The sequence below is a fragment of the Antechinus flavipes genome, chromosome 2 (genome assembly GCF_016432865.1).
Source record: "Antechinus flavipes isolate AdamAnt ecotype Samford, QLD, Australia chromosome 2, AdamAnt_v2, whole genome shotgun sequence".
Lineage (NCBI taxonomy): Eukaryota > Metazoa > Chordata > Mammalia > Dasyuromorphia > Dasyuridae > Antechinus > Antechinus flavipes.
In genome coordinates this window covers 212756509-213273955 of record NC_067399.1, presented here as the reverse complement: position 1 = coordinate 213273955, position 517447 = coordinate 212756509, and the positions used below count along the sequence as shown (strand labels likewise).

General features: G+C 34.5%; 2 protein-coding genes and 1 long non-coding RNA gene across 9 annotated transcripts; 1 reads left to right on the top strand and 2 right to left on the bottom strand.

Annotated features, from left to right (window-relative positions):
- The first annotated feature begins 44086 nt into the window (after positions 1-44086).
- Positions 44087-88440, top strand: FEZ2 (fasciculation and elongation protein zeta 2). Of its 3 annotated transcripts, XM_051976141.1 has the most exons (10): positions 44087-44384; positions 54175-54283; positions 61723-61839; positions 65340-65481; positions 66729-66997; positions 79780-79860; positions 82470-82545; positions 84959-85024; positions 86196-86224; positions 87524-88440. In XM_051976141.1, the coding sequence occupies exons 1-9, from the start codon at positions 44137-44139 to the stop codon at positions 86204-86206; spliced, it is 1119 nt and encodes a 372-aa protein (XP_051832101.1). In that variant the 5' UTR covers positions 44087-44136; the 3' UTR covers positions 86207-86224; positions 87524-88440. The 3 variants fall into 3 exon arrangements, with proteins under 3 accessions (XP_051832101.1, XP_051832100.1, XP_051832102.1); XM_051976140.1 differs by lacking the exon at positions 86196-86224 and having other exon boundaries at positions 44088-44384; XM_051976142.1 differs by lacking the exons at positions 79780-79860; positions 86196-86224 and having other exon boundaries at positions 44089-44384.
- A 3529-nt stretch (positions 88441-91969) lies between these two features.
- CRIM1 (cysteine rich transmembrane BMP regulator 1) lies at positions 91970-319287 on the bottom strand. Of its 4 annotated transcripts, XM_051976136.1 has the most exons (17): positions 318843-319287; positions 271158-271331; positions 208366-208608; positions 207115-207235; positions 184359-184480; positions 177442-177624; positions 173873-174070; positions 148294-148422; positions 138655-138811; positions 135069-135190; positions 132275-132490; positions 127859-128074; positions 124159-124380; positions 109348-109542; positions 100357-100479; positions 96792-96976; positions 91970-94750 (listed from the first exon to the last, which is right to left on the bottom strand). In XM_051976136.1, the coding sequence occupies exons 1-17, from the start codon at positions 319180-319182 to the stop codon at positions 94574-94576; spliced, it is 3123 nt and encodes a 1040-aa protein (XP_051832096.1). In that variant the 5' UTR covers positions 319183-319287; the 3' UTR covers positions 91970-94573. The 4 variants fall into 4 exon arrangements, with proteins under 4 accessions (XP_051832096.1, XP_051832098.1, XP_051832097.1 ...); XM_051976138.1 differs by lacking the exon at positions 124159-124380; XM_051976137.1 differs by lacking the exon at positions 177442-177624.
- Positions 287817-290247, bottom strand: LOC127548650 (uncharacterized). Of its 2 annotated transcripts, XR_007950448.1 has the most exons (3): positions 288322-290247; positions 288103-288215; positions 287817-287903 (listed from the first exon to the last, which is right to left on the bottom strand). It is a non-coding gene; the product is annotated as an uncharacterized LOC127548650 (long non-coding RNA). The 2 variants fall into 2 exon arrangements; XR_007950447.1 differs by lacking the exon at positions 288322-290247 and having other exon boundaries at positions 288103-288313.
- Positions 319288-517447: the final 198160 nt, after the last annotated feature.

Below are 517447 nucleotides of genomic sequence, written 5' to 3'. Positions count from 1 at the left end.
TAAAATGGGAATCAGAATAGCACCTATGTGACAGTTGTGAACATCAAAGAGGTAAAGCACTTAGCATATAGGCATATAGTAGGCAATTAATAAAAATGCTTGTTCCCTTCCTTCCCCTAGGGGTTAAAAAACTCCAGAGGATGCATATCTCTTGCAGTAGATTTGTGCATAGGCAACCAGCGCTTGTCATTTATCTAGGGGGATCCCCATGGAAAATGCCATTTCATATCATTTTATAAACTAAAAATGGAATCATAGATCTAGAATTCTGAAAGGGATCTCAGAAGCCAGTTAATTCACTCCCTTATTTTACATCTGAGGAAACCAAGGCCCAGAGAAATTAAATATTTCCACCCCAGGTTTTACGATTTAAATTGAGGCTTTCTGTCCCCCTGCTAGGGAAACGTGCCTCTATATTGATGATTCTCAGAAGCCCTAAAAACAAATGTACTTCTGTGCTAACTAAATGTCCAAAATTATACCTCTCTGTTAAAGAATATTTCTCTTCATAAATCATGGAATCATTTTTGGCATAGGAAAGCTGATTCCCTACCTAAAATAGGTGAATGTTCTGCAATTTGTTTTGGTTTCAAACTTCCTGGCTCTAAATTTAAAATTGAACTGGAGCCCATCTGAGCTCAAATTCTAGTGTGACTTGGCCCTCTCTCCCCTCCCCTCCTCCTTAACTTTGTCATCGAAAACACCTGAAAAAAAAGATAACAAAATATAAACTGCTATCTTGTGATATTTTGAACAAACCTAGTTTCCAGCTATATTGCACTTAGAATGAGTCCCAGGAGGAAAACTGGGGGTAAGTAGGAAAAAATGTCAAGGAGCATATATGAGTTAATAAAAATAGATGAGAAGGGTGGGTGAGAGCTTACTAAAAAACAAAAACCCAACCAAAAAACAAACTCATCCATTTCACTTGATTGCCAAGATGAATTTTTAGCATCTCCAGGAATAGGTTGGCAAGGACTCAGGGAAAAGGGCTCTCTCAGGCAAGAGTTATTGCATTTGCGGAATTCTATTTGCTGAGGAAAATAGTTCACTTTTTTTTCTCCTTGGGACAACTGGTTCAGTCTCTCACTCAAAGTCATTTGGAGGAAATACATGACTTATCTCTTTAGCCAAACTTCCCATTCAGCAAGGTTAAGTTATAGCTCAGCCTTCACCCTTGCACACCTTCAGGGAGGAGAATGGTTTTTTTTTTCCTTCCTTCCTTCTTTTTTCTTCCTCAGACTGATTCTCATGGCTCTGGCTGGATGCCTTATGAGTCCTTTGGAAAGCTTGTAGAAATGTATCTTGGTAGAAAAATAAACAAAAAATCTTGGAACAACTAATAATAAATGACCCCTGGAAGGGGTTGAAGTTAGGGGTGGAGGACTGGGAGCTAGAGAAGGAAGGCTGACTGCTAGAACTCTAAGGCTTTGTGACGTTGGAAGTTTGTTATTTTACAGGCTTCTTAATTGATTGATTTCTGTGCCCACGGCTTGTAAATGCCCAAACCCTAGTTTGTGGGAGAATTCTGAAGGTAAGCTATATTTACATGACACTGAAACAATCAACCAGTCAATTTATTTTAAAAATGGATCAATCATTCAAACTTGTATCTTAGAGACATAATCAGTAGGAAGAGGTCACAACCTTTGAGTGAAATGTAAATATAATAAAATACAATCTCTCCAGCATCCCTACAGACACTTGTATAAGGAGGCTGGGTTGGAAATAAGAAGGTAAATTCCTTAAGAAGGGTAAATAGCTGAAATGGGAGTGGGGATGGGGAACTGATGTTTTGAGATTAGGAATGTGGGGTTAGGAATGGGCAGATATGATTGTATAGTGAATGGATAGAAAAAGATTGAGGTCAGAAAGATAAGGGAAAGATTAAAATGAGGCTATTTGGGCAGTGAATTTAACTATACACTGAAAAGAGGTCAACATATACAATTAAGGTAAGTGATAAAACTCTTAAGAAATTTTGGTTGGCACACAGAACTGGGTTCTAATCCCAGTTTTGTTGTTGACTGATTATATGAGTTTGAAAACAGTAGAAAAACTGCTTGATTTGGAATGAAAGGACTTAAAGTAGGTCCAAACTCTAGATCTAACACCTACTCGTTGCTGCCTGTGTTACTGTACACAAGTCATTTAATTTCTCTGGGTTCCATCAGGTTGGGCTCAGGTTGAGGAAATCCTTGAAAGTTCAACTGATTTGCACCATTGATTAGAGAAATGCAAATAAAAACAATTCTGAGGTATCTCCACACACCTCTCAGATTGGCTAAAATGACAGGAAAAGATAATGACAAACATTGGACTGTTTGTAGGAAAATTGGGACACTAATGCTTTATTGGTAGAGTCGTGAACTCTATTCTGGAGAGCAATTTGGAACTACGCTCAAAGGGCTATCAAACTCCATACCCTTTGACTCAGCAGTGTCACTACTGGGTCTATATTCCAAAGAAATCATGAAAGTGGAAAAAGGCACCACATGTGCAAAAATGTTTATAGCAGTCCTTTTTGTAGTAGCAAAGAATTGAAAAATGAGTAAATATTCGTCAATTGGGGGAATAACTGAATAAGTTATGGTATATGAAAGTAGTGAAAAAAGAATATTATTGTTCTATAAAAGATGATAAACAAGCTGATTCTAGAAAGTCCTGGAAAGATTTACATAAACTGATGCTAAGAAGAACCAAATATTGTACACAGCAACAATAAGACTGCATTGTGTTTTGTTCTTCTCAGCAATTCAATGATCCAAGGCAATCTCAATAAACAATGGATGGAAAACGCCATATCCATCCAGAGAGAGACCTATGGAGACTAAATGTGGATCAACACACGTTATTTTCAGCTTTTTTTTCTCATGGTTTTTCTCTTTTATTCTGATTTTTTTCTCCCAACTTGACTCATATAGTAACATATAAAAAATTAATGTACATGTATAACCTGAAAAATAAAATAAAAGCTCAAATGATTTGAATACATATAGACTACAAACATATTATAATTCTATCATACTCCAGTGTTCTGTCATAGAAGTTGTGCATTGACTTTTTCCCCAGCATAATGGATACTAGAGTTGTAGAGTTGAAAGGGATCTCAAAGGTCATCTAATAAAATCTAGTTTACTTATTTTAATGAAGCGTGAAGTCAGATCCAGAAAAGTGAATTGCTTTGCCCAAAGTGTCTTTCCTTCCTTCCTTTCTTCCTTCCTTCCTTCTTTCTTTCTTTCCATCCTTTCCTCCTTCAATCCTTTCTTTCCTTCCTTCTGATGAGGTGCTAGTGGTAGTGAAGAGGTGGGAATTGGGGTGGGGAATCCCTTCTGGTCAGCACAGGTCCAATGTGAAAGAATTCGCAAACCCAAAAAGTCCTAGTGGAAGAAAAGGGAAGTTTATTGTTCACTAAGAAGAAGCTCTCTTAATGGGCAAATTTCCTCATTAGGAATTTGGCAAAGGCCTCTTAACAGACCTCTGGTTATATGGGCAAATGTTGGCCTGAGGCTGGGAACTGTCTGGGCTAATCAATACAGGACCATCAGAGAGAGATCTCCAATTGAATAAAATCATTTTGAAGGCTTTTTCCCAGTGTCTGGGAATTTCCTGAAGGGGATCCAGGTCACCCCCAAAAGATCAATGGAAGGTGATTTGACCAAGATCTCCAATTGAAGGGCCATACTAATCAAACTGCCAAAAATTGTTTTATGGAATTAGGAAAAAATGACAAAATTCATCTGGAAGTACAATTGACTTACTTCTGCTCAATTAAACACGTTGCCCAACCATCAATAATACCAATTGTGGTGTTAGGGGCTGGATATGAAGATGAATAAAACACAGTTCCTGTTCTCATGGAGTTAAATTTTTTTATTTTTTAAAGTATACATACATATATTTTGCCAAATTTTCTTCCATGATTTCTTTTTTCTTTCCTTCATGAGTCCAGCAAGCAAGATCACTCCTTTAAAAAGATGTAAAATAGTTGAGCTTAATTTGTGTTATCTTGTTTTCCCTTTCTATGTTCTTTCCCTCAGTTCATCTCCCTTGTTAGTGTTGAATATTTTCAGGCTCTTTTCTTCAATACTCAGAAAAGCTGCTGATAAACTCATCTACACTGGAATTTATTATTTAGACACAGTATCAAAACCCTCAGGTAAAAGATGGATTTTTAATGCTCGACTTTCTTTTAGGCATTAGCTGGTGATAGTTTTTCAGGGGAGAGCTGAGAGTGGAGAGAATTCAGGATGACCTTTCAGACAATTCTGAAATTATACTTAGTTCTCTCCCTTCCTTCTCTCCCTTTCTTTTCTTTTCCTCTTGCTCTATCTCTATCCCCTTCCCATCCCCCCACTTCTCAAGAATACAATAATGAATCTTACAAAAGCTTGTGAAGAAGTAATTGAAACTTAGCTCACAGTGCTGGAAAACTAAAGGAGACTGGATTCTAGTGTTCCATGCTCATCTCGTGGAGTTTATAATCCATTAAGAATGGGAATATGATTTCCTAACAATAAAATAATATGTTGTTTGTTGTTCAGTCATTTCCAGTTGTGTGCAATTCTTTGTGATTCACTTGGGATTTTCTTGGAAAATATTCTGGAATGAGTTGCCATTTCTTTCTCCAGTTCATTTTATAAATGAGGAAACTGAGGCAAATCGAATTAAGTGACTAGTTCATGGTCACAGAAGATAATAAGTTCTGAAATGGGATTTGAAATCAGAAAAATGAGTCTTTCTAACTGTGCCAGCTAGCTGTCCCCCAAAGTAGAGTATAATAAATGTATAATAATAACTGACATCTATATGCTCTTTAAAATTGTCTTGTATTACAACAATTCTATAATGGAGATACTCTGTAAATTATCTCCAATTTTTTAAAAGTGAGGAAAGTACTCTTTAAAAAGAATTGAGGAAGGTAAAGTTACAAAACCAGAAACCTCCTTCAGGGTGACCTGAATATTCACTTAAAAATGAAACAAAACAAAACAAATAAGCACAAGTTAGCAAAGGAGAAATTGATGTTCTTCTGGTACAATAACTCAAATAAGCAATATAAGTGTCTTGCTCTCTACTGTCTCTTCCCTACACCCCAACCTTTTCCTTGAATATTTCTGTAGCTTCTGATTTTTGATTTTTTAGATTTTCTTTAATAAGGGAGAAGAATCATATTTGAAAAGAAACAGAAAGAAAAAAATGGAAAAATCTAACTTGGATGTCAATAATACAATAATTCCACACTGGGGCACTATTGAGTTTTACAACTCTACTATTCTAGCAAAAACAGTGCAAGCAAAATCCTGCAGTACACAGGAATACTATCAAAGTTTGACAGTCTCAAAGATTATCCTATTTTCTAATTCATTCTTTTAAAAAAATTTCTGCTCTCGCCATTGCTCTTGCCCTTGCTCTTCTCCTTCCTTATTATTATTATTTTTTAATCCTTTCCCTTTCCTTCTTTTCAGAGTGGGTCTATCTCATGCAAACTGGAAATGCAGTGGCAACTCATGACCCTTTCCTACTACTGATTGGCATAAGAGTTTTAACCTGTCCTGATTATGACTTTTACCTTTCCTTAGGCAGCTTCATGGCCCTTCAGTCTTGGGGTCTTACCATGTTGGTTTTTGACTTATTGAGAACGTCCATTCAATCCAGTCAGATTCACCATAGCTTAGAACCCCTGAGCACAAGTGATTCAGCAACCTCAACCTTCCTTAGTAGGAGATATTACAGGTGTGTGTCATCTAGCCTGACCAAAAAACATGCTTTTAGAAATGAGGATAATGATTTCCTCCAAAGACTGGCTATGTATTTGCATAGATATATATCAATGAAATCTGGTGGTGGTGCAAAATGTCTGGAGACCACTATGTTATTTATTTCCTGTACCTGATTCTCTACTGCTTCTGAAATACACTAGACTCGACACTCTTAAGCAAATCTCTTGGAGGATGAGACCCAGCATGCAATGATTCAAAAACATGAAAGTTATCTGTTGCAACATGATGCTGAAACTGGAAATCCCAAGGCTTGTTTGCTTTTATAAAAAGGAAAAGAATTATTTTTGCTGCTCATTTTAAGACTGGCTTATAAGGACCATTAACTAGAGAGCCTCTTCAAAGACAATGACCTGCATGAAGGCTATATCTACATAATGCCAAAACAATAGATGTATTCAGGGAATGGGAAAAGACCTAATGAATTAATTCCTAACATTGTGTAGATCAAGAAGCTAACATATTTATTGTATTTTTCCACTTTAATTATCTTTTTTAGCATCATGTATTGGTAAATGTTATTATTGTATAAAATATAGGCATTTATTTTTTTACCTAATATTTTTTGTTTGTGAGCCTGTTTTTATGAAAAGTCCCTTGTATACTGGGGTATACCTTTTTTTCCCCATTATGCCATATTGCTCATGGTCAGAACTTGCTTCTGGATCCTGAAAAGCCTGTGTGACTTTGGGCTAAGCATAAGGCTCCCCGAACATTATTTTCCTCATCTTTTAAATGGGGCTCAGGGATTGTTCTTCAGTTTCCTATGCCACAAGGTTGTTAGAAAAGCACTTTGTTAAGCATATAATTCAATGTACATATGAATTATTCCATATCTGTGACATTATTTTGAAAGAAAGAATGAATGCATTTCATTTTTTCAAAGACTTCCTTTTTCACTTATAACAGAAAGGAAAAAATACACACATTCATTATATACTACTTACCCTCTGTCTGTGAATCAGGTTACCCACTATGATTGAAGAATGGATTGACTTGACTATTATAAGTGCACATAGGAGGAAAAAAATGATGAATACAGGTAGAAGGAAATATATGAAAATAGAAATAATATAGACCTCCCACATAGTAGAAAAATTTGTTGTAGCCCAATCCATTCAAAAGTTTATACATAGGCATTGACCCCTAACACTGTATACCAAGATAAGGTTGAAATGGGTTCATTATTTAGACATAAAGAATGATATTATAAACAAATTAGAAGAATATAGGATAATTTACCTCTCAGATTTGTGGAGGAGAAAGGAATTTGTGACCAAAGAACAACTGGAGATCATTATTGATCACAGAATAAATAATTTTGATTAAGTTAAAAAGTTTTTGTACAAACACAACTAATGAAGACAAATTAGTAGGGAAGCAATAAACTGGGAAAACATTTTTACATTCAAAGATTCTAATAAAGGCCTCATTTCCAAAATATATAGAGAATCAACTTAAATTTATAAGAATTCAAGTCATTCTCCAATTGATAAATGACCAAAGAATATGAACAATTTTCAGATGAAGAAATTGAAACTATTTTTAGTCATATGAAAAGGTGCTCTAAATCATTATTGATCAAAGAAATGCAAATTAAGACAACTCTGAGATACCACTACAACCTGTCAGATTGGCTAAGATGACAGGAAAAGATAATGACGAATTTTGGAGGGGATGTGGGAAAATACTACATCACTAATACATTGGGACACTAATACATTGTTGGTGCAGCTGTGAATGGATCCACCCATTCTGGAGAGCAATTTGGAACTATGCTCAAATAGTTATCAAACTGTGCATACCCTTTGACCCAGCAGTGTTTCTACTGGGCTTATATCCCAAAGAGATCTTAAAGGAGGGAAAGGGACCCACATGTACAAAAATGTTTGTGACAGCCCTTCTTTTAGTGGCAAGAAACTGGAAACTTAATGGATGCCCATCAATTAGAGAATGGCTGAAAAAATTATGGCATATGAATGTTATGGAATATTATTGTTCTGTAAGAAATAAACAACAGGATGATTTCAGAGAGGTCTGGAAAGACCTACATGAACTGATGCTGAATGAAATGAGCAGAACCAGGAGATCATTATAACATGGCAATAATAAGACTAGATGATAATCAATTCTGATGGACGTGGCTCTCTTCAACAATGAGATGATTCAAACCAGTTCTAATTGTTCAATGATAAAGAGAGCCATCTACACCCAGAGAGAGGACTATGGGAACTGAGTGTGGTTCACAACAGCATTTTCACTCTTTTTTGTTCTTCTTTGCTTGCATTTTATTTTGCTTCTCTTTTTAAAAACTGGTTTGATTTGATTTTTCTTGTGCAGCACAATAATTATATAAATACATATGCATATATTGGATTTAACATATATTTCTACCATCTTTAACATATATTGGACTATTTGCCATTTAGGGGAGGTCATGGGGGAAGGAGAAGAAAATTGGAACATAAGGTTTTGCAAGGGCTAATGTTGAAGAATTGTCCACACATGTTTTGAAAAATAAAAAAAATTGAATAAAAAAGTTTATATATTTGATCTAAAAAGCAACATTTATGAGTAAATAATTCAATTCAACATTTATTTTGCATGTACTATATGCAAGGCTCTGTGCTAAGTCTTGGACATACTTTGATGGATATGTGATCTCATAGAAGTGGGCATACCTTTTTACTATATGTAGGATAAGCCACCCACACCTGTTTATTTTATATGATTCTTGACCACATACTCCTATAAATCTGACAAATGGGGTAATCCAACATTCTGGAGATCTTTCCCTAGATCTCTTGATATTACAAGGATATCTAACAGTGGGACATAGAGCTTTTCTCTGAGTTATCACTAATTCTGATTGTGTTACTGGACCACAATCTTTTCTGGTTAATAATTCTGTAATAACATTCTTTGGCTCCATATGTGTAATTTCTCATTTTTAATATATAGAGGCTATTCACAATTGCCATGTACCTTTCCATTGGCTTTTCAATGATCCTTCATATCATTACTTTAGAGATTAGTATTCCACGACTTGCTATTATACTTTACCAGTCACTAGAAGAACACTGGCCTTTGTTTTGCTCTCTCATTCAGCCATATGTAATACACGAAGTAGGTAGTAGTTTGATTTTTAAAGAAGATATTTATCTTTGTCCTTGTTGGACTTTTTATTTTATAAAAATTAGAGGGTATGGCCTTTAGCAAGAGTTGAATAATCTTCAAAAAGCAGGCTAGGCAAATTCCTGTGATGTCAAACCACCAAGTCATTAATGTGGTTTTCCAGGGTTTAAACATCAGTAGTCCTTCCTTCCTTCCTTCCTTCCTTCCTTCCTTTCTTCCTTCCTTCCTTTAAAATTGCATAATATGCAAGTTATCTCTATTAACTACTTGGTCAAGGGCACAGCTACTGTCAGAGTAGTGGTCTGTCTGCCTATGACTAGGACATTTATTGAAATTGTAAAGAACAATGATTATCATTCTATGCAGAAAGAGCATTAGAAAATGCTTTGGATGATGATTTCTATGGATCTATAAAATAGAAATGAGGGACAAATCCATAAATTATGTAGTCAAATGAACAATACCAGGGACTGGCAAAATTTGCACTTAATTTCCTCTTCAAATTCCTTCTTTAGTACTTAGTCTCAAAACTTCATTAACCTCCTTAGGGAACTGAATAGCTTTATGGTTCCACATCCTTTCTCACTATGTTCTGATCTTAGTCTGACCTCAATATGTCACATTAGATATGTCCCTAAGGTACATCATGCACCATGTAACAACGGATACTAATTTGGTGGATGTAAAGGATGTCAGTACCATTTCTTTTAATGCTGGCACCTTTTGATACCTTACTAAATAAAGACTTTTCTCACTCTGGTGCTGAGATGCCTGCTGCACTCACATTCAAACCCATTCCCTTGATAAGACAGTATTACTTTCCAGGCTAGTTAGAAGCTGCTAGCTTTGAACATGGTCAAGTCAAATAAATATTCATTTATGAAATGCTTATTGTATGCCATATATTTTGCTAAGCCTGGGAATACAAATATAAGCAGAAAGATAGTCAGTATCCCTCAAAGAACTTACATTATTTTTCCCCTCATTAATATTTTATTTCTTCTGATTTCATGTGAAGATTTTTTTCATTTTTGTAAGATTTTGAGTTCCATATTTTTTCTCCTTTTCTCCTTTTCCTTCTCCCTCCTCCAGATAGCAAACAATCAGATATAGGTTATACATATACAATCATTTTAAACATATTTCCGTATTTGTCATGTTGTAAAAGAAAAATTAGAAAAGTGAAAACCACAAGAAAAAAAAACAAACCAAAAAAATGTGAAAATAGTATGCTTTGATCTTCATTCAGTCTCCATAGTTCTATCTGGATGCAACTGACATTTTCCATTCCTAGTCTATTGGAATTGTCTTGGATTACCACATTCTTAAGAAGAGCTAAGTCTATCATAGTTGATCATAGCGTAGTCTAACTGTTACTATGTGCAATTTTCTCTTGGTTCTATGCACTTCACTCAACATCCAGTTCATGTAGGTCTCTCTAGGCCTCTCTGAAATTATTCTCCTGATTATTTCTTATAGAACAATAATATTCCATTACATTCGTATACCAAAACTTATTCTGCCATTCCCAATTGATGAGCATCCACTCAATTTCCAATTCCTTACCACTACATAAAAGAAGCCTATATTTTAATGAGGGAAAACAATACTGTGCAGAAAAGGAAGCAAAAAAGGGGAAATGGGGATAGAGAAGGTGGTCCCATAGGGACATGGTGAAGAAAGTCCAGAGAATCATAGTGGAGCCTGAAGAGGGATGAAGACATATTTGGCTTGGGCTCTTTAAAACTGAGGGTCTGGAAGGAATTGACCAATTAGAGGAAGGACCATGGGACAGGGTGAACTTCTAGGGTGGGAAGGCTATTGTTGCATGAAGGAAAAATCTGGAGAGTCAGGAGGGGAGCTCAAGGAAGAATGAAGACACTCATGAATTATCTTTTTCAAATAGCTATTTCTGAATGCCCGCACCCCCAATTGCCATTGTTTCACAAACAAAATCACTGTATGTGTAACAGAGGGAGAAGAGTTCTGGCTCTGGAGTCAGATGATATAGTTTCAAATCCTGCCTGTTATACTTATCACCCATGTGTATGTGGGTGAGCATTTCACTTCTAAGGCTCAGTTTTTCCCTCTGTAAAACAAGGAGATTGTTAATTCTATATCTTACCTCAGTCATCTATTTATATGTGAACATGCTATATCATTTCAGTTGAAGGCGTCTTGCTTTTGTACAAAAATAGTATATTTCACAATACCTTGCACAAGTGTTTAATGATCTAATAATGTAGATTATTAAGGAATTCATTTATATAGTAAATTAATTTGTATCAATTAAGTTAATAAATGGTATATATTGATTAACTAAATTAATATATTAAATAATTTATTTAATTTAAGCAGTTATTTAGATTATTAAACATTGATTGTGCAAGGCCCCATGAAAGATATTATTTATTGATATTGAATTGGATGTTTTTGAGGGTTTAAATTTGGAGGCTCTGAGAGCACATTTTTAACAATTGGTTCATGTGAGAAATCAGATAGACTATATAATTGTTTTTTCTTCCCTGTTTCTAAGGACAAAATAACATGTAAATGAATAAACAAGTATGTTTGTAATGTAATTATTTATTTTTGATAATATATGTGTTGATATAAGCCAGTTTATATTTAAATAATGTCAAAAATTAGGACTACAGTTTATAGATCTCATTAGTAGTGTTTGGTCCTGCTGAGTCTCCATCTGTGATCCTATAGAGGAATTTATTCAAAGTTTCCAGTAACTTACATGTAAGATTCTTCCTCCTTAGATATTTGGAATGCCTAAAAATTTAACTCTGAGACCTAGCTTATTCCAAGCAATTCTCATCTCATGTCTTCCTTACATTCTTGTGAGAGCAGGATCACAGATTTACAGCTGGAAAAGGCCTTAGGAGGCATCTAGTCTGAACCTTTTAATTTACAGATGAGAAAACTAAGGCTTCAAGAGTTTAAGTATCTTGTATAAAGTCTACAAATAAGTCAGTGATAGAACCAGGGTTTTAACCTGGATTGGCTTCAAATTTACCGCTTTTTTTTTTCATTGCACCTATTACATAGAAGGATTTATAGAATTTGATGAAAGGATTTATAGAATTGCATAGAATGAAGAAATATATATAGTTTGTGATATACTAAGGAACAAGAAAAGATGACATAAATGAAGTCTTAGATTCACTGAGAAAATAAAGTGTAATGATTTTGTTTAATATTGATCTATAGTTAAGGAGTCAAATTAGGCTTGATGTTATAGAAATTTCCTAATAATTAGAATTGTCCAGTAATGGAATAGACTACTTCAAGAGATGGTAGCTTCTCTTTTCTTGGAGGTCTTTAAGTAGAGGCTGGATGACTACTTTTCAGGTATATTATAATGGGGATTCCGTTTGTATATGGCCACTGAGATCCTTTCCCACTCTTAAGCTCTGTGATTTTGTGATTAGACTTTTGTCACTACAACTTATGGGTGATAGCAATTATATTGCCATCATTGAAGAGAGCAACCTAGGGGAATGTATAGTGCTACTCCTGCCACCATCAATATTACCATACCACTACCACCACAATCCACCCTCTGAGTATCTGCCATCAATAGGACAGGCAAGTCAGTGTAGCTGAAGCAGCAGACCATGCTAAAATGGGGCAGGAGATGGGATGTGCCAGGGGGTACTCAACCACTACCTCTCACTGGATTGCAGTCGAAGTTCAAGACTCAGAGCCCCCGAGTCCTAGGAATTGCAGTATCTTACACTCAACTACCATTTTTACTTTCATCCAAATTCCCACAGCTATCACTAAGAGAAGGGACTGTTCAGCCCCACTACCACCACCCCCAACCACTGATCAGATGCCATTGATGGGGAATTAAGTCAGAGAGTTCTGGGAACAGCAGAACCATCCCTGCACTCCAGACCATGGACTCTGCTCTCAGCCCGGTCCCCACAGCCATTGCCATGTAGACTATAAACAATCTGTGCGTGTAATAGTTTTTATCTACTCAGCAGCCATGGCTCTTGAAGACTCAGAAAAAAAGTTCAAATGAGATAGTACTTATAAAGTGCTCAGCATAGTGTCTGGCATTAATAAATGCGGGTGCCCTCCCCTTTTCTCTTGCCACCAAAGTCCTTGGCACTTTCCATTGGTTCAACAGCAGAAATAGCTATAGTTTTATAAATGGAAATGGTATTAAGGGAGATTCATTACCATCTGTTTTGCTTCTGTACCATAAGGACTGTTAGAGCTTTCTATCTGACTTGCAGCTTAAACTTCTGATATGTTATCTTTCCCTAATTGAATGAGAGTTCCTTAACAAATAGGGACTGTCTTGCTTTTATATTTGTATGCCCAGTACTTTTTTCAGTGTTTTACACATAAATAAATGCCTCTTCATTCATTTTGTTCATTTGTACTATGTCCATCTGTGTACTCTGAATGCTACTTGTGTTTGCATTTCAGTTCCTGCATAACACATTAGTAAGTCAATCAATCATTCACTAAACATTTATTAACTGCGTACTATGTCATGCAGGGTACTAGGTACTGAGGATATAAAGACAAAAACAAAAATCCCTGTCCTCAAAGAGTTTACATTTTCTGGAGGGAAGCAACACTTACCTTCATAATTAAATGAAAATCTATACAAAATAAAAAAAAATAAATTCAGCTTGCAGTATTAGCAACTGAGATTTGAAAGAAAGGATATGAGAAAAAGCCTCATGTAGGAAGTGGCTGATATCTTACAGTAAAGTGCTAAATGCTTATTTGCAATTTAGTCAATAAACATTTATTCATATGACAGCATTGTGCTAAATGTTAAGTGATGTAGACACCAAAAAACAGTTGCTTCTCTGAGAGCTTCCATTCTAATGGCAGTTACAGAATGCATACAACAATGTACAAACAAGATACTTATAGGCTGACTGGGCAACAGTCAACAAAAGAAAGTCATTAGAATTACAGAATTAGAATTATGGGGGATCAGAAAGGCTTCCTGTAAAAGGTAAACTTTTTGCTGAGGCTTGACAGAAGCCAGAGAATTCAAGAGTTGGAGATGAAGAGGGAGAATAACTAGTGAAAATACTCAGAGTCAGAAAATGAATTGTCTTGTTTCAGGCGGGCTAGTACGACTGGATCAAAGAGTATATGAGGGGAAGGAGGAGGTGTGTAAGTTGTAAGGAGACTGGGAAAGTTCAGAGGGGCAAGTTTTGAAGGGCTTTGAACACCAAGGTGTTTTATTGAACTATGAAGGATTTTATATTTGATCGTGGAGATGATAGGGAGCCACCTGTAGTTTATTGAGTTGGGGTGGGTGATATAGTCAGACCAGTACTTTAGAAAGATCACTTTGCTAGCTGAATGAGATGGAGAGCTTAGGAAAACACTCAAGGCAGGGAGATCAACTTAGTGCATTCCAATGATTCAGGGATGAGATAATGAAAAATTGTACTAGAGGTGGTGGCCATGTCTGAGGAGAGAAGAGGGTGTATGTCAGATGTATTGCAAAGACTGAAAAGACAAATTGTGGTAACTAATCATATATGGAGGATGGGAGTGAGAGTGAGGAGTCAGGGATGATTCAGATCCTAGGAAGAGATCAGTATTCTCAGTAGTAATAGGGAAATTAAAAAGAAGGGAGAGTCTGGGTAGAAAGCATAGTGGATGGTGTATTGGACTTGAAATCAGAAAGATCAGTATTTCTAACCTCCTTTTCACATTTATAAACTCTATGAACCATCTAAGAGTAATCTAAGAACAGTAAAAAGTAGACCCAACAGAGATAGAAGCAATAGTAGCCTACATGTTGGTCTACAGTTAGAGGGCCTAAATCTCTTCCCACCAGAGGCATACAATATTTCTTTCCTTAATTGTCACCAAGAAAGAAGCCCAATTTAACCAGTTATTTCCTTTCATGTGCACTCCCAATTAACCAAACACCCTCCCACCAAATAGTGAATGGACTGGAAATATAGACTTTTTGCACATAGTGTATCCCTTTAGGATGGAGAGCAAGGCCCTCCAGTGTTCCATAAAACACATTGGTGTGCAAAGCCCTTCATACCTTGCCTTGCCCAAGGTCATACAGCTAGTTGTCTGAAGCCAGATTTGATGTCATGAAGATGATGGGGCAAAGGGGAACCAGCCAATGGGAATCCTGTCTTCTAAGAACAAACAGTATTTTTGCCAGCTGGAATTGCTTTAATGAAAGTCAGTTCCTATACGTCTGCCCCATTGTCTTATTATAATTCTCTTTCCTTTTTATAGCTGTCAAAGGTATTTTTTTGTTTCTCTATATCTAGATATCACAATCATCATTATTTAAAAATATTTTTTCTTTATTCCATGAGTTGCTAAGAGTGAAGAATTCATCACCAATTGAACAATCTACTGATGATGAAATTTTCTATACTTAGCTAAATTGGCCCTTAGAAAGTCTGTTGCCAGAGCCATCTTTTGAACACAATAGAACCTAATAGAACTGATATTAAAGGCTTGCAGAACTTAGGGTCATTTCCACACCACAATGACACATTAGAGTAAGAATACTTACTAGATGTATAAGTACTTAGGTGGCTCCATAGTGCACAGAGTGCTGGATATGGAATCAGGAAAACTCATCTTCATGAGTTCAGATATGACTTCAGACCCTTACTAGCTGTGTGAGCCTAGACTAATCACTTAACTCTTTTCTTTTAGTTCCTCATCTGTAAAATGAGCTGGAGAAGGAAATGACTAACCACTCTAGTATCTTTGCCAAGAAAATCTCAAATGAGGGCCCAAAGAGTGGACATAACTGAAAAACAATCAAACTAGATATGAATTAGGAAGATTTTAAAAGAGTGATTTTTTTTTATCAAAAACCTAAGGAAATATTTCTTTTTGAGCTGTGTTACAGTTAACAACTCAATATTACCTTGGTTTACAAGGCTATGTATGTACAAATATGATTGATTCCTAGTTGAATCCTAACTTTATTATTTATTATTATCTGTATTATCTGGGGCAAATAATTTTCAACCTCTTTGGAGCTCAATTTCCTCATCTGTAAGAATTTAAGGTTTAGAATTTTTGATCTCTAAGATCCCTTCAAACTCTAGATCTAATTATCCCATGCTCTTGCCATTGAGCAACTTGGGAAAACTGAATTATTGAATTTTTTTTTGGTCCAGACTTATAATTTTCTTAAACTATGCAGGAGAATTCCCTGTATGGTAGTTTTCTCAGTATGGAAACTCCCTCTACACAAATGTGACTTGCCAGTAAGTGTCAAAAAGACAGAATTTTAAATTAGGTTTTCCCTACTCCGAGTCTGATCTTCTAGGTACTTTGAAAGTTGCCTCTCTAATAATAATTTACTTGAAAGTAGATGAATTTGCAGGTGCCTAATGAAAATATATCCTTAAAAAAGAATCACTTTTTATCAGTGTAAGTTTGTGAATCTGCTCTTATCTCTTGGTATAGTGGCTCTTAATGTATATAATGCCAATGTAATGTCACATTGGCAGACCAGAGTGGTACTATAAAACCACTGGAAAGAAAAAAGAAAGTTTTGACTATCAATTTCTAAAATTGGTATCATTTATTCATTCAATAACTTTATTGAGTCGCTGACATAAATAAGGCTCTATGCTGAACACATAACTTCAGGATTTGAACATTCAATTGAAAGATGGAGTTGCTGATCTTAGTCTATGTTATAAACATTCTCATTCTATTCTGAGATTCTTTGCCATTGGACTTCTTTAGAGCTGACATATTATATAATAAAGTCCTTTGATACTTTGGTAACTAAATCCTGCTTTTAAAAAATTTTATTGATGCTTTAGTTCCTTCCCTTTCCACTTCTGTTATTTCTCAATAACTACAGAGCTTTTCTTAGTATGAAATAATTATAGTTAAGCAAAACAAATGAACACATTGACCTTTTCTGACAATATATGCTCCATTATATACTTATACCCTACCATCTCATTTCATTGATTTGAATTACGATATCTTTGTTTTCTTTTATATTATTCTTGTCCTATAAATGATTCTCTTGCTTATGTTTGTTTTCTTCTATATCTGTTCATGTAAATCTTCCCAACGTTCTCTGAATTCTTCATATTCTTAATTTCTTATGCTACAATAATATTCCATTTCATGCATTTACCACAATTTGTTTCACCATTCCCAAACTAATGGACATCTGCTCTGTTTCAAATTCTCTGCAACAATAAAAATTGCCATGAATACTTTGATGCAACATAGCCCTATTACATACTGAATTCCATTCTATAGTGTTGCATTGAGGTGTGTTTATGAACAGGAAAAAATAATGTAAGGCTATTTCTCCTTTTAAAAAAGCCTTGATTTTTTCCAAGGAAGAAAATTAAAAAATCACTAAGTATAGTTAATCATGAAAATACTGATTATAGCGATTAGTCTAAAATTCTCATCATTCATATTGTTATTAAAATATAAAAACCTGATGTGAATTTGAGCATCTAGGATTGAATAGTTAAAGGCTGAATACATAGTGTTTACCATTTATTTCAAAACTAAACATTTCAACAAGTAAATCCTTTGTACCTGGCAATTCCATGTATAAGTAATAAGGAATCCATCATATCTCATCAAAAAGATGAGCTCAACAATTGCTGTGAACTCCAGCTAGGATTTGGCCTCAGCAGCTTCCATTTGTCATCACTCCCAAATTGAATCAGAGATGTATATGATCTTTTGGGAATAGCCAAACTTCATCATAGCCAAGATTGAATTTGAGATAAATTTATGAGATTCATAATATTCCTTTGTTTATAAAGCACAGACATCATTATGCAACTTCCAAACCACTGATATCTATTCTGAAATAAATTAAATGTAATGAATAGAAGAAAAGAAAAATAGGACAATAAATAAAGCACAATATTCCAATACTTTTAAAAAGAACAATGCCAAGAATTGTGTAAAGACCATTGTTCTGTTAGGTTTTTAATAAATCTTTGTTTTTATAAAAATGAAGAAGAGTTACATTCAGAGCAATAAGTTAGAACAATATAGAAGATTAAAAAGTAAGAACAATGGCCCCTTTTTGCAATTTTATTGTGAAGGTGAAATTTGAAGGTCACCAAAAGGCAGCCAGTCTGTGCTAACTGAAGGTTCTATGAATTTATTTTTAAACAAGATTCTAATAACTACATTTAAATATATTTTTTCCTTCATAACCCTAAATATTTTATTTTATGTATTTAAAAACGTTATTCTGATGAGTCCAGAGATTTCACTAGGCTGCCAAAGGGCCCCATAAGACAGAAAAACATTAAGAACTCCTGCATTAGGGAATGCAAGCAATGGAAAAAATTTGAGATCACAGTGAAATTGGAGCATACTATAATCAAGGGGATCACTCTCGTGATCTAATTCTGACATGGCATAAAAATCAGGAACTCAATGGGTAATTAGAAGAAAAAAATATAAAATGCAAATTCAGTCTAAAATAAACATTTATTAAGTACCTACTACAAGTCAGGCTGTGCTAAGCACTGGAGTTACAAAGAAAGGAAAAAGACAGACCCTGTCTTTAAGAAGTTCACAATATAACAAGAGACGATAAGCAAACAAATATTTACAAACAAACTACATATATATGTATATACAAATAAACTATATCTGTTTATAAACAAAGAATAAATAAACAGAACGAAAGTGCTAGAATTAAGAAGGTTTAAGAAAGAGTTACTTTTGAAAAATGGGTTTTTAGTTGGGACTGGAAGGAAGATAGGGAAATTACAGGAGAATAAACATCTCAGAGAAAGGGGACAGCCAAGAGAATGCTTGGGGCTGAAAGATGGAATATCTTGCTCATGGAACAACAAGGAAGCCAATGTCATTGGTTGAAGAGAGAAAATAATGAGACATAAATGTCATCTTAAGCTTAAAAATAATTTTCTGCTTTTATTATTTCTCTAAAGCTTTACACTTGGTCAGTATATATAAAGTTAGGATATAAAACTAAAAATTCTTTGGTAAGTAAACTTATGAGCAAATGTTAAAAGATTTAGAAGTATTTAACATAGTAAGGTGACCCAAACAACACATTCCAAAAATTTGCATAGATAGCTAATAATCAAAGTGAAAAGTTGGAACTGACAATTTTGTCATGGGTCAGAAACAGAGCAGTACAACTGCTGGAAACACAAGCACAGATATCAGGAAGTCACGGCAGGTCAGTGATTGAAGAATCATGATATCCAGATTGCCTGTTGTCTTGGGGAGAGGAAAGAAGAGGACACTAGAGAGGGAAAAAATTTTGGAACTCAGAATCTTATAAAAAGTCCATGGTAAAAAACTATCTTCACAGGTAATTGGGGGAAAATACAATAAACAAGGGGAAAAGAATCATGGTATTTCAGAGTAAGAAATCACATCAGAGATCATCTGAATCTGAATAAGAATATTGCTTTCCAAATTACCAACAAGTTGTCATCCAGTTTGTGTTCGAAGATCTCTACTGATAGCAAATTCAGTTTCCCTCCTGAAGAGACTCAGTATGTCTTTGGACAGCTCCAACTGTTAGGAAGCTTTTCCTTATATCAAACTAAAATTTGTCTGTGTAATTTTAAATCATTGCTTGCAACTGTTCCTTCTGGGAACAAGTAGAATAAGTCTAAATCCGGCCTACAAATACTTAAATCATTCTTATGAGAGTTATCCCCATATGATAAGTGGTTGAAGGATATGAACAGATAGTTCTTAAGGGGAGAAGCCAAAGCTGTCTATAGCCATATGAAAAAAAATGTTCCAAATTGCTATTAATTAGAGAAATTCAAATTAAGGCAACTCTGAGGTTTCACCTCATACCTATTAGATTGATAAAGTTGATAAAAAAGAAAATGATAAAAGTTGGAGGGGCTGTAGGAAAACAGGTACATTGATGTACTGTTAGAGTTATGAATTGGATTAATTATTCTGGAAAGCAACTTGGAATTACACAAAAGAAGTTACTAAACTGTGCCTACTCTTTTGCTGAACAATACCACTCGTAAGTCTATATCCCAAAGAGAGCAAAGAAAGAAGAAAATGTGTTACAGATATCAAAAATATTTAGAGCACTTTAGTTATTTTTTGTTGTGACAAAGAACCTGAAATTAATGGCTCAACAAACTATACAATATGAATATAATGGAATACTATTGTATTTCAAAGATGGAGGAACAGATGACCTTAGCAAGACTAAAGAAGATTTATATGAAATAAAGCAGAGTGAAGTGAATAAAGCCAGGAGAGCAATTTATATTATAACAATATCACTAAAAATGGACAATGCTGAACTCCAATTAACATAATGACTAATTTCAGTTTCAGAGGACTGATCAAGAAAAATGTTGTTCACTTCATGATAAATGCTAGGTTAAAATGTAGAATGTGAAATCAGATATTTTTGGATGTGGCCATTGTGGGAAATTGTTTTGGTTGATTATGCTTATATGATATAGGCATTCTATATTTCTTTACTTCTTTTCTTCTTTTTCAAGCATTTTATCAAGCACTTATGCTTGATAATTTAAAAAAATATTTTTAAAAAGAGAGATAAAGAAGATCAGGACATAGAATTGAAGGCCAACCCTCATTTGGAGCATGGATGATAGCTAAGATGGAAAAGATTGAGAAACAACGTTTAGGCAGGTAAGAAGAGAATCATAGCATCCAAGGAAGGAGCTAGTATCTGGTTACAATGACTTCTCAATAGTGACAAAAATTGCACAGAAGGATGAGAAGTGAGGAAAAAAAATGATCATATTTGATAGTAACTTTTGAGAGAACAGTTTTAAAGGAATGTGAAGTCAGTATCCAGATTACTGGAATTGGAAAAGTAAATGGATGGTGTAAAGATCCCTGATCAAAATACTTTTTTGGCAAATCAGAAGTCTGATTTAATTGGTGTGGGAAGTCAACTGGTCCTTTCATTCCTTTTATTTCCATAAATCTACAACAATAAGTTATAGTCTTTTAGAGTGTATCTAGGACACTGAAGGGTTAAGTAACTTACCTAAGTTTACAAAGCTAGTAGGTTTCAGATGAGGGTCCTAGATCTAGGGCTTGACTCTGAAGTCAAGTTTCTTTTCTTTTCTTTAAATGAGAAATCAATAAGGATTAGGTAAGTATTTGGAAGAACATTAGAAGCAGAAAGACACTCATGTCAGAGAGGATAAAGCACAACAGTAGTCTGAAGTTCAAGGCAAGTGATTGCGGTCCAATAAGTTTTTTTAAATTTCAAGAAGGAATAAGACAATAGCAAGCAGAAGCACGTATTAATGTCAATGAGATGACAGCTGAAACCGTTTTCCATCTGGTTCTGTCCCTATAGTTTTCTTGTGGCAGGAACCAATAATAGCATTATTGGTCTGAATCCTAGAGGTGAGAATAAATAATTGACAGCACCTAGTTGAGATGAATCAGGAAGAAAGGATCAGCAGCTGCCCCTAGTGAAGTAATCTTGCAGCTGTGAATTGAACAAAAGTTTAACATTGCAATGATAAGATGCTTTTCCATTCAGTGCATTTCTCAAAGCATTAACAAATGGGGAGATCATGTGGGAAAGTAGAAGGAGCATGGGCATCATGTTACCAATTCTATTATCTATGTGATTTTTTAGGAAGCTACTTAGGGTATCTGGGCCCCAGTTTCCTTACCTATAAAATGTAAGTATTGGACAAAGTAGCTTCTGAGATCCCCACCCAACTCTAGAACTATGATTCTATACTCTTATGTTATAGAAACCTCTCAACAGGGGATATTCTATATATCAATATATCAATGTTGCTACTCATCCCAGAGATTACCAGATTGGGAAAATCAAATTTGAGAAACATTGCTGGGTCAAAAAATACTTAAAGAGATTTAAACTCCCTGGTAGGGGCATCATAATCTGAGCAGTGTATCTGTGTCCAACCATCCCACTTATCACTGGATAGTAAATGTGGTTGACCTGATGACATTTTGTCTATACTGAACTTGAAGTCAGTAAAATCTGAATTATCACTCTCAACTCATAGACTTATTAACTATGTGACTTAGGGAAAATCATTTAATCTTTCCAAGATTTAGCTTCTTCATCTGTAAAAATAGAATTTTAGTGTATCTGCCTCACAGAGTTGCTTTGATGACCAAATGAGATATTATGTCTAAATGGCCTTTCAAACTTCAAGGTACCATGTGAATGTGAACAGTTGTTACTAGTATATGATTTTTGATTATACAGTGCTCCAAACAACTTTCTAAGTCTGTAATGCAGAGCTAGTACCTATCAATACTGATAAATAGAATGTCCTACTGGTCTCCTAGAACTACAAGTTGGAGACCTGGTTCTTCCTCAACAAAAAAAAAGTGTATTTGCAAGGAACTATGAATTAATTATATCTGTGATATTTTACAAATAGCTATAAAAGTGTAAACAAGACTAGAGTTGGAAGGAATCTTAGAAACCATTTAGTCCAATCTCTTTATTTTATACATAAGTAAACTAAAGCCAAAAAAAGTTAAGTCGCTTACCTAATATTGTCCAATTTGTTGATACACCAATGAGAAGACTACTATTCCTTTCTCATGGCTAATCTAACATCTTGTTGTTGCATTTTTACCAGGGTACTGAGCAATGATGGCCTCATCCTCAGAACATGCATGAATTTGACCTTCCTGATGGGTTGCACAGAGAATCTTCAATATTTTCTACCTGTTGCTTATCTTAGCCCATGGGGTTTTGGAGAGATAGATTCTGGTCATGAGTGAGCAAGAATTCATGAGTACCTATGTAATGCTGAAAAGTCTTATTGGCAGCAGAACCAGAACAAATGACTAAGTAGAGGCTAAGCTAGAACTGAAGTTGCAAAGAAAACTATGCACTTAGGATCTCTTTGTCTCTCTTTGACAGTGGTTAGAAAAGCAAAAACTGCTCTAAGCCTTTAGGTGGAGAGAGCAATTGTAGTGTGCTTTCTAGACCGTTCAAGTTAGGGTGTCAAAATGTACCATGCTTTCTAGAGCCCCATGTTGGGCGCCAAATGTTTTGCCTGGACTAGCTCTCTGGAGGACCTCGATACTAGCCTGAGTCCTTGGTCTCAGAAGAAGAGTGATGAGGTGAAACTCATGTGGATGTTCAAAACATGGAGTCCATTTATTTCAAGTCCTCTCAGCCCCTAAATACCTTAGGGGTATCACTACAGCACATTGAGCAAGTGCTAACTATAGTACCATTACATCACCACAGCACACTCCACAAGTGCTAATTATAAGCATCCTGCTATTAACATGTAAATGTCTCTCTTACTGTACCCTGCTTCAAATAGAACACAGGTGGTCATGCCCTCCCCTCCCCAAACTTCTCTGGAAGGGTGACATGTCCCAAGGGAAGAGGAGAGCCAAATCAGATATTATCAGCAGGTTCCCTCTGGGTTGAAGGATCTTATACATCACCAAGAGTTCCCTCGCTATCTATGGAGTTACAGGCAACTGGTCATTTCTCTATTTGTCTGTGAACTAATGGTGCTTCCATTTCTTTAGTTTCTTGTATTTATTCTTTTCTATTGTTAAGTGAATAAATATCATGAGATGAACATACTCAGGTAATCAGTGAGACTGGGAGACCCATCAAAAGTATCCACAGATTAACTGACAACCAGAGTCCCAGTGTTGGGGCCAAGGCCAGCCCTGAGGAATTACTTGTTCTATCCAAAAACAATAGTAGATTGACTCAGAAATTAAGATACCTTGTCATTGAAAGAGCTAGTCTAGTAGAGCAAGGGTATGAATCACCTGTTAGCTATGCCATATTTAGCCAAAATTCTATTGGGAATTCCTTAAAGGAAGAAAAGAACTTTCAGGATCAGGCAATAACCCCCCACTCATACCCCTCACCCACTTACACACACACACACACACACACACACACACACACACACACACACACACACACACACATGTTGTATTTGAGGGAAAAGTTTTGTACTAATAACTAAGTTTAATCCATCTCCCTAAGGACTGAGGAGAGTTAGAAGAGTAAGAAGAGGAAAAGTATACCTTCCAGTTTCAGGAATATTTTTGTAACTTCTATCTTTGCTATACCTTCTCAACTCTTTGTCCCTTTTGTCCAGAATATTTTACACCATACAACACTGCCTTTTTGAATTGGGAAAAAGTGTATATTCTTACCAACTTTAGTTAATAGTAATTTATTTGGCTATTTAAGGTTGTTGTTGCTATTGTTTTCAATATTGGTGATATAGTGGATAGAGTACCTGAATTCAAATCCAAACTCAGACACTAGCTCCCTGACTGACATTTCATCACTGAATTGGTGACTTGGCACAACATTCCCTCACTTAAATCTAATTCACTTGCATATCATGACATTACTTTCCTGATATTTTGGTTCTCTTTAAGAAAAGAAGGAAGTCCAACAAAGGAGAAGTGTGACCTTCAGCAAATCACTTAATCCTGTTTGCCTCAGTTCCTCATTTGGAAAAAAAAAACTTGAGAAGGAGATGATCAGGCACTCCCATATCTTTGCCAAGAAAACCCCAAGTAGGGTCATGAAGAGCCAAATACAACAAAACAAGAACCCTGTACAAATCACTTTAGGAAGACTGTAACACAATGGATAGAGCACAGGGCTTGGAATGAGGAAGATGCATCTTCACAAATTCAAATTCAGCTTCAGACACTTAGTAGCTGTGTTACTTGGACAAATCCCTTAACCCTGTTTGCCTCAGTTCATTTATAAAATGATACAGAGACAGAAATGGCAAACTCTTCCAGTATCTTTGTCAAGAAGACCCCAAAAATGAGATCATGAAGAATTGGACATAAATGAACAAAAGCAAAGTTAGTTTTGTTTGTTTGTTTGCATTGTTAATATCCACATTCAGGTTTGTGAGGCTACTGACAAACTAGGAATTCCTGAGTTACATAAATCTTTCTTCCTCCTTTGTGGAGGGCAAAGTTCAGCTTCCTCCACATCACCGTTATTGGGTGTTGCTGGAGTAATCTTTTCTTAGAGGTGAGGCAGAAAACAAGAAGGAAAACGGTCAAAGGGCCTTTCCTGGAAAAAAAAAATACTCATTGCCTCGGTCTGAAGACAATATTCATTATCACAGAGTGAAACTGTCAGACTACTGCTTAATAAATGCCTTGTCCTTTCTGTTATCCCCATTTCTGGGAGAGCACTGCCCATTCCCCCAACACACCGGTAAACTACACTCTCCCTACTTTCTTGCAGCCTTCTTTTCTATCCTTTTCCCCTTAGGTACTTGTCTGTCCAACACTGACTAACTGTATTTTGCCACATTTTCTCACTGAAAAAGATAGAAACTGTGAGAACCAACTTCTTTTTATAGGTACACTTTCACTATAACCACAGGAAGAGTCTATGTCTTTCCACTGTAAATTCTCTATTGATTTTTAACATGCTCAAGGAAGACCTGCTTGAGGATATACACATTAGGACCAAGGTAAAAAAGCTACACTAGTAAGAACAGCAATCCAAAGAGCAGATTATATTAAGGCAAGGGGATGTGTGTGGGTGTGTGTGGAATCTCAAAATGTGTTGTAGTCTTAATTGAGTTGACTGTAATCCTCTACCCTACACATTCACTGAGCAACAGAGAGATGTGGCGAGATAAGAGTGTTTAATAGATCCTGAAGTGCCTTGGAGTTTAGAAGAAGCTTTAAAAATTTTGGTTGCTAATCTCTGATATTATTGACCTTTTAGAGCAGGCAGGGATTCTTATCCTGGAATCTGAGAGTGTGGTTTTAAAAACAGTGTTTTGATAATTATGTTTTTACATAATTAGTTAACTGTTATCCTATTATATTATGTTATGTGTTTAAAATTATTATTCTGAGGAGTTCGTAGTCTTTATAGATTGTCAAAGGGATCCATGGAACGAGAAAGGTTAAGAACCCCTGTTTTAGAAATTTTTTTCCTTTCCTCTTTGGAACCAATTATTTACAAAGAAAAAAATTCAGACTTCTCTGTATGAATAGAGAGCAGGAGTGAGGGGTCAAAAATGATAGTAAGGATGTCAAACTAGGAGATTGGAAGAATGATGGTCCCCTCAACAATGACAGGGATCAGAAGAAAGTAAGATTTTGGGGAAAACATAATGAGATCTATTTTGGACATGATTAGTTTGAGTTATCTCTAGAGCAACCCATTTAATATGTCTACCATGTAGTTGCTGATACTCATCAGTGACAAGATTTGATAAATAAACCTGGGAATCACATGCAAGGAGATGATAATTGAACTCATGGGAACTGAAGAGGTCACTAAGGGAAAGTTTATAACAAGAAAGAGAAGAAGGTCTAGGGTAAAGTGTCTGGGGGCATGCACAATGAATGGATGGCTGAAGAACCAACAAAAGAGACTAAAAAGGAGCAGTCCAGCTAATAGGAGAAGAACCAATAAAGTTACTAAAATCCAGACAGGAGTGAATGTCCAGAAAAATAAGATCAACATTGTCAAATATTGCATAGAAGTCAAAAAGGATGAGAATTAAGAAGTGGTCTTAGATTTGGTAATTCTGGAAAGAGAAGTTTCATTTAAATAATAGGGTAAAAAGGCAGATTTCAAAGGATTTAGAAAACAATGAGGTGAGAGGAATTAGAGCATACAAGGCTTTTTAAAAAAGGAATTTAGCTGAGAAGGGGAAGAGTTATACTGATATCCCTTCCATATCATGAGGGTTAAGGGCACTGTGCTCCTACAATCTAGAAAACTGGAGTAAAATTTTTTGGTCCTCTTCATATTAGGGAGAAAGTCTGATTCTTTTCTTTTCTTTGTGGGGTATTTACAGCATCTCATTGTAAAATTTGGGTTAAATATTTGGTATAGGTCTTTCAAGCTCTCATAAAACTCCTCAAAAATTCCCATTAAATTTATTATATGCTGAGCAGCAAAATATTGAAAACATGATGGGAAAGTTGAGTTGTGGAAGGGATAACTACAAAGAATGATAGCTATTGGCATAGTAGGATCTAGTGAGGGTTTTTGCTTGTTTATTTATAAGAATGGGGATCCATGCTTGTATATTGTGAGTAGCATGGTTGGAGTCAGACAGTTTGAAAACTAGAGAGAGAATACAGAAGATAATGGAGGTGGTCTTTGTAATTAAAATAAAGAGACTACATATCCAACAAAATTTTTTAAAGCCCATTAAGTACCAGAATTAAAATTCTGAAAATCAAAGAGATTAATAAAATTAAAAGAAATTTACATCAAATGATTAAATAAGACTAAGAACTGTTTCTAAAAAAATAAATTCATAAACGATTAGCTAATTTGATTTTTTGAAAGAAAAAAGGAAAGTTATTTGGTTGATTTTCAAAAATCAGTTTCAGTCAGTTTCAAAAAAATGAAAAAGGGAAATTCATAACTGAAGAAATAAAAGAAATTATTAGAAAATATTTTACCCAACTATATATCAAAAAGAAAAAAAAACAAATAAAATGGATGAATATTTGCAAAAATGAAAAATTCTAAAATTAATAGAACAAGAAATAGCGAATTTAAGTGACCCAAACTGAGACAAAAAAATTGAACAAACTATCAATGAAAAGAAAACCCTGATACAGGTTAACAAATAAATTCTCTCAAATATTTGAAGAATAAATAATTGCAATATTACATAAACTAGTTGCAAAAAATACAAAAGAAGAGATCCCACCAAATTCTTCCCATGATACAAGTATGGTATTGATACCTAAATCAGGGAGTCAAGACAGAAAAAAAACCTAGAGATCAATAACCCTAATGAATATCAAGGCAAAATTTTAAAATAAAATATTAGCTAAGAGTTTACAGTAACGTATAAAAATGATCATAAACTATGACTAGGTTGTGTTTATATCAAGATGGAGATTTGGTTCAATATTTGAACACTGTAAATATGATAGACCATATTGATAATAAGTACAACAACAATAATCATATATATATATAAAACTCTTGATAAAATACAGTATCCATTTCTGTTACACTAGAAAATATTTCTTAATATGGTAAGAAATATCTATTTGAAAACAAAGCAAACATTATATGTAATAAGATAAATTAGAGACTTTTTCAATAAGATCAGGAATAAAACAAGGGTGTCCATTTTCATCACTACTATTTGATTTATAGTTCTAGAAATGCTAATTATAGTAATAGATAAGGAATAAGAGATCACAGATAGACAACCAATCTTTCTTTTCCTTCAAAGTTCAGCTTAGGTACTACTTCCTCTATAAAATCTTGTCAATTTTCTTAATTGTTAGTTCTCTCCTCTCTCAAATTACCTAGTATTTACTAATCTGTGTATGGCTTGTAACCTCCTAGTATCCTCTTTGAGGATAGCAAACTCATTTTTCTTTGGACATAGGGCCTACTCTAGTGATATGGACATAGTAGGAATCTTATTAACATTTGTTGAATTGAATGAAATAACTAGAAGTGGAAAAATGAAAATTGGCAAAAAGAATAGGATTAAAATATGGACTTAAGAAAACTCAGGCTGCCATGCTATTGCTTTTGGTGTGTGTTATTATTTATTTAAACACAAGATATTTTTTAAATTGTCAAAACCAGCTAGATGGTATTAGAATACATTTACATACTTCACGTAGTTTATGAATCAAATAGCTCAGAATAAAAGCAATAAAATAAACTTGAATGAAACACAACAATCTTTAATATATTATGTAATCAATTTAAAATATAATGGTAGGAGTTCAGTGATCCCCTAGTTTTTATTTTTTCTTCTGTAAAATAAAGGGGTTGTACTAATTATCCTGTAAGGTCTTTTCTAGCTCTAAATTTATGATCCTATGTTGGACCTAGTCTTTGTGGTTCTATGAGAAAGAACTTTTGGGTGGTCTCCAAGTAACCTAAAGGAGTTGACTTCCCTTCCTTCTTTACGAGTTGACTTCCCTTCCTTCTTTACCTCTTCAACTACCATACTTCCCTTGGTCAATATTCTATAATATAGCAAATTAACTTTCCAAAGGGTGAAACAATTTTCTTAAAATAGCATCAGATTTAACATCTTTCTATGACATAGAGCTAAAATAATATTTGTTTAAAAAAAAAAAAAGACCTTACTTCACAAAACCCTGCCACCGAACCCATTATTTCAGACAAGAAGCTATCTATCATCCTAAGATTGTGTCTATCCAAGCCAAATGAAGTGGAAAATTAAGGCAATTATATGCATAATAGAGGCAAAAGTGCTTTTTGGCTGGAATTATCTGAACAATTGCCTTAATCCTCCTCTTTGTTTTGTTCATGTAGACAGATTCGATGTGTAATGGGAGCTGCCTGCCTATATTACTTTGATAAAGTCCAAGGCTGCCTGCCTATATTACTTTGATAAAGTCCAAGATTTTAATTGATGCTGTGTCAAAAAAGCAGGAAAGAAAGGGATATAATAAGGACCCCCATTTTTTTTAAATTTTGAGAGAGATCAAGTTAGTTTAAATGGTGATGCCTAATGAAGGTATTTTACAAAGCAGCCACTATCCAGGCTTATACAGAAAATAAATGAGAAGAAATTAAGGAATTTCTCTAAATAGCTGCCAATACATTAAAAATATAAGCTGCTTTGCAAAACTGATTAATATTTGCCACTTTGAAATACAACTATTGCTTTAAGTATGATGCTGTGTGTCTTGAGGATAATGTTAGCTATGTTTCCACTGAGCAAGAGTGGAATTATTCCAACCAATAGGATATGATATGTCTTACAGACTCATACTTCCCATTACATACTCTACATTCCAGTCAAAATGATTTTATTTTTGTTTATGATAATTAATATTCTTATCTATCATCATACCTTTAACTTACTCTACATTCCAGTCAAAATGATTTTATTTTTGTTTATGATAATTAATATTCTTATCTATCATCATACCTTTAACTCAGTGGCCATTCCTCATGCCTAGAATGTACCCCTTCCTTATCTGCTTTTCTTAGAATCCCTAGTCTTTCTCAAATCTTAGCTCAAGTGGCACTTTCTACATAAAGCTTTTTTTGAACTCCACAAAGTGGGATTAATCTGTAAATGTAAAGAAAACAGAACAAAACAAATCAATAAAACTTTTTAAAAAGAAAAATTGGAAAAACTTTAGATAAATATTCATGAGGAAAAACCAAGGTCAAAATCTTCCAGAGGGAAGAGAAACAATGTAATAAACCTTCAGTATTCATCATCCTATTAAGAGAAAATGTCCATTTAGTGGCTGTAACACTAAATTAGGAATTGGAAGTTGAATTTGAATCTTAGCTGTGATGTTTTCTAACTTTGTACCCCTGTGTAAATCATTTAACTCTTCGGACCTTTAGCTTCCCCATCTCTATTCAATTCAATAAATGTTTATTAAAGACCTACTAAGTGCCAAGTGCTCTGCTAAATGCTGGGGATATAAATTTAAAAAAAGATAGCATCTGTTCTCAAGGAGTTTACTATCTAATGAGGGAAGGAAAAACAAAAAGAAGCTGAAAAGTGGGATCAAGAAGTGTGATCAGGGGACCTGGTGCAAGGAGTGTGATGTTCTGTGGAAGTGAAACCAAGGAGAGCCTCTGATGGAAAATAGAGAACTATCTGCAAAATTCAGAGCACTCTAGAGGAATACATAGGGAAGAGTTTGTTATTCCTCCAATCAGAGAAGAGGTACAAATGTTGAATATCAAAAACTGAGTCAATCTAAATGGTAATAAAATTTCAGCAATCAGCTTATCCTGGAAGAAGCATGATGTTCTCTGAAGTCGAAACCATGCAGAAACCTTGTTTGAATATGAATATAGGCAAATAAATACTATTTAGCTCACATATTTGTTATATAGTGCTTTATAAATCTTGGACTGTGAATTTATATAAATGTGAATTATGATGATCCTCATTATCATTATGAATTTATGTTGCCTGAGGTAAGAAAACTACTTGAGCATTACTAAAGTCTACCTTGGACTCTAGAAGAATCACTATATTGATGAGTAGAAAGGGATTCCATTGGCTCCATTCTTCATTTTGTTGAGGAGTCAGTCTACAATTAATTTCAAAGACTTAATGCATTAAACTTTATGGAAGATACAGAAGACAAGAGATTTCATCTGTCTGAGAAGCCTCATCACACAGAGTAGTAACTATAATAATTACATTTTAGAAAGAATTTTGGTTGCTATATCCAGTTTTAGGCAATCCTGACTCAAAATAGGACTGCAAAGGAGTCATTCTTAAAAATAGTTAAAAATACAAGAAGTATTGGCATAGCAACAAGTTATTTTCATGGTTATTTTCAACTGTTTTTCAAAATGAGCATTTTGCTGTTTCAAGGAGTAATGATACATTTGCTTTATTGCAGGAATTAAGTCTTTTTATCTGTGTTGGGACCATGTTGGCATTCTAGTGAAGTTTATTGGATCCTTTCTTGAAGTAATATTTTTGAATGCATAAAATAAAAACATATAAGATTACCAAGGAAATAATTTACATTGAAATATTTATTAGTTTTTTTTTTTTTAAAGGAAATTGGGATAAATAACTTATCCAGGGTCACACAACCAGTAAGTATCTAAGGACAAATTTGACAGTAAGGCTGGTTCTCTATCCACTGCTGCAGGTAGTCTTCATAGTGGGGACTTTTAGAGAAAGGAGTTGCAGGAGTTGCCATTCTAGAAATTCTGCCTGTCATATTTCTAGACTATTCAGACCTGAAGCATGTAAGTCATATACTTTGATCAAGACTACATATGTGAAGTAATTATCAGAACAGAGAAGTTTAAATCCTTTACTAGAGCTTTATCAGTTACTAAGAGATGAATTATTGTAGACAAATATTCTATACGAATAATGTCTGGCATATGGCTTCCAATTACAGCAAAATATCTGGCTTTAAAAAAAAAAAAAAACATGGTCCAAATTGAAGAATCTTACTATTTTGGCAAGTTGTCAGACAACCTTTCTTTAAATACTTGAGCTAACATCTAAAGCTCTAATTTCTTGTATTTCTTCAGATGTACTGCCAGTACCTGAGTGAAATTAGGCATAAGCTGAATTTTTCCCAACAAATTTTCCTATCTTGATCCTTCCATTGTATCACTGCTGCTATGTAATGCCAAACCAGGCTTTACTAAATACAGTACTTTGGCAAACAACCATTCACGAGCTGATTCCAAAAACTTGTTTCTTCTTTTGCAAATCTTGTTCTTTCCCTTTAACATACCAAATTAGGGGAAGCGGATTGTCAGTCTTCTTTCCCATGCTTTGAGAGTTTGATGTTGGCTGTGATATAAATCCAAGTTTGATAGCTTAGCTGAGCATCATGAGGTAGCAGGATCTAAGTGAGATCACTGAAATGAGGATTTGGCCTTCAGTTCTGTGCATTAAAGAAATTTAATTTTATTAGCTAACTTAGAAGTGTTTTGTGCCAGCAAACTCATAATAAATTGATTCATAGCTAAAATGATAATATATTTACATATGACAATAATTGAAATATTGGAATAATAAGAAAGATAACGATGGAAGTAACCAGATTATTTGTGTTGATTGAATACAGTCAACAACAGCAAAGTCTAACTAGAAAACCACATTAATATTAGAAGATTCCTAGGTGAGTATAAAGTGGGAGTAAAAGGAACTGTGTTATATATAGCTGAGTCAGAAGGGACCTTAGCAGCCATCTATTCCAACTCTCCTATTTCACAAAAGAGGAAATAGAGGGTCAAGGAGGTCAAGTGATTTGCTCCTGGTCACACAGATAACAAATATTAGAGAGATTGTATTTGACCCACCTGCTCTGACTCCAGACCTATTGTTCTTTGCACCATATTATATGCTTTCTTTTATCATAAAAGTTATACTTTTTATATTATAATAGCTTGAGATGACCTTCTCTTGAGAAGACCCCCAAGCTGTAACCCAGGTGGAGTAATCTTATAGTACTTGCCTAAATAGTGTAGGAAAAAAAGTACTCCTAATTATCACAAATATTTAAATAAAAGAAGAAGCTACCATGTGATGGTGCTTTTCCTACACTGACCCTGTTGTTCTGATGTGGGTATATTTCATGCCAATTGCCCCAGATATATTTTGTGGCATTTACCCTGGGAGGCAATAATTTCTCATTATGGTTTTAAATATATTTATGTTGAAGATATGTTCCAGACATTTCAGAACAGTCATAGTTTCAATTATTTTGTTTTATGAATCACCAAAAAAATGCTCTGTGAATGTCACTATTTTGATAAATAGGAACTGAATGAACCAAGTCAAAAAGTATTACAATGAAAATATTTTTTAAAAATCACAAAAGATTGAGAGCCACAAAAACTGAAAAGTACCAGGCTAATGAAACATTGTTATTATACACAAAAGCCTTTATTTTATAGCCTTGCCTCAAATTCCACTGAGAAAAAAATTAATGTTTACATCATGAACTCTATCTCTTCTCTATTTCCATACTTTAAATTTTCTCAACATCATCCCCCATTCTCTTATTTGCTCCAGTTTCGGAGGAAAAAGTATTGCTTTTCTCTACCAATGCTAATACCCAGGGGAGTACTGATAAATGTTTAAGAACTTGGTTTCTTAAAAAAATATAATATGCAGATGACACACTTTTATTTTTAATCTGTATTATTAGCATTTTATCCATCACTTTCTTAAGTCTAGGCAATCAACAAAATGCTAAATCAAGTTCTGATTTATAGTGTTAGCAGATTTCTGAGGTGTAAATGCTCACCCTGAAAATTTCAGCTCTCTTGGGTTGTTTGAGCTGGCCTCAATCAATATAAATAATTCTTTCTATACTCATGCTCTCAATTTGATCCTCTGTCTCCTCTGGTATCTTGCCCCTTCAATAATTTTCCCTCTTTCTCTAATTTGCATCCTTTCTGTGTCTTTTTCTGCTGCTTTCAAATAGGCAAAATTCCCCCATCTTTATGTAGTCAGGGTTACATTCCATGGAGTATGTGTGGGAATAAGTTGACAGAGGTCATCCCATAGAGTGTACACTGTAACTCCCTGGAAACTTCCAGGGACTCTAATAACAGTGTAGAATAATGCTGAAGAGGCTTAGCTTTTTGGCATAACAAAATTATGCCTTTATTTGGCCACTGAACAGGAAGAGATGCTGACTCAGTGGACCTTTAAAAAACACAGAGAACCTGCCCTCTAGCACCAAGACTCTTTTTCTTTGTCTCTTTTTTAAAGTTTTTGAATTAAAAAGATATATTTATTTATTTTTCCTTCATTTTTTTATACTTTCTTTTTTGAGTTTCTGTTCCAAATTCTCTCCCTCCCTTCAGCCCTTCTGACACTTGCCCTGAGAAGGCAAGAAATAAAATACTCATTATACATTGCTACTACTGTGTACAGTGTTCTCCTGGTTCTGCTCATTTGACTTCACATCTTCCAAGATTTTTCTGAAACCATCCTCTTCATTATAATAGTTTTCCATCATAACATATGTCATAGCTGGTTCAGTCATTCCCTAATTGGTAAGCATCTTTTTAGTTTCTTACTTTGCTACTACAAAAAGCTACTATAAATATTTTTGTAAATGTGGGTTGTTTTCCTTTTCCTTTGATCTATTTGTGATACATACCTAGTAAAAGTATTGCTAAGTCAAAAGATATGCACAGTTTTATAGACCCTCGACATAGTAACAAATTGTTTTGCAGAATGGTTGGATTAGTTCTACCAATAGTGTACTAGTGTATCTATTTTTTCAACATTCTTTCCAGAAAGAGAAAGCAAAGTAAATCTGAAAGGTTTTGTCATTATTACATAGTATAATATCAATCAAACCCCCTGCCACCAGCCTGCTATGAAACATTAGGACTTTCAACGTTCTATTTACAGATCCTAGTTGAAAAGATCTTGCTTAATTAGAAGATGATAGATAATCCCTTTATTCTCAGGGACATTAAGTCACTTAGGATAAATTTTATAAATTTTTGCTTTTCTGATTCTTAGTAGCTATGTTCCTTTTACTGCTGCTTCTTTGTAACTTATGCATTCATGTTTTTTATTTTTATTATGACCTAGAAAATTATAAAAAATAAGAATATTTCCATACACAAAGAAGGCTAGAAAATTGGAATTGTAAGGTAGTATCATCCTGTTTGTTTAGTTTGTCACATTAGTGTTTATATATATTTATCATATTATTATTTGTATTATATTATATATTATAATATTATTTATATTAAATATATTATATAAAAATTTTATAAAATATATATATTTAAATATGTTACTGATACCCTTTTCTTTCTTTCTCTCCTGTCTTTCCTCCAAATTCCAGTATAATCACACCTTGTAACAAACTCAAGCAAAACAAATTTGGGCATGTCTCAAGAATGCATGTCTCTTTCTGTACCTATACTATACCACTTTCGCCAAAAGGTGCATGATATACTTCATTTATCAGTTTTTGGAGTTGTCAGGGTCCTGTGATGGTTCTTCTGGTAAGGAATGGATGATTGACTTGAAAGGTAACCAATGCTGCTGAAAATTCTGGGAGTTTGTTTTATTTTTATTTTTTAAATTTAAAGATAGACACCATTTTATTTTCTCTTTAGGAGTTCAAGCATCCTATAGAAGCTAGGTGGGGATATCTGATTTTTATTGGCATCATGGGATCAGTTCCTTACCACATTGATGTGGATTGAACAGTTCACAAAGTAATGTAGTTTCACATACATCTGGGGTAGCACATAAGGCTTAAAGATACTAATTTCAGAAAATTCCCTGACAACTTTATCTTCCACAGTGCTGAAGAGTATGAATTGCTTAAAAGCCTTGTTCCTGGGCACACTAGGTTTGCAGTAATTATGCTGGATGGGCTGCATATAGTCTTGGTCCTTATTAGATTGTCCATTGTTTTTCCTCTTTTTAGTCTGAGGCAACTGACTGGAGAGTAAGAAGGGCCCTAGAGGATTTCCCCTCCCTCCCTAGCACCTGAATTATTCTCTTTCCAGACCCTATCAATCATAATAAGTTCTTAAAATAGAGTCTCTTCACTCAGTGCTATGTATCTGACAGAACAGAATAACCTCCCCATTCTATCCCTCTATGTTTTATTACGCAGGGACCCAAATTTCCCATATTCTTGCCTTAAGGATTCTCACCTTGTCAGTGCTACCCCTTTCCCCTGCAAGGATATTGGGTCTAAACTTTCCATTCCATAGGCTTTTTTGGCTTGGCAAAGAATAAACTATAATGTGACAAGAACTAGAGGGCAGGATTTTCTACTGCATAACTGCTATATATCTTTCATGAAAAGGATGTGAAGAATGAGAGTGGCAGGATCAGCAGCAAGAGATGGAAGCACTTTCCATGAAACTGATTAAGCCATTAAATAAGGCTTGGAGAGGCAGGAGCCTTTACCTTTCTCTGGCATATAGTTCAGTTTATTAAGAGAATCTAGTAGGGAGTAATTGAATTATGGTTACTTGGAGAAACTGCTGGAACAATGATGAATCTATTCCACTTTCTGTTTCTCCCTTTCATTTTATTGTAATGACTAGTATCATTCAAAATTGCTTCTTTGCTGATCATGGAAATCTCTCAAGTAGAGGCCCTTTTCTCTTTTCTCTTTTTCTTTTTCCCTCTAGATATTTCACTTGATCTTATTAGTACCCTTACTTTCAATTTTCATTTCTATTTCAGTTATCATTATCTATTAAGACGACCTCAGATCTATTTATCCAGCTCTAAACTCTGTCCTAAGCACCAATCTCAAGTCCCCAATTGTCAATTAGATACCTCCTACTGTATATCCTGTAGACATTTCAAACTCAACATGTCGAAAACTGGAATCACTATATTTTCCCCTAATCCTGCCTCCTACTTTCCCTGGCTTCTTTCAAGTCTCAGTTAAAATCCTACTTCCATCAAGAAGCCTTTCTAAGTCCTTAATCTTAATGCCTTCCCTATAAGACTGCTATTAATTAATCTTGTATATATCTTCTTTATACATAGTTGTTTGCATGTAATCTTCCCCATTAAATATCTTCTTAAGAGCAAGAACTGTTTTTATTTTTTTTCTTTGCATCTCTAGTGCTTAGCAGTAAAAAACAATGAAAAACACTGCTAGCACTGAAACACAGTAGGCACTTAAATACTTGTTGACTAATTGACTTTTAAAATTTATTTTAAATAAAGTTATTTATACATGTTAAAACAAAGACCTACTAGATAGGGGTAATTTCATTTGCTTCTTGAATTTGTGTTTTGTTAAAGAATTTGATGTAGGGGAGGGAAACTATAGATCATCATTATAAATTTAACTGACACAGAAAACTGTCTCCTGGATTTCCAATTAACAGATTGTCTAGATTTATTACAGGGGTCCTCAAACTATGGCCTGCGGGCCAGATGCAGCAGCTGAGGATGATCATCCCCCTCACCCAGGGCCATGAAGTTTCTTTATTTAAAGGCCCACAAAACAAAGTTTTTGTTTTTACTATAGTCCAGCCCTCCAACAGTCTGAAGGACAGTGAACTGGCCCCCTATTTAAAAAGTTTAAGGACCCCTGGAAGATCAGAACATTTTATGACTTTTATTTACAATCAGGGAAACAAAATATCTTGAACTAGGACCTTTGCCCTTGACTAAAACCAGGAGCTAATCTCATTACCTTCAAGTGGACAGGTTACTTTTTTTTTTTTTTTTATCAGAATCCCCCAATTTTCTCAAGGGAAGAGAAGGAAGAGAGAAGTAGAAACCTCAAGAGATGTTCATGGTCAATTTCACTCAATTCCAATGAATGGAGAGTGATGAAAAGTGCTTCTGATCCAAAGCATTCTCTGCACTGATATTGCTGGGCAGCATACTAATCTATAGTCTTAAATTTTTCAAAGATAATTTATTTAAAATGTTGTGGTTCCTGTATAAATAATTTTCATGTTTCTTAATTCATTCTGTATTAGTTGAAACAAGTCAGTTTTCTCTGAATATTTCCCTTTCATTTCTTAGAGCAGAACATTATTCTATTATGTACCAACCCAATTTGTTCAGCAATACATTAGTTGATATATCCACTTTCTTCCAATTCTTTGTTACAAGAAATATGCTACTATACATTTTTAATGTTTGTTTTTATTTGATATCTTTATGTTAAATATGTCATATTGTTCAGTCAGTGAACATGCATGGTTTAGTGTTTTAGGTTATTAAAGTCTTTTTCAAAATGGAAAGATCAATTTCCAACTTCATCAACAGTATGCCAGTTCTTTAATAGCCTCTCCAACAACTATCACCTTTCATTTTTATCATTGTCAATTTGATACGGGTGAGGTAGAATCTCAGAGTTGTTTTAATTTTCATTTCTTATATTATTAGTGTTTTGGAGTATTTTTTTTACATGATTAGTAATAACATTACCCCCTTTTTTTCCCCTTTGAGAGTTCTTACCTTTAAAAATTTATCTTTTGGGGAATGGCTCTAGTTACATATGTATCACTGGATACATATATATATATATATATATATATATATATGTATATATATATATATATATATATATATATATATCTGGATAGTTTGGATGTCAGACCTTTACCAGAAAATGAATATTTTTCCATTTTTTCCATCCTATTTTAGTGTTTTTTAACTTTCCTAGTAGTTTTTTTTTTTTTTTAATTTCAAGGTTTTTATTAAACATTCACAATGAAAAATATTCATATGAATATATATGTCACCAGATCATCTGTACACATAGAAATGCTGGAGATATAACCAGAAGGAGTAAATGGCCCCCTGGAACCAAATACTTTTGAGTTTCCATACCTCATAGCCTTTGGGAACATGCCTATAACAATCAATCAACTCTATTCAATAGGAAAGTTTGTGCTCAACTATGATACTGGCTATTTCTTGAAACTGGTTTATGGGCTTGGGACAATGGGAGGGAATGAAGGAGTGATGGGAGGGTCAGAGGGAAAGACATAGGCTCTACTACATTAAATGCATGCAATGTTTGTAGAAGGAACCCTTAGGGAATGCTAAAGGCCAATTGCATTTCAAAAGGCACATTCTAGATCAATTTAATCTCACAGATACAATCTTCCTTTTAGATTAACTGGTATGAGCTGGCCATATAGAATATAGCCTTTGAGGGAATATTTAGCAATTTTTACAAAATTCAAGGCAAACTGGGGGCAGGGGAAGAGGGCTAGTATTTTTGTTGAATAGTCTTTATTGCAAAAGTTTATATCCTTGGGTTTATGGAGCACTGTTACTACATTTGATTTTTAATAGATGTTGAAAATCTAATGGGATGGTAAAATATGGAATAGGAAGGGAAAAAAAAAGCTTCTCTATATTTCATCCATCTGAACACCTCTGCTATCTTGTCATATAGCTCAATGCCCTACCTACTGCTTTCTATCTCTTGTTCTGAAACCAGTAATCAAATAATACCACACTATTATTGTTCCTGGAAAAGACATATCAACTAACTTGAACAATTCAACATCCCTATGACCTGTGATCCTTGACCATCACTATAATGTGTGTTTTTTAAAATCATCTTTTAGAATATAAACTCATTTAGAATAGGGACTTTCACTTTTGTATTTGTATTTCCAATGCTTAGGACATAGCTAGAATTTAACAAATGCTTTTTTTCATCCATTTATTCATTCATCAAACTGGATATCCAAAGAACAGAAGGGCATAGTATAATGAATATGGAAAGATGTTTAGAAGAATTGCACATTTAATCTTTATTGGGTTGCTTGCTATCTAAAAAAGAGGGTAGATGGACAGAGAGAAATATTTGGTATTGCAAAGGTGAATGTTGAAAACTATCTTTGAATGTATTTGGAAAAATAAAATACTATTAAAGAAAAAAAAGCAATTTAAAAAAACCCCAAAGGAACAAAATATTAAGAATAATCTCATAGAAATAGCAATTCACTGTAGAAAATATTAAAAGAACCTTTTGTTTGTATTTCACCAATGGCCTCAGATATCTATACACAAATTTTAAAAGTACAGGAAAGAGAGTAAACTTGAACTCCTAGAACAAATGAGTAAATTTGATTTTATAAGTACCAGTGAAAGTTAATAGATTATGTGTCTTGACTGGAATGTGGCTCTAGAAAGCTATACCTGATTCTAAAGGAGTGGAATAAAGAGGATTGTTGGAATCACATTATATAGTAAGAAGATATACTTATGTGAGGAAATTCAGAAAAGAGAATAAGGAAATATGGTGATAGTGAGCATTTAGATGATGCTTAAAAGAGGAATAAATAGAATAGAGACTATTGTAGATATATACTTGAGACCTATGATATAAAAAAATAGACAAACAGCACAAACTTGGCACGGTGGAATGATATTGAATAGTGTTTATGAAAGATTTAAATGATTTGGACATCTGCTCAAACTCTATCAAAAAACCAGAACTGCTCATCAGTTCTTATCTTTTCTTAATGATAATTTATGGCATAAACAACCACAACTATTCCTATTTTGGACATGATTTGGATCAACAAAAAGAAATTGGGTTGAAGTAGAAATGATTGGAATCTTGTAGGAAAGTGATCATTACATCTTAGAATTCACAATAGAAGATATTAAAGCTGGGAACAATCCAATTTTGGATTTTGGGAGGGCAGATTTCAAAGGATTCAAAGAAATAATAATTTAAAATTCTGAGTTGCAAATTCTCTCCCTCTTTCCTACCCCCTCCTTGAGAAGGCAAGCAATTTGATGTCAATTATATATGTGAAGTCATACAAAATGTATTTTCATATTAGTCAAGTTGCAAAAGAAAAGTAAAAAAAACTCAAGAACAGTAAAGTTTTAAAAAGTATGCTTCAATCTGGATTCAGAATTAATCAGTTGTCTATCTGACAGTGGATAGGATTTTTCAGCATATATCCTTTGGAATTGTCTTTGCTCATTGTCTTGATCAGACTAGCTAAGGATTTCATAGTTGATCATCATTACAATATTGCTATTACTGTATATAACATTCTTCTGGTTCTGCTCATTTTAGTTGGCATGTATTTATATATGTCTTTCTAGGTTTTTCTGAAATCATCCTGCTTGTTATTTTTTATAGTGCGATAATGTTCCATCACAATCATATATAATATTATATATATAACATATATAATGGTCATTCCCCGATCTGAAACTGAAGTCATAAAGACTTGATCCATCTTTGTGTGACCCTGGGCAAGTGACTTAACATCTGTTTGTACCATTGATAGGGTTTGAGGGGCAGTCAGAGAGTTGTGGGAATCTCCTTTTGGTTGGCACAGGTCCTTCGTGAAAGAATTCATGAACCCGAAGAGTTTTAGGTGGCAAAAAGGGAAGTTTATTGTTAGCTGAGAAGCCAGCTTTGCTAGAAAGACTGACTTTTTCAGTGGCAAAGTCCTGGCAGAGAAATAACAAAAGCTTTTTCCACTGAAAGAGAATTTCTTTTCAGCAGGCAGGTCCTGGCAGCTATGTCAAGAAGGCAAAGCATGCTACTTTAACATTTTGCAAAGAAATGAGAGAACAGAAACCTATTTTATGAGCAGATCTTGGAGGGGGGGAAGTAAGGGGGAGCATTTTGAGCTGATCAGACCGGGATCTTCCAATTGAAATTACTTTGAAGGCTTTTTCAGCCTGAATTTGAATGGAGATCCAGCTATCAATGGGGGTGATTTCCCTTAGAAATGGTCCAGCCAAGAGGACATGTTCTCATAGACTTTGGAGTCTGGGGGAATCAGGAATCAAAGGGGACAGAATTTCAGTGTTAATTTTAGGGTCAAAAGGGAACACAGTTTCACACCCCCATCACCATCTGTTAAAGGGGTTATTAACAGCTATCTCCCTAGGTTATGAGGTAATATTTGTAAAGCAGTTTTCAAACTTAAAAGTGCTAGTGATGATGATGATGATGATGATGATGATGATGATGATGATATTTGGTTCTAAAGGAGAGATCTAAAAGCCCTGGTTGTAAGTTACAGAGACAAATTTCTATTTAAAATAAGTCATAAGATCAAAGATATAGAGTTGGAATCTTAAAAGTCACCTAATTCAACTCCCTTATCTTATAATAATGACTTGAGGTGGGGGTAGGTGTCCAAAGGCCAGAAAATAAGTGGAAGAGCTAAGTTTTTCTTTTTTTTCCCTTAATAGTACTTTCCCCCACCCCCAATATAGGTAAAGATAGTTTTTAACATACATTTTTGTAAAACTTTGAGTTCCATTTTTTTCCTTCTCTCTCCTTTTACCTCCCCAAGACAGCAAGCAATTTGATATAGATTAAATATTTGTTATTCTTTTAAACATATTTCCACATTTGTCATGTTGTGCAAGAAAAATCAGACCAAAAGGAGAAAAAACTCACTGGAAGAAACAAATAAACAAAAAAAGTGAAAATACTCTGGCTTGATCCACATTCAACTTCCCAGTTCTCTCTCTGGATGCAGATGGCATTTTCTATCCAGTCTATTAGAATTGCCTTAAATCACCTTATTGTTGAGAAGGGCAAAGTCCATCACATAAATTTGTTGTTACTGTGTACAATGGTTCTGGTTCTGCTCACTTCACTCCACATCAGTTATGTAGGTCTTTCTAGGCTTTTCTGAAATCACTCTGAAGAGCCACATTTTTAATCCAAGTTCTCTAACTTCAAATGTGAAGCTCTTTCCATGTCACCATACAATCAATAGTTGAACTGATTTTCTCAGAATGTCATAGATTATTAATTCTCACTGAAGAGAATTTTCTTTTCAAAAAGACTGGATGAACTGTTTGCTACTGTGTGTTGTAGATAAGATTCAAGAATTTACTGAATAGCATTCCTCAGATCACTTCCAAATCTGAGAGTTGTACAAGAGGATCTGGATTAAAATTCAGTCTCCTGCTGATCACTTGGACAAATCCCTCAATCACCCTGGTCTTCAGTTTTCTTCTCTGTAAAATTGAGAAAGTTGCCCTAAATGTCCTCTGAGGTGTCACCTGAGGTGAAGAAAAGCCAGTCTAGCTGAAGCAGCAAAGTACACTAAGCTAGAGATAGGAAGTGGTATCAGGCAAGTCAATCCACTGCTGCCATCATGACCACAATTTATAATACTTATGTAAATAGCTCAGAACCCTAAACCTAAGAGGTCTGGCTTCCAACCCAGGCTCCAAAGCTCCTCATTAAGAGGAACAACCATTAGGGAGAAGTGGCCTAATTTCCTTGTCACTACCTGCACCAACTATTGACCAACTACAACCATTAGCCAGTAAGACCAAGAGATGGTAGCAATTTCCAGAATACTGGTCTGGCTTCTAACCCAGTTCCTCAAACTATTACCCCAAGAAGCAATTTTGTGAGAAGTGAGGTGGAGTGCAAGAACCTTTGCCTCCTCCTCAGTTACAATTCCTAAAGATCTTGGGAAAAAAAATTCTCAGTACCAAAGTCCTTGGCGTTGTCAAACGATTTGACATCAGAAATAATATTGTCAATAGAATTCCTTTAAGGGCCATCTGACTTGAAGATGAAATCTTTATGTGTTTTTCTTTCCCTATCTGAATATGACTTTCTTGAGAACAGTAACTATCTAGCTTTTAATTCCACTGCTTAGGACAGTACATAGTCGGGGCTTGTTAAATGATATTCATTCTTTCAAAAATCTAGGATCCTACGATTCATTCTGCACCCCTGACTTCGTTGTTCAGACACGTGGGACTCTTGGCTCTTTGGGGTTTTCTTGGCAAAGATCAGTATCTTTGAGTGGTTTGTCACGAGGACACTGGGGCAAATAGGGTTAAGTGACGTGCTCAGGGTCACACAGCGAAGTCAGTGTCTGAAGCCGCATTTGAAGTCGGGTCTTCCTGACTCCAGGTCCGGTGCTTGACCTTTGGGCTACCTAGCTGACCCTGCCTGCCAGAATTAAAACACATAAACTTTATTTACTGCCACTTCTCTTCTTTTAAAGCACATTTGGGCCTACCGGCCCATCGTTAGTTTTTCTTCTCAAAGGAAAGAGATAACATTCCTAAAGAAGAGAGCTCAAATAGCAGAAATCAGCAGTCTGGGTATGGCCTGTGGGAATAAGGACACAGCCGGACTGGGACTGAGCGGGGTGGGGCGAGCCAGAGCAGTGAAGCCCGGAGGGGGCGGGACCTGAAAAGCGAGGTCGCGCGGGGGGCGGGGCCGGCCGAAGAGGGGCGGAGCGTAGCACGGCGGGCCTGGCCGGGCAGTGATGGCGGCTGACGGGGACTGGCAGGATTTCTATGAGTTCCAGGAGCCGGCCCGGGGCCGCCTGGACCAGCAGAATCGTAATGCCGGGGCCAAGGCGCTTGATGATGAGGGAGGCGTCGGCTTCTCGGCGCTGGCATGCGGTTTGGAGGAGAAGCTGAGCCTGTGTTTTCGCCCTTCCAGTCCGGACGCTGAGGCTCCGAGGGCGGCGGTCAGGCCAATCACCGAGCGGAGCCTCCTGCAGGAGGATGAGTGAGTGCAGCCGGGGTCGGGCTCGAGGAACCGACGGGCGGGCGCCTCTCCTTCCTCCCTCCTCTCTCCTTCCCGTCTTAGGCCTCTGTCCGCAGCACAGTGTCCGGCTCTGCCACATTCCCTCTGCAGCTCCCCAGTGAGAGATTTGCAGCCCATTCCTCTTACTCCCCCCCTCCCATCGAGTCCCCGCCTTTTCTCTCCTCCCAGACCACGTCTTCTTTCCCTCCGACCACGCCTTCTCCCCCCAGAACACGCCCTCCCCGGGGCCCGCCCACCTTTCCCCCTCCCACCCAGGTAGGCCCCAGGGTCAGAATCTTTTCGCTGCTGTGTCCTCCAATCTCCTGTCTCTTTTCTTGAACCTCTAATATTCTCTTTCTGTGCTTTTTTTGGGATACTGAACTTCCTGCAGTTCCCATTGCTAAATGTTACTGATTCATGATAAAAGGGAGAAAGTGAACAGGACTTGATAGGAATGCTTTAATAAAGTAGACACATCCATATTTGTATCTGGGGAAGTAAGTAATCAAGGACTTGATTTGAATGACTGTTTTTGTTGTTCAGTCGTTTTCAGATATATTTGACTCTTTGTGACCCCATTTGGGGTTTTCATTGAGAAGATACTCGGGAGGTTTGACATTTCATTCTCTAGCTCATTTTACCGATGAGGAAACTGAGGCAAACGCGTAAAGTGACTTACCCAGGGTCACACAGCTAGCTAATATGTGAAGCTGGATTTGAACTCTGGTCTTCCTGATTTCCAGATCTTGCACCACCACTGCACCACCTGAGTTGCAGAAAGTTTGCTACCTTTCACTGATAGAAGGAGTTTCCTCACTTGGGAGAATCCCTATACCAATGAAATCACAAGTCCTGTCTCTGTACCAACATATACATATCTATATCTGTCTCTATTGATAAAAATGGAAAACCACAGATATGGTTATCCATAAAATTCACCTAATAATACTGTTATCCTTGTTTTATGGAAGAGGTACATACACACACATTTTGGTTCAGGCTTCTAATTTCTCTGATATAAGAATTTTCCTTAATTCAATTTATATAACATTTATTAAATGCCTACTATGTACAGACACTGTCTAAGGACTGGGGATACAGAAAGAGGCAAAATATATTCTCTGCCTTTAAGGAGCTTATAATTTTTTCAGTGGTTCAGGGAGAGGGAGGTTTGAGTAGAGATGAAAAGATTTCAAAAAACCATTATGGTAAATGGAATAGTGAATCAGTTAGGGAAGTGTAAAAAGATTGCATTGCAGCACTAAGGGCCAGTTGAGGTGATGTGTCGTAAAATTTGTAGTGAATACAGTCAGCATGGTTTGATGATTTTTTTTTTTTGAATTTAATTTGAAGTAGTAACAATGGCAGTGGATAATGGGAACAATGGATGGCAGAAGTGATCAAAGCTAAGACTTGGTAGCTCAAGAACATCAATAGGATAAAAGGACAAGGAACTCCAAAGAAGAGGACAGTGTTGAGCTAAGAAGTTTCACCAAAAGGTTAAGGTGGGAAAGGAGAAGATCAGAATTAGTGCAGAAGTGGTGGCCTGGGAATTTTGGTCTGAAGAGTCACAGTGTCAGGTAGTTGATGCCTTTTCCAGAAGCTTTGGTACTACTAATTTGAACACTGTTCCCAGAACAAAAGGCAGAAAATAGGGGATAAGTACAGGAAGGTGGAGAAATGGGTAGATTATTAAGGTGAAATATGATCTAGAGTCTGTCATAGTTAGCTAGAGTGAGCTAATTTATATTAATTCAATCACTAAACAAGACCATTGAACTCCATGGCAAAAGTTCCTAAAATAAGGTTTTTTCCCTAGTGACCGGAATCATGGTTTCTGAAAATCTGGGGTATAGAAGTTCAGTCAGTTTTGAATAGTACAAGACCTGCTGGATAGAATCAATGTAGCATTAACAGGTGGATATCCAGCATGGGTGGCTGGATGTGAAGAGTATACGTATAAACCCTCAACAAATGTTGAGATTTCAACATCTGCCATTGCTACTACCTAAAGAAAAATATTTTTTCCTCTCTACTTATATATTCTTTTAAAAACTTTTCAATAAATTTTAAAAAAAATGGTGTTTATGTATTTTGGGATTATGAATGAAAGGATTGATCCAAAGTAGTCAGTAGGGTTTTTGTAGGACATGGATATGCAGCTGGATAGTAGAAAGTGCATTGAATTTGGAGTCAGTGCCTTGGTTTTTTGAACTCTGGCTTTATTCCTTACTAAATATGTATCCTTATGGCACAACTTCCCTGGGTCTTAGTTTCCTTAGCCTGATAATGAATTGGACTTGATAACTTTAAATTTTCTTCTAACTCCAAGTCTTTGGCCCTATAACCCATATTGTTTGGTTGCATCTATGCATAGCATCCTTCCAAAACAAAATTTATTTCTTTCCACCCATATAACTGCCACCTCATTCAGGCTCTTAATTACTTCTTCCCTGAATTCTTGTAATGACCTCTTATTAATTCTATTGCTTCTGGTTTCAGCTCCTCTCTGCTTTATTCATCTCATAGCTACCAAACTAATATTTCTAAAACATAGTATTCCTGTTTTTCTCCCTTGATCAAAAACTTCACTTGTACTGTATTGACACTAGGATAAAATGCAAATTCAGCCTGACATCTCAAGCTCTGTATAATCTGGTTAAATCTTACTTAACTTTCTAGAATATTTCATATCACTTCTCTTTATGTTCCAGCCAAACAGGGTTATTAGCTGTTCATTGAACTCCGCATTTTAGCTTTTATCTCTGTATACATCTCTGGCTATTATGTCTGGAATGTTGTCCTTCTGTCTCTGTCCTCCAAATGGCCCAGAGATTGGTATTCTCTCATTCATGAAATTACCTTGTACTTATCTATTCATACCTTGAATCTTCCAGTAAACTGTAAACTTCCTTGTGATAAATATGGTTTCATTTTGGTCTCTTTATTCCCAATACCTGTTATAGGGCTAGGCACATAATAGGTACTTCAAAAAATATATATTGAATGTCTGTTGACTGATAATAAGATTTTTTCCCTCTATAGCTAATCTGTTCAAATTGTTCTATCCTTAACAGAGACAGAATATTTGTCATTATTCTGTCACATAGTTGGAAGATTAAATTTGCTTTTGGTTGTATCCCTAGGCAGACTATACCCATTTCCTTTTTTTCCCCTCATAGTCCCCAATTTCTATCTTTGGCTCATCTCCAAATATTAGTAATATCGCTTTAATGAATCCTTGCAGTGCTGAGTTATGCTTCACTCTGGGGATTATTGAAAAATCTTTAGGTAGAATATTAGACAGCTGACCAGCTGAGAAATCAAAAGGGCCATGACATTTCTTTGAGGTGTGGTGTCAGAGAGGTTCAGAAAAGAAGGAATAGAAAGAATGGGAAGGGAGATATGTGGAAAGGTATTTGACTGTATGATGCTTGCTGTGTCGAGGTAAATTCCAAAGGCTGGTATTATTTTGGAATTAGTTGCATTTTGGATTATTCATTAAACTTCCCTCTCTGTTGACATATATAATCTCTGCTCACTATAGTGATATTTTTTGTTACCTTTAGTTCTTTACTCTCATTTTTATGTCTTGCTTTTGAGTATATATATAAAATATTTATATGTATACGTGAGTGTATGTATGTGTATATAACATATACATACTTACACACATATATGTGTGTGTGTGTGTGTGTATCTTCTCTCTCTCTCTCTCTCTCTTTCTCTCTCTCTCTCCCTATATATATGTATGCATATGTATGTATCCAACTGAATGCAGAATTCCAGAGAGGGGCAAGGAGAGTAAGAAGATTTTTTTTTTTGAATGAGCAATGTAAAGAAATAGAAGAAAATAATAGAATGAGAAAGACAAGAAAACTCTTCAGGAAAAATAGAGATATCAAGAAAATGTTATATGTAAAAATGGGCATGACAAAAGACAAAAAGTTATGGACTTAATAGAAGCAAAAGAGATTAAAAAGTGACAAGGATATACATATTGCTTCCGCCCTCCCCCCATTAAAGATCTTAATATCGCTAGTAAGCAAATTGGTATGGTTGCTGCATTCAATATACCAACAAATTTGTATAATTCAACAGTGGCCACAGGATTAGTTTATATCCCAATACTAAAGAAGAACAATGCTAACAAATGTTATAAAACACTTGTATTCATTTCATACAGCAGAAAGATTATGCTTAAGATTCTGCAAGATAAGAGTGTGAACTGAGAATTACCAGAAGAGCATTCTGGTTTTTGAAGAAGCAGAGGGATTAGAGACTAAATTGCCAACATTCACTGGATTATGGAGAAAGCAGAGGAGTTCCAGAAAGATGTTTATTTCTGCCTATACTATAAAGTCTTTTGACTGTGGATCATGATAAAATGTGACAAGTCCTCAAAGGATATGGGACCATCTTACTTGTTTCCTGAGGAACCTATATGTGGGCCAAGAAGCAACAGTTAGAACAAAACATGCAACAACTTGGTTGATTGGTTTAAGATTGTAAAAGGATCATGAAAAGACTATATATTAACACCTTATTTATTTAACTTATATGCAGAGTACATCATGTGAAATGCCAGGCTGGATAAAATAAAAGCCAGAATCAAGGTTGCTAGGACAATTATCAAGAGTCTCCGATATGCAAAGAAATCATTCTGATGGCAGAAAATGAAGAAAAAGCCTCTTGATTCAAAAGTTAGCTTGAAACTTAAAAGAAAAAACAAAACAAAACAAAAAAAAAAACAACAACATTTTGACAATTGATCCCATCCCTTCCTGGCAAATAGAGAGCAAAGAAATGGAAGCAGTGTCAGATTTTATATTCTTGGGCTTGCATGGTGATGCAGATCACCATGAAAGATGACTGTAGCCATGAAAAGAAAAGACATTTGCTCCTTGGAAGGAAAGCTATGGCAGATCCATATAGCATACTAAAAAACAGGGATCTCACCTTGCTGACAAAGGTCCATATAATCAGAGCTATGATTTTTCTAATAACTGTGTATGGTTGTTGAGAGTTGGACTATAAGGAAAGTTAAGCCCCATAGAATTGATACTTTTGAATCAGTCATTAGTTAAAGAAATTAATTTAGGCTATTCATTGGAAAGCCAAATACTGAAAATAAATCTTGAATACTTTGTCCACATAATGGGAAGATTATTGAAAAAGATCCAGATGTCAGGAAAGATTGTAGGCAAAAGGAGAAGGGAGTGGTAGAGGATAAGATGGATATGGTGTCATGGAACACTGAACATGAATTTGGACAGATTTTGGGAGATAGTGGATGATTGAAGGGCCTGGCATGCTGTATATATATATATATATTTATTAATGCTAAATATCCATTATTCTTTGGGGAGGGGGAGGTACATTCTTGTTATACTTTAGACTTTGGTGTTTCTTTTTCTTGTGCTTTTTTCTATTTAATGTCATCTTATTTGTTTATGACTATATTTATTATGTTTCATTTACGTCTTTTGTTTTTATATAATAATGTTTTCTATTATACCGAACCTTAAATTTCATGTAAAGATATGGCTTTAAAGTTTGTTACTTTTATCTGAAATAACATTATAAATGAGGTGCTTAACCAAAAAATACAACTAGTTGAATATTTAGAGAATTCCAAGGTTAGAAGATCCTTAGAGAATTTTTATTTCACTGTATTAATTTTAGATGTGATTCCCTAAAGGAGGGAATGATGGATTTAGAGTCCTGACTCAGTTCTATTTTCATAATCTTCCTGCTTAGCTTGTTAACTTTTAATCTCTGTAAATAAACATAATTATTTATGTGTTGCAGTGGTATATGGATTACTTGGGATAAAGTAAGTTAAATTTGTTGACTTTTACAACAAACCTTATAATTTCTTATCTTCTCTTAAACTTTTAATGTATGTCATTTTCCTTCAGGCATTTATTTTATATGAGTTCAGAAGATTTTGTCATATATTTTTAAATTCTTCATTATTTTTATGATGTTATATGTTAAGTGCATTTTTGATGAAAATTCCATTTTGCTATTTCTGTCCTTTAATTTTATCCCACAGATTTTCACTGGGGTTTAAAACAAGAGAGTTTTTAAGCTATTAAAGTTTAAAACTTTACTAGCACTTTTTGGGCTATCTTTTATTTTTCAGATTTATCATTCCCTCACTGGGAACAAGACTCATAGTCCCAGTAGAAGTAGAAAATAATTCATTCATTAGTGTCCCAGTTTTCCCACCTCCCCTCCAACATTTATCATTATCCTTTCCTGTCATCTTAACCAATCTGAGAGGTGTGAGGAGGTACCTCAGAGTTGTTTCAATTTGCATTTCTCTCATCAGTAGTGATTTAGAACATTAGGTCAGATGTTCTAAGTCAAGCTAGTGTCAATGGAAGCACACACTCATGATCTTTTTTGTCACAAAATGAAACCATATCAAAATTATTACTTGTTCTGAATAATCTTCATGTCACTGTACCTAAGAGATTGTGAAGAAAGTACTTTTTTAAACATAGTAGTATAAAAATATGTATTATTAAATGACTAAGCTGGTTAGTGGCAAAAAAGGGGATTAGAGTTCATATCTTTAAATTTCTAATCTATCTACTATTGGTACTATATTATTGGTACTAAAGTACTATTTTTCACCACACACAGACACATAGACACATAGACACACACACACATACGCGCGCACACACACACACACGCACATTGTTGTACCTTGGTACTCATAGCTAATTGATTCCTGAAGTCATCATGAGTAGCGAAAATATCGAGGATTGGATGGCTTTTTCCTATAAAGTACAACTTTTTCCCATAAGGAATACATCTGCATTCTTCATTCTAATCATCCTTCCCCACTCAATTCCCCAAAAAGGCAAGTGGGCCTTCTAGCTGTTGCAGAAACGAGTCAGCCCTAGCTCAGTCCAGCCCAGCCTCCCTTCTTGTCCCAGTATACATTCTGAGAGGAATCTTGACCTTTATATCTTCCTCTACCCACTCTACTGTCTAAGCTTCATTGGGGCAGGGGCACCTGTATATGGAGGTGGAAGATATGGTCCCATGCCTTCCACTGTCCAAGGTTTTGGCTATGGTCCCACGACTTGGAGCTGCCAGGAGTCCTGGGTCCTATTCCATTGCAGCCACAACTTCTCCTTGGGCTTCCACTGCTGCTACTTCAACCGCTACAGCTACTCCTGCTTTGCTGCTTCTCTTCTTGTTGAGCAGGCCTACTGCTCCATATTCCTTCTACCACTGTTTTTTGGGGGGCTGGGATTCTATACCACTGCCACCACATTATCCTGCAAGAATGGCCCTGCAACCTGCCCATTAACATGCACACTCTCAGTACTGTGGATTCTAAATTGACAGTCCTGTCTGTGTACCACTACCCTTCTTGGGGAGGAGCTGCCCACGGCCTGGGACAATAGCAGCTGCAACAGGAGTTGGGCAGCCTAGCCAACCTCATATCCTTACTGCTCAACAAAGACAACAACCAAGTGCAATAAGTGCTGAAGCATTTTTTCTTGTTGAAATGCTTCCGATTCTGAATTTGACAGTTTCGAAGTATATATACACACATCATAATAAATTTAGCAAGTATTTATAAGTGCCTACTTTGTGCTAGTCACTAGGAGTTTAAAGATAAAAATTAAAAAATGCCATCCCTCAAAGAGTTTATTGGGGAAAACTACGAAAATCTTTGTAGGCAAAAGGGTTGATAGTTACTGTTTTCTATGTAAACTTTTTTTTGGGGAGTAATAATAAGATTTGAAGGTGTGGTTTTTATTCCTTGGGTATCTGCCCTTCTTTTATACACTTTGAGAATTGTTCTCATTATGCCCCCCGACAAATTATCTCCCTCATCTTGGATTTTTTGTTTTTCCTTGATTTATCCAGTTATCATTCTCATCCTTGTTTTCTCTGATTTTTGAGTTTAAAGGCATAGATTCACAGTCCTTGAAGGTAAAAAGGATTTAATTGTAAAAATTTTCATGTATCTCATTAAAAAAAAAAAAAGTTTGTTGCCTTTTAATTTATCCTTAAATGCAGGCATTTTTTTTTAAAATAACTTTTTATTGATAGAACCCATGTCAGGGTAATTTTTTAAAGCATTATTTCTTGCACTCACTTCTGTTCCGATTTTTCCCCTCCCTCCCTCCACCCCCTCCCCCAGAGGGCAAGCAGTCCTTTACATGTTGAATAGGTTACAGTATATCCTAGATACAATATATGTGTGCAGAACCGAACAGTTTTCTTGTTAAATGCAGGCAATTCTCACTTTATATTTGTTCACATTAGATAAGTTCATATTCAATTTTGACATTATGTGAAGAATTTTAAAAGAACTGTTGAATGAAGAGCTGATTAAGCTGCTCGCTGCAAAGATTGAAGAAAGGTCTTCGTGTATACTTTATCCTTACACCTTACCTTTTATTTAATAATTTTATATATTATCATGATACTGTAGTTAATATGTCTGTATTTCAGTACATTTTATGTCTTGCCTTTTATTTTGTGTGTGCCTTTGTTATGTAGTCTTAAGTCAAGTGTATAGGTAGGGGCAAATATGCTCTATATAAAAATTGCTTTATTTAGAGGACTACAGAATGGTCTGCTTATGTAAATTAGCAAATGTTTGTACTTTTAGGATAACTTTGCCTAGTTATGTTTCTCACCAAGCTATCGTCTGACATTTCCCCCTCCTTTGTTTCTTGATGTTTTGTAATACAGCTGTTTCCCTATTTATATTGCTAGTTGAAAGTTAGGTATTTTACTTGCACTAGGTATAAGCTATGTAGTTTGTGACTACCTTTTTTGGAGGAAATAAAAGTTTCTATCAGTCTTTTCTTTACCTAGCATTTTATTTTATCACGGACATTTGTTTTTCCTCATATTTCTCTTTAATTGACATTCATAATAAGTTCTTACAGAAGACACCAAATCTGTTTTAGTAGAGACAGAAAGATCATGTATTGTTGTAACAAAGTTTAAAGATTTGGAATTGGAGTTGAAAAACACATCTTTGCACATAAGATGGCAGTATGGTAGAGGGTAAAGAACCTGGGATTTTTACTCAACCAGGAAACCTGGTTCAAATCCTGCATCTGACTCCAAGACTATGGCCAAGTCCTTACTCTTTGAGAGCCTTAATTTCCTTATCTGTAAGATGTATATAATAACACTAGCAGTATCTACCTCAAAGGGCTGTTGTGAGGATTAAATAAATGAGTTAAAGTAATGAGAAATGTTTTGTAAGCTTTAAAGGCATGATATCTTGTCAGTTGTTATTAGGATATGCCATACATAGAAGCTAAGAACTAGCAAGAAATTAGTGATAATATTTTTCCCAGATTATCTTTCTTCAGAATTCTTTTATTCCAAATCCATTTGAGTGAACATTCTTCTTTTACACTTGACAAATGTACCCTACAACTCTATTATTACATTTCATGAAATTCCCATTATAACACATTTTTCATTTTTATACATTATGATTCAGTTTTCCATCTATGCTGGAGGTAGAGCCAGAGGAGACAGGTTCAATCCTAGGGCAGCTATTTAGGCCTTGTGTGAATTTAGGAAATTCACTTAACCTCTCTGCTTTTGACTTTTCCTAATATATAAAATAAGACAATTCATCCAGATAATATCTTAGTTCCCTTCTACCTCTCAATTCTATACTTCTATTGTAATATTCAATTTTTAAGAAAATGAGAAGTCTTAAAGAAATTTAACTTACATTGAATATAGTTTTTTTTCTTTTCCCAAGGATTTGGAATGCATTAACAGATAATTATGGTAATGTGATGCCAGTAGATTGGAAGTCATCCCATACTAGAACTTTGCATTTGCTCACCTTGAACCTCTCCGAAAAAGGGGTAAGTCCTGATTTGCCCATTTATTTTCTGATTATCTTATTTTTGAAAATTGATATTAAAGATGTGTAACTGGCTTAAAAATCCAAAGCACTAATTTTCTGATTTATACAAATAAGTTCACAGCTGAATTAGAAACACATTAAACTACCAATTCAGAATTGTGTTCTGCTTTAAGCTTAAAGAATTTGGAAGTGTTTAGTATTGCCATCTTGTCCCAAAAGCTACCATAACTTATTTTGTATTTTTTGTCTATGTACTCCCATAAATCTAATTGATTTCCAGATATTAAGTGGATACCATTACACCAACTAGGCTTTTATTTGGTTATATCTTTTTTTTTCTTCTTGAACAGCCTACTTCAATTTCTGTCCTTACATCTTTTGGTTGATTTTTTTATGCTGTTCCTTGTTATAGTATGGCATTGACAATATAGCATAGCTTTGTGCCTTCACTGTGCATTTCTCCATTGTCCTTTGGGTCACTAGCAATTGAAATTTTGTGGAAATAGTGGTAGTATATGACTCTAACCATATAGAGTCATTGGTTTTAAAAACAAATTTTTCCAAAGAGAATCTTGGAGTCATTTAAAGTAATATTTGAGTTCCCAAATGCAATGCGTACCATTCATTCATCTTATTAGTTTCTACACCCAGATCATTGTCCATCTGTGATATGTAGTCAAGACGTGTATTAATTGACTAGTATTATAAGCTAGTCATTCATTGCTGTCATAGATTAGAAAATACCATTTTTTTGTTACATTTCAGAAAAAGGTTAATAAATAGCAATGGTCAGCACTTTATGCTAGACCAAAGCAACTCACTTTTGATATGCTAAGTGATAATACATAGTAAGAATATCAGCTACTACTTAAATATACTTTTAGGTTTGGTACAGGGTGCTAATAAAGATATAATCTGTTTATTAATTAGGTGATTATTGTTCAGTTTGAGCCAGAATGTAAGAATCTTAACAGTGACTTTGATTTTGTTTTTGTATCCCTAGAGCCTAGTGTAATTCCTTGGACGAAGAGGGTGATTAGTCAAAGTTTGTGGGACTGAATTTCCTGGAGAAAAGAAGACTTAGGGGGAAGCATATGATTGTTGTCTTCTAATATGGAGGAATGATTAGATTAGATTTCCTCTATTTAATCCTGAAGTGGGATACCAGGAACAGTAGGAGGAAAGTAGGAGGACATTTTCAGTTTGTTGTGAATATCTGAACAATCAGCTGTATCCCTTTCTTGGAGGCCTTCAAATAGAGACAATTGTCACATATATTATTGCAGGCATTTCTTTTGTCTTGGAATGGATGGCTGTTGAGGTGCTTTCCAGATATCAAGTTTTATGATTTTGTGATTGTTAGTTAGAGGTGAGAAAGGTATGTATTTCAGGCATTGGACAGTCAGAGCAAAGGCATGGAGATTGGAAATAGAGTCCAGGATATAAGGAACAAGGAGAAGACTCATTTTTTTGAATCATAGAATGCAGGAAGGGAAATAACATATAATGAGGTTATTAAGACAGATGGGGGTCAAGTTGTGAAAGGCTTTTAAATACAAAAAAGAATTTATAGTTTAGACTAGAGACAATGTGGAGCCACTGTAGTTTGAATAGGAAACTTATATGATCAGATCTGTGCTTAAGGAAAACGACTTTGGTGGCCATATATAAGAGAGATTGGAGTGACAATCAACATATACAATAATTGATAATTCCAACAAAAAGAACAGTAATATAAAAGTGAGTGCTATGTAATTAGTGATTGATCTTGGGCCTAGTAAAGGGGGAAAGGAAATCTCTATATTAGTAGGGAAGCAGGTCCTTATCTACCTCCGGTCTCCATGCCTTTCTTTGCACTGGCCATCCTTCGTGCTTAAATGTACTCTTTCCTTAACAGTTTTAGAGTTCCTATCTTTTTCAAGATGCAATTCAAACATTACCTTTTATATAAAGTCTTTGCTATTGCTCCTTTTTGCTAGTTCCCTTTTTCTCTAACTACCCTTTATTACATTTTATTTTTCCTCCATATATTTAAATGAGTATTTTCATCTCCTTTTGAATGTAAACTCTTTGATAGGAGGGATTGTTTCATCCCTTGTATTTATATCTTTAGCACCTAGCACTAGGTGTGACACACAAAAAGAAGAGGTCAAAAATCAGCCAACCAAAGCAACTGTTTCCCAACACATGCAACATTTAAGATCCGTATTTCCTTGCTTCTACCTGCAAAAGTAGGGAAGTGCACTTCTTCATCTCTTCTTTGGCTTCAACATCAGGTATAATTATATAGTATTCAACTTCATCTTAACTGTTTTTTCTGTTTTTTTGTTTACATTACTTTGTTCTCATATATGTTGTTTTTATGGTTCTGCTTACTTCACTCTTACCGGTTTTTGTAATGTTTCTCTTAATGTTTTCTTTTGTAAGGTAGTCCATTAAATTCATGTACTATTGTTTATTCAACCACTTTTCTATTTGACAACTTTGAATCTCTACACATCCTCTCAAATTAGAATGACTGTATCTTCTCTCACATCCCTGATATAATACTGGTCCTGGGGAAAGTAGGGGGAGAGTCAGAATACTCCTTGGGTACCACTGTAGCTTTTGAAGTCTACTTTCAGCAACCTTTCTTCAGTATCCATTCAATCAAAATCTAATTTGTGGTGGCTTTATTATACTGACCCTTCAGGTTATTCTCCCATATTTTTTAGTTGAGCATCTGGATCACCACCTTTTTCTTTTCCTCCACTTTTGTTTTCATATTAGGGGAATTTGTATAGATGTTCCCTCAAACTTGCCAAACTCCTAATGCCTTAGTTTTTTAAAATCTTATGACCCACTTCTTCACTCTACCTCAGCCACAAAATTCTGTCTCCTTAATTAAAAAAACTATGTCAATTCCCTATCTGACCATAACAGCTGTCATTCAACTTCCCTTCTGAATGACCCCTCCTAAATCTATTCTTTATTTCCATCGAGACTTTCAGTTCCCCCATTCATTCATAATAGGGAAATGGGTCTTCTTGGAACTAACTCCCCTGGCTGGTAGCTGAATAACCACTAATTTGCCTAATTTGCCTACTTGAATCTCTACATAAGTTGCAGTGTGTCTATCTCCATCCATCTCCTAGAAAAGAGAGTTATTTCCTTGGCTCTACCCTGCTGAATCTTTATTAACTGCTCCTTGGCAGTATTACAGTATTTATAGTGGATGAGGCTTGGAGTAGGTGGGACCCGAGTTAAAATCCAGCATCAGATACTCAGTAGCTGAGCAGGTTACTTAATCTATTTGCCTCAGTTTTTTCAAGTGTAAAATGGGAAGAATAACAGCATTTGTTGTGCAAACCAATCATGTGGATCAAATGAGATAGTATTTGTAAAGAAAGCACTTAGCAAAGTACCTGAAACAAAGTAGATGATATATAAATGCTTATTTCTTTCCTTTCCCTCCCACCTGCCCCCCCACAAAGGCCCCTTTATGGGTCATTCATTCCTTGGCATAAATTCACTTTCTTCCTCTAATCTCAACCCAGTATTTTGCCATTTCAATTCTATACTCTATTTTTGAATTCCTTGCCCTTCTGTCCTGTTGGCACTTAACTTCTGGCAAACTGAATGAGACCTCTACTCTTGTTTATAATCCACCAAATGTAGTTGTGTAAGAAATCTCATAAGAATAATAAGAGTGTGTTATAAATTCATGTTATTCAATCTGGGCTGGGTTCTCTGGTACAGCAAGCTAATCCTTTTATTTCTCCCCAATTGATTACCTATTTAACTCCTCACAGAAACAATTCTACAGCTTCTCACACCTCTTACTCCCTTTCTTAACTGGGCACCTCACCTCTTTAATGAGAATATTGAGGCCATTAAACATGAGCTTCTACTTTTCTCCTTCTCTTTATCTCAAAATTCCTTGATAACTTCTTGTTGTCTCCCAGTCTGACAAAGAGAGGGTCCTTCTGTATTCTCCAAGGCTAACATCTTGATTTGTGCCTTTGATACTAACCACTCCCATCCTCACCATCAGATTGTAAGCTCAGTTTCTAAGTCTCTCAGTCTCTGTCTTTCTCTCTCATACACACTCTATCTCTCTCCATTTCTTCTCTACTGCCTTCAAACATGATAAAATCTTCCTCATTACTTAAAGAAAATACCAAAACCCCAAAACTTTAGTAAAACTCTACCATTCCCTCAAGCTATCATCTTATATCTCTTCTCCATTTTTCAACAAACTTCTTAAAAACTGTTTATACTCACTTCTTGACTCTGCATTCTTTCTTCTGACTTTATCATTCAGTTGAAACTGCTCCCTCCAAATTTACCAATGATCTCTTAATTGCCAAATCTAAAGATCTTTTCTCAGTCTTCATCCTTTTTGATCTTTGTGCTGCACTGGTACTGTTGACCACCTTTTCCATACTTCCTTTTCTGTGGTCTTTTTTTTTTTTTTTTTCCTGAGGCAATTGGGATTAAGTGACTTGCCCAGGGGTCACATAGCTAGGAAGTGTTAAGTGCCTGAGACTGAATTTTAACTCAGACTTCAGAGCTGGTGCTCTAACCACTGCGCCACCTAGCTGCCCCGCTTTTCTCTGGTCTTTAAGGAACCTTCTCTCTATTGAGTCTTCTAATTGTTTATTGCTCTAAAGGCTTCTTTGCTAGCTTGTCATTTATGTTTGCGAAGGTTCTGTCCTAAACCTCTTTTCCTTCTCTCTTTGTGCTCATAAAGTTCCATGGATTTAACTATCTCAACTTTATTATAGATAACATAGATATTACAGATACAGATAAATACAGATAATTCATATGTATTTATGCAAATTTACGTATATTTATACATATACATATACATATATAGGTGTACATACATATATATACACTCCTGGAAACCTGCCTTTTTCCTCAGGTTATCATGTCTTGCTAGTCTCTCTAAAGCTGGCTATTACAAGGTACACGGTGGTTAGAATATTAGGCATGGAATCAGGGATGACCTGAATCCAATTTTCACCTCAGAAATTAATTGTGTGACTCTGGGCAAGCTACTTAACTTTTTTTTGCCTCAATTTCCTCATCTGTAAAATGAACTGGAGAAAGAAATGCAAGTCAGTCCAATGTGTTTGCCAAGAAAATCCAAAAAGGGGTAACAAAGAGTTAGTTAAAATTGAAAATGATCGAACAACAACCTCAGACAGAGAGGGGTAGGAGGAATAGTTGATGTATTTCTTGTCTTTTTTTGCTCTTTCTTTGTCTTCATCATTCAGCAACCATATGGGCTTCTTTAAAATTGATTCCATCTTGTCCAGATCCTTCTTTCTGTCATCTTCAGAGATCTAAGTCATTCTTCCTTCTTCCCCATCCCCCAGTAAGTTTAATAACTGGCTCATAAACTCTTTATTCACTCCAACCTCAATTTGCTTTGAATACCCTTGTCTCTTTGATCCTTAAGCTCTTCAATTCCTTTAATCTCTCTCTGTCCTAGTCTAATTCAGCCAAATAACTTAGTTGCCTGAGGAATTTTAATTGCCATTAGCATATCTAGGTAACTGTTATTGTTAAAATCAGCCATATTAATTAATTTTTTAAAAAAAGCTACGTCATTGACTTCTGCCAATCTTTAAGGTTATAACATTTATGGGAAAGAAAAGTACATAATTTGAATCTCTATCATTGAAGGACATTGGATTTTCTAAAGTAAGAAAAGTCATTCAGAAAAGCCAAGGCATATTGAATTTCGGTTTCAGTTTTTACATAACTAAAATTCAAGATGGTGTATTATAAAAATGATGGGTTGTTTGTAGAGCAAGCAACTGGTACATTCCAGGCATTTACATGAGGGCATTTTTTTTCTGTTTGGTGGCTCTTAAATTTCATTTAGGGAAATAGTACTACCAGTTCTGTCTATATCTCTGGCACAGGATTTGATAATGGAAATGCTTGGCAATTATAAAGGAACATTTATGCTGAGTAATGATACCCATAACAACCAAGGTTACCTTGTAAAGATTGGAAAGAATTATAGAAATTAGAGTGGAATTAAGGGGAGGGAACCAATTTACTCATAGATATATAAAATGGGATCATTATTTCTGATGTTCTGGTCATAATGGAAATGATTTTGATTGTTGGTGTTACAATTTTTAGGAAATTTTGGCACCTTTAAGTAATAAAAATGTTTAAAAAACACATCTATGTTAATACCCTGCTTGCAAAGCATTTTGATTAGCATGTCCTGTGCTGTGATCTTCCTTTCCTTAATGCCAATAAAGGAGAAAAATGGGTAAGATACAAGGGTTAGGTGGACATAAGTGAACAACAGTAGCAACATATGATACAAATAATATTTGGCTTGGTTAAATGCACCTTATTATAACTGTCAAATAGATATCTTTATTTTGATTATTGCCTTTAAGGCCAGACTAAATTCTGGGGCTGATTTAGATTTTATATTCCTTTCTAGAGCAGATTTTGGTATATTCTTTAAACTTTTGAATGAGAACTTACAGATTCATCATAAAATAAACTCAGCCATGAGAACCCTACATGTAAAGGAATATTCATGAGATAGGACTGGAATTGAACAAAAACAAAAGTCAAGCTCGGGGAGAATAGAGAGAGAGTGGTAGTTAGCTGACTCCCTTATACTAGAATTGAGTGTAAGCCAACTTTAGTTGGTTTTGGAAATTTTAAATTCATACATTTAGTAAAATAAGAATTTGGAAAGTGGAATGAGGCGGGGAAAAAGGAATATTATGTTATCTTTGTTTTATTGCAGTTTAGTTTATTTTGTTAATTATCTTTCAATTGTGCTTTGATCTAGTTCTAGCTGCACTGGAAGAATTGTGGGTAGTGTATATGTTTGACACTGTTTAGAGGATTAATGATAAATATTATTGTTAATTTCAGTAATGTTCATTGTTTAAGTCTTGTTCACTTCTTGAGAGAAAAAGATCATTCAGAGAGATTGAGTGAGCTCCAAAGTAAGAAGATAGAAGACATATACTCTTGGTTTATTGAATTTATTTCCCTTGAATTAATATTTTATAGTGATTTGAGTTTACAAGTATCTAGTTCCATTCTTTCTCCACACTTCCGCCACAAAATAACTATACCTGTTCTTGAACTCTTCTTTCATTATTGTATGTCACAGCATAGTTCTTTTCCTCCATTATTAGTAATCAGTTCTTTTTCTTTGTCTTATTTTTTTTTGGAGTTCAAATGAACAATTTTAATATGTGTTTTCTTCATATTGAAGCACAGAAACAACATATAGGCTAAGGCTCCTGTTGAATCAGTTCAGCTTTATTTCCTGGTGTTACTGCCTTTGAATAAAGAATATCTATGAAAATGCTTTCCTTCTTGACTCATTCTTCTAATTCTTCCCCACAGGATATTTTAAAATCATAATACCTTTTTATTTTGTGTTTTTATTTTTAGATAAATGACAATTTGATTCTTGATACGTCAGATGATGAGGAGTTGAGGGAACAACTGGATATGCATTCAATTATAGTTTCCTGCATCAATGATGAACCCCTTTTCACAGCAGATCAGGTATGAAGAAAATATTTCTCAATAAAAGTCAAAGTAAAGATTGAAAATAATTTTCAGTAAATTCTTTAGGAGATTCAAAAGTTGTTAGACTTCAATTATTTTCATTTATTTTTAAATGGACTCATTTCCCAAGCTAGAATTAGGACAATATATACTATGTTGAATCTTTCAAATTATCGGTATAATTTTATAGCATCCCTGGCACTGACGATAGAAATCTAGATTATAAATGCTACTTAGTTTTACTGAAAGATAGATTAAAAAACAAAGAGCCTTAATATGAATATTCAATTTGATTAAATCTTGGATAAAATTTATCAGCATGAATCAGAAATATATACTCAGTACTTTTGAAAGAAATGAATATTTTCTGTGGAATGTTATAAAGTACCAGTCTTGTTTGCATTTTGATCCAGTTGGTGTAGTTTTTCATTTTTTACATATTCTTCCCACCTCTGTTGTGCATCAGAATATAATGCAAAGACTTTTTCTTGAAACCTTATTTGCCATGATTATTAATTATATAAATTCTGTTATTCTGCATTTTAGGCCAAATAGCAGAGGGAATGACTATGACAGAGATTAGGAAATACAGATGAGAGAAACATAGGAAGTACAGTAATTACGTTTTTTCCTTCTTCTAGGTTATCCTTACACATACTGATAATAGATGTAGTTCTGGATTTGGAAAGAAAGTGAATAATAAAAACAAAATAATTGATAAAAAGTAATTGATTAAAAATGTGCTTATCTAGTCTTACCTAAAAGACTTTCTGGAAAATCATAAGATTATAGGGCTAAAAATGACCTAAAATTTTGTAGTCTTTTTTGGCAAAAGACATTTTTTAACAAATAAAATTTAAACCATCTCACAATCTACCTTGATTATAAGACTTTTAGAACAGCTTTCCACATCCTTTTCAAAGCAATATGTAAGAATATTTAAGTATTTATTATAGCAAAATTCTTTTGTATAATTAATGTAATTCCTTTTGTTTTGAATTGAATTATTTCTATTTTGTCTCCTAATGGAGGTAGAAGGTATTATTTTATATTTTAATCTTCATATACTTAGAACATATTAAATTTTCCCATAATTTCTTCTCTTCCTCTTAACTGCATTCCCCCCCCCCCCATTTAAATAATTGTAATTCCTTTAATAGTCTTTTCACACAATTATTATCTTCTAACATCTGTATGACTTTTGTGGCTCTACTTTGACATTTTTCTAAGTTTTTAATCTGTCCTCAGTGGTAGACTGCAGGATAAAAATATTGTAGTAAGAGTTTGAGCAGAAGTGATCATGTTGGGAGCTTTATGCTTACCATAAAATATAATAGCAAATAATTGCTTTCAAAGTTTGTGTTCTGTTATGACCTATAAATCTGCTTGTAAGTCTTGCAGACAATGATTCCCAATCTTATTTTAGTGTTTCTGCTGGAATAAATTTCTTAGGTCCTCATGTTTTTCACATTTTATATATAATGATGCAAATTTTTTTTACTGGTAAAGAGATAATCTGCCATGTTTTATTCGAAAAATTTTTTTTGCTTTTATATTTTCTGCAAAACTCTTATTCGTTTTATTTGAATGACTAGCCATAGATATTTCCTTTGGCAAAACGATGGGTTAAATCAGATGGTCTCTAAGATCACTTCTAGTTCTAAAAATTTTAGAGTTGTCCTAAAAATTTGTTGATGAATATTAAATGTTAGGGTTAGGGATAGGATTAGTAGAATGTTATAAGTTTTGTATGTTCTTGAATTTTTTTCTTACCATAACTTTATTTGTCAGCTTAGCATATATATGCCAAACTTTTTTATGACCTGTAGGCTGTTCCAAAGTGTTTTTTTGACTTGTCATAGAAAAATTAAGGTATATTTAGCTTAATTTTGGTGTTAAGTGCATCTTGTTGTATTCTAATTCTTTGAAAACTGATAATCCATTAATAGTAGAGATAGTTTTTCTCTATTTTTGATAAAAACAATTTATGTTTTTATTTTATTTCTACATATATCTCTTTCCTTTTTATTCAGAGCATAGTACATTTAATAAAGAATAAAAGAGAAACAAAAAGCAGTTCAGCAAAGCTAAGCAATATATAACCAAATAATATATACTATTCCAACACCATAGATGCCCACTTACGCAAGAGACGATGGAGTTGCATTTTTTTTCATCTCTTTCCTTGGGACTAGGCTTGTTCATTAGTATTACACAGCATTCAGCTTCTTTCTTTTTAGGTTGTTTTCTATTTATATTGTTGTAGTTATTGTTCCTGCTTCTGTTCAATTTGATCTTCATCAGTTCATTTAATTGTTCTCATGCTGCTCTGAATTCCTCATACATTCATTACTCTTATGCAATAATAATGTATTACATTTAGGAACCATAATTTGTTTAACTTTTCTCCATTCAGTGGGCATCTATTTAGTTTCCATTTTTTTGTTACCACAAAAAGTGCTGCTATGAATACTTTAGTATATATATGATTATTCTATCTTACTTCATTGTAGTATGTGACAGGATCTCTGGGTATAGATATTTTTGTTACCTTGTCACTAAAGAATAATTCCAAAATTCTTTTCAGAATAATTGGGCCAATCCACATCTTTAGAAGTAATACTTTAGTGTACATAGATTTTCACAGTCCCTCCAACCTAAACTATTTCTGTCTTTTGTCATCTTTATCAAAACAAACTCAGTATGTAACATAGTGCATAGAGAGAGAGAGATTTGGAGTAAGGAAAACCTGAGTTCAAATCCTAGTTAATTCATGCTAGCTCTTCATCTCTGGCCAAGTTACTGCTTCTTTCTTCTGTAGTTTCTTCTGTAAAATGGGCCTAACAGAGTTGTGAGGAGAATCTAGTGAGGTAACATACATATAGTACTTTGTAAACTTTAAAGTGCTTCATAACTAGATGTGAGGGGAAATCTCGGAGTTATTTTGATTTTTTTTTCATTTCTTAATGATTTGAGTGAGGGCAATTAGATTATGATTTCATTTGTACCAGCAACTCCCAGTGAGGAAATTCCTGCCACCAGTATATCTGTTCTGCCAGCAACTTGTAGTGTTTGAGAACTACTTGAAGCACTGTGACTGCCCAGAGTTAGGGACTTGCCAAGGTCATACAGTTATTACATACTGTTATTTTGAGATCTGTTTTTCCTCATATCTTTTGATCAATTTTCCTTGGACAATGGCTTTTTGTCTTATATTTTTGAGTTTCATATATGTTTTGTATTCTCAGTCAGAATATGTGATTAATTATAACATTATCTATCAGTTACCATGTTGGGTAACAGTTTACTATAATTATATTTTAATGTTTCTTTAAGCATGTTATAGGAATTTTTTCTTACTTTGTGGTTAATAATGCATCTTTTAGTAAAATAAATTTAATAACAAATTTAAAATAATAAATATTAATATACTGATTTATCTAATATTATAATAAAAACAAAAAACTTTATTATTATAAACACCTTTTTTTGGGAAGGTTATTGAGGAAATAGAAGAAATGATGCAAGAATCACCTGATCCAGAAGATGATGAAACCCCAACACAGTCGGATCGTCTCTCCATGCTTTCCCAGGAAATTCAAACTCTTAAGAGATCTAGTACAAGCAGTTATGAGGAGAGTAAGAAACCTTACTTAAATTTATATCTTTAAACTTGTTTTTCCCTATCACATAGTTTGTATAGATTTGATCTATAATCTCTTTTATCTTTTAAAAGTGGCTTCTCTGTCTTTTCTCCTGGGATATTTTAGAATCATCATAGTTGGGACTAGAATACATAGAATAATTACATAATACAATTTAATAACTTATTACTCCGAATAGCTTCTAGACATGTATAACCAGCTTGTGGTTATTTAGCTGCTGATTACCTAGAACCTCAATTAATGATTTCTGTATGTCTTACCTTTCAAATGGAGTAGACAGTGTTAAAAAGCTTAACTGTCTTCTTGGTTTATGGACAGAGGTATATGTCGAGGAATAAAGACCTAAAAAATTTCATGGATAATTTTCTTTGGAATATTTTACTATCATGCTGAGTAGTAAGATTATTTTTCCTGGATGTGACTCTAATATTCAGATGAACTGTGATGCAATACAATGACTAAATTCTTCTGGCTTCTCTAGTTTGGCTTAGGTTCAGCAAATCTTTTTATTGTCATTTCTTCCATGCTCATTATGGATTAGAAGATGTGGTAGCTGTTGGAACTATAGAGAAAAAGCTTATAATTGTGCTTCATTCATATAGGAGTTTGAGTGATTTCTTTTATTCTTCCATCTTTTAAAAAAAAATATTCCTGAGGGACAACTAAGTGGCACAGTGGATAGAGCACCACCCTTGAAGTCAGGAGGACTTGAGTTCAAATCTGACCTCAGATACTTAATACTTCCTAGTTGTGTGACCCTGGACAAGTGATTTAACCCCAATTGCCTCAGCAAAACAAACAAACAAATAAAAAAAACCATTCCTGGGAAATTGAGAACTTTTGGGTACCTGCAATTAATTAATGTGTATTTTCCTAAAACTGGCTTCTGCTAAATTGCTTGTGGTTTCTTGTCATTATTTTCCTCAGCTTTTTCCTTTTCTTTTTGTACTTCCCAGCTGATTTATCAGGCATGGGAAAAATCGGCTTAGATTTGTAACTAATTTTTTTATATGTATCTTTACTCATCTGACAAGCTACTTGGCCTTTACTCAAGACTGCTAACCAGAAATTTAAGCAAAAGTCTTTTTCCCCCCAAAAAAATGAATAGTTATTTTAATTGTTGGTAATCACATTTGTTCTTTGGCATAAAAAACTGTCTTTTTTTTTTTTTTTAAAGAAATTATTTTTTCTTAATATACTCTACTTTGTGGTTGATTACAGGGGTAAAAAGGCTCTCAGTGAGTGAATTAAATGAACTACTAGAAGAAATTGAGACTGCTATCAAGGATTACTCTGAAGAGTTGGTTCAGCAGTTAGCTCTTCGAGATGAGCTAGAGTTTGAAAAGGAAGTGAAAAACAGCTTTATTTCTGTCCTTATTGAAGTTCAAAACAAACAGAAGGAACATAAAGAAACAGCAAAAAAGAAAAAGAAACTGAAAAATAACAGTCCACAGAATGGCAAGAATGAGAAAAGTCATATGCCTGGAACAGTAAGTGAGATGTTTGGTCTTCATATTCATAGGCAATATTCATCTCCAATTACATATGGTTTAAGTCAGTAATACTTTATAACACAGGAAACCACAGGAGCACTATAAGTAATAAATATGAAGGAATTTGTTACTTTGAAACAAAAAAACAAAATCATCTCTCACTGAGGGATGTCATTGTTGGTTAGAACCATTTTTTTAGTGAGAAGGTGAACTGGAGAATCCAACACAGAAAAATAAGGTAGAAATAAGTAGAAATGGTGAGAAGGAAGGAAAATTCCAAGAAGTGACTAGTACAAAGATAGTACAGTTTTTTAAAATCCAAAAAATGCACAGTTGTTTGAAAATGTCAGTCTTTATAGTAAAATAAATTGTGAGTCAGCATTTCTTAGTGGAAATGATCCCATTTGAAGAGATCCCACATAAAACATTTGGCTAAACGTTTTAGGTCTCTCACAATGGAAAAAGGGTGAGATTTGTTGGCACCAGTAATACCTGAACTTTATTCCCAGCTCTTTTGTGTTTCTGGAGCAATCCTGCAATTTCCTTTGATGAGACTACAGTCTGTCTTTCCTTCAGTGTTTTTTTTTTTTTTTTTGTTTGTTTGTTTGTTTTTTAAATTTTCTATACCTCTGTTTCACTTTGACTATGCTTACTCCTGGAACCATTTTGGGATACTCCAACATACTCATTAGCATTGTCTGCTATATACCAAGAAGAGCCAACTTTGCTTTAAGAGTAAAAATGCTTGCTTGAGGACCAATTTTCCTAAAGTGAACCAGCCTTTTTATTTCATTGTGAGTATGACTTTAGGGGAAAAAAAGGACAAAGGTAAAGTTATAAAACATTAAACATAGTTTGCTACAATCTAAATTATAGTTTCATCTAAATTATCAAGTGTAATTTATAAACTAGCATTCCTCAAACTTTGTACTGTATATATTTGGTGTGTCATTTAATGTGACTAGGGATTCCATTAGAAAAATTCTGTCTTCAGAATATTTTACCATTTTTTCCCTATAAAATAATAACAAAAATTATGTCTGTATCAAATATGTATCAAATAACAAATATGTATATCAGTTTTGGGAGTATGAAAATAGCCTTGTTTTTCCTTTGTTTCATGCACAAATTTTCCTGACCCTCAATCTTAGGAGCATTTCATACCCCAAGATGATCCAGTTTTTTTTATGGTTTACATTGCTATATTTCTAGCCCCACAAATGTTCTGAGATTTAATTAGTTTAGGAAATGCTGTAGTAGACAAATGCATATCATTGACTAAACTAAAGTTGAGTGAGTCCTGGAGAGGGAATGCAATTCTTGAGTTGCTGTGCTGCCACAGAGATGTTAATCCAAACAAAAGTATCACATCACCTAAAATGCTGTGCTATTATTGGTCTCAGTACAAGGTGGTCTCTATTGCAGAGATATTTTCTTCAAGCAAAAATAGAAATTGACAAAAGTCAATCTTGAAGCACAGTTTGTATATTTAAAGAGGAAATATTTTTTAATATATCTAGCTTTCTTGCTCTCTTATAGAAAAGATTTATGGAGGAGGAGCTGGGTTGTGGGCAGCAAAGATAGATACTATTGTTTTCTAGCTTTTTGAATCAGCAGAGTAGGTGACAGGGTAGGTACTTTTACTTAAATCACCTGATTCACTGATTTAAATGCCAGATCTTAAATTGGTTTGTTTTTCTATGTAATGTAGTTTTATGCCTAGACACATTTAGACAGAGACAGGAAGACAGGACCTGGGACTGATTTTTCTTGTGTGACTCATAAACTGGCGCTGAAGGCATTTCCAAAAGAAGAGTTCCAAAAATATTTTGAGCAATGATAGTACTGTTAATACAAGGGTTTAGCCCCACTTTCCTTCTATTGCATTGCCCTGTCCCCCCATGACTACTTTGAAGAAAAATACCACTTTGGAAATTTGGCTATACGTTTTGTTAAATATTGAAAGAAACAAATAGTTTATTACTTTATATTCATACTATACATAGTTTAAAATTTTCTTTCTTCAATTAAGATTGGGGAATAAAATTTACATTTAATTAAAATAAAAGAACATAGTAAATAAACAGATTTTTCCCTAGAACAATTTCTAGGCAACTTGTGGATTCTAGTATTGTGTTATATCAAGACCTGGTTATAATTGGAGCCATTGGGCAAATCTGCTTCATACCATTTATGGTATTAAGAAGCTGATTTGATAAGGAAAAACTAATTATGATTTAGTTTTCTCTTATTTTGTAATGAAATAGTCTCAATGATTGTGAACTTCTTAGATGATTGAGTCTTGTGAAATTTATTCTTAAGATTTTGCTTTGCTGTAACTTGTTTGCTGTCAAAATCTTTGGTCAGCTGTAAGGACATGGCTTAGCTATTAGTGCTTACTTTTTGCATTTTTTTCATAAATATGCTTTTTTCTTGAAACCTATGATTCTAGAAATAGTAATAGGTGGTTAATTAAATTATCGCTATTTTTTGGTGAAGTTCAAATTGCTATTTATATAACTGGTTCTAGAAAATGGCTAACCTTTTATATTCCTCCATATTCTGCATAAAAATAGCATTTAGTAGGGCTTGAGGTGTGTGAGCGCTTTTCTCAGAATTATTGATACTGATCCATATTGAAATTCAAAGTTGAAGCTTGTTTTTAGTATTTCTTAGGGTAGTTTCAAATAGTACTTAAAATTCCTTTATTGTTTGCTATTCTGATGTTGCATTAAAAATAGTCATATTTTTGTTTTGATTTGGATTTTTTTCCTCATACTATTGGGATATATACTTATTTTCTTAAGAGCATGAATAACATAATCATTGTAATTGAAAAAGCAATTTGCATTACAATGGAAATACAATTTTAAGTACTTTTCCATGATAATGCCTCAAAAAGTAGCTTTGCTGGATATATATATGTTATGACTTTTTTTAGTACAGGGACATAACTTAAGAAACTGAGGCACATTGGGGTTAAGTGATTTGCCAAGGTCACAAAAGTTTGTAGCAGTAGTCAGATTTGAATGATCTGGCTTAAGAGCACATCAGTTTACCCATAAGTCTGTTCTTTCACCTATATAAAACCAGAGGCATCTGTATTCAAATCAAGGGCATTCTTGATGTAAATATGAGCTGAAAAGTCTTTCACTAAGCAATATTCAATTATGTGCCACATCTTTGCCATTTTACAAGTAATTGAAAGATAAAATTGAAAGATAAAAAGAATAAAAAGTCTGATTGTTTGTATTGTTTGTTGAATGAAAGACATTTGATTTGGTAGAACAAAACAACTTCCTTATAGTGAGTTTGTCCCCTATCCGTATCTTAAGACTGTTCAGGATTCCTTGGAAGATATGGCAACAGAAAAAATCTTGGTCAGTGAATGAGTTTGGAGATTAGCTTTTCTTCTGTACTTGATATTATATTTCTTAATGAATTTAACATAAAATTATTCGACAAAACAGCACTTTTATGGAAAATTTGTACTTTAGTAAATTGATCAAAACTAACATTTGAATCATAACTAATACCCAGCTGCTTTGTATATTTCTTGAGCTGTCAGAAGTTAAAATAAGAAGCAATATTTCCATTTCCTTACAAATTTTGCAATGGATATCTTTTCTAAGTTCAAACTAAAGTTCCAGAAGCATTTTTTGAATATTGATGTAAATGAAAAAGAATTGTCCTTATTTAAAGATTCATTTAACTGTGCTATTGAGGAGCTTCTACCTTATTTTCATCTGGAAGTGATTATAATGTAATGTAATAATATGCTAAAAGACAAATATCAAGAAAAAAATCTATTAGAATTCTGTAGATGTCTTCTAAGGGTTGTATATGCTTAATTAAAATCATGCTTGTGCATTGATATCAGTATTTGCCAGTATCTGTGTGAATAAACATTTTCAAAGATAAAATTGGTAAAATCTTATTACTCATTAGCATTAACAGATGAATAATTGCAATTCATTTTGATGTTAGGGAATACCATTCAATCTTAATTAAGTGAAATGTTGTTCCTCTAAAAAAAAAAGAGTAACATTCTTCTCATTAGTAGAGAAATTACAAAAAATTGCACTTGATATTATCATATTTTTAATATTGTTGATAAAAATTTGTGGAAATGTGTTTTCCTGTCATGTAACTTCATGTCCTTGATTTTGTCTGTTGGCCTGCAAAGTCTAAGATAATTTATTATCTGATCTTTTATTGGAAAAAGTTTGCTGACTTCAGCCCTAGAATTTTACCTTGAATACAAAGAGTTGGGTTTAGCCTCAACTTCTTATACGGGTTTTTTGACCAGGAGCAAGTCATTTACCTTCTTTTGGCCTCACTTTTCTTTCTTAATAATATCATTTATTTTAACAGGTAATCTGGAGTTCTATCTAAACATGAAGTTTATATAAACATAAAGTGCTTAATAAACTTTAAAGTGCTATACATATCTGTTACTTTTATTATTTACAACATTATTTTATGATAATCTACCAATTAAAGCACTAATAGCAAGAAACAGTACTCACCATAAAAAAGATTAAATTATCCAAACCTTTCTGATACATTTGAAGAAATCGATTTTATTATTCATGACTATATTAGTATATTAATTATAGGTCATATATATTACCTAAATATTTTATATATTTAAGTGCTTATTTTATAAAATATTTTTCAACAGATTAATTATAGTATCATAGATTTAGAATTAGGAAGTGACTTTAAAACTCATCTAGCCCCAATTCCTTATTTTATGGGCTATTGAAACCGAAGACTTTCCAAGGATCACACAGATAATTTTATGGCAGAGGTAGGATTTGAACACAGGTCCTTTTATTCCAAAACCTGAGGTTTTTTGGTTCACCATGTTTCCCCAATTAATAGCCACATGAAATATCAGTTATGAATAACAACTAGAAAGTGAAAGTATATGTTTGCATGGAATAGGACATTATAAAGCCATTTCCAAAAATAAGATCCTGTTTACTTTTGAGCATTTAATAATTTTGGAAATAGATTTGTTAATAAAGCATGCATACCTTAAATGTTAGGAAGATTTTACATAGACATATAAATTTATTGTCTACTAATACATGTTTTTAAGAGGTGGTCAAAAATTCCTTGTTGCCAATGGTACAGATTTGATTTTGGATATAAATATTTTCCATAGCAACAAGTCTATGCAAAAGCCATGACATAGTGCATGATTTATTCTAAAAGATGCTCAGAAAAATCAGACATAGTTTGATGTAATGACTAGTAATGATTATTTTATTCAATCCTTAAGTGACTTTTGAAAATACTTAGTGATAATTTAATTTCATTATAAAATTTACTAACAGTTGAATAAAATTTTAGAATATACTTTAGAAGAAAAAAAAGGACAGACTGGTTTTATTCCAATTAGATCTTCATTCAAGTTAGGTCAACAAGTTGTGGAAATCTTATTACCTTTTTTTTTTTTTTTTTTTTTTTAATTCTAATGGAATACTTATAAAATAGTATTTCTTTGTTTTGGAAAAAAAAAATCTCAATACCTCTATCTGTAAAGTCTCAATTCAGTTTTCTGACTTTTGCTGAGATTCAGGCTTTGAAGCATATGTGAAGCAGTTTGTTATAATTATATCTAAAAAATAACTTCAGTTTAATATAAAATTCTTGTAAGCCATTGGTTAAGTCAAAGATGAGTATGCTTCTTTGTTTTTGTTTTAAAGTAATTTTCCATATTCTATGTTCTGATCATTTTGAACAAAAAAATTTTTCTTAATTAAAAACCAAAAAAAAATCCAGGAAACTTAAAATTTGGCATTTGAAAATTATATAATTTAAACTTTATTGAAAATAATTTGTATTGCCACATAGTAATAAATCATAATTTTATTTCTTTATTTTCTCCTTATAATTTTGAACTCTCAGATATAGAAATGTTATTGAGGAAATGCTAGAGAGGTTAGTCTGTTTCCAGGAGCATTTTGGTACCCCTTAAACTTATTTCTACTTAAAATTTTAGGCTTAAAAAAAATCTGGTATGACTCCACTCATAGAATTTGTTTATTATTAGGAAATTGGAGGTGAGAGAAAGGTATGATAGTAATAATATAATATGTATCTATTGAGCCATTTTCATCTAACTGTTTTCATTTCTTTGACCTAGATCAGGATGCTTTTCAGCATAATGGTATGTGTATGCTTGTGTGTGTGTGTGTGTGTGTGTGTGTGTGTATGTGTGTGTGTGTTTCTGTGTCTGTGAGACCTCCTCTTGGTACCGCCACCCCAATCTCTCTCTCTCTCTCTCTCTCTCCCCTTCCCTCTTTTTCCCTCCTTTCCTCCCTCCCTCCCTCTCTCTCTTCTCTTTCTCCTTTCTTTCTCCTCTCTCTCTCTTTCTTTTTTAGAAGGACCTGGAATTTCCTAAGATGTTGAAAGTTCCACTTTAATATTTTTTACTGATTTTAGAGGTGTCACAGATTGTAATTTCTATTCTTTAAAATTATTTCCAGTCTTTTAAGTTCAGGATCCTAGCTTGGGGAATCCAAAATAATATTTTTTGTAGTTTAAGAAAAAAAAAGTTAATCAAATTTTAAAACATTTTTTCAAATTTTTTTTTCTAATTTCCTTTTCTAATTTTTTCCCCTGAATTTTTCTAATTTCTTTTAGAAGTAGATGGTTATCTGGCAGGCTTAGAGATATTGATGAGAATTCTAACACTAGAGTTTTTACTTTTAGAGCATTTATGTGTAGACTTAAAGATCTTGGAAAATGTGATAATTCCTTCTAACTCAGGATTTTATTGTCTTTGCTTTTTACATCTTATTTATACTTGATTGTTTCTAGTTTTATAGCGGGGAAAAACAACCACCCAAAAAACAACCAAACTTCCTGTGAGTGACTGATGATAATAGTTTAAAGATATGCTCAACTAGGGAAGGAAGTGGTCATTAGGCAATTGTGCCCATTCTCAAGTCTGAGTAATATTACTTAAAACACTGGATCAAGTAATTAACTTCCACAGTCTATATATTATTATTTCTTTGGCATCTTTTCAGTAGTGGGATTAGTAATTAGGTAAATATTGTAATGCTTAATCATTTCCCTACTTCTTAACATGGTCTTATCAACAGTTCCATTCTGCAAGGGGCATATTACATGGATATCCTAATTGTTTTGTGAGAAGAGTAGTAAAAAAAAACGATTGGATAGATTCCAAAAAGAAATAGGTCCATATCTTCACCAGCTTTTAACTCCGTGTAAACTAAGCCTGCCATTCATATTTTTCCATTTTAATTTTGGAAATGGTTAGCCCACATTTCATTAGAGAAATGAACTTCTAAACATTCAATAACCATTGAATAAATTGGTTTTTCTATCATAGCTGTTATTGTCACTTAGTTTAATTAAAATTTACAATTTTATTTATGTATAGCCTTTACTTTGTTTTGTGTTTAACCTTGAAGCTTGGTTTCATCAGTGTCTGAATTTGCTGGGTGAGCAGATGGTCAGCTGAAAAAAATCTAATTCTTTGTACTCTTTTATTATTCATTCTAGCACACGAAACTCTCATGTAGATTAAGCCATTCTTGTCACTCAAAAGAACCATAAGTATATCTTGGTGCGGTGTTGGTTCACAAGTTCACAGTGTAAACCTTCTGAATGAAGTAAAGGCTACAAGAAATAGTTAACCTGTTTCTTTGAATTTTGCCATTTTTATTTCAATTGCCTAGAAATTGATTGGGGGGGGGGAGATAGAAGGAAAGATAACATCATTTCATGCAGTGTTTGCTACATGTGATTTCATGTGACAATTTAAAAAAAAAATCTTATTTTTAATAATTAAAATATCTTGTGTGGAGCTCTCATTTTACTTCCTAGGATGGTTTTCTTAAAACTTACTTAGGACAACCTAGGATATTATGGTGATTTGCTTTTTTCTTCTCCAGCTCATCTTCCAGATGAGTAAACTAAGGAAAATAAGGTTAAGTCATTTGCCCAGACTGTGAAAGATGAAATGACTGAAGAGCCAAAGCTTCACTCTTCTGAGCATAACCATTTATTAAGCATTACGTAACAATTGCCCAACAAATTGGGACCAGGCTTCCACAGCTTTGGCCTGGACCCTGGATATACAGGGAGACAGACTTTTATACGTTAAAAACAATTAATCAAATAAGGCCAAGTAAAAATACAGCACAACATAATCTGATTTCTAGTTGGAAGAAAGATTAGGGACTTAAAGTTGGGAGGGAGAGATTGAAGAGATGCATTTCCCTAAATTTAGACAAAGAGGTATCCCCTTCCCTGTAAGTGTCCATAAGCAATGAAGGAAATATGGAAATAATTACTGGTTGATCAGCATGGGACCAGTTGAGATAAGAAATGTGGTTGCTTTAGATATACAGTTGTGAGGAAACTCCTTTCATTAATCTTTGTATCTGATCGGATTTTTGTTCAACATAATATAGGTTAAGAATATCAATTCAGCAGGTAAATGTGGTTCAGTTTTCCAGCCATATGGGGCTACATTCAAATAGTATGTTAAGGTTTTTTTTTCCCTCTCTAATTTCTACAATTGAATAAAATTTTCTTAGAAGATAAAAGTTTAACTAGACTTATATTGAATAGACAATGAACTGAGCTAGCTTCACAATCACAAGATGGAGTCAGTATGGTTCAGTTAATTCCTACAAATAACTACTTGCTATCCTGATTCTTTCAGTTTCCTTAGGGTTTACACAGCTGGTAGGTATTTGAGATTAGATTTGAAGTCAGCTCTTCTTGACTTCCACGACCAGCACTCTATCCATTGTGCCACCTAATGTGGGTGGATATTCTGCAATTGTTCCTGTTCTCTGTGCTGGAAATAAGGACTTCTAACCACATTTTGATCTTCCTGTATTTCTTGACCAATGTTTGTTCGTTTTTTTCCAATGATGTCCACCAGTTACTGTTTGCTTTCATCATGGCATTAGACATCATTGATAGTTGGTGCCATGGAAGGGCTTTTTGCATTTATACAACTTCTTTTTCACATTGAGACCATATGGCCTGTTATGGCTTTTGATGAGAAAGATTGGATCAGGGATGGAGAAATTAATGTCTGAGTGGTCCTGGACTAAATCATGATTGTTTAAGATAGTCTTTTTAAAAAAGCTATAAAGTTCTAACAACTTCTTTGGGTAAAAAATTTGCCACTAAGTATTCTCCCTTACTTGTGATCTGTTCCCTGAAAGAATCAACTTTGTTACTGTCAGCCTCTAGGACAGTGCTAGACTGAATACAGTCTGGTGGGAGCTTTGAAGTGGGAGCATCAAGAAATGAAGCAGATTTTAGTTTCTATTGGGCCTCTATTGGCCTACTTGCATCCCTAATTTCTTATTCCTTTCTACTATATTAACATTTCCCTCCCTGCTTACTTGGTTGCCTGTCTGGCTTCCTAAATGTTTTGTTTGTTGAAGAAGAGAAGAGAACTGAGTCTAAAAACTATGAGCTAGTGAATTTGATGTTAATTCCTGGCAAAATCCTAAATTGGATCACTAAAAAAAATTATTAATGAAAAGTCCGAAAAGGAAATGGTGGTTATAAAGAGCTATAATGTTTTTAGTAACAGCAGGTTAGCCAGAACAATCTTATATCCTTTTTTTTTTGCCAGGGTTATTTAAACTTATCATGGGAATTCTTTATATATCATTTATATAGATTTCACCAAATAATTGAAAACTATTTTGGCTAGACAATTGGATAGATTTGAATTGGTTGAACTGTGGATAAAAAGAATAGTCATTGATAGTTTAATATCAACTTAAGATGGTTGAAGCTGTGGACTCCCAGGGCTTTAGGATTTTGGTAGATCCAATCTAATTATATCTAGCTGTGATCTGGCTATCACAAAAGCTGTTATAATCTTGTTTTACTTTTAAAGAAGTATAGCTTTCAAAAATAAGGAAATGATAGTCCCTTTCTACTCTGTCATAGCTCATCTGGAGTATTATGGAGTATTAATTTTGGATTCCACAGTTAAGAACATTTCTAAGCTTTAAATCATCTAGAGGAGAGCAGCCAGACTGTGAAGAGTTGTTATGAGGATAGTATGAAAGACTAGGGTATGTTTATCCTGGAGAAAGGAAAACTCAGGGTAAACATGAATATTATCTTCAAATATATGAAAGTCTATTATGAGGAAGAAGGATTAGATTTGTTCCATTTGGCTTCTGGAAAATGAACCAGGAGCAGTGAGTAAGAGCAAAGAGCCTGATTTAGACAGTGTTAGCTCTAGTTACTAGGAAATTGTTTCTAACTAAAAGGAATATAATGTTTTAGGAATGAAGGGTTCCCTCTCATTGGTGGTGTTCAAACAGGGATAGGTGGCCACTCATATGGTTCAGTGTAGTGATTCTTTCAGGGTTTAGGTTGTACTAGATGGTCACTAAGGTTCCTTCCAACTTCCAATATATCCACTCACAATCCCACAAGGACAAGGGACTATTGTGTAGTAGAAAGAATGTTAGACTTGGGAGTCAATTACATAACCATTCAAGAACATATTAAGGCTTGCTTTGTGTCAGGCACTTTGCTAGACACTGGGGATGCAGAGAATGAAGCAGTTCTGAATGGGAGTTTACATATGAATGGATTAGGCAGCAAATATGTATACATTTATACAGAATAAATGTAAACCTATTGTAAATAATTAAATATAAGGCAGATTGCAAGGGAGGGCACTAGCTTTGAAGGAGATCAGAAAAAGCTTTATATAAAAGATGGTGCTTGAGATGTATTTTAAAGCAAGAGAGACTCGGTGAGCCAAAGGCACTGGGATTGAATGTAGCCTCTACTACTTACTTTGTGACCTTGGGCAAATAATTTAAGTTTTCCCAGTTACATTTTCTCATATTTGTAAATATGGGGTGGGGCTAGATGATCTTTAAGACCTGTTCCTTCTCTAGATTCTGTGATGCTAGGTTATTTTTTAGACTGTTACATGAAGGAGACAGGAAGCCAGCCTTAGTAACATGGAAAAGTTGCTATGTGTATGTTGGGGTGTGGAGTGGTAGAGGGAATGATGGGGAGTAGGAGGAGAGACAGAGAGAATTTGCTAAATTAGGAACACATTAAAGCTCCATGGGTCAAATTTCACAGGCAGATTATGTAGCTTGTCTTCCCTGAAGAGGGTTATCTTATATAGAAAAAGATGAGCTACTGATTCTCTGCATCAAATCCCTTACTAGCCTCATTGTGATTGTTTGAGCTAGACTCATTTCTATGTACATCTTACTCTCTGGCATCCTATATAGAAATTGCATTTTTTTTTTTTAATCAGAGAAGCAGCTGCAGTAGTGAAAAAGGCACTGGATTTAGTTTCAGAAGACAGGTTTGAAACTTGGTTAAGTCATTTGCTTTTTCTGATCAATTGTAAAATGGAAATAATATTATTTGTACTACTTATCTCAATTGTTTTGAGAAAAAAAAGAGATATATATATTAAAGTGTTTTATAAACCATAAAGTCCTGTTTTTTATTATTATCACCGGTAATTTTTATTTATTTATTTGGATATTTTATTTGGATATTTATTTATATTTATATTTGGATATTTTAATATCATTTTTGATACTCCAAATTATCTTCCTGATCCAGATGTCAACTACTATTAAGGCTAGAAAATTCTAAAATCATATCATTTTGATACAGGAATGGATTTTAGATATTTATTTAAACTCCCTTATTTTATAGATGAGGAAAATGAGATATTTAGCAAGGTTAAACAACTTGTGGCAGGTCACATAACTAAGACAATGAAGAGCCAATACGAGATTAAAAGTTTCTTGAGGTCAAAGATTGAATCTCCTGTTTCTTTTATTTTCTTTGTAAGACAGGAATTGAGTAAATGAATGTGTTGATTGACTGATCCTTCCCTGGACAAATAGAAGGAAAAGAAGTCCTAGAACTATCAGGAATTAACTTTCTTTCCAGGGTTCCATTTTTAAAAAATTACTTATTCTGTAGGATTCTGGATGATGTGACTAAGTCAAGGGCCTTCAGGCTTCTTAATAGCTTTACTACACTCCTGATTTAATTTCAGGTTGGTTATGAATCAGATTAATTGTTAGGAAAAAGCTCAACCTGCCGCTGGACAGTGTATTTCAGGAAGTTAATTCTAGGCAGTCACAGTTTGTTGATCAGAGTAGGCCAGGGCTATTTCTCAGAACTTAAATGGATGTTTAAGACAGGTCTACGAAATGTGTGCTTTCTCCAAAAGCATATCTAATGTTGAGAGTTCCATTTCTCCATTGAATTGCATGCAGCTTATATTTCTCAATATCCAAATGGGTAAGAAGCAGTAATTAATTTCACAAATAAGATTCTTAACATTTGACAAATGATTTTTGTCTAAAGCTTGTAAACTTTTACTGGAAATGTACTGTTTCGATTTTTGGAATTTTGGCAAAAATAGATAAACATTTAAAAATATTGCTTTGATAAAAATTACCAGTTAACTTAAAAATTGTATTCAGATTAAAAAAATCATAATATTCCATTTAAAATGTTTCCTTGTAATAAATTTACCTGGCAGCAGAATCAGGTAAAATATTCATGGAAATGTTTGCTATTTTGAATTTTGAAATTGAAATCACAAAGAAAGGATGTTATTTCTGAATAAGTAGGGGCATTTTTCTAACTGCATGTTTCTTGGACACTTATGCCATCATGGTGAATTCTTACTAATAGTCTTTGAACTTCTTTCTCTGTCCTTGTCTTCCTGGCCATATTTTTGCTGCCTTTAGCGCTTCAGCATGGAAGGGATCTCAAATGTCATTCAGAATGGCTTCCGCCACACCTTTGGGAATTCGGGTGGAGAGAAACAGGTGCTCGGTTATCTTTATTTTCCTTCATTCTCTGCTTGTTGCATCTCTATGTAAGTCCAGATCTTGAAAGCTGTTAGTTTTATTAATTAACTAAGACTATTACATGGGAAAAGTGGAAGTTCTATACATTTAAGTCTGCAGAATTTCTCTTGAGGGAGAAAATTTTCAGATTAGAACACACACATACACACACATATAGGCTTTACATTTACTATATAACTGTAGTCTTCATGCTTAGCCTTAAATGTTTGTGCACTATTTTAAAAAGCTAAGGAGAAGGGGCTATTCCCTTTATGTAAAGAGCTAAAGATAACTTGACCTTGTTTCATCAGAAAAAAAAAAGTCAAATGTTACAGCCTTTATTGTTTGATTTGGCTTTTGAATTAGTTTTTCCACAAACATCCATCCATCTATCATATATACATTTTTCCTTTTAATTGTATTAAAAGAAGACACTAGGACTTAGCTATATGTAGGTCATAATATTGAATTTATATAGCCAGCCATGCTGAATTAATTCTGATGAGTGAAGGTTGGAGACATAAATCATCCAGGATTATCAATGAGCTTTTTATAAGAATCAGACTTGCAAATGTATAGCTTATTAATAACATTTCAAATTTCTCTTTTCTAATATTAAACAACCCTTTAAATATAGAAATTCCATTTCTAATAGATATGTTTAATCTCTGATTTTCAGGAGAAAACTTACATTTAGCTTGATTACTTGAGAAAATTAGAGTTAGCCTTAAAGTTAGCCCAAATATGGTTCTAGATGTTCTGGAATCAGTGCCGAAGGGCACTTTTTTTTTTGGTGCTTGTGGGAGGCTTGCATGTTTCTTATATACTATTCAAGAAAGAGTGGCAAGTTCAGGTCAAAGAGGTCCTGTGGGAATCGCATGTGTATTGTTTAGGATGGAGCTGAATCTAGAAAGATTGTTAGCTCATCTCGTCTCTCAAGGTAGTTCCATCATTCCCAAACTGATTCCATTCCCAAAATTTGGATAAAATTTTCATGAAAGATTATACTTGAGTGGCATATGTATACCAGAAAGTTTCCTGCAATGCACTGAAATAATGGGACATCAAAATGGTACTCTTTTGTCTTATATGTGTATGTTTTTAAACAAAGAAACACCTTCAGATGTGTCATTAAGCATTATTGTGATAAAATCCCTTTCAGAAAGAGGGTTTATTGACCCTTGAGGGGTCTAGGACATGGGACAATTTGAATTGCTTGCTATTAAATAATTTCTTTCATGTCAGTCATAGATTACAAATGGGATAGGAGAATTCAGTGCTAGTGTACTAACTATTGTGAGAGATGCAGTGAGGTATATTAAAAGTATCATGGTAGCATGGTAAGGATCAGAGAAACTGTATTCAAATCTTTCTTACTTCCTGTGGATCACATTGGGGCAAGTCACTTAACTTCTTTGGGCCTCAGTTCTCATCTGTAAAATGAGAAGGTTGGACTAGAATTGGAGGTTAGGGGTGAGGGAGTCTTATTTCTGCCAAGGGCCATTTGGATATTCATAATATCAAAAATTATCAGCTGATAGAAGTCAAGCCTTGGGGGTTATTGTACCTAGCTTTTAGCTCATCATTGCCTGCTGTTGCCTTAGCAAATGATTTTGCTGGCCTTACGTGGTTCGCAGGCTGGATGTTCCACATCCTTGGATAAAGTGATCTCTAAAATCCCTTTTAGTTCTAAATTTTTTTTACTTTAGTGTATGATGAGTAATTGGTCTGTCAACTTAATGAATACCAAGTAAAAGTTGAAAATTCAATACAAAGGTTTTGGTCAGAATGGGAGAAACTAAATGATTATTTTTTTAAGTTTTGTGGATTTAGGTTATTACTAACAAGCATATAATTTGTTTAAAAAAATGCCTGTCCATTTATTCCTTTATAGGTAAACTGTTCTTATGTCTTTCTTTTTTGTGAACTTCATGTGTTTTTAACTAGTTACATAATTTAAGAAGTAATAATATGTCATTAATGTTTAAGAAAATATATTTATATTAGCTTTTGGCAAGTACAATATGTTTTGTACAATATTTTTGTACAATATTTTTGAAGTTTTCATTTTGTTCAAAAGAAAAAGTAACTGAAATTAAGCAAGGAAGGCAGAATACACAGTGTTAATATAAGATAGGGTTATAAATTTTAGGGACTAGATGGATTAGGGACTAGTTCTGGGATTTAATTGATTTAGGAAGCCTTCAGTTGAGGAAGATCCACCTATGCTGATTAGTGTCTTCTTGTAACTAGTTTATGCAGATGCCTTGCGAATATTTTATTAAATATCTGCAAGGAGAATGAGACAAACTTTAGCTTTAAAAGTGAACAAATGGTCTTTATATCCATAAGTGAATTTTTAAATAATAGAAATATAAAATAGATTTTTCTAGGATACAATAATGGTTTTGTAAGAAATAGATTGATTTGGTTAAAAATGAAAAATAGAGTAGTACAATGTAATAAAAAATCTGCAATGTGATAATATTATAAAGTAACTAGAATTTTTGGCAAATGGCTTTTTTTTTTTTTTTTTTGGGCAATTAAATATAATTAAAGAAAATACTTCTTGACTTTTCACTTGGCAGTACTTGACAACAGTCATTCCTTATGAGAAAAAAAATGGACCACCTTCTGTTGAAGATCTTCAAATATTAACAAAAAGTAAGCAAAGGATATTTTAACTCTTAACTTCTTTATTCCTTTTGATTCCTAATATATTTGTTTTCATTTAATGATATTTTTATGTCATCTGGAAGAAGAATTGCTTAAGAGTGGAAAGTTTCTACCTCTGCATCTAATTATTAAAACTAGCCAGCTATTGAAAGGTATATGGAGTAGCTTAGGTAGCTACTACTTAGCTCTCTGGTAGTATACAGATTTACTACTATATCTTTAGTTTTAGATCACTGGAATTTTTCTATAAGGGAAGGTATAAAGCATCTGTTATAGATAGTGCTCAGGATTTGTCCCTTTCTTCTGGAGAAGAAAAGTTTCTTAGAACTCTTGGGAATGAAGTCTGATAGTATTTTTTAAATTTTTCAAAATGTATTTATTTTTCTCAATTACATAAAAAAAAAAACAATTTTTTTTTTAACATTTAGAATTTTTTTTCGAATTCTAAATTCCTTTCTTCCCTCATTCTCCTTCTTCCCTCTTTGAGAAGGCAGACAATTTGATATGGATCATACATATTCAGGCAGACACAATTTATTTCCACATTAGCCATGCTATAAAAAACCCCCAAAACAGAAGTCCCAAAAAATCTCCAAGAAAAAGAAAGTTAAAAAAAAAAAAGCTTTAACTTGGATGCAAATAATCAATTCTTTCTTTGGAGATGGGTAGTAATTTTCAACACATATCCTTATCTTCAAGCATTTTATTGCTGAAAATGGCTAAATTATTTACAGTTGGTCATTTATAATATTATTGTTACTGTGTTCAATGTTCTTCTGGTTCTGCTCAATTCTTTTTGCATCAGTTCATTCCCAGGTTGTTCTGACTCTTCTACTTGTTCTTGAGCCATATAGAACTGACATTTTTTTTTTCCTGTCAAAAGCTTTGTAAGGGGGAATATGTGGGAAAAGAATTACATTAATGAACTGTGTACACTAATGGTCCAACCTTTCTGGAGAACAATCTGAAACTGGAACTATGCTCAAAGGGCTATCAGACTGCATATCCTTTGACTCAGCAATACTACTAGTCGATATATATCTCAAACAGATGAAAGAAAAAAGGACCAAATGTACAAAAATATTTATAGCATCTTTTTTTATGGTGGCAAAGAATTAGAAAATGAGGGGGATGTCTAGCAGTTAGGGAATAGCTAAGCAAGTTTTGCAGTATGATTGTGATGGAATACTATTATATATTATTGTGCTGTAAGAAATGGTGAAGGTTTTAGAAAGTTTCAGAAAAAATCTGGGAAGATTTATATGAACTGATTCAGAGTGAAATGAAGAGAACCAGTAAACTGTGACAGCAATGTTGTAGTGATGAAACAGTAAGCTTACTTTGATCAATACAGTAATCCAAGATAATTCTGAAAGACTCATGACAAAAAAATGCTTTCTACTTCCAGAGAGAGAACTGGTGAACTGAATGCAAATTTAAGTATAATTTTCTCACTTATTTTTCTTTCTTTTTTTGTGACATGGCTAACACATCAATATGTTTTGGATGATGTCACATGTATAATTGCTTACCTTAGTGGTAGGGGCTAGAGTATGAGAGAGAATTGAGAACTCAAAATTAAAAAAAAAAAGAATGCTAAAATATGTGTGTGTGTGTGTGTGTGTGTGTGTGTGTGTGTATGTAAATACATACATATATATGTAGATGTAAACACATACGTATATACATATTTACATATATATGTATATATTTATATCATTATTATATTTATTTAACATCTTTTAGGGGTAAGATGTATTAGCCAGGATATAAAAACAAAATGAAAGGTAGTTTCTGTTCTCATGGGACTTACATTCTAATTCAGTGTAGGATGATGGGTCCTTTAAGATCTTAGAGCACAGATAATATTTCATTTTTATTTTTGAATCCTCAGTGCATATTATGGCACCAGACACATAGTAGAGGGTGAAAAATGCTTATTGATTGATTTGGTCATTAAATATATATCTAATTATTTTGGTCCCCAAGAATCTAATTTCTTTTAAAAATAATGATGTGTATAGTTCCTAGCTTTCAGAATGCTTTGGAAAGCATATACTGCAAAAATATAGAGATTTATCATTGGAAATCTATGGTTCTGTAGAAGTAACATATTTTGTCCCCTTCCTCCCCAGCCCCAATCTGGCTCTATTTTCCTTATTTTTCCTTTAAAATTTAGAATAAGAGAACAACTCTCAGGTTGTAAAATGTTCTTCTCTGAACAGACTTGTTTAACCAATGTAGTTCTGGGCTCTTACCCAGTTATGTCTTTTTTCCTCATTGTGTCTAACTCAAATGGAATGTCATTACGTTGCTTAACAAAACAAGGATTAAACTTATGATTGGTCCTTTTTTTGCCTAATTGAAAATAATGTGTCTTTTTCTTCTTATCCATATGTAGTCCTTCATGCAATGAAGGAAGATAGTGACAAAGTTCCAAGTTTGTTAACAGACTACATTCTGAAAGGTGAGTACATATAGTAGCATGTGTGCACTTGAGTTTTTCTAATAAGATAAAGCAGTTTTGCCAATAGATTTTTTTTAAAAAGTTACTAATCTAGAAAAATGGTTGGCTTTTATTATACTTATCAAAGTTATGTGGTAATATACTTGCAGCTTACAGTACTAGTGCTATGGAGTATATTTTCAATTTTTATTATCTTCTTATATATTAAGAGTCTGTGATAATTTTCAAAGTTGAATATTAAACAGAGAGGTGAGCAGGTTGAAGGAGGAGAAAAAAAGGGAATGATGCCCTATTTGTGGTATAAGAAGTAGGCTTCAGCAGTTGGTGAAGAGAATAATCATATCATAAAGTAACCAAAATGACCACCTATAAGACATAAAACAGAGGATAATGTATCAGTAATCTTTTTGGTAGAAGAGAATTCCAAAAAAAGATTCTTTAGGGATTGTTGAAAGGGATTAGGAGAAATCCAGAAACAGGCTGATATTGTAGAATCTTAGCATAAATATTGGCAACATGGTAGCAGAGATTCAGAATAGAGTGGAAGCCAGAGAGGATCATGTGAGAAGTTAATGAAAGTAATTTCATCTAGCTAAAAAGTAAGAAACTGAATTTCAGGGGATTACTGAAAAACTAATATTATACTATATAAATCTAGAATTCCTCTTGTAATTAAACTTGAAAATGTATTGCTTACTGAAATACTTAGTCAACAGATTTGTAAAGTATCTCAAAATTCATGTTGTAATTTTTTGACGTGAAAATTTAGGAACATTCCATTTGGGGTGATAACTGTTTCTTTCCTGTTAACTCCATTTTTCACCAATAAACTATCTTCTTGGCCAGGTTAAAAGATTGAACTTCTTTATTGGTCATTAGCTATCTCAGGAGGAAGGTTCTTGTCTCATATTCTGTCTCATATGTGTAAAGAAAGGAGAAATGTGATGAAATGAGTCAGATGGTAAATTTGACACAAGTGAATAAATCATAAATATCTCTAGCAGGAAATTCATGTTCCTCTAAATTCACAGGTAGTAGATTAGCATGGTAGGAAAAAATTCCTGATTCAACATGCTAATCCTATAATACTATCTTTTTCTGATGCAGGATTTTTTAAAATTCAGAATTATTTTTATACCTGACATCTTTGTTTGCTTTTGTGTTCTGCTAGCATTGGTATGAAAGCTGGATTTTTCTGAGGTTTGTGTCTTATTGATGTGATACAGGAATGAGAAGAGTATAAAGAACATGTCTTACATTCTAATTAAAGTAGTTCTATAATGCTATGAGGGACAATGGTAGAATGAACTAATAAATAAGTTTCTAAATTTTAACATTTGACTGAAAAGAAAGTTTTTTGATCAGAATAGCACAGTGCCTTGGGGGGAGGGGGGGATGGAGTAGTAATTTTCAAAACTCCTAGTACTTGAAAATGTAGTACTATAAATTTCACCTATACTGCATGGTTCAGTGAAACCATTTCCCAATTTTTTGCATCCTTCCTGCTCAAGTGACTGGCTTCTACTTCTTATCCTATATTCTCTTAATAACTGCAATTGCCTTTGATAAGATGTTTGTGCATGTATATTGGTTTTGCATTTGCTCTCTCTGCAAGGACTGGGTGGAAAAAAGCTACAAGCTACTAACTACAAGTAATTATATAGTCAAGCATAAATAAGGAAAAGAAATAAAGAATACTGTAAAGGTTGTACAGTGGAGGTGGGGGTGGGTAGATTGGTTTGAGATGATTAAGCGGTACTTTTCCACCCGTAATATTTACCCCTGCTTCATTGTTTGCCTCCATGAGGACCAGTTGGGGATTTTGCCAGTGGGATAGGGAAAATGAGAAGGGGAGCTCTTCTTCTTCATTGGTTTGTTCTTGGATTGTTAAATGATATTGATAAATGTAGCTTGTGTAGCTAAACACTTTATCTAGTCTTAAAGTAAAGCTGAGAGTGAAAGAAGATTCCAATGAGGATATGAAGGTCCCTCAGTTAGTTGTGCAGGTGACCTGGAGGGAGGAATAGAAAAAGCATGGGCCCAGTTAAGCAGTTCTTCCCCACCTCTGCTTAATTGTTTCCATGGTCGGTTCTGTCATCCGAGAGGGCTGAAGGTAGGAAGATCAAGTGGGATGGCTCCTGCCATATTGTTCCTTTACGGGAGAAATGTTGGCAGAAATTTTGTATCCTTCTTTTACTCCATACTACTAGTACATACTACATGTCTTTTGCTTTTTTGATATGCTTTGCAGTATAAGGTTGAAATTATAGTTGCTTCCTTTTAATGGTGACAAATGAGACATGGCCTTTAGGTTACTCATTTCTGGAAAAGTCTGATTAATGTGTTTTGATGTAACTTTTCATTGTGGGATATAGCCCTATGAAATTGTTTCACTTTGCTCTGTAGATTGGAGGAATGATCATTTTAGTTGTAAGAATAGAACCCAATATTTTTGTATTCTTATATCTACCTAGTTATATTTTTATTTTTATTTTTCAGTTCTGTGCCCTACATAGAGAGGAGCAAGCAGTTCACCTTCCTTGGACAACAAGCTAAATACACTGTTAGCATTAATCTCACAACCTTGCTGTATTTACCTTCCAGCGATGGAAACCGAAGCACTCGAGCACATGATGATAACCTTCAGTATTAATAGGCAATGGTTCCACTCATACCTTGTTTTGAACCAAGAAAAATTTTGAATCATGAGCATTATTTTTGTTTTTGTTAATCTGTTAACAATCATAAACTATCCCTTTGCCTTGAGGAAGGCAGAATAACATTAATTGTGCAGTTCCCATTTGTATATTAAGACTGAGTTTTTATTGGTTTCTAGACATCAACTGCACTGAAAAATCAAGCCTCAAGTGTTGAAAAATATAATCTGTGTTCTCCAGTGATAGCACGAACACTGATTTTTTTTAAATAAGAAAATTAGGATATTAGCTACCAGTATTGTACATAGATTAAATCTTACAGAGCTTGCAGTGCTTTTAAGGAACTAAAAGCAGGCTTTGCTTTCCTTTTAGTTACTATTGGTGAATGCGAATAATCATCATGCTATTGAAGATAATTGTATAGTTTGCTATTTGTTTTTAACCAGTGGTTTATTTTTAATATTTAATAGCCATTCACTTCCAATATCACTTTTAAATATTTTATTCCATGTAATTCTATTCGAATTGTTTGGAAATGCACTTTAAGAGGAATTCTTATCCTTTGTGGTGCTGGAGAAATGATATACTACAGTATTGTCCTTGTCTCTTCCAGTGTAGTATGATGGTATTTATAGTCATATTTTCTTAAAGCATTAATTCTACTCATGGAATTATCATGGATAATTCAGACAACATGTTTGCCAGTCTGATCAAGCCAATGTCATGTAATAAATGTTTAAAAAATCAATTATCATAAAATATCTTCAAATGTCTTATTTTGAAATTTTAAATTCAGGCTTCCTGCAGAGACTTCCTTTAATGTTTTAGTAACTTAGTTTTACTAATTTACCCTGTAGAATTTAGAGCTTTAACTTGAAGAATTCTACACAAGAAAGTTTAGAGACCATAGCAACTTCCAGAGAGCTGTCATAGAAGTCTTGCTCATTTCTTAGGACTGCATAGAATACTTAAAATAATATTTTTAAGATGTAATATATTTTTATGTATACATGACACCATGTTATAGGCATGGGGATTTTCATGTTTATGATGGCATATCTCTATACCTAATAGAGCTGATTCTGGATAGCTCATCCTGTTTTAGTGGTTTGGATATCAGAGGTCACTTTATATTGAATTTCATTCATTCAACCAGCATATATTAAGTGCCTAGTATGTATTAGGCACTGTGTTAGGAACTTGAGATTTAAAAACCGACATAAAACAGCTATGCTCTGAAGAAATTTTCGTTCCGTGGGGGACATGAACACAAGAAAGCTGCAGAATAGATACAAAATAATTTTGCTTGGAAGGAAGGCATTAACAAATTCTGATAAGAAATGGCACTTGAATGAAGTTTAAAGGAAAGTAAGGATCTTGTGAGGGGCAGTAAGAAAGGGGTATATATAGGCATAGGAGATACCTTATTATTGTGTTATGAAATTGAGTTACATCTATGGGGCAGAATAAGTATATCAGTTTGGATTGTGGATTGTGTGAGGTAGTATAACATAAAAGTAATCCTGAAAAGGTAGAGCTGGAGCCAGATTATAAAAATTTAAGAGTTGAACTGAGGGTAAGCAAAAGGGAGCCATTGGAGCTTTTTGAATGGAGTGACAAGGTCCTGTCCATTAAACATATCAATGTGGCAATTTTCTGGAGGATAAGTCAAAGAAGGAAGAGACTACTGGCAAGAGTTAGGTTAAAGGGAGTGAAAATATGAACTGTGGTGCTGGCCATGTGAATGAATATAAGGGAATAGATATTAAAGACATTGTGGATCTGCAAATGAAAACACTTGTCAATTGATTGAAAATGAGGGGTGAGAGAAAAGCAAGAGTCAGGGATAGCTTCCAACTTGTGAAGATGTGTGACTGAAAGGTCTTTAATTATACTAATGAAGTTGGGAAGAAGAAAGATTTTTTTAAAAAAATGATTTTAAATATTTAAATACTAAATTTTAAAGTAGGCATTAAAATTTTTGGAAGATTTAAGTATTTTGGATATATCAGAATGCTATGGGCACAATTTGGAAATATATCCAATAGTTGGTCATGTTGGTTTAGAATTCAGGAGACAGACCACAATTGGACATATAAATCTGGGAGTTTTCTGAATAAAGATGATAGTTGAACTTATTGGAGTTGCTAAAATCACCGAGGGAGGGGAGAGAAAAAAGGCCCCTGGTAGGGATGGAATAGGCAGATAAGCCAGTGAAGGAAAGTGAAAAGGATGACTTTCTTTTTGGTCTATATTCATGCTTTCACCAACTTAATCAAATTAATTGAGCAGCCCAATGTAATCAAAACCTTTCAATTCTGCTTTAAAAGAAATTCAGCTTACTAATACCTAGAGCAGGGGCACATATCAGCCCTGAAGTCAGGAGGAACTGAGTTCAAATGTGGCCACTTCCTAGCTGTATGACTCTGGGCAAGTCACTTAACCCAACTACCTCAGAGAAGGAAGTAGGGAGGAAGGAAAGAAGGAAAGAAGAAAGGAAGGAAGGAAGCAAAAAATAAAAGGGAGGTCAATCAAATACTTATCTTTCATTGTTGGAATCTTTACAAACTGCTAACTCATTAGAGTTGATAGATTATTGATCTGATCTCACAAGGAGATGTTTTGGGCCAGAACCTGAAACAAGGTACTAAGTAGAACTAATTGATACAATGCTTATGTTTATACCTTTACTCATTGGTATTCACAAGTATGGGAGATTCACAAAGTAAACTTTAGGGCCAGAGAGCATTATGGGAGAAACCCATAATCCCTCTCTCTCGCATCCCACAATTCCTCTTTCTCGAATAAATAGAGCTTCAAAGGGGCCAGTCAGAAGAGTTTTCAGAGGAAGAAGCTTCCAGTCGAGAGTTCAGCAGAAGGTTGAGAAGGCTCTCTCAGAGGCAAGACAGATTCAACTTGGTGCTGGCTCTGAATGCTGAAGAAAGCAGAGGCAGAAGCAAAGAACAAAGCGGCAAAAGCTCTTGGAACCAAGCAGAGAGATAGGCCTCAACTAACGGGGCTATACTGGAGGCAATAAAAGATCTGAACTTTTATCACCTGGCTGCATTTTGGGGTGATTATTACTCTTAACCCATACTAAGGCTGTCTCCAGAAAACCTCCTCGAGAAACCTTCTCTCGCAGAGAGAACTATTATATTAAAAAGAAAATCACCACATTTCATCAGTCTAATTACTTCAAAAACCAAGAACTTGTGCTTGTCCCTAAGAACTTGTACTCATTGTTTTCTTGGTCTAGGTTTTCCTTCCTTTATTCTCTTCTATTTGGTTCTAAGGGACAGGTATGGAAGTCATAGGTGGATCTTAAAAAGGAATACAGTTAGGCTTGTGGTAAGAAGAAATACCTTCCTGACAGAGGTACCCATCAGTGGAATGGATTCCCTTGGGAGAGAGCATATTCTCTCATACTAGGAGTATTTAGGAAAATGCTACATGACTGCTTTTTGAGCATTTTAAAAGAAGTGTGATTGCTCAGGCACAAGTTGGATTAGATGGTGTTTGAGGTTCCTTCCAATTTTCAAGTTCTGCTGATTCTGTGCCCTTAAACTTAACATCATTTCTAAACGGGAGCTTTTAAAATGATAAAAATTAACAATATGCTCTCTTAAGTGGACTAAACTCACCTTATTTATCTTCATAGAAAATTTGATTGAGGTTGAACTGAAGTTTATAACATTCCAAATGAGTGAAGCCTGAATTAGAAGTCAAAAACTTGAATTTTGTAAGTCAACAGCTATTCTTTTTTTCTAAAGGTGAAATGTTTGTCTGTGGTTGAATTGATGCACAAAGTGATCTGAAATGTTTCCTGCTTTCCCAGTGATATAGCCCACATGATCCCATTATGGATTAATTTTCAAAGGGACTTCATGGATACTGTAAATCATTAAGGTGAAGGATTTCTTAGCATAAAACTTCCTGTCCACTTATACAATGTTTATATTAGATACTGGATGTGTCCTACTTAATGACCAAGTACTCGACCAGAAGATTGTAGTATTCCATGAAGGCAGTATCTTTTTGTAGGAACAGGTACCTCAAGGGTTGTAATTTTAGCCCAGTTTTCCCTACCATTTGTAGGGGACCCAGTTATATAGTTTTATTTGGCAAAAGCATGGATTCTGGAAGAAAAGATTTTCAGGGAGAGGGAATGTGAAGGGGGTGCAAGGGAGTCTTTTTTCCCAATAATTTCACAGCATTGACTGCATTTAAGTAGAATGAAAAATAATTCTTACCAAGAGATGGTGTATTCTATTGAAAACCATAGCACATCTTTTAGATTCAAAATGTTTATTTGCTGTTAGGAACCAAATCACAAAGAACCACCTTACAGTTTTGTTTTTTGAAGAAAAGGAAACAAACTGTAGAACTGCAGTGCACTCCAAGTGCCACATATCTATTTTATTTTTCAGGAAATCTTATTTGTATTTCTTTTTTTACAAGAGCACAACAGGAACCAAAAAGTAAAAGAGTAATGATACAGCACTCAGGATAAATCATATCTTTAAAAATAATAATAACAAAATTTACACCATGTCCTATATCCTGTTAGTATTTTCAGAATATGACCGTGATTGTAAAACAAAAGCAAGCATTTACAATTTTTGGATAAAATTTTTTTTAAATGCCAGGAATGGATTAATTGTCAACAAAATTTGTAGTAATTAGGCAGATGTAAATCTTTCTGTAATATCATATTTCTAACAAATTTTGTTTTGGAAACAGGAAAAAATATTGCCCCTTGATAATAAATCTTTTTTTCTTTGATGCAAACAGCTAGAACACCTTTTTGATATTCTAAAACAAAAAATGGTTATTCTTCAGATTAATAAATTAGGTCATTATAATAATAAATTAATTATTTGTTTTAAAGTTCAGCAACCTCTGTTCAAGTATTTACAACAATACTTGAAAGTTCCTTTACAAAACAGAACACATTTTCTTTTCACATTAAGCATACTGGGTATCTGTGTCTTTCACAATAAGCATTTGTAAAAGAAAAGTCAATGCACAAATGGGTAATTAATATAAAAGTGCTAAGAGCTGTTTGAAAAATTAACACTATAGTATACAGTCAGAGTTATAATTGAGGCAAACTACAACAAACTTCCAGCTTACTGTGGACAATATTCCAGTAGTTGTTTCAAACAATTGTTTGAAGAAAAAAAAATCCAGGAGCTGATTAGTGCTGCATGTAAATTGCCATCAGTGTCTCTAGCCAATGAGTACAATGAAAACCAATACCAAGAGGAAAAAAAGTGAAAGAACACCCTTCTCCATAGCAAGAGCATTGATGACTGACTGCTAAAAATGTGTGCACATGCATACCTTCTTGTGTGCACAAACACACTTACATGTGTGAATGTATATATATATATATGTATTTATATATATATACATATTTACACACAAGCACACACACCCTCCTCACTTTCAAATTATACTGTAGTTAGAGTGAGATCTTTTCTTTGTTTTTTAAAAGTTTATAAGTGATTAAAAGCATTGGTATGGAATGCCTATTTAATCTATCTTTGCTCTGGTTAAAATCTCATAAAAATACATTCAACAGGAAAACATAAATTGTATGTGTATAAATATATATGTATATATATAAATATACACATGCACACAAATACTCTTGTTTTTTTTTGAAGCTTAAGATATTTACATAAATATTCCTATAATTGCTAAAGTTTAAAGAGGCATAATTTTTTTTTCTGAGCTTCAACAAAGGTGCTTGAATAATATACAATTAAAATTAAGCTGCTTCCTAGCATGGAAGTAGTTTCTATTTTGTAGAACCAGTAAATAATAAGGAAAAATCCTAAAACAGTCTTTTTTTTTTCCTTAAAAAAAAAAAAAAAAACACAACAAAAACAAAAAAAAACCAAAAAACAAAAACCAACACAAAACAACCTGTTTTAAGCTAGAGCTTCAACAAAAACTAACCTTTTTTTATACTTTGAAACTATGAACAACCAACACAACAGAACAGAACAAAGCAACAACAAACAAATGGACAAGCCCCTGGAAATGCCTTGGCGTTCTATGCCCTTTCCTTCCTTCTAGACTATCATAAGAAAAGCTCCAGTGCTCATATCAAGAAATGACTTTAGTCTCATTCATTTGCTAACTCTGCCAGTAACTGGCTGATTGGCTTGGAAGAAGACAATAAAAGCAGCACAAGGAATAACTGTACACATCCTTAATAACCCGCATCTGAGAGATCTTGCTAACCCATCTCCCTGGCTTTCTCACTGCCTACTGCACATTCTGATTGTATTAGAAGAACCTGTGGCTACAGGACACCCAGGGTGGTGGCTGTGAAAGGCTTTTGTCTCCGAGTGTCGTCGTTCTGAAGTGGTTACAGCAGCTGAATCGTGAGACCCTTTTTCTCATCTTTCACTCAGGCTAGGCTTTGTTGCAACCAATTTGTAGCTTTAAGAACAATGAGAAAAAACAATCCTCCCGATGCTCGGCCGTTTGACTGGTTTTATTTTTACCGGGTTTCTCCCCAAGCCAAGCTGACCAATCTGTCTTCCCAACACAACCCTCCCACCCACTTCCCCAACTCAATGCTCCCACCCCCCTCCCCCAATATTTCTACAGCTATATTACAAGCAAATATATCTTAGCAACTTTTGAAAACTTTGGTTCTAAGAAAACACTTGGTCAGTTATCATGAGGAAAAGTGGGAATGCTTGTTCTGGCACCTCGCTGTAGACAAAGCCCATCCCGGGAAGGTCTTAGAGCTGTACATGAAGTCACAAATCCAATACAACCCACTAAGCAAGTGCACAAATTCTAAGTTATAGCAGATTTAGTCTTTTTCTGTCTTTTTTTTTTTTTCTTAAAACCTCACCGAGGATATAGTTCTTCACACTGTCTGATAGAAATTATCTGCCTGAAGGTTGTTCTGTTTTTGCATGCTGTAGAAGCCACTAAATCTTGCATCTGGGTCAGCAATTCTTAGCATTCTCTGAGAACTATCCACCTGAACCATGGTTCCTTTCTTGCAGTCCACATATACCAGCTGATTGTTTAGGGAAGAAGTCTAAAAAGAGAGAAAGAAAAATAAGTGAAATTAGTTAATCCCCTAGCCAGTCCTCAACTTACAAAATTAATATTGTTTATCAGTCTCCAAGTAAAGAGGCATAATAATACTTTGACTCAGCCAAAAGGATGAGTTGGTACACCATTCTTTTCTGGTGGTGTCACACTTTAAGGACAGATTAAAACATGTTCAGGGGAAGAAGAGTAGGCTGATAGAGACTTAAACAGCATGTGATGAAAGAATCTGAGGTATTTAGCTCTATCCAAAGTCACTAACAATCTCTTGATTGCCAAATTGAATGGTTTTTTTTGTCAATTGTCATCCTTCTTTACACTGCCAATGACCCTTTTCTTCTCAATACTCTTCTTTCTCAGTGTTCACACTGTTCTTCCTATCTATCTCAGTGTTCCTCTGTAAAGGTGATTCTCAAATACACATTTTGAAGTGCATATTGCACATCTTGAACTGGATGTTCAGTACACTTCTTAAACTCAGCATGTCTAAATCGAAGTCATTATCATTCCCCCTAAAAATCTTCCCCCTCCTTTTCCCTATTATTTTTGAGGACACCACCATCCTCCCCATCCCCCAGGCTTGCAACTTAAGTATTATTCTGGACTCTTTTTTCTCTCAGGAAATGACCAATGTCTGAAAATAATAAAGAAGCTCTTAAACTTGGCATTCTATGCCAACTAGAATTCTCTAGAAATGTAGAGTCCACTCTTGAACCACCCTTGGTTTGTGGGCTTTGGCCTTATCTTACCAGAAACAGGACTTCACTTCCTGACCACTGGTGCCAAGAAGAAAGGCAACTGGAGGATCTAATTATTGTCAAATCCTCTTTCCAATTTACCTAATGCAAATTAACTCGTGTCATCACACATGTATAAGTCTCTTATGCTTTCCAGCACTTCTTTATGTGTTGTGTTCCTCTATTAAAATTTAATCTGTTTGAGGATAAGAATTGTCTTGCTTGGTAGTAACTTTATCCCCCAGGACTTATCGCAGTGGCTGGTTCATAGTCCTTAATAAATATTCTATCAATCCAATTTTGGAACTGTACATTCAAATATAGTCTGGATGACAACTGCTGTGGGCTGATGTAGAAGCTATTCCTGATTTGGGTGGCAAGTTGGATTAGCTGATGTTTTCAGCTTTGAGATAATACGCTACCTGGAATCCAGCTATAGAGAACATTTTGCTTGGTGACAGGTGACAACCTTCTATTCTGTCCACAGCAGACATAATCAAAATGCCTTTGTGAAGGTTGAGCAGCTTGATAATGTCAGTCCTCTCTATCAATATTGGAAGATTAATATTCAACCTTCATTTTAGTGATTTTCACTCTTTTTTCTACTCCATGTTCTTTTCCCACTATTTCAAGAGCCAATAAAGGGAATGAACTGAACTCTGAGTCAGAAAGGTGAAGTTTCAGGCCTGCCTGTGCTAACTATGACTGGTAAGTCACTCTATGCCTCTGAGTCTGTTTCCTCATTTGTAAAGTGGAGATATCATTTATACCACTTATTTCACAGCACCCCTGTGAGACTCAAATCAGATTACTTATGTAAAGCTCTTTGCAAATTATAAAGCTATAGTAATATGTCAGCCATTGATATTATTCACTTTTCATTGTCCTTTTCCCTTTTTCACCATCACATTTTTTCCCTCAGCCATCTTAAACACTTTTGTCCCCTCTGTTCTGGATATTTTCATTCTTGATCAGTTTCACTCTTGTTTCACCCATGATAATCAAGTCATATTTAGCTTTCCATAATAGTTATAATCCATATCTCTTATGAATAAGGATATCTCAGTTGATTCTTTGAAAACCTTAAGGTCAGTTGAAGAGATTGGATATTTAAAATGTCAGAGTTCATTAAATTAATGGAAGATTAGGAATATTTTCATCAATAACATGGAACTAGCAGTATGAAATTACTAGCTATCTGATATAGTTCCATTAAATAATTCTAAAGTATAAAATTTGGATGTTTTCCTAATTTCATAACTGAAAATAATAAAAATTTCAATGTTCTACCTTAGTTGGTGTTCGATACCAACAGAGCACTGGTATCCATTGTTTCTTCTGATTTAGAAATAGGAATACTCCTATAAGACCCAGGACTACTATTATTCCTATAACCCAGGCATATGCAAAAGAAGTATCTTCACTTAGATGTGGCCCATTACCATCTCTGTACTCCACCTGAAGGTGACCCATGTCTGAAAAAAAAAAAAAAAACATACATAGGATAGCTAAATCCCAATCCAGTTTTGGAGGGCTAACTTTCATTATAAACAATTTTCATGGAATAATGATTTCAATATTAAAAGGAAACACCCATTCAGTCCATATCATCTGTGAAAGCATATCTGAAGACTTCTGAAATGATCTATACTACTATTGCTTACCTATTCGGAAGTTTTTTTTTCCTGATATAAAGATTAAATTTGCTTCTCAGAAACTTTTACTCTACCCATTCCTGCTCATTCTTTTTACTTATGCCCTCTAGTGCCAAAACAAGTCTAATTACTATATGACACACAAAAATTTTTAAGTACATGGATTCAGCTCTCATGCACCCCAAGTCTATTCTTCAGCTCATTGCCACATATCCAAGGCTCCCCAACTTTGATTACTCTCTAGTTCATCAATGGTTTTTCCAAAGTCTGGTATCCAGAACTAAACACAATATTCCAGATGTCTTCTGATAAGAAGATTACAGAATCTCATCTCCTTATTTCTAAAAGCTATTTCTTAATGTAGCCCAAGCTTTTTTTGGTTGCCATACCATTTGATTCATTAAATCCCCCAATTCCCCCCCCCCCCAGATAAATGAACATATAATAATACTTCCCCTGATACTGTACTTGTGAATTGGATTTCTTGAATTGAAATCTAAATTATTATTACTTTTAATTTAATCTTCTTAATTATTTTTTCAAGTCTGTCAAGATCATTTCAGATTCTGACATTGGCATTCAGTATGTTTTCTATTCATCCTAGCTTTATATCATTTACAGATTTCAGAAGGAAATTGCTAGTGCCTTTATTGAAGGCAAAAATGTTAAAAAGCAAAAAGCTGAACACAGATCCTTTATGGCCTTCTTTCTGATTCAGATGGATCCTTTATAGTATGATTAAGTTACAACTTCCATATCCATTTAATTGTACTATTTCTTAGCTCATCTCTTTTTTCTGCAAGAACGGCAAGAGATACTTTTATAAAAAAACTTTATTAAGTCTAGGTAAATGGTTTTTGCAACATTCCCCCTTCCTCCTCATTTTAATAAACCTCTCAAAAAAGGAAATGAAATTACTTTGTCACAATATGATCTTGATGAAGCCAGTCTGGCTTTTTGTAATCATATCTTTTCCTAAAGATGTTCATTAATCAATTCTTTCATTTTGCAGTATAGAATTTTCTGAGGAACTCAAGTCAAGATCACTGGCCTTTAGTCTGAAAATGACACTCTCTTCTCTTTTTTTTTTGGAGACTAGAACATCCCCCCCCCCCCTTTCAAATTTGTGATCTTTCATATGTCACTGACTGACAGTGGTTCAGCAATAACACCTGTCAATTCTTTCAAGCTCTGAAGATGCAATTTATCTGGGACATTTATCAAGGTCAAATAAGTATTCTCATACAATTTCTTTATTTGAGTATCAATTCCTTATTACATATTTTTGTTCTGTGCTCTCCAGTCCAAAAGATGGATCCTAAGACATAGAAATAAGGAGAGTGTTTTCTAAGCATGGGGGTTATCCATATTACGTGTAAGAAATAATAAGAAGTTTGGTCATTACTATATTATGTCTTTACTTCCTGAACTTCCCTTATCTACTTACTCTTTCTGTACAGATGATCTGTAGTATGCACTGATGTTTAGATGACTTCTGTTTCTCCCAAAATTCATTCTATAATGCTTCCCTCTTCTTGGTCCTAGATTTCGTCACCTATGGATACTTTTTTTTTTTAAACATACAATACTATCATCTTTCTTTTGAATAAATTATACCAGACCCACATGCTAGTCATGAATATTGTCTCACTTGACCTCAGTGATAGCTAATGAGGTCTAATTTGCCTTTTTTTTTTGTTAAAGCTTCTAGATTATTTTTCTTATTGCCTAAGCTTTTTGCATTTGAGATTATGGCTGAAACTTTTCTTTGCACTCCCGAGTGTCTCAATAGTTATTATTTCTGCATTTTGGCTTCTCTAATTTTGGATATGTAGACTGTTTTCCCCTTTCCCCAAACTTTTTAGTTTGAAGTTGTCTTGATTATGTTTGTAAGACACCTGACAAATATATTTTCATTAATCTTTATTTGTGATTGCTCATCTACCATTCTTATACTTTCAGTCTATGGTTCAGAAATTTAAATTTTCATTCTCAGATACTATCTTTTTGACTAGATTATTCATCATCAGTCATCTCTTTCACAATCACTGTCTTTAAAAATCATGGTGATATGAGACGCATGGTCTCAGTTTCTTTAGATTTTTCTCAGTTTTCATTACCTTTTGCGATGTATTTAGGGTTTTTTGGCAATATAAATTGTACCCAAGTTAATCTAAGTAGTCAGCAAGTTATCTATTTTAAACAGTCTTGGAAAGTTCTCTATTATGTCTTTGACATATGCCCCAGGGAAGACAATTGGGCTTTATTTCTCATTTTAGTTCTTAATTATGAAAACAGTATGCTATCAACATGATTAAAATCTAACTTTCTATTTAAGTGATCAACTGAATCCTTTTGGGTGAGATCCTAAATTCTGAGGGTGGGGGAGAGTATTTAAAAAAAAAAAGATGGAAAGAACATTGGGCAAGTAAATGATGGTTCCAATTTTGGCAAAGAAAATAAAAAAATTTTGAGCTAGAAAAAACTTCAGAAGTTATCTAGTACAATATCTTTTTTTTCCAGAAAAGGGAAATGACTTGCCCAATGTCATATACAATACTGGCAGAAAGTGGAATAACTGGAATTAGATATCAAGTCCTTTGACTTTGTAGTCACAGCTAAAGAGAATGATTAAAACTTGATTATAACAAAATTAAACGTTAAAAAAAATACATGTCTTAACATTCATGTTCTTAAAAGGGAAAGCATTATCTGATCCCTTAATAACACAATGAAAAGCTAAAGAAAAAAATGCACAGCAAAAAAATCAGAATGATCTGGAAAAACCTTTCATTTAACCTGTTTTGCTTTTTAGCTTAGTTCCCCCGGTCCGTTGCCAATGCTTAAGTATCAGAACTGGTTTGGAAGAATGTAACTTTGACCTCCTCATTCAACTTAGCTTCTCTAGTTCATCTAGCTGACCTGACATTCAGTCCCAAATTGGAAGGGAAAAAGAGAGGGATAAAAGAAGAAGAGGATTAATCATTTGTTCCCCTTTGTCTCCATAATTGATAGATGCTGATTCATGAATTTCTTATCTCCTATGGTAATGGGCAATGGTAAGCAAGGGATGCTTACCTATATTTTGCATTACTAGTTCTAGAAGGCTCACAACGATAATCTGAACAGTTGGACAGGCACATGTAAAAAATGCCTTTGCCTCTGTTATACCATTTATCTCAGCCAACCCTACAACTTACCTCTGGGAAGATGGATGATGTCATTTTCACTAGGCGTAGGCCATACTGGTACCTCCAATTCAATCTCTCCACGATGATTTGTCTTCTCAATGGGGATATTGGTTGGTTCAGGTACATACATTTCTAAAAATAGAGATGCATTTCATAAGAGATGACAAAATAAAAATATGACCATTTTCTTATTTTTAAACCAATGAGTATTTCATTCACTGGTATTTCTTTCCTAGCATACTAAATAAAGTTCTAGTTCCTTGGTTTTCTTGAATAGTTAAAGACATACCCAGGAGCCAAAGCTCATAAGATAAGATGTAAGTTCCTCCACTCTTGTACTAATGATATGCACCTTTACTTTTCACTTCTAATTATGAAACTGAAGATAAATTGGTTTGAAACTTAAACATTTATTCTAGATCACTAACTATAAATTTGTATTTTAGCTTGGTCATTTTTGCTATGTTTAGTTCAATTAAAGTTAAAAAAGAGGATTTTAATGATTAAAGGATCTCTCTCTGTATTTCCTACCCATTTTTCTTTCAATCCCACTGTTTCCCTTCCACCCCCAATTTCCCTGACTCGTGCCCTAAAAGGGACTGATTAGACACTTAGTATGATACTCTCAATGTAAGGTTATTCATTCAGATTATTTAATATTCTTTCCAGTTATAATCATTAATAAATTATATTTATTTATCCTAATGATGGGAAATCTTAGTTCTCTGACTAATAGATTTATAAAAACAAAGCAAAGTTAGAAAAACAATATCATTTGTCCCAAATGCTAGATGTTTTTGACTTTAATCTCCTAAACACTAAAACACTGAGAATTTTTCATGGGTACCAATAAAAGAGATATTTTTATAGCTCTTCTTGAAGAAATTAGCAAGAATGGCTTGATACTATTGGGAAAAAATTTGAAGCACCTCTATTATATTACAGAGTTATTTCACCTACCTTTTCCCCTGATATTTTGGTAAGTTGTTTTTGCAAAAAAGCTACTCATCATTTGTAAGAGAACATACAAGAAAAACAAATTCAATTACTAATAGAGCTTGTTGATTGGTATTCTTGGTCCAATTATCTACCTATTAAGTGAAGTGAGGGAAGGGTCATAGTAGAAGTCAGAGTTCTGGACCACTGGGTTAAGGATATGAGGTAAGTACCTATTTAATCATTCATTCAGTTTTTTTTTCCAGTCATATCCAACTCTATACAAAAAGGCAAAACTATCTGGGGCAAAGGGTAAAAGCTGTTCTTTATATTGTTGTACCTTCTGCTTTGGCTTTTAGATCACATGATTTTTAGTATCTCAGAAAAACGATGGTTCTCAATGAATTCCTCAAAATTCCAAGAATAAAACCAGATTTTACTAAAAGAACGTAGTTTTATTCTCCAAAGTATAAATCCAAATATAAAGGAACGGAGTGGAATAAGCACTTAGTAAAAGCCTACTATATGCCAGGTACTGTGCTAAATGCTTACAAGTGTTATCTCATTTAATATAGCAGGAGCTTTTTCTCAAGATTAGTCCTCAGAGTGAAACAGCTATTTTATTGATTTTGTAGGATTCCCAGTAATTGTAACTGTGGTGACCATTCCCCTATTTAGCTTATGCTGCAGTTTTTCACCTCAATGCAGCACATATGACTTCTTGCTTAGTACAGTGACCAGCTGGTTCCTAGTTTCAGTGTCCATTACAGAAGATTAATGTTAGAATGAATCCACAAAACCTGTCAGTATCAAAAGTAACACATCTATTCTTAAAGCCTACATAAGATTGGTCAAGTAGTTATTTAGTTATCTTGCTAAGGACAAAAATTGTGTGTGTTTGTTAGAGAGAGAGAGCTAAAGAGAGAGAGAGAGAGCTAAAGAGAGAGAGAGAGACTAAGAGGGGGAGAGAGAGAGAAAGAGAGAGAGAGAGAGAGAGAGAGAGAGAGAGAGAGAGAGAGAAGGGGGGGGGAAGTTGGACCCTTTTCGTGGTCTGATAAAATCTGTGGATCCCTTTTCAGGGTAATGTTTTTAAATGCATAAGAAAATATATAGGGTTACAAAGAAAATAAATTACATTGGAATATAGTTATCAAAATATATTTTTCTAATGTTCATAAGCTAAGGTGGTCTCCTTTTAGGAGGATATATTTTAAATTTTCAATTGTTTTTCTCTTATGTTCAACCCTTCATGAGTCTATATGGGGTTTTCTTGGCAAAGATAAAGTAGTGATTTGCCATTGCTTTTTCCAGTTCATTTTACAGATGAGGAAACTGAACCAAGAAGGATTAAATGCCTTGCCCAAGTCATTTAGCTAGTAAGAATCTGAGGCCAGGTTTGCACTCAGGAAGCAAACTCAGGTTTGAAGTCTAGGCTCAACACTCTACCCACCGCACCACCTAGCTGCCCTTATATTTCTAATAAAAGACAGATAATCAAATGATTATAGATTTAGAGCTAGAAGGGAACTGAGATCATCTACTCAAACCCTCATTTTATAAATGAAAGAATTGGGGCTAGGAAGGTCAAATGATTTGACTGAGGTGACACTAAGAAAAAGTGGCAGAACTACAGCTCCTCTGATTGCAAATTTGCCTTCTCATTATACCATGATACTTCTTATGGTCATCCATCAAGGTTGTAAAAATGCTTTTTCTACAAGGCAGCTTGTTTCATAAAAAGTAAAAAAAAAACAGGAATTTTTTTAGGATAAAGGTGTCGTCTCTTGTGTGAATAATTAAGAAAGAATATATGTGGTGAATGATGTTTAAATGCTTTCACCACTTATCCCTCAAGTAGACTGTACTTTATCTTTTTCACTAAAAGCTGTTAAATTCATTTGTAAATAAACTTATTTTTTTCACTTAAAAAAGAATTCCTTTTCTCTTTAGATAATCTAGATTTCATACAAAGCCTTCATTTATACTAAAATAGTTCAATTCAAACTCCATACCTCAAAGGAGGAATTACTTAGGGTAATGACTTCTTTTCTGATCTCCCTCCTCCAACTGCTCTTCCTTTCTATGTTTATATGCCCAGAGTCACAGGACCAGGCATATAGCAGGTACTCAATAAATGCTGGTTGTTTGAATGATTGAAAGGACTTTAATTTTTATTTACTGTTTTAGAAAGATGAGTTTCCCATTGATATTCTTCCCAAAATGTTGCAATCTGAAAAAACATGGAATAATAGATAAGGCTGATCTAGAATTTGGGAAGTCCTGCATTCAAATCCTGGCTTTGTAATGCAAGGCAAGTCACATAACCTTTCAGCTAACTCCCTAATATTACAAGTTTCAAAAGAGTTAAATTAGTGAAAAGAGTTTCAAAACTAGGATATGAAAACACTAGTAGAGCAACAAATCCATATTTGGATATGTCACATTCACAATTATCTAATAAAGAACATAAAAATTCTAAAGACAAAAAAGTCACCAAACTGGTGCAGAAATAATTGATAAACTCTAGGCAATATTAGGGTTCAAAGAAAGCCCTATTTTCTTTTGTTCCATACTAGAAATAAAATAGAGCATATATTTGCTGTTCAGAATCTATTTCTAGGTCAGATTAATACAATTTCCCAAAATTAATATTATACTTTGGATAAAATAGAACATTGTAGATTTTCTTTTTACCTGGGCCCAACCCTTTTCTGCAGTCAAAAACTACATACTGTTCCAAAATCTGAAACATGGCATGCTCAGCAGTTGTTAGGCACGCTTGCCAGAGCACATTCTAAAAAACTGGAGTGCATTTATGGAATTTCAGAGTCTAACAGTGAGGAAAGGAACTAATACCTTCTACCATCAAAAATGATTACTTCATCAGAACTTCATCAGAATCATGGGAAATTATCATGAGCAGAGAAAGGATCATCCAAAGAGGTAGAAAAATTCAGAAGGATGAAAACAAACATTTTTGCTGTTTGTATGTTGGAGGAAAGGAGTATTTTACTAGAAGATATATGAAGAAAATAATAATTGTGGTTGCGTCTAAAATCCAGCTTTTGATAAGCCGACCATCTTCCTTTGGGCCTAGTACGTGAAGCTTTCATAGTAGAAATTCTGAAAAGATCTAGTTAGCTAGACAGAACAATACACCAATATCTGCGGTTTTATTTATCCTCACCACATCCCTGTGAGTTAGAGAAGGAATAACTGTATATATTCTCATTATACAGAGAGAAATGAAGGTGTAAGAGTAAGAGACCTGCTTAAGATCACACTGAGAGCTATTAATGGAGCTGGAAAGAGAAGTCAGATTTTCTAGTGTCTAGTTTTACCGGGCTGCCTCCTCCCTAGGCTTTCTGAAGGTGACATATGTTTTTTGGTTCTCATTAAATTTGAATGGCAGAAATGAGAGTGGAAAGGGACCTCAGAGGCCTTCTAAGTCAAACAAATACCCAAACCAGAATTCCCTCTACCTCTCTAATGGGAAGTTATTACCTCCATTTTATCCTGTATACATCTTGTTTGTATATGGTTGTCTACATGCTGTCTCTCCCATTACACTTGATTTCTCTGAATAAGAAACTTCCCACTTCTCCCCACCCCTCACCTTTTCACTGTATCCCCAGCGTTTAGCACAGTGGGCACTTAATAAATGCTTGTTTACTTGTTGCCTTGACTTCAAGGGAAAGAAAGCCAGATATCTCATGATTTAACTTACTTTATTTTAGGGTGGCTCTACTGTTAGGAAGTTTTTCCTTTAAGCCCAAACCTGTCTTTTTGTACCTTCTACTTACTGTTATTCCCTTTTTGCCAAGTACAAGTATGATCCTTCTTTTATATAAAAGCTCTTCAATTTTTTTTTAAAGACTATAATGTCACTTGTACATTAAACTTCCCCAATTTTTTAATCAATTCCTGTATGAAATTTCTACTCCCTTTCACAATGTTCTGATTAGCTTCCTTCCAAAAGAGGCACCCAGAACTGGGTCCAGATATGTCCTCATGAGGGCTGAATATGGTAGACTTAGCATTTTCTTTTACTACATATCATACATTTTAATAAAAATCTAGAATCACCTTTTCTCACTTGGATGCCTTACTTTTGACACTTTAGATTGAACTTGCATTTCACCAAATCCTCAGATCTCTTTCACGGAGACTCATCAGGAGATGTCTCCTTCCTATAATTGTATAGCTCACTTTTTGAACTCAAGTGCAAGATTTTATGTTTATCCACATTAAATTCCATCTCTGTAGACTTGGCCCATCATTTGAGCCTGTTGGAATTATTTTGGATTCTCCATCCTGTCATTTGTATTTGCTATGCTTCTCAATTTTGTGTTACCTATAAAGTTGAAAAACTATACTATCCATTCCTTTATCTAATTTAGTGACAAAAAACGTTGAATAGCATAGCATAGAGCTATTCTGGGAATACCTCCCTTCTACATTAATACTCTTGGACAAAATGGCAGGTCACACTTTTGCAAATGACTCTTGAAAAAGACACATTTTGTAGAGAAACTAAATTTATCCAGAAAAGATAGCAAAATTCTCTTTTACTTTTACCTAAAGATGGGTATAAAATAATTGCTAGCATTTAATAGCATTTTATGATTTTCAAATATTATTTTAGTCTCATAATAAGTATTATTGTTATTACTTCCATCTTGAAGATAAGGAAATAAGTTAAGAGAAGTTAAATGAATGGCATAGGGTCACACAGGTAATATCTGAGGGTAGATTTGAACTCCTGACTCTGGATCTTTTCTACTGCACAATCTAGTTGAAAGCAGCAGATTCGGGAAGTTCAAAGAATACTATCCAAGAATTAAAAAAAAAAAAAAAAAGATTTGCTAGAAAATTACTATAAAACATCTCGGGATCTATATATCTATATCTATTCAACAATATCTGAATTTTTTCAGTAAATAATTAAAATATAAATGTAATCATGCACTTTTTTGTCCCCCGCATTTTTCCCTTCCTCTCTAGACTCAATACTACCTCCCTTGTTCACATCTTATCCTTTCATGATTGACTACTGCCAAGTCTTCCTGGTCTCCATTTTCTGTTACAATACACTACATTTTACAACTACCATCAGATTATTTACTGAAATACCATTTTTATTATGTTATTTCATTGTATATAAACCTCCAAAAGCTCTCCTCTTTAAGGTCTTCTTAATCCCCTGCAACCCACAATGATATCTCCCTCTTCTGAACTCAAAGCACTTACTACTGGCCACTCATTTTGTGATATTCATATACTACCTTGTGTCACTTTTTGAATTTTGACTTTTATTACCCATTAGATGATTATTTACTTCATCTTTTTGGTCTGTCTTTTCAACTACACAGCAAGATAGTTTTGTATTTCTCTGTATTCTCTATGGTTCTGAACTACTTACTTTACAAAGAACAGATGTTCACAAATATTTGTTGATTTAATTTTAGGCTTTAGTTCTAAGTGTACTGCTTAAACAACTTCAGTGCGATGGGATATGCCACGTTCACAATTATCTGATAAAGAGCATAAAAATTCTAAAGACAAAAACAGTCACCAAAATTGTGAAGAAATAATTGATAAACTCTAGGCAATAGTAGAACTTAAAGAAAAAGTCTTATTTTTCCTCCTGTTCTATACTAGAAATAAAATAAATGAATTTATTAAGTATATTAATACATTAAGCAATCACAATAATAGCATCAAAACTTTAAACTCATAATCCTTCCTTTAAAAGGGAGATTTGCGCTCTATTTCTCGCTTTCATGTCTTTATACAGTTATGTACACAAATTTGCATGTTTGTATATATGCAGATATATATATATATACAAAACAGGTATACCATGTGTATATACATGTAAATACAAATATATAGACATATGTACATATCTGTAACATGGACCTATGGCTTTACCAGTGTTTTCATAAACTCATTTTGAAACTCTTTTCACTAATTCAACTCTTTTGAAACTTGTAACATTAAGGAGTTAATTGAAATGTTAAGTGACTTGTCTTGGAACACAAAATCAGAATTTGAATGCAGAACTTCCCAAATTCTAGATCAGCCTCTATCCATTATTCCATGTCTTTCAGATTGCAATATTTGGGAAGAATATCAATGGTAAGCTCATTTTTCTAAAACAGTAAAATTAAATAAAATTCTGTTGTAAAGAACATACATGTATTATATATATATATACTCATATACCAATATGCATATATTCAAGGCCATATCTATGCAGTGTCTATACAGATGGCCAATTCAGTTAAAAATTCAAATAATTATTTAGTTCTCTTAATACCAGTTAGCAGTTTGATTAATGAAAATGTACACTTCTTTATGAACTGTTCTAGTGCATTAGACACACAGCCATAAACTGAGTCCTACTTATGATATTGAATAAGTTATCATATTCAGACAAAATTAGGGAAGAAAGCTGGAAATACCAACTCCTTAGCCTGTAATTTAAGATCTTCCAAAAATTTTTTTTCCCTTCTAATCTACGTACTTTAAGTGTAGACACACTAGGTTACTAGTTATTCCTTTACAATATCCTGTATTTTCCTTACTCTGTGTTTTAAGATTAACCATCCTCCATGCTTGAAATGTATAATGTATGGCTGACTGAAATCCTATGGCTCTTTTTATAACCTAGCTTGGTGCTACTAGCTTTATGATGCCGCCTTTGATCTCTTCTGAAAATCTTTAGAGCATTTTTTTTTTCAATTTTTCCTTTTATCTTATCAGATTCTATCTTGGACCATACTTGAATGAAAATGAATGAAGAAAACATTTCTTAAGCATTTACTATGTGTCCTATGCTATGTATTCCTTGTTAGCTTATAAATCTCCTTGAGAACAAGAAACATATGGATTATTTTTCATCTTTATATCTGACTCCATACTTGTACTTTGTTACTCCGTACTGTGTATTTTGACTCCATATTCCATATTGGTGATTACTTACTATTCTTATAGTTTGAAAATATATATTTGTTGAATTGAAATGCATCCTTGAACTACTGAATGCCCTTACTATACTTAAGTGAAGGTGGTAGGATTCTTCAGTCCCTTTAGTTTCTCAACAGAATCTTAGCCTGAGTCTTTATTCTTAGCCCATGATCTCAGTCCTTGGAAAAATGGGCTGCCTGTTTACTGCCAAGGTGGTACTGGAAAGGTAGATCAACCATCAAGTCTAAGATTTACAGAAAGCAAGCATGGAGCAGTAGCTGAGGAAAACTGGGTTCATATTCCAACTCTTACCAGATGACACTTGATAGCTATGTGACTGGGAAAGTCTGAGCCTTAGTTTGCTCATGGGGATTTGTTGTGAAGCTCAAATAAGATACAGAGCTTTAGAAATCACAAAACATTATATCAATATCAAGTATTCATAAGTGAGAAATGAAAGTAGGAAAAGGAGAAGAGGCTACATTTAGGGAAGGGGAAATATGAGGAAAGAATGATGAGCAATGTGTGGGACTATGGTGGTTGGTGACAAGTTAGTATATGAGTATGATATTTGATAAGAGGTGAAGGAGAAAGGTGTGTGTTAATATGGTAAAGCACTAATTGAAGGGAGCTGGTGAGGAAAAAACTTCATATTAATCTCTTTAATTTGGGTCTAACTATATGTTAAAACCCAAATCATTTTTTTTTCTACTAGAATGTCTTTTACTGAACCTTTTGCTTATTAGATCTGTCCAATTTTTCAAGATGGATATCAAATTACAAAAATGATCTTCAGCTATTCATCATGTTTTCTTCTGAAGCACAGCATCAATACTTGTTATATTATATTCCCAAGACCAGACTATTAGCTAAAGAACACAGAACCCATGAATCCGGAGAATTCAGGTCTTTATGAAATGAAACAAAAACACAACACATAAGTTAATGGGCAGATTTCCCCAGCATTTTGCTTTGCCCCTATGAGCAGCTAGAGAAATGTGACTACTAAAAGGGATGAAACACATCTTCCTGCACTCATGCTTAAATAAAATAAAGTAAGCTTGAAAAATGGGAGAGCCTTTGTTTTGTTACCTGGACAAATTGGGCAGCAGCTTCCTTCAACATTGATGGGCTCTCTACAGGGCAGAGGTGGGCAGCTGACAGTCGAGCACAGGGTCTGGCCCTGCAAACAGTAGCAGTGAGTACAGCTGTCAATATCCCATCTTTCTTCATCTGCGTATGTTTTCCCACTGAAGTGACACACGGCCTTCTTTGGTACTGGATCTTCTATTGAAGAAAATAATACATGGATGATGTCACTTCAGATGGTAAACCATCACATTACACCATTTGCAAGAAAGCAATGGAATTATTTAAAAGTTGTAGTTACATATTCAAGGTTTGGGTAATTTTTAGGATATATTTGCAAGGCTCAGAAATAGTCCCATTTAGCTCATAAGTGTGTGTGTGTGTGTGTGTGTGTGTGTGTGTGTGTGTGTGTGTACATACATGCACAAACATTTATTTATATGTAGAATAATACAGGGGAAAGGGGTCAAGAAAGGCTTCACGAAGAAGATGTTGTTTAAACTGCACTTTGAGGGAAAAGAGAGACCTGAAAATTCTACAAGCTAAAGAAAAGGAGGCAGTGTATTCCAGAGATGATTGATGGTCAGTACAAAAGCAGAAAGATGGAGTGTCTTGTGTGAAAAATAAAGAGAAATTCAGTTTGGCTGGATCTTGCAGTACAGGAGGCAGAGTAATGACCAATGAAGTGGGGAATAAAGATTAGGAACAAATTGCAAAAGGAGTTAGTGAAAATAAAGATATTATTTTGCCCCCATCATGAATTCTTGGAATATATCTACAGACTCCCTGGACATCTGTGGATCCTAGGTTAAGACTCCTGCCTTGGAGGGAGAATAAAGCCACGGGGGATGACTGAATAGCGGTGTCAGATCTATACTTAAGGAGAAGGATCTAGCAATGTAGAAGACAGACTGGAATGGGGAGAGACTTGAGGCATAAAGACTAGGAAACCACTGAAATAATCTAAGAAAGAAAGAGGTGATTAGTGACTAAAATAAAGTGGTTGCTGTTTGAATATAAAAAAAGGAGTTGGATATGAGAGATATTATGAAGATAGAAAGAATAAGTTTTGGCAATTGACAAAGGATGAGGAAGAATGATAAACTGAAGATGACACAGGATTTTCAACCTAGGGAACTGAAAGAGTAATATTCAATAGAAACAAGGAAATTTGGAAGAGAGGTAGGTTTTGGGGAAAAGACAATTCAACTTAGACATGTTGAGTTCAAGATGTCTCTGACATATGCAGTTTGAAAAGTGATACACATATATTATATACATACATACATATTTATACATCTAATCTGAATTGAGATAATGGGATGACAATTAAGTTCATGAACATTGATGAAGCAACTAAGGGAGAGAATCTAGAGGAAAAAAATGGCCTTTGATAGAGTCATGAGGAAAACTGAGGGAAACAGACAGTGTAAGGGAGGAAAACCAGGAAGTAGTAGTGACATGAAATCAGGAGAGATATACAGGAGGAAAAGGGGAGTCAACACTATCAACCACAGCTAAAAAAAATTAAAAAATGAGACCTGAAAAAAAGACCATCAGGTTTTGACAATTATTTATCATTAATAATTCTGGAGAACAGTTTCAGTGAAGTGACAAGATTTGAAGATAAGCCAGAAAGAGTTGAGGAGAGAGTGTGAGAAGAGGAATGAGGATGGCTTCTTAAGGATGGAGGAGACCGGAGTATATTAGAAGACAAGTAGAATGTGAACCAGCAGAAAAATGTGGAAAAAAATGAGAAAAAGGAGAATGTAAAGAATGTACTCTACTGGAGAAGATGCAAAGGGATGAGGTCAAAGTCTGTGTAAAATAAGTACTAAATTAACTTTATAAATTAAAGATTATATATGTGTATGCATATATTCTTGCATGCATAAATATATAAATAAATCTGGTAGAGCTTATATGTATGCCTTTATTAAAAACTTCCAATTACATTATTCCCTTTATTTGTTTAAACCAAAACAAATAAATTTGTATTTGAGTAATTTTTACTGACTTCTTCTTTCTTAACTATGTCCCCCTAATAACAGTTTAAGAACAAGCAAAAGCAGTGCCATAAAAAGGACCAAGAATTGCATGACATTAATATGAGAAATAAAACATTTAAATAATCATTTCCTTCAACCTCCTTGGGTTTGGGTGCATTTTTGATATTAAAAACAAAACAACAGTATTCACCTTTATTTAAAACACTTAAAGCAAAATAAGTATTTCAGAACATTTTTTAAAGGAATAATTCATTTATAATATTTTAGAGCGCTATCATAAATTAGGTTCTCTTCTCCTCTCTCCAACTTAAAAACTTAAGCTTCTTTAGCTTTCTCGATTTTGTGTTCCTTGTTTGCTACATTTCTTTGGTCTAACTCTTTTTGCCAATTTCCCAGAATGAATGGAAGATAATTTCTCAGAGCTAATCCTCTAACACTAACTCAATTAAAAGAGATTGGGAATGATTATTATTTGTGTAGCAGTAAAGTAATAATATGGAGGAACAAAGAAACAAGAAGACTTTTTTTGAGAAAAACTCTTACTTGCCTAGACAAAGGGAAAAATGATTCAGAGAATAGTATACAGTAAGCAGATTATCAGAAATCTCACGCTTAGACTCATGTTTCCATAGTCTTGTCAATTTGGATGTTTAAATCCTTCATTTTACAGGTGAGGAAAATGGCACCTTGGCCCTAGTCCTGGTTAGTCATTCAGTTAACAGGTCAGAATTTGAACCAGTGTCCTCTGACTTCATATCAACCACTCTTTCCAGTGAACTACCCTGCCACAATATTCAATATAAAATAAAAGTATTACCTTGACTTTTAGCCAATATCTCATTTCATTAAAGTTCATATAGAATATCACTGCACAAGCCAAAGTATGTAATCTAGTGAATATTTTAGAGAAAGTTTTTGTGTAGTTAAGATTTCTTCACAAAAGAATTTTTATGAAGCTGATTCTATAAAAATAGAACCCAAGAAGGGTTCAAGACATGGATTAATAAATATATAATGAAGATTTATATAATAATCCTTTTGCTGCACACTAATATTATGATCCTCATGGAGCAGAACATTCACACCAATGAGATGATGGATCAATCGAATTATCAAGTAAATATTTAGACTTTCCTACTTTGAAGAAGTCCAGCTAGGTGGATAAAGGACCAGATCTGGGATCAGAAAGATCTCAATTCAAATCCTAGGCTCAGACACGTTCTACCTGTATGACCTATGGCAAGTCACTTAACTTTCTTTGCCTCAGTTTCCTCATCTATAAAAATGAGCCAGAAAAAGAAATGGCAAATCATTCTAGTATCTTTGCAAAAAAACCAACCAAACAAACAGACAAAAAAAAAACCCAAAAACACCACCCCCAAAAAGACAAAACCCTAAAGAAGTAATAAAAAGTTAGATACAACTGAAAATATCAAATAATTTTGAAAAAAAAAAAGGAAGGAAACAAGTATTCGTTAAGTGCTTATTATGTGCCATGTGTTGTATTAAATATTTGGGATGCAAATATAAACACAAAGAAAACAACTCCTGCTTTCAAGGCTCTAGCTAACACGAGGAGAAAAAGAACTAAAGACTTTGAAGTATTAAGCTTGCCAACTGATACACTACCTTTTTAAAAAAATCCATAAGGAAAAAAATAGGATGAAAAATTTCTTCTAAGAAAAATTCTAATTTTTTGTTTCAATTTATACCCCTGGCTCTTCTAATGCAAATAGGGGAAGATAGAGGAAAAAAACCTTCATTTTTATTTCCTCGATTTTTCTTTTAGCTGGGAAGAATTTTGTGGAGAATTCTCCTAAAAAAAGCTATGGAGGTGTGACAAGGACCCCTCAAAAGTTGAAGATTTGTCCCCTCAGTGGGTGTTTAAAAAAATGTGTCACAGATTCTAATACTTCCTTTTACCCCTCATTGTTGAAATTTCAGTAGTGATTTTTAAATCAGAGAGCTCAAATGTGTATATTTAAAAACAATCTTTGTAGGAGGCAGACATGTGAGACTTCATCATACAACACACACTACTACAAATCTAATGTTAAGTTACAGAATGTGGCTACCTTTCAACCATGGAATGCAGACATATCATGAGGGAATAATCTTTCACTTCTGATTGTGGTAGATACAAGGAGGGAGGAAACATGAAATCTTAACTCAGGCTTAATTGACTTCTCCAACTGTTTTTTATGTATTCATTTCCTTGGTGAGTTTTTTAAAATCTTTTTTTTATTCTACCTTAAATGTACCATGATTATTTTTTGTTGGAAAAGAAGGGATGTTTGTCAAGGTTGAACTTCATTTTTACTCCTGAATTGTTTTTACTAATTATACTAGAAAGCTAATTAGCTGTTGTGAAAAAGCAAAAATAAATAAACTATACCAATCTCTTCCTCTATTAGTATCCAATTCAGTACTTCAGGGTACATTGTAACAAAAACATTTCCTACTCGAGGCTGATTATATAAGGAAGAAAATAAATTAGTACTTTAAAATGGAGTCTTTCTGGAATTAGAGATTCATCTTAGTACTGCCATTTTTTCTTTTTACTATAAGGTATGTGCCAAGTAAAAATCACAATAACAATGTTTACCATGGTTGGCTTTTTTCCATTGCTTCATGGGACAAACTCTTCCTTTTACTGACACTGTAGGGTATGAATAAAATGCTGACATTAAAGGAGATAAGGACCTAATGTGAAAACAACTCCCAGGGAGGAAGTTAGGCAGTCCTGAAAATTGCACTGGCTTTTTCAAATCCTGCGGGTGTAATTCAGAACCCTAAGGCAATAATTTCCTACATTCTCAGAGGTGGCCCCCAAAAAGGATAAAAATTCTTATTTCTGAGGAACATCATCAAAAATAAGTCAGTTTGGTTTGCAATGTTAGGGTCTTTAAAAGGGGGAATAGTTTTTCAAATCTATTTTTGTATAGTCCTGTGTGTAAATAAATGCTTAATGGTTTTATAAAAGTTTATCATTTGTTACTGCTAATAATATCCCATATATTTTGATTTCATAAATATGACCAGAGACATCCCTTATCTTTATCATGTGACCGGCACATCTTCCTTCTGTTTGAGTATTTAAGATTAGAGAAGTAGGGATTTAAGTAATATTTCAGTGGACTAATTTGGCTTTATTTTTAAGGTCACAACATGTGACTAATTATTAGGTAGAAAAAGAGAAAAAATTTCATCAGGAATGATACACAATTGGTCTAAACAGGCACACAATTTGTATGTTACACCTGGTATATTTACTGTGTCCTCTTTACTTTTGGAGAGAATGAATGAACACATTCCTATTCACCGAAGAGTGAATCATTAAAGATTTACATCATTAAAGAATAAAAAACAGGCTTCTTTTTTTTTTTAAAAAGAACCTACTATGTGAAGAGCATTGGGCTAGGTCTTCAAGGTATATATATCTATATCTATATACAGCACTATTCAAGAAGTGCAAAATGAGAGCTGTTAGGGAAGGTTGTACTACTTTAGGGATCATGTAAGGCTTTATAAGTTAGAATTTATATATAACAGATAGGAATCTGACAAATGAAAAGAGACAGAAAAAATTGCAAGCATAAAGAACAGACTGAAGGGTAGATGTGGGAGCACATGCCTATCACTATAACTAAGAAGGCACTGTCTCTGTCTTATATGTGTGTTATATCATCTCAGGAAAGCAAAAGCTTCTTGAAGGCAGGGACTGTTTCATTCGTATCCTCAGTACCCAATAGAGTTAAGATATACTTGTTGAATTGAAGACCAAAGAGAAAAAAATCTGAAGTTTACTTGTTCCTTAGATATTTATGTAGACAACTGTAAACCAGAATGGATGGGCAATACATGAACTTGTCTCAAATGACCTCTTTGGAGAATGAAATGTAAACTGAACATAGTTAAGCCATATTAAGACTAATTTAGACACTCACAATTCTGTCATCTAAAAATATAGTTCTTCCCCTCACAAATGTCATGCCATTGTAATTTCAACTGTATGAAGCCTTCTATGACAAATTTGATAAATATTTGCTGCTTTGCTATGAAGACTGTACTTAGTAGATAACAGAACATAAAAATTCATTCAAAGAAAGAATAAACAAAACAATTGTTTATCCAAATACAGAAAGTGAAGTTAAAATGCTATTATCTAAATTGATCTTTTTCATTATGATAATACATCTATCAAAACTTTATCTAAATTATTGTGGAAATGGCCTGAGTTTTCTTTCCAAGACTTTCACAGTTGGACAAGAGATACAGAGGGAACCTTTTCTGTTTTCTTCAATTCACTTTTTTGGGACATGACATCATTTATCTTCTTTTGATGGGTCTATGCCTCAGAGTCCAATTAGGGTAGCCACTTTCTTTTACAGAAGAGTAAACTGAGGTCCAGAAAAAACAGGATAGCTTTCTTCAACATTCACTGAAAAAGCAGCTTCCAAGAATAGGATGAGTATTAGGTCCATTTTGAAAAGGAGTGACTGGAGCATTTAACTGAAGCTTCAAAAATTACAAGCTTCTCTGAATTAACAAAGAAATGTTCCCCTTCTTTCACAGAGAGAACTGCTTCAAAATCACGATGACCTATGTTCAAATTTTTGTCTCTGACACATCCTAGTTATATGACTACAGGCAAATCATTCAGCCTCTAAGGGCCCCAATAAACTTTCTAAGAATTCTAAGTTGCAGAACAGTTGATGATTTGCAGTGTTAGAGAGAAGTTTACTCATAGAGAATTCCCTATACTAATGAACTCAAAGGTTCCTTCTCATTCTCCCAAAAGTCATATTATAATAGATCTTGTTAAAGTTTTATCCATGATTACTTTTACCTGTTTGGTGTACTTCTGTATATCAAAAGCAAAATAACAGTGATTTGTGTTTCACCCTCTTTTATGGATAAAAAATTTTAAAACCCTTTAGAATCTCGAATTCTTGGTTCCACGACATCAAATGAAGGGCACATTTTCCAGTCTTAATCCTTCACTCTGAGCACTGTGTCAGCAGAGACACTGAATGGTACATCACACAGTTCATCAACCAATGCATCAATGTCTATTCCCTGTCAATTGGTAATCATGTTGAAAGCGAATGTCAATATAAAGGAGGAGGAAAGAAAAGAGATCCAGTAATGTTAAAGCATGGAGGACAAATCTTTTTCAAAAATTGTATAAAACAAAATAGGGAAGCTAAGCAAAATTGAGAGCAAGAGCTATGTCTCTCCATACCCTGGGTTTCACAGAAGAGTTTTCTCTATTCCCCTGACAGCTGGTCCTGTTCTTGCACATACCTTACCCCCCCATTTTATAGTACAAGTGACCCTGGAAACTCCCCTGGGATCTTCTAACTTTTTGGCCAAGTCATTTGAGGGGCTTAAGATACAAGTTATATTTTTTACACATGGCTGATGTTTGTATAAGCTTCCAAAGGAAAGAAGGGCTCTTTATTACAACTATTTGATACCTTGGTCTCAATGTAGTACATGTTCAGATTCCTACCTGAATAAAAAAAGAGGCTACATGCAAATGACAGCAGCAGTCTTCCCACAGCCTGATTGCTACTGCTAGCCTCCCTGCTGATCAAGCCGTCGCCTTCATATAATGACTGTAGCTGACACCCAAGATAATGGGCATATTCACAGCAGAGCCTTTCACTATGTCAACTAGGATTGCTATAATTTTATTTGCACAGCAGGAACTGGGAAGGGATGCTGGAGTGAGAAGAAGGGGAGCTGCTTTGGAGAACAGGGAGTTTTTTGCTAAGGTATTTGAGATTTGGGACTAATAACTCAAAAGGAAGGAAAAAGGAAGGGATGAAGAAAAAAAGGAGAAAAGGAAGAAGAGAGAAGAGAAAGAATGAGGCAAAGAATAAAGAAACAGTTCAATTACACATAGTTCACATATGTCATGATAACTCAAGATGAGCTTGAAAGCTAGCATATTTTATAAGAATCAGTGTCTTTTTTCATTCTCTAATCTTTAAAAAGAAAAAAGCATATTACCTATTTGAGACAATTCCTGACATTCAAATCTCTCTACCATTAGTAATTATAACATATATTGTAGTTTGGAGCCAAGACTAATAGATCTTTAAGGAAATACTGAAGGACTAATAGGAGTCAAGCAATAAAGCCTTTCTACTTAGATATGTTCTCATTACATATGTCATCGTTCCTGTCTCTAGAAATTACAAAGGAACAAGCCAACACATTATGAATTTTTGGGATGGGATTAGTCAATGAAAGGAACATGATAGCATTGAAAGGCAATGATGCCTGAAAGCATCATTCTAATACTGAATGGCATTGATGCTCTGGCTTTCCATAAGGCATCTTCTTAACACCTCTATAAATCCTCAGGATTGCTGAACTTTATCTAGATAAACCTGGGTCATCTAAACTGATTTTCACAACCACAATGTCACATGGGATAAAGAAAAGATGATGAGAAAGATCAGTTGAGATGTGAGCTGAGGTACACTATTGGAGCCTTAGCCACAAATTTAACAGTTTTTAGTACTTTAAAAATTCCTGATAGAGAAATTATAATATACTTTGTCTTTGTTGAGACTAATATTGACGTTATATAACAAAGTGATGCACTAAAAATCTGATCTATATACTAAATTTATGGTAATCACCATCCAAGCAGCTATGGAATTATACTCAACAGAAAGCACAGATGTTTTCATTTTAAGAAAATATATTGGAGAGTTTTCTCAGAAAACTGAGAAAACTCTTAGAAAAACAAAGGGGAAAGTGGTTCTTACATCAAAAAAATTATGACCTTTAAAAATGCACTATGTAATACTTCAAAGACCGATCTGTACCTTGGATGAAAGATTGGTTATAAACCACATTGTTTTTATTCCTAAGATAGTAAACTGAATCAAAATTAAAATCAGCAAATGTATCAATGAGACCATTTCCCAAAAGATGTCAATATGAGAGACTGATTGACAGGTAACCCTAAAGAAAAACAGTCTAACAAGATGATGATACTGTTTAATAGAAGGATTTAATTTAAGGAACAGAAATCATCTATAAACATTAAGCAAATATGGCTATGTATGTAGCAGTTGAAGAGAAATACAGGAAAGCCATTATAATCTCAGAGTTAATGAAGTTGTGCATGGTCTTTTGCTCAATTGGAAGTATCCAATAGCTAACTGGATATGACTGATTTATAAGCAAAAGCAAATCATCTTAGAGTTTCATCTACAGAAGAGCTCAAAATTGCAATTACTCAGTGAGGGGGGAAGCAACTACTGCTATCTTTCATTTCTATAATGCTTTTAGGTTTACCAGTACTTACCTTTCAACAATCCAAGAAAGTAAATATGGTAACTCATAATCCAGTACAGTACAAACTGCTTTGGTTTTTGTAAGCCTACGTCCTCACACAATACCTAGTATACTGCAAGCACTTAATACATTAAAAGTTGGTTGGAACTGATCTCTACTTGATCAGTGAGGAAACAGAGATTCAAAGAAATTGAATGACTTCCTGTGTTCACACAGCTATGGAATGTCACAGCCAACATTCAAACTCGGTTCTTCTGACTCCAAGTCTAGAAGTTTTCCCACACTATGACATTACACACAAGCAGAAATGACTAAAACTTTTCATTCCAAGTTATAATTATTGTAACTTTTAAATAACTTCATTAATTGAGACTATTCACAAGAGACAGTGGTAAATTTTACTGATAATTTGGAACTGTTCAAACCTCAAAAACTTTAGGATATCACCTCTTATAATTTAAAAAAAATTCATTAAATTCTCTAAGTCATAATTCTCCTTTAAATAATGGTTTTTTTTCATCCTTTTCTATTTACCTTTTTATGCTTCTCTTAAGTCCTGGGTTTGTAGACCAAATTTTCTGTTTAATTCTAGTTTCTTCAATAGAAATGATTGGAAGTTCCCTACAATTATTGAAGATTCACCTCTTCTCACCTGAAAGATGATGTTTAGTCTCTCTGGGTAGTTGATTCTTGGTTGTAATCCAAGGTCCTTTGATTTCTGGAATATGATATTCCAGGCCCTCCAATCCTTTATTATAGATGCTGTCAAATACTGGGTAAACCTGACTTGGACTCCTCTACACTTGGAATTGTATTCCCCCCCCCCCCCCCCGGCAGCCTGCAGTATTTTTTCCTTGAGATTATAGTTCTGGAGTTTTGCAACAATATTTCTTGGAGTTTTCCTTGGGGGAATCTTTTTCTAGGGATGATTGATGGATTCTTTTAATGACTATTTTGCCCTCTGATTCTAGTATATAAGGGCAGTTTTCTTTGATGATTTTTTGAAGAATGCTATCCAGACTCTTTATTTGGTCATGGGCTTCAGATAGTACAATAATTTTTAAATTGTCTTTCCTGGACCTATTTTCCAGTTCAGCTATTTTTCCAATGAATTATTTTTACATTTTCTTCCAGCTTTTCAATATTTTTAGTTTGTGTGACTGATTTTTGATGTCTCATGGAGTCATTAGCTTCCATTTGCCCTGTTTGAGTTTTTAATGTATAATTTTCTTCAGTGAGCTTTTGTATCTTCTTTTCCATTTGAGTAAGTCTACTTTTAAAGGTGCTACTTTCTTCAGTAGATTTAAAAAAAAATTTGGCCAATTGCTTTTTTAAAGGAGTTGATGTCTTCAGTCAATTTTTATCCTTCCTTTTCCAAGTTGTTGCTTCTCCCTTGCATACTTATTTCTTTTCCCATATTTTTTCCTACCTTTCTTATTTGACTTTTAAGATCCTTTATGAGCTCTTCCAAGAAGCCTCTTTTGGCTTGAGATCAATTCATGTCCTGTTTTGAAGTTTCGTATGAAGGAGTTTTTGTCCTCCTCTGAGTCGGTGTTTTGGTCTTTGCTGTCACCAAAAGTAGCTTTCTATGGTCAAGGTTCTTTTCTGTCTCTTGCTCATTTACTTCCTTTCTTTTCCATACCTCATGACTTTTAAAGTGACTTCTGTTCCTGGGCTACAGGGAGGTTCTGTCCCAAACTTGTTGTACAGCTTTGAGCCTTGGCTTTCAGCAGAAGAGCCCCTTGTGTTTGGCAACTTACACAGCAGGAGGGTAGTTCTTCCTATTGTTGTCTGGTTCCCCTGGCTGGGAGATTTGCCTTCTGTGCTGGGACTGGAGGCTGCCCCACTGGTCTACTTTGCAACTGTTTTACTGAGCCAGGATAGAGGGTTTCAGTTGCTGATGTACTATGATTAGAACCCTCCCACTAGCTTTCCCAGATACCTTCTGAGCTGAGCTGAGCATCCCTTTTGCCCCGTGAGACTGACCTTTCCTGAAGTCCCTCAAACCTTCCTAAGGCTGGAGAGTGATTTCATTCCATCTCTTTGTAGGCTTTGTCATTTCAGACTCTGTTCAGAGGATTGGTTTCAAGTGGTTTTCCTAAGTTATAATTCTCAAGTCATTTATATATGAAATAACTTTTGCTATCTGTCTAGTGTATGCCTTGACTAATTGAGATAAGTTTTGCCTATGGCTGTTCTGCTTCTACATAGTAAAATTAAGTATGTATCATGACTTATAAAGCTTATTTTTGTGAGGGTTTACTGCTTCTGGGACTGTGGGAATATCAGTTAATTCTTTAGGACCTACTATTTGCTTATGGTGGCAGTTATGACATAATAGAACTTGGAATTAAGATTTGGGTTCATGTTTTGCTTGTGACACTGACTATATTGCTTGCCAAGTCACTTAACCTCTGTGCTTCAAGAATTTCTTTAGGAATGATCTACTGTCACAGATTATGGTTTGTTTTGGGAGGAGGAGTTCCATTCTCTTAACTTCCCCACACGATCCTTTGTCCTGACTGTCTCTCAGGTCTAGAATGCTTTCAGTTATAAGCCCCAATCATTTTACATTTAGATTATTGTAATATCCTGCTGCTGGGTCTATCTGCCAGAGCCCTCTCCACTCAAATCTATCCTTCATTTAGTCATCAATGTGATTTTTTAAAAGCACATATTTAACCACATTGCTACTTTACTCAATAAATTGCAGTGGCTCCCTATCGCCTCCAGGATCAAATACAAAAAGCTGTTTGGTGTACAAAGTCCTTCTTAAACCGAAACCCCTATTTTTCCAGTCTTATGGCTTACTCCCTATTATGTACTCTTTGATACGGTGAAACAGGATTCCTTGAAGAAGACACTTCATTTCTCAACATTTTTTCTGGTAACCTCTATTTCTGTAATGATATTCTTCATCTTTGTCTTCAAGATTTCTTTAAGTGCCAACTAAAATCCTATTTTCTACAGGATGCCTTTCCCAGTTTGTCTAAATTCTAGTGTCTTTCCTCTTACAGCTTTTTCTCCTCATTTTGTAAATAGGTTATTTGTACAAATTTCTTGGTCCCCACTATCAGACTGTGAGCTCCTTGAGGGACTTTGCCTCTTTTTGTATCCTCTACACTTAGTATAATGTCTAGCACATAGCAAGAGCTTAATAAATACTTATTAACTAATATTTTTATTTTGCAATTAATCAATACTTTCCTTATCCTATTCCTCTTTTTTTAACTTTAATTTTCTTTGTAGGTTTAATGTGAATAGAAGTTAATGAGAGTTGGTGATCGGATAAGTCTTTTGTCCATTCAAATGGTTTCACAGATAGATACTTTAAGGACCATTTATTATGGCTTGAAAGAATGAAAGTAGTTTTCAAAAATACCAGAAAGATGCCAGAGAATGGTGGATATACTAATAAAAACAGACTTCCTAGTTGTAATCTACACAGTGAATTCAAATATGGCCTCAGAAATTTGACACTTAACTAGCTGTGTGACACTGGGCAAGCCACTTTATTCTAATTGCTTTAGGGAAAAAAAAAAGAATGCACAGGAGTTAGCTTTTTTTTCAGTCCAAAACATTTCTTAGTCATACTGTTTTTCATGTGCCTGCAGGATTCTTCTATATCCCAAGTTTCTGTCATCAGAAATATTGGATTTGGTTTTTCCTTTGCATTCAAATCACAAAAGGCAATGTGTCCATGCCTCACTTAAAACAACAACAATCAAAAAAGAATGAAGTAAATTGAGCTAAGGTGCCTCATTAAGATCTAGCCTCTGTCACCTACTAGCTGTGTGACCCCAGGCAAGTCACTTAACTTCTATCTGCCTCAGTTTCCTCGTCTATAAAAATGGGAATAATAGCCTCAACCTCACAGGGCTGTTAAATTGAGAATATTTATAAAGTGCTTTGTGAACTTTAAAATGCTATATAAATGCTAGTCATTAACGTAACTGATCAAGGTGATCTTAATGGGCAAATGTAAAGTCTGAAGAAATGGTGGCAAGAATATCAGAAAACAGAGGTGTCCCTTGAGAAATGGTGGTCAATTTTCCAGTTCTATTTCTTTCATCCTATCAAGAATCAGAATTGTTGGATAATTTTGTGGCCAGAAAGGCTACATCTTGTTCAAGTATTATCCTCAAGGCATGTGGGCATGCCAAATCATACTCACATTACTGATGTGAGATGAAGATGATAGAGCTTGCCTTCATTTCAGAACATCACAACCTATCTACTCTCATCTACTATGGGATCTGAAGGACCCATCATACCACATTCTATAAACTTACACATACCATTATCTCTCAGGTGACTTTGCAGCCAGAACAATTTCCTAGTCAAAGAAACAAATGTGGTAAGTTTAGAGGAGGGCCTTTTAAAAAAAAGTTCCTATTGGTCCAATTTCATAGAAAGGCCCATAAAATTGATGGAGTCCCTTTGGATTTTAGAATAATCCATATCCCCTGCAATTAGGAATGGTTGTTGCAGAGACCACTGAATCTTCTGCACGTCTCCTTTGCTGATTTTCAGGAAATTAATAACAAGATGGGGAATGCAATACAAGTCCTTGGTCATGAGAGCCCAGTAGAATGTAAGATTCTACCAGACAGGTACTGTTTTGTTTTTATTTGCCTAACACAATTTCTTATACATAGTAAGGGCTTGAAAGATATTTATTGAATTGAATTCAATCAGAGAACTGAGGTAGAAAAAAATAGTAGTCAGAATATGAAAAGAAGATTAAAATGATGGTTAACTATTTTCTATATTAGCACTATTTTCACTTCTTATATTCCCATGGATAATATAAGCTTCTACTAAAATCTAATTTATGATGCCTCATCATGGAGTGGAGGTGGTTCTGGATTTTTAAAGCCTTGCTAATACAGTCTCTGGTAAAAGTCTATTAAGCTGGAAAAATTTTTGAATGTCAGGCTGGTAACAGCCTGGATGCCTGCCGGTCAAGGACCAGATTAGCTGAATTCACAGTGGCTCATCCCAAGAAGACTGGCTACCAGATGATGAATGCTTTTGATCCTGGGAACTTATAAATGCTGCGTGGAAGGGATCTGTGTTGGTATAAGGAATACTCACACCAATAAATCATGAATCTTTGGATGGTGGAAATACATATTGCAATACTTCTCTCAGGAAGAGGAGGCCACAATGTGGTATTCATCCTAGAAGTATTTCTTGGATGGAAAAAGGAATTTCTGAAAAATGAAGCTCCAAGTCCAGAAATAGCAAAAAAGGACATAAGCAGATCTCAAACTCCTCAAACTACAGTGACATTCTGAGAGAGCACATCTTAGATTCCTTCTGGTAACACTATTTCTCAAGGAAATTCTTCCAATTTTTTCTCTGATTGGGATCCCCAATTCTATTCTGTTTTGTATGAAGTGCCAACTGGTCAAACCAATAACCGGAATAGGTCAATAGCTTCTAATATAGTTTCAAAAGACTTTTTTTTTCTTTGTCTTACCTATGCAGTAGGGACAACACTGGCCTTTTCTCAAAACAGGTCTTTCACAGGAGACTGAAGGGCAAGACTCAGAGTAACAGCTAATCATGCTATCCATACATATGCAGCTGGTACAAACATCGGGTTTCCACGACTCAGCTGCCAGGAATATGTCCCCTTCATCATTTTTGCAGTAACTAGGCATGCTCTCATTATTTGATGAGGAAGGCTGAAGAGGTTCATCTGGAAAAATGGACACACAAGTCAGCAGGGAAAATAAGAGGATGCAGGCCGCTAATGGTGCTACGTAAAGAGTCTTCTTCACTCTGCCTGATAAAGACTAGGGCCAATATTTAGGCCTCTGAGTATACATCTTAAAAAGCATATTCAAATAATAAAACTTAAAGGCCTGAAAAGACAATTTATCTGGATTTTCAGGTCATCAGATGGCCAAGAACTAACTTCCAAGTTTAGATGTGAACCCTTTAGGTGATAGAAAATCTAAATTACTGAGGAGGGGGCCAAATAAAGAGTCTATAAAAGCTTAGTATTTCATATTACTTGAGAAAAAGAAGAGAAAACTACTGGAGAACAAAGCTGCAATGTTTTCTCCTGGTCTGAGTTCTTGAATATCTGTGGTGATTATAATTATCTATTTTTCCATTTAAATACTCTTCAGATGCCTTATTGTGACATGACTGTGATCCCTAGATTCTCCAAGGCTATGCCGGAGAAGTAGAAATTTTTTTCAGGTTCCAGAAAGATGGCAAGCTCAGCAATAATTCACATGTCTCCTGTTTAAGGACCAGTATCATCAAGGCAGGAGAGATTCATCCAAGAGAAGATGGTCACCCGGGGATGAATCTTTTTCAGTCACAGCAGCCTTCAGATGAAGGATATCTTCTAAGGCACAAAAAGCTTGTGGTATGTGAGAACAGAAGTTGCAACACCAAAGAGACCCCAGATCCTGTCATTTTTGAGGTACAGTGACAGGACATTGTACGCTTGCAGAGAATATCACACACAAAGGGATTGTACAGAGACCATGCTGTTTATGGTTGACTGAAGAATGCAGGACGTTTCCTCTGAAAGCCTGAAGTAGAAATCTGACCAAGATGAAGCATTGAAAGGTCTAATTCAAATGAGCATTCTGGATCCTAGGATCATAGATTTCTAGCTGGAAAGGAACTCTGAGTTGAATCTTGTCAGAAAAAGAATTTGAATCTGTACAACAGATACTGATGAAAAGGAATACTTCCAACTTCCACTAATACCTAAAAGTCTAGGGATTATTCTGATGAATAAACCAAAGGTCAAGATTATTCCTAATAAGAAACCTCTAAGTAACAAAAAACACACTTCCTCATTGGAAATAGGAATATAAAACAAATTTTTGAACATATAATCTAAAGAGGTAGACTGTTTAGCATAGTTCTTTTGAAGGCTCATATTCATAGCTGATTCTAATTCAATCAAGAGCTGAAACACTTAAATTAAGTGAAAGGAGCTGAACTGTTACTGCAATAGTGCAACCTTAATTCACATTTTCTCTGCAAAATAGTTTCATGCTACTGGACAGTTGTTACTTGTCCAGAGGAGTTGTGTTCTTCTGGATTCTCCGTTTGGGAAGAGTGGGTCAAGAAAGGAACCATTAGAATATATCTCTGCCCAATTCTATTAGGGTCAAGTGGGAAGGGGATTAAGTTTTAGGCACTAATGCCGGAGAAAAGAACAGGGTCCAGAGAATGGAAATATTTCATGGAGTTTACCACTATGTCCACATTAACCTTTTGGCTCAGATATAGAGATCTGAGAGAAAGAGGTAGAAGATTTGAACATCTTTCTCAATAGACCTTCTCAGCCACTTTTCTTTGGGAAGAGGGTGGAGAAGAAGAATAGAAATTGTTCATTATTATCAAAAGGATCATTTCTTTGTCTGAGGACTGAATACTGCTTTATTTTAATAGTTGGTAATTTCTTCCCCCATTGGTGGGAAGTCACTGATGATGCTTGTCAAACTTGGACCCACAACTCACCACTATCCTTTTCTGAATTAAGAAGTTAAAATAAAACAAAACATAACTCAAAAACTTAGTGAGGAGTCATACTTCACCCTAAGCTTATCTCAGTACTCAACAGAAGTGATAAAGTGGGCACAGTGAGTGAAAAAGAATAAGAAAAAGAGCCAGAATGACTATTTGCAAGGAGAGTGAAACTCTCAAAGTCAGAGAAAAGATCAAAAGTGAAAATACTAGTCTGTTGTTCATGATGGAGCACAAGGCTGAAGAAATCGAGGAAAAAAATGAAGAGTGAGATTTTTATTTCAACAAATACATAGTCTTTACAGAACATTAGCTGCAAATTTTATTTGGTCATCTCATTCACCAAAATTCCTCTTCTCTATTCACTACCTCCACAAAGACCCTCATTCTTTTATCTTTCCATATATTTACTTGATTTACATCTTATACTTTTCTACTCTCTACTTTGTTTCATTCTTTACATTCTATAGCCCATGTCCTCCCAAAACTAAAAAGAGAAAAAAACAAAAACTAGGTAAAAAAGACAAAATCTAATCTAGACTAACTTGCTAATATTCAGGAAAAAAAAGAATCTGACCAAATGCTTTCTCTTGCCACTTGTAGTAATTCTTTTGAACTTAAAACACATTAATTTTTAACCCTTGTTCAAGAGTTAGGGGAACACTTGATATCTTGCTTTATAAACATTTATAAAAATTGAATTATAATTAATTATATAACTATAATTATTTATATCTTACTTTCATTATTATCACTGTTACTATTTTATTATTAGACAATAGACCTTGGGCTCTGTGGATAATTCTGACAACAAAAAATGTTATTTAGACTATCCATCAAAAGTTAGCTTTCAATTTTGAATTAATATGCTAAGATGAACAAAGTTCTAAGTACTGATCCATGGATATGTTAAAAAGAAATTCTATGAGAGGAAATAGAGTAAAAATAATTTGTTCTGTTACTTGATAAACTTAATAACAGAACAGAGGAGTTTATGGGTATTGTTCTTTAGTAGAGAAAAGTTCAAACAACCTATGTTTAGAAGCTAAGTCCAGTTATAGCTAGGTTGATGAGACAAAAATTTCAAACTAATCATACAATATTCTTTTTATTTGTTATATCAAATTTTATAGACTTTATCTAGAAATAATAGAGTAACTTTCTTAAATGATAATCAAAAAAGTTAGACAAAGAAATTCCTTTGTTTTCATATTAGCATAGCCATAAACCTAATATTTCTTTCAAAGGATTCAAAGTACCATTTTTTAACATTCTAAGGATGGCAGAGCTATTCATCCAAAATGGAAACATAAAAGAAAATTTATATGAGTGAGACCATTCAAGATAAGCTAATGGCCTTATACTGGAAATTAAGTATTTTGTGGGTCTGACATGTAGTAAGCAAGATAAATGGTAGTCATAAACATGATGATTTCTTCAATGTTACATTAATTCCAAGAAATAAATGTGAACCATAGAAAAGAATGCTTTGAGGAGGTAGGGTAATAGGTATCTTAATGCTCTCTAGCATTTGCATTTGACCTTGGTGCAAGTCCTTTTAAAAGTTAGCTTTTTTTAAAAGCACTGATTTGACAACATCTCTAACCTGACCCTATTTTATTCTCAAATGGTTTAAAGGGCTACCAAATTTGTCAGCAAGATGAAGCGTATTCTATTACCTGTACACTGAGGGCAGCAGGAATCCTGGGTGCGGGAAGGAGTCTGGCAAAGAAGCGGAGGGCAAACTTCTGTTTCACACAACACACGTCCACTGTGACATGTACACTGGGTGCAAGAGTCGATATTCCATGTTTCTCCATCCACAAAATACTCTCCTCCAGGAGCATGGCAAATGGATGGGCTACTCAGCTCTGGTTTTTGAACCACAAATTCATCTGAGAAATCAAACATAAGATCAAAACAAAATATGTTATGAGAGAAGAAGTACAGTCTACAGGTTGTTCTCAGCAATTCTTGAAGTTCCTGATGCTTTCCAGTTCATGAGTTTAGAGTTTTGAGAAATTGTTGATAACACTTTTAACTTTTTTCGATCAAGGAAAGAAAGAAATCAAAAGCAGTACAATAATCATGCATACTGGCAGACAGGGAGAGCAAAAGTTCCTTTCATCATATTTTTTAAAAGAGGGTAATTTATAATCCATCTTAGTAAGAAGAGAATTAATGCCACAGATAAAATAACTTCTTCAAATATCATTACACTAATCACTTATCACTTTCAAGAGATTGCAGAGGTGAACTGTGATTAACAAATCTTACAAAGAAATCAACTGTTTGGATCTTATATATAAACTTCCTAGAAAAAGTTCAGAGAATTTTGGCTTACTTTTTTTTTTCATCCTATTCAATGCCCTGTGCACTCCATTAACTTTCAGGGAACTTGAGTTTTTGAAAACTTGGAAATACATCCTTGTAATCAAATTGGGTACACCCACATTAAGACTGCCTGCCAGAAAACTAAACAGGAATGTTCATGTAGAATCAATAGACAGAAAACTCATACTGAAGAGTAGATCTCTGTTCTAAGATACTATTGAAAGGCAAAAACTGAGAGGTTGTTGATAACTGCCATCATTCTCCAGCAGAGACAATTTTAGTCTTTTGTCTCTCAAATGAGATGATGATGATAGGGAGGAAATTCAATATTAGGAATATGTTGAAAGGTACTGAGAGTTGCCCTGCAGTTGTACTGAGGAGCTAAGAAGCCTATTCATAAATTATAATATAAGAATGTCAAGAGAGGGCTGTGAGTGTTGAACATATTTGGAACATAGTAGGTAGAAACACCTCTTGAGGGTCATGGTAAAAACAATTCTTGGAACCCTTCACAGTGTAAGTAAAGACTCTATATACCAATGAACATCATGATCATTGTAGTTTGGACTCTGTGATTACTATGGTAAGTCAACAGTGAGAGTGAGTGTTGATTCCTACTTAGGGAGATAACTTTAGTTACCTTGATTCAAAAGGGCAGGGATAGAGACAGGGATCAAAGAAGGAGAATACTTTGGTTATGTTTAAAGATGACAGAATTCTGATATTGGCTGATGTAAATAGCAGTAATTAATATATAATAGAACATAATAAATAGTAAATAGCAGATCTAGTGTAAAAGGACCCAACATTTCAATACTGAAATGAGAAGGGAAGACAATTTAGAATGCAAATTGACTTGTGAAAACTGAGAGAGGGAGTTGGTGGTGGGAAAGAAAGGGAATGGACAAAGTATAATAATGCATTTCATGCTGTCAAGAGAGAAACAACTTTTCTTAAAGTTAACTGCTTATATAGGAGAATTAGTAAAGGGTTTCCTAAATAGACCTATAAAAGAGTTGAAAACAATTCTCCTTGAAAAGAGAAGAATTGCTTTTCTAGGTGTTGATGGCTCCTAGACTCTCACATAGAAGAGGAAAGATAGTCAAGTCATAGGAATAAATAGCCATGTGTATTTCCAGTTTTCCTTACCTTTCTAACCCTTTCCCCTATACAACTTGCTTCAAGGCAAAACAGGAGAGGGACCTGAGAGAGGTAGGATATGAAAGAAAAACAGAAAGAGAAAGGGTAAGAAAGAGGAAGGGAAACCTGAGGAAAAAATAGCAGTGGGTGAACCTTTAACCTAACATGGAAAAGGTTCAGTAGTAGCTCCTTTATCTTGACAAAAATAGAAAAAGGAACTGACCAGGAATACTTGGAAGAAAGATAGCTCCTAAAAAGTTAACTGCTGAAGGGGATGAAAATGAAGTTCTTTTCTTAAGTCACTAGTTAAGATAAACAAGATTGAGTCCTTCAGTAAGAACAATACATGAGATAAAACTATGAAAGGGACTATTTTTGGTGAAATAGAGTATATGATTTAATGTGTGTATGTGTATATATACATATATCCACACACATATAAATAGCACATTATATATGAAATAGATGTAGTATTATACACTGCACATTATATACACATGTGTATGTGTGTATATATACATGCTTATTTTTAAACATACATATATCCATTTATAGCTTTTTATTACTTCAGTTTCCTTCTCTATAAAATGATGGGGCTGCTGTAGATGATTTTCAAAGTTCTCTCTAGTTATTTTGCCATGGAAACATTGTGTGTCTTTTGAACATGATACTTCACAAAATCTGAGAACCTCTCCTGTTGCTTCACTTATAAAATAGGAATAAGATATGTTCTTTCCAATATCAGTGTGAAAGATGAAAAAGATGAGAACTATACAAATGCTGAACTCAAGTTAAGTTAACAAGCATTTATTAAGTGTCTACTATGTGCCAGTTACTGTACTAAGAACTAGGGATACAAAAGAGAGCAAAAAACTACCATGCTTCCTACTTTTAAGGGAGTCACTATCTAACAAAGAATGGGACCAGAAAAACTGATACATATGATAATAACTTTTTATTTGAACAGGGACTGATTTTATTAGTAATGAGGGAATCCCTTGTAGTAATGCAGATCAGTAACTGTACAGAACCTTATGATCTTAGAGAGACATGGGGACACTGAGGCTTCCAGTTGATGAGTCACACATGATTATCACTAGCAAGTATAACTCAGACAATGTGATTTTTGATTTTGCTGCTCTTTTCTTGAGCTAGTCAGTTACTGCCCAGATCCATTGGATCTCTCTTTATTCATACATTCCCTCTACTCCCAGATCCCCAGTACAACTAACATCAAGTTAGTGAGGGTCACACACACACAAAAACCCCTCACTTGCCCCAGTCCTAAGAGCCCTACTACAGATTAGGGCTTTTGGTCATCTGGGGGCCACTCTCCTTAAAAGATTTGACCTATCAATTAAAGAGAAAAGACTAAATATGTAGATGTTATAGACATTTGTACTAGCAAAATGTATGGTTGACATTTAGCAATATATGAATTAATTCTTTCTAAAACACAGCTTAACCCTTCATTCAAGTGACTGGACAGTTTTAAAAAATAAATAATGTCCATTTTCTATTTGTGTGCAAGAGATATTCATAAGTTTTGGATAACTGGGGAAAACAAAAATTGGTGAAAAAATTTAGTTCACTTAATGTGACAAACCATAGAAATTCTTTGCTGAAGTCCAATACCTTTTCTTTTGTTTTGTCTGGTAATTAGTTTTTTCACTTTGGCCTGAACTCTCTACTCTGTCTACTCCTAACTCTGTCCTGCTAAGTAAACTTAACTGTTCTGTGAAAATAACTCTTGATTTGGACCCTTTCTTGCACTCTACTTTTTCATTTAACAACTGACTGACCCATCATGTTGCCTCTAGCTCTTAAAAACTGGACAAAACTTGGTCTAGTACTGATTTCTTGGCTCTGTTTTTCCACTAGGCCTTATTCTTTCTCATGAAGGTCTTAGAGGAGCAGAGATTTAGAGCTGGCTGTCAAGTCTAATCTCATTACCTCAGAAAGGTAAGCGAGTTGTCCAAGTTCACACAGGTAATAACAAGCTTTATTTTCCTATTAGAATATAAAATTTTCTAAGGCAGGGTTTGCCCCATTTTTCTGTATTTCTATCAGCATTTAGCACAGCTCCTGGCACAAAATATACACTTAATACAGGAGGTCCTTCTCCTTCTCTCTGCCTCCCTTCATTCTTTCCTTTCCTTCTGCTTCCAGATCCACTACCATGTCTTGTACCACACGGCTAATCTCCTCCCCTTGCTTCTACATATGACCAGTACTTTTCACAATTTTGAGTATGACCTTTGTATTTAGGCAAACATTTAATTTTTATGCTTGCATTTGATGTTGTCTTTGCTGAAAAAAACAAAAACCAAAAAGAAACTGCCCTGCACTCATCCCTTTAGAAGACGGTAGTTTCTAATGAGCAAGAACTATTACCATTTCAGACTCTGTATCCTTTGAACCTATTGCAGTGCTTGACATACATATAAGGCTTAATAAATGCATTAGCTAATTAATTAATGATTAATTAATCACTAATAAATGATTAATAAATCCATAGCATTTGATCTATTTCTATGAGCCAGATACATCATTCTGGAAATGTAAAAGAAAAGATCAAGCAGAGAGTATTTCCTTATACACAGCACAGAAACCAGCTTTACTTGAGCATGATGGGCAGCACTGTCCTGGGCGGATGGTGGGATTGCTGCAGGCAGGTACAGGACAGGTGATCAGGGCACACATTTCCCGTCCATTATGACAGTAGCACTCTCGGCATCCATCGTGCCAGCTTTCCTCGTTTTTATGATGACGTCCATCCATAGAGAGGCAAGTGCCTGTCTGCACGGGGGGCCCAATGGATGCTGAAGGCGTAGCCTCTGTAGGAGACAGTGAGAAAGCAGCTAGATATAAAAGCGGTTCAGTATAAAAACAGTCTATACAATAGATAAATGTAGGCACAAAATAGAGATATAAATACAGATATAAAAGTTTTATCTAGAAAGAGTCTATGCAATAGATAAATTTAACTTCAATGGCTTATTCTCTTTTTAGAGAAGTCCTGATCACTGTAGCTGTGGATCAATATCTCTCACCCTCCAGCTGGGGGCTGTGACAGCAGAAGGATAAAGATAGGAGAGACAATTCAAACTTTTTTGGGAGACCGTTTCCATGGTAAAATGAGAGTGATGGTATATGTATGTGTAGGTCTATGTCTACCTAGTACACATACACAGAGAATTTCAAAGATAGAAGATCACTTCTTTTGTAATATATTGTTGTTCAAGAAGTGAATGCAAGGGATAATGTTGTAAAAAATTACCCTGGCATGAGTTCTAGCAATAAAAAGTTATTAAAAAATAAATAAATAAATAAATGAAATGAAAATATATATATTTTATGATGACCTGTAAGTGACTTGCGTAGGCTCACACAGCTTAGAAATGGCTGAAGCCATATTTGAATTTAAGAAGATGAATTTTTTCAGTCTTCAGGCCCAACACTGTCCCTACACCACTTAGCTGCCCCTGTAATATTGTAGTATTGCTATAATTTTTTAATTTTAATATTAAAAGACTGAGTTCTCTCTTCTTCTCAAAATCGAATGTACTTATTTCCATAGGGAGCTCAAATTCAGGGAGCTTAAAATATATATTTTTAAATAAAAGAACCTATTTGATGGATTAGCTAGTCATTTAAGATGGATTTCCCAGGGACACAACAAAACTAATTTTCCTGGGTAGCAGGAATAGGGTATAAGTCTTACTTCATTAACAGTTAAAGTTTTAAACTTGAGGCCACTGAATTTAATTTTTTAATATTTTGATATGTGAATCTCACTATAATTGGTTTCTTTTGCAATCCTATTTATTTTGTTTTTTTTACATACAAATATTATGAAAAGGATTCTTCACATTTTACTAGAATACCAAAGGGATCCATGATATACAAAATCTTAAGAACTGCTGGATTTTTAGGAAGAAAAAATTTCAGGAGAGGAAACTTCAGAACAAGGGAATAACAGAAGATACTTTTGGTTTTAGATATGTATACATTTGGAGAAAGAGTACTCATGATAAATTCATCTTTGTGGAAATTATTGTAGAAGTGTCTAATGATTCTCCATATGTAGAGGAACATCCTGACACTTATCAACCATACTGAGGGTTGACTAACATCTCTTTCTGATACCTCATTGTCACATGACTCTCTCAGGTATGACATTTGCTTTTATGCCAGATTCAACTCTATGGAACAAGACGTCCCCAATGCCGGATATGACCTGTTGCTCTGTCCTCTCTGCCCCAGCTTTCCTTTTGTCTCCCCTCATTAGATTATCCGTTTCTTGAGGGCAGAGAGTTTTTTTAAAATTAATTTTATCCCTCATGCTTAGCACAGTGTCTGGCACATAGTTGGGGCTTAGTAAATGTTTATTAGAAATATTAGAAACTGCAAATATGAAGGCAACTCAGAATTTCTAACGGCTATTGAATGGAACCTAAGATCTGGCAAGATTTAAACTGGAAAGATTGTGAGAAATGGCCTAGGGATAGATTGTGTGCTTACAGCTTAAGAACCAACATCAGTAAATTCAGAAAATTTAATTACCAGAAGTCTGGCCATCAGCTGATGAATATTTACTTTTGGCCAAAGCAACTCAAGAAAACATCTATTAAGATTCAGAGGGATTTGTAGCTGTATTTGTGGAGAGAATAACCATATTGATGAAATCAAATATCTTTGGTCAAATAGAAATGGAGACACAGAGGATGTAAAGAGGCAATGGCCTGTTACCAATGACAACTTGAGCACAAAAAAAGGCATAAAAGAATTTATTGAAGATCTGTGTATGATCATAAAAGGAAATGGTGTGGTTATATAGAAAGAATGAGAGACAAACAAATGGGTGACTCAAATGATATATCGGTATTTCCAAAATACTGAAGAAAATAGACAAAAAAAATCAAGAGGATATTATATGAAGGATTTATAGGAAAACAAGAACTGGAAATAAAGAAAAAGAATGTTAGAGTTATAATCTATGTTGGTGGGGAGAGTGACTATACACAGATGAAAATGCAGATATTTGAAAATATCAAGTTAAATAGTTACTTGGTTAAAAAGGGTTATATATGCTGATGAAGGTGAATATGTCTCAAATTAGTTTTTGAGTAGAGTTGAAAGAGAGAAACTAAGAAAGGGACTATGTTGGCAAATGTGCTAGTAAATTAAGCACTATTTTAAATTCTTTCCTAAGTCTGTATTATATTAAGGAGACAGAAATAAAGAATACTTAAGAGTTTCTCCTTTAGAAAGTGATTGTTAAACTTCAGTGGAAAAAACAGTTACTTCACATGTCTCATTAATAATACAAGACATTCTCTCTTTTGTCTTAAAAAAACAACAACAAAGAATTCTTGGTTGCTATGAAAACAGTGGGGATGTGTTTACACTTACCTCGGCACTTACAGATAAGACAACCATGACTGTCCACCTGGAAACCCACTGGACAAATTTTACTGCATGGATGCTCAGGACATTTCTTACAGCGGCAGATGTCACAGCCGTGCTTATTCTTCCTAGATAATTGAAATTTTGTCAAAGGTCAAAAAATTACCAAAACTACCTCAAATGATGATCAAATGCTCAAATCAGAGGTCACAGAAGTGAAATCACTATTGCTCTACAAGCATTTTGAGGGCATAAGTCATTAGAACCTCATGCCCATGTCCTGCAAACAAATTATAAAATAGGGCAAATATTGACTATGCTTCTGGGAGAATTCTTTTAATTAGGAGAATTGTATCCACAATTTAAAGCTGATGAATAAACAACTGCATAAACAGGATGGATAATTAAGGACTTTCTGGTTTGCCACTCTGAGAGAGTGGAAACCAAGAGCTTGCTTTTGTTGTATTAATTAAAGTGCCACACATACCCCACTTAGTCTATGAAATTCAAGAAAATTAATGACACTTTTAATCTCAGCCACAAAACCTGCCATGAATATTGGTTAAAATGGAAATATTAAATACTATAATAGTTCACATTCATAAAGCTCTTTGTGATCATTTAGCAAGCTATGTCTTAAGAATAAGTCTGTGAAGTTGGTAATTGAAATTATCATCTCCATCTTATAAATGAAATTAAGACTAGCAAGTAAATGTCTTGATTCATTAAGCTAGTAAATGTCAGTGGTAAGACTTAAACACAGGTCTTCCTGATTCTAAAGTCTAGTGTTCTTTCCACTATTCCATGATGTCTCTGGAAATGCATATTCTGGGGCAGTGTCCAGGCATACAGAACATGCTCAATAAATGTTAATTTGATTTATGACTTAAGCTTTTTCCTTTTCTTTTTTAATTATCAGACTCCCACATAAAGCAAAGGCTCAGGGCAAAGAAGTTAGGAAAGAATATTATTTTTATTTATTCATTCAGGTCTTCCTGATTGCTAATAGAACACTCTTTCAACTGCACCATCTAATTTACCAAGACAAGACTGGATTAGAATATACACATTATATCATTCAAAGTACCTACAATTGCATATTTTAAGGGGAAAAAAAATCTAAAATCCTTATGCAGAAAATGCTATTTCCTATTATGTGGAAAAGGAAAATAGCATTGCTTCCCTGAAAAATTTATTGACATTCTTTAAAAAAATTTTTCCCATGTCATACTGAAGATAAATTCACACTGTCCTTTATATAAGCATCATTGCCATAGAACTGACTATGGCTGGACAAGAGAAATATCCCTGGAACAGAAATGAACATGAACATTTCTTTATTCATCACGCTACATGAAGTAGCAAGGGTCAGGAAAACTGACATTTAAATCTTGTTTCTGACACTAACTATATAATTATGGAGAAATCATTAAGCTGCTCTAAGAAGCAGTTTCCTCATTTGGAAAATGGAATAAGAGTAGCACCTATTTCACAGGGTGTTGTGGGGTTAATGAGATAACCTATGTAAAAGTGCTTTCCAGATCTTAAAGTGCTATATAAATACTGGATATGATTGCCTTAGCAGCCACAATAATGAATACTAACATTCAACCATTTCTCTTCTTTATCTCATTTTAGCCAAATTGTAAAATGTACCACTCTTCTTATAACCAGAGATAAATTCTTCTTAGAGAACTTAGAAGTGGAAATGAAAGGGTGACTTGTCATTGAGAATGTGTCATAAATGAATTACCTGTGTTTATTTTCATTGATCAATCCCAAGAGCCTTTAATACACTGACTTCTATGTTCTTTTATCTAAGGAATATTTACTTAATGTTTGTTGTCCTAGAAACCCTACAGATATTGACAAGGGACATTTGTGCGGGAGCTCATCTTCAGTCCCCAGGTTTAAGTTCCAACCAGGCCTTTCTTTTAGAAGGATGTATACATAAAGAATACATTTAACCCTATGCCATATAAAGCAATGGGAGGACCATCTTCTGATTTGACTACAATAAGGGACACAAAAACTATATATGTTTCTTTTTAAAGACATCTTGTTGAGATAATGGGTTCGATCTGAAAGCCTTCTTGGTCTCCAAAGAAATATGAAAACTACACTGGAGTAGCCGGCTCCTATATGACTGGGACTGCTGGTTAGGAAGCAGCATTACCAGTGCCATCCGGTACAATGACTGAGCTGTATGCTGTTAACTTTTCCTATAATCTGTGTTTTCATCTATGTCTTGAGTTCTAGTAATAAACTTCTACCACCACAGATTAGTACCTTTTCTGCAAATTATAGCCCTGGAAAGTTTTTCAGATTTCTGAGAGGCTCAGTAACTTGACTAAAATTATCCTATAAGGATGCTGAAGAAGAAATTGAATTCAAGCCCTTCTGATTCCAAAGTGCTGAAAATTATACTAGTCAGAGGATGCTTTAAAAATTGATAAATTCTAGAAATTTGGGATATATGTCATACTCTTATCTATTTACATATTTTATTTTGAGAATATTTCTTTGAGGCAATTAGGGTTAAGTAACTTGTTCAGGGTGATACAGCTGGTGTCTGAAGCTAGATTTGAATGCAGGTCCTCCTGATGCTGGTGCTCTATCCACCTGCTACCTAGCTGTACCACTCCATACATACATACATACACACATATATATATATATATTTTTTTTAAGAGATTAAGTCTCCCTCTCTAGCCCAGGCTGGAAGTACAGCAGCCATTTCTAGGCTCAATCCCAATGTAAGACTGGCAATGAAACCTGTTCTGTTTCTGATATGGCAATATTTTATCTCTCAGGCAACCTGGTGGCTCTGATCCCAGGAGCTCGCCATGTTGGTGCCAGACAGCGTAGACATTCAGTCAGCTTATTAGGCGCTGCCGCTTGGAACTCTCATCTCCACCAGCTTCAGCCCCTTTCGTAGCAAGGATTACGGGCACACATCACCACTATGGCTTATGGATGGTGTCTAAAATCTAACTCATCAAAGTAAAATTAGAATTAAAGAATTTAAAGCTGGGAGGGATCTAAAATGTCATTTAATTTGATCCCTTCACTCAACAGGTAGAGAAATACAAGTTTAGGAAGGAATTTGCCCAACATATTATAGTCAGCTATTTGATTCAAATTTTGGCTCGGCTACTTTATGACCTCATGGATGTCACTTAACCTTTCTAGGCCTTACTTTTCACATCTGTAAAATATGGTGGACTTATAAAATCCCTTTCCACTCTAGATCCTAGGACATATATTTCATTATATAGGAGCCTTAGGCTTTTAGGTAATCCATTAGGCATGGATTCTAAGGTCATTAATAATACTTGGGAATATATCCAAAAAAGAAAAAAAAAAAGAAACTTAGCTACTGCTATTAGATAGTTGAATTATTTGGGAATCACCATCGTAAATAAAAAAACCATAACTTTTAAAATAGAATTTAAAAAAAATGAACAAAATGAGGATATCATTGCATTGTTTTCCTCATAACCATATATGAAATAACTAGTGTCGACAGGATCTGAGAGTTTGATAAATTTACAGGTAGTAACAATCAGGCTCTCTGAACTGAGATACGTACAGGTATCCAAATGGACAATATTTGTCACATATTATAGGCTTGCACTTCTTAGGTCGAGGGCGGCATTGACATATCTCACAGTTCTGGGCATCGGTTTGGAAACCAAAGGGACAATCCAAGGTGCAACCTCTTATGAGACTGGTACACAGCTCCTCCCCTGTGAAGAACATATGAAGAGCAGTTTTCTAAATGATTGGAAGATATTTCAATTTGTTCTTAGATCTCTCACAGTCTTTAAAAATTCCAACAATTAAAAAGTCCATCAATTGATATGAAATTCCTCGATCTTATACATTTTAAATATCTTAGTAGCATTTTATAATAATGTTTGGAAAGATTCTAGATCATGTCATTTTGTGCACATATGACTCACTACTATAGTATTTCTTTACAAAGCAAAGTCCAAGCTTTAGTCTAAGACAAATTCATTTTTTAATTAAAAAAAAAAAAGATAGTTTTCTCCCCACCTTCAATTCTTCCTGAAGTAGCCTTGAATCTGGTACTCAGGAAACAGGCTGACAAATGTTACTTAAGATACTAATGAAATGGAATGGATCTCAGTATTAATTTTCTTTCTTAGAAAAAACAACTTTTTCTTCATAAAAAAAAAATCTGGCCATTATGGAAACCTGAGAGTTATTTACTATGCAGTTAGATTAGATAAGTGATTAAGTCAGTATCAGTGACGTCTGACAGACTATGGAAAATAGAAGAAACACCACAGGACTGGATATGACCAAATACTTTGATCTTTCTCCCCCTCCAAAAAAAAGAAAGGTAGGGAAGAGAATAAACTCTTTAAATTCTAGGCCAGTGAACTTGACTTTTGATTACTGGCAAAATTCTAGATTGTCATTAAGGCGCTACTTAATGAATGATTAAAAAAGGAAATTTACCTTCCAAGGCTCAGCATGGGTTCATCAAGAATAGGTCATTTTGTGCTAAATTCATTTTCTTTTTAAGAGACTTGCTAAGATGCTGTCAGGGGAATATCATAGATATAATTTTAGCAATAATCCTAATCAGTTGATTCAGAGCTGACTGCATATCTGAACCAAAAAAAAAAAATAAATAAAAAAGCCATTATTGACCCAATGTTAAGTTGGAAGGTCTTGAGTGCAATGGTTGAAGAATTTGATTAAAACAAAACAAAACAAAAGGCTAAGCACAATCACTAGGACAAAGGCATAGATTTCATGTTTAACAAATGTGCAGATGACACAAAGCTGAAAGGGAGATCAAACATAATGATAGGACTAAAAGATCAGGACAGTCTAGCACACTGAACTGAATCTGACAAGATAAAATTTATATGGATAAATGTAAGTCTAGCCCTTGGTTCAACAATCAATTTCAGAAGTACAAATTAGGGGAGGTATAGAATACATCTATAGCACTATATTCTGGAATTGTACTTATTTTTTATTTATTTACACGTATATCTGTTGTTTCTTCTGAAAGAGCACAAGTTTCCTTGAAAGCACGGATTATTTCATTTTTGCCTTTATATACCAAATACCTGCCTTATGGTTAGTGCTTAATAAATGATTATTGTTTGGTAGGTTGATTCTGAACAATATATTTCAGAAAATATGCTGAATTATAAAATGGATGGTTTGAGACCATTCCATATGAGTTCTAACTGAAGGAATTGGGAATCCTATTTTAGCAAGAGAAGATATGCAAGGACATGATCATTATGCTTTAATATGTGAAAGGCTGTCATATGGATGAGGAAAAAAACCTTGTTTTCTAGTCTAAGAAGGCAGAACTAAGAGCAAAAGGTGGAAGATGTAGAGGCAAATTTAGGTTTGATGTAAAGGGAAATTTACTAATACTTAAAACTAAAAATACAATAAAGATTTAGAAATCTTCAAGTGAAGATAGGCTAACCTTTTTGGAGCACACTCTATATAGAGTTCTTGTCTACTGGATGACATAGAATCACATATATATTGACCATAATTTTATCACCTATTTAAAAATAATGTTTTATAAGAAATATTATTTTGGAGATTTTTAACATAATCTTTATTAGTACTGGTACTATTTGTCATGTCAGCACTTGGAGGATGCTTTCAGTCTACATATATTATGTGTTTATATGCTCCCTATCTATACTTTCAAAGAAGTACGGCTGATCAAGAAGTCACTTCTACCTAAAGCCAAAACATGACAAATTAATAGTTTTCAGGAAGGAGATTGAAGTAGTCACCATGAGAGATGAGTTTTCATTAAACCTGAACAATTTATATTAAAACTTTAGGATTCTGTGCATGGTACTGGCCACAAAAAGTATCTGTACAATGTGTACAAAGTATGTCTTCCTACCTCAAAAACTATATTTTAACCTTACTCTGAAGTAGTCAGAATGGATGGCCATTTTATGATGGTTTTGGATGACATATTTTACCAATATAAGTTTTTAGCATTTGAATAGTGAGTTACCTCCATTTAGAAAAAGGAAGAGGGAAGATGGATGATATATATATATATATTATATATATATATATATATATATATATATATACACACACACACATATATGTATGTATATATAAACATATATACATACATATATATGTATATATATAAATATAAATATATATAAGGAAAAGTATTCTTTTATAACATATTTCATCATATGAAATACATTATAATAGAATAATTTTCTTTTTTCCCTAGTAAAAATCTTTTGCTACATATATTTAGAATAACCATAAACCCAAGTAATTGCTGTGCACCAGCTGATTCCTGATTTGCATAGGTGAATGCAAAATTTCAGATAGCTCATTTAAAAATTTGTAATTATAAAATCTGAAAGGTCACAGTTCTTCCACTCTTCCTTATGGAAATTATGAAGAAGAATGCAAAACTTCAAAACACAAATTCTCTCTCTTTCTAGCTTAGATTATGATGATTTAAATAGAAGTAGAGAAAGAGATGTGATTAATGTAGGTCCTCTATTAAATTAATATACAATTGAATTAACTTATAAGAAAAATGAACTGAAAATACTCTGAAACCTTTTGGGAGATCAGGGCAGATCTTTAACTTGAAGGTAAAATCAGAATCTTTAGGAATCAAGTTCCTAAAACACTTCCCTATCTTGAGCAGGCTCAACACAATAATTCTGGTCCAAAAGGATGACAAGAATAATATACATTACTACTAATAATAAATTACTGGCAGTAAGTGGTTCAGTGGATTACCTGGACCTGGAATTAGAAGATTTGAACCCATTTTCAGATATTCTACTGTTTATCTGTTTCTTCCCATGAAAAATGCGGATAATGATAACATAGGGTTATTGTGAGGACAAGAGATATTTGTAAAGTATTCTACAAAAAGAAAGCCTTATATAAATGCTAAATATAATTCTTGTTATTTTTGATAGCCATAATCCTGAGGATAACATATCCATCGCTATTTAGGCTTAGCCTTACTGACAAAGATTAAGTATTTATTAATTATGTATTCACAGAGTTGTGAGAAAAGCACTTGTCATTTAGAAAATATCATATCGTTGTAAATGAGATCACAGATGGTGTGCATAGCAATGAAGAGATCACAAACTAAGGGGCGATTTTGATTTGAAAAGGGAGTTAAATTCAAGGGAACTTAAATATGTTAAGATAGTGGTTTGCTTTAACCTTCCCTAATATGGTTTACCTTACTTCTTTTTCATGACCTGGATTGTTTTCAGTTTCTTCTAGTCTTTTATCTCCAATACTATATAAGAATAAATCCATTTCTAAAACATTACTAGTTTAGCTGAATATTTCAATAACTCATTTTATCTCACAGAGAAAATTCTCACTTGATTGTTCACATGACACAAACAAGAAGGTAGTCCATATTTCAAATATTTGATATGGAATTTCTGTCAAAGTTAAGTAAAATGTCTTAGTAAATGGAACAGGTGGATGGAAAAAAATTCACCACATTTTAAAATAATTCAAAAAAGACTAGGAGAAGGGTATATCAAAACTTAGAAATTTGGGGGCAGCCAGATGGAGCAGTCGATAAAGCACCAGTCTTGAAGTCAGAAGGACCTGAATTCAAATCTGACCTCAGACTTTATTTAACACTTCCTCGCTGTGTGACCTTAGGCAAGTCACTCAACCCCAACTGCCTCAGCCAAAAACCCCCCCAAACAAACAAACAAAAAATAAACTTAGAAATTTTAAGAGTACCTCAGGAGAAATCTGTTTAAATAAAGGTTCTTATTTTAGAAAAATTACATTTATTGGTCTCTTAATGCAGCTTTTAATTTTACTAATATCACTATAAGAAAAGAAAAAGGACAAAGAAATGAAGATGTCATGTAAGGTATTAGTCCCAAAAAGACGATCAGTTCCCTCTCTTCTAGAAACTTATCTCTAGATATTAGCCTTAAGACAAAGTCTTAAAAACATTAATTTTCTTTATAAGTATGCCTTCATTTATGTCTTATCTTCCCATGATTTCACTTTAAGAAGGATTGATGAACTATCATAAGGCAGCTGGCATGATGGTTCTAACCAATACTTGGGCGATTTAAAAAGGGGGTATAATGGGATAGAAGTGAAATGATACATTTGGGTAGCACTGTCTTGTTATTTGAGTAGATTCCATTTTTAGGAGAAATTATTACAATCCGGTGTGTCTTCCTTTCACTTTTCATTTTAACATGTCTCAGGTAACTCCTATATTAAAGCATAGTTTTGCCAAGTTGAAACTCATGACTTTAATATTTTACTTCTAAAAAGGTAATTCTAGTTACTAGCAACAACAGATGCTCTGGTTGGAAAAGATAGTATAAATTCTATTAACTGCTTAACTCCTATTTTCCAATAATTTCATTTCTGTTATGGATCACCTAGACACAGCTGCACAGTGCAGTAAGTAAAGCACTAGATAAGTCTGCAAGATCTGACTTCAAATTCTACATCAGATACTTACTAGTGTGACTATAGGCAAGTGACTTAAATTCTTGCAACCTCAGTTTCTGCATCTGTAAAATGAGGAGGTTGGACTCAATGGTCTTCAAGGTCTCTTCTAACTAACTCAATTACTGTGAAATATGTTCATCCTTGTTTTTTTCTCTCTACTATACTCTCTGGCTCTGAGGAAGGCAAGATTGCATTCAAATTCCCTGAAACATAAGGGTTTCTCTTTTTCTTTAGCTGTCTTACATGAATGTTATTTGCTACAGTCAAAAAATCCAAATAAACAAGACTATAAGTATGTTCAGACAAAATTCTATTTTTGTCATGTACTTTCTGCATATTTTTAAAGTGCATGTTTCTACAAGGCTAGATTTCAACTGTTGGGTGATGGTTGTCATGTGCCAGAAGTATTCATAATTGCTTGCCTTTAATTATGCTATTGAGCTCTTTATCTTCCTTTGATAAGAGTGAGTGGTGTTTACTTGTTTCCCTTTGTTGATGCTAAGTAAGTGTGGGGGGTCAGGTAATTTTTTTCCCATTTCTGTGAAAATGGCCAAACCATAATTTTCTCAGAATTGAGAGGGCCTGAGGCACACTGCTAATTTAGGCAGCTGTACCTAGAATGCATTTTTGAAAGCACCCTTGGTTTAATTGCCATTAAAAAGAAAGGCATGAATAATAGCAAAATATTTTTCCTGGAATTACTCCAAATGACTGGAATAGTGACAGTTCAATCTCTTCTAGAGATAGAAACATTTACTCTCATAAACAGTATGTCTGCATTTCTTAACATCTCCTGGTATCATTGTGGGGAGTGATAACTGTGATTAAACATCAGTGTACAGATAGATGTTCATGTGATTTGAGAAATATGCAGAAACTTTGTCAGTCAAAAAGGAAGGAGAATCAAGTCAAAGCTTGCACCTGATGTTACTGATTCTAAGAGTTTAACAATAGCTGTATGGTGGTGCACTACTTTGATTTAATATTTACTATTTTTTAAAAGTAAAACTGGAACTCAAAATTCTAAGTAACCTATCATGTATTCTAAGACAAGCCTAATTTCTGAAGTTTTTAATTGTAAAAAAAGTTTGGGCTATTGAGCATACAGTTGTGGTATGTGGAAGCCAAAATCATAAATTCAGTAACAGTGATGAAAAATTCATATTTATGTAAAAACATAGAACTCAAAGATTTGCAATGGGTAAAAATTGAAAAGAGGAAAAATCAGGCTTGATCTCAGGAGAAATATCTTCCTTATTGCATGGGAGATTCCTCCTTAATAAGCACTTTCAAGTAGTGGATGGATGACCATTTATTTATTGGATAGGCTGGAATTAGGGACTCTATTTTATGTATGGGTTGTATGAGATAGCTCCTTAGTGGCTTATCAACTCAAAGATTTGTTGAAAGTAATTAGTTGTTTTCAATCATTAGGGGGTAGGAAGAAAGAAGAACAAATTAAGAAATATTCTTGAACACTAAGAGCTTACCTTCTAATATGGATGAAAGGAAGAAAAAAATTGAGATACATGTTGGAAGGTAGGGCACAAAATAAGAGAAGGAAGAAGGCAAGGCAATAGGGAAGTGCTTTTGCTAAGGTCAAAAGAACTCATGCAGGATATAAAAGAAAGGAGGAAGGAGCTTCTAGGGATTAAATATAATATGGTTTCTATTTTGTAGCCTGACGGAGACCGTCTAACTTTCAGAAACTTAGCAATACTAGAACAGAGTGCTGGCAATGTTTCCAATCTAATTGCCACTGATCTTATTAGAACTTCACAATGTGTGTATGTGTATATGTTTCCCAAACATTTCTCAAAGTCTCTAGTAGCATCTCCTATGTCCAAAACAAAAGCATGGGGGTACATCTCTTCTCCACTTGTGGATAACATAGCTAAGAAATCTCACTTTGCCATCTCTATTTCTGTTAACGTCTCTGTTTCTCCATCTTAATCCTGGCTGTTCATCTTTCTCTCCTTTTTTCTCCTTCCCCACCCTCTTCTTTTGCTGAGTGTAAGGTGGTGGTGAAGAAATCCTGATGGGTTATGACAAAGAAATTCTTCTTTTGAAATCTGACATATGACTTGGGTATCAAATAAAATTATTTTACATGACAGACTGCTAAACCTTTCTAATAGCCTTAGAGTAGAGTTGATGAAGGGCTTGTTAAAATAAGGCTAGATTTCAAATTTAGGGCCTGAAGCAAGGGGCCAAGGGACAACTCAGATCTGGACAACTCCTTCTTTCTGGATGGCATCTGAATGTGTCTGCCTTAAGCTAGAACCATAAATTTCTGGCAACAGGATTAACTGTGTGTGGCATTTTTTATATTTCTCCCAAACTTAGCACACACTGATGATGCCCTATGTATGATCCAAGTACAAGAGACCCTCTGCTTTAACGGGGGATATATTCTCGTGATTGCTACCAACAAGGAAGTCTGCAAATCTGCTACACTGTGCATAAATACAGATGAAAGGAGATTTGTTTCAGACATATAAAAGCTAACACTATCTTTCCAAAGCTAGCTCTTTTTTTCAATTATCTTTTAGTTTTTCTCATTATGTCAGGGAAGAACCTGTTATTAGGTGGTAATCTCTCCTATTGATAACTGTTAAGCTCCAAATAATGTTTAACCAAAGAGGATCACTATTTTTTAAATACCTTTTTTTTGGGGGGGGGGTAGCACAATGTCTCCATCTAATTTACTGAATGAGGCAAGATATCCTTTATACACTCTGTAGCAGAAGCGTGGAAGTTCGACATTGCCAGAAAACTAATGTTAATGACACGTTGATGGAGCAAAAGGCAAACATTTAAAAATGGAAAATTCAAAGCTACAAATGATGAAGAATTCCTATATTTATTTTCTGTACTATTTGGTTGCTTTTTTATTTGCAACAAATATTGCAAATATTTATAATATTATGGTCAATATTAAACAAGTAACTCATATCAAGTTGATATGACAATCCACAATGTTGAAATGACTTTTAAAAGTGATCATTAAACCAATTTCCATAATTTCTGAGAAATCAAGGAGAAAATGAAAATTTCAGAGGACTGAAGACTGGCAGCTATTTCCTTACTAATACAAAAAAGGGAAAAGGGTAGAGTATAGAAACTTAGACCACTGAGGTTGATAAAATTTGAGAATGGATCCAACACTTAGAAAATAAATTGATGACCACCAGGAACCAATACTGGTTTATTAAAAATAAGATCAAAATAAACTAATTTCTCGTTGCATAGGCTAAATAGGTCATTAAAATGCACAGACATAGTTTACCTTGATTTCAGTAAGGCATATGACAAAATCTTTTATGATACTCTTGTATATGAGATGGAAAAATGAAACTGTGTTGTTTGATGATACTGCTGAGGGGGTACATAACTGATAGAATCACTTTTACGCATGGCATGACTAATAGATTAATGAAAATTTGGAGAGAGATTTTTAACAACATGCCAGAGGGCATATCAAATAGTTCATAAATGATGTGAATGAAGACAATTAAGGTATGTTTATTTGAGTTTATCAGATTTTTCAGAGGACAGTTTTAAAAGGAGTAATGCTGGATGATAGAATCAAGATTTACAAAGATCTCAATGTGCTAGAAGGATGAACTAAAGTAAACAAGATGAAACTTAATAGGGATAAACATAAAATCCTTCATTTAGGCTAAAAGAAACTTCAATTTTTTGATGTATAACTAGGGAAAATCTGGATTTGGCAGAAGTTCATGTGAAAAATATCTAGGGTTTTTAACTGACTGCAAGTTATTATGAGACTAACAGTTTCATGTAGCTTCTAATAATTTATATAATGCTAGATATCCTTAATAACTGGGTTAATAATCTTAGGAAGAAAGCTTATGGTTCCCTACGTTTTGCCTTGCCCTGACTACATTTGGCATTGTATTCAGTACTGGGTGTCATGAGAAACACCAGCAGATTAGTGTATAAGCAATGAATAATCATAGCAGGATACTTGAAACCATATAAATATTAAAAAAAAAAAAAACTATGGGAGTCAACTAGTTGGCGCAGTGGATAGAGCACCAACCTGAAGTCAGGAAGATCTGAGTTCAAATCAGGCCTCAGACACTTAACACTTCCTGGCTGTGTGACCTGGCAAATCACTTCACCCCAATTGCCTCAGCAAAAAACAAAAACAAAAAACTATAAATAAAATGCTGAAGAACATAAAAATTAAATGGGGGCCATGTGATTAAAGTAAGCTCTACAGGGGACAACTAGAAACATTGAATAGAAATTCAAACAAATTATATATTGATTCATTATTAGAAGAATATTTAAATTAGAGCTTTCAAAAGTGGAATGGGATGTCTGATAAGGTAGTAATTCTATGCCACTGGAAATGTTCAAGAGAAGGCTGAGCAAATATATATCTCAGAAAAATAATAATGAAGATTCATGTACTGAGTAAAAAGATACAGAAGATTAGTGTAACTGATTTTTTTTTTTTTTGACTTCAGAAATCCTATGAATGACCATTAATAGAATAACTAAGGAATTTTTCCTTTAACAAACCTGTGTATATTTATCTATCTAGATTAAGAAGACATTCTTCTATTTGGGTATCACAGGAATGTCATGAACAACAATGAGGAAAAAATTAAGTCATGTGATATGCTTTGACAAAATTATATTAGGCTTAAGAAACAGTTTTATGCATACTTACTGTTCTTGCACTGACAGATTCGGCAGCCATTGTGATCAAGTTTGAAACCGTAAATACAATCCTTTTCTGTCAGATTACAGTTAGATAAGACCCCACAAAGAGGTGGATCAACTGTAATGTATGATGGTTCTAAGAATAAAAGAGAAAAAAAATTCTTGAAACACATATGTATCTGATACAATAACATTTAATCTTGAAAAAGCATACTAAGAAATCTGGCAAAGTGGCTGAAGGAAAACCACAAACTTTCCTATCCAGGATCTTCAGAAAGACCCAGGATCTTTCCTATTCAGGATCTTTGTTTGAACCCAGCAACATTATCTTTTTAAACTGATGAGGATGCTGGGCTAGTAACTAATAAATTATATAAATTTGTTTATGCATTATTTGTTCCCTCCCACCCAAACAGGAAACATAAATGATAAAAGCATCATGGAAAGTGGACAAGAAAGATCAAAAGTCCATTCATTTATCTGCTTTTCTTCCTATTTTTTTTTTTTTTTTGCCAGCTAACCATTATTCCATCATTCTCCAGAGCAACTTTCCTGGGACAAAGAAAATACTCTCTAATGTATTCAGTAGAATGATTTTGAAGTTCCATTAATTAATCCATTAAAGATATCTGTCTTTCATTTTCTACAAAGCATATTACTGCACACACGTAACTTTATATTGATTAAGTGTATATGGTGTTCAAAGTTCAAATGAGTGTGAAATAAAATGTAGAAGTTTGGGGAAGAAGAAAAAACACCTATTCTCACATTGAGGGGAAGCAGGAGGACCTTCTGATACTGTGAAAAGATTCCTGCAGAAACTGTGATAAAAATTAATGCTGTGCCATAAAAGACATGTTAGGTGTTAACTGGCTCTAGATACATAGAAAATGTCAAGTAATATGTCTAATTTGGTCAAAAGGCAAATTCCTATAATCTCTAGGTCTGAAGAACATAGTCAAAGAGATAATGAGAAAATAATATTAATGAATTTTATGCAATTTATTCCCCCCCATAGATGCCATGCATGTTCTTTATACATGGCAAGTTATTCCTTATAACATATCTCTGAAGGAACAAAAAGAATGTTTGTATATACCTTTTTTTTTTTAATAGTTGTAAAGTATGAGGTTCAGAGAACACAAATGACTTATCTAAATTTACATAGCAATTCAGTAGCTGGTTAAGAATAGAATAGACCAGTGGTTTTCTGATACAACCCAACATAGTAACCATTAGTCTATAATGTTTTTTAAGTTGCCTCCCCTTTCCCATGGAAGGGGAATCAAAAAACAAAAAAACAAAAAACGAAGAAGAAGCTCATTGCATTTTACCTGTAATTGTCAGAACAAGATTTTGAGCTTTTTTTTTTTTTTTTCAATTTTCTAATGTGGTACAGTTATTAAAATCTCTTCAGGTAGTAATTTACCATGGTATATTGCAATAATGAATTTAGTGGTGTTCTACAAGGAAAAATGCTTACAGATTATGCAATCTTTGCTTTTTAATACAACATGCATATTTTGTGCAACATTTTGTATTATTAGGATAACTTTCTTGTGCTGTAATTTAATGTGTCCTCTCTGACTGAAGTACAAGATGAGATACCTAGAATCTCACAAAAAAGAGATATTGGCTAGATTTTAAGCAATATTCACCATATTTTAGATGAAATATGACATCACCATTTTCCTATAGTGCCTTAAAATTCATCTTAAGCAGATAAAATTTCCTACTTAAGAGTTTTTCCATCTAGTTCTATAAAAAAGCACTGAATTCCACAGTGGATATTCTGGTTTGTTTTGTTTTTTTTTTTAATACAGATTTATATCTGCCTAAGTGTCCATACTTGTACTTTTTAAAAGATTCTGTGAGTGACTTATAAAACTATATGGTCAAAAAAGACTATCAAATACTATTCAATTTTTTGTTCAGCTTGACATATGAAACAAGTATGCTTTTCCATTAGTGCTCATACTATTTAGAATGACAAAGATGCCATTTCCAACCACAACCTTTAGTCACAAAGCCATCATTCCCTTGGGAAGTTACTTTCTATTCAGAAGCACAAGACTTTGAAAACAGCCTAATACAAAAGTAAGAATACAAAATACAGTCTACTCCAGAAAAGAACAAGTTCCATAGGGCTGAGATTTTGGTTTTTGGCCCCTGCATAACACATGTAGATAGAATGCTGGATTTGGAGTCAGGAAGACCTTAACTAAGGATTTGGGCATTTCTTAGTCACATAACCCTGGGCAAGTCACCCAACCTTTCTCAGCCTCAGTTTTAGAATCTGTAAAATAGAGATAAAGATGGAACCTACCTCACAGAACATTGTAAAGATAAAAATGATATAATACAAGATATCCCAGAAATCTGAGCAAACTCACTTAAAACTACACTCAGACTTCTAGGACACCCTGTACGTATAAAGCACTTTGTAAACTTTAAGGGTATATCTATCTATCTATCTATATATATCTTGTAAAATACTTTGAAACTCTTAAGATTAAATACACACACATACATACATATATATGTATATATGTATGTATATATTTAAATGTATAAGTATGTGTGTGTATGTGTATATATATGTATATATATATATATATATATATATATATATATTTAGCCTTAAAGTTTTCAAAGTGCTATACACACATATATGCACATAACACACATATGTATATGTATATGTCATAAACATGTAACATATATTATATATACACAATGAATGATGGCTATCATTACTTTATTATTCTGTTAGTATGAGCACTAATGGAAAAGCATACTTGTTTCATATGTCAAGCTGAACAAAAAATTGAATAGTATTTGATAGTCTTTTTTGACCATATAGTTTTATAAGTCACTCACAGAATCTTTTAAAAAGTACAAGTATGGACACTTAGGCAGATATAAATCTGTATTAAAAAAAAAAACAAAACAAACCAGAATATCCACTGTGGAATTCAGTGCTTTTTTATAGAACTAGAAAAAAGATTTGCACAGGGCAAATGAAGTCCTTATCATTACGATTCAGATGAAAGTTATCTCCCCTTCAAAATGATCTTTGCCTTGATCTCTTTTTTACATTCTGTTATCCTACCTGTGTCACAGACATTTGGAAATTTCTTTCCCTGCTGATAGATGGCAAAGATGGCATCCTACTGATTTTTGTTCTCTACTGCAATGCATGTGATACATACTTAATGAAATATTTTAAAATTAAATTGAACTATTTTTAGAGAAGGACTAGAATAAGTTTAGTATATAGTCTATATATCCCTCTTATGTGCAAATATAATACTGCTACTGCTATTCTGTCATTTTTGAATTCTGTCCAGTTGTGGTGATGATTCAGTTCAATTAAATTTAACAGGGATTTACTAAGGGCCTTTATATATGGTACTGATTAGTTTGTGCTATTCTCTGGTTCCCCTGCTGACTAATGGTTCACAAATGTAAAATGGCTGCCTAGTATTAGGGTTACAATGTGAAACTGAAACAGAACAAAATTACTTATCAGATATGAGGGTCAACCATAACACTGGTCCATTAGCATGATGCTTCAATTGGTTAAGCTAACAAGCAACAAACATATATAACTATACATAAAAAGTGGGCTAAACTTTTTAATAACCCATAGCACTCAGCACAATAATTTACTGAATAAATGAATTCTGCAAGTCCTATTCTTACTACATATGTAACCTGTGTGAAATTTATAAACTCTGAGGTAATGCAGGTTAAATTCTGAATTTCATGATTTAATATAATAGGCAAAATTTATTTTTCTTTCATTAAAATATTGTCCAAGATCTCACTGGCAATAAGAGGCAGAACAATGATTCAAATAGATTCTCTAACACTTATGTTAGTGGAAGTGAACAATAAATTCCATATTACAAATATCTCCAAGACTTAACAGAATCATTGAGTTTTACAGAACCATAGGAATCTTAAAGATCATAAATCCCCTCCTTTCATGAGCAAGAAAGTCAGTACCTGGAGAGTGCCTTGCATCAAGGTCAAATAGCTATCAAAGTTCATACTAAAACTAAGAAACAAATTCAACAAATTATGTCACTTATGGAAAGAACCAACTCTGAAATGACTAAGTACTTTCCCTATAAATTAAGTAGAGCACAGAATTATAAATAATGATATTAATAATTCATCTTAGATATAAACATTTTTACACTGTCTTTTTTGTAATATTTGGCAAGAAATTATTATAAGATTTTTAAATGGAAGGAATTGTAGACTGAAAATAGTCCAACCTCCATTTTACAAAGAGAAGTGACTGCTCAAGTTTATATAGTTAATAAGTAGCAAAAGTGGGATTTTTCATTTCCACTAACAACAAATCCAGCACCCTTTTCAAGGAACAATATTTTTTTCTTTGTAAGAAAATTCTTCAAATATGAAGGGAAATATAAATCTAACTTCAAGTCAACATCTCCTTTTAGATTCGATGGCAAGTGTCCTACATGTTTGATGTGGTTGTCATTGGAACAGTCATTCATTCATTCATCCATCCAAAAAACACATAACACTTTAAAAAGTGCAATGATTCTGTAATAGCCACATTTTAGAGGCAATCTTGGTTGTTGCCTTCTAATATTTCTCCTAGGATGGATTGTAGTTTCACTTTAATGTACTTCATGATGATCTTTGATCTTCCCTTTTCCATACCTTATTTCCCCCTAAAATTTTAGGCCACACCTATACTACATTTCCATAACAAAATTACAACAGAAATACAAAATGATCTATCAACTATAGAAAAAGCTTAATCACACTGCATAAAAGGGAGTTAAGTCTGTGCTTCCCTTCAAGTTCAACTTTTAGACTTCAGAACTTGGCAATGCTGAAACTATTCAGCAATGAGTGTTTTTTTTTTTTTTAAGTAGTTTTAGAAAAAAAAGTAGAGTGACACTATTGAGTGCAATATAAAATTCTAAATGACAGAGATGAGACAACTCTTTGGTACTTTGTATTTCTAGCGATAATTATTCAAGTTTTGGATCTTTATAGACTAGCCTCAGGAGTGAGACAGAGGCAGAGCCAGAGGAATGTTTAATGGTGTTCTTCAAAGGCAGTTTTTGAAAAGGGTATAGGTATTTCCAAGAATCAAGAGTCATAGCTGATCTTGTCATTCTGCAATACCTTGAAGCATTTGAGATTTTATCAGGATAGGTAATTCCCTTCAGCAATGCAGATTATGAGTCCTTTATATCTTAAGAGATGATGTTTGAGAGTTTTTGTGGCCAAAAAAAATATCACATTGAAACCAACTTTGTGGTAAGCCTCTCTAAATTCAAATAAGAGGTATGTCCTTGGACATATAATCCATTGTCAGCCTCATACTTGAAGTCTATATGCACTCCACTGGCATTCTTAAATCATTTCTATGTAACATCGAGCTATCAGAGGATTTTGGCGAATATTGTTAGCATGCACTTTAAATTATTCTGATAGGTTCTGATCCAAAGAAGCCTGAAGAAGTTCTACTTAAGTATGAACTCTGAATGAAAAAATGCACTTTGTTTTCTCAAAAGAAAGGAAACAATGCTATTTCATATGTCTTATGGAGAATGTTAGATTGTTACTTAGTAAAAACTCACTGGTCTCTATAGCCCTGCTCTGAGGACTCAAAAGACCTAATTCCTACATAAATAATTGCTTGAAATCCCAGTGATAATTTTCTCCCCCAGATTTTTATGCTAATATTATAGCCCTGGGAGAACATATATGATGTATTAATCTTATCAGAGAACACATAATTTCCAGGATAGGAGATCTTTATCATCTTTTCTCCATAAATAAAGTTGTTTGCTTTTTGTGGGTTTTTTTGTGGGAGATTATCAGTTCAAAATATTCTGCTGAGATTTTTGGAGGCACAAAACATGACTGTAGATTCATATATATTATCTAGAGCAAAGAAAATAGTCACCACTGATTTAAATAAATAGAGAGGTGACAATGGATCGCTTTCCCCAACTGAGAAATTATTTGGGGTTGCAATCTTTACTACCAATACTGTTTTTTCCATTTAGGGTTAAATAAACTTGGGAATTGAAGTACTGCTTAAAGAATCACCCTGAAATTCCCATTTTATCTTGTATTGAATCAGCTGAGGAATTAAAGAAATACCTTAAAGTCCTCCAAAGGAAGAAGGCTTGAAACAGCAGGAATTCATTGTCTTTGGCTACAACTATTTCTAAAGGGAACCCTGGAACAGCTTCTTTGTGGAGGATTCTAGAAATATTTTCTGAGCCTAGAAGCAATAAAGAACAAAAATGGATGTTTGTTACATCTATATCCAGTTTGCGTTTCCCTACCCTAATATTTTGTGGGGATTGGTCCATATCTCAATTTGTTATTCTACCAAAAACCCCACTTAACTAAAGTAACTCTTAATCCTGATTTAAATTGGGGAAACAGCTATCAGGTTTTTATTAAACACTATTAAAAAACCCACATAAATAATAGCATAAGTGAGCAAGTACTACTTTTCTTTTATTTAAAATTTTAGATCATATAGGCTAGGCACCTCTTCTCTCATCAGTAAACATTTCTGAGATGCAGAGTTCATTTAGCTTCTCTAGTTTTTTCAAGAAGGAAGCCATCAGCCATCAAATTCCCATATACTAACACTTGGCATTTTTGTAGTGTTTTTCTTTCAGGAGACTCAAATATTCTCAGGATAATACTTTCCCAACATCATAATGGGAAAAGCAAAGCAAAGCAATGGTAATGAAAATGAATAAGATCACACAGAGATTCCCAGTCTTCTTGAGTCCAAAGCCACAATACTAGACAGCAGTTCAAGAATGTATATTCAATTGATATTTGGTGATTCATGAGAGAGAAATCATAACTATGAGTGATCCAGACCTTTTATTTTCTTGCTTTTGGTTATTTCATTGCTAAATAGTATAACCACTCATGGGAGGCAAAAGAGTCAATTTTATAAAGCTGGAATACAACACTGTTCAACTATCAATTACTATTACATTAGTTATATCACCCCACTGAATAGCATGGCCATCTTTTAAACAGGCTAGAATATAAAGAAAGCCCTTCTGATCATTGTTTATTTTAAAACAGGTATTGTATTATTTTCTACTTGAGGCAATTGCTTAAATAGTTTACTTAGAAGGTTGATTTTTACGTGGTGCTTTCCTGGATCTCCACAGCTTAGAAATAATTTCTCCACCATCAGATCTGTGCTTAAATACTCTTTTTTCAAGCTTGGGTTACATTTATTTATATACCTGATACATGCCCCTTCTAGAATGTAGAGCTGGCACTATATATTTTTTTCAATTGTGTAGTCCCAACAGTAGGAGACAGCATAATGCAATGACATATAGTGCCTCCGAAGTCAGAAGACCCAAGTTTAAATCCTGCATCTGATATTTGCTCCCTGTAAGACCTTAGGCAGATTACTGAGACCTGAGCCTTAGTTTCTCCATATGGAAAAGCTCTGGATCTATGATGGAACAATGTTGAAAAGAAGATGGCTTAAATGAAGATTTTTGACAAAAGCTATGACTCTCTATTTATCCAATAGTTTTGATTTGATCTATGTTTTTTTGTTTGTTTGTTTTTGCTTATTCTAATGGTGATGATTCTTCTTGAATTACATAGTATCATTCTGGAGAAATCTGCCCTCTATTTCTGGATATGATAAGCAATTCTAAGCATTGGTGAGAACCTGGTGATAGAACACAAGCTGGTAATCCTATGTAAAAAATATGCCCGTGGGTGCCATGCAGGACCGCATAAAGCAACATATCAATGTAGTCCTTGGATTACACTTACAGATGTTAAATAACTGGGTTGGGAAGAAAGGGAATTTCCAGTTGGGACCCAGAAATCTTTGGGTCCTTTGAACTATCATTCAAATCCTGACTTTGGTCTTTAGCTACAACAAATAGTCTGGAGCTTACACTGTATTCTTATCAACTCAGTGACCACTAATGAATATAAATGATTCTCATTAACGTATTAGTCATCTTTTAAGAAACACAGTTATCCTACTCCTTCTTGGCAACTATTGTTTTAGATGGATGGATGTGTGAGGGTGTTTCCTGCTTTTTCACTCCGAGTTCCCTATGGGCCGGTTCCAGCACTGGCTGGCACAGAAGCCTTGACCTATTCCACTTCTGATCTGGATTGGTTTGCTCTACCTCGGGTATCCTAATGTCCCCAACCACCACCACCACTCTCCACCCTCAGCCAGGACTCACCATATTGATGCCAGACTTAGTCCCTAAACATCCAACTGGATTTTGCCCTACTGCAGATAAGAACTCACAAGCTCTAGCAATCCATTAAGTCTCCGCTTGTCCAATAGCAGGAATTTTAAGTGTACCCCATCATACCTAGCCTGCTTTAGATGGATCTGAAGGAACAAAGATCTTCCTTTTCAGAAATTCAGATTCTTACTCTGTAAAACATTGGGTTTCACTTTCATGCTCCTTTTACAAGATAAGAAAAAGGAAACAAAGAAGGAAGTTAGAGTAGCTCAGTAACCTTTTCATATTTACTTTTTGGCTCTGGTAACATCTTGTATTTTTTAACACCTTTTCTCTATGGTTTCTCAGTATGTTTGCTGATTTCAAGAAAGCATACTGTGAATTAAGTTTCATTTTCAGACACATTTCATATAATCTCTTCCCAATGATGGATTCTCCTGGATTTGGATAAGCCACATGGTCATCTAATGAATGGGAAAATTAAGAGTCTGCCAAGCTGCATTCATAGCATACATAGCACCTTAATAGCTAAATATATCAGGCTTCACCTAAGCTAGGCAATGGTCTGTGGGCTGTGCAGATCATAAGATCTGTGATAAAGCTTGCTACTAGAAAACCTAAAGAGACAGATTATCTGTTTTATTCTATATCCATACTTGGTTCTATGACTACAATGTCTGTTTAAATATGACCTATTTGATATGGAGTCAGAAAAATGTCAGCCTAACTGTAAGCAAGAGGTTGTTGTATGATTAAGATGACATTTTCCCAAATAAAGCTATGTAGGGGAAATTGCTGTACATGGAAAGAGAACAAGAATCCCATAAAAATCCCCTAATCTGAGAATGGGAATTCCCAGGATGAAAGTTTGTGTGTTTAAATCTCATTGAGCCATGGAAACTGAACCACTGTAAATGGAATTTTCAAATTCTTCCAGCCTGTGCATGTTTCATTATCCTTTACCCAACCCCTTTCCCCTTTTTATATTTTTCTCACCATACCATTCTCCTGCTTAGAATTTCTTTCAGCATTTATATAAATGTTCTGCTTAAAAGTAGAGGTTACAAAAATGTTCCCTGGAGTTGTTCTTTGTTACAGTCAGATACAAAAGCAACCATATTCATTTTACATTTATTTATCCATTTTGTATGCTATCAGCAGGGAATTTTAGCCTTTGTCTTTATTTTTTTCCTATTCAATTACACCTAATGTAGGTAACAGAAAAACAGCCACTGCTGATTTCTTTTTTTTTCTCATGGGAGAATCCAGATGTAAAAACTCCTATACTTGTACATCAGTAAAGTAGCCTGGAATATTAACAGGTTAAGTAACTTGCACATGCTTGCTCTCAGTCTTTCCATCTGTCTGTCTCTTTATGTCTGTATCTATATCTCTGTCTTTGTCTCTCTGTCTGCCTCTCTCTTTTTCTGTGTCTCTGTCTCTTTATATCTGTGTCTGTAGCTCTCTCTATGTCTATGTCCATATCTCTTTCTTTTCCTCCTTCCTTCCCTCCTCCCTCCTCTGTCTGTCTGTCTTTTTCTTTGTCTCTCTCTTTCTATGTCTCTGTTTGTTTCTGTGTCTCAGAAATTATATGTCAGAGATAAAACTTCAGCCCAGGTCTTCCTGACTCCAAGGCTAGATGTCTATTCATTATTTACTATACATCTTTTTGCCATAGATAAAAAGCCTATTATCCTAATATCATTACAAGATAAAAAATCTTTAAAATAGTTTTTAGCTAGAATTTATGCAGTACTTTAAGGTTTGCAAAGCTTAACAAATACCATCTCATTTTATCCCTATAAAAACCTCATAACAATAGAGGTAAGGTGCTATTATCTCCTTATTGTAGATGAGGAATCTGAGACAGAAGTTAAATGACTTGTCCAGAGTCACACAGTTTGCAAATGTCTGAAAGTGACCTGAGAACTAAGGTTTTCAGGACTCTTGATCTATTGCTCTATCTACTGAACCATCTACCTACTTCCTTTAAATAGTCTTTAGCATCCTCTGTAGTACAATTTTTCAGGGGCAGGACTCAAGACATTTACCCAACTTAATAAAAGGGAATGAAGAAGAATCTGGTTTTTCAATGCTTTGGCTTCTATCTGTAAACTCAATTGTATTATTAATTTGTAGTGAATCATAGAATATATTATATAGGGATTATAGCTTTATCAAAATTGACTACTTTTAAAACCATAATTTTATGGCAGTCAAAAAAAGGGATATATTGTTATGGTAGAAAGGTGAAAGCAAGAAAGCAGGAATAAATATAAATGCAGTAGTTTTTATATAGCAGTATGGTTTAGCTCATGGGCACTTTGGCATATATATATAGTAACAACCCACTTATCTGGAAGGTCAGGCTTCTGGTAATCCCAACCCTTTGGAACAGGGCCATGTACCCAAAAGAAGAACTCTGATCATTTGAAATAGATGTACTTTATTCCAAAGGGGAGGCCCTGAAGATATTACTCATAGCCTATTTACTCTTATTTAACATACAATTCTTAACAAGCTTAAAAAAATTTGCTTTCTTTCTCCTTATAGAGTAAGGAAGTAAAGATAAGAAGTAAAAATTTGAAAGACAAATGTCAAGATAAAAACAAACTCAATATACAACAATACATGGCAATAACTTCAAGGTCTTGCCTCTTTGTACTGAGTGACCCATCAGATGACCTGTGCTATATATTATTTTTTATCAATGACATGAATGAAGGTGTGGAGGGAAAAGTTATCAAATTTTCTGACAACACAGCTGGAAAGGATATCTAACAGGTTGGATAGTAGTTTGAATAGATGATCTCTAGGGTACTTTTCAGGCCTAAAAGTCTGTGAGCTTATCAAGCTGGTTTCTTATGAAGAAGGATAATCTTTAATGGGGAAAAAAGTCTGTTTCCCATGAATGATAAAAATTGGCACCCTGAAAGTGGACTGCTCAGTCATCAAAAATGCTATGGCCTTAAAGCACCCTAAATCCTATCTACATTTCTCAAAAGATAATCCTTATCATTAAAAGTCAGGACTTGCTAAATGGTCTTAAATAGCGGGCTGGAGTACATGGCAAGGCCCATGCTTTCCCATCAGGGAAACAAATAATGTCTATTTCTGTTCCCAAACTAATTGCAGCATGTGCATAGGGCCTCTCACAGTACTTGGCAAATAGCAGACACTTAGTAAATACTATGGTATTGATTGATATGTGAACCAGCTGAGAATTCTTTTCAAGAATCCTTGTGTCCTGCTTCATAATCTGACTGCAAAATCAAGGGCAGAACTTCTATGGAAATTCTCTGTTGGGCTGGCAGATGAACCATGGAATGAAGTATTAAAGTTATATGGCCGCAGTAGCTTATGTTGTGAACTTGCCATTTCTACCTTATAATTCTCCTTGGGAACTCTAGATACTGTATAGTACAGAAATGGTCAGAGACAACATTTTTTTTTCACAAGGTAAGACAGAAAATGTAAGATAGGTTATATTTCAAAAGAAAAGTGATGAATCTGGCTGAATCACAAAAGTGATGAATCCTAACATCAAACTATGGTTAATTTTAAAATGTGTAAATGATTTCTTTTTTGAAATGTAATTATAAATAGGATACACCTGAAAATTTGCTAAGGGATGTCTTGTTAATTTCAGACTCAACATGTTCAAAAGGGAACTCATCTGGATTTGAGAAATTAAGTTGTCTCACAGCCAACCTAATGCCTGAAATCTTGACATCATTTTTGACTTATCCTTTTTCTCCATATCCACTCATCAACTCCATTTTTGGGAGGTTCAAATTATCTTCTGAATTTTCCCCTGACTTTTCATCCTCACTGTCTTTACTCTAATTTAGATTCTTATCAATAAGCCTCACACTTGCATTACTGCAATAGCCTTCAATTTGATCTCTGTGATCCTAATCTTTTTGCTTTCCCAAAATACCCTGTCAAACTAATTAAAAAAAACTTTTCTTAAAAAATCTTCAGTTTGAATAACCTTGAAAAATCTTTTTGAAAAAAAAAACAACCAATATTCTCTATGATATATCAATCAATCAATTAATTAATCAACAGCTATTCATTAAGCCTTTATGTTCTGGGGATTATAAAGACAAAACAAATGAAATAATATTCTTCTTTGTGCTCTCCTTGCTTGCAATGTCCTCTCTTCTCCCTTCTGTCTATTTAAATCTTAAGCAATTTCCAAGGTACAGTTTGAAGCTCACAGATGAAATCTTGCCTGACTACTTTAGCCCTTACTGATTTTCCTGTTCTTTGAACTTCTACCGTACTCATTCTCTGTAACATGATTTGACTCATATACTCTGTTACTTTTTATCACTGTTTTCATATGTGTTTGTTTTGTGTTCTCATTTGTACTGTAAATTCTGAAGAATGGAATTATGTTTTACATTTAGGATCAAGACTTCTAGAACTGGAAGGTCATTTTATCTGACCTATCACCTGATGCAAGAATTTTTCCCCCTATCTGTTGAGTGCAGTGCCAAGTACATAGCATCATCTCAATACATACCTTTTGAAAACTAAAATTTTCTTTTTAATTACATGAATAACATGAGAACTGTGAGTAAATATAAGTGTTGTAAATAATAAATGCTTGTTGAAATGAATTACTTGAATTGATTTTGACAATGATATTTTAAAACTTGGGATCAAATAATTAATGATGCAGCATGGTGTAATGGATAGAAAGTTGCCCTCTAACTCAGAAAGATCCTGAGTTTAAATCCTGTTGCTTATATATACTGTCAATGAGATCCTGGAAAGATTATTTAACCTCTCAGTGGTATAAGACAAGTCTCTAAGACTTTTAAGTTGCAGAGAAAATACCAATCTGTACTCAAAATTCCCGATTATCAATTAAGCTTGCAGTGTTTGGGGACTAAAGTAGTAACTACTGAACTGCAAGGGATCTCTTGGAACTACTGACTGCCTGCTGCCTGAATGAAATACTAAGAACCATTTAAAATAGAAGATGCTCACATGGGAAAAAATTGTTGAAGAATTTTCTATTAAGAATGTAAGCTCCTTGAAGGAAGAGATTGTTTCACTGTTTGGATATACATCTCCTGTGCCTATAAACACACTTCTTAGCACATAGTAGGCACTTAATAAGTGATTGTACAAATAATCATAGGAACTATCAAACTTCTATCATAGAAGGCATTTTATATAGTGATAGTTTGTTTTCAATAATCATAAAGGCACATTTGAATGGATAAGTTCTGATATGTTCTTGTAAACTAGGATCCAAATTGAGATAAGAGGCCATGTAGTTCAATAATATTAATTTATAGTCATACTTCTTGGTTTAAGGAACAAATAAACAACAATCAATTACATGAAAATCATCATCAAATGTTTTAAACGGAGGCAGGTTCAAATCAATCCATTTCATAGAATTAAAGCACAATGGGAAAGAAAGTGAAGAGAAACTCTTTAGAATAGGAAGTATCTAGTATGTACATCAGGATTGCAGAAAAGTCTACATGTTGTGAAGAGTAACTGCAAACTTTCAATCATAACAACTTGAATTAAAAAGCCCCAAACTAAATAAATTCTAATATCCTGATCAAGGGATTTTGGGGGGAAAACGGTGGAATTCTTGCTTGAAGAAAAAAAAAAGTTCCATAACACTTTCCTGAAGGGAATGTCTCTTAATAACCTTCATTAACTTCTGTTTAGTTGCCTGAGAGTTGTCTCTCATCCAAAAAAAAGTTGAACACTGCCCCAATAGAGTATGTGTTTATTTAAGCTTGTTGGAAAAACATTCCTATCATTTCAAGAATGACTAAATATTTTTCATTCACATAGTTGGCATTCCAGACTATGTTTTCCCGCCTCTGTTGATTAAATGAAAATTAGCAGCCCAAGCCTGAACTTTGAGATTCACTTACTGAGGACATGTACTTAGCAGGGAAATTATGAGGCTCACAGTAATAATTCCTTTATAGGCATGGGATGTAGAAACTACAGGAAGTAAACAACAAACTACACCCTTCCACATACACTTCATTAGGCTTCGTCCTCATCAATTAGGATTGGACTTTATAAAGTCAGAAGGAGAGTTTTCTCAAGAGACCATTTTAGAATTAATGTTTGACCAAATCTAAGTTTGATCACACCAGAGATTTAGAATTTCAGGCAATGTCAGAAAATCTTCCTTTTCACTTATATAAGTGCAAGCTAGAATAATGACATTAAGACAAATCAAATAACAACCATTCTTTTTACATGGAGAGAGATGTAGAGTCATAGAATAACCAAACCCATCAGTAAAATTTTTCTGCGAGACTACACCAGCTCCCCAAACTTCATATCAATTTTTGTTTAAATAAAAATCACTAGTCATATATAATCACCACAGACATTAATGGATACCTGAACCCAATATCTGAAATAGATACAGAACAATTTTGTTATATGATTGTCAAAAACAAGTCTATAATGCAAACATTTCAGCAGAGAAACTCTTATCTACATATCTCATATATATGTATGTATATATATGCTATACATACATATATATGTGTGTTATATATATATATATGTATATATATATAACACACATATATATGTATACATATTTAGTAATCTATTTCTTCAAAGTTATTCTAAGTAACCAAAGAAAAGTAACCCATGAAAAGTTTCCAAAGATCTCAGTTAAAGTCTTTCCCTACATGGTCATTTATTATGTATCTATCACTCCATATGCAGCCTTATTTGGACAAACAACAACAAAAAAAGACTGATTCTGTGCTTCAATTGCCTTTTATGGAATTAAAGAAATAGGACTAGTTTCCAGTATACTTAGAGTTAAGGGATGAAAACAAATACTATGAATATTTTATTATTGGTGCCTTACTAATAATAGCAGTGTGTCCAGCACTGCCACAGCACACATAGATTTAGTTTTGACCCTTGTCCTCTATTGTGGCATTAAAATCTTGTGACACTGTAGTTTCTTTTGACTTCATTGACCCTTTGGGGTCAGCAAAACTATGTTAGACTCCTCTGCATAGAAGAAGCAATTTAATCATTTGGGACCCTGCTCACTAAGACATACACACACACCCCCCAAGAAATTCCTCCCCAGATATATATGCCTGGTACAGCTTTCTCTGGCAGTCTAGGCTAATCTGATTCTTGATTCAAGTAATGACTTCCACACTGAAGGGAATAAAATATTGAGAAAGGATTTTTAGACTGATCTCTTAAAACTGAAATGGCAGCATGGAGAAAACTGTATCAGTGGCAGTTCCCAGAATTCTTAACTTTTAGAGAAGTTCCTTATGGCATCATACTCAGGTATGTGATTCTTTTAATGAAGTATCTTAATACACAGACTTTATTACATTTAATCAGAATAATACATTCCTAAAAAGTAAAACAAAACAAAATGAAACGCACACTCTTTAACAAAGTTTTCACAGCTGAACATGATCATTAATCCTTACAGATACAAGTCTGATCAAAACCAAAAAAACAAACAAAAAGGAGGTAGTAAAGATAGCAGAACATCCTTTTAGTCATAAAAATTATAAAGTATTTCCACTTCATTGAGACACCTTAGATTTTCCTCTACTGGTAGAATGGCCAAAAAAATCAGCCACTATCATGAATTTACCCAGTGTGGAATGCTAACTTCATAAGGAATTATGAAGTAATACACTGGACTACAGGGCCTTGAAGGTCTTTTCCAATGTAAAAATCTATGATCCTGTGACTAAAAACTTTTAGAAGTCAGCCAAGGCAGTATTTCTGAACTGATATACTCAAGATACAAGAAATCAATCAAGTGTTTTCAGGGACCTACTACAGTGGGCCACAGAACAATACTGATGACTCCAGAATTCCAGCACTGTTTCTAACGACCTTTAGATCATGGTACCACAGAGCCTTATTACCCTATAGGGTGATACCCTTTCTTCTACCAGCAAATTCCAGCGAGTGACTCATTACCATTCCCTACACATTTTTTTCTGTTGCTACCATCATTTCTGTTTCCCATGACCCATCCTTAGGCTATATGAAAGGACATGGCTATATTTCATATTCTTCCTTCCTCTGCTTCCTAGAAATGGGACTTTTAACTTTTTCAAGTGTTTAATGCAGGAATTCAAAACAAAGGGAAAGTTGACAAGCTTACAATGGTTTATAGACTATGTCCTGGTCTAGGGAAATAAAACTCATTCTGCATAACTCTTTCTTCCTTCCTGAAGCTTACCCCTCTCCTGCCAGATCTTGTTCTCATATGCTTCTTGAGTTCCTGTTCAATCTAGCAAGTAGTTTTAACTTAAAAACAAAACAAAAAAAACTCCTACAGATCTCCTTGTGAACCTTTGTAGGACCTTTGGGGAAGCTGCCTTTCTCCTGTAGTTCCCCCAACACTGAGTCCTGCATATTTTAAATTCATATTGTGAGCTTTAAACATATGAGTCTTCATTTTCAGACTCATAGATTTGGAATCTATGGACTCTCTTTCCCTTTCCTTCCAAATATAAACATCTCCTTTTGTCCTTTTAATCATTCTTCCTCTTCAGACTTCAGACTTTTGTCTGCCTCTCTGTCCTTCTGGTGATCTCAAGGCTCCAAATGTTGGAAATTCTTTCTAATCCATTCTTGATCTATTCTTTCTATCTACATTTGGCCTATATCCTAAAGCAAAATTCCTGGATCCTAAGACATGACTCAGTTACTTTATACACCTATTGCCACAGATTGGGATAAGCGTGATCGGGAACAAAGCCTGTCTGGCTGGACATTGAACCTGACTTTCCTTTCATACTCATGATCTCTGGTTCTGACCTCAAGGCCCTTTACTGCATGTAACTTGCCTGTCATGAACTGAGCTGAGAAAGACAGACTCTCCTTCAGGTCAAAAGACATCAAACATCCAAACAATCTACAAGCATTTACGTGAGAGACATGGAGCTAGGTGCCAGGTGTATAGATATAAAACAGGCTCTACCCTAGAGGAACTTACATTCAATTGGGAGAGATAGCATTTACATATGTAATTCTGACAAAAGACATACAAAATAAATATTGTCATTTGGGAAGAACTAGAAGCAAAGGGGTATAATGATAGGCTCCCTGTAGATAGTGGCTCTTGAATTGAGCATTAATAAGACATGAGATACATCCTTGTTCTCATCTTCTGACTTCTTCAATTTCACAGATATCAGCCATAGTCCATACTTTTCCCACCCACCGTGAACAATTTTGATTTCACAAACATTTATTAAGGATTTATAATATTCCAGGGAAATGGTTTCTCATTTTTCAAATAGGCAACTTACATTAACAGAGGCTTTTCCTCATCCAAGGAGGCAAGGCAAGGCATGAAAAAAGACCTTTCCTCCCTAGGAGGTCACCAAAGAATGCAATGGCAAACTATTTGTCTATACACAAGAATTCCTGGAGTGTCCTAAGGATGTGTTGGTTAATATGTACATGGAACAAATGGGCAAAATTGTCCCACATCACTAGTTTAGTTGCCAGAAGTGCTTAGAAAATATTTAATATTTGTTTTATTTAAAAGTCCAAAGAAGTAATGTCTATGTCATTCACTATCTGTCTAAAACCTGATCTTGAAAAGTCCATGGGACTCAAACTCATCCTTGATAATAGTGACAGTGACTTAAAGATCCTTCAAGCAGAACCTATTAGTACAATATCACGGTGCCTCTGTTAGAATACAGAATTTGAAACAGTGCAGAAATGGAATAAATACTTCCTCATATAAATTTCTCACTGAATGTAAATTCTGATGAAGCCCACAACATTCCCTACTGCATTGTGAGAAAACCACAGTTTTCTTGAAAAGTCATTTGTACACTAAAGTACTATAACTCATTCTATTTTTGATTGCTACCTAGAGCTACTACATGGAAGTTGTGGAATTCAATAGAACCCAATTCACAAAAAGAGCAACAAATCAAGATTGTATCACCCCAATGCTACATTCCAACACTTCCCTTCAGTCCAACAAAATGTGAAATTAAAAACTCATGCCCAATTCCCTCCATGCCTTAAGTGACAAAACTCATCTGAAAACAAAACAAAACAAAAAATCCAATTGTCAGAGCTGGCATTTATAGAGTGTTTTGTTACATAAATTAGTTTACATGTGTTATCCCATTTGAGCCTCAAAAGAGCCATGTGAGATATATAATACACATAATCTTATAACTGGAATCTCATCTCAGAGAGATTAAGTTACGTGACCACGGTCACATCAATAGTGAATATAAGAGAAACAGCATTCAAACCCATTTCTCTCCAAATTCAGAGAGCTTCCTACAACACTGTGTTGTCTCCTGTGTTTGTTCAATTTGTACTTTATATTCTAGCTTAAATCTATAATACCAGTTACGGGGCACTAAGAGACTGAAGGGCAGCACTGGGTCTGGAGTCAGGAGAATCTGAGTTTAACTGTGGCCTCAGAAACTTGTTAGCTCCGTGGCTGAGGAAAAGTCATTTAACCCCTGTTTGTCTCCTCACTGAAAAATGGAGATCAAAATAGCATCTATTTCCTTGGGTAATGTAAGGATGAAATCAGATAATATTTTATAAAGCCCTTAGCACAGTGCTTGACACATAGTTGGTGCTATATAAATACTATTATTTCCAAATCAAAGATGTTAAAACTGGAGGGAAGAACTTTTTTGGTTGCCATGAAACTTAAAGTGAGCTGGGACACCAAGAGGGAGTGAAAAATATGTGTACTGAATTACTTTAAGTGTTTGTTTAAGTGTTTAAGTGTTAAGTGTTTTAAGTAATTGTCAGAATTAATACCTACAACTTCACAATAATTTATTATTTAGGGCAAATGATTATGAATCCAACTTTGCAATAAAAAGTGTATTCCCCATGGAATAAGGTACTGCAGAGACAGTGCAGGTAAGTGTACAAAATCTTCCCAAAATAAGGATATAAAATAGCAACATAGGAAAGCTTAGGGATATATTGGTATCTTTTGGTGAATTGAAGAGATTAAATGAAGGGCTTCAGTCCCTATACCCAGGATTCTGGGGTGAAAAGCACAGAAAACCACATTACATTGTGGTATAGAAGTCAGATTTAGGAGTCATGAGACCATGATATCTACTTTTATGTCTTTTTTAGTCATTTCAGTTCATAATAACAAACGGCCTACACCAAGGCTTTTTATCAATAACTTAACAGTATTTAAGAAGCAGGATTAATCTATACAATCTTAGGTTTTTTTTTTTTTTAAACAAACTAAGTTTTAAAGGGACAGTACATGACTAGATAGAGATGCTTGGGCATATCCTACTAAGTAAGGTATCCTTAACTTGAGATCCATGTGCTTTTAAACAAATCAAAATTTGGAGCAGGTAAGTGGCAATAGAGGACAGAGCACTGTTTCTGGAGTCAGGAAGACCTGGATTAAAATGCAGTTTCAGACAACTGACATTTACTAACTGTATGACTCTGGGCAAGTCACTTAACCCTGATTGCCTCATGCACTTGCCCCTCCCCACCAAAATCAAAATTTCATAATATATTTCAATATAATATCATTTCCTTTTTTAATCTTGTGAATTTTACTTCATGTATTTAAATACTTATCTCAAGAATTCCTTCATAATTTGTTTCACCAGACTGCCAAAGGTGTTCATAACACAAAAAAGTTAAGAATCCTTATTTTTTGTGCAATCCAATGAAACTTAAGTAGGCCATTAATTCCTAATTGTGGAACATGTTTCAAAAGATAAATTCATAACCCCAAGTAATTCATATTAAAATTCTAGTGATTTCTATGTTTACTACCCTTTAGTTGACCAGAGATACAAAACAGAGGTCAAGGTACTTCAGGCTGAAAAGGTAAATGACAGATAAGCCTGAATTCAGAGCCCTTTGAGTCTTTGGTTTGTGTAATCAGGAAGACTGGAATTTATCCAACAAGAGGTTTTGTTATAGATAAGCTCACTTCCTTACATATACTTCAGTAATCTTAAGCAGACATATATTATATGCAGAATTCTCTCTATCTTTAATGGAAAATAATACATAATTCTTAGATAAATTTTTAGAACTATCAGAAAATAATTTTTTAAAAAAAATTCTTAAGTTAAAAAAGGAGGGGGGAGAAAAAGAAACAAAATAAAAGAATACAATTTATTTTAAGTTAGGTCCTCTAATCTGCATGGGGTATTGACATGAATTTTGTATGACTTAATCATGAGAGTGCTTAAGAGTCCATCTAAAGAACACTTATGTACTTATGAATTGAGTGTGCTGTCAAATACAGTCCAGAATTTTTTTAAGATTCTAAAAAAAATAAAAAAAGGAACATTCTCTTCAGTAATAGGCCAGGTACTACTAAAAGATTTCTTTGTAAAAAGAGTGCATATTTAATTATAACAAAAATTTACAATATTGCTGATTTGAAGTAAACACAGAAAGTATCTAAAACTAAAAGCCTTTCCAATCAAACTTCAGTGGGGTCTTTTCACATAACTCTGGACCTTGATTGGAACAATTGTTTCCAGAGATTTTTGTCATGTGCTTTAAATATAACTAGGTAATATATTTGTTCTTTGTACTCCTCCCTAAAGTGAACTACTTCCTATACACTGAAATACTTCTTTTGTCCCCTCTTTACTATGCCCTTTCTTTTATTGAAATTGAAGTCATTTGTACATCATAGTTAGACATATTGTGAATGATTTCAGTAATGATTCTTTCAGAGGCAGATTCAGAACTTGAATTTTGTCAGCTCAGTAGTATAACTCATTAAAGGTTAACATTAAATTTTAATGGATAAATTGATATATGGTTCATATGAAACCCACTACTCATCTGAATATAAAATAAATGGTAAGCAAACTCACATTATCCCTTAGTTTTTTTTTTTTTAATGTCAATCTTAAAGTCCTAGAAAATGGGATCATATGAGGGAGGATTCCCACCAAGAATTATACTAAATATAATATAAAAGGCTCTAAAAGCCAATTTATTCTCTATTCAGGTTCCAAGGCAAGTTTTCCTCCAAATGCCTAAGTCTGACCATATCACCCCACTGCTCAGCAAGCTTCAATTATTTTCAGGATCAAATATAAGCTCCTATGTTGGACACTCAACATCTACCCCATAACACCTTTCTAATCTTTTTACACTTTACTCCCCTTAGTATATTCCATGACAGGTACACTGGTCTACTCACAATTTCTTTAACCTGAGTTTGTATCTTTCATCTGTGTGCCTTTGCAATGGATATCCCCAGGCATGGGATGCGATGAACCATCACTTCTGACTCTTAATTTCTCTCACTTCTTCAAGGTACACCTTAAATCTTACCTTCTGTAAATGTTCACACCTGGTCACGCTCAACTATTAAGAGACTTTTTCTTCTCAGAATGCCTTCTTCTATCTATTCTGTATGTTAAATACCACAGTCATTTACATGTTGTCTCTCTCATGAGAATGTAAACTCCCAATATGAAGTGTCTGTTTTTGCCTATCTTTGTCTCCCCAACACTTAACCTCAATAGTCAGCCTGACGCAGGTTTGTTGATTGACAGAGAAAGAAATTATTCTGAGTTATACTAGTCTGGAAATAGAGTTGGAGAAAGGTGTCCAGGGACTGAGGAAGATCAAATTTGTGGTTATTTAACCACTTTCTAAAATAAACTTTTCTAGAGAAGAAAAAGACCTAAATAAACCATCAGAACTGGAAGTTGGTTCCTATATGTGGTGTTTTCCTCTAATAGAATGTAAGGTCCTTGAAAGTAAGGATTAGCTTTACTTTTGTTTTTATATTCTTAATGATTAATATATAGTTTGCCACACAGTAAGCATTTAATAAATTTTTTTTCATTCAATCCATAATTTAAGCGGAGACTGATAAAAGCTGCTTGGAAAAGCAATTTTTTGCTTTCTCACAGCACTTGTTTCAAGTCAATTATTTAACTCTAACCATCCTTTCTAAGCTCCAATTTTTAATTCTTTCTCTACTTACCCAGATGCAAAAATACACTTTGCCCATTTCACTTCCCTTTGGGTATTAAAAGGAATCTTCTTGATGTAACCCTCTGCCTCCTCTTAGAATCCAGAAGTAAGGAGGGGGTGTCTTTTGTAGTTACATGCAGTTTCTATCATTTAAATACTGTTTCAAGATAAATAGATTCAATAGATTTTTTTTTTCACTAGTCAACTGGGTTCATGCATTTTAATTTCAAGTGTAGCTACTGGGGAGGCCATGGGAGATTTCATCCATAATTTCTTATAGCATGCAGTTTTACTACCATTTTATGCAATTTCAACATTTCCTTAATGCCTAACCAACATTTATTTTCAAGTGCAGTAGGTGTGTGTGAGAGAGTGTGTGTGATTTGTAGAAAATTAGTTTTAAAATCTGCAAGTTATGGAATGTGGCAGCTTCTCTATTTCAAAGTTAGTGGTAGGGAAGGTTGAGTTTTTTATAAAACCATAGAACCACGGAGCTTAAGTTCATATATGATATTTAAGATTGTTAGGTAAAACCCCTTAAATTTGTGGTTCCTAAATTAATTTGGTATTACAATAAATTTCAATAAAAATTATTTCCATAAATCCATCATCATCATCATCAGAGGTAACAGAGTACTGATTTGAAAAATCAGTTTTATATCTGATATCGCTTTAGATCCCCATAAAATCCCTTATGACATAGGTTCTAAAACTGTTATTAGCCATAATGCTTAGGTGAGGTCACTGAAGCTAAGGAAGATTTAAATGTCTTGAGATTAAAAAAAAACAAAAAACAAAAAACAAAACCAAAAACCAGGGATTCAGGAAGTTCTGGAGCAAAACAGAGGAAATTAAGTCCATTTTCATTGAGAAATGATTTCCCATATGAGCATTTTAAATTTCTTATTCACTATTTTAGAGCAGAGATTTTTAACTTGGAGTTTCCAGGTCCTTATGAGATAAATGGATCAATTTCAGAGAAGTCTGTGAACCTGGATGTGAACAAAATTGTATCTTTTATTTTCACTAACCTCTAACTGAAATTTCCTTCCATTATGAATGTAAGGAACTTACATTATTCTGAGAGTAGGTTCACAGGCTTTACCAGATTGCTGATGGAGTCCATGACACACTAAAAGGTTAAGAATTTAATTCAGAGGAAAAATCTTGCTGGTGCTAAAATTCCTTCCTAGACCTGAGCTCTTGGAACACCAGGAATGCATGGAAGGAAATGCTGCCTGAGAAGTTAAATAAGCCAGGTGACCTCTGGTTTATAAACCTCTATTTGACTTCTTGGTTCCTTTTTCTCTTTAAATCTATGCTCTTAAGACTTGGGGAGGAGTAGAGGCTCTTTATAAGGTATACTCTATTGAAATATAATTCTGAAATGATTTGTTAGAATCTTACTAAGCACAAAAGCTTCATAAGATATGCCATTTTAAACATGGATTGATTTCTATCCTTTTAAGTTCATCTGGCTCTCTTTTCAAACTATCAATATGACTTCAAGAAATTTATGTATGTGTAAAATCTCACACTAGGAAAGAAAAAGAAAACCAGGTTTTGCCTGAACAAGAGTATAAGATATTTTTTTTCCAGGAGAAGGTGTTAGGGTTGAAGAGAGGAACAGAAGGATATGGGTCTTTTTAAAATTGGAAATGATGTCCAATTGAAACAAAGTAAGTATTAAATGAAGTAGCCATACCTCCTTCCTTGGGACCTAAGGTAGGAATGATGCTAAAAGTACATTCTAGGTGGAACAGCCTCTGTGAGCTTTCAAATTCCTTCTCAGAGTTGGCAAAAGTACATTACCATTCCTATGATTTTAAAGGTTTCATATGTAATGCATGGAACATAATTATAGTTATCAGTTATTGTTTCATCTCTTAGCATTCTCTTTCCTAATATGCCTCTGACTGTTCCAGACTTCACCATCAAGACTCAAAGGCCTTTTAACTCTGCATCTTGCCTTGGTGTTGAGGGCCTTCTCATCCTGGATCTGCTTTGCTGGCTGCTTTCTCTCCTCTGTGAATGAATTTCTTCTGGGTTCTCTATTTGAAGAATGGTCCCAGACTAACCATCCTTCATTCTCTTTCCAGCTGTGTTTTTCATTCCCCTGTAAGCTACAGTTCCTCTTTTTCCTGTTCTGTTCTGCTTTTCAAGTCCTTTTTATGTGTTGTCTTCCCTCTGTGATTGATTGTAAGCTCCTTGAGGGAAAGGATTCCTTTTTTGCTTCCCAGCACTAAGCATGGTGTTTAAACACATCTTTTAAGAATAGTTATTGCTTTGTATGGAACACAATTGTAGGTGAGACAAAGACTTTATATTTTATCTTTCTTGCCTTGCTTTTGGGTGTGAATTAGACTTAAATTTGCTTAATGACATCATGAAATCCCAGGTTAGCATGTGTATAACAGCACAGTAAAAGTTAAACTGTTCTAAGGGCTTTTAAAATATCATTTGAAGCACTATTTAGTGATTTGTTTTGGTAGTCTAAACAGAGCTAATTTGTAACCAATAAAAGCATAAAACAAATGTCTAAGAAAGAAAAAATAAAACCACATAAAAAACCTAGGGGCAGAAATTTAAAGGTCTCTTATCAAGGATGGCCAGATAGTTCTAGACCAACTATCACTAGGATAATTTTTCCTTCTATTCCCTTTCCTCTTCCTAGTTCATCACAGAATGCATTCAGGATTCTTGAATGCTCTCATACCTTGATGGAGATGGAAGTTACCACTCCAGTATCTTCATCAAGGAAAACACTGCACGATTTTCCAAAGGCAATGAAGTTATTCTCTTCTTGGATTCAGTTCTGGACCTAAATGATTTTCTATTTATAGCAGGAAGACTTTTGTCCTATCCTAGGCAAATACTGGCAAATAGATTACCTCCAAATTTGGAGTATTACAAGGCCCTTCCATTTGCCATTATAGTAACCTAATGTTCTCAAGACCTCACCCCTTTACTTTATCTCTCAATCCTTCCAAATCCCCCCACACCTAGCACTGTAATCTGACTTGCTGGGCTAGCCCAAGGACATGGGAGACTTGACAAATCCCTATAGAATTAGTACTCTTAGGACTTCTAGGACTTTCTATCCATCTTCCATACCTTTTCTTAGGTGGGTGATACAACAACTAATTAGAATATGAGCTCCTTGACAACACTTTTATTAGTTGTATTCCCAGGACTTAGTACATAGTTAAATATGGCATAAAACAAGTGCTTAATAATTTTTTTTAGCCATCTATCCATTCACGCATCCATCCATTACAAGACCTTTAGAGAGAAACTCTAGAATCCACAGTTTACCTTCACACACCGGGCAACATTCTCCAGGCACTTTAACAGGGTTCATGCAGCTTTGTCCACAGGCTGTTGCAACACAATGTGGTTCTCCATTAATACACTGGCAGAAGGTGCAGTCATCTTCTCTCCAGCGGTCTCCATGTGCTCGGATCTGACCACTAGCAAAGCAGCCAGCAGGATTGTTAAAGGGATACACTGGATCTAAATCAAAGCATGAGTTCTGAGTAAGACCAAGGGTAATTCTAAATGAAGTTTGTTTGTATCTAGAGATATCTAGAGAGCTTTTTTTAAGAAAATAAAATCTAGTCAATTGAGTGCTTTCCCAACTGTGCAGAGCAGGAGTTCAAAGCAGTATGAGACACTTAAAGGTTCCTGTGTAGGGAGTCACTGTGACAAATTCATGTCCATCCATCATTATATAGAACCAAGTGAAAGAGATCTATGGCATAAAAAACAATGTAGCAAGGTTCTATAGTTAAAAAATTAGGAAACACTGGTAGTTGAGCTACAAGTTGGCAAACAGAAATCCAGGGATCCATTTTTAGTTTGTCAGTGATCTTTGAATTATACAGGTTTAATTCTTTGTACTGCCTCCATTTTACCAACTGTAAAATGGAAATAATAATATATTCCCCCCAACTAACTTATAGCTATATTATTATTTCTAGGGTTATAAGAAATGTATCTTTCTGATGCTTTTAAGTACAATGGGAAAGGTGCAAGATTACAAGAAGAGGCACAATGATCTCTTCCTACGGTGTAATTTATTATGCTGCATGCTCAGACATACCATGGGTCAGTGCATGTGCCCTGGAGGAAAAGCTGTGAGCCTCAGCTATTTTTCTCCCCATCAGCTGGGCAGCCAAGCAGCAGCCAAGGCTGGGGGACAGAAGTAGCCAAGGACAGTAACTATATAAAAAAAAAAAGCTTCCTGAGGTTATTTGATGAGCACATTAGCACTGCATGCAAAATCCCCAAGTACTCTCATCATGACAGTTCTTGGATCAAGAAGTTAAGATTTTATTTTCCCTCCTCAGAGAAACTTAAAAACCAGATTCAACTCAGCTACAATCAATTACTTCTATGCTGGGGTTCTGGCAGTTGAGAGTGAGATGTGCCGCTGTGCTGATGAGATCAATGAAAGTGGGAAGGATGGCAGGATGGTCAACTAAAGCTAACAGAGTTTTGCTTTTTGAAAAAAGCTTCACAGAAGGGAGTCAACCCTGAGATGACTTAGGTTTCCTCGATCCCCTTTTAAAAATATTGCATGACATTTCATAAGCATTCAGAGACTAGACTTGAATTTCAGGAAGTGAAACAAAACAGGATCTGAGCCCAGACAATTCATTTGGATTGTTATGCAGGAATTCCTATCTATGTTTTGACACAATCAACCTGTTCATGATGTTACAGACTGTTATGAAATGAAAAAAAAAAGAAAGAAAGAAAGAAAGAAATTTGGAAGTTAAACTTCTGATCGGATGTTTCTATGCCCAGGGATTTGTTTGAACTGAACTATCTTCTTTTTATATTGGACAAAACAATTTTTAACAAGGTAAGACAGAGACTTTTCTTGTTCAGTTGTTTCTGATTCTTCGTGACCCCGTTATGCAGTTTTCTTGGCAAAGATACAAGAATGGTTTACCATTTCCTTTTCCAATGGATTAAGGCAAACTAAGGTTAAGTGACTTGCCCAGCATCACACAGCTAGTGACTATCTAAGGCTAGATTTGAACTCAGGTCTTCTTGATTCCAAAGCCTAGCACTCTATCCACTAAACCACCTAGTTGCCTCCAAGACAGACACCTTTACCTGTTGTGAACTGTAGTTTTTCTAAGATTGTGAAATTAATTTTTAAAGAACAAAGAGACAGCTTTTAATTTTTGACTTTTTAAAGTTTTTAATATTAAATTTGTTTGTGCTATGGTTTAAAAAATTAAAGAGGTACTAAGCAAGCAGCATGGCATAGGGAAGCAAGAATTGGTCTTGGAGTGGGGAACACCTGAGGTCAAGTCCTGGCTCTGGCACAGACTGAGTAGAACTGCAGATATGTCACTTCACTTATTAGGGCCCCAAACTCCATACTGGTAAAATAAAGTTCCTCATGACAAGTACTCTACACTCATGAAATCACATATCTGGAGAATGATTTTATATTGAGATACATTTGTATTTTGCATTTCCATTTACACAAACATACACACACAACACATATACAAGATATAAACAGGATAAGAAGAGGAGGAAATGATTCTCTCTCTTATACACATAACATATAAGCAAGATGTACATAGGATCAAAAGAGGTGGAGATAATTCTTTCTCTCTCTTCACACACATACTCACACACAGATATACACATGATAGATATTGGATCCAAAAGATCAAAGATGTATGTTTCTATGTATAGGTGTGTATTGTAAGGTATATCCTCTCACTGCAGGCAGTGAGACGAGAAGAATACAAAACGGCTATTTTCACTCCAAGTTTGGTGTTTATTATTTCAGGGTTTTAAGATTCTTCATCTTAGTGGAACAGGAGCACAGTGTAGTACAAAAGAAAGAATACAAGATATTTTGCTTCCAGTCCTGGATCTACCACTCCCTGGTTTTCTTTAAAACTGAACATATCTTTAAAGGGGGACTGATTTTAAAGTATGTTTCTGCTCTAAAATTCTCTCTATGAATTTCAGTGGTGGGTGGTATGGGGTTTTGGTGGGAGAGGAATAGAAACAAGCTCAGGCCCAATTTTGCCTCTTTGCTCTTGATTCTGCTCTCTGGAGTAAAAATAATTGATAGGGTTATGCTACCATGATAGTTTTCTTAGTAATGTTGTTGTTATTTCAGTCGTATTTGCCTCTCTGTGACTCCATTTGGGAATCTCTTGGCAGAGATAGTGGAATGATTTACCATTTCCTTTTCCAGATCATTTTCCAGATAAAAAAACTGAGGCAAACAAGGGTAAATGATTTCCCCTAGATCACTCAACTAGTAAGTATTACAAGATCACATCTGAATTCAGGTCTTCCTGACTCTAAGCTTGGCATTCTATGCTCTCTTAGTAATATTGTCGTTCCCTTCCACTCCCAAAATGGGATGTTAGATAAGAGGTTAAGAGATGAGAAACAGAGCAAAATATGAAAAGAAGTTAGTCTTCTTCCTGGAAGTGAGATGGCAGATTAGATAAATGGTTGGGCTTATAAGAGAGACCTGAATTCAGATCTATCCTCAGATACTAGTGGTGTTTCCCTAGGCAAGCCAATTAACTACCTTCTGTTTTCTGTTTTTTCATTTGTAAAATGGAGATAAAGGCACCTATCTCTCAGCGTTGCTGTTAGGATAAAATAGATAATATTTATAAAGTGCTTAGCATGGTGTCTAGCTCATGGTTGGCACTTTATAAATGTATGTTCCCTTCCTCCTTTCTTCAGTATTTTCAGGGATCTGGATAAGAGTCAGGTGAGAATTACAATCATGGCATTCTTAGCTAGGTTTTGGAATTATTCAAAAATGCTTCGCCTTTCTGTATGCTGAGCAGATTTTATTAGTCCTCCATTTTTATTAGAGAAATTACCTTCACAAACAGGACAGCATTCTCCTTCTGGCTCATAGTATCTATCACAGTTCAGCTCACCACACTGAGCAGAGAAACAAATAGAAACACCTCCCTGGCATCTGCAGAATTGACAATTGTCCATTCGAAACATGTCTCCATCATAATATTCCACATTGTTAAAAACGCAAGCTGGTTTCGTTTCTAGGAAATAAATTTAAAAAAAAAAAAAAAAAGGTCCATTCAAAGGAAATGTGGCACAAGATATTTTCAAATAGCTTTTTGATATTTGTATGGGAGTACTTTGATCAAAAAGGAACATAAGGAAGTGTGTTTTGTTAAATGAAAAAAAACCAACTAAGTTCTAAAACTTATTTAGCCAAGTTTTCACTGATTTTTGTTAATCAAGGAAAGAGGCTTTTTATCCTGAATTCTCCTGACATTCCTGTTAAAATAACCAAAAGAATTATTTCTGTTAATTTCTTCTTTTAGTCATAAATAAATTATTTTGGCCTTTCTAATTTTTCTTGTGACTATATTTTCCATCCCCATATTTATCTTCTCTCCTATATTATTCTGTCTTCAGCTTTCTTTTAAAAAATAGCATTAAAGAATCATAAAAATCTCAAGGGTTGATAAGGACCTCAGAGGACATGTTGTGACTAACTACCCCTGCTCTCCAGTATGACATCCCTAACAAAGAGTCCTATCCAGATTTTATAAGAAGACATCCAAACAATAGGGATCTCGGTGCATTCTATTCAACTTAACACTAAGTGTGAGGAAATTTTTCCTTCTATGAATTGACAATGGCTCCAAGATCCAGTTTCCACCCACAAGTTCTCCTTTTGCCTTCTGTGGCCAAGCAAAACAAGGCTGATCATTCTTCTGCAGAAAGCCTTTCTAATACTTGAAAGTATGCATGTAAAGTCTTCCCCTTTCCAGGTTAAATAGCTTTAGTCCCTTATACCAATGGTCTTGAAAGCCTTTATCACTGGATTTGTCCTCCTCTGAACATGGTCCACTTTCTGACAATACTTGTCTATAACACATTAAGGCTCAGAACTGAACACAGTAGAAATGAATTCTGATAGCAGCACTTATATTCAGAACTGGAATTTCAGTATAAATTTCTTTCTCTAAACTTAGAGCTCTTCTGGAGATTCTATTTAAACAAATTAATTCATATGATGAAGAGAGCAAGGTCCTTTTGTTGAATGTTCTTTGTTCACTAATATAGTCTTAGGAAATCTCTGCATTATGCTCTACAATCAGTTCAGTTCCCCTTCCAAAGTTCCACAGACACTCCAATCTACTACAAATATCACTTAAAACTACTATATATCTGCATAACAACTTGACTTTCAAAGTATTTTCTTGTTTAAAATCACATCTGAGATAGAATTGAAGGAAACGTCTCCCCTTTAAAAGGTTTTTAATTTATTTTTATTTCCTAATGCCTTATTAGAAGGAAAAATGAGGCCAAAGGGTAGTAGTACTTTGGGAAGACCTGAAATAGTAAATGGAGCAAAAAATTTTTTTGGCTTGTTGGTCATTTGTCAATTTGTTGGGCTTTATCTTGTTAAAGGTTATGGATTAAGATATTTCGTCCTTTTGTAAGGTGATTTAAATTGATGGTTACTAATTTCATAAAAAAAAGTTTATCTTTTTAAATCAGTTTCTCAGTATCTTAAAATTCTTCTTTATTTTACTGATGAAGTGATCAGCTAGGTTACAAGTCCTTAGGTTTAGAAACCAATGTGTTTTGATAATTCATGTTTGCATTTTTCATCAGAAAAACAATTTTTTTCCTAACAAAATACTGATTTAAATTGTGTTCAACTCGCAAAAAGAAATCTCAAAATGCAATTTAAAAATTATTTTTACAGTTATATAAACCAAATAACATCAACCACTTGATTTTTTGATCAAATTGACCTATCATACATGTGAACAATAATATTCTTGATAAGTGATTTAAAAGATAGAAGAAGAATCTTGGTTATTAATGTAAAGATGTTCTAAGGATAATAGATATTATAATAGAGAACATATATGAGATAGTTATTTCTACTTAGAGTATAACCCAAGAAAAAATTAGTGGAGATGTATTTGAGAGAGGATCAAACAATGTTACTCTAAAAAAAATCCACAAACAAACCCACGAAAAAATATCACACTGAATTATGAAATATGGTGGCAAGCTATATTTAAGGCTGTTGCTCTAGTTCAGAGCATAATGGTTAACTTAAGTCTTTGAAAAACAAATATTAATTACTTCATTGATTACTATGATTGAAGAAGCAAGCTTTTAGCACAGTACTATGACTATATTTAGCTCTAAAAGAAAGGTCTAAATGGACCAGTAAGATAAGGTGTTAAAAGGAAGCTGTGAATGACAAGATTTGTACCTAATAATGCATTGCACTGTAAAAGTGTCTTCTCAGTAATTTAGCATGTGTTTTCCACCACTTAAGTGAACTATATACTACTCCATAAGAACTACAACTTGTGTTTTATTACTTTTGCATTTCACGGCTCCTAGATGCAAGGTTTTATACAAAGGACTTAATAAACATTCCTAACTGACAAAGTATACAGATCAATGGGTGCTGAGTTTGATGGATAGTAAAGAACTTTAGTTCAATTTAAGACTATCCAATTAAAAAGACATTTGTTAAATGTCAACTAAGTGCAAAGCACTTTGCTAGGTATGGGGGAACTTCAAACCACAGCTTTAATCCTGTGGTATTAATGATTCCACCACAATTATTTGTTTCTAAAAATGTCTAAAGCATATAAGTTCATATAGTATTATGATATATGGAAACACAAATGAAAAATGATCCCTTTTCTCCCCCCCCCCCTTTTTTTTTTGTTCTCTAATTTCTCAGTGGGATGTAACTATTAAAGTTGTTTCTGGCTTTGGTTTCTTTGGGTGTGAACTGCAAACCTATTAATTAATGAATGACTGTCAAAAAAAAAAAGCCACGTGTCTACAGGAAAATTTCATCACTCTAAATTTTAACAATCCCCTCAAAGTCTTTAGCTTGTGAATATCAGGCACATAATCATTATGGGTAACAGGGAAGGAATACCACTGAAATATTCTGAAGATATATATGATAGGGAATCAGGAAGAAAAGAAGTTAACCAAACAGTAAACTAGTAGGCACTCAAGTGAATACATAGAATATTTAATAGTGCCAGAATCCCCATAGTGTAAGAAATCCATCTGCTGACCCTGGAAACACCACTAAGTGTTGATTTATAAATAATATTATGCACACAGTGGACTCAAGAGATGTTTGGTTTTTAAATGACGATGAAATATTTTAAAAGTGTAGTTTGCATTGACATGGATAAAGTGAGAACAAGGAATTTCCAGCAGGCTGACAGGTACTGTATACTAATATGTGCTAGGGGAAATGTAAAAAGACAGTTGTACATGCAGAATATTTTCACACATCAGCACAATAAGTGCCCTTATTTTGAAGGTGATAAACCAATAGCACTGTTCTCTTCTAACTTCATTCATAATTGAATGTCTAACAAATAGAAACAAAGACACACAGGGATAAATGAAATTAATTGAGCCTCTTCCCAGTAAAGATGACATCTGAAACTAAAGCTATTCTAAGATTTGTTCTATAAAGAAATATATAATTTGCCTTCATGGTCCTTCTTCCCTTTCTGCTCTTTGTCTTCATAAAGAAGGAAAAGAGTTTTACAAGAATATAAATAGCATGCACTTATATGTAATCATAGTTATATACAATTTTATAAAATAAATTTGCCTCTAATTTATGTGTATCTATGTGGACAACCAGATTGTGAAACATATTTGGATGGCTCCTCTCAGACCTACCCAAGTCAACCATATTTTCATTTTTCACCAGACTGTACTCCAGATTCTCTGTTATACCTCAAAAACTTCCACATTCTCAAGATCACTCCAGCCCTGGAATTTACACCTTAGAAACACTCTCCAACCTAATCCCTCCTAGAATCTCCATCTAAAGAAGGATCAGGCCAGGACCAACCAGTTTCATTTTTCAAACTGTTTGAGGGACTTCATCATTTTTCAGTGTCTATTACCTTCATCTCTTCCCAACCCCTTAAGCTCCTTTTTAAGTGTTGGGTTTCCCTGATGGAAAGCAGGGACTATCTTTCTTTCTGCCTGGTCTATTCCCAGCATTTGGCACTGTGCCAGGCACACAGTAAACATTTAATAAATATTTATTGAATGATTTGTAGATATGTACATACATACATATATACATATATAATTTCTTTTTTTTTTCTAGATGACCCTTCCATACCTCACTTTACTTCAGAACAATTTATGGAACCATAAGATTCTGGGTAATCTATCTTATTTAAGTATCTCAAGTAGGATAATAATAAAATACTAATTCAATTCATATAGCACTTAAAGGATTGCAAAGTGAAATCCAGATATTATCTCATTTGAATTTCTCAATGACAGGATAAGGCTGAAAACCATCAAGAAATATTTCCTATCAAGATAATGGAAACAAAAGAGAAGCAACAGGAATAGAACTTGCAACTAAAAGCCCTACTAAATCCTATTATTAGAGTCAAATGTTAAAAGCCTAAGAAAATAAGTATGATCAGAAATTCAAGGTTGCACATGCTCCATTAGGTTGAACAAACCCTGATGAAAAAATACAAGTTTCTAGAGGAAAGGAAGAAAATGAAGGAAAGCCATTTCTTTCCCTAAACTAGTAAGAGCATGAATAAGCTTTGTTGCTACATGTAATTTATTAAGTAATGGGATTTTTAGATTCAAAGGTATGATTTAATACTGGTAGACTATTATATAAGAGAGGAAAACAGGAAAAGTTGGGGAGAAAGGATGAGGAGACTTTATGACTTGGACTTTATAACTGAGAAGAAAACATTAATCTAAAAAAAAAATCTAATTTTAGAAGTGCCATAGAATGGCAATTCCATGAGGGCACACATTTTTCCATTCTTGTCTCTGTATTTTTAGTACCTGGTATAGTGCTTAGCACATAGCAGATGCTTAATAAACGCCTGCTGAATGGGACTAAATGGAGTTAAGTAATAATTTATGAAAAATGCCACAAATTATTTATAATGATCTGGCGTGTTTACATGAGTATCAAAAAGAAAGCAATGAATGAAAAGTCCAAGGTCCAATCTTTTTCCCTCTCCCCCCTCAGTTTTCTCTTACTGCCTGATGATAATGATAAGGCCTTTAAGGAAGAGGTAATGTCTACACTTCCCTAACTCTTCTACTCCAGATGTATCAAATACAAGGCACCTTCCTCAATGTCATAGAAGGTTAAAAATAACTGGAAAATATTTGATAAAATAAATATACAACAGAACACAATAGATAATGTTAATATGTGTTTTCTAATGTAACCTACAACTATTTTTATGTTCAGCTTAGTGGTCTTTGAAAGTGGCCAGTACAGAAGCATATAGAGGTCTGAATATCTACAACTTAAAAACAGCTTTGCATTCAGTCACCAGCCAAAACAAAACAAAACTTTGGATGTACATTCTCCCCAGTCCAGGAAGCTTCAGGATGGCTATATTTTTATGACCAATACTGGAAAAAGTTTCTATTACAATTCACACATTTATCCCAATTCTTTCCCATGCCTCTTGTATAAAAAGGTATAATTGGTCTAAATGTTAACAGACAATGCTGCCTAAAATTAATTTATATTTGACATTATTAATTTATCTGTCTGTTGAAATGTGTTGCAGTTTTGTCTCTTCACATATAACAGGTAAATCAAGTCAAATCAAGACATTTATTAAACACTTAATATGTGTGAGGTATTATGAAACAGCATAACAGAGGGACAATTTGCCCAAAAAGAAGATTAGGGTTCAAATCCTACCTCTTACACATACTAGCTATGTAACTCTGGGGAAAATCACTTAACCTCTCTGAGTCAAAAGTAACTCTCAAAAAATATGATTTACAAATTAGTTGGTAATTTGCATCTGTGGATGGGAGTTTCAAAACAAAAATTTTTCATGCTGATGAAATTACAAACAAAACAAGACGAAAGCCCCTAAATCTGATAAATGTCATATTTCCAAACCCTGGATCTTGACTCTCAAACAGCAGGCACCACTTCCCCCCAGAAATCATGAGAGAAAGGGATGACCTATTTTTAAGGAATTTTGCATGTATGACAGTAGTAGATAGCACTGAACTTAGGAGTTATGAGGATCTGAATTCAATTTCTGCTTCGTATACTAGAAGTGTGATATAGGCAAGTCACTTAAGATTTCTAAGCCTCAATTTCATCATTTGTAAAATAAGGAATTTGGTTTAGATGACTTCCAAGGGTCCTTCTAACTCTAAGTCTGTGGTCCTAAGAATTTTCTGTCTCTCCACATTTCACTGGAAGCAGAGAGCATACTACGAAAAGGAATGCTACAGGGAAAAATGCCCTTGTTACACCTGCAGCAACTCAAATACACCAAACCAATGTGTTTCTGATTCAAGTGTCTGAGGTTCTAGTCCTATTCTTATTTGTAAACATCATGCACTGACAATAATGGGAATTATAATAGATGTTTAAATGAAGAAAAAAAAATATGGTAAAAAATTCCAAGACATTTTTTCCTCAAAATCTGTGAAACTGAAATTTTAAAACAGCAGAGAATGACTGCAATATGTCATCATATTTTACATTTCAAAAATTTTCATTTCTGACTTACAAAAGGTGATTTCCCCCTAATTTACATTATCCTACTACAATATTTTAACTACATCCTAATATATTAACAGTGACCTAGTTTTATAAGACTGTTTCCTAATTTTCTAAAAAATCTGACCTAGACAAGTTTAATCCTCCCATCTCCTCTCACACACACTCAAAAAAATCATAGTAGTCTCCATGAACAAAATAAACTCCACATACCATTAACACATTCAAAGACATCACAGCATTTTCCAGGAGTTCCGTCTCCACGTGAGACTATGCGGGGGATGGATCCCACCTCACACATAGGGAAACCACATAAGCCAGAAAGACATTCGCATCTGAAACCAAAGAAAAAGGAGGGGAAATCCCATGAATAAATGAAATCAAAGTTTGGGGAACTGCAAGTAGCCGTGGTGCTGGCTAAATCAGCCCTTATGTCAGCTCTGAACAGTGACGCCACATTTATCTTGCATTGTGGTGAATAAGATATTCCACATCAGCGGGTACAAGTATGTGAGCTTGTCCCATTAAGCACCCATGGGTTTAAAAAAAAAAAAGGAAAAGAAAAAAAAAACACTTTTTTAACCATTTTGGTAGGGCATCTTTGGCAAAATGTACTAAGTGCATCAACAACTTCTTAAATTGAGTTGTTTCTGAACTTCATTATTTTATTTTTTTATTAGTTTATGACTATAAACATGCCCTATATGATAATATGCTGAGACCTCATAAGGATGACGGATATGCTTAGTGTGTTTGTCACTACACTAAACGGCCCTCAATATCTTTTAATTATATGTAGTGCTTTAAAGTTGACAAAATCTTCTACCAACAACCCAATGAGGTAAATAGTGAAAGCATTAATATTCCCATCTTGTGGCTAAGAGGACTGAAGCTCAAAGTTAAGTGACTTGCCCAGAGAACCACACATGTAATTAAGGTCAGAGCTAAGATTTCAACTCAGCTCTCCTGACGCCAAGTCTAATATTCCCTTGTGCCACATTGCTTACCTTCTATCCATTCCTTTGCCATTGCCAATGCACCTGCTTTTTCTAATTTTAAAATCTGTTTGGAAAATCACAAAACTAAGATTTTTCTACCCTATGCCTTAAGTAATAGTAATCAAACTTCTTAGTGAAGACCTAGGAAACTCTCCTAAGGATAAAATGTACAAACTTCATGGGTTGTATAACTATTTTGACTGCCCAGGGGTTTTCTGTTGTTTTTGTTTACTTCTAATTTCTTAGCTACTTTCTGGATAGTTAAAATCTAAATAAATAATCTCAATTCAAGTTCTTCAGTTTATCAGCTTATAGATAAATAAGATGATATTGCATGATAATATATCCACATATTACATTTTATGTATATATATGAATGTTTAAAGAATTGAGGTTCAACCTAGCATTCTTTTTGGTTCTTGTTCTTAACTCCTGACTTGTAGCTAAACATTAATTAAGCATATAAAAAAATCAACAAGTATTCAAAAAGTTAGTAAACAAAGAAAAAGTGTATTTCCTTACATAATGTCTCAAGCACAAACCCAGCCTATAGCATGGGAAAATTTCCAGTTAAAGGAAGCCTGATACCTCCCAACGTGGCACTGGAAATAGCTTTTTACAATAAACCTAGATTTCTATCCATTGGTTTTATTTTTGCTCTCTTGGCTTAAAAGAACAACTTTAATCCCTCTTCTATATGACAATCCTTCAAATACTTGAAGGCAGGAAATGTACTTGACTGTACTTGACTTTTCTTTTAGACTAAATGTGAGAATTCCTTTACTATGCGGGACATATTGTCTCTTCACTAATATTTAAAGTTTTTTAAATATTCTTCAATGGACATTCTCAGATTCTCTATATAAAGGGCAAATTATCAAACAGCACCAATTAATTTAATAGAAAATTTGACTAAAAAGATCAAAGGCTCTTAGAACTTTTAAGTAGACAGGGCTCATCTAGTTCTACCTATATTGGAAAAACAAGAACTACAACCTATCCAAGCTTTTGTCTGAAGACTTCCTTGTCTTCAGTGAGGGAGAAGCCCATATTTTCTTTGGACAGCTCAAAGTGCTAAGGCCTTTCTCCTCAAATCAAGCCCAAAGCCTCTTCAGAAGCTACTATGCATAGTCCCTAGTGTTTCCTGTTGGTGCCAAGTTTTACAAGATATCCTTTCAAAAATCTGAGAATGACTCTCAGGTCTCTAAATTTTGCTTTCTTTATGTTAAATATTCCAGTTCCTTTAATCATTCTATGACATGAACTTGAAGCTCTTCTCCATCCTATTTACTCTTCTTTGGGCCTTCTCCACCTCTTCAACATCTGTCCTAAAATGTGCCACCAAACTAACTGAACATTAGGATGAAATTACATTTGATTAACATCTACCAAAAATTGATTACCATGCCTTTCTGAATGTAGCCTAAGAAAGCATTCGCTTCTTTGGCTGCCGTATCACAGTTCGATGACATCGAGTTTGCAGTTCATAATGACTCTCAGATCTTTTTGAGTTGAACTTTTACATAGTCAAGTCTTCCCAATCTTATAATTGCAAATTTTATTTCAATCTCATTTTTGATGACTATATATTAATTTTTTTTACATTACTCTAGACAGATTCCTTGATTCTAGAATGTTAAAAAAATTTAAACCTTGATTCTACAATTTAAAATATGAGCTATTCCTTCTTGCTTTATGTCATTGGTGGATTTGATAAGCATTACATCCATGCTTTTATCCAGGTCACACACAGGGCCAAGAACAAATTCTTGGGAAACTCGATTAGAGATCTCTTTCTAAATGAGCATTTTGACAAATGACAAACTGACAACCATTCAGGACTACTCAATAGGTTTGGTCATTCAACCAGTTCTGAACACACAAAACTGAACAATAATCTACTGCAAACTCCTCCATTCTGTTTATAAGGATAATATGAAAGTCTCTGCCAAATGTTTTGATAAAATCTGGGTAAACTATATTGATGATATTCTCCTAATCTATAGGTCTAGTAATGAAGTTCATTTGTCATGACTTGTTCTTGATGAATCTATACTAGTTCTTCCTGATCAATATTTTCTGTCATATATGTTTAATAATTATTTCACTCATAATTCATTCTAGGTGTTTTGCCAGGAAATGAGCCAGTATTTGTCTTTCTCCTGTCCTGCCACACCACTCCTATTTGCCATATTCTTTTAAAGATAGCTCAGCAATTATATTTTCCAGGTTTTTTATTTTTATGATCCAGACATACATTTCATAAGGATCTGCTAAATGGAACCTATTAACAACAATAATAACAACCAAGAATTATGCTATGCTTTAAAGTTTCCAGTGTGTTTTATATACAGCATCTCATCAGAATCTTACAACAATCTTGAGATGTGAGGAAGAGTCTATTTGTGTTCCCCATCTTACTGATGAGGGAACTAGAACTCAAAGATTTTAAGTGACTGCCCATGGTCACATAGCTATCAAGAGTCAACATCAGGATCTGAACCCAGATTAGTATGATTCCAAATTCAGAATCCAACATAATATACTACTGTAGGAACTATAATAATAATTAAAAAAGATGTACTTTCTATCCAAAAATCTTGAGTATTAATAATTATAACAGAATTTATTATCTCAAAGAATAGATGCTAATATGAAATAGCATGCCAGGAAGGACTTCTAGCCTTTTAATTTTAAATGAGAAGTTGTATTTCATTTTGCCAGAAAAATGAAACCACTAATATTGTCATTAGTCAGGTGTTGACCAATCAATATTTCATATTAAAATAATTATAAAATGTAATCATATCTGCATCTAGAAGAGAACTGATTAGGATATTATTTTACAAATAATTTTTATAAGTTCAGTGAATATTTGAAATCTTTGATGGCTTAATAACCCAACTGCTAGGAATCATCCAAACTTTTCCATCTGTCACTTTGGGGACTATTTTTCAGCTGAGTAGAGAAGTACATATTTTTCTCCTTACTACTTTCCTATATCTTCCCCCTTTGGAGAATATTTAAATAGCCCCAGATAGGCAAAAAGATTTGGTTTTTAAAGCCATCTTCATAGCTGATACTCATTCAACAAACATCTACTAAATAATTTCCATGGACAAATGGACTGTGGCAGTTTCATAAAGGCCCAAACAGTTCTACTTTAAGAACTTTACCAGGAGATAAAACACTATTAAATATAATACTAGGTAGCAATGTTAAATGTAATGCTAGGTAATACATAAAGGTCGTAAAAAAGAAAAAAAAGGAAGAAAGGGCTATGGAAATCCAAAAGAAGAGCTTGCTCACTTTCAGTTGTGGTATCAGAGAATACCTTAGGGATGAGGTGGTTTTACAGCTGGAAACCGAAAGATAGGTATGATTTCAGTGAGCAGAGAAGGTGGGAGGATCATTGTAGAAAGAAGGGAGCAGCATGAACTAAATAATACATAGTCAGAAAACATAAATTAGTCTAGTTCACATGGAGTAGAAAGGTAGTAAAGGGGGAAGTTAAATGAGGTAGGCTGGGACTAGCTCATGAAGACCCTTGAATGTTAGGACAGAGTCCGGACTTTATTTGGTGGGCAATGGGAAGGCACTGAAGAACTCTGAGGGAAGAAATGACAATCAGACTCGAATATCAAGATTAATCCGGTATCAGTGTATTCCTACCCAATAGTGTGTACTATGGCAGCCAGGTGCACATTGAACAGAGTGCCAGGTCTAGAGTCAGGAGCAGCCGAGTTCAAATCTAACCTCCCACACTAGATGTAAATCTCTGGACATTAATCCCTTTTACCTCAGTTTCCTCATCTATAAAATGAGCTGGGAAAGGAAATGCAAACTCCTCCAAGTATCTTTGTCAAGAAAATCCCAAGATGACTGAATAATAATAATAATAATAAAAGCATAGAATTTATAAATCAGAGATTAGATGTAGTTATCTTCATATATTAATTCTGGTTGTAGACTGACAGCTTTTACCACAATGATCTTACATACAGCTTCCTATTTAGGGCTGAAACAAGAGTCCAGCCAATAGAATCACACATTTTAGAGCTACAAGTGAACTCCAAGAAATCATCTGGTTTAGTTTTCTGCCTTAAGGCATATAACAAATTGTTATTTCTAATTTGCATAAATTAGCCTATTCTGGTATCTCATAGTAGTGTGGAGGCTCATGGGTTCACAAAGACAATGTCGGTGAAATGCAAACTCTAGCAAATCTTACATCAAGCCAGAAAAGCTTAAAATATAGATCTGATAATGTATTTTATTCCTGAGAGGCTTCTTACTAAGGGGTTGCTCACCAATAAATGCCTTTTTTTTTTTTTCTCCAAAAAAAAAGCCACTCATAGAATCCAAATAGTGACATCTGAAAGAGTTGGAATCTGTGTAGTGGAAGGAATATTGACATCAATCCCAGAAAATAATGAGGTTTTAAAATCAGAACATTGATCATTCCTCTAAAATCTGCCAATACCTAAGGTAAGGAATTCTATATAACATGTGAAATGTCAAGATAAAAATAAATTATATTTTTGTCTGCTTACAATATTTCTCAAAAGAACCAAACAAACAAGCAATGAGGACTTGCTGGATCTGTAATCTCAATGTGGTTACTACTCAGCTTGATAAAATTCACAATCCATTCACACTTTTTCATTCTTCAAGATTTCTATTAACATCCTTCCAAAAATCCTCCATAGAAAATCTTTTTAGTCCCCTGGAACACTTCTGTTACCAATTTCAATATTTCTTAGATACTCGGGGGGAAAAAGAATACATGACACGCCCACTGATTTTCAAGATATAAAAAAATCTTGAAGATATTTTATGCTACCTCTTGCTTTTAAATGATTATTGGTAATATGCTGTATTCTACTTATAGCCAGTTTTTCCATGTTTATTTTGGATCATTTGCAATATAGATCCTTCTGTGATCATGGTATTTAACAAGTCACAGCCACATGGTGTCTGGGAGAATACTGGTTTTTACAAAGACTTACATGTATCACAAGAAGCAGCTTTGGGAACATGAAGGTACTAAATGACTTTTCAAATGTAATACAATCAAATTTTTTTAACCTTCCTTTTCTTCAGTGCTAAGCCTAGCTTACAGTCTTTCTTAAGTGACAGTATAAAATACATAAGAAGCTCATCCATTTATGGCCGCATGACATAATCAAGGCCAATGATGTCAAACTCAAATAGAAATGAATACTTGAGGAATATAAGCATATAAAGAATTTCACTTTTTGTAGGTCCTTCATGGCAAAGAGAAAATATCTGGTGAAGATACATTTGTTTTATGTTTTCTTTGATAACTGAAATGCAAATATCATTAAATAATATTATCTCTGTGGTAGTACTTATAAAAGATCTTCAATAATATTAAAAGGAAATACTCAATTGGAGAGAGCCTGTAAGGCTGCATATTGTTTAGAGCTTATATGCTTTTTAAAAATTAATAAGTAATAAACAGAAGTATTTAAAAATTTTTAATAACTTTCAGTCAGCTGTTTGACAATAAATATGTAGTGTATTGTAGAGATGCACCTACAAAAGCCATCTTATTCTTTTCACATATTTTTATCAAGGATACATTTGATCATAAAGTGACCATTTTCATAAAGATATTTTAGAGAAGAGAGATTAGGCAACATGGAGTGGCAATTATTGATATCTTATTTGAGTAACAATAAAGTTTTTTATCTTTTCTACTTTTTATAATTTTTACTTGGAGATGTTTTGAAAATTAATCCCTTGGCACCTTTAAAATTATGTCTCATGCCAACCTTTCAATAGAGGTCTTTCCCCTTCCATTGTGTTTCTTGCTAATCTATGACATGACACTGTTCATAATTTTTATCACATTCCACTGTTATATAAATAAATTTGTGTTCAAAAGTAATACTGCCCTTGACTGCCATATTTTTTCATTTTGTGGGTGTTTGATAGCAGTTTCTAGATTCTTTTATCATCTCTGTTAAAGTGAATGTTTTATATTGATTAAAATTTTTTAAGTAATATCGATAATCAATTTATTTGTTTTTATCTACTTTCCATTTTCATTGGTCAGGATAAAGTGTATATAATTTCATACAGGATCTTTTCAACTTTATTATAATTCAGGGTTAATTTTTACTTTTACTCTAATCAGTTTAACTACACAAGGACAAGTCTTTCAGAACATTATTCTCACATCAGCAATCAGTCATTTCATTTATGTAAATGTACAGCCAATTTCACTTTCTGTGCTCTTCACTGCTTTTGACCCTTTCCTTGATGTGACTATTCATAAAGATACTGGGACTATAATCAATCCAATGACCACTTCTGAATTGGCAAAAAGGTTGTGGACCACTGGGGTAGAATCAGGCACAGGTGTGATATAGCCAATGTATTGATTTCTTTTGTGTAACTATCCTTTGTTACAAGGAAGAGTTCCATGCAGAGGGAGGGTAAGTATAGAAGATGGTAATTCCTGAAAAATGAGAACGATGTTTTAAAAATCCATTAATACTAAGAGGAACATGTAAAACATGTTTCTAATCAATAAATCTTTGACCTTTGTCCACTTCTTAACTCTGAATTCTATTTTTCAAAATATTTTGTTGTCTTTTCATTGTCCTCATTTTCCCATTGAAGTCTTTGAATAGCTTGACATCTATGTGTAATCTATCTATCATCTATCTATCTTTTTTTCTTTCTTTCTTTCTATCTTCGCACCCCAACATCTCCTAGTTTTATTTTGGAGAATCGTGTCAAGTTCCTCAGAGTTTTTAATTTCATTGTATCATCCATTATCAATTTCATTGATACATAAGCTGTAACTATTTTCAAAGTAGCAATTTTGCCTATACTTATCATGAGAACAGCCAGGAAAGATGATCAAGTGCTTCTTGTTCCTTTTGAGCACACAATTAAGTGAATTTTATGTATGTCTCCAAATGCTTCTCAAAGAACTGTTGCGATTCTTTTGTTTAGATATAACCTATATACCTTTTTTGGCTTTATTTATATGGATAATGTCATATGGACATTGTTCAGTTCTTCCAGGAGTGCTGCATTCTTTAGACAAAGATTTCACAATCACAGGCAATACTTATAAGATGTGTAATTGTGTCAGTGTGGATTCTCCTTTTACAGACACAGACCATAAACCTTCCACAATTAAATATAGGGTCTTTATGAGTTGATATAGTTGAAAATATTATTTTACATTATAATCTATACTCAGTTAAGTGCCTAAAAAAGACCTACCTATTTGGGGTGCCAAAAGCACTTCACAGAACCAAAAGTTAAATTAATGTTTGTAGGCATTCTAGGGCAGTGGGAAGTACAGTAGAGTTTGGAGTCTGAAAGACCCAATTTCAAATCTAGCCATAGACACTTACTAGCAGTATAACTTTGGGCATAGAACTTATCCCTGTATTCTTCAATTTCCTCATCTGTAAAATGAGATAAAGAAAGGAATGGAAAACAACTCCAGTATTTTTTCCAAGTAAACCTCAAAAGGGGTCACAAAGAGTTGGACAAAACTGAAAGTGACTACACAACATCAAACAGACATTCTAAGAACTTTAAGATCCTTAGTGACTTTTATCCTTTTTTTTCCCCTTCTACTGCCATACTGTGTAAATAGACATCAACTAGCCCTACAGAACTGATGCTATTTTGTATTTTGATGTTGTGGAGTGCATTGTACCTAATACCATAAACACTTTTTTCTCTGTTCTCTCCTCCATGCTGAAACAATAAATTCATTATAACTACATCAAATATAAAATAATACCAAATGTTCATATCAATTCAATGCCAAAGAGTAAGTAAGGATCAAATTTTCTAGAAGTATGAGTGTTCAACACATCTAAGTAGAAAATCACCAAATCAAATGATCTAGCTGTGCAAGAGAATTCATCTCAACTAAGTAAAGGCTTTTTTTCCAGGAAGAAGGTAGGTTTTCTACCCTTTTGTTCAGATCCTATTAAAACTTGTAACTTTTATAGTTACTTAGCTTTAAAATTATAAGCCCTGAAGATAGGTACATTTTTAATGACAGTTTTTTTTTTTTTTTTTTTTTTTTAGAGAAAGCGTCATAAATTGTTTTCCTCTTGGACTAAAATTGGTAACCTATGAGGATGGAGATAGAGCCAAATGATCATTTTCTCCTCACTTTTAAGAAAGACTTTAAAAATCCTTTGAAGGCTTTTACAAACAAAATGAAATCTTGATGCCATATTTTGAATTTACTTTCATCTAACTCATAGTTTATATACTATAAACTTAAATTTCATTCATTTTTCCTTAAGAAAAATGTGAACTCATTATCTGATAACTGTCAGGTTTTATTATTCCTGTTAAAATTTAGAGGAAAACAATGATTTGGATTTGAGAAATAGATGGACCCTGATAATAAAATGTTTTAAAAATTACAAATCTTTGTGGCCTAGAAGCAGATACATTACTAATTGATTATTATATTTTAAACTTGAGATAGGGGTAAGCATGGGAATTGGACCTAAGATTTCATAGGCATTTTGAACTCCAAGGTGATAGAATTCCTATATAAATAAATAGTCATGGAGCAATTGAAGCTGGTTAGCTTGGTAAGATATGATACAAGGCAAATTAAATTCCTAGCATAGTGTTATGTGCACGAGTCTGTAATAAATACTATTTGATGATCCCAAGAACTTAAAAATATACTACCTCAAAGAAGAAAGCAAGGATAGTCCTTTATGATGATACTGTAGACCCACAACCAGGAGACTATTTGCCTTGAGTTATTTTTTCCACTTGTGGTGATGGATTTGTTTTGATCCATAGCTCCCCCACCCAGAAGCTCATATTTGCATGATAGCTGGCTTGAGTTAGAGATATAGCCTAGGACTACTTTAGAAAACAAAGCTTAACCTCCCTAAGTGCAAGTAAATTAATAAACAGAACCCTCACAGTAACCTGAGTACAACTGTTATGACATATGCAAAAGGAATGTGACAAATGTGGTAGGGGGAAAGAAAACTACACTGCATTCTTGGGAAGAAAAAATACTATATGACCCTAAGGTATTACTGTGATGATTAGAGGTATAACTGACTATTATGCTTATCTGATTTCCTAAGTCATGGTCTGAAAAGTAATTAAAACTTTTCAGTGTTAATTGCTACTTTTCTTGAATTTGTTTTGCTCCTATTACTATATTTTGCTTCTCAAGAGATATAACATCATGATAATTGTACCATATTTACCCATTTTACCCAGTATAAATGAGTAGTTAGACAAGTTTAGGCCAGACCAAGAATTATACAGGCAGCTTAATGAAGCCCCAGGTTCAAATCCTACCTCTCACAATTATTAGCTAAATGGATATGTCCAAATCACTTAGCACTTAGCACTTGCTGGGGCTCATTTTCCTCATTAGTAAAATGAGGATAATATTGTAGCATTTTAACTCATAGAATTGTTTTAAGAATCGAATGGGGTCATTTATATAAATTTTAAACTTTAAAGCACAGTAAATTATATTCACCTGACTCTTCTGAAGGGCAGCAATGGTTGCATAATGGACTAGGTACCATTCCACTGCCCTGCATTGGACCTGGAGTATGGAAGGCTAAGTTTTAAAGTATGAATTCCACTACTAAAATTCTAGTGTCTCTCCTTACCTGATTACCTGTATCTGTCCACACAAAAGAGTGCATTTGTAATTCACTTTCTATAATTCCATTGCCATGGCATTAGTTGAGTTCTAACTTCATGAATTTTATCAGTAGAGAAATAAAATGCAAAATCAGGATTAGGGAGTAAGCATCCTCCAAATGTACAAGGAAGTCTTCACCTTGAAAAATTCAAGTAAAGGTATCCAGATGTAATATAGGAAAATGGAATGATAAAAATTCTTGATTTCAATACTGTCATGGTATTCAGATCTCACGTTTTCTTCAAGATACATTGGATAATTCCTCTGTAATTTTGAGCTATTAACATATCATATATGATATCGCATATCCCATATCAGGAGTGAGAAGGTCTTTTTTTCCTATCTGAAGGTCATGGACACATGAGGTAAAAAGTCAAATATTATATATATTAAAAGATATATGTATATATGTATACGCACATACACAATACGTACCTGCATAAGTATATGTATATATACATATATGTGCAAATTGTTCTATTCACTTTTTGAATTAGGAACAGAAAATATGCAATTCTTTGCAACAAACAGAACAAATTATTTTTTGTTTAAACCTTCAGGTAGAGATAGTGAAAGTGTAAAATGAACAGATATAGAAGCAGATACAGAGAGATAAAAAGAAAGACATAAATAAAGAATTCAGAAATAGGACAAAAACAGAGAAAGATAAAGGTATATGCAAAGTGATAGAGCAGCAACACAAAAAACAGAAAATAGACAATGAGAAAGGATACACAAAGATACACAGATGAGTCTACCACACACAGTGCAGAAAAACTGATAGACCCATACATGGAGAAATAGACTTTTAAATCTTTACCTTTTGTTCTTTTAGGATCATTTTTACAATTACAAAATTAAATAATTCATCATTTCATGGTACTGGGATTCTATATAGGATCTTCTCTAAGTTCTGGTTAGTGATTTAACCTGTTTACCATTAACCCAATATTTCCTTTACATGTTTTTCCATTTAATCTATTCAGAATTTTTTTAAGAAAAAAAAAAAAAACAGAAAAGATAAGTGCTTCACCATAACTTTGTTTATATATTCTCTTGTGATTTTTTCCTGTCCCCACCTTCTTTTCCCACCAATAATTAAACTATATTGATTTTCTAATACCTTGAACTTCCTTAAGTTTTTCATTTCTCCTTATTCAGGAGCTTCATGTCCTTGGAAATAGTACAGTTGATTCCCTTCCTTCATAAAGAAGGAATTTTGTACCTAGTGAGCAGTTATTTTCTTTGCTTTTTAAAGATCAATTCCATAGACCCCTAGAGATAAAGAAAGAATAAAGGAACTAAAACTTGCTTGAGTGGTACAGAGGGTACAGCTTTACTATAAGCTAAAGTCCTAGCAAGGAGCTGTTTAATTATTGTTAAGAATGGCTCACACTAAGAAGTAACAATGTGAAGAATTAAAAAACAGTATTTTGAAGAACTAAGAAATACAGTATTTCAATAGACTGTCTCAAGAGCACTTGAGTATATAGTTCATACAAGAAGTTACTGCCATGATCAGGAGCAAAATCCAAGACTCTTGGTTATTACTCTAGTACATTTCACTACCCATAGAATCTTGAAACTAGGTTCCTACTTTAGCAATTTTAGAGAAGATAGAGGAACTGTAGTCTGCCTTATATATTATACATACTGTGTGTAGAACACACACACACACAATGAGAGAGAGAGAGAGAGAGAGAGAGAGAGAGAGAGAGAGAGAGAGAGAGAGAGAGAGAATATGAATTTAAACTGCAAGGTCCCTGGGGATTTCTGCCATCCGGAAGTTTGAGATTCTGCGTTACCAAGGAGCTAAGAAAAAGTTTCCAAAATTTTTCTACTGTTTAATTTAAAAAAAAAAAAATATTTTGGGAGTTTCAGGGTGGTGACTCACAAAGCATGAAAGATAAGTGTTTGGGAAAGAGATTCTGGAAGAAAATGAGACTGCTTCGTCAGAGAGAGATTGGGGCCAGGAAAAGACTTGGGAACTTGGCTTAAGGAAGTGCATTCTATACAAGAGAAAGCACATTTTAAATTTCTGAAAATGGTAAATACTCATTTAAGTTTATTTCTACCAGCAAACAACTGGATTGAATTTTCCTTAGCTGCCAATTCTATTAATATAGACTCTTTTAATATAAATAATCCATTTAATATAAATTAATCCAAATAAGAATAATTCTTATTGGGAAGATTTTATATCATCCCAGTCATGCCTCAGTTTAATTATTGTGGGTAAGAAACAGAGATGCTCCATTGTTACTAGTTTGGTGCTATTCTAAAGGATTATAGGAGAGTACCAGGAGCTGAAGTGACTTGGTGATGGGGAAGAGGTAGGAAGGCTTGGCATATAACAGCAATAGGGAACAGGATGACTTCTGCTAAAAGCATAAGAATAGGCTGTTGCAGCCAGCCCAGAAGATCAATATACTTCACATCTGGACTGACTGCTGTTTTTGATATTGCTTTGATATCTGTGCAAGAATGTCATTAAAAAAACTGCCTTGTCTAAAAATTCATTACACAATATGAATACCTTTGACTAAAAATAGAAAACAGCTGACTACAGGACCTATCTCTGTATGTAACTGAAGTCCATTAAACTAGATAATCTATATTGGAATATAATTGATTTAATTTTAAAGGAAACATGAAATAAATTTAATAAGTTCAGATCTTTGGAAATTTGGTGTTCTTTTTACCAACTGAATGGACACCTAATTGTGTTCTAATTTCCACATGTAACAAAATCAATAGAAATAGAGAATTCAAAGAAATGCAGATTTAGAGAATTTAATTTCCAAAGAAATATAATTCTAAATCATCTAATTTCCAAAGGAGAATCTCGTTCTCTTAAGAAAATAATAAAAAAAGAAATGCTCAGCCTATAGAATACAAATGGGGACATCTGTTTATAGCCATGAAAAATAAACTAGGTAGACTCATGATAAAGGTTTACAGAGGTAAAGGGTTGTTTATCTGAAATACTATTTCCTCCTTATCCCTAAAAGCTAAAGTGATTACAGGCCTAAATCATGAATTCAAAAAAAATTTTTTTTAAACACTTACTATATAACACTTACTGGACATACTGGATATAAAGATGAAAGTTGACAGAACTCTTTCTCTTGAGACGCTTACAGCCCCATTAAAAGGGATGTACAAGTTTATAGATAAGTACAAGATGAAAAACATTGAAAAATCCCTACAAAATGTTCTGTGAATAGTTCAAGAAGATAAAAACATTTTTAGTGAGGATAAGGAGATGAAGTTGGGGAAGTAGTGTGAGGGATTCATATAAGAGGTGTCACTTTACCTGGACTTTGAAGAAAGAGAATTTTAATGGTTTGAGATAAGGGAAGAGCACATTATAGGAATAGGGATGGCTTGCACAACTATATAAAAGTAGGGAACAGAAAACTGAGATTAGGTAAGGGCTAGCATGGGAGTGTGGATGGAATAAAGATATAAGTAAGGTTAGAGAGTCAGAGGCCTAAATGTAAAATAAGAGATACAACTAGTAAAATTTTGGTTAGAAGAGTGACATACTAAACACTTGACAAATGCTTTTTTTTATTAATTCATCATTGTATCAGAAAGATTATTTTAGAAATATTGTAAATTATGCATTAGATAGAAGGTATAGGCTAAAAATCCAATTAGGAAGCTATTACAATAAGCCAGGTGACAGGTAATAAGATGATATAATATTAGGTGATACTCTTTAACTAGAGTAGAGGGCTTATAAGTAAATGAATGAATAAAAAAAACTAATTATTAAAAGCACTTGCTATTTGTCAAGCATTCTGCTATGTCTTAGGAATAGAAAGAGAAAACCAAAACAGACCCTGCTCTCAAAGAGATAACCTTCAGACTGGGAGAGACCTTCTGTAAAGGTCTTCTGTAAAAACCCATCTTTTGTAAAGACAGGTTCAGTTACAAGGTATATGGGAAGTTCCAGAGATCCATAGAGAGTACTGGCATGTCAAATGGCAAAGCCCAATGGGCCAGAAGGCACAGAGGCAGGAATTTGGTAAGAGGACTGATGTTAAATAATACAAAGCAGAATCAAAAAGACTTACCAACTTGAGGTTTATGAGGAAGATATGGAAGTGGAGAGAATTCCAGACAGCCACAAGGCTGGAGGTGGGGGACTGGGGAGAACAGTAACAAAATTAAAAAAAAAAAATAGAGAATTCTCTACTTCAAAGAAATATAGATCTAGGGAGTAAGACGCTGAGTTCAGCTTTAGATATACTGAATTTGAGGTGCTATCAGAATGTCCAGGTGGTCCAACTAGAGGAAATCAGGGGAAAGAAGGGAGCTGGATAAATATATTTCAGGATGATAAAACAACAGAACTAGGAGAAACTAAGATCCAGAAGTCAAATTGTAAGGGACTGAGGTCTGAATGAATGATTAGCAAGTCAGTGGATTCAATGAAGTTTAGTAATTGAAGGAAGAAAATGAGCTTAAAAAGATAGTCAAGGGATAGGGGATACCTGTACATGCTTGTTTGGAGGATAGAAGGAATAAGTAATCTTGGAAAGGAGAAAGTATAACTGATGGGTCCAGCTCCTGGATGAAACGAGATGTGGAGAGAAGGGACACAGGAGAGATGTGGAGGAAAATTGTCAAGACTTGAGAAATTATTAGATATAGAAGTGAAATAAAGGAAAGATCTGAGGATATCTTTGAATGAGTTACCCCGAATTTATCTCATTTTCTTTAGATACACTGAACCTAGGCTTAGGCTAGATTCTCCACCCAATTTCTCTAGCCTAATATCCCCAGGGCATTCTAAAACTAAGTAAGATTACAAATAGAGCTAGTTTGCCTCTGTAAATTCCTTAATGCCAATCTTCCAGAAAACTGAGCACTATTTGAAAAAATGATCTCAATGACTGCCATTTGGTGAGAGGCTGACCAAGCAAATATATAGTAGACTAGGCCTAAAACTGATTATTTTTGCATATCATAGACTATACATTATGGCAGGGGGTGATAATTCATTTGCTTTGTTCTTATATTAAACAGTTTAATAAACATCTGTTGAATTGGATTGCCACCAAGTTACATGGTTGTTAACTTATAAACTACTTAAAATGTTCATTCAATTCTCTTATAAAAAATATAAAAAGATATTTTTACCAAACTGGTAGGAATCAGAAAATGAGAACAGCATTATAGTTACATCAAAAGAAAGTAAAATATGAATACTAGGTTTTTACTGCTTAGTGATTTTATTCTGGCAGCTAAATTTTAACTTTCCACTTTGGATCTAAAAGGTCAGTTGAAAAATTATAGAAACTATGTTGAGGTCGTTTGGGCATGAAGCTTGTATGGAAAAAAGGCTTATGTCTGAAACAATGCTCAGTTTGTTCATTAGAAAGACTTCCTTAATCTTGATGTAGAGAATAGCTTCTCCCTCCCATTTGTTTATTTATAATAATTTTATTTTTTGTTATTCTGAATTTGACAAGTGTCAGTTAAAATGAAAATTTCCCTATACAAAGAATGGAAAAGAGGATTGTATATGACACTAAAAATCTCTTTCACAGCTTATCTTTTAAAAACTATATTAAACAAGCTAATTTCAAAGCTGATCTGCTTCTCTATCTCCTTTTAAACTCAGGAATTACTTCTTGAGAAAGAGCACATTTAGAATGAATATTGATTATTATGGAGACTTCAGTTGGAAAACATGGGTCAAATCCTGGAATCTTAAAAGCAGAGAATGGGTTAGGCCTAACTTTCCATTTTGTCTGGTTTATTCATTTCTTACAGAAGGCATCAGATCTCAATAGGGAGATTTTCTATATAAGAAATGTGTAAGTTTTGTGTGTGTGTTGTTTTTTTCTTTTTTAAATTGCCACTGCTTTGGGAGGAATATTTTGTGCCTACAGAAAATTAAGCTCCTCAGTATAGTTTGATGTTTTAATTCAATTAAAAAATTTTTTAATATTTAAGTAAGGATCAAAGGTCTCTAAATCCTATTTTTGGTCCTAGAATAAATCACCAACTAGTAAGTAAAGACAGAAGTATAAACCAGCTGCTATGGAAGAGTGAAACTTATCTATTGCTGCCTGAATTGTACTTGAGTATAAAAGATATGCCTTGAATCTAGAAATTAAGGAATCTAGATTTATGGAATCAGAAACTTAAATTCCAAAACTATCTCTTTGAAAGAAAGTATGGAAAGAGTGCTAGATTTAGAATCAGAGAACCCATGTTCAAATTCTAGCTCTTCTACTTATGACTTTGGTGACCTCAGGCAAACTGTCTCTTAGTTGCCGGGAGAAAGAGCTGGGCTTGGAATCAGGAAGATCTGAGTTCAAATGTGACCTGATACATATGTTAGCTGTGTGACTCTACACAAGTCACTTAACCTCTAGCTGCCTCAATTTCCTCATCTGTAAAAAAAATAAAATAAAATAAAAAGCATCAATGAGGATTGAATGAGATAATAATTGTAAAGGCTTTAACATAGCACCTGGCACATAGTAAGTGGTATGTAAATATTAGATAATATCATCACTATCTCTCTGGACTTCATTATCTTATTCTGTAAAATGTGGGTTTGGACAAGATGATCTCTAAGATCCCCTTCCATCTAAAAACAGATATATAGACACATTTTGGCTTAAGCTTAAAAAAAATCTCTGGTATTACAAAATGTCAGTACCACATCTTTTACATTGAGAGGCATTATTATTTTCCTTACAATTAAAGAATAGTGTTTGGGACAAATACTCAAACATTAAAATAATTTTATGTCATTTTTTCCTGGACATATAAATGACTACTAAGTTGGTAAAGTTGAAAGCATTTATTCAGTGCTTTTTAAGGCTTGCAAAGGGCTTTACAAATATTTTCTCATTTGATTTGTTCCACAATGCCATGAGGTCATATTGTTATTCCCATTTTACAGATGAGGAAAGCAAGATAAGCAAAGATTAAATGACTTCTCCAAGGTCACAAAGCTCCTAAGTATCTAAGGCTGGATTTGAATTCAAGTTTTTCTGACGCCAAATTCAACATTCTATTCACTGTGTCACTACATTTTTCATTTTTTCCTCTTCCCCAATAATTAGGTTTGTTAAAGTCCTATAAAGCATACAGACTCCTCTCCAACTCCAATTGCCTCTCTACTAGATTTTGTTATTGGTTGCAATAGAATATCACAAGACATTTTAGTACTCAGCAAAAGACAAATAAAGAGAAAATAAGGATATGGGAGGAGAAAATAAGCTGAATGTCTAGGAATTCAAGGAAAAGATTGTAATGATTTGGTATTTAAAAATGAATGCTTGAAATTGGCTGAGATACAGGGTACACGAAAGAGAAAGAAAATTAACTTTATGCTACTAAGAAAAAATGAGAAGTAAAGAAAAGAAGAAATAGAAATCTAGAGGGATCATAGGACAGCTAGAGAAACCTAGAGGTGTCATAAGACAGGAATGGAAAGAGTTGCTGTTATGTGATTAGAATAACAGCTAAGACAATGTTGAAAGAGGGTTGGAGAGGCTCCAAAATATACAAGACTAAGTAGATAATCACAAAATCATAGGACTAGGAGGGACCTCAAAAGGTGAGCTGCAATTTTTACAGTGGGAATTTTATCTACTTTATATCTGCAAGAGGGAATAGTTGGGGCGGGGGGCAAAATTTCTTTTTCTTTTCTCTCTCTCTCTCTCTTTTTTTTTTGCAGTCTTCAGGAAAATACTCCTATAAACTTTATTGTTGACCAATCATAATCTATAGTTTAAACAGATTTTTGCTATTTTCTAATCTTAGTGTAAAGTTCCTTTTCTTTTAATTCTTTATTTGGAAACTCACAATGATATACAGGGTAACTCCAAAATCATAGTAAAATTTTAAGGTATCAAAAGTTTCAAATGTGCTAAGACTTTGTGGCAACCTGAATTATAATTATGGCTACAAATACAATTACTCATTTGATCCTTATAAAAATGCTATGAAGAAGCACTAAGGTATAAAACAGAAGTATCAAAATCCTAGGACTCAGAGGAGTGAAGAGCTTAAAATCTAATTATGAAATGTTTTTTAAAAAGAAATAAAAATGCAATATAAAATAAAAAGTGTTAATTTGTGATTTTTAGTTTCAATATGCAGGCATCAGAAAGCTGTTTCATTTTGATTTTGTGTGGATATAGCTCAGAACATGAAAGAAAGACCTAGAATTAAATCTCGGCTAAAATACTTGTTGGGTAGTTATTCTAGGCAAGTCATTTAATCAGTTTGTGCCTTGTTTTCTTCATCTCTAAGGTTCTTTCAAGCTCTAAAACTAAGTACATTTATCACCATTTTATAAATGAAAAAACTAAAATTAACAGATGTTAAGGGACTCTTCACTGTCAATGTTACGGTTTTTCCCCTATGTTATACTATCAATAAGTCTATTAGTATTCAAGCTAGTTCAACATTAGTTTAAGATTTAGATATGTCAGATCCTAAAGGATCCTTCACATTTTTCCTGCACTTTTTCATTTAACTACTTAGTCCCAGGTTTTCCGATACAAAATTCAGTACTCTTTCAATGACATGATAATGCCTTAATTAAACATCCTGGTTACTTTTTTTTAGGCCTCTAAATTTCTACACTATCCTAATCATGTATTTCTAACAGAGGATTAGATAATGCCAAGTGAAAGGAATTTCAGATCTTATTGTATAGTCATATTTACACACATTTATAATATAAATGTGCATAATATATTCTTTGTCTGTCTGTCTCCCATTTTTTCATTCGGAAAAAGTGTGGAAAAAATACCACACTAGTATTTCATTGGTTATATAGAACTCTGAGTATAAAAACTCTCTCAATCACTGCAGACTGACAACTCCTCTATTAACTAAGACTTAAGTGAACTGCCTGAGGTACTGAGAACTTAAGTGACTTTCCCATGCTCATAAAGCAAATGTATGCTGGAGACATTCATGGAATCATTTGCTTTTACCTAATAATTTTTTTTATTATAGGTCTAATTCCTAGTTGCACAGTTGGAGGGAAGGTATTAGGAATATGTTCAAAAAAGGCTATAATATTATAAAAGGCATTAATAAAATTTATTTTAAAAATATATATACATATATTTTATACAATTTATAATATACAAGTGAATTTACTAAATTAAAGAATCAGGGGCGAAGTCTCTAAGTTTCATCCTATTAATTTTCATTTGTCCATGCACTTTGAGTTCTTAGCTTGATGCCAAACTAAAAGCCTGTAAACTAATTGTAAGTACCATAAAATCCAGCAAAATATGCTAAACTAGTCTGAACACTAACAGGCTTATGTATTAGGGTGTTGGTATAATGTAGTGGAAAACCTGTAACACTGATAGTGAGAAAACCTGGGGGCTGAATCCAGCTCTATCATTAATTTATTGCATATTGACCAAGTCATATTTCTTCTATGGCTACAGTTTCCTAAACTATAAGATAATAAGTTTGGAATGAGTGATTTCTATAATGATAAGGATAATAAAAATAACTGAAATAAAAATGCATGAAAAAAATAATTTATATAGTGCCTACTATGTGCCAGGGATGGTGCTAAGTGCTTTATAACAATCATATTTGTCAACATAATCTTGGGAGGCAGGTGCTATTATGTATATTTTATAGACAGGAACCTGCTTAGAAGTTAAGTGACTTGTCCAAGATCACACAGCAAGTACATGAAGTATTTGAACTTAGATCTGAATCTAGCCCAGAGCTCTACATACATGCCACCTAGCTGCTTATGTTCTTCCCACCTCTGAGAATCTATGACAATTTGTGAGGGGTTCATACTATTTTTTCCCTTCCTTTATTCAATAAGGACCTCTTAAATGTGGAAAAAATACAAAGAGTTGTACTAAACAGAGAGGAAAATTGAATAGACAACATTCAAATGTGCAAATTCTACCACTTTGTGCAACCACAGAGAAAAGCTAATATGAAATACAAAGTAATATATGAGTGACAAAATCAGAAGTATGAAAGAAAAATACTCTAAGAATTGATCTAGAAGTGGCAAGTTAATGTATGCTACAAGAATGGAGGGAAATCTCTACAAAGGTATATAGAAGGAAGGAGAAAGTGATAATGAGCCTAAAAGACAAATTAAGTTTGGATGTCAGAAGATGAAGGCATGGCCTATTTTGGAAACACAGTTAAAAAGACCGACTAATTATAATAGTTCTGGCCAACAAATAGTGGAAGATAAGGCTTTGATAGGGAGACTAGGAACCCATCATTATCAATCAATCAACAATGTACCAGGTATAATGCTAGGTGCCAGGGGAAAAATGTTCAAAGAATGAAGCAATTTCTGTTCTTAAATCAATTAACCTACGTTGTATAGGGGAAACAAAATGTAAATGAGAATAGCATAAATATAAAGCCAACAAATACAAATATGTGCAAATTAGTTAAATCTAAGTCAGTTTGAAAGGATAGATACTAGTAGAGGTATATTGGTGAGAGAAATCAGGAAAGGCTCTCATGCAAAAAAGACTTTTAGAGTCAAGGAGAGGAATTTAGATTGCCTATAGTATAACAGGGAATCAGTAACCATGCCTGAATGGGGAAGTTTACATGATGAAACAGATCAATATTTCAAACAAATTATTAATAAAAAATATTGATCTGATGCTATAGAAAAAAAAGTACATAGCCATAATGAAAAATCTACATATATATTAGAAATGAGCTTCGTGTTTTCATTTCACCTTTCTAATGACAGATCAGAGACTGTGTGCTTTACACATAGTATTTATTAAATAATTTCTTTTTTTCTTCCTTTCATTCATTGATTTTCTTGACATAAATACTTTACTCAATGAGAAAGATCTCAAGCCCTCTAAGTATATCGTTCTCATGTACTGGTTAAAGAAAAAAATTCTAACATGGCTGTATACCTTCTGGTGATGAGTCAATCTGCCCTGATTTTTGCTGGGCCAATCTTCAAATAATTGACATATAAGTCACTAGGCCTGAATGTAAAAACTCTGAACTCTCTAGGTGGGAGAACTTGTCAGGACTTGTGTTTAGCTGGCATAACATTAGCAAATCCAAGGTATGCATTTATGGCAGAATAAGATATAACAGGAAATAGATCCTGCTTATACATTTAAATTTGCCAAATAAGGAAATGTGGATTATTGACTAATCTAAAGATAGGAAGAACTAATTCTTCAATTAGCTGATAATAGGATTGTAGCCAATTTCTTTGTTTTTCCCTGTTGGTTCCAGTTTTCTCATTTTTTGTCACTTTTAACTCCAGAAATGCTCTAACATTAGGCAAGACAGAATTTATTTTAGCACAATAAATAAATAAAAAGGTGGCCAGGGTTTATATTTTAAGGAATCATAGAACTTGGATCTCCCAACAAAATGATCAACTCAACAATATTTGAATCTGGCAGGGTTCTCAGTCCTTCACAAAGCAATCCATACCTTTACAATATAATACTTGGTTGTTAAAAAGTTTCTTAGGATGGACCTTAATATGCCTGTTGCTATTAAAATGTCATTGGTTTTTCTCTTTGTGTCAAAAAATTATTGTATGAATTTATTCAAGAAATGGTACTTAGAACCTGCCATGGCTCAGAAAGGAACTGAGGACCAGGCAGATTTGGCTATTTAAGTCATGGTAAAGTGGCAAAAGCACTGCTTGGAAGTCAAAGGACCCTGCGATCAGATCTTGCCTCTGATGTTAACTACCTGTGTGATCTTAGTTGGGCAAGTCAACGAACTTCTATGGGCCTTGATTTCTTCAGCTGGAAAACAATGCGCTAGATAGTCTCTGTGGTTTTTGCCAACTCTAGAGCTATGATCTTGTAAGGATCTCTTAGCAGCACTTTCACTAAGCTGATAATTATTTAGCACAAAATAATTCTAAGTGCATTATTTTAAAAGTAAGCAAAGGCATTCATACAGGGTATCATGCTAATACATACATAGCCATGGAATTATTTGCCTTCAATGTTCTCTGTTTCCTAAAGTACAGCTATTCCTGTATGAGGGCCCCATGAAGATTAATGAGTTAATAACTTTAAAGCACTTGGATCTGGCTCTGAAGGAAGATGGTATGTAAATACAAAATAATAGTAACATCTCAGAAATTTCTCCATGGAAACACGACAATATTAGGCTTTCCACCGAAAAGAGAACACATGCTTGAAATTGCAGTCTCGATGGTGCTAACATTGAAGAAGAAATGGGTGAAAACTTGATAAACAAAAGACAAACGAACCTTGTTGGAAGAGTACAGCAGCCATCAGCTGTCAGTCTAACTTGAGTTTCATAACTATCCAGCGGGCAAACAACCTGTTGAATGGAAGGGCATTCCACTGTGCTGCAGTCCACACTGAAAACTGAAAGGGGGATAAACAGAGAGGCACCATTTACTGAGATTTTTATTCTTATTATTAAGTCCTGAAATGGAACACCGGACAGATCTCCAACCTTCTTTCACCAGCCAGAACCATGTCTAGCAACCCCATTCTTACACTGGCATTTGTCAATACTACAAAACCTCAATATATTTTCAGTCCTTGCAGAAAGAAGAAAGGATGGAGACAAGGCTAAATCAAGAAAGAAGATGAAGACAGGGGAGGTCAGGAGAGAGGCTTAAAAACCAAGGATAAATATGTGGAAGGCAATGCAGAATCAGTGGTGGGTTTGGATGAAACCTTGTTCACAGGGTGGGCAAAAGACTGTTTCAACGGAGACAGTAACCTGATAATTTTTTAAAAAGTGGGTTAGGGGTTGGGGGATTTAGAGAGAGGTGGTCACAACAGGCCAGAAGTGATCATAGCACAAATATAGGATTTTGCCACAAGAGCGAAAATTTTAGAGATGTTATGAAGGGAGAAGCAGTGGGGTATGGTAACGCATTTGATGTCTGGAAAGAAAGCGAATGAAGATTAAAAGATGATTTAGAAGGGAGCTGCAGATAAAAGGGAGAAGGTGGTGCTTTCTATAGGAAGTAAATTTAAGACTATACAATTTATTATGCAAAACCTGGTATTTTGGTGCATGGGTTAATCTTAAAATAACTTAAAATTGTGATGATGGATCATGTTCAATGATTTAAGTGTTTTATTTTCTTAAATGAGAGTAACTCTGCAAATATAGTCTCTGGAAGCCTCAGTAAAGTTAAGGAAATGGTGGATAACTACACTATTGTTAACATCACCACCAAACACAGATGGAGTGACCTCATGCAAATGGACCATGTACTGAATACTTTGCCAAAACAAGAAGAAGATACAGTCCTCTTTAAGGAGCTGACATTCTGAAGTATTAGTCAATCCAATTTTTCTAATTCTTAAGTCAAAAGTTAGTCTCACACCCAAAGTTTGAGATCTCCTCAAGCTGCGAGTTTAAGTGGGAATGGGAGAACTTTTTATTCTAAAAGGTGGCAGGTTTCCTTCCTTCTACAGATGTGGATGGAGGGGGTATTGTAAGGGAAAACTTTGCTGAAGCAAAGATGAGCGCATACCTGGTTTGCATTCATAGAGGTCACAACACTCTCCTGGTTTCCCTGATGCTTTTGACACTAATATGTTCAGGTATCCTGGCTGACAGACTTTCCTCAGACAGCCTGCAGGGTTGCACACGCAACGGCTTGGCAATGGGCAGCATTCACCAGGAGGAGCATAACCCTCGATGAGAATAGAATCTTCGGGGCAGCGTGGAGAAAACTGTACTTCACAGCGGGCCTTGGAGCAATCTGGCTTCTCTTCTGAATAGAAGAAAGAAAATTTAGCACATGCCCTGGGGCAAGTGTAATAGCAGCTTCTTCATAAGAAGCACAATCCTTCCTTATATTTTTAGAAATGAGGGGAAGGGGGAAGAAGAGTATGGATAAAAGAAATCTACAGATACTCCAAAAGACTCAATTTAACTAGCTCCACCAAATTGTGCAGTAGTAGCCAAGGAGTGGCAAAATGGTGAGGTTTGAATTTCTTTTCTTTTCATCTCTCTACTCAGGCTGTAGTTGAAATATTAGTGCTAGTAAAATAGTAAAAAGGCAAGCAATGGGAGAGAAGAGAAAAATAATGGCATTGATAATCTACCAATTTGGCATTCAATCTTTGATTAACTGAAGATTATCTCTATATTTGCAAGAAGAGTTTGAAAGGTTATTCTTTAAGAAAAATTTATCAGAATCAAACTAGGACTTACTAAAGAAATCATAAGTATTGTAGAGGCTTGACGATTAGGGGAAGAAGGCATGAAGAACAAAAGGGAAAGATTCTAGAAGCCCTGTAATAAAAGGATAGAGAGAAACCACTTCTAATATCCACTTCCATTATAAGCCAATAAAGAATTTTACTTTGATATGTCTCCTCTCTCTCCAACTCCTATTGTTCAAATTAACCCCATGCCTCCATTTTAGAGGCTAAAAAACAAAACAAAAATGTGACCTATTTTCAAAGCAGACTGCACAATAAGTAGATTTCATTTAAATTTGCATCCTTTGTAGCTACTATTGTATTTTCTTATAGATAGTAGCTACTTTATAAATTGTTGAATGTTAATCTGTAGAATTTTGGTTAGCAAAGCTCAGTTTTCCAGTCATTGAGGGTTTAGCATTTCTGACATGTAATTTCTAGGAACTAAAGCCTTTTAGGAAATTAAATAGATGTGAACTCCACTTATTCTGTGGATATATAATGTATGTCTGGTGAGAACTCATAAAACTGATGACGTGATTGCAAGAAACATTCTCAATGCTAAATCTATGAGTCTCATAATAACACAAAGGACAAAATGTTATAAATGAAAGGAACTTTTCATTTTAATCTAATCTCTTTCATTTACAGAGGAGGAAACTAAGATCCAGAGAGGTTAATTAAGTCCTTTGATCCACATCACACATCTAAAGTTATGATTTGAGCTGAGACTAAAACCCAGGACTCCTGATTCACAGTTCAGTATACTTTCACTTAATACAACAACAATAGCAATTTACATTTACATTACTCTTTGAAATTTACAAGACACTTTTTCTCACAATAACTGTGAGATAGCACATTTTATAATTATTCTTACTTTATAGAAAGGATAACTAAGCCTCGAAGTTTTATTGGAATAACATTTCAGAACCAAAATGTTTCTTAGAGAACATAGAGAATAATCCTTTCACTTTAAAGATAAAGAAACTGAGGCCAGAAGAGGTTAAAGTAACTTGGCTAGATCAGATTTCCTAACAAATGTCAGAACTGGGATTCGAATAAATTCCTATGACCCTACATCCAGTATTTTTTAATACTGCATGTTCATAAGTATGATAAATAATACTAGTTGGTTTAATATTCAAATCCATGATTTAGAGCTAGAACTCAAATAATAAATGAATGCAATCACTCCTTTTTTAGAGATAAGGAAATTGAAATGCTCAGAAGTGAAGTGACCTATATAAAATTGAACAGGGAATAAATAGCAGTCAAAATTTGAACTCAAATCTCCTGACTCCTTAGGCAAAGTTCTTCCCATTATAGCAAAATGCTTCTGTTATGCTGCCAAAATCCACTGTTTCATTCTTTAACTACAGTCTGACATTTAGTAATTTTTCACTTTCACTATGGCAACTTCCAGCTCAATGACCTTATTCCTTAATACAACTAATTTTTTTTTAAATGTGTTTAGAGCATGAGACATTTCAGATTTACTAATTCAGGGAGAAGGGAAAAGAGTAGTTTTTGTGCAGTGAGAATATTTAGGGAAAGGCAGAGTAGAATATTTATGCTGCTGAAAGACATTTAAAGATACAAGAAACCTAAAAGGTATGGGACAGGGTCCAGAGATTCTTATTTAACAAGATTCCTAATCTTTGGTCCTGTCACCTTTTTTTGTTCATTACAAATGTAATTGGTCTTGTTTTCCTAGCATCTCTGTCTCTGCCTCATCTTCAGACCTTTTGCTTCTTTAAGACCATGATTACTCACTATGGAACCTGCAATGAGCAGACAGAGAAAACCAGAAGAAACAGCATAAGACTTCTTCCCTCAGATCAGAGTCAGGAACAGTTTGATCTCTTCTTTTGCATTTCTAGGCCCTCACATATTGACATGCACATGCTAGGCACTTAGTAAAAGCTTGCTGACTGATCAGTTGCTTCTCCTGAAACTCCTACTTTCTTGCTTCTCCTGAAACTCTTACTTTCTTATTTTAGAACCTGCCTGTTTGACAAGACATTCCATGCTTGGGTGCCCTACCTGCCTCAGCAGAATTCATTGAATTGTCTATCCCTGTGGAATCAGCCATGTATCTCTTATTTCATAAGACTTCTGGTATTCTGGGAATTTGTTAGGATATATGGGTCTGTGAATGCCAGGATAGCCAGTCATCTCCTTGCTGAGACCATATTAGTCTATGTTTCATATGTCTCCGAAGAAATGATCTCAGAGCTGAGTATAAAGTAAGTAAATAACTCAGTCTTAATATAATTTGAAATAAATCAAAGAGTTGCAGAAGAGAGTGGTAATCTTGATTATAAGAAGTATCCATCAAATTGAATACAGAAAAATCTTTTCACACATAGTTCTGCATTTCAGATAAATTGCATAGCCATATTATTAATAAAAGTTTAGTGATGGTAATTATATACAACTTTGATTATCCACTCATCTTTACTTAAAATTAACTTATCCCATATAATAACTGATACATACTAATTTTGCAAATATATTTGACATTCATAATCACAGCATTTATTCAAAAAAAGTATGAGATGCAGCCAATTACTCTGTCCTTTACATTTTCTTTATATGTGTGTTACAAAATTGTTACCTCTGGACCTTGATTTTGAAGATTCTGCCTCAAGAATTTTATTCACCTTTTCAAAACTGTCTCTTCCACCTGGGTATTATGCTACCAAGTGGTCAGTTAAAATGTCACAGTCATATGTTCTGAGTGTTAAGGCACATCTTTTCCCCTAATTTTTAAGATGGGATTCTATACTCAAGAACACGAATCATAGAATTTCAAGGTAAAAGGCAACAGAGCATTTCATTTTTTTTTTCAGTTTTTTTTCCCTTCTATTTCCCCCAGTTCTCTTTTACATAAGGGAAAACTGATACTAAAAGTAGTAAAGTCACTTGCCCAGGGTCATGCTTGACTTTGTGATATCCCAGTATGGATTCAATTATGTCAAGCTCTGTCAAGTCTCCCTATTTCCAGGCCAGTGCTCTTTATACTATAAAATATTGTCTTCCTAACAGATGTACAACCAAGAACTTCCAATATTTATGTTAAAAATAAAACTTAAACTTAAGCAATCTTTAAACTCCAATCCAAACACTGGAGCAAACATTTTAAAGCAAATGATGGCCCTAAAATATTTATCTTTTTTCTCTTATTTTATCATTTTTTTCTTTTAACTTTATACTTGACTTTTTTTTAATAGCTTTTTATTTACAAGTTATATGAATGGGTAATTTTACAGCACTGACAATTGCCAAATCTTTTGTTCCACTTTTTCCCCTCTTTTCTCCCATTTCCTCCCCCCCCCACCCCCATAGCAGGTTGACCAATACATATATACTTGACTTCTAAGAGAGAACCTCAGTTCCTGGGAGGCAGCTGATAACACATTGTATATAGAGTGCTAGACCTGGAATCTAGAAGTTCAAATTTTATCCTCAGGCACTTATTAACTATATCACTCTGCGTAAGTCACAAATATTGCTTGTTTCTGTTTCTTCAATTGGAAAAAAAAAAGGGAGGGGGGAGGCAAGGATGGGAAGGAATGTAGTAGTACCTGCCTTAAGGAGTTGTGAGGATCAAATGAGATAATATTTGTAAAAATATTTGACATATAATTGGTGCTATATAAATGCTTATGCCCTTCCTTTTTACTTTCTACTCCTCCTTTAATTCAACTATAGCACTTGACTCTATTTAATCACTGAGCCTGAGCTTCTAATTCTAACCCTCAACCCCAAGCTGTGAGTATTAAACTTTAGGGAATCATTTTTATCATGCCCTTATTCCTCATTATACAAATGCAGACTAAAATTGCTGTTATTAAATGGAAATGAAAGATAATTTGTATAGTACTTTAGGGTTTGTACTTTACAAATATTAACAAATTTGATAATATCTCAGGAATACTTCACTTAGAATATTTCTACTCTTTTTCATCCCTTATCATACATTGACAAAGAAAAACAAAAGGAGAATCTATTCTGTTTTTCATGAATTACAGGCTTTTTTCTTATTTTAGAAAATATTAATTTTTTTCTTTTTAAGAAGTCACTTTCAACCTCATCCTCTCTGATAGTTGACCAAATTCGTACACACAAAAAGATATAAGATTCTTTCATGGAAAGAAATTATCCCCATCTTGTTGAACAAAATTCTCCTCTTAAAATATGGACATACATATTGATACCTTGTTTGAAGGACCAATTAGGAAACTCCTAACTGGTTTTCAATGCTTAGAGCTCTCTCTAAGATGAGTGGCTGACTGAAACGCAGGAAGAGAAAGTGACAAACTGCCATTGGTGCTCTTTTTTTTTTAATCTTTTTTTCTTGTAACTTTCTTCTTGAGTATTGCAGATTGGAGTAGAGTGGGGATAATAGAAGGGTTTTCAGTCTTGCTCTTTAGGAGCAGAAACACACATCAGAGATTGACATATGATTGCATGCAGTTTGACCAAACAGTGCTTGAAAGTGACCTTTCCTAATCCAATGGATGGCAGTACCTGAGATACTAAAAGATTTTCCAAAGAAGCACTGGCAGAGGCAGGCATGTGACTGCCAATTCAAATCAAAGGTGAGATCATTGTTAATGTTCATGAACCCCAAATTCTACATAAAGGAGAGAGTATTCTGCTCTCTTTAAACAATCTCCAGAATCTAACTTTGTAAACAGAGAAGGGAGATATCTTGGGCAGTACTGTTCTTAACGTTATCTTATGGGCCAGTCCAAGTCTGAGAGTTTGTAGTTACAATGTCATGAGTGGAGAAGTATTAATAACTTTGATTTTTCTGACATCAAAATCTGAGAACCTAGAATTTTACTTAGGGAAAGGAAATTCTTAGACTGTGAACTCTGGTGGGCTTTCTCAAATGCTATCCAAAACTCAAGAATATTCAATCTGAGAATTCAGATTTAAGATTTCCAAGGAAAGAAAGGATTTCTTGGAACAGTATTTTTTTGAAGAAGATCAGCCACTTAGCTCCCATGACTGGAGAAGTGGTGAAAAGTATTAATGACCAAGAGATCTAGGGGAATTGATTGCTTTAAGGCCCAAAATACCACCTTTTACAGGAAGCCTTATTCTTTTGCCTTTCTTGTATCCCTAATCCTTAGGAGAGTATCTGGTCCATAGTAGGCATTTAATAAATGTTTACTGATTGATTGACTGCCACTCCTCTGACAATAGATTTTGGCTATTATAGTCATTTAAACAGTGTAGATATAAGGAGAGAGAATATTGCTTGTTCAGCAGCCCCCAAATATGAATGACTTTTCTAAGGCATGTTTTATGTTTTTTTTAGGTACATTATATTTTACTATATGTGCTTAGTGACTCCTGTGAATCCTTTGCATTTTCTGTGGAGTGAAGGAAAGGCTTTTATTTATTCACTATCCATATTGTAACCCTGAGTGCTTGTATAGGAGCTAGGAACTTTTTACCCACATCTGTGAAAACTAGGAATAAGCTATACCTACATCACACTTAGAAATTCTTCCAAAGCAAACTCTAGATAGAAACATAATGAGTCAAAGCAAAACAGTCAAATCCAATCCATGTTATCCAAGTTAGACTAAAGGGAGGGATTCTATACCACAGGTTATATCTTTTGGGACTCATCCAAAATAGTTTGAGAGTTTTCATTTTTTTAAGCTTATCTGATTGCAATTAATTTTGATGGCAATCCTCAAAGCTGGTATTGTCCAGGAAAGCTTCCTCCTCTGGCTAGAAGGTTAGATTCTAGGATACTACATAAGAGATCCAAATCCTCTTTCCTTTACAGGATTCAGCATCATTGTCCATAAACTTCCCTCTTGGGGCACATAGGTCTACTTTTCTCCCCAGTACCGTGTCTTTTCTTATCTCCCCTCTCCCTATTCAATAAGCCAGCCCTGGAAACAAAAAAGAAAAAAACTAGTTAAGCAAAATCAACACATCAGTTGAGCCTGCCAACATATACAACATTCCACACTGATAATCCCCACCTCTCCAGTGAATGGAGGGAGACATATTTCCTCATCTCTTTTCTGGGTCCAAATTAAGTCATTATAATGGAAAAGAATTCCGTTTCATTTTATTTGAACAGAACCAGGGGAATAATATAGACAATAACTACAACAATCAAATGAAAACAATGATAAAATTGCCATGTGAATCTGTAGGAAATCTATCAATGCCCAGGCTACTGTCATTTCTAATTCTGGCAAAAATTCACTCTCAGGAATCCTCCTTTTGAGTCATGCACAAGTACATATCTACTTCTAACATGTGCTTCTGCCACAAAATGTTGTCAATTGTTCTTGGAGGTATGGAAGGAAGCAAAAAGGTGAAGGCAAACAAGAGAAAAAAAGCATTCAAAGGGGCCAAGAAAAATCTGGCACTCCCTTTTATGTTTTGGAGAAGGGAAGTTTTTTCAATCTGAGTCAATCAATTCTCCTGAGTCCCAGATTGTCAATTATCTTGGAAGTAACCCCAGTTAATGAAAACCAAAGAGAAGTAAATAAAGTGCCAAAATGCATATCCATTTTCCATAAGGGGAAGAAATATGTTCAAATTGATTATTATTTTCCCCTTAGATATATGGAGGATGGCATAACAACTATACAAATATATGTGTATGTATATATAATTTAATTAGAAAGCCTCTCAACTAGAGTGCTCTAATAACACCTTGCAATTAATGTCATGTAAAAAACAGCCTTACATAAAGTTTAGAGTTATAAAATTACTTAAAACAAAACAGAACAGAAAATAACTGGTTTTATTGTACAAATAATCTTCCTTGGAGGATTAATCCTTTAGGTACTAAAAATAGACATCTGATACAAAACTAAGTTGCAAAGTTACCAGAACTATTTCACCCAGAGAATTTATCAGTTCCATTCACAAAAATATGTAACTTTGTTAGCTATTCCTACCTCTATTCTTGCTTTCTAAATAACAAATAGTAAAGAGATAGGAAACCCAATTAGTGCTGTATGTACACAAAACTCCTCCCCACAAAAGAGAGGCTCAAGAAAACACAACTAAATAAGTTAGGAAGATAAAATGCATCTTACTTAATTTTCCTTATATATGGCTTCACTGTTTGTATTCCTCTCAGTATCTAGCTAAAGTGTATTTTTAGAATTGACAAATACACTTTGCTAATTTTACTCAGCATTCTCTTATAAATGTTTAATACTTCCATTTTTTAATCCATTTATGATCCCATGTTGTAGGGATTTTTTTTTTAACCAGTGTAGATTGCAACCTAGACACCATTTTTCTTTTTATAAAATTATTGTTGAGGGCTTTCTACAAATCCTCTATGGAAAATTTGCCCAGCACACTGGAAGCCCCCCTCCGGGTATTTTAAGATTTTATGGATACTAATGCATCACTGGGGTTATCTATGACTGCTATCCATCTCCCTTGCTACATAACTGACCCAACTTCTTTTTTAGTTATATATGACAGTGAAAAATACTCATTAAAAACTACAAATGACAGAAATTCTGTAAACTTATAGAAAAGCAAAGCTGGCATGTAAAAGAATAGAAAAGTGCTATGGAATCCAGCTATAACAGAGCAGTTGCTGCTGCCCTAACATGGCAATAATAATATCTAATAGGTATATGACATGTTAAGTTTTGCAAAGCCTTTTGCATATATTTTTGATATGGTCCTCACTGTCCTTGTGAGGTACATGATGTTACCCTATTTGGCTGATGAGAAAAAGAAGCTGAAAGTGTTTGAAGCAGGAGCAAGACTCTGAGTATTCCTTACTCTAAGTTAAGAGCTCTATTCATTATGGCATCTTTGAAAGTTCACTTAAGAAAAATGTAAAAAGGGGTAGCTAGTTGGTGTAATGGACAGGGTACCAGTTCTTAAGTCAGGAGGACCTGAATTCAAATCTGGTCCCAGACATTTAACACTTCCCAGCTGTGTGACCCTGGGCAAGTAATTCACCCCAATTGCCTCAGGAAAAAAAGAATAATTTAAAAGGTATTAATCAGCATAGTATATCCAGGTCTGGTCGTATAGCAAAACTAAGGAATAAGAAGATAATAAGAGATGGCAATTCAGAGGGTTGAAATGTTATCCATACTAAATATTGAAATATTCATAAAGACTCCACATTTTATTCTCTCTGTAGGAATTATGAGTACTTTATTTACTCTCTCTTAATTCTAATTCCTTTATTTTGTGGATTATTTCCAGTTTATCCGGTATGTAGCATGTTTAACACTTAGTTGTTCTTGACTCCTTTAGACTGAGCTCCTCAATCGGAACAGAAACGAGTGTCAATATAAAGTAATTATTAAATAAAAAATTAAAAAAAAAAAGAACAGAGACTGTAATAATACCTTTTCTTTGTATCTCTAGCAGTCAGCACAGTGCTTAACACAGTAGTTAATGTTATCTGACTGAATGAATGACACACTGGGGAAGAAGGGTGATCTACAACATCTGAGGAAACACTCAATTCAATTCAGTTCAACGGAGATTTAAATGCTTGTTTTGTATAAAATATTGTGCTAGGCACTAGAAATTAAAACAAGACAAAACAAAATGAAGTCCTGGCCCTTAAGCTGTTTAGTCTCCTAGGAGAATACAATATGAGCACAAACAAACATATAATACAGGGTAAATCAAGGAAATAGAGAGGGGAAGGGAAATCAAGGAAGACTTCATGAAGAAGGTGGCATTTAAAGTATCCTCATTAACTAATGAGATCAAGGATCCGCTGAAAATGTAGCTACTTAACTTAGCTAACTGAAAATGTAACTTCCATAGTGACATGTAACTAAGTGAAGGCAAGTGGATTGCTGTTGTTCAGTCAATGTCCTACTCTGCTTTCCTGGCAAAGATACTGGAGAGATTTGCCATTTCCTTCTCCAGGGGATTAAACCAAACAGAGATTAAGTGATTTGCCCAGGATCACCCCGTTAATAACTGTCTGAGCTGAATGTGAACTCAGATCTTTCTGACTCTATCTCAGTGTTCTACCCTAAACCCCAAAGCAGCTCCCAGGAGTTCAGGAACTTATTACAATTTCCATCCAATCTCAAAGACATTGGCTTTGTTGGAACAACAACAACAAAAAATTATGCTGGCATTTAAAAATCACAACCTAACCCCCATCCTATCTTTTTCTTCTTCATATGTAACATTCTCATCCCTGTGATTTTGCAATGTCTTTCTTCATGCTTGGAATTCATTTCCTCCTCACATCTACCTCTTAGGATCTCTGGCTTCCTTTAAGACTTAAATTTGTCATGAAGCTTTTCCTGGTTTTTCCCTCCCAAAACTACCTTGTATAAATTCTGGACACATTCTAGATATACATTTATGTAAATGCTGTTTTCTCCTTTACAATGTAAGCTTCTTGGAAGCCTTTTGTCTTTGTATTTACAGTCCCCGACACATAAGCTTAATAAATTGGTGTTTATAAAATGTATGACTGGTTGATTAAGGAAATAATGACAGTCACAACTTCCAAGTTGTTCCAAGGGAATTAATTGTAAGTAATTCTAATTTGGTTTAGACCCCAGGATATGAATGTTTAGGGAATGGTTAGAAAGTAGAGGGTACTGATGTATAAATTGTGTATTTCCCCATCCTGGCTAAACATGGAACCCATGGAGAGTTCACTTGCAGAGCTTTGTTGATATTGGGTGACAAGTCTATGTGAAGGATATAAACCATGGCAGGGATTTTAGTGACCCATTTAAAGAGGTTTAACTCTTCCTAAACAATATCAATACCCTATAATTATAAGCACTGTTAGTAATGAAGCATTTCCTTATAAAGGGCAGTTGTGCAAATATTATTTTCCCTACTTTACAAATTAAGAAATTAGGACACAAAGATGTTAAATAATTTAAGGATCACAGTTAGATATGAAGCATTGGTATTTAAGTCTACTTCTCTCTTGACTTCAAGAACAACATTCTCTCTCTACCACACTTTGGAGCCTCTAAAAGAATTTTGTCTTTAATTGCTTAGGGATTAGAAATAATAAATAGGATGGCAAGCAAGCAGAAAATGCTAATATGTACTCTAAAAGGGAAAATATTTTTTGAATATTACCATTCACTTCTAAAAGTCATGGAAACACAAAGTTCTCATACTTCATATGATATATATATACTTGGTATTTTTGCATATGCAGCCTAAGTCTATGCTAAGATTTTAGATAAAATATTATCTATGAAATTAATTAATAAAAACAATAAGACTTGAGGCCCTGTGGGAGGCTTCATCACCAACTATCCTCCCTATGTTACTTGGTCCTTTGCCTGGAGTCATTAACAAGTTAGAAAGGAAACTTTTCTGTATTAAACACCATTTTTTATGGAAAACTTTTATTTTCAATACAGTATTCACATCATCCTTGCCTTTTCAAGCCTAAAGAGTCTGACTCCTTTAAAGTTATTCTGTGAATTCTTTTCATTCACATTCCATGATTTTATCGTAACCTTTTTTGGCAAGCTTCATAGTGAAGACTTGTTCCTCACATTCATAACCCTGAGGGGGAAAAATTAAGCTTGTTGATACATTCCCAGAAATATTTCATATATTTTAAACCTTAAAAAAGACCAGCTATACTTTCCCAGCACTTCTCTTTAATCTGTTTCTTTATATTCAGCGGCAGAGGAAAAATAATGAGGAAGTCCAAATAAAGTCTTTAAAAAAAATAACCTTGATTAATTTTAAATATTTATTCAGAGTAGTCCACACTACAGCCAAATACAACAAATAATGGGTTAAATAAAATATATGTTTGGGGTTATAATTCTATTAATTCTTCCAATAAATTACTTCCTATCTGGCTTCCTATTGAAAAACATTTTTCCAACGGTGGAATAGAATCTCTTGGCACAAAAAAGTTGATCATATGCCAAGGTAGCTGTGAGTTACATGACTAAGTGCCCACATCTGTATTTTCAAGAGCAATATGGGGAAGAGTGGGACTACTCTGAGGTTTGGGACAGGCCCTGGGACCAAGTAATCTTTTTCTATCTTCAGGTCAAATTCTCCTCATAGGTTAAGAGACAGACCATTAAGAATCTTGCTCAAATTAGGTTTGCCTGAAGTAGACAAGAGTTCTGGGGGAGGAAGAGAAAAAAGCAAATAACTTTCATAGAATCACACTATTCCTGAAGAGAGGAGTTACTAAATTCTAAATGTAATTCATTCTCATTTAAAGAAAATCTGAGACTTTTGAGTCATAAGTGACTGTTAAAATTTTGTCTTCCAAGGCTCTTGCCACAACAGGCAAAACATTATTCATTTCTTCATTCAAGAAACAAGTGCATACAATATTAGACACTGGATAGAGAAAAAACAAAGATAAAAACAAAAATGATACCAAAATGGTCTTGCTCCTTCGGGCATTCATATTCTGCTAGGAAAGGCACACTGTGTGAACACATGAATACTGAACACACAAAGTAATATGGTGGGGATAATCTAGATAATTGAATGGACTGAATAATTTATTATTATGGAGTAATAGATCCCAAATCCTATAGAATAATTTGATAATGAAATAAGGCCAAGAGACAGTTTATACACATTTATATAGCATAGAGTACAAATATGTGTACATCTATCTATCAATCACTAGATGAACAGAGGGAGGGAGGGAAGTAAATAGGTTGGAAAACTAGGTCTGGAATCTTCAGAAGTTCAAATCCAGCCTCAGATACTTATTAGCTGGGTGACCCTGTACAAATCACTTAACCTGTCTTTCTCAATTTCTTCAACTGCAAAATGGGGGTCACAATTGCACCTACCTCACAGGATTCCTATGAGATAATATTTATATATTTATTATATTTATATTAAAATGGGATAATATTTATAAAGCACACAGCAGTGACTGCCACATAATAGGCACTATATACATTCTTATTCTGTACCCTTCTTTACTTCCTAAGGTTGTTGTGAGGATCAAATAAAATACTTATAAAGCATTTATCCCAATACCTGGTACAAAATAAGCACTGTATAAAGGCCATTTTGATGTTATCATTATGTAATTCTTTAAAGTTTACAAACATTCCCCTTATAACCACTTAATTAGGTAAATGGCACAGATGTGTTACTATCCCCATCTTGCAGATGAGAAAACCAGGGTTCAGACTGATGATTTTCTATGGTCACAAAACTAAGAAATATCTAGCACAGGGCCTATATTTTAAGTACTAAATAAATGCTTATTGATAAAAGTGTCAAAGGTAGAATTAAAACCCTTGTGGTCTTGACTCAAGAGCCCAGATCTCATTCCATTAAACTATGCTAACTTTCTACAAGCTGGGAACTCATTTAAAAAGGAAAAAGCTCTCCTTGCTTCACTGCAATTACCTTACTGAAATAAGGGCAGACAGAGGAGAAAGCTCATGAAAGAATAAGCAAAAAAGACTAATGAAAGAAAAACTAAACGGCCTATCTATGTATGGCTTAGCTCAGCAATGTTTAAGAGAAATCTTTAAAATAGATTTATAATGTCACAGAAGTAAAAGTACTAGAAATGAAGAATATCTTAGGGTTGTAAATATGGAAAGGATGCATTCATCGAAAAAAAAAAGGGGGGGAGGGCAGCTGGCAGCTAGGTGTTGGAGTGGAAGGAGCACTAGGTCTGGAATCAGAAAAACCACAATCCAAATCTGGCCTCAAACACTTCTTAGTTACATGACCCTGGGCAAGTCACTTAACTATCTTTACTTCAATTTCCTCATATGTAAAATAAGCTGGAGAAATGGCAATCCACTCCAATAACTCTTCCAAGAAAATCACAAATGGGATATGACTGAAGTGACTGAACAATAAGAAGATATGACAGTAAGGAACCCCTTTGGTTTTTTCTCCAAAAAGTAAAAATACAATACATTTCTTCTTTCTAAATAAAATTATTACATAAAAATGATGAAATAACAGATTAAAAACTTGTAAAACCTTAAAATTTAGATTTATTCATTCATTTGATAATTAGTAAATAGGTGCTTCCTACATATATCAGGCACTGTACTAGGTAAACCTCTCTTCCCCCCAAAAAAAGATAACCCTGACTTTCAAATAGCTTATCTTCTACAAAAATGTAATACTAAATAAGTAACTTCCATTTTATAATCATGTAATCACTGAACATCACTTGGAAAAGATCTGAAAGGCTATTTAATCAAAACCTGACATAGAATCCCTTTTATCATACAAATGTTCCAATATCTTTCCAGGGTCTCCATGGTTTTTCAAAGATTAGATTCAAGGCAGGACCAAAATTTCATCCTATTTTTTCTCTGCTTTGTTTTCCCATTATTTTCTCCTTTTTTGGATCTAAGCTACAAAGGGCAACTTTTCTAAGTTACATATACAAATCCTTTCTTTTAAGATAGACAGTGTCTATCTCAGAGAAACTGGCACAGCACCTTCCAAAAAACATATGCTAAATTTAAATTAATAACAATTACTAAAGAGTTGCTATGTTTGTAAGACACTGCTCAGTAGGAAGGTTATAATGATTAAAGTCGAATGGTTCCTACCCTCTAACAAGTTATAGTCCATGACAGAGGAAGTAAAACATATACAAGTAACTTAAACAAGTAAAATCCAAGAAAGGAAGTTAAAAGGACAAGAAGGAAAATGGGCAAGGTGTTTTGGGAACATTTTGGGCCTAAACAGCAATAATTTGAGGGTATCTGGGAGTTCAAGGAAAAAGGCTGAGTAAACTTTGAAGGAAAGTAGACATTCTGTAAGACAAAGTTTAAAACAGGAATGCATTGTAGAAATAGGGGATGGTAGCATATAAGAATGCAAAGAAGTGAGAGATTACACGCCAAATTCAGGCAATACTTAGGGGATAATTTAGCTAGATCATCATATGTGAGATAGGGGAAAAGATCAATTGAAGACAAACTATGAAAGGTCCTAAATATCAGTCTAAGGAGCTGAACTTTTATTCTAAAAATGATAAGGAACCATCAAGTTTTTGAACAAGGAATGCCATGGTCAAGAACTGTACTTAGGAACATCATTTTTTCCTCAATTACATGTAAAACATTTTTAGACATTCTTTTAAAAAATATTGAATATGGAATTCCATATTCTTTCCCTCCTCTCCCCACCTTGAGAAAACAAGATATTTAATCTAATTATAAATGTAAAGGTACGCAAAACATATTTCCATATTACCCATGTTGTAAAAGTCCCCTAAAAAGTAAAAAAAAAACCAAAAAACAAAAAACAAAAAAAAACTATGTTTGACCTGCATTAATTAATGACTTCATCAGTTCTTTCTCTAGAGATATATATATATAGCATTTTTCATCACAAATCCTTTGTAAGTGTCATGGATCAGTTGATCATGATACAATATTTCTGTTACTGTGAACAATGTTTTCTTGGTTCTGCTCACTTCATTTTGCATCTGTTCATATAAATGCTTCCAGATTTTTCTGAAGCTACTGGAATATTATTTTGACATGAATATTGGAGAAGAAAGACCAGCTATAAGGACTTAATAATTATAATAGTCCAACTATGGCAAGTGGTGATGAGGACCTGCATTGGTGTCTTGTATATGTAAGAGGTAAAACAGGGACAAATGTGAAAGATGTAGAAGTTTTATAAACTTTGGCAAATAAGTGAATTTGGAGGAGAGGGGAGAAAGGAGTTAAAGATGATTCTGAAGGAAACACCATGGTTCAGTGGAAAGAGTCTGGAATCTGAAGTTGGTGGATTTTAGTTCAAATTCTGGATCTTCCACTTACTTATTGGAAATCCTTGAGGAAATCAATCTCTCAGGCCCACAACTTCCTCATCTCAAAAGGAAGGAATTAGAGTAGATAATTTTAGAGTCCCTTCCGATTCTAGATATATGAGACTAAAATTCATTTATGGATAAAACCAAGAGAGAGCAGTGGAACCAGACATAAGGAAGCTTAAGAAAAGGGCAGGTTTAGGAGTAAAAAAAAAGTTCAGTTTTAGACTGATTCTAATTCTAAGGTTATGATTCAAAGAAGACAGTGCATTCAACTGTAGATGTTTAGTGAATAGGTGATGATATAAGAATGGAATTCAGAAGAAAGATTAGGCTTGGATATACAAATCTGAAAGTCACTTGTGTATAGATGATAATTAAAATTGAGAGGAAATGTAATCATTAAAGGAGACAGAAGAGGGCTCAGGACAAAATCTTAAGGGGCATCAACATTTAGGGAGAAGAAATGGCTGATGCAAGAAATGCAAATAAAAAAGATTTATTAAGAACAGTCAGAGAACTAGGAGAAGGAAGTGTCAATGAGGAGGAGGTTGGTGCAATTAACAGTACCAAAATCTTCAGAAAGATCATGGAGAATGAGGACTGAGAAAGAAACAACTGGATTTTCTAATTAAAAGATCACTAAGGACTTTTGAATGAGTGGTTTCAGCACTGTCAAAGTCAAAAGCCTAAAGCAGAGAAGCTACTGAGATTTGAGTGAAAAGCAAGAAATGAAGGCAGAAAATATAATTAACTTTTCCCAGACATATGGGCACTTTAATGACACATGAGATAGAGAACAACAACTTGAGGGCATAGTGGGGTCAAGTGAAGTTCTTGAATAAATGAACAAAAATGAACATGATTAGCAAAAAAGGAGCAACCACTACATTTTTATTTGCCCAGTAATTTCAATATTTTGGTAGTTTAGAGTATTTTTGGAGCATGGTTTCTTTTTAAATAAAATACTGCATTTCCATGGAGTAAGTTTTTAAAAAAAATTAATTTAATTTTAAAATATACTATGTTTTGTTTTGACACAACAGACATTTCCCAAACAAAGCCTTCAACAAAATACATATCCTTAGAAGTTAGTTCATCATCAAAAAAGAATATATCTTAAACAACAAGATTAAATAAGATAGTATTTGTAATTTCCTTATTAGCATAGTGCCTGGAACCTAGTAGGTGCTTAATATTATGTTTATTGCTTCTCTCCTTTCATCTCTGAGAGTAATTGCATTTAATTGGTTTTATTGCTTTTTAACAGAAAGTGAGTCTTCAATTGCATTATTAAAATCATTTTGTTAGAGGGAACAGAGAGAAAAGAGTATAGCGAACTGAGAGATGGCCTTGAAGCCAGGAAGGCCTTGGTTTAAAGTCCCACATTGGATATTTAATATCTGCCTGACATGATGGGTACTACTTAACTTCATGCTATAAGCAATGCTTTAATATTATAAGTTGCAGAGAAGGTACTAAACTAGATTGGTTAAGGGAGTTTCCTTCCTAGGTAGTTTGTTCTATAAAAGATGTCATAGGTCCAATTACAAACCCTTATCCATAACCATTATGGAGATTTTTCTTTAACCCTGCTTTATTCATTAAGCATCATCTTATACAAATTTTCCATTTTTCTCTGAATATTTCATATTCATTCCTTCTGCCACATCACACATTGTAATTTATTTAATCATTGCTTAATTGTTGGGGAAATATTTGGTTTCTAAATATGTTTTCAATATATCAAATATCAATATGTCAAAATAGTATTATTTTGATTTTTATATATGTGGATCTTTTTTTCCCTCTCAATCCCCTTTCTGGCATAGAATGACAGTAATGGAAACTCTGGGTTAAGTATAAGCAATATACTAACAAATTGCTTGCCAAGTGTTGTCAGTTCTATCTCTGTAATATCTCTCCCATTTGTCTCTTTCCTTCCACCACCCACTTGGCCAGCACTAATTCAGGTACTCATCACTTCTTAATTCAACAATTGCAATAGCCTAATGGGTCTCTCTGTCTCCAACCTCTCCCTTTACCAATTCATTGTCCATATAGCTTACAAATTGATATTCTTAAAGTCTGATCATGTCATTCCCTTGGTTAAGAAGCTCTAATGGCTCCCAATTGCCTCTAAGATAAAATATAACCTTCTAAGTTTGACATTTAAAATCCATCTGGCTTTAGTCTATACTTTTTAAGGCTTACTTTATAATACTCTTTTTGCACTGTGTATCTCAGCTAAATTTGTTTATTTGACATATAACTGAGATAGTCTATTTGTCTTTTATGATCACTTTTGCCAGTTCTTAATTATAGCTACAAATGGAGCAATGATTAAGAGCTGGATCTGGAGTCTGAAAAAACCCAAGCATGAATCCTCAGACATTTGTGACTCTGGACCTCTCAATCTCAATTTCCTCATCTATAAAATAATGGGGATGGATAATACCACCCATCTCATAAGATTACTGTATTCCTCAAATGTCAGAGTTACATTAAATACTCTGTTAATCTAGAAATATAAGTGATGATGATGATGGTTGTTACATTCATATTTAATTACTGAACGGTATCTTTTTATATTTATACCATTTATCTTTTTGACATTTATAGAATTATGAGGTATATGCTTGTTTATACAGGTTTTGTTTTTTTGCCAGTCTGCTTTCTAGTTTTCCAGTATTTCTTGCTGAATAATAAGTATCTCTTTTATTTTTTAAAACAAGAATCAACAAAAGGAAAATATAGTCTTCGCTATAAGTAACATGCAAGTAGCTGCCAGAATCATTTTCTTTAAGCACAAGATTGACCATGTTAATTATTCTCCTCAAAAATGTTCACTGACTCCAATGACTGTAGGATGAAATACAGACTCCTCAGATTGGTATTCACAGAGTTTCTCGATCTGGTTCCAACCTATTGCCTCTTCAAACTTAACTTTCTATTCGTCGCCTTAGGCTTTGTACATTCCAGCCAAATCAGACTACTATCTCAACACTGCATTACATCCCATCTCACTGCCTACACACAGGCTGCATCTTATTCCTTCTTCATTCCCTCCTTCTCAAACACTTTCAAAACTCAGTTTCCTACATAAAATCTTTCCTTGTCCCTCTTAAATGTTGAGTTGTTTCTTCTTCATGATATTACTTTGCATTTATTTGCTTGCCTATATGTGATATTCTCCCATAGAATGTAGAAGCTCTCTGAGGACAGGCACAATTAAGTTGCTACCTCCAAATTCTCAATGTATTATATATAAACATGATACATACAATTTAATTTGGAGATAATCAATAAAGGGAAAGCACTTGAATTAAGGAAGAATGGAGGGAAAGGCTTCTTTATAGGAGGTAAGATTTTAGTGGATACTTGAAGAAATCCAAGAAAGTTAGCAGAGATTAAAAGGAGATTAATTATTTAATAGAGATTATAAAGGAGAGAAGTGGGTATTTGAGGGACAACTAAGAAAAATTCCGAGAGTCGAGAAATAAGAGTGTTTTGTTTGAGAAGCAGCTAAAAAGGTCAATATGACTGAATTTACAGAGCACTTTGGGGAGGAAGAATAAGGAACAAGAATGAGAAGGTAGGAAAGGGCCAGGTTATGGAGGACTTCAAAAACCAAAGAGTTTTTTATTTGATAACAGAGGCAACAGGGAGCTATGGGAGTTAACTAAAAAGATAGTGATGTGGTCAGCCTTAAGCTTTCTGAAGATCAATTTGATAGCTAAATGGAGGATAGAAAGAATTAATGAAGGGAAAAATGAGGCAGGGAAACCAACCTGCAGGCTATTCTATCAGTCCAGGCATAAAATAATGAGGGCCTGCCCCAAAGTGATGGCAGTGTAAAAAGAAGAAAAGGGATATGTACAAGAAATATTGTAAATGCAAAACAGAACTTGGCAACCTATTGGATAAAGGAAATGAGAGAAAGGAATGGAGTATGACATCTAAGTTACAAACATGGGTGGTTGTAAGAAAGACTGTACCCTTCTTTAGAAAGAAGTGAGGATTTGCGGGAAAGATGATGTGTTCAATTTTGGATATACTGGAAGATGTCTACAAGACATCTAATACAAAATGTCCAATAGACAGTTATAGACATGAGTCGAGGTTAAGAGAGAGGTTCAGATCAGACAAATGTAAAAAATCAACTGCATAGAAAAAATAGTTGAAACCACTGTAGCTGTTAAGATCACCAAATGAAAGGTAGACTTAGATTTTAGGGGACAATTATAGTTAATGAGTATGAATATGGATGAAGAGTCAGCAAAAGAGATTAAAAAGGAATTGTCAGAGAGGTAGAAAGAGGACCATGAGAAAGTGGTGTCATGAAAATCTAGAGAAGAGTATCAAAGGGAAAAAAACAACCAGTATCAAAGATTACAAATAGTTAAAAAGGGACAAGAATTGAGAAAAGACCATATTTTTGGAAATTAAAAGATCATTAGTGATTTTGGAGAGAGCAGTGTCAGTTTCAGTTGAATTAGATTGATAAGAGAAATATAAATTTAAACAACTCTGAGGTACCACCTCACACTTAAAAGATTGGCTAAGATGACAGGAAAAGAAAATTATAAATGTTGGAGAGAATGTGAGGAAACTGAGACAAAAATGCATTGTTGGTGTAGTTGTGAACTGATCTAATCGTTCTGGAGAGCAATCTGGAACTATGCCTAAAGGGCTATAAAACTTTGATCTAGCAGTGTCTCTACTGAGTCTGTATCCCAAAGAGATCATAAAGAGGGAAAATGATCCACATATTCAAAAGTATGTATAGTAGTTCTTTTTGTTATAGCAAGAAATTAGAAATGGAGTGGATGTCCATCTATTGGGGAATGGCTGAATAAGTAAAGATGTATGAATGTAACAGGATATTATTGTTTTACAAGAAATGATGAGCTGGCTGACTTCAGAAAAGCCTGGAAAGACTTACAGGAACTGAGTGTTGAGAGAATTGAGCAGAACCAGAACATTGAACACAATTACAGCAAGTTTATGTTATGATCAATTATCATGAACTTAGTTCTTCTTAGCAATGCAGTGATCCAAGACAATCCCAATAGACCTGAAATGGAAAATGCCATTCACATCCAGAGGGAGAATTATGGAGAATGAATGTGGATTAAAGCATACTATTTTCACCTTTTATTGTTGTTGCTTTGTTTTTTCTTTCTTGTGTTTTTTTTCCCTTTTGACTGATTTTTCCTTCATAACATAACAGATATGGAAATGTGTTTAAAATGACTGTACATATGTAACCTATATTAGATTTCTTGCTTTCTTAGAAAGGGAGAGAGAGAAGGAGAAGAAAATTGGAGCTCAAAATCTTTCAAAACGGAATGTAGAAAACTATTTTTACATATAATTAGAAAAACAAAATATTACTGAGATAAAAAAATGGGAATTGAGATTGTAAGCCAAACTGCAGAATTAGGAAAGGAGTGACAGGAAAAACAAACAAACATGGAAGCATTGATTGTATACAACCTGCTCTAGGAATTTAGCTAGAAAAGGGAGAGAGAATACAAGCTGATAGCATGAGTGGATTAAGTGAGAATTTTCTGACTATGGGGGGAGATGTGGGCATATTTATGGGTGGTAGGGAAGCAGTTTATTAAGAGAGATTGAAGATAAGTGAGCGAATAGAAATGACAGAGGAGGACAGTATGCTGGATATGACAGGATTGAATCAGATCATTTATATACGAAGAGAAGTTAACCTTGGCAAAAAAAACCACCTTTCAGGTGAAAAAAGGGATAAAAGAAGGAGAAAGTAGTAGAAGGCACTGCTTTCTTCTTTGAATTCATGTTGAATACTTTATTAATCTGGTATTTAGCAAATTCTACTTTGTATGGTTAGCTTCTTATTTTAATATATATCCTGATCCTTTGACAAACTTATAAATATACTGGGTAAAGACTACTTTCTTCTTCATTTCATGGGCAATAAACACCCTGCAGTAGCAGATACTTAATAAATTATTACTGATGAAAATAAAACAGACATCTATTTATTAAATGGAATTCCTATTAGCATATCAATGTAACTTTATACCTATGTTGTGTTTCTTTGTCAATATTCTTTATTTTCCTCATTAAGTCTTTAAAGGAATCTATGGTTTTAAAAGCATTTCACACACTGCCTGGAAGAAGGAAGCAATGAAGCAGTTTGAAAACTTTACGATATCAAACAAAGGACTTCTCAAGTCACATTTCCCTTCTAACTAGTGAAGTAAAACTACCCTTAAGTTAACAAATGACTTAGAATAAAATAGCATTCCCAAATAACTGGTTCCACAGACTTAAATTAATGTAGTTTAAAGTACCTGCCTAGGGGAACAAAATATTCTTCCTTATTATATATAATGGCCTCTCCTAGGAGATCTACCACCTCAAAAAATACTTTATTCATATTAAATTACCACAGCATGTCCATTCTTCATGAATTCTTCAATTAGAGTGTCTTTAGTCTTCTAATTTCTTCCTTCAGCACAACCACAAACAACTTCATTTAACCTGACTTGTAAAGGCAGCTGAACTAGCTTAATAGTTTTATATATCTTACATGCACTTTGGTTATATACATACATATATATATATATATATATATATATATATACATATATATATATGTAATGTATATACACCCTCATTGACTGAAGATTACTCTGAAGAAACCATAAGTATCAGAGTTAAGGTAAAATCATGACTTACTTTCTGTTTTGAACTATGAGACTAGCAGCAAAAACAAAAATATTACAGTGTGTATTTTTTCCCAGAAATGTTAATTATAGTAGTCCAAACATTTTTTTAAGCTTTAGCTACCAAAATAGAAATGGCATTTACAAAAATAATTTATTAAAAGGGGACAATTAGAGTCTTTGTAGACCTTACAAGGAAATCATATACACACATACGTGTGTGTGTGTGTGTGTGTGTGTGTTTTCCTTTAGAGTCACAGAAAGGATTTGATTCGTAGTGCTGAATCTATGTCAAAAAGAAGAGGGCACATGCTGACATTTAACTAGTTAGGTGATTTTGGGCAAATCACTTTAAAAATCTCTCTGGGCCTCAGTTTTCCTAGTTGCTAAATTGAGCACATTAGAGTAGATGATTTCTAATGACCCATCTAGATCTTACAAATTATAATTATTTTTACTTATGAATAAATTCTGAATAATTTTTTAAAAATAATTACATGGCCAGTCACAAGACAGCCAAAGTTTTTTCACAATCTATTATTCCAGTAAGCATGTGTTTGGAGCAGCATTTTACATTTCAAAGTACTTCTTATTTACAAGTCAAAAGCAATTTTTTTGGTATTAAATTCAGGTATAAACCTTAGATAGTTAACTAAAGAAGCTGTACATGCATTACCTATATCTAAACGCAAAGAGATCTCTCAAAAGACATGGAGTATAATACTCAGTCTTCTAAATACTCTCTAGTCCCCAATTTACTATTCTTCTTTTATCCCTTGCTATGTTTTTTCAATCAGCATATAGCTCACCATCCTGATATCTTATTTGGTGCTCTTCTTTTCAACCACAATTTTTCAGGTAACATAAAATATACTCCTATTTGCTTATCAGGCCATACAACAATGCTGGAAATGTGTTGGGTTTTTTTAAGATGGAGAAGCAAAAAAATAGAGAGAACATGACAGCTATTTTACTTTAAAAATGGTCATGTCAGAAGAAGAATTTGATTTTTTCTATTTAGTTTAAGAGGGCAGAAGTAGAAACCAGGGGTGAAAGTTTCAACAAGATAGATTTCAGTTTGGTAAAAGGAAAACAAATTTAGCATTCAGAGTAGAAGCAGCAGCCAGAGGAAAGAATGAGTTCCTCTTAACTTAGGATGCTTAATCAAGGATCTGGAACTTTTAAAAAGAATGATCATTAAAAAAAAAGTAATTATATTCCTTTAGAATCCTATGTGTCCTATTTTTTCCACTTTAAACAATTCTGAGAAGGGATACATAGGACATTATGGATCTTACCTAATACTTTCATTTCACAGATGATAGAGTTGAGACTCAAGAGATGTTTAATGGTTTCTTCATGGTTAATAGTCAGCTGATAGTAAATATGGAATCAGATAGACATCAGACAAGGAATTGTCTTTTCTTCTAGGCTGCATAGTTCATAGGATCATAAGTTTACAGAACAGTAGTTGGAAAATACCTCAGAGGCCATCTTGTCCAAATCTCAGATTTTATAGATGAGTAAACTGAGGGCGGGGACATTAAAGGCCATGCCCAGAGTCACAAAGGGAATAAATATCAAAGATAGGTGGAAGTAGAAGCCAGTCTTTCTGAAGTCTTTTTTTCTCTGTGGTTGATAATTCTCTCTTGTCTAAATGATGTCTATGTCTTGGCGTTTATCATTTCTGTCACTATAACAACACAGTCCTTTTGTAATTCAGTAAGATTTTTTTCTTTTTAAAGAGAAAGGTGTATATCTTATGGAGACCTAGAAACTTGAAAACAGAGAGCAAGTAGAAAGGGTGAGATTTTCTTATCTCCTTATTGATGACGCTGTCCACCAGATAGGTGCTGACAGGCCACTGTGGTTTCTACCAGTGGCTAACGGTGTATTAGTATAAAAAATTTCCCTGATTTTAAGCCGAATTCAGTAGAATATAAATTAACATGAGGCCAATGGCATGATCTATTGTATAATTTACATTTAGCCAACAAATAACTGAGTTCTGCATGAAAGAAGATGGAGATATAGGGAACAATATTAAAGGGCTTTTACAAAGTATATCTATTATAGTTGACAATTAATGATATTTTCATACACAAACTCTATGTATAATACTCTGCAATCCATCTCTTTGCCTCCTATATAATTTACAACAATGGTAGTACATTTTCAGATGTGACTACAACACATCTTTTTCATTAAAAATGTATTTTATTTTCAATTCTTAGTTCAGAATCTAATTTCAATCTTAAATTGTGCCAATTAGAAATGTCAAAATGTTATTGTATTTTACTGTGTTATACAAATATCTTCTAAACCAAGCCCTAAACTTAAAAATAAATATAAATGGAATAACTTTTACCTCTTTCTAAAAGCTATTAGCTAATTGCAAGATTGTAGTGAATCCTATTTAATAGAACTTTTAAAAATGCTCTTTTAACTACATTTTTGTTTAAAATAATGTTAGTGGGCATGGAAATCCTTGCCTAACAGGTGCTCTACTTCAGTCATTATTATCGATATATTTAACTGTAGAGATTTTGTATTAACCCTCTTAACACAATCACAAAATTTCATAATTGGAAGGGATTTCAATGACCAACTGTTGAAACTAATCTAATGCAACTTCCCCAAAATGAAACCCCATTGTAACATTGGATAAACAGACCCTTTACCTTAAGACTTTCAATGAAAAATACCCTATTACCATCCAAGAAAACCCATTCTATTTGGGGAAGCTTTTCTTAACTTTAAGTTTAAATTTGTCTTTGCAATTTTCACACTTTAGTTCTGGTTTTTTCCTATTCCATCAAGAAAGATAAATCTAATCCCTATCCTGTGCTCAAATATTGTTATCATATTATTCTGAGTTTTCTCTGGTCTAAACACTTGCAGTTTTTTCAACCTATAATTATATAGCACAAACTAGAGGGCATGTGTCATCTGGATGCTCTTTACCTTAAATGTGCTGCTTAAACTACAATACTTAATACTGAATACAATGCACAAGAAAGCCAATACCAAATTTCAAAAGAAGCATAACCTTTTTTTCTAGACTTTAGGCATACCTAACCATAGCCAAATCATATTAACTTTATAGGCGGTCTTATCAATGAGTATATATATATATATATATATATATATATATATATATATATATATATAATTCCATATTTTAGATGAAAGAAACTATACCTTCTCTGATATAGACCTGGAATTTTTAGTTCCATGAAATAAGTAAATTAATTTAACAATTACAAAGAAATTGCCAAGTTTTAATACTAGGCTAAGTATTATAAGTAATATACTATGTCACAGTCTCTGTCCTGATGGAATTCACAATACCTAAAAATTAAATATCAACACAAAATAATATGAATTGGTAAAATAAAAAAAGCACAAAATAATGTAATGTGTTAAACTATTGCTATTTTAAGGTTGAATCAATGGCATAGAAAATAAAGTATGGGGTAACTAGGTGGCATAGTGGATAGAGTGCCATACCTGGAGTCAGAAAGAAGCCTCTTCCTGAGTTTAAATCAGGCCTCATACACTAGTCAATTATGTGACCCTGGATAAGTCAGTTTCTTTATGTAAAGTGAGCTAGAGAAGGAAATGGCAAACTATTTCAATGTCTTTACCAAGAAATATCTAATTGGTATGAAGAGTTGGACATGAATGAAATGACTACAACAATATAGATAATAAGTAGAATATGAGTTCCTTGAAGATAGATAACTAATGTTTTTTTTTGTCTCAAACATCTACTACATTGCATTTCACAAACATTTACTTAATAAATACTCATTTAATAAAATTAAGAGGCATATGGCTGGGGCAGTGAATAAAGCACTGGGCCTAGAGTCAGAAAGTCCTGACTTCAAATTTAACCTCAGATAGTTAATAGCTGTATAATGATAAATCACTTAATCTCTGCCTCAGTTTCCTCATCTGTAAAATAAAAATGACAGTACCTATTTTCCAGAGTTGTAAGGATCCAATAAGATAATATTTACAAATGCTTTTCACAGAGCCTGGCACATAGTACATACTTAATAATGCTTATTTCTTTCCTTCCTTCCCACTGAAAAAGAACTATGAATTGCAAGGAGAGACAACTTATTATGGCTGGCATGCTTAGGAAACAGAAACAGTGAAATTTTAGCTGAGCATTGAAAGTAAGTAGAATTTGAATAAGCAGTAAAGAAAGAGGAAGGCATCCTAGGTAGAGAGGATGATGTAAGCAATGGTATAGAGACAACAATGGGTATTTGGGAGAGAGTGGGTCTAGCTAAAACAAAGGTAGGGTGTTAATGGAAGATAAGGGTAGAAATTAGGTTAGTAAGAACATTCTAAAAATGAAATTATATATGGCCTAAAGTGCAACTCAATGCATTACAAATCCAATATTCAGAGTAATGTTTAGATTGTTTCACAAGTCTGAATATTTAGAAAAAATCATTCTTCTTATACTACATGGATAAAATTTTCACTAGCATTAGTAGAATTCCTGATAAGGTCCCAATCTGCAATTTATAGCACTGGAAAGTTCTTTCCTAGGGGCAAAACTTGAAAGCTTGACCTTCCTGATTCTCAGGCTGGTTCTCTATTAACAGTTCCTCTCATTAGCCCATCAGTGGCTTACGTTTATGTAGCATCTTATAGTTTCAAAAGCACTTTGAATACACTACTTTTTGAATCCTTAAAATGATCCTGAAGTCAATACCCTATGCAAGTAATATTTTTCCCATGTTATAGTTGAGGACTCAGTAAGCCTTGGTCAAGGTCACATATTTAGTAATTCACAGAGATGGGACTTGAACACAAATCCACTGCACTTGCTACCACATAACATTGTCTCTGAATTATTGTTTACATTAATGCAATACTGATTGGAGATGGCTGGTTTATGAAAATTAGTAGCCTTTTAACAATATAACACTACAACAATGAATAAAACAGTATCTCAAACAAAAAATTTAATGTTTTGATTTTTTTGGAAAAGATAATACATAACTACTGGTTAATCACAACAGTTAATCATTATTCTTTGGCTCTAGTTCCAGATTTAGATGAGGAAAAAAAAGATTTTGTCTTTTATGGAAAAATTTAAAGTATAGAAATAACAATTTCAAAGGAAACAGCAGAAGAGATAGAAATATTATAACAGCTACAATCATTAATCAAAATATGAAAAAAAGGCTCACTTACTAAGAAAGACATAACTGTGATTAACTTATAATTTGCTTTAGTTAAAATCTCAACCTAAACTTTAATGCAATCAGCTCTTACAATGAGTTTGACAATCATAAATTAATATCAAATGCAATTATCCAATTTCATTTAGGAGCTATATCATTATACTATTTCAGGTATTCTATTCCTGGAATACTCTTCCTACTTTGGAGGAACTTCAAGAATATTTTCCTAAATATTGCTTTACAATGTGCTAGATTTTATGTTTTTTTTTAAATCAACTAACTGCATGGACTTTTTAACTTCCCCCAAATACTACCTCTTCTTTACTCATATTTCTTATAACTTAAGTATCTTAGTCCAGAAACCAACAAGGGGACAAATGTGAAAGAACTGCTATCATATATGGAAAATCACATAATTAAGGCCATGAAAACCAACAAGTGATTCAATTTAAATTTGCATGCCTTTAGTAAATAAGATATCTCTGCCTATAACACACAATTAAATTATTTGCACATTTCTCATAACTTTCTTGACTCTTACCTTAACTGATCTCTTTATATTCTTCCCATATCATTCTGTCTGTCACCAACCCTGAAGCATCTTTAAACAATTTCTGTCTGAACTACAGGCCAGCTAGATGAAGCACTACACTATGACAACCCAATCACACCTACAGCTTTCCAAACCCTTACCAAGAAAGCTAAGCAGGACTATAATATTACTAACTGTATTCTAGCTATAATCAATTCACTAGATTCTCTCCTGTCCCTACTGCTCTCACTCTTAGATCAATAAAAATATTCCTTCCTAGTCTCTTATTGCCCAAAGCATTTTGTAAAGCATGAAAAAATTGATGATACAAAAGTTTTCTAAAAAGTTTATGTGATGGTTTCAAAGAAAAGAGGACATATGGTGTATGTGGAATTATGAGAAAGAGGTCATCAGAGAAAACTATATATTGAACAAATTAGTTCCATATTTACTTATCAAATTAATTACATTATATGAAAAATTCAAAGACAAAAAGAAATATAATCCTGACTTCATGGAGTTTTCTTTCTATATAATATCATAACAAGAACAAGAATTTAAATAATTGTTTAAAGGATATAAACAACTTCACATATATAATCTAATTTGATCTTCACAAAAACAAAAGCTGTTTGATTGGATTGGATCATAAAAAAGATGAACAAGAGGTCCTAATACAAAGTGGAAAAATTAACCTTATATGTTATCACTGAGATACGATGGGTAATATATCATTGCTGGAATATAGTTCTAAACTTATAATTTACAAAAAAGAAGATTAGTAAAGAGAGTAGTGATATAGTATGGTATATTAAAAAGATACATTTATACAAAAAAATCCAAGAACTTGGGTGGGTTAGGGTGATGGCAGAAAGAAAAAGATGAGGAAAAAGATATAGATCATAAGCCACAAAAATGATCCATGACAACAATGATGGAGGAAACAAATAGTTCTCTCTGACAGAAATAGAGAAACTAATAACTTCCTGACTTGATTTAATTTTAATTTCATTCTTCAAAGGATGGAGGAATCAGAAAAGAGAAATATTATGCACTTGTTCTCACTAATAAAGAAGAAACATTTTCTAGAAGGTAGACAAACAGAAACTACTACTTCCTACAGTTTGACAAAGAGGAGAATAAATCCAGGAATTATGCAACATAGACCCTTGATTTGAGGAGAATAGTTTTCATTGACATAAGAGGAAGCATAGAATCTAATGCCCTGAAGTCAGACCAGGAGGAACAGAGATTCTTAAGAATGAAATACTTTCAATGAACAAACCAAAAAGTAATTAAGAGCTTACTCTATAGTAAATACTTTCCTAAATGATGGGGATACACATACAAAATTGCAAGGCAAATGCTGCCCTCAAGAACTTTAAACAAATGGAAACAAAATATATAGGGGAGAGGTAGCCAAGGAATCTTGTGTTGGAGTGGTAAGTCACATGAATGATGAGTTTGACATATGTATGTATATGTATATACGGCATGTGAATCACAGTCGGGAGCCTGGTTAGATATAGGAAGCAGCTAGGTGGCACAATGAATACAGCGCCAAGCCTGGAATCAGGAAGACATTTTTCTGAATTTATATTTGGCTTCAGATACTTCCTAGCTGTGTGATCCTGAACAATTCACTTAATTCTATTTGCCTCAGTTTTCCTACTGTAAAATGAGTTGGAAAAGAAAATGGCAAAGTACTCCAATTAGCACAGCTCAATTCCAATGTAGGAATTCCCAAAATGAATGGATTAAGTTACTCAGGGCATGGGTTCTGGAGGTCCAGTGGTCTGGAGGATTTATCAAGGTTAGTAGATGACAAATATGGCCAGGAAAAGATGGCTGGATGGATGACAATCAAGGGAAACAACTCTAGTGAGGAGTAAAAATGAGAATTATCTGAAGAGCTCAATTAAGAATGCATATAAACTAATCAAGCAAGTTTTCTCAAAGACATGTCTATTTGCATATATCAGTCAGAATCATTTAAATGATAGTTTTATTGAAGTGATTTTTTCCCCTTTCCCTTTAAAATTTTTTTTTTTTTTTTTTTTTGTTAAAAGGGATGGTTCACTGGGGAAGAAAGGGAGAAATACATTTAGGATGAAGGTGATAGAAAAACAAAAGATACTAAGAAAAAGTTTAAGATTTTCATACAAGAGAATATAAATAATTATACACAATAAAAAGATATAGCAGAATATAGGAGCAAGGGCAAGTAACAGAGGAGGAAAATATAGCACAACCCAATGTCCAATAATGTCAGGAGTTTAAAACTCAGTATGAACTGAAGCTGAGAAAAGCTCGGCACCATAGATTTATTTTTCTTTTTTAAAAATAAATTAGGAGAAAGAAAAAAAAAAGCAACAACTGACTGCTTGGGTAGGGTGTTTAGAGCAATGCTAACAGAATAAAGAAAAGAAAGAGTTCATTAATTCTTATTTATTTCTGTTTTCTCTGCCAAAAAGAATATTTGGATTGTAAAGGAAACAATAAAAATAATAAGGTATAAATACCCAATATACATATAAGGAGATAGTATGACAACTATCTGCCTTAGAAAAACTAATTGCCCTTAATAAATTCAAATCACAAGCTCCAGATGAGCCACATCTTCAGGTATTGAAAAAATTATTTTAAATTGTGCCACTATGATATCTGAAAGACTGTAGAGAATGGAGGATGTACTGTGGGGATGGAAAAGTATGTGTCCCAATTTTTAAAAGGGGGGATTGAAAACAATCTTTAAACTATTTAAGAGTAAACCTTATTTTGGTTTCTAGATATTTAGAAAAATAAAAGAAATGGTTAGTATTCATTCAAAAAGGAAGTGGAGATCACAAAGAAGCAGCATAGTTTCACCAAGGTCATGCTAAATTCACCTCTTTATCCTTTTTTGAAAACTTTACAAAAATGGTACATCACAGTTATATTGTAAATATACTTTATTTACATGTCAGCAATACATTCAATAAAAATTCTCCTGTTCTGGATGAAGAGAGGTAGGCTATTATTCTACCTTTACATGTTAGCACAATTAGATGATTTGGAACTGATTGAAAGGCTACACTGAAAATGTAATAATTAGTGTTTGATGTCAACTTAAAAAGCAGGTTGCTAGTGGAGAGATCCAAGTACTTGACTCTGCACTTTTAATCTTTTTTTTTTTTAATCAATGACTTTGATTCAGATATAGATGGCAATCTTGTCAGATTTAACACTAACACAAAACTGTGAGAGACAGCTAACACACTGAATGACAAAGAGAATACCCAAATAATTTCTGACAAGTTGTAATATTGACCTGATAAAGATAAAATTTAGTACTTATAAATGTAAAAAGTGAACTCCAAAAATCAAATTTACAAGAATAAATTGTGAAAGGCCAGAAAGACAATAGTTTGAATGAAAAAGCTCCAGGGTTTTTAATGGACCACAAGTTCAATATGAAACAATAGTGTGAGAGGAAAGCCAAAAAGGCTAATGAAATCTCAGGTACAGTATACAGGAAAAGAGATGATAGTCCGAATTTATTCTCTTCTGCTCAAATACTATCTGGAGTACTGTATTCAGTTCTGAATGACAAAACTTTGAAAGGAAATTTAGAAAACATAAGCTAGAGAATCCCAAAGAGAGGAAACAGGATTGTGGAAGGTTAAAATTCCTAGGATTGGTTGAAAGAATTAAGAATAGAAAATAAATATAGAATAAATAGGGAAAGGTAGGCTTTATGATGATGTGATTTTGTGTTTGAGGGGTTGTCTAGGACTTTCATCTGTTTGGTTTCAAAATGTAGAAATAGGAGTAATGAATAGAAAGTAGGAAGAGGAAAATGATGTTTTGATATCTGGAAATCATCATAACAATTACAAATTTTCATAAAATAAAGAGGCTACTTTGGAAGGTAGTAAGTTCTCCCTCATTTGATGTCTTTAATCAGAAGTTGTATGACCACTTTTCAGGTGTGTTACAGCACAGTTTCTTTTTGGAGTACAAGTTGGACTAAATGAATGCTGAAATTTCTTTTGACTCTAAAATTTTGATTCTGTAGTATTATGGATATTATAATAATCATTTTACAGATGAGAAAATTGAGACTTATTGATATTAAATGATATGCAATTAATTAAAAAGGTAATAAACAATGATGTTGAGATTTGAACGTAGTTTTCTTCTGCCTTCTAAAATAAGCATTCAATCATCAGTTTTTAAAGAATTAATTTATTTTTAAACATTATAGGACTGTCAAACTTTCTTTTAAAACAAGAAATGCCAGAAAATATAGAACAGCATAAAAATAATTCAGTTCAATAATGTGACAATGCCAATTTGAAGTATGCAACAATGTACTAATTGCCTCTAGCAAGTGAAAGGATTACCAAGAGATTCAAATTCAAGAAAGCAACTAAGCCTCTAGCAAGTGAAAGGATTGCCAAAAGATTCAAATTCAAGAAAGCAACTAAACAATAAACACATAGGTCTTTCTTTTCTTTTTAAAATTTTTATAAAAAGCTGTAACAGACTGAGTGGAATCAAAGTGAATTTTACTATTACACTATATTTTTATTTTATGGATTTTCTTTACAAACAAAAAAACCTGTTGATTGACACAGTGCTTAAAAAGATTGCTAGAGGGTATTTGTCCATTTACAGTTAACTTTATAGATTTTTCAAATATCTTTTTTCATATTATAGTGCCATTAGATGTATAATATATAGAATTTGATTTTTGCATCATTAAAATATATCACAAAAAGCTTCAAGTATCCATTTAATCACAAGATATTAGAGTAGGGAGGATTTTAGAGATTATCCAGTCTAATCTCCTTCCTTATGTTACAGATGAGAAAAGCTTTGTGATACTATGGAGAGGTAAGATTGCCCATTCCTTCTGAAAACTTTTCCTTTTCTTTCCTTTTTTAAACATTAATCCACACATATGCCAAACTAACAATCTTATAATATAAATCGTCACATTCCTACTCAAAAATTTTTGATGGATTCTTATTAATCTGGGGTAAATTCAAAGTTCTGAGACTGAACAATGTATCTCCAAGTTCTCTCTCCAATCTTATTTCATGTTACTTCCCTTAATATATTCTCTGTTCCATTTCAACTCATCTGCTGGGTATTTCTCATACATAATAATCCCTCTCCTATTTCCCATGCTTTTGAACAAGTGAGAAAAAAAGTGATCACCCATATCTCTAATGCACTTTCTCCTCAACTCTGCTTCACAGAATTCCTAGTGCTTTCAAGGACACTTCTTATATGATGTTTTCCCCAATATTCCCACTCATTAAGACTCTCAAATTATTTTTCATCTATTTATTTATGCATAACTATAATTTAAGCTCCCCAGTGAATGCATGGAGTATTTTGTATGTGTTTGTATGTAACACTTAGCATAGTATCTTGCATATAGCAGATACTTAAAGAAGCATTATGATATGATACATTTTGAATTAGACGACCTGGGATTCGATTACCGTCTCTATCATATTCCATATGTCTGACCTTTCTGGGTCTCAGTTTCCTCATATATAAAATGAAGGAACTTAATTAAAATCCTAAACCCTATGATTCCACAAAGTAAAATGAACCATAAATATCACATATTTTTGAAAACATTTCAGGTATATGTACTTTTACATAAAAATTAAAACTTCCCTATGACACTTTTTAGTAGGAAGAGGTCAGAGAATTATAAATTCATAATAGGGTTATACTTCAAAAGGAGATACAAATCATTTAGATGCACAATTAAGAAACATTATTTTGAAACCTTCTATTAGTAACATGATAAATGAATCTAAAATAACCCATCTTTATTTTTTTTTTTTTGTTCTGGTCTTAAGCTATGATGTTTTTGGTGTAGGGAGTTTTCAGTGGTGAAGTTCTCTCTACCAACATATATTAGCAACATTCTACAATTTATAATCCTATAGAGCTATCAAGTTATCAAGTATCTTGTCCAGGGTCACACAGCCAGTATGTATCGGAGGTAAAACTTGAACTAAAGCCTTCCTAACTCCCAAACCAAACTTCTAAGTGAAACACCATGCTGCCAAGAATCATCCTTAATTAACAAATTTTCACCCAACATTGCCTAAGAGGTACATACTTTTAGGATACTCAAAAACTCATTTTTAATATGTTTTTTAAAAAAACTCATTTGAAAATGTAGACATGCTGAAGAATACATTGCAGCCTCATTTCAATGCTTCCTTTTGGAGTCTTTGTATTCCATAGATTTGGCTTAGCAATGAAGTTAAAAGATAATGTGTTGTTAAGGAAATTATCATCTGGCAAAGGCTCAGGGGAATGAGGTTCTAGTTTCGACTCTAACACTGCCTCAGAATGAAGAGATCAGGTGCTATCTGAGAACCAACTCTTTCTACTGTGTGGTCTGGTATTTTGGAAGGTGCCTCCCCATCTAAGGTCATCAGGCTACCCCAACAATGCATAACAACTTGAGTGAGAAGTTCTGGACAAAGTTCTGGAAGAATGACCTATGAATTTCATCTCAAAACTTGCTTCAGTTTGTAAAAATGGACTTTATTAAAAAGGTAACTAAAACAATATCTAAAATGCTTTGAAAATGTGAAAACACTAAATAAATATAAGCCAATCAATGTTAATATGTATTTTAGCAAATATATACAGTGTTTAACTCAATTCAACTTTCTGAATCTGTTTCCTTTTGTGCAAAATGATGACATTGAACTATGTTATGATTCTTACAAGGTGCTAAGTCAGTGGACTTGATAGAGACAATGGTTGTTTAGCATGGTACTTAACAGTTCTCTAGTTCACTAATGTACTTAGTACTTATTAGAGTTCACACCTTTCACATCTTTAAGAGAGCATATATAAGCTAGGAGCCTCAACCAGGATGAAGTCCAGGAGATTCACGGGAGATCCAGAGGGAGACCCACAAGCCCATTCTCGGAGGCGTAGTCAGATTCATTCTAACTTACACCTTTATGCTGGCTGGAGACTTGGTAGGAGCTGGAGGCTGAAGCTGGAGAGGCAAAGGACTAGTGGCAAGAGCTCTTGGAACCAAGGAAAGAGATAGGCCTTTATTAAAGCTAACCGGGCCCCAGAAAAAAATTCAAGACTTTGAAGGAGAAAATAAAGGATTTGGACTTTAACTCCTGGCTGAATTTGAGGTGATTATTACTCTGAACTGAAACTAAGGCTGCCTCCAGAAGCCCCCCAAGAAACCTGCTCCCAGAAAACATTATATTTTAGAGAAGAACATTACAGAACTAGAAGATTCTTAAGGGCCCTTACAAATCTAACAACTTATAAGATCTATGAGAATAATTCAGTAACCAAAATTTCTAAGAACTCAGATCTATGTAATGGTATCCTTGCTGATGCTAGTGATTAAAAATTCAAATTCATTACTTAGAAAAAGAGTGGAAGACTTATTTGAGGAGCCATAAGAGATAAGTTTATAGACTTTTAATATCTTAGTTCAAGAATCAATTACTTTTTACTCTTTAGATCTCACATGGAATTTTGTTTTACACATCTCCAATGTGTACACCAGGTATTACTAGCACATCATAAATTATTGGTCATACATTAGAATGTAAGATCCATGAGGTCAGAGATTATCTCTTACCTAAATACTGTATCTTACCTAAACATAGAGTCAGTAGATCAACCAATGTTCTTATAATTGAAATATATCATGTTGATCCTTACAGTACTGCAAGATTCTAAAGTACTTTTTGAGTCATTGTGAAAACTGGAGAGGAAGTTTGTGCAGTGTCCATGTTATTGGACTTGGAAAAAAGTATCAGTTTAATAAGTAGCATATTTTACAAACAGATCAAAAACATCCTAGGCTGTTTCAACAAAAATCAAAATGATGTCAAAGAATATTTGCTACCACTAAGAATATTAAAAACAATGTCCTGGATACTACAAAGGGAACTACAAAAGGAGTTAAAATTACTTTAAAAAGCAGTTTTTTTCTGTGTCATGTACCTCATTGTCAATCTAGTCAAGCCTGTGAGATCCGTATCTTGCCATTGAACCCAGAGGGCTCTAGGGAGAAAGTGAGGCTGGTGACTGCCCAGCTTCTATTAATTAAATCCAATTCACTTGCATATCATGGCATCACTTCCCCAACATCATAATTCTCTTTAAGAATGAAGGACAAACAATATAAACCTCCTTCAGGTTCATGAAATCACAGTTCAAAATCAAAATGAAGAAAACAGAAAGTAGAAATGGATCAATATAGATTTGTTTATTTTGTTACTGCCTTCAGGTTTCAATATAGGATTTCTTAAATACTCTGAGGATTCATATAATATTTTTTAAATCATTAAAAGAAACACTAAATTTGAGTTAGAAGTTAGTGAAATAAAGAAGTGATTCTTCCCCCTTCCAATTTAATAGACTTATTAAAATCTATTCCCAAAAGGTCTCCAGGTTAAAAATTTCTGGTTTTAAACAACAAGAGCATCTTTGGAATAAATATATGACCTCCTACAATGATTATGATACTACTACTGCTGCTGCTGCTGCTGCTGCTGCTGTTGCTTTTATTGCTACTACTGCTACTACAAAGAGAAGTGGAATGAAATACAGCTTTGAAAAGGCATCAGGGGTTTATACTTATTTATTAGGCAATGAATAACAAGATGTCAGAGTTGGAAGTGACCTCAAAGGCCATTTAATTGATCTCATACCTGAAAACTAGAGTGAGATACTTCAGGCTTATGAATAGGAAAGACATGATCACAGTGATACAGTAAGACAATAAATTAATTTATCAGGTAAAGGAAAGATATATGACTGATTTGGGGAAGAAAAAACTATTAGAAGTATAGTTGAGAGATCAGGAGAGAAAAGTTCTTGAACTGAGGTGACTGAAATGTGACAAAAAGATTCAGATGCTAGAGACAATATCAGGGTAGAATCAACAGAATAAGTTAACTAATTAAAGATGAGAAAAGAGTCAAATATGAATCCGTGATTATGACTGAATGAGAAGAGGACTGAGGCTATCATTGAGAGACTGAGGAGGGGCACGTTCTAGAAGGAAGTTAAGTTCACTTTTATAAATGCTGAGTTTTGGATGCTGACAAAATATCTAGGCTTATGCTATTTAATAGGAAGCTAGAAATATAAGACTGAATCTCTGAGGAGAATTTATGGGCAGAGATATAAGATTTGAGATTTATCTAAATAAAGGTAGTATTGAAAGATAAGGTAGTGATAAGCACCTAAGGGAAAAAATTACAGAAAGAAAAGGATTAAAGACAGACATCCATATTTAAGTGATAAAAGAATGAGGAGCCAACAGAAGAATCAAGTATCATGGAAGCTAAGAAAGGAAAAAATATCAACAAGGAAAGGACAGTCTAATGTCAAATGCTATAGGAAGTTCAAAGGCATTAAGGATGTTGTATAAATATCCCCAGTTTCATCACGTTACTACCTCAATTAGTCCATGCTGATGAAATTCCTACTACATGTTCGGCTTTGTGATAGGTGCTGAGAATTCAAAGTAGAAAAATGAAACCATCCCTGCCCTCATGGAGCTTACATTCTAAAGGGGAGAGACATGTATATAGAATTACATATGCAATATATACAAAATAAAGACAATACAGATTTAAAATCGAGGGCACAAGTACTGGGAAGGATCAGAAGAATTGTATAAGGTGGAACTACAGCTGAGACTTTAAGGAAATGAGAGATTCTAACAGGTAGAAATGAGAAGGTACATTCCAGGCTTCTACCAAAGCATAAAGATAGAAGGTGGAAAGTTGACTGGTTCTAACAGCAAGAAGACCAGTTTGGATACAGAGTAGAAGGCAGAAAACTTTGATATATCATTTGACAAGACAGGTAAGTTGCAGCTAAGGTACAAAGAGCTCTAAAAGCCAAATAGGAGTTTGTTTTTTCTTAGAGGCAACAGGGAGGCACTGAAATGTGCTATTACAAAAGTGACAAGATCAGAACTTTACTTCAATAGCTATGTGGAGTACATATTGTTTTGAAAGAGACTGAAGGTAGAGAAACCCACTAGAAAGTTACTACAATAATCCAGTTGAGAGGTAAGGGGGCCCAATATGAAACAGAAATTAAAAACAGAGAAGACTACATAGGAATCAGTGGTACAGTGGAAACAATATTGGATTTGAGTTCAGCAGGATGGGGTTCAAATACTGTCTTTCTCATCTAACAATTTTATGTTCTTGGGCAAGGTATTCAATCTCTCAGTTCCTCAGTTTTCTTATAGATGGTCTCTAAGAACCTTTTAACTGAATAAAAGTTCTAAAACTTGATCCAAATAAAATGTGATAAAGCATGCGAGAGTCACACTGGGAAGGTAAGATGTTAGAAGAGGAAAAAAAAGACAATTTAACCATTAATGCTTCAATAATAATGATTTCATCAGGATAGGTAATATCTCTACTACAAAAATGAATGACTTCAAAAATAGTCTCTTAGAGAGCTATTGTAGCTGAAAATTTCATCACCTTACAGTCACATGGTGATGAATCTCCCAAAACCTACTTAGGCTGGATCTTAGAGGACAGACATATATACATTGGATCATCAGTCCAAACTTGAAGCCTTTCCAACTTGTCAAGGCTTCCTAGATACGGAACAACATTCTCATAGTCTTTAGAACCCAGAATTACCTCCAAGTCAAGATGAAACACTAAACTAGAACTCAAGAGGAAGATTCACAATTTATCACTCCATAAAATCCTACTCTGATGCTCCCCCTTGGTAGTTCTGTATTCTGAAAGACCATACAAACAGAGCAAACATTCTGGAAGGATCTACGGCAAACAATGGATCCCCATGGAGTAATGGTTTTAAATTTTTTTATTTTGTCCATAACACTTCATCTGAAATGCAAAAATAATGTTATTTGAATTGATGGAAGTGGTAGTTAAATCATGCATCTTTTGAAATTCTAAAGCATCACCACCTGTTACTAGGAAAGTAGTTATCTTGTTCCTAGTCCCAGGTATAATGAACTTTATGACGAATTTTCAAATATATTCATTAAGGACTACAGTTTGATGCTGATTAAGAACCAAGTTTTAGGAATGAATGCAGTATGAGATAAGGCACATGGACCATCACTCCTCATTCTTCTCTGGCTTTTCTTCTGATTCTCCAGACTTTGCCACCATGCCTCAGTTTTCCTCTTTTCTTAGAAATTCCCTCATTGCCTTCTCACTGTGGGACATTCCTCTGTTCGTGTGGTTTCTTTCCCCCAATGGTGAATTCTTCATAGGATTTCCATTTTGAAAAAGGATCCATGAGAGCCACCCTTCATTCCTACTCCAGCTCTGCTTGTGATTCTTCAGACTTTACCACCATATACCTGCATGAATATCTTTTTCCCCCTTTTCCTGATTTTCAGTTCTCTTCTACATATGTCTTTGAGCTTGCATCATCAGCACTTAGCTCAGTGCAGTAAGCATTTGATAAATGTTTCTTGATTGGAAGAAATAAGTACAGATACAGTAAAAGAAAAGAGCAAAAGGAAGCAAAAATCTTAAAAGACAAAGAACTGACAATAATTGTGCAAGGAAAAAAGTGGTGGATCCCTGAGGTAGGAGAATCAATAAATAAATCACAACACTTTTGAGCAAGTTTGACAATATTAAATTATGAGCAATTAAAATTGGTTATGAACTGGAAGCATTTCTTAAATATTTTAGGACATATTACCATAGACCAGATATTATTACATAGGTACAACATAGAATATTAAATTTAGAAATATACTGAAATCTGCTTTCTCTTTCCTGAAGGATTTATCTATTCCTTTAATTCTAAGCTTAAAAAATAATACTTGATATTAGAAGAAAGATACTAAAACATGATACTTAAAGCAGGATGCTTGAGATTTAAGGAAAAACCTTTTTCTCTACTTGATATGAGATGTCTCCCTTAAAAATCAGTGTTTTTTAAGACTATAGCTAGGTACTAAATAATGATTTCTATGAAATAGTCATGTTTTAGAATTCATATATTTGAAGCTAAAATTATGCAATTATGTATACTACCACTAAAATATGCAGGGGAAATCCAAATAATACCATCAATTTGTGGGATTAATTATTCCCAATCAGAACCTACTTTTATTTAACAAAAGAAGTGAGGGAGGTATTGAGACGACGAAACCATGAACTGCTATATTCCTACTTACTTCTGATTGAAGCTTTAACAAGAAAAAACATTAAAGTAAATTCTGTAAATACCCAAGTAAGAATTTCTTTGAGTAAAATGGCTATAAAGCCCTTTTTAAGTGAGAAGATGATGTAAGTTCGTTATTTAATCTTAAAATAACAAATTTCTCATCTGGGACAAAGAGATGCTAAACATCCTTTAAAGGAGTATAACCCTTAATGAATCTCATTAACTCACAAAAATTACTTTAATACACCAACAATACTAAGAACACATCATTCAGTCAAGTATCAACCTTTTGACACTAATTAACCACTGGAACATTTTTGTCTAGAATTTTGAGTTCAATCAACTAGTAGAACTCTTGGTCAGGTGTCAAGAAACATATTTTATTTCCAGACTCCATGGAAAGGTATGTAAAATATATTCTTTAATTAGTGATATCCAAATATAACTTCATTTAAAAGACAATTATTAAAAGTTTCCTATGTGTCAGGCACTCTGTGAGAAGCACTGGGATACAAAGACAAAATGGAGCTTAGCTTCTTTCAGAAGAACAACATGTATGTATGCATACATACATATATATATACACACACATATATAAAGTACAAGTTATATACAAATAAAAAATAATAATTTCAGGGAGAACCAGCAGTTGAGCAAAGGATGAAAAGAGGGATCACGATGTAATTGAACTGAGCTTTTAAGGAAGCTATGGATTCTACGAGGCCAGAGAGAAGAGGAAATCCACTTCAGACATTGGGGAGAGCACTTAGCTCTCACAGATGTTGTAAGGATAAATCAGACTAAAAATCAACATTTTGAATATTGTGTGTGTGTGTGTGTATGTGTATATATATACATGAATGAATGTGTGCTCAGCAAATATGCTACGTGTGTGTGTGTGTGTGTGTGTGTGTGTGTATAAATATATAAAATAAATTACAATTCCATAAAGCATTGTTAACAATACAATTTTCATTTGTGGCCTTATGGCTTCTTTTCTTAGAGAATACTTCAGCTTATTTCTCTTTCCTAGACATATTACTCTGCTCTTATGCAGCTGGCAAACATAACCACTGCGGGAAAAGTAAGGAAACAATATAGTAAGGAATCTGGGCCTAAAAAGCAATTAACAATCATATCCTATGCTGATTAAAATCCAAATTTCACAATCCAATTCTGGTCTTCATGTTGTTGTGTTTAAATTAATGAACACTGTTCAATTCCAAAGGAGAATCAGCAGTTCTGAGTGACCAAACTCTGTCCTGCCAATTACACCCAGAAGTGATAATTCCTTCTGCTACCCCCATTTGGAGACACCCTTCCTCCCCTCTTCCATCTTTTAGAATACTCAGCTTCATTCCAACTCTGGGCAAGTACCACCTCCTGCACTACAGAGTATATATACACTGATCTCCCAGTTGCTGAAGTCCTCAAGCTCTCTCCATCACTGGAAGCTGCAGGACCTGAGGTCAAGTGTCACTTCTGACACATATTGGTTGTGTGACCCTGGGCAAGTCACTTAGTCTATAAGTACTCTAGGCAAGTGTCCCATACTATAACTTGTCAAGAAGGTATAACTTGCATTTGTGAGTGAATTTTCTATTCCTTGAGTTCTCTACACTAACGAACTCCCAGATCTAAACCCTATTTTTACTTATTTGTATTTGTGTTGTTTTCTGTCAGTCAAATACAAGTTACTTGTGGCCAGTGTCCATTTTGTTTTTATATTAGTATCCTCAGAACTCAACAGAGTTCCTGGTGCACAGAAGATGCTTAATAAATGTCTGTTGATTATTAGGCCCTTAATTAATACTCACTGAATGAGGGAAGAAAAAAAAGACTGATAGGGTTCTGTAAACTATTACACTAGACAACATGGGGATGAGAGTGAGGTTGGAACAGGTGACCTCTAAGGTAAACAGCTATCTTCCAGCTCAGCCTATGAATATACATATTATTGACTGCTACTGTACTCTTTTAGGCTTCTGATTCTATTATTTATTGGATCATAGATTTAAGTCTGCAAAGTACCATAGGATCATCTAGTTCAACCTCATTTTACAGCTTGGAAAATTGTGATCTCACAAGGTTAAGTGACCATCTTTGGGTCACACAGGTAATAAGTGGCATAATTATTACCTGAATACAGTCCTCTGACTCTATATACATTACTCATTCCATTGGATCCTAACTAAAACTATTAATATTTTATAGTGTTGTGGGCTAATAACTTTTGAAATAATTTAGTTTGATGGCATAGGAGAGAAATAAAAGGAAATATTAGTAGGACATGGTGTTCAAGATACAATCAAATAAGGAAACCGAATAAAGGAAAGAGAAAAGAGGGAAAAGGCAACATAAGAATAAGACTTCTGTATGGCATGTAATCATTATTCTGAATAGAACTTGGATGTACAAACTTTATACATCCTTTACTGGGTGACTAAGGGGCTCTACTCACCTACTCAGTCCTTATTACAATGATCTCCAAAATCCCAGGGTCAAATCACTAATAAAACCCTATTTATGCCTTCAACAATGCAGTTGACCATATTAGTTGATTGACTAATGATTGAAAAACTCCAAATTCCTTGAGTGTCTGTCTTCATGGAAACTCAACAATGCTTAGAACTATAAGTAACCTTAAAATTTCCAAATTTAATGCCATAATAAAAAACAATTAAATCATGTTTTTAAAGATGAATGCTAAGATTAAAGGTAATTTAAAAAAGAAATTGGATATGTATTAGGTTCAAGAAAGAAGGTTTTTGTACAATAGAAGAAAAATTTCCCATGAATCAGGGATACTCACAAGAGAAATAAAGAATCATTTCTGGTCTGGGTATGAAATGATTTATTTCTCTAGTTTTAGGGAATCTGTGTGAAAAATTCTTTCTGACCATATACAATAAATATGATTCATCTTTTTCAATTTAAATACTTTACTACTAACAGTACTATGCCTATACTGGAATGAAAAAAGACACATCTAGGGCCAAAAACAAATCATGTGAATTTAGCAGAATTTATTCCTAACCAAAAATCTAAAAAGTCATCAAAAAACTATTAAGAATATCATGAGTTTTCTTTCTTGTGTATCGGAATAAAAATAATTGATATTTATAATGATAAGCCCAAGCAACACATTCTACATGAAACCTTACCTGGTTTCCTCAGTCTTTCTCTTAAATATGGTTTATATATTTATTTTGTATATATTATCTTTATGTTTATAAAAAAAGATGTTTTTCCCCACCACTAGAATGTAAGGTTAGGGATTGTTTTGTTTTTGTCTTTGTATTTCCAGTGTTTAGCAGGGTGTAGCACATAACAAGTATTTAATAAATGCTTGTTGACTGACTGATTGATGACTGCCAAATTCCAAATTCCTTGAATGTCTTCATGGAAACTCAACAATGCTTGAAACTATATTGAAACTTAAAATTGCTGAGACTAATACCCTCAGGAAGGATAATTATGTCTGTAGAGCTGAAAGTTAACATTATTTAAAGATGATTTTAGAAGAAATTGGTTATTTGTGGATGGTACATATAATAACTATATTAACCACAATCAATTGTAGTTCATTGATATTAATCCATCCAAGATATAACAACTATTATTATAATGAATATCTCTTTATAACAGCCATAGCAAAATTCTGAGCCCCAGCAGATGTCCCACTTATTATCTCAAACATTATTCAATACAAATTCCTGTACAATAAGGATATAGGCAGTCTTTGGAATTCATTGTAATGAGATTTGACTTGTATTTGGCTCTTTGTTTTGTTTCCATGGGAATGTATACATGGGCAAAAATGTGCATGAATTTGCTGTGGGCAAATGCTTATATTGTCTCTGTCTAGTCTATCAGTGTAAATGTATTCAAGAATAACATACATTTTGCAAACAGAATGGAAATTCTTACAAATTTAAATGACTTAAAAACCTATTTAGCTATAAAAACTGGATATAACAGACATGCAGAATAGCAAGGCTTTCTTTTTTTCTTAATTTTTTCTTATCGGAATTAACACACACTTTTAATAAAGCAGAGATGATGGCTACCAATGATGCCAAAATGTTTTTTTTTTTTTTTTTTTTAACCTCTGCCTGTCCTTCATCAAGTTTGGTTGACATGCTTGTGGCTACAAACAAAGGTTTGGATCAAAAAACAAACTTCTAAGAAAAAAATGGTTTCATATTTCAAAAATTCAGTAAATTTTGTTTCAGACTTCACACATTATTGGGACTCTATATCCTCATTCCATCATCAAGCCAGCTTTTCCCTTTAAGATTCATTTCAAATGCCATCTTGTAATATACTGTACTTTAGAATTTATCATGAAATATTTAATATAACAGATATAAAAATGGAAAACAAGAATGTTTCAGAATTCTTGCACTTCGTTCTCAGCTGTCTAATTAATAGAAAACATGATCTCACTTTTTCACTGATTTAATCTATAAAGTTGTAATTCTGGACTTTTTGGTAATGACAACTATATGACTATTACTGTTTGAAATAAAAACTGATCTGAAAAAACCTGGTATTTGCATATTGTCAGAATCATAAGAACCAACAAGCTAACTGTTAACCAGACCCTAGACCTGAGTTTTGGTTGTAACTCTACCTCTGACAGTATAATCTTGAGGAAATTATACTTTCTTCCCTTGGTTTCAGTTTTATTAGTAGTGATGCTGTTGAACAACATGCCCTCCAAATTCTCTTTCCCTTCTACTGTTCTCCTGGTGGACACAAAATATATTTTACGTTTTGATGCTTTGTGCCTTCCCCAAGCTAAAAATCCCACTGAGGAGATAGAAATATCCCAGCAAGTGCAAAACAGCACAGCATTCTCAGCTCAAGTGGTGAATGAATCCAAATACATAGATTTTTACATGTACTTATGTAGGTAGATGTCTAATTTTATACATGATATACACTTGTAGGGGATTGTGTTTGTTTGTTTTTCGCCCTAACCTCCCTTTGAAACAACAAGCCATTCAATTAGGCTTCACTGCAGCACTGAGAGCAGAAACATATTGCTTTTGGCATCATGACTGTCCCTTACCCACTTCTGTGAAAAGTCTGTGTTGACTGTACTGTGAAAAAAATAAGAGGAAAGAAAAGCCTTACTGTTGTAACAGTGCCAAAAAGTATAAAGAAACAAACCCAGATGCTAGAATTTGAGGCATTTCCTCTGCTATGTGACTATGTCCTTTAACTGAAGGTCAAAAGAACATTAAAGAGCTTAAATATTTTAAAGCCCCAAGTGAATATTTTCTTGGCCTTTCTCAGCTCATGCGTGCCAGTGCCACACGTTTAACTGACATTTAACATGCAGAATTTATTCAGCGTTGTTCGAAGAAAATCTTGGCCTAGCTTTCAAACACTATTTATTTAAATTTCTAATACCATACATTAATATAAATTGGTTCATTTCCCTGATAACCTAGCTTCTTCCACAATACGTTTATAAAGTCATACTCCAGGCTAACTTTATATACACATTTTTTTTCCTACGATGTTTATGTTCTATTGTGTAACTTTGATCTGGAATCATTCATTTATTTGCAAGAATAAAAATTACAGAAAACAATATGGAACTTAGTAGTTTTCATCTCCATTCTTAAAAGATGTTGGACATCATAGTTGATATAAAACTTGTGAAACATTTTAAAATGAATTTCTCCAGTAACAAAAAATGACTGTTAACCCTAAAGAAAATTCAGCAAAATCAATGACATTATGTTAAGGGGAGATACGCCAAGCAGGTCATTTTACACCATTTGTCAATAAGAGCAATATTAGTCATGGGGTTTTTTGTTACAAATTTTATATGAGCCCATTATATTGAAAGCTATCAAACACATTAACAGGAAGCTAATCTTATAGATCAGTTATGTGTGACATCAAATTATAAAGTATAAGGGTGAAGGTAGAAACCATCCCCCCAATTAGTGTAATTAGAAGACCCAGACAGCTTGATTTTATCAAAAAATCAAAAGTTCAAACTACATGCTGCAAATCAAAAGTTCTAAAAAATGCTTCAATCATTGGATAAAGCAAGAGGCGACACAGGAAATATCTTATAATTGATTAAAAGAATCAAACCTTTGGTCCCGTCTATAAAACTGCAAGCTACTATGGTTTCCAATAGTGCATAACAGGCCAGGTTAATTGATAGGAATTTTAGCCCTCACTATATAGGAAGAGGTGGGGATATTTTAATGTTGTCTTTCTATCTCCATCTCTCCCTCCTGTCTCTTTTTTCTCTTTGTTTGTCTCTTCTATCACTCTCCCTCCTTCTTCTTCTTGTTAACTACTCTGTGACTTTAGGAAATCCTGAAATCTCATCAGAGGGTCTACTGGTGACCAAAGGTAGTAATAGAATCTACTGGTGTTAACTGCTATGAGTCATAGGAGTAACGAAATGACTGAGCAGTAACCTTGAGATGTATATACCCCAGGGAGAGATTTTGTCAACATTTCATGGTCTGAAGAGGCTACAGGATGGTAACAAATCAACCTTGTAAGCAGGCAGTCCATTGTAATAACTTTTCCATCACAAGCATCTCATCTTGTAACCAGAAGTTGTAAGTTTGGCCAAATGTGCTCTCTAAATATGTGGTAGTCCTACCACAATTATACTCTTAAGTTTGAATCCGCTCCCCTGTAGAGTACCTTGAAGAAGGAATGGGGAAGGAGAGTACACATTCTGGGTTGAAAAGGATGTTTTGTGTCAATTGTCTTTATGAAACCATTTCAGTAAATGACTTGTTAAAAGGTAAGTCTTGCTGGCTAATCAATGTTAAGCATATTTGTGGGAGCTGGTAACCAATTCAGCCAATTTGAGGATACCCCTAGATCCTTGAGAAGCCAGCCTCTAGGGTCCCCAACCTTATGGTATCAAGCTGTAAAAGCCAACTCTAAATGCTGTGCTACAGAAATATAAAATTTTTAGAAAGCTATCTGGTTGAAAAAGATGTCTGCACTTTACTATATTAATTGATTAAAAGATCATGATCCTAGATGTGAAAGGAACCTCTAATCCAATCACCATAGTTTCATTAAGAAATAGAGTTTCAGAGAAATAAAAAGATTTACCCAAGTCCATAAAGTTAGTAAATTATCATTTGAGTAAATTCACATCAAGAAGCAGAGACACAGAACAAGAAAGCAACATCTTTTTAGCAGTCTAAATTCTGAAAAACTGGGAACCATTTATTTCCCAGTGGTATGAACTCCTATTAAACATAAAGAAATATTAAACTGAACTAAACTACTCTGTAAGTGATTTAATTTGGTATTTTAAATAAACTGTGTTATAAGTCATCATGATTACTAATGAACATGCCCTTTAATCCTGAACTAGAGCAGCCAATATTCAGAATATTAGCAAAAAGAAGAAATTTTACATTTATCCCCCAATTTTTCTTTACTGACTCCACATGCCTAGCTTCATTAAAATGTAATGATTCCTGGTCAAGAGAGGAATCAACAGAGGGGTTTTTCTTTAAAAAAAGACAGGTAATTTCATTGATAAAAAATAAATCAGTGTGGGGCAGCTAGGTGGCACATTGGATAGAGTACCAACCCTGAAGTCAGGAGGACCTGAGTTAAAATCTGTTCTCAGACACTTAATGTGGACCCTGGGCAAGTCACTTAACCCAATTGCCTCAGCTAAAAAAATTATAATAATATGTCAGTGGATGAACATAAAGTATAAAAAAATGATAAAATCTCCTGAGGAAAAGCAGTTGAGTTTATTATGGCAGGATTGCTTTTCAGAAATATTCTTAAACAAAGGAAGTAAAACAATAATATTTAAATTTATAAACCCTAAATTGCTACCTAAGTGGGATTTATGTTGATATTGTATTATTAATAAAGTTATTGTAATACCTATATACTCATATGAAATAATATATAATATGTATATATTAAGTGATTTCAATTTTATTCTGTATGGTATTAATATTTGTTTAGTCATACATACATACACACATACATACACATACAAACACACATACACATATATACATACATATATTATGAAGACATTTTCTCAATGCTATTTTAATATTTGAGTAATAGAAATAATCTCTTTATACACACATATGTATATAGGTATATATATATATATATACACATACACACACTTATTTATGTACACATACATATATATCATGAGGCTATGTTGTAAGCTCCTTGAGGGTAGAGGCTATCTTTTGCCTCTTACTGTATCCCCAGAACTTAGCAAAGTGTCTGGCACATAAAGATACTTAATGAATGTTTACTGATTGATATGAAATAATTGAATTTTTTCTGTAGCTCCTTAAGTATGTATAGAATATGTATCTTATGTTAGCATAATGCCTTATAATAATTTCTACTGTTACATTTGATTCTTACAATAACCCTAGGATTGAAAGGGCATTTTATTGTGCTCATTTTATAAAAGGAGAAACTAAAATTTAGAGATTAAAAAATGATGTAACAAGTCATACAACTAAAAGATGACAGAGCTGGAGTTAAGGTTTTTAGACTCCTAGTCTAGTATTTTTCTACTACACCATATTTCTGCCTGATATTTACCCAGTATGCATGTGTATATACAAATACACACATAATACTGTATATATATTTATCCACTTGTACCTTTATACATACACAACTAAAGTATTAAAAGAATCTTGATAAAATATAATCTTATAGGTCAATCCTGCTATATACACTATAGTATTTTCAAAAAGCTTCAGTATGATTTATATACAACCTGGATCAATACCTCAATGTGAGCAACTATGCTTTAATCCAAGATACCCAAAACAATTTTATAGCTGAGGAAAATAAAATAACATGAAACTATTTACCTTGATATAACATCCATTCAAAATGTACATGGAAAATAAAAAATGAAACTAGACTGCAAATAAATCAGAAAAACAACCATTAACATTTCCAAAATATCATGGTTCAGTTCCAAGTTGTGGGTAAAAGGAGCCTAATGATAAAATAGGGAAAATATATCTATGTTAATACAAGGGTATGTACACTCTGATGAGTTAATTGCTCTAAAAATTTAAAGGTTTAACTAAAAATATTAATAGGCAACTGCTAGTCTATATCTAAAAATGTTTCATGAATGATCACCAGGATGATTTCAAAAAGGCCTGGAAAGACTTACACGAATTGATGTTAAGTAAAGTGAACAGAACCAAGAGAACATTATACATGGCAACAACAAGATTATGTGATGATCGATTGTGATGGACTTGGTTCTTTTCAACAGTGAGGAGATCTGAGCCAGTTCCAATAGATTTGTGATGGAGAGAGCCATCTGCATCCAGAAAGAGGGCTTCGGGGACTGAATAGAGTTCATAACATAGTATTTTTAGCTTTGTTGTTCTTTGCTTGCTTTATTTTTCCTTCTCATTTTTCTTTTTGATTTGAATTTTTCTTGTGCACCATGATAATTGTGGAAATATGTAGAAGAATTATACATGCTTAACATATATTGGATTACTTGCTGTCTAAGGGAGGAGATGGGAGGAAGGGAGGGAAGGAGGGAGAAAAATTTCGAACACAGGGTTTTGCAAGAGTGAGAGTTGAAAACTATCTTTGCATGCATTTTGAAAAAACCCTATTAAAAATAAAATAAAAATGTTTCATGACAATTTTCTGAGGACCATGAAAAAGTCAAAATGTGACAGATTCTTAGACTACAACAATACTGGAGGGAAGAAATAACGAGGCCTTGAATTAGGAATCCTGGCGATCTAGTTCAACCTACTCATTTTAAATATGTGGAGATTGAATTCCATGAAGGTGAAATAAATTGCCCAAAATTACATAAAAACTAGTAAGAGAAATCAGGATTTGAACTTCTGTGGGATCCAACAGTGGCCTCAGAAGTTATCTTTCATCAAAACCTTCCCTTTTTTTCAATCTCCCTATCACTGTCTAAGGCAAAAACAAACTTTCAATCACCCAGATTCTCAATCTCGGTGTCATCCTCAACTCAACTCATAGGGATAACGGATTGAAAATTGGCCTTGGAATCAGAAAGACTTGGTTAAAGATTAAGTTCAGTATCTGTCAAATAAGCTGCATGACACTGGCAAGTCCTTGAAATTCTCAGTGCCCAGGTAATCCTTGGCAGAAGACATTTTCTCACCAGTTCACTCATACTTAAAAAAAAAAAAAGTTTGGTTGCCCTCTTTCCCCCTAAATTGTCTTGTATAATTTCCTCCCTTCCATAGATACTTTACCATTAAAATGAGTGTTGGAAGATTAATACTCCAAATGCAACCACAATAGTCAGGAATAAAAATTCTCTCTGGTGGGTTTTGTAGCTATCAATTACCATCAAGTACCTTAAACCTCTAAATGTTTAATAAAGCAATTGAGGAGATACAACAAGTGATTTTACCTAATCTTTGTTTCTGTTTTGATAAATCAGTTGTATGAGGACATAACTAAAAAACATAATTTTTGTTGGAAAAAACCTTCAAACAAAGCCATAGGCCAGAATATTATTAATAAAATTTAATAAGACTTGGCTAAATGCTCAAAGGGTGTAATGTAATTAGCAAATTCAATCAGAATTTCAAAGCATACTGGTAAACATTTATATTTTAGAGGATTAAACCTGGGTTTTTACTACACAATGATAAAATGTTGCCTTAAATATTATTTTGAGGTATCTGAAGCCATTCTTAAGGTCACTTATAGCTAGGCCAGATAAAATTAGTATTTTTAAATTTTATTTTATTCCTACAGGAAAAAGAAAAACCAATTTCCTTTCAGGCCATAGCCAAACCACAGAGTAACATCTTATCTCTATTTGGTTTTAACATTTAAAAATGTTACTGCCATGAATTCAGATTGCACAAATGTGCCTCCATGCAGATGCAAAAATACAACTTCTAAGCTGTAAATATTTACAAACTCTACCAAAAATTCATGCAGCAGATTGCTTATTTTTATTGTCTAATAAAAATGGTAAAAACAATAATTCTAGATAATGTGAATGTTAAATAAAGAATCTATTGCAAAAATATGCTAAAAATAGTTTTGTGTGACTTTAATCACCATTCTTTCTAAACTCTCAGAGATTCAGGAATGCTAAACAGTAGTCTTACTTATCTCTCAATTCCTCATATAGAGTTACCAAAATCAAAACCAAAAAAAAGCAACTATAACACCAGATATCAGTAAGAAGTAACCAGCTTCTGTGATAAAACACCAGCCAAGCCAGTCAAATACCTGCCAATTGGCAAACCTGCTGCCAAAGAGCTTACTTAATGCAGTGCATTGCAGATGCCCAAAAATATTTCATGAAATGAAGTAATGAAAATAAAAGTAACCTTCAAAGTTAGAGGGGGGAGAAAGAAAGAATATATAAAAAAATAAAAATTAAATATGATATTATCCTTATTTTTATTACACAAACATTATTTCTTTCTATTTGTAAGAGGTTCTGCTGTTATCTACAGACATATATAAGAGCATTTTAACTATAAGAAAGATAAATTTTCAACATTATCAAATTCCAGTATTTGTTCTTTTGTTACTGGAACAGGAAAAGAGTGGGTACTGATAAGGAGCAAGTACTTTACTTGTTTTTCGGGAAATTAAAAAAATACATCAACAACAACAAAAACTCCTAGTAACTGATAAAAGAATAACGAGGTGCAAGAAAACTAGGAAGTTGTCTACCAGAAAAAACTAAAACAAAACAGTATATTCTTGACTTAGAGGAAAATTCTAGGATCTTCAAAAATATAAAAAATCAATTCATCTTGTGTTGATGAATAGATTCTTAAATTCTGTTCGCTTTTCCAATTCTAAGGCCACTACTTAGAAATGTAATTTCATACTGATAGAGAAAGCTTCAAATTAATACAGACAGCTATTCAAAAGCAGGATGTAACTCTTTATGAAAATGCCTTATATGGTTCAAGCCAAATCCCCAGCTTTAGATGAATCAACACTAAATGGATATTTATTCACTCTAGTCAAACAGAACATGCCATGGATAAAAGAATGATGGCTACAAAGACGTCATAAGGAAATATTTCAATTCTGAAACATGGCAATTCTTGCCAATTTACCACGGTGTGAGGGTGGATAAGTGGAGGGAGGAGGGAGAAAGTTGTCACTATGAATTAGTGAGAATTTTTTTCGTATCAAGAGGAATGCAATTTAGTAACCTCCAAATATGATAGCATCTTTATTAAACAAGAATTATAATGTCATACTTCTTTGTGAGTGACATAAATGAATCAACCATTATTTCTTAAATACCTACTATGTACCAGGCACTATACTGGTTCCTGAGAATACAGCCCATAAAAGTGAGAGCCTCTGCTGTTAAAAGCTTATATTCTATATCACACACACACACACACACACACATCTATATCTGTTAGGAGATATAATGTGTACACATGTGTATACACATACACACACACTCTACTCCAAGTGCATATAGACTAAAGACCAAGAAAAAAGAAAAAAGAAAAGAAGAGAAAAAAAGCAGCATAGTTTAAGGAAGAAGGATGGGGAGTAGCACCAAAACAACATTACTGGGATTGTAGCTCAGAAGGTCAGTTAGGAAATAAATGTTACATATTAACTAAGATATTGTAAAATGTCTGAGAATATAAAAATATGCATCTGGCAGCCATAAATCTGTGGAATCAGCGTTTAGTATGGATTTTTTGGAGAAAAGATAGTAGAAAGATCTCAATCTATTATAGAGGACAGGAAAGGACATTAAAATGATAAATAAGGAAGAAAGGAAAAGAATTGAATAAAGCAAGCCAGGATCCAGGTCCTAGAAGAAACTATGGATAAGATGTACAGGTCCCAAACCCCACAAGAAGTAGAATATGCCTGCAGCAGCAATTGGGTCAATCCCAGGCTCCCTGCCTAGATCATAATATAACAGATTCATCCCCTGTGCCCAATCAGTTGGCAAGTCCAACCAATTCTACCTTCAAAATAGCTCTTTCCTCTGTCCTTGATCACACAAATATCATAGTTCAGATTGTCTGCATATACTACTGAAATAGCTTCCTCACTGTTATCTCTGCCTCCGATCTCCTTCCTTTCCAACCCATTTTCCACAGACACCAAACTGATGAAGGAACCTGGTATCAGGAAGACATGGACACACATCCAACTTCAGAAACTTATTAACTGTGTGACCCTGGGCAAAGCCCTCAACCCCTGTTTGCTTTAGTTTTCTTATCTATAAAAATGAGGATAATTATAGTACCTATTCTTCAGGGTTGTGAAGAGGATGTGAAATGATGTTTACAAAGCACTTTGTAAACTTTAGAAACACCATCTTAAATGCTAGCTTTGCCACTTCTTGTTCAAGATTCTTTGGTGGCTGTCTATTATGTTCAGCAAAAATATATACTTCACTGTCTGGCAATTAAAGTTCTATACGATTTAATCCCAATTTATCTTTCCAGATTTTTCTATGTTCCCTTTGATTGGAAGGCTACAGGGAGAAATAGTAAACTCTTCCAAAAGCCTTCCTTCACAGAGAGTTCACAATTCTTTTTATTAGTAGCGCTGTCTAGCTTGGCTCCATGGAATCCACATCACAGGGCACCCTCACCACTTCCATCCTCCTTCGGCTTACTTTATTTTTTACTCCATAAATATTTTGCAAAGTGAACATACAGCATAGTGGAGAAAGAGCTGGTCTTGGAACCAGGAAGGTCTGAATTCATGTCCTGCCTCTGACGTGTGCTGGCTGGGTGATTCATGGGCAGGTCAATTAACCTTTTGATGTTCTAGGTTACAGGTGTCAAATATATGTCCTGTAGGCCATATGAGGCCCACAGTACTTCTGAGAGTCAAATTAAAATGTTCTTGAGGGCAGCTAAGTGGTACAGTAGATAGTGCATCAGTCCTGAATTCAAATCTGTCCTCAGACACTTAATACTTCCTAGCTATGTGACCCTGGGCAAGTCACTCAACCCTGATTGCCTCAGCAAAAAAAAAAAAAAAAAAAATGTACTTGGGAAATATTTAACAAAATAAATTTAAAAATACAATAAAACACAATGTTAATGTATTTTTCTAAGTCAATATGTAACTATAATGCATATGAACATGTTCCCAGTTCTATCTGAGCTTGACTACATTCTTCTAAGCAACTTTCTAAAACTACAACCTTCAGAAAAAAATCCTCACCTGCTTTCTAGACAGAAGTCCTCCCCAGCATCTCCTTTTTTTTAAAAAAAATTTTATTAAATTTTAACCAGCATCTCCTTTTACCATTAAAATCATAGATCCCATCCCTATCCCTCTATTTCAACTTTACTTATTTTCCCTAAAGTCTTGAGGGCATATCCTGATTTCTTTTGATTTATGTAGCCCAAGCTCCTAGGACAGTGTCTTCCTGGAACATAGTAGGGGTCACAGAGACAGGGGTAGGAACTAGACATATGATTTCATCAAAATGGTGAACTCAAAGGTGAGGAGACACCCTCTACAAATTCAGATCAGCCTCGTTCTTTAACTCAGAATAGTAGTGAGCTACCTGGAGCACCAAAAAGTTGGGTCTTACCCAGGGTCACTTAGCTTATGTGTCAGAGATGGGTCTAGACCCTCAGGTCTTTCTCCCTTCCAAGCCAGCTCTTAATCCCCTTTTCCAAACAATCTCTGCACACAGTGGGTGCTCAATTCTTCAGTGTAAATGCTTCTTATTCCTCCAGGGATATATAATCTAGAGAAAAGAGATACAGGCATGCTGTTTTCAAGCATTGTTATGAACTCTCAAGTGCAAGAAGGATTAGGTTTATTCTGCTTAGTCCTCTAGAAAAAAAAAACCTCAAAGAAACAGATTTGGGCTGATATCATAAACAAACTTTCTGACACCCAAAGTAGAATGGGCTGCCTGGGAAAATCATGACTTTCCCTTTACTACATAGGTCCTCTTTCTCAAGCAAAGGTTAAGAAGAGCTCCCTCTTTAGGCATGTGGGTAGAAGGTATTCTCAGTAAGGTATGGGTTGTTTCAGAGGGTCTGGAAGACTCACTAACTCAAAAATTTTGTGAACAGGTGATCCAGACAAGAGAGAGTAGTCTGGGGCTGAATTATCACAAAATAGTGATTTTAAGGCTCTTCTTGACATCTCTTTCCCCCAATTCCCTCCTCTCCACCTTTGTTGATGCCTAAAATTCCTTTAACAAGGCAATATACTTGGCTTTTAAAAATCTTTAATTTCTAATTATGAGATAAATATGGTGGTTGAAGTAACCCAGTAAAACTTTAAAAGTGTAATCCATCTATCAGTCACTATATGTAAGAGAGAGTATTAAATCTTTGATGACAAAGTAAAAATTCAGAGAAACAGAATGCAAAATGAACTCCTTAAGTAGAAGGAAATAAGTAGGTATTAAGTATTATATTCTAGGCACTGTGCTGAGTACTTTATAAATATTAACTCATTTGATCATCAAAACACCCTGTGAAGTAGGTTTTATTACTACACCCCCATTTATAGTTGAAGAAACAGAGATAGAGGATAAATAAATTGCCCAGGGTCATAAATGCCTGAGGCTAGTTTTGAATTTGAGATTTCTTGAGCCCCAGACATGTGCACTGTATCAACTAGCTGCCTCTACTACACTGGGTTAAAAAAATAGATGTGACACAAAAACCAAATTCTGACAATTTCACAATTTTTGCTTAGTGTCAATCTTGTTTACTTTAAAATGTATATTAATGTGATTATATGTGTCTGTATACATGTCAGTCTACAAACATTTGTCAAACACCTACTAGATATGAAAGGTACTGTATTAAATGTTGGGGATACAAAAAAAAATACATAAAAATGAAAAAGCAAAAAATAGTCCCTTCCCAATAGTGTATGGTTTGGGGGTAGGATTAGAAGGAGTGATCTTTCCCTAATACTCCCAAATTTACTCTATATTTACTTTATGTCTACTTATCTCTATAGATATTGTTTCTCTCAAGTAGAATGTAAGTTCTTTGAAGCTGGAAATTATATATTTTTTCTCTTTGAACCACTGAAGAAGCCCAGCACAGTGCTTTGCACATAGTAAATTCTTAACAAATAGATGTTTAATTAATTTTTCAGTAGCAAAAAAAAAGATAATTTCAAGTCTATTTAAGGGAGGGGGCGAGAAAAAGTTATTTTTGTGGAAAATCTTTTCTCAGCCTCAGCAATCAGTGAAAAGAGTGGCAATTTCTAAGAAGCAAAGGAAAATCAGAACAACTTCAAGGTCACAGTATCACTTTTAGTAATAATCGACAGCGATAACTGCTAAACTAACTGCTCCTCCCCAGCTGAGTTTATGCCAAGTTCCCTGGATTTCCTGTTTTTATTTCCCAGATATTTGAAACTGGCTTCCTCTTTTCAGGAGCCATTTTTCTTCCTGCATCACTTTAAGGGACATCAAAACAACAATGATTTTTTAAAAATCCTTTAAGGACACAACCTCCCCGAAAAGGCTGCACTTGAATTGTTTATGCAACAAGCCTGCAAAATGGTCCAACTGCCAACCTGAGGACACAAGACAAAAACTTATAAGAACAAATTAAATTCATGTATAGATTTTTGCACGTAATATAAAAACAAAACATCCTATCTTCAGGTTTTAAAATCACTTATTTGGAGGTAGTTAAAAAAAGTAAAACCATGAAATATGGTGAATTCTTGATTATTTCCAGGAACAAGGGAGATGAGCAGAGCAGACGCTGCTCAATATAAAAACCTAAACTTCAGAACTATCCCCCATTATCTTGAGTTGAGGAGAAGAGTGCTGTGTAAAAAGAAAGGACTTTAATATAGTTGGATATGGATTTTGAGAAGAGGCAGTCAGCAATCAGTGCTGAATGAGGCAGACAAGAAGAATCAGGTTCTCCTTCCCCCTTATCAACTTTCACTCATTTACCACCACTCCCTCTCTGAAGGCAGCTAATTTCATTTCCTTGGGACTTGGGCTGTTATTTCAATAAATCTGAGTAAGGAAACTACATTGGTCAATGCAACTCAGGGCCTTCTATGTAATGTATAGTTTGTGGTTCTAGACTATTGGATTTAAAAAACAATTTTTCTAAAGCTCTGAGAAATTAAGTAAATTATGTAGAAATATAGTCATATAGACATATAGTAGGGGCAGGTTTATCTGGTTTTTAGGTCTATTCTCTTTCACTATCCTTTTTTGCTTCTCTACCAAAGAGAGCTAAAGCAAAATGAGTCCATTAACATTTATCCAACAGATAAGATCAATTTTAATGAGACAAATTACTACTTTTATGAAATTACATATATGAAAGTTGTGAAACTCTAAAACTCTGTTTTCTTTTATCAGTGAAGACCCTGACTTGCTACACATAAGTAATAATATAGAGGATTGCCATTTTTCAGTTAAGTATATCCTGCATCAAAAACTATATGATAATAGTAATTTAGGGGGCCTAAAAGGCTTCCAAAGATTTAAAAATATTTCCCCAAACATTAATTAAGAGTCACAATATCACTCAAAATAAAATAACTAGTAAGGAACCTCTTTATAACACTGGTAGTAGAAAAGGAGAAAAAAATAACAAATACCCACTTTAAAGCTATATTGGATTCAATTAAAAGTTTTATGTGTGTTTATGTGTACTAGTTACATTTTGGGGACCTGATTTGATATATGAATATAAATTATACACACACACACACACACACACACTATATATATAGTGATAGATATGTATGTCTATGTGTATACACATATATGGGGGAGAGAGAAAATATATTTGCGGTAACATTTTTTGATATATATATATATATATGTGTGTGTATATATATATATGTATATATATATATATATATTTACAAATTAAGATATATGCCAATGTAATGATATTTCTCTTAGATAAATTACTTCTTCCAAATGGAGAAACCAAGGAACAAAATTTTAGCTTACCTAAACTACATATCAGTATATTTAGGGAGAAAAAAGCCACTACAAATATCAAGAGGAAAAACATAACCAAAGTTGTATACATATATATCTATATACATTACATATTTATGTATACACCAATGTATCTTTGTATGTGTTACACATTTAAAAAAAATCACACTGTATTACTAATGTCTAAAGTCTCAGGGCTTTCTTCTAATCATTAAACACTTAAGTTTCATACATGGTTAACATGTAATACTTTGGCAGGGTTTCATTTCTTTGAATATTTATTTGGAGAAAAGAGTAAAAAGTCATATAATTAAACCACAGTTTCTACTAGTAGTTTAAATAAAGACAGTTTATAATACATGCTTTGTTTATCAAAGCCATTTGAGAATTCCTAGAATGTATAAGTAATAAAACTGTTTCTTTAAAGCATAATCTTCCTCACCTATGCATGGGAAAGGAGATACTATATCACATGGTTTACAGAGTGAACTGATGCAAATCCATACACAAAAGCTTTTTTGCAAGTTTCAGTAAGTGAGGAGAGAATGTATTTTACCGTATTGTTCACAACCAATATTGCTACATAGGCATCATGTACAAGTACAATCATGGAAACAATATATAACATATCTGCATGAGTTTCCATTGAAAGGCATGTGTAGAAGCAAGTTGGAAACTCATCCCTACCAGGAGGTTCTGGCTACCACTGAAATGTTTTCTATTCTAAAATTGGGTAAAGAAAAAAATGATTCAATAAAATAGAAAAAAAGAATTAATAGCCTGGTAAAAAAAAGGCCAAAAAATACTGAAGAAAATAACTTCTTAAAAATCAGCAGTGGCAAAAGAGGCCCAAAAATTTACTGAAGAAAAGGATTCCTTCATCCTTTTTTTGTTTGTTTGTTTTGCTGAGGCAATTGGGGTTAAGTGACTTGCCCATGGTGGTCACACAACTAAGATGTGTTAAATGGTCTGAGTCCATATTTGAATTCAGGTCCTTCTGACTTCAGGGCTAGCGTTAGTAATAATATAAGAAAAAGAAACTAAATGAATTAAAATAAGTAATGTGGAAATAAATTATCTTTCTTTGTGGGTGATAGTATACTCAGAAAATTCTAAAGAACCAACTAAAAATCGAATTGAAACGATGAATAACTTTAGCAAAGTTTCAGGCTATAATTAACTCACATATATCATTACCATTTCTAGATATTATCAACCAAATCCAAGAAGAGGAAGAAAGAGAAATTCCTTCTAAAATAATTACAGACAATATAAAATACAATATAAAATAATATACCTGCCAAGGTAAATCCAGAAACTATATGAACACAATTATAAAATGCTTTTCAAACAAATAATGAAAAATGTAAACAACTGTTAAAATTTCAATTGCTTATGGGTGAGCTAAACTAATATGATAAAACAACAATTCTATTTAAGTTAATTTATTTATTCAGTGCCAATTAAGTCAAACTACCAAAAAATTAATTTATAGCATTAGGGAAAAAATATCTGGAAAAAGGCCAAGAATATCAGGGGATTCAATGAAAAAAATATGAAGAAAGATGGCCTAGTAGTGTTAGATTTTAAACTATATTACAAAGTGGTGATCATGAAAACAATCTAGTACTGGCTAAGAAATAGAATAGCAGATCAATAGAATACATGAGTTACACAATCCATAACAGTAATGACCACAGTAATTGAGTGTTTGATAAATACAAAGATCAAAGCTTTGGGGATAAAAACTCAACTGGCAGTTCAGGAGAAACTAGTTATAAGCCAAAATCTCATTCTATATTTCAATATAAGGTCAAAATGGGGCAATAATTTAGACATAAAGGGTGATATCAATAATTTAGGGGAGTAGGGAATATTTTACCTGTCAGATCCAAGGGCAAAGGAAGAATTTATGACTAAACAAGAATCAGAGAGAATCACAGGAAGTAAAATGGATATTCTGATTACATTAAACTAAAAAGTTTTTGCACAAACCAATATAGCTGGATAAAACTAGGGGGCAATAAAAAAGGTTCTCTGATAATGTCTCAGTTTTTCAAATATAGGGAACTGAGTCAAATTAATAAAAATAAAAGCCATTCCTCAATTGATAAATGGTGAGTGAATATGAAAAGACAGTTTTCAAAAGAAGATATCAAAGCTATTTCTAATCATATGAAAAGATGCTCCAAATCACTATTGATTAAAGCAATGCAAATCAAAACAACCCTTTTGGGTATACTGACACTTACCAGATGAGCTAACCTGAGAGAAAAAGAAAATGACAAAAATTGGAGGGCATGTAAAAAATCTGGGACACAGTTGTTGGAGTTGTGAAGTGGTCCAGCTATTCTGGAGAACCATCTGGAACTATGCTCAGAGCTATGAAACTGTACATATATCCTCTGACCCAATAATACCACTAATTGATTACAAATCCAAAGGTATCAAAGGAAAAGGAAAGGAAATTATATGTATAAAATATTTAAAACAGTTTTCTTGTGATGCAAAGAACTGAAAATTGAAGGGATTTCCAACAATTGAGGAAGAGCAGAACAAGTTATGATTGGTATATGATTGTCATGGAATACTATTTGTTATAAGAAATGCTGAGGGGATAGTTTCAGAAAAAAATCAGATTTATATGATTTGATGTAAAGTGAGCAGAACTAGAAGAAAACTCTATGCAGTAACAGCAATAGTGTAATGATGATCCACTATGAAAGATTTAGCTAATTTCTTTAATGTAACAATCTACTACAATACTGAAAGACTTGTGATGAAAAATGCTATCCACTCCAGAGAGAGAACAGACTAGGGCTGAGTGCCTACTGAAGCACAATTTTTTCACTTTCTTTATTTTTCTTACTTTTTTTGCAATATGGCTAATATGAAAATGTTTTACAACAGTTCACCTGTATAATTGATATCACATTGCTTGCCTTTTCGATGGGTGATCAAGAAGTAGGGGAGAAAGAGAATTCACAACTCAAAATTTAGAGAAATTTATGTTAAAAAATCGTATTTGAAAAAAAATAACCTGCCTTCTCACTCTCAGTATTAAAGCAAAAAGAAAAGAAAACCCATAGGAAAGTTACATTAAAGTATCCTAAAAGAATAATAAGAGGAATAAAAATAGAGTTGAATTTGGAGAGCTATAAAATATCCCTTCTCTTGAAATTCTCAAAATTAAAAACACTATGAAGACATGAGATTGCTCAGTGAGAAGAGGAAGGGAACAAACATTTATTTAGCACCTACTATGAGCTAAGGACTATGCAAAGTGCATTATAAATATTATTTTATTTGAACCTCATAACAATCCTAGGAAGTAGGTGATATTATTATCCTCCTTTTATAGCTGAAGAAACTGAGGCAGACTGAAGTAAGGTGACCTTCCCAGAGTCACAGAACTAAGAACATATTTGAACTAAGGTCTTTCTGAACTTAAAGTCTAGAAAATTGAGGAAGCCAATGATCTGGAAAGCCAGAACAATTTCAGAGTTCAGGACCAAGGAATGAGAAGAATTACAGGTAAATGATGGGCCCTAAGATATAACCATCTCTGTGGGTGGCTGTGGAAGAATAAAGATGTAGGTCAGTCAGTCAATCAATCAATAAACATTTACTAAGCACCTATTATATACCAGGCACTGAACTAAGCATTGGAGATACAAATATATAATAGCAAAAAAGTTCTTTCCTCAAGGAGTTTACAATCTAAAGAGTGAAGATAATACACAGTTAGTCCATTAGCATATGTTAATTGCACATCATGTATCAGGCACTGGGGATACACAGAAAGGCAAAAAATCCCTGATCTTAAGGAACTTAAAGTCTAGAAAATTGAGGAAGCCAATAATCTGGAAAGCCAGAATGTATTAAGGCCTCTAGAGTTGCCCTTTTTCATCTTGGAATCAAACCATTTTTAGAATTAAAAAGATTCTAAGGATCATTTCATTCCAATTCCTCAATCTGCAAATATAGAAACTTAGAAGCAGAAAGGGCAGGTTAGGAAGCTAGCCAGTGTCACAGCAAAGGCTAGGGTCCAGATCTTCTAGCCTTATTCTCCTGCCTATGCTCCCTAGGCACTGTCACTCTTTGCTTTCCTAAATATTCTTGTGAGAGACATTTCACTATGCATCATGCTTCAGTTAGGTAATTCATGGTCATGAATCAAACAAGACTACCAACTCACCTACTAATTTTCTAAGCTATGACAGATGGATGCAAAAATTCTTGGTCTTATTATCCTTCTTGGCTTATACTGATTTCCTATCTTCCTTCTTTTCTTTCCAAGTAATCAAAACTTCACTAATAGATTATTTAGTCTCTTTCTTTGCAAAAGAAAACCAAATATTTTTGTCAGCCTCATGTGCTAATCTCTAGACCACTACTTGTGAAATCAATTTGTTATACAAGGGTTAATGTGACACAACCACTTTTTCATGAAATCCAGAGAATTAATGTTTTGCTAATAAAATCATTACATGCCCTTACCCACACATGCTACATATCTATGAACATATATAAATATAAATGTGTATATTCCAAAGAACTTGCTCATAATTATGTTCCTTATCTGTAATTATAAGAACTATTAATCTCTGAAAGCACTTACATGCTTGATTTTTTTAGATCAAATACTAACACGCAAAAAAGTACACAATGAAAAGTTTTATAAGAGGATAGTTGGCTAAAATAAGTACTTACCTTCAATCCTCTTTAAGGCTGAAAGGCACATATCCTGCCTTGGAAACTCAAAAGGATTATTGCAGGTTCGAATGGTGTCACATTCACATTTCCCATTGATAATGTTGCAGCCCATGATAAGGTTTTCATTGCATGGCTCAAAACCAAGCAGTTGGTCATCGTCCCAGTTTTCATCTGTAAAACAATTAACAACCAGATGGTGTTTGCTTGTAATTTCCTTCATGTCTATTTAAGATTGAAATACACTATACTGTTAGCATCAAACATTTTAATTTTACTTTTCAATTGTAAAAAACAGTTCCCTTGAATAATGATCACAGTGAAAATAGTTGACTCTGACAGAGGCCTTTAAAAAATCACTTTATACATAATTCCAAGATGAAGGCAATATGGTAGAATAGAAAAAAAACATCTCAGCTTAACCTTCCTCCCTCTCCAACCATAATTTAAAAGTTATTTAAAATAATGTATTAAATAAAAATCTGGAGTATCAGAGAAAACAAAAGGTTAGGGTGAGACATTTTTCCAGTTTAAGACAATTCAGCAATCAGGAGAGGTCTGTGACATTAGGGTGGAGGCTAGGTTGGAGTATATTTGGCAGCAATACCAGCTGTGGAAGTTGGAGGTGACAACAGAGTAGCAGCAGCTTCAAAAGCCCTCAATTCAAAAACAGGCAGAAAGGAATCCTTTTAGTAACAAGGGATCAGAGGTCCCAAAGGGTAGTCACAGTCTACAAATTGCAAAGGATCAAGGATGTTTCCTAAGTAAGAAATGCAACTATACCTTTCCCTGGATCACACTTCCTTATAAGCACCAAAAAAAAAAAAAAAAAAAAAAAAAAAAAAAAAAAAAAAAAATCACACTCCCAGAACTAGTTTTAAAAACTGCAGTTCAGAAAGAATCTCAATGATGAGACCTCCTATCCTATCTGGAGAACAGAATCCAATTTTAACATAAAGTCGAAAATCAAGAAATAGGCTGAAAAAAAGAGAAAACAATTTAAAAAAGAATTTGACCATAAAAAGCTACTATAGGAAGATTAAGACACAAACTCAGAAGACAGCAAAGTGATAACAGCTATAAGCTAAGTCTTAATGAAAAAATGCAGATTGGACACAAACCAAATAACTCCTGAAAGAACTAAAAAGTCCTTTTCAAAATAAAATGAATAGTAGAGGGAAAGTGAGGGAGAAGATTGAGAGTGATCCAAGAAAAGATCCCAAATGAAAACTCCAAAGAATATCATAGCCAAATCCCAGAATTCTCTGGTCCAAGAAAAAATACTTCAAGTATTAAGAAAGAAAGCATTCAAATACCATAGACCAACAGTTAGAATCACTTAAGAGTTTACAGCTATGTTAGAGGATCATAGGAAAGCAATGGAGCTAAGATTACAACCTATCAGCAAAAGTGAGTATAATCCTTCAGGGGAAAAATGGACATACAATGAAATAGAGGACAACCATTCCTGATGAAACAACCAGAGATGAAGTCTGAGTGTGGATTGATGTAACCTTTTTAAACATTTTATTTTTCTTCTTTTTTTGAACAATGTGGCTAACATGAAAATATGTTTTGCATGACTTCAAATATATTTTCATAAACTGGAAAATGAATGGATGCCCATCAATTGGAGAATGGCTGGGTAAGTTGTGGTATATGAATGTTATGGAATATTATTGTTCTGTAAGAAATGACCAGCAGGATGAATAGAGAGAGGCTTGGAGAGACTTACATGAACTGATGCTAAGTGAAATGAGCAGAACCAGGAGATCATTATATACTTCGACAACGATATTGTATGAGGATGTATTCTGATGGAAGTGGATCTCTTTGACAAAGAGACCTGAGTTTCAATTGATAAATGATGAACAGAAGCAGCTACACCCAAAGAAAGAACACTGGGAAATGAATGTGAACTATCTGCATTTTTGTTTTTCTTCCCGGGTTATTTTTACCTTCTGAATCCAATTCTCCCTGTGCAACAAGAGAACTGTTCAGTTCTGCAAACATATATTGTATCTAGGATATACTGTAACATATCTAACATATATAGGACTGCTTGCCATCTAGGGGAGGGGGTGGAGGGAGGGAGGGGAAAAATCGGAACAGAAATGAGTGCAAGGGATAATGTTGTAAAAAAATTACCCTGGCATGGATTCTGTCAATATAAAGTTATTATTAAATAAAATAAAATAAAATATTAAAAAATATTTTTTTTCATATTGCTTGCCTTCTCAGTGGGTGGGGGAAGGGCTGGTGAGAAAGAATTTGGATTAAAAATATTAAATATTAAAACACTTTTTAAAAAAATCACTTTACATGTACTGTCTCCTTTGATCCTTACAAGAACCATGCAGAGGTTGGGTAGTTATTCCCATTGTGCAGATGAGGAAATGAAAACTGAAGGAGATTAAATAATTTGCCCCATCAGTAAATAACTCTGGGATTTTAATTCTCATTTCCTGATTTAAAATCCTATATTCTTTTCACTATTCTATTATATTTTTATGATGAGATTTTTTAAGTGCTTTTTTTAAACTAAGGAAAACAAAATATATAGGCATTAAGCAGCTACATTTATATAGTGATACATTAATCTATTCATTAAGTTATACAATATATTAACAAATATATACTGAATCATTCAATTTAAAATACATGATTTCATAAAAATTTCTAGTCTTTAATTCTTCTATAAAATCATCTAAAAGTGAAGATAGGAGTTACTGACATCTTCTGACAAGATGACTGGAACTTAAAAAAGGAGAAATTGTTTATACCAGGTATGAAGTGAAGGTCTGTTTCTAAAACTTCCTTTTCCTTTACCATCACCTTACCAAATATACATTGGACACATTGTTTTTTTAAAGGAAAAAATTAAGCAGTTTGGCAAAAAAAAAAAAAAATAGGTTTGGACCAACATCTTACCTTACACAATGTACCTTGTACAACATCCTTAGTTTCTTTTCTTTCTTTCTTTTTTAAATTTTTTTTTGCTGAGGCAATTGGAGTTAAGTGACTTACCTAGGGTCACACAACTAGGAAATAGTAACTATCTAAGGCTGCATTTGAACTCAGGTCCTCCTGATTTCAGGGCTGGTACTCTACCCACTGGGCCATCTAGCTGCCCCAACATGCTTAGTTTCAAATGGATACTAGATTTAAATATGATGATGATTATGATAATATGGCTTTACATATCACTTCAAAGTTTGCAAAGTGTTTTACATATCCTATTTGATCCACATGACAATCCAATTATTATTCCCATGTTCCAGATGAGGAAATTAAGGCTGGGAATGGTTAAAGGATTTGTTCAGGGTTACACAGATAGTAAGTGCTTGAAGCTGAACTTGAATTTAGGCCTTGAAGTCTATCACATACCATCTGCTAACACCTAGAAGGAATATAGATGAAGGCATCCTTGAAAATTACAGTTACTGGGGACTTTATGACACATAACAAGGGATAGAAAAGATGACAAAAGAGTACAAGGAATTAAAATTTTTTACATAAACAAAATCAATTCAGATATGACAAGAAAGGAAACTATCAACTAGAATTAAAAACTTTGCAATAAATATTTCTAATAAGAGTCTGATATTTAAGATACATAGGAAATTAACATGAACACATAAGATTAAGAACTATCTTACCCAAGGAATAAAAAGATATGAGCAAATAGTTCTTAAGAAAACTGCAATTTATTACTTTCCCTAAAATATTGTTCCACATATTGTACTAAAAGAAATTCAAATCAAAATAAAGCTCAAGTTTTGCCTAAAACCCAAGGAACTCTCAAAAATGATGAAAGATGGAAACAGTAAATGTCCGAGAAGCTTTGAGAAGACATGCTTCTGTTGATGAAATTATGAACTGGTATAGACAGTCTGGAAAGAAATTTGGAATTACTAAAAATTGACTAAGCTCATATCTTTTGATCTGTATATATTATTGTTAGACATATACCCCAATGAGGTAAAAAAAAAGAAAAAGAAAAAAATTTTCACATATACTGAAATATTTATTCATAGCATACTGTAGTGTTTTACATATACTAAAGCATTTATAGAAATACTCTATGATGGCAAAGAACTGGAAACAAAGTAGATAAGTTCTGACTAAAGAATAGCTAAGTAAATTGTACTATATAAATATAGATACTGTGTCATAAGAGATGACAAATATGAGGAAATCAAAGAAACATGAAGATTTTATGAAAGATGGAGAGTGACAAAAGAAGAGCCAGGGAAACATCTACAATGTAAATGTTAACAACACTAAAGTGAAATGGAACCTTGTGTAATTACAATGAATAAGGATGGGACCAGAGAAGAAAATATGATTACTTTCCTCCCTTCAATTCAGAGTTACAGCACTATGAGAGTAGAATATTGTATATACATCAAATACAACAGATGTGTTGGCTTTGCTTAGCTTATTTTCTTTGTTTTTAAATCTATTACAAGGAAGAGTTATCTATTTATATATATAGAGAGAAGGGATATATTTGGAAATGAATATGATAGGACAATGAAAGATGTCAATAAACATTTTAAATGTTAAAAAATAAAATATAATTCAATAAGTTTCTTATTTCTTCTTTGCAAATTTCAACAAATTTCAATCTAGCTGCTGGAAATTATTACCATTCCAAAATACAATCATAGGTGGCAAATGTGATATTTTTGGGGAGCCTCAAAATTGTAACAGAGACTATATCCTGTAATGTTATAGTCATAAAATAAAGAAATGTTAGAGTCATAAGGAACCTCATATAACTAACTTCCTCATTTTATAGGTAAAAAAAGTAATGTCCAGAGAGGTTCAGCAATTTCTTGTTGCTAATACTGCTATTCAGCTGCAGAACTGGAAATCAAACCAAACTCTCTTACTTTCTAGACTGTGATAAAATTTTTTTAAAAAATCTGTGATAAAACTAAACTAGGAGAGAAAACAGATAGGGCCCAAAGAATATTTTTTAATTAAAGCAACATACTAATTCTGATATCTTAGCAAAATTTTGAAATTAAAGGATCAAAGATTTAGAGTTATAAATAACCTTAGAGGTCATGTAGTACAACATCTTTATTTATAAGTAAGGAAATTGAGGTCCCATATGCAGAAATGACTAACTTGAGGTCATACAAGTGGTAGAGAACAGATCAAAGATCTGACCCTAGTTTCTATGGTTCCAAATTTAGAATTCTTTCCACTATATTATATGATGTCTCCCTTATAACTGATCTAACTATTCATAAATTACCAAATTGTTTCTCTTCTATTAAGTTCTGATTTTTCCCCCCTCAATAAATATTTTGTGTCAATTCAATGAGGTAGAATGTCAAATGGTAAAAATGTTGTTGGTACATATCTAATAAAGACATTAAAACTATTTCATCTCAGAGCAAAAATAAATAAAAATTCAAAGTTTTAGCTTAACCATTTATCTAAATCAAAACAAGTAAAATGTCAATTTGGGAGATTTATTTTCACGTAAAGATATATAAAAGTAAATCACTATAAAAGATTTTCACCAATTGAATAAATGTACAAATGATTTCTTATTAAAACCAGCAATTTCCTGTTAAAGAGTAATAGAACTAGAAGAGATATTAGAGATCAATTACTCTCATTTTACAGATGAGGAAACTGAGGCCCAAAGAGGTTAAATAATTTGTTCAAAGTCATACAGGTAATAAATAGCAGAGCCAAAGATTTAAAAAGTTTAATTCTATGACTCTAAAATCAGGGATTTCCCACTGTACCATGACCCCTTTATAGCAGGGCATTATTTCACTAAAATCATCTTCATATGCCTCCTTATGACACAGAAATAACCTAAGGTTCTCCAAGTTAACCAGATAAGTAGAAGGTGAAATGGCTTCAAGTATGGTGATGCATACATCCAATGAACAAGAACTAGCCTAGTTAAGTTTCAGAGGCTCAATACTAAGCTGGCTACAGGTTAATGAAATTTTTGGCTCCAGTACCTCATAACTCCAGCTTTCTAATAAGGTATAGGGAGTTTGGGACTTGATTGAGCAAAGGAATTACATCCCTTCCCTTCCATTTTCCCCACCCCATAGAAATAAAGTGAGGTTAGGGAAACTACTGCAATGCTATAACAAAATCTAAGTTTTTCAAATAGATGGACATTTATATGGATTTCTTTCAGGAATGCCCTACTGTATCCAAATACATCCTCCACTTGATTTAATGATACTTGAATTCCACAATTACAAATGTTTTCTTTTGTTTGCTCTTACACTGAAGTTCTCATGAAAGAAAACTCCTTAGACTCTTCATTTATATCTTTTCCATATGCAAATAATAATAAGAATATATAAGGATTATCAGTAATTAGGAGATAGAAGAGGAAAGAAAGGTAGATAGGTAAGAAGGTTCTAAAACCAATTTCTAGCTACTTAACAATTTCACCCAGGACAGACTATGCAGTGTTGATTATATTTTCCAAACAAGTATAGTGACTAAAACCTTAATGAAAATTAGATTCAGTTCATAAGCAACTCATTTTTTCATACTTATTAATCAATCAAGCGACAAGTATTTATTAAATGCTTCTTATGTGCCAGACACTGGGAATACAAAAAAGGGGTGGGGGGAGAGAAAGAGAGCCTGCCCTCAATGAATTTCTATTTTATTAGGGGAAACAACATGTACACAAGTAAGTGTATACAAAATAAATTCAGGCCAATTATGAAATGAATCTTGGTACTATAAATCAAGAAGAGGAGAGGAAATCATGTGTATTTATGGAATGGGATTGACTCACTCACCTAGGAAGAAAAATAAAGTAATGCATATGAAGAGAAAGCTAAATAGAAACATAATTTGAGAATTTTCACCCCCAAAATACTATACTCAAAGGAAAAATTCAAGTAGAGGTTGAATGGCTAACTTCTTTTTAAGTCTCAACTAAAAATCTTTTTTTTTTTTTTTTAATGGAAGCTTTCCCCAACCCTTCTTAATTCTAATGCCTTCTCTCTAGTATTTATTTCCTATTTATCTCATATATAGCTTGCTTTGTATATATTAATTTGCATGTTATCTTTCCCATTAAATTGTAAGCTCTGAGGGCAAAAAACATTTTTTTGCCTTTTTTTTTTAATCCCATCACAGTACCTTGTACAAATCCGAATTCAAATTTTCTTGATTCTAGGCCCCAGTACTCTATCTATAGTACCACCTAGATGCCCTATTTTAGAAACAGTGAACTATAGTAGAAATGTTGTAGGAACCAATAAAAACAACAACATAGAAACAAAAAAGCTCAGTTTCAATCTCTTAGTTTTGCTGTTTACTATTTCAGTTCATCTCTAAGGCATCTGTGTATTGATCTATAAAAAAGAGGACTAACTAAGATGATCTCTCAAATCCATTCCAATTTTAAATATTACTATTTTCTGATAGGCATAGTGATATTACATCTATAATCTCTGATACCAGGGAGACAGAAGTTAAGAATCACTTGAATTCAGATTCTTAGCTGCCTTGGAGCTAAACTGATTTGCAGGACCAAATAGTGATAAACCCAAGGGAGTTTGGGGCCACTAGGAAACCTATAGAGGGGTGAAATGGTCTAGGGTGGAAATAGAACTGGTCAAAACTCCCATAATGATCAAGAGAAATCAATAGAAAATATAGAGATGGGAGAGACAAAGACAGGTGGCAAGGGGGAGAGTCAGGAAGACAGAGAAAGAGAGACAGACAGATAGAAAGAGAGAAACTCTCCATTATAATGGAAAACTGTATTCTCCAGTTATTAGCAAGCAATTTCCAGAGGTGGATAGGAATACAACTCTCAAGGTCTTTATTCACTTTGGTCTCTGCAAGACAGCCAGTGAAACCTTATCAGAGAGACTGTGACACCAAGCATCAGAATCCATTATAGAATACTATAATTTATAATAAGATTTTTTTTAATATAAAGATTACAAGAAGGCACAGATATTTTCAAGCATCTGCAATTGTTATTACAAAATCCATGCAATGAGTTAACAATTACAAATAGTGAAGGAACACAGGTTTAGAACCTGAAGATATCTCAAAGGTCATCAAAACCATTCCTCACTTTATAAGTGAAGAAACTGAGACTCAGAGAAGTTACTTAACTCTTTGAAAGTCATACCAATTATACAAGTCAGACAGTCAGACAGGAAACTTAGAAGAATAGAATCAAAGTCCAAAATCAATGATATACTATTGATAGAAAAAAAAAAGAATACTGAGGTAACTTGTTCTCTCAGCCTTAGCTGTTTTTATCCTATTCTCATTCCAGTGATAGTGAAATATGGCCTGAAAGTCTACAAGACAACACAATTACAAATAGTTTGCTGAGTAATGTGTATAAGGTCAGGATTTTTGGTTTACTTTGGTTTGGTTTTAGCAGAAGCAGCTACTTAAACCTTTACATGTATAAAAGAATTACTGAAACACTTTTTGAAACATTAGAATGAAAAAAAAAAACAAGATGAAAGTATTAGCTTTTCTGAAATCCTGGAACATTTTTCTCATTGTAAAGATGATCAATGCCATCAGTTAAAGATATATTTTTATATATTATAACACAATGACATTAAAGTAACAGTAGGAAATTAGTTATAATGTTTTCATATAGGTAGGTACTCCTTTGAAATCAAAACAAGCTGCCTACAAATGAATTTAAATACTGTTGATCTATCTGCCATGATCTATACTGTATAACATAATTCACTGAATTCTTGAAAAAAAGCCAAGTCAAAGAATATGAAAGGCTACCAAAGTTTAAATCCAAACCAATGCTACTAGTGGATAGAGAAACAATTTTACTCCTAAACGTTCTTCCAAAAGAAAAACTCCCTCAATGTTTATAAAATAGGAATATTAGAAACCATTTTTCTTTTTCAATGAATCTTCTGATCTTTTCCTATGAAGAAAAACAAATCTCCAAGAAGATCCTTTTGACTTTTCTTAGAATGAACTGAGTGGAATTTCCTATTGATTTTCAACTCCACCATAATTAAACTGTCCAGGTCCAGGGGGCTAGCATTTTTTTTCTCAGGACACATACTGGAATCTATAAGGCTTTTATATTTGTAGTAATGAGATAGGGAGATAGAAAGCAAAAAGAGATAACTGTTCTGCTGAGAAATTCTATATAACATAGGGCGTGCATAATAATCAGAAGGCAATTGTTAAAACATGTCAAGTCCTTGAAATTCATCATCAGTTCTCTCAAGAGTACAACCAAATGCAGATGATGGGGATGCTAAAGTACAAAACTCTAGCCTCTGGGTGTGTTAAAAATTGAATATTAATATGTATCTAGGATAGTGGCTTACATTACAGAAATAAAAGATTTATTCCTAAAATTCAAGTGAAAATACCCTGGAGGCTCAGACACAAGGTACTAAATTGCCCATGAACCACCCGTTCTCTGAAAAAAAAAAAATCATGAGCATATGTGAAGATACAGGAAAATCACAGAATCACATTAAATTTGAAAGTTGAAAATGACTCCAACAACTATCTAGTCTAACTATGCATCTCACTACAGTTTAACTCACACACGGGCATAAATTCTTTGGTTGAAGACTCCTAGGGAAGAGGAACCTACCACCTCTCATTCCACAATTGTTAGGACATTATTCCTGATATCAAGGCTAATTTGACCTCTTTATAAATTCTACCCATTGATCCTAGTTCTGCTCATTAGATCTAAACTAAGCAAGTGTAATCCAAGTCTTCCAAGGACCATCCCTCAAATAACTGAATAAAGAGCTATCACATCTCCCTGTAGTTCTTTATTTTTCTAGCCTAAACTAAATTAAACTAAACGTAGTTTCTTGCTGATAGAAACTATAGGACCACCAATCTCACATGGAGAGGGAATGTCTAAGTCAAATCAAGTGAGTACCAAATTACCCAATATTACACAATCACTGGATTAAATCTCACTAGTATTGGAGGACAGCAGTATTCTCTATCAGAAACAATAACTCTTAATGAAAATTTTTCAACTGAAAAGACGATATGACAGGGAAACAACTTTCCTGCTGATGTCCTAGCTATCAAAGTTCCAATTCTCTGTGGTTTATTCACTATTTAGGTGTTTCCACTTAAGCAATATAGTATTTTTCTTTCGGGAGTGGAAAGCTGGGAATAAGCCTGAGCATTCTGCAAATGGACAGGTGCTCACGGCCACACTGTTTTTTCTCTCACTGCATTATTTAAAAAAAAATGTTCTCTAAGTGGAAGCAACCTAGATGGAAGGGCAGCCAAGCAGCTTCATAGTCTAAAACACCTAAGTCCAAGTCTTTCCTTATATATGCTGGTTGTATGACCCCCTGGACAAGTTACTGAATCTTTCAGAACCCAAGGAAGCTCTCTAAAATTTTAATTTGAGAAGATACATGCATTGGGGAAGGGAATATCCCCAGAGGGAATTACTTACATCAATGAAATCACAGATGTCCAAAAACAAATAACCATAATCCCAAACATATTTTTTCTACAAGAACTAATAGAAACAGTCTGACATTTGCATACAAGAAAGTAAGAAACATTTTATGAAGAATAATCATTTTTGCATAGGTTAAAGTATACACATATTTTGCCACTAGAATTAGGTCAGATGAGGTTTGTTTTTTTTCCTCAGGTTTGTTTGCAAATCCCTCAAGATTATCATGAACAAGCTCAAATTCTACAGCAAAGGAATGTGTTATTAGAAACCCTTCAACTGATAAGCTCCTAATCTTACTGAAGCTACATCTTTTCAAACTTCTGCTTGAAAGGTAAGGAAATGTTACTTGACCACATGTTTGAAAGAAGTCCAACAAAAAATTCTGGAAGTGATAAATTTTGGTAAATAAAGCAAAACCAATAGTTCATAGCCACTTATCCCTAATGTTAGGGAATGGGACACTTATATCCTGATTAGCTGCTAGTTGCCATGCATCGTACATAAATAATATCAAAGAAGGATATGGGTAATCTTCAATTTATAATTTGGCTATGTTCAAAAAACTCATTTAAGGGTAAACTCATATGCAAACTCAGTTATGGAATTATGGCTAAGTTCTAAAATTGTCCAGAAAAGCCTATATTCAAATGGAATTCTTTTCTCTAAAGCAGATAACATCTCCAGGTCACAGTTATCATCTTAACCCAAAATCCAGAATTCTAATCTTACCATCACATGGAAAATTGATAAATTAATATATTATGTAAGCAAAATAGGAAATTATACCTACTCTGGAATAATTGTTTTATTTTAAACACATCAAACCAAATTGTTTCTTGAGAGGATACAGCATGATACAGTGGAAAGTATGATGGGTTTAGTCAGTCAACTTTGGGAACCTGGGTTGAAATCTTTACCCTGCAATTGCTTCTTGGATGACCTTGGACGTTGCACTCCAACTCTCTTTAGTCCCCTAGCTTCCTCATTTGTAAAATGAAGGCACTGTACTAGATGACCTATATGATGTACTGCATAGTCTATCACTAAATATATGTTGCAAAACTAACGAATAAGCAAAACTGACTACTCTTAAAAAGATAATGAAGAGGGCTTCTGGGAAATCACAAGTATCTTTAGAGACACATGGCACTGGCTCCTCATCACAATTTGTTTCACTTTGAAATTTGTGCATAGCTTCCCATGTCTTTACGTTGAGTATAATACTAGTTTGCTAACTAAATAGCCTCTTGGTCAGGCTATAGTTGTTCTTAAATCTTGTTTTTCACACCTGTTTCAGGGTTTTTTGTTTTTGAAACAAAGCTTAAAATCTTACAGAAGACTGCTCTGCAGGATATTTTTTGATGAGAAGAGCTGGAAAGCCCAGTTATTACAGGTGGGGTATTGAGGTTTGTAACATTCCATTTAGCTCACCTGACCCGATCTGGTATCAGCTGGTTGTTATGGAAAGCAGCAGAGCATACCTGGGACTGTAGCCCAGTAGGGCTGATGTAATACATAATCAGTATCTGACCACCCCCCAGGGTCACCATTCCAAAGGGTAAGCACAATATTGTATGCAGGCAAAGAAAAGAGAATTGGTCAAAATCTCAGTGAGACAAAAAACATCACTTAACTGCATCATCTAATCCTGTTCTGCCAGATGGGCATGGTTATGTTTATTAGGAACTGAGTTCCTCCAATTGGTCTATTTCTTTCGGTGGGCAAAGCAGGGAGGTTCCTAAGACCCTCTTCTCCCAGACAGGTGTTCTAGAGCAAGAAAGATGGAAAGCTTCTGCCTATAACTTCCATTTCTTGTCTTGGAGCTGGAATTTAATTTTAGGCCCTCCCAAAGCAAACTTGGCTGCTACCCCATGGGTGTGCCTCTTATGCAGTTTGGCGATGGCCCAGAGTGAAGCCCCAGTTATAAGAAAGAACACAGCCCGCCCATTGAATTCCATAAGGGTTTGCACAAATCCCCACTGTGCCTACCTCTGCATCCTGGTTCCTCAAAATATTTTGATTTGAAGGGAGGTAAGACAATAAGATTCTCTTTGTCTTCCTTCTATTCACTTAGGAAGCATTGACTGAGGATTTTATAACCAAATGAATATGTGCTTTATAATAATGAGAACAAAAAGTCTCATAACTTCATGAGATGGGGTTCTGGACTTTGTAGCAACCCTCATCCTATTTTAAAAGGTCTGATAAATATGAAGAATCCAGAGAAACCCAGAGAAGAACTGTTTGAAGTGAGGAAAACCAAAGTATATTGAATTGGGGGGAATATTTACATGACAACTGCAGGAAAAACAGAACTAGAAAAACTTAAGAACTCATATCAATGCAGAGTCCAATGAGAAAGCATATTTTCTGCCACTTGGTAGAGGGACAGAACAAGAGGTAGACTGAGAACTATATTTCAACATATAGTTAATGTATTATTTTGCCTTAACTTTATTTGTACAAGATAGCTTTCTATTTGGAGGGGGTGTGTTGGGGAGAACTAGTAATTGAAAAGCACAGCAAAGGGGAAAAAATATCAATAAAACTTTTAAACCTGATTTTCTTAAGAAAATGTTTCCCCAAGGCTTTCTCAGTGACTGATCAGTGTCAAACTTCCATCTGACAGGGAGAGAAAAGGTAAAGGATAAGCAATAATTTGCTTCACTCACTACTTGTTCCTTCTCACCCTATAGTAACCAATTAATTCTAAGCTAAACTCAGAAGCATTATTGACCACTGAGAATTTGAATTGAGGCAACTGACAATAGAGTTACTTGAGAAGAGATTTTTTTAAACTCAAGATATCTTATTAATCAACAAACTTAATAAGCTCCTGCTATGTGTCAAGCACTAAACTAAGGGCTAGTGATGCAAAGACAAAAGGGAAATAGTCCTTGCCCTCAAAGAGCTTTCATTTTAACATGAGAAAGAAGATGTACAAGTACACTTAAGACACACACAAAGCAGACACAAAGTTATCTTTGGATAAGCACTACAGGTTAGATATTTGTTCCCCTGACTTAGTCTACTAGAGGTTCCTTTAACAATAATGTTTTATTTCTTGCCTTTGCATCTCTCCCCTTGAACTCTTTCAAAACAAGTGCTACTCCCGCTAGATTTCTTGAAGTTCCTCACATCCTCCTTTGTGCTCCATGTATTTTCAAAGACTGTTCCTCATCTCAGCCACTTAAAATCCCTCCTGCCTTGGAGACTCAAGCCAGATGCCATTTTTTTATGTGTATTTGCTTTTCTGATTCCTAGCCCACTAATCCAGGTGCTTTCCCTTTGTACCTTTTAATGACTTGATGAATATTTTGGACATACACCATATACACACTTACAAACAGTAATCTTGCCAATAGAATGTAAGCTCCTTAAGGTTAGGAGATGTTTCTTTTCGGTTTATGTATCCCCGTTGCCTTCCACAGGCCAGCCAAGAAGCACTTAAATGCTTGTTAATTGACTTTCTGATCTTTGAAGGAACCTCAGACCTTCCACATTTATGGAGAAGCTGTTCTATCTTTTATTAGGAGTGAAGGGGGCAAAGTCTTCACTTGTTTGCTGTCCTTAGAAACCACTCAGTGACCTGGCATCAGAAGAATTTACCAAGACTTTACAGAATTCACACTATTGTAGAAATATCTTTTCTTCCATTTTACCGTGGCCAAAAGGGCACTTTCTTCAGGAGCAGTTCACTGGAGTATTTAGTCTTTGTTCGCTAGTCCTTCTTTCACCCCACCCCCACCATTTGAGGCCCATCTAGGACACACAGAAACCCAGAGGTCATAGTGCTGCATTCTTTCAGACGAATGCCAGGGCTCCTGGTGGGGGGTAAGGGTGGAAAGGAGGAAGCTCAGTGGAGCTTTATTCTGTCTGCTGTGGCCGGCACTCCTCATGCCCTTGTGCCCTTGATCAGTAGTGGGAAAGCAAGAAAAATCTCAGGAGCTCTTTTTTGAAAAACACACAGATAGAAGGTTGTACATTCATACAAGCGACAGCTTCTAACTTCCCTAGCTCAGCTACCTCAGGTACAAAATAAGGACATTAGACTTCCCTTCTAGTTTCAAAATTCTGTGAGTCTATGACCACTTGACTTTAAGGTCCTATATGCTTACAAATCTTAAGAAATATTTCCGACTACTGTTTCTTAAAAAAATATTACCAACTTCAAAATCAACTTTTCCTCTAATTCTGTATCAGAGTTTCTAGTTTAATCTCTCAAGTCTCCTTTGGTCTTTCTCATTACTTCTCTGTGGTTGTACCTGAAAATCTCTTAAGATCTTTTCCAGTTCTAAATCTATGATCCTAGTATTCTTTCTCTTTGTGCCTCTATTTCTTTATTTTACAGACTCTGCATCTTGAGTTTAGAGGTCATCATTCACACTAACCTCAGACCTTGATCAATTCTCCTGTCTCCTATAGTTGAAAGTCCCTTGTAATTTTATAAAATATATTTTTGTTGATAACTTTTGTTTTTTACATTACCTACATTTCTTATTGTATGCCTCTACCTTCTAGAAGACATCAATTCTTTATAAAAAATGATAAAAAGGACAAAAACAGTTGAATAAACTGATAAGGAATAAAAAAAGTGCATTAAATAATGGTACAGAAAAACTACATAAGGGATGAAAAAACTACATTATGTGTAGTTTCCCCCACTAATGTGATGAATAGACTCCAAGTTCTGGTGTCTCATACTATTGATGGGCAAAAGGCTTCAGGGCACAATGCTAAAGTACTAGATTTGGAGTCTCAGGATGACCTAAAGGCTAATCCCAACTTTCTCAGGTAAAGTCACCTGGGTGACTGAGCTAATCAGTTAATCTACTGAGGGGCTCATCTATAAAATGAGAGAATGACCTTTAATTGTTTAATTGACCTTTTAGATTCTTTTCCAGGATTTATGGACCTGTGAAGGTTGTGTTTTAAACTCTATATAACAACATGAAACATGTAGAGCTTCTGCATGTCCAGTCTGGACCTGAGTCTTGACCCAGAGGGTGGATCTGAGATCATTAATGGATTCACACCCATTGCCTAATCTCCTGAACACAGCAGCAGTCTACTAGAACTCAGAGGAAAACGAAAGGGTAGTTAATTGTAATGGTGTGTGGAAGAATGGGAAAGGCATGACATCAAAAGGATAACTTAAAGGTTGGCTAATAATCCCCTAAACCTGAAAGTAGTAGGGATGGAGAGAAAGGGCTATTGAGAATAGAAAGAAGCAAAGATAAAGGATGAATCCAATGGCCAGCTAGTCTACCTGCCTCTCACACAGGCCGAAGCAGAGGAAAGCAAGAAAGGAAAGGGCAACTATTAGCAATAACATGGGCCATAGAATAGAGGAAAATCCTTGTCAGTGCGAGTGGTTATTTGCATATAATAGGCAACAGTAAATATTGTATGAATCAGGGACTATCTCTACAATAAGATACAAGGAAAACCACTGAACTATCCTCAAAGAAATCAAATTAAATCAATCTCATTTCTTCAAAAGTGCCTTTAAAAAATCCTTTAAACTTTTTTATCTTGGTAAATCTTAACTAACAGGAGTATAACTCTAAAATAAGCAATGTATCTATAGTACAGATAACAAAAATGACTATGTGAGAGGTGCTTCAGTAAAGTTACATCCATTCTAAGCAATTGCTTCTATTGAGAAATACAAAAACCCTGTAACCACCAATTACTATCCCCAGGAAACTATGCCAGTAATTCAATATTGAATGCTCCTTTTGCTTAATAAGGCTGAAATACCAGCCTATAGAACAAGTCTTCTGTGTAGTAAATTATCTGAAACTAAATAGAATCTGTATTCTGCTACCCCGCCCCCCCAGATATATAATGTGTTATGAAAAAAAATCATTCACTATACTGTTTGTTAAAGACAAATCACTCATTCGACCTTCATGCTCATGTTTTTCTTACATTGTCAGAGATTATGACTGTACAAAAATCAAACACTTTAAACAGTTCAGTCATGAAAATGACAGAGTCGTGAACTTTAATAGAAAATATTCAATGGTCCATCAAAAATGTGACCTAGGTTAATTCTTTCTTTTATAAAATTTAGTTTTCAAATAGACTGAGGAAAACATGACAGAGAAAAAAGAATGTTCAAGTTCTTCTATCTTTTATGTTGATGGATTCTTTACCCAACTTTGAAAAATAACCATGTCACATAGTTTTAATCCAATTATATTTATTTAAATGGAGGGGGGGGAAGGGAAAGGTTGTTGGTCTAAAAAATATTCTGGAACAAAAAGGAATACCTAGAAAAGAAAAAGAAAAATAAGTTAGTTGGTGATAGCAAACCATAGAGAAGGCTACACAATCCATAATGCAAATTAATGTAAGATTACTTCCAATTAGGCTATTACACAATAAAATAATTTGGATTGAAAAATTTAATTCTGTTACAGAATCATTTTGGGGGCCCTATAAACATTTTAATAATTATGGAATACTTACAGCACTGGGAAGGAAAAAGGGCCTTAAAACTCAGGTATAATTGTCTTTGTAGCACCTTTGCCAAAGTTCTGAGATTGAAATTCCTAGTTTTCAGACTTTAAAGATAATAGCCCCTATATAGAAAGCACAGGGACAGAAAGAGAGCTTTTAGTCTCAATTTACATAATAAAATAATAACACAATGAACTTTTAAAAGAATTTCCTTAAACAATGACTTACCGCTTCCTTGGTTGGAAATGACGTCCTCATCCAGAATGAGAACCATGTACCTTACTCAGAGGAATAGCAGCACCTTCTCCCCCACCATTTCATCTGGATCAGTGTAAAAGGCAAATCTTTCCTCTCAAAACTGGTACTGAATATCTATGCAGCTCTCCAGTTTAATGACTAACAAGATCAGAGACCAAGATGCTTTAAGTAAAGCCTGTCTATATATGTAAAGGAATGGACTAAGCAACTTTTCAAGTCAATCCTGCAGCGTGAGCAAGAGGAATGCAACTTCATTCTTTGATTCATTTGACAAACATTTTAAGGGGGCCTTCTAAGTACAAGGCATTAGATTAGGTGTTTGGAGTTATACAACAGATATGAATACATCATGAAAACAACTAAAAATCATCTTTTACTCCACCACTCCCATCCTGAAAATATAAAGTAGGATGCAGATTGAATGCATAAAGAAGTAAGAAAAATCCAACTATATAAATATTTCCAGAGTGTTTAACATTTTCCAATAATATGGACAACAAATCGTGGCATATTAGAGCTGGAAGAGTATTAAAATCCCCTCCTTTTACAGATATGAGAGGTGTAATGAGAGAGGTGTAATGATTTGGCTCACTACCACTAGCAAAGATCACACAACCAACAAATGGAAAATTGTGAATCCAGGTTTACTGACTTTAAAGTCTAGATTCTTTTTTCCCTCTTTAAAAAAATTTTATTTTTATTTTAACATGACACTTGTTTCTGAATAACCATTATTTCCAAATCACTAAATCCTTTCCTTGTAAAAAGTCAGACAAAACAACAATCAAGTAAGGACTGCATCCACAATCCTTCATCACTGTAGGAAAAAAAAAGAAAGAAAATTTTGTCATCCAATTTTCAAAGTCAAACTTGCTTATTACAATTATAGTGTTCACTCTAGTAGTTTTTTTTAATTTTACATTATTGAGATTATTGTGTATTTTATCTTCCTTATTCTTCTTACTTCACTCTGTAATAGATCACACAAGTCTTTCCATATTTTGCTGAATTTCCAGGAATGTTTCTGAACTATTTTCCTGAATCAAATTACCCAATAAGGCTGACTATTTAGTATGATTACAAGCATTATTCAAATGAAAGTAAGCTTTGTGGCTAAGAACTATACTGAAAAAAACCCTAATTCAGTATATAAAAAATAATAATGGTGCTAATCACAAAGCAATCACATTAGACTTTGGTATATACATATTTTCCCCAAATACATCTGATGTTCATCTTTCTTTAGTACATAATACTCCAAAGCTTTAACTTCGTCTAATATGTTTGTGCTATTTGTGAACACATACAGTAAATCCTCTAGAATATTTCAGTGATGTAGTGTGGAGAGACAGTAAGAACAACTCTAAAGAAAAAGGGGTTGGTGAACTATGATGCTAAGACCTAAATTGTTAGCCTCCATCTCTAATATATATCTCCATATATTGGAGATAAGACAGTCCTGGGTTCTCAAATATTGATCAGAGAGGGACAGAAGCCTACACATGAATTTACTAAGAACAGAATGTACTAAATTAAAAATAAGCAAGCATTTATTCAGCTCTTAGTGTATACCAGTATTATGCCAATAGTGACTCTAAAGACATACAGAAGATGGTGACTGAAGTGAGCTTTGGAAGGAAGCTAGGGATATTTATTGTTGCGTTTACTCTTGTCACAAATCTACATTTTGCTAATTTCCTCAAATTTCCTCAAAATTAATAATAATAATATTATATCTCCACATTTCCAAATAAAGAAATGTTCAAAAGTACACCACTCCCTCAACTGATTGTGGTTGACTGGTTCCATGTCTATATAATCGAAGAAAGGAAAATATTCATATTACAGTGATAGTAACTACTTCACATAATCAGCCTTGAAACACAATATCAAAATTAAATAAATTCAATGTAAAGATATGCTAAAATCAGGTGAATATCAACTTGTTTAAAATTTAGAATATTCACATTTTATTATAGTTGAAAATTCTGTTTTAAACATAATAGAACATAGAGATAATCCAATCATTATTAATGCTCAATGTTACTATTTCAAAATAAGGATTTTAACCTAGAATAATGTGATATGGAATATATTAATAGAAACAGTATTCACAGATAACTCTTTCCTCCCTGATTTTTTTTTTGTTTGTTTCTTTATACAGCTCTCTCTTGGCTCTCTTCCTATTTTTCCACTCCTCAGTCTTCTTATTAGACAGACCATTATCTCTGTCCTACCCCAAAATGTAGATGATCTGCTTTGGGCTCTGATTCTCAGAGATCTTTTCAGCTCTTATGGATTAACTATCTTCTTTATTCAGATGACTACCAAATCTATATTATCTATCTTTAGCCTCTCTCTGAAATCCAGTCCCTAATTGCTGATTCCAAATGGATGTCCCAGAAGCATTTCAAACTCAACTTGTCAATACCTGCCCCCAAAAACCTTTCCCTCTTCCTAACTTCTCTATTTCTGCTGATATAGAAGTCTACAGTTTCTCAAACTCAGCGTCAACTTAAATTCTCCCTGTCTGTTGTCCTCAGTATCCAGTCATCCAATCAATTGCCATGTCTGTATTCCATCTCCACAACATCCTTACAACCCATTCCCTGCTCCTCCTCTCATAAAGCTACAACCCTAATTCAAGCCCTCATTACTTCTTGCCTAGGGCTATTTCAATAAACTAATTAGCTTCCTTGCTTCCAATCTCCCTTCTTACCCTGATAAAAAAAGCTGCCCCCCCCCAATAAATGGATATTCCTAAAGCAGTTCTCTGATCAAAAATCTCTAAAGAATCAATATTGCCTTTAGGATAAAATATAAACTCTATTTGGTATTTAAAGTTCATCACTGTATATGGTCAGTTTACTAGTGAGTCTTTTTTATGTCTACTTTGTTCCAAATTAGCCTACTTGCTGCTCCCTCTATGGGTATTCCATCTCTCATCTCTGATCCATGCACAAATCACAAAACTGTGGGGTTCCTGAGGCTCAGGTGGCATCTCCATAAAGCCTAGGCATCCCCCCACAGTTGCTAGTATGCTCCTCTCTTCAAAATTACTTTGTACTAACTTTGTATATATTTTATATTTGTTTATTACAGAGGCATAGTATTTCCCTGTAAAAGAAGGTACGTTCTTGAGGGCAGAGTATTTTGTTTTTGTCTTTGTGTCTCTCCCCCTGTATTTGACACATAGTAGATACTTAATAAATGTTTTTTGAATGAAATGATAAATTTTATGAAAAGGTCACAATGAAACAGAGCTATATTATGAACTGAGAAACAGGAAGTACCTTAAGATGTACCATTTGATTTGGATTCTACCTCCATGAAACCTAAATCTGAGTTGTGTATTGAAATTTGGATTACTTTGAATAAGGATGTTGCAGGGGGGGAAAAGGGGAAGAATGATAAAATTGTGTTTTCCTGCAGTGATAGAAATGGCACTAGTCCTGGCTAGGATTAATCTTTTCTCCAATTTAATCAATGTCTTGATTGACTTCTGGACCTCAATTTCTTAATCTATAAAATGATTTAATATATGTAGAATATAATTGAAGTTATTTGATAAAAACACTTCATAACAATATGAAGAAGTGTAAATTCATCTCAAAGTGAAGACTTCTTTGTATGACTACTTAGATTTTTTTCCCTTATAAAACAAATCTCTGATATGATATTCTGCAAATTTTGAAATTATGACCCTGTGTAGCAAGTCTGCCATAAGTTCTATAAGTGGACAAAAAAGAAAGGATATTACCAGTCACTAAAAGCTTTTCAGACATTCCTCACACAAAGGGCCATAGAAAACATTTAAGTGGACTAAGTTATGTTCTCTATTGGATTACAGGCTACAAAAGGGGCTCTGACAGGAGAGATCACACAAATTTAAGGATCCAGTCGTCTTCCTGCCACTAAAGTTTAGATACTCTAAATTATCATAAGACTGCATTGACTCTTCTTTCTAATTTCAAATGGATTCAAATATTTCTTCCTTTGGACTAAAACAGGTAAGGTCTATACCTTGCTGTAAGCGGTCCTGGAAAGAAAAAGGTAAATAGAGTGATGAAATTCTTTGGAAAGAAACATGCTACACCTGTTTAATTTACCCAATACTAGAAACCTTATGAATAAACTGGGACTGTGATTTGGCAGCAGCATACAGAGTTGCCTGGGAAACAAAAAATCAACAAATAGTGACAGGGTAGCAGGAAGGGAATCTAGATAACACCTTTCTGAGTGACTGTTAAAAATGACTGGTTTGCTTCCTATAAGGGAAGTCACTTTCCCACATGCCACTAAAGTGAAATTAATCTTTATAACATGAAAAGTCCTAAAGAAAATCTATATTAAATTTTTTAAATGCTCTAACTTTGCTAATGAATTTAATGTTTATCTGTTTCAAAGAAAGACCTACTACAAAGTAAATTTGTATAATTAACAAATTTAAGGAATGGCAATATGCAGGTGGTGCATTTGTTAAAATATAAAGGATGGCTATGAAGTGGCAATATTATAGAGTGCTATATCCTTAGGACAGCTAGGTGCCAGTGGCCAGAGATTTGGAGTCATGAAGATCTCAGTTCAAATCCAGCCTTACAGGAAGAGAACCAATCATTGTGATAAACTCTTTAAGGGCAGGAATTGTTTTTAATAGTTATTATTTATTAGTGCTTACTAAGCACCTGGCACTAGGTTAAATGCTTTACAATTATCTCATTTAACCCTCACAACAACCCTAAGAGATAAGTGCTATTATCATTTCTGTTTTACAAATGAGGAAATTGAGGCAACCAGGTTAAATGACGTGACCACTGTCACATAGCTATTAAGCGTCTGAAGCTGAATTTGTACTAAGGTTTTTCTAACTCCAGACTCACTGTAGCACCCAGCTGTCTTTTCTTTGTATCCCTAGTGCTCAGCACAAAACCTGACACAAAGTATATAATTAATAAATGACTGCAACTTATTTGCATATACCATAGACCCAAGACTCTCACTATCCTGGTTAGTCTTCTCAGGTTACTCTATAGCTTAACAATTTCTTTTTTAAACTGTGGTGCTCAGAATTAAACCCAATAGTGCCCCAGATAAGGGTCAGATGAGGGCAGAGCAGTAGAGTGAGACAATCACTTTCCTATTCCTGAACGCTAGAGCCCAAGATCACATTAAGATTTTTTTATTTTTTCGGCTGCTCCAGACACATTATTCTTATTGAGTTTGCAGTCCACAAAATCCTTATATATCTTTTTTTGCCCCCAAAGACTATTGTTTAACCATTTTCCACCCATCTTGTTGATTTTTTTACTCAATTTTTAAACCCCAATTTTATTTATTTATTTATTTAGAATTTTATCTCATTTGATTCAGTCCAATGTTCTTCACTGCCATGATATTGCTAGACTTTTTGTCATGGTGTGGATATGATATAAATCCTCAAAGACTATGACAGTAAAGTATAAGCTCCAGAAGGCTCTATCTACCAGGTTTTTACTTTGCACTTTGTCTTCATCTGCAGATGAATCTCTGATTGCAGTCACAGATTCTGCTTGCATTCTGAGAACAGTCTAGCCAAGTGATTCATTTCTTATGAATTCTTTGTCATAACAAATTGCAATATGTGTCACTATAGGGGGGCAAGCGAGGTGGCACAGGGGATAGAACAGGACCTGGAGACAGTAAGACCTGAATTCAGATTCAGCCTCTGACACTTACTACCTTAGAAAAGTCACTTAATCCTGTTTGCCTCAGTTCCTTCATCTGTAAAATCTGGAGAAGGAAATACCAAAACACTCCAATTTCTTTGCTTAGTAAATCCCTAAATGTAGTTGTCACTACCACCATCATCACTGGAAGGAGCATCACATCCATGAGCTTACAGATCTATTAAAGTATTCATTAATACTAAGAATGAGTATTGATGTCTTTCTGTTGGGAGTCATAAGGGCAAACAACATTAATAAAATGTTTTAAGATTTACAAAGTATTTTATTTATATTACTTTATTTGGGACTCATAGTAAATTTATCAGCTAAGTCATATTTATTTTGTTGTATCTATTTTTCTGATAAGGAACTTAAGTCTCAGTAAATTTAAGGGACCTGTCCAAGGTCTGACAGCTAAGAAAAGCTGGAGATGGGAATTTGATTCTATGTTACATACTCTTCAGTAGGTCATGATGCTTTTCTCAATAGAAGTTGATATCATCAACAATAAATGGCAACAATAAAATACCAATAAAATTAATTAGGAGCTCTGTCATCAAGGAAGAGAAGAACAAATTAATTTTAGTAAAAAATAAGAATACTTAACAATATTCTAGCAGACCAGATTGCTTGTGTATGCATGTGAATGTATAATCATGTAGTCATAGTATGTAGAGAACATATGTAACTTGCCTTATCTTATTCATTATTTCAATATTTCATTACGCTCCTGAGGGAATAAGACATTTTCTTTTAACTCACAAAACTTCATCCTTTTCTTTACTCTAGTGTAGATGCAGCATCTCTTTCTAATACTCTCTCAATCTAATAATACTTCAGGCCAATTAGATAATATTGTGAATATAGTAACCAGTGCCAGGCCTGTAGTCAGGAAAATTCATCTTCTTGAGTTCAAAGGTAGCCTTAGACACTTACTAGTTGTTAACCTGAACAAGTCACTTAACCATATTAGCCTCAGTTCCCTAACTGTAAAATGAGCTGGAGAAAGAAATGGTAACCACTCTGGTATTTTTGCCAATAAAACCCCAAACAGGGTCACAGAGCTGCACTCAACTGAAACATCTGAATAACCAACAACAGAAATACTATTTCGTGGTTTAGCTGTAAGCATGAAAAGCTAGTCAAACAAGGAAGCAAGAAGGTATTATCTCCCCAAGTATTCCTTCAAATACCTCTCTAAGGTTTCCTTAGAGGTTCACAGCATTCTTTTAGTGGGCCAGTAGGAGGACTGAAAATGATATTGCTGCAAAATGCCTCACACCTAGGCCAGCCCCATGCCCTCTTTTTAATACTTAAATAGCTGTTGTTAATCAAAAAGGTTGTGTTTATCTGCTCTGGTGATCTTACTGTCCATTGTCACAAGAAAAATAACTGAAAAATTGTCACTATCATTTCACCATCATGAAAAGGACAATCATGAAGGGCCTGGTGGATTTTGGGTTCCTCACTCACATTCAGCCTCATTCGTCTAAAGGCCTAACTATTCTTAGTTTTCATTTGTTTGTTCTGGGAGCAGCAGCCAGGAAAATTCCAGGTGTCTTCATCTATTGGTTGAAATCCTTGGTTGTTTTCTTCTATTCTATCAAGCATAGCTAATTCAAGTTTATTCCAGTACTACAATATGAAAATAAACGTAAGAAGCAGCAGATTTGGCTCTAATGAGGACCTTAGAGATCATTTGAGTCCAATTCTCTCAATTTGCAGATGAAGAAACTGAAATCCAGAGAAGGTATATGAAGTTTTTATTAAGTACCAGCTATGTGTCAGACACAGTGCTAGGTTCTGGGAATACAAATATAATCAATTAAACAATCCACATTTTAACAGATGTTGACAGTGATGGAATCAGGATTTGAATTCAATTCCTCTGACTCCAGATACAGCAATTTCCCCACTAACATCTTACTATGTATTGGGTCTCCAAGCATAACATTTACAGGAAAGATCTATTACATTTTAGCAGCATTTACCCACTAAGTAATATTCTTCCACAGTATTTTTTAAAAACAGTGCTGGGCACACAATCTCTCTGATAATGAAGGAAGAGACCTTTAGCAAAGAGGAGTTTTCGATCATGGCAAAAGCCCTGGATTCTAGTTCAGAGGAACTAAATTTGAAGCCCAGCTCTGCCATTCTGTGTCTGTGTAACTGTTAGCAAGTCTTTTTTCCCTGTCTGGATCTCAGTTTCCTCTTCTGTGAAGGGAAAAACTTAGATTACATGGTTTCTAAGTTTCTTATCAACTCTAAAGCCCATAATAAGGAAAGGCTCACTGGATAGTTCTATTAACACTTTAAACATCTCTACTTTAAGTATTTCCTGATATGGATGCTCTCTTCCAACAACTCAAAAACTATTTATTAAGCACTTACTACATACTAGGCACAGTGGGTACAATGAAATGCAGAAATAATGCTTACCTTCAAGAACCTTACCATCTAACAGGGGAGACACCATGCAGACAACTATATGTAAATATATATGGTAAATTGGAGATAATCACAAGGGGAAGGCACCCAAATCCTTTACACCATTCTACAAATTAATAGTACATGCTCTTCATGAGTCACTGTAGCCAAAAAATGCATCATTCCATAGCCAAGCTGATGATGAACCTCTCCAAACATAGCTACTACTGTCTTCAGATGGCAGAAATATATTATTATAAATTCCAAGCCTTTTCTGCTTGGTAGTACCAGTACTGTACTCTGCTGGCATAGTCTTGGGTATCTAGTGTCACTTCTACACTAAGACATAATGAGGTGCTAATAGTATGCATTATGTAAATATTTAAATGGGAGGAAAGAAAAGGAAGAGAAAGATACAGACCTCTAAGTGGAACTGGCTATCTGGCTTCAAGAAATATTTTACTTAGAATCCACATTCCAGCTAGCTAACTCAGAATGATCTGCTATCAGTCTTTTACAGATAAATGGAAGCTACATAATGACTGACACCCTCACTAAACCCACTATTTTCCCCTACAGAAGATTTTAAAGATTCTGGAAAATGTTCTGTCTTGGGCTGATGGGCTGGTACCCAGCTGTCATATTATCAGAGTCAACAGTTGCAATCACGTCTGGCATAGGTTTCCTAAAATTGGGGGCAATCCAGAAAAGACATATTTCAAAAGAGGACTGGCAGACCAAAGTGAGTAATGCTTTTAGTACTTGAGATCAGTTACAAGAAAATTATTTCTCTAGAAGTGAATGTGTGTAGTTTGTGTGTGTGTCAATATGAAATTTCTATCATTTTTTTTTAATCCCACATTTTGGTAAAATGTAAGATCCTTGAGGGTAGTGGCTGTTTTTGTTTTTTCTTGATAATCTTCAATTTGTAAGATAATTTCTGCCATAATAAATATGTGATTAACTGCTTGATTCACAGTCTTTGTGTATATCTTTCAACTGTACTCTTTTGATTTATATGTCATAGCTAGTCTATTTAGAAATAGGCAGGCCTTAATCTTAAATAGGCAGGACTTAATCTTAAAGAAAAATTTAAAAATTTAAAATTGAGATATCTGTGAGTTCATGATTGGCCAGTCCTTTTCTTTTAAACCTGGAACTGAATGAGAATAGTATTTATGTATTGCCTAATGAAAAAAAAAGAAATGAAGACTTAACTCTTCTTATAAAAAATTCCATCATCTCTAGTGTCAGGGTATTAATCTGAACAAAATCCAAATCGGAATTCTGTTTCCCTAAATTTATCAGCTAGTGATTTTCCCCTGACTTCCTGCTCTCTGTAAAGCATTTTTATGACGTACAGTAATAGACTTCCATTTAAAAAAAAAAATGAATGTTTCAGGAATTTCCTGCTTCACAGACTCCTTGCAATGAAATTCTTTAGGGCACTTTGAGATCATCGGAAGCACCAAATATTTTTTGCTGTCTCATTCTCAGAGCATTTTTTAGGAATGTCAAATTAATCTGAATAGAAATATATATGTGTTCATTGAGATTAATGAACACTATAACTAATGCTAGATTTCGAATCCTGTGACTTGGTTATCATTCATTACTAAGCATTTACATGGTCAACTGAAACATGTTTACAAAGCAATTCACAATCTTTTATTAGTTATTATTCACAACAATGCTGTCACCATAGTATCTTAAGGACTCAATGCAACAAACTCCTGGTAGTGAGGGGGGAAGTTGCCACCCACCAAGATTCCTATAAGCAGATGAGAAAGGAACACTGAAAGTGGAGACTCCTTCAACACAAGAGGGAATAAGTTCAAATAGAGTCTAAGAATACCCTTTAAACTGCCCTCTTCTTTATTTTTTAATACCAAACTCAAAAATTAATCAATTACATAAGAACTGTAATTAATCAATTACACAAGACTGATACAGAAAGGGGAAAAAAGGCTGAATTTTGTTGAATTGCTTGAGGGCAAAAGGTTTTTAGCTACTTAATTTTTTCAACAAATAAAATGATAAAGAGGGGTTCATTTCCCAGATATTCCAAAAATCAAAGGTCTTTCCAGTTAACATTCATCCCCAGACCCACAACTTCAAGAATCTATATTAAAGCCAAAGTCCTAAACCCTAATTTAACCCTCAAAGATTTGGTAATAGTGATTCATTGATCCTCAAAGGATAGGGTGACTTTCATTAGTTGTTCCTATAATTGTACAACACCAACACTTTTAATCCATGTGCATATCTACCAACATTAAAAAATAAAAATGTGCATAAGCCAAAAAAAAAAAAAAGTTTGAGAACTACTGTACCAGATAATGGAATGAAGAATTTCAATCAACTTTCATTCCTTTTTTTGGTCCTCTTTCTTGTGTTCTGACTACCCTATTGTGACTAGCATTAGAAAATCTACCATCTGTGGGCTGAGACAGTGTTTTAGAAATTGATGCCTTGTTTTCATCTAGAAGTTGGATTTTAGGAGTGACAGTGATTTGGTCTCCCTGGCTTAATTTGGTTTCTAACTCCTCCTCTAAGTAGTTGCCAAAGTGATTTTTCTTAAGAGCAGATTGGACCATATTACTCCCTTCCTTATTAAACTCCAATGGCTTCCTTTTACCTCTAGGATAAAATATAAACTCCTCTGTATAGCTTTTAAAGCTTTTCACAATATGTGATACCAGCAAATGCAAAGGCAACACTAAACTCCATTACAAAAGGCAAAAACTGCATGTATAGTTTATTCCCTGTCTGACCTAGTACAAAACATGGGCTAGATTTAAAGATTTCATATTGGCTTTTTTTAAAGGCATACTTAAGACTATTTGAACTCCCCACTTTTGTCTTTAATCTCACCTTTTAGCAGTCCTTTCTAATATTCTAATGTTATTACTTCCCCTTCCCACATTCTATAACACAAACTGACTTTCTTGCTGTTCTTCATATACAGCATTCCATCTCCTATCTCCATTCCCTTGCAATGACTGCCTGCCATACCAATAATGAAACCCTTCCTCATTTCAATTTTTAAAATCCCTTGTTTCTTTTAAAACTCAGCTGAATAGCCATCTTTTAAGCCTTCCTTACTCTCAAATTATCTTGGATTCAGTTGATAAGTACTTATATACATGTAATAGAGTCTCCACCAATAGAATGTAAATTCTGAGGGCAGAATGATTTTATTTTTGCCTTTGTACCTTCAGCACCTATCATTTTGGCACACAGTTGAAGTTTAATGAATGCTTGCTAATTGACTGAATGCATTCCACTAAGGAATTATATGGAATAAACCATCTGTAGCACTAGGTTTATAAAAGAAGTCAGAATTGGTAGAGGAAATATAATTTTTCCCCTACTTAAAAACAATAAAAAAGATCACTATGCATTCTTCAAATCCTAGTTCCTATTTCTCCAAATATACTGCATAAAGCTCTGCATCACAGTACATGCTTTTATGTTCAGAGTTTAAAAATCTACATGTATACATAGCCTCCTATTTGTATCCAGCTATATGTATGTTTAATATCCTATACACATGCAATTTTTGTTTATGTGTTGAAGATATTTTATTTTTTTAAAAAATAATAGTTTTTCATTTTCAAAATACATGCAAAGATAGCTTTCAACATTTACCTTTGCAAAATTTTGTGTTCCAAATTTTTTTCCCTCCTTTCCCTAAACTGCTTCCCTTAGACAGCAAGCAATCCAATATATGTTAAATGTGTACAATTCTTCTATACATATTTCCACAATTATCAGGCTGCACAAGAAAAATCACATCAAAAAGGGAAAAAAAAGAAAAGAAAACCAAAAAGCAAACAAGATGAAAAAGGAATGTTATGATCTATATTCATTCTCCATAGTTCTCTCTCTGAGTGCTGATGGCTCTCTCCATCACCAAACTATTGGAATTAGTCTAAATGACCACATTTTGAAGAGTCACATCAGAATTGATCATCACATAATCCTGTTGTGGCTGTGGTACAATGTTCTCTTGGTTCTACTCACTTCACTTAGATTTAGTTCATTTAAGTCGCTCCAGGCCTTTCTGAAATCATATTGCTAATCATTTCTTATAGAACAATAATATTCCATAACATTCATATACCTCAATTTATTCAGTCTTTCTCCAACTGATGGGCATCCACTCAGTTTCCAATTTCTTGTCACTACAAAAAGGGCTGCCACAAACATTTTTGCACATGTGGGTTCCTTTCCCTCTTTTATGATCTCTTTGAGATACAGGCTCAATAGAGCCACTGCTGGATCAAAGGGTATGCACTTTTTGACAGCTCTTTGAGTATAGTTCCAGACTGTTCTGCAGAATGGTTGAATCATTTCACAACTCCACCAACAATGAATTCGTGTCCTAGTTTTCCCACATCCCCTCCAACACTTAATTATCTTTTCCTGTCATTGTTTAAGATACTTTAAAGCCCTAAGACTAAACCACACTGTCTTTTCATCTTTCTATAGCATTCTAAACCATATTCCAACATGGTGGGCACTCAAATGCTATTCATTTTTCCCAACAAAATTATTTCCAAAAATACTTTCACTCCTCCTTCAAAATATGACAATCCCTAGAGAGATATACTTAAATCATGACATTTGTCTTCCTCATTCTTCTTTTAAATTTTTTAAAAAACTTTTTGCTGAGACAATTCGGGCTAAGTGACTTGCCCAGAGTCATATAACTAAGAAGTGTTAAGATTTGAACTCAGTTTTTTCTTGATTTCAGGGCTGGTGCTCTATCCACTGTGCCCACCTTGCTGCCCCCTGTCTTCCACATTCTTAAAAGTTCCAATTACACTAACACATTGTTGGTAGAACTGTGAATGGATCTAGTCATTCTGGAGAGCAATTTGGATCTATGCTCAAAAAGTTAAAAAAACAAAAAAACAAAAAACAAAAAACTGTGCATACTCTTTGATCCATCAGTGTTTCTACTGGGCTTATATCCCAAAGAGATAATAAAGGAGGGAAAGGGACTTGTATGTGCAAGCCCTTTTTGTAGTGGCTAGAAACTGGAAATTGAATGGATGCCCATCAATTGGAAATGGCTGAATAAATTGTGGTATATGAATATTATGGAATATTATTGTTCTGTAAGAAATGACCAGCAGGATGAATGCAGAGAGGCTTGGAGAGACTTAAATGAATTGATGCTAAGTGAAATGAGCAGAACCAGGAGATCATTACACAAGGGGACAAGACGACTATATGACAATCAATTCTAATGAACATGACTCTTTCCAACAATGAGATGACTGGTTATACCCAGACAGAGGACTGTGGGAACTGAATGTGGATCACAACATAACATTCTCACTCTTTCTGTTGTTGTTCACTTGCATTTTATTTTCTTACTCATTTACTTTCCTTTTTGATCTGATTTTTCTTGTGCAGCAAGAGAATTATATAAATGTTTACATATCTTGGATTTAACATATATTTTAATAAGTATAACATATATTGGATTGCTTGCCATCTAGGGGAGGAAGTGGGAGGGAAGGAGGGGAAAATCTGAAACATAAGGCTATGTAAGGGTCAATGTTGAAAAATTATCCATGCATATACTTTGAAAACAAAAAGCTTTTAAAAAAATAAAATAAAAGTTCCACATTCCTTTTCTACTATTTCCTCCCTAATTTCTATATGACCTAAACAAAAGTCATGCTAAATTAAATACCTACTATACCTTTAATTATAAAAATAATAACAGTGATAAAAATTATCTCCCCTGGATACCAAGAAACACAATAATTTTTTTTTAGCAAAAAAACTGTGAAGAAGATGCAAACACCCTCAGTAATGAGACAAGTCACAGTTTACAATATAATAATTAGATGGTATCATTCGATTATTGTAATAGAGACAAATAATCATCCTAAAGCTTTTCCTGGTATAAGATTTGAGAAGCCAATTTTCAGTCTGTAAAATGTATATTATGTTGACCTCTCTACAATCCAGTTAAAAACTATAAGCATGTTTCTGAAGTGTTATTAATAGAATACAAAGTATAGTGATCTATGCGTGTCCTTTAGCAACATTTAAAATAGATACAAATATATGCAAAAGTTGAGACAAAATTAAATCCATTACAAAAGAATTATTTACACAGTTTGTTCTGGATCTGACTCATGACAAGAGTTAGAAATTGGCTCCATTCAAATTCTCTACTCTTTATGCTTTTGGGGCAGGAGGGAAGAGAGAACAGGAGTGGGGGTGGGTAGTGGTAAAGACCTGTGATTTCATTGCTATATGGAACACACAGTGAGGAAACTTCCTGTGTTCTACTGCATGGTAAAGTGAGAGGTTAAGTCATTTGTACCAGCTAGTTTGCATCTGTGGCTGCATTTGAATCCAGGTCTGCATGTCTTTGAAGGCAATACTTTATCCACTACGTCAGCTCCCTCTCATTGCTGAAGCTACATTACGGTGTTGATGTCCTGGCCATACCTGATCTGCCGCCAGATTCACTAATACATCTTTATAAATATTCTTGCGTCGTACATTCTTGCTACCTTGAGACCCATACTATCAAACTCTGTGAGGTCAGAGAGGAGGGGCAGAACACCCTGGTGTTCCGGTAAATGTTCTGTACTCGTACCCACCCCCTCCTCACTGTCACTGGAAGGGGCTAGTTATGGTAGACAGACAGATGGCAAAGTTCTTTTCTGTGGGTGTTTTTTTAAATCTTCCCCCTTCAGCATTACCAGTGTCTGTGCATGACTGTGCTGGGAAGAATGTAGAGGCCAATGGAAAGACTGCTGCAAAGCAGTTCTCTGAAATGGTTTTCAGGGCACTTGATACCCAGCAAGCATGGGGGTTATGGCAAGGATTTGCCACCACAGAGATGGTGCCAAGAGAACAAAGCAAGGACACAGAAAAAAACAACCTGACAAGAGAGGTAGCTAGTCTTCCCAAATGGAATCTAATTTCAGCAAGCCCCTTCTGTTTTTACTGCACAGAAGTGTTTACAGAACAATCATTCAGACTATTTCTTACACCCTTTCAAGGTTCCATATACTAATGTTTCAAGCAAACAGGAAAAAAAAAACAAATAAAGACCTCTTTATAAACTGAAAAGGAGAGTTATAAGTGAGAACTCATCCTTAGGTCAGGTTAGTAACTGGCACTTTCCATCTCCTCAATGGCTATTTCAGACACAGTCACTACTATTAGCTGCCCGGAATCTTCATTAGGGAAGAAGATACATGTGTATGTGCATGTGTGTGGGTGCAACAGAATTTTGGTCTAGATAAGCTCTAAGCATAGGGCTTGAAATAGCTTATGATATAGTATATTTTCATATAAAACAGAAATGTGTCCAAAGAATAGTCATTAGTAAACTATAACAATGTAAAATATTTGAATAATGATCTTTTAAAAAATATTTTTTTTGGCTGGGAGAATAAGTGAAATACCTCCCCCCTCCCATGCTTTTATGCTAAAAATTAATTCATATTGATCAGAATGGAACAAAATCATTTGAATGAGAAGACTGGAAGAATCTATTTCACCACTCTGGGTTTCAATTTTCTCATTTGTATTTCCTTATAACCCTTCCAATTCTAATTCTTAAAATCCTATATGGAAATTTGCTAGTGAGCTTTCTACTCAAAGGTCTTACTAAAGAGAGTCCAACTGGAATTAATTAGTCTCTTATTGCAATGCATTTGCACCTAGCAAAAGTCATACTTATTAAATGCAAAGTAAAATCCTTGCTAAATCAGTAAAGAAAAGTAAGGAATAGCAATTATTGCATCCTTCACCACCATAAGTTTACCTGCACTTAAACTTATTCACCATTATGAGGGTAGAGAGCATAAATGGCAGAAATATCATTTCTAGCTACTAATGGACTATTATCATGAACTGCTCTTTAAAAAATAGCTTACATTTACAAATAGTGTTTATAGAGCACTTTACTCACCACAGTTTATATGAAACTATTAGTAAAGTATTAATATTCTTATTTTACAGATGAGGCAAAGTTCTCACAGCTGGTAAGTGGCAAGGTGGATTTTGAACTCATGACTTCACACTCCAAAATCAATGCTCTTTAAAAGTGATCTTGTTGGTTATATGTTGCAGTCAGCTCATACCCAGGCCTTTCCACTGACCTCTCTGTGAAACTCTTCATTTCATTCTTTGGAGGCAGTAGTGTTCCTGGTCTCACTACTTTGCATAAACATATGTTAAAATATTTGAATTAAAAAGATAGTTTTTTTGCCATTAAAGAAAGCTAAGTGCTTTGAAATTTCCCAATAGCAATCTAGCTCCTCTTGTCTTCCCTTTTCAACTCTGAGCTCAGCTCACTGTCCATCTGTTCACCCTTTGATAATAAACATCAGGCATAAAGCAGGGAAATATACACTTGCCAAAAGTATTCTCCATGGGGATGAAGGAGATTCAACACAGAGTCTAGGTCAAGGGGAGAACTTCTTGTGAATGGTGAAATCCTCCAGATGGTCCTGATTTCAGATGACAGTGTTGTGACTGCAGTAAAGCCCTAAGATATTGCAGTCTCTTAGAAGAGCTCCAAGTGAAGAAGAGCTTCACTTGAAGAAGTTTGGCCTGTTCATTCACACAAAAAAGACCAAATGGATGAAGAATGCCTATTACCCAGATTTCATTGGACAGCTGAATGGATACCCCATAGAGATTGTCCAACATTATGGATATTTGAGATAAACACCATGGATTGTTACAGCATGTCTCTTTAAATTCATTTCACTCTTTAAGAAAACTGCTTGCCCAGTGTCTGGTGGGAAACTCCCTGGCAAGTGAAAACAGAAGCAAAGGTAAAAGAATGTTGAGAATTTGGCTGCTGCCTGCACTATTAGGATGAGCAGCAATTACTCAACTGCCTCAATTGTCAGAGACAGAAATGAGCATGTGAATTTAGGCAAGTTTTAGCCTGTCTTCTTTGCTCAGACTTCCTTCTTTGCAGTATGTGTCACCTACCTGCCTCACAACCACACTGATTAATAAGGAAAATGAGGAATCTGATAAAGATAGTTTCAACACAATTAGCAGCCTAAAGCAGGTATACTATTCTTCCTTGAATTCAAACCAAGTCATGCAGTTAGGTTAGTTCCTAGATTTCAGTTATTTAAGCATCTTGCAGATGATGATCATATTTTTGAAGTCTTAGTTATTTCTTAAGAAATATCCTTAAGGAATAAAATAATATATTTCCTTAAATCAAAATTTCTTAACCTGATGCCCATGAACTTCAAAAATTATCTTTATAATTGCATTTCAATATAACTGGCTTTCTTTGTAACCTTAAATATTTTATACTTTTAAAGACATTATTCTAAGAAAGTGTCTGCCATAGGCTTCTCAGACTCCCCAAAAGATCTGTAACACAAAGGTAAAGGACCTCTGTCTAATATTTGTAAAAGATTTTGCAAACCTTAAAGGATTATTCCAATGTCAGTTATTAAAACTAAAAGTTTTCTATTTGTTCTACTTGATTGAAACTAACTCTTGAAAGAATGTACAATGATCAATTCAGTGGTTCAGTAATCCGAAACAATCTCAATAGACAGAAAATGCCATCTGCATCCAGAAAAAGAACTAAGGAGACTGAATTGTAAATCAAGACATACTATGTTCACTTCTTTTTTCTATTTTTTTAATCTCTCCCATGGTTTTCCCTTTTGCTCTGATTTTTCTCCCCAACATAATTCATAAAACAATGTATTTTTAAAAATTTACTGGAAAAATTTTTTAAAAAAACCTAATACTGATAATCCCATGTTCTGAAGGATCAAGAAAATCACATTTGGAAAGGTCTTCAGAACTTATCTACTCCAACATCATTCAAAACATGAACCTACAACAGAGTGATACTTTGCTTAGTCACTTAACTGGTGATTTACATTGGGTATATGATCCATATCTCCTGACTCTTACACCCAATTTCTCTCCTCTACCTTATGCTATTTCCTCACAATTAAAACATAATATTTAATACTTTCCTAGTACTTCTATCAGTGGGAGGGATCTTAGGTAAACATCTGATCACAAACAGTTATTTTCTTTCTTCATTTTCATTTTAGAGATAAAACATCTGAGCCCAAAAAATTAAATTATTTCACTTAAAAATGGTCAAAAGGAAGCTGGAATCTGTGGTTTAATCAATTTGTAAACATTTATTAAGCGTCTACGCTATACCAGGCACTGAACTGAGCTTCTTTAGCAATCTTTCTTCCACTGCAACATGCTATAGACACCCTGGAATCCTCATGATTAGGAATTTAGCCATGTATCTACAAAAGCTACAATTTTCACTTAAATTACTTGGACAATTTCTGGACTTGTGTTTACATCATAGATGCTGGTAGCAAAATCACTCAGCTGTGCCCCAAATGTAGCAATTTGTTTTCAATATATGAGCATCTAGTGATTAAGGGCAGAAAATATCCCTTTTATTCTCTAACGATACTTTAACCACTGACAAATCCATTTGCTTCTTCCTTGAGAACATCTTTATAAAAAAATCAATATGCCTTAATCCTCCTGCAAATACTTTACTTACCTTTAGAGTAGAATGAAGTCTGGACCCTATCAATGATGATGGCATGGGGCAGTCCAGTAGATTTTTTTGAAAGTTTTTAAATTTGGGGTTTGACAAGATTATGGGATCTCCTGTAAGTGCAGGATTATAAGCAATAACTCCTACTGCTAAAACACCATGTGTTCTGTATGTTCAGTTAAAATTCCTAGCACATTACAAGCATTTTATTATCCCAACTCATATGAACAAAGTTTAGTTCAGGTCATACTTTCTCAGTGTAGTTCTGTCTTAAATCACCACCTCCTGTAGTTTCTTAGACAGGTGTTGCATCTCTTCAATCTGGAGATTCTTTTCTTTTTATCATGGCTGTGAAATGCTGGCCATCTTTGTATGGGAAGCTAAATAAGTTACCTCTTGTAGACAAGGACACTAAGTGGACTCAGGTTTCATCTATCCCTGCCAGAAATTCCTTTCTGTTTTGAATCTGAGATGTTTGTTTATGGTTTTTTGTTTTGAAATGCTAAATAAGATGGGCTCAGTTTCTAGTTACAGCCTACATCCTTTTTTACCTCACTATAGCCAGAGAAGATGGCTATGATAGAGCTAAAATAAATAATTTTTAAAAAGAGAAATCTCCCAAAATTCTCCTCACCTTCCTTAGGAACTAAGAAGTAAAATTTTATTAAAAAGGCATTAACCAACCAAATAATATACTTGATGTTCCTTTTCCAATCTTTACAGATCAAATAAATCTATCCAAAATAAAATAAAAAATTAAAGTGCTTTAAAAATTTTTGCCTAATATACATATATTAATGGTTACACACACATACACACATATATATTTTTAAATAAACCTCATAAATTTTAAGGAAAGTGGGGTGGTTGTTGCCTCTCTTGTGGTAAAAGTTTAAATTTGTTGTTAAAATGCCTGGGTAGTGTAGAAACACAGCACTAGGTGGCGATATAATGCAGTGGGCCTAAATCAGAAGGACCCGAGTTCAAATATAATCTCAGACATCAGGCACGTGACCGAGCCAAATCACTTAATCCTGTTTGCCTCAATTTTCTTTGAAATCTTTAAAATAAGCCAGAGAAGGAAATCGCAAACTCCAGTACCTTTGCCAAGAAAATCCCAAATAGAGTAATGAAAAGTCAAATCTGGCTAAACTACTACAGTAATATGGCACTAGAGAAATTCTTAGTAAATATTCAGATCTTATTACCAAATAGCAAACAATGAGTTTCAAATCCTAGGTGGCTAAATCAGTTTTAAGGACCAGAGAGTTGTCTACTTCAAGTATTATCTTCTAGTCCTCTATATCCATTATGATGCCTTGGATTTCTACTTAAGGGGGAAAAAAATGCGTACTTCCAGTCAGAATGGCATAAATAAATAAATAAATAGATAGATAGATAGATAGATAAATAAATAAATGAATGAATGAATGAATGAATAAATAAATAAATAAAGATGGGAGTTTGCTGACCAGATCTTCTAAAGGAGATATTAAAAAAGTCAAGAACTACTAATACTCTGATTCCAGATCAGCATCTTCTTTGATTATGAGGGATTTATAGAAAAGATACGACAACTCATGTCTTCAGCAAATCTATAGGACAGGACTAAAAACTAAAGAGAAGAGAAAACTAATTGGCTTGCAGCAGCCTTCACCCATTCTCCATCTCATTCCCAAACTTCATTCTACATTGCCAGCTTATTTCCTTACTGTAGTCAACCCTAAACCTTATTTTATTCATTCTAAATTATTCCCATTAATTTCAAAAGAGGTCATAAATCTTTAAACAATGTTTATATTTAATAAATATAAATATGCAATACATATCATCTATTGAAAATATATGTGCATTTTCCAGAGAGCTGATCATCATCATCATAATTTATATTCATGTGACACTCTTGGATTTATGCAGCATTTTACACAACAAATCTGAGATGTAGGTAATAATAGCAAGTATTATTAGGCAAAGTAATGATATGCCTTTTACCACACAGGATTGAGAGTTAGAAGAGTTGGATGAATCCCAGTTCTGTTTATTCCCTACATGACTTCGAATCACATTCTCTATAGGCCTTATTTTTCCACATTTATAAAATGAAGGAATTGATCTCTAAGAATACTTTTAGCTGTAAATTCCTTTTTAATTTTTCATTGTTTTCATTTTATGGATAATGAAATTTAGGCTTTTTATACCCAAGTCTATTGACACAAAATACAGTGCTCTTTCCATTATAATTTATAACCATCATCAGAGCTATTTTATGTTTGATACTAATGAACTTATAGACCTATTTTTTAGTTTTGACCTTGCTTGAGCAATGTTCTCACCCTTATTTTTCCCACCCTTATTCTCTGATAAAAATTTCAGGTGTTAATTTTACCCTTAACAATAATAATAGCTAACATTTATATAACAGTATTTTAAAGTGTGCAAAGCATGTGTACCAGTGCATATATAATTATCTCATTTAGCCCTTTGCAGTAGGTACTATTATTATTATTCTTATTTTATAGATGGGAAAACTGGAGAGGGTTAAATGATTTGTCATGGGTTACACAGCTATTATATATGACTATGAATCTGAACTCAAGTGTTCCTCATTCCAAAATTTAACATCTAATCTACTATGTTAACAACTTACTTGGCTGTCATTCTTAAGGATCAGTTGTGTTTGAGGAAGTATAGTCTGCATATATGGTGCTTATGGGGAAGAGGAAGAACGACTTTTAAAAAGGTATATGCTTGACTAAGAATATGAAAATGGAAGGGAATAAGGGGAAAAAGAAGAGAAAAACAGAAAAAAGAGGGGAAAAAGGTGACAAGGAAAGAATTGCCTGGATCTCTGCTCAGATTGTTTTTTAAAGAGTACATGATATCTGGCTTCAGTGTTACTAGATGTGAAGATTCAAAAGTTGGAGTTAAATGACGGGACTAGGTCCCCTGTTGGTCACTATTGCTGCAGACCTGTTTGATTAGGATGACCTATCTAGCAATGTATCAAGGGTGACAGAAACACTGAAGGGATCTATAACAATAGCACCAGGCCAGTTATCAGAGAGCAAGAAGCCATGTACACAATCCCTTTCTGCAAAATAATCTAAAAAAGTGAGAGGGAATGTTACAGACTATAGGAAAAGTAAGTATTCTAAAAATAAAATGTTAGCTGACTGGTACAAAGTTAAATACAAGCTTTCTCAGAAATATGGCAAAAAATATCCTGATCCTGGATAATTACAAATTTTTTCACTTCTGAAATTCTCCTTGTGATATGGACATGAATTTGGGTTCTAGAAAGCCATGATAAAAAGTCAATTATTCAACTTGTTGAACATTAAAGAGAATAAGGGAAATAGGTTCAGCCAGGTCTCCCGAAGCATATTCTACTCAAGGAGTTGAATTCATTTGGATGGGCCTGGGAATTTGTTCCCATTTAGAAAGTCTTAGTGTTTTTTTTTTTTTTTGGAATGTTATTTTTTGTTTTTATTTTTACTTTGGGGCCCAGAATATAACTTTATAAGCTAAATATATCAAGGATAATTTTAATTACTTCTGTTCATAACTCATTAACAAGGCATTTCCCTAAGTATCTAAGTGATAGAGGAAAGGCAAAAAAAAAATTAGTGGGTAGAAGAGTGTAAGTTGAAAAACATTTAAAAAGGAGCAATATCTCAATGGCACTCATTCCACTGTACAAGTAAGTATTTTCCCACTCAGGAAAAAAAATGCCATAACATCATAACTACTCTTTTGAACTATAGTTCAAATTTAACAATAGAAAATGATTTCTTATTTATCAGTGAAAACTATTGTTTTGATCTATATTTTATAAACTTTTTTAAAGATGGGCAGGATTTACCCTGTCCCCTTCAAGTCATCCCATTCTGAAGAGAAACTCTTTTGTTGTTATGACATGACTTCCAACTTTTGGGTTGTCATAAACTATTGGATTTTTTTTTAACTGCTGACTTTATTTATTATCTTCTTAGTTAGAATATAAGTAAGCTCTTTGAAGATAAGAACTATGTCTTAAACTGTTATACTGCCAAGGACTATCTCCAGGTTCCCTCTTCTCTAAATTCAGCTATCACCCTTCTGCCAAAACAATTTCCTACTACACAACTCTGATCCTTCCCACCTTTAGTTTGTAAGTATCATTTAGAGTATGTGTGTGTACATTTGTGTTTGTGTGTCTATACACACACATATACATATGTATGTACATTTAGTTTCCTCCGATATAACCTCTGAAGGCAAAGACTGAATTTTTCTTCACATCATTAAATCAGAGAAATCAATGTCTGACACGTAGGAGGTACTGAAGAAATGCTTGTTAATTGATTAATACTAATACACCTTCTATTAAAAAAAACCTTCAGTATTTCCTCACCAACTAAAGTTTGTTGTTTTTGATTGTTTTTCTAATGAGGTGGTAACATGTATTGTCAAAAAATTATCTTCCATTCATTTCTGGCAAACGTGTTCATGTTTGTGTTGTGCATCTGTTATCAAATTGTTGAAGCCCATCAACAAAAGCAAATTACTTAACTTTTCAGAACTTTCATTGACCTGATTTTCAAAATACAAAAAAAAAAAAGAACAGTCTCCAGGTGTATCCAATTTTTCAGCATCCCATTTGGGGTTTTTTAGGCAAAGATACTGGAATAGTTTGTTATTTCCTTCTTGTTTTGTAGATAAGGAACTGAGGCAAACAGGGTTAAGTGACTTGTCCAGAGTCACAGTTAAAAAGTGTTTGAGATCACATTTGAACTCAGAAAGATAAGTCTTTCTGATTCTAGATCTGCCACTCTACCCACTACGCCACCTAGTGTGTCCCTCTCTTTTTGGAAACTATGCTTCTCTCAATTCAGCCCAAGAAAACCTTAGCTTTTTTGCTTACCACATCACACCAATGACTCAGTGTATATACAGTCTACCAAATCCTTTTCAGAAATTGTCATCTATACATATTATACTTCTAAAGTTGATTTTTTTAACTCAAGTGCAAGACCTTTTATTTATCCCTAATAAATTTCATCACATAAGATTAACCTCAATGCTATGACCTTTCAAGGTTTGGGATACTAATTGGATAACTATATCAGATAACATCCATTGTGTTAATTATCCCTCCCATATTAGAGTTATATGCAAATTTAATACTATCTACACTTTGCCCACAATACATTGATAAAAAAGTTAAAAATCACAGTACCAAGCACAAATCCCTTAGGATTCAAGCCAGTAACAACCACAGTTTGAATGAAGTCATCACTATCCATTTCACTGTATAATCACATAATTCATACATTTCCATCTTCTCCACTAGAATCATGTAAGATACTTTATCAAAGATTTATTAAAATAAAGCTAAACACTATCATAGAAGTCCTCTAACATACTAGTCTTGAAATCCTGTCAAAAAAGGAAATATTAGTCTGATACTACCTTGATGAAGTCTCTGTAATTACTACTTTCTTTTCCAGATGTTCACTAATCATTTCTTTAATGATTCATTCTAGAATATTACTAGAAATCAAACTCACCCTCATAGGTCAATAATTTGAGACTCTTGTTCTTTGTATTTGAAAATCAGGTCAAGCAAGGCTCAGGTAAGTTAAAGGACTTGCTGTTTTTGTTGGATGCTTCAACAATTTGATAACGCACAATATAAATATGAGGACATACTTACCAGAAATGAATGGAAAATAAAATTTTAACAATACATGTTACCACTACATTAAAAAAAAAAGTTTTGGTCTTTATAGAGGATCTTTCAGAATGTCTATTATAGTTAAGTAAAGCAAACAAACCAACATTCATTTTCCAGATAAACTTATACTGACATTTGGCATATGCTGGCAATTACTTTCCAAAGAATGCTTCACATTGTTTGAAATGCTTCTACCCTTAAAGAATCATAGAAGCAGAAAGTTTAGGAGTTTCAGAAAACCTTAGTGTCTAGCCCATTTTTTTCAGATGTTTTCCCAATCACCACATTCTCCTGCCCATGCTATTGTAATTGTCTTGGGGTGATCTACATTTTCTTTTCTTTGCAACAACTTCACAATTTCTTAACTCACACACACTTATTTCACAAGCTGCATATTCATTCACTTGGGTTATCAACAGTTTAATAAAACAACTATATAGAGAGCATTGTGTATATATTACTAAATACCTGTTATAACCAGACATGCTACCTATAGAGTTTATGATTTTTCAGACAGTTTTCCTTATAAATCCATGTAATTGGCAATTAATAATTACAGTGCTTTCCAAGGGTTGGTGGCTTGGTAGTCTTAGTTGTTAAATTACTTTAGTGAGTAAATGCATTGAGCAATGTCTTCTCCTTTAGGAAATATGAAATTTGTTTAATTTTCACTAAAATGTTTTAAAAACTTCTACTTTTCCAAGATGCTGAATTGATATTTTAGTAGCTCTGTTAGTCCTTTGTATATTAATACACGCAAGTGAAGGTCACTCAGTTCCGATGATTTGTATATGTTTTACAAGTAGTCCCCAGTGTTTTGTCAATATTTACTTTTGGTATAACTAATTATTTCCTTATTTACTTATATTTGTTTCTCTTCCCACACTGCATTAACATAATTTTATTAGATCTTTGTTTGTTTCTCTCCAGTGGCAGCTCAGAGATTTCTCTACTACAAGATCCTCCTAATGATGAGAATAAAAGACATCAGTTGGAAACAAAGTTTGGAGCCTTGGGCTGTGTAATTTCCCAAACTCTGCTACAAGCTTACTAATTTCCATGTATTACTTTCTATCCATTAAATGCAAACCATAATGCCTTCCTTAGAGGACAAAGTCTTAATGAGAAGTCTATCCAACACAGTGAAATTTACAGAAAATGTTATATAGCAGCCCTCCTTCAACTCAGTCATGAGTTTTCCTGGCTTCTGAATTCTTTTTTTTTTTTTTTAACCAAAGTACTATAACAGCAATTATTAAGTTGTTGAAACAATTTTCTAACCAAAATAAGACTTATTACTAAAATATGACTTGAGGTAAAGAGAAGGATGCTTTCATCAAGTGTGTAATCTTGGAATTCTACTTCCCTAATCAGTTATAGATCCTTAAAGTAGCTATTTAGATTCCAGTTGTGGGTTTTTTTTTTTTTTTTTTGGTTTTTTTTTTTTTTGAGCAATGAGTTTAAAGATGATAGGGACAGAGATAGAAAAACTATCATTGGAGCATCTTATTTCATGTATCTTTGCTAAAATGGGGCCATAACTATTTTAATTCCTTTATGTGTGAAATTCAAGAGAGAAGCAGCATATTCTCCACCACTTTAGTTCCAACCATTTCCTGCTCCCCCCCCCCCCCCCCAGCAGTAGAATGTTCTTATTTCTGTTATCTCTAGATTAAGGAAAAGTTGGATTCAATAAATCTAGCAATTCCTTTAACATGAAATAAATCCTTTATTGACCCTATCAAAACTTCTCCAAAAAATTCAACTTGTATATTTAAACTGCTTCCCAAATCCCAAAGAGAACCTGAAACAATCTTCTTAGCCTCTTAGAGTCCAAAGCTCCTCACACTAGGTGAGCAGCCTTTTTAAGAAATAGCAATAATTTTTACATTCTGTTTTATTACTGACTTATAGATGTGCAGGAAGCATTCACTGAAGGGTTAAGAATCCTATCTATAGTCACATAGCTCATATGCATCAAAAGCAAACTCAGAAAAGTCTTCCTGACTTTAAACTGGGAACTCTATCCATTATGCAACACTGCTTCTCAACAACCTGGGATAGCAAGAGGTTAATTAAGAAAACTTGGAACAATGGGTAAAGATCTTAAGACCTAGAATAGAGGTTTTTAGACTAAATTTAAAGAAAATACAAGCATTGATTATACTTCAAAGAGGATCATTCAAAGACTTTTCATTTGAACTACTGGATTTCAGAGTTGTTGTTTACCAAAAATAAAGGAAATATGACCCATAGTTTTCAAAGAAAAAGATCTATAACTGTCTGCATATGTGTATGCATGCATTTATAAATATACACAATTATATGTATGTCCTTATTACTTCTATAGTTTTACTTTGATGCCTCCTTGTCATATGGAGTGACTTGGCATTTAGTATAATACTCTACACAAAAAAATAAATGCTTGATGAACTAAATTGGCCAGAAGTACTAGAAAAGTTTTAAATACAGATGGTAATAGACTGGTTTGAACACCAATCTAGTTTAGTTCAGAAGGTTGGCCACCAGGTTATGGTGTAGGGAGGATGTAATCTACATGGATGGCAGAAGAAATCAATACTAATTAAATGAATGATCCATGGAGTACTGCAGTAAAAACATACATACATATGTACATGTATATATTTATAAATACACACAACATACATATATATGCATGTAAAGATGTGTCTAAATATTTACTTATTTATGAATTTTTTATATGATGTGAAAACTGGAAAAATAAAGTAGAAATATCTCTAATAGATCAAATAGAAGAACTGTTATGTTGTCTTTACTTCTAACACTGTTTTTCAATTATTAATTCTTTGGTACCCACAATGGCTAATCATTTAAAAAAATGTATCTTCAAGATCTAAGGTAAGAAGACCAAACATAATTATGTTTTTGGTTTGGTCCCTAATTTATATGACGGTGGCCACAAGTTATTTATCCTTAGATGATCTATTTCCTCATTTTTTGAGTATGATTAAAAAATACTACCTTTACAAAGTATCTGTAAAGAGTAATTAAAATTATTAGGAAGCTGCACATATGACTTTAACCTAAGTAATCAGTTCTTTGGAAAAAGGTAGATGAGTCATATTTCCATATTGTAAATGTTTTCTCAGTAAAACCATTAATAACAATAATAAAAAACAGATATATTTTAAAGGAGTTTACATTAACAGATACAACCAGTAGGGGTCATTTCAGTGCAAAAATTGCAGCAAAGAAAGACACTATCATGAAAAACATATAGGATACTGTGGATGTTGGTTAAAATAATTACTGTTTCAGCCCAGTAAACACCTGAACAAAACTGCAAAATGAGTGAAATACCTGTCACTGTGAAATTTCCTGCAAAACAATAGAAAAGAAGAGGGAAAAAAGCAAGTATCTTCTGGATAATTATTAGCACATTAAAGATTTCCTTTCAGTTTTGCACAAAGGAGAACAATAGTATTTCCTTATTTTTTTTTAAATCAAACGAGTGGTCAGTCACTGAAGTCATCATAATTTACAAAGATGTTTCTGAAACCAATCTGATCAATTGCCAGTATCAAACTTGACAGCCTGATTGAATCACATATAATCTGAATTTGTGTCTTTGTAAACTTTCAGTTTCTTGTATTTAGAAATACAAATGTCTTGCTACTTTGGAAATTCTAAGAAAGGTTCTGAAGAGCTCTACATTTGGTAGAGCTGAAAACAAATCTACTAGAATTAAATCCATTGCTACAGAACATTAATTGAAATCTAATTATGTCAAATAACTCTTCTAAGCATTTTCCATATGAATAACAAATGCATGGGGTGTTACCAGTGGAAATGAAGTTATGTAGAAATTGCATCACTTCAGAGGAATGAAATGCTCACCAGCAACTGCCAAAAGAACTCCATACAGTGACATGGTAAAAATGTGGCCAAAACATTTGATTATTGTAAAAACTCACTGTATTCTTCCTTTTTGTCACCAGATTCTGGTGAGAAGAAACAAAATTTAGTAAGAACTAGCTCTCTAGGACCTATAAAAAATTAAACCAAAGCAAAAAAAAAAAAAAAAAAAATCCCTCCCTGAAACAAAAGCAATTTTCCTGTACAGCCACAAATTTCTAACTTTGCATTTTCACTGTAATCAAATAGATGAAGTTGGATCAAGTCAAATATATATTCTGGGTAACAATAAGTTAATTTTTCCAGAAGATCTCTATTTTATTTAGAAGTAAAAACTTTGTTCACGGCAGAATTTGATACTAAATGTTGCATTCCATGGTGATACATATAAAGTAAATAAAAGCAACCTGACCCAAGTCACTGTCATAAGGGCAACCTTGTCTCTCCTACCCTTGTTCTTTTACCAATATTGAAATCCAGCCTTCCTTTAAAAAGTTTCCTATCATCATTACTATTACTAGCTTACAAATCAGACAATTCTTCTGACTTTCCAAAATTGACCGGCTTTCCAAAAACAAAGACAAGGTAATTTATTCCCAAATAAAGGGGAAAATGAGCATGTAAATCTGTTTTATAACTATTTTTGCTTTAAAATTTGACAAACCATACTGAACAAGAAAGGTATTCTGGAACTCTAACACTATAACCAATTTTTAAAACCCCACTGAAAAGATTCTTCCCTCAACATTCCTCAAGTGAGTTTTGGAGAAAAGTGACAGAAAAGGGCAGTTTCCCTCCTTTCTCTCCTGTTCCATTCCCCAGTCTTCAATGGCAGGAAGAGTGTCTGACTTTATGACTTATTCAGCAAAACGGTACCAAATAGCGTCACCATCCACAGCTCAAAGGGGATTTCTTTTTCCCCGGTGTCTAACTTGAACTTCTCCAATTCGTGCTGCATAGCCAAATAAAATTAACTTTATCTTTCTCCCTCTCCCTCACTTCTCCCCCTCCTGGCCAGTGTGGTCAACCTTGGGAGGAAAAGACAAGGAAGCCGGAATTTAGGCTGACATCCACCAACAGTAGCTCTCCAAACTACGAAAGCTACTGCTCTTCTCATAGAGGGTTACCTATGTCAGTCTAAACCTAGATAGGGTGTGGGTAGATTGGGAGTAGTCTAATACACAAAATGCTGCAGGAAACAGAAACAGAACAATCATTGCTGTCAAAAAAAAAAAAAAGTAACCAGCTCTAGGATCAAAAAAGCAGTAGTTATCTGATCTTGAAACCAACAGCAAATAAGGGGCCCCCACCAATCAGCAACTCCCTCATTCGGGCTCCTTGGACTCCCTTTCCTCGAGGAGAAAGAGAAGCCTTTGACCGTTTTCAATAGGCAAATAAATGAGTAACTACAGTATGCAACTTCCCCGGTGCTGACATATTCGGGAGCTGAAATTGATTTATATGCGCAGGGAGGAGGAAAGGGGAGGAAGAGAGGCACACACAAGGAGAGGGAGCTCCATCAACAGAGAAGGGACTTTCGTGTACTGTATTCTGAACGTTGTTTCACACTGCAGTATCGAGAGGGAGGGCCGGAGAGGAAGGAGGGGAAGGAAAGAGAGAAGGAGGTAGGGATCAAGGCCGGGACTTCCCCCCACGGAGCAGCCTGCGGGCAACCTCTGCAGTGCCCCCCGAAGAAGGCGCAGCAGACTCCGAGACCAGAGTCTGCACCACCCAGCACAGGACCAGGCCATTTAATCTATGGAAAAGCCCTCCCCAACACACAGGCACAGCCCAACCAACACCCCTCCGGGCGGCAGCACTATGTGTGTGTGTGTGTGTGTGTGTGTGTGTGTGAGGGGGGGGAGGGAACACCGCCCCATACTATAACCCTCTTCCCCCCCAAAAAAAAATAAAAAAACCCGACTGCAGTTGGCAAAGGGAACGAGCAAGAGAAAAGAGGCGGGGGCTCTCCTGGGGGCGGCGGCTGCCTTTGCCTCCCTCCTCTGGCCTCTTCTTGCCTCGGATAAAGTCTCAGCTAAACTTTGTTTAGCGGAGTGAGTTGCGCGCCGAGGTTTGGGGGTGAGGGGTAGAAAGGATGGAGGGTACAAGAGCTGAAGCCGGGCCTGGGCCAGAGGTGGGGGAGAGGGAAAGGTGGGAGGGGGCGCGTTCACAGTACCTTCGCAAACGCCGACTTCGTACTCGGTGATGGAGTCGCCATTGAGCGGGGGGCGGATGACACAGCGAAGCCCCCGGTCGCAGGCTCCGTGGAGCCCGTACACGCCGCCGCAGCTCTCGTTTCTCTGTCGGGCGCACATATAACAGCAGCCGCAGATCCCCTGCACGATGCTGCCCGGGCAGTTCTTGGGCTCTTCGCACTTGGACTCGTCGCAGGGCAGGCACACCAGCGCTCGGGTGCCCGAGCGCGCTAGCAGCAGCAACAGCAGCAGCGGCCCCAGCAGCGCGACCAGGAGGTGCCCGCAGCCGGCCAGCCCCTTGCCCCCCGCCACCAAGTACATCCTCCTCTAGCGCCGCCGCCTCCTCCTCGCAGCCGGGCCGGGAGTGGAGCGGGCGCCCTTCCCTCCTCCTCCGGGCACACTCGCCCCGGCGGGCGCCCAGCCGGAGCCCACGGTGGCCGCCGCCCCCTTAGACTCCCCCTGGCGCGCGACTCCCCAGCCGGGGCGAGTTCCCCCTCTCCCCCTTTCGGCCCGCGCCGACCCCAATCCCAACTAGCGTTGGCGCCCGCAGCCGCAGCAGTAGCTTCCCCTCCTCCTCCTCCCAGGAGGGAGGGAGAAAGAAAAGAAAGAGAGACAGAAAGAGAGAAAGAAAGAGGTAAAAAAAAAAAAAAAAAAAAAAGTTTCCTCTCGGCAGCTCCGGTTCAACCCAAACTTCTGGCGGAGGAAGCGGCGGCCGCGCTGGGCTCCAGCCCCGCGGCTGGGCGGAGGTGGCGGCTCCTCCTCCTGCCGGGAGAACTGTGGTGGCCCCCGCAAGAGCAGCAGCACCAGCAGCAGCAGAAGCGGCGGCGGCAGCGGCAGCAGTAGCAAGTCCCCCCCTGCAACTGGGTCCCCGGGTCCCCGCCTCCGGAGCCGGGCGGGAGCGGTGGCGCAGGCTGAAGGTTCGCGGTGTGCACCGCCTAGCCCGCTCTGCGCGCCCCAGCTCGCCTCCCTCCTTTCCGTCTCCTCCGGGCGCTTGTTTATGGCTCTAGTCGATCCGCGGCTCCGGCTTCGCCCTCCCCCATCCCTACCTCATCCCACAGACCTCGCCCCCACTGGCTCCGCGCGCCGTTCATTGGCTGCCCCCCCCACGCCCCCTCGCCTTCCTCTCTACCCCCTCCTCCCTCCCTTCCCAGTCTACCCTATTCCTTCCTCTCTTCACTTGCCGCCTCCTCCCTCACGCCCCTTTCCACCCGAAGCCGGCCCCGCTGCGCTTGCAGCCAGCCCGCCTCTCTTCTCCTGGAAGCAACACCGGGGACCAAGACTAAGAAGGTCTGCCCCGGGCTTGCTCAGGCTGAGCCCTAGGGCTCCCAAACCACCCCCAAGCTTCAGAGAAACTGGCGCGTGGGTGCGCCGACCAGAAGAGGCTGGGTTGGTTTTTCAAATACCGGCGGTGGTGACTTCAACACCGCGACTGTCTGCTCTCTCCCAGCAGTGGCCTGGAAGCCCAACTGAGACACTTTCTCATCCAGAGACAGCGCCGGGTCCGGATGCGTGGTGGAAAGAATGCGAGGGGGAGGGGAGGGCATAGACCTCAGGGAGTGGGGGACTACCGCTGCCTACACTAGGTAAACCAACAAGACCTGATCGCCAGTCCTTGCCACAATCACCCAGTATGACACTGGGGTGCGTTTGTGAAAACTCAGGGAATTAGGGAGTGAGGAAGGGAGGCGATGTCCATCTCTGGACAATGTATTCAGAACCATTTTCCATTGGACATTGAAATAAGCTTTCAAAAAAGTGTTATGTAATGGAGTTTCCTTCCTAAGCAGGAGGGCTCTAGGGCTAATCTGCTGGTTATCTAAGTGATTAAAACCGTCTAGGTAAATATTATGCAGGAGTAGAAATGTTGGGTGTCAAAGCTAGGCTTGAATTTGTATCACACTGTTCCTATGCAGTCACATGTTTATTCACTCTCCTGTTTCTGCTGGTTTGCAATGTTGTCAGGAAAGGGTGACCCCAAAATAATAGGACTGGATTTTTCCTTCCTAAGTAAGGCCAGTCACACGTTTACTAAAAGTCTTAACATGCTACTGCATGTTTCACACCATTTTAATATGCTATCAGACATTGTTGTCTGTTTCTTTACACAGCTCAGAGTGAAATGGTTTCTAACATATGAAATTTAGGAATTAAATTAAGGTAAATTATGTCCTGTGTGATCCATCACAAGTAGAATTCACCCATTCATTAAGCATCTGTTAACTTCCTATTATGTGCCAGGTAGTGTGCTAGATTCTAGGACTAAGTAGACATACATCTCAATAAAGTCCCTGCTTTCAAAGAGGAACATTTGAAATTGTGAAAAGTGCATTCACTAAGATTATTTACATAAAAGATTTTCTCAGGAATCAATCCGAATTATGATCTGAATGAAGTCAATCAAATGAATGACCTGAGGGGAGGAAAGACTTTCCAATCAACTTGGGGTGGAAAAAATCTGTTTCTAGGATCATTAATTATGAAGTGATTCACTTATTATCCATGGAGATTTAAGCTGCAGAAAAGTGCAATCCAAGAAGATACTGAATCCTAACAGTGGAGCAGCAACAAAGGAGTAATAGTATAGAGAAAAGAAACAGATTCTATTTGAAATCTGCCTGGGGACCAAGTTGAATCTTAGGAAGATTTGTAGTTTAACCACCAGGATCCAGAACTCAGAGTTGCAAGTGAAATGACCATGGAGGCAACAACACTAGATGCCAAGTTTTCTACTACAAATGCCAAGGGAAAAATAGTGATGCAAAATCGTAGTCATTTATAACCTCTGAATTAATCAATAATAAAATAGCAAGCATTTATTAAGCACTTTTTACATGACAGGCCCTTGGCTAGATACCAGGGGTACAGATAGATATAAAAGAGAAACAAGAACTAACTTCAAGGAGTTTAGAGGATACCTAAAACACAATTTAGGGAGTGGTGGCCAGTCAAAGGGACTTTGGTCTAAGCAGTCACAGAGCTTCTAATTGAAGCCCTAAGAGAATAGATCATCACACTCTTCCCAGTAATAATATTCACTTTATTATTTTCCTCTGAGTGGTAAAACAACAACAAAAACAAACTTGGAAGTTGTAGGAGGAGGGAAGAAGGATAAATGGCAAAATGCCTGTCTTGGTTAAGGTCTGGTGTTTTGGGGAAGGGCTAAATGGCAAACTTGCCCAGAGATCAGTTTTGACTTTTAACATTTAAAGATTTTGAAAAAATGAAATGGGGTACCTTGGAAAGTAGTAAAAGAGAGAATGAGAGAAAAATGGTTAAGCAAAGATTGGGTGACTTATCTGCCAGAGATGGGGAATTCCTGCACTAATTGGAAGAGCAGAGTAGATGACATCTCTAAGGTTTCTTCCAAGTATTAAGATTTTGTAAGTCCAAGTCCTCTCTGGAAAATGTGATTCCAATTATCAAGAGACCCACTATTATCTAAATTAAAGATGTAAAATCCTTACCTTGTAGAACATGATTGATTGGCTCTTTCATAGATTATAATCACTCACCTGCACAGAATCACAGATTTACTTATAAATTATCAAAGAATTGGGTTTGTCATCTTGGCTCTGTGGTGAAAGTAATCTGTATTACATTTTGATAAGTAAAAAATATTAAGAGGTGATGTGAAGTGCCACTTAAAACTCTAAAAGAGATAAGCTTATTTGCATCATAGGAAGTAGATGGAACTATAAATATCTGTCTTCCCTGCAGTTTTTACAGAGTATTATCTAAAGGCAGAGGCAAGAATTAGACAAAGTAGAAATCAAGTCAGGAAAAAACAGGAAAAGAAAAAACAATAAACTACATGGTGAGTTAGGTATTGAAGTGAAGAGAACACTAGACCTGGAATCACATTTGGCCCCAGACACTTAACTGTGTGAATCTGGGCAAGTCACTTAGCCTCAGTTTGCCTCAGTTTCCTCCTCTGTAAAATGAGTTCAAGAAGGATAAACTACTCCAGAAAACCAAGAAAACCTAAGTGGAGTCACAAATGTCAGGCATAACTGAAATGACTAAGCAACAACCTCATAAATATTGTATCCTCCTGGGTAGATCCAAGGAAGCCTGCCAGTTTTCAGAATAGGAGAATAAAAATTAATCTTCCTGGGATTATCAGGTAGTTAAAATACCATGAATGACAAGTGGAAAGAGGAACATAGATCAGTCAAGAGATTTTAAGTCCGTTTCAAATCCTAAAATTTAGTATCTAAATGACCTTGTATAGGTCACACTATCTTGGCCACAGCTTTCTCATAATAAAACAATAGGGCTGGACCAGATGACCTCTAAGATCCTTTCTAGCTCTAAGTCTATGATCCTTGAGATTGACCACATACCAAAGGACAATATGATGGCTATTATCTTGGCAAGACCTCAGGACTTCAAGCCTGGATGCTTGATAAACAATAGGTTAGGAAGCCTGACTTTGAATAGGAATCAGAGCCAGCCCTAAGAGCTGGCTAGAGAATATGCTTAAGACAGTTCAGAACAGAAGAATCAACATTCACTCAGAGAGAGTGCAGGACCCTTTGTTTAGGCCAGGAAGAAAACAGGGAGCAGAGAGAATAGGATTTCCTGAGTCCAGGAACAAGGAGAAACCCTATAAGGGGTGAAGGAGACAGAGGCAACGTCAGTACATCTGGCCTGAAGCCAATGGGGTATATTGGGGCCCAAATAGAAAAATAACTTTTCCAGGGGCTGGGAGCCAAAGGGAATCCCAGGAGCACAGAGGAGGTGACTGACTGCAGAGTACAATATGGCTGGAATCCAAAAGAGTGAGACTGTCCTAAGTCGGAAAGGACTTCCCTCTAGAGGCCAAATGGTGCTAGTTAGAAATTGGCTCTGTTCAAAAGCAGAGACAACATGGGGAGAGACATGCTGCTGTCTGGTCCGGCACATGAAGTAGGAACAATCTGTCCAAATTTGAATTTAGAAACTGCCGAAGGATATGAGAGAATCCACGGCTAAGATAGGCAACAGAACAGTTTGTGGAAAGAATTCTGCTTGCACTTAAAGTTAGAAGATGTGGATCTGAAACCCAGCTTCACTAATTTCTGAGATATGTGACCATGGAGAAGTCCCCTTTACCTCTTTGAGCTTATTTTTTCAACTTTAAAATGGTGGTAATAATACTTATATTACCATTATATTGTATTATAATACTTATATTATATTATATTATGATACAATGTCATAGTATTGTTATGGGGGGGGAAGTACTTTGTAAACTTTAAAAACCCAAAATGAATTTATATATTATAAATATATATGTGTGTCTATGTAGGTATAATGTGACAGAACCAATTAAGACTTGGGAATATATGATACTCACAACTTTATACAGCTTCCTTAATACCAAGGATTCTTAAGATTTTGTGTGTGTGTCACAGACCCCTTAGGTAGTCTAATAAAGCCTATGGATCCCTTCTTAGAATGATGTTTTTAAATGCACATAATAAAATATATAGGATAGCAAAGAAAACCAATTACACTGAAATACCATTATAAAAATATTTTAAAACAAGTTTATTGATCTTAGTTAAGAACCTCTGTTTTGTGTCCTTTATGAAAATAAGCAAATGTCTCCATATAGGTGTCAGGTGACTTTGACTTCCATGTCAAAAAAACCAGAAGATCCAATGTGATGGAAGATTGGGATTAAAAAAACAACAATTAATTGCATCTCTGGAAGTTGTACTGATAGAGGAAATACTACTATAGGTTAGAGTAGCTGGTAGGCCTCAGAGGAACTAGAAAGGAACCATCTTTTGATGGTTCTTTGACTTACCTTACAATTAAGGAAACAATCCAAAAAGATTTAATATTAATATAATTCTAATAATTAGATTGCTCCTTTTTGATTTAATCTTCAGTTATAATTTTGATTAATACATTCACCTGGTCCAGGAACCCTGTGATTTTTAACCCTGAAATTGGGGAAAAAATTGCTTTTTACAAAAGATATATAAAGTTTCAAACAGTAGATTTTTTACCTTTCTCTCATAATAGTCAAGTAAATGGGATACATACATTATGATGGAAAGAGGCCATTTAAAAAAATGGCTAATAGATTTTATATATATATATATATATGTATATATATATATATATATAATATAGTAGATTATATATATGTGTGTGTGCAAAATACCTTTCAGATTATTTTTTTTCTGTCTCTTATTTAATTAATGCTATTTTATTGTAAAAATCATATGAAAGCATGCAGATAAAGTATTTTTGTAAAATCTTAAAGTACCATATCAATATCAGTTATTACTATTGTTCTCATATATGGAATTGAAATCTTGTCCTCTGTACTCACTTACTATCTAATATGAATGTTACGTAAATAAATTGTATTTTTATTTTTTGTGGTTGTTCACTTATTTTTTTTCAGTCATATCTGACTTTATGACTCCATTACTTTCTTGGCAAAGATCCTAAAAGTGGTTTGCCATTTCCTTCTCCAACTCATTTTACAGATAAGGAACTGAGGCAAATAGGGTTAAGTGACTTCCCCCAAGGTAACACAGTAAGTGTCTTTGGTCAGATTTGAACTCGGTAAGGAAAGTCTTACCGACTCCAGGCCCAGCACTCTATCCACTTTGCCACCTACTGGCCATAAACTATTAGAACACTATTACTTTTTTGGTATTAAACATTTTGGGCTAAAAATATTTCTAAACACTTTTCACTTGTTGAGTTCTTCTAACTTTCAAAATGCCAGTATATCCATTTTTTATTCTCTTGATCATTCACATTTGAATGTCTCAACCAGTTAGTCAAGTCAATAAACATTTATTAGTATCCACTATGTGTCAAAAGCTGTGCTAAGCTGTAGATCAGGGAAGGAAAACTTAATCTTATCATTTACCAGATTAATCAAACTGCCTTTTAAGTGCATTACATACCTTTTTTAAGAAAAAAATTTTCTCCCGGAGAATAGTCACACTTATCAATCAATGTATTAGCTGAAAATTAATTAAGTTTTAGGTCCTATACTAGGTTCTGAGGATACTAGGACAGAAGTGAAACAGTCTCTGTGTACAGGGAACTTATATTTGTTAAAATTTAATTTAGAAAAATGGTGGAAATGATACAGATGCAAAAGGATGTTGGTGCTTTAGTAACTGATCTGTCTTGTAGATAATGCTTATAGCTATTACTCTGAATAGTCAGGAGAAGGGAAAAAGGGAATAGAATAAGCATTTAGTAAGCAAGCATCCACTATGTGGCAGGCACCCTGGAAATATTCATTTGATCCTCACAATGATTGTGTGGGATAGGTGTGGACATTCTCATACCTGTCACACCTCTATCCATCCCAGTCATTCTGATTCCCATGTAAATCATCATATAAACTCCTTTCCTTACTTCTCACCAACCAATTCCTTATATTCATCCCCCTCAATTCTCCTAATCCAAAGTTTCAAAGACCATCACTCTTTCTGGAATACCTATTCCACAGGCAACACATTTTCCTTCATTATAAATCTTTTGATTTCCTAGTTCTTTCATCTATTAGCTATTACTGAAATCTGGTTCCTTTCCAAGACAAAGCCTTCCTGACCACCCTTTCCACACCATTGGCCTCAATCTCCACTCATTCACTCATTCATTTTATCTCACTGAACAGGGTAGGGGAATTGGATTATTTCTTGCTCCCCATTGCTACTTCCAGATTCTCTCTCAGTCTCTATCACTCAATAATCTCTTCTCCTTTGAGGATCAAACTATTCATATATACCACTCAAAATCCTGGGAGCTGTGATCTACAGATCCCCCAAGTCACTCCTTTTCCTTTCTCAATGAATTCAGTGCATGGCTCACAATTTTTCTGTACTAATCTCATACTCGAAGTCTGCATTATAAACATCAACTTTCCTTCGAGTATTCTAACTATTCAGATATGTACTTCTCCATTTCTGTCATATACAAAGAAGGTTATATCCTTGATATTGCCATCACCTACAAATGTACCACTTCCAGATTCAAGAATTCTGAAATCTCCTTATCTGACCCTAAATTACATTTCACCTTTCCCTCTGCTTTCCTTTATCAAACTTTACTTTTCATCTACACCATTATCTCTAATCCCTTGAACACTCATTTATCTCTCAGGCCATCTCTCCTGTACTAAACAGTCTTTTCCTCATCTTGACTCCTTGATGAAATGATTCAATTCTACTCTATCCTCCCTTGAGTGCCTAGCCTAGCACCAATTGTACCCTGCTAAGCTCTATCCTTGAATCACCCTCTTTCATTCCCTTTTACCATTCACCCCCTTTCTAAATATTTACTTCTGAATGAAGGTGGAAAAATCATGCAACCATTATGACCCAGTCCACTATAAATTTATGTTATTGCTGCTAAGCAATCCTACTTTGTTGCTTTATCAGTTCACTATCCCACTCTCCATAATGCCCTCTCAAGATTCTCTTTTTGGTTCTCAAATATGGAATTGAAATCTTGTCCTCTGTACCCACCTCCTATCTAATATGTATGTTATGTAAATAAATTGTATTTTTATTTCCTCATCTTGACTCTCTCAATTGAGAAACAAAAAGTGATCTTCCCATCCCTAATTCATCTCATTTCTTTTCTGCCCTTTATAGCTAAACTTGTAGAGATTACCTACAATAGATACTTTCACTTCTCTCTTCTCACTCTCTTTTTAAACGTTTATAATTCAACTTCTGACCAAAACTGCCCTCCCAAGTTACCAGTGAGCTCTTTGTTGCCAAAACCAGTTTCTCAATCCTCATTCTCTTTGATCTCTCCACACCTTTTGACTCATGAGTAGGCTGTGATATATTAGTATTGATGAATTGTGATGGAAAAAAAGATTTCATTCAAAAATGCAAGAATAAAAAAGGAAAGGAGTCACATAGAAAAAGAAAAAATAAATGGACATTTCTATGCTGCATTGCTACTTACATAATGTTAAGAAACCTAGCAGAAAGGGTCTTAGACATTTGGTAGAATCTCTATAAAAGGTTTATCAAAAAGGATGGGCAAAGCATGAAAAGAAGTATATGGGTTGCTAATGGCACTGTTTGAGGGAGTATCCTCATTGATGAGTAAAGATGAAGTGAGTAGACTTCTGCTAAACTTAATTTCATTTCTTACTTCAGATGTCTGAATCTAATTCAGAAACTCAATTCAATCAACTTCCTCTTTCATCTTTTTTAGAGATTTGAAAAAATTACAGTACTTTGATTCTGATAAAGATGAAAAGTGGTATTGAAGCCCTTATCTAGATAATATTTTGTGGGTGTCTTTTTTAGAAAAAGGGGGAGAAAGGCTAATTCATTACACTTGATTATTTCTTTTTGGCTTCTGATAAATCCAGCACTGGAACGAGAAGATAGTGTCATGAAGACCTAAATTCATATCCTGCCTTAAACATTCAATTAATCTCTGCTGACCTCAGTTTCCTCTTCTATAAAATGGGAGTAACAATAATAATCCATCAAATATAAATTTATTAAGCTCCTATACTAAGTACTGCGTATAAAAAGACATATTCAGGGAGCTCACATACTAATGGAGGATACAATAGGCAAACAAAATAGACTATCTACAGCATATATAGGAAAAAATTAAGGGAGAGAAGTCACTAGAATTAAGAAGAGATGGGAAAAGTTTCCTATAGAAGATGGGAATTTAGTTAGAATTTAAAGGAAGACAGACCAGGAAGTAAGTCAAGATGAGAAGAAGAAAAAAAAAATAAATTAAAAAAAATAAGATGAGAAGAAAGAGTATTCCAAGCAAGGGGAAATGGCTAGAGAAAATACCAGGTGTTTGAGATGTCTTGTTTGAGAAATAGTCAGGAGACTCATTTGACTGGAATGAAGAGTATTGATTGGAAGATAGAGAAAGAGTGGGGAATAAAAAGAATTCTAGAAAGTAGTGATGGTGGTGGTGGTGTATATGTATATATTGTGTGTATGTATGTGTGTGTATTGTGAGGTTATAAAAGGCTCAAAGAGAGTATTTTATTTTTCATCATAGAGGCAATAGGGGCCCACTGAAGTTTAATGAGAAGAGGTAGGGTGGATTTGTAGTTCAGATCTGCACTTTAGGAAAATCACTTTGGGGGCTGAATGGAGGATGCTACAGCAGTAAGCAAGGCGTGAGGTGATGAGGGCCTGCACAGGACTGGTAGCAGTATCAGAGGAGTCAAGAAATGTTAATTTTAATCAATCAATTAATTAATTGGTGAATTAATTAAAGAAATGTTGCAAAGATGAAATTGACAGACTACAGCAACAGTTTGAATATTGAAGGGAAGAGTGAGAGAAATTGAAGAATCCAAGATGATTCCTAGTTTACAAGCCTAAAGGATCAGGGGGATAGTGTTACCCTTGACAATCATAGGGGAGTTAGGAGAAAAGGAAGGTTTTGGGAGAAAAGGTAATGAATTCAGTTTTAAATGTGTTGAAATTAAGATGTTTGCTAGACACCTAATTCAAGATATCTGAAAAGTAGTTGGAGATATAAAAACTGGAGATCTGCAGAGAGGCTGGGGTAGGATAGATAGATTTAAGAATTGTTAGCATAGAGATGGTAATTAAATCCATGGGAGCTGATGAAATTACCAAGTGAGGTAGTAGAGAGGGAAAAGAGGGCCCAGGATACAGCCCTGTGGAATATTTATCATTACACAATGTAAACAGGTTGAGGATCAAACAAAGGAGATTGAAAAAGAATGGTTGGGTAAATTCCTGGGAGAACTCGGAGGGAGTAGTCTACTATAAACCTAGAAAGTATTAAGGAAGAGGAGGTGATCAATAGTGTCAAAAGATGCAGAAAGTTCAACGAGAATGAGGATTAAGAAAAAGTCACTGGATTTGGCAACAGAGAGATCACTGGTAGCTTTGGGAACAGTTTTGGTCAGAAGTTGGATTGTAAAGAGTTAAGATACTTAGAGGAGAGAAAGTAGAAGCATGTGTTATAGGGGATCTTTCTAGGAAGTTAAGCTAGAAAGAGCAGAAAAGATATAGGATATTGGGAGTGGGGGGATCAGATGAAAGTTTTTTGTAATGGGGGAGCTGTGTGCCTATTTGTAGGCAAGTGCAAATGAACCAGTCAATAGGAGGAGCCTGGAAAGAAGTGATAGAGTGGGGATGACAGAGGGGACAGTCTATTAAAGGCGACAGGATGGAATGAAATCATGAATAAATAGAGGGATTAGCCATGGTTAATGAGTAAGCCATCATATCATGTGAAAAAAAGAGTGAAGAATGAGATAGTGGTAGAAAGCATATGAATGATGTAAGATGAAGAAGAGGGGAGAAGAGAGAGCTTTTGGGTTTGTTTATCAGTATTAATACCAATTTGTAGTGGACCCAGTCAGAATGGTTGCATGATTCTATCCACCTTTATTCAGCAGAACATGTGTAGGAATAAAGGGGGTGAATGTTTCTCCTAATCCTTACTGATTATGGTATTCCATTATCTCAGAACAGGGGATAGACATGTACCTGTGATTTCCCTGGTTAGGAAAAACTTTGGATAGCAAAATTCTCTCTACCAATGCAAATTGATACTTTCTCTCCAAATTGGAGTTTCCTAAAGTACTGAAAGGTTGATTTAGCCAATAGTATCAGTATCAAAAACAAACTTGAAAATAAGGCTTTCTGGCCTTAAAGCTATCTATCTCTCTGTCTGTTATGCAGCTATAACTTTCATTCTAGGATATTTTAGTTTTAGTTTGTTTTTTGTTTAAAGATATAATCTGTTTTAAAGAGCAGCTGGTGATCAATGAGATCCAGAACAATTTCCCATTGTTTCAGTTTTGTTTTTTTTTTTGGCCTCATGACCCATTTACATTCTTAAAAATTATTGAAGACCTCAACAAACTTTTGATTATGTAGGTTATATCTATTAATATTTTCCTTATCAGACATTAAAATAGTTTTGTAATGAAAGAATATTTTTTTTTTACCTCAGAGACTCTCTAAAAGTAGAGTCCCTCATTGTGAGAAAGTCTCACACTTTGAGGAGCACTATTTTCTTTCATCCTCGATCTATCTCATTGCCCATTTGTAGTGTTTTTCCAATATATGTGTACCGATGGACCAGTTCATTGGGTTGCTCTTCCATTTTCACATACTAATCTAAACAATAGGCATCCTTTGTCTATTTGTTTGTTTGTTTTCCTGTTTTCCTCCAGCTTTGTTAAGCTCTATTCTTTTATGTTTTTTGTGCATCTGATTTAGGAGGCTTTGTAATGTTCTTGGGCTTAAAACAATCACCACAATGTCATCCCTAAAGAGGAGTGTATATGTAGGAGCTCACTATCTATAGGGAACATATATTATTTGCAAAATATCATTCAGTGTGATGTAGTAGATAAGGAGCCTGATTCAAGTCTGGAAGACCTGAGTTAAATTTCTACCTTTCATTTACAGTGACTATGATTGACTATATGATTGTGATGATATAGTATGCTCTAGAATATTCTTCTCAAAATCCTGTTTTTCTCTCATATTTTCAGAGTGGGTCTAGCTGAATTATAGAAACATCTTCTGAGGTGGAAAAGTAAGCATTTAGATACGTCATTATTCACATTTTCTTGTTTGAATTTCTCCTCCCCCCCCCCCAATATTAATTAGCTTGCTTTTCTCTCCCTGTCCCTTCACTTCTTCCTCAATCATTTAGTGAATTTATTTCTTTCAGATGTCTCCAAAAACATATCCCTTAGCGCTTTCAAAATTGTGTTTTTCCAGCATGAAATTCCTCTTTGTTTATATGATCTGGTCTTGCTATTCTCTTCATGTTTGTTTTCTAGTCTGCTTATTCTACCTTATTATGTATGCAGCATATCAGGGACTTTAATGATAGATTGAGAATGTACTGGCTTCATCATCTTTGATGGAGAAAATAGTTTCTCATAGAGGTGTTGAAATATTAATTCTATTTTTCATCTGTTTGTTTCACTTTCATTTTGATTTTAGGTGTTCTTAAAATCACCTTATAGAATATATTAAATTGTGATTCCCAATATATTTCATATATAGTCCCAATATATCTGAATTATGTTTTTTAGGACCTGTTCTCTTTATGTATTATTTGTTTCTTATAATTCTAAAATTCTCATATATACTGACAAATGTAAATGAATCATTCCTGCTTGCTATAGAATGTATACATGCAAATACATAATGATGCATATCCATGTTAATAAATAAAGCTTTTATTCACATATTAAGTTCCTTGTGTATTAAAAGTTTATTTTCCCTTCTCTATGAAATAATATAAAATATGACTATAAAAAAGCTTTGTAGAATTCCAAGGAGGTAGGAGGAAGGAACATAAATACCTCAAAATGGCCTTTGATTCCTCACTTGAGAGAAGGAATTAAGGATATTCTTCTTACATATGCCAGATAAGTTAAAGAACTCTCTGGGAAGATTTATGCTCATATCATTTGGCTTGTATCCTAGAAGTTTTTATTATTGTGTAATGGGGATCTGGCATATGGGCAGACCCCATAAGCTTGCTCAGATTGCAAGCTCCACATGTAGGACACCAGGGAGCAGATGGTATCTCTCCATGCGAAGCTGCTTCTGAGAGAGTTGTGATAGCATGTAAGTTGAAGTACCCTGGAAAGACTGACAAATATGTGAACATTCTGAAGCTGGTTCTGATTGGCTGACTAGTCCTTTGGTTGGATGAAGTCTTTTGTGTAACTGGAACTGTCAGTGTCTTCAAAAGAGAACTCTTGCATTTGCACCTGGGAGAGCAGTGTGACCCTCATTAATGGATGACCAGTGAGAGATCACTATGCTGTAATGGAACAGACCTTGGGAATTTCTTCTCATGTAGGTCCAGAGTTCCCAAGAGTCCTTGTTCTTGGCATTTTCATTTCTGTTCTAAGTGCAGTGAGTAGAGCCTCTGATTTCTTTCAAGTGAGACCCACATGAATCTGGGAGAGAGAATCCACTTTTGCACTCAGCTTACCTTAAGGAGAAATCCAGTGGAAGGACTTGAACTTGATGGGAACAATGTTATAAAGGAGCTGAACCAAGTTATGAGTTCCTTCTCCACCTTCAAAATATATATAGAAAGTAGGAAACATGACCCTGAGAAAGTGTTATGGGGAGTGCTTGTATGTTTATTCTTTGTATATCTTTGGATGAAATATCTTTCTGGAAAAGTTAATCAGTATTAAGTAGGTAAATGGAACTGGAATGTCCCTAAAAATGGCAGGAACTGGTCCTTAACAAATGAGGGGAATACATTGTTAGAAGTTTAAGCTCATGGCTGAGAGGAGAGACACCTCATAAGCCCCTCAAGAAACCTGGAATTCTGAGAGGAGAAATAGCCCACTTGGTCCTAGGGAAGTGGTAACAAAGGAGACAGAAATGTTACAACAAAATCTCAAAATTTAAGAATAGGAAGAGAACTCAGAGTCCAACTAGATCCACCCATACATAAAAGAAATCCACTACTACAATATATCTGACAAGGGGCCATCCAGTCATTACTTGGAGATTTCCAAGGAAGAAAAACTCACTACATTATGGGGTAATCCATTCTACAACTTTTAGACAATTCTAAATGTCAAGATTGTCCAATTGGCAAATGGATGGTGCAGTAAAAAAGAATGCTGAGCCTAGAGTTGGGAGGAATTTGAGTTCAAATATGGTCTTCAATACTTACTAGCTATGTGACTTTGCCAAGTCACTTAATCGTGTTTGACTCAGTTTCCTCATCTGTAAAATGAGCTGGAGAAGGAAATGGTAAACTACTCCAATGTCTTTGTCAAAAAAAACCTTCAAATGGGGTCATAGAGCATTGGACATGGTTGAAATGACTCAACAACAATCAACAATAGTCAGGAAGTTGTCAGGGATTTTTTTCCTCCTCATTATTGAAATTAAATATTTCTCTGCAATTTTCACCTATTTCTTTTAGTTCTGACCTCAGGGACCAAAGAGAACAAGATTGATCCCTATTTCATGTAACAGCCATTCAAATAATTGAAGATAGATAGCAAATTTACCCTGAGTCTTTTCTAGGCTAAACAGTCTCTTCAACTTATCTTTATGTAACTTGAACTTGAGATCCTTCATCAATCTGGCTGCTCTTCTCTAAATTTATTGCAGATTATCAGTGTTATTTATAAACTATGGCACCCCGAACTGAAGACAATGATACTCCAGATGAGGTCTAAGAAAAGCAGAGTACAGTGGGGACAATCACCTCTCTATTGCTGTAAATCAAGTCCATCTTGATCACATTAGGCTTTTTTGGCTGCTAGATCACACAGTTGACTGAACTTTCAGTCCATTATGACTCCTAGGTCTTTTTCAGAACAATTGCTGTTTATATCATGCCTTTTTCATCTTAAACTCCTGAAGTTCACTTTTTGTTTCCAAAAATAAAACCTTATATTTATCCATATCAAATGTTATCTTATTAGATTCAACTTAAAATTCTATCTTAAATTCTAGGATCCTTTAGGAGTTTGGTTTTATACTTATATGCATGGTCAGTAATGGTCATCATGCTGATTTTTCATAAATATTTTTTCTTGTTATAAGGGAGGACAAAATTGAGGGGTGAAACTATCTGGTAATGAAATAAAAATAATTAGATCAAAAATATTCTCAAATAGATAAAATTGACTTGATTTGAATTTTTTCAAAAAAGAAATTGTGACATATAGGCTTGAATCTTTCAAATAGTGAATGAACTTTTGGCCTTTTTTGTCTCTTAATATGAAGTCATATTTTCTAGCCTATCGTGTAGTACTATGGAAAAAAAAAAAAACTAGATTTGAAAGTCAAAGACATGGACTCAATTGAAGGAAATTTACTTTTTATAGTAGTCTCATTCCAATGCCTTATTGCATCATGGAGCTAACCCTAGGTACTTTAAGGCTTTAATATTAATAGAGCACAAGAGCCATCAGTACACACAAAGATAGAATGGCTTCAATGTGGACTCAGGAGTTAGACTTATAGAATTGTTATCTGAAGACATACCTAGGCAGATTGAGAAAGGGTTCATCATTAAAGGATTGGCCAACAAATGATAACCCACAGTGCCTGATAAGATGATGTACTATAGAGTTTCAAACTACATATATAAAAGGATATCCTAACAAATAAGATCATGATTCCTTGAAGTACTAAAATATTCATATTTACTTTTATTTATTCCACTTAGAAGTTGTGTGTCCCTTAGCACGATGTATCTCAATTTCTACATTCATAAATAACTTCTACATTTAACACATTTGGCTTTTTTAAAAATCTGTAGTGATCTGATAAAAAAATAAACATAAATCTTGCCACATTAAATGTTTTTCATATTTTGGAATTGTCTCTATGAATTTGAAGAAATTTTAATAAGGAAATTTTTTACATGTATAAGCCTTTAAGAAGGCAATCTCAAGGAATTATTTCTGTCCTCCTACCTCTATCCAAAGATGAAAGATGATCAAATGTATGGCATGACCTCCTGGTTTTTCTCTTCTTTTTCTTTTTGATCTTTCTATATGCTCAGATAGTTTCAGCTGATTTCTTTAATAATAATAGCTAGCATTTATCAAGCATTTCAAGGTTTACAAACTATTTTAGAAATAGTAATTTATTTTATTCTTACAACTCTGAGAGGCAGATGTTATTACCTGCACTGTACAGATGAGGAAACTGAGGCAGACAGCAGTTAAGAAGATTATCCAGGGATACACAGCTACTCATTAAATAAATTCAAGTCTTTCTGCTACTAAGGGTGTATTAAATCATCTCTCTTTCTATATTTTTTTCTTTGATTGTGAAGAAAGTTGTAAGTTAATAGAATAATGGAATTTTTTCTTTCATTATTCCTATAGGGAGTATGGAATCATCTTCCATTCCTTTAGGTTAATAATAAAATAATAACAGCATTTATGTAGCACTAACTATATGCTTTACAAATATTTCATTTGATCCTCACAGCAACCCTGGAAGATAGTTACTATTATTATCACCATTTTACAGATGAAAAAACTAAAGCAAACAGAGGTGAAGTGACTTGCTTAGCAGTTCTACTCTTTTTGACTTCCACATTTTGATTTTCTCCATCCTGGTTTCAACATATTGTAGATCAGCATAAGAAAGTAAATAAGAATTTTGGGGGAGTTTTGCAGAAGCTGCAGACATGTGATGGCCAACTGATGACACAGAAAAAGTTTAGAAATTTAGAAATGCATAAAATGTATGTATATTATTGTATAATATCAATCCAAAATTTACAATAAGGTATTGTAAACATCCTATAAAAGGGAAAAAAATCAGATTTTTTTTTCTGGGTATGAGGAAGGGCCAAAATTTTTTACCTGGATTTTCCATATTGTGGGGCTACCACAACACTTACCTCTGTGATGTGAAAGGGATAAGTGCATATATAAGAGGAAGCTGATGGCAGATTAAGAATGATCTTGCTTAAATAACTTTGGACATGTATACTTATACTGTATTTAATTTACACTTTATTTAACATATATTTAACATATTTAACATATATTAACATATATTGGTCAACTTGCCATCTGGAGGAGGGGGAAGGGTAAAGGAGGGGAAAAATTGGAACAAAAGGTTTGGCAATTGTCAATGCTGTAAAATTACCCAGGCATATAACTTGTAAATAAAAAGCTATAATAATAATAAAAGAATGATCATGCTTGAATGTTTGTGGCAGCCCTCTTTGTAGTGACTAGAAACTGGAAACAGAGTGGATGCCCATCAATTAGAAAAAGGCTGAATAAATTGTGGTATATGAATATAATGGAACATTATTGTTCCGTGAGAAATGACCAGCAGGATGATTTCATAGAGACCTGGAGAGACCTACATGAACTGATACTGAGTGAAATGAGCAGGACCTGGAAATCATTGTATACTTCAGCAACAATACTATACGATGATCAATTCTGATGGACGTGGCCCTCTTCAACAATGAGATGAACCAAATCAATTCCAATAGAACTAAACCAGCTACACACAGTGAAAGAACTCTGAGAGATGACTATGAACCACAACATAGAATTCCCAATCTCTCTATTTTTGTCCACCTGCATTTTTGATTTCCTTCACAGGCTAGTACACTATTTCAAAGTCCGATTCTTTTTGTGCAGCAAAACAACTGTATGGACATGTATACATATATTGTATTTAACTTATACTTTAACATGTTTAACATGTATTGGTCAACCTACCCTCTCGGGGAAGGGGTGGGCTGAAGGAAGGGAAAAAATGGAACAAAGGGTTTTGCTATTGTCAATTCTGAAACATTACTCATGTATATACCTTGTAAATAAATAGCATTAAAAAAAAAAAAAAAAAAAAGGAAAATGCTATCCATATCCAGATAAAGAACTGATGTACTCTTACTCTTACTGGCTCTATGACCCTAAGAGAAATCACATCACTTTTCAAAACTCCGGAACAACATTCTAAGAAATATAAATGGCTCTGCATTTGTAGTAGTGGAATTTCCTTTCTGGGGAGCTCTACAGAGACCCTTCACAGGTCTATACCCTATATCTATATCTTTATCATCTATAGCTATGTTTATATCTGTGGGGACACACTTATTAACTATGTAACACGAGACAAGTCATTTAACCTTCTTTGCTTTAATTTAAAATAAGCTGGAAAAAGAAATCACAAATCCAGTATTTTTGCCAAGAAAACCTCAAATGGGGTTAGAAAGAATCAGACAGACTGAAGCAACAAAGGTCAGTATTACAGGGCTGTAGAGTTTGCTGCTCTCAGCAATTTCTCTCTCTTCTCTAGGAATATTTATCTTTAATCCTAATCCTTTTTTTCCATTTGTATTATACTGTGTTGTACTAAAAGGAAAAAAAAAAAAAAGCTCTATAATTGGAGTCAGAAAATACTTAGATTGGAATCCCAGGGCCAAAAATTTACTATTTAATCATGGGCAAGTCCCTTGATTTCTCTTAGTGTCTTCTTTAAAAAATGGAATCAGTAATATCTGTCTTCTTGTCTCAAAGAGTTGTGAGATTGAGATAATGTATGTGAAACACTTTGCAAACTATTAATATGAGCTATTATTATTAAATCTCCATTATTTCTTTTACATTTCAGGTCTCAGGATTTATATTAAGTATTCTGTTTCTCCATGGCCTTCTTCAATCTCTATTTTCCCTTTCTCCCACATTCTTTCTAACTGATTTCTAAGAGGAAAATCCTCATCTCAACCGTTCCCCATATGTTCAACTGATCCAGAATAGCTAAGTGGAGGGAGTCAGATATGAGAGAAATGTCAATTTATTCTAAGGAAAACTACAGAATCTAATCCTGGTTGGTGAATCTGTCATATCATTGCTACAGAACAAATTTTTAGGTTTAAAAGAAAAAACTATTTGCTCTGTAACTTTTAGGAAAAAGCTAGAATTTATCTTGCCTTACCCATTTTACAGATTAGAAAATAGGCCCAGAGAGGAGAAGTGATTTGTTAAGGCATAAAATGTTATGATTCTATATGTATTGCAAGTTTGGACTGAAGTAGAGAGTGAAAAAGAGGAATATCATTAATTTATTATGCAGTATTAGTTAGATTCCATTTGGAAGATTCTGTGTCCTCCATAGTTAAGAAATGCAAAGATGAAAATGACAGTCACTAGCTATAGTCTAATAAGAGGGTATCAGACAATACAGATGGTTATGTTACAAGGTAGAATACAATTAGGACAAAAGGGAGAGAGAGAGAGAGAGAGAAAGAGAGAGACAGAAACAGAAATACATGGAGAAAAACAGAGAGAGAGAGAGAGAGACAGAGACAGAGACACAGAAAGAATCAGTAAGGCTTAATAAAGGAAATAGTAACTGAGCTGAGCATTGAAGGATTTGAACAAATAGAGCTGGGGAGGGAATATATTGTAGGTAGGAGGAGGGCCTATGTAAATGCATAAGGACAGGAGAGGGCAGGTTAAATCAGGAAACAGCTAGTAGTCCAATTTGTCTGGAATGTAGAGTATGTAAAGGGGAAATAAGACTAGAAAGGTAAGTTGGTGCTAGGTTGGAGAGGAAGTTAAATATCGGGCTTAAGTGTTTTTATTTTAGCCTACAGAAAATAGGGAACTATTGAAAATTATTGAGCAGGGATGTGATGGGTTCAGTTTTATCTCTGCATTATGAATAATATTTTGGCATCTGTATGAAGAATAGATTTGAAGAGAGAAATATTGGAGGTAGGAAGAATTAGAGAGTCCCAATGTGCAAGAGAGAAGTAATAAGGAATTATGCTATGAAGGTTATAGTGGAAGTGGAGGAGAGATTGAAGAAGAAGAGGTAGAATCAACAGGACTCAGTAATTGATTGTCTAGCTGGAAAGACAGAGATGAAGGAGAAACGACAAATATTATGGCTCTAAGATTCTGAGACTGAATAACTGGGAAAGAGGAGGCATAAAACTGTGGATGAAGTAGGTCAGGAAGTGGAGATGGAAAGTTAAGAAAGTGTCTTTTATAGGGCAGCTGGATGATACAGTGGATAGAGCACTAAGTCCTCCTGACCTGAGTTCAAATCAGACACTTACTGGTTGTGTGACCCTATGAAAATCACTTAACCCCAATTGCCTATACTACGCCCCCCCCCCCCCAAAAGAAAGTATGGCTCAAATTTTACTTCAGATAATACTTGCTAGTTGTGTAATGATGGGGCAAATTAGTTAACCTTCAAAAGTCTTAATTTCTTCATCTATAAAAAAAGAATTAATAATTGTATATATGCCAAGTTGTTTTTTTTTTGCTTAAAATCATGCTTAGTAAGCTATATAATATATATATAGAGAGAGAGATATCTATATCTATCTATCTATCTATCTATCTATCTATATATTACTATATAAAAATGAATCATTGGTTCTAATAAGATGTAAATGCATTTAGATTAGGGACAATTTTATTTTGTCTTTGTTTCCCTAGCATGAAGCATATAGAAAATTGAATTGAATTGAAAAGATGATAATGAGAAAACCAGAAATAGAGGAAGCTGAAAGGGCAGGTTTTAGAGGAAAGATAACGAATTGAGTTTTGGACATACTGGTTTCACTTCCCTCCATGTTCCCATGGCCATGGCTCTGTTGCTCACTTCTGTGGCACTGACCTTCCAGTTGCTCATCACTGTAGTCTCACCACTGTTTGTTGGTCTCATTACCCTTTTACTGTCCTAAGTATATCATTCCTTCCCAGAAGATGGTGCCAGATTTCTGGAGGGATAGCTTTGTAAAGGTGACTCAGGAAAGCTTTAAAGGATCTTTCAAAGATAATTCTATTTCTTCTGCCCTCACTCAGGAAAGACTTGAGATCAATACTCTAGTAGGAAACACACACACACACACACACACACACACACACACACACACACACACACACACATTCAGGAGAAGGATTTCTGTTGTAAATGCAAATCCTAATTGCTTAATATGGCTTGTCATTGCTTCACAAATATTTATATAGGTTAAAAAAAAAAAAAAAAAGGAGAGAAAGAAAATGGCTTTGAAAGACTTAAGAAAAAGCTAGAACTCATCTAGTCCAATCCTTTTATTTTACAGATGAGGAAACTGGGACCTGGAGAGTTCCTTGGGACTACTTTGAGAGCTCTGTGCCTAGAGGGGATTATTGAAGCTAACAAAAGGAGATCACCAAAGGAGATTATGTAAGGGAAAAAAAGAAGAAAGCCCAAGACAGAGCCTTTGGGAAGAATCATATTTGTGGATGACTGAAGAAACAAAAAATAATGAAGACTAAGAAAGAGAAATCAGATCATCCTAGAAACAATCAGGAAAAATCAATGTCATAAAAACCAAGAGTTTTTGGTTATAAAAGTTTCAGAGAAGTCAAAGAGAATAAAAACTGAGGCAACACATTGGATCTGACAATTAAGAAGTAACAAGTATGACTTTGAAGAAAACAATTTTAGTAGGGTAGAAGGGACAAAAGCAAGGATGTTCGGATAAACATTTAACAATTTTGGGGGATATATGCATAATACACTTCAGCATTTAAACTACTTTATCAACATTTTCTTCATCACTTTCTGAAATTTGGACAATAAGTAGAACAATAAGCCAAACCCTGATTTGTAGCATTTGTCAGTTTCCAAATTGCAAATATTCATACTTGAAAATTTAACAATCAGCTTTCACCAAGCTGGTTAGAACTGGCTCCAGCACTCTCCTGGACAGAAGTCAGATTCTTGATGTTGAGAAGTGAGTTAGTGGTGAAGGACTGTAAGTATAAACTATTTTCTCTAGGAGTTTATCAGTGAAAAAGAGAGCAGAGATAAGACTGATTATGGGATTAAGAGAAGTTCAGGAGTCAAAGGAAAGGGAAATAACATAGATAATATCATCCATTATGTTTACCACTTTACGGTTTGCTTTGTCTAGAATTCTAATCCAATACAATGGGATATATAATATTATAAGCTCTGTTAAGACCTTTTACTGAAATAATATACACCGATATGTGAAATTAAATGGATTAGGCTTAACATGCAAATTTCATATGTGTTCAAAGGACCAAAGAAGATCTTGATAACAATGCTTTTTGGCCTCTAGTTTCACTTTTCTTTTCCATAGGAACATTGCTCAAGGATATCACTGAGCCATTATAGGGCAGAGTAAAATCTGTAGTTTTTTAGTGTTTCAATACTGGCTGTGGCAAAACAGGGAAGCTGCTTTTTATAGAGGAAATTCCATGGTTAGTCTTGTTTCTGAGGTTCTCTCCTGACACAAAGAACCCAAGAATACCTTATTTAGCAACTCATAAGGTCTTCTACCTTATCTGCCCCTTCTTAAATAACATCTGGTAACAAAATTTTATTTTATTTTATTTTCCCTTTAAAAACTTTTCATTAATATTCCCCCCCCCTTTTACATTTAAAACATTTTTTTTTACCTTTGTTTTTAAGATTTTAGGTTCTCTTCTTTATCCTCATCCACAATTACGAAACCATAAGTGAAATTAGGCAAAACATTTCCATAATAGTCAAGTTGTGAAAGAAAACACAGATCTCCCACCCTCATGAAAATAAAAACGCTCAAGAAAAATTAAGTTAAAAATAAAATAATAGAGAATGCTTTGATCTATATTAAGACTCAGTCAGTTACTTCTCTGGGTATGGATAGAATTTTTCATCATAAATCCTTCAGAGTAAATATGGATGACTGTATTACTGAAATTAACAAAGTCATTTACAGTTGGTCATTCTAGAACATGGCTATTACTTTGTATACAGTATATTTCACTCTGTTCATGGAGGACTTTCCAGTTTTGTTTTGTTTTTTTTTCCTGAGAGCATCCTGTTCATTATTTTCCAGAGAACAATAATATTCCATCAGAGAAACTTGCTTTGAATTTTTTTTTTTTACAATTACTATTGCTAATTGTATTTCCCCTTATTTATTCTATCTCCTTTTACCTCATTCCTCCTCAAAAGTGTGTTGCTACTGACCACTCCTTCCCCCAATATCTCCTCTCTTTTATCACCCTCCCCCCTTTCCATATCCAATTCCCCTCTTATTTTCCTTCATGATAAGATAGATTTCTATACTCCTATTGATTATTTATGTTATTTCCTATTTGAACTAATTCTGATGAGAGTAAGGTTCATTCACTCGCCTTCTCCTCTTCCCTTCTACTGTAAAAGGTTTTTCTTGCTTCTTTTTTCATGATAGATAATTTGCACCATTCCACTTCTCCCTTTCTCTTTCTCCCAGTACATTCCTGTTACCTCTTAATTTCATCATTTTTTAAAACAAAAAAAATTATCCTTTCATATTCAACTTATACCCATGTCCTCTGTCTATATATATGCCTTTTAAGTGCCATAATAATGAGAACATTCTAATGAATTACAAGTATCATCCCCCCATGAAGGAATGTAAACAAATAAATCTTAATAAGTGATATCACTTTCCTATTTATCCCCTTATACTTCTTCAGTCCTGTATTTGAAAATCAAATTTCCTATTCAGCTCTGGTCTTTTCATTGTGAACAGTTGAAAATCCTCTGTTTAATTGAATGACCACTTTTTTTTTTTTTTCTGAAGGATTATATTCAATTTTTCTGAGTAGGTGATTCTTGGTCACAACCCTAGCTCCACTGTTCTTTGGAATATCATATTCTAAAACATCTAGTCCTTTAATGTAGAAACTGCTAAATCTTGTGTTATCCTGATTGTGGCTCCACTATACTTGAATTGTTTCTTTCTAGATGATTGAAATATTTTCTCCTTGACTGAGATTTTCAGAATTTGGCTATAATATTCCTGGGAGTTTTTATTTTGAGATCTCTTTTAGGAGGTAATTGGTAGATTCTTTCAATTTCTATTTTACCCTCTGGTTCTAGAATATCAAGATAGTTTTCCTTGATAATTTCTTGAAAGATGATATCCAGGCAAAGATCATGACTTTCAGGTAATTTTAAAATTATTTCTTCTGAATCTATTTTCCAAGTCAGTTCTTTTTCCAGTGAGATATTTCACATTAAAAAATAGGGAAAATCCTATTTTTTCATTTTTTGGTTTTGCTTTATAATATCTTAATTTCTCATAAAGTCATTAGCTTCCATTTGCTCAATTCTATTTTTTAAGGAATTATTTTACTCAATGAGCTTTTCTACCTCTTTCCCCAATTGGCTAATTTTGCTTTTTAAGGCATTCTTCTCCTCATTGGTTTTTTTGTATTTTCTTTTGCACCTCTCAATTCTTTCCCTATTTTTCCTCTATCTCTCTTACTTGATTTTTAGAATCCCTTTTGAGCTCTTCCATGATCTGAACCTAATTCTTATTTTTCTTGGAGGCTTTGGATGTAGGAATTTTGACTTTATTATCTTCTGAATGTGTGTTTTGATCTTCCTTGTTACCATAGTAACTTTCTATGGTCAGAAACTTTTTTTTTCAGTCTGCTCATTTTCCTAGCCTATTACTTGACTTTTAACTCTTTTCAAATAAGGCTCTGTTTGAAAGGTAAAAAGTGCATTGTCCCAAGTTTCAGGGGCTTTGTGTAGCTGTTTTCAGGACTCCTAGAAATCTGAGCACAAGCACTCTTTTCTGCTCTGGAGCAGTTAGGTGCATCCCTACCTTGCTGTAGCTGAAAGATCCAGTGCGCTGGCCAATCAGGACTGTGCTGGGATTACACACCTGATTTCCACTTTGTTGTCTGTCCACTGACCTTCCAAATCCTCCCTGGTGTTTCCCGGCTAAGAGTCCAGAAATTTCCAGCACTGCTGATTCAGAGGTCCTGCCTCATGATTCTGGGATCTGGGCTGGAGCTGGGGCTGGGGCTTTCCCTGGGATTGAATACTGGCCTTGTACTTTGGTTCCAAAGACTTCTTCTGTTGACCTTCCAAGTCCTTTTTGGTGTCTCTGGGCTGAGAGGTCTGGAAGCCACCAGCACTGTGGCTGATTCAGCCTGGGCCAGGCTGGTTCTGGATCTCTGGGGTTGTGCCATTGTGGGATTCCTACTCTGGTGTCAAAGACCTTTTCTCCTGAGCATCTAAATTGTCTTTGGCTAGAAAATGTTTTACTCCAACTTTTTGGGTCTTCTGATGCTCTAAAATTTGTTTAGAGTCAGAGTCATTATTTAAAGGAATTTGGAGTAGTTTGGGGGAGAGATTGGGCAAGCTCCTGCCTTTTCTCTGCCATCTTGGTTCTGTTCTCCACTCCCCGCCTCTCCCCCCCTCCAATAGCGTTTTATGATAGTCCCTAAAAGATGCTCATCAAATTCCCCTTCCAAGAACTTGGTTCTCAAAACTTTAAATTTGAAGCATTTTTATTTATATAGCAAAAGGCAAAGAAAATATTTACAAATTTAAAGTTGAGCAAGAAATTTTGTCTTTTCCAGTAGATCTTTGCCTCTCCAAATTAATCTACGAAGTTGTTTCATCTTGGTGGGACCCATCACCAAAGATAAAGAGAATAAAATCCCTTCTTTTAGGGGATAGTGGTGGTGATGCTGCTGTTTATGGGAGGACTGTATGTACCTCTGTGTAGTTCATGTGACCTAAAGTACTGACCTGGATGTGGTTCTATAAAGATTCATGTTTTTCTCCACAGTACAACTCCTTGATTTATTGCTCCTTGACTTCAAATGTTCTACTTGCTGCTCCTTGGCAATTTTTACTTTACCCTGTTTCTCTGTTTCATCGGTCTGTTGGTGACTCATCTCATGGCTTCATTATTCTGTTGCTCACCTTCATGACTCCATTGTTCAGTTACTTATTGCTGGTATTCATTGCAGTTAATAGGTCTCAGTTCTTTAACGCTTTGACTCTCTGTTATATTGCTTCTCCTCAGCAGATCATGCTAGATTTTTGAGAGTTTGAACTCTTTCTGTCCCAGAGTCAGAATTCCAAAGGGATATTTTAGACATTATGCTAATTTATTCAGTTCCTATAGTACTACCTAGTTTCCTCTCTAACCCTTCCAACCCTGTCCTACCTCTCTTATATTCAGGAGGTAGCTCTCTTGCTTGAATAACTCTGAGGAATTTCTGTCTTCTACTCTGATCAGCTTATGGTGAATCCATCTCAGTTATTTCCCTTTTTTAATGCTTGGCTTTGAGTCTTGGGGTTCTGACGGATTTCCTTTGCTCCCACTTTTCACTTGTCATTTTATTTGCTATATTCTTCTGTGACAAACATTCAGCTGTGCCATGCAAATTGGCTCAGGGTGACATGGAGGAAGCACTGGAACATGGGAGAACAGATATAATCCAAAGGCCAGCCATATCTGTTACTAGATTGGATAGCTAAGAGCTAAAATGAGCAGAAGAATAGCTATTGATCAGAAAGTCCAAAGCTTAGATATTCTGCCAAAATTTAGGCAGAAAAACATGGAGTTAACATTGTCTAGCTATGGTACCTAGAAGCTTATGTTTTTTGATTCCAGGATTTTTTGTTTTCTTCTCACTCAAAAACCATCCACATCTAGCTAGTACTTCTGTGGTGTAAAGAAGGTCTTGTTGCCTTACAATGATTCCCTTTAAATTACAAGATTGTATTCTCTTTATGACATTGGCTTCAAGGGCATGTATTGCAAATATCCATCAATTTCCTCTTCATTTATGCTTCATAAATTTACTTTCTTGAACTCATTTATGTGTTAAGCCTGTTATTCCCTCTTAGGATAATAACTTCTATGTTTATTACTTGCCCTATAACATAGCTTTTCCTTTATTGATGCTTAATGTACTAAACTTCAAGGGGAGGAATATCCTAATTCAAGTATTCTGAAATTTAGTAAAAAGTTCATGTTCATTATGTCTTTCATAATTTCATATTTCTTTCCTTGACCTATCCTCTTAGCTCCGGGCCCATATTTCCATCTGCCTAAGGAGCTTCCCTACCTAAACTGCCACTAAGCATATCAAACTCATTCAAAGTGAACTCACTGAATTCATTACTTTCTCTATCAAACCCTTGCTCTTATCTTTCCTTTTTTTTTTTTTTTGACTGAATATTCTGTAGGCATATTAAACTCAACATGCTCTACACTGAACTCATTATCTTTCTCCTCAAACTTACCTATCTTCTTATTTCCCAGTTTCTGTTAAAGACACTATCATCCTTAGAATCACGGAAGCTTCAGTTACCCTGTACTATTTACTCTCCCTTTCTCCCTATAAGCAATCAATTGCCAAGCCTTGTCAATTCTACCTCCACAAAATCTCTTTAATCAATCCTATTTTCCTCACTCTTATGGCCTTCACCACCTCTTTTTTGGACTATTTCAATAGCCTAAAATGTCTTTGCCTCAAAATTTTCCCTAATTCATCCTTCAAACACCTGTCAAAATGGTAATTGTAAAGCACAGGTATGACTATATTAATCTCTGCTCAAGAAAGTCCAGTCTTCTCTCTCCCACTTCAGGACAAAATTTGAACTCTTCTGTTGGCATTTAAAGCCCTCCAGAATTTGACTCATATTTATTATTCATTACTAATTGCAACTTCTTTGGGATCAGGAAACTCCCCTCCCCCCAATTTTTGGGTTTTTTGGTACCTAATATCAGCTTTTCATATAGTAGATTGTAAATTATTTTTAAATTGATGAATTACATTCACTTTTTACTTTTCATCTTTCAGAACTGAGCCTTATTTCAGTTTAGCTTCACAAGGCAGTCAATCCATCTGTCTTCTTCATCCTTTTCCAAACCTTTTCTGCTTCAATATCAAATTACTGAATGAAATTGAGTTTCATAAACCAATCATCATATACATTGCTTTCCAATGAGCTCTGTACATAAAAAGCACTATTGGTCTGAGATCATCAGGAAAGGTTATAAGAGGGAGCCCAAGTCTATAAAGCATTTAGCCAACTAGGAACAAGATAGGTGGGAAAAGTTCCAGATTCTTCTCTAGCAAAAGATGTTCACTGTCTGAAGAGCCTGGCATATTCCCAGAGAGATTTGGTTGCTGCAGAGAGAACCTTCCCATCAAACCCATACATGGCATTTCATCTCCCATTTCCATGTCTTTTCACAGACATCCCATCCCCTATATATGTAGACTACTCTCCCTTCTCATCTGTCTTTCGAAGTATGCAGTTCCCTTCAAGGCTAGGCTCAGTTCAGGTATCACTTTCTATAAGGAAGCCTTTCCTAATCCATTCCAATTTTAGTGCTGTCTGCCTTGCTAAATTACTTTGTTTTTGCTTTGCAGAAATTCTGTAATTATTTCTTTAGGTACAGCTTGTTCCTCCCATAGTTAGATTGCCCATTCACCAGTCCCTTTTTCTGTTGGCCAGAGCTAGACTGATTTCATAATTTAGAAAAGATCAGTAGTTCATACGGAGATTAAATCTAAGACTTTCACCTAAATGTTTACCATGTTTTAAACCAATGAGTGAATCAGAAACTTGGAAACTATTAACTCACATGTTCAGGGTCATTTTGTAGTATGAGATGTAACTCATAAGATTTAGAGCTCCATTCCACCTTCTCCATTTAAAAAAGAGGAAATCAAGGACTGAGATTAAGTGATTTGTTCAGTCACACAGATAATTAGTGGCCAAAGAAAGGACTGAAACTGAGCCCTTTGATTCCATAGTTTGAAATTAAATTTATTCTTAAAGCCCTAACACTTTTGAAAAATATCAAGTTTGGGAGTTTTTGATTAGGCAAGGCCTTTCCCCCCTTATTTTTAAAAATATCGGGACAATACTGGATGAACTCTAAGAATTCTTCCAGCCTTAAATTTTCTATGATTCTATGATGAATCCTCTCTCAGAGGAAATGATCAATCCCTTCCTAGCCAACACTAGCTCTTCTATCATCTCACTTTACACCTTTATTACTTCTTGCCTGGATGATAACAATCTTCTATGGTCTTCTAATAGGTCTCTGCCTTAAGTTTCTCTTCTATCCAACTCACTCCTTATACATCTGTCAACATGATGACTGTAAAACCCAGGTATGACTACATTAATCCTTGCTCAAGAAGTTCTAGTATCCTCCCTACCAGGACAAAATTTGAGCTCATTTATTGACAAGGAATTTTTGATTCCTTTTTCTCCTACTTTCCCTATGACTGCTTTACCCATCATTCTCTCTTTCTCATGCAATTTTAATTCTCCTTTCGGTGCTGTCCACCCCAACCCCATCCTAACTATCCCCCCCAAAAGAAAAACAAACCCACAACCTCTTCTTTTGAACCTGCCATCCTCTCAATTGGTCACTTTCCCCCTTCTCTCTCCTTGTTAAACTTTCAAGTCATGTACATTTATTATTGCTACTTCGATAGTAACAATGGCTAGAATTTAGAAAGCATTTTAAGGTTTGAAAAGCACCTTGCAAATTATCTCATTTTATCCCTTACAAGGGAAGTGCTATTATGATCCATCTCCATTTTATAGATGAAGAAACAGGTTGTGTGATTAAGGGACTTGCTCAAGGTCACATAGTTATTGTCTGAGGCTGGATTTGAATTCAAATCTAGCCTGTCTTTAGGTCCATTGCACCACTTAATTGTTTTAATTTTATGTAGGATAATACGAATCCCCACCACTTTCTTGAAGCTGTTGCTTCTTGAGTCATTGATGACTATTTTTGGATTGAATAGCTCCTCTTTTATTTTATTTTATTTTACTTTATCTGTGGGAGGGAGGTTCTTATGGTACTAGTCATTGTCTCATTTGATACAGGTAAACATCATCTCTTTCTTGATCCCCTCACCTCCCTTGGCATTCATGACACTCCATTCTGATTAACACTATAATTACAAAAGCCCCAGGGAGAAATTAGAACTGGTGAACTATAAGTAATTATATTGGGTGGGCAGAGGCTGGGGTAGGCAGAGGCAGCATGCATACCCTGGGGTAGTTAAGGAGTAGGAAGGGCTATTATCCCTGTCTAGGAAGGGCTATTATCTCTTTCAACAGTGGATAATTAGGCTAGCCCTCCTTAGTTGCCTTTGGGTTGTTTTCGTAGTGAGAGTCAGATCCAAGAAAGCCTCAAATATTCCAAAATGGGGTTAGGTGAATTGTCCTGGGGGCAGAGAAGTATGCCTTGGGTGATCAGCCAGAAGTCAACTAGGCAACCAGGATATGTGTCTGAGTTTACCTTTGGAAGGGATGTGTGTGTGTTCTGAGAGTTCTGAGTTCTGTTTTCTAGTTAGGATTGTCTCTGATTTATTTATCCATTAAAATGAGTTTTTGAGGTTCCATCACATACTGAACAGACCTAACAACTTTCATATTTCTCTTTTTTATTTCTAAATCCTTCTTTCATTGTCTCCTTGGTCGATTGCTCATTTTCTTAAATAGCTATGCTTGCCATCTCCCCCCCACACCAAAAGTCTAATCCATTACTTCTAAATGACAATGAGATGTCACCAATTGGATGTTCAATATGATGAAAAACAAAGGACTCTTCTTCCTTCCCTCCTAATCCATCCCTTTCCCTAATTTCTTTATTTCCACTGAGGACTTCAACGTACTTCTTGTCACTTGCACCTTTAACTTCAGAGTTGACTTTGAATCTTCACTCTATCTTATTCCCTACAATTAGCTGCCAAGTCCTGTAACTTGCAAGATCCCTTTCATTATCCCCCTTTTTTTTTATCTTTATTTTTACTTCTATTGCAACCACTACAATTCAGGTCCTCATTGCTTCTTTCAGCAAGGCCTTTGTAAATGGCCTCCTTTCTGGTATAGCTATCTTTTTTTTTTTTTAATAACTTTTTATTGATAGAACCCATGCCAGGGTAATTTTTTACAGCATTATCCCTTGCACTCACTTCTGTTCCGATTTTTCCCCTCCCTCTCTCCACCCCCTCCCCAAGATGGCAAGCAGTCCTTTACATGTTGAATAGGTTACAGTATATCCTAGATACAATATATGTGTGCATGGTATAGCTATCTTAATCAATTTTCCAATTTCTCATTCACATTTCAGCTTTAGTAATTCCAATCCATTGATTTCATGATGTCATTCCAGCATAAAATTTACACACAGCACATAGAAAAATATAGTACAAACACACTCTTTTAGAATCTCCCCATTTCCTATTGCATGAAAGCCTAAGTTCCTAATTCTGAAGTTCAAGGCCCTTTTGTCTTTTCAGCATTTCACCTGGAAATAAGAAGAATATCCTTCTAATTTGATGCTTCATTTTCTAATAAAAGAGACTTTATTCCATTCTTTGATACTTATTCCCATCTTTATGGCTTAGCTCATTTTGTCCTGCTTTCCTGGAATGGATGTCCTCATGTAATAGCTGTTGAAATCTATTCCTTTTCATGAGAGCAATTCAGGTGCCATCAAGGGGATTTGATCAAATGCTTATTTTTAATGTCAAAAAAGAGCCAATTCCTCTGTCTTTCTTTTACTTCATTTCTGAAACCATTCCTCTTTCAATCCCTAAAATGTTGGTTGCATGATAATAAATGAACTGAATTTAGAGCCAGAAGATACAGATTCAAATCCTGATGCTACCACTTACCAGTTATGTGACTTTGGGCATCATTTAGCCTTTTGAGTCTGTTTCTTCATCTGTAAAATGAAGGGTCTAGATATAGATGGCCTCTAATTGTCCTTCTAGGGCTAAACCTGTGATGGTTTGCACTTATTACACTGTCCTTTACATCAATTATTTTTGTATATGTCATCTCTAATCCTATTCCATTCCATATTTAAACTCCTTGAGAGGAGAGCTGCCTTATTATTTTTCTTTCTTTCTCTTCCTCCTCCTTCCCCAATGCATTTTCCTCTGGATTTTAGGTGTCCTACACCATGGAAACAGCTGAAATAGCTTTATCTTTGGTGCATAATTTCTGTTTTGGTGAGGTTTGAGAGAACATGGGGATTGGAGAAAATGTCAAGTTTGACTTTTTTTTTTTTATGTGACAGAAAAATCTTTAAAGTTGCTTTTTCTTTGACCTCCAATGTCTAGGCTAGCCTTGCACATAGTAGGCATTTGACAACTATTTGTAGAATTAAATTGAATGACAAAAGAGCCTCCTGTCTCTCCCCTTAATCCCTTTCAATCCCCCTAATAATAGGTGCTGACTCTAACATGAAGCATTGCCTATGTTCTGGTGCTGAACTATGGCAGGCATACAAAATCCCGAGTTTGAGATCTGGTTACCTAGCTATTTCAAGAAACTCAGTGAAAACAACCAATCCAACAACCTCCCCATCCTCCCTCCTAAATTCTGATTCATTTTCTTTATTAATTTAATAAAAAATCATTTAGATAATCACCAACATGAGAATGCAGGGTGTGTTGCAAAATCAAATGAACCACAATAAGTTGCTGGAGCTCCAAAAATGTTGGGCATTCTAGAACTAGAAAGTCAGGAAAAACAAAGAGGCCTTGGGCCAGCACATGTTTTCAATGTCAAAGAGGGCTATTGATATTCTTTAATCTTATTTCCTTTTTATCATTTACACTTCCTTGTCTACAAGTTCTGTACTAAGTTTTTTTTTTTTTCCCCTTCTTCTCCCTGGCCCTGATTTACAGAATTGCTAAAGCCACCGGCATACTTAGGTGTTCCTAGGAGGTTGTATTAAATGTTATATTATTATTAAACATATTATACATGAAAATTTTGTTTAGCGAGTAAAAGCCTATAGAAATCTGATAGTGGATTTAATACATTACTTTTGAGAAAATGGCTATCTTTTCCTTTGCTTTCAGATTTCTTATTGAATCATAAGATTTTCCCCATTAGAATCAGAAAGGCCTTAGAGACCATATACTACAGTCTCCTATTACAATAGTTTGAACTCTCAACAGGAGTCTCAGATCAACTTTCATGTCAGCATTGTCACCACCTTCCACACCCACACATGCTGTCCTTTCACTGAGTGGCTGAATCCTAATTGCTGTATCCAGGACTTTTATCAACTGTCCAGTCATTTTGTGCCAGGGCATCAGATTCTGTTGTCCAGTTACTTAGTACTGAAAGGTACCACTGAAGAGTCCTTTGGGGTTGGATTCTAGTCATTTATCAGGGATTCATTGCCAGAGTCCTTGCTCCAAGTTACTGATCTCAAGAAAGTTAAGCTTTCCCACCCTGCTAAGATACACACAGGCTCCCTCCCTCTATTTCCACTTCGGCTTTCTTTGCCACCCAACCCAAGAGTCTGCACTCAGCTTTATGAAACTGAATCTCTATTGTGTTCCTATCAGCTCTGAATCTTGCTTATATGGCTGGAATGTGCTTCTCATCCCATCTAGGCCAAAGCATCAGATAAAAAAGAAAACAAAAATTAACAATTAACTATTTAATTAAGATACTATAATCACTTTTGGCATTTGATAGATAAAAATGCCAAAAATAAAACTGTGTAGGACAATACAGAACTCTCATAAAGTAGAAAGGGCTCTTTAGAAAGTAGAGAATTGCTGTCCAGCTCTTATTCTAGGCTCCTGGACCCTGAATGACTAGAATTTTCCATATCTAGGCCAACTTACAACCATTGTTCTTCTCTCTGACCATTTTCATACCATGCTACCACCCACAAAACTTCCTAGCACCTCCACCTGCACTTCTATCTCTAGCTCTGGAAAGAAGAATCTAGCATTATTGAAAAGATAATAACAACAGTTAATCTCTGGACTTCTCAGAGTATGACCCCTATTCCCCTCACCACAATTACTTGAGGGGTGACTTGCCTTTTGCTTTTGTATTCCCAGTATTTAGCACAAAACCTGGCACATAGCTTTATAAGTATTTTTTTCCTTTCTTCCTTCTTCTTTCTTTCTTTCCTTTCCTTCAGATCAGTCCATGCCTTAAAGGAATCTCTACTTTAATACATTTGACAAATGATTATCTAGTTTCTGTTTGAAGACATTATCTTCCTCCAGTCCTTCCTTCCTCCCTCCCTCCCTCCTTCTCTCCCTCCTTCTATCCCTCTCTCTCTCTCTCTCTCTCTCCCTCCCTCCTTCTCTCCCTTTCTCTCTTCCTCTCTTCGTCCTTCCTCCTTTCCCTTCTTCCCTCTCTCTCTCTCTCTCTCCTTCCCTCTCTCCTTTCTTCCCTCTCTCCCTCCCTCCCTCTTTCCCTCTCTCCCTTCCTTCCTTCTTCCCTCTCTCTCCCTCTCTCCCTTCCTCCTTCCCTCTCTCTCTCCCTCTCTCCCTCCCTCCTTCCTTCCTCCCTTTCTCCCTTCCTCCCTCCCTCCCTTTTTTCCTTCCTTCCTTCCTCCTTCCCTCCCTCCTTCCTTCCTTCTTTCCTTCCTCCTTCTCTCCCTCCTTTCTTTCCTTCCTTCCTTCCCTCCCTTCTTCCCTCCTTCCTTCCTTCCTTCCTTCCTTCCTTCCTTCCTTCCTTCTTCCTTCCTTCCTTCCTTCCTTCCTTCCTTCCTTCCTTCCTTCCTTCCTTCCTTCCTTCCTTTTTTATATCTCTACTTTAATATATTTGACAAATGATTATCTAGTTTTTGTTTGAAGACATTATCTAAAAATAAACAATTCTAACCCTCTAAGTGGAAGCTAAATAATGTTTGGTCAGTAATGCTAAGAAGGAAATTTTTTTCAACTACAGGTTAATCCAAACATCCTCTGAGTTCCTTCCCAAAGAAATTCTGTCATTTTGTACAAATTTCCATTATGTTTTTTTTTTTCTTGGACCTAGATTATTAGTACTAGAAAGAGATTTTAAGTTTATCCAGTCCATTTCTTTCACTTTACAGATGAAGAAACTGAAGGCTAATTTTAGATAATCACCTAAAATCTAGTAAGGAGCAGAATTGGGAGTTACCCACAGGTTTTCTGTTTTCATGTCTAGTGTAGTTTCTTTGCTACCTTGGTGTTGTTTCTTGTTTTCAGCTGAATCCCCCCTAAGAATACTAAGCATTGAGCCCTAGGAAAAATATTCCCCCATGAGGCATGCAGAAGCAGTTAAGCTATTGCTTTTCTTGCTCCAGTGTCCATTGGTCAATAATAGCGCAAGTACCATTTTTTGCTAGGCCAGATCCGGCTGCCCTAAATAATACTCCGGGTGTCTTGTCACAAAAACCAGTGATGTGCTAGTGCAATTTATTTTACACCGATTTATGAGGCCCGCTGCACACAAATAGATTATTGTAGTGTCTGTGATTAATGGGGCACCGCGCAGCTGTATGGACTTCATAAATCATTTGATACAACGTCGAAGCAAATTTTACTTGCAAAATCAGTTTCAATCAGCTTGGATAGGAAGGCAGGTGAAACAATTGAATGTGTCCAGTTGTGGGCGATATCTATGTGTGCAGCAGTCAGTGGTAGGTTGGGTTTTATGTCTGTTATTATCAGTGATCTGGAAGACTGAAAAGGAGGCACATTAATTAAATTTGCAGATGGAATTGGAGGTGTCATCAATGCATGCATGGTAGGCCCGAGAAATGTTCCAAATGGGCTGAAAGTGGTGGTGGTGGTGATGGGGAAGGCGAAAAAAAAAGTAATACAACAAAACCTGAGCAGTAAATGGGAGAAATCTGGAAATAAGATAATGGTTATGAGACATAAAAGAGCCTGAGAAAATTTGACAGGAAAATTAGTGTCATGTAAAAGAACCTGACTGAGAAGCCTCTTCATAATGAAAAACAGCATTTGCTTTCCTCACATTTCATCCTTTGATTAGAAATGGGATGAAATTTTAGGAGCCAGAAGTGGGGGATCTTGCTCTCTTCATCCCTTATTATTATTATTTTTTGTCTTTGCTTTTATTTTTTCCTTGAATGTTCATTGTTTTCTTCTCTTGACCTTAGAAAGTGAAAGCATGATGGTGAAGTTTCCAAATCAACCCTTACCCTCTTCTGTAGCAAGGAATGGGGGTGAAGGGCAGGGGAGCAAGATCATGTGTGACAAAGAATCCTTCCAAACTTTTCAACTTTGCTATCTGTCTCATTCATTTCTTTGTCATTCAACAATAATATTTCCAAGTCTTTTGCAGAATTCTTACTGTTCATATGAACAAGCTTTGTATATACCCTCATCTCTTTCCTGGAATATTCTGGTAGACTCCTCCTAACCATTCTCCCTTTCTTCAGTTGCTCCCCTCTGTAACTAAATTTTATAAAGTAGCCAACAAAAATTCCTATGAAATTCTTTTGACCAAAAAAATCTTCAATGATTATTTTCATTATTTTTCTTTAGGATAAAAATCAAACCTCTTAAACCCATCACTTAAGGCCCTCTATAGTGTAGCCCTCTATAGTCTTGCTGTGCACTTACCTTGTAGCTTTATTTCATATTATTTTCCTGTATTTATTCTTCATTCCAACTGAACTTGATTAGTAGCTATCTCTTGAATTTGACTCATCATTTCCTACTTCCATGCATTAAAAAAATATTATCTATCCATGTAATTCACATTAGTTATTTCCACTTTATTATTATTTTTTTTAAGACTCAGCTTAGATGTGATGCTTCCTCCTAGAGAATTTTTGTGATCTTTCTTTCTCTCCTATGTAGTTGTTCAATTGTGTCTAACTCTTTGTGATTTTATTTGGAGTTTTCATGGCAAGGATACTGAAATGGTTTACTATTTTCCTTTTCATATTACAGATAAGGAAACAAAGCAAACCAGGATTAAGTAGACTTGCCCAGTGTCACATTGCTATAAGTGTGTGATGACAGATCTGAATTTAGGAATATGTCTTCTTGACCAGACTTCTATCCACTGTACCATCAAACTCTCTCACTGCTATCCTCTCAAAAAGCAGAACATATCTTTAATCTACTGCTCTTAAATTTTTTTCAAACTTCCATCCTAATCACTTTTTTATTCTGTATCTTGTTTATCTATGGACACATTGCATTTTCTTCTGTGCAACTTAAGTTCCTTAAGGTTAAGGACTATTATCTTTGTTTTCCTAGCACCTGGTGAATACTTTGCACAAAGTATATGCTTAATAAACTTTTTTGAATAATAAATGGTAACATAACATTTTCAGGCTTGCAAAGTGCCATACATAAATTATCTCATTTAATCTCACAACAACTCTATGAGGTAGGTGCTATTATTATCTCAATTTTACAGGTAATGAAACTGAGGAGAAGAAAGATTAATTGACCTGCCTGAGGTCATACAGTTGGTAGGTGTCTGAGGCAGGATTCAAACCTACAATCTTCTAGTACTCTGATCCCATTATACCACTTCAGTGTTTTGAGTATAACTGAATTTATTGCATTGAAGAATACCTATATAAGGATCTACTGTCAGTAATCTTTAAAATAACATAGGAAATAGGAAAAGTATTACAAAATTGAAAAAAAGATAAATGTTATGAAAGGCAAAGTGTAGGGAGACAAGATGGGAGAACCTAAGAACTACAGACTAGAGAGCTTGATTTTGATTCCTGGAGAAATCTAGAGTAGATTATTGAGGAAATGGTTGGCAAACCTTTAGAGAAGAAAGCAGTAATTGAGAAGAGCTGATGTGGCTTCATGAAGAACAGGTCATATCAAACTATAGGCATTTCCTTTTTTTTTTTTTTTGTGAGGCAAGTGGGTTAAGTGACTTGTCCAGGGTCACACAACTAGGAAGTGTTAAGTGTCTGATTTGACAGTGACAGATTTGAACTCAGGTCCTCCTGACTTCAGGGTTGGCGCTCTATCTACTGCGCCACTTAGCTGCCCTGCATTTCCTTTTTTGATGAAATTATTAAACTAGTAGATGAGAGTGGGAGGTTGTGGCTGCAGCTTGATTGGATTTTAGCAAAGCTCTTGGTAAAAATATCTAATATTATTTAGTATACAAGATGGAGAAATAATAGCACAATTAGATTATTTCAAAACTGGTTGGATGGTCAGATTCAGGGAATAGTTTTTAATGTCACTAACTATGTCAGTGAGTCAGGAGGTCTTCAGTGGGGTACCTTAGGGATCTATGCTCAGCTCTGTGCTGTTGAACATTTTATCAATGTCTTGGATAAAGGTGTAGATGTCATATTCATCAAATTTCAAATAACAAAGATCTGGGAGGGTTAGTTAACATACTGGGCAACAGAGGTGAGGATCCCAAAAGGTCTTCATAGGCTTGAAATGAATCTAAGAATATGAAATTCAATAGGAGTATAAAAAGTTATTCATGGGAGCAAAAAAAAAAATCAACTTTAAAAGTACAGATGGTGAAGGCACGGACAGACAACAGTTGCTGTGAAAAATATCTGGGAATTTTAATGAACTGCAAGCTCAAGTTGAATTTGAAGTGTGATGTGTCAACAAAAAAGATAATGCAATTTTGGGATGTATTGAATGGGTCTAAGTTCCAAGAAGAGGAAACTATTGTACTCTAATCTAGTCAGAGTACACCTGGAACACTATTTTGTTCAGTTTTGGATAGCACATTTTAAGGACATTGATAAACTAGAGAGTGTTCAGAGGAGAGCAGCCAGGATGGTGAAGGGCCTTAAGAATATGTCATATGCATAACTATTCTCAGCAATGCAATGATTCAAGACAACTCTGAAGGAGTTATGATGAAAAATGCTATCCATAGCCAGAGAAAGAACTGACGGTGTTTGAATGCAGACTGAAGCATACTTTTTAATTTTCTTTATTTTTCTTGTTGTTGTTGTTGTTTTTTTGTCTTTGTTTTCTTTTACCACAGGACTATTATGGAAATGTTTTGCATGACTAAAAACCATATAACCTATATTGAATTACCTGTATTCTCAATGAGGGGAGGATAAGGAACAAATGATAAAAAACCGTTTTAAAATATGACGGGGAAGACTAAAATAAAAAAAAAATAAAAGAATATGTCTTAGGATGATAGGTTGACAGAACAAGACATGCTTAGTGTGAAGAAAAAAAGTGAGGGGGAGAGGGAGAGAGTGATAGTTAGCTTCAAATATTTGAAGGGTTATTTATTATAGGGAAAGGGATTAGACATACTGCTTGGTCCCCAAGAAATTGGGTGGAAATTGCAAAGAAGAAATTTAGGTTTGGTGTTTGGAAAAAATTACGAAAATTAGAATCAAAAAGTATAATGGTCCAAAAGGTGGTAGGAGGTCTTCAAGCAGAGACTAGACAACCATCTGCCAGTTATAGAGGGAATTCCTTTTGTGTATATGTTAACTAGTTGACCTTTGAGGTCCCTTCCAATTCATACAGTCTATGATTTTGTATTCCCCCAGTAACATTCTCTGAGCATTGGTTGTCCCTCACATTTTTTAACATTAACATTTAACTAATTAACTAAATAACCAACTATTTTGCAGAATTGTTATTGGAGCCAGAGGTCCTATTAGTTTCACAAATGACTTTGGGACAGGAGGTTCTAGGGATAATTTACAAGAGTCAAGGAAAGGCAGAGATCTATAGCACTGTTAATAGAGTAACAGAGACAAAAAATCTCCCCAGAGAAAATCTTTGCTTTCTGTTTTTGTGATTTAACTCTAGGAAAACACTGATGGGTAGGGGTTAAAGATCATTTCTAAGGCAAATTAGTAAATTAAGTAAAGGCCTATATGCAATAAACATAATTAGATAGATAGCCAGATTAATTCAGAATTTTTTGAGGAAAAACCCTGGGATTGTGGGGAAAGATTTGTATCCTTTGAAGAGAACATGCAAGGTCAGGTGTCTTCAAGCTTTAAAGGAAGAAGAGCTATGGAAAGGCTTTGTGATAAAATAGAAAGAGAATTAGACTTTAGAATCTTAAAATTTAGTTAGTCTCAAACTTTCTAAGACAGTTTCCTGTAAGAAGAATAAAAAGACAAGGCTAACTTAAAACTTTCTCATGAGGATCAAATGAAATATTATTTGTGAAATCTCTTGGTAGGCTATAATACTAAGTAAATTACACATTACATGAATGAAAGTTAATAGTAGGAGGCAACAGGAGGGGATGGAGTGTTAGACCTGGAATCAGGAAGATATGGATTTCATTTCTGCCTCAGTAACTTAACAAGTTGTGTGATCCCCGACAAGTTATTTTATCTCTCTGAGTCTCAATTTCCTCATCTATAAAATGCGATATTGGACTAGATGAATTCTAAAGCTTTTTGTTCTCTGAATATGTGATCCTATGATCCATTCTAGTTTGCATATTTTTGTTATGTTATTTATGCATTTTTTTTGCCTACGTTTATGATTTCATTTTCATAGGGAGCTCCTCTACCATTGTTGATCTGTCCCTTAATTTTTGATTTAGAGATTTGCTGGGGGTATTGAGAATGAGTGATTTTCCAACAGTCACAAAGTAAGTATAGGCAAAGCTGGCTGTAGGCCCAGGCCTTCCACATTTCAGTCTAGATCTATCCACTTCACTGCAGCCTCTATTTAATTAAAAAAACACAACAGAATTTGTAATTATTTGTTTCTAGTCATAATGCACTTGTGTGGCCTAGGAACTGCAAGGAAGGCTCTGAGAAAGGGTTTCATTTTTTTTGGTTGGTATATTAATATGATGAGTTGGTCAGATTTACTAGAGATCATGTTGGAAGGCAGAAAGAGTAGTCTGAATTTCTTAAGAGTGGGACATGGAATATGAAGAAATATGAGATATTTAAGAAGCAAAGTTGTGCTGGAGCCAGCATTTAGGGGCTCTCAGGGCAGATAGCTGATTTTTTTTGGGGGGAGAGGCAATTGCAGTTAAGTGACTTGTCTAGGGTCACACAACTAGTGAGTTTTAAATATCTGAAGCTGGATTTGAACTCAGATTCCTGATTTCAGGACCAATGCTCTATCCACTGCACTATCAATCCACCCCAGGTAGTTGAAGTTTTAGGGTGAGCATTTATATCTCACCTTAGTGATTATAGTATATTTAAATACTATAATTTACAAATTATAGTATATTTACTATAAATCAGAGCCTAATTTATTGTTTTATTGATTTCTGTATTTAAGAAAGTCTTAAGAGAAGAACATTTTAATAGTGCATATTAAATTTAAAAGAATGCTATGCTTACAAAAAGCTGGTTATTAAACATTTATTATACATCTCAAGGTGGAGCTGAAAATGGAGCCTCTGACTAGGCAAAATGGACTGGGTGGTACTCTAGAGGGAAGAGAGGAATGAAGAAGGGGGACAGAAAAATGTGCGAATGAGTAAGAATAAAGAAAAATACAGGAGTAGCTCCAGAATTTTTAAAGGGCTGTGAGGGGAATGAGAAGAGTATAAAAATTATAATCACCCCAAAGGCTAAGGATTAATTGTTTACATTTCACAATTAATGAGTCATTTGTACTGCGCAATATGTCTACAGATCTGTGGTTATTCCTTTATACTTTTCTGAAGAGTTGGAAACCAGAAGCTTCTGGTCTTTAACCCTTACAGAAAGGTGAATAAAAGCCCTTAGGGTTGTTCCAATAAAAGACCCTCATTTTGTAGATGAGAAGTTGGAAATTCCCAAGAAATGAAAAGGCTTGCCCTGTTGTTCACAACACAAGCAAGTAGAGCAATTTTCATCTCTGATATCTACTATTTATGTGATCATGGACATATGGCTTAATTTCTCAGAGCCTCAGTTTCCTCATCTGTAAAATAGGATAAAATATTTATTTTACATGTATTCTGTATATCAAAAGAAATAGAATATGTGAAGTTCTTTTCAAACTTTAAAATATTAGGGTTTTGTGGGGGAGGTTAATGGGGAGGTTGTGGAACCTGGACTCATGATTTTATCAGTGTTGTTGTTCAGTTACTTCTGACTCTGTGACCCAGCTTGTTTTTGTTTGTTTTTTGGCAAAAGTACTGGAATGGTTTGCAATTTCCTTCTTTAGTGGATTAAGGTAAATAGTGACTTGCCCAGAGTCACATGAGCTAATGAGTATCTGAGTCCAGATTTTATTTGAACTCATGTTTTCCTGAGCTGAGGGTCAGAACTCTATCTACTGAATCATCCAGCCACTTTCTTTTATCAGTGTAGGGAACTCCTAAGGTGGGCATTTTCTCTATTGAAGCAGGTGGGAAATTAGTCTATAATATAAAATCTTATCCATGATTACAATAGTATGTTTGAGCAATGGACTAGAACTCAAGTATTTCTTCCACTAAGAATGACTCTCTATATGCTGCCTATCAGAGCACTATAGAAATGTCATTTATTATTATGGTAGATATAGTACATTTATGCAGAAAAGAAATGGAGGGCCAGGCCATGACAAAGGCCATACCCTAATATCTCTTCTCTCTCCTCTACCCAGCCTGGAATTAGAAAGGCAATAGGGAAGAGGAGATGCCCAATCTAATTCTTCACATTTTAGGCAGTTACACACTCAGCATTTCTGAGGCTTGGATTGATTTAACTTTATCCTCATTACAATCCTACAGAGATTTTTGGACCTTAAAATGGTACAACAAGGTTTTGTTATGCACCGAGAAGATAAAAGCAGTTAATGAATCTGACCATATTTCTGATAGATGATATTAGAGCTCATCTTCTAAAATAACAGATTTAAAGCATCTCCAGAAATTAGGACACATTTTCTGGAAAACTGCCAAAGAGCTTATTGTATAAATATGAATATCAAGATTTAAAGTCCTAAACATTTTTTTCCTTCTTGGTCAGAGATATTAAAATAATTGGAGTAACAAACCCTAATCAAAGCAGCCCAAAGAAACAGTTGGGAATATATTTAATTGTAAGATGAATTTTCAATTAAAACATATTAGTGTTAATATCTATAATAGATAAGAAGAAATTGATTCATTCACAAAATTCCTCATTGTATACCAAATCCCTTATATGTAAAAAATTTTATAGATAACTTTGCTATCTTATTCCAAGTCCTTGGCATAGTGGAAAATGTGTCTAAAATGTCATATAAATTGTATTTGTATATATATATATATATTATAAATACTATATAAAATGGTAAATTCTTTTAGTTATATGGCTACATATAAGGAATCTTTCTCTTGAGGTCTCTTGAAGTCTGGACTTTGGGACCAGAAAATCGCTGCCTTTCCCTGTGAGAATGTAGGACAGAAGATTCTCTGAAGTCATATAGTTTGTGGAGATTCAGACCTGGAAGGAAAAAGGCAGACACGGTAACAACATGGATGATTGCCTACTGTTCCCTATCTGGGCCAAGTAGCCACAAGCTCCACTTGTGGTATAATTCAATGTCAATAAATAAAATAAAAAAAAATTAAGAAAAAGAAAGATTAAGGAACGTATCCAAAAAGATCAAGGAATGTAGCCAGAGGTAGGATCACACAGAGATACCCCAGACTTACTTTTAGGCCACAATCCTAGAATTTAAGAAACACCCATGGATCTGAAACCTGGAAGCCCAAATATAGAAAAGCAAAGGTTGATAGGGCATTGGATTCATTTACCAGTCTCTCATATGTGAACAACCTGCTGAGTTATCTCAAAGTATTGGCCTGGCAGAACAAAAAATCCCCTAAATGACTTAGATTCTTTTAGAAAAATAAGAATGCCAGCCTGAAGAGCACAGACAGAGAAGGGACAAGAAGTGACAAAAGACTAGAATATGAATGAAAGGGAGAAGAGGAAGGGAATAAGCATTTATGTAATAAATCTACTATGTGTCTGGCATTGTGCTAAGTACATTTTATATCTGAGGAAACCAAGGCAATTGGAGTTTAAGTGACTTGATTAAAGTTACACACTAATAGATATCTGAGACAGGATTTGAATTCAGGTCTATTGTGATTCCAGGCCCAATACTAATAGTTGTGCCACCTTATAAGGGATACATGAGAAAAAACCTGTGAAGATTAGACAAATAAGACATATGATAAGAACAAAAAACTAATGGAAAAAGTAAGGTGCTGGTGAAAAATAATAGAAAAGGAAATTGCAAAGGTATCTCTGAAGAAAGCACTGGCAAAGACATACATGGAACTCAGAGATCTAATGAATAGGTTGTCAAATGTTTCAATTCTATCAAGGAACAGTAAAGTCAGAACTTGTTACCCAAAAATAGAAAATGGGTTTGAATTCAATCTTTTATATAAAATACCATTTCAAAGATAAAGAAATAGGAAATCTTAAGAGTTTAATGACACATAGATAGTAATGGAGATAAAGGGATAGTAGAAAGAGAATTAGAGTCAGACAGGAAAACCTAGAATTTCAAGGATGTCAGTTGATATATATTCACTGTGTGACCCTAAGAGATTAACCTCACAGTATAGCAGCTAACTCTCTAAGATTAATCTAGAGTGCAATGGCAGATTTTTATTGTCAATCAATTATTCAACCAGTGTATATTAACTGCCTACTATGTGCCAGGCACTGAGATAAGCACTGGAGATAAAAAGCAAGAAAAAAAGTTGCCCCTGCTTTCAAAGAGCTCACAATCTAATAGAGAAAACAATTATGTACAAATAAGATATATATATATATATATTTATATATATATGTGTGTATATATATATACATATATATATACACACACACACACATATATATATATGAATGTGTGTATATGTATGTACATATGTATTATATAAAATTGGAGCAAATGGAAATCTCAGATAAGGCACTAAGATTGAGGAGGACTTCTTGCAAATGAGACTTGAAAGAAGACAGGTAAACTTGTTCTCTGTATCAATGAAATCACAGTTTCAAGTCCCATCCTCCCTCCCCCAAAAAGAATGGGGATAAAAATATATTAGCACTATCTATCTCATAGAACTGGTATAAGTGCTTTGTTGAGATCCCCAGGTGCTACATAAATATGTGTTGTTTTGATAATTACTTTGCTCATTGTCCTCGTTTTTTTGGAGATGGATAAGAAACCCAAACAGTGGGGATCAGAACTGCAGTAAGAGGTGTAGTAAGATAATAAGTCCTGGACACTATGCCTTTATGTGACTTCCCTATTCAAACCTTGAGATAAAACTAACCATCCATTAAAACTTTTGCTTATGTGTTAGGCTCCCCTTCACGAAATATAGGGGAAGCATATTAATCAACAAACAGCTGAACAGGTCACCAGTTAACAAGGGAGTCGTGTTTTTTTCTTTGCTAAAATTGGGAAGACTAGGATGAGGAGGCGGGGTAGAATGGAAGATGACAATATTGCTGCATTTTGAGGAGCTTGAAGTGAGATAATATTTAAATGAAAGAAGGCTGGGAGGATATTTTGAAACTGACGTCTTTTCTAGAAAAAATGAAATAAGGATTGTCTTGTTTACACAGTAATCAGTGTACTTCACCTAAGAAGGAAAAAAAAAAACAAAATTATTATTCAAGAACCATAGATTTTCAGAATTGGAAGGGACCTGAGTAGTTATCTTAATTCAACTGCTTTATTTTTTTAGTTAAAGAAAACGAGGTTCAAAAGTTGAGTGACTTGATAAAGACCAGTCATTTGAAATTAGTCAGTCAGTATTCATTTAATAAGTGCCTATTATGTGCTAAATTCTGGAGATAAAAAAAATAAAAGGCAAAAGAAAATTTCTGTCTTGAAGAATTACATAATTGTCATTTGTCACTGCTTGGATTCAGATGTCCATGGTCTCATTTCTATTGCAAGTTCTTCTTTCTACAATTTGCTACGCAGCAGAACAGTTAACTATTTCTGCCAACTAACTTGCTTCTAAAAGTGGCATTAAAGCATGTTTTGTGAATATGCGGTAGAGCAAGTGTGATGTACTGGAAAGAGATGAATGATTCTGACTTCAAAAAGACCGGGGTTCAAACCTCACTTCTGATGCTTATTCCCTATATGTCTTTGGTCAAGTCACTTAGTCTCTCCAAATCTTATTTTATTTTCAGTAATATGAAGGAAGTTGGCATAAATTTTCAGTAATATGAAGAAAGTTGGTATAAATAAAATTAACCTTAATTATGTAAACTTATTTTTAAATATTTATTATTTATTTATTTAATATTTTTTAAAATTTAATTTAAATAATATTTAATATTATTTTAAAACTTCTTTTTAAATAATAGCTTTTTATTTTCCTAAATACATGTAAAAATAGTTTTTAACATTCACCCTTGCAAAACCTTGTGTTCCAAATTTTTCTCTCTCCTTTCCCTCCTCCCCTCTCCCCAAGAGAGCAAGTAAACAATATAGGTTAAACATGTGCAATTCTTCTAAACATATTTCCATATTTGTTATGCTATGTAAAAAAAAAAAAAATCAGATCAAAAGGGAAAAGAGGAAAATGCAAGAAAGGAAAAATAAACAAACAAACAACAACAATAGCAACAAAAGGTGAAAATACTCTGCTTTGATGCCTATACAGTTTCTGTAGTTCTCTGAATATGGATGTCTCTTTCCATCACAAGTCTATTGGAATTTCCTTGAAGTTTGTTGTTTTAAAAAAATTTGTATAATTGTAATTCAATAGAATTAGCTTCTTTTGAAATTTTATATAAATACATATATATGTGTATCTATATTATGCCCATATGTACATTTGTGTATATATATATATATACATATATATACAATGCAATATAGATATATACATTATCATATGTATACAAAATGTATATATGAGTGTGTGCATATATGTATGTGCATATACATACATTATGAGGAATCCATAGATTTCATCAGATTTCCAAAGGGGTCTATAATATAAAAAAGTTTAGAATTTTGGTCTAAACCATCTCTAAGGTTTCTTCTACGACTAAATCCATGATTCTATGATCAAAATCTAAGGGAGCCAGGAACAGGAAAGGTTAAACATGAGCCAGTGAAGTTTACCACGGACAGCAGAGGGCAGAAGAGATCCATAGAGACTAGTTCATTCTAGAATAAAGTGGGATCTCAGAAAAACTCAGGTTCAAGCATTAGGGGCATGGTGTGACAGTGTGATGATGTGGCGATGATGGTGGTGATAAAAATGATGATGATGGTGTGGTGGTGGTAGTGATGATGATGATGTGATGGTGGTGATTGTAGAGGGCCACAGATAGTAGGGGAACTCTGGATGAGGTATAAGACCCTTCAGTCCAGAGGGAACCTGTTGACAATGTCTGGTTCAGGTCTCATCTCCCCTTGGGGGCATCCTAGCCTTCCTGAGAAGTCAGGGGGCTGGAGTGACAACCTGTGTTCTACTTGAAGCAGAGATACTTGCAGTAAAGAGGCATTTACATAATAATAGCAGGGTACTTATAGTTAGCACATACTTAGTGTGCTGTGGTATTTAAGGCTGAGAGAACTTGAAACAAATGGACTCCATATTTGACCATCCACATGGGTCCCTGTCTTATCACTCCTCTTCTAAGACCAAGGACTTGGCTGATCCCAAGATCCTCCAAAGAGCTGGTCCGAATAGTTTATTTTGGTACCCCAATGTGGGGTACCAAGCACACGACAAGTGATGATAATGATGATGATGATGATGGTGATAATGATGATGAAGATGATGATGATGGTGATGATGATGAAGTAGTGTAGAGAGGGCAAGGGCCAATCAGAGTTGAGAAAGTAACTTAAAATCCATGAAGCCAAGAGATAGATCTGGAATCATAGATTGGAGTATAATAAAAAGTAGATAGAAGTGACGACATACAAGGTATAGTCCATAAGAATTGAAGTGTATTGTTTGATGGACTCAGACAATCCTTAAGTCTTTGCCCTCTCTTGCCATTAAAGAAAACCTTCAGATATATGGCAAAGATCTGACATTCATGATGTCACTTCAAAAAATTATGAATGCAACATTCTTATTTTTATGAAACTACCAGTTAAAGATTTGTGGTTTTATAGATGCTCTTGAACTTATGGTAGTGATGTACTGTAGCAGTCATAAAACAATATTTAATTGAAAGCATTTATTTTATTTTGTTGAACTTCCTTCCTTCAATCTTCAAAAGGTTCCTTTCCCAGCTTTCATATTTGCAAACTTGTAGAGTCTTAATTTTTTAAAGTTCTTATGAACAACCCCTCTATCTTCTTTGTTTCCTTAGTCTATTCCTTCCTGTTGTATGGTACAGTGGAAAGAAATGATTTAAAATCAAGAAATACTTAGATTTGAATTCTGCTTTTGACATTTATATAGACATTTAGATAACACCGTCTCCAATATGATTCTTAATTTCCTCATCTGTAATGTGGATATATTAATAGAATCTACTTCACATGATTATTATGAAGATCATATTTAAAGATGTACAGTGCTTTGACATCAGTAAAATTCTTTTTTAAAACATCAGCTATACTTATTGCCAAGTAGAGACAAGTTGTCATATCATTCCGCCTTGGATGGTTATTTGGAAGTCAACCCTTATTACAGAACAACACTTTGACAACACATACATATCAATGGAGCTCAATGATTTTGTTCTGTACTCCCCATAGCAGTCAGTGCAGGTTTGTCCTGCAACCTTCTTGCCCATAGGCAGAATGCATGATATCATTTAATAGGCAAAGGCCACTCGCAGCTGTGAGTGTTTATAGGAATCTAGGTTTTAAACTGGAAGGAGTCTTAAAGATGGTATCATCTAACTCTTTCACTACAGATAAAAGAAATCAGTCTCAGAGAGGCTAAATGATTTTCCCAAAATCTCACAGGTAAATAATTAGCAGAATTAAGCTTTGAACCTCTATCTGCTAACTCCAAATCCACTTATTTGCCACTGTATAAGGCTGCCTCTCAAAGACTTTCAGATCTTGCCAGCCTCTTCTATGAGCACTTTCCAAGTTCAGGAAAACATGAAACACAAGGAAAACATGATAATGAGTAGTGAGTGGACACCATTTGAAAATTCTGTTCTTACATTATCTGCCTCCAGGTGAATTGGCAGGTGTCTTTTTGCTATATTCTGTTATGTAGCCTCATAGATGTTCTAATGAGGTCAGGTAATGCTAAAGTAAAATCATGATTCCATTAAAAAAGGAAAGAGCAGATTGGTTCTGTATCACTACATGAAGCATTGACATATAAATATAATGACCATATAAATGGTTCTCCAAATTCTGCATACCTCATTTGGAATAATTTTAATTTAATCCTTCCAGACTTCTTTGAATTTCTTTCTTTCTCTTTTTCTCTTCTTTGTAAAAAATATTTATTTTAAACATTCTTTTCTTTTTAATTATTCTGCATGTGAAATCATGCAAAAAATTTCACATTAGTTATAAGGTGGAGAGCATTTTTTCATTAGCAATCCTTTGGAATTATCTTGGATCATTGTAGGGATCAGAGTAGCCAAGTCTTGTACAGTTGGTAATCATTACAACATGGCTATCATTGGTCTTCTAATTCTTCCTACTTTATTTTGCATCAATTCACATAGTTCTTGCCATATTCTTTCTGAAATCAATCCCTCATTATTTTTTATAGCACAATAGTATTTTGTTACAATCATATACCATTACTTGTTCAATCATTCCCTAAGTGATAAACATCTCCTCAATTTCCATTTCTTTGCCACTATAAAAAAGAGTTGTTATGCCTTTAAAAAAAATAAGTCCTTTTCCTTTGATTTCTTTGGGATACAAATCTAGTATTAGTATTTTGTAAGTGCATGTCATTGGGCATATTTCCAAATTGTTCACCAAAATGGTTGGAACAGTTCACAACTCCATCAACAGTTTATTAGTTTACATAATTCTTTTATCCCTTTCAGAATTTGTCCTTTCTGATAGGCGTGAAGTTTTTTTTTTAATTTGTTTTTCTTTAGTCAGTGTGGTAATCTAGAGCAAAAAATTGTGGGTAACTGAACGTGGGGATTGTGCAAAATTTGGCAACAGCAAAAGGTACCAAATATTCTGCCAAGATTTAATTTCTTATGTAAAAATAGGCAAGCATATCCATCTCATTAGTATGAAAATTTGATTTCATATTTAATAAATGATAAAATTATATATACAAATAATTGTATATGTATACATATCAAATAATTTTTTAAAAATAAATTTCTTTATGATTATCAGTAAATATTTGATTTATATACCTATTTTATGTACCTATATACCCTGGGGTCATGTAAAAATTTCTCAGATGAAAAGGGGTCATAAATTTAAGAAACCCGATTTAGAGCACTTTTTTCCATGTATATATAAATATGCCTAAAATTTTTTCTTCTGAAAAATACTTATTCATATCCTCTGAGCATTTATCAATTGGGGAATGAATCATATTTTTATAAATTTGATTTAGTTTCAAATATATTTGGAAAATAACACTGCCTTTGTTAGAGAAATATGCTGTAAATTTTTTTTCATATTACTTTGTTTACAATACATTTCAGCAAAATGTAGTTTCCCTGATCATATCTTTTAATTAGGTCTATTTTTCTTTTGCTTTGTCTGAGATCATGATTTCTACCTTTGCCTTTTTTTTTTTTTTTTTTTTTTTTTTTTGCTTAAGCATAATAGATTCTGCTCCAGCCCTTTATTTTAGATGTTTATGTCTCTTTCAAGTATATCTCAAGTAGATTCAAGTAAACAACATACTGTTGAATTCTGGCTTCTAATACATTCTGCCATATGCTTTCATTTTATGGGTAAGTTCATCCCATTCATATTCATAGTTAAAATTACTGTGTGTATTTTCCTTCATATTATTTTCTTCTGTTAATCCTTTTCTCTATCTTTTTATCTTGTATCTTCTCAAAAGTCTGTTTTCTTCTGACAACTGTCTCCTTTAATCTACTTTCCATGTAACCACATACCACTCCATATTTTTTAGTCAATTCTTTTCTTATTTCCCTATTGGGTAAGATAGAGTTCTATACCCAATTGAATGTGTATATATATATTGTCTTCTCTCTTTGAATCAGTTCTACTGAGATTAACTTTAAGCACTAAACCCCATTTTCTTTAGTTTCCCTCTCTATCATAAAAGCTTCTTTCTGAGTTCCTCTTTTTGTGAGATAATTTTCTCCATTTTGTCTTTCCCTTACCCCTTCTCCTAGTGCTTCCTTTTTTCTCACCTTTTCATTTTTTGGAAATCTATCCCAATGTAATCAATTCACACTTATTCCTTCATCTATGCAGATTTTTTTCCCTAAATGTCCTAAGAATGATAAGGTTTTTAGGAGTTACATGAGTTATATTCTCATATAGAAATGTAAACACTTTAACTTTATTGGCTCTCATGATTACTTTCATGTTTACCTTTCTATGTTTCCCTTTAGCTTGTGTTTGAATACCACATTTTCTATCCTGCTCTTGTCTTTTTATTGGGAATGTACAAAAATCCTCTATTTGATTAAATATCAATTCTCCTCCCCTACTGTTCCAAAGAATCATATTCAGTTTTCTTGGATAGTTATTCTTGTTGTCATTTTACTTCTTTTGCCTTCTGGAATATCATATTCCAAACTTTCTGTTCCTTTTACAAGGTAATGCTAAATATTACTTGATCCTGACTGTGTTTCCATTATGTTTGAATTTTTTTCTTTCTGGTTGCTTATAATATTTTCTCCTTGATCTGGGTATTTTGGAATTTGGCTATAATATTCTTAGGAGTTTTCATTTCGGTATCTCATGAGATATTGGGTAGATTCTTTTGATTTCTATTTTTCCTTTAGGACTAAGATTATTGGAGCAGTTTTCTACTTTCTTAACTATATTTTCTAGGCTCTCTCTCTCTCTCTCTCTCTCTCTCTCTCTCTCTCTCTCTCTCTCTCTTTTTTTTGGCTCATGGCTTTCAGGTAGTCCAATAATTCTTAAATTATTTTTTGTTGTTCTCTTTTCCAGGTCAGTTGTTTTTCTAGTGGGATATTTCACATTTTTCTTTTATTATTATTTTTCTTTTAGTTCTTTGGACTTTGTTTTGTTGTTTATTGTTGCATCATGGAGCCATCAACTTCTACTTGCCCAATTATAATTTTTATGAACTTATTTCCTTCAGTGAATTTTTGTGCCTCTTTTAGCATTAGGTTAATTCTGTTTTTATCTTTATTTTCTTCAGTATTTTTAGTACATTTTTTCAAGCTATTAATTGTTTTTTTCCCCCATAATTTTCTTGTCTTACTCTCATTTCTTTACATAATTTTTTTGTTGGACTTGAGTTCAATTAGCATTTTTTGAGGCTTTAATTGTAGCTCTTTTCACTCTTGTCTTCTTTTGAGTTTATGTCTTGATCTTCTGTACTATTGAAGTATCCTTTTATGGTCAAACTCTTGGTTTATGTTGTTGTTGTTCATTTATTTTTCCAGTCTATTTCTTGACCTTGAACTTTTCATTAAAATTGGACTCTGCTCACTTGAGGATGGAGAAGTACTGTCCTAAGCTTCTGGTTTTGTTTGTTTGTTTTTGTTGTTGTTTTTATGTTTTCATAATTAATTCTGGGGATCTGTAAGTTTTTGGTATTTCCAAGGTGGTATTATTGGGGAAAGGTAAGGTTACTGCTTTCCTGGCCTTTGTTCTGGGAAAAGTATGTTTCCCTGCAGCTGCAAATACTATGGCTCTGGTATTATGACCAGGTCCCCTGCTCTCCTGTAGTTATAAGTACTAATATTCCTCTCAGTCTTGTAACCCAACATGGCCCTTGCTTCCTTATGAAGGACTACAAACATTTGTCTTTGCTTTGGAATTGTGACTCAGAACTGTTAAATCAGCTGCTAATTAGCACCAGTTGCACCCAGTGCCAGCAAAGAATCCCCTATAATCGCTTCTAATCAGTAGTCTCACCCCCTTCTGGGTCAGACAGTGGTCTGAGACCTCCTGAAGCTGCTGCTGTTGCAGCTGTCGCAGTAGCCTCCAAGGTCTGCCATTAGTACTGATGTATATAGCTCTGGGTGGGCATCTATTCCAATGTCACTTCACTTGTTGGTTTCCTGTTGATCTCTAAGTTATATTATACTGGAAAAATGTCTCACTTTGACCTTCTGTTGACTTTACTACTTCAAGGTTTGATCGAGGAATTTTCCCAATTCATCTGGATTACTGCTTTTATTTCACTACCTTGGTTTTACCTCCCCTTTTATGATTTCTAACAGCACAATAGTTTTCTGTTACTAACTGTTAGTATACTGTAAGCTTTTTAGCTATTTCCCAGTTGATTGTCTCTCTCTAATTTTCAGGTCTTTGTTGCAAGAAAAATGCTACTATGCATATTTTTGTGCATATGAACTCTTTTTCTTTGTAAGAGTTTCTATGGGCTATAAATCTAGGGTCAAAGGATAGTCACAGTTGAGCATTCTTTTAAATATAGTTCCAAATTGCTTTACAGAATGGCTAGGCTAATTTGTAGCTCCACTAACAATGCATGAATGTGCTTGTTTTACCATATCCCCTCCAACAACTTTTACTTTTCATTTTGGTCATCTTTTCAGTTTTATTAGTATGAGGTAGCGCCTCAGGGTCATTTTAATCTGCATTTTGATTATTATTAATGCTTTAAATTTTTTTTCATATGGCTATTGATAGCTTTTTTTTTTCTTCTTTTGATAATTAAGTTTACATCCCTTGATCATTTATCTATTGGGAGTAGCTCTATTTCTTATTTTTTTTAAAAATCATTTCCTTATATATTTTGGATATTAGAATTTTTTGGTTATGGTTTTTGGGGCATCTGATTATCTTTAAATTGTTTTTCTTTCTTTTTTTTAGATTAGTTGTTTTTGATAGTTGATAGCTTATATTTTCTTTTCTTTAATCTTTTTTTCCCCAAAGTATTTTTTGGTCCCATGGAGTTGTTAAGTTTTGTTTGGACCATTCTGATTTTTAGAGAATTTGCTAGTTGTATAAGATTTTCTGCTTCTGTTCAAAGCAATGTATTCTCCTTTTAATTATTTTCTCCAGAGCTCTTATTTCATGTATAATTCCATTTTTATCTCTTGCTTTATTTTCTCCAGGTATTCTGATAGTCCTTGTTGTCAAACAATTTTTTTCTCTGAGGCTTTGTTTGTAGTCAAAATATTATTCTTTTCTTTTGGATTTACTTTTTAGGTATCTTCTAATTCATACTATTTCTTCAAATTGTTGAATATCTTTTATTTATTCATAACTCCAGTTCCTGACTTGGGACTTTGTGCCAGAGCCAGCTCTGCCTGTTCTACCACACTGTTGAATAGTGTAGTCAGTTCTTGCTTGGTTCTGATATCACATTTTTGGGTTCATGCCACTGGGTTCTGTTTTCCCTGGTGTGCCTCCGGTTAGTTTGCTGGCAAGCTTCAGTGTCTCTAGTCAGAGATTTGTATTTTTCTGTCCCTCAGGCACTTCTGTCATCTTGTAGTTTTGCAGTGGCTTTCTCAGTGGGGGCACTGACATGTTCTTCCATCACTCTGGGTCTTTCCTACTAGGAGTACTTTTGCATCAAAACCCCCCTGGAGCTTCTTTAGATAGGGTGCTGCCCAAGGCTTCCCCAATTGGTTGTTACCTAAGGCACCAGGCCTGTTTTTCTGTACTTATGCTGGCTTTCTTGGCAGGTTGCCTTTTTCAGCATCTGCAGCTTCTGGCTATCTTTTTTCCCCTGCAATTCTGGGCTGAATGAAGGAGCTCACTAATGTTTATTTAAAATAATTTTTTTGATCATTGTTCACTCCAATACTTTTTTTAATACCATTGCTAAAATAAAAGTGGGAGTATTGGGTTCCTCAGTGTCTTTTCATGTGGTTATATTAACCAGAAGTCTTCAATCCCCTAATTTTACAGTGGTTGAAAATGAGGCTTGATTAAGTTGCCTAGGGTCACACAACAAATAGATATCAGAGTAAGAATTTGAACCCAGTTTTTCTAAATCTAGGTTCAATACCTTCCTTTCCAGTTTTTCCATCTTGTCTGGTGCTCTTCTCAGTGGTCAGGAGGATAATCATCACCTAAGGCAGACACAATTTGCTAATCTTCCTTTTCCCCACCTAGTTGGATGAAGGGGAAATTGAACTGGCTATGGACACAGCACCAGCCTTGAAAGGCATCCAAGTAAGACCTAATCTGCAAAACATATTGGTTCAGCTCTACTGAACCAATTGACAACTGAAGTGTAGATGCCTTGATTTAATTCTTACAGTCTATTGATAGCTTACAGATGTACAGATTAAAACAAAGAGGTTTGTTTGTCCATTTTCACAATAACTAGTAAGCAAGACATATCACCCAGTGGTCTGTTTTTTCCTCAGCCAAGTTCATGTCACCTCTATTCAACATTTTTCTTTCTGTTTTCTTCACAATTTGGTATAAAGTGGATCTGCAGCCTCAAACTGTGGTGTCAGATTCAAACTTCAATAATAAATGGGTTTCTGTCTTTTAAAAATGTCAAGAGAAAAGGAAAGGGATAAAAAGGTCTTTTGATAAAAGATCATCAAGGACATATGTTGGCACATTCAAAGAATTCTTCTGACTCCTGAAGCAAAGGGGATTCAGAGACCACTAGGTGTCACTCTGCACAGAAGCCTGAACTTGGGGATAAAAAAGGAAAACATCAAAAATGTTTTTTTGGTAAAACAGTTTTCATTAGGTAGCAGTGTAGAAAGGTTTCATGTGATGAGCTTGATTCATCATTCCCTACCTGGAATGCTTTTTGCCCACAGGCAAAAAGACCTCTTGTGTTCCTCTCTTCCATTTTCTGCTTTATTCTGCAACCAGTGTAGGAGGATATGTACTACTGGCTCCAGAGGGACCAGCTCTGTGTAACAGTAGTCTGAAAGCTTACTTGTTTTATGAATATTGTGGAGGATAATAGATAGCAGAGTGTATCCCCTACACGGGGGAAGAAAGTCAAAGCATGTGCAGGAAAATAGAGTTTATATCCACTATTTAGTTTAGTCTGGATCATTATACTAGCCCTCTAATTGCCTTTCTTCCTCCAATCCCTTTCTAATCTATTCTCTACAGTTGCCAAAACTGTATTCCAAAACCAGATGTACCCAAGTCAACTCCCTACTTATATATCTTTAGTGGCTCCCTACTGCTTGCAGAATAACATGCAAATTTCCTAGTTTAGCACTTAGAACCCTCCACAATCTGGCTCCCACCTATCTGTCAATCCAATTTAATACCTTTATTTCAATCTAATTTTACATTATTCTTCGTACTCCTTGTTCTAGTCAAACTGATCTGTTACTTACTGAGAAAATGGAGGCATCTCAAAGGACTAAAAAACTGTGCGTATACTGTGATCCAGCAATACTGGAAAAGGACCCCTTGGTACAAAAATATTTATAGCACCCTTTTTTGATTGGCTAAGAACTGGAAATTGAGAGGATGCCCTTTAATGGGGGGATGGCTAAACAAACTGTAGAATATGATTTCAATGAAATATGATTGTGTTAAAAAATGACAAACAGGATGATTTCAGAAAAATTTACATGAACTAATGCAAAGTGGAGTGAGCAGAACCAGGAGAACATTGTATAGAGTAGCAGCAATATTGTATGATGAAAATTTGTGAATGATTTAGCTATATAGCCATAGCAATACAATTAACCGTAACAATCCCAAAGGACTCATGGTAGTGAGAAAGAAAGATGCTATCAGAGAAAGAAATGATTCTGTCTGAATACAGACTGAAGCCTACTATTTTCCTTCCCTCCTTCCCTCCTTCCCTCCTTCCCTCCTTCCTTCCTTCCTTCCTTCCTTCCTTCCTTCCTTCCTTCCTTCCTTCCTTCCTTCCTTCCTTCCTTCCTTCCTTCCTTCCTTCTTTCCTTCCTTCCTTCCTTCTTTCTTTCCTTCCTTCCTTCCTTCCTTCCTTCCTTCCTTCCTTCCTTCCTTCCTTCCTTCCTTCTTTCTTTCCTTCCTTCCTTCTTTCCTTCCTTCATTCTTTCCTTCCTTCCTTCTTTCCTTCCTTCTTCCCTTTCTCCCTTCCTCCCCTTCACTTTCCTTTCCCTCCTCCTTACCTCCCTTCTCTTCTTCTTTCTTGCCTTCTTCCCTTCTTTCCTTCTTTTTTCCTTCTTTCCTCCCTCCCTTCCTCCCTTTCCCTTTCTTCCTTCTTTTTTCCTCTCTTCCTTTTTCAAGTATTCTTATACAAAATAACTAATATGGAAATGATTTATGTGATTGCACATATATAAACTATATTGAATTGCTTACTATCTCAGGGAGGGGATAAGGGAGGGAGAGAGGGGAGGATAGAATTTAAAACTCAAAACTTTCAAAAAATATTAAGAAAAATTATTTTAACATGAAATTGAGGAAAAAAATAAAATCTTATAAAAAAGGAGGCTTCCTCTTCTCCTCCACTCCATCTCTCAAAATCTTTCTTTATTATCTTCCCCTTCTCGTTTTTTTTTCTGCTGTAATCTTTGATGAAGATGTGAGCCTTTTCCTTGTTGAGACTAATATTTTTATTCCTGTTATTGATCCCTTCTCCTATTATTCTCTTCAGTACCTTCTATTTTGTTTCTGATCTTTCTTTCCAGTCTCTATTCAATAACATGTTTTCTGCTGTTTTCTCCCTATCCTCAAAATATTTTACTTGGCTCTACCATATTTTCAAGCTGTCCTATATTTTTTCTCTTTCACAGAGATAGTCTTCTAAAGGAATATGCTCATTTTCATTTCCTCACCTTCCACCCACTACTTAATTCTTTGCAATTCTGATCCAACCTTTCACTTAAAATTGCTCTTACTAAGTTTTCTAGGAATCTCTTAATAGCTAAAGCCAAAATCCTTTTCTTTATCTTCATCCTTCTTGACCACTTTGTAGGGTTTCACATTGTTGACCACTCTCTTCCCTGTGTTTTCATGATAGTATTCTTTCATAATTCTCCTTTTGCCTGTGTGACTGCTTTTTTTCTCAGTCTCCTTTGCTAAAGGAGACTATGGTGAATCCACCCCAGGATTCTGTCCTTATTTTTTTTTTTCTTTTGCTCTTTACTATCTTTCTTGGTTGCCTCATAAGATCACAGGCATTCAATTATTTTTTTTTCATAGAAGAAATCTATATACATATACAAATCTACATATCCTGAAATCCATTTCCTAATCAACAATAGCCTAATGGACATTTTCAGTAGAATATTTTATAAACATTTCAAACTCAACATGTCCAAAACAGAATTCAATATCTTTTTCCTACAAATATCCTTCTACTCCTAACTTCCCTATTTCTTAAAAGGGTACCATGATTCTTGTTATTTCAATATAAAACTTCAGAGATATTTTCAACTTTTCATTTCTCTCATTTTCCATTGCTATGTCTTACATGACATCCTTCCTATCTATCTCCTTTTTTCTACTCATGTGGTCATTTCCCTAAGTCAGGCTCCCAGGACCTCTCATCTAGATTATGGCAACAACTTCCCAATGGGACTCTTAGTTTTCAGTGTTTTCAATTTATTTTGTATTTAGTTGCCAAATTGTTATTCATAAAGCACAGGTTTGACTATATTTAAGAAGCTTCTAATTCCCCTGGTTGTTTCAAGGATAATACATAGATTTCTCTGTGGCTTTTTAAACCTTTTACAATTTGGTTCCCAGACTTTCCTTCTACTCTCATGTCATGCTATTCCCTCTCTTGCACATGTTGCAGCTAAGTAGACCTATTCTCTTTTTTCCTTTAAATGATTTTCCATTGCCTACCTTTGTGATTACAAAGACTGTCTCTCATACCATGAATACTTTCTCCTCATCTCCACCATTTGAAATCCCTGGCTTTCTTCAAGGTTTAACTCAGGTGCTGACCCTGTAAAAGTTCATGGTTTTAGAAGGGACCTCTGAGGCTATCTAGAGCACTTTGCTCACTTTACTGAGGAGGAAACTTGAGACTTCTAGAAATTCAGTGAATTTTTCAAGGTCACACAGATAGTAAAGGTCAAAGGCAGGATTTGAACCTCTGTTTTCTGGATCTACAACTTGCATTCTTTCTATTGTATTATTGTACTGAACCAACCTATTCCCTCTTCTAGTAAGAGACTTTCAAATATTTTAAGAGTCTAGACAACAAAAAACCTTTTAAGAGTATTAGAGAATCCTCAGAAGGGATCAAATGTAGCATACCTGGTCTTCTGGAAGTGAGGGCTAGGGTAGTCACTATTATATAGATAATTCTTAGATCTGTTTATTCAGCTCTAACTTCTTGCTTGAGCTCCAGTCTCACATCTTCAACTACATGTTAGGTATCTTGAACTGGATGTCCCGTAGACATTGTAAGCTCAACCTGTCTAAAAATGAATTTAACTTTCCCCTCAAACACTTCTCTTTTCCTGATGTCTCTGGTAACTGGAAAAGTCACCATCAAGCTTCCAGTCACTCAGCTCAGTGACAAATTTCTACTTGTCATTCTCTCTCTTCCCAATATCTTAATCTGTTGCCAAATCCTATTAATTCTATTGAGATATCTCTGTTAGATGCTTCCTTTTCTTACATTGTTGCAGGTTCTCATCACTTCATGTCTGTATAATTTCAATAATCTTTATTTAGTCTTCTTGCCTTTCTTCACTCCAGTTCATCTTCCACTCAGCTACAAAAATTAATCTTCCTAAAGTGCAGCTTTGATCATGTCATATTCTCTATTCAATGCTTTCAGAATCAAATATAAAATTCTGTATTATGGCTCTGACAGTCCTTCATAATCTGGTCCCTTCCTTCTTCCCAAATCTTTTTTTTACACTTTACCCCCCTGATTTTATATTACATGATCTATTGACACTGACTTCCTTACTGTTCCTCACTGGACATTCTTTCTCCAAACTTTGTGACTTTTCACAAAGGAGGTCATCCTTTGCTACTGTTTTTGCAGACTTCCTTCAAATCTCACCTTCCACCTTACCTTTTACATTAAGTCTTTTCTCAGTGTTTGTGCCTTCCACACAAGATAATATTAAGAATGCACTAAGCTTAATGCCTAGCACAGTAGGTACTGTATAAATACTTATTTCTCTCCTCTTAGCCTATAAAATTATTTGCAGTTTACTATATATGTAGTATATATGGACATATATATACATACACACATATATATGTATGAAATATGTGTGTACCTATCATCTATATCTATCTACCTGTCTATCTAGTACTTATATGGTTATTTGTGTAACTCTTTCCTCCATTAGAATGTAAACTCCTTAAGGGTAGGGACTATATTTGTCTTTCTTTGTATATCTAGTGCTAATCCAATTCATACTAAATGGTCAATAAAGACGTGACTTGAAAAATGTCAAAATATGCCTTAAATTCAAAATAAAGCTTTTTGTCTCTGCTTAATAGAATACTTTAGAAATTCTGAGTGAGTTTTTAAATAAGATTGTTTTTCTTTGAAAATTATGGTGAACTGAAAGGAACGAAAAAGTTTAAGCTTGGCAATATGAGGATACTTTGCAATGGGACAAAGGGGAATTGAGAATAATAATAATAATAATAGGATTATAGATGTAGAGCTGGAAGGGACCTTAAAATCTAAGCCCCATATATTAGAGGTATGGAAACTGAAGCCCTGGGAGATTAAATAAGAAATTATGAAAATTATGGCTTCAGAAAAACCTAGGAGGTTAAATAATGTGTTCAAAGGTACGTAGGTAAGTATCAGAGGAAGGCATCATAAACAAACTACTTCTACTTCATCATGTTAACTGAGCATTAGGGATTATACAAATAGATTGTAATATAAATGATGATAGTGCTGCTGGTTGGTTCAGACAGACTAGTATGAAGAGTGTCATAGGGAGAGAAGAGAAGAGAATAATCAGGTGATACTAATTACCACATCAAGGGCAGGTCAGTCTGACCAATTTCCTCTTTCCTATTTTCCTTAAAGATAAATTGTTGAGTTTTAGGTAAGTTAACAAAGCCCCCAAATTTTCTTCATCACCAATTTTTGTGCTTTAATTGCTGCATTCACTGGGTTAAAAAATAGATCTACCCAAATTTACTTATCCAGACCAAGCAAAGAAAAAAAAAATTTAAAGACTCATTTTTATTCTGGTGTTCACTTCCTTTGAATATCTATTTTAGTGTCGTGATTCTACTTTCTCTGAATGATAACAAATTAAGTATGACCATCAACCTATGAGTATATGTTATTGCATGAAAAATAAAAAAATAATTCTTAATAATCCAAAATAATGAAGAATGATAGAGATGAAGATAAAGTAAAATAGTTGAGGGCAAAATTAGCCGAATAATATAATGTAGTAGAAAGAGCAATGGATAAGAAATTTTCACAGTTATAAAATAAAGTGATTGGGCAACTTGATCTCAAAGGTCTTTTCCAGTTTTGAGACCCTTTGATTTTTCTGATTTCCAACACCTGAATTTGAATTTCCAAAAGATACTTACAATGATCTTAGACAAGTCACTTAGCCTATTAATGTCTGTTTCCTTACTTGAAAAGTTGGGTAGCAATTGCAGAATTTTCCTTCTAGGTCTAGGGAGATCAGGGATTTTGTTGTATAACAAAAGCAGGAATGCAGAACAAAGGTAGAGTGCCTCTTCTGGTCTTTTCTGTCTTGTACCAAACTAATTTGTCTGGCAAACAGGAGTATGATGAAAATCAAAAAGATTCGTGTTAACCAAATTCGATGGGGCAACTTTGTAGCTTTCCTACATAACGGATGACTAGAGTTGAGTGGAAATTTCAGACTCAAGTTAGATAGAAGAGAAGGTTCAGGGAACTGTGGTTTAACAAGTAGAAAAAGCAATTCAAAGAATAGATTTTTAGAAGTATAACAATAAAGATATTTCTAGCTAGATGGCTTGGCTAAACTTAGGCTGTTCTCTGCTACCATCTATTAGACTGCAACTACCATGTGGCATCTTCCTCATGGAAGGAAGGGAAGGGCAGTATCTACTAATCCTTTAGTTTATACCCTAGAACTATCTTCAACTCTTTTGTGATACAGAGCCCAGCTACAAAGGTTCTATGGGGCACCCAAAATATTTCCAGCCCAAAATGGAATTTGAGCTGAATCTTAAAAACAACAGCAAATAGTGATTCCACAAGACAGAAATGAGGATGGAGGGCATCCTAAAAATGGCAAAGGCATAGAAACAGGTGATGGAGTATTATGTATGAAAATTAACAGGGAGGCCACTGTAATTAGATTGTAGAGTATATGAAGAGAGGTAATATATAAGAAAACTAGATTGGTAGATAGGGAACAGATCATAAAGAATTTTGGGTGCTAGTGAAATTTCTATTTGAATCTAGAAGTAATAGGGAACCTCTTTTGAGCTTATTGAGGCAGCTGGATGGCTTAAAAGATAAGAGTACTGAACTGGAGTTAAGAAGACCTGATTTCAAATGTGGTCTTCGACACTTGCTGATTATGTGATCTTGGACAAGCCACTTAATCTCTGTATGACTTAATCTACTGTAGAAGGAAAAAAAAAACATTTTTTTTGTTTTTGTTTTTTGCAGAGAAAACCTCATAGACAATTTGGTCCATGAGGTCACTAAGAATCAGACATGACTAAACAACTGAAGAAACAATTTGAGTTTATTGAATAGGAGTGTGATGTGGTTAGATCTATACTTAAGAAACATTACTTTGGCATATAGGAGGAGATGGGGAAAGACCTGAGACAGAGAGAATACATTGGAGGCTATTGCAATAGTCCAAGTGAGAGATGATGAGGGATAAATGATAAAAAAAAAAAGGGCTGGTGGCTGATATGAATGGAAAGGAGGATGAATGCTGGAGATACAGAGATAGAAACAATATTTGGAAATTTGGTGAGATCTGTGGGGTGAAGGAGAGAAAAAGATTTAGAATGGCTTTAAGATTTTAAAGTTGGCTGACTTTGAAGAATGATGCTCTACTAGAGAAGCTTGAAAGAAGGTTTTTGGGGAGAGTTCTGTTTTGGAAAGATTGAGTTTGAAATGCCTATAAGACATTTGGTTTGATATGTCCAGTTGGTAGTTAGTCACAAATGCTTTCTAGTTGAGTCCCGTCCCTCCAATCCTTAAAGATGATGTAAATGAATAAATGTGTGAAAAAATAATTTATTGAGCTCTTACTATGTTCTAAGCACTGTGGTAAGCAATAGGTATACAAACGCAAAAAGCAAGACAGTTCCTTCTCTTAAGGAACTAATATTCTAATGGGCGTGTTGGTGGGGAATACTCATAGGAAAGTAGTGACCAGGGAGGGGTTTTTTGCTCTAGGCAGTTGTAAAGATAGTGAGTGGAACCATGATGGAAATGACTGACATTCCATTTCCAGTGTGAGCAATGGTAGTATAGTTATGAATACATTTTCTGAGTAAGGAAGCAGGTGGGAGGACAAGCATGGTATATTTATGGTACCAGGGTAGATGGCAAGATGGTGAAAGAGTGGAATGTGTAGCATGGCCAGCCTGGCTAGATATAATGAGTCATGTAATGTGCTCCCTCCCTAGTGTGGACAGTGTAGCCCAGGGGTGGGAGTTCCAGAGCTGACAGGACTAAGTCCCTAAGGAGGGTTCAGTGGTGGAGTTAATGTCAAGGTATAGATGGTTTGCAGGATTTAGGGATGGACCAGGGTAAGTAATAAGAAGCAGGGGGAGTGGAATGTGAATTATAGAATTCACATTGGATATTGGATAATACAGTGGTCCGTGTGGGTATGATGACCAACAGGAGCCTTCCTTGACTACTTTTTGGGGTTAATCTATGTTTAAATGTCTTTTTCTTTGAAATAGTGTGTCCTTTAGGAGGACTCAGATAAGTTAGCACATTGATGAGAGTTTATGAGCCATATATGGTTTTGAGTGAATACTGATCTTCTAGGTGTTTCAAACTTTGAATTTCTTGATAGAGTCTCATTTTATATCATCATTAGGATACATAATGTTGTTGGGTGGTTTGATTAATACAGAAGACTTCATAATAGTAAAGTTTATTAAAATTCTTCCTTTATTTAGTGCACACTATATGCTGAGCATTGTAGAAACACAAGTTAAACACAAGTAATTTTATAATTGATATTTATTTTGGGTGGTAGTCCAGGAAACAGCCAAACACATAAACAAAGACACACTGTTCATAACTACTCTACTAGAACTGAATACCTTCCAAGCTAACAGTCTGAGATGAATGAACAAATGAATGACCTTTCCTTTATCCAACTGGGGAGACTTTAGTTGTCTCCTGCATTTTTTCTCATGGCACACTGAGTGACTGACAGACAGCAGGCAATTTATATAATCCACATTCACAAATCCCTCTGTGTTACATAGGCTAACAATCATTTGGAGTAACACAAATTAGTCATTCCATTTCCCCATACCGCAGTATCAGAGAATCTCAGATTTAGGTCGGGAGGGCACTCCCAACACCATCTGGTATAACCTCTTCACTTTACAAACGAAGAAATTGAGACCAGGAGAGCTAGACCTCAGGTCATGGGGATATTAAATCACAGGAAGAATTTGAACTCAGATTCATTGATTTGAAAGGCTGGGCTTTTTAGATCTTAAAAGTATTTTTGCTCTATTAATGTAGACAGTTCTTTTTGTTGGTATTTTTCAAATCCTTGGTTATTCTATTATTGGCACTGACTTCAACAGTGAGGGAAGCAGACTGTGCCAATATCCTATCTTTGAAGTGTTGAGTCACCTGTTAGTCAGAAGCCTGACCTTAATGAACTCTCAAAAAGATAACTGTAATGGATGTAACACTTATTTAGTACCTGTCATTTCCAGAGCTGATGCTAATAGATTTGCTGTTACAGCTGCTACTTTGCTTAACCTTTTTTTTTTAAAATAGAAAAGGCATTTCCATTGTTAGACACAAGAGCCTACAAGTTAAGATTTCCGCTATTTGTAGCTGGGCTTACTTGACAGACTTGTTTTGAATGTTTTGATCTTTATTATGTTTAAGGTCTTCCCCCAATCACCCACCTCCCCACTTTCGTGTCATCCCTTGTTGACTATTCCTAGGGCCATGACATTCAAAGGCTAATTGTGTTGCTTAATCCATGGGTCCTCAGGCTCTATTTCCTGGCTAAACTCAGACAAAAAAATGGCATCATAGTAAAACAAAGAATATTTTCTAGAAACAAAATGGAAGGAAAATAAAGAATCAAATCAAATTGAAATTATTCCCACTCCTCCATCTTCTAAAGATTGTTATATCTTGAATGTAGGACTATTTTGCTATTCAAATCTAACTTATTCTCTTCTAGTAGTCTTCTGGGCCACTTTTTACTTCAGAATGCAACTTATCAGTATTGTTTTTTGGGAACTGGAACTTCAGGATATTAGCCATCACTTGTCTTCCCAAGTTTTCAACACCTCTGGGCCATCATCAGGTAAATCATGTTCTCACAGCTCACCTCTATATATTCAGTACCCAGCTTCTCCAGTCCCTCATATCATTTCCGGTTGGGCCTCTTTGGGCCATCCATAGATTCTGGAGTCAAGCTATGGCAGTCATTCTTACTTTTCTCCCATGGATCTGCAGGAAGATCTAAGTTCAAATATAATCTTAGATACTGACTAGCTGTTGATTCTGGACAAGTCACTTAATATCTCTCAGCCTTGGTTCCCACATCTATAAATGGGGACAATAATCGCACCTATTTCCCAGGTTGTTGTAAAGCTAAATAAAATAATATTTGTAAAGCTCCCTTCAAACCTTAAAGTACTAAAAACTTTCATATTAGAACTGAAGGTCAGATGTTAGGGATAATAGTACATTTGACAAATTCTTGCATCTCATATTTGATTTGGGAACTTGTTGTAGGTGAGTTTTTTCCCTCTTTTCTGGTTATGTCTGAGATACAGGTAGAAATGACAAGAAACAGGACATAGAGAAGAAATGGCGAACAAGGAAGAAATGGAGAAGAGAAATGGAAAGAAAAGAGGAGAAAAAGGAAAAGGGAGATGGGAAGAGAGTAAACAAGCAAGATTGTATTTGTGTGAAAATGTGTGTTTATATTTGTGTCTATGTGGGAATCTGAGGGTGAAAGTCATAAGAAACAGATGGTTTCTTAGAATTGTTTTTTTGTAAGAATATAAAAGTTAATTCATAAATTTAATGTGAATATTCATATAGGACAATTTTATATTTGTGTAATTGTTAAAACTCAATTTTACATATTTGATGGTTTACAAATTGCTGAAATAGGAAAATTTCAATGGAGATGCTATAATTCATAGAAATAATAACTCTATTGACTGTATAGTAAAAAAAAATCAATTAATCAATCCAAAAAACATGCATAATACTCTGTACAGTTATTTCTCCAAAACTTGCTCTCACAGCGATTAATTGAGTCTCCAGGAGGACAATCAGTACCCAGAAGATCCACTTTTCCATGGGTTTGCACTTATAAAACTATAGATTATAAGTCTCCATCAATATGATTCTTGGTAAAGTCACGTAGTAAGTACAATTAATAAGCTCAAAGGCATTTAATGAAACAGCATTATAAGAACTGCAACCATAAGACCTTCCTTGAATAAACTTGGAATACACTCTCCCACAGATCCACATGGAGTCTGGAAAAAGAGCTCATATATAAAAATGTGAGAAGCATATACATGTGGATCAAATGTGTCTGAGGTAACTCATGCCTCCAATTCTGTGGGACTGATGCAGGAGATAGAGTAGCCTGTCCTGGAATCAGGAAAATCTGAGTTCAAATATGACCTCTGACTCTTACAAATGGTGTAACACTGAGCCAATCCTATGCTTCCATTTCTTCATCTATAAAATGGGGTTAATAATAGCACCTATCTCCAAGGGTATTGTGAGGCTCAAGTGAGATAGTATTTGTAAAACACTCAGCATAGTGCCTGATATGTAGCAAGTGCTATATGAATGTTAACTATTATTGTTATTTTTTTTTTATCTCTTCTGAGTAGTTCACTTAATTGGACTCTATAGGTTTATTTCTCTCTACATTTTGACTCCTGACCAACTTCTTCCAAAATCCATAACTGGTTCTCTTCTCTAATGCTAAATGACAATAGCAACAATAACAACAGCAACAATGAACAGTTACGTAATTCTTACTATTTATCAGGTACTGTACTAAGCACTTCATAATTAAAATCTTATTTGATTCTCGCAGAAATACTATGAGAAAAGTACTATTATTATCCACATTTTACTGATGAGGAAATTGTGATTTATCCAGAGTCTTACAACTGGTGTGTGAGGCAGAATTTGAACCATGTTTTCCCAACTTTTCCTCTATTTACAATGCCATCTAGTCATTATAACTCTTATTCCATAGACCTGTGTTCTCAGTGAGTGATTAGAAAGTATACACTATTTTGTAAAGGGCTGCTAGGAGTGTGGCTGAAACTCAGACAGCTTATAAATAGCATCCTTCTAATAACTCGATCAAGAAGAGCTTCTTCATATACCATAGAGGGATAAAAAGAGAATACACTTTGTTCTGCTACCTGCCTCTTTCTTATTTTCTATGAATACTTTCATCTGGCTAGGGAAAAGCAGTTGATCAGCAATATTACTTCCTTTCTATCAATACATATACATATCTGTAAGAAGCAATCAGCAGGATGATTTTAGAGAGTCCCAGAGAGACTTAACTGAACTGCTGCTGAGTGAAGTGAGTAGAACCAAGAGATCATTGTACACAGCAACAAGATTATGTGATAATCAACTCTGATGGATTCAACAACGAAGTATTTCAGGCTAATTCCAGTAGACTTGTGATGGCGAGAGCCGTTTGTATTCTGGGAGAAGACTGTGGGTACTAAATGTGAATCACAGCATAATATTTTCACCTTTTTGATTGTTTTTTGCTTGTATTTTGTTTTCTTTTTCATTTTTTCCCCTTTTGATCTGATTTTTCTTGTATAGCATGATAAATTGTGGAAATATACATATATATATATATATATTTGGGATGGGGAAAGGAAAGGAGAACAATTTGGAATATAAGATTTTGCAAGGGTGAATGTTGACAAATTATCTTTGCTTATATTTTGAAAATAAGCTATCATCAAAAATAAATAAATAAATAAGATACATATACATATATGGGAAATATACTATATGCTTGAGATACAAAGTCAAAGGAACCTCTCCAGGAATTTAACATTCTACTTTGGAAAATATGAATAGAAATAAACATAATTCTGCTATTGGAGGATATTAATAGAGAAAGTATTATTTTATGTAATATAAGAAAAGAATGATAGAAATGGCAATAAGAGGATGAATTTAAAAAATCTTGGAAGATATGACACTTGTGCTAAGTCTAGGATTCTAAAAGGTGGATTATGAGTAGGGTTTGCTTTCCAAATGGGAAATTACTTGCATACATATATATATAAGTGAAAGATGGCAAATTGATTTCATAATTAGTTAAATTACTTGCATACATATATATAAGTGAAAGATGGCAAATTGATTTTATAATTAGTTAAATTACTTGCATACACACATATAAGTGAAAGGTGGCAAACTGATTTCATAATTAGTTCATAATTGACTTATGTTAGAATATAGAACATATGGTATAGGGATTAAAGTTGTGATTTCATTGGTATAAGGAAAGAACTCCTAGGTAAGGAAACTTCCCTAATTAATGTTAATCTATACCTCTGCAACCTAAAGAGAGTCATCCACATAGGTTAAGTTACTGACCCAGCCAGTATGTATCAAAAGTAGGACTTGAATCCAGGTTATCTTGCCTTCAAGAATGGCTCTCTATTGAGTATATCTTTCAATATTGATTAGCCTTTCATCATAAATTGCATGAAGAATAGTAGTATGATGTAGGATTAGAAAGAGAAGTTGAATCCAGATTGTAGAGATCATTATATGCAGGGCTCAGGAGTTTCTATTTGATACTAGAGGCAATGGAGAGCCAGTGAAAACTTTTAAGTAGGAATGGTCAGACTTGTTGTTTAAGAAAATTATTTTGATAGTTATGAGTAAGGTAGGTTGAAAATTGAAGAGAAGACAGAGAGACCAATTTGGAAGTTATTAAAATCATTCAAATGTAAGACAATAAAGCCTAGCAGTAGCTGTATTAAAAAAAGATAATAAATACAAGAGATATTGTATGTAGGTAGAACTAATAAAACTTGGGAACTAATTTGATATAGTGGATAAGTGAGGAGGAAGAGTCATGGATAATTTTCAGGTTTTGAACTTGAGTGTACAGAAGAATAATGACTGATGTACTAGACATAAAAAGGGAAGTTTGGAGGGGATGGGGAAAATATTCAATTCTCTCTTAGATATTTTGAGTTTGAGTTGCTTATTGGAAATCCAGGTAGAAATATATATATATATATATATATATATATATATATATATATATATATATACACACACATATATGAAACAGTGGTGGTATATGACTAGAATTCAGAAAAGAATATTTAACATGAGATCAAGAGTTACATGGTTTTCAATTTTGCTTGCTACTAGCTGTGACCCTATGATGACAAGTTACAACTTCTATTTTCCTAACTTTCTCCATCTGTAAGAACAATTTAAGACATATATATGGAAATGCTTAGTGGACAGCTGGAAATGTGGAACTAGAATCAAAAAAGTTCAGGTTTAGATACATAGATTTAGAATTCTCTGTATTAAAATGGTCATTAAGCCATGGAAGATTATGATATTACTTGTCGGTAAAAATAAAGAAAGAAAATGTAAAGAGGAAAGAAAAGAAGCTCCAAGACAAAATCTTTGAGGTCATCCACATTGGGGGAAAGATGATAGCTTAGCAAGTAGTACTGAAAAGGAGTGAGTAGACAAATAGGAGAACTTGGAGACAATATCTTGAAATGAAAGGATGGAATAGTATTCACAAAATGAGTCACTAGTATGAAAAACTTTGTAGAAGTCAAAGGTGATGAAAGATGAGAAAAGATTATTGGATTTAGCACTGAAGAGATCTATTAATATAGAGTGGGTGGTAGAAACCAATACAATGAGGATGAGAAGTGAATATACTGTGAAGAAATGAAGTGGATAGGTGCAAATTATTCTTTTGAGGAACTTAGAATGAAAAGGAGGAATGAGATAAGATACAAATGAGGTAAAGAGAAAATGATGGTTTTCATTTGGTTTTTTAAAAGATTAGAGAGCCTTGAGCATATTTTTAGGTAATGAGGAAAAATGCAGTAGATAGAGACAGAATAAGAGAGAGAAGAGAAACAGAAACATAATGGGATAGGGACAGATTCCCAAAGGAGATGGGAGAGTACGGAATCAAAGTGACAAATTTCTTTGCAAAAAGAATTCTTAGAGACTGAAGCAATGGAGGAAGGCATAGATGAGGCTTATATAATGCTCCTGAGTTTGGCATGAGATATCTCATGATAACAGTTTCTATTTGAGGCCATCTTCTGAGAGATAGGAAAATAGGAATGGAATTGAGAATTTGAGGAAAGAGTAGAAAGTGTGGGTTAGCCTAAGCAGTTTAGTGATAATCTATTGGGGAAGAATAAAAGAATTGCTATGCAGTTGTGAGAACCCATTTGAGATAAGATACAAGAAATATGTTATTGGGTCAGCTCAATTTCATGACTTTTTTTTTTACAATAATATTCAAGGATTTGGTAATAGAAATGAATAAATGGTGGAATACATGGGGGGACCAATGGAAAGTAAAACTTCAAACATAATTTGGAGAATCTTAAATACAAACCTAAGTACTTAGATTTTCTTCAGCCTACAATGGGAAATTATTAAAGGATTTTGAGAGGGATAATAACATATTTAGAGTAGGAATATAGCAAAACTAATCTGGTAATGGTGTTCATTAACCAATTCATCATTTAAAAGAAAGAAAAAAAATTTATTGTTCACTTAAAAATCATAATAATATTATTTCTAATATAATGCAAATCCAGGTATTACCTCCATCCTCTAGTATAGTTTCTGCTTCGCTAGTGAGTTATATTAAATAACTATAGCAATTGCAGAGGCAATTCAATTGCTTTTATAGTTAGATCCTCCAATCTCCATTTTTCCCCATCAGATCTGTTGAGTATATCTATTGAAATGGATATTTGGTTTGTGATGTATTTTAATACATGGGTAGTTTGAAAATGAACAGACAGCAATCATATGGATTGATCATCCATCTATGTGACTATCTTTTCAAGGGAGTTGTCTATTAATGAACACAGACCTTGAACTGACAAAAACGCAATGAAAATTTAAGTGAATATTAGCCTTCTAAAATGTGATTATTTCATGTTCAGGGCTCTCATTCTTTCTTTGGAGGAAACCAATTCTGAAATTAAGATGATAGCACCTGGGAGAAGATGAATCATTTTGCAAAGATTTGTTTTCTGTAACATTTCAGTAACATATCTAATGTAGAAAGAAAAATGAAGTTTCAATGACAGTTAACTCTTTAAGATTTTCTAATGCTTAAGACCATACTCTGTAATTCATCCTTTAACTGAACAAAGTTACCAAAACAACTATGGAATATATTTCTGTATAGAAGTGATAACTAAACCCATGACAAATTATGATACAATTTTTTATAAGTAAAGAAAAGTAAAACAGAAAGAGAAGAAACCCAGAAAAAAATCTCTGGAGACATTCACATTTAGGGGTAAGATAATAGGTTGAAAATGGTACTGAAAAGGAGTGATAACAAGAGTAAGAGAACTTGGAGAGAACACTGTAATCAGTAATCATGTGAAGGCAATGAGGTCAGATTTGTAAACAGCTCAAATATTGCAAGATATTGGGTAGCAGTAGTAGTACTCATGTTGTCTCTGAAAAGAGATAGTAATGCTCAAAACATTTAATTTCTTTTTATGATAAAAGGACAAGGGGGAAGAAATATACACAAAATATTTGGATTTCAGCATTGTTTCCTATTTCACTTTGCGTGATATTCTCATCAATATGTATTATGACTGTTTGGAGAGTCATATCAATAGACTGGTCATTATAATTGCTTGCTACCTATCTGCAGTAACACTGAGTAGTAATCCTTAATGGTTGGTTGTGAGATTAATATTTAATATTTTTATAGCTGATTTGGCTGATGCAGCTGTGAACTTTATTATAATGTTTACAGTTAAAACAAAAAACAAGCAAACAACCAAAAAGGTGAAAATACTATGTTGTGATTCACACTCAGTTCCCATAGTCTTTTTCTCTCTGAGTACAGATGACTGTCTCCATCACAAGACCATTGGAACTGTCTGCCCCAAATCTTATTTGTTTTTCATCAATCCATGTTCTCCCTGAGCCACAATTTTGTTCTGTTTGTGGGGAAATCTGGAGAACTTGCAATTTTTCTGACCTACTCTGTCATCTTCCCAGAATCCTCCCTCTGTTTAGCTTTTAAAGCCTGCCAGAACCTGATTCCATTCTATCTTTCTAGTCCCATGCACTATTCATTACTTCTTTTTCAATTTTTAAGGTCCAGCCAAATTAGCCTTCTCTCTGTTCCTTTTACAAAATACTCCATCTCTAATCTCCATACCTTTTTTGATCCTCAAACTCTTAGTGTCTCTCACCCTGACAGCCTTAAACGTATTTTATGTTGAATAATGTATATTACATACATACTTATATTTGTATATATCTGTTCTGATAGAAGTCAGCTCTCTAAAAGTAGAGATTATTTCATTCTTTGTATTTCTGTCTTTAGCTTTTAGCATAGTGTTTGGCACATAGAAAATACTTAATAAATTCTTGTTGATTGATTGATTGAATAAAGGCCCTTCCAACTTTATCATTCTAACATGTATATATTTATGTATCAGTATATGTCTGCACATCCATTGAACATGTAACTTTTAAAGCTGCCTTGTGTAATAGGATTCTTTCTAGTCTCCTAGTCCTTTATTATTTAAAATGCTTCAATGGTCCACATTTCTTTTCTTTTTTTTTTTTTGTCTTCTGTATACATATATCCTTCTCTGTCTCCTTCCCACTGGAAAAAGAAAAAAAAAACCCTTATAACAAACATGCATTTTCAAGCAAAAACAATTTTTCTTCATTGACTATGCCCCAAAATGTATGTTTCATGTTGCATTTTGAGTCCATCATCTTTCTATCAGGAGGAATTAAGAGCACTTCATCAATAATCTTGTTGTATCATTGGTATGCTTAAGTATTTAAAATTTCATTTTCTTCACAATGTTATCATTCAAATGGTTTTCCAGGTTTTATTAATTTTTTTGCAATTGTCTTTTTTTTATTTCTTAGGGGGCAATAATATGCCATTCCACTCATATATCATAATTTGTTAAGCCATTATACAGTTAATGAGCATCTCCTTCTCTGCCCCTCCAAAAAGAATTGCTATAAATATTTTTGTATGGACAGATCATTTTTATTCTTAATCTCTATGGGCTACAGATCCAACTCTGGTATTGCTGAATTAAAGGGTATACAAAATTTAGTGATTTAAAAGCTATAGTTGTAAATTGCTTTCTAAAATGGTTAACTCCATTCATTGTTCCACTAGCTTTGTATTGCTAGAGCAGCTAGATGGTGTAGTGGATAGAGTACTGGGCTTGGAGTAAAGTCAGAGTTGAAAATCAGTCTCTGAAAATTACTAACCGTGTAAACAAAGGCAAGTCATTTAGCTTCTGTCTCAAAATCTGCAAAATGGGAATAATGATAGTATTCACCTTTCAGGGTTGTTGTGATATTAAAAAGAGATAATACAGTGCCTGGCCTGACATATAGTATGTTCCATTTAAGTGTTATTTTATTTTACTTTTTGGTCTTTTTGTCCATTTGTTGGCTGTGAGGTGGAACTTTAAAACTGCTTTAATTCCCATTTCTTTAATTGTTTGTGTTTTGGAGCATTTTTTTCATGTGCTTGTTGATAATTTTAATTTTTTTCTTTGAGTACTGCCTTTTCATATCTATTAAACAGGTGTACTTCTTTTCAATTTGTGCTTATCTGTTTTTCTTGATGTAGACATTCCAGTATAGTATTATTGAAAAAAAAATCTCTAATCTAATTAGATTAAAACATTAAGGTCCTAAGTTTAAGCCCCCATGTGAAAGTCTTAACACTGGTCAAAAAATAGAGAAGGGGCATAAAACTAGATTTGGAAGAGACCTTAGTGTTTATCTAGTGACTCTTTTTTTTCAGAAATTGAGTTTGGGATTGAGAGATGTTAAGAGCCTTGCTTAATATCAATAAGTACTTAAAATGAGGGATGAGCTCTCAACCCAAGTTCTTAGGCTTCAGAGGCACTTCTTATCCCATTGTATTATAATGATAGAGACAAATAAAATATCATCTCTATAAGACAGTCCTACTCTTCTCAGAAGCATATTAAAATTTTAGAGAGGAATAGTCACTTTTAGGCTTAAGAAGCATTGGAGAAGGAATACTGACTGCTACAGAAATCCAATTTGACCTCAACTCTATCTTACTTTCTGATAACAAGACTGGGCACCTGGATAAGAAATAGTAAATGGATCAAAATTACCCAAAATTGAGTCAAAAGAACTTCCCACTGTTGGAAAAAATTATACTAGTTTTAACATAGTAATTCAGTATCTTAAAGATAGTAGGTAGAATGCTGGTCTTCAGATCAGGAGGACCTGGTTCAATTCCTGCTTCTGAAATTTAAGAGCTTTATGACCATGAGTCATAAAGATTATTTAGCTTTTTTGAGCTTTAGCTTATGCATTTGTGAGAACAATAATACTTGTAGTATCACAGAATTGTTGTGAAATTCAAATGATATAATGTATATAAAATTCATTTTAAAACATTGAAGTACTATATAAATATTAACTTTTGTTATGTACAAAGCATCATGAAGTAGTGGATAGTCCAAGAGCTTTTAAGTCAGGAAGATCAGATTCAGTTCCCATGTCTGACATATATTGGTAGTGTCACTAGCAAAACAGGTACCTTTATTGGTAATTCCCAATACTGATGAAACAATATAACTTGACAAAATTAAAAAAAAAAAAACTATGTCCTATGAATGCTTGCTTTGGAAAACAAGGAAGGACTAGGCAAGAAAAAATGGATGGATCAAAGTAAACTAATTCCCATGCCTAAAACAACAATGCATAGGAGCCTAGAAATGGGGAAACCCTGGCCTCATTTTTGGATTTAAAGTATTGTTTTTGTTGTTCAGTTGCATCTGACTCTTTGTGGCCCTATGGACAAGGGTGTCCTGGGTTTTAATATCCTCCACTATGTCTTGAAGTCTGTCCAAATTCATGTTCATTGCTTCTATGATATTATCTTAGCATCTAATCCTTTACTATCCCCTTCTCCCTTTTTTGTTTTCCATCTTTTCTGACATTGGGATCTTTTCTAAGTCTTTTCTTCTCAAGATGGGACCAAAGTATTTACATTTTAACTTCAATATTTATCCTTCTAATGAGGTCTGAATTAATTTCTTTAAGTGTTGACTGATTTGATTTCCTTGTTGTCCAAGGGACTCTCAGAAGGCTTTTCCAGCACCACAGTTCGAAAGCTTTGATTCTGCAGTGTTATTTTCTTTATAGTGCAACTCTCACAGCCGTACATTATGATTGGGAAAAAATATAGCTTTAATTATAAAGATCTTTTTTTTTTTTGGCAAGGTGATGTCTCTGCTTTTTAGTATGCCACAGTTATGTTTCCATTTGCAGTGATCTTTGAGCCCAAGAATTTAAAATCTGATACTCCTTCCATTTCTTCTCCTATTTGCCAGCAAGTGATGGGACCGGTTGCCATGATCTCAGGATTTTTTTTTTTAATGTCAAGTCAGCTTTTACACTCTTTTCTTTCATTTTCATTAAGAAGCTTTCTTCTTCACTTTCTGCCATCAGAGTTGTATCTTCTGCATATTTGAGATTGTTGACATTTTTTCCTGATAACCTTAATTCTGGTTTTTGATTTGTCCAACCTGCATTTCACATGATGTGTTAATTAAATAAGGTGATAATACAACCTTGGACTTCTTTCCTAACCTTTAACCAATCATTTATTCCTTGTTAATTTTTAACTATTGCTTTTTGACCCACATACTGGTTCCTTAGGACACAAGATGATGAGTTACTTCTATATCTTTGAAGACTTGCCATATTTTGTTGTGATCCACTCTATCAAAGGCTTTAGTGTAGTTAATGAAGCAAATGACTTCTTCTAATGACTTTTCTGGAATTCCTTTGCTTTCTTCATAATTCAGAGAATGTTGGCAATTTGGTGTCTAGTTCCTCTGCCTCTTTAAAAACCAGTTATTATTTAAATAATTCTTAGTTCACATATTCCTAAAGCCTGGCTTGCAGAAACATAACCTTGCTGATGCATGAAATAGGTGCTATTATTTTGTAATTTGAACAGTTTTGACATTGTTCTTCTTTAGTATTCCAGGACATAACTGGATTTTTTTTTGCAAACCAGTGGCCATTGTTGAGTTTTTCAATTTTGCTGGCCAATATATTGAGTATTAACTTTAACAATACCATCTTTTAAAATTTTTAAAGATTCAACTGGACTTCTGTCAGAAATACTAGGTTTATTGTTAGCAATGCTTCCTAAGACCTGTTTGACTTTATTCTCCAGGATGTTTAGTTCTAAATTAGTGACCATGCCATCGTAATTATCAGTGATTTTAGGATCTTTCTTGTACAGGTTTTTTAAAAAAATTGTATATTCTTATCAATTCTTAATCTCTTCTGCTTCTGCTTAGTCTCTACTATTTCTGTCTTTTATCATGCCCATTTTTGCATGAAACTTTCACTTGATCTAATTTTCTTGAAGAAATCTCTTGTTTTTCTCTTTTCTTGTTTTTTATTTCTTTGCATTGCTCATTTAAGAAAATCTTTTTATCTCTCTTTGCTACACTCAGGAATTCTTGTATTCAGTTGGATATAATTTTCCCTTTCTTCTTCACCTTTTGCTTTCTTGCTTTATTAAGATATTTGTAAAGCTTCCTAAAAAGTCATTTTACTTTCTTGCTCTTTTTTCTTTGGGATGTTTTATTTGCTGCAATGTTGTGAACCTCTGTTCATAGTTTTTTAGGTACTCTACCAGATCTAATCTCTTAAGTCTATTTATATAGACTTCTTATTCATAAGGGATGCTAATCATATCTATATAATCTTATGATTTTCTCTACTTTTAAAATTTTAATTCTAAATTTTGTATTAAGAAGCTCATGATCTGAGCCACAGTCAGCTCCAGACCTTGTTTTAACAGACTGCATAGAGTTTCTCTACCTTTTGTTTAAAGGATATAATCAATTTGATTTCAATATTGACTACCTGGCAATGTTCATGTGTAGGGTAACCTTGAGGGTTGCTGAAAAAGAATGTTTGCTATGACCAATGAGTTTTCTTAAAGTAGAATTACCATAATACAGGGGACAAAAAGTAATGGAGGTGTTTAAGAGCCTATATAGGATAAATTTTATGAACCTTTCTCTAACTGATAAGGGTTTTTTTTTTTATGCTTGTCCTCTTTTTCCTTTATTCTAATAACTTCTACTTCTGACTCATTCACATCTATGCCCTTACAGGGGCATTTTCCCCCATTAACCAGGTCAACAGTCACTAAAACACATGTCCTGAAAGCATTTCTATGAGCTTGAGGCCTATTTTGTCTAAGTGCTATACTCTATATATTTAAGTATTTTGTGTTAATATTGAGTTATATAGTAAAATCTCATGGAAAATTTAAAGGCAGAAATCATGTTTTAGGAGGCAGAAATGGTACAATGTGATTATGTCTTTCAGCAAGCCCCCTACCTATGCATCCTAACTCACTTCCTTTTCCATAATCTCAGCTTAAATCTTTTGATGATGTTATCCCCTTACTGAGGAATGTCATGTTATTTTGGGCTTCAATGATTTTCTGATTATAAATGATACCAAGTTATCCAGTCTATTGTTAGACTATTATTGTTGGGAAAGGCTAAGAACTAGAATAACAACCAAAAAATCTATAAATTTCTGTGCCTAGATGAGCCTTTAATAACAGAACAAGAAGCAGCTGCCTCCTGCCAAGTTTATAATATATTGCTCACATTTTTTTAATTGATTCATCTTCATGGAAAGTATAGTCAATTCTGGATTGTTCATAGGAGTGGAATAGATCTGTTGTATATGTAATCCTCTCAAAATGGATACTATAAGAAATTATTTAGAATTGGTTCTTGACTATAATATATAATTGACTTGGATGGTAAAGGCACACATATGTAACATTTTAAATTATATTTTGGATTAGACCCATGATTTTATTACTATAGATAATTCTTTCTGAGGAAATCTCTCCTGTTAATGTAGAAGCATAACTGCTAAGCAATTTATATTCATAAAGAATTTCCCAATGTACTTTGAGATCAATAGATTTACTAGGATCAACCAGTCTGTGTATGTATGTGTATGTGGGGAGAGAAAAGGTTTTGAAATCAGGTTGCCCTAATTCTGAATCAGATTCTCTAAACTCTATATTTATGTGGCTTCTTTCTTAAACATGTTAAACTTAGGCAAAGTATTATTCCAAATTAGGGTTGGGCATACTAACTTCAATTATTCTCCCAAAGACCATGGTGATTAAAATGCACTGAGACTTTATCTCATTTCTTAATTTTACATTTATTGGTGTACTTGGATTATAATCCAAATTCAGTTTCCAAATTAAAAGTTTTAATTTCACATATGAAAATAAAATGAGAGGATTGGAAAGTAATTTCTAAATTCTTTTCCATAGTTAATAATCTGTGATTCTATGACCACTTTCTTCACCATCTTCTAGAATTTCAATTCAGGAAAAAGACATTTTTTATTGAGAGCTGGAAAAAAATATTTTTTAAAAATTCAGTTTTATTTTCAGTTTCAAATTCTTTCTCTTTCTTACCATCTTCCCCACCCATTGAAAAGGCAATAAATGTAAACATCATCACAATTATGAAGATATTCATAACAGATTTCTGCATTAGTCATTTTGAAAAAAAAACAAGAAAAAAAAAGAAAAAAATATACTTCAATCTGTAGTCTGAGTCCATTAGTTCTCTATCTAGAGATGGATAGCATTTTCCAACATGAGTTCTTTCAAATTATGGTGAATCATTATGTTGTTTATAGTTGATTATCATTATTATTTTTACAATATCTCTGTTATTGTATAAATTGTTTTCTTGGTTTTTATCACTTCACTTGAATCAACTATATAAATCTTCTCAGGTTTTTCTGAAACTATCATCTTCATAATTTCTTAAAGCACAGTAGTATTCTATCATATTTATATGCCATAATTTGTTTATCCATTCCCCAGTTGATTAACATCCCCTCAATTTTTAATTCATTGCCACCACTAAAAAAAGCTGCTATCAGCATTTTTGTACACATGAGTGCTTTCCTTTGTTCTCTGATATGTTTGGGATATATTGTGATATAAGTAATAGTTCTGGATTTACATAGTTTAATGAGTTCTGGAGGCATAATTCTAAATGGCTTTTCAGATTGGTTAGATCAGTTCACAGCTCTACTACCAGTGCATTATTGTACCTAGTTTTCAGCTACACTTCTAACATTTCTCATTCTTCTTTTTTGTCATCTAAGCTAACCTGATTAAAGTGGCATCTCAGAGTTGTTTTAATGTATTATTTCTACATTTATTATTAGTGTTTTAGAGCACTTTTCATTTGATTTCTTCCTCTAAAAACTGCCTGTTCATATTCTTTGGCCATTATCAATTGGGAAGCAGCTCTTATTGATATAGACCAATTAAAAATAATTTATCTAAAAAATCTATTTGAAGTAGGATTTAAAATAACATTAACAGTATTCATAGAGCACTCGAAGTGAATTTTACAATTTCACAAAGTACTTTACATTTGCTACCTCATTAGGTCCTCATGACATCCTCATTTTCCATTTGAGGAAATTGAGGTTGAATTTTTAAATGATTTGCTTAAGGGCATACAGTTACTAGGTATCTGACTTAGGGATGGATTGTCTTTATGATTTTCTGTACAGTATGCCGTATTCTCTATCACTTAGTTGCGTCACTGCGCCACCTAGCTGTCTAAATAGGTCTGAGAGCTTTTAGAGAAGGTTTTGCAATTCTCATCTTGGTCTCTTTTTCAGTCTGTCTCTGTCTCTCTGTCTCTCTGACGATCTCTCTCTCTCTTTCTTCTTTCTGTTTCTGTCTTTCTCTCTGTGTCTGTTTCTGTCTCTCTGTCTCTCTGATTGTCTCTCTCTCTGTTTCTGTCTCTATTTCTGTCTCTCTGTCTCAGTCTCAGTCTGTCTCAGTCTCTCTGTCTCTTTCTCTCTGTGTCTCTCTGTTTCTGTCTCTGTCTCTCTGTCTCTCTCTCTGTCTCTCTCTGTCTCTCTCTCTCTCTCTCTCTGTCTGTCTGTCTCTGTCTCTTTTTCTATCTCTGTCTCTCTGTCTCTCTGATTGTCTCTCTCTCTTTCCTCTCTCTGTTTCTGTCTCTATCTCTGTCTCTCTGTCTCAGTCTCAGCCTGTCTCAATCTCTGTCTCTCTCTCTCTCTGTCTCTCTTGCATTGACACATTTATGCTAGAATAATTAACTGATAAAAATATTTACTTTAAGCCATCAGCAAGCACAATTTGTAATGGGGACTCAGTAAGATCAGGTGTTAAACAAAGATGCCTACTCACAAATATTATTCACAAATGTTGTATTAGAGTGTCTCATTCCTTCAAAGTTACCTTTGACTCACCATGAGTAGATGATATTGCTCTGTGTGTGTGTGTGTGTGTATGTGTGTGTGTGTAGAGTCTTACTAGAGAAGAATTGAGAGGTAGAGACAGAGATAGAGACAGAAACAGAGAAAGGAAAGAGAGAAAGACAGTCAGAGAGAGAGAGAGAGAGAGAGAGAGAGAGAGAGAGAGAGAGAGAATTGCCCAGTGGAAAAAGCACCAGTCTTCCAGTTAAGAGATATAAATCACACCTTAGATTTAAGAGGTTCATATTCAAACTCTGATTCTTGCTACCTCTACGATCTTGGTAAAGACAAACTCTCTGCATCTCAGCTATATCCTGAAGACATCCATTATCCCACTACATCTAGGATAAACTATAAACTCTATTTAGCTTTTAAAACCTTATATAATCTGACCCCAATCTTTCTTTGCAGCCTCATTGGACATCATTAAGATATAAGCCCTTGTCAGTAGGAATTGCTTTGTTTTTTGTATTTATATCCTTATAACCTAGCATAGTTCTTGGCACAAAATAGGTGCAAAATAAATTCTTGTTGATTACTTGATTGACATCACACTTCTGTATAATGCCTCATTTGTTGCTTCTTGATTTGTCTGCCAGGTACCTCTCTATTACTTTTGAATGACTCCCTACTTCAAATTTTAGAAGACTACAATGTTCAATGACTCATAGCCAAGACTGCTTAGCATAGTCTTGGAGAACCCAGAATCATAATTGTGTCAAAAGTAGCTTTGAAGTAGGATTTAATATAACATATGGTACATTCATACATACATGTGCATATATGCTATAGAATAGATTGATATACAGGAAAAAGCTTTAGAACTCATGAGATACAACCCCATCATTTTGCTTGTGAGGGAACTGAGGCCCACATGGGTTATGTGATTTGCTTATAAACCTCAGAAGCACCATTCAAACCAGAGTTTTCCTCTTTCATTGCAGTGCTATAAAAACTACATCATTCTCATCTCTTAGCATAGGCTGTGTGATGATTTGATTGATGAACTTTACTTGAATTCTAATTCCTAGATAAAAACTAAGATAGATCCCTTCTATTCTATATTTATTATGCCATGTTTAAGGGGTGAAAGACTGCATAATAAACTGTAACAAGAGGCTCTTTCCTTTTAACTGGAAAAATGTTAATAATAATAGTTAGCATTTATATGTGCTTTAATATTTACATGTATTATCTCAATTTATCCTCACAATAATCTAGGGAATTAGGCACTGTGTAAGTCGTGGGGATATAAAGGAAAAGTAAAAACTATTCAGTAAAAACTGCTTGTTCTCAAGGAGTCACCAGTCTAATGGGTAAGAGGAGAGGATATAACATGCAAAGGATGATTTACAAACAAGATCAATAAAGGATAAATTAGAGTTAAACTTAGATAGGAGGCACTATTATTAAGAATAGGGAAAGCCTTCTTGAAGGTAAGATTTTAGCTGAGACTTGAAGAGGGCCAGGAGGTGAAGATGAGAAGGGAGAAAGAATTTCAGAACCATATTTGCATCAGAGAAAGAAATAAGGTATTAGACAATGTTTTTTTGGCCAATGAACCTCTCTGACCTGAACTTTTCATGAGGAGTTTCTTTGTACTTAGCTAGGCTGGGTCTCAGATGACATATAGTTTAGCACTAAACTCACATTTAAATCCTTTTCAATCTGGTAACAATCCTGTCAGAGAAGATTCTCTGCTTAGCATAGTCTTGGAGAACCCAGAATCATAATTGTGTCAAAAGTAGCTTTGAAGTAGGATTTAATATAACATATGGTACATTCATACATACATGTGCATATATGCTATAGAATAGATTGATATACAGGAAAAAGCTTTAGAACTCATGAGATACAACCCCATCATTTTGCTTGTGAGGGAACTGAGGCCCACATGGGTTATGTGATTTGCTTATAAACCTCAGAAGCACCATTCAAACCAGAGTCTTCCTCTTTCATTGCAGTGCTATAAAAACTACATCATTCTCATCTCTCTCTCTTTCCTTCTTCCTTGCTTTGTTTCCCTCTCTTTCCTTTCTCTCTCCTTCCCTCTCTATTCTTTTTATCTCATTTTCTCTGTCTCTCTTTCTCTCTCTGTCTTTCCTTCTCTCACTCTATGTAATTGTATATTTATAGTCAATCAATTAACAAGCATTTATATATGCTGAATACCATGCCAGAGGGCAAGAAATATAAAGTCAAAGTCAAAACTATTCCTTCCGGCAATGAATTTTTATTCTATTGGGGGAGACAATATGCACACATGTAAGTAATTTTGATATATAATAATATCAAATATTATAATATCAAAATAATGTAAATGTAGATACCTATTTAAATATATAAATATAATCTAAACATAAAGCAAATCTACCTATCTTGGGTTAAGCTTTAAGTCTATTGCACCATTTAGAGCAGCATATTTCCTGATAGAAAGCATATGGACATATGAGGTTGACACCAACTAGTTGTAGCTTCACTTCCAGAAAAACATATAAATATATTCCACCCCTAGACTTGAGGAGGAGGTGAATTACCACAGTTTTCAGCATTTATTGATCCTGAAGATCTCCCCCATGATCCCTGCTGAATTTAGAAAAGATTAGCATAGGCTGTGTGATGATTTGATTGATGAACTTTACTTGAATTCTAATTCCTAGATAAAAACTAAGATAGATCCCTTCTATTCTATATTTATTATGCCATGTTTAAGGGGTGAAAGACTGCATAATAAACTGTAACAAGAGGCTCTTTCCTTTTATTTTTTTTTTTGGACAATTTAATGAGTTAGGAGTTCTTCCTTATAATGAGCTAAAATTTGGCTACTCATCATTTCTACTCCTTTATTCTAGTTCTGTCTTTGGCTGCTAAGTAGAATTCAATTTAAATCAATGAACATTTATTAAGCACCCTCTATGTGCAAAGCATTTTAGGAGGAGCTGGATATGTCTATTTCCTTTTCTATATAACAACCATTTTAATTTTTGAAGACAGCTATTCCATCTACTCTAAAAGTTTTTCTTCTCCCAGCTTAATATCCAAGTCCTTTAATTGGTCCTAGTATGACATTGTGTATTGGTCCAGAATATATAATGTCTCTTGGGGGTGTTTTTTGCTTGGTGCATCATCTCTTGTTACATTCTTAGTTTATCCAACCCAAGAGCAACAATGTTTGATTTTCCTGTTGTGACTGTAAAGCTGTAATGATAACCTAGTCTGAAGTGTTTGGTCCTTTTTGGGCATCAATTTTTGAGTGCTTTGAATTGAATTATAAAGTTTTGCTGATTTTTGACATTATTGTATAAAAATCTCAGGGTATGCCTTCAACTACTCTCAAGTTTTCTCAGTCAAGATCGTCAACCTGAGTAGTATGTGTATATCCCAGGTTAGTGAATGCTAACTGGCATGTGGGTTACCATGTATCACAAGAATGAAAAAGGGACTGTGGGACAGAGATGACTGTGGCAGAAGAAACATGTCCCTACACATAATCTTTGCCCAAAAATATTCAATATGATCCATTAATAAATGTGTGGCTGTGGGTTTGTTAATTAAACCCTTATGCCTAAGATCAATTATACTATATTGATGCAGCTGGAATAGGTGAACAGAGACGATTTCTAGTCTTATAATCCTTGTTGCCTTTCTCTGAAAGCAGTACAGTTTATCATCTCTACTAAAATATGGCATTGAGATCTAAACAAAATTATTGTAGATTAGCTTGGGTTCCGTGAATCCCCAAGGAATCTGTGGATAAATTCCAGAGTGAGGTCCAGAAACCTGATTTGGAAAACAAAATTTTCCTCTCTCCCTCTCTCCTTCTCTATCTCTCTCTGTCTCTCTCTCCCTCCTTTTGTCCTGCCTTCTCTGTCTGTCTGTCTCTTTCCTTCCCCACAGACACACACATACACAGCCTCTTTATGTATGTGTGTGTATATTCACAAAATATTTCCCCATTTCATATTAAAAAACATACCATTCATGTTTAAAAATTTGAATGCCAAATTCTCTTCCTCCTTCCTGCTCTTCCCTAACTCCTAGAGAAGACACAGATTTGGTGTGTTGATCCATTCTTCTATGTTTCTACTCACTAATACCTCCAACTTATTAAACCAAAATGCCTCTCCCTGGCTTTTGCTGCTATTTTTCAGTCCCATCTGACTCTATAACTCCATCTGTGATTTTCTTGATAGAGATACTGGAATGGTTTGCTGTTTCCTTCTCCAGCTCATTTTGCAGATAAGGAAACTGAGATAGATAGGGTTAAGTGATTTGGTTAGGGTCACAAAACTAGCAAATATATGAGTCCAGATTTGAACTCAAAAAGATGTTTTCCTGACTCCAGGCCAAACACTTTTTCCACTATGCCACCTTTATGCCCTTTCTTCCAGATATACTCTATAAGTAGCTTCCCCCTATTAAATTATAAGCTCCATAAGGGCAGAGATGGTCTTAGCTTTTTGTATTCCAAGCACATAGCACTGTACTTGGCCCAAAGCTAACACTTAGCAAAGATTTTTCTTCTCTTTATTTATTGAAAAACTTTAACTTATGTATAAATGTGATGTTTATGACTATGTATATATTATTTAGAAAGGAAGAGAGGACTCAGGCCTTGTTCTCTCACATTAACATGTTATCACTTATCAAAGAAAGATCCTTTCCTCCAGTAAATTGTTTAAAGTTGTTAAATGTTATTAAAGGTGTTAAAGTTGTTTAAAGACAGAAAATGTCTTTTAATGTCCTTACTTTTCCAAGATACCTACCACAATGTCTTTCCCATAATAGGCATTCAATAAATATATTTGTATCTTTGAATTGAATTAAAGCAGGCTACAACTGAAATGGGAATGGAATGTAGAGCATAGGACAGGCAAATTTAATCTTGTGGGAGTCAAACAGTAAAGACCCAAGACATTTTCCCATCAGTCCTAAAGTGAGAAGTCTTAGGTATCTGGAGAGAAGCCCTACAAAGAGCTGCTTTTGTATGGGGAAGTAGGAAGAGAATAGCAAAAACTTATCTTTTTCCTCTCCTGATATCCTTATTTCCTGTTGCGCTTCCCTGGTCAAATAGCCAGGAAACCTATTAGAGGGAACTGTACAAATTATGTTTCTCCTCTTAGGAGGAAACTGACCTTGCTTGAACAAGACTGAACCATTCATTTTCCCCTTCTGCTGCCACCAACAGGGAACTGACACATATGCTCAGCTATCAGGAACATCATCTAATGCAAACACCTGCTGCCACTGCTAATTACAAAGAGCCCCCCCAGGTGGATGGAGTTCAACACCTGGGCAGGGGCAGCAGGATCTCTTTTAGTATCTATAAGAACTTGGTTTTGCAGTCACTAGTTATGTCTCATCCATTAATTAGTAAAACAGAGCTTGATAGAACAGGAGCAGAGATTACATTTTTACTTTTAGTTATCAGGTTTTATTTTTTAAATTGTTTTTTAAAAAATGACTAGATTTTCTTAGCATTCCTACAACAATAAAGTATAATCCATGGATAAAAAGTGGTTAGGATATAGCAGTTTGGATAAAGTTTGTTTTCTACCAGAAATCTAAGGAGAGATTGTACATTAGATCATATTACCCAATCTGCAAAAGACTATCTTCTTACTTGTAGATCAAATTGAGATATTTAATCAGTCAGTCAACGGACATCCATTAATTTCTTAAGTGCCAGCTATTCTGCAAAGTTTAGGAGCTACACATAAAGCCCAAAGAGTCCTTTCCTTCAAGAAACTCATTATAATAGAGTAGAGAATAAGTAAATAACTATATATACAGAAGATATATACAGAGTAGATCAAGGTTAAATAGAAAGGAGGAACCTCTTGTATAAGATAGAATCTGAGCTGTGCCTTGGAGAAATCCAGGAAAACTTAAAGAGGCAGAAGTTAAAGAGCAAAGAATTCCAGGTATGAGGGAATAGTCATTGAAAAAGCAGAGAATAAAATTTATGGATCTGGGAATTATCTGCTTAGAGATGATAACTAAACCCGTGGAGCTGATGAATTCACCAAGTAAGATAGTATGGAAAGAAGAGAGACAGGGGCCCAGGACAGAGCCCTGGAAGACATCTACCATTAATGGATATGACATGGACCAAGATCCTGCAAAGGAGACTGAGAAAGAGTGTCTAGACAGAGTGGGAGAACCAGGAAAGAACAATGTCCCAAAAGCCTAGAGAGAAGGGAGTATATATAAAGGTGATGGGGAATGTTAAATGCTAAGAGAATTCCAGAATGAAAAAGACAGAAAACATCATTAAGAATTGTCAATTAAATGATCACTGGTAATTTTGGAGAGGGCAGTTTCAGGTAAAATATGAGACTGGAAGCCTGGGTATAAGAGTTTTGAATAAAGTTAGAGTTGAGGCACCAAGTAAATGTAGTTGACTTTTTAAAAGGAATATAGCTAAGAATGGAAGAACAGGTATAGGACAATAGATAGGTAGGATGGTAGAATCTAATGAAAGTTTTTTAAAGACAGGAAGATATGAACATTCATACAGGCAGTAGTGAAGAAGCCAGTAGATAGGAAGAGGCTGAAGGTAAGAAAAAGACTGTCAGTGGTAGCAATCTGCTAGAGAAGACAGAAGAGGATGAGAGTGGGAGACACACATACACAGACACAGGCAAACAGAAAGAGAGACAGACACAGAGAGAGAGAGAGACAGAAAAAGAGACAGCCAGACAGCTAGACAGAGACAGACAAACAGAAAGGGAGAGACAGAGATAGAGAAAGATAGATAGATAGAGAGACAGACAGACAGACAGAGAGACAGAAAGAGAGAGAGAGAGAGAGAGAGAGAGAGAGAGAGAGAGAGAGAGAGAGAGAGAGAGAGAGAGAGACAAAAATTGGAGGGAGAGACAGAGACAGACAGACTCAGAAAGAGAGACAGAGTGGGGGAGGGAGAGCCAAAGCCAGAGCTAGAGCCTGTGTGTGTGTGTGTGTAAAAGAGTTGGTCTTGACAAGTAGAACCTTTCCATTAGAGTGAACAAGGAGATAGTGAAGAAAGATGGTCATTTAATTTACATCTTGGGGTGAATTGCAGGGAACATTTTGATAATGTTTTGAAATAGTACTGTCACTACTTATGAAACTGCTTCCATTATTGGGCATTGTGTAATAGCTAAATTTTCTCTTCTTCTCTACAACTCTTGCCTTTTTTTAGTATTTCTAAGGTTTTGGAGGTGACTTAAGGAAGGAACAGTAGTATAAGACTTATTAACTTTTATCCTTTATTTGGACTCTGACACATATTAATCTCTACGTCATCTTAAGTTTGTCAGACAAAAACCTACCCTTACTCTAAAGTGAGACTGCCTCTCAGGGATCTCAGACAAAAGGATAATATCACTCATGGGTCAGGCCCTTAGATAAAAAGCCTAGAGCTAGAAAGACATAGACAAAGACCTAGCAGTCTGACTGGTGTCTCAGGTACCAACCTAAATGCAAATAGGACCAGGACTTTGGAAATCAGATTTGACATTGAGGGTATGTTTGACATGTGCTAGGTGTGCCATTCCCTGCTATCTTGGGACACAGTGTAATTAGTAATCTGGTGCCATGTAAAAAATCATTCTAAATCTCTAAGGATTCCAATTCTATTCTGAACTCCCTGTCCTTTCAAGCCTCATCTGTCGTTTGTTCTTTGGAGAGGTAGTACTATGCTGAATTTCTTCATCCCAGAATTCATCAAACAAACTACATACTGCTAGGAAATATGCACCTCCTGGTTATCTATTGCCAGTGGTTTCAATGTCTGCTGGAATAAAAATCTACTTCTCTATTGCTTTTTCTTTCTAGTCTTCAGGTCATTCTGCCTTGCTTAACAAGGAATAGAGCCTCACAGGCCTACCAACAGTGTATCAATGTGACTGTTTTCCTACAGCCCTTCCAAAATTCATCATTTCCCCCTTTTGTCATCTTTGCCATTCTGAGAAGTGTGAGGTAGAATCTCAGAATTGCCTTAATTTATATTTCTTTAATTTTTACAAATTTGAAGCATTTTTTGGCCTGAGGTTTTGTTTTGATTTTTTTTGCCTCAAGAACTGCCTGTTTATATCTTTAGATTATTTCTCAATTGGGGAATACTTTTTATTCTTATACATTTGAATGAATTCTTTATATATTGTATCTTGGAAATGAGATCTAAGAGAAACTTGCTGCAAATATATTCCCCACTTATTTCTTTTTTGGTATTAGCTGTATTGAATTTTCTAAGTCTATATCACAAAGAGTTCAAAGAAATAAGAAAAAGTTCTATATATACAAAATTATTTAGAGTAGTTTTTTTATGGTGGCAAAAACCTGGAAAATAAGCTGGAAACTTCAGCTGGTTCATACCTATCAGCTGAAGAATGGCTGAATCCATTATGACATATGAATGTAATGGAATATTATGGTTTGAAAGAAATGAAGAAAAATATGATTTCAAATGGACATAGACTTGTATGAACTGATGAAAAATGAGTGAGCAGAACTACAATTTGGAATATAACATCAATATAATAAAAAATGAAATTTTGAAAATTTGTATGAATTGTTGAAGGAAAAAAATGAGCTAAGGCAGGAAGACAATTATACAATATTAGCAAATTTGTAAAAAAAAAAAATTAAAAGTTGTAAGAACTCTGATCAACAAAATGATCATCTGTGATCCAGAGAATTGATTATAAAGCATGATATTTATCTCCCGATAGAGAGGTGACAGACTCACGTTGAAGAGTGACTTTTTTTGTTGTTCAAAATCAATGAATTTGTTTTTCTTAACTTTATATAACTGTTTTTGTTTTTCCAATGGAATGAAGATAAGTGTAACATAAAATAGATTTATGCTAGTTAAAAAAATAAAAGTTAATATTAAGAAAGGAAATTAATTTGGCAATGTTATAAATTATGGAAGAGAAAAGATTATAATCAGAATTATTGTTTAGGAATAATTTCTAAAAGTCAAAAGTGCCTATAAAAAGGTGACAGTGAATCTGGGGCAGAAATGAATGGCAATAGTTGGAATTGCAAGAGTGAATTGGGTGATCTAATCTCTTCCAGGACTTCATTTCTTAACTTTATTTAAATGAGTCCCAAATTGAGTCTACAAATCTGTATCTTACCCAGTTTTTTACTCCTATATTTTCAAATGCATGTTGTATATCCTCTCCAGTCCCTCAAACTGTTTCTAAACTGTTCTATTTCTAAATTTCTAAACATTTCTAAAACTGTTCATCATTCTCATATCTTCCTTCCCACAACATTATTATTTTTGTTGAGAGCACCATCTTCCCACTGACCTAAGCTGATAACCTCCCATTTGACCAGCACATTAAATCAATTTCAAATAATAATACCACCAACAAACAGTTAGCATTTATATCGATTTTTTTAAGTTTACAACATACTTTCCTTTTAATAACACTGTGAGGTATTTGTGCCTGCCCAAATATGATTATGTCTACTTTAATGATAAGGAAACAGTGGTTCCAGGAATCTATGTGACTGACTTACCTAAAGTTATTTACTTAGGAAATACTGTCAGCCAACACTGGACTAGGAATCCCATATTCCTTTTGAAACCATGCCTAGGAGCTATGACTGTTGAACTGGGCAACAAAAGAAAGAATAATTTCCTAAAATTATAGTTCTAGATTTAGAAGGGATCTCAGTGGACATCTTTTCTAATTTCCTCTTTTATTTTTATTTTTTAACCACTGAGGAAAATGAAGTAGATGAAGGTTAAATGACTCATTCAAGATCATTTATGTAGTTTCAAGTCCTCTAACTTTAGAGTCAGTGTTTTGCCATTGCACCATGATGTTCCCCCACTTCAGTAGATGGAAATGAGAGGAATTAAATAGTCCATGTGTAGGGAATGGTGTGAATAAAGACATGAAATTGGGAGAAGGAAGAATGGCAAAAGAGGGTAAAAAATATTACTTACAATGTATAAATAGGATGTGAAATAAGATTAAAAGGGGAAGCTAGGTGGCATGATGGATAGAGTGTTCTAGGCCTGGAGTTAGGAAGATTGAGTTCAAATCCAATCTCAGACACTTTTAGCTATAATATAACTGGATATATCACTTAATCCTGTTTGCCTAAGTTTCCTCATTTGTAAAATGAATTGGAGAAGGAAATGGTAAACCATTCCTGTATATTTGCCAAAAAACAAACAACAACAATAAAACAAAATAAAGAGTCACAAAAAAATAGACCCAATCAAAAAACCACTTAACAACAAGGTTAGAAATAGAAATAGAAATTGCATTCAGATTGTGAAGGGCTTTGAAAATCAGGAGGAACTTATTTTTTATTTGTCAGGTGGTGGAAAAATTGCTAGGAGGGTCTTTGAAGAATGTCATAGTAGAAAATTTAGCATATTAATCAGGTGGCAGTGTAAACAAGGTTGTGGAGAAGAGGTGTAAGTGAGCATTTAGAAAACCACTCTAGGTATTTCTAGATTTGTGCATTCTCTCTCTCTCTCTCTCTCTCTCTCTCTCTCTCTCTCTCTCTCTCTCTCTCTCTCTCATTTCCATTATCACTGCAGTCATTTAGGTCAGGATCCTGTCTTGCTTCCTATAGATTACTGGTACAGAAAGTTAGAAATCATTGAAAGTTTTTGAGTAGAGGAATGAGATAATCATAGTACTGACTTAAGGAAGATATACTGGACTAAAGGTTAGAAAATGGGATGGAAACCTGATAGACCAGCACAGCACCATCAGTAAGGAAGTCTTTCTAGAAGTCTAGACAAAACTCAAAGGGTGGGAATTTCAAGTTAGATGAAAGAGATTCTCATATTCAGGCACTTATCTTATTTTAATTGACTTCTTGTCTTGCTATGTGGAAGAGATCGCTTTTATAAACTCTGAGAAAACAAGTCCATTGATTTCTCTAGTTAAAATGAATGTTATTTATACTTGAAAATTACAATGAATTTATATTATGATTATGGGAACTATTCTCTTTGGTAGTATTGACATCCTTTACAACTCTTATCCAGGTTGTATAATCTTATAAAACTGCCACAGAGTATAGAAAATACTTTGGGTGTTTTCATGGAGTTCATTTGACAGTGATTATAAGGGGCTTCAGAAGTCATAGTGAAATCCCTTGTATATATATTTAAGGAAAATAACACCCAGGGAGTTGAAGTGATTTTCCTAGTCATACAAGTAGTAAGAATCAGAGGTATGATTTAAACTCAAGGCCTCTGACTTTATAGCCATTACAATGCTACATTGTCGCCTAATTCCAACTGAGGATTCTGGTTGTCTTTTAACTCTTGACATCACTGCATGACCATTCTTTGAAGTACATTGAATGGATACTAAGATATGGAGATACATTACCCAAATACAAAAAGCAAGTTGTATCATAGAAGCATGCTCACAATGGCTCAGTTGCTGTGAAATGTTGCTTATTTATAGAGTTATTTAACTAGGTTTCCATCTGGTCCAAGCAAGTTTGATCTAACTCCTGGATGATAGTAACTAATTGAAGCTACCTGGTACTTTAATTGTTGAATCACTGTGTGAGAAATGGGTGGGCATTTTGGGTTTCTACAGTTATGAAAATTAAATTGGAGAAATGAAACTTAAATTAGAAAACTGAAACCCATAATCACATCAAGGAATAATGAAGGGTGAAGATTATCTTTACTCAAAAAAATGTAAGCTCCTTGGGGGCAAGGACTGATTTTTGTAACCAGGGGTGATGCCCTGAGGTTTGAAAAGAATGTTTTGTTCTCTGCTCTTGGCCCTACTCTGTTACCTTCCCCTTACAGAATATAAGCTCCTTTGGGGGAGGGATGGTTATGTAATGAGGGGTGGAGATTCATGTTGTATATCTTCTGTAATGTTCAATTGGTGGGGAAGCAGGGGAGGGACTTGTGCTTCAGAACAGGGAATAAAATGCTGACTTTGGAGTTTCAAAAGTGTATCTACTCACTTAGACACTCATTCTTGCAAGAATGTAAAATAAATCTTTCCTGCATTCATTAGTGAGTGGAGTTCTTGGTAAGATATTTTGTTTCTACAAATGGGAGATCGTCCGGGATCTAGATATTATGAGTTTGGGGTGGCCCTGTCAAAACACAAGAAGATGTGTCCCATTGGATCTCATGGACTGACTTGGGCTTCCCTCCCTCATAGACTATCCAAGATCCCAGGATTATGTTGATAAGGTTGCTAGTGAATCCAGGAATAAGAACAGTAAATAGAGTAGGCTCTGTACACAGAGGAAAGAGTGTGGACTACCTAGTATTTTCTTTGTCAGCTAGGGCCATTTTACAGGTCTGAGGTGTTAGATCCAAAAGAAAGGAAGCACCCCATGAGGTTGGTATGCCTTTGGCTTAGCTGGCAGGCTAAATCCTGAAAGGGACTTAGCACCCTAAAAGAGTTAGCTTTTAAAGGAGAAGTAGAGTTGAGAAGCATAGTGGAGTTAGGAGACATATTGCATGGTATGGAGGAAGGGGAAAGGGAAAGAAAGTTTGTGAACTTGTTGGGTTTGGAAAAAGCTTAGTTTTGGGTGTAGAGTTCCAGTCTTTTCACCCTTAAGTTTTTGGAGATTTTTGATTGGGATTTTTGGTAGTTAATCTGAAATTTAGGATTGAAAATGGTATACTTGTTATTTACATGCTCTTATCGGTGTGGTCTATCCTTCCCCCACTGGGTATGGCTGCTCCTTAGAAGGGAGAAAACAAACCTACTCACTGAAGCTCACGCTCCAACCTCTTATTCCTTCCTCCAAATTAATTTCCTTTAACATTAATTGCTTCTATTGTTTAAAGGAATAGTTTCCCTTTACAAGATGTTAATAATTGAATAATTGTTTTTGTTTTTTAAATTTGTGGTTGTTTTAAGGCAATGCAAGGAACTTAGTTTTCTGGGTATTTCAAAACCCATTCAGCAAATTATCTAATATAGCAAATGTGATCTATAACTTTCTTGAAGTACCTAGACTAGGATTCAAACTGACAGTCCTGAATCTAGTTTTAGTTGTGTCCATTGAGATGAAATCTCATGGGATTATAACTGATACTGTTTTGAGTTTTGAATTTGGGAATGATTATCTGAATTAAGTTAGTAACATTTGAGAGAAATACCATTAAATTACTCAAATGGATTTCTGAGTTAGTTATAAGGTGAGATTGTTAACTATTATAATCAGGCCCCTGCTTTTTCCTCTTATAGAGATTTCTATAATCAGAGTAAGTAGTCAATAGAAGCTATAACCGCAGTTCAAGAATATAATATCATGCTGTTTTCAACTTGAAGATATTTAGTCATTATATCTTATAATCAGATAAATGAATAATTTGGCTTAGTCATCTATCTGTTGCTAAATGTATATGTCTGTATGAAGGACCTTATATAAATGTAAAATCAATTGACACAACTGTCTGTGGGACTTTTTATTTTATTGATTATTGAAACTGAAGCTAAAATGTCTCATATGGTTCAGAGAAGAGGTTTTATTGTACTCAAGTTTTCTTAGAAGATGTAATTTATGAAATATTTTGTTACATCAATGGGAAAGTCACTTTAAGTTTCTAACTAGTGTGGGAATAACATTTGTTTATATAGTGTTTGTATATAGTGTTTTCTTTTGAATAGTTAATATTGAAAAGCTGCTGCTGATCAATATTAGCCTTTCCCAGTCCGTTCTACAACAGACCTTGGAAAAAGAGGGAGAAAGGAGAGAGGCTTTTCACATATGCCTCATGTAGAAGCTAGGATTAATTTCTCTATCTCAATATCCTGCTTTTGACAGGTAAATGAAACCTGTTAATGAAAGATTTTGTGAGTACTTCTATTATTCAATTGGGATTATCCCTTTTCTCAAAATTGCTTTTTAGTTATAATGTAATCCCAGAAATGGTGCTTAATTAGCTATTTGCAGAAGCTTCAGGGAAAATATAAGCATATCTCTCAAGAATGAAGGTTCTGCTCTTTGTACTTGTTCTCTCTCTTCAATTCTCTTAGGTTTGTTTTCCTCTAAGTTTTGAGCAATTTACCTCAAATGACCAGCACTAGACAGCTGTATTGAGCCGCTTCAGGGCTCTGACTCAAGCCACTAGATCTTCAATCCAGCTCAAATCCCTTCAAATGGGACCCTGTAGGATGACCCAGCTCAATGCCCATTCTCAGCAGGAAGTAGTTTTAGAAAATGAGATCATTGCTCCAAACCACAAAAGACTTTGGGCTCTATTTGTTTGGGAAGGAACTGGAACTGGTTGTGAGTGAACCCCAAATTACTCAGTGTCTGAATGGGTTCCCTGTAAAGAGTTTATCAAACCTGTGAAGGGGGAAGATTAAATGGGATTAATGCTATTCCCCTGCTGCAATAGTATTTGGGACTTAGGATGGAGATATTGGGTTAAGATTTGGGTTAATATTCAAAATTAATATTTAATAATATTAAAATTAATATCCCAAAAAAGAATATCCCATAAACAATTCAGTTAGATTTTTGTCAAATTATAGAATTGTAGAGGCTTGACTAGCCATAGACAACTAGGTACAATTATATCTTAATAAAGAAAGGATTTTATGGAACTGCTTGTCTAATTTGGAATAATGTTTGATTTGCTACAAAGACTAAACATTTAGAAAATGCAGATCAAAGAGTAAGTTGTTTGTACATGTAATAGGCATAGATCTCTTAGGAAGATTTGAAATCAAGTTAAGGACTTAAGGCAAGTGATAGACACCAATGCCTGGGGAAAATTGGTAAAGTACTCTGTAAAGAGTGTGCAAACATCAATTTCTATATCTGTCCTATAGGTTGCCCCTTGCCCAGAGAGAACTATTCCCCTTCGGTATGGAAAAATAGGAGAGTAAAAATTCCTTCTGTTCCCAAAATAACATTTCTGGGGAGAACTGCAGTGCTTTGTTCTACTTTTCTCTTCTGTGAGAAAATAAACAAAGCTAGACTAGCCCCTAAGCTCTGGAGATCAATCAGCTTGCTTCTCATGGCAGGGTGAAAGATTGAAAAACTGAGGAATTGTAATGGTATGTATTGAGTGTATCTCTGGCAATTTCTCAGTGATGAGCATATCCCAAACAAACCTTGGGTGGTATTGTGGTGGCAGCAGTCTCAAACCTGCTTTGCCTGGGAACTGAAGGGGCACCTGTGCACTGATCCAATTTGCTATTCTTTTTACCTCAGCATTCTATAAAGTAAGAAAGACTGACTCAGGAAGAATTTAGTCAAAGACAATAACTGATGAATTAAAAGCTAGAAATTTATTTCTGGATTTGGGTCATTCCTACTCTGGGTGGGTAAATATTATTGGATAAGTTATACCAGAGGAACAGTGAAGGGAACAGCAAAACAGTTAGATGCCACTAGCAGAATGGCATGGGAAAATAAAATGACTCTAGAAAAGTTATTGGTAGCAGGAGGAACATGTGTTACACTTGGAAGTAGTTTTATTCCTAGTATTGTCCTATCAGAAGAATCAGCAGAGAACACAGGGATTCATTATCTATCCTATCTATATAAGGAGATCTGTGTAGGGGTTAATAGACTTTAATGAGGTGGGATGTAAAAATTAACCAAATCTGAAAAGTTTGAAAAGGATGGGAAAGCAATTATTAAAAAGAAAAAAGGGGGAAATTGTGAGAAATAGATGGGTATTTTGGGTTTCCACAGTTATGAAAATAAAATTGGAGAAATGGAAAAAATAAGAAAATGGAAATCCATCAAGGAATAATCAAGGATGAAGGTTATCTTCCCCCCCAAAATGTAAGCTCCTTGGGGTCAAGGACTAACTTTTGTAATCAGGGTAGTGGGCTGAGATTTGAAAATAATCTTTTGTTCTTTGCCCTTAGTCCTCCTCTGTTACCTTCTCCTTTCTAGAATGGAAGCTCCTTGTGAGCAAGGACTATCTATATAATGAGGGGTGGAGATTAATGTTGTGTATCTTCTGTAACATTCCATTAATGGGGAATCAGGGGAGGAACTTGTGTTTCAGGGCAAGAAATAAAATGCTGCCTTTGGAGTTTCAAAGGTGTATCTACTCACCTAGGTACCCAATCTTGGAAGAATGTAAAATAAATCTTTCCTGCATTCATCAGTGAGTCAGTGGAGTTCTTGGTAAGATATTCTGTTTCTTGCAATAACATAGCTTTCCTGACATTCTTAGCATTCATGAGTCTTTACAAACTATCTCATCTAATTTTTTCTCATCATACATTTTTTGGCTGATATTCTTGACATTCTTTCTTGCATAATTCCTCATTTACAATTTGTTGTAGCCTATTTATGTTCACCACATGCTTATTCAATGTCCCTTGGATATCCTTTAGTTCTTTGGAGACTTTCATATTTCATGATTCTCTACTTTACAAAAGCACTATAAAATATTGATATTCAAAGGTCAGGCTTTTACTTCAGGAAAATTTTGGGGATCACAAAAAATAAAATAAAATTGTAAAGGCATTCCAGGCTGGTGTTCTCCTACTGTTTAAATTCTAAGCTGAACATGTTATCAATTTGCAATATTTAATGGATGAGTTTGTGGTTAGTTCACCAGCTACATACTATATCATAGTATGAATCATGGATTTTACTCTGTGGATACTTATCTAGCATGTCCTCTGGGGTCCTCTCCCAATTTGCAATCTCACTTAAAGGTTGGGTCTCCATAAAGTGATTGTTACCTTGGATTTTAGGAGTGGGTATATGTCTACATATCATTACCAATGTGATTAAGTAGGTGGCTCAGAAAGAATACTCTCAGACATTAAATGTGTGATCTTGGGCAGATCACTCTAAACTTTGTCTGCCTTAGCTTTCTCAATTGCAAAATGGAGATAATTATAGTAACAGGGTTGTAGTGCACTTAGCACAGTGCTGATGAGATAAAATAGGCACCAGGAGTGGTAAATAGAAATAAATTTGAGAGAGCAATAAATTATAAAAGGAATATTTTATGAAAATTGCAAAATAGAGATTCGGTTTGTGAGGTGGAACAACCATGACGAGACATTCATCACAAATTACAAAATTTAGCTATTTATTATGGAAATTAATGAACGGAAAGATGAGTTCCCTAGAAAAACACAATTAACCAGGAGAAAAAAGCTATTAGAGGGAAGACTACTATGAGGTAGAGAGTACCTCATAGAGGATTTAGTCCTAAAAGGATTCAGCAGAAATCTTCATTATAAGCACATCTTTTATAGGGGAAATAGAACCTCAGGGTTTCATCCTTCAAGGAAATAGAGAAAATAAAGGCCAGAATAAGGATGGAAATTGAGATGTTGAGACTGCCTTGAAAATACTAATAAAAACTATCTGGGAAAGCTTGATTTCCTATCATAGGTATCTTAAAGATCCTAATCAAGGCACCTGGGCACCATAATGTGCCTGCTTTAACTATGTTAATGAGACAGTTTAGGAAACTAAGTTCCCAGGATGAGCATTTTAGCATTTCCTGACAAAAGGAGAGAATAAGGTGGCTTCAGAATTCACATCAGTACTAGACACATTACAAGTACTATATAAATGCTAACTATCCTCATCTTCATCCTCATTATTATTATTGGCTGATACCTTTAACAATTAGCTATAGAACAAAATCAGCTTTTAACAAAGGCAACTATTAAGAGGGCTTAGTAAAAACAGTAGATTTAAAATATTCTCACCATATAAAGCTGGGTACATTCTTCCACATATACCACTATTTATGGGAAGAGTAGGCACAGAATTTTGAGTACAATAATAGTGAGACCCACATATAGGAAACACATGGCCAAGGCAACACACGACTGTAGAACCTTAATGTTCTTTGTTTTTGTGGGGAGGTTTTCCTTTTGTAGGGAGGTCACACTCCATGTGATATCCATAGGATGCTATTTGTTTCCCTGGATTTGTTCTTCAATGGTCAACTAGCTATATTCTTCATCACCTCTAGTTTCAGGCTTAGTTGAAAACTTCAGCTGGGGTATTTTTGCTTCTTCAGAGTGAACAGGCACTTAAGACTAAGACTGGAAAAAGTCTTCCCAATTCTGGCCCCTCTGGCTCTGATGCTTGCCATCCATCAGGCAAGAGGTAGGAGGGTAGAGTCATTCTTGCATTAGTCTTTTCTTTTGAAAATTCTTCTTTATACAGGGTTCTTGTTCCTTGGAGAAAGACCAAATTCAACAATGTTCTAACATGTCCTATTTTGCCAATATTCACCAAGCATCATGGGTGGTCAGGGATCCTCATTAAAAACCAAACCAAACCAAATTAAAACTTTAACCTTCTCCTCTGGGTTTATGCAAAAGAGCGATTGGGGAAAAGAAAAGTAGATAATCTGTGCTCTGGGGAAAAGTTCATTGCCACCTTTGGCTGCTCCATTGCTTACCTAGCCTTTTCATATGTAGATGAACTACTTAACACCTTTCTCTTTTCTCAGGTGCAAATGAACCTACTTAAAGTTTATATCCTTAATTTACAAGTTGTAAAATTATCCTATTACATGTGAAAAAGGTTCACTTTCCACAAGGCAAAACTTCATTTTGTATGGAGCCAGCCTTAACAGTTCATTTTCTCTGTAATTTGCTCTTTGTGACTTGAAAATTTGCTGAAATCTGAATGAGCCACACCTCTATGTTTATTTGCTTAAATTCTTATAATCCTTTATATGAATGCCAAAATGGAGTTGAAAGACACAAAGATGGTGAAAATGCAACTGGATTAGACCCTGTATACACAGATGTGGCCTTCCACCTTATTTTGAAGGCATTGAAGGATCGATTCTAAAGGAAGTTAAAAAAAAAAAAAAGGAAAAAGATACAAAAAAATCTGAGATTTTGTTATTAGAAAAAAAAAGGCAACAAATGCAATACCAATACCTACCAACTTCTTTGCCCTGTATCAACATCTGTACAAATTTTTAACCAATCTACATGATAGTGTTGATGAAGTGTAAATGATGAGGTCAGTAATAGTTGTGATGAGGTGTGAGAATTGGGGTGGGAAATCCCCTCTAGTCCAATGGGAAAGAATTTGCAAGCCCAAAATCTGTGTGCCAAAAATGGATTTATTGGCACTGAGAAGATAATATCTTCATCAGTGGGCAAAAGTCCTAGCAGGGCAGCTTTGCCAAGGCAGTTTCCTTGACAAGCATAATCCTGTTTCACACTTCTGCAAAGATTTGGGATTCAGAGTTGTCTTTTATTAGCCATCTGAGACTGGGGATTCAATTCAAAATTGAATGAAATTGCTGACAATCTCAATTGTTGACAATGCCCTAGGCTTAGAGCTGTAATTGAAAAGAGATACTTAACTTGGAAGTTTTGAGCTACTGGGAGTGGTTGTGGACTAATCTTCAACTCAATAGAGGGTGCCATCATATCCTTGGCTTGATCTCCAACTGAATGAGACCACTTAGCTGGGAGGTTGCAGTCTTTTCCCAGGGTCTGGGAGCTCCCCAAAAGGATATCTGGGACCCCCCCCCAAAAAAAATCTCAGTTTATTTCAGTGTTGCATAATGGATAAAGATTTTCACTGCACTAGGCAACTTTATAATACTATAAATTGTGGCACTGGGTTAGATATGCATAGATAAAGGAAATGCCTTATTAGGAGCTCTTTACACCAATTAAATCAAAAGCATAGTTAAAACTCCTCCACAAAACTGTAAATACTTTGAGAGCATTCCTTTTTTAAAATTTATAATAATATTTTATTTTCCAAATGCTGTACAGATAGTTTTCAACACTCATTTTTGTAAGACTCTGTTCCAGTTTTTTCTTCTTCTCTCCCTTACCTTTCCCCTCCACAAAACAGCAACTAATCTGATATAGATTAAATATGTGCAATTCTTTTAAACATATTTTCATATTTGTTATGTTGTACAAGAAAAATCAGACTAAAAGAGACAAAAAATCCATGAGGAAGAAAAAAAACCCCCAAAACCAGAAAGGTGAAATACTACGCTTAGATCCACATTTATTCTCCGTAGTTCTCTCTCTCTGGTTGCAGATGGCATTTTCTATTCCAAGTTTATTGGAAATGCTTTGACTCACTGCACTGTTGGAAAGATAGTCTGTCCCGTTTGATAATCACATAATCTTGTTGTTACTGTGTACAAGGCTCTCTTGGTTCTGCTGACTACAATGAGTATTAGTTTATTTAAGTCTTTCTAGGCTTTTCTGAAATCAACCTGGGCATTCTTGGTGTCAGGATGATAAAAGAGAATGTAGTTTTTGCAAATGATACCTTACAAATCAATTTTAACAAATACACAAATGTGTCTGAAAGGAACAGGGAATACAAATTCTCATTGGGCCCATTCTGAGTTGTTTTATTAGACATATGACTTTTTTTCTTTTTTTGATGAAGGGAACATCCAGTAAGAAACTTCCTCTACCAACCCAGATCAGCATTTTTATTTTCAAATTACATTCTTGCGTGAGAGAGACAGGTGAAGCTTTCTCAAGAAGTCTATGAGACTAGGCCTAAGTCATGTGATCCCTATTTCCAGAGCTGGGAGATCAGGTCTTGGGCCCAAGGGAGTCACATGATCCCTAGGCCTAGCGGTCTCTAAAGGCCAAGAACCTAGGTCAGTGACAGGAAGTGACAGGAAGGTGATGTGACTCACAGGAAGCAGACAAAATTGATGACCATTGGTCAAAAATGATTACTTCCTTTTATTCTATCCAATGAAAAAGCTTGGTTCCTTTACTATTTAACCAGCTTCTACTTCCAGCATGTCAAGCACATTTTGGGAGCTGAGATGTCTCCCAGGTGCATCTGGGCCTCTCCCTGCGGGGACTAAATAAATGCTTTCTCTTTGTACCTGGAGATGTCTCTGATTAGTTAATTTGGGGAAGGGCGTGTAGCACCCTTCCCACACAGTCTTGCTAAGGTTAGGGGACCTCCTCAGAATCATACTTCCAGTGCTATCTGCATCAGACTCTGGGTTTGAATGAAGGTCTTCCTTATGCTGAGACGAACACGACACACTATAACACACTGTCTTGAGGTTATTGTTTGTTGAATATGTAAAAAGCAAACACTAAAAAAATCTCAAACAACAAAAACCTTTCACAAATATTTTATTTAATAAAACTACTTCAACACCTTTGCCCCAATAAACTTTCTCTCCAAGTGTCAAAATCATATAAAATCATAACTTCAATGACCTTTTGATTATTACTATAGAGCAAGTCAGGGAAACGTTTGCTTGCCAAGGAAGTTTTCCACTGTCATGGGCAATATCTAAAGTAGAATCTGAGTTGAAGAGGAGTTAGATAATGAGTTCTTTCAGATGCTGCTGTTTGTGGATGACATTGTTCAATTTGCATCAAGTTCTGAAACATTGCTGAGCCTTCTAAATGAGATCCCATAGTCTTTCAAAAAGAATGTTATTAATTGTGCTTAGCATTTATAAAGTGACTTTTCTAGACAAGTTAGAGGATTGTAATTTGTGTTTAATTTTAAAATCCCATTATTTCTGAAGTTTGACAAGTTTACTTACTATGATTTATCAGCTCCTAAATATGGGTTCTTAAAATGGCAGCAGCTTTTCTTGAACCTGACTGATTATAACAAGAAAGATAATAGAACTACATAACGGAGAAAAGTGGCTGACTTTCAGTATTGGTCTATAAAAACCTAATTTTATTTGTACTTGGCAATATAGTTTGAATTGTGTGTATGTATACACACACACGTGTGTGTGTGTGTGTGTGTGTGTGTGTGTGTAAGAATTTGTCAAATGGCTCCTGCTTTGAGCCTTAGGATCCCTTTGAGGAATTCAGAATTTTCATCTATTATTTCCTGGGTGTGAATGGGCATACAATTAGAAGCATAAGGATGGTCATATAAATTGTATTCCTCTCTTCATTAAAGTGTTAACTTAGTAACATGTTTCATGTAGAAAGATTATGGAAACCCTTTCCTCACAGTATCCTCATAGTCAGGGCCTATTAGATTTCTGCCTAGATACATTTACCAAGAGAAAAATGTAATTAAAAAAAAAAGAATAGACCTTATAAACCTTTTTTATAGGAGGGTAGGTATTAGAAAAAAAGATTATTTAAAAAATAATGCAAATATTATGAAAATAACTATCTTCAACAATATTTAGGTTACAATTGCAAACTTGCACTAATTTTTAGATAAAAAGAAGAATGAATAAAATTATTTTTAGTTGAAATTTTCATTTAGGAAGAATTTCTTACACAAAATTTATAATATGGAAAATATCCTTCATTCATACTTGACTTTCATAACGAGATCAGGAAAAGGGTCACTTGCAAAAAATATTAAAGGGTTTCTTCAGTTTTCTCAGTGTCTCTATGATATTCAGATCATTTTCTTTTGATTCTTACTAACACTAAGGGATAGGAAGAAGTAATGCTAGTGTTAAAGATAGGAAGGATTTTTGGCTGAGGAATAATTTTGCAAAGTTGTCAGTTCATTAGTGAGTTCATTTTGTGTCACAATGATTTCTCCACCTACAGGGAAAGACAGTGTGGTATCATGGCTAGCAAGACAAGAAAAACTATGTTCAAGTACTCCATCTGACATATACTAGCTTTTTGATTCTAGGCAAGTCACTTAACTTCTTTACTCATCAGTTAACAACTTAAGAATATAAATTGCAGAACAAACTGATTATTGTCCTTGGTTGACAGGCATACAACAAGCATTTTTAAAGCTTCAAATATATTTCAGAAACTATGCTAAGACAGGAATACAAACAGAAGAAAAAAGAAAGATACTCCCTATCCTCAAGGAGTTTATATTCTAAAGGGAGAGTAACATGTAAAAGAAGTACAAAGGAATGAGTTAGATGCACATGCTGTGACATGATAGCAAAGTCTGAATAGTAAGAAGTACAGCAAGATGGAGAATGAATGGATAGGGTCCATCAGGGGTCTATCACTTAAAAGGAATTTGAATATAGGAGAAAGGGATTAGTTTGGCAGATTATTTCAGGATGAGAAGACCCCCCTAGGAGCTGAGGGAAGTTACAGAGTGAGAAGGCAACTGAGTTATGGTGGTGAAGTTTAGGAGAGTAATTAATATAGTAGTGATTTTCAATGCCAATCAAATGCAACATTAACTATGGAGACCAGAATGACTATTCAGATGAGTATATCATCAAATCAAGTCAAAGCAAATCAAAATACCAGAAAACATTTATGAACTAAGTAATCAGTTCTGGTGTTTCTAATCCTATTCCTTATTCCTTTTCTCACTCCCCAATTTTGTGTGGTATCAACGTAGAGAGACAAGCCATGCTGCTTTAAACTTGATTATGTATTTGCCATCTGGAACAATCTATTGATCTATGTCATCAAACTTTAATCTGTGTTTCAAATCTTAAATTTTTTAATAGATGTAAATTATCATCATTGTTCTTACCATATTTAGAGAGAGAAGAAGGACATACAAAGTTGTTGCTGGTGTGGTTTTAATCATATCTGACCTTTTATGACCTCATTTTGAGGTTTTCTTGGCAAAGATACTGGAGTAGGTTGCCATTTCCTTCTTCAACTCATTTTATAGATGAAAAGCTGAGGCAAGTAGTGTTAAATGACTTGCCCAGAGTTACATATAAGTGTCTGAGACCAGATTTGAACTCTTGAATATTAGTCTTGATTCCAAGTATGATGCTCTATCCACTGGGCCACCTAACTGCCCCAAAGACATCATTAACAGATTGATATTACCTTAGAGGAATGCCTTTAATAGAGTATCCCAAGCATCTGTCCTCGGCTCTGAACTGTTTATATTTTTTCACCAGTGACTTAGAAGAAGGCATACATAAATACTTATCAGATTTTCAGATACAGCAAAGCATTATGGGACAGATAATATCTTGGATACCATAAATACAAGATAGAATTAAACAACTCTTGTTATGAACATTTTGAAGGCCTGCTTCTCTACTTACCATAGCAGTATCACTATGGGACAAAGTACATAGCCTCTTCCATCTATCCCCACAACTAAGGGTGATCTGAATAATCTTACTCAACTGCCCCCAGAAAATTTCTTTAGGATTTGAAGAAGTTGGGGGTGTTTTTGAAGCTTTGGGACTAGTGAAGAGCATTTACTAAGATAGGATACAAAAAGCCACATGTCTGAGGGAACAAGGCATTTGATTTTGGAGTCACCAGTGCTTAGAGAGTGGGAACTTAATAAATATTTATTGATTGATTAATCATGATTGAATCATGAATTGTTAATGAAGATATGATTGGACATGAGAACAGTGGTGTCTTCGCGATCTTTGGATATACTTCCAAGAGGTCAGAGGCTAATAAGAAAATCAGAATAACCAAGGTACTTCATAAACAAAGACTCATGGACAGGCACAACATTAGAACTGTGACACAGGGAGAATTGTACCTCCCACAAAAAGGAAAGCTCTGGAATACCTTCCTTTGCAATGATAAGATGCATGCACAATAAAAAATGGATTTATCTGTCAAAGTTCTAAAAATGAATGAGGAGCAAATTTATTGAGGGTGGCTTGAGAAGAGACTGATGCTTTAGCAGAAATGAGAGCAGGAAGTGATACATGCTAAGAACCTGGCTTAATCATAACTAAGTGCTTGAGGCTTGGCTAGTGCAAGTCTCTGTAAAAAAGAATTACTTGATGGAACATTTCTTCATGGGGTGTGTGTGTGTATGTGTGTGCGTGCGTGTGTGTGTGTGTGTGTGTGTGTGTGTGTGTTCTATTGTGATTCTTCTTTTGTATTTTTCAACTTGCCAATAAAACCAATTCTTCCTATTTTATCAACCATGGGCTTGCAATGATAATTGTAGAACAGGTAAGGCTTGAGCTAGGTGGCCTTCAGGGACCTATCACTATGCTCTGATTCTGTGAAACCAGCAAGCGCTGCTAAAAGCCCCATTGTGAGGCTGCCTGCAGCAGTACAGAAAACCAGACTTTTGGCTGTTTCCCTAAACTGGATTTTATAACTGATTGTTTTGGAAGGAAGCAGAGCAAGAGGTCCATGTTAGATCATTGTGACAGAGCAGGGCAGGTTTGAGGAATCTAGATTCCTGTCAGGCTTTCTTTGCATGTCAATGTTTATGTATTCCTTGGAAAATTTCACGCACTGGGCTCCATAGTAAGCCAAGGGGAAATGTTAAGACATGCACATGAAAGAACTAAATGTAACAACTGTGGTTTGCAGGTTTAATGATAGCTATATCTTTCACAAACTTTGCTGAACCTCTTCCTAATTTACTCTCTCTTTATATTTCTCACTGTTTTTTTTTCTCTCTGTCTCTCTCTTTCCTTCTGTCTCTCTCCCTCTCCCTCTGTCTCTTTCTCTCCCTTCCTCTCTATGAGATTGACATAAATATGGATATAGACACACCTAAATCTGTATTGTTTTTACCTATATCATCTATATCTAAACCTGCAAAAATTTCTATCTATACCTCCATCTATATCTGTATTTATTTTTCACAGTTCTGGAATTCTTGCAGTCAATGGTTGAGAGGTCCTTACCGTTTAAGTGAAATACTCAGATCTAGTGTGCTCTTACTTCCTTTCACCCTCTTGAAATACCTGATCCACCAATCCTAGGTTTCCTGTGGTTAATCTTGACCTGCAAAGAGATCCTGAAATAAATCTGCTTATCTTGTAGAGTACCATCTTTTTATCAAAACAGGTATATTCTGGAGCTTGGGGAAGAATGTTTTTCCCCCTCTGTTACTACAATCCCTAACTCTGTTTCCTCTTTTTCAACATAATAGTTCTAAATAAAATAGCATGACTTTATTTATGGACAACATGATGAATCTAACTTTAGTTTTTGACCCTTAGTTTTGGTTTCTATATTGCATTGTAGCAGATATATTTCTTATGCACATTACAACTCATTTTGAAGCCTTCCGATAGTGAGTTATTGAGTGACATGCTGTGATGGGAAAACAAAATTCAATCAAACAAAGCAAGATCTCTGTACTCAAGAGGAGAAAAGATTTCCATCAACTTTCTGTGTTTTGATTTTCTCACTAATCATCTGAGAGGCAGCATGACTTTGTGGATAGAGAGATGGTTTTGAAGTTAGAAAGACTTGTGTTAGAGAATACTGTACACAGCAACAATAAGATTATGTGATGATCAATTCTGATGGATGTGGCTCTTTTCAACAATGATTCAAGTCAATTCCAATAGACTCGTGATGGAAAGAGCCATCTGCATCCAGAAAGAGGACCACGGAGACTGAACGTGGATCACAACATAGTATTTTCACCTTTTTTGTTGTTTGCTTGCATTTTTTTTCTTTCTTGATTTTTTTTTCCTTTTTGATCTAATTTTTCTTGTGCAGCATGATAAATGTAGCATAAATGTATGCATGGAATTGCACTTGTTTAACATAATATTGGATTATTTGCTGTCTAAGGGAAAGGGTGAAGGGAAAAGAGAGAGAAAAATAATTTGAAACACAAAGTTTTGCAAGGCTGAATATTGAAAACTATGCATATATTTTGAAAATAAAAAGCTAAAAAAAAAGAAAGACTTGTGTTATATATTGACTGTGAACAAGTCACTTAAAATTTTCAATATTCTAGGCAACTTTCTAAGATTTAGTTGCTGATAAGTACCTAACTGCTTGATGGAATTTCACCATTTGGGAGTTCTCTATGTTTATCTAATCACTCACCATGGTGACTCAGATACATAAGAAGTCAAATTCAGAAAATTATAACAAGTTTTTTGTGTCAAAAAAGATAATGAATTTCAGAAATAACCTGTGCTTTAAATTATTTAGCTGCTAGTGATGATATTGTACTTATTTGTGATCTTGGTTACTCATTTACAAGATTTGTGAGATGTAGTCCACTAGGTATATTGTCTAGTCATGAAAAAAGGCAAAATTATCTATTTTTTTTTGCTTCTGGATTGAAATGCTGAGTCTAGATTTTGCTGTTTATAGGTCTGCAATTTTATTGATATGAACACTCTTTCTAATAGTTCAGACCACTAATCTTCTATGTCTTCTCTTCTAATATGACTTGTCTTATTGTTTCTGTCAAATGCATGACTTTAAAGATGTAGTCTAAATTAGGATAAAGTATGTGAAATCCTGCCTGCTTTCTTCTCATACCTTTAGCAAGAATACCCTAAATATGTGTGTATATACACATATGTATTTTCATGTTTAGATAGATATTATAATATTATTATGCTTATTATTCTCAAAAATCTTGTATAGCATGGGGAAATAGGCATATAAGCTATAGTTATTGATATAATCTCATTTCCTTTTCAATTAGCCAGTGAAGTCCCTAATTTTTCTGAGGCCTGTAATAGTTTTTTTTAAAAACAGAAATGATAGAAATTGATCTTTTAGTGCTTTTAAAACTGTATCAAATCTAGCATGGACTTCCTCTGTGTAAACTTATATATAAATTTGGTCTAATCCAAATATTCATCTCATCTTTCTTTGTTTATATTATCAGCAAATATGTTTTAAAAATTATTTGGTTTAACAGATTGTATTAAAAGCCATTAGCAAGTCATTAATAAATGAAACTCTTTAGTTTTCTTAATAGGATCCTTCTCTTTTCTCAGTGCGTCCATCTTAGTTCGAGCACTTGTTACCTCTCATCTTTTTTTTTTTTTTTTTTCAGATGTAAGTAATTCATTTATTTGAAAAGCATCCATAGTTCTGGATTCATTCACATCAGGGGGCAAAAGATGCAGTTCTTTCATGCAAAGTGATACTTTTTTTTATTATAGCTTTTTATTTACAAGATATATGCGTGGGTAATTTTTCAGCATTGACCCTTGCAAAACCTTCTGTTCCAACTTTTCGCCTTCTTCCCCCTCTCCCCTCCCTTAAATGGCAGGTAGACCAATCCATGTTAAATATGTTAAAGTATATGTTAAATACAATATATGTATACATATCCATACAGTTATTTGCACAAGAAAAATCAGACTTAGCAATAAGGTAAAAATAATCTGAGAAGGAAATAAAAAATGCAAGCAAACAGAAACAGAGGGAGTAGAAATGCAATGTTGTTGTTCATACTCATTTCCCATAGTTCTTTCGCTGGGTATAGCTGGTTCTCTTCATTATTGAACAAATGGAACTGATTTGGTTCATCTCATTGTTGAAGAGACCCGTGTCCATCAGAATTGATCATCATATAGTATTGTTGTTGAAGTATATAATGATCTCCTGGTCCTGCTCATTTTACTCAGCATTAGTTCATGTAAGTCTCTCCAGACCTTTCTGAAATCTTCCTGCTGGTCATTTCTTACAGAACAATAATATTCCATAACATTTATATACCACAATTTATTTAGCTATTCTCCAATTGATGGGCATCCATTCAGTTTCCAGTTTCTGGCCACTACAAACAGGGCTACCACAAACATTTTGGCACATACAAGTCCCCTTCCCTTCTTTAAGTAATAACACTGCTGGATCAAAGGATATGCACAGTTTGATAACTTTTTGAGCATAGTTCCAAATTGCTCTCCAGAATGGTTGGATTCATTCACAATTCCACCAACAATGCATCAGTGTCTCAGTTTTCCTGTATCACCTCCAACATTCAGCATTATCTTTTCCTGTCATCTTAGCCAATCTGAGAAGTGTGTAGTGTATCTCAGAGTTGTCTCAATTTGCATTTCTCTGATTAAGAATGATTTGGAGCATCTTTTCATATGGCTAGAAATAGTTTCTATTTCTTCACCCCAAAATTGTCTATTCATATCCTTTGATCATTTATCAATTGGAGAATGACTTGATTCCTTATAAATTAGAGTCAATTTTCTATATATTTTGGAAATGAGGCCTTCGTCAAAACCTTTGACTGTAAAAATATTTTCCCAGTTTATTGCTTCCCTTCTAATATTGTCTGCATTAGTTTTGTTTGTACAAAAGCCTTTTAATTTGATATAATCAAAATTTTCTATTTTGTGATCAATAATGATCTCTAGTTCTTCTTTGATCACAAATTCCTTCCTTCGCATGTCTGAGAGGTAAACTATCCTATGTTCTTCTAATTTATTTATAATCTCATTCTTTATGCCTAGATCATGAACCCGTTTTGATGTTACCTCTTATCTTCACTAATTCAATTATCTTCTAAATCTTCTGTCAGTAATTGGAGGTAGGGGAAGAGGAACACAGCTGGTACTGAACACATCTCTCTAGGATCATGTCCTTATCACTAATCAATATGGTCCATTAGCAGTGAGAAGCTGAGATATACCACAGGCTTATAAACAGCTTTCAGGATACGATAAAAAATACTTTGGATTGCTACTATCAGCATAGAACTGAATTTTATTTATATTCTTACTGAGTCAAGAATTCTGGATCTTGTTCAATTTTGCTTGCACTTTACTTTTGATGGAATTAACTATTGCCTTTTTAAAGAAAAAAGAACTATCCTGCTAATAAATTCTGTAGAATTCTCATCTTTTATTTAGGCAGCTTCTGAATTTTCCCATCATTTTTATTAAACCAGTTTTGATATTTGTCAGTGTTCTGACTGCAAATGCAGTTGTGCATACCAAATCTCTGAGGGCTGCCCACTCCTTTTCTGCTTAATTGCTGTCAACCAAGTATTGGCTCAGCTTTTCCTCCAAGTTCATTAGCAAGAACTGTTCTACTCAGAGCTACTCAGAGAAGCTCTCTAATCTGTTGACATTAACTCTTCTGGTAGTCATTTTGTCTTGAGGCTGCAGCATTTGTTGAATGTGAATATTTAGCTTGGAGAAGATAAATCTATGACCAGTACAGCATTTTGCACCATACATTGCCTTTGATATTCTCACATCCTGACTGTCACTTCTTCTTACAATGACATAGTTTGTTCAATTCCAGTGGTTGCTGTAAAAGTATATGCATGAAATTTTATTGGGTTTAGGTAAATGGAAGATGGTGTTGGTGAAGAACTCATAAGATGCATACATAAGTCTTCAGTAGTAAGTGACCATTGCTGTTACTGTTCCCAACTTGATTCCACCCAAAGTCTCCTTGTCATGATTGGTAATTTGGGCCTACTCTTGCATTAGGCACCCAGAATTATAAGCTAATCCTCTCTCTGCACATTAATGATGAGAGTCTACAAGTTCTCATAAACCTTTCTTTGATATCATCAGAGTTTGCCATGGTAGGAGTAAATACACCGAAAATAATAGTACGGTACTTTCCTAAATTGGCAATTTCACTGTTGTGACTCTTGTCATTCACTGCTTTTGATTGCATACAAGTTTGTGGACTAGATTAGTTTGGATAGGAAAAGCTATATCCGCTTCCTGTCGCTCCCCTTCACTGCAACCACTTTAGAAAAATGTGTATACAAATCCAACGGTGGTAAGCCTTGTTTCAGTCAGGGCTGCTTATCTGGATGAGACACTTGCTGAGTTCTCCTGCAATAAGAGCTGTTTGTCTTTCAGGTATATTGGATTTTATGTTGTCTATAAATGTATACACATTCTGTCTACTGAGAGTGAGTGGAATCACCTTTGCAAACATTTTTCAACATTTTTTTGGTGTGTGTTTTGATTGCAGGGTAGGATCCTGGCTTGTTGAGGTAAGCAGGCCAGAGTTAGGTGAAGCAGACAATTTTTAGGGCTTCTTTTCTAGACTTTTCTAGGATGTTAGCCATGTGGTCCTTAAAAAAGGCTACTCATTTACAGGGGGCTGCTGAATCCCAGAGCTGCCTTTGTGCAGGGTTGTGTACACTCAAAGTGTATCTGCACCTGCTGCTTTGTCACCTGTATGTCATGTAGGACTAGAGATAGGTAAAATGATATGGGTTATATCTTTTGATTTGCACATAAATTGGATTTGCATGAGAGAAGTGTAAGAAGTTATCCACTTCACTCTCTCTTTCAGAGTCATCAAACTCTTGTGACAAGACAAAGTCAAGATGACGAATGATGGCTTGACGATGATGCAGTGGGTAACCTTGATGTTTAATCAAGCTCTAAGTGCTCTATAGCATCTGCTTCAGCCACCTTCAAGACTGCTGGAACAAATTCCCTGATTCTGCTGGGGGAAGTCTTTATGTGCTAGGAGTAGATACCCCCTTAACTCACCAAAGGGTTTGAGACTCCCTCACTTACCTTCAACCTAATTCACTTTATCTTTGAAAATGGTTTACAGGGTGTGACTTCTTTAAGCTACAGATGAAAGTTAGATGAATCAAGTGGACATGACTCTAGGTTGTGGATGCAACCCTAAAAAGGGCTCAACAGCCTTCACACTAGAAATACTAGTCTGCCTGAACACACACTACAATTATATACCCAGCATCAATTTCATCATTGTTAATATTCAGATTATCTTCTGGATCAATTTGTTATTGCTTACCTTAATGACAATTAGATATTTCAGCAGCACGAACTTCGTAAAAAGAGTAGTATTAACCTAATTGTAGTATCAAAGTTTGCAATAGGAGAAATGTAACTTCCATTAATCTCAAGCAACTTTATATGGATTTATTTAGTGTCTAAAGGCCTTTAAATGGATCGATGATATATGCTAACTGCAAGGGATTAGGTGGCACTTTAAGAGAAAACTTATGAATTTTCTTGGAACTGCAAATTTCTAGTGAGAGTTAATCTGAGGATACCTATAAATTCATGAACCCTTTGCCTTTTCATTACTTGCTGTTGTACATTCTATATTGCAACTAAGTTATCCTACTTGTTTTTCCACTCAACCAATCAAACATGGAATAAACATTTATTAAGCAATCATTATGTGTTAGCCACTGTGTTAAGTACTAGAGATTCAAAGGAAAAGCAAACAAAAGAGTCCTTGCCTTCAAGATATTTATATTCTAATGATGAAGACATCATATACATAAAAAGTTAAACACAGAGTAGATGGGAGGTGGGAGATAATTGTTAGAGGAAAAAAAGTACTGACAGGGATGGAGATGGGAGACCTGGAAAAACCTCCTGAAGGAGTGGGTACTTAAATTGAGGTTTAAAAGGAGCCAGGGATTCTAGTAGTCAGAGATTAAAAAATAAGGAATAGCTAATTCAAAGGTACAGTGAAGGAAAATGAAATACTGATGAATATTGAATTAGAGTAGTATGACTAGGCTATAAAGTGTGATGAGAGGAGTAATATTTAAAAGTGGAACGAAAGGAAGGAGTCAGGTTATGAAGAGTTTCAAGTGAAAAAAAAAAGAGTCCATATTTTATTCTAGAATTAAGAGGGAGCTATTGAGGTTTACTGAGGAGATGACAAAAAGTTTGTGTTGTATTTGATGCCAGAGTACAATTGTCAAACAGCTCCATCTATTATGAGATTCATCATTTTATGTGAAAGAATAGGAGAGTTAGGCCAGGTAAAGATCTGTGAACTTAAAAAAATAAACAAGTATTTATTAGGAATCTACAATATGTTTTACAATTATTATCTCACCCAAAAAGAACTCCAAGTAGTAGAAGTCATGCATGACAAACCAAACTACTCTATCCTGTGGTACCTACTATTGATGAATAATTTTTTTTTTACACAAAATTTTGTCATCTTCTTGCTCATAAAACTTCAATTGCTCCCCATTATCTATTGAATGAAACTAAATTCCTTTACTTAATTCAATTCATGCCTTCTACCCCATCTTACAATCTTTCTCAAACCTATTTTTTCTAGCTTTATCTTCCACTTACCTCTTTAATCTGATTTGTTTTTTTATTTTATTTTATTTTATTTTATTTTTATTTTTATTTTTTTTTTTGATTTGTTCTTTAGATAAACTGTACTCCCTATGAATCCCTAAGTGCTTTCATGACTCCCTGATTTTGTTCATGATGCTGCCTATGCCTGGAATATATCTTTTCTTTGAGATTTACCTATTTGATTCCTTCTCATTATTTAAAACCCAAAGGAAATGCCTATTACTCCATAAACTCACCATCACTCCACTACTACTATTTTATTCATAGGATTGTAAAATTAGGGTAAGAAAGGCTCTAATGAGCCACTGAGTATTGAGTATAGTACTTTCCACCTCTTTTTACAGATGGAGAAACTGAGGCTGAGAGAGGTTGAATCCTTAGTAAGTGTCTGATGCAGTATTTGAACTCAAGCATTCCTAACTCCAAGTCCAGTCCCCTATATTCACGGTTCCATTTAATTGCTAATAGGACTTTGAACCTTTAACAATATATTTTCCTATTCTACCTTGAATGTACATTTTTGTATTTATTTCTTAACTTAGTAAGTTCTGTGAAAGTAGAGATAAATTCTGTGAGAGACATCTGTGAGGACCTGTGATTTCATGGCATAGAAAACTCCTTGATGAGTCAGATCTTTCTCTGTAAGTTCTAGTTTTATAGTTTTCTAATCCCAGAGAATTTCTAGGGAGAATTTAAATGACTTGCTTAAGGTTTATATACAGCTAAACCACACTGAAGAAAGACTTGAATAGAGGTCTTCAGGAACAGAACCCATTCCTCTGCTTACTATTCCACACCTCTTCTCTTGAGTCCAAGGATCATGTTTTATTTCTCATGTTTTGGAATTTTAAAAGTTTTATATTTTCTACCAATGTGCCAAGCTCAGTCATCACTTTCACATTAGAAATGACATCTAATCTAGGCAGAAAGGATAACTTAAAGAAAATAGGAGTTAGTTTTGGGGAGCGAAGTGGAAACTGTCCTGCTGCCTTCTGATATCAAGTCTTTTGCCATTATCTCTTGCAATGTGAGTATGAAATCAGGTGACTGGGTAGAATATCTAGTGAGATGGGGCCAATGAATGTGTGAAATTTAGAGAAAGTATATTTCATACACTGATTAGAAATTCATTGGGAGCTACTAGTGAACGTGTTAAGGATATATTACCTTTTACTTTAAGATATGATTCTAACTTAGGCTGTTGCAAACTGTGGTGAGCTATCAAAATAACAGTGGAAAGAAAAAATCATTTTTATTGGGTTCCATCTGAAATGGAAGCCCATTTCATTTGTCATTATTTACATGTGTGCTGGTGGACTTTAAGATGTTTTTTCTTCTAAAACAATACAGTAATCATGAACCAACATATTAGTTTATCAGTTCTCAAATATTTTACAAAGAATTCAAATATATTGACAATGAAAATCCAAAGCAATGTGAGAAATAATATACAAAACTTTTATCTCAAGATATTTGCCATTTTGGAAGACCTTATTACCATGTTCTTATAAAATTTATAGGAATAGGGATAGGAATTAGACTTATGATTTCATTTTTTATAAGGAACTACCAGGTGAATTTAAATTAGCACCTTGAGATTATGTGACTTGCCTAGAATTATATAGCTTATATGCATCAGGTGGACTTCCAAACCAGTTCTTCCTGGTATTGAGGCCATTTCTCTATCGACTATGCTATACTCCCTCCCTCCTACCCCCCAAAGAAACTGTTTCACAAATGAAAAATTCTGTTAATCATCAATTGTAAAGAATAGGCTGTTGTTTACTCAAATAAAATTGTTATCTTATCTAGGTGAATGTTCCCTCCAATGATTCTTATTATAACTGATGCATACCTAATTGTCCTCTCTAACTTTTGTCCATAACTTCCCATAAATTTGCACCTAACCTGTTTAAGAATATTCTTGAGTTCCCTTGACATAGAGAGGTACCAGTGGAATACATGGCTCACTCAACAGTTATTCTTCAGTATTCTCATAGCCAGCCTATCTTATTTGTTTTTTTCTATTATGCATCTATTTGATAGTAGTCTTTAATTCTAGTTTTTATTTAGTAGTCTTTAATTCTAGTTCTTATTTAGTAGTCTTTAATTCTAGTTCTTATTCGGAATTGTTTGTTACAAAACTTAGCCTGCTTATATTCTCTAAGAGATAATTTTATCTTAATTCTTCAGAGACTGTCTTGTTCTATCATTCCCAACCATACCACAACACTGATAGAATGGTGGTATTAGAATTATGGACCTTTATTTCAAGGGTACTTTGAAGCTATTAAAAAAAAAAAACCTTGTTATTTTACATGTCCTATCCTGTCCAGTTTAATTCTAGGAGCAATCGAACCATTTGAAGAGGTTGTCTAACATCCTTGGGTAGATAAATTCTAAAAGTTGCTCCTATGACTAGTGAACAATAAGTTGTCTTTTGTTCTCTTGGTTTTCCTGTGTATATAGTTAGCTCAAACTCTTGAGTGCCAATGAATTTCATCTAGGAAGCTCTTCAGTGTTTGGAGTTTATATCATGAGACTTAAGGATTTCAGTACCTATATGTTATATAAAGGGAATCTTTACTCTAAAACATCCAACAAATGGTCAACTGATTATTGCCTGAAAACTTCAAAAGAAAGAAAGCCCTTCCCTAAAAGAGATGCTCTTTTGAATGTCCAGTTTTTGATAGTTATTTTTCCTAATCTCAAGCCTAATTTTCTCCTTTTTTTGCTCATCCAACTATTGTATTCTCTGGGACCAAAGAGAATAAATCTAATCCTTTTTTCTCATGGTACTCTGGAAAAAGAAATAATTGGGAGACATTATACATCTATAAGATATTAACTGCACAAAATGGCCTGTTTCCCAAACTTGCCAACAAATTCAGTTAGTAGTATGATTTTTAACTTTTCTTACTCTCATTATATTCTCTTATTGCTGTTATTTGTCTTTCCCTCTCTTTAAAGGTCACAATAATTTACCACTTTTCCAAGTACATTGACTTTTAGGTATGACTTGCATTTTTCCTAGTCTTAGAATCCTCAATATTCATGACAATCTTATTTCAACTTTCTCTTCTTACCAATGAATTTCCAAATTTGCTCTCTTTACAAACTTTTCTCAGAAGATATTCTGGGACAGGACTAACTGAAGGCAGTCCAGTGAATCAGCTTGTAATTAGAATTCAATGAAACATAAAAAGCAAAAAAAAAAAAAAAAATTGCACTAAATGCAATAAAATGGCTTCATTTGGACAAAACATTAAGGCAATATTTTCCATTATTACTAAAAAGAGATATTGCTCCCTTCCACCTACGCATTCACTATAGCAGCAATGTTAGAACAGAAAAAAATGTTTTAAATGGCAATGGGAATTCTGTTAAAATTTCAACAACCTAAGCTCTTCATGGATTAGAGTCTTTGCATCCCAATTGACAAAGAAGTCACACTAGAATTTCAACCTCTACTGCTCTGGATCAAATAAAGGACCGAATCTTTATCTCCTAAAAGGGAAACATGCCTAGCATCTGTAAGACATATACTGTTCCTGGCACATCACTCCCATTGGTGACTAGGTACAAAAAATATTTATGGGGATCTTTCACTGTAAAATAATTCTGACCTTAGGAAGAAGGTTAGCACAAAATATATATAGCATGGAATGAGGATCTTATTACTACTAATAAAAACATGGAAACTATGTTTGTTTAAAAACATATCTTACATGACTTAGGTCTAACATCAGGCACAGGTCACTGTAGGTTTCTCAAAGCAAAACAGCAGTAAGGAACGAGAGCAACACCAGGAAATAAGGACCATTACAGGTTTGAAAATAATTTTGCCACTGTCATTAATCAGTCAGAGTCATTTGTAGCAAAACAGCTAAAAGATCATAAGCATTTTTCATATAAATCAACCTGACATTTAAGTTTGTACCAAGAATTGCCCCTTTTCTATATTTGCTCAGTGTTTTCTGTACTGATAGCTAAAATCTCCCCTTCTTTGGAAGAACTATGAAGGAAAATTCTAAATTCTTGCCTTTGTAGAGGCCTTTATGGAAGGATTATTTTATCAATAGAGTCTGGGAGAAGATTTCACATAACCTTGATCCAAAGACTCAAAATTGCTAGGCAGACAGCTAAAGAATTACCTTATTTTCAGAAAAATACAAATGTACCATAATTATTAAGCAATGAGTTCAGTTCCCCCAATTTCTTAAAGTACTTGAAAGTACTTCCAAACAATTCCAAATCAAACTATTTTTAAGAAGAAGCTTTCTCTTTTTCCGGGGAGAGACCCACAAATGATGGGTGACTTGAACCATTCCCCAATATAGATAGAACCTTCTGAAAGAGTAAAAACTGCAATTCTAAACAGAGCAAAGGATGAGAAATATCTAGGGAGAATCAATTTGTATCATGTCTAAAAGTAGTTTAACCTATCAAGAATGTTTTCCTGGAGACCACTACAAAGAAGTTATTGGAATGGAAAATCTCCATTCCTTGGACAATGAAAATTCATCACAAATATAGTTTCTGGGAGATGATACAGCCAACCCCAAACAAGGATTTGAAGACTGACCTGCTATTGCAAAAGTCTACTACATGTGGTGGCAAAGATTTGGAAATTGAGGAGATGCTCATCAGTTAGGGAATAGGTATAAATTGTGGCATATGATTTTGATGGAATACTACTATATGGTAAGAAATGAAAAGCAGGTTGATTTTAGAAAAAAAAAGGCTATTGAAAGATTAGCATGAAATAATAATTTCACAGAGTGAAATAAGCAGAACCAAGAGAATGTTTTATAGTAACTGCAATACTATTTGAAGAATAACTATGAATAATTAAGTTATTCTGAGTAATATGGATATTCAAATAAAGTATGAAAGACTTATGAAGGAACATGCTATTTATCTTCAGAAAAAGAACTGATGGGGAATGATCTACTTGTGAATAGAGATTCTTTCTTTTGTTGTATCTGTGTCCTCAATACCTAGCTCATTTCCCAATGTTTAGGAGATTGCTGATAAATGCTTGTTGGTTATTTGAATAGGAGAATCTTTGCAACCCATTTTTATTTTCTCTAAGGCTCAGACCATTCCTACTACCTAGAAATCAATGTCTATAAAGATTCTATCTGCCTCTCCCTGAATGCTGGTCACATGCCAGCCATATAGCTCATAGCTTAAACTATTAGGAGAATTTGCCAAGAATCTAAAGCCTCAGACTACCCCATATTATTGGATTAGTGGTCTTGGAGGTCTAGTTACAAATGTCTTTTAGCAGGCAGTGAACTAGGCAATAGGAACATCTAAAGGATCTTTTTCTCAACATGTACAGTGCAGAAATAAATATATTTCTCCTTAAACCCAGTCCTCTTCAAAAGTATTTTTTATCTCTTTCAAAGTTACTACCTTCTTTCAAGTACTCCAGTTCATAACCTTGGAGTCATTCCTGACTCCATACTCTTATTCACCGCACAATCTAATCAATCATCAAATATTGCTGTTTCTATATTAACACTATTTTCCCCATAGTTCCCTTATCTACATTCACCCACTACCTGTCTAATTCAGACCCTTATCACCTCTTGCCTGAACAGTTGCCATAGATTCCCATTTCATCTTTCCTCCTTAAGTCTTTCCTTGTTCTAGTTCATCTCTCAAACAGATTTCATTGTGTATGCTTCTGCTCAACAAACTATACTGCTTCTCTTCAATCTTCAGGATCAATGCCAAATTTTTTATTAGACATTTAAATTTCTAAATAACTTAGATCGTTCTACTTTTCCTTCTTTATTCATTTCCTCATAGAGTTTGATCTGGCTGTATTGGTGATTTAATTTAGCTGTATTTTCTATTTTTGTTCCCTTTAGTACCATTTTAGTCTTTTATAGAAATACATTTAGGATTGCAATGAATCCAAAAACAGTAGTTCTACTTTCCTTGATTGATAGAATTGCATGCGGCTTTTCAAAACTCTTGCTAGTAATTTGCTTAGATTCTCACTGCTCAGTTATAAGACCTGTTTTAACCATATTGTTTTTATGGGCTTGAAAATATGATGAACTCTATAATAATAAAGCAGATCCTTTTCTAGTTTGTTATATAATTATATTGTAAGCTCCTTATAGATCAGAACCATGTATCAAGCACAATTATTTGTTAATAGATTAACTGGTTTTCACTTTGTGTTGGATTTAAACTTAGGGCTGTCAGGTTCTAGGGGGAAGAAGCATGCTGGACATAGCTTACAATGGAATGTGAGGCAATTTCTCCTCCCTTTCCTGAGTAGGTCTCACTAAGTTGCTTTCAGATTAACATATCTCTTTTCTAGAAAAGGATGACTAATATGTAGCTACAACTCAAACTATTTCAAAATCTAAGGGATAATCCTATTTTGAGACAATATATATTCTACTAATCATTGTAGTTTCTTAACCCCCACTGTGTTCTTCCTAATCTATGTGAAATCCATCATTTAAAGTGATAACACTCTTAACTCTTAACCATAAAACATTTGCTTAATGACAAAGCAAAAGCAATAATAATATCATAGTTAATTCAATATAAAACAAATGCAGAAACAATGCATCACGATTTACCCATAAATCTGTATAATGTTCTTCCATTTTAATACACAATATCAGTGGGGTATAGCAAGAACAGACGTGAGGATGATCTAGATACCTAGGGCAACACACAACTCTGGGCTGAAGGCCCTGATGTCATGGGTCTCTTCATGTACAGTTTATACTCCACAAAAGTAACTTTATTGCTAAGTGTTCTCATTCTCACCATTTTCCTGCAGGGCAAATTTGCTTTTCTATTGAATTGAAGCAGTGATAAATTCTTTTAATTTCCAATCATCCTTAAAAGACAGTATAAAAGTAGTATTTCACTATTTTACTTATAAGTAATTTCTTTAAGCACCAGAGAATAGCAAAGCTCCTTGGATTAGTTTTCTTGGCAATGCAGACAAGCCCAAATAGTTTATCACTCACCTAAGTTCTATGTTGTTCAAATGGCTCTCAGCCAATTGTCACAGCAAAGCAAAGCTTTTAGTAAAACTTCTTTCTTTGGGCAATGCAGACAAGCTTATCTAGCTCTTCATTCAGTTGGATTCACTTTCTTCCAATCAGTTTCAAAATATACTTTCTACAAAGCAGTTGAAAAACCTCTTTTCTTTTCAGTTTTTCTTTCAAACCAGAGATAACAATAGTAGTAATAACTAGATACTTTCAGATTTTACCTCTTTCAAACTATAGGTGATATTTAAGGGCAATAGCTGAAATGTTAGCAGAGTTTAACTCTCTTCCAATTAGCAGGTTCCTCTTCTTTTATTCAGCCAATCCATAAAGTGATGCTCTTATTTAATTAGCAGCATCCAAAATACAGCAGTTGAAACCTTTCTGTTACTTGACTTCCTGATAACATCTTCTAATTTAGTTCTTGCTATCTTAACTGTTCTGGTTATCTTCCCTCCTGCTTCCTATTAATGTTCCCTCCCCTCAGAACAGATACATGCAATTTATTCTCCCCCCCCCCCAATTAACAATGATTTATTTTTTCTCCCTCTGAACTGCTCCTCCTGGAAGTAAGGAGAATGGAGAACAAAAAACAAAAAACAAAAAACAAAAACTCATGTTATAAATATGCATAGCCAACAAAAACAAATGTTGGTCACATCTAAAAAAATCTTTTCCCACATATTTAGTCCTTTGATTTAAAAAAAAAATCAATTTATGGGTATCTTCTTGTTCTCCAGTTTTTTTTGCCACTACAAATACTTTTGTTTATATGAATCTTTTCCTTCTTTATCTCTTTAGGAGCATAGATCTTTCTCTTAGCTGTTAAACCAATAGAATTTATTTAGTCATTTTATAGTCTCCATACAGTTATTTATTACCTTATAAGATATTATTTTACTTCTATCAGATGGGCTAAAATGATTGAAGGAGAAAGTGACAAATGTTGGAAGGGATATGGAATAATTGGGACCCTAATTCACTGTTAATGGCACAGTGAATTGACCCAAGCATTCTGGAGAGCAATCAGGAATTATGCCCCAAAAGTTATCAAACTGCCTATACCTTTTGACTCAACAATACCACTACTAAATCTATTTTCAAAGATGAATAGAGAAAAAGGAGAACATATATGTTCTAAAATATTTATATTAGCTCTCTTTGTGGTAGCAAAGAACCAGAAATTGTGGGATATCCATCAATTGGGGGTGACTGAACAAGTGTGCTATATAGTTGTGATGAAATACTACTATTCTATAAGAAATGAGGATCTCAGTTTTAGGAAAACATGGAAAAACTTGCATGAAATAATGAAAAGCAAAATAAGCAGAACCAAGAGAATGTTATATACAGTAATAGCAATATTGTTTTAAGAATTTTGAATGATTAAGTCATTTTGAATATTACAAATACCCATATTAACTAGAAAAGGACATGTGAAGGAAGGTACTATCTACATATAGAGAAAAACCTGATACATAGAAGTTTGCTAAGAATGATTTTGCATATATATATGTATATATACACACATACACATACATACAAATACATATTTGTGTCTAGTGGAGTCCATTCTAGGATTTGTGTGGGAAGAAAGAAAAAAGGGAAAATAATTTATGTGACAATTTTATTTTATGTACATATATATATATTTACTTAAAAAGAATAGAAAGTTGTACTTAATTTATAAATTTAACATTTGTGTAATCATTTTTTTTTTTTTTGGTGACATAATTGGGGTTAAGTGACTTGCCCAGGATCATACATCTAGGGAGTGTTAAGTGTTTGAGGCCATATTTGAATTCAGGTCCTGCTGACTTCAGGGTTCTATCCACTGTGCCATCTAGCTGCCCCTGTGTAATTATCTTTTAAAAATTCTATTATGTTATAGAAATGCTAGTTTTATCTCGTAGATTAAAAATAAAATAAGTAAAAATTTAAAAGATAGTTAAACTATAACCTTTTGCATTGCAATGAGTCTCAATGTGGAGAGTTTGTAGTGATCCAGAGCTCAGTGCTATGAATCATTTAGAAAATTTTTCCATCAGTAGAAATTTTTTTTTGGGGGGGAGAGAAATTGTATATGTTTGTATAAATGTTCTTGTTTTATACCCTTCCTAATTTTAAAAAAGTTTTTATTGATGTTTTGCTTTTTATATCATCATTTCACCAAAATTAATTTTGGTAGTAATGTTTTAAAAAAAATATTGTCATGGTTTAGCCATGAGTATTGATAATTTTACATCTACTTAAATTATTTTTTATTCCTTTAAGGAATACTTTGCAATTGAATCTATACAAATCTTTTGTGTCTTTGGTGAATTGATCCTCAAATGTTTTATGTATTTTCTAATGATTTGGCATGAAATTTCTCTTGTAATCATTGCTTCTAGAATTATGTAGAAATACTGTTGATTTTTGAGGGTTTATTTTCCAAACTGTAACTCTACTGAAGTTATTATCTCAATTAGGATTTTTGCTAATTCCTTAGAATTTTCCAAGTAGCCCATCTATTATCATTAGCAAACAGATAATCTCTCCTTTTCACATATCTTTATGCTTTTGATTTCTTTCTCTTGTCCTATTGCTGTTGCTAGCATTTCCAGAACTATGTCAAATACTAGTGGGAAGAGCAGGCATTCTTGTTTCACTTCTATATGTATTAGAAAAGATTCTATTATCTATTCATTATGTATGGTGTTTGTTTTTTATTTTAGATGCTTTTATATTTTACAAAGATTCCTCTATGCCTATATTTCATAGATTTATTTATTTATTAGCATAAAAGAATGTTGTTCTTCATCAAAGGCTTTTTTGGGTCTATTGAAATGATCATATGATTTTTGGATGATTTGGTTTTTTAGTATGGCTAATTACATTGATTGCTTTCTTAATGAAGTATTTTTATATCCCTCTTATAAATTGCACTTGGTCATAATGAACGATTTCTTGGAAAAATTACCAGTTTCTTTATAATACGAGTTTAAATTTTTTCAGTCAGTGTTCATTGATAATATTGGCCTACAGTTTTTGTTATGTATTTTATTTTTCCCTGGCTTAGGTATTATTACTATATTTGTCTCATCAAAAGATTTTGGTCAGGTAATTTCTTTCTCAACTTTTGAGAGTAATTTGTGAAAGTATAAGTTTTAACTGTTATTTGTAAATTTGATAGAATTTTTTTGTGAATCTATCAGGACTAAGAATAGCTAGATTTATTTCTGGTTTTGAGATTGGAGTATTTAGGATCTCTATATGATCCTCTTATAATGTGGGTATTTTATATCTTTGAAGGTATTTCTCTGTTTCTTTTATGTTCTCAGTTTGGTTAGCATATAATTGTGAATGATTATTTAAAAAAAAACCTGGTTGTGCTTTTATCTTGCTCATTTGCTATTTTATTAGTATTTTCAAAGAAACCGCTTTTCATTTTTGTCATTTCTATATTTCTCTCAATTAATCTATTTCCCTTTAATTTTTAGTATGTTCTCTTTCATATTTGTCTTAACATATTTGTTGACTTTCTGATTTAAAAATGTATATTCAGTTATTTAGTAATTACTTTTTTATTTTGTTAATATATGTTTGTAAGGATATGATTTCTGTCTTGGAGATTGCTTTAGTTGCATTCCAGAAATTTTGGTATATCTTTTTGTCATTATCATTTTATTTGACATAGCTATTAACTGTTTCTCTGATTTGTTCTTAGACCTACTCATTATTTAGGATTACGTTATTAAGTCTCCACTTGGGGGAGGATTTTCTGTATGTGGTCCCTGAAACAATTATTATTTTCATTGTGTTAGGGTTTGTAAAGAATGCATTAACCATTTTTGTCTTTTTATATTTGTGTGTAATATGTTTTTGCCCTAGCACATCATCAGTTTTTCTAAAAGTTACATGTGGCACAGGGAAATATGTATATTCTTTTGCTGTCCCATTTAGAAGATACTATGTTTTTTTTTTTTTTTTAAACTCTAGTATATCCAGAAATTTGTTCAGTTTCTTATTTTCTCTTTTATCTTTCTGTTAGATTTATCATAAACAGAGAAGACAGTTAAGTCACTATTGTATTACTGTCTATATCTTTTTTTTTTTTAGCTCAAATGTTTCTTTTATGAATTTGGATGGTAGCTATTTGGAGTATATAAGTTTATTACTTATCATGATTTATTGATGATGGCTCCTTTCAGTAAAATATAGTTTCCTTATTTATCTCTTTCTTGTTTTTGCTTTGTAAGATAGCTTGATTACAATTCCTGTTTTTTAAAATGTATTTGATCATAGTAAATCTGCTTTCCCTCCTCCTCTAGTATTATTTTGTATATGTTTTTGTTTTTTTAAACTATTTATGACTTCTCTCTTTTTTCCCTCTGTATTCATATAGTAAAATTTCTCCAGGTAGTCATCCTAGGCTCCTGTCACTCCTTTACAGAGATTTTTCCTATAGATTCTCCTTTCCTATAATGCCTCAGTCCCAGGACAATATCAATAATTGCAAATGTGAGTGAGTTTACTGCCCTGTGGTAGAGCCCCTCCTCCACCTATCCCTGATAATGCAGTTCACCACTAGTTTATTCCCTGTCTTGTTAACCTTTTCCCCAACTCTCATTTCCCTTCCTTCCTGGTGATGGGGTACAGGGTGCAGAGGCACTAAACTATGTTAGAGTATGGGGTTGAATCCCCAAAATATAATGGAGTCTTGGGATGGTGTCCATAAGGTATTTCAAAAGAATTTGTAGGCTTAAACCATCTCCAAATCAAGAGGCAAAGATTATAGTACACTGTTGGCAGGAGGCTCATTTCCCTAGGGGAACTCACCCTTCACAAGGGAAAGATGCCATTAAGATAGTCTAAATTCCTAATGAACTAGCCTTTGTGAGATTTAGTAATGAGTTAACCCTAAAAGGAATTAGCAAAGAAATGGGGTACCAGCAGATTTTTTTATAGGAGAAAAATAACTTTGGGATTGATATCATAAGGTGGCATTCTGATTGGATAAAAAATTATCATTATTTGTCAATATGAGGAATGCAAAGAATTCAACAAGAGTGTACTCTAACACAGGCTCACCTAAGGACAACAAACACCCAATTAAGGACAAGATAATCCTGCCAATGCTTCTCCCTGCTTTCCTCAGGGAACAGTTGTGGAAATTCAGCTAGGGCCCACCATAACAAAGGCACTCTTAAATTCCATTTCGACAGAATTTAACAAAAGCCTTCTGTCCATTACACTTTTTTATCTCCCATTTAACTACCTCATTTACCCCATCACTGAGTGTGTTCTCCAACTCCTCCAAGTGTTAGTTTCCCCCTGGAGTTCTAATTGCCTGTCTCCAGATTAGATTGAGTAGTCTTTTCAAATACCAAATCCCCAAAACCACAGAAGTCATCTTTCTCTCTTTGTTAACCCTTGATTTGACCTTACTACTTTATATATTTCTCATTATTCCTTTGCTTATGGATTCCCACCTTTCAAGTATCCTCTCATATTTTGATGGAATCCAACAGAAATAAGGAAACAAAAATGAAAACAATCATGGATTCACCTTTAGGCAGTGTTATGAGGTTTTGTTTATAATACCCCATGACTGCCTCTTTACTGTTATCGTAACAAGACTTCCAAAGTCACTTCTTCTTTGTGTACATTTAGAAAGACATTTCTCACTGTTTTCTCTGCTGCCATTTTTACTGTTTTTGGATATTTCATTTATTCACTCCTCCTGCATTTCTGTTGTTAGTATTCAAGAAGAAAATAAACTCTTCAGTTTGGTTTTACTTCTAAAAGTTATTTTACATAACTCTTTATTAGTGAATATTTTTAAAAAAACATATAAGCTCCATTCCATTGGTCTTTGAAACACATTATTCTATTTTCTCCTACTTTTTGGGAGAAGGGCAGGGTGCGTAATAATACTGCATTATTCAAATGTATTTTTCTTTGTTTTTGAAGATCTTTCTACAAATAACTTGAAATACTTGCTTCTGAACTGAATTGCTAAATTTAATCTGTATGTATCTTGGAATTTGCAGCTTTTTTTTTTTTTTTTTTTTTTTTGGAGATGATTTGTGAATTCTTTCAATTGGCTCAATTTAATTCTTTCATTTTCTATGTTAAGAGGTTTTGAGCAGTTCTCTTCTATTATCTATTGCAACATGGAGACTGATTTTTTGTCCTGTTAGTTTTTCTGGGAGATCTATGATCCTTAGATTGTCTCAATAATCCTGTCTTTGACTTAATATATTTCGCTTCCATAATGTAAATATCTACTTTTAATGTTATTATTATTTGCTCTATTCTTCTAGATTGTTCTTCATTTTTGTATATTCATTCTCAATCTATCATCTCTTGTTTCTTTGGTGAGACTTGCTATGGTAGCTTCCAGTTTTTCTATCCTGCTCATTATTTTTGCTGCGCCAGCCATCAATTCTGCTTTCATAATTCTTATTCCTCTTTGGAGCCATTCTATGGTTCTACATTCTCACATTTCACAGAATCCTTTGTCTCATCAAGTATTGGATCATTTTTCTTTGTTTTGCAGTATTTATTCATAGATGCCTGAACTGATTTACTAGATCTAGAGGTCATATTTCCTTCTGTGGTTAATATTTTCTCTGTTGATTTATCTGCTTGTGTTCAAGGTCTTTCGAGTTTTTTCTTCCTGAGATCTTTGACAATTTCCATCCTTCCTTCATTTCCCCCTATTTACTTTCTCACTGCCTTGTCTGATGGTGGTTTTCTTGGGGGCCGGATCTCAAAATGAATCCATACGTGGTTGGTCAGCGTAGATCTCTTCCCCAAGCAACTTTTGGGTGGTCAGAACTGGCTTCAGTTTATTGCTTTGCTTTTGCCCTTATGTTTAGTGAAGAGCTACGTAGCATCCTTTTATCCCCACCCCAAGACATAGTGTCCTGTCCTGGAGTCTGATCCCGTTCCCTCTATTCCTTAGTTCTCTGGCTGGCACTGGCAGTTCAAAGCTTTGCAGCCGGTGCCATGTGGTTGTGGCCCTTGGCAGGCTTTTGCTCCTGAAAAGTTGAGGCCTTGATGACTATCTGGCTCTGACAAACTTTCTCAGTTTGAATCTAGGGCTTCTATGGCACTGGAAAGAGGGAGGGAGGATGAAAATTTGATAGTGGATTTTTTTTGAAGTTCTTGGATCTCTCACTGTAATGAGTGTCAGTTTATAGATGATTGTCTTGTTTTGACCTTCCCTTAGATTCTGCATGTCTCATTGTTGAGGAGAAAGACACCCCAGCAAGATTAAGGCTCCCCTGGTCAATGTTGTGGGTTTGGTGAGAAAATTTGCACTCAGTCTCTGAGTTAAGGGACAAAGATTTATTAGATTGCTTGAACTCTAGTTCCAAAGGAGTTTGTCAAAGGGGCAGAATCTAGCGAGAGATAACTTTATGGAAAGATTATTGAAAGATTAGGTTGCTATGCTAATATTGTGGTTTACAGGTATACTTGAGGAAGGGTAGGGTGGGATAGTTCCCCTCATTGAGTCCTAAAGCTTCCTGACAAACAGAATCAGCATTGAGTTACAGCCATTGAGCAGCTTTATTTATGGCACTCAAGGCCAGGAGCCTCAGGGCTTCTTTGGTAGCCAGCATTATTTGTGGCACTCCCAAGGTCAGCTAGCCTGAGGCTATCTCAGGAATTGTCACTTTCTCACACCTCCTCACCACAGAGACAGCCAAAATTGCTTGATCTTTGGTACATATGAAGAGATTTCCAATGTTAGGTGTGGTTAGTAGAGGAATTGATTCCTGGGGAAAGCAGGCAGGGAAAGGCCCTGATTTTAGGGGGAGGAAGGAGGGTTTGTTCTAACAATAAGTCACTAATCCTAAATCTTCTGGCTTTGGAGTCAAGTCTCAGGAAACTCCCATTTCCAATCTATCTGATTCTGAATAGACCACTCCTCAGTGTTCCTTGCTGACTCATAATCTGGTTAGAGATAACCAAATGAAAGACCATTCCTCTGGGTCATAGAATTAGCATGTCAATGATAGAAAGCTGGATAAGCCTGTCTCTTTGCTTCTGTTTCCTTGCTAATTTCTATTGGAGTTAGCTCACTTGTAATGGCATTACAATTACAATAAACTTTGCCTCTTGACAAGGAGATGGTGTCAAGTCTGCAAATTCTTTTTTTTTAATATTAAACATGTTAAAATATATGTTAAATCCAATATATGTATAATATTTGTACAATTATTTTGCTGCATAAGAAAAATCAGATTAAAAAGAAAAAAATGAGAAAGAAAACAAAATGCAAGCAAACAACAAGAAAAAGAGTGAAAATGCTGTGTTTTGATTCACATTCAGTTCCCATATTCCTCTCTCTGGATGTAGATAAGCTGCAAATTCTTTTGAGACACCTCACAACACTGCTCTTTGACCCTAAACTTTTGGAGTCCCCTTCCCAACCTCAACATTTGATGGTCTGTATGGGAAGAGTCTGGCCTCCTTTGGCTTGATTCCTTTTTTGTCAATGTAGGCCTCCATTTTTTTCTCCCACAATCCTATAGAAGGATACCCCAAGCTACTTGGAAAAGGCTTGTCTAGGTCGTAGTGATCTCTACTGGTCAAGTTTTCCTTGACTGGGGAGAGCTGGACTTGGAAACTCTTGCAATATTCAGCAAAGTTCCCAGGGAGCCTTTGCTATCTTTTCACCTTCTCTGAGATGCCAGAAAAGATAGAAGTGCTATAGGATACCTTTTGGCAAAGATGAATCAGTCCTCTTTCATGTCATTTTGTCTGTTTCTGAGTCTCTATGCAGAATATTTGTGTCATGTTTGTTCTGTAAGCTAAATTTTACCTGGAAAGATTTAAAACAGTGAGGAAAAAACAAAAAAACAAACAAAACAAAATAAAACAAAACAAAACAAAACCAAAAAAAAAAAAACCCTCTATGCTGTAGTTAGAATGCTAGAAAAAAAATTTAAAAGCCTAGCTTTTTTCTGTGAACCTCAGCTCTGGCCAAGCCAGGAGGCTACACAGGAAGTTAGCTAATTAAAATTAAAATAACATCTTTTCAGATTCTCAAAGTTTTAAGAGCAAAACATCTTAGCAATTTCTCAAAGTTTTGAGAGCAATGATTAAGAAGTTTGGATATTAGTCAATTTAAAATTGAAAGAAAAATTCCTGAAGCATTGGAGATAATTCCATGAATTTACCCCATTATGAAAGAAAAGAAAAGGAAAAAAAAAACAAACTAGGTAAATAGCAACTTTTTGCTATCCTTCCTTGACTCCTATCTTGTCTAGAATCCTCCTTCTGCTCATTTAGGAAAGCATCACAGAAGGTATTAAGGCACCCTCTCCACTCCACTCGATGGAGTAATCCTGAGAATATCTCAATTGTGGGTTGCTAACAAGATTAGTATAGCCCAAGTCCCTCTGTTTGCTAACCCCTCTCATCTCAGATCAGATTTAACACTCAAATTCTGCCTCACCTGTAGAAATAGGGGAAGCAGCCCATGGAGACCCCACACAACCTTGCCCAAATACCTCCCCAACCCATTTTTGGGGAAATGGGGATAAGGCCCAATGGTCAGCATTCCCTGAGCCCTGGCATCTGAAATTGCCATCAAAGGGATATCCTGGCACCAGTCACCCCAGCAGTTCAGAAACTGCCTCAGGAGAATTCACACTGCATGGCAGTGTGAGGTGAGAAAGCCAGTCAGCCTCTGCATTTGGTAAGACCACCATTCTCTGTCTCAATTGTGAAAATGCATTAGCTATGTAATTTGTGGAAAATTATTTTATCTCTGCCCAGTTTTCTAATTTGTAAAGAGAAATAATAGTTGTTGTGAAGACCATGATTGCAAAAGTGCTTAGCATAAAACGTGCTATATGAATGTTAACTGCTTTATTGTATATAATTACTTCATATCTGATGACTTTATGGGCTTTCTTTTTGATGTGACTGACAGATAAATTATTTCTATGTGTATGTGAAGTAATTTGGAAATTTGTCTTAGATATGATAATAAAAGCAATTTTAAAGGACCTCTAATTAAAGCCCACTAAAGGAATCTATTTGCACTGATACTGTTAACAGAAGAGTTCTAAAAGTTTAGGAAAATAGAAAAGCAGTTTACCGCTACTTTAAAAAGTCTAGTTATCTAGAGTCAGACTTCTGAGGTTCTTGTCAGTAAAAACTGGCACCTTAATCCTGTTCCTGGCTCACAAAAAGAGAAATGATTTGTATAGATTGGAAAATAACCAAATTGCAGCTCAGTTTGTCTAGGACATTTAATCAGAATCTAAGGAATCTTTTTACCCAAAGTTAAGGTGATTTTTAAAATCTGTCTTTCTCAATTTTAAGAACTGTCTTGTTTTCTCTCTAAAACAAAAGGGAAACTCATTTAAGGGAATAGAAATTACAGCTAAGACTATTTGGCTATTACTTAGGAAAATTCTAAAATTATTAACTAAATTACTTGGAGTTATTGTTCATGTTAAACCTATCAGTTCACTTCCAAGTATGAAGTGTGCAACACCTTTTCCCCTTTCACATAATGTGTGGTGGTGGTGGTGGTAATCAAATGGCACAGCCTATGAAAACACTAAGAATAGTTGGGGTGGGCAGCAGCAAGCTCAGTCCCCTTACCTTCGGTCTCTGTCAACTCCCCTTAATTTGTAAGCTTTCCAGTTTTCTTGAAACCATCAGGGTAAGCAAGGTCATCAGCCCTGAGAACTAGCCTATTTAGGATTTATAATTTCTAAACAAGAATCTATTAGTTTATTTAATGATTGATCCTTTGCACCAGGATAAGTTTAAACATATAAAACATGTTAAACAAAATCTCCTATGCGTGTAAGTCCTGATAAACTTTAAAAATAATGTATCTAGTCCTAAGCTGCCACTGGTAGAATTTGCTATTAGATATAAAATCTTTTGGGACTGTAAATGACGTTCTTTGTGAATTTGATTTCCGGATCATTAAGTCAGTAGCCCACTATTTGAGAGAGAAATGGCAAAAATTACTCAGAGAATGCTATCCTGAAGTGTCTAGGTGGTCAACAACGTGGGCAAAAGCTGGAATGACACAATCTTAACTTCTGCATTATTTGCAAAGGCCCCATTCCTCAATGTCCCCACCCCTATCCTAGATGTCTCCCCCCCCAATTTGTACTAGCCATAAAATTATCTCCCCAGGGGAATAATTTTAACCCGACTACCCCCTGATGAAATCTTCTGAACCTGGTTCTTGCTGATAAGGGGTATAGAGCCCTATACAAGTATTCCAGGGGACAAAATGATTTGCTACTCTAGATCTTAAAGATGTTTTCTTTTTTGTCCTTGAAGGGGCAAATCTAGGGGAAACTTCTTTCTGACCTGCCCAGCTCTTTGCAGAGTGATAATGGCTCAGCCTTCACTTCTCAAATAACTCAAAAGCTGGCTGAGGTACTAAAGATTAGCTTTCTAATTCTTTCTTTCTTTCTTGTTATTTTCCACTTTTTTCAGGTGCACCTTTAACAAAGGTCCAAGGATAAAAGCTTTGCTCCTAGTATTTTCTCTCCAGCTCTCTTGATGTCATTCTGTGGCCACTGCCAATGGAGAGATAAGTCCTAATTCTTTAATCAGGTTAGGGTTGGGTAATGGGGGCATTCAGGGTTGTTGGGTGTGCCCTCAGCTTCCTCAAGGCAGCCCACAGATGGGCCCTGATGCATTATTTGCAAAGGCCCCATTCCCAAATGTCAACATCCCCACCCTGGATGCTGCCCCATTTGTACTAGCTTTCAACCCAGGGGAAAAACTTTAACCTGACTATCCCCTGTCTTCTTGTCAGAAAGGATCTCTTACCCACATAATAATTGTAGGATATCTATTCTAAAATTATTCTGACAAACTCATTCATAATGCTCCTATACCACCTTCCTTGCAGCCTTTTCATAACCTCCTCAGAACTAACATTCTGATTGATATAATGTCATGTAATTATAATCATTCTTGGGAACAACTAACTAGGAAGCTACTAAAAATTTGATCTCGGGTACCATCTGTGCACCTAAGGGCTATCCTTTCTTTGAAAATGGGCTTTCCATTCTACTTTGATGTTTCTGAGGAACTTGTTATGATGCTTGCACTCCAGGTCATCTGAGTGTTCCCTTCACTGTGTATAATGCTTCAGGTCCTGCCTCCACCCCTTCAAGGAGACAAAAGTGGGGATTTGGGGAAAAAACATTTTTTGATATTTCTCCTAAGAAAAGCTGTTTGGATGCGAGGCATTCAAGATAGCTTCATCTGCTTCAGCCTTCCTCTTGATGGGGTTCCTGGTTATTGTCTCTACTAACCCCCATACCAACTCTACTTTTAATTATTCTTTTTTTTTTTTTTTGCTCATATTTGGTCCCTGCATTTTTAACCTACTTGTGAGATTTGTTTCCTCCAGGCTCCAAGCTATAAACTTCCAACTATTTGTTCACCCTGAATACCATCAACTAACTGATTCTGACACTCAGCAGCTCTCTGAATGCTGCTGCTACTATCTTCAAGTCATATGTCTCCCCTCCTCTGTCTGGATACCCCACTACGGGGCAGCTCTATGCCCCTTATCAGCAAGAACCAGTTACAGAAGATGAGATCTTCATCCCTTTGTCCCAAATGAATTTGGGGTACAACCTGGGGTGCAACCTGATGTAATATAGAAATGATTTTGCAGTCCCCTGATTTTAGGGGGGGCTTCTGTTCTAACCATGTCAGTAATCCTAAATCTTCTAGCTTTGGTTCTGACTTTGGAGTCTACCTCAGGAAACTCCCATGCCCAATCTGTCTGTTTCTGAATAGACCACTCCGCAATTCATTGCTGACACATACTCTGGTCAGTGATAACCAAACGAAAGACCATTCCTCTGGACCATAAAATTAGCATGTCAGTGATAGAAAGCTGAATAAATGTGTCTCTTTGCTTCTGTTTCCTTGCTAATTTCTTTTGGAGTTAGCCCCTTATAATGGCGTTACAATTACAATAAACTTTTCCCCTTGACTTGGAATAGGTTCAAACCTGCAAATTCTTTTGAGACACATTATAACACTGATATATGACCCAAACTTTTGGGCTGTCCTTCCCGACCTCAATATCTCTATCTCACTTCTTTGCCTTATACCTAATTATCTATTTTAGGGTGCTAAGTTCCTTTCAGGATTGAGCTTGCCAGCTAAGGGCAAAACAAACTCATGGAGTGCTGCCTTTCTATTGGATTGTTGTGAGTTCCTCTGAGGAAGTTGCTTTTCATATGCTTTCCCACTCTATTTCATATTTACTATTCCTAGTGAATGGGATAAACTGAGTGAAGACCTGTCATAAGAATATGACTCCAACCTATGCCCTAATTATGACTTGATACTTTGCAATAACAAGTTGAACTACAGCTAAAAGCTGCAGGTGTTTGATTATTTTAGATAAGCAAATATTTCTCTCCCGTTCCTCACCCCCACCTTTTCATTAGCATTTAAGTACCTAATATGGTAAAGAGTATGTTATTCTTTGTTTCTTAATTTAATCTCTAGGTAAATTAGAACTTCCCAACCAATGGGAGAAAAGGTTAGAAAGAGTGTGTGTGTGTGTGAGCTTTTGTGTTAGTCTATATTCCTAATTTATGTTCCTAATTATGTTTTCTATTTCTATTCTATTTATAGTTATATTCCTAATTATGTTTTTAATTTAATCTCCAGGTAAATTAGAATTCCTCAGCCAATGGGAGAAAAGGTCAGAAAGGGAGGATGTGGAGGCTTTTGCATTAGGGCCTGTATAATCTTGTGCTTTGCAGTTTGTACTTTTCACTCCTCTACTGACACCTTGTTTGTTAAGAGTTGCCTTTTCTTGTGAGATCAAAATAAATTCTTTTTGCTTTTTTCCTTGAGAGTCTCTGATTTTAATTTGGATAAGGGTCATTGTCTCACACAGTTTTGGGGGGCTTGTTCTGGGATATTTCCTGTTTGTGAGGGCTTTCTTCTGGCCTGAATTATTGGGAATTCCAAAGAATTCTCTGGTGGTCCCTGGACTCAGCTTGGGACCTCTCACTATGATTAGGTAAATTCCTAAAGAGAGACATTTGAAGAAAGCAAAAATGGAAGTGGGCTAGTGAAAATAGAGAATCAATTCTGCTCAGGAGATAAACCAACTGAGAAAAGGTTGAAATCAGTCAGGCAAGTTGTGCACAACCCAGGTAGGGAAAGAAACCAGTGGGGTGGGGAGAGACTCTAAGCAGTTAGAGTTCTTAAGAGTGCTTTCCCTTTGACAAGAACTGGTAAACTGCCTGGGTGACTGGGATTGGGATTGGAAGACTTTAAATGATTATAGTCCATAAAGGCTCATTTCCCTTTGATATCGGGAAACTCTAAGCTGTTAGAGTCTGTAAGAGTGCTCCCAAGTATAAGTAAGATTGGGTGAGTCAGCAATCAAAAAGGACAAGATACTGTGAACCTAAGGTAGCTGGTTCTAAAAACCTATCTAGTGACCTGGAAGATAACCCTTTAGAAAGAATAACCTCTAAAATTGACTTTGCACCAGGGCAATTAGGAATGTTTTGGTGGGAGGGGAGATTAATTGTATTATGCGCCAGAACTCTGAACTTGAAACAAAGGATTCTTACAAGGTACTAAGTCAGTGGAATTGATAGAGACAATAGTTATCTAATTTAGCCTGGTTCAGTATGATTGATTTAATCTTACAAGGAGATGTTATAGGCCAGAATTTGAAACAAGGTACTAAATAGAATTGAGACAATGGTTAAATCTAGTTTAGCATTGATTTAATCCTACAACAAATAATGGTTTCCTAGTGATATAACGATTGGTTTGTACTCAGTGTGAAGCATATAAGCTAGACGCCTCAGCCAGGGAGATTCAGAGACATTCAGAGAGAAGGCAAAGGATTGGTGGCAGGAGCTTAAACTCTCAGAACCAAGGGGAGAAATTCAATTCCATCTTAGATCTTCCTGGTGGCTAGCCTGGACTCCTGCACTTCTTCCACTAAGACCAAGGCCAGACTGAAAGGCTCTCCAGAAAGCTGCCCAGTCCCAGGAAGGAGATAATAAAGGATCTGGACTCTAAAAAAAGCTAATTGGGCCCCAGGAAAGGAGACAAGATGTTAAAGGAGACAATAAAGGATTTGGACTTTAACACCTGGCTGTACTTGTTATGATTACTGAACTGAAGGCTGCTCCCAGAGACCCCAAGAAAACTGAAGCAGAACATTTCAAATTGTGCTTGGAAGAATTTTAACAATATTGGTGTTGTGCCTGTTTTTTGGGGGTTGAAGAAATTATTAATGTTAATTCTGATAGGATTCTTTAATGTTAAATTAGGACAGTATATTCTATGTGAGTTTTAATTGGTTGTATTGAGCCATCTTAAAGTTGTTCCTATTCCAAGAACAGTGGCCTGTCTTTTTCCCTTTGTTCAAAGTCAATACTTGAACATGTTTTGATATAGATTGGTTATTGAGCATTTAAAAGTGATTTTATGTAATATTGAATTTAAAACCCATTTATTGAGACTTCTGGCCAAGATGGCAGAGAGGAGGCACATAGCTGTGTAAGCTCCACGTTTTCTCTCAGAATCCATTTCATTACAAGCCTCTGAATTAATGTTTGACTGAAACCCCCCCCCCCCACAAATAGTTACAAAGAAAAGACATCCTTGAAATTCACCAGGAAAGATCTGTTTTGAGCAGAACCAGGAGATCATTATATACCTCAACAACGATACTGTTTGAGGATGTATTCTGATGGAAGTGGATCTCTTCGATAAAGAGAACTAATTCAGTTTCAATTGATCAAGGATGGACAGAAGCAGCTACACCCAAAGAAAGAACACTGGGAAATGAATATAAACTGCTTGCATTGTTGTTTTTCTTCCCGGGTTATTTTTATCTTCTGAATTCAATTCTCCCTGTGCAACAAGAGAACTGTTCGGTTTTGCACACATATATTGTATCTAGGATACACTGTAACCTATTTAACATGTAAAGGACTGCTTGCCATCTGGGGGAGGGGGTGGAGGGAGGGAGGGGAAAAATCAGAACAGAAGTGAGTGCAAGGGATAATGCTGTAAAAAATTACCCTGGCATGGGTTCTATCAATAAAAAATTATTAAAAAAAAAAAACATATTTTGATGGAAGTGGATTTCTTTGACAAAGAGACCTGAGTTTCAATTGATAAATGACGGACAAAAGCAGCTACACCCAAAGAAAGAACACTGGGAAACGAATGTGAACTATCTGCATTTTTGTTTTTCTTCCCGGGTTATTTATGCCTTCTGAATCCAATTCTCCCTACGCAACAAGAGAACTGTTCGGTTCTGCAAACATATATTGTATCTAGGATATACTGCAACATATCCAACATATAAAGGACTGCTTGCCATCTAGGGGAGGGGGTAGAGGGACGGAGGGAAAAAAAAATCGGAACAGAAACGAGTGTCAATATAAAGTAATTATTAAATAAAAATTAAAAAAAAAGAAAAAAAAAGAAAAAAAAAAAAAAAGGAAAGGTCTGTTTTTGCTTGAGGGCGGGGATGGTTTTAGATCGGGCCCAGGCTGAGGGCAGGCAGCGGCAGTGCAGCTAGAGCCCGGCAGGCAGCTCACAGCAGAGCAGACCGGAGAGGGGGTGGGGTGTGATCTCAGCCGTCTCTGCGGGCTGAGCTACAGGACTTTGCTACAGGATTGGATACTTTGCCCTGGCAAGCAAGTCAGCAGAGAAGCTAAAAACACCGGGGGTGAAGAATACAACCCCAAACAGTTGGAGTCTCTCGGGACCTGGCCACCCCTCCCCCACAGTGACTCAGCACGCTCTGGGGTCTCAGAGCGCAGGCGCCGCAGCACAGTCCTGCTAGTGCCTCGTTGCTGCCCCCGCAGTCTGCAGAGGAAGCTCGGTAACACCACCCAGCCCCTCCCCCCAAAAAGCAGACTCCATTTAGGGGTTCTTTCTCTTTTTTCTTTGCTAGTTTGTCTTTGATTCTTTGACAAAATGAGCTAAAAATTGAAGAGGACTTTAACCCTTGACAGCTTCTATACAGAAAGAGAGCAGACTCTAAATCCTGAGGAGACTAAAAACAGACAGTCTCCAGGTGAATACCCAAAGGAGGAGATCATATGTTCCTCAGCACGGATGAACTTCATAGAAGAAATTAAAAAGGCTCTCACAAGGGAGCTAGAAGAAAAATGGGAAAAGGAGAGGGAGGTTTGGCAAGAGAGTCTGGAGAAGTCATCCCACTCAGTTAAAGAGAGACTGGATAAAGAAATAAAATCCTTAAAAAATAGGATTAGTAAACTGGAAACAGAAAATAGCTCTCTAAAAAACAAAATTGGTGAAATGGAAAAAATTCCATAGAACAAAAGAACTCAATTGGACAATTAGAAAAAGATATAAAAAAAGTGAGTGAAGAAAATACTTCATTGAAAATCAGAATCGGACAAATGGAATTGAATGACTCAAGGAGACAAGAAGAATCAGTCAAGCAAATCCAAAAAAATCAAACAATGGAAAAGAATGTGAAATTCCTTCTGGGGAAGACAACAGACCTGGAAAACAGATCCAGGAGAGACAATCTGAGAATCATTGGACTCCCAGAAAAGTATGATGAAAAAAAGAGCCTGCACACTATTTTCCAGGAAATTATCAAAGAGAACTGCCCAGAAGTCATACAAACAGAGGGTAAAATAGACATTGAAAGAATTCATTGATCACCTACTGAATGGGATCCTAAAATCAAAACACCAAGAAATATAGTGGCCAAATGCCAGAACCCTCAGACGAAGGAAAAAATACTGCAAGCAGCTAGAAAAACCCAATTCAAATATAGAGGAGCCACAATAAGGATCACCCAGGATCTAGCAGCATCCACATTAAAAGATCGAAGGGCCTGAAATATGAGATTCCGAAAGGCTAAGGAATTTGGTATGCAACCAAAAATAACTTACCCAGCCAGAATGACCATCTTTTTCCAGGGAAGAAGATGGACATTCAATGAAATAAGCGAATTTCACCTATTTTTGATGAAAAAACTAGAACTTAATAAAAAGTTTGATCTACAAATATAGAACTCAAGAGAAACCTAAAAAAGTATATTTTCCTTCATATCAATAGTTAGCAACTTAAAAAAAATGTCCTTCTTGATGTTCTTTCCTTTTTTTTTTAATTTTTTTTATTTTAATATCTTTTTTATTGATAGGGTAATTTTTTACAGCATTATCCCTTGCATTCATTTCTGTTCCGATTTTTCCCCTCCCTCCCTCCACCCCTTCCCCCAGATGGCAAGCAGTCCTATACATGTTGAATAGGTTACAGTATATCCTGGATACAATATATGTGTGCAGAACCGAACAGTTTTCTTGTTGCACAGGGAGATCTTCTTTCCTTTTCAAAAAACCTACAACATATGGTAGAACAGCAGTTCTTAAAATATAGTCCCTTGGTTCTCAGGATCAAGAATTGGGGGTCTGTGAGGTCAAAACTATTTTCAAAATATTATTAAGGTGTTTTTAATTTCTAATAACAAATAACTCATTAAAAAAAGTCTTTTGGGTGGTCCTCAACAATTTTAACATTTGTAAGGGGTCCTTAGATCAAAAAGTTTGAGAAATGCTACTATTGAGGAATCAATAACAAGCCCTCTGGCTGTCAGGTCCCTATTAAGGCCTTTGCTTGTTTTACAAGGATTAATTAGATGCATTGATTGCAATAGTTTGCAGTTCTTATCATTAAGTTTTTTCATTTTCAGCTGAGACTATGTTTTCTTTTAGGGGATGATGGTGGCTAATCCTATATTATTGTGAGTTTGTGTGATTCTTAAAATATTTGCTTCTCCTGAAGAACAGTTATTGAAATACACCTAGCAATCATTAAAGTATGCTCTTTGGAGCACATTAACTTGCAATAATATTCATTCTTAAGGAACCATAGAATTAAAAACATAGCACAAGAGAATGATAAAATCTATCAATTGGTCAATAGATAAATGGAAAACTAGCATTCATCAGACAAAATTAATGAAACCATCTGATCATTGTGAAATGCTTTGAGTTAGTGTAGCTGTCCAAATAAGCAAACACAAATGTTTGACCATTAAATCACAAAATAAAACTATAGCAAAATCATTACTTATCCTAAATAATTTATACAATACTTTATGACCAACCACTTTATGTTAAAATAGAATTAATTTTCTTTTTTAATGTTTGGTGTTTGCCAAGTCCTTTATCTGAATCTTTTCTTAAAATATTAATGATATTCATGTATGAGAGATTGGGAAAGTATGTAAGATTTAGACTTATTTTCATTTTTTTGATTCTGAATTATAACCCATAACCTGGTTTTCACTGTTCTTCCTTGTGTCTATTTTTGCACTGAAGTAGCAGAGTACATAGAGTGTCAAACTTCAAATCAGAGAACATGTTAGAATATTAGCTCGAAATCTTTGATAAGTCATTTTCTGGGATTATTTCCCTTCATTTATTAAAACACTTTAGTATTGTTATAAAAATAATTTTGACTTCACAGATACCCTGAAAGAGTCTTAGTAACCCATAGGATAACCTATACCACATTTTGAGAACTGTTGTTATCGAGTATATTGGAGTTTTTTTTTTTTTAAAGGGAAAAATGAAGTAGTATGATTAGAATTTCTTTAAGGTCCCTTTTATTTCTGAATTTGTGCTCTATGATGCTGGTACTGTGATACAGGAAAGAAAAGTCTGGCCTTGAAACCAGGAATGTCCAAGTTTGGGTATTGCTTCTAATACATAATGGCTGAAGAGTCATTTAACTTCCCAGTGAACCAGACAACGCTTTAATAGTATACATTGAAAAAAAGGTGCCAACTTGGATTGGTAGATGATTCTTTTCTTATCAGGGAATTCCCAATAAGAAATGAAATCAGCAGGTCAGTATCTATCCCTGTCCCTATGACTTAGTTTAGGGGATCTTGTTAAATTCTTTTCTGTCACATAGTAAGTACTTAATAAATACTTGTCAATTAATTTCTCTGTATATTTTCTCTATTTGTTCATGTTTGGTGATAGGTATTGTCATGCAAATTGTGATAAATGTGCTTTTTTTTTTTTTTTTTTTTTTTACTCATTTTCAGCCAGATAAAATGTCTGAGGAACCCATGCTTCTTGTAACCTTTTGAATTCATAGTGAAACTAACTTATCCCCCTCTCCTTCATCCCCCCACAATCACAGATGTATAATAAATAATAATGTATAGTATATATGCATATCTATATCTATCACAATGTGCAAATCAATACCCATCATAAAATATTAACAGAGAAATTAATCAACAATCATTTATTAAGCTCTTACTATATACGACTATACACATATATGTATGTATATTCTGAACTTAACAAACAGTAATAAAATATGCATTTCCTTATATGTAATAGAATAGAAAAATAGGATTGTAGATGAAATTATAGGGTTTTTTTGAACTCTAAGCTTGGTTCTATTCATTAGACCACATGGCTTCTATTTTGTGTATTAATGAATATGAATTATAGTTTCCTATATTTTATGTAAGAACTGCAAAGAATTGCATATCTTTAAGGAGTAGCAAACTTGTTAGAGGAAAGCTTCAGGGAGGGTAATTTAATACCTTTTCCTCCTGCTTCCTCTTCTCTTCCTTCTTTTTCCCCTCCTCTTCCTCCTTCTCCTTCTTTTGTTCTTCCTCTCTGTCTTTCTTTTCTTCTCCTACCTTTCACTCCTCTTTTTTCTCATCTTTTTTTCCAGACATTTTTATTTTTTCCTTTTTGCTTTCTATCTATGTTATTATGGAGGGTTACAAACTCTTTTATTTGTTGACAATCAATCTAGAATTATTTATAATTAATCCTTATATGTCATTATAATCAGCTATGTAATTATTGAGGATCCCCAAGTCTTGTAATATTCTCACTGAATATTTGGTTACTAAACAATTAAGCTACAAATGGCTAATGGGGTTTCCTGAGTAACTAACCAGCATAGATTAATAGTGAAAGTGAATTTATGTTTTTTAATCTTGTCAGTTAGGCTTACAATACTTTGTCACATCTCCAGCATAGCTATTTCTTTCTCTAATTGAACATCAATGCTTACATATATTCTAAGAAAGAAATAAGAGTAATAATTCCAGTATCTACTGTTTCAAAATTTGCCAAGTATTTTTCTTAAAACTCTGGATCAATAATATAAATATGATTATCTAGAAGAAGAATTTCCATATTTGCTCCTACTTCATGGCATCTTATCATTCCCATTATTTTTTTCTTTCTGTATCTAGAAAAAAATGCTGAAGTTTGGATTAAATAATTAAAGTATATCTCTCTGCAGAGAATTCATATGGCCTGCTTTAATGAAAGCCCATGGCAAAAATTAGGACTGTTTTTGCTCCTATGAAAACTCCACAAAGATGGAGTGAGGTAAGTGTTTTGGTATTTCCTTAAGGACTGAAACATCATCACATGTGGTCTCCATCACTAACAGCTATGTTTCTTTGAAGTCTATAATACTGGCCAATTGATAATTAAAGAGGTTTCATTATTAAGCAATTTTTTAAAAAGGCCATACACCTTTGGAAGATAGCATTTATATTGCTGGAATAGAAGAAAAGGACTGAGGAAAATAATGAAAGGACATAAAAATGCAAATTACTGCAGCTAATTGGTTGTCTTCAAACATCTTTTGAATTATTAATTAATTAATGGGTAAGTAAATCTATCCTTTTAAAGATAGAATAAAGAAAATAATGGTATCTTACACTATGTTTAGAGCTAAGATGACAATAACCCATTATTTATTCCTCCTTGTAATGGGAATACAATTTTCCTGTGGGAATTTATAGGGAGATTGAAGTTTGCTGATTTCTCCTGACATTCTGAGCTTTTTGGGAGGATGGTAGCAATACTATTAAGTAAGCAAAGCCAAGAAAAATATATGCAATGACTGTAATGCAAACAGAACAATCATGCAAAAAAAAAAATCAAAAGTAAATTATAAAAAAATTAGGGGGGAAGGAAGAAAAAAAAGAAATTTACATGATAACTTTATTATATATTTTAAAGAAATAGCAAATTGAATATAATAGATTTACAGTTTCATGTGCAATCATCGTTTTAAAAATTATACTCTGGTATGGAAATGTTTGTTTTAGTCCATAAATTAAAAATTTAAAAGTACAGGAATAGCTTGAAAGAAGTAATATGAAAAGTTTTTGCCAGTGTTGAAGGCCTACAAATGTGGGAAAATGCATGTAATTTCAATTGTTTTTTGATATTTTGATAAATTATGCTGAACTTTCTCTTCCTTTTTGGGATGGTGGTAGTGAAGTGATTTGCCCAGAGTCACAGAGTTAGTGTCAAATATCTGAGACCAGATTTGATTTCAGATAGTCCTGACTCCAGGACTGGTGCTCTATCCACTGCCATCTAGTTGCCCCTCCCCACCTTTTTAAAAAAATAGTATTTGATATATAGGATGTCTCTTTGGGAATGGAGAGAGAGAGAGATACTGGGGGATACTATGTAAAAAAAAGGAGGAGGATAAGCATTTATGCTTCATCTACAATATGCCAAGAACTGTGTTAAGTACTTTTACAAATATCTCATTTGACAGCAATAAAACTATTTAAAAATCTTTATGTTTCTGTTAGAGGGCAAGACTGAAGGTATTCATATTCTAATTATTACTATTATGTATCACTACTACCTGATTGTTAATTGAAATTCTAAAGCAAAGGAAGCAGGATCAATGCTTTTCTGTCTTTTATCTAACCTTCTATATATTTTTAAAAGTGAATCCTTCAATAACCAAGAATTTTCTGAGCTCTATTTACATAGTATATCATTTAAGTTGAAGTTATGAAGAGCAACTTGTTGTATTATATGAATGTCAAGTAGATCCAGCATTTATAAAGCACCTATTATGTGTATGTTTGTATGTGTATGTGTATTTTATGTCTCAGAAGAAGACATTACCATTAAGGGGAACTGAGAAAAGCTTCTGGCTTAAGGTAGATGTTAACTGAGACTGAAAGGAAGCCAGGAAAGTCAAGAGTCTGAGAGAATTTTAGGCTTGGTGGGGGGGAGTCAGTGAAAATTCATAAAGTCAGGAGATGGAGAATCTTGTTCAAAAAGCGGCATGGAGAAAGGTAGCACTGAGTTGTAGAGCATAGATGAGAAAGGTACAAAACTGGAAAGATAAGAAGGGACCGGGGTATAAAGGTTTTCAAAGCTACACAGATGATTGCAATTTTATTGTGGATGTATTAGGGAATGGGTGGATGAAAACAATTTATTCCAATGGCCCTGAAGATGACTGAAGCATAGATCTTGGTCAGATATTGAAGACACCAACATCATACAACTTTGAGTGACTAAGTCATTTTGACTATTATAAATACTCAAATCAACTACAAAGGACATTGGAAGGAAGATGGTATCTGTATCTAGAGGGAAAAAAAAGAAAAAAATGGATGTGTAGGATTTTTTATATAATACACACATGTATTCTATATTATGACATATATACACATATACATACTATTTATGTCTAATGATAACCATCTCTAGGGCAGGGAGGGGGAGGGAAAGAAAAAAGGGAAAAAAGAAAGCTACATGATAATTTTATTATATATTTAAAAGGAATAGCAAGTTATACATAATAGATTTGTTGTTTCACATACAATCTTTCTCCCTTTCTCCCATTCTACTATGTTATGGAGGTTCTTATTTTATTTCTTAAGTTCAGAATAATAAAAAAAAAAAAACCAATACTTTGCCAAACTTAAATCTAATTCAGAGACAATGATGATGAAGGCTACCACCAATAGGGAGTCGCTGAAGTTGCTTAAATGGGGGGAGGGGTTAGGGAGGGACAGGGACAGCAGGGCTGATAAGGTCAGACCTATGTTTTAGGAAAATCTCTTTGACCTCTAATTAGAGAATGAATTGGAATGGGGAGAAACTTGAGGCAAAGGAGACAAACCAGCAGGGTATTGCTACAATATAAATGGGAAGTGATAAGAACTTACAGCAGGGAGGTAACAGTGTCAGAGGGATCAGATATTTGAGATGTCATGAAGGTAGGATCTCTTACCTCTGTCCTTTTGCCTAGGCTGGCCAGCTGCCCTTATTCTCTTTCTCTTCACCTCAGAATTTTGGAATCTTTGTGCTCCCTTTCAGATTCAGATGACATATTGTATCCTACTTTTAGTTGTTAGGGTACTCCTATTTCTCCCAATTACTATGTATTTACTTTTCATAAATTTTATATTTGCTTATCAGTGCTGGATTTATTTCAAACCAGGACAATGTAGAACCTATTTCTTTCCTCTTACCTCTTCCTGTTCCCTTCTCCCCAGCTTTCAAATAATACCAGAAACATAGCACTTAATAAATATTCGTTGAATTGCATCAAAGGAAACATCTTATCCATTATTTGTATCTGCTGATCATTGCATTGTAAACTTGAGCTGAAATGGACTCTGGAAGTTATTTAGTCAAACAAAGCATTTGTAAATTAGGAATTTTGTCCCACATAAAATAGGCAGTAAAAGAGTTGACATTTTAACTCAAATTCTCTGATTCCATATCTGGCATGATTTTCACTTCATTATACTGTCTTCCTGAAACTTCTCAAATGAATTACCTTTCAGAAGTATGGAGAAAAGATCTGCTTAATTTTAGCTTCTTTAAGAAATTCATACAGTTTTAAGGAAAATAAATATATTTTTTAATCAAATGATATTGATTCCCCTTGTTTTATAGGCATCTGTTGTCCTCAACGAATTCAAAAGGAGTCTTGTGAAATGTATTTTATATAGAGAATCTTCATGAGGTTTAAGAAATACAGAATTTTATTACCTATAGATTTTTGCTGCCTTAGATTGTTGCAATTTGCCCTTTTCTGAGTGAATAGGTTGATTTTAAATATCATTTTCATGATTTTTTAGATGTTAGACGATAGTCCTAGGATGAATTGCTCAAAGCCTAGAATAATTGACAATGCACAAAATGGACAGTTAGGATCTGATTTGATAGTGATGTTGACAGTGCTCATTAAAATGTAAGCCACAAGTGAAACTTCTTATGTTTGTTAACAAATTTCATATTTGTGTACAAATAGTTGCTAATCTAGGGCAGAATAAACCCCATTGGAAATATAATTGTTTGAGGAGTAGCAAAAACAAGGCTACTAGAAGAATTAAGCAGAAAAAAAAAAATCCCATTTTTAGTTTTGCTTGGAACGTGGTATTGATTTTTACTTTTTCAGTTCTTTTAGTGTTTTTCTGATTTTTTGAAGCAAGAGAATGCTTTCTAATTGTTTCAAGTTTCACAGCCAAGAATTCTTGTTGTTCAGTGAAGTAACATGACTCCTCTTCATTTTTGGAAACAAAATGAGATGGAGAAAAGTGATGATTAGGAGTGGGTAGCAAGGAGCTCAGCCTTCTTGGCTACCTATCATTTCTGCTCCAGTTATATCTGTTGGTTATTCACCTCCTCAAAAGTAAATTAAGCCTACCTTCATTAGTTACTATAAAAAGTTCAAGGTGATGAAAACATTCCTGAAAGGAGTATTGGGTCAGGAGAAGTTAAAGGGATTTTGACAATTTTGTATATAGAGTAATGAGGCTTGAGTCAGCTATTTGGCATTTCAAATTCCATTCTGAATTTATATTCCCTGTCCCACTCATCTGATTTGCTGCATGCTTAGTGAATTGGAGTTTTCATTACTAGAACTGTTCCTTGGATTTTCCAGGACAACTCCTCCCATAAACACTGAGATCTTCTAACCTTGGCAATAGTGTGTCAAAGCAAATGACACCCTATAAATCACATACACATACACAGAGTCTCCTTGAAATATAGGTATATATTTATTAGATACAAATATTTAAAATATACAGTGAATGTTACTATGAAAATATTTTAGTTCAGAAATAAATAAGCCAATCTATCAGCTAATTTGAAATATTTGGCTTTAATGCAAAAATTCCCTCCCTCCCTCAACTTCAATATTTATATACAATGCAAAGCATACAGATAGAAAAGAAATAGAAGGGAATTATATTTTCCCAGAATATTGTTGGAGTCAAGGTACATGGTCTAAAAGACTATCAAGCTAAGAAGGTGTAATTCATGTTTTCTAGTTATATTCTCACTTTACATTTCCCATCAAAGGAAACATTCCTCCTACTTGAAGCTTATATCTTCTAATGTTACCTCATAGAAAAGGCAGGATGACATTAGGAAGAGAGCTACAGTATTCATCACTTTCTTCTTGAAACTTGTAGGGGTAGTTAACACATCAGAGGAAGTAGTCAGATTCCAAAAAGAACTTGGAAAACTAGAAAATCTGTTTAAAACTGATAAGGTGAAATCTAATAGAGTTACACATAAAGCCTTACACCTGGGTTCAAAAGTCAACTTTGTAAGAAAAGGATGGGGAGAGAAATGTTTGATAAATGTTGTCTGAAAAGGATTTAAATGTTTCAGTAAATTCTAAGCTCCATAATGGGGTGACACCAAAAAAAGGGTAATTTGATATTGGACTGCAGTCAGAGAAACATACCTTTCAGGGAGAAAAAAAGTGATGATACGTGTATATTTTATCCTTATCAGGCTCTGGAATACTGTGAAGTCCTAGACAATACATTTCAGGAATATCTAGAGAACTTCAAGAGAAAGTTAAGTAAGAAAGGGAAAAGCTTTGAGTACATACCATATGAGGATTGATTGAAAGATGTAGATGGAGAAGTTTATCTTGGATATTTATCAGGGATATGATATTCATCTTCTGGTATATGAAAGAGAATTGAGAGACTTGTTCTGTTTGGACTCAATGGGGCAGAAACAGGAGCTAAGAATAGAGAGAAGCATTCATTTAGTGGAAAGTGATGAAAACGGAATCAAAGGAATCAGAGGACTTTAACTGATATCCCTATTCTACCATTTGCTTCTTATGTAATTGTTGTTTTTGTCCTTCATTTTCGAAGGGGACCAATGACATCATAGGTGGTGTCTTGACTTGCATGTGAATTGAATTTAAGTGAAGCAGAATTGTACGAAGTATTAGCCTCGTTCTCTCTTCCAGTGTCATTGAAGTCCAGTGCCAAAACAAAAGTCAAGATGACTGATGATGGCCCAGAATGCAGTGGATTACTTGGGTGTCTTTCAAGTCTGACCAAACTCTAAGTGCTCCACAGTATCTGCTTCAGTTATCTCCATGGCTGCTGAAATAAATTGTTCTCAACCATGCATTCCTCTGGGTAAAGTTCATCCTTGGGGTACACATTCCTCTAACTCATGGATAGGTTTGAGACTTGTCAGTTATCCTTAACCTTTTTTTGCTAATCTGTCAAGACCATTTATAAGGGGATGGCCACTGCACATGCTGCAGCTTATTAGAGCCACAGATGAGAATTGGGTGAAGGTGGATACCAAAGTTGGATGAGCAGCCCTGAAAAGGTTTCAACAAGTCTTCACACCAGATATTAGCCTTCCCTGAACATCCCATATACCCCACTTATATGCTTATGGGCAGACAAATCACTTAATTTTTTAAGATTCTAGTACTTTTTTTGGTAAAATGATGGAGTTGAACTAGATGACTTCTGAGTTCCTTTCCATCTCTAAATACATGATACATGGTATCAAGGAGACAAAATTTATGCTTATTTTTGAAAAAAGATCCTACAACTAGAACTGTCCAAAAGTGGAATTGATTGCTAGGTGACTTCTTTATTGCAGAAGTCATGTTAGATTTTTTTTTTCAGGTTTAGGTTGGACTAGATGGCTTATAAGGTCCTTCTACATCTGATTTTCTATGATTTTATTTTAGTCTAAAATGTATAATTGTAGTTTGGCAAACATACCATGTCATTGCAACTAATGTGTGTGTGTGTGTGTGTGTGTGTGTGTGTGTGTGTGTGTGTGTGTATGAAAACACTTAGAAAATGATATAGAGTAGTACCTGCTAGTGTTAATGTGTGGTGTAGGCTGAAAGTATTAGAAACTAGAACAGAGACAAGAGAAGAGATGTAGTGATATGTCATGATAATTTTGACCAAGTTTTATGATTATTCTAGCCAAACTTTCATCCTTTATGTCACAATTGTGATGACGTAACTTGAAGCAGAAAAAAATAGCAACCATTAAACTATTGCACAAAACCAATTTTAAACTTCTTAGTGTTTCTTATTACTCCTTTTCTTTCTTCATTTAGAAAAGGGGCACATGTTCCTTACCCCTGTCTTCTACCTGATACTCTAAAAGACACTTCCATATTTTCTGATATATCATCTTGAAATTGTCCCTTTTTCTTTATATTTTCTCTCCAGACCTTTTCTCTTTGGTCTTATCTCAATTCAAGCCACTTGGTGTTTTCTGAAGAAAAAGAGTGTCTACCATGATTGTCAGACTATTCTGTACTTTTTAAATTTTAATTTTTATCCATCAATTTGTATGTTTGGATAGTTTTCCCATTTAAAGAAAATGACAGATTATTGCTATGATTACCAAATTAATTTTACCAAATAAAACATACAGTGAAATCTGAAATGAATCTGTAACTGGAACATTTAGAATGTATACACATCAAGTTAATTTATGTAATTATAATTGAGGCAATATGTTATAATGAATAGAAGGCTGAACCCACAGTTATCAATATCTATATTCAAATCTGGTCTCTGATACTTATTAAATGTGTGACTATAAGCAAGTCACTTTTTCCTCTCCAATCTCCAACAATTACTGAAGGTTTATTACTAAACTCTAGAAGTTTTACAATTTTTACAAGTCAGTAGGTAAGAGATATTTACATAATGTATGTCTTATAAATATACTCAAACATGACTACGTTGAATCTGTGGACTCATCAATTTGAGAACTGCTTCCATTGATGCAGATTTCAATTTATCTATGCCTGCTTATCCTGTATATTCTTTCTTATATTCTCTCAAAGTTAGTCTCAAGGGTTTCACCCATCATAGATGAAAGCACTTTCCTTGCTTTCTCCCAACATCTCAAGAGCACCAGAAATTCCTTGCTCTTGTCATATGGCCAGCAGATTTTCTGTTCCTGTCATGTAATTCTTTGATGATATCATTAATTTCTTTAGGACTCCTCATAGTCCCTCAGAACTATGGATTGCAGCCTGTTCATAGCTACCTGGTACCTCTTCATTGTCTCCTGTGTGGTATTCCTCATTTCTCTGTCATATAGCAATAATGTACAATGTTAATGTTGAAAAAACGAGCCTTTATTTTTATAGGAAGCTTTAATAGGAAGTAGGAAAAGAATTTTGTAGTTTCCTTAAGGCAATCTAATTACCCTTTTTTTCAGTGGCAGGCCCATTCATTGTTTATCTGTGCTCTCTGTCCCCAAAATACATACTGTTGGACAAACTCTCTAGCAAGAGTTATTAATCTTAGCAAACTTTCTTTAAAATGCTTAAATTAAAATTGCTTTAATAATGTCATTTCAGTATGATGGGTTTCCTTTATAATTCCTTGTATTTTATTTTATGCATTAAAAAATGTTATTCTGAAAAAAGTATCCATGGATTTTACCTGTTTGCTAAAGGGGTATATGGCATAAAATATTATGAGAACCCTCAATCAATTCGAATGCATCCTGAAATGTGAGCAGTAGACATTCTATTATGTTGACAGGCCAAAATCTTTTGAATCAAAACTGATTTTTTCCAAGAGGCTCTGCAATGTCTTGAAGCTTGGTATAGCTAACACAATGTCATCCTTGAACAGGAGCATGTAGAGGACCTCATAATACATAGGGCATATCTCCATGACCCAGACTACATGTTGGATCTCTTCTATCACAGTGATTAAAACCATTGCTTAAGCATACAACTCCCTGTTTTATGCCTTGCTTGATGTTTACTATCAGTGGGTCATTAAACAGGGTTATTTTGGTTATTATATTAGCCAAGAAATATTAAATGATTTTTTTAAATGAGTGGGAACCAACTTGTAAAAGAGCCTATAATGTGGTATTTTATTATTCTGAATCAAATACTGTTTCTTAGCCCATAAGCAATGTTAATGGGATTTTACATTTTCTATATCTTTCTCATAATTGTGAGATTATAAGAATGTGACCTATCATTAAATATCATTTGTTTATTATTAATAGCCTCATTAAGGATGCCCTCATTTCATAAAAACATTACCCTAATAAAGATTTCAAATAAATGGTAGAATAGGCATATAAGTTGGGAATGATTGACAATTTCTTGGTTATTACCCTTCTTTATTTGTATTAATTAGTCCCACACCTTGATAAAATCATAGATCCTTTCTGTACGAATATAATAATATTTTACTCAAATTATAGCTATTTAAAAAATGGACTAAAATATGATTATATAGCACTTAATTTTAAAAACAATAATTTTATTTTTATTTGGAGAATTTCTATGTAGAGTACAACAGTAGTGGGGAAAAAACCTGAAACGTGTTTAGCCACAGTCATCTTGTATGAGTTATGGTATCTCATGAATCAATATCAATTTACTCTTTGGGAAATCAAAATGTCTAGCATAGATGCTGAAATATTTCAAGCACTATACAAATATATATTGAGTTCCAGAAACTGGGCAATTTTATGTTAAATACTCTTCAGAACCAGTGTTTACATGACTGTCAATAGTAGAAACATAGAAAGAACATAGGGGAAAACTATTTTTAGAGAATATTATCAGCCCAGAGAAATGATAGTGTCACAATTGATCCCAAGAAGCACATCAAAAGTGAATAAATGTGACACAATTCACATATGCACTAAATGATACATTCAGCTTTCTGAAATCAGAAAGAAACAAATTAAACTTCATAAGTATCTTAGAAACAACACAAAACAAATTCCTATAAACTTGAGACTGAGTATATGAAAGTCATGAAAATTGGACTTTAATTTGATAATGTTTACTGCAACCATGTCTGTACTGTTAATAGAACATTCCTCCTCTCTCTCCCTACCATCAGACACAGGCCCTATATTGATGTTCTTGAAGTCTTGGAAAGGCATAGTTCAACAGAATATTGAATCATGAAACTGCACAAAATTAATTAGCTAGCTATGGTAGTGCTCTTTCTGTCCTCTGAAGCATGACTTTGTAATTCAAAGGTTTGAATTCCATGGTCAGGGAAGACAATTGTCTATAGGCTGTGATTTGAGGGGCATTAAAAGACAAAAATATGTCCCCCTCCACCTTTCTTCTTAAGGTTTCTGAAATTCTTATGGTGGGAGTCCTTGGAAGGAAGACATTGAAGGTCCTATTAAATTGCTAATGCCATCTGAAAGGAGAATCACCCTGAGGCAGAGTCATCTATTAATATATTATCATTAACTAAAATATTCAGATTATTACAAGCAGAGATTAGAGGATGGGAAGAGAGGGGGAACTTCCAGGATAGGAGATATGGGCAACAGCCCAGAGAAGGGAAACCTAGATGGAACCCCATTACCATAAAGGGAGGATTTGGGCCCTGAAAGGGAAGATAGGACAGCTTGAGATCTTGAGATGGCATACTAATGAAGAGGAGACAAATACTGAACAGAAGATCAACTTTACTTACTTTGCTGGTATTGAAGCCTTGTTTTTTATGAGATTTTTTGCTCCCTATTTTGCCTACTTTGAATAGTGAGAAAAGAACCTCTCGAGGTTTTGTTGTTGTTGATGTTTTGATGTTTATTTGCCATGGCAAAATTGACCATCTTGAGTATTCATTTTCTTTTTGCAAGTTTGGAGTATCAAAGCTAGTTACAGAATCTGCCAGATGTGATGAGGCAGGTCAGCCTCAGTTTAAACCTTGCCAGTCCGCCTAAGCTTTGGGAAACTAGGTTTGGAATAGTCATTATACCAAGGAGAGCATATAAGACTTCCTATCTGAGGAAAGCTCTGTCTTTAACTCATTATATTTGTAAATGATTTTTCTGATTGATTACTTGACTCTACCTTTTGATTTATATTGGCTTTGGCTTTGGTCAAATCAATAAGCCTTTGTTAAGTACTTAATATGTGCCTGTCACTGTGCTAAGTACTTATAAATTGAGGTGGGGTACCAAAAAAGGCAAAAATAATTCTTTTTGAGGAGCTCATAGTCTCATGGGAAGACAACAAACCAAACAACTACGTACAAAGAAGACATCTAAATGGGAGATAATCATGAAGGGAAGATACTAAGATTAAACAGGATGGGAATGATTTCTTACAGAAGACTGAACTATTTCTGAAATATTAAGGAATTACAACAGATGGAGATGAATAGCGAGAGTTCTAGGTATGGGAGGAGCCAGTGAACATTCTCAGAGGATGCAGAATGTGGGAAGGAAAATTCCAGAACATGGGATAGTCCCCAAGAAAGCAAATCAAGATAGGAAAAATACCATATAGTTGAATGAAAAATGAATTGGAAGGGAAAAGACTTCAGACAGGAAACCAATATCAGTATCAATTCTGATATATCTTCTAGTTTCAGGCTACATCTCTGCTATATACGGATTGCTCTATTCTGACCCAAAACTTTCCTATGTATTTTAATTTAAACAATATTTAATTAATTGATTAATAATCTTATTAAATAATTGATATTAAAAAATAGCACTCCATATTAGGTGGTAAGTAGCCATAGAGCTACTCCTCATAGAATTTATGATTCAGTAAGGAGATTATGATCAACATGACTATAAGATAAAACAGAGAATCATATGTACATTAAATAGATATGTGTAATAGACATGTCTGCATGGTCCTATATAGTTGGGATAATGGACAAAGAGAGCTGCTCCATATTCATTGCCATGTCAAAACATTCATGTGTTTAATGAAAACTTCCTGACTCCTGGAGAGGTAGGGTAGCATATTAGGAAAGTGTTAATTACTCATACAAGTCAACACTTCTCTCAAAAAGTTTCAGATATTTAGACTCATGTCTTGTTGATTCTTCACACTATTCACTCATCAGGATCACCTACAAATTTTCTTACTCATTCTAGGAAGCTAAGTGAATAAGGTGAATAAGGTGAATAAGTGAATAGAACCTGGAATAAGAAAAACCTGAGTTCAAATGCTGTCTCAGACACTTACTATCTGGGAAAGTCACTTAAATTATTTCAGCCTTAGTTCCCTCATGTTTGTAAAATAGAGACTAATAGTAGCACCTAACCTAGAGTTATTGTGAGTATAAAATTAGATAATATTAGAGTTGCCTTGCAATCCTTAAAGAATTGTAGAAATGTTAGCCATCACCATTGCTATGGTATCATCCTTCTCCCATCCCTTATCATCACTATCATTATCCGTGATTTGGCTCATGTCTATTTGGAATGGAAGGGATTATTCACTACCATTCCACAGTTTTGAGGAAATGACTGTGCCCATGGAATCACTTCTCCTCTTAGTCTTTCTCTGCCTCTCTGACTTTGATCTTTGAAATTCAAGAAGCAATTAAGTTCCCATTTCATCAGATTTCAGGAAGTCACTTTTAGGACTCATCTAATCATTTTTGCTTCTGTTACTGTTCTCAGACATAGGTAGGTTTCATATAGAATTTCAGAATGAGAGAGCCTCAGAAGTGAAAAGAAACTGAGAGGTCATCTAGTCAAATTTATACTTTAATGATATTACTTAACAACATTCTCAATAAAAGGTCATCTAGTTCTTGCTTGAAGAATTCTAGTGAAGAGATCCAATTACTCCCAAAGCAGACAATTCTATTTATGAATAGCTTTAATTATTAAAAAACAAAACAAAATAAAACAAACAAAAAACCTTGTAATTTTGTTCATATAATCTCTGTGTTTGTTTTGGCAGGCAGACTAGTAAATATTTTATATTATTATATTAAGTAGAATTTCTCTTTCTATATCTTCCTGCTAGATTTTGCTGATAGTATATAGAAATATTGATGATTTATGTGGGTTTATTTTATATTTTAGTTAATTGTTTAGTTTTTTAACTTGGTTCTCTAAATATAGCACCACATCATCTCCAAAGAAAGATAGTTTTGTTTTTTATCATTGCTTATTTCTATTCCTTAAATTCCTTTCTCTTATTACTATACCTATCATTTCTAATTGTTTATTGAAAAATAATGGCAATAATGGAAATCCTTGCTTTACAACCTAATTTTATTGGGAAGACTTCAAATTTATTCTAATTATAGATAGTTGGTCTTGATTTTAGAGAAATACAACTTCTCATTTGAAAAAAGGTTCTATTGATTTCTATGCTTTCTAGTACTTTTTATAAGAATGTGCATTGTATTCTGTCAAAATCTTTTTCTACATCTATTGATATAATTACATGATTATAGATTATAGATTGTAGAATGGAATAGAAAGTAAAATTCAATAATATGTTATGTGCAAGAAACACAGTTTAGAGATTTTTAATTGATATGACAAATTATGCTAATAGTTGTTTTTTTTTTTTTTTTAATATTGAACCAGTGTTGCATTTCTGGTATAAATCCCTTCTGGCCATAACGTAAGATTTTTATGATACACTGCTATAATCCTCTAGCTAATATTTTATTTAAACTTTTTGTTATCAATATTCATTTAGGAAATCATCTATAGTTTACGATCTCTCTTTTCCTTAAATATTTGGTAGAATTTTCTTGTAAATTCATTTTTCTTCAGGAGCCCATTGATGTCTTGTTCATTTTTTAAAATAGGATTATTTGAGAATTTTTTCCTCTTCTGTTAATCTGAGGAATATATATTTTTGTAAATATAAATCCATTTAACTTAGATCATCAGTTTTACTCACATATAATTGAACAAAAATACTCCTAACAATTGTTTTAATTTCATATTCATTGGTGATGAATTCATTATTTTCATTTTTGATATTGGTAATTTGGTTTTCTTTTTTTAATCTATATTTATATTTATCTAGAGATAAATGAGAGATAAGTGAGATCCCCACTAATATACTTTTATAATTTCCTGATGTAATTCATTTATCTTTAACAATTTGGATGCTATGCCATTGATTTATATATATTTAGTACCAATTACTTCATTGTCTATGGTGCCTTTTCGCAAAATGTAATTTCCTGTTTATCTATTTTAATTAGGTTTATCCTTGTTTTTTTCTTTTTTACTTTGAGATCCAATTAATGTGTAATAGATTCTGTTCTAGCTTCATATTTTAAGTCAGTGTGTGTCTTTAAAGTGTGTTTCTTGCACATAACATACTATTCAATTCTGTTTTCTGGATTGTTGTTGTTATTCATTTGTTTCAGTTGTGCCCAACTGTTTGTGACTCCATTTAGGATTTTCCTGGCAAAGATACTGGAATGGCTTGCTATTCCCCGCCTCCAGTTCATTTTACAAATAAGGAAACTGAGGCAAATAAGGTTAAGTAACTTGCCCAGGGTCACTCAGCTAGTACATTTCTGAGGTCACATTTGAATTCAGGAAGATGATTCTTCCTGCATACCCTAGAATACTGTGGATGTTTTCTTTTATAATTTTTTTTCATATGATGTCTAAGCTCATTCTTTCATTATGGGTTTTAAGTAGTCCAATAATTCTTACATTTTTTTCCCTCCTTACATTATTTTTCCCCAGGTGAGTTGTTTTTCTGTTGAAATACCCCATATTTTCTTTTCTTTTTTCTTTTTTGACTTTGTTTTATTGTTTCTTGATGTCTCATTAATTTATTAACTTCCATTTGCCCAATTTGAATTTTGTTTTGTTTTGCTTTTTTATTTTAGCTGAGGCAATTGGAATGAAGTGATTTGCCCAGGGTCATACAGCTAGGAAATATTAAGTGTCTGAAACCGGATTTGAACTCAAATCCTCCTGACTTTAGGATCAGTGCTCTATCCACTGTGCCACCTAGCTGCTCCACCAATTTGAATTTTTAATGAAGTATTTTTTTCAGTGAGATTTTGTAACTTTTAAAAATTCAATCAATTCTGTTTTTAAGGAGTTTTTTTTTAATCACTGAAGAATTTTTGCATTTTTTTCCATTTGGCTGATTTTGTTTTTAAAGATGTTATTTTCTTCAGTATTTTTTGTGCCTCTTTAATGAAGCTATTAATTATCTTTTCATAATTTTATTCCCTTGCTTTCATTTCTTTAATAATTTTTCTTCCACCACTTTAATTTGATTTTGAAAATACCTTTTAAATTTCTTCCAAGAATTCTTGTTAGTCGTTTATTTTATCTTAAAAACTTTGCTTGTAGCTATTTTGACACCATTGCCTTCTTCTAAATTTGTATCCTGATTTCCCTTGTCATCATAATATATTTTTATGATCAGGTTCTTTTTTGTTGTTGTTGTTTTTGTTGTTTCTTCATGTTTCCAGCCTATTTCTGGACTTGAGCTTTCTGTCAAAGTTCCTCCACCCAGAGTGATGGGGAATATGAAAGGTCATTACCCAAGCGTTAGGCTTTTTTATACTGCTGTTTTCAGAGCTAGTTTTGGTGGTTTGGTGGTTATTGATCCATCTAAGAAAAACTACTGCTTCTGTCACCAAAACCCAGTCTCACTACTGGCTTTGCATTCATGTGAGATTCTGGTTAACCTTTACCTCTGCATTTCTCCTTCCAACCTCCTAGTTTGTCTTTGGCTGGAAGAATGTCTTAACTGTTCTTTTGTTTGCTCTGCCACTCCAGAATTCTATTTTGAGTATTATTTAAATTTTTTTTAATGAAGAATTTTGGAAGTGCTTAACTGAATTCTTCCTCTGCTCTGCTATCTTGGCTCCATCTTAAAAGTCACTACCTATTCTTTTTTTTTTTTTTTTGAAAAAAATATTTTTATTAATGGTTTCTTTTTTTTACATGACCACATATGTATCTATGTAGAACATATTATGCTTGTTTGTTCTTTGTTTCTCTGAAGATGAATAACATATTCCTTCCTAAGTCTGAGTCTTTCCATATTTTTCTATATTCCATATTCCAACATTATAGTGTTATTTTAAATAGTATAAAATTAGATTAATATGGTTAACATACAGTCTAGTTTCATTATTTTACTTTTTTGATTAAATCTATTTTAGCTTTAACTTTGCATGAGATCATGATTACTAATTTTTTTTATCTCTTTAATTAATTTCTTAAGGAATTTGTGTTTATCATACTAGTACACCCACATGTTGCAGTCCTATTACTGTTACCTACTATATAACACTATAGACCATGACAGCTTCCAAACAAGCTTGTTTAGTCTTTGTATCAGGGCAATTCCAGAAGCTATCACTAGAGAGGGATTATTGCTCCAAAATTATTTAGTAGAAATGACTAGGTATCTTCTAGTTGGAGAAATGAATATATAATTGTCTTTAGTCAATTACCTTTTTATGTTTTTCTAAGAGAGGTAGTATTGGTATAGACAAATGAACCCCCAAATTGTAAAGGTCTGAAACTCTGAATAGGTGCACTAAAATCAGGCAACTGAGCACTTAGAGCTAATTACTTATTGGACAATACTCTATTAGCATATACTTGGTAAAATGGCCCTTCTTACTATTTTGTGCTGGCTCCATCTTTTGATGTATACAGAGAATTGTAGGAAGGATTAGGGGGTGGAGTAAGACAAGCCAGAGTCACTTTGGAGGAGGATGAGGAGAAGAGAGGTCAGTAGGTGCAGAGCTTGTGACAATTTTGTCCATCTTCTTTACTTCTTCCCCTAAAGACCAAGGACTTTTGCTGATCCTGATTCTGGCTGATCTTGAGGTCAACAGGGAGCTAACCTGGACTTCACACCAAATAATTACCTTATTATAATTATAATCATAAAGATCAACAAATTCTATTACAAACAATATGATAGGCCATTTAGGGAATGTTTAAAGAAAAGGTATAAGCAATTTTGGACCATTTAGGCTATTTTTTGCCTAACTTCAATAATTATTGATCTCTGTTTAATTGTTCTAGATCATGGCTGGAAAAACAACTCATTCTCAACTTATTTTATATAGTTGAAAACATTTTAAAGTATATACACAACACTGGTTTTGGTTCTGTGGCTTCACAGATGCTTGTCATTAAAAACTCTTTGGTGGAATTTTCTTGATGCTGTTATTTGAAGAATGCATTTAGGGGAAGCTAGGTGGCACAGTGGATACAGCACCAGCCCTGAAATCAGGAGGACTTGAGTTCAAGTCTGATCTTAGATATTTAACACTTTTTAGCTATGTGATCCATGGCAACTCATTTAATTCCAATTGCTTCAGCAAAAACAAACAAACAAACAAAACAAAAACAAAACAAAAAGACATGATTTTTAACTACAGCTTATCACTTCTCAGAAAGAAGCATTCTATTGAATCATCAATTTTCATCCTTGTAGAGTTTGCTCATTCTTGCTTATGTCTTATTTACATAAAAGAGGAATTGCTTTCTGCTTTATGTGCTTGGATTCAATGAAAAGCTAGATTATAAAGTCTGTCTTCCAAAGGAGTGCACCTAGATGGGAAGAACTGTAACTTCTATCCATGGCAGTTCTTTCTTAATCAGAAGGGATTCATCTTTCTCCACTTGAATACTTCTGTGAATTCACTCTAACCGCCCTCTTCCCTACTGATATCTGCCATAGATCTGAAAAGAACTGATTTTTTTTTTAATTCTACAAGGAAGATTTGCTGTTTTTTACAGCTTACTTTTAACTCATACTTCTCGTACAAACTGCTTTTAAATGGATCATGTATTTTTTTAAAATCACCTACAAGTAAACATAAATAATTCTCAAGAGAAATACACAGAATTATATGAACTTAAAAACGATTATTAAATACTTGTCTTGCTCAAGGGACATGTTATGTACAGCCTTCACATGCAATGTCATTATATCAAGTTTTAAAATTATATAAGGTTATGTTCAGGTATGATAATGAGAATGGCTGCAGAAATAATGAATGAATGGCTTTCCTGAGAAAGAGAACTCCAATTGTGAAATGGTCAAGTTTTGAATGATGGAAGATTCTCACAAAGTGCATTCAGTTGAGTGGGAACATAATAAATGAGTGGCCTGTACCCTAGTCCCTCCTTCAACTGTTAGTAATCTCATCTATTTCCACATATTCAACTGTTAGATCTTTGTTTCTATCTCTTTGTCTCTCATGCTTTATTTGCCTGCTCCATTTTCATACTGAGTTCACAAGAGATATTGTTTAGGTGATTTCTGTGGAGGTATCTTTCTGTAAGAGCATCTTTCTCACTATAATCTTGCTTGGTATAGTAGGGGAATTCTAAATTGGCATGAAACTTGAAAGCAAATACACAACATAAATTACATACTGGTATGTTGCTCATTTCCTCTTCAAATGTCTCTGAAGCAGCATGTGAAGAAATTGTTGCTCCGTTAATGGAAAACCACCCAAGAGGAACTGTCAGAAAGTTTCAGCTGTGCCTCTGGGGAATCATCTACTCACAAAGGGGGAAACAGTTCTGGGCAGGGATGGAACAGGGGATCTCTGTCTCTTATCCTATCTCAAGCTTCTTTCTCCAGGATGTTTCTATCCCAGAGCCCAGGAGGTCAACATCAGCCTTGCTCAAAATGTCCCTCAAGGCCTAGTTTTGTGGAGTTGATGCTGTGCGAGCAGCCAAAGGAGGGAAGGACATGAGCTAATTTCTTATACTTGTCATTAAAGATGGAAAGTCACATTTTCTTCATGGGTGCTGGTGCCCAGGCTACAATCCGGTCATAAGAACTAAATGGGGAGGGGCAGCTAGGTGGTTCAGTGGACAGAGCCCCAGCCCTGAAGTCAGGAGGACACTTAATACTTCCTGGCTGTGTGACCTGGGCAGATCACTTAACCCCAACTGCCTCAGCAAAAAAAAAAAAAAAAAAGTAAAGGAGGAAGAGCAATCCAAGTTCTACCTCCCTGGTAGTAATGTTAGGGACCCAGTGATCAAGGGAGTCTAATCTGGTAGTTGTGTTGAGTTATGACTTTTAGGTCAGTCTGTGGTGGGGCAGAATCCCAATTCAAAGTCTTATCAAACCATTCCAACAGGCCCCGGACCTGCTTCTCTCAACCAGGGAAGGATTTTATTGTCAGGTTCCCCTCTATCATGAGGTGGCCCTGAAATGCTTGGATGGGGATCCAGCCCCAGACCAAAGGGCACTTGAGGTGAAGCAGCACTGAGGGTAAAGCAGGGAAACAGAGTGAGGGCTGCCTTGAGAGGCTCATGTTCTTCTCCCTGTGTTTTCCTTATGAAGGGAAGGGATCTAGGACTTGTATTTGTAAACTGCCACACATTTCCTGCTTGGATGACTTGGAGATGACAGAAATCTGAGAGAGGCAGTTAAGACTGGAGTCCAGTCCAAGTCTTTCTCATATATTGACACAAGTGAGGATTCCAGGAGGTAGAACTTCCTCTAATCTCATTGTGTGAGGGGGGGAGGAGTGATTATGAATGGCCATCCTGGGTTCAGCAGAGATCCAGGGTTGGCTAATCAGGGAATGAACTCTGGTCAAAATCTCTATTCTTAGGATTCAACAAGAATCAGTCAGGGAGGTTGGCTCAGACTGGGCCCACTACATGTGTCCTGGATGACAGTGGTCACTTCAGGTTCTCAGGATTAGGGAGAATCAAATACAGTCTAGCATTATGTATTTTGAAGCAGACATCATGGAGAGATTGGAGTATTATATTTATTTTATATTATATAGTTAGGTAGCAGCCATTGCTCTGTATGAACAGTTAGGTGGTATAGTAGAGAGAATACCCAGTCTGGAGTTAGGTATACTCTTCTTCATGAGTTCAGATCTAGCCTCAGATATTAGCTGTGTGGTCTTGGGCAAGTTACATTACCCTATTTGCATCAGTATCCTCATCTCTAAAATGAACTGGAAAAGGAAATGACAAATCATTTCAGTATCTTTGTTAAGAAAACTCCAAATGGAATCATAAGGAGTTATACACAACTGAAAAAAATTACCCGCCACCAACAAAAAGCACAATTGATTTTAGCCTATAGCCTCCTTCACTAGCATTTCTCTTGACAGAGACTGGGTATATTCCATGAGTGACACATTCCCATTTGGAGAAGGGGACGGCTGTCCCTGGGCCTCCCTATTTGGTCATCATCTTCCTAGGGTCCTGGGGAATGGTCTTTTTTTGATCAGGTAATGTCTGCTAAGGAGAGAAAGCCAGGTGAGGGAAAGAGGAAGGGAAGTTGTCCTCAAGAGGGGCAGGATCTAGGTAGGAGGCTCTGGCCTGGGCCTCTAAGCCCCTTTTTCCTTCCTACTGCTGCTGTTGCCATGGTACATTCCACCCTAGAAAGGAGAACAATCCTGACATTGAACTCAATTGTTATCTCTGTGCAAGATATTATGTTTATGCGTTTCAAAATTCCTTTCAAGCTTTGTCTGCTTATATTTGTATATTAAAGGACCAAAAATGAAGCTGAACAATGTAAAAAACTAAGATCTTGACCCCTAGGCTTAGGGGTGTGTGTGTGTGTGTGTGTGTGTGTGTGTGTGTTTGTGAGAGAGAGAGAGAGAGAGAGAGAGAGAGAGAGAGAGAGAGAGAGAGAAAAAAGAGAGAGAGAGAAAGAAAGAGAGAGAAAGAGAGTTTCTCTACTATCTAAATATCTTAATGAATAATAAAAGAAGCTTATTATTGTAAAGTAATCCAACAAAGCCTTGGAGTTAACTTTGTCCCTTAGTCAGAAATGACTAGCAACAGAAATTCTTCATTGGAGAATATTACTGCTGATGGGAGAGTTGTTTATTGAGAACCATGAAGAGAACTTTGGTAGTTACTGAATAAATAATCATTAGATTAACTTTAAGTAATTAAAAATAGGGAATATGTGGAATGTTTTGGATGAGCTACAGTAAAGTTGCACTGGACCTCAAGTCCAGTGAACAAGAAGTTGAGTCCAAAATAAAGATTAGGTCAGAGAGCATTAGGGAGGTCAGATTCTAATCTAAAGATCTTGGTGGGTGAGTGGAGATGAGAAGCCTAGTCAAGACTCAGAAGGAAATAAAACTCTTTATTGAAAAGAGAAATAGCAGGAAAAAAAAAAAAAAAACAAACCTCTACAGGCTTAACCATAATTAGTATTATTGTGACTACTCTACTTCTTCAAGCAAGGAAGGTTTTGGTTGAGCCTCAAGTTAAATGCAGTAGAGCAGTATCCATTTGATCTGGGTGGAGATCATGAGACTAGTGAGATGCAGGCCCAATGGGAATAATGTGATGATATCAGTGGAAGATATCAGTGGTATTGAAAATATTAGAGGTGTGTATTGTTCCTCTATGTGTGCTATGGACATGCATTCTGCATATATCTTGGCTTTGCATTTATTCCCTATGTGAGTGCCTTTTCACAGGTGTGCCCTAGCTGTATATGCTTCCTATACATGTCCATTCTTCCCACCAAAGTATATATCTGTGGAAGAATGCTCCACAGTTTTATGGGAGAGAAGTTTTGTTGCTATTTAACATAACTCATATTTATATTGAGCTATACCAGCCCCTTCACCAATGCAAGGCAGTGATAGGATTGGGACAGTGGGTGATAGAAAGTAATAGGCACTTCATAAATACTTATTGATCAATTGATGTCCTACTTGGATGAGCTGAGACTGGATCCCATAGCCCAGGATTCTCTACTGTTTTGTGTAACCCTCCCTGAGAATAAATAACTAAACATCAATCCCAAGAGAGTCACATCAAGCCTTGGAGTTAACTTTGTCCCTTAGTCAAAAATGACTAGCAACAGAAATTCTTTATTGGAGAATATTACTGCTGATGGGAGAGTTGTTTAGACCTACAAATCAGGGAACTGGAAGGAATCATTTAGACACTATAGAGGCAAAGTTAAGTTTAAAATGCTTATTCAGCAGTCTCTCTAACTGTATTATGTCTCGATGTTTTAAGTATCAATCTCCCAAGAGAATATAATAGCAGTTATAAGTTATTGCTAGTGCTTTTTAAGTTTTCTGTCAATGTGGATTTGTGAGGCTTTTGTGTATAGTGTTTCTTTTGTACTGTTTCTTTTTTGAAGAAACAGCTGACCTATATCTGTTCTGTGTTGTATATTGAGTATTTTTCTACTTTGCACTTTGGAGAGATGCTACATATGAATCAAAACCTAAGCTCTAAGTTACTTTCCCTAGGACTGTGAGATGGGAGGTGCAAAGAACCAAAGACTTAACGAAAAAAAGAGCCTGAGACTTTTTTTAGGTAGTCAGGCACATCTAGAATTAAGTGAGTCTACTCTTAACCATAAGTCTGGAGATGAGGACTACTTAGTGGAAGGATAGAAGATGAAGTACCTCAGTTTCCTGGCCCAAGAAGTGATTGTTGATATAGTGACATTAAATCCCAAACAGAGGATTTTTATATTTTATCCTACTACTAATAGATTGCAGCTAGAGTTTGAAGAGGATTGTAATATGATCAGATTTATGTTTTAAGAAAATCACTTTGGCAACCCTATCTGAATATCTGTCTATATATCTCTGCTTATTTTTATATCTCTATATTTATCTATCAATTTTTTTTGTCAGTCACTAACCTAAAATTTTGGTTATTCAGTAATAAAAAACATTCTTTCAATCAAAATTATTGGCTTTCTTAGTCAATCTCATACAGGAACTGAAAAGTTGGATCCATCTGGCTGGGTGCACAAACTAAGAACTTTGATGTAAGCACACAGCATAAAGGAAGGTCTAGAGTTAGACAACAAGTTCATGATCCAGACTGGATGTAATGAACACAAGTTTTCTTTTATAAACTGACTGGAAAAAAAAGTTTCATCAAATTACTGGATCAATGCCTGTTTGCCTCTGCAATAGTCTGGTTCTGCCTGGAATTAACCATTAGCATTCCAATTTAGGCACTAGTATTCTAATGACTTGATTTAATATAATGAATTCTGATGGAGATTGCAATGTCTGCCTTAATGAACTAAAAATAATTTATTTGTTTCCACAGTACAAGTGGAACCACTCTTAATGGTTGTCCCTTAGCTTAAAGTAGCAAAACTGGCCTGAAAAGAAAAACTATTAAAAGGTAAATATGGTGAAAGTTTTTTCTTTGAATCTCTGATATGACATTTTACATTTGTCTAAAATAGTTGCAAACTCTATCTGTCCCTTTGTGTCTCTGCCTCTCTTCTGCTTCCCCCTCCTCTCTCTCTCTTGTCATCTTTTCTCTCTCTTCTCTCTTCTTTTTCTGTCTGTCTCTCTCCCTTTGTCTTTGCTTCCTTACCTGTTTTCCTTTCTTTGCCTGGCTTCCCTTCTTTTCTTCCTTTGTCTGTTTTAGTTTGTCATCAGTTTCCCTTCTCTGCTTGATTCTCTGCTCTGGAAGAATCCTGAATTTGGAATCAGTCTGGGTAAAACATTTAACCCTTTCAGTTACTTGATTTCCTAATTTATATCTCACAGGACAGTTGTGAAGGAAATGCTTTTGACAGTATAAAAATATCTTAAATTAAAAAAAAATTCTTTTACTTTTAGAGGCAGTGTAGCATAGAGATAGATTAGATGACAGATAGACAGAGAAGTGAACTTGTAGGTAGGAAGTCATGGGTTGAAGTTTAATCTCTGATAGAGATTGGCTGTGTGATTCTGAGAAAATCATAAGCTCTGTAAGACTCCAAGTTGTAAAGAAGATGCTGAACTGTCTTGCTACAAGCAGTTTTCTTATCAGGAAGCTTCCTATATCAAAGAAATCACAGGTAGAGACAGCTAGGTGGTACAGTGAATAAAGTGCCGGGGACGGAGTCAAATCTGAGTTCAGATCTCACTTCAGACACATACTAGCTGTGTGAACTTGGACAAATTGCTTACCTTCTGTCTGCTTCAGTTTCCTCATCTGTAAAATAGAGATAATAATAGCACTTACCTTCTAGGATTATTATGAAGACTAAATGAAATAATATTGACAAAGCATTCTGCATAGTGCCTGGCATAGAGTAGCTACTTTGTTGTTGTTGCTATTTTTATTATTATTATATTCAATTCCTATTTTTAGTTTTTAAAATATGACTTTCATTTTGAATATATTCTTCCTTTCTGCAATGAGATAATTTTTATAACAAAGAATTTAAAAAAGCCAAAAAAGCAATCAATCAAAACCAATCAATGCATGAATTAAGTCTGATAGTAAGTACAATAACCCACAGCCTTAGATTCTGACCTCTGAAAATATAATAGGGAAATGCATGTTCTCAACTCTTCTCTGTGCCTCTGCAGTGGCCCTACCATCTTTGGAATTCATGTCCTTCTTACCTTTACTTCATAGGGCCCTACTCTTCCTTTAAGGTGCAGCTTACTTAGATATTGTTTTCTGCTTGAAGGATTTTCTGATTCCACTCAGTGGCTAATGTCTGCCTTCCCAAACTAACTTGTATGCATGTGTATAGGTAGGTATGAACAGACACATATATACATGTGTATATGCATATGTTTATATTTATTAACTTTATCTTTATCTTGCATACAGTTTTATAAGTACTTCTCTTCCCTTCTGAATGGAAGCATATTTTGAGAAGGAATTGTTTCATTCATTATACTAGCACCTAGCACAGTGCCTGACCTCATAGGTGATTGATAAATACTTTTTAATTGATTCTTCAGGTTTTTTGATCTATCCTTTTTGGTCACCAAAATTACATAGCATTTCTAAGAAACCCTAAAGCATTGTATATATAGGAGCAGTTTATTTTGAATGATTTGCATTGGTCCTGACCCCAAAACTGAGCTATTCACTAAATCATTTGGGAAACAGTCCCATTGTAGTTGAAGATACAGACAGCTCGGTGGCCCAGTGGCTAGAGCACTAATCTTGGACTGAGGAGAACTTGAGTTCAATTTGACCCCAGACACTTATTAGCTCTGTGACCTGAGCAAATCACTTAATCCGTTTGACTCAGTTTCTTATTTGTAAAAAAAAAAAAAATTGGAGAAAAAAATTGCAAACCACTCAGTGTCTTTGCCAAGAAAACCCCAAATGAGGTCATACAAGACTGAAAAATTAAAGAATAACAACAACAATAACAGTTGAAGATAAGGATTTTGGAGATATCTAAGGAAAAAACAAACAAACAAGAATGCATATTGTCTGAACATGTCTCAGGATTGACAATAAAAATTAGATTACAGATAATGGGAATAAAGGAAAAATAAATGTCACTTTCATAAGAATATTTATCTTTGGAACCAAGGGGTGCAAGTCAATGATCTCTTGTAGATATTTAACTCCAAACTAGAATCTTGTCCTTTGATTCCAAATTATCCATTCTATTTTTTCAGAGCAATATCAGCAGAGAAATAGTTTTCTCTTTCTCTTTGCTGGCATATATATTAATGACTTCCACTCACTAGAGGTCATATGATTTTCTGTAATAAGGACACTCCTAGATTATTCATATTTCAATATAGCAGAGAATTGTGACTTTATTGGTGGGCACACTCCCTCTACAGGTGACAAATTGCTACTCCTTTACACCTGAGTAGAGGGTAGAGTTCTAAATAGAGTTTTTACTGAAAAAAAAATTAGCATCTATTTGTTGAAGCTGGATGGATATATTATCTATCACTAGGTCTATATTGAGTCATCTCAACTTGGTGGGATCCTACCCCTAAGAAGGCAAGGTCATTCCCATAATATAATGAGGCATGGAAGGATCATAGACATAATATTCAGAGCTAGAAGAGATCCAAGATACAGTCTATTCTAATTTCCTCATTTTTATAGATGAGTAAAAAGTATGACCAAGATGGTTAAAGGACTTAAAACCATGTTGGTATCAGAGTCAAGAAATAAACTTAAATCCTCTGACTTAAAAGTATTCTGTTGTATCAAATCTTTAGGGAAGATAGAAATCATGACATTATGTTTTCTTCAGGTACACACAGTATCATATGGATAGTTTTTAAAAAGGTCAAAGTATATATTTATTTAACTTTGCAATTTGATTTTTTTGAAATCATTTACAGAATTCTCTCATGTTGAAAAAGGATGGCCTTTTCAGTGTAATAACTTTTTCTCCTTGTGAATACAATAACGATTCTTTGATGAACATGATAGAAAGCTTGAAAAGACATAAATTTAAAATGTCTCAAAGTTTAGACAAAATATCATGATGGAAAACTTGCATATTTATGTATGTATAAATATACATATTCATGTATTTGTGTTATCTATTTCTTTTCTTGTGATGATTTGAAAATCTCAGTAAGAGCTTTTAATAATTCTTAATTTATTTTCTTTCTTAGAAAAAAAGTTTATTACTGCCTTTTGTTTTTATGTCATAGTAAGATCCCTGTAATATTCACATTTTTTTGAACTCTTTCTTGTAACAATCACACATACCAAAAATTTAAGCAAAGCCAGTTAACAGAGCAATTTCTTTAGTCATGTAATGCATATTCCATAGACATGGTGAATAGCTCTCTCCTGAAGTTGAGGGTATATTTACTTATCAGTTCTTCAAGATCCATATTGTTGATTACAGATCATAATATTTCCACTGTTTTTAATTTTTTATTTAAATCAACGTAGTTATTATGTATATTGTTTTTGTTTGGCATTCCTTTAGGGAAGATTTTCTTCATATTCCTTTATTAAAGATGGCAGTCACAATCCCTTATATTACTAAGCCACAATTTATTCAGCCATTCCCTAATCAATAGGCACTCATTTTGTTTCCAGTCTTGCTATCACAAAGAGTGCTGTTAATGAATCTTTTGTTATATTTAAATCCTTTTGTCAGTCACTGTCCTTTTTATGTTCTCAATACCTATTTGTATTTCGGTCTTGTATTCTAAGACCATTTGAATCACAAAAGAAAGGAATCTATTGAGTCGTATTATTTTGGTGTTCAGCATGTTGTAGAAGGATCATGCTCCTCTTAGTTTTGGCTCTACATTTCTAACACCAAGGATAGGGCTTAGCTTACAGTAGGCATTTAATAATGCTTATCAATTGATTGATAAACATTTAATTAGTAGTTATTGAATTGAAAGGAATTATAGAAAAAATCCAAAACATTCAATGACCAGATTTTAACAAATGTTTATGAGAGAGCTGGTTATTTTTGACAGTCTTTCCAATGTTATGCCATATTTCTCAGCCTTTGTCCATGAATGGACCTTTAGAGTCTTTTCCCCCTGTAACTTCCCCACCACTCTCTCAATATTTTAGAATTTTCCTTTATATTACAAGTAGGACATGGATAAAAGAGAATTTCATAGGCTTTTAAAAAATAAGTTACTATTAAAAAAAAAGGGGCATTGTTTGTGAAGAAGCATCTTGGACATGCAGATAACAAAGGAAAGGAAAATCTATTCCATTTAACAAACACAGATTAAATAACTTTATGTGAAAGACACCATACTAGGTTCTAGAGGTCTAGAGACATAAAAATGATACATTACATAATTTCTACCCTCAATAGTCTTGCATTCTATTAAGGAATGAGGGACATGTATATATACAAGTAAATACAAAGTTATTTGAGAAAAGAAGTACTTCTAATAACTGGAAGTTGGGATGGATCAGAATGGTCTCATTTTGTATAGATATTGTATCATTGATTTACAAATTCTTTGGAATTTGTTTTTATATCTTTTTTGTGAGGTCAGGAATTTAGAAAGAAATGATTCAGCCATTGGATTTACCCAGCTCTGAATTTTTCAGTTTTAGAATGACTGAGTCTCCATTTTAATTTGAGATGTGTAAACTTGACCCAAATTTTCCAACTGTTTCTTTAAGCTGATAAGCTTTTTTCTTAAATCCTAAATACTGGAGTGCTATTGTAAATTTATGAACCCCTGTTATTTGTGAAATTATCTCTATTGTTACAGTTTGACAAATTGCTAACAGATACACATCACAAAATGCCAGGCGCTTAAGCTCATTTAACTGCTTTCCTTGATATTTTATTCTCTTTTCCCTCCATGATTACTGTCATTTTTTTTAGCTCTATATTAAATCACCACCTAATTATGCAACATCACAGAAACTCACAACAGAAGAACATGTGTCATCCTAGAAGTCTAAAAACAAGTTTGTCAAGTCAGGTAAGGGATAACTGTGTTTTTATTTCTGACCTTAGTCTGTCCTATTACTGTTTTAGACCGCTAGATTTGGACTTCATTTCTACAATTATGGTAGAAATGAGCTCAGAGGGAGAATTCTACCTCAGGCACCTTGAGACTTATGTAAGGTGAAGGGTGGAAACAAAGTGGGAGATTTTCTCAGGGAGTTTATTACCAGAAGATTCACAGTCACAGACTCAGAAATTTGGAAAACGTACAGGAGAAACAGTATGATATCACAGAAAAAGCACTGTGACTTGGAATTAGAAGAAATTTGGATTTGAATCTCACCTCCCACACTTCTAAGATGTGTGACCATGGCAAAATCACTTAACTGCTCTGGCTTTTAATTTCTTTATTCATAAAATAGGACTAATAATACAGGATTCTTGTAAAAATCATATGGGATAATGTGTGTAAAGTATTTTGTAAACTTTAGAGTGCTATATACATGCAAATAGTTACTATTACTACTTTGTGATTTATCTGACAGATAACTATGATGAGGTCCTGGGTCACTGGTGGGGTTGACAGAGAAAGCCTGAAGTATTGAAAAGATTACTCCCTGAGGCAAGCAGGGAAAAGTATAGATGGAGATCAGCTCAACCTTATAGTTCCATCCCTGGGGAGGTCTTGGGTTATCCCACCTTACTGTATCCAACCAGAAAGCCAAGTTATGTCAAATCCCTGAAGTTAAATTTCCCTTATAAATCTGCAGCCACATCTTTGCTTTGGATTAGTTTGCCATGGCATTCTGCCTCATGGTGTCTTCCTCTTCACCACCTCCCCCATGCCTCATGATGTCTAATTAAATGCTCTCCCAACTTTATTTATCTATTTTACTTCTTCATTTTGTCTGTAACTTCTTTTCATAAATAAATCTACTTTTTGCTAAAGAGAAAGGTCATTGTGAATTCTTCACATGACCAACTCCCAGCATTTGGTGCCAAGCCTTATCTAGTGACCTAGAACCCCATCAGCTACAGGACTTTTCCTCTAAGAATTGAAACCCAAGTTTATATAGCTGAAGTACAACAGAGTTGAAGCTTGAATTCAGGCAATGTGATGACTGAAATAATTTGTCAGAGAATATTTTTAGAGTAGAATGTAAACTTCTCGAGGGCAGTGACTACTTTGTTTTGTGTCCATATTCCCAAATTCTAGCATAGTTCTTGGAATGCAGAATGAATAAAAAAAGTTTATTGTTAAGCACTGATTAGTTGCTAAGCGTTAGCAATAAAAAATGTAAAAATAGATAGTCTTCTTGGAGCTTACATTGTAATGTGGGAGACAATACACAAAAGGGAGAAGGGGGACATTAGGTCTAGAAAAATTACTGATATGTATGTCTGTTTCTTAGGAAAGTATATTGATTTATTCCATCCAGAAACAATGGTTCATAGTGCTAAAAGAGAGAGAGAGGCAGGGAGAGAAAAATCTGTAGGAGAGTAAGGCTCTTTGCTAGGAGGAGGAGATGAGCTGGGAGTAGTGAAGTATGACTGGGACTTTTCCTGAAATAGTGGTGTAGGAGAGGCAGTCATCAATCAAGAGGGTATATACTACTTAATAGGTTTCTCCAGGATGGGGAGGTAGCTGAAGAAGAGAAAATGGAGAAGGAAGGGCTGAAGAAACACGCATATGTTAAACAGAGCTAAGCTCTTTATATATACTATATCATTTGATCCTCACAACAATGTTGGGAAGTAAGTGATGTTATTATCATTCCAGTTTTATAAATGAGGAAACTGAGGCAGACAGAGGTGAAGTAACCTGCTCAATCAGAGTCATACAATTAGTAAGTGTTTAGAGATAGGGTTTGAACTCAGGTTTTCCTCACTCCAGGGCTATGTCTCTCTCCACTGCTCTATCAAACTAGTTGTTTCTGAAGAAAAGCAGATATTGAGGATCTTATGTCATATATTCTCATATATATGAAGATCACATATTTAGAGCTAAAACCTCATGGGTATTCTAATTCAACTTTATCATTTTTTTAGTCAATCAGTCAATAAACATTTTTTAAATGAGGGAACTGAGGTTTGTGGAGGTTAAATGACTTACCTAGGACTTACATTATAACAGGTACTAGGGTCAGAGATAGAATGTAAGCTTTAAAAATGCTTGTTGGATTTAATTGATAAAAATTTCTCAATGTCTTTATATCTGTTTTACTCACACATTAATGTATATAACAATACCTGAAACTTCTACATCAAAGTGACATAATAAGGATTAAACAGATAATTGATTTGGAGATAATATTTAAAAAGTCAAAGTGCTACTCAGATCTTATTGATTAAGAAGATAAGATTATTGCCCAGATCTATTCTTTTAGTAGTTGTTGCCCTTCTTGGAATTTTCTCATTTATTCAGATGTGGTTTTGTTGAAATTGAATCCTTTGGGTGGAGGAGAAGATCTGACATTATTTTTGCTTGAATTAGTTTGAAAATTGAGATGTTATTATTATTTTTTGGTAGCTTTAGAACAGAGTTTTGGGAAACCCCAAAAAGAGAAAAACAAAAATAGAATCTATGTTGCCATCTTGCCTGCTCCTATAAACCATCATAGTTATTCCAATATAGAATGTACATGTCAATGACCTGTTCCACTACCTTTTTAAAATTTATGCTATTTTTCTTCTCTAGGTTTCTTTTTGCATTATTATTATTTTTTATTGTCCCTATGAAGGCTTCAAGGAATCTAAATGGACTCATTTGTAACCATCATCTCTTCTGAGATCATCACCTGTTTCCATTTATCAATATTTCTGAGGCAAATTGCTTCCTTTTTATTTTTATTTAGTGAAGAACCAGCTGCTTTAGCAGATGTTTCATAAATTTAGAAGATGTCCTGTACTTCCTCATCAGTGGAAAAGTACCTTAATGCCGTCTGCATATATATAACCCGACTTAAAAACAGTGAATTTCTTATAGTGAGTACATTTTGATTTAGCCACCTCCCCTAAAAAATCAATATCAATGGTGGCTTATAATGACATGTTTGTCCTCAAATGAAAATAGGAAATTAAAATAAGAAACTAAATAATTAAATAAGAATTAAATTAAAATAAGAAATTCACTGCTTGAGTAGCCATTGGAGTTTAAGATTACACAATCAGTGTAATCTGGAAAGTGTAGACTTGAGTTAGGTTTTGAAGGATTTTAAATCATTGTTTTTTGTTCTTGAAGAGGAAGAGGTTAATGTCTTACCTTGCATGTGAACTGGATTTGAATGAGGTAGAGCTGTGAAAAGTCTATCTCTTTCCTTCAGAATCATCAGAGTCCAGTAGCAAGACAATTTTCTATACCCAAATGAATGATTGTTATTCCCTCTTAGACCCAAAACTGATGAGATCAAGTTTCAGACAATACTCATACCCTTCTCTTCTTTTTCTAGATCTCTTTATGTAAATTAATTGTCCCATTATACCTCCCCTTTTCTCGTTTTCCAGTACAGACCTTTTCACATCTCTTAATGTCTTTTTCTTTGATGTCATAACATCAGAATCCATTCACAATCACACCCTCAGTCTATGTATGATGCCCTTCTCTATCTGCCCTCATGACAGATACAGTTCTCAAGAGTTACAGATATTGTTTTTTAGGGATCAAAACAGCTTAAGCTTTGAATAATATATTTTCCCCCTGTTTATCTTTCTATGCTTCTCTTGAGTCTGGGATTTGTAGATTACATTTTCTTTTTAATTCTGTTTTATTCAATTGAAATAACTGAAAGTCATTGAAGCTCCATCACCTCTCCTGAAAGATGATGCTGAATCTCACTGGATAGTTAATTCTTGGATGTAATCCTAAATCCTTTGCCTTCTGGAATACAGTATTCCAGGCCCTTCAATCCAAAAGCTACCAAATCCTGACTTATCTTGATTGTTGTACCTTGATATCTGAATTATTTTTGTCTGGCAGCTTACAGTATTTTTTCCTTGAAATTGTAGTTTTGCAGTTTTGGAACAATGTTCCTTGGGGTTTTCCTTGTGGGTTCTCTACTATTTATTTCAGAATCATCATCAACTTCTCTTTTCATATAGATATTTACTACTCAGTTTACCCAAGATAGGTTATTCCTGACAAACACTTTATGTATAATCTATTTCTTTTTCTGAGATGGGACTGTTTAGGATATTTACTTCTTCCTCTGTTAGTTTGGGCAAGCTATATTTTTGGAGGCATTTTTCTATTTCATTTAAGTTGTTGAATTTATTGGCATAAAGTTGGGCAAAGTAACTCCTAATTATTGCTCTAATTTCCTCTTCGTTAGTGGTGAGTTCTCCCTTTTCATTTTTAAGACTAACAATTTGATTTTCCTCTTTCCTTTTTTAAATCAGATTTACTAAGGGTTTGTCTATTTTGTTGGTTTTTTCATAGAACCAACTCTTAGTTTTATTAATCAATTCAATAGTTTTTTTACTTTCAATTTTATTGATCTCACCTTTTATTTTTAGAATTTCAAGTTTAGTGTTTGACTGGGGGTTTTTAATTTGTTCCTTTTCTAGCATTTTTAGTTGCAAACCCAATTCATTGACCTTCTCTTTCTCTATTTTATACAAATAGGCCTCTAGAGATATGAAATTTCCCCTTATTACCGCTTTGGCTGCATCCCATACATTTTGGTATGATGTCTCATTATTATCGTTTTCTTGGGTGAAGTTATTAATTATGTCTATGATTTGCTGTTTCACCCAATCATTCTTTAGTATGAGATTATTTAGTTTCCAATTATTTTTTGGTCTACTTCCCCCTGGTTTTTTGTTGAATGTAATTTTCATTGCATCGTGGTCTGAAAAGGATGCATTTACTATTTCTGCCTTACTGCATTTGAGTTTGAGGTTTTTATGTCCTAATATATGGTCAATTTTTGTATAGGTTCCATGAACTGCTGAAAAGAAAGTGTATTCCTTTCTGTCTCCATTACATTTTCTCCAGAGATCTATCATATCTAACTTTTCTAGTATTCTATTTACCTCTTTGACTTCTAGTCAAAGACTTATTTATTTTGTGGTTTGATTTATCTAATTCTGAGAGTGCAAGGTTAAGATCTCCCACTATTATAGTTTTACTGTCTATTTTTTCTTTTTTTTTTTTTTTTTTTTTTTTAAGTTTTTTTATTTAATAATTACATTATATTGACACTCATTTCTGTTCCGATTTTTTTCCCCTCCCTCCCTCCACCCCCTCCCCTAGATGGCAAGCAGTCCTTTATATGTTGGATATGTTGCAGTATATCCTAGATACAATATATGTTTGCAGAACCGAACAGTTCTCTTGTTGCGTAGGGAGAATTGGATTCAGAAGGTATAAATAATCCGGGAAGAAAAACAAAAATGCAGATAGTTCACATTCTTTTCCCAGAAGTTAGGGGCTTTGGGTTTGTCAAACACTAGATTGCTATAATTGACTATTCTGTCTTGTGAGCCTAGCCTTTTCCACTGATCCACTAATCTATTTCTTAGCCAATACCAAATGGTTTTGGTGACTGCTGCTTTATAATATAATTTTAGATCAGGTACAGCTAGGCCACCTTCATTTGATTTTTTTTTCATTAGTTCCCTTGAGATTCTCGACTTTTTATTGTTCCATATGAATTTTGTTGTTATTTTTTCTAGATCAATAAAATATTTTCTTGGAAGTCTGATTGGTATAGCACTAAATAAATAGATTAGTTTAGGGAGTATTGTCATCTTTATTATGTTCGCTCGGCCAATCCAAGAGCACTTAATATTTTTCCAATTATTTAAGTCTGACTTTATTTGTGTGGAGACTTTTTTATAATTTTGCTCATATAATTCCTGACTTTCCTTTGGTAGATAGATTCCCAAATATTTTATGGTATCAACAGTTATTCTGAATGGAATTTCTCTTTGTATCTCTTGCTGTTGGGTTTTGTTGGTGATGTATAAAAATGCTGAGGATTTATGGGGATTTATTTTGTAGCCAGCTACTTTGCTAAAATTATGAATTATTTCCAATAGCTTTTTGGTAGAATCTCTGGGGTTCTCTAGGTATACCATCATATCATCTGCAAAGAGTGATAGTTTGGTTTCCTCATTGCCTACTCTAATTCCTTTTATATCTTTCTCGACTCTTATTGCCGAGGCTAGTGTTTCTAATACGATATTAAATAATAATGGTGATAGTGGGCAACCTTGCTTCACTCCAGATCTTACTGGGAAAGGTTCTAGTTTTTCCCCATTGCATATGATGCTTACTGATGGTTTTAAATATATGCTCCTGACTATTTTAAGGAAAAGTCCATTTATTCCTATGCTCTCAAGTGTTTTTATTAGGAATGGATGTTGGATTTTATCAAATGCTTTTTCTGCATCTATTGAGATGATCATGTGGTTTTTTTGTTTGGTTATTGATATAGTCAATTATGCTAATAGTTTTCCTAATATTGAACCAGCCCTGCATTCCTGGTATAAATCCTACTTGGTCATAGTGTATTATCCTGGTGACAATTTTCTGTAATCTTTTTGCTAATATTTTATTTAAGATTTTAGCATCAATATTCATTAGGGAGATTGGTCTATAATTTTCTTTCTCTGTTTTCAGCCTACCTGGTTTAGGTATCAGTACCATATCTGTGTCATAAAAGGAGTTTGGTAGGACTCCTTCAATCCCTATTTTTTCAAATAGTTTATATAACATTGGAGTTAATTGTTCTTTAAATGTTTGGTAGAATTCACATGTAAATCCATCTGGTCCTGGGGATTTTTTCTTAGGGAGTTGATTGATAGTTTGTTCTATTTCTTTTTCTGAGATGGGACTGTTTAGGATATTTACTTCTTCCTCTGTTAGTTTGGGCAAGCTGTATTTTTGGAGGTATTTTTCTATTTCATTTAAGTTGTCGAATTTATTGGCATAAAGTTGGGCAAAGTAACTCCTAATTATTGCTCTAATTTCCTCTTCGTTAGTGGTGAGTTCTCCCTTTTCATTTTTAAGACTAACAATTTGATTTTCCTCTTTCCTTTTTTTAATCAGATTTACTAAGGGTTTGTCTATTTTGTTGGTTTTTTCATAGAACCAACTCTTAGTTTTATTAATCAATTCAATAGTTTTTTTACTTTCAATTTTATTGATCTCACCTTTTATTTTTAGAATTTCAAGTTTAGTGTTTGACTGGGGGTTTTTAATTTGTTCCTTTTCTAGCATTTTTAGTTGCAAACCCAATTCATTGACCTTCTCTTTCTCTATTTTATACAAATAGGCCTCTAGAGATATGAAATTTCCCCTTATTACCGCTTTGGCTGCATCCCATACATTTTGGTATGATGTCTCATTATTATCGTTTTCTTGGGTGAAGTTATTAATTATGTCTATGATTTGCTGTTTCACCCAATCATTCTTTAGTATGAGATTATTTAGTTTCCAATTATTTTTTGGTCTACTTCCCCCTGGTTTTTTGTTGAATGTAATTTTCATTGCATCGTGGTCTGAAAAGGATGCATTTACTATTTCTGCCTTACTGCATTTGAGTTTGAGGTTTTTATGTCCTAATATATGGTCAATTTTTGTATAGGTTCCATGAACTGCTGAAAAGAAAGTGTATTCCTTTCTGTCTCCATTACATTTTCTCCAGAGATCTATCATATCTAACTTTTCTAGTATTCTATTTACCTCTTTGACTTCTTTCTTATTTATTTTGTGGTTTGATTTATCTAATTCTGAGAGTGCAAGGTTAAGATCTCCCACTATTATAGTTTTACTGTCTATTTCTTCTTGCAGCTCTCTTAGTTTCTCTTTTAAGAATTTAGATGCTACCCCACTTGGTGCATATATGTTTAATATAGATAGTGCTTCATTATCCATGCTACCCTTTAGCAAGATATAGTGCCCTTCCTTATCTCTTTTAATTAGATCAATTTTTGCTTTAGCTTGATCTGAGATCAGGATGGCTACCCCTGCTTTTTTGACTTCACCTGAAGCATAGTAGATTTTGCTCCAACCTTTTACCTTTAACCTGCATGTATCTCCCTGCTTCAGGTGTGTTTCCTGTAAACAACATATTGTAGGATTCTGGCTTTTAATCCATTCTGCTAATCGCTTCCTCTTTATGGGGGAGTTTACCCCGTTCACATTTATGGTTAGAATGACCAATTCTGTATTACTTGCCATCTTGTTAACCCCGGTTTATGCTTTTCTCCCTTCTTTCCCCTTTCCCCCCCTTCCCAGTATTAAGCTTGTGAGCACCACATGCTTCTCACAGCCCTCCCTTTTTAGTATCCCTCCTCCCGCCTTAGAGTTCCTCCCCCTATCTTACCCCTTTCCCTCCCAGTTCCCGTATTCCCTTCCACTTAGCTTATTCCTTCCCTTTTCACTTTTCCCTTCTCACTTTTCTATGAGGTGGGAGAAGTTTCACCATAGATTGAATATGTCTTAAGATTTTTCACTTAAAGCCAATTCTGAAGGCAGTAAGATACCCACTATATTCATCCCCCTCCATTCTTTCTCTCAGATATAATAGGTTTCCTATGCCTCTTCATGAGATGTACTACCCCCACTTTACCCTTTTTCTGATACAATGTCCTTTCCACATCAATTTCTAGAACAAGGTATACATGTATTCTTTATACATCTATATAGTCAAAATATAGTTCCCAAGATTAATCTTTACTTTTTTAGATTTCTCTTGAGTTCTATATTTGTAGATCAAACTTTTTGTTAAGTTCTGTTTTTTTCATCAGAAATAGATGAAATTTGCTTACTTCGTTGAATGTCCATCTTCTTCCCTGGAAAAAGATGTTCATTCTCGCTGGGTAAGTTATTTTTGGTTGCATACCAAGTTCCTTAGCTTTTTGGAATATCATATTCCAGGCCCTTCGATCTTTTAATGTGGATGCTGCTAGATCCTGGGTGATCCTTATTGTGGCTCCTTGATACTTGAATTGGGTTTTTCTAGCCGCTTGCAATATTTTTTCCTTCATCTGAGGGTTCTGGCATTTGGCCACTATATTCCTTGGTGTTTTGATTTTAGGATCCCTTTCAGTGGGTGATCGATGAATCCTTTCAATGTTTATTTTTTCCTCTGTTCCTATGACTTCTGGGCAGTTCTCTTTGATAATTTCCTGGAAAATAGTGTCCAGACTCTTTTTTTCATCATGTTTTTCTGGAAGTCCAATGATTCTCAGATTGTCTCTCCTGGATCTGTTTTCCAAGTCTGTTGTCTTCCCCAGAAGATATTTCACATTTTTCTCCATTGTTTGATTTTTTTGGATTTGCTTGACTGATTCTTCTTGTCTCCTCGAGTCATTCAATTCCACTTGTTCAATTCTGATTTTCAGTGAAGTATTTTCTTCACTCACTTTTTAAAAATCTTTTTCTAATTGTCCAATTGAGTTCTTTTGTTCTGTGGAATTTTTTTCCATTTCGCCAATTTTGTTTTTTAGAGAGCTATTTTCTGTTTCCAGTTCACCAATCCTATTTTTCAAGGATTTTACTTCTTTATCCACTCTCTCTTTAACTGACTTCTCCAGGCTCTTTTGCCAAGCCTCCCTCTCCTTTTCCCAAGCCTCCCTCTCCTTTTCCCAAGCCTCACTCTGCTTTCCCCATTTTTCTTCTAGCTCCCTTGTGAGAGCCTTTTTAATCACTTCTATGAGGTTCATCTGTGCTGAGGAACAGATGATCTCCTCCTTTGGGGATTCACCTGGAGACTGTCTGTTTTTAGTCTCCTCAGGATTTAGAGTCTGCTCTCTATCTGTATAGAAGCTGTCAAGGGTTAAAGTCCTCTTCAGCTTCTTGCTCATTCTGTCTAATAATCAGAGACAAACTACCAAAGAAAAACAGAAAAAACTGGAGTCTTTCTTTGGGGGGGGGGGGCTGGGTATGTTACCGAGCTTCCTCTACAGACTGCAGGGGGCAGCAGTGAGGCACTAGCAGGACTGTGTGCGCCTGAGCCCAGAGCGTGCTGAGTCACTGTGGGGGGGGAAGGGGGGGGGGGTGGCCAGGTCCCAAAAGACTCCAGCTGTTTGGGGTTGTATTCTTCAGCCCCGGTGTTTTTAGCTTCTCTGCTGGGCTGCTGACTTGCTGCCGGAGCAAAGTATCCAAACCTGTAGTGAAGCTCTCCCCGCAGAGACGGCTGCGATCACTCCCCACCCCCTCTCCAGTCTGCTCCCGTGCTCTCACTGCCGCTGCCTGCTGCCTGCGCCCGATCTAAAACCGTCCCAGCCCTCCAGTAAAGACAGACCTTTCTTGGCGAATCTCAAGGATGGCTTCTCTTGGTAACTATTTGTGGGTTTTTTTTCAGTCAAGCATTAATTCAGAGGCTTGTAATGAAATGGATAGTGAGAGAAAGCGTGGAGCTTATGCAGCTGTGTGCCTCCTCTCCGCCATCTTAACCGGAAGTCCCCACTTTATGTATAATCTATCCCTGTAGCCCCCTTCTCCCTTTGGTGAGCTTTCCTCAGAAGCTCCATTTTGAAGATGATCTTAAACTATTTTTTATTCTCTGGATTTTGCTTTCATGACTCCAAGTGTTGTCTTCATTGGAATAGAAACTACTTGGTGATTCAAGGCAATTACAATAGACCTGTTATGGAAAGAACTCTGAAGACTGAATGTTGATAAAAGTATAGTATTTTAACTTTTTTTTTTTGGTAATTGTTTGTTTGACTGTTTTTTCCCCGCTTTTTTTTCTTTTATATTTTTGATTTGGTTTTTCTTGTACAGCATGATGAATATGGAAATATATTTAGAAGAACTGCTCATGTTTAACCTATATTGGATTGCTTGCTGTCTATGGGAGGGGTAAAGGGGAAGAGGGAGAAAAATTTGGAATACAAGGTTTTGCAAAAGTGAATATTGAAAACTATCTTTGCCTGCATTTGGTGATGTGGAAAGCTGTTAAAAAAAAAAAAAAAAACAAAAAAAAAAAAAACTCCTCAAGGACAGGAACTATCTTTTTGCTTAAATTTGTATTGCCAGTGCTTAACACAGTGTTAGACACAGTAAATTATGTGATTGTTAATTTGGCTAATTTAATATCTTTTTAGGATCCAAGAGTTGGAAGGGATTTTATTGGCCATTAATCCAATCCTTTCATTTTAAATGATATGAAGGGAATAGAAATGACTTGTTCAAAGTCATACAAATAATAAGTGGGAGAGCTGAGAGTGACATAGATGCTTTGATTTTGGGTCTAGTGCTTTTTCCACTGCAATACACTTATTATGACTTAATCTAACCCTGGTCATATGTCTGCATGTGAATAGTCAAGATAGTCAATAAGCACTTATTAAGTGTTTACAATGTGATAGGGATATAAAGAAAGGTAAAAGCAGGCAATATGAAATCAACTATGTGCAAATAACATATATGTGGAATAAATCAGAGATAATAAAGAGAATGGACTGAGTATTAAATTTTTTTTAATTTTTCTAAGAGTTTGACACCTATAAAAGTTTTTCATACTTTTGGAATGGAAAAGCAGTTTTGTTCCAAAATTCCCTTTCTAATGAGAGATTTCTAAATGTCTCTTTGCAGCTATGCAAGTACATTTAATATCCTTTTAACAGTCATATCTTTGATATGAGTTCTACAACTTTTTGTTCTATAGGCAGAAATAGAAAGGGAGAAACACTACATTTATAGTAGGAAGAGTCTTCTTATCAGTATAACTTCCCCATAACAGTTCCCCTTTATCCTCTCCTGCTCTGTTCTGGGAGAATGTTTCTATCATTCCAACTACTCTTTGAAGGTATCTTAGGCTGGTCTCCTTTCATCTGTACATCTTCCTTGAATCCACATAGAATCATGGAAAGGTTTTCTATAGTCATCTTCCCTCTAGAGTTAAATATATGCTGTCAGGTTTTGGAATCACAGAAACAATATATGCAATAACAACATTCTTAAATCACATTTAAATGCAATATTCTTTTAAAAAATTTAAATATTAAATTGTTTTCATTTACTTTTTTGGTGACAGGAGCTTTATAGGGTAGTAATAACAGATTGCATTTATATAGCATTTTAAATAGTTCATTTGATTAAATAAATTAGTTCATTTGATCTTTCAATAATACTGTAGATACTATTGTGATCCTCATTTTACATCATAGTGAACCAGCTGAGAGAGATTAATTGACTTGTATGTAGCTCAAGACTTTCTTATTCCAAATGTAGCTCTACACCTTTTATTGCTTTTCTGAGCCACTGGTTTTCTGAGTAATCAAAATTTCATTGATAACTACTTACAGATAATATTTGAAATTGCTATAGACAATGTTTGCACCATTTAATCCTCTAGTAACCAGATCAGAATTGAATTAAAAAAAATTGGAATTTTTAGGGTCTATTTTTATTTTCTTTGTGACCTTTGGGAGGATGAAGATATAAGGAATAATAAAAACCTTCCCTGTAGCATTAGGTGTACAAGGAAACATTCATACTTCATAATTCAATTTAGTCTTTAAAACATCTCTTCACAAATTCTGCCACAAAGATAATAATAATAACAGTGGTAATAACTAACATTTATTTAGTGTTTATGATTTGCCAGGCATTATGCTAAATGCTTTGCAATTATTATCTAATTTGTTTCTTCCAATAACTTATATTTACATCTTTTTTATAGACGAGAAAACTGAGGCAGACAGAGGTTAGATGACTTGATCAGGGTCACATAGCTATTAAGTGTCTGAGGCTAGAGTTGAACTTAGGCCTTTCTGATTCCAGGCACAGAAATATATCCACTGTGTCAGTTAGCTGTCTCATAAATAGATGGGGAAACTTCTTTCAATCTACCATGCTAGAAGTTTAAAGTGCATCAGGGAAAGCAATCATGACAGTCTTCTTCCATATGAAAAGAAATCCTACTACAAAAGTCTGTGAGGCTGAGGCAGACATTTAACCTCCAAAGTAGCAGGTACAGTAAACATCAAACACTTATATAAGAGAAATCAGCAAACATTGGCAGAATTTGTTCGATCAAAGTGCTGCTGACAGTCACAGACTTCCAGAGGGAAAATCATATAAAGAAAACACGAATCTTTTATTTTCTTGTCAGCACTGGGAGAGTAGGAAATATACACAAGAGCGATGGAAAGTTGTGACTAACCCACAGTGCCCAAGTGGATATTCTTCCCAAACCAACACATTATTTTGGTATTTTAGTTTTTATTTCCAGTACAACATGATTACAAAATGAGCCAAAGGTCCTCTCTTTTCCCATTCTCTTTTTTCCCTTTCTCTTCTCTCTCCTCTCTCCAAAAGGGAAATCTATGTAAGATAGGCCTCCCAACTGTTTTAAGCCCAAAGTTATTTTGTTTTATTTTATCTTTCTGCTTACACAGAGTGGAAAAGGTGTTAAAAAATAAGCAGAGAAGAAACCTGACTCAGGGACAGCCAGGAGGTTGTTGTTTGAAAAGCCCTTCTTAAGATGGCAGACACAACTATTTTAAAATGAAGCTGAGAACAAATGTGTAAAGGGGAGTGTGTGTGTGTGTGTGTGTGTGACACTAATGTGAAATTTTAGGGGCTGATGTTCATTCCTTTTAAAATTTTATACAAGAATTTGTTAACATGGAGATGTCCTAATGCCTTGGTGGAACTGAGCATATAGTAATCCAGAATGCATACAGAAAAGCCCCAAAAGAAAATTGGGGCAGTGTATTAATGTATGGTAAAGATAGTATATCTAGCCATCGGTTCAGCCAAGGACAGAAAAGAAGGATTTATTGAGGTTTGCCATTCAGTGATCTTTTCTGTATCCTGTTGGTGCTACTTTCTTATTAGCTAATTTCTGTGTTATGTGATAATTGTCACATAGTAACATGTACATTATAGTAATTTACTGGCCTGCTCATTGTTCTAGTGAAGCTCATGATTAATGATTTCTGTGGGGCTCAGGACTGGGGCAAATTTGGGCTGTGCTGTCCTGGGGGCAATCAGAATCCCATCACTGCTTATCTAAGGATATAGTTCTATTCATAAGGAGTCAGGGTCCCTCCAACTTGTGGATTTCTGAAGATAACTAGAGTTACCATATCTTATCCTGTTGACCAGGTCCTTGTCATATAGCTTGCTGTCTTAGGGCAAAATAAACCTCCTTTTGTTAGCTCTTCAATAACTTGTTAGTGTCTCAATTTTGGCAATTAAATTTGAACTAACAATATGGTAGTTTTTAAGCCACGTCCAGCTCTTAATCACCTCCTTTTGGAGTTTTCTTGGCAAAGACACCAGAGTAGTTTGCTGTTTCCTTCTCCAGCTCATTTTATAAATGAGGAACTTAAACAGAGCTAAGTGACATGCCAAAGGTCACTTAATTAGTACGTGTCTGAGGCCAGATTTGAACTCAGGAGGATGAGTCTTCTTGATTCTAAGCCTAGTGCTCTATTTAATGTGCTACCAAACTTCTTATAGTGTTAGGCCCTCTCTAATAGGAAATGAAAGATGTGTTAGGTATTTTCACATTTGTGCAGGACTGAAGTGGATTGGAGACAGAGATTCATGGGGATTTGAGGTGACTGAGCAACTGTAATCCTAGAGTGTTTAAAAGGAAAAAGGTTAGCGTAAACTAAAACTGTGAATCAAATACAGAACTTTTTGGAGAGGGCCCAACTTCAATAAGGATCTTAGAAAGTGGATTAATTTTTATAGATGTTGAAGTGATTTCAGATACAAAAAAGTTTGTTGATGTGTTTTGTTTCATCTTTCAAATATTTACAGTTTTTTTTTCATTTTGTGACAGGTCTCTTGTAATAAAATAAAACAGTTGAGAAAAACTAATCATATAATGACTTTGAAAATACAAGTGCCATTTCACATTATAGGACACTCCCCCAACTTTAAATTCTCTAATTTAAGATGTTAATAATCTTCCTCCCATTCTTTTTCCATTTGAAAAAAAAAAGGTAAACTTTTTTTTTTTTTTTTTTTTGCGTGAGGCAATGGGAGTTAAATGATTTAAGTAACAGAGGCACATAGCTAGTGTGTGCCAAGTGTCAAGGTCAGATTTGAATTCAGCTCCTCCTGATTCTCTAGGGTTAGTGGGAAAATAGATTTTTTGTAAAAGATATACAGTCAGGCAAAAAAAAATTCCCTCAATAGCTATACACATATATTTATATATATGCTTTAAATATGTGTTTACATATAAACATACATATATATTTATATATGTGCATATAAATTCATATATACACATATAATTCCAATTAACTTTCCGATTTCAGATTGATGATAGCTGAGGGTTTGTGAGTGTCTTTGGGGGAAAAAGGAGTGTGCCTATTCCTTTCTTCTGGACTTGCATGTCAGAGAGTTTTAGAGAAGGAACAGCAGTCAACCTTGAGCAGAATGCCAATAGAATTGGTTTCTCTGGGAGAAAGCTAGGTTTCTGTGAGCACTAGAATATGAGAGGAAGAGATTTAGGGATATAAGCACATAAATGCAAAGCTGGAATAGATCATGGAGGCCATCATTCATTCAATCATCTATTAAACTCTCACTAAGTTCCAGGCAGCAGCACAAATGGAATAATATTTGTAAAGTACTTAGCACAGAGCCTGGCATATTGTAGGGGCTATATAAATGCTTATTTTTTTCTTCCTCTGCTTCGTTCCTTTCTCCTTCCTTCTGTGATAAGTGCTAGGGATTGAGACAAGTGAAACAATCTTTGCCATCGAGGAGCATACATTCTAACAGGGAGACATACATACAAATATATGGAATATATACAAAATTAAAACATGATAGTTTTGGGAGGAAGAGCCCTAGCAGCTGAGGATATTGGAAAAGGTTTCATGTAGAAAGTGACAATTGATTTGAGTCGAGTTAAAATTTATAGCTGAGGCAAAGTTACTTTTTAATTATTAAGTGACTAAAATTCAAAGCCTTAGAATCTTAATTCAGTAGTTATTCCTCTGCACAATAGTAGTGTAGGGTTCCAGAAGGTAAATTGAAAATGGAAGCCAGACATAAACATGGGATAAGGAGAAAGGATGTGAGGAATTGAGGGACTCCTCAGCTGCTGATTTCCTTCTTTACCTGTTCTAGTTTCACACTGATCCAAGATACTGAAACTGAGTAGAAACTGGCTATCTAGATAAAGGAGATAAAGGTTGCTGAAAGAGTAGAGAGAGAGGCTTCCTGGCCAAAGGTACTTCAGGTGTGGGAAGCTAAAACCTAGTAAAGGAGCTGAAGAATTAGGTCCATGATGTTTCCGGTGAAGGGGGAAAGTAGACATTGAGGAGAAGGGGAAAATCATGTACCATCTTATGTTTGTATCTGAATTAGATGCCCTGTGCTAGTTTCAGCTTTTCCTAGTGCAGTGCTCTTTTATTGTATTACTGAATTAATCGGTTTTTTTTTTTGGGGGGGGCTTGGCCTTATTTTTTCAGTATACGTGCATTTGATAATTAGATGAGGTCATTTCAGTCTGATTATTTTTCTCCTTCACAACTCCTGATTTTAATCTCTTTTTTCATTCTCAGTTTATTCTTTTCCTTTAATCACATCTTCCATTGTTTGTTCTAGCCTTGCTTCCAAAGTATTTTTAGGTGACATCCTTTATTTTGCATTTATTGCTTTATTTTGGTTTTATTTTCCACTTGATATTTGCATTTTTCTTACCTCCAAGACTTCGAATGTCCATGGCAGTTGGCATTTGTCCACTATTTCATACTTCTCCTATCCATATTATTAAAGGGCTCACCTGTATTTAATCTTCAGGAAGAAGGAATAATGGATAAAATGGTGAATATGCCTTTCTTGTCATTTCTTTCTCTCAAAAAAATGTCTATCGTTTTTCCAGAAGTGTCTCCTATTAATTCTTTATATTTACTCTGACTACTTCAATTCAGCTTTGTTATAAGAAGCAGCAGTATCCTCATCTCTGGAAAATTCAATTCACAAGTGGTATTTAGTTCATTCTAACCAGCCAGAGAAATAGGCAGGGATATAGAAAGAGAACAAGAATAACAGGAGAAAAAAGATATCTATTGCGTAGATTATCTTTCCTCAGTAATGTTTTGATTTGAAATGGGTAAATTGTAGAAGGGAAATCTTATATGACATGTAATCCCACTTTAGTATAACATCTAACCTTAATGGAACTCAATGAATTTCAGATAAATAATTAATTATACTCAAGTTTTTCTTATATGTTACCTATAGGACAGATACTCTTACTGTGTGGTCTATAAAGGTTATCTAGATGACAGGAGTTTGTCTTGTATAGTATTAATAGTTATGCTTTTGTTTCTGACACGAATTAATAATTTAATTGTGATATCTTCTATTGAAATTTCATCAAAAGCAATACTAGTCTGCACATTGATTCTGTCAGGATGTGATAGTCACAAGTGAGAATGACTGGTTTAGGAATCCTGTGTTTTTTGCTTTATTGATATAATCTCTGGGTTGATAAATTGGAGAATCACTGCCTTAAGGAATCCACTGAGTAAAACTTGGATCTTCAAATGGGGTCTGCAGGCTCCTGGTTAAAGGGAGGGTATTCTTTTTTTTTTTTTTTTTTTTTTTACAAGATGTATAGGGAAAAAGGAGAAGCACATATATGTTCTAAAATATTTATAGCAGCTCTCTTTGTTATGGCAAAGAACTGAAAATTAAGGGGATGCTCATCAATTGAAGTTGGCCGAACAAGTTGTAGTATATTATTGTGTTGGAATATTACTGTGCTATAAAAAATTATGAGCTGGTTGAATTTTAGAAAAACATGGAAAGACTTGCAAGAAATAACAAAGAGTGAAATGAGTAGAGCCAGGAGTATGTTGTACATATTAATAGCAATATTGTTCTAAGAACAACTTGGAATGACTAAATAATTTTGAGTATTATACATACTGAAATCAACTACAAAGAACATATGAAGGTCCTATACTATCAGCTTCCAGAAAAATAACTGATAAATAAAAATATATCTAGTGTGTTTTTGTTCATGCACATGCACACACACACACACACACACACACACACATTCCTTTCTAATGGTAGCCTTCTTTTGGATATAATGGGAAAGACAGTGAAAAAAACAGTGCATGGCAGAGAAAAAAGAAAATTTGAAGCACAGAAAAGCAGAGTAACTTTGAAAATTATGTGTAATACTTGTTATATAGTTTTATTTTTTAAAGCAAATAGTGTGAGATGGAAATTCAGGGTTTTATATTGAATCCTTTTATTTTGTGCTGTATATATATGGAAATGTTCTTTTTTTGGTCTTTATAAATTTCAACTTAAAATGAATAAAAATAAATAATAAAGGAAGGATATTCAAAAACTCCTGGTGTTTGCGGTCATATTTCCTCAAATCTCTCTTATTATTGGGTTTATTATTAAACTGAGGAAGCTTCAAATAAAATATTGCAGCTATTAAGTTCTCTTTAACTGATTAGATATCAAATGCTTACCAATTATTGATGGATTGAAGAATATGTTGATAATATTGTACAATCACTCATTTGTGGAGTGTTTGAGGTATTGATAATTGGCATAAGGAACTCCTGATGTGGAAACCCCTCTGCCAATACAGATCAGTAACACTAGGGTGAATTATTGTTTTGTAGAATTAGCAAAGGAGCAAAAGAATTTAAATTACTTGCCTGTGGTTACATGGTTATTATATCTCCTGGCAGGTCTTAAATACCAGTCTTCTTGACTCCAAGTTTGGCCATCAATTCACTACAACATGCAGCATTAGAACATTTTTTGAGGGGAGGGAGGGACAATTATAATTATTTTATAGTAATTTACTATAATTGTTTTGCAGCAATAATTTTTAACTCATAGCATTTACTCAATAAAATTTTTTTCAGTGAGGAAGGACTAAAATGGGGTCTTTGACTAATTATGCTAAAGTGAGAAAAGATTACCTAATTTTAGACAAATAAAAGATGTCCAATCTCTATTATTGTGCTGATCAACTTAGCTTGGCTAATAAGATTCATCAAGGGGTGAGAACACTGCAGGGAAGTTTTATAATCAGAACATAATTAACTATAGAATCTGGTGACCATCTAAAAAAGGCTTTTTTCCCCCAGTTATTTTATTTTAATTTTTGACGTTTTTAATTTACAATTTTCCTCAACTACATTCAAAACAATTTTTTGTTTGTTTTTAAGATTTTTGACTTATAAGTTCTCTCCCTTATTCCCACCTACAATTAAGAAACTGCATGTGAAGTTATATAAAACATTTCCATAAAAGTCAAGTTGTGAAAGAAAACACAGATCTCACACCTTAATGAAAATAAAAACCCTCAGAAAATTTAAGTTAAAAAATAGAGAGATAGAGAAATAGAGAATGATTCAATATATATTCAGACTTGATCAGTTCCTTTTCTGGGTATGAATAGGATTTTTCATTATAATTCCTTCAAAGTAGGTGTGGATGATTGTACTACTGAAAAATAACAAAGTAATTTACAACTGGTCATCCCAGAACACTGCTATTACTTTCTATGCAATATATTTCACTTTGTCCATGGAGGACTTTCCAGTTTCTTTTTTCTTTACAGCATCCTGCTCATCATTTCCCAGAGAACAATAATATTCCATCAGAGAAATTTGCCTCAAAAATATTCTTACAATTACTATTGCTAATTGTATTTTCCCCCTTTATTCATTCTCTCCTTTCACCCTGTTTCTCTTCAGTGCTACTGACCACTTCCTTCACCAATATGTTCTCTTTTTTTATCACCCCCCCCTTTTTAATTTCCCATTCCTCTCTTATTTTTCTGCAGGGTAAGATAGATTTCTATGCCCCTATTAAGTATTTATGTTATTTACTATATGAGTTAATTTTGATGAAAGTTAAGTTCATTCACTCTCCTTCTCCTCTCCCTCTTCTTCACTGTAAAAGCTTTTTCTTTCACTTCTCCCTTTTTCTTTCTCCCAGTGCTTTCCTCTTTCACCTCTTAATTTCATCATTTTAAAAATAAGATATTAGGCCTTCATATTCAATTCATACTCATGCCCTCTTTCTATATATACTTCTTCTAACTGCTATAATAATGAGAACTTTCTATCATTCTCCCCTATAGGAATGTAAATTGATAAATCTTATTAAGTCCCTTATAATATCACTCTCCTGATTACCCCCTTAAGCTTCTCCAGAGTCCTGTATTTGAAAATAAAATTTTCCATTCAGCTCTGGTATTTTCAACACAAATGCTTGTGTTTCATTGAATGACCACCTTTTCCTCTGAAGGATTATACTCAATAATACTAGGTAGGTGATTCTTGGTTGCAATTTCTAGCTGCATTGCTCTCCAGAATGTCGTATTCCAAGCCCTTTCTGCAACAGGGAGGCTGTGTGCTGTCCTAAACGAGGAATGCTGTTTTTATGCTAATAACTCTGGGATGATCAGGGAAAGCCTGGCCCTAGTTCATAAGCCATAGATGTTATGCCACGGATTCTTTGAACTGTTTTACTTCCAAAAGATAAGACTATTCCGGATACTTCATTGACACCTTTACTTCTGTTTATTCAAATATCCTGACTCTGGCTTTTAGTAAGAATTTTTAGCTTCCCCTCATCCTGACAGAACCAAATGGATCTGTAAAGAAGTTTCCCACTTCTTTTTCCTTTGTTTGAAAAAGGTATATAAAGACTTGGGATTCTCCCATTCATCACTGGATACTTTGAGACTAGAGAGTCCTGTCCAGTCAATAATACTCTCCAATTAATAAAATATTAAAAAACTCTTTAATCTATATCTTGCCTCAGTTTCTCCAGCATTACAAGATATTGGGCAAGTTCCTACCTTTACTCTGCTATCTTGGCTCTGCCTCTCTCCTTGTTTCACCTCTCTTTGAAAAGTCTTGATTAACTGAACCAATTGATGGATCCAACCTTAGACTCTACCTCAGGGAACCAACCAGTAAAGAGACTTGATTAGGCAAGAAACTGAACAGTTTTTAAAGAAGCCAGAACATGGAAACCAGTAAATGGAGTGAAAAAAAATGAAACCTTGGGAGAAGTAACTTTGGGGTTCAGATATGGAAGTTATTTTGTTTTTTCTGAGTGTTCTGGATTATGGTTGATTAAGTGTTTTTAAGTCTTGGCCAATTGATTAATGTTAATTTTTTGGGCTTAAAGTCTGGATGTGTAATTATTTAGGCATGTTTTATGTGCGTAAGCCATAGATGGCACTCAGTGCTCTGAGATACAGTTTAAGTAACAATACTGGTAAAGAGCAGGAAACCTCAAAACTTTGGGTCCTGAATCCTTTTCACTTTTTTTTAGCATGCAGGAATCAGGCCTACATTCCTTTTATTCCCTCTCTTAACTTTCATGTAATTTAAAGATATGTTTAATATATTTAATTAAAATTCATAATTCAATTGGTTCATCATATAAGTCCCCTTTCCAGAGGATCTTAATCCCCTTTCTAACTTCCCATGAAGACTTATGCACTTATTCAAAAATTACAGTACATTTACTGAACAAAATTGAAAGTGAAAAGTATAGCATTAAAATGTATTATAATTTGGGTAAGTCATAGCCACTTGTATCAGTTTGAATTTTCCAACTTTTACTGTGACCTATTGAAACAGAGATAGAGAGAGGAAGAGACAGAGACAGACAGGCAAAGCAGATATAGACAGAAACACAGAAAGCACATATCCATAGGTAGAGTGAGATGCAATGCATTGTGTCATTCATTATCAAATTCCACTGGAACTTACAATGTTTCTTGAAATCTTCCTATTTGGTTTTTACATTTTCTACTTTCCTTGGTACCTATGGAAAACAATATCTAATGATTGAAGCAGGAACTGTTCCAGACAGAAGTTATAGAGGGATTATGATGCTGGATAGCATAAATTTCCAACTCACTCACAATATTAAGGATGGAAAATTCATATTCCAAAGATCTGAAATATAGCACTGGCTAGTTAGTTCCATGGCTTTGGAACTAAACTGAGTTATTGACGCCTAGATCACGAGAAAATAAGACAGGAGGGGACAGTGAATAATGATTAGGTCCAGGATAAACTCAAAAAGCCTTTAAAATCATTTAATAGACTTCTTAATCTGTTATCCTCCCATTCCTTTTTTATATATTCATTTATAGAGCTTATCAAAATAAGTTTCCTTTAAATCATTGGAAAGTTGGTATCTCTTTTCTAGAACAAAGGATTAAAGCTGTAAGGAACTTTAGAGGAATGCTGCTAAACTTAGGCAAATGTCATAACTAAAAACTTGTGATTTCTAGAGGAAAGCAATAATGTTGTTACAAGATGCAGAAGACCTTTCACCTTAGGACATCACCAACTGTATCTTACTTCAGAGAGGGAAATGGCAGATCAAGTGTATTCTATACCTTTCCTGACTTTTTTTCTTTTCCTTCATGAAAAAACTTCCGTTTTTCAATCTGTCTTTCATTCATTTTCTTTTTATTCAACTTTAACAATTAAGTTCTTCTCTCTTTTTAAGCACTAAGCACATTAGCATCTACATTTTGTGCCTCTTGTATACCATTCCTTTCAGGATAATGGTAAATGTTCCCAGGTCTGATGGAAACCAAGAGGAAATTAAAGAGGGGTAAGGTCAGATAGCAGCTTCTAAAAGTATAAGAACAATAAAATATAACATGTGATTTAGTTTCTGAATCTGGTTTAAGTGTGCCACAATTCTATCCATCATGTTTACCTTGGGTAAGGATTCATTGTTCTCTGTGCTGAGACATGTGATCTTAAGTAGTACATCCACAGCATTGTTTAGTTTTTTTATGGGTTAAATGTTCAGAACCTGATCTCGCATTCCCATTTCACCTTCTTTTCTCAAAACCCTTTTCTAGTCAACATAAACACAAAAAAGCAAAATATAGCTTCTCTACTTCTGTTCCCACCCAAAACAAGCTGAAGGGCAAGATAATCTCATTTGAAGGATTCTTAGCAATATCAGCCTTCTATTTATATGATCTCTCAGGTCTCCTATACCTTGGAATCTACAGTCCTATGATTCTAACTCTTAAAAAACTCAGATGAAATAATATATTCAGTACAAGAATGGTTACTTGTCCAGCTAGGCTTTGCAAAGCTCAAGGTCCAAGAGATGGAAGCCTTACAAAAGATGAACTTAGGAAGTCACAGTGGTAGTTTATAGCTTCCCCCCACTCCATAATGCATATTTAATGTTATTAAAATTCTCTTTGGTAGTGAAAGAAGGAAATCAGAATTTGTTAAAAAAGCTCCCGTGTTCTATGAACTCTTTTAAATGCTTTATAAATAATATCTCATTCAAATCTCACAATAACCCTAATCTGTAAATACTATTGGTGAGGTCAGAGATGCAAAGCCTAATTTGAAATACAAGGTGCAAGGCACAATAGTATTCTGAGAAGGGGGTCAATGGTCTTTAACAGACTGCAAAGTTGTCTTTAACATAATAATAGCTAACAATATCTGCTGTTTGGTCCCATTTAAAAAAATGTACATTTTCATTTCAGTGAAATCCTTTGCAATTGCTAGAGATATCAATTTTCTAAAGATTCACTAGACTTGTTGAGAGTTACGACTAGGTGTGTCTGTTCTGCTTTAGGATAATGCAAAAGACAACAGAGGGAAAATTAAAATCAGAGCAGGGGAAACCACTTCTATCATTTTCCTATTTTTATTCTTTCTTGTTAATCCAATCATTACAAGGCTCTTGAACTTGTTTAAAAATATTTATTTTGCAACTAATAAACTATAAAATACATTCTGAAATCTTTGCCAGATTACCTGAAGTTTTATTTCTCCAATTATGAATTTTAAATGGTATTTATTTATGTTTCTACTCATGTGCCCTTATTAAAGGAGGGGGGCACTTTTTATTGGCCCATTGGCTACTTTCTGTAAGGCACAGATGATATAGTATAACATAACTTTGACAATTGAAATAATTGAAGTTTTGGGAGCTGATGAGGTTCTTAAGATAATATAGAGAAAAAAGAGAAGAGAATCCAGGATGGAACCTTTGGATTTAGCTGTATTTAGGAGATTTGCCATGAATGATGAATTAGCAAAGGAAAATGAAGAGCTAAAGTGTGCCAGAGAATAAAGATTCTCCATTGCTGAATCCTTGAATCTGTATTTAAACTCAAAAGATCGGTTGGTTAGTTGATATATTGGAGATGAAGTTAGTGGATGGGATGGAACAATGATAATTGATAACAGAGAAAAGTTTCAATCCTTATTTTGCTAGGTTTTTTCCTATCAAGGGAAATAATTTTTGCTTTGGAAACGGTGCAACCAAAATGGCTGAGGGAGTTTATAGCCAAGATAGGTAAGGAGACAGTAAGATGATATCAAGTTGCTCCTGAGGAATTTGAGTCATTTGGTCCAGATCAATTGAATCCTTAGTTATTGAAAGGAGTGGCAGATGTGACTGCTGAATTACTACTGAGGATATTTGAAAGATCAAGAAAGATGAGAGAGATACTGAAGAAACACAAAAAGAGTATTATTGCCCTAAATTTTAAAAAAATGGAAGAAAACAATACAAATTGTACAAAACTATATAAAAGTTTATAACACAACTATATAAAAGTTATAGATTATTGCCCTTGACTTTTATTTGTGGCAAAGTTCTGGAATGAATTATGAAATTTTGGCTAATGAAGATCTAATAAAAGAAGTGATGATCATAGTGAGCCAACATTGCTTGACCAATGATAGATCACATTGAAATAATAATTTATTTTTAAAATAAGTTTAACAAATCAGCAATATAGGGAATATTGTGGGTATGCTTTTCCTATATTTTAGAAGGTATGACAGTGTTGAATAATCTGGTGGAAAAAATAGAGAAATGTAGATTAAATAGTAAGATTTTGGAATACAGACATAGGGAGATAGCAAGATCTGGGGGATTTTCACTCTCTACCACACCTATGTTTGACTAACTATACATAATACTGAAAAAATAATTTATTTTTAAACAAGTTTTATAAACTAGCAATCTAGTGAAATATTGTTGATATGCTTTTCCTATAATTTAGAATGGTATGACAGTGTTAAATAGTCTAGTAGAAAAAATAGAGATTTGTGGATTATACAGTAAGATTTTGGAATATAGACATAGGGAATCAGCAATATCTAGGGGATTTTCACTCTTTAACATACCTATGATTCTCACTCTCTTTTGCTGATCTGTCATCCACATCAAATCCATTAATGATAGTTGCACCAAAAAGCTTTCTTCTGGGTTGTCTTCTCTTTTCTTTCTATTCTCAGTGACCTTGGCTCCCATGGCTTCAATTATCATCTCTGTGTAGATGATTGCCATATTTATATGTCCAGTCATAGTTGTTTCCTGAGCTCTAGTTTTGAATCATCAACTACATATTATACAGTTCAAACTGGATTTCTGTACACATCTTAAACTTTATATGTCCAAAATAGCATTCATTATCTTTCCCTTGATTCCATTGCTCTTCCAAAATTCTTTACTGTTGTTGATGGCACCATCATCTTTCCAGTAACACAGGTTTGCAACTTCAGTGTCATCCTCAATTATTCATTCTCACTTACTGTGTGTATCTTATCAGTTGTCAAATCTTGTCATTTCTACCTTCACATTAAACAACAAAATCTTTGAAAGTAAGCAATCCAGACTAGCTGAAACAGCAAAGCACTCTGAGGCAGAGACAGAAGGTAGCATGTAAACGTAAATAAAACTGTCTCTAACATTTCAACCACCATCTTCCATTAGAATTTGAGAGAGAGAGCTCTGGATCTGGAGCTCCAAAGCATAGCAGCCTTTCCTCACCCCAATATTACAGGCTTACTTATACTTCAGTCCTTGTACCCCTTCTAATAGGAATCAATCCTTATGAACTTATGCCCTAATAACTAGTTTTGCAAGTGCTGAAGATTCCACCTTTTCAGCAGCTATTGATGGCTGAAACAGAAAACAGAAAAAAAAATTCTAGACACCACAGTCCATGCACTGTCATATATTACAACAAAAAAATAGATTTGGTTTTATAGGTGGAAATAGCATTAGAAAAGATACATCTTTTTTTGAACACTTTGAATTTTTATTTGATTTTTGTCTAATATCTCTTGTATATGTTACCTCTCTCACTAGAATATGAACTGCAGCTTTTCCATTTGTATCCCAGGATTTAGTACAGTACTGTGGATATAGTAAATGTTTAATAAATTTTTTAGTGTATTCATTCAGATAGTAGAATGGAGTGATGTCAGGATGAAGGGAAATAAGAAGAGATTGTCATTTAAGCTGGGTGAGAAAAGAAGGAATTCTCTGGAGATAATGCTTATTTCTGTCCTAACCAGCAGGACCTCGTCATTTGTGGGGTGTCGAGGAGGACAAAAAGACCTGTAAGAAAAACGGGCGAGAAGGAGAAGGGAGACTACATTGCGGTGGAAAAGAGTCTCGATTTATTGAAAGAAAAGGATCTTAGTTATATATGATTTGACTGCCTGCGTTTTCTGGGTGGGGAGTTGCAATGTAAAGAGAAGAATGTCAGACCACGGGTGTGGCTGACATCATGGGGCATACTCGTTATCTAGTTCCGGGCGGATATGGCCAATTTCCTGGGACACACATTATCTTGTCTCAGGAATTTAGGATGTATTGTTTGTTCACAATAAGGTTTTAGCTAACCATATCAGAATTTACGCACAGGTAGTCACGTTCTTCTTGGCTCTTTGTTTCCTGTCTCCAACATATTTCCGTGCTCCCACCTGGCACCTGGAAAGTATATGATACAGGTATCAATTCTGAGGGCATTGGGAAGGCTGGTGTCCAGAACTCAATACCATATTCTAGAAGCAATGTGATTAGGACAGAATATAAAGGGATTATTACTTCCTTTCTTCTTGAAGTTATACCTTAAAAAAGTTGACCTTTTTTTGGTTCACACATTACATTGTTTACTCATGTTGAGCTTGTGCTCTATTAGAAGTCCTAGGTACTTTTCTGATAGACTATTGTCTAATTATATCTACTTTGTACATGTGAAGCTAATAATTAATAAGGAGGAGGTAAGACAGGTAAAGTAAAGATGTAAAACAGATCAAAGAAAATAAGATAGAAGAGTGTGCTGAAAATTCAGAAAGAAGAGAGTATTTAGAAGGGAATGTGCTCAGCAATGTTGAATGCAGCAAAAAGCTTAGAGAGGATGAGAAATGAGAACTCATAAAATTTAGTGAACAAAAAATCCTCAGTAACTTTGGAAAGAAAAACTTCAGTTGAGATCCAAAGCTTTGAAGAGTATTATGTATTTTCATTTTCCTTAATAAATTTATCTATTGCTTCTAATATTTATTTTTGACCTACTAGTGCTCAATTAGCCAAAAAGCAATATGATGGAAGAAAGAGATTACATGATCTATTAGCCAAGAAGCAATCAGATGGGAAAAAGGGATTACAATTGGGGAGAATACAGGTTTTATAACTAGAAGGGCAGTGTCCAGTGCCAGCAGCTCCAAAGTAACTACCAGCATGGTGGGAGATGGCATGTCTGTGGCTGACTTTGTCCTTGTTTTAAATATCCTATTACAATTACATCAACTGTAAAACTAATACATCACCATGCTAAGTACTAAGTATATGTAAACTAGAGAATCATTATATCAATTCCACTGAGTTAACACCTTTTATGTACACTTGGCCCTCTACACACTAATTCTTTAGAATTCCTTTATTTAGGTTTTTTATTTTTTAAAAGGAATTCGACTAAGAGAGGAGAGAATAGGACTGTATTTAAAGGGTATGAGAAAATACTGTAATAAGTTTTTTTGAGGATTAAAGAAATTTGGGAAATTTGTAGCTAATTAAAAGCAAATAAGGAAGAGAGGGAATGGTATCAAGGGTGCAATATAGAAGTATAGGCTTCGCTTAGAAGAGCTACCTCTTAATTAGGCTCTAGAATAAAAGAGAAAAACTGGGAGGAATGATTTCAGGGATTTGAGAACTGAGGAAGGAGTATTAGTAGGATAAGAAATGAGGGAGTTCTCAAATAATCTTGATTTTTTCTTTCATGAAGTATAAGGTAAGGATATGAGCTTAGAAGAAATTGAGAGGTATGGCATTGGAGGCTTGAATAAAGAAGAGAAAACTTGGAATGTCTGTTTTGGAGATGGGTTAGACAATCAATTGGGAAGTAAGAGGACTGTTTTGCTGCAGTGATGACCTATTTCAAGAGTGTATTCTCTTTCTGTCTCTGTCTCTCTGTCTCTGTCTCTTTGTGTGTGAGTGTGTGTGTGTGTGTGTGTGTGTTAAAATGTCTCATTATTTTCTGTGTCCTCTGACTGGTTGATAAAAGCACACAGAGATATATTAGGGCACATAAAACAATTATTCTGAACAGTGATTTTTCAGCATAGTGCCTTGAATGTGAAGTGGAACCAGGTTCATCTAAGCATAAATGGGGTGTCCCCCAGGTGTTCAACTGATCACTATTCCACTTCCTTCCAGGTATGTCTGGTCTGAGCTACAGTTTCATTTATGTAAGCTTGACTCCTTTGGGGAAGGAGAGATGAATAATGGGAAATATGGATAGAGAGCACAATGATAGAAGAGAATGAATTTGGATTCTACATAGACAGACATGTTTGATTCTCCCAGACCTTCCAAAAGCCCTGACATAATCTTAAGATTGTGGAACCAGTTCTAAGCTGAGTTTAACCTTGATATAAGCCCTGAAATTTCTCAGAGAAATCAGGCATATTAATTTATTAGCTGAACTGAATACAGAACAAGTGTGAGGGTGATTACGGCCTGCAACACATAATGCTGTAATATAAAGCATGTCAATGCATAGAGGCCATGGGGATATTTTAAAATCAAACTCTAGCAGAGCTGGAATAGAGCTCAGATAACATCTGTTCTATTGGGTCAGCATTGTCATCTTTTTGGGCTACGCAACAGATTGATATTTTCAGATTTAAAAAATGCTGGAATTTTTTTTTTTTTACTACATTCATTTTTAGCAATTTACAGTGGGTGCTAGTCTCTCCAGCACTTAAATGTCCCCTCACATAAATGCAAAGTGATACAGAATATTTTATATTTTTAATCAATCTCTTTCTGGGGTTTGTCTGCCCTCTAGCATTGTTTAATTTGCAAATTGATCAATATTGAA

Excerpts from the sequence above, each read along its gene's own strand:
- FEZ2 (XM_051976140.1), top strand. The coding sequence starts at position 44,137 with ATGGCGGCTGACGGGGACTGGCAGGATTTCTATGAGTTCCAGGAGCCG. Across the intron at positions 44,385-54,174 it reads AGCCTCCTGCAGGAGGATGA|GATTTGGAATGCATTAACAG; the intron begins GTGAGTGCAGCC and ends TCTTTTCCCAAG. Across the intron at positions 65,482-66,728 it reads TACAAGCAGTTATGAGGAGA|GGGTAAAAAGGCTCTCAGTG; the intron begins GTAAGAAACCTT and ends GGTTGATTACAG.
- CRIM1 (XM_051976136.1), bottom strand. The coding sequence starts at position 319,182 with ATGTACTTGGTGGCGGGGGGCAAGGGGCTGGCCGGCTGCGGGCACCTC. Across the intron at positions 174,071-177,441 it reads ATGCTGTCCTGTTTGTGAAG|ATCCAGTGTATCCCTTTAAC; the intron begins GTAATTTCTCTA and ends GCTTTGATTTAG. Across the intron at positions 109,543-124,158 it reads GTGTTGTCCCTACTGCATAG|AAGATCCAGTACCAAAGAAG; the intron begins GTAAGACAAAGA and ends TTTCTTCAATAG.